Below are 437,770 nucleotides of genomic sequence, written 5' to 3'. Positions count from 1 at the left end.
CTTTCCTTACACTGAGAGGGATTTTCATATACCAAGGGATGGAAGAGATATGAGTCAAAGAAAATCAAGAGACCAAAAACTTTGGGTATACAATGCATGAAAATCTTTAAATGCCTGAAAACAAAAATTAAGTGCTGTTTTAATGCCAATACCTCCAGAATTTAGTCAGTGTCCCTAGAGGTGACTGTCGTTCAGTTGCTAAGCCGTGCCAGACTTTGCAACCCCATGGACTGCAGCATGCAGTCCCTGTCCTTCCTTCACTATCTCCTGGTGTTTACTCAGATTCATGTCCGTTGAGTTGGTGATATCATCCAACTATCTCATCCTCTGTCGCCCCCTTCTCCTCCTACTCTCAATCTTTCCCAGCATTAGGGTCTTTTCCAGTGAGTCTGCTCATTGTAGAGGTGGCCAAAGTATTGGAGCTTCAGTATCAGTCCTTCCAATGAATATTTAGAGTTGATTTCCTTTAGAATTGACTGGTTTGATCTCCTTACAGTCCAGGGGACTCGAGTCTTCTCCAACACCACAGTTCAAAAGCATCAATTCTTCAGTGCTCAGTCTTCTTTACAGTCCAACTTTCACATCTGTACGTGACTACTGGAAAAACCATAGCTTTGACTATATAGACCTTTGTCAGCAAAGTGATGCCTCTGCTTTGAGAGGTGGCTAATAATTTAAGTTTTTCTTATGAGTCCTATGGGTTGCTCTTGAAAAAATCATCTGTTGCTAACTTTAACAGTTTTAGCTCTCAATTCCACATTTACATGACAAAAAAATTATTCTAGCCCGGCGGTTTATGATGTGCTACTGGATAAACATTTATGTAAAACTGATGTTTCAAAGAGAACCAGTTCTAAATGGAATTTGCAACTAAGTAGCAATTTGCAGATCTACCTCTGTCTTCAAGTTGCTTCATATCAGTGAAGATGAAAGTCACTCAGTTGTGTCCGACTCTTTGCGACCCCATGGACTGTACAGTCCACGGAATTCTGCAGGCCAGAATACTGGAGTGGGTAGCCTTTCCCTTCTCCAGGGGATCTTCCCAACCCAGGGATCGAACTTGGGTCTCCTGCATTGCAGGCAGATCCTTTACCAACTGAGCTGTCAGGGAAGCCCGCTTCATATCAGTACCATGTTTGATCACTTTGTGTCGTGGTCCGTGCATGGGTTGGAAAAGATTTTCCAGACATGAGGCAGACAGAATGAGAGGAGAATAAAGTTTATTAGAGTGCAAGATGTTGTTAGAACAGCAGGCTGGCTCAAGGGAGAGCCCTTTTGCAGGCTAGTGGCTAAATTTTTATAGCCTCAAGACAGAATTCCTACTGGAACGGTGGCATTAGGTGATTGGTTAGGATGCTATCGGAAATATGGAGTCATGGAACTGGCTGATTTAGATCTGGACGCCCAAGGCAACAGTTGCTATGGGGCTTGATCAGTTCCAGAGATTTTTATTCCATGACCTTGGTACAGGGCTCCATGGCTGTCACCTTGGTATAGGGCTCCAAACTTTGTCTTATTTTTCACTGTCTAAAATTACAGCTTATTCATCATGCTGTAAATATTTGGAAATAATGACTAAAATTTGGCTAGAAGTCCATTGTGGAGGGGGCTAGGGGCTAGTGAACAGTCAAGACCCATCTGAATGAAAACTTCAACACTATTTTTGAAACAGCTGCACTTCCTTTAAGAATAAGGAAACTTTTATGTCTAATTATAGTTACTAGATGGGGAGAAGCTGCCAGTATTGATGAGGTTTACGAGAGCATGCCCCTGGATTTGGTTTCTCCAGTAGTGAGGGAAAGCCTCTCCTCTGTCTGCCCTCTTAGGTTCAGTTGATGGTGGCCTGTGAAATAAACCCACAAAGGGCTGATTAGCAAGAGAAATGGCAAATTTTATTTATGTATGTAAGTTGGAATTCAGAGTAAAATATGTTTTCAGGAAGTATTTGCAACTTACCATCTTAAGAGAAGGGGACTGCAAAAAAGGGCACTTAGGGGAAAACAAATGATGTTTAGGGAAAGATAAATAGGCCCTTGGGACAATAGGTGGGAGATATGATAGTTCTGTGACAGTGTTTTTAGATGTGGCACTGAAACTCCCAGGAGAGGATTTAAGAATTGTGAGTTAAATTTTATTGGGGGCAAAATGAGGGCTACAGCCTAGGAGACAGCATTTTAGATAGCTCTGAGAAACTAGTCCAAAGAGATGGAGGGGAAGGTCAGTATATGTGTGATTTTGGTGAAGGGGGAGTACTTGGAACCAAGCACTTTTCCCCCCTAGGTTTCTGCTACTCACAGGAAGCAGATGTCACCGTGAAGGATTTTAGTGCTTTTCTAGATATGAGGAAATAGAAGAATTAGGTGCATAACATTGGCTCCTGAAAATATCTAACTATCTGAAGGCCTGTTCTGCCAGTTTTTCCCAGAGCACAGAGTCCCTCATTTCTGTTCTCCACCCTGAGCTCCTTTCAGGGAGCATTGAACGTCAGCAATTACAGAAACACATGATTTAATTCTATAATCACCCCATTTCTATCAAAGATAATCAAGGTAAGACTGTTTTTATTTTGCAAGATGGGTCTAGTCTCATCAGACTTGGCCTGATTATTTATGTAAGTGCATAAGGAATAGTAATTGAAGACATAGACCTTTTGAACTTTTGTTAGGAATCCCAGCTGGGACTTTTGAAAACCTTGAGATTAGAAATCCAAGCTAAGAATTTACTATTAGACTTCTCTTGCATACCTGCACATTTAGATGAATACCTCCTTCTTCAGGTACTCAAATATCCTAAGCTTCCAGGGCCTGCCAGGAAGAGTCTTTCTTTTCTCACCTCTAAAGCTGAGACTCCTGTAAACCAGATCCTGGGCCAATTTTCCAAGAAGCACTGACTACTTAAAGTCAACCTTAGTTCCTTAAAACTGGTCATATTTATGCACACTATCCTCAAATATTACATTCCAGTCAAAACCTTGGTAATATAATTAGTGTTTCCAATTGTGTCCTGTTATAAGGAGAACAAATTCTTATTGAATTTATTCAAATAACTATATTGCCATGAAAATAAGTATTCAATAAGTGTTTTCTCCAAATTTCTGAGGATTCAGTCAGGGAGAAAAGAGAAATGTTTTATTTCTGCTTACAAAGATATAATCTACTAAATTGCTCTAAACTCTAGATAGCTCAAGAGAAAAGGGGTCCCTTAAATCCAGAAGATAGAACATTAAAGAACCAGGGATATTCTAAGCAAAAGTCATAGAAGGAATCATTCTTCATTAGTCTATTTAGTTCCATGTGATAAATTTAGGTCTTCCTTGATTTCCGTTAGCAATTTCATGAAACCGTGAGCTTCTCCATTAGTTCTGGAAATCTTTCTTCAGTACAGTGGTATGATCTGAAAGTTATATAATTCTATATAAAGTTATATAAGCCAGAGTACCTGTTACAGTCTTTTCCCATGGATTTCTGAGAAGGTATTGTTGAAAGTGAGTCCTGTAGCTGATTACCAGTGTTTTCAGGAAGGCATCAGAGTAAAACAATATCTGACTGACAAAAGGTTTAAAATGGCTGTGGTTGAAGGTCTGATGAAAGGTCATTATAACGCATTTGAGAAGGAAATTTGGCTGTCTGTGACACTGAACATTTCAAGATAAGTGGAGTTATGATAGGACACAACATGGATAGCTATGACATTAATAAATTTCTAGAAATTTTGTACAGTTGCCAAAATACTTAAGAACACATAGCCATAGAATTATAATCTAGGGAAAGTATAATCTAGAAAGCATTATCACTTATTTGCTAATGCCATGCAAAGCATTTATTTAACATATCAAATAAATCTAATTAGCTTAATACTTCTCATTTTACAAGGTGAGAGAACAAATCCTTTTAAGAGTTTCCAAGGGCCCTCTGGGAAACCTGAGTCAGAGATCAAGAAGACTTCATTTAGAGTTTGATTTGAAGAAGTTATTAAAAGGTTTGAAGGTTTAATTAAATAGATCACTGTGAAAAATTACTTAACCATGTGACCAAAGTGACAGTAATTATATTGTCTTATTAAATACAGACCAATAATCTAAGAAACTTTGTCCTTAGGGAATTTCAACCTCTAGTTTTACATCTATACATTATTGAACTCTGTGTGTGTGTGTGTGTGTGTGAACTTAAATATAGTCACAACATGAAAGTATAAAGTTGTTTTATTCAGTGGGAATGTTCAGGACTTCAAGGCTGGGAGAGAGCATCTCGATTAGATAAAGTGCCCTGAGGAGGCAAGGGAAGGAGTCGGGTTATATAGAAGTTTGCAACAAAGCAGGGCAGGTAGTCTGAACATGAAAGATTACTGTTGATTAAGGAAAACCAGATATCTCAAGGAATTTAGTGTTTTTCTATGTATGGGAAAACAGAAGCAGGAGATATGAAAAAAAGATGGCAAGAATACACAGAAGAGCTATACAAAAAAGATCTTAATGACCCAGATAACCATGATGATGTGGTCACTCACTTAGAGCCAGACATCCTGGAGTACGAAGTCAAGTGGGTCTTAGGAAGCATCACTACGAACAAAGCTAGTGGAGGTGATAGAATTCCAGCTGAGCTATTTCAAATCCTAAAAGATGGTGCTGTGGAAGTGCTGCACTTTATATGCCAGCAAATTTGAAAAACTCAGCAGTGGTCACAGGACTGGAAAAGGTCAGTTTTCATTCCAATGCCAAAGAATCTTCAAACTACTGCAGAATTGCACTTATCTCACACACTAGCAAAGTAATGCTCAAAATTCTCCAAGCCAGGCTTCAACAGGACGTTAACTGAGAACCTCCAGATGTTCAAGTTGGATTTAGAAAAGGCAAAGAAACCAGAGATCAAATTGCCAACATCTGTTGGACCATAGAAAAAGCGAGAGAATTCCAGAAGAACATCTGCTTCATTGACTACATCAAAGTCTTTGACTGCATGGATCACAACGAATGTGGAAAATTCTTAAAGAGATGGGAATACCAGACCACCTGACCTGCCTCCTGAGAAATCTGTATGCAAGTCAAGAAGCAACAGTTGCAACCAGACATGGAACAATGGGATGGTTCCAAATTAGGAAAGTAGTATGTCAAGGCTGTATATTGTCATCCTGCTTATTTAACTTTTATGCAGAGTACATCATGCGAAATGCCATACTAGATGAAGCACAAGCTGCAATCAAGATTGCAGGGAGAAATATCAGTAACCTCAGGTATGCAGATGACACCACCCTTATGGCAGAAAGCAAAGAACTAAAGAGCCTCTTGATGAAAGTGAAAGAAGAGTGAAAAATTTGGCTTAAAACTCAACCTTCAAAAAACTAAGATCTTGGCATCTAGTCCTATCACTTCATGGCAAATAAACGGGTAAACAATGGAAACAGTGAGAGACTTTATATATATTTTTATATTGATATGTATATTATATTTATATTTTCTTGGGCTCCAAAATCACTGCAGATGGTGACTGCACCCATAAAATTAAAAGATTCTTGCTCCTTGGAAGAAAGGCTATGACAAACCTAGGCAGTGTATTAAGAAGTGAAGACATTACTGACAAAAGGTCCATCTAGTCAAATCTATGGTTTTTCCAATAGTCATGTATAGATGTGAGAGTTGGACCATAAAGAAAGCTGAGCGCCAAAGAATTGATGCTTTTGAACCGTGATGTTGAAGAAGACTCTTGAGAGTTCCTTGCACTGAAAAGAGATCAAACCAGTCAATCCTAAAGGAAATCAGTCCTGAAAATATTCATTGGAAGGACTGATGCTGAAGCTGAAGCTCTAGTACCTTGGTCACCTGATGTGAAGGACTGATTCCTTGGAAAAGACCCTGACACTGGGAAAGATTGGAGGCAGGAGGAGAAGGGGACACGACAGGATGAAATGGTTGGATGGCGTCACTGGCTTGATGGACATGAGTTTGGGCAAGCTCCAGGGGTTGGTGGTGGACAGGGAAGCCTGGTGTGCAGCATGGGGTTGTAAAGAGTCAGACACGACTGAGCAACTGAACTGAACTGAAGGAAAACCAGATATCCCAAGGAATTTAGTGTTTTTCTGTGTATGGGAAGATGCAAGCTTCTGGGCTTATTACTGAAATAATTTCTTTCATATGTAGCTCACCTATCTGGGGCCAGCATCCTGTTTCTTGATTTTATTACATCCTTAGTTCCTTGTTCATCATGGGGAAAGACATGTCCCATCCCCCCAGCCCTGCAGTCAGTAAATCTAGGGTCTCACCATTTTTTAAGACCATTGCAGCTAGGGAGTCTAACTGGGATTGTAGACATTGGAGGGTCCTCGCAGTTTTTTCTATGGATACAGCATTGTCGGTTGAAAGCTGCTGAAATTTATGTAAAGAAGTTCCCTTCGAAAGCTGCTGAAATTTATATAAAGAAGTTCCCTCAGTGCAGTGCCTGTCAAACCAGCAGTCAGTCCTAATGCCAGAGAAATGGGGGTAAGTACTACCATACGCCCATCCTCTGGTGGGATGATACTGGTAAAGGCAAGGAGATGGTTACTCCAGACCAGATCTATGTGGGGCGTGACATACCCTAGGGAGCAAGTTCCTGATCAAAAAGGTGACAGGGATAACATGAGTTTGCCAAAGTGGAACAGGATATCCATCTGCCTTACAAGTGGAACATGGTATAATGGAACAGGGGCGGTCCTTTAGCAGCTGGGAGGGATCATCACCCCATTTGCTGCAAAACCAGCAGCAGTGGGGGCATTTTGTTCAGTTTCCCACCATAGAGTTAGATTTTCAGGGTGGGGACCCCTACAATGGAATAACAGAGGTCGGAGTTGGCTTGTGCAATTTAGAAACTAGGATGATCAGGTATGGTTTTTTGGTCATCCAGAACAGAACATGGATTTTCCAAACTGGTTAACAGCATTCAAGGAGAGCCTCATGCTAAGGGATAGGTATAGCGTGTCAGTTCTGCCAGAACTTGTAGTTCCCAGACTTTGGGCTAAATCATAATACCCTAGAGCAATTTCTAGATCCCGGTTTTCTCCATCAGTTCTAACAGTAAAGGTTACCCCACATAATGAGTTGTCTAGATTTCTCATAGACACCCCTGTTCGGGAGTCACTTTTGAGACAGATAGGGAAGGTTACTTGGGGGTTGTTAGTCAAGAGAGAAAATAAGGGCTTGGCTGGGATTGCAAATGTTATCATGGGAGTAAATACATACAGCTGTTGCTGATACCAAGGCATGATGTTTTCTTCCCCTTTTACCCAAAAGGCCAAACCACAACCAGATGTGGTGCATTGGGTGATAGCATGTAGCTGGGCTGGAAGGGTGGGCCATTGATACCCTGGGATAGGTTGCACATAATCCCCAACTTATGCTGCTAATGCAGATTCAGCAAGGGGTAGTTAGGTTGAGTCAAGAAGCAGTGTGGTTTGCAAGCATATAAGCATCATTAAGGGAGGGATAAATAGCTGTGCAGGGAGGCATGATCAGGAAGAGGAGGAACACCATAGGATGATTTACTTATCTGAGAGAGATTTGATGGGGTTCTGCCTGAACAAGAGTTTGAGGTCTTCAACAGGTTCACAGGAATAGTTGTCCTCTGGTTTTAGAGTCTCAGTCCCCATCTCTCCCTCCTGTAAGCCATAGGGTTTTATTCTAGGGTTGTGGACCCAGGCAGAGAGACCTTTTACTTTTACAGCAGTTGAGGTTACTAGAACAACCTGATAGGGTCCTGTCCATTTCTCAGACAGCTAGCTTGGACTCCCTTTCTCTTGCGAAGTCTTTACTAATATTTGGTCCCCTGGCTCTGCTTGGGGATTTTTCACGCCCTCCTGTGGTCTAGGGAGGATCTGTTCTCCATATCGTCAGGATTCTTGTTGAAACCTTCCCAGGTCAATTATATGTTTTAGGAGTGCATTGGTGTCCTCATCAAAAAATCATAAGTTAAGAATGGGCATCCATATATCATAAGGGCTTAATAATAGTGGTCGTTTGGGGGCTTCCTGTAACCTCATGAGAGCAATGGGTAGCATGTGGATCCATTTATTAAGTGTTTCTTGACATAGTTTGGCCAGAGCCCTTTTAAGAGACTTGAGGCCACCAGGATGAGTGGAGGCGGTATTTGATTCCTAAGCCTGTGGCCAGGTTCTGGGATATCATGGCTATAAATGAGGGCCCGTTGTTTCTCTGAAGTGATTGAGACAGCCCAAACCTAGGCGCTATCTCCTTCAGCAGAGCTTTACAGACTTTGGTAGCCCTCTGTGTCCTAGTAGGGAATACTTGAATTCATCCTGTGAATATGTCAACAAAGACTAGCAAGTAAGAGAACACTTGGGTCCTTGGCATGGATATAAAATCCACCTGCCAGTCCTCCCCTGGGTATGATCCCCAATGTTGGACAAGTTTAATTAGAGAGGGTGGCAAGGGTCTGGCTTTTGGATTATTTCTTAGGCAGGTATCACAAATCTGTGTGAATGCCGAAAAACCTTAGCCAACTGGGGTAGAGTATGGGCTTGAGCAAGGTTTCCAGATTATCTCTTCCAAAATGGTACTTTTATGTAGGGAGTTAGTAATTTTCCAAACCTGAGAGTCAGGGAGTATTATTTGGGCCTGATCAGTCTGGAACCACCCATGTGACCAAAGCTCCCTGCCCCGCTCAGGATATCAGGAATGTTCCTCTGGGAGTCAGGGCTTCCTCCGGGAAGAGGGACAGATAGCAGTGACGGGTAGCTTCCCTAGTGGCTCATTTTGCCTCCTGATCAGCTTTCCTGTTTACCTGGGCCTCCTTTTCTTGTCCCTTTTGGGGACCCTTGCAGTGGATGACAGCTAATTTAGCAGGAAGTTTGACCACCTCCTGGAGCCTGAGAATGAGCTCTTTGTGTTTAATAGAGTTTCAAGTACTGAGCATCCCTCTTTCCTTCCAAATTGCTGCATGGGCATGCAGGATGAGGAAAGCATACTTAAATTCTGTCTACACATTAATCCTCTTTCCTTCCCCTAATTCCAAAGCTCTTGTCAGGGCAAATAGTTAAGCTTTCTGAGCTGAGGTGCCTGGGGAAAGAGACCCATTTTCTCTAGTTTCTTCTAGGCTCACTACAACATATCCTGCTTGCCTCTCTCCTTTTTCTACAAAACTGCTGCCATCTGTGTACCAGTCTTCCTCTGGGTCAGATAAAGGTGTCTCAGGTCAGGGCAAGAAGGGTATAAATTGTCTATGATTTGCATGCATTGGTAATCAAAGGGGAAGCATGGGGGTCTGGCATTAAGGTGGCTGAATTTAAAATCTGACAGACCCTTAATTTTATTTCTGTAGTGTGAAGGAGGAGGGCTTGATATTGAGGGAGCCTTCCCCCTGTCATCCATCTGTCCCCTTTAGTTTCCAAGATTGTTTGCTCCTGGTGAGGCATATACACTGTGGTGGGCTGACCCAGGTTCAACTTAGATGCCTCTTTAACCATGAGAGCTGTGGCCGCTACTGCCTGGAGGCAAATGGGCCACCCTCTGGCCACCTTGTCTAGTTGTTTTGAGAGGTAAGCCACGGGTTGTAATACAGCCCCATCATTTGCCCTAACATCCCAAGAGTAGTTCCTACCCTTTCAGAGACATACAGCCCAAAAGGCTTTTCCAGGTTCGGGAGGCCTAAAGCTGGGTTTAGGCCAGTGTGATAGACTCTTTCAGGGCATTAAAGGCAACCTTGCAGGTCTCGTGCCAGTCAAGTAGCTCTTCCTCTTTCCCTCTTAATTTTTCAAATAGGGGTCGGGCCAGATTCCCATAACCAGGGATTCAGATCTGGCAAAACCCAGTCATTCCTAAAAAGCCCCTAAGCTGTTTTTTTGTTTGGGGTTATGGGGTATTTAAGATGAGGGATTTCCTCTGGGGGTCGAGCATTCTTTTCCCCTCTTCTGTAATTATAAATCCAAGGTATCTTACTTGTGTTAAACTAATCTGAGCTTTTTGGGGGATACTCAATAACCTTTTTCATAGAGGAAATTTAAAGTTTTAATAGTATCCATTTGAGAGCTGGTAATATCTGGGCTAGCTATGAGAAAGTCATCTACATACAGTATTAGATTACTGTTTGTTAAGGTTAATTCCCTTAGTTCTCTCCCCAAGGAAGTCCCAAAAATATGAGGTCTGTCCCTAAACCCTTGTGGTAGTCGAGTCCAGCAAAGTTATATGACCTCCCTTGTTCCCAGACCCCGCCACTCAAAGGCAAAGAGCTTTTGGGATTTGGGATGGAGAGGAATGAAAAAAAAAAAAAAAAGCATTCTTAAGATCCAAGACTGAGAAGTACTTAGCATTTCCTGGGACTTGGGATAGGAGGGTATATGGGTTCAGGACTGTGGGGTGGATGGGGACCACAACTTCATTAACCACTCTTAGATCCTGGACCAATCGATGAGATCCATCGGTTTCTTAACAGGCAAGATTGAAGTGTTATAGGGAGACTCACAGGTAATTAGAATTCCAGTATTTCAGTATTTGTTAACTAATTGTCTAAGACCCTCAAGAGCTTCTGGCTTTAAGGGATATTGTCTTTTCCAGGGGTAGGGAGCGTTTGGCCTCAGGAGAATCTTCACTGGTGGAACATGTATGACTAGACCAGGGCTGGAGGCATCCCACACCTGGGGAATGATCTCATCTGAGAAAGGAAAGGACTCCTCCTTTTCTATGTCTGACGGCATATACTCAGACACCAGACAAAGGAAACTATCAGTCTCTAGCTTTCCCCAAGTCACTCTGGTCTGGAGGAGGCAAAGAAGGTCTCTCCCCAGTAGGGAAGTGGGGCAACCGGGGATGTATAAGAAGGGGTGGGCCCCTTGCCAATTGCCCACCTTACAATGGAGGGGCTTAGTAAAAATTTTGCTTTGGGGTTTTCCATCTACCCCATCACCATTTTAGTCAGGGAGTCTAAAGGTCCTAATCAGAAAGAGGGAACAGAGAAGGCAGCCCCCCGTGTTCAAGAGAAAGTTCACATCCTTACCTCCTATTTATAGAGTCACCCAAGGATCGAGAGAAGTGATCTGGATCTCACCATTCGCGGGGGTTTCTTGAGCTGCTAGGCATCATCAGTCCCAGTCGCCCAGGACTAACACAAAGGGAGCAGATGTAGGGGTCTTCATATGCCTTCCCTTAAGGCAATATGGACACTCCCCTTTCCAATGCCCATCCTCTCTGCAGTAGACACACTGGGTACGTCTCAGCCACAGTGGATTTCTAAGATCCTTTTTTCTTCATTGTTCTCCCTGTGACTCTCACACAGTGGTAGGATGAATCAAGGCCAAGATTTTAGCCTGTTGTCAGGCCAAGGCTTGGGTCTGCCTCTCTATCCTCCTAGCCTTTCAGGCTTCCTTTTGCTCCCTTTTGATTTCCTCCTCCCGGTCTCTATTCAAAAACACCCTATTTCCCTCCTCCACCAAATCAGAGGTTGAGGTCTCTGGTCCTTTTCCTAGTTTTTGCAATTTTCTCCTTATGTCTGGGACTGCCTGGATTATGAAGTAATGGGCAGCAGAACTCTTCTTTCCATACTTTGTAGATCTCCCTGGATAAAGTTTTTAAAGGCCTCTGTGAGCCTTCCCAAAAAAAGAGGTGGATTTTCATCCTCTCCCTGTATAACCTCTTTTATCTTATTATAATTAATGACCTTCTGGACACCCCAGGTCCTTCCCTGTAGTAGGCAAGTAGTGAGGTATCTTAAGAATTCCTTTCCTGTCCTTGTACTGGCATCCAAATTTGGCTCTGCAGAGGGGACTGCCTCTTCTGCAGGGGACCGGATTGACCTCCACCCACTGTCTCATCAGATTCTTTTCTAGCCTGATTTAGGATTCTAGCTTTTTCCTCGTTATTACAACATTGGGTGAGGATGACCATTATATCCTTCCAGGTGAGGGAGAAGTTAAGGCTAAGCTGCTCAAATTCATCTTAAACCTTTGGGGGTTCTCACAATATGAACCCAATTGTTTCCTACATTGGGTAATGTCTTGCATAGAAAAAGGAACATAAACATGCATAGTTCTCCCCTCCCCATCTGGTACCTCTCTTATGGGGCAGATTTTTTCTGAGGGTGACGTTTCCTTCTGTAGAGGACAAAGCTTACTTCCTGATCATAATTCCATGGGGGAAGCTACATACGGAGGTGGAGCTGAGGCAACTGTAAGTGACTTCCCTTCAGGTTCTGTGACTTCTGGGCTTGTCTGAACTTCCTTTCCCCATGTCCTCTCTGTCCAAGCTGAGGGGGTCAAGAGAAGGTCATGGGGATCTTCTGCTTCGGACCTTGCCATAATGACTTTGCAAGAGCATTTATCAGGGTCTTCAAGCTTACATTTTCGCCTTTTCTCAGCATTCTGGTAGAGGACCATAAGGGCCTGGACATAGGGAATCTCCTTGTATTTATTCTCACATTTGCAGTATAGATTGAGCTGCAAAATGGTATTGAATCCAAGTGACCCAGACTGGGGCCATTTCCCCCCTCCTCCCAGGGAGTAAGTAGGCCAGTATGAGTATAGTATTTGATAAGTTTTTTCCTTTTTAGTCCTTCCCATTGGTATCTCTCCCAGTGGGTCAAAAGACAATCCAGCGGGGTGTCTAAAGGGAAGTTAGGCTTATTTCCCATTTTGACGGTGGTGTAGTTTATATCCCATTCCCAGGGGACCAGTACTGGGGTCAGTTCAGTTCAGTCACTCAGTCGTGTCCAACTCTTTGTTACCCGTGAACTGCAGCATGCCAGGCCTCCCTGCCCATCACCAACTCCCAGAGTTTACCCAAACTCATGTCCGTTGAGTCGGTGATGCCATCCAACCATCTCATCCTCTGTCATCCCCCCCCTCCTGCCCTCAATCTTTCCCAGCATTAGGGTCTTTTCCAATGAGTCAGCTCTTCACATCAGGTGGCCAAAGTATTGGAGTTTCAGCTTCAACATCAGTCCTTCCAATGAATATTCAGGACTGATTTTCTTTAGGATGGACTGGTTGCATCTCCTTGCAGTCCAAGGGACTCTCAAGCGTCTTCTCCAAAATCACAGTTCAGAAGCATTAATTCTTCTGCGCTCAGTTTTCTTTATAGTCCAACTCTCACATCCATACATGACTACTGGAAAAACCATAGCCTTCACTAGACAAACCTTTGTTGACAAAGTAATGTCTCTGCTTTTTAATATGCTATCTAGGTTGGTCATAACTTTCCTTCCAAGGAGCAAGCATCTTTTAATTTCATGGCTGCAATCACCATCTGCAGTGGTTTTGGATCCCAGAAAAATAAAGTCTGTCACTATTTCCACTGTTTCCCCATCTATTTGCCATGAAGTGATGGGATCAGATGCCATGATCTTAGTTTTCTGAATGTTGAGCTTTAAGCCAACTTTTTCACTCTCCTCTTTCACTTTCTTTCTTTCTTTCTTTCTTTTTTTTTTTTTTTTTTTGATAGTGCAGTGCAGTTTATTACACTGGCGGGCCCAAGGCAGAGTCTCCTCTTAGCCAAGGACCCCGTCCAGCATTTGTGAAAATCTTTTATACCCCATGTGTACGTGTCCAAACCCACCACCTACCCCATGTGTACGTGTCCAAACCCACCACCTACCCCATGTGTACATGTCCAAACCCATCACCTCAATTCCCTTGAGACTTACATAAACAAAGGTAGGGTAAATACAACTACAATGACCCCATCATTCACGTGTTATGTGTTCAAACAGTCAATAATCAATAAGCCCGCGGTTACATTCCAACCAGTTAATAACCGATAAGCCTGTGATTACATTTTGATAGATACTGTCCGGAGGCAGGGGTGATTAGTGTCTGTTTTCTCTTCTTCAAGATTCCCCTGCCCAGAGGGGGGTCTTATCCTTCCATTGTCATTCCCACAGGCGCTAAGCACAGAGTTCAGAGGCGCATGATCAGCACGGACAGGCCTGAGATGGAGTCCAGGCCCTATGAATTCCTTTTTCATTTCCCCCTCTTGATGCTCTTAGTTTCCATAACGAGCATCATTTATTGAGATATATTGTACCTTAGCCCCCCTGTCACCCACATGCTATCAACCTCTGGGTTACAAAATTCACAAGACATCGTAGGAAGCAGGGCCCACAGAACAGTATGATTAAGATTACTGTAACAATAGTTACAATGGTTTTCCACCAGTCTCCCTCTACCCAGGAGAGAACTGAAGTCCAAAAGGGAATATTTTCATTAGACATGGCTTTCACTTGATTTTGCATATCCTTCAAGGCAGTAGATACATTTCCAGACAGGTCAGGGATGTACACACAACATTCGACTTTAATTACGGCGCAAGTCCCTCCTTGGGCTGCTGTGAGTATGTCTAATGCCATCCTATTTTGAATTTCTGCCTTCCTCATCTGAATTTGTTCTTCGTTCAAAGCTTGAATGGCTTTTGTACTGTCTAAGAGGGCCTGTTTAGTGAAATTAGTTAAGGCCTCTACCTTAACCATGATATCCGTTGTCCCTACAGAGGGTACAAACAAGGCAGCAAGATAGTCTTACCATTGGAACACAGATCGTGTCCATCTTGCATGCAGATAAGGCAGGTTTACTGGAGGCTGGTGTAGGCCAGGCTTAATACTGCCATGGGCAAAAGCAAATCCTAATGTGCAACGCCCCACCCAGCCAACTGGGAACCATGGCCATCAGTTAAGCCCACAGAGCCACTGGATCCCATTGGGGGCTACCCAGCGGATTCCAGGATTATATTTCCAGTCGGAACCGGGCCACTGAACAGACTGATTGGGGTGATAGGTAACTTCCAAGATTTGTTTACATTGTTCAGGGGGCAAATAACCCATATATTTTAATTCTTTTGGGTCTAGGGGGTGGTCTACAAATCCAACTTTCTGTTTTTTTTGTTCCCAGCAAATAGTAGCAGGGGTAATCAACTGTCCTTTCTCAGGAGTCATCCAGAAATATTCATCCCAGACCTGGTAGTATTGCTCAAGGTACCGGGAGGCCTGTCCCCCTTTTGTAAGAGAACCCTTCTCCTTTTTATTTTTCATATATGAGGTATAAGCCTTTGTTACTTCTGTAAGGCTGGTGTTCATGTTAAATGTAACCCTATGTCCCTGGCTCATTGATGGCTTCTTCTTATACCAGGAGAGCAAAGAAAGGTTATGATTGGTGAGAGAGATAAAAGTTCCTTTCTGTGGTTAAAGTCCCCATAACGGAGTGACGCTACCCACCAGGGGAGTCTGTCTATTACTGACAGGGGCATAGCCCCACATACCCAAGTTCAGAATTGCATTGGTGAGGCCGAGCCAGCAGGAGTCTTTACCCAGCTCCATCTTGTAGAGGGCTCGTCTGGGACCTCGTTTTCTTCTTCTTCCTCAGAATGATCTTGGTTTCCCGTGGGTCGGTGGGGTCCTTCTGGATGGTCCACTCGGCATCCTCCGGGTCAGCGTGGTATGCCTTCTTTGCTCTGGTGTGATGGATCAAGGGACAATACCTGCAACTTTAACTGCAGTAGGGGTAGTTAGAATAACATAAGGGCCCTTTCACCAAAGGGCTAGCAAATCATGTTCCCAATCTTTGACCCATACTTGGTCACCAAGTGTAAACTCATGAATCTGTTCCCCAAGGGGGAACGGCACCCTTTCTTGTACAAACTTAGTTATCCGATTTATTACCTTACCCAGTTCCATCTGCTGTGAAATCCTATCCCCCCTTACCTGAGGCAAATTTGTTGACACCTGTTTTATTATGGGAGGAGGCCTCCCATACACAATTTCATATGGAGAATAGCCTTGGGACTGTGGGGTCATCCTGAGTCTGAGCAGAGCCATCGGAAGCAAGTTCACTCAGGAGCAGTCAGTCTCTCTAATCCACTTGGAGAGTCTCTTTAAGTGTCCGGTTGGTTCATTTCACTATCTCAGAACTCTGGGCCTATTTGCAGTGTGCAGTTTCCATTTGATGTTTAAAGTTTTGCTTACTTGTTGTACTAAATCAGCTGCAAAAGCCAGGCCATTGCCTGATCCAATGCTGGTAGGAAATCCAAATCTGGGAACCATTTCCCTAAGCAGGCACCAGGCTACTTTTGATGCTCTTTCAGTCCAGGTAGGAAAAACTTTTACCTATCTCAAGAATGCACATACCATAACCAGCAGGTAATGGTAGTGTTGGTAAGGTTTCATTTCAGTGAAGTCCACTCCCAGGTGTTCAAGGGGCAGTGTGCCTTTCAGCTTAATCCTCAGAGGATTTTGTCTGAATACCCGAGTGGCAGCATTAACCTGTGAGCAGGCAGCATGGCCTAGGTGGGTCGCTTGGTGTGTTTGGCTTACCAGAGTGTGTGCCAGCTCCTCCGGTACCAATAATTTGTCACTTGACAATTCCCACCATCTCTTTTCAGTCTTTATGGCCCCTTCCGCTTTGGCTAACCTGACAGCCATTGTCCTTGTTTTATCAGGCTAGTGCCATCAGTATATAGGACCAAATTAGGGTCTGGAACCTTGAGCCCTTCTTTAAAACAAACCCCAGATGCCTTACCTCCTCTTTGTAGATTGTGCCTTCTTTTTCAACACCCGGTAACCTGCTTCCATCAACAGCTGGAGCAGTGCATTTGTCCCTTTCCAGCATTTTTCCTTGGTCTCAGGCAGCCAGCAGCAGTTCATCCCCGTATTGTAGGAGCCGACATCTATACTCTTCCGGATGGAATGAGTCCAGATCAGAAGCCAAGGCTTCCCCAAAGATGGCTGTGGAGTTAGCCTTTGTTATCTGGTGCTCCCGACTGAATCTTCCCATTCAAAGGCAATGATGGGCTGTGATGCTGGGGCGAGGTGTATGCAGAAGAAGGCATCCTTGAGATCTAGGCAAGTGTAAACTTTAGTCCTTGGCGGGAGGAGGCTAAGCAAGGTATAGGGGTTTGGAACAGTGGGGTGTAAAGTCACAGTAGTCTGGTTGACTAGCCTGAGATCTTGTACAGGCCTATAGTCTTGTCCTTCTTCCCTTTTGACTGGCAGGATTGGCGTATTCCAAGCCGACTGGCACTCTACTAGAATGCCTGCTTGTTTTAATCTATTGATGTAGGGCAATATGCCGATTCAGGCCTCCATCCATAGCGGGTACCGGCGCCCTCTAACCGGGATGGTACCTGGTTTGAGTTCCATTATCACTGGGGCGTGATGTTCAGCCAGCCTGGCAGGAGGTGTGTTGTCTTCCACCCAGACCTCAGGGAATAATTGAGTTAGCTCCCTCATGCTCTTCTGGCCCACCCGGTTTTGCCTTCAGAGGCTCATGCAACCTCCTCTCATCTTGGGTTGGTATTGAGAGAGAGGGCAAATAAGTCATAGAGTCCGTCCAGAAGGTGGGCCTCTCCTCAGGGGAGAAAGTCACTTGTGCTCCTAGTTTGGAGAGCAAGTCTCTTCCCAACAGGGGTACTGGGAACTCAGGAATTTAGAGGAACTCATGAATCTCTTGGTGCCCCCCCCCACCCCCCCCCCCCCGCCCATCTGACATTTTCTGGGCTGGCAAAACGGTTTAATCATCTCTTCTTCCGATACCCTAGTTACAGCGGTAGTCTTTTTGGACAGTGGTGCCACAGGTTTTGTTACTACCGACAGTTCTGCTCCTGTATCCACCATGAAGTCAATGTTTTGGTCCCCCACTTTTACGGTTACCATGGGCTCTCAGGGACCTGATATCTCTGAGTCCTAGCAGCCCTAGTTAATATCCAAGTCAGCAAGCCCCACAACTGCGGGAGCTTCCTCTTCCTTCCTTGCCTTAGGGCATTCATTATTCCAGTGGCCAAAAGCTCAGCACCGGGCACACTGGTTTGGCTGTAACCGGCCCAGGGCCTCCCTTGGGACTGGCTGAAGGACTGTCCTGTCCCTGGGGCAGATGAGGTTTTCTGGAGGGCCCGAGATAGACTTTCCCAGAGCAGCAGCTTGCACTGTAAGTCTCTTGTCTGTTCTCTTTCGTTCCCTCCAGCTCTCTGGCAGAGCGCGGTCTCTGCTTAATTCCAACGTCTCCCTCCCCCTCTTGTCAGTACTCACCGGGAGAGGCGGGTATAGCTTGGGCGGTTCGGTTGGAAGGTTGGAACCAGATCCTGGAAGTTTTGGTCAGAGGCTTCTGTCACCGGGATCGGAGTCTGCCCAAACGGCGGCTCTACGAACTCCGGGAAAGCTGGCGGAGGAGCAGCGGCTGTTGCAGAAACTTCACCTGGCCCTGGGTCGGGCATTAAGGCGGCTTCTGGTCCTGGTGAAGCACTGGGAGGCAGGTGCGTCATTGTCCAGCATGGTCATCGCCGTCCAAATCCTGTAGAATTTCTTTTTTTATCATCAGTCAATTTTTCTGCCATTAATATTTTTCCCTTTTCCTTCTGGATACAGAACCTTGTCCAAGTAGGAGGGTCTCAAGCTAACCCTAGCCATGAGTCAATAGATGGATATCGATCCAGGTGTCCTGGCTCTCCTGTGACTACTGTGTAGACTGCTTCCACTATTAAGTTCACGGTGTTCTCTGGTGGCCATCCTGCTCCCAAAGGGGGCCATTCGACCTCACAGACTATGTGGAGGCAGTTAGGCTTCATCTTCACCCCATAGTTTCCTCCTAATCCCTTCTTTAAAGTTTTCACTCCAATACAGTTGCCTTAAATTCACTTCCCCCCATCTTGTTTACCTTCTCAAACCTTCTTCTACTTTTCCTTTTCGTTCTGTCTACGAAGTTCTCAGTACCCTATGTACTTCTCATATTTCCACTCAGTGACACTTAAATTGCCATTTTGCCTCCTTCCTAACTGGGGAGAGAAGAGCCTTACCTGCCAGACCCCAGAGGGAGAAGGGGGATCGGCATATCTTCACCTGCCGGTCAGCATAGCTGAACCAGAACATCACATGGTCCAAGACTGTTTCTCCCTTAAAGTCCATTCCGCCTTGGTGGGCTTGATCAGGTGCGAATGAAAACACAGATGGGTTAAATATCCCATGTCCCAGGCCATCTCCGGAAAAGCCAATTCATACTCACTTTTGTATCCCCCTCCTAGCCTAACAATTCCGAGGGGGTCATGAATTTCACAGCAGACAGGACACCTCCTGGGGGAGGGCAGAATACGAGCATACAAGGACCAGTTTCCTATCCTAAAAATCCCCTGGCGATTGCTTGGTAATAATTTTCCCCGAGACGGCGTGGACACACCTCCTAAATGACCGTCATAAATTTCCTTCTTAAACCCTAGCATGCTCGTCAACCTGTGTACCAAGCAATCGCCGCCTGCCTATTCCAGGCTCCTGTGGGTCCCCGCTCCTTCTAGTCCTTCCCAGGGGGGTGATCAGGCCCCCTCTTCCACCCTGCCGGGTGGGTCCCTCCTCACCTGAGTGCTCAGTTCCCCTGCTGCCGTCCACTACCTGCTGACGTGAAAGGTCCGGGCGTTGAAAAGCAGAATCCTTCCAGAGGGGCGAGGCGCCTTCCCCCCTCTAGGAGGTTCAAGCTACAAAGCCTCGGGGTGGCCTCAAATGAGACCTGTCTCCTCAAAGTGAGGAGCTTCCCAGTCAATGCACCAAATGTTATAGCCACGCTTTCCGGGAAACAGACTCACTCAGAAGGACAATGCAGATAGTGGAGTGCAGTTTATTACACCGGTGGGCCCAAGGCAGAGTCTCCTCTTAGCCAAGGACCTCCTCTTTCACTTTCATCAAGAGGCTTTTTAGTTCTTCACTTTCTGCCATAAGAGTGATGTCATCTGCATTTCTGAGGTTATTGATATTTCTCCCGGAAATCTTGATTCCAGCTTGTGCTTCTTCCAGCCCAGCGTTTCTCATGATGTACTCTGCATATAACTTAAATAAGCAGGGTGACAATATACAGCCTTGACATACTCCTTTTCCTATTTGGAACCAGTCTGTTGTTCCATGTCCAGTTCTAACTGTTGCTTCCTGACCTGCATACAGATTTCTCAAGAGGCAGGTCAGGTGGTCTGGTATTCCCATCTCTTTCATTTTTTCCCACAGTTTATTGTGATCCACAGAGTCAAAGGCTTTGACATAGTCGAGAAAGCAGAAATAGATGTTTTTTCTGGAACTCTCTTGCTTTTTTGATGATTCAGCAGATGTTGGCAATTTGATCTCTGGTTCCTCTGCCTTTTCTAAAACCAGCTTGAACATCTGCAAGTTCACGATTCACATATTGCTGAAGCCTGGATTGGAGAATTTTGAGCATTACTTTACTAGCATGTGAGATGAGTGCAATTGTGCGGTAGTTTGAACTTTCTTTGAGATTGAAATGAAAACTGACCTTTTCCAGTCCTGTGGCCACTGCTGAGTTTTCTAAGTTTGTTGGAATATTGAGTGCAGCACTTTCACAGCATCATCTTTTAGGATTTGAAATAGCTCAACTGGAATTCTACTTATCTAGACCTTTAGCAAATACAGAAGGATGGTAGCCTTCCCACTGCACTTCTCCACAAGGTGGTTCCAGGGTGTATATGTCAGAATGAAATGTTTTATACATTTGAGACATTACTCACTTCTTAGTTGGATGTAATCATAGGATTTGTGTTTAAATATTTACACAATAAAGCATTTTTTCATACCAGTTTTACTAGATTGGCAACAGCCTGCCACAAAGTGCCAAAGACTTTGGAGAAAATTACATGATTTTGTTTTCATTATAGAGGAAATTCCATTACCTACTATAAAGTCCAAAATTCTACTTGCATTCAGCTTTTGAGTTGCCTTCCAGAGAGGCGATCATTACCATTTTTTCCCTCTCATGCCATATAAAATATGTCATGTAGTAATTGTCGAGGAACTAATAAACTATCATGGTCAGGTACACTTTTTTTTAAAAGCAGAAGTTCAAAATCTTTTCCACAGTTAGTACTTGTTTCTTTTGGCTCTTTTAGGGCTAAATTGGTTAATATCAATTAATAAGTGAATTATTTTAAGGAATAGATACTAGGTTGGTGCTAATGTAATTGCAGTTTCAGACCGTGATAAATTTTAAATCATTATAACTAAGTTCAAACACATCTTTATTACTCAAAATGGGAACCATTACAATCAACACATTTTTGCCAACAAGAAATATGTTTGCTTATTCCTGTAGCATAAAAATCCATGCTTCAGGGTTTGATGAACTCTCGGGAAGCATTTTCTGCCTCCGGCTGGTTGTAAGAACATTTTCTCTGCAAAAAGTTATCAAGATGCTTGAATAAGTGGTAGTCAGTTGGTGAGAGATCAAGTGTGTTATGGTCTTCTGACAGACTGGAATCTGGGGACAGGAGGTGACGAAAAGAAGGCACAGAAAAGAAGGACGTGGGGGACCCAAGTCTCTAGTGGAACAAGGGAGCTTTATTCATGGCAGCGTGTGCTTATATATTGTAATACAAGGAAGCTTTAGGCAAAAAATGAAGTTAAGTAAAAAACACCGAAACCAGACGCATAACAACAGTAACTAAGGGAATAACAATAGTCATAGGGCCATGACAACAGTAAACAGGGGAATAACAATCGTCACAGGACCAGAAGATAATCCATGTATTGGAAAGAGGAACATGACTACGTAGTTTTACAGAAAAGTAAAAGGTTACTGAAAGGAATCCATGTATGCGTTCTGCCTCGTGACCTCAGTCCTGAGAACTGCATGCAGCTCTGCTCATTCCTGTTTTCCAGCAACAGATAAGGAACAGAGGGCCCTTGAGAAACAGACAATAACATATAGGATTCCTTAAAATTAAACGTTCCTTGACAATTCTCCCTTTTTTATTATTTTTGTGAAAAAAGGCCCTGACCAATTGAGTTTGTTTAGTGTGAACGATTTATGTTGAAAGGCATCAGTATACAACAAATATAATTACCAGGACAATTACCAATGTTACAGTATCAGACCCAATACTATGAGTAATACTTTGGAGCCATCTTTGAGGGTCTAGCCCAGATAATTGATCAGCTAGCTATTCAGCTAAAGTTTCCAAATTATTGGAAGAGGGCAGACTTTTAGAGAATGTTTCAAAGATTTTCTTTTGCAGTAATTGTGTATTTAGGGAAGCATTATCATGTATGTCTTGTAAGTGAAATTTAATTTGTTCTCAATTGTAAGCACTATAGTTGAACCGAACAGGAGTGATACAAAATTGTGTAGAATTCCAATCACATTTTAGTATTACTTGTTTTTGTAAATCTATTAATTGATCTCTAACCCATTGGATGGCTGTTTTTAGTTCCTGTATTTTATCTTGAATTTCCTCATCTGAGCCTGAGTGACCCATATAATATGAGCATCTTTGGTCCAATTTTGAATAAAGTTTTGTGTTTGAATTTAGGTTTGTAAAGCAGTGCCTGTGACAGTGGCAGTAGTGTAATGGCTATTAATCCCAAAAATGCCAAGAATTAACCATCCTATGAATCATTTAGATCACCAGAGTAATTTAGTGAGTAGCCGGGAGGCAAGTCCTGCCGTGGGACCCTCTTTCCAGGGATTCATTTTTCAAAGAAACAGGAATTAAGTATACATTTTGTAATCTATACAAGTCACAAAACATAGAGTCTTATTAAATTGTAAGTTCTCTATAGCTATAACAAAAGGAAGAGGAACACAAGCTTGTACAAAATATGAATGATTATAATGAAAGGAATAGTTACTATGAGTTGAAGAGCGAGCCCAGCAGAGCTATACCAGCCAAAGTCATGCCCATCAGGGACCAGTGGTTGAAGCGCTCCTGGGCCTTTTGGCTCTCAGTTGCTGTATTGTTTTTGTAGAGTTTCACGAAAGTGTCCCAGCTGCAGTCCTCCTGGATCCAAGGCTCTAGGTGGTCATTTAGGTAAGTGGCCATCCAAGTTGTGATTTGACTCACCAATATTTTCATCTCCTTGTCTATGCTTTCTATGCATAGTGTCCCACCGAAGGGAAAAAAGGCCATAATGTGACCCCAGTTTACCCCGTCCCACAAGAGTTCATACATTACCTGTTCAAAGCTCTGATATGCTGTCCCTGGGGTGACGTGGACCTGGGACGTCAGGTCGCTGAATGTCTGTTGGTACCTCAGTTCAAACTCATTGTCTGTCTCCCTCAGGGTTTGCTTTACTGTTGACATGGGGATCACTTTCCAGGTGTCCAAGCTTCTGCTGTAGCCAGTGGCTCCATTCACCTCAGGGCTATCTGCCAGGTGCCAAGATGGGTTGGCATTGATGACATTGCTGCTGCTAAGTCGCTTCAGTCGTGTCTGACTCTGTGCGACCCCATAGACGTTAACCCACCAGGCTCCTCTGTCCCTGGGATTCTCCAGGCAAGAACACTGGAGTGGGTTGCCATTTCCTTCTCCAATGCATGAAAGTGAAAAGTGAAAGCGAAGTTGCTCAGTTGTGTCCAACTCTTCACGACCCCATGGACTGTAGGCTACCAGGCTCCTCCATCCATGGGATTTTCCAGAAAGAGTACTGGAGTGGGTTGCCCATTGATGACATTGGGGGTTTCCATATCTGCTTCTGTCCCTTCTGAGGCCTCAGTTCTGTTCTCTTCCACATCATTAAATTGACTCTAGCTATATCCTTTCTGGGAAAGCTTGTAAGAGAAAAAGCAACCACCAGCTCTCGGTTGCTCTGAGATATTTTTACAATAAGGATGGGTTCCACCAATCTATTGTCTAAAATATCTGTAGTAAAAAGGGGGCTATGTATATAGGTCCAATAAGTATGATTAATTAATTCAGCTTGAGTGGGGGAAGCAAAAGCAAGCAAAGCAAGCATAGCAACAAAAATATTTTCCGGATTCCGAGGCATTCCCTGTTGAGAAACCGGATTTTTAGCTTGATTAGTAAGGGTTTTTGTTTATCCCTAGGTAAGGAGATCATAAGGTCGATGACGTTGAGGGTGGCTTTTCTTGGCAATTTTTAGAGTAGCCATGGCTTGTATTGGAATTTTTTCTTCCCCGGGAATTTGCCCATTTTCTCTCTATTTTGAACACCAGATGCTCCCCTGAGGTGGATCTTTCGAAGAGGAAGCCAGTTGATTTCGTTGGAGCTATCTGGAGAAATACAAGCATACCCCTTTCCCTATGAGTTAATTTCCTAGATTTCCATTGTTTAGTTAGCCCGTCTTGATACCAAATGGGCAGAGGAAGAGAAGTGTCTTTCAATTCTTAGAAATGTTTTTCTGCTTATGTCAGGATAACTCCTTGTGGTAAGTTTTTAAAAATTTAAAACAAATAAAGCCATATTAACAATAGTTATAGGGTTAAAGAATATCTTGTGTTTGGAATCTAGTAAAGTCTGCTCTGGATAGAGAAGATAGAATTGTTCCTGTGTATTCCTACTCTTTAAATTTTTTTATTTGTAGTTTCAATGTGTGAAATGGGGGAAGGTTGGTCCCTAATAATAGACTGTAATTCAAGAAAAAGTTGTTGACTAATAGATTGATTAGAATTTCTGGTAGAAGTTTTTATTTTTTTTAATACAAAAACTGAATATGAGGAGTCAGAAATTATATTGATAGGGTAAGGATGTAGGTGAATAACCTGAATAAGAGCATATAATTCATTTTGTTGAGCAGAATGAAATTTAGTATAAAAGACTTTATGTTCTTGGAGAGACCAAAATGAGGCTTTGGTGTTTTTAGTCCCATCTATATAGAAAACATCAGCTTGAGGTATAGGTTGTGATGTAACAATGTGAGAGATAATAAATTCAGTATTTTTTTAAGAAATTTTAAAGTTCATTAGAGGGATAATGAAATGAAATTTCTCTAAAATAGTCTGAGAAGGCTTTTTGGAAATCGGTAGAAGTTTGTAATGCATTTTCAAATTAAGCTTTATTAATAGGCAATATAATTTGGTGAGGATAGGAGCCAATTAAAGTCTTGTTTTATTTTTTATTGATAATTATTACAGCAATCAAATCAAGATAGGGCTTAAGTGACTTTGTCTCTTTAAAATGGTTATATATACATTTTATTGGGTGTTCTTGCTGGGCAAGAAGTCTTGTGGGAGAATGGAGAGAGGGGAGTATAAACAGCTCTAAAGGCAATTCAAGTCTAATATGAGTAAGAAATTATTTTTGTATAATTCATTTTGTATTAAACAGAGTTTTTTTGTGTGTCTCTTGTGAAAGTGAATGAGGGCTATTTAAATCAGAATTTCCTTTTAAAGTATTAAATAGACTAGTCAGTTGATAATTTGCAATACCTAAAGAGGGTCTAATCCAGTTTATATTGTCTAAAAGTTTTTGAAAATCATTCAAGGTTGATAATTTATCAACATGAATCTGTGTTAGTTGGGAAGTAATATGTTGTCTATTAACAATAGATCTTAAGTAATGGTAAGGTCTAGAGGTTTGAATCTTTTCAGGGACAATGATTAATCTAGAGTCTTTTAAGCATTGTTGAGCTACGTCAGACATTTGTTGAGTTTTTAAAACAGATGGAGCAGAAAACAATATATCATCTATATAATGAACAACAAGAAAGTTAGAAAATTGTTTTCTCACAGGTTCAAAGGCTTTGGCTACATAATATTGACATATGGTGGGAAAATTTATCATTTTTTGAGGCAATATAGTCTATTGATATCATTTATGAGGCCCAATATGATTAGGAAAAGGAAGAGAGAAGGCAAATCTTTCTAGGTCTAGGTGTAAAGGTATAGTAAAAAAGCAATCTTGTAAATCTATAAAAATAATATCAGTTTTGAGGAGTAATGGTTGGTAATGGAATTTTTGGTTGCAGTGTACCCATAGGTTTTATAGATGTGTTAACTTTTTGAAGATTTGTTAAAAGATGCCATTTGTCAGGTTTTTTTTTTTTTTACAAAAATGGGAGAATTTCAAGGATAACAAGATTCCTTAATATGTTGTAATTTCAAATGTGTATCGAAAAGTTTTTTAGTAGCTTCTAGTTTTTCTTTGTAAGGGGCCATTGTTCTGTCCAAACAGGCTTGTCACCTTTTCAAGTTATTTTAATAATTGCGTTGTTTGTTAAGTCAGTAGCCCCAAGGAAAAATGTGGAATATGTATTTAAGTTTGTCATCGCATAAGTAAATCTCCTTTTATTAAATTAAGAGGTGCATCTATCATGTAGGGTCATAATGTTTTAGGCTGGCCTTTTGGTCACTTATATGGATATATTTGGACATTTTGATAAACCTCTTGTATTTTGATTTGAGAAACTCCTGCAATTTGGCAAGAAATTTTCTGTATAGGCCAAGATTTGGGCCATAAATGTTCGGAAATAATAGTAATATCAGATCTAGTATCAAGGAGACCAGAAAATTTTTTGCCATTAATTTTGATATATTTGGTTGGGTATATTCACATATTATTGATGTCCATAAGGATTGTTTTTGATCTGAATTGTCGAATCCATCTGTCTGTACATCATTAGAGGAGTTAATAGAAATGTAAGATAAATGAAGTAATTGAGCAATTTTGTTTCCCTTTTTGAATTGCCATAATATCTGAGATGACATCATAATTGGAATCTCTCTCTTATAATTTGAATCAGTTACTCTAGGGTGAACAGTACTGACCAAATAAAAGACCAAAGGTTTGTGAGGGTAGGGGTCCAAAAATTCCAGTAGGTATTTTATAAGGGACTATTTGAGGAAAAAGGAGAAAATCATTTAGAGCTGGTATATCGATGGTAGTATTGCCGGATGTTGAGGATTTGAGGGAAAAGATGGAGTTTGCCCCTGGTTTTTGTTGATGGGGACCCGGGGAGTCCCCAGGTTGGAGTTTCCCGAAATAGGCTTTCCTATAATATCATATTTAGATTGACATTCTCTGGCCCAGTGTATCCCCTTATGGCAATGAGGGCAAATTTTTGGAGATTTTTTTTTAAAATAGTTTTAATTTTTTCTGTGTGCTTTTCAGGAGAATCCTTTTTTAAATGAGTTTTATCCCCACATATAAAACATCTTTCACATCCCTTTTTAAAGGTAGCCACCATTGTTTCAGTTAACATTTGTATTTTTTTAGTTTCTGATCCTAAATTGTGATAAGCCTTTAAATAATCAATAATAGTCTCGATCTCATGAATTGGAGTGATAGCTCTTTAACATTTTTGGTTTGCGTTTTTATAAGCAAGCAGCTTTTCTAGTTGCATTTTGGCCTCTTCTCTGATAACATTATGGGAAATAGCAACTTTGAATCTAGCTAAAAAATCAGCATAGGCTTCATTAGGTCCTTGAAATATTTTTGTGTAGTTATCTTCAGGTTTCCTTGACTTCTAGCTTTCCAGGGGGAACACAAGGTTGGGGTTTACCCATATCCATATGTTGGGCTCAAAATCTGGACCATCTTTCTTGGGGTCGGGTGACTCAACTATTTGGAGTTTATATCTGGCAAGGTTTTGTTCGGCTAAGGGCAGGTGTGTGGTGAAGGCTAGAAAGGACTCCTTGTTTATGTCCCAGTCTAGTAATCTAGAAAGCCTTTGTCATGAAAGAGAATGAGTAGATAGTGTTTTATCATAAATATGAGTATGTGTTAAAGGCTTATCATTATCATTAAAGAAAGTATTGTTAGCTTTAGTGTCAAAAAGAGCCTCAGAAGAGTTCTTGTTAGAGTCATTTTGTCTTTGAGTTGAGAGAACTTTCAGTTTGGCGTTCATTGTAAGAGGAGGAGGAGCACTTGGGGTAGCCAGAGCAAGGCTGGTGGGATAATTTTGAAATAATTTATGTTGTTTTAATTGGGCTTTTTGTAAAGTTTTATCATCTAATTTATATTCATGTAACAAGTGTTCTGCCTGTTGTCAAATATCAGGGGTGGCTAGAATTTTCCTGAAATGGCAAAATCATGACTTTAATGAGGGCCCATAAGGACCAGAAATCGTTTAGAGTATTTTTCCCCGTCTTGTGGTTCATTTAACATTCTTTCTAACTTGGTTCCAAATCTTTAAACCAAAATTGCTTTCATCAAGGAACCAGGGATTATGTTCAATTACCATTTGGAGACAAGCCTCTAATCATTGACGCGAAACCAAAAGTCCTTGAACCTTAAATAATGATGAAGCAAAGTAGAAAAGTGGTGGGGCTTTCCAGCCATTTGTCCCATAACCCTGCACTTACCAACCTCAGTAGGTCCACAGTCACTCTGTCTGCTTGCCAAGGGTGTACTCCAAGTCCCTGTTCGGGTGCCACTTGTTATGGTCTTGACAGACTGGAACCTGGGAACAGGAGTCAATGAAAAGAAGGACATGGGGGACCCAAGTCTCTAGTGGAACACGGGTGCTTTATTCATGGCAGTGTGTGCTTATATATTGTAATACAAGGAAGCTTTAGGCAAGAAATAAAGTTAAGTAAAAAACACCGAAACCAGATGCATAACAATAGTAACTAAGGGAATAACAATAGTCATAGGGCCATAACAACAGTAACTCGGGGAATAAAAATCATCACAGGGTCAGAAGACAATCCATGTATTGGAAATAGGAACATGACTAAGTAGTTTTACAGAAAGTAAAAGGTTATTGAAAGGAATCCATGTACGCGTTCTGCCTCATGACCTCAGTCCAGAGAACTGCATGCAGCTCTGCTCATTCCTGTTTTCCAGTAACTGATAAGGGACAGAGGGCCCTTGAGAAACAGAAAACAACATACAGGATTCCTTAAAATTAAACGTTTCCTGACACAAGTGAATATGGCAGATGAGGCAAAACCTTGTGCCCAATTTGTTTAACTTTTGAAGCATTAGTTGTGCAATATGTGGTCAGGCATTGCCATGGAGAATTGGGCCCTTTCTGTTGACCAGTACCAGCTGCAGGCATTGCAGTTTTCAGTGCATCTTATTGATTTGCTGAGCATACTTCTCAGATGTAATGGTTTCATCAGGACCCAGAAAGCTGTAGTGGATCAGACCATCAAATAGTGACCATGGCCTTTTTTGGTCCAAGTTTGGCTTTGGGAAGTGCTTCGGAGCTTCTTATTGGTCCAGCCACTGAGCTGGTCATTGCCAGCTGTCATATAAAAGTCACTTTTTGTGACACATAGCAATCCAATTGAGAAACGATTTGTTGTGTAGAATAAGAGAAGACAACACTTCCAAATGACGATTTTTTTGATTTGCAGTCGACTCATGAGGCACCCAGCTTTTTCAGCTTTCTGATTTGCTTCAAATGTCAAACAACCATAGAATGGTTGACATTGAGTTCTTGGGCAACTTCTCGTGTAGTTGTAAAAGAATCAGCTTCAGTGACTGCCCTCAATTGGTCATCAACTTCCGATGGCCAGCCACTTCGTTCCTCATCCTTAAGGTTCTCATCTCCTTTGCAAAACTTCTTGAATCACCACCATACTGTATGCTCATGAGCAGTTCCTGGGCCAAATGTCTTATTGGTGTTTCAAGTTGTCTCTGCTGGTTTATGACCCATTTTGAACTTGAATAAGAAAATCATTTGAATTTGCTTTTTGTTTATCATTTTCCTAATCTAAAATAAACATAAGATACATAACAATGTCATTAGCAGAAAAAAAAGCAAGAAATGAACATTAAAATGACATATAACATAACCACATTTATTTAAGAATGTATTCCAATAGCAAATGGCAAAGTTGAACAATGCAAAACCAGAATTACTTTTGCACCAACCTAATAGTATCAATAAATTCTATTTACTGTATTAGAAGGCACTGTTTACTATCAAGAATTTTCATACTTCAGATAGTTCAGAGTCATTCATCAGTGTGACCATTAGATAAACTTTCCAAGCTAATATAGGGTTTCCCAGTTTCATCTTGGTACAGATATTTGTTCTACTAGCAATTATTTAATAAACATAGGTTGTTGTGAATCTATATGAGGAGCTAAACATTTTCAAGTGATCTCAGACTTGCTTATTCACTTTTCTATTTGATTTGTCAAAGCCAGTTATTTTTTGAGGAGATGGAAATTTTTATCTAATCTGCTATAATCTAGGCTATAGTTCAGTGTTAATTACCTTGGTTGGGCTTCCCTGATGGCTCAGATGGTAAAGAATCTGCATGCAATGCAGCAAACCCGGGTTCAATCCCCAGATTGATTACCTTTGGAAAAGGTAATGGCTACCCACTCCAGTATTCTTGCCTGGGAAATCCCATGAACAGAGGAACCTGGCAGGCTACAGTCCATGGGGGTCACAAAGAGTTGGACACAACTGAGTGACTAAGCAGGCACTCACACATAGGTGAAAGTATTAAATGATACAGTTTTGAATAAGACTTCTGGTGATATTTTATCCTTGGTTTATGTTTAATGTATCTATACATTTATATAAAAGCAGGCCCACATGTTTAGTTGTATGGTTTGTGCACTGCACAATGATACCCAGTTGGGGAGAAGGTTAGTACAGCCTAAACCTGTGCTCGGCTTGTCACTGTATTGCCTTGGAAGGGTTGCATCTCTCACAACACACTTTTTTTTCAATTTCTGAGTGAAAGGGGCTGTATAGGTCAGCCGCAATCCTGTTCATGGGAAGGAAGTTTAGCAAAGCTGGGACTTCTTTTGTCATTAGTCTTAAATGATACTGCAGTAAATTTCTACTCCAAGTCTGGGTAGTTTACAAGCTTAAAAGCTAATAGTTTTTTGTTTCTTTTTTTCAAGTTTATTTTTATTTATTTACTTGGCTTCTTCAGGTTCTAGTTGTGGCACATGGGATCTTTGTCGTATCACATGGGATCTTCCGTTGCAGCACACGGGCTCTCCAGTTGAGGAGCATGGGCTCAGTAGTTGTGGCGTGGGGGCTTAGTTGCCCCATGGCATGTGGGATCATTGCTCCCCAACCAGGGACCAAACCCATACCCCCTGCATTGCAAGGTGAATTCCTAACACTGGACCACCATGGAAGTCCCTGCTTTTCAATTAAACATTCATGATCCATAAATACACAGCTTTTTTTAACTTTAGGAGCTCTAGAGTAAATACATGAACCTTCCAGCTTCACACAATGTCGGGGGACATACATATGTCTAGGATCCTATCTTTGGCAATGACCAATGTACCTTATAAGATATAAAACAAATTAGAATTTTGTATAACTCACCTACTTTTCCAAATCACAGCTTTTCAAAATAGGCTTTCCTAGCCCAGTATGCATGAATTGATAGTTTCAGTTGCTGCTGACCACAGGGTGTTCGTCAGGTAGTCCCAACTAGTGTGTCAGGAAGGGGCAGCCTTGCCTGGATCAACAGACAGATGCTATCCAGAGGTGAACCAGGACCCTTACCTGACAGAACACAATTTGGACAGTACTTTGTAAAAGGACGACGGGAAAGGAATTAAGATTGCTTCAATTCCACCTCTGAAGAGTACATGCTTTTCTAAAGCCACCTAGCTACACACCCCCTACACAGATGCATCATCATTTGATTTACTGGATTCTTATTACACTTACTCTGGGCTCAGTTCTGGCATATTTGAGGTATTTTTTCCTTTTTTTTTTTTTTTTTTTTTTGCTTCAACCCTTGACTAGGATACAGAATGGATCCATCTGAATGACAGAGAAGTCAGAACCACCCTAAATGGTTGGGTGACCTAGTCCCAAAATAAGGCTTGATTCTCAAAGGAAAATGTGGAGAAAGCATAAAAAGAGAAAAAGGATTCATTTGTTTTTTTATAGATTGTTTTTTAATACTTATTTTTGGCTGTGTTGGGTCTTAGTTGCAGCATGTGGGCTTCCCTCCAGCTGTGTGCAAGCTTAGTTCCCCCAAGGCACTTGGGATCTTAGTTCCCTGACCAGGGATCAAACCAGAGTTCCCTGCACTGGATGGTGGATTTTTTTTTTTTTTTTGCTGCACTGGTTCTTCATTGCTACAAGTTGGCTGTCACTAGTTGTGGGGTGAATAGGGGCTACTTTCTAGCTGCAGTGGCTTCTCTTATTGGAGGGCACAGGCTCTAGGGTGCATGGGCTTCGTTGCCCTGTGGCATGTGGAATCTTCCCAGACCAGGGATCGAACCCGTGTCCCCTGCATTGGCAGGCAGATTCTTTACCATTGGACCACCAGGGAATTCCCCGATGATTCGTTTCTTGAGCCCTACTATGTGGGGACCATGTGGCCCTGTGCCACCCAGTCAACAAACTTTGGAAAGCTGTGCCATGTTAGGTGCTAGGAATACAGTGAATAAAACAGACACCCTGCCCTATGACACTTATGATCTAGTGTCTAATAAATAATCGTGCCAGTCATATTTGCGATGAGTGTCACAGAGAAAGGGTATAGGGAGCTCTGGGAGTGTGCCCTAGGAAACTGAACAAGGGAAGACACTTGAAGAAAGGGTGGAGAATGGACTAAAGGGAGCCCGTGTGGGGGAAGGGACACCAGGTAGAAAGAGAATGCAGCAGCCTGAGTCAGAGATAATGGTGGGTAAGGGTGCTAGAGATAGAAAAAAATCAAATATATCTGTGTCATACACAAAGAAGCAGATTTGGGGGGAGTTATAGTCAAGGGTATGGTTTTTCCAGTAGTCATGTATGGATGTGAGAGTTGGACTGTGAAGAAAGCTGAGCACCGAAGAAGTGATGCTTTTGAACTGTGGTGTTGGAGAAGACTCTTGAGAGTCCCTTGGACTGCAAAGAGATTCAACCAGTCCATCCTAAAGGAGATCAGTCCTGGGTGTTCATTGGAAGGACTGATGCTGAAGCTGGGAGGGATTGGGGGCAGGAAGAGAAGGGGACAACAGAGGATGAGATGGCTGGATGGCATCACCAGCTCGATGGACAAGAGTTTGAGTAAACACCGGGAGTTGGTGATGGACAGGGAAGCCTGGTGTGCTGCGATTCATGGGGTCGCAAAGAGTCGGACACGACTGAGCAACTGAACTGAACTGATCATCAAGTAAGTTTTGAATGTGTTGAGTTTGAAGTCCATGTGAGATGCATATCCTTCCTGTTGGAGAGCTTAAGGATAGTGAAAAATGTGGATCTGGAGGTCAGCTGAGAGATTTGGGGTGAAGACATAAATTTGAGAATCAAAAGCACACATGGCATTTTGTTGTTGTTTTTTGGTTGCTCTGGGTCTTCATTGCTGTGAGTAGGCTTTCTCAAATTGCGGTGATTGAGGGCTACTCATTTTTGCAGAGCACAGGCTCTAGGCACACTAGTTACAGTAGTCGCAGTATGCAGGCTCAGTAGTTGTGGCACACGGGCTTTAGTTGCTCCACAGCATGTGGAATCTTCCTGAACCAGGGATTGAACCCATGTCCCCTGCACTGGCAGGTGGATTCTTATTCACAGTTCCACCTGGGAAACCTACTATACATGGTATTTGAAGCTATGGAAGAGGGTCTCAGACTGAGTCCTAGAAACCAAACTATTTAAGGACTAGTTAGAGGAATTTTGAACAACAAAGTCACCTCCAACCAAAAAGAATAATCAGTCACCTGAAAAGGAAGTCTAGGGTAAGCGTCTCTGGTTGCCAGCAGCTGGGCTGGGCTCAGCTTTGGCTGTTGGCAGGGCTGGCGATGTGGTCCTTCCCGGGGAGTGGAGTGGAATAACTGACCCAGCACTGCACTGAGGCAGCAGGCTCCATATTGGAGCCCACTGGCATTAGTCCCCACGGAGTGCAGTTACATATTTCATGTCCTTGTTGGGGTCTAATAGCCTAGCTTAGGATCCCGGTCCTCCACTGAAGAGATGTCTGATTGTGTCCAAGTCACTTAAAACTGAATGTTGCATTATACATCTGTAAAATGTAGGACTGTCTTAAGGGTTACTACCATGCTATAGTGTGAATCTTAATTATATTGGATCTCCTTAATAGGATCATTCCTGTAAGAGTGCCTGGCCCGGGCTTGCCAGGGGTGCGTTAAAGCTCTGGACAGACCTGAGGAGTCAGCCTCTCTTCTGGATCCCTCTTCCACTGGCCAATTCAACGTGGAACAAGGAATCATCCAACTTTCCTCCCCTTCCTGGTCATCTGGCCCAGAGAACCTGTTTGTCTTAGGGGTGGGGACAGGTTCCTCTGCCTTATGCCACCTCGGTTTTTCAGACTAGGTGTGGCAGAACAAGCAATGGACCAAGACCTTTTATACTAGGTGAAAACAACCACCTATTGTAAAGGTGAGAGTTGAAAAGGAGTTCAGAGTGCTTTAATTCTACCTCTGAACAATACCCCTCTCAGAAACCATTCTGCCACCACACCCACTACATATAGTCATTAAATTCCTCCCTGGCCGCTGGAGAACCTTCCGAGAAAGGTCATCACTGCCTGTCCTATAGTCTGTCCACTTTATTCCAGTAAACTTACCCCCATTTAACTTCCTCCCCACTTCAATTCATCCCCAAACTTCTCAAAGAACATTTCTGCTAGCGAGAAAAGATGAGTTTTTAGGGAGCTTGGAGAAAATGAGTTAAAACTAAGTCATTGAGCCAACCTAGATGGCCAGTAAGTCACCAACCTATGAAGATACATCCCTGCCCAGTTCAGACCTGGGCCTTACCTCTCTCTCATGGATCACTGTACCCCATCTCTGGGCTCCCTTCCTCCACTGTTTCCCTCTCCAGCATCCATACCACACATGGCCTGCTACAACGGACTCTTGAAAACAGGTATGGACTTGTTAAAACTCCAAAGGATCAAGTTAAAACTTCAGATTTAAGGCCCCATCTCAGGAATCTCTGATTTATCTTTGCATTCTCAGCTCCTAATATTTACTCTGCCAACCACATTAAACTTGGAATGTTCCCCAGCCATGTCCTGTTTATCCCCACCTCCGTACCTCTGCCCAGACTTCCCTCTCTCCACTGCTCCTTACCTGCTGGGAAAACCCCCAAACCCATGTGGTAGGTTAAATATGGTCACATATTTTTGGAACTTACATCTTGGCTGGTGTTGTGACTTGCTTTGACCAACAGAATGTGGTGAAAATGACATGATACAAGTTCTGATGCCCAGGCCTCGGGAGGCCTGTAGCCTCCACTGGAACCATCTTGGAACCCTGAAACCAACATTCCATGACAAAGCCCAGGACAAAAGAGTGCAGGAGAGAAAGGCCAGTGCCCCAGTTTCCAGCTTACACATTAGCTGAACAGAGCCATGTGAAAGACAGCCCAGGTGGGTCCACCAAAAGAACCTCCTAGGTAAAGCACAGAATCTTGAGAAATAAAAATACTGGTTGTTTTAAGCATTTGTTTAATGCTTGGGATAGTTTGTTACCTAGCAGTAGAAAACAGATACAATGCAGTTCTAATGTGAAGTAACCTCTGTCAAGTTTCCCAGTCAAGAACCTTCTCCAAGTGCCCCAAAGTGTTTTCTACACATCATTATCACTTTATAGTCATTCACTATCTGGCTCTCCCGAGATACACTGAGCTCTGAGGATGAGGTCCGAATCTGATTCAGCCTCCCTCCCAACCACTCATGGTGCCAAGCTCAGTACTCTCAGATACCATGAATGTGCCTAGCAGGTATGCCTAGATGAACATTTTACATGCAAATTACTCAACAAAGATTTTTTAAAGCACATCCTATATTAACGGAACAGGTCCTAGGCCCTAGAATTCCTCTCAGTCTAGCAGGAAAACTGCTCATTACAATACAGATTTGAAGTGTTGGAGGCAAGTGTATTGCTGGGAGTGTACAAGGCAACTGGTGGGTGGGGGAGTCGAGAAAACCCCTAGAAGAAATGACGTTTAGCCTCATCATAAAGGGTGAGCAAGTTGTCACTGTTGGAAGGAAGCTTGTGGGCATGTCCCCACCCCCTACCCCCCTGATCCAAGGGAGGAGGGATGCATGGATTGGTCAGGTTCACAAACACAGTCCGGGAGGTGGGGCCTCAGCTTGTGAATGAGAAAAGTGGGTTTAAGGTAGGTCCCAGTCTGGGGATGACTCCTGTCTATTTCTTCTCTCTCAGACATTCAAGGTAAGATGGGGACTTGGGCTTCTTCCTATTAATAAGGAGGTGCATTTTCTGCCCCTCCCTGCCCCACTCTCCTTAGAGTGTCAACCAGAGGGCAGACAAGCAAACAGGAACCAGGACAAAGCCCCAGGGTCAGGGCTCTATGTTGGGTGCTGGGGCCAAAAGTAAAAAAAGGTGTGTTCACCTGCCATATCTGTGGTTCATATTCAGGAATACCTTGGGGTGGTAGGGGGCTGGAGGAATCTATGTTCCAGTCATCTGCCACTTGGCATCAAACCAGAGGAGAGAAAAACCAACAGGAACTTTTCCTGTTCCCGGGAAGGTAAGGCAGAGAATCCCAGGTGGAGTGAAGAGAATTAAACGTGTGGAGTGAGAAAGGAGCAGAGAGAGAGGCTCACAAAGGAACACTACACAGTCCTGCGTGAGAAGGCTGGACCTAACTCACAAAAGACGACCTGCTTTGCCCCGTAAACATTCCTGTGTTAGCCAACTGCTGACGTTCCTAGGGTGCTCACTACCTGCCAGGCATGGTTCTAAGTGCCTTACACCAATCAACTCACAATACCCTGGGAGGATTTGTATCTCATATATCCTCTGTGACAAATAACTTGCCCAAGGTCCCCAAATGAGGAACCTGAGGTTCAAAACTTTCAACTAAGTGGCAGGTCTGTCCTCTTTGACCAACTCTGCTACTCAGAAGCTGCGGTATCTATCAACATTGATAGGACTTCCCTGGCGGTTCAGTAGTTAAGACTCTGCCCTTCCAAAGCAGGGGGTGCAGGTTCAATCCCTGGTTGGGAAACTAAGATCCCACATGCCTCGTGGCACAGCCAGAAAATTTAAAAACAAAACAACAACAACATAAAACTGTGCTACAGGTTCTGCTGAGATGGACTTACCAGGAGGCACCCTGCTGGAGGTGGTATTTGAAGGACAAGGGATCAGGGCCGGCAGAGGCTATGACAGCTTAAAGTGCAGGGATTTCATAGTGCCTAGAAAAGTGGACGGGGAGTAGGGAGGAATCCAGCAAAAAGAATCACAGAGAACGTCCCCAGAGCTTCACAATGTCAGCACCCAAGAACAGATGGTCAGCAAAGCAGTACCACCGTTAGGAACAGGAACCGGCTCAACCTTGTCCTTAGTTTCCTATCAAAAGGTGGCCGAGATCCAGGTTCCTGAATCAATTTCACCAAAGTAAATGCAGGTTAAGTGAAACAAGAATTACTGTTCAAAGTCTACTATGTGAGACTATTCTCCTTCTAGAAACAATTGTGGACAGAAAGAGGAGATAGAGAATGCTTTTTAATTATTTTCTAAAACTAGCATTTGTATGGTACTCTAGCACTGACAGTATTATTTTCTTGCTCTAGATTTTACTGAGAGATGAATGTTAACTCTTCAGTTTTTCAGAGAAGAAAACTGAAACCTAGAAGGTTAACATTTTTATACAAAGTCACACAGCTAATGAAAGCTGGGATTCACACTCAAGTTATTCAAACTCCAAATTCTATCCTCATTCATTCTTTTACTTTTTCATTCATTGGGGGGGGAAATGGATTGCATGCCCCGAATGTGCCAAGTACAGGACTAGGCACTGAGCATACTTTCATGATAAAATAGCTTATTTTCTGTTTCCCTTTTTTCAGTGCATTAAACACTGAAGCAGGAATCCATGAAAAAGAAACGACATCTAGTATTTCTCATGGGATTCAGTGATTACAGTTTTTTCAAGGGTCTCCCACTTTTATTTGTAGCTAACTCCTGCCATTATTTCATGGGACACCTGCTCTGTGTCCATCTTGGGCTGGACATTGTGTATGGACTGTAACAACCAGGCATGAGACTACAGTTTGATCCAGTAATATCAACTATGTGCAAACAACTCAATCCGAGAATATTTACTGAGCACATTATCTGGGCAAATTATTCATTCAATAATATTTACTGGTACTTTTGATAATCATAATAGCTAATATTTACTAAACATTTGAATCCTATGGACAGAGGAGCCTGCTGGGCTATGGGCTATGAGCCCATGGGCTGCTGTCCATAGGGTTGCACAGAGTCGGACATGACTGAAGCGACTTAGCATGCATGCATGCATTGCAGAAGGAAATGACAACCCACTCCAGTGTTCTTGCCTGGAGAACCCCAGGGACAGAGGAGCCTGGTGGGCTGCCATCTATGGAGTCACACAGAGTCGGACACGACTGAAGTGACTTAGCAGCAGAAGCAGCAGCAACTGAACACTTACTATCCGCCAAGTACTATGCTAAATTCTTTACAGACATTATCATTTAAATATCTCAATGATTTTTAAATTATTTACTTTTATTTGGTTGGACTGGGTCTTAGTTGGGGCAGGTGGGATCTTCAATCTTCATTGCAGCACATGGGATCTAGTTCCCTGACCAGGGACTGAACCCAAACCCCTGCAATGGAAGCACAGAGTCTTCCACTTCCAGTCTTAACCACTTCCAATCGTAACCACTGGACCAACAGGGGAGTCCCAGTAACTCTTAAGAGGTAGCAATTTGACAGCTTAAATCAACTGGCTCAGCATATGCAGTTAGAAAGTGGCAGAGGCAGAATTTGAACCAGGCAGCCAGTATCTTCCCCCAGTATACTGTCCCAACTCCCACCCTGGGAAGGGCAGGAGGGAGACAGTAGTGAGCAACACAGATGCCATCCCTGCCCTCAGGGTGCTTACAGACTAGGAGGGAAGATAAATTTTGAACAAATAACCTCCCCCAAGGACATACCTGTTCAAGTGGAAGTAGAGGGTGAGGAGGCCATTAAACAGGTGAGGGAGAGGAAGGGAGGTCCATCCCAGCAGAGGAACAGCATGAGGGAAAGCTCCAAGGCAGAAAGAGGATGGCAGTCCCAAGCTGTGATTCGACTACGGCCAGGGCAGGTGGATGACAGTGAGGAGCTGTAGAAAAGAGCATGGGGAGTGGCCTGTAAACTTACATTGTTCAGAGTTATCCCAGTTGCTCTAGAGGACAGATCAACTGAGAGCAAGAAAGTGTGTGGCGAGACCAAGCAGAAGGTTCATCTGAGCAGCAGATGCTAGCTTAGATTAGCCTGTTGATAGTGGGAATGGAAGGGGACAGACTGCTCAAATATTTAGGAGTCAGGATTTACCAGGCTTGGGGGGGTGGCAGCGAGGTGAGTGAAAGGAGGGGGATAAATTACAATTTGGGGCTTGAACAACTCAGTGAGGGTGGAACTCTGGGAAGGAAGACCAGAGTTCAGGTTGTATCTGAGGTGGCTGTGGACCACCATACAGAGCTGGTAAGTAATAGGCGGTTGGCTGGACATATGGTTCTGGAGCTTGGAGGTGCTAAAAGCAAGGGAAATCAGCTTGCACAAAGGTGAAAAGAGTTTCTAGGACAGAGCCCTGGAGGAGTCCCCCTGGCCCCGCACCATTAAAAGACGATAGAAAGGAAGAAAGGAACAGAGACAGCTGCGAGACATGCTTAAAGAGGGAGGAGGAAAGCCAGAAGAGAGTGGTGTTCCTGAAATACGGAGCAGTGTGTTCAAGAAGGGCAGGACCTGGTGTGACTGAATTTAGCAGGCAGTAAATACAGGTAAGGTTGCTGTGATCTGGGATTTGTCCTGAGGTGTCCCCATGAAGGCAGGGCTTGAGGTTCACCCAGGCAGACCGGGGGATTTGGATACACACAGGAGAGGGCCTGACCTGGCATGTGTGGGGAAAAGAAAGTAACACCAGCAAATAGAAATAGAAAGAGGTGGGGCCAGAGGATGAAGAGGGTAAAGAATTGGTACCATTCACTGACTGGCTAGTTCATGCTCATTTAACGCTCTAAACTACCCTGCAAGGGAAGAGCTACCAACCCTTTGGTAGAGAGGAGAACACTCAGCGCTAGAGATCTGAAATGACTTGTTCAAGATGATACCTGGAAGTGGTGATGACTGAATTCTAACCTAAGTCTGAGTCCAGGACTGTCACCTCATGCCTCCTTGACTGTGGTGGCAAGGAGGGAAATAGGTCACAGAGGGTCAGGGCTCAACAAGGGTAGAGAGGAAGGAATAGGCCTGGAGAGATTTGGATGCAGTTTCAACAAGGTGTGGAAAGTAGGTGTAAGCTGAGGGTGGGGCAGACAGTCAGGGTATTTAGTTGGAGCAACTGAGCAGAAAGAGGTTCCAGTCATTGAAGAGGATTCACAGGGAAGACAAAGGCTTTGACTTTGACTTGATGAGTCCAACCGGCCTACACGAGTGACAACCAGAGGTAGATGTCAGGAGGTGAAAAGATACACAGATTTGAACGTCAGAAAACTCTAGACTGTGGGAGATACGAAAAGCTTCAGTACGCTTTTTTACCTTCTTAACAACAAAGTTGAGAAGGGGCTGGTTCTGGAAGAGACGTATGACAAGGGAAGGGCGTCATTCTGCTGACTCAAAGACTACTCCAAGCTCACTTTGATTGGTTCCCCCACAGATGGCCTTTCCCCGCCTCGGGTCCCTGAAACCCAAGATCCTGACCTGCCTTCTGGTGGGTTTGAGTTTCTCGCTCCTGCATCACTGGTTCCTCGGCGCCCCCAGGTTTCAACAGGAGCAGAGATCGGATGGGTTCCAGCAGGTGACCCACGTGGCCCCCGCTGCCACGTCGCCGTCCAGCCCAGGGCCTCCGTGCGTGGCCGACGCCTCGGCGAACGCCACGGCCGACTTTGAGAAGCTGCCCGCGCGCATCCAGGACTTCCTGCGGTACCGCCACTGCCGCCACTTCCCGCTGCTCTGGGACGCGCCGGCCAAGTGTAGGGGCAGCCGCGGGCCCTTCCTGCTGCTGGCCGTGAAGTCGTCGCCGGCCAACTTCGAGCGGCGCGAGCTCATCCGCCGCACGTGGGGGCAGGAGCGCAGCTACGGCGGGCGCCCGGTGCGCCGCCTCTTCCTGCTGGGCACTCCCGCACCCGAGGACGCCGAGCGCGCAGAGCAGCTGGCGGAGCTGGCCGCGCTGGAGGCGCGTGAGCACGGCGACGTGCTGCAGTGGGCCTTCACCGACACCTTCCTCAACCTCACGCTCAAGCACGTGCACCTGCTCGACTGGCTGGAGGCCCGCTGCCCGCACGCGCGCTTCCTTCTCAGCGGCGACGACGACGTCTTCGTGCACACGGCCAACGTGCTCAGCTTCCTGGAGGCAAAGTCGCCCGACCGCCACCTCTTCGCCGGGCAGCTCATGAGCGGCTCCGTGCCCATCCGCGAGAGCTGGAGCAAGTACTTCGTGCCCCCGCAGCTCTTCCCCGGGTCCGTCTACCCCGTGTACTGCAGCGGCGGCGGCTTCCTCCTGTCCCGCCACACGGTCCAGGCCCTGCGCCAGGCGGCCCGCCACACCCCGCTCTTCCCCATCGACGACGCCTACATGGGCATGTGTCTGGAGCGCGTCGGCCTGAAGCCCAGCGGCCACGACGGCATCCGGCCTTTCGGCGTGCAGCTGCCCGGCACCCGGCAGCCCTCCTTCGACCCCTGCATGTACCGCGAGCTGCTGCTGGTGCACCGCTTCGCGCCCTATGAGATGCTGCTCATGTGGAGGGCGCTGCACGACCCAGGCCTGAGCTGTCACCACGGGCACAGGGTCTCTTGAGGCTGGGAGGTCAGTGTGGGGGTGCCGTGGGGGTCAGTCGTGAGGAAACTAGGAAAGGCAGTGACTGGGGAATCTGGGAAGACAGTATTGAGAAAGCCTTGGAAATGTCAATGTTAAGGGGCCGTGTTTGGGGGATGGGGCGTCTGATTAGTAAGTCTGAAGGACAGCGATTAGCGAGTGAGCTGGGAGAGACCCAGGTTCCATTCCTGGGTCCGGAAGATCCCCTGGAGGAGGACGTGGCAACTACTCCAGTATTCTTGCCTGGAGAATCCCATGGACAGAGGAGCCTGGTGGGCTATGGTCCATACAGTCGCAAAGAATCGAACACGACTGAAGTCACTCACAGGCACACAAGGGCACCTAGAGTCTGTTGTGAACCAAACCTCCATTGGAGGTGGGGGCTGGGGGGTCGGGTCAGTAACCAGACTCTGAGGATCAGGCTGTGATCCTGACTTCAGGAGCTGCCAGTTGTTGGCAAAGTACAAAAATCAAGAAAACAGCTTGAGAATGAGGCAAAAATGTGTGCTGTCAAGGTCCCAACTATGTAAGATGGACAAGAAGGGCTGAGCTTCAAGGTAGATAGCCTGGATGAGAAGCCAGGAGCCTGACCTGATGCCTTCCCTGCCCTGGGGAGGAGGTCCAGTCTTCGCCCCTGTGGACTCCCTCTGGCATAACCATGTACTTTGTCACTTGGTCGGGCCCTCTCCCGGCCCTGCATCTTTGCAAGCTTTGATCCCTTTACTGGAAATGTCCACCAGCCATCACTGGCCAAGTCTCTTGTATGGATGAGGAGGCCTGCAAGGGGCAGGGGAGCTGTCCCCTGAACTCTGTTACCCCCTTCCTCCTGGGCACACACGTAGACTATACTTCCCAGACTCCCCTGAAGTGAGTTGTGGGCATGTGACCAGCCTGTCTTCATGTCTGTGTATAGTTGTGAAGAAGACCCCTCCTGAACCCAGGCCTCACTTGTGCTCACTTTCTCCTTCCCCCTGATTGGCACACGGATGAGCCTATAACCTTGCAGATGCCTGGGTTCCTCAACCTTGGCACAATTGCCGTTTTGAGTTCTTTGCTGTAAAGGGTTGTCCTGTGCATTGGAGAACATTTAGTCATATCCCTGTCCTCTGGCTGCTAGATGCCAGCATCACACCCCAAGTTATAACAACCAAAAAGATCTCTGAAGTTTGCCAAATGTACCCTGGTGAGTGGGGCTTCCCTGGTGGCTCAGACGGTAAAGAATCTGCCTGCAATGCAGGAGGCCGGGGCTCCATCCCTGGGTTGGGAAGATCCCCTGGAGAAGGAAATGGCTACCCCCTCCAGTATTCTGGCCTGGAGATTTCCATGGACAGGGGAGCCTGGCAGGCTACAGTCCATGGGGTTGCAAAGAATTGGACATGGCTGAGCGACTTTCACTTTCACCCTGGTGAGCAAAGTCACCTCTAGTGTGAACCACTGACCTAGAGGAAGGCAGGAAAACAAGAGGGCTTCCCAGTTCACTGCAGGGAGCAGGGCTGCTTGTGGACTAACCTGGAATACTCAGCTCAAACTACTGAGAAGAACAAAATAAACTTTTATGTTTTTTGAGCCTCTTGGATTTTGTTGACACTTTGTTAGGGCAACCTTGGTAACGTAGTGTGTCCTCTCTGATCCCTGTTTCCACCCAACCAGACTGGCTGCTCCCAGAGGGAGGGACCATGTCTGAATCACGTCCAGTGATAACCCATGGAGGGAGGCCTGGCATCCTGCAGGCTCACCCTTGGCTTGGGAGGTGGAAGGAGCAGGAGGAAGAGGCACCGTCCAAGCAGCCTTTCTGCAGTCATGGACATGGATCCCCAGGAGCCATGGCCACTTGTCCCTTGCCGGCCTTGCTTCTGAGCAGGGTCTGGCTCATAGTAAGTACTTCCTAAATGCTTTAGGGGTGAAAAAATGAATGGATGGTGCCCATCTGTCCCAGTGGTATTAACTGTATCCATCGGGACAGTGTATTAGTTTCTTATAATGGCTGTAACAAATTGCCACGGATTTGGGGGCTTAAAGACACATGCATAGTTGTTATCATATAGTCCTACATATCAGAAATCCAAAATGAGTCTTGCTGGGCTAAAAGTCAAGGTGTCAGGCCTGCATTCCTTCTGGAAGGTTCCAGGGCAGAATTTGTTCCCCTGCCTCTTCCAACTTCTAGAGACTGCCCACATTCCTTGGTTTGGGGCTTCCTTCCATCTCCAGAGGCAGCAGTCACATCACTCTGACCTCTGCTTCCCTTGGACCCATGTCTTCTGACTCTCCTGCCTTCCCTTTCATTTATAAGGATTCTTGTGATCACCCTGGGTCTGCCTGCATAATCCAAAATTATCTTTCTGTCTTAAAGTCTGCCAATTAGCAATCTTCATTAATTCTTTTTTTTCCCATGTAACCTAACATATCCATAGCTTTCAGGGATTAGGGCCTAGACATTTTTTTTGGCGGGGACATTATTTCACTTACCATCAGTCAGTCAGTCGATCAGTTAAGTCACTCGGTCATGTCTGACTCTTTGCGACCCCAAGGACTGAAGCACGCCAGGCCTCCCTGTCCATCACCAATTCCCAGAGTTTACTCAAACTCATGTCCATTGAGTCGGTGATGCTATCCAACCATTTCGTCCTCTTTAGTCCCCTTCTCTTCCTGTCTTCAATCTTTCCCAGCATCAGGGTCTTTTCAGATGAGTCAACTCTTCGCATCAGGTGGCCAAAGTATTGGAGTTTCAGCTTCAGCATCAGTCCTTCCAATGAACCCAGGACTGATCTCCTTTAGGATGGACTGGTTGGATCTCCTTGCAGACCAAGGGACTCTCAAGAGTCTTCTCCAACACCACAGTTCAAAAGCATCAATTCTTCTGTACTCAGCTTTCTTTATAGTCCATCTCTCACATCCATACATGACCACTGGAAAAACCATAGTCTTGACTAGACAGACCTTTGTTGACAAAGTAAGTCTCTGCTTTTTAATATGCTGTCTAGATTGGTCATGACTTTCCTTCCAAGGAGTAAGTGTCTTTTAATTTTATGGCTGCAATCACCATCTGCAGTGATTTTGGAGCCATCAGTTAGTCAGTCGGTCAGCTACTGTTTCCACTGTTTGCACATGTATTTGCCATGAAGTGATGGGACCGGATGCCAAGATCTTAGTTTTCTGAATGTTGAGCTTTAAGACAACTTTTTCACTCTCCTTTTTCACTTTCATCAAGAGGCTCTTTAACAGACAAGAAAACAAGAATCATGAGGCCAGTAGAGGACACCTCTGCATCTTTGGAAAAGTCTGAATTCTGTGCTTTGACAGCTTCCTCCCATTTCCCTGACAGTCAGATGAATTATCCCCACTTGACGGATAAAAAGATTGAGAGTCCGGGACCTCACAGCTCAGAAGGATCAGAACACCTCATTTATAGGCCTATTTTGTCACTCTGGGTCCTGGTCAGCCCCTCTCGGAAGCTGGGCTGCTAACACACCAGGCCCAGCGAAGGCCCAGGGCACGCGCAGCCCTGGCACCTCTTGATGTCACCCGGTTCCCTCCCCTCACCTGGCCCTGATCACCCGTCAGCACAAAGCCTGCCTTGCTCACAGGGCTCTTTTGAGATCCGCGGCCACCAGGGGGCGCGCCCTGCACACCATTTCCTGGCGGTGGCGGCGGCTGGTCCTTGGATTGGGAAACTCTGGGCCCTGGGAGTCTGCTGCCAACTCCCTTCGCTAGGCTAGCCTAGCTGACAAGAACCCCACGAGTAAGGAAAATGATACGCCTGTCTCACTAACAAACAGATGCAAAATTCTACACGAAATGCTAGTACACAATGTGGCAATATGTAAAAAGGATGACATAGCATCTAGACGGATTTATCTCAGAAATGTGAGGTGGGCCTAGCATTAGAAAAGGAATCAGAATATATGGATAAAAAAGGAATATCCATCAATGTGGTAAATCACATCGAGAGAAATATGAATCTCTCAGATGTGGGGCGGGTGGGGGGGGTAATTTGTGATAAAATTCAACATCCGTTTGTGATTTAAAGAAAATCTTAGTGAAAGATGAAAGCATTTCCTTTGAGTCTGAAAAGACTACATGTGCCCATCATCACCACTGTTCAACTGTCCAAGGCTTGAGAGCACAGCAAGATAAGGTAAAGGTTTAAAATGATACTGAGGTAATTCCCTGGCGGTCCACTGATTAGGCCTTTGCCCTTTCACTGCAGAGGAGTGGACAAAAAAAAATTTTTTTTAATGATAATGACTTGAAAAAAAATTATGGAAACTTCAGAGGTTTGTAACCCTATTAGATCATTTCTCCCTAAAATTAATGCTGTACTCCCTATCCTGAAATGAAATTCTTTGATAGTATTTTCAAAAAATGAATATAATTCTTTCATTGTAATATATAGTGTTAATAAAATAAATAATATGTATTATGATGTGTAAATTCTTGGGCACAACTAACTCCCTTACAAATTTTCAAATCTCTCTCTAGGGGGCAGTACACCTCACTGAGAAACAGCCTACTTTAGAAAACCCACCAAAACACACAAATCCTACAGTTAATTGATTAAAATAATTTTAAATGTGGCAATTCTTCCAGTACAAAATCAATGTACAAAAATCAATTTAATTTCTATATAATAACAAGCAATCAAGGGAAGTCATTTTGTAAAAGTACCATTTATAGTAGAAATAAAAATACAAAAGTGAAAGTGAAAGTCACCCGATCAGGTCCAGCTCTTTGCGACCCCATGGACCATACAGTCCATGGAATCTCCAGGCCAGAATACTTGAGTGGGTAGCCTTTCCCTTCTCCAAAGGATCTTCCCAACCCAGGGATCGAACCCAGATCTCCCACATTGCAGACAGATTCTTTACCAGCTGAGCCACAAGGGAAGCCCCAAAGCAATCAGGAAAAGTCATTTTATAAAAGTACCATTTATAGTACAAATAAAAATATACCTCGGACTGAATCTAAAAGTGATGCAGTTAAGATATTTTAAAAATATATATGTCAAGGCTGTATACTGTCACCCTGTTTATTTAACTTATATGCAGAGTACATCATGCAAAATGCCGGGCTGGATGAAACATAAGCTGGAATCTAGATTGCCCCCTACAAATATCAATAACCTCAGATATGCAGATGACACCACACTTATGGCTGAAGTGAAGAGGAACTAAAGAGTCTCTTGATTAAGGTGAAAGAGGAGAGTGAAAAAGCTGGCTTAAAACTCAGCATTCAAAAAACCATGGCATCTGGTCCCATCACTCCATGACAAATAGATAGGGGAACAATGGAAACAGTGAAAGACTTCATTTTCTTGGGCTCCAAAATCACTGCAGATGGAGACTGCAGTCATGAAATTAAAAGACATTTGCTCCTGGGAACAAAAGCTATGACCAACCTAGACAGCATATTAAAAAGCAGAGACATTACTTTGCCAGCAAAGGTCCATCTAGTCAAAGATATGATTTTTGCAGTAGTCATGTATGGATGTGAGAGTTGGACTATAAAGAAACCTGAACACTGAAGAATTGATGCTTTTGAACTGTGGTGTTGGAGAAGACTCTTCAGAGTCCCTTGGACAGCAAGGAGATCAAATCAGTCAATCCTAAAGAAAATCAGTTCTGAATATTCTTTGGAAGGACTGATGCTAAAGCTGAAACTCCAATACTTAGGACACCTGATTGGTAGAACTGACTCATCTGAAAAGACCCTGACACTGGGAAAGATTGAAGGCAGGAAGAGAAGGGGATGAAAGAGGATGAAATGGTTGGATGGCATCACTGACTTGATACTGACTTGATGGACAAGAGTTTGGGCGAGCTCCGGGAGCTGGTGATGGAGAGGGAAGCCTGGCGTGCTGCAGTCCATGGGGTTGCAGAGTCAGACACGACTGAGTAACTGAAATGAACTGACTGAATGTTTATTTATTTATTTACTTTTGGTTGCACTAGGTCTTCTTTGCTGCGAGAGGGATTTCTCTAGTTGCAGCAAGCAAGGGCTACTCTTCATTGTTTTGCATGGGTTTCTTGTTGTGATGGCTTCTTTTGTTGCGGAGCACAGACTCTAGGCATAAGCTTCAGTAGTAGTTGCTGAATGTGGGCTCAGTAGTTGGGGCACAAGAGCTTAGCTGCTTCTTGCCATGTGGAATCTTCCAGACCTGGGATCAAACCCATATCTCCTGCATTAGCAGGCAGATTCTTATCCACCAGGTAAGTCCTAAACATCTTAATTAACGTACAGAAATAGCATGTTACAAAGCACCTCCAAGCCCCTGAATTCCTTGTATCTTCACCCCGTTCAGGGAACAGGGATTATTATCATTCCCATGGGGCAGATGTGGAGACTGAGGCCCAGGTAAATGAGTGACCTGCCCAAAGTCACCAAGTCTGCTGGGCCCTGACTACTCCCCCAGGCACCATGCTGGACAGCCACCAAACCCAGAGCTGAAGCAGTTGCCTAAAGAGGCAAACAGCACCACCGTCCCCTCACCCTGCCACAGCTAGAACATCATTTGTGTAAAATCTCCTCAGCCTTACCCATCTCAGCTGCACTTGGGAGCAGGAGGTGAAGGTTGAACTCAAAGGTAAGGCCCCACCTCAGTTTCATTTACAGGATGGTTCTGTAGTGATGATAACCCTCTTCTCCCCTCCAGCCAGACTCAGCCTGGCCTTGGAGTAACAAACAGGCCCACTGACCTGTTTTTCCAGCAGAAGAGCCATCTTTCCAGAAGGTTAGTTCTCATACTCCCAAGAACACAGAAACGATGTCAGCTTTTAAAATGTCTGTCTGTTTGTTTGTTTGTTTTTCCTTTACTCCTGGTATCAAGTGTTTGGAGCTATAGGTAGGAGATTGGATGTGTGTTCTAGAAAGTTCATTTGGCTGTGGGACAAGGGATCTGAGGGGCGGGAGGGGTCCTGGGGGGAGTGAGGAGGTGATGAGTAAGGGGTCTGGGAGAGAGGAAGAAGCGGGGGGAGTCCAGAGGTCTGGGGAGATGGAATGGGCAGGGCGTGAACTCTGAGGCGGGGGCCATGGGAGGGGAGGGGGGTGCTTGTCAGGACTGACAGGAAGGCTGGCTCAGGTCTGGCCCTTGGGGTAGGGTGATGGGGCACAGAAGCGTCAATCACGGAAAAGCTCTGTGGGCACTGGCCATGGAGAGTGAGTTGTCCTGGGAGTCTAGGGGGCTCGCAGGGCCCCTCACAGCACACACCAACCGCCTGGGGCCCTCCCTCACTCACCCCACAGCTCCCCAGCATGCAGCAGAGGACAGAAAGCCCCGAGTGTCTTCAGAATGTTCCACACTGGGGGTCAGCTACGCTCCCCTCCCTGCCCCCGTCCCCGCCCCTGACCCCTCCACAGCAGGCACATGAGGGCTGGAGGCTCTGCCGCAGGGCAGGACCCAGCTGACGGCTTCTGAAGCACCCCACCCCACCCCTGCGTGAGCAGTTCTGGGCTCTGCACAGTGGGGAGAAGGGAGCCCCTCAAACTCAGAGATGAGAGACAGCTACCTGCATGGTCTGAGACTCCTGACACAGCACCCCCCCCCAATCCTGGCTCACATGGGCATCCAGGGGTCCTGCCACAGTGGGGCACATGCTCCCTCTCACCCCTCAGGGCCCTCCCAGGTGCTAGAGTACCCAAAACTTTCAACAAAATCCAGAAACTTCTTAAGCAAATGAGCTCCTGTCCCCAGCTGCCCCAGGGGAAACCGCCTTTTCCTGGCTTCCCTCTGGACCTCAGTGTCTCTTAAGCCCCAGCCAGGACGCTCTGGGCACCTAGTTCAACAGTATAGCCCCCCTATTCCTCACCTCCCCCCCCCCCACCTCCATGCTGAGCTGGGAGCCTAGAGCCACTCTGGGAGTCCACACTCTGCCCCAGGGAGGGCCAGGGGCAGGTGCCACCTCCTCCGGGTCCCAGATGGTCCAGGAAAGACCCACACATCTTTACTCCCCGACCCCACCCACAGGTGCTGGCCTGGGCAGGACACTGGAGAGTCCAGGAACCACTGGATCCAGCTGCCCCTCCTTGGCAGGGGCTCTGGGCACCAGATCCACTTCAGCACCGTCTGTCTGCTGAGGCCGTGGGCAGTGTATTCCCGCCAAGACGAGCACCAGGATCTGCAACTCACAGGGCTTGACGTCGGAGGATCGAGGGCCTCGTGTGTGTGCTCTGCGCTCTTTGGAAAACTGGTAGTTTCACATGGCTTCACTCCATGACCCAGTAATTCCATTCCTAGGTGTTTACCCAAGAGATTTGAAAACATTTGTCACACAAAAACTTGCAATTGAATGCCCCTAACAGCTTTATCCATAATAGGCCCAAGGTGGAAAAATTCCAAGTGTCCATCAAAGGATGAATACATAAGCAAAATGTGGTAAATACACACAGAGGAACCTTATGCAGCCATGAAAAGAAATGAAGTTATGATTCATGCTACCATGTCAATAAACCATGAAAACAGTATGCTAGGTGAAAGAAGCTGGATTCTATTTATATGAAATGTCTAGATAGTCAAATCCATAGGGATAGAAAGCAAATGAGTGGATTTCTTTTCTTTCTTTCTTTCTTTTTTTTTTTTTTGGTCACTCTGCATGTAGGATCTTAGTTTCCTGACCAGAGGTTAAATGCAGTGGCCCCTGCAGTGGAAGCACAGAATCTTAACTACAACTTTGTGAATAAACTAAAATCCACTGAATTTGATACTTTAAGGTGGTGATTTTTTATGGAATAAAAATCATCTCAATAATAGCATTTTAAAAGATACAGTCAGAAGAGAGACACTCCTTCCTCCCCTGTTCCTGTATCTTTCCATCCCCTCTACTTTCTAGCCTGCCTCCATCACATCACTGTCTCATCTGTTTCTGTCCCATTTCCTTTGCACAAAAGAGAGACCATTATATATGTTCTATAGGCTCTCCCTTATGTGAAGAGGACCATACTGTATAGATGATCTTGGCTTTTGCTTTTTTTCACTTAATAGTCCTTGCTGGAATTCATGCCATACAAATCCAGAGATCTTGATCATTCTTTTTCTTTTCTCCACCCCCCCTCCACCTTTTTTTCCCCACAACTTTTAGTGCGTCTTTGCATAGATATGCTATAGTTTATCCAACCACTCTCCATGTAGGAGTACACCATTCCCAGTATTTTTTAATAATTTTATTTATTTTTGGCAGTGCTGGGTCTGTTGCTATGTGGGCTTTTCTGTAGTTGCGGTGATCAGGGGCTACTCTCTAGTTGTGATGCACAGGCTTCTCATTGTGGTGGCTTCTCTTGTTGCAGAGCGAGGGCTCTAGGGCGTGGCTTAAGTAGTTTCAGCACGTGGGCTCAGTTGTGGCTCCCGGGCTCCGGAGCACAGGCTCAATAGTTCTGGTGCAGGGGCCTGGTTGCTCCTTGGTATGTGGGATCTTCTCAGGTCAGGGATCAAGCCTCGTCTCCTGCACTGGCAGGTAGAGTCTTCACCACTGAGCCACCAGGGAAGCCCATATTGTTCCCAGTATTTTGCAATTAAGAAGTAGTGCTTCAGTGAAAAACCTTTTGCATAGGTATTTTCACATTGTTGGAGGTCTAACTTCAGGATAAATTCCTAGAAGTGAAGTTGCTGGGTTCAAGGGTGAGCATGTATTTAATTTCATTAGGTATTGCCAAATTTTCCTAGAGAGAATTGCACCGATTTGCATTCCCATCAGCAATGTATTCCAGCACCTGTTTCCCCTCATCCTGGACAGCAGAATGTGTTGTGATTTTTTCCCAGTCTGAATAGGTGAGAAATGGTACCTAGTCAGTGTTGTATTCAGTTGCCTTTCTCTAATTGCGTCCTTGAGCATTTTGCCCCATATGTTTGGGGACCATTTTTACATCTTTTCTGGTAAACTGTCTATTCATGCCTTTACCTTATTTATTACTGGATTGTTTAGTTTTGTTTCCAGTTTTTAAGAGTTACTTGTATGTTAGGGATATCTGCCCTTTGTGGTATCACGTTGAGAACATTTTCCTTCAGTTTGTCGGTTATCTGGGGACTTTATGTGTCACACAAAGTTTTTAAATTTTCATGTGTCATGTCCGACTCTTTGCAACCGCATAGGCTGGAGCCCGCCAGGCTCTTCTGTCCATGGAATTCTCCAGGCAAGACTACTGGAGTAGCCATTCCCTTCTCCAGGGAATTTTCCCAACCCAGAGCTTGAACGCAGGTCTCCTGCATTGCAGGCATCTTCTTTACTGTCTGAGCCACCAGGGATAAATTTTCACAAAGTCAAATTTATTGGTCTTTTCTTTACATCCTCTGAGTTTTGAGTCATAGTTAGAAAGCCTTACCCAATATCAGAGTTAAAGAGGAAGTCCCCCATGTTTTCTTCTGGTCTTTGTGTCATTTTAGTTTTTACACTTAGAGCCCTAATCCATGTTGTTTATTCTTTTGCTGGGTGTGACATATGGACTTAATTTTATCTTTTTCCAAATGGCTACCCCATTGTCCCAGTATCATTTATAACAAAGTCCATTTTTAGAGTGTATCAAAGATGGCATCTCAGATCACTAGGGTAAAGATGTATTTGTCTATTTCTAAATTTCTGGTCTATTGCAATTTGTCTATTCATGTACCAGTGCCACCCATTTCTATTGACAGAAGCTTTCACTTTTTTAATCTCTGCTAAAGCTACTTCCTGCTCATAGTTTTTCTTTTCCAGTGTTTTCCTACCTATTCGTGCATGTTTATCTTTCCAGATGGACTTTTCAACTCATATATCTTCATAAAACAGCTGGCTGGTATTGTTATTTGGATTGTATTGAATTTACAAATTAACTTAGGGAGAACTGACATCTTTGTAATATTGACTTATCCTTTCCAAGAATAGGAGATGTCTTTCCATTTGTTCTTAGTGTCTTTCAGAAGGTTTTAAAATTTTCCTCATGTATTTTTATGCATTTCTTGTTAAATTTGTTCCTAAGCATTTAATTTTCTTTTATTGTAAAAAGGCTTTCCTCCACCTTTATGACCTCTGTTGATGTTTGTTTATATAAAGGCCATTGAATTTTGTATTTTGATTTTGTATCCTGCTCTTTCAGCGAACTCTGTTACTATTTGAATTAGTTCTGTCATTGCTTCTCTGGGTTTTTTTTTTTTTTCAAGTATAACATTATATGATCTGCAAATAGATATATATTTTTTCTCTTCTTTACTCAGTCTTAGATCTTAAATTGATTTATTTTGTCTAGTTGTATTGGCTAATACCTCTGGTACAATGTAGCATAGTGGTGTAGACAGTATATTCTTGCCTTGTTTCTGATCTTCCAGTGTTTCTTGGTTAAATAAGATGTTGGCTTCAGGGCTACATTTTACCATGTTGAGAACATATCCCTCTATCCCTTCCTATTTCACTGAGAGATTTTATTATGAATTGGTATTGAATTTTGTTAAAGACGGTCTTGGCATCTATAGAAAAAAATCATCGGACTTCCCTGGTGTTCCAGTGGCTAAGACTCCATGCTTCCACTGCAGGGAGTGGATCACCATGGGTTTGATCCCCGGTTGGAGAGTTAAGGTCCCACATGCCACGGGGCAACTATGCCTGAATGCCACAACTACAGAGCACGCCTCCCGCCCCCCAAATCATTATTTTCCCCTTAGGTTCATTAGTATGGTGCATGCTTGTTATGGGTTGAATTGTGTCCACCGCAAAAGAAGTTGAAGTCTAACTCCTAGCGCCTCATAATGAAATTTGGAAATAGGGTCTTATCAGTGGTGACCAAATTAAAATGAATTCATTAGGTAGACCCTAATCCGACATGACCAGTGTCCTTCCTTATAAATGGGAAATTTGGACACAAGATAGACAGATCCACAGGGAGAACACATGTGAACACAAAGGTGTAGATCATGGTGTTGTGTTATAAGCCAAGGGATGTCAAAGATTGCCAGCAAACCACCTGAAGCTAAGGAGAAAGGCACAGGGCAGATTCTCCTTCACAACCCTCAGAGGGACCCAGCTCTGATGACACACTGCTCTTGGACATCTAGCCTCCAGATCTGTGAAACAATAAATTTCTGTGTTTAAGTTGCCCAGTTTGTGGTAGTTTGTTACGGCAATCCTAGCAAACATATTCTATTAATGGATTTCCTAATGTTAAACCACCTTCATATTCCTGGAATCAATCCCACTTGGTTTTGGCTGGCTCCTAAGACTATCCAGGATACTAACAAAATATAAGTAGTGTTTCAGAGTAGCATGGAATTGAGAGCAATTCAGAGTTCATGTTTGTCTTTCATATCCCTGTTTTCCATGGTGTCTGCTCTCCCCTTGAGTTCAACATGGCTCTCCCATTTCCTGAGCTCTCAGGAGAATACCGTTAGTTCTTTGTGTCCTGAAAAGTTCTGTGTGTCCAGCTCCACTCCTCTCCCTTGAGATCCCATCCCCTTGGCTAGATGGGCGTAGGGGAACTGGTTAATGAGATCACTTGAGTATTCCACCCCAAAACACCAAGCTCCGGTATTGAGCCATTCCCCTTGCCAGCAGGTGAAAGTAAAAATGTTAGTTGTTCAGTTGTGTCTGACTCTTTGCGACCCAATGGGCGGTAGCCCGCCAGGCTCCTCTGTTCATGGAATTCTCCAGGCAAGAATACTGGAGTGGCTAGTCATTCCTGTCTCCAAAGGATCTTCCTGACCCAGGAATTGAACCTGAATCTCCCACATTGCAGGCAGATTCTTTACCGTCTGAGCCATCAGGGAAGCCCATGGTATCTTTAAAAGAAATTACTGTTTATAAGAATTTCACTTGGGGGACTTTCCTGGTGGTTCAGTGGCTAAGATTTCACCCTCCTAATGCAGGTGGCCTGGGTTCAACCCCTGGTCAGGGAACTAGATCCCTCACATCGCAACTAAAACACCACGCATCCTGCAATGAAGGTCGAAGATCCAGCATGCAGCAGATAAGACCTGGCACAGCTAAATAAATATTAATATGGAAGAAGAATTTCACTTGGGAAACTCTGTTACATAGAGGAGCAGTGAAGATTGGGGTCTGCTGTCCTGCCGCACAAAAGTTTCTCTCCAGGGCTCTGGTGGGGAGGAGGCTATGAAGTCCTGCAGAACTAGGAGGATGGAACTAGCTCAGCTCTGGGTGACAGAGACTCTCTCAAGAGAAGTAGAAAGGGCTGCCTTGTGAGGGAATGAGCACCCATTTACAGGAGGGTGTAGCAGAGGTGGGGCAGCCAGTCAAAGAGTCATCAGAGGTGAAGAGGAAGAGAGGGAGAGAGGAGGAGGGGAAGGGCGCAAGAGTGGAGTCAGACAGGGTAAATAGGATCCCAGGTCTGCCATTTCCTAATTGTTGGACTGGGGCATCTCCCTGAGGCTCAGTTCTGTCATCTGTAAAATGGGGCTAATGAGAGCTCCTGCCAAGGGTGGTTGTGAGAATTAAATGGGAAAAGCGCCTACACCGCAGGCCCCGTGATGGCACCACTTGGTGAATCAGCTTATAACAGCCAAGCAGCAGGGACCTGGAGCCAGAGCATCATCAGAGCTCCACCCCTTCCCCCCTCTTTTTTGGGGAGATCAGGCTCTTCCTGGCTTGTCTGGAAACCTCCCTCCCAACCCCCAACAAGGGCAAGGCTGATGCCTCTCCCACTCCACCAGACTGGGTGCCCTGGACAGGTCACTGTCCCCCTCTAGGTCTTTTTCCTCATCTGCTAGAGAAGGTGGGAGCTGCCAGAGATGGGCTCTGGGGTGGGTCCTTCCAGTTCTAACATCCTAGGATGGCTGGGCTTCTGAGTAGCCATGTGTACATGTCTCTGCTCCTGGGGACCCAGTGTCGTCACAAAACGAGGGGTTTGGGCTAGATGAAAATGGTATCTGCTAAGCCCTGCTGAACACTAACTCTCAGCCAGGGCCCGCTCTAGGTGCTTTATGTGACTCAGTCCATTTAATCCCCACAACAACCCCGTGGTGTGGTGCTACTATCATCATTTTCTAGGTGAGGTGACTGGGACACAGAGAGTGTGGGTCACTTGTCCAAGATCACACAGCTAACATGAACCCAGGTGGTGAGTCCAGAACATATTCTTGCAACCACCACGAAACTTTGTATTTCAGAGTGTTGTGGCTCTCACACTCTGAAATACATAAAGGGTGGCTAAGCATCTTGTGAACTCTACCCTTGTGAGGGCTGAAGCAGCCACATTTTCTCAGCCAGGACCCCAGCTTCACTATGAACATGTGGGAGTTGCCCAGCCCAGAGGCAGGGCTGCTCAACATTCTACATGAGGGTGCTCACCACTAACCTATACCTGATCATCACTCACTTCTGCTAGAAACCCATTTTCCAGACAGAAAAATGAGGCTCTGAAAGAATAGTGGACTTGTTTGGATCACACAGCGAGTAACTGGCAGAGTGAGGACCCGAGACCAGAGCTCCCTGGCTTCACCCAGCAGTACTGTCTTTCCTAGAATAAGCCTCAACCTCATCTGCCTGCAGACTCCACCACCAACCCCAGAGAGGCAGCATGAGTTTAGGGCTCTGGAAGAGACACAAGTGGCCAGGTGGGGATGCTGAAGAAAGGGGTAGGGCTTTGTGGTGGAGACAAGGCCTTAGAGCCAAGCCTGATACCAAGATGTGCCAGGTACAGAGGCAAGGAAGAGCCTTTCAGACTGTGCAGATCCCCACTAGACGAGGTCTGAGTGCAGGGAAGCTGGGAGCCCTTGAGAGGAACACTGAGAGCCTGGCTGCATCCCAGGGCAGGGGCAGTGCCGTGGGGTCTGCCTGGGACAGTCAGCCAAAGGCACAGCCTTGGACCATTGTTCTGTGGGCACTGGGTCGTGGCTACATATTTGCAAGTCTCTGTAAAGGACTGGAGCTACACCTGGGGGTGGGGGGTGGGGGGTGTCTGGGAGGCCTGGGACAGAGGCTATGAAGAGACTGGGTTAGTCAGAGTGACTTAGAGGTAGATGACATTACCCAAGACTGGGATCACTGGGCTTTCCAGGTGGTGCTAGTGGTAAAGGACCCGCCTGCCAATGCAGGTAGATGTAAGAGATGCAGGTTCTAGCCCTGGGTCGGGGAGATCCCCTGGAGAAGGAAATGGTAACCCATTCACGTACTCTTGCCTGGAGATGCATGGACCAGGAGCCTGGCGGGCTACAGTCCATAGAGTCGCATAGAGTCCTACACGACTGAAATGACTTAGTGTGGAGGGGAACTTAGGAGGGAGAGATGGTGGGTCTGAACTTCTCCATCTTCGAAGTTGGCTGACCTAGGCCTCCGATGAGCATAATAAACACATCCGTCCTGCCATGTCAGAACCCCTACTGTGTGCCAGGACTGGTCACTCACAAACCTTCTCTATCTTATTTGGGAAATATGCCCCTCCTTCTGTCCTCCCATACATTGCACAAGTAAATAAATACTCGATATGGGTCTGGAACCAGCTTTCCCCATTTGACAAAGGCCCTCTTTGCGCCCCCAGGGGTCTGGGTCTGGCTCCTCCATCCTGAATTTTGGGAATGGATATGGACAAGAAAAGGCACTTTCCTGGTGGCTCCCAGCAGGGGAAAATCTGCCTGCAATGCAGGAGACCCAGGTTGGACACCTGGGTCTGGAAGATCCCCTGGAGGAGGAAACCACTCCAGTAGTCTTGCCTGGAGAATCACATGGACAGAGGAGCCCGGCGGGCTACAGTCTATGAGGTCGAAAGAGGTGGGACACGACTGAGTCACACACACACACACACACACGGAGATCGGGAAGAGATGGGTGCTCGTTTCTTCGTGTCCTTCTTTTCCCAGCCCCCTGCCTCAGTGCCAGCCTCGGCTGGGCCCTGGGGGACTCCTGGAGATGTTGGGAGGAAGGGACGAGAGAACACGGGCCCGATCAAGCGGTCGGGGGTCGGGCTGAGCCGCGCGGGCCCCCAGATTCTCTCCCACTTTCCAGCGGGAACTCCGCAGCCACCTCACGCCCGGGTGGCTTCGGTGCTCGCACCAGTTCGCATGCGCATCAATCCTGTCCCTCCAGCCCCGCTGGAAACCACGCCCCCGTCCCCAGCTGGGCGGAGGCCGCGGGGCGGGGCGGGCCGCCCGGGGAGTCCTAGCTCGAGCCCCCGCCCCAGGCCAGCCCCAGCCGATCGCCGGCCGGAGCCGGAGGCCACTAAGGTGGGGAGGCCCAGCCTCTGTTCCGGTGCCGGCGCCGAGCGCTGCATCCCCGAATCCGCTGGACCCGCGGCGGCGCGGCAGGTAGGAGACGCTGAGCAGAGGGAGGTGTGTGCGAGCGCGCGGGTGTTCATGTGTGTTTCGGGGGTGTGTGTGTGCGGGTGCATTGCAGGGCAGCGCGTGCCCTGTGAGCACGAATCGGTGGGTGTGGGGGTGCACATCCCGCCGCGGGGAGGAGGTGAGGGCTGGCTTTGAGGCCCCGGGGGGGCGGGGACCGCCTGGATCCGCCCCGGCCCCCGGGGCTCTCCCCACCCCCACCCGCGGCGAGGGGCGTCTTCCCGCTGCACCCGGGTGTTCCCGAGCTGTTTTCCTAGTTCAGACCCGCTAGGGGGGTAGCTCCCGTGGCTTGACGGGCTCTTCCCCTCCTCTTCCTCAGAATTCCCCTTTCCTGTCCCTTCCCAGACCTCCACCCTTTCAATTCGACTACCCTTCCCGGGTGCCACCCCATCCCCCGTCTCTGGCGGCTTGGGAAAAGGGGCAAGGCCAAAGCCGATTCCCTTCCTGCCCCTCTTGCCAGGTTGAATAGGGGCCTTTTTCCTGGGCTGCAGGGCTTGGGTGTGTGTGTGCGGGGGCCGGGGAGGCAGGGAGAACTGGGGGAGAATGGGTCTTGCGCTTCTCGGATCATGCCCCCCTCCTTCAGAGTTGGGGTCTGAGGAGGCCCACCAGGGTTCCAGAGGTGAAGCAGGACGTATGATTAACAGGTGCCAAGTTCTCTCCAGGCTTCACTTCCTGTGGTGGGAGTCAACCCAGACCCCACAGGGCTGAGGAGAGTGGGGCTCAGAGGGTGGAGTGAGCTACTCTTGCTATCAGGACTGCTAAACCAGAATTTTGTACCTGAGTTGGCCTTGCTCTCAAATCAGAATCCTTTCCCTACACCAGCAGCTAAAGAGAAGTGCCAGGGCAATTATTTTTAGGATTCTGGGGAGGGAGAAATCTGGGCAGACTTCCTGGAAGAGAGGGAGTTTGAGAGAGGAGTTCAGCCTACCCATACATGTGTGAGGACTCCTGAGGGAACTATTGTTCTGCTGCAAGGATTGAGACCCTTCTACCCAGGGTCTTCTGGCCTGGCCTTTGCTGCAGTCTGGAGTCCCGGGGTGGGGGTGGGGAGACCTGGCTGCTTTCCCTGCTGAGGGCGGGGCAGGGTGGACCCAGCTGTTGCTGCTTCAGGCCAGAGCCGGGAGCCAGGACATCGAGGTGTTTAGGCGGGGTCATTAGCCTGAGGAACCTCTCTTCTGACTGATGAAGCGGATGGGTCAAACCCAGAAGCCCCTGCCCAGAGTTGCACCCAGTGCTGGGAGCCAGCCCCTGCCCAGGAGCTGGGCAAGGTTTCACTGTGAAGGATACAACAGTGCTGGGTGCTGAAGGATGAAAAGTTCACCAAGCAGAAAAGAAAGCGCAGGGCACTGCAGGCCTGGGAATAGATGGGTTAGGGCCTGCAAGCATGCAACTGCATGTGGTCCAAGGGTAGGGGCAAGAATGACAGTGAAGCCTGGCCTGCCGCAGTGGATGGGGTCCCAAAGAGTCAGACACGATTTAGGGACTGAACAATGACAAAAAAGGGCATTAGATCATCAGATGTGTGGCTCTGTGGTGGGTGAGTTGCTCTGGAGGCCAGTGAGCCTCCAGGGCCAGAGCAAGGAGAAGCCCCCTTCTCTTTCCCCTTGCCTCTCCCTTTCCCAGCTCCCCACCCAGACTTGGCTTGGCACCCAAGGGGGGGGTGGGATCTGATAGGGCTTCCCATGGGAGAGGGGTGGAGCATGGGGAAGGGTTTCTGGGGGAGCCCTTTCTGAGTTGGGGACACCACTGGGGATAGAGCAGGTTTGGGGAAGTTGATGAGATGTGAGAGGCCTGTGGGTTTTGAGGGGAGGGGGGATGACGTCCAGGACACTGATCCCAGACCGGGGCTGCGTCTGGCCTTGACTTCCCTGCAGGCTCCCGGGACAGTCCTGGAGCTCTGGTCCCTGATTGGGAGACCCTCTTGAAGCCCCCAATGGGCGCTGCAAACCCTGCAAAACCTCCATGACCTCTCCTACCTGCAGGGCCTGACACTGTGTCAAACTTCCTCTGAGCTGAGACTAACTCTGCACGTGACCTTGAGGCAGGGAACTTCCCCTGAGAGGCTCAGTTTCTTCATCTGTGAAATGGGGATAAATACTGCCTAAACATAGGGATTCAGGGGTTGATGATGAAGTTAATTTGTATCACTGAAAGTGCTTTACAAAGTACATGGTGTTTAGTCGTCATTATAACTAATAATAACTAACCGCATCACTTAGTCCTTTCTTCCCTGGGGGAGGAACAGCCCAGAGGAAGGAGGGGCCGACTTTGGGAGAAGGGTGAAAGGAAAGAGGAAGCCCCTCCTGGCTTCCGTGGTTGGAAACTGTGGCCCTCAACCTGCTCCCGTGGGTGGGCTCGCTGTCTGGGGCCAGGCAGGAGATCTGTCTGCTGCTGGTCTTCTGACCTCTCCCCGGCCTTCCTCTGCCCTCCTCGCCCCCTCCCTCCCGTGTACTCTAGTGTTCTGAGTGCCTTTAAAAACCCCTCCACTCCTCTCCTCTAGCCCCTCCGGAGACCTCTCTGCCCCTTCATGCCTTCCCTTTCTACTCAAAACATTCCTTGAGTGGCAATAGCCTCCCCCCCCCCGGCCCAGGCCTTATCTTCAGGACCCCCCCACTCTGCAGCATCTCCTCCTCCCTGGGTTGATGGTGAGGCTCTGGGATTGCCTCACTTGCTTTGGCCTCAGGCCTTGCCTTTCCCTGCTCGCTAACGGCAAAATGGGCCAAGTCCCTTTGGGGTTCTAATCCAGGATGTTTTAGGAAGCCAGCCTTCAGGCTTGGAGGTAGGAAATTGCGCAATGTGAGCATTTGCTTGCCTGTAATGGCCTGAGTTCCTGCTCCCTGTTCTAATTGCTCAGGGCTGTGTTTCCAGGGGCTCTGGCTTTCCCGGGGCTGCGGGTGTGAGGGAGGGTGCCACAGGCTGAGGCATGGTGGCCTGTGGGTGTGGACTGTGGTTTTCTGCCGCAGCGGTGGCTGTGGTCAGCTCTGGGACAAGGGGGCTGGTGGCCGGAGCAGACCAAGCCCATCCCTGGGTACCCAGCTGGCCAGCACTGTCAGCGTGTGCCCCGATGACCTCAGGACCTTGCATCCTGATGGACAAAAGGCAGAGTCTGTTGGCCTCATCAGCCAGCCCCAGCCTCAGAGCCCCCTGCTGGGTACTTCTGCCAAGAGGGCGAGGTGGTGGCAATCAACTGGTTGTTACTAATAATAGTAACTGACACTGAAGTTTGGGGTGACTTTGTTTTCCATGGGAGCAGTTCAAGGAGTAACAGCTTCATCCTCACTCACCCAGTTCCTGGAGCAGGAGAGAGGTATGAGGCTGCATACCTACAGGAACAGTATTCATCGTATTCATAGCCTGTTGCTGCCGTAATAAATTAACACAAGTTTAGTGGCTTAAATGGAGTAGGAAATGGCAACAATACTGGCAATCCAATATTTTTGCCTGGAAAACCCCATAGACAGAGGAGCCTGGTGGGTTACAGTCTGTGGGGTTGCAAGGAGTCGGACATGACCGAGTCTCTCTCTCTCTCTCTCTCTCACACACACACACACACACACACAGTGGCTTAAAACCACACAGATTTATTCTCTTACTGTTTTGGAGGTCAAAGGTCTGAAAAGAGTCTTATGGGCTGAAGTCAATGGGTCAGGCTAGTTCCTTCTGGAGGCCCCAGGGCCGCCTCTGTTCCTTGTGGGTGTCCATGTTCCTCATGACCCCGTCACTCCATCTCTCTACTTCCCTAGTCCCATTGCCTTTTCCTCTTTTGGAGTCAAATCTGCCTCTGCCCTCTTCTTAAGGACACCTGTGATTACATTTAGGATCTCTCCAGATAATCCAGGATAATCTCTCCATCTCAAGTTCTTTAATCACATCTGCAAAATCTTTTTTGCCATATAAAGTAACATATAAAGTAACCATATAAAGGTTACAGGGATTATGGAGTCGGTGTTTGGGGGACCCATCATTCACCCTACCACAGGAGACACCTGCAGTGTCATTGCAGGTCCTATTCTCAGAGATCCCCCTCCTGGGCACCCCACAGCCAGTGGCTTCCCCCAGGGGGTCACCCTCAGTGTCTGTCACCCCCTCATCCTAGAGGCTTCGGCTGGCAGAGCCTGGGCTGCGGCACCTCTGGGGCAGTGTGCTGGTGTGTCCCCATGGTTTACCCCAGTGACCAGACCCCATCCCGGGGTCCTTAACATGCCAGCAGGTTAAGCCTTCCAGCATGCTTGCATGCGTGCTGAGTCGCTTCAGTCGTGTCCGACTCTGTATGACCCTATGGACTATAGCCCCCAGGCTCCTCGGTTCATGGGATTCTCCAGGCAGGAACCCTGGTGTGGGTTGCCATGCCCTCCTCCAGGGGAGCTTCCTGACCCAGGGATCAAGCCTGTGTCTCTAACATCTCCTGCATCGGCAGGTGGGTTCTTTACCGCTGACACCCCCTGGGAAGCCCCTTCCAGGGAGGAGTGCATCTCAGACATTGATTCACTAACTCTAGTGTCATGTAGGGTCACTTGATCCCCACCATCACTGGGGAGGGCCAGGCTGGGAGGCCCATTTTGCAGATGAGTGCATCAAGCCCGATTGGGGCTAAATCCTGCCTACAGGAGAGAGGGGTGAGGGGAGCCAGAGTCGGGTCAGGTTGGGCCAGAGAGCAGGAGACTGCCTTTTACAGATGAGGCAGAGCCCTGAGGCACAAGGAAGGTAACCGCTGTGCTCCTCCTGGGCCTCTGTCTCCCCATCTGAGGATGAGCGTGCGGATGGGACGTTCTGAGTCTCTGCTTCTCCCCTTGGGCCCAGGGAGGAGGAGGCGCTGACATTGCCTTCAAGGCTGCCTTGGGGGGAAATGTGACATGGGGCAGAGCAGAACATGGAGCCCAGAGGTGCTGCCAACAGGTTCCTCGCCCCAGAAGGGGATGAGTTTGTCATCTGGGAGGTGGGGAGCCTCCTGGTGCCTCCAAGGAAGGACTCGCAGCCAGCCTCCCAGAGAGTGCCTGGCTGTGTGCTGTGGACCCTGCCGCAGTATTGGGTCTCCACTTGGTCTCTCCAGCCAAGACCATGCTCTGGGGGCCGTTTCTGTAGCCTGGTCTCCCTGCCTGCCTCCTTACCATCCAACCGTCTTGTAAACTGTCCAGCAGTCCAGCTCACTTACTGAACCCTCGCTGGCCTTTCAGGGCCCCCATGACCCTGCCGTGGCAGTGTGGCCTGCAAGCCCCTTCTTTCTTCTTTTCCCCCACGCCCTGTTCTCCAGCCTTGCCTAAATGGTTGTCTCCTCCCAGAAGGTTCCATCTTCCTCCAAACCTTCTACTTGTGTCTGGAAAAATTGCAGCCTTGGAACTCCTGCTTTGATGCTGCCTCCTCCGTGAGGCTTTCCTGCCCTATCTGAATGAATCACTGTCCTGTTAGAGAGCTCTCTCCACCCGGTGCTAGGATCACTGTCCTCCACCAGGCTGACCTCCCGGACTGAGCCCTGACTCCTCAGTGCCGCCTTGCCAGGAGCAGAGCAGATGTGTGAAGGCTGAATGGGGGCGTGCAGCTGACAGTGATGAGTGGGTCACTGTCTTTGTTTGAGGGAGGGGGTGCTGGGCCAGGCAAAGCAGAGCTCTGGCATGAGATGGGCCCCTGACTGTCCTGAATGCATCTCTTCCATCTCAGAGCTCATCTGTGTGATGGGAAGAGTAGAGCTCATTTCTGAGGGTGTGCAAGAGCTTGATGCAGGAATTGAGCCTCAGTTTCCCAGTTTGAGAGATGGGCACCATCCCTGCCAGGTTTCTAGCCTTGAGCTTTGGAGGCAGGTGGTGCTAGGGGCAGAGACTGCCTGTGCAGGAAGCAGGAAAAGAGGCCGTTCTGGTGACAAACAACATGGCTCATGGGAGAAAAGCAAGAAGCGTCCCCCTCTCCACCATTCAACAGTGAGAGCCTGCAGGCCAGAGAGGGCAGGGGCTGGCCTGAGGTCTCACAGTGCAGGAGAGCTGAGGCAGCTTCAGTGACCCGATCAAGTCTCATTATTGTCAGGTTGTTACCCTTGTGCCGAGTGGGCAGCACCTGTGATCTGCAGCCCCAGGGGTCCCCCCACTCCACCCCCTCTCCCCAGTAGAGCAGAGAAGGGCAGCAGCGCAGGTGCTCAGCTGCACCAACCCCCACCCCCCACCCCTCCTCGGCATCTTCTCACCAGGATGTGGTGGTGGCCTGGGTTTCAGACCCAGTGACTTTCAGCGCCCAAACCAGCTGCTTGCCCTGCCAGAGGCTGAACCTTGACTCGCCTGCTGCCCAGGAATGTTTCCAGCTCGTCCTGGCCCTGCCCACGCCCGGCAGATCCGGCTGGATCTCACCTGCTTGCCGAGGTGTCCCAGCCCCGTCTGCACAACACCCGGGTCTCAGTGGGACCGACCAGGGTCAGAGGCCCAGGGGCTCAGCCAGAGCCACACAGCGAGCCGGCCCCGAGGCTGACTTTCCCCCCAGATACACTGCAGAGGATGTCAGTGCCCCAGGATCACTGTCCCCCAGGACCAGGGCAGAGGCTCTGCACCCACAGCATGCCTGGCCCTGCCCTCCAGGCCCCCTCATCCTTAGCACAGGGCATTTGGTTTATGTATTAGAAAGATCACTGCAGCTGGGTGGAGACTGGATTAGACAAAGACACGATAAGGGGAGGGCAGTGGAGAAGAAAGACAGGATTTCCCAGCCACGATGCCGCCTGCTCAGCTAACCTTGGCTGGAGTGACTCATGGAACCTGGCCCCCCGGCTCTGCTGCCGGAGCCCGGCTCACCCTCCTCCTGCACTCTCCCCGCTGCCCTGCCATTGTCCCTCGGCCCGGCCCGTGTGAAGGGAGGGAGATGGTCCTGGAGGCCAAGTACAACCACAGTAGGACGGAGGGATGTGTTGATGGTGGCTTGTGGGGCAGAAGGGGAACAGGAGTGGCTGTCGGATAAATGAGCATAAACAGTTGATAAAATGCAATCCGTACAAAGAGTCAGGCAGTCACCAGGCTCTGGGGCTCCTGGCCCCCTCCTTGGCCGCTGGCCTTTCCCACCCTGGCTCCCAAGAGGCTCTCCCTGGCTCACATTACTGCTTCAGCATCTGACCCTCAGTATCTCTCCTCCATGCCCCCTTGACTTCTCCAGTGAAAGCCCATTTCCTGCAGAGCCAGTCCTGCTAGCTTTCCCCACTCCAAGATCTGCTTCCACCCTGCCCCCCACCTTCTGGCTGTTACCTGGGGCTCTTCTGCCCTCCCTCCACCTGGAGTGCATCCTGTCCCTCTCCCCTGCCCATCCCTGCCTAGCCTTCCAGCCCTGCTCTGTCCAGTTCCATCTTGAAGAGACCACCACCATCCTTCCCTCCCCTAGTCTTGGTCTGCGTCTGTCCCCTGTACCCCTCTTCCTGGGGACTGGACTACTTGGGGGGTCTGATCCCCTCCTGTGAGCTCAGGACCAGCCCAGAGGTACACCAGTGAAGATGAGAACATTCATTGACTGTTCCCTGAATTCTAAGACGCAGCTCTTTGGCCCTTCCCTGGTCATATGGCAAAGGAGCAGGGGCTCTGTGGCCTGGCGTGGGCTGTGGTGGGAGGTTGAGGAAGGGTAGATGTGCTTTGCCTGTCGGGCATCCTTGGCTCCTTCAGCTGGCCCCTGGATCACTCCCGTTCTGCCGAGCCATGCTGCAGCATGGGCACCCACAGAGGAATGTGGGGATGGGGACCCAGAGGAGGGACCCCCCCCCCCCACAGCGAGCCCTCTTGTGGTCTTCCTTTTGCTCCCACAGCTGGCTGGCCCCCAAGGAGGGGTTGGTCTGCCTCCCACCCAGCTCTGGAATGTGTCTGCTGTCATCACACGTGAGCACACAAGCTCTCTGACCTGCTTTCTGGTTTTTCCACCCTGGTCTCGTCCTTCCGCAGTGCATTCTCTGTGTGGCAGCAGGTGGATCTCAAGTCCCTCCCCTGCTCAGCACCCTTCCCAGCTCTCCGTCAGCTTGGGATGAAGCCCGATCCCCTTCCAGGACCTCTGACTGGATCCTGGGCAGCCTCGCCTGTGGTCTCCTCCCGCAGCCCCACTGCGGCTCTGCCTCAGCTGAGTTCCTTCCCCGAGCGCCCTGCCTGCCCTCAGGGCCCAGAGCAGCTCCCGAGCCTGGTGCCTGGCCGGCTGGTGCTCCCTTCTCAGAGAGGGAGCTTTGGAGTTTGTGCCCAGTGGGGTGTGGGGCTGCCACCCCCACCTTGTGGGTCCTCTCTTAGGGTTGAGCACTTCAAGGGTCAAAGCCACAAGTGACCTGTGAGACGGAGAAGGAGGCTCACAGGAGGTCACAGCCTGTGCATGAAAGGCCAGAGGCCAGGACTGTGACCCACCTTGGGCTCTTTCCCTTCTCCAGACCCCCTGGGTCATCTTGGGTGCCAGGCGGGACCCTACACATATGTAATGTCCAGTCTGTCAGGCTGGGCTGCGAGGGACCCAGAACTGGTGAGATCGGGGTCACTAGATTCAGCGAGCCCTTTTTCCTGGGATATTACACTGACTTTTTCTGTTTATGATTTTTTTTTCTGTTTATGATTTTTATTAAATCACAGCTGACCTACAGAACGATGCATAAGTCATAGACATAGAGCTCTGTGACCCTTCCACATGGCCACCACCCAGATCAAGGAGCAGTGTTACTGGAATCCCAGAAGTCCCCTCTTACCCCTTCCAGTCACTACCCCTAAAGACAGCCGCCATCCTGCCTTATACTCACCATAGGTGACTTAGGGCTGCTTTCCAATTTTCCATCAGTGGAATCACAGCATTGCTTAATAATCTGCCCATTTTCACTGTGTGTAATATTCCATTAAGCACCACATTCATCCTTTCTGGTGATAGGCATTTGAGTTGTTTCTAATTTTCAGCTGTAAGAAATACTTCTGCGCTAAACATTCTTGTATTTATTTTTTTGTTGTTGGTGAATATGTGCACGTGTTTCTGCTCAGTGTATACTTATGAGTAGAATCACTGAGTGATTAAGCATGCCTTTGTTCAGCCTTAATTAATACGGTCAAACGGTTTTGCAAAGTGGTTTTACCAGTTGATACTCCCACCACCAATGTGGAAGAGCTGGACTTGGGAGAGAGAGAGTGTATGTATGTCTCTTCCTGCAGCCGTCCTGATCAGGGTATAATGGTATCTCACTGTGCTTTTAATTTGTATTTCCTTAATGATTAGTGAAGTCGAGCACTTTCCTTTTTGTCTGTTGACCATTTGGATATGCTTTTTCTAATGTTTTCTTCAAAAAGCTTTGTTGTTTTACCTTTCAGTCAGATTTGCAGTCTGTGTGAAATTGCTTTTGTGTATGGTGTGAGGTTGGGGTCACAATGAAGCTTTTCCACAAGGATAGCTAGTTGACTGAGCACCGTGAGTTGAAAAGATCATCCTTTCACTAAGGCACTGTGATGTCACCTTTTGTCAAAATCAGATGAACTTTCTAGTCTGTTCCCTTGGTGTGTTTGTCTACCCTGTGCCAGCCCCACACTGTGTCGGTTACTAGAGCTTTGTGAAAGGTCTTGTTAACCATGACTGTGGGTCCTCCAGCTTGCTCTTCTCCAGATGGCCTCGGCCCTCTGAGCGCTGGCTCTGTTATCCCAGCTCTCAGAGGAAGCCCCACGGCTCAGAGAGGTAGTGTGACTTTCCCCTGCCACACAGCTCTGGAATGCAGTCTCGTTCCCACCTACACCACCGGGAACTTAGATTTCTTGAAATCAATTTCCTTCTTCCTTGACACTTTTTAAAGGAAACCATGTGTTTACTGTAAACAGAAAGTCAGTATTACTCTCCATAAATACAGGGTAACTGGAAGGATCTTAAAAAGTAAATTAAAACAACAACAAAAAAAAATCCATTCAGTTCCAGCCAGGTGCTGTTGCTCTGAGCCTGGGTCAGGCTCCTCTTTTGTTAAGTTAATGGGCAAGGGCTGTGAGGGAGTCAAGATTCGCCAGACCAAGCTGAGTTCTCCTTGCAGGGAATAACTTTCTTACTGACAGCTATTGCCGCATGGGCTTCCCTGGTGGTTCAGATAGTCAAGAATCTGCCTGCAGTGCGGGAGACTGGGCTCGATCCCTGGGTTGGGAAGATCCCCCTGGAGGAGGGAATGGCAACCCACTCCACGGAATTCTTGCCTGGAGAATCTCATGGATAGAGGAGCCTGGGGGCTGCAGTCCATGGGGTCTCAAAGAGTCAGACACAATTGAGCGACTCAGCACAGCACAAAGCATTTTAGAGCGCCCCCTAAAATGATCCCAGTGCTAAGCCAGAGTGCGCTTGGGGAAAAGTTGGAGGCTTGGGGTCCAGCTGACGGGCTGCAGGTTTTGTACATGCTCCTTGATGTCCTCATCTGAAAAATGAGACTAAAACTCTCTCGTGTTTTCCCCCTGGCTGCAGTGGCTGAGCTGTCCAGGGCAGGCTCAGTGGTATTGGGTCCCCCGCCCCCAGCTGGCTCCGTGAGGCCTGCTGCAAGCTGAGCCCTTACTCTGCCCGTGTACCGCTGGCCTGCCCCCACCACCGCCCGCAGGTCCAGGGACAGCAGAGCTGGCCAGCCCTCCCGGAAGGTAGTACACACGGTTTCCAAGGTGAAGCTAGACGGAGCTCCTGTAGGGCAGATGCCACCCCAGACACTGGAACCAGGAAGGATGGATAGCAGCGGCTCAGAGGGCTTAGCAGCTTGCCCCAAGGATACACAGCGCCAAGCCGTGCAGCTGGGGTTCAAACTCAGGTCCGACTGACCCACTGGAAGGCTGGGTTCTCTGAGCTCCCTGGCAGGTGCTCCTGTGCGCTTGTTCTGACCCAGGTCAGCGCCCCCGGTCTCCGTCCACAGGACCCCAATGTGCCAGGCTGCCTCTGAGTTGCCTGGTACTTCTCTGCCCTGAGACTTCGCTTGAGCTGTTCCCTCTGGCTGGAGTGGCCTTTCTTTCCCGAAGCACAGCTGACTTCTGGACTCAGGCCTTGTGAAGCCCTCTTTGTGTCCCTCTTGCTGGAACCTCTGAAATGACACATATTCTGTTCTGCCTCTGTCTCTGGACTGCACTAGACCATGACGTTCCGTGGGGACAGGAACCCTGAACTGTCGTGGCCTTCCTGTCTGGGGAGGCACGTTGTAGAAGAGCCTCAGACAGCCGAGCTGACACCCCTAGGGGCACAGACACAGCGGACAGAAAGTGCTGTTCCTGTTTCATGCGGCCCTATCTCATTTGATCCTCCCAGACAAGGAGGCCTTGGCGCGTTATCTCTTCCTCCCAGACAAGGGCCGTGAAGACCAGAGAGGCGACATGGCTTGTGCAGGTCTCACAGTTTAGGGACACCAGCTGAGAACACCAGGGCTTTAGCCATATCTTCCCTGGACAGTCAGGAGCAGGAGGGGGAGAGAGAGAGGCCCCATCTAGTGAAAAGGGGTGAACCCTGCCCTTCAGGAGACCTAGAGTTCGTGCAGCTCTGATGTGGCAAACTGATCTCCCTTGGGAGTCCTGGCCCCTCTTTGAACCTGTTTCTCCCATCCGCGAAGGAATTCCTCCTGCAACACCTGTCTTGGCCCATTCTGCCCAAATTCACTGAACCTGCTCCCTAAGGTTGGGTGTTAGGGACACAGAGAGGAGCTGGACGTGGGTTGTGTCCTGGAGGGCTGCAGGCTAGGAGGCAGATAAGTCATGTGCAGATGGGGTAAACAGCAGGTGCTGTCACGGGGGGAGGGGGGTCCCAGGACTGCAGAGGTGGAAGGAGGAATACTGTCAGGCAGGTGGGAGGTACTTGGGCTAAGTCTTGACAGGTGACCAGGAGCTCTTCAGGTGTGCCTGTGTGGATGGAAGAGTGTGTCCAACGGCCCCGAGTGGTCTGCGAGGAGCTTGTGGGAACTTAGGCCCCAGGTGGGGAATTGGGGAACAGGGAGCCGGGAGAAGGGCAGGGGCAGAGGCAGAGGGAACTGAGGGCAGGCTGGGGGGCAGCTGGGAGGCTCGGGCTGTCCTGTTAGTGCCTCCAACACAAGGTAATGGTGCAGAAGACAGGATGTGACCCCGGCTGAGGCCCCGAGAGAAGAGGCCGGGGTTTGGAAGCTCGTTTTCCTGGTGGCTGGATCATCTGTGCCATCAGTGGTTATGCCTGGAACTCCAGGGAGAGAGCAAAGCTCAGAGGCTCGGGGTGTTGACCCAGCGGTTAGAGTGGGAGGTGACCTTGGGGCAGGTGAAGGGGGCAGGAGGGCAGTCGGCGGGAAGTGCAGCCTGTGCAGAGGCCAGGGCCAGAGAGGCTGGCTTAAGGAGGCCAGGGTCAGCCTGGCGGGCAGGGGTGAGGCTGGAGAGATGGCTGAAACTGGGTCAGACCCTCCGCCAGCCAGGCCTGGCCCCTGATCTCCTGGCCCTGGGCCCGGCCGAGCTTTCCCCCTCTCGGCCTGCACCTCCCTTCTATCCCCAGGAGCAAACCTTCCCAGCATGTTGGCCGCTGCGAGGCCTGGAGGGTGGCCAGAACCCTCACTCTCCACTGGCCCGGCTGTGTGACCTCGGCCAGCTCGCTCCTCCTCCCTGGGTTCTCTGGGCTCTGAACCCTGGAATTGCTGGAGCTGATTTCTGGGCTCCTCCTGTTTTCAGCTTCTTTGATCTAATTCTTGCAGCTTAAATTGCTTCCTGAGCCGGTCCTACCGGAAACTGGGATGCTAATGGCGCTCCTGGTGGCTGTGTGCCAGAGCTCTGGGGCTGGCTCTCCAGGCTCACGTCTCTTTCCTTTAGGCCTCTGACGCTGGGAGGGTGGGTGAGAAGGGGCAGGGTTATTGGCCTTCCCGGTAGGGGGATGGCCAGAGAGGGTGAGGGGTTGGCCTGAGGTCACACAGCAGTGGGACAAGTGGGCCCTGCATGATGTATGGGCAGAAGATGAAGTGGCTACGGGTCCAGAGCAGAGGACGAGTCAGCTCTTTTTGAGCCAGCTCTTGACCATCGGCAGGCAGGGACCGTCAGCCCTGCCCTCCCTGTCCACCCGTGTCCACGCTCACTGCCCAGTCTCACCTCCTTCCTTTCCTGTCTCTCCTCTCCATTGAATCCCCTCATCTTTCGCTTCCCGTGGGCCTGGCTCAGCCAGGGTGTGTGTGGGGTGAGCTCTGCCTGGCCCAGCACTCACCCCCTTTTCTCCTGCACTTTGGGGTCACCAGGCCAAGGTGGAGGCTCCAAAGTCAGAGGATATGGGTCCAAGTCCAGACTCTGCCATGGAACTTGGGCACGTCGCCTCCCTGCACTAAGCCTCAGTTCTCTTTTCTGAAAGATGGTAACAGTGAAAGGCCTGCCCTGCGGATCCTAAAGGTAGACCTCTAGCCGGGTGGTTTGCACATGGCAGGTGCCAGAGAAACAAGGGTCTCTCCTGAAATGCAAGGGGGCTTCTCTACTTCTCCTTCTTCTTCTCTCTGGCCTGCTAAGCAGTCTCTTCAGCCTTTGGTCAATTATACTGGCATCTTCCAGTTACTGAAGCAATATTGTTCCTAATATGGAGGTGAGAAAATGGGGAATCAGAGAAGCTGAGTGGCTTGTTCAAGGTCTTACGGCGGGCGAAGGGTACAGCTGGGACTGACACCCACATCAGTCTTGCTCTCGAACTCACGTCTGCCCTAGAAGCCTACCTTGCCTCGGTTTCCCTCAGCTGTGCTGGGAAGCCAGGGCCTGTGTCTTTGGGGAGTGGGGCTGATGGTGCTGCCCTGAGCAGGCCCCAGGGTGAGTAGGTTCCCGGGGGCGTGGGGCTGCCAGATGGGGTCTGAGGTACACGGGCGGAGATGGGATTGTCTGTCGGGTGCCAGGCTGTCCCAGCATCTGGCAGGGCACTTGCTGCTGCCCCCTCCCCGCCCGGAGCCCTTTCCTGGCCACCTCAGCCCAGTCTGTGTCTCCTGCGTTCGGTCAGCACACGGCTGCGAGTTTAGGGTGCTGGACGGCGGGCGCTGAGGGGAGGATGCTCGTGGTGCAGCATCCTCTGCGTTGGGGCCACGTGTGGACTCAAGCCCAGATTCTGCTGTGGGATTTGGCCCTCGTAAGAAATGGACCCACTGGTCCTCATCTGGGGCAGGGGCTAGGTGAGGGGTCTAAGCTGAACACAGGGATATCAGGGTCATCAGCCAGGGGAGGTGAGCGTGGTGTAGCCCTGGGCTCGGTGTAGCCCTTAGGGAACCCCCGGAGGGGGCTTCCATGGTGGCTCAGACAGTAAAGAATCTGCCTGCAATGCAGGAGGCCCAAGTCCAATCCCTGGGTTGGAAAGATCCCCTGGAGGAGGGCATGGCAACCCACTCCAGTATTCTTGCCTGGAGAATTCCATGGACAGAAGAGCCTGGCTATGGTCCATGGGGTTGCAAAGAGTCAGACACGACTGAGCGACTCAACACTTTCTTTGAGGGGGAGGGGAGGTCAGAGAGGGAGATGGGTCAGGACCAGTGCTAGATACCCTCCAATTCCAGGAAGGGGAGACTGACTGTTCAGATGTGTGAGGTGCTCCAGGGTCTGGGAGGCTGTGTGGGAGAATCTGGCTTTGGAATTGGCAGGTCACAAAGTGAGGTTGAGGGTCCTCAGGGGAGGCAAGGTCACCAGGATTAAGGAGAGTGCTCCCTGCGGGACTGGAAACCTTGATTCCGGAAGTGCGGTTAAGAAGGCAGAGCCCTGGAGGGAGGAGGCGAAATGACTGATTGACGGCTGAAGGGGTCTCCTGGGCCGAGGGTTTTCCACACAGGAGAGAGATGATCTCGTGACTCTGGGGGCTTCCCTGGTGGCTCAGACGTAAAGAATCTGCCTGTCAATGTAGGAGACCCATGTTCGATCCCTGGATCAGGAAGACCTCCTGGAGAAGGAAATGGTAACCTACTCCAGTGTTCTTGCTTGGAGAATTGCATGGACAGAGGGTCCTGCAGGCTACAGTTCATGGGGTCGCAAAGAATCACACACGACTGAGCGACTAACACTTCCTGGGGGTGTGACATCAGCCAGGGGGCTGCTGGATCACCACTAGTCCAACTCTGCCCGGGAGGTCTAGAAAGACTGGTGGAACAAATAAAGGGAGGACATGGGTGCGTCCAGGCAGCCCTGATCGCCATTGTGTTTGCACCCCGTTGGCCTGTGGGCCTGGCATCACCACTGAGCATCACAAATAAGGAAATTCAGGCTGTGGAGTCAGGCCAGTCATTCCTCTTCCTGCTCTACTTGTACCTCGGGTAGGTCTCTCCCCCTCTCTGAGCCTCAATTCTGGCTCAGACAATGGGGATGAAGATACCCACTTCCCAGGGCGGTGGGGAGGGAGTACTTGGGGACCTCCTCCTTCAGGGTCCCGCGGGCCTCGAGTTCTCAGGAAGTGATGACCTTCTGATCTTCTGTTCTTCCAGGTGCCTGGGAGCTGCCCTCTGCTGCCCCGTCTTGGCCTCGCCTCCCGAGGCAGCATCCACCATGTTCTCCTGCGTGAAGCCCTACGAGGACCAGAACTACTCGGCCCTGAAACGGGCCTGTCTGCGCAGGAAGGTGCTCTTCGAGGACCCCAACTTCCCCGCTACTGACGACTCGCTCTACTATAAGGGCAGCCCAGGGCCCACCGTTAGGTGGAAGCGGCCCAAGGTCAGTGTCTGGTCTGAACTGGAGCTGAGACAGGCAGGCCTAGACCCACCTAGCCTGCAAGGGACAGTGGATGGCTGGGAGGGGTCACTCCGAGGCCCCAGGTGATGCAGAAAGTGGAGGGGCTGATGCAGGGCCTGTCTGCTGTCAGATTGCATCTGGATAGGGAGCCAGGAGTTGTTCAGTTGCTCAGTCGTGTCCAACTCTTTGCAACCCCATGGACTGCAGCATGCCAGGCTGCCCTGTCCTTCACTATCTCCTAGTTTGCTCAAATTCATGTCCATTGAGTCAGTGATGCCATCCAACCGTCTTATCCTCTGTTGCCCTCTTCTTCTGCCTTCAATTTTTCCCAGTATCAGGATCTTTTCCAGTGAGTCGACCGTTTGTATCAGGTGGCCAAAGTATTAGAGCTTCAGCATCAGTCCTTCTAATGAATATTCAGAGTTGATTTCCTTTAGGATTGATTGGTTTGATTTCCTTGCTGTCCAAAGGACTCTCAAGAGTCTTCTCTAGCACTACAGTTCGAAAGCATTGATTCTTTGGCGCTCAGCCTTCTTTATGGGCTGACTCTCACATCTGGGCATGACTACTGGAAAAACCGTAGCTTTGACTACAAGGACCTTTGTCAGCAAAGTGATGGCTCTGCTTTTTATTACGCTGCCTAGGTTTGTCACAGCTTTCCTTCCAAGGAGTACGTGTCTTTTAATTTAAGGGAGCCAGGAGAATGTCCCCCGGTTCTGTAGCCACCACTGCCCAACCAGGACCTTGCCCCCTCCCTGAACCTCAGCTTCCTTATGAGGGAGGTGGGGCCCTCTGTTCTGCCACCCTCCTCCCAGGGTTGTTTTTGGGATAAAAATGAGGTGATGTGGATGTGACTTTTTCTAGTATGATTAGAGTGACATTCAAGTAGAAGGAATTTACTTTGCTGATTATTGTCATAGTGATTTTGCTGTGCATGGAAAGCATTTTATTACGATGGTTAATCAGTAATAATAGTAGTAGTAAAAAATAAAAGTACTGCATAGAGTTTTTGTGAGCATTTAAAGAGATGATGCATGAAAGTCTGGCATGGGGCCTGGCACCCATAAGACAGCTGTTGTCATTACTGTTGGAATCGGTGAATTATGGAGCATCTGGCTGGTGGCTCCCTCTGTCTTGGCCTGGGTTGCTGAGGCTGGAATGTGTTGAACAGAAGTATCTGGCCTCATGGCATGATCTTTAACCATGATTTAACCTCTTTAACCATGATTCCTGAGAGTGACAGTGGGTCCCCGGGGGCCTGGTTGACGACTGAGAGGCTGCTGAAGGCCACCACCCCAGGTCCCCTCCCCGTGGCTGTGCTGGTGACACTGAGAGTTGTTCACACCAGAGGGTCTCAGTGCTGGAGACAGTGATGGACCTGGGTGCCTGGAGCCAGGGAGACTCCCTCTGTCCGGTACTCAGAGGAGGCATCGCAGAGCTGAAGGGTGAGAGGGTATGGTGTGAGAAAGACCGGAGCTTGAAGTCCTCAGGCTTGTTTGGGACTAGCATAGGGAGGGAGTAAGGGGAGAGGAGGTCTGGGGCCCTGGGGTTGGTGGAGCTGAGCCAGGGCAGCTGTGCTCTGAGGCAGCGGGAATCACAGGCCAGACTCAACAGCATTTTCACGGGCAGATTTGCACTTTACGAAGTTCCCTCCAGCCCCCTGGACATTTGGGGAAAGTGAAATTTAGTTTTTAATGTTCCTCATAGGCTGGGCTCTCAAGTCTCTTCCAAGGCAGAAAATCCTGTTTTCTTGGACTAGGATACTTGCGAGGTAGGGAAACTGAGTCCAAAAGGGTGGGCACATGCCTCGATCCCTCAGGGAGCCGGGAGCAGAGTCAGGCGGGGACCCAGCAGTCCTGCCTCCCCGGCCCACCTGCCCACTTCCAGAGAGAGCCTCCCTAGTGCCCCGGGGACTTCCACCCCATGAGCTGCATTGCCTTGGTTCTCCGAGCTCCCAGCTGCCTCCTGGCCCGGCCTGGGACTCCTGTCCTTGGCGCACCCCCAACCCCCATGCCTCCTCCCTCCTCTTTGTTTGGTGGGTGGGGAAGGAGACCGGCCTCAAAAGGCCTTTGTGAGGCTTTCGTTGCAGGGGAGACACTGGAGCCCTCTGCCCTCCTCTCACGCGACTCCCTCACGGCCCGCCTCCTGACCCTCTCCTGCCCTCTGCCCGTCACCCAGGCATTTTGGATCTTGTGGCTCTGGAAGGAAGCTGCTGAGGCATGACTGGGGATGGTTGGGCTTGATACAGTGAGAAGAGAAACGCTAGGCTGCCTGGGCTCAGCAGCCTCTTGCTGTGTGACCCTGGCGGAGTCACCTGCCCTCTCTGGGCTCCTCTGCCTGCCAGTTTGGGAGCCCTGCCGTGCACACTGTCCCGCACCGCCTTCCTCGCCGGGCTCGATGCCCAGTCCTCCATAGACCTGCAAAGAGGAGGAACAGAGCTGCCCTGACAGGGCTGGATGTGGAGGCGGGTGACAGGCAGCGTGTGGTGCTTGGTACTGAGAAGGAGGTGACAGAGTGGGGCGCAGGGGTAGCTGTGGGGGTCAGTTCCGGGTTGGAAGGCAGCTCGGGGCCAGGCACTGCTGAGTGGTGTGCAATGAGGGGGTGAGACGGTGTGGACCCGGGTTTGAGGGATGGGCGTGTGGAGGCAGCCCTGCTCCATGGACAGGACGCAGGACATGGGGCTGGTGCAGCCGGAAGCCGTGCCCTTGCCTCGGGTGGGTGTGGCGGGGCCAGCCCAGTGGGGTGACCATTAACTCCCAGCTGTTTGGCCCGGGGCCAGTGAGATGGACTTTGGCCCGAAGCAGCCACGTTTCTATGGAGTTCGACTTCCTGGGTCCTGTGACCTGTTTACAAATAGGAGAAAACCCCACCTTTCTGGAGCATCTGGCTGGTGGCTCCCTCTGTCTTGGCCTGGGTTGCTGAGGCTGGAATGTGTTGAACAGAAGTATCTGGCCTCATGGCATGATCTTTAACCATGATTTAACCTCTTTAACCATGATTCCTGAGAGTGACAGTGGGTCCCCGGGGGCCTGGGTGACGACTGAGAGGCTGCTGAAGGCCACCACCCCAGGTCCCCTCCCCGTGGCTGTGCTGGTGACACTGAGAGTTGTTCACACCAGAGGGTCTCAGTGCTGGAGACAGTGATGGACCTGGGTGCCTGGAGCCAGGGAGACTCCCTCTGTCCGGTACTCAGAGGAGTACCGGAAGGCCCAGGGGAAGCCGTTCACTCCCGTCTCACCCCCAGCTCCTTCTCTAGACGTGAGTCTGGTGTCCTTAGTCTGGTATTGTGGCCTTCCTGCTCTTGGGGGATCGCCTCAGTCAGCCACCCTGCCTGCCAGCCTCCCTCCTCTTTCTCCCAAAATGGAATGAGGAAGCTGGCCTTGGAGCCAGATGGCCTCGGCCCTGCCCTCCTGGAGGTGTGACCGTGAACGAGTCACTTTCCTCCCGGGGCCTCGGCTGCCTGCTCTGTGAATGGGGAGGAGTTCTTCCTTCGCCTGGTGTCTGGAGATTGAGAGTCTTGAGGAACTTGTGCTATTAGACACACTGGAGGCGGATGACAAGCTTCCTGCCCTCGACCACCTGCTCCAGCGAGCCTGGTGTCAGGGACCCAGAGTCGGTCCTGCTCGGAAGCCCCACCTCCTGTGGGCCCTCTGGTCCGATTCAGTCCCACCCAAGGCAGCTGCCTCGGCCCACACCTTCCTCCTCCTCCTCCTCCCAGCTCCAGTGTTTCTTGGTTCTTTACCATTTAATAAACATTTGCTGGGCGCCTCTCTCAGGGAACTAACTGGGGAGATAAGAAGAGATAAGAGACTGGAGGAGAGGGCCTATGACTCAGGGGGAATCCCAAGGGGATGGGTAGATGGAGGGGGGGGGCTTCCCCTTCCCTCAGGCCCGAGGTCTTAGTACCGCGCTTCTCCTCCCGGTGGGGTAGACCCCTCCGTGTCCCCCCGTGCTCTGCCTTCCCCAATCTCTGGGGATAAGCCTCAGGTCCTTTGGAATCAAGAAGGGGACCAGTCAGGGTCCCACAAACAGACGTCAGTTTTGGGACCCCCAGATTCTCGCAGGGTGGCCTGGTGGTCTCAGCCCTGCGTCTGGGGCTCAGACTCACACCAGCAGCTGGAGAAGACCCCGCTCCCCGGCTGTGCTGAGCAGTAGGCTCCTTCATGACATGAGATGAGCAGTTTGTGCCGAGTCCAGCCACCTGGGCCTCTGCCCTGCCTGGGAACGACCCCTCCTGGGCACATGTGAGGTGGCCTTTGAGGAGGGGGTTGCCGTGGGAGGTGGGGGTGGGGCGCATAGGCTGGGGAGGCGGCCTGTGGCAGAGGTGACAGGGCACAGCTGTAACCCCTGCCCTGTTTTCTATCCCAGGCAGAGGTCCCGCTTCTTCCTGGGCCTCAGGTTCCCCGTGTGTCTAATCGATTCCGGCTGTGATCTTAGATTCCAGGAGGGAGGTGACCGGGGTGAAGGTGGATGAGAAGGTGGATGAGAAGGGGTGAGGGCAGAGGGGCTGAAGGTGCCTTGGACCTGCTGACTAGTTGCCCCTCTCCTTCTACACCAGGCCTCGGAACCTGAAGTTCCAGTTCAGGGAGGAGGTGGTTATGGACTGTGACCTGAGTCCTGTGGAGGTGGTCTAATAGGCTGGGAGGGACCGAGAGGTGACCACAGGAGCAGGGGGCTGGGCCCCAGAGAGAAGGCCATTGACCACAGAGGAGCCGTCATCCCAGCCCTAGAGGTGGCCTGGCCCAGAACCTGCCAAGCCCTGTCCCTGACACTGGTGGTGGGCAGAGCCAGACCTGGGTCCTGCCCGGGAGCTTGCAGGCTGGTGGGGGAGACTCCAAGGTGAGCCTCAGTGTGGGCAGCGATGGGAGGGAGCACAGGTGGCTGATGTTGGCAGAAGCGGCATCTGTCCTCAGGCTGTGGCCAGATCCCGTCTTGGGGGGATTAGGAGTTTCCATTCCATTCCCCTCTGGAGCTCTCCCTGCTCTACCAGTGTCACCACCTCCAGGCAGTCTCCTCTGATCTCTCCCTGTGTTCCTACTATCACTTCTGGGCTCACGTGGAGGGCTACCCTCAGACTTCTCCTCCTCCAGGGCTCTGCCTGTGGACTGGGGATTTTCTGACTGACTCTGTGCTCCGTGCCTAGCTGATGGCCCAGGACAGGTCGGAGGACAAACATGGGTCTTGAGAAGTCAGGCCCTATAGTGATAAGGGTGGGGGTCTGTGTTGCCCCTGACCCCTTGGTCTTATTGCCATATAGCAAGTCCCCCACGCTGGGCTAAGGACAGGTGCAGGGGGATGGGGAAGGGACAGTGACTTTGTCACTCACAAGTCCTGGTCCAGATGGAGGCTCCGGAGCTAACTGTCTGGACTGGAGTCTCAGTTCACCTCTTCCACCATGGCCTTTCACAAATGACTTAATCTCTGTGCCTTGGTTTCCTCATCTATAAATTGGAGATGTTAACCATACCTATCTCACAGGGTTGTTTTGCATAGCTAGGCACACAGCTGGTGCCCAGTCATTGCAGCTGTTTCTGATTGTTCCGTTCAGGGTGTCCCAAGGTGGCCCCAGGTGCCTCCAACTTCTGGTGGTTTCTCTGTCTTAAGCTGGCAGACCCACGCCTCTCCTGGTATTGGGAACACACCCTAGACCACCTCCTCCTCTCTGCTTCCTCCTGGACTGGAGGGTTTGCCCCTGGTCTGTGCTGCCTCACAGTGAGTCAGGGCAAGGCTGAGACTGGAACCAGGACTCCTGACCCCTCAAGCTCAGTCTCCCAGCGGCCAGAGCCCTGTTCTGGGGCGGGAGGGCCAGTCAGGGGGTGGCTAGACCCGCCCACAGGCTGCCTTGGAGGTGCGGCTTAGTGAGGAGGAGAGCTCTGTCCCAAGGCTAGGCTTGTCTCATCTGTCCACTTGCCCTGTGACCCTGCACGTCACCGCCCGCTGCCGGACCTTGGCATCCTCGTCTCTGGAATGGGTGGTCCTGTCTCTGGGCAGGGCCCAGCATGGGGAGGGGTGCCTTGGAGATCACTTCCTGGGATGCCAGGCAGCAGCTGTCTCTTCCCATGGTGGGGATATGACTGGGTCCTCCAGGTATGAAGCCTCCCTCCACACTTGTCCTGCTGACCCCAGGGAGGCAGATGCTGAGTCATGGCTTCCTCTGGCTAGGCTCGGAATGCCGGGCTGGGCCTGGGAGATAAGACAAGGAGGGCTTCCCGAGAGCTCACTGTGTTTCCAGACTCACTGGGTTTCCGTGACCTGGGGCAGTGTTACTCAGACCTGTGGCATCCCGCAGTCCATGGTCGGTCCGTACTCTGGGGGAGCTGCCTTGCAGCTTGGCCCTGGGTCACCCTGAAATCCCATCTGGAGTGCTCATGTCTTCAGTCTGGCCCTGCCAAACTTTTGATTTTCCCAGGCAGAGGTGGCAACAGAAGTCCTGAACACCTTAGTGAGAGCTGATAGCTCTTTGCCCCATGTTCCCCTGCCTCAACCCACTCCAGTATTCTTGCCTGGATAATTTCATGTACAGTGGAGCATGGTGGGCTACAGTCCATGGAGACACAAAGAGTCAGACACGATTGAGTGATTAACACTTTTACTTTCACTTTCCCCCTGCCTCTGTGACCTGTGGAGTCCTTACAAAGCCCTGCAAGCATAATAGTCTGCCTCCTTTGCATAGGGCAGGAAACGGAGGCTCAGAGAGGTTGAGCCATTGGCCCAAAATTGCACAGCAGGAATTTGAAATCTGTCTTCCTGACTCTGCTACCCTCTGCTGGCTACTTGTGGTAGGATCTCAGTAGCTCTGTGAATGCTGAACTGGTTTAGGAACAGCCGCTGAAGTGGAAGCAGGCTTGTGCTGTGTGGCTGGGGCATGTTGTTCAACCTGTCTGGGCCTCAGTTTCCTCATCTGTAAAATGAGCACAGTGCCCACCTCTCAGGACCATGCGTGGTGAGGATAGATCACGGTGCCAGCAGGAAGGAAGCCATGCCTCAGTGTTTACCTCCCCCTACCTCCCCACCTCCCCTTGGAGAGCGAGCAGTGGAGGGAAGAGGCTGATGGGTGAGGAGGAGGGGTCTGGGGAGGCACTCTGGGAACTCTGGGGGTATCTGCTCAGTTCTGCTTGGCTTTGGCTTGCTGTGTGCCCTTGAAAGTCACTGCCTCTCTCTGAACCTCCATTCCTCATCCATAAAATGGAATAGCAATGCCACATTTATGCGGTATTTAGAAGAGTCAAATTCATAGAGTCAGAAAGTACATTGGTAGATGCCCCAGGGGCCAGGTGGTGGGATGGAGAGGGGGGATGGGGAGTTAAGTGTTTAACGAGGCTAGAGTTTCAGTTTAGGAAGGCAAAAAATCCGGGAGATGGATGATAGTGAAAGTTGCCCAGCAGTGTGAATGTACTTAATGCCACTGAACAGTGAAATATTGTTAAAATGCTATATTTTATATTATGTGAGTTTTACCACAATAAAAACATTAAAAAAGAAATAAAATGAAAACAAAACCAAGGCCACACTGCGTGGGTGGGGTGAAGGTCAGTTGAGATAGTCCGAGGATGTGCCCACATGGGCTCTGGCATGGTCGTCTGTCTCCCCGCTTCCCCCGCCCTTTGCACTCATCATGTGTCATTTTGGTGTGTTTCTGCCCTGTACCTCGCCCCACCTGGTGATGGTGGGCCCCCGAGAGCTGGCAGGAATGGGCCCACAGGGCTGCTGGTGCTGGCGGATGATGGACACTAGTCCTTGCTGGTCAGGGAAGACTGCAGGGGGCAGGAGGAAGGTGGTGGTCCTGCACCAGCCCCCCGAAGTCCTTCCACAGCATTTGCTCATCACCCAGACTCTGGCAGAGGAACAGAGCCAGGGGAGGGGAGAGGGGCTTTCAGAGCGGCCCTGGGGGAAGCTGGGTTTGGAGAGACTTGACCCAGGGCCCCAGTTGTCCAGGGCAGGCCGGCGGATCTCCCACGCAGACACTGAGGTCTCCTCTCGGCTTCTCCGCAGGACATCTGCGAGGACCCCCGCCTCTTTGTGGACGGCATCAGCTCCCACGACCTGCACCAGGGCCAGGTGGGCAACTGCTGGTTTGTGGCGGCCTGTTCATCCCTCGCTTCCCGCGAGTCACTGTGGCAAAAGGTGAGGCCTGGGTAGGGTGGGAGTGCTGGGGAGACTTAATCAGCCTGGCGCCCTCACCACCAGATGGGGGAGGTGGGGCCTGAATGAGTAGGTGAGACTTGATGACAGCCTGAGCAGGGGTGGGGTGGTGCCGGGGCTCCCCAATATTGGCTGAACCTCAGAATTGCCTTCCCCTCCCCCGCCACTCAGGGGTGGGTGCTGGGAATCTATAGCTCCCAGTTCTGACACATCCCCTTGTGACTCTTGGGGGGCCCACAGTGTCCCTGGAGCCACTTGGCAGAATAGGCACCTATGAAATGTGGGAACTGTCTGAATCATGTGTCGTGTGGAGCCTCCACTACCTGGGGCTCAGGAGACCCCTATCAGGACCTGCTGTGTACCTTGGCCAGTCCTTGTCCTTCTCAGGGCCTCACTCTTTTCACTTGTTCAGCGGGAGTGATTCCCGCTGATTGTCTGGGATTCAGACAATCCCGTGTCGTGATTCATGGTTCCAAGCAGCCGATGTTCTGGACCAGGACGATCAGGTTTTCGGGTGCAAAGAATGGGCTCGAGGTCCCGACACTTCGCCCTCTTGTGGATGCATTTGGCGGTGCAGCTCTTAAATCCAACAGCGTTCCCTCCAGGGAAGGTGGGGAGCCTGGGAGGCTGGAGCTGTGATTACTAAAGAATCATTGACAGGGACTGCCTCCTGGGTTCCCACGCCAGCAAATACAAGTCATTGCCCATTTCTTATTCCTATCCTTCCTGCTTTTTCTGTAGAGCAGGGCTTAAGAGCACCGGGCACCTGAGTCTTCTGGGCTCACGTGGAAGTCCCAGCCTCGCCATTTCGTAGCTTTATAATTAACCTCAGGTTACTCATCCAAAAAGTCGGGATATCACAGTAGCTCCCTCTCGGGCAGCTGTGAGGGTGGAACGAGGTACTGTCCTTAAAGGGCCTTGCACAGTGCGGTGCTGGGAGTGGTGCCTGCGGGAGCCAGTGCTCTGATAATTCAGATTCCCATCATGGGTGCAAGCAGGGTGCAAGGAGCAGGTGTTTGTTCTCGTCCCACATCGTCCCTCAGCCCTCAGAGGGCGCCGTGTCCTCGCCCTAGGCTGGGACTGCCGTAGGCGTCCTGTTGTCATGTCTTCTGAACAGGGGTGTGACCTCTCCAAGCCACCCCGAGCGGGCATGCCTGGGACCTGGCCCCAGTGGTCCTGTGGGATACGGGAAGTTTTTTGCCCTAGGGCCTTTGGCAGAGGCCGCTACTGAGACCTGTTGACGTGGGCGGTCAGGGGGCATCCGAGCTGGAAGGGCCTCTGAGAGCCCAGAGAGGGTGGGGGCCCGGTGCTGTTCTCTGGGGGGGAGAGTTGCCCTCCCTCTATCCCTCCAGGCTCCAGCCCCCTGCTCTGAACTCAGAACAAGGTGCGCAGCCTCCAAGCTAGGTAGGGCTCAGTTTGGGGCTGGCGGTGGCACTTGGGAACCCGTGGGGCTGGCCCCACACCTTCCCCTTACCCTGTAATTGCCTGTTTATCTTTGATCTCCCCTCTTGAGGTGAGCTCTCCAGGGGCAGAGCTGGTCTAACTTATATCTTCTTTCTGAGCCCAGCAGGAGCCTGGCACAGAGCGGGCTCAAGAAAGTTTTGAGAACCCAGCCCTTCCCCAGGCTGTTGGACCTCATGGCTGACAAGCAGCTCCGCAGCAGGCCTTGCTGTCTCAGGCTTCCTGGGGGCCTGCAGTGGGGCCGGAGCCTGGTGCTCTGTGTCCTTCCCAGGGAATGGGCTGTCTGGTTATTTGTAGAGAGAAGCCTCAGCTCGCTATGGGCCCTGCTTTGGGCCTGGCCCCTGGTGAAGCTCCCCACCTAGTAAGTGGAAAAAGGGGCCCTGGACCCGCAGACAAGAGGCTTGTCATTGATGCTGTGTGACCGCGGGCAGGCCTGTGTTTATCTCTGGGCTGCAGGTTCTTCCTGCAGGGTGTTTCAGGGCATCCACCTGGCTGGTCTGGAGTCTTTGGGGGTGGAATCTCCACGAGCTTGGGTCCCTGGGAGGTTGGGGCAGGGCGGGCCGCACCAGACTAATTGCACTCTGCCTTCTGGTGCTGCTGTGGTGACAGCCCCTGGGTCCGGGCAGGAGGCACAAGGCCCTGGGGAGCTCATTACTGTTTCTTGCCTCCCGCCCTGTCCCTGCTGACTGGGCCGTTTGTTGACACCCCTCACTCGCTGGGCCGGTTGCCCTGCAGGGCCTCCCCTGCCCCGCCCTGTTTTCTTCATGGAATGGGGTGGGGTGCACCCTGCTACCTCTCCCGTCTCACACTCTGGGGGTGCTGAGCCTCAGATGCAGGCACATCACGCCCTTGACACACATGCCCCCTCCTCCAGGAAGCCACCCCTTTACCTCTCGTGTTGGACAGAGCCTGGGGCCAACAGGCACAGGATTTGAACCAGCCAAACCTGGGTTTGACTTTGGCTGGGTTTCTTGCTAGTTGTGTGACCTGGGGCGGGTCACGTTCCTGCGTGTGACCTCTGTGTAAACCTGATCTTTCCAGTCCCCAGGGTGGTGGCGGGGTTAAAGGAACTCATGGGGTGGCAATGGGGGTAAGCCCATGGCATATAGTGGCAACCCGTGTGCATTAAATGCCCACCCCATCCGGCGCCCCTCCTCTGGGCTCCCATCTGCTTCTCTGTTCTGCTGGACGCTTCTTGACAGCAGCAGCCCCCACCCCATGGGATCCTTAGTGGGGGCATTATTGCCTCCACAACATGACTGTGTGTTCTCTGAGGGCAGGGCAGTGGACTTCAGGTGACCAGGTTTTGTGGACCAGAAGTCAGGATGTGAGAGGAGAGTGGGGCATTTGCCATTAGCCTGGCCTGGCCCACGCCAGGTGAGTTCACCTCCCCAGGAGCCTGGCTTGGCCGCAGGGGCAGCTTTGATCCCTGTGCTGAGCCGTAGGGTGCCTGGGCCCGGGAGGAGTCAGCTGCCTCCCTGGCCGAAGTAGAGCAGGAGGAGAAACTCAGTGGGGTGCCTGGGTGTCTGAGAGTGAGTGGTGGGAGCTGGGCATCCTGGGCCAGGGCCTGCGGGAGGCACCTGGTGGTAGGGTTGGGCAGTATTTTATGCTGTGCTAAGTCACTTCAGCTGTGTCCAACTCTGTGCAACCCCATGGACTGTAACCCGCCAGGCTCCTCTGTCCCTGAGATTCTCCAGGCATGCATACTGGAGTGGGTTGCCATGCCCTCTTCCAGGGGATCTTTCCGACCCAGAGATGGAACCCATGTCTCTTATGGCTCCTGCGTTGGCAGGCAGGTTCTTTATCACTAGTGCCACCTGGGAAGCCCAAGCAGTCTTTTGATTCCATTTAAAAATGTTTTCCCTCCCACACCTGCACTGCTATCTGAGCAGTCCCTGCCCTTTAGCATATGGCCGTTCATTCACCGCGTGGAAACTGAGCACCAACTCTGTCTGTACCATTGTGGGTACCAGGGACAGGTACCAATTTGCCAGCAAACATGGAAAACTCAGTACGTGCCACAGGACTGGAAGAAGTCAATTTTCACTCCAGTCCCAAGGAAGGGCAATGCCAAAGAATGTTCAAACTACCACACAGTTGCATTCATTTCACATGCTAGCAAAGTAATGCTCAAAATTCTCCAAGCTAGGCTTCAACAGTATGTGGACCGAGAACTTCCAGATGTTCAAGCTGGATTTAGAAAAGGGAGCAGAACCAGAGACCAAATTGCTAACATCCATTGGATCATAGAAAAAGCAAGAGATTTCCAGAAAAACATCTGTTTATGCTCCATTGACTACACTAAAGCTTTTGACTATGTGAATCACAACAAACTGGAAAATTCTTCAAGAGATGGGAATACCAGACCACCTTACCTGCCTCCTGAGAAATCTGTATGCAGGTCAAGAAGCAACAGTTAGAACCGGACATGGAACAATGAAATGGTTCAAAATTGGGAAAGGAATGCAACAAACTTGTATATTTTCACCCTGCTTATTTAACTTCTATGCAGAGTACATCATGAGAAATGCCAGGCTGGATGAAGCACAAGCTGGAATCAAGATTGCTGAGAGAAAGATCAATAACCTCAGATATGCAGATGACACTACCCCTATGGCAGAAAGCGAAGAACTAAAGAGTCTCTTGATGAAAGTGAAAGAGGAGTGAAAAAGCTGGTTTAAAAACTCAACATTCAAAAAATGAAGATCATAGCATCTAGTCTCATCACTTCATGACAAATAGATGGGGAAACAATGGAAATAGTGAGAGACTTTATTTCCTTGGGCTCCAAAATCACTGCAAATGGTGACTGCAGCCATGAAATTAAAAGAGGCTTGCTCCTTGGAAGAAAAGCTATGACCAACCTAGACAGCATATTAAAAAGCAGAGATATTACTTTGCCAACAAAGGTCCGTCTAGTCAAAGCTATGGTTTTTCCAGTAGTCATGTGAGAGTTGGACCATAAAAAAGGCTGAGTGCTGAAGAATTGATACTTTTGAACTGTGGTGTTGGAGGAGACTCTTGAGAGTCCGTGAGAGAGTCCGTCCCTTGGACTGCAAGGAGATCCAACCAGTCCATCCTGAAGGAAATCAGTCCTAAATGTTCATTGGAAGGACTGATGCTGAAACTGAAACTCTAGTACTTCGGCCACCTGATGTGAAGAACTGACTCATTTGAAAAGATCCTGATGCTGGGAAAGATTGAAGATGGGAGGAGAAGGGGCCGACAGAGGATGAGATGGTTGGATGGCATCACTGACTCAATGGACATGAGTTTGAGCAAGCTCCAGGAGACGGTGAGGGACAAGCAGGCCTGGCGTGCTGCAGTTCATGGTGTCACAAAGAGTTGGATATGACTGAGTGACTAAACAACAAAATGCTTGTGGTCCACTAGGGGCCTCCCCGGTGCCTTAGTGGTGAGGAATTTGCCTATAATTCAGGAGACCCAGGCTTGATCGCTGGGTTGGGAAGATCCCCTGGAAGAGGGCATGGCAACCCAGGCCAGCATTCTTGCCTGGAGAATCCCATGGACAGAGGAGCCTGGAGGACTACAGTCTATGGTGTCACAGTGAATCAGACACACCTAAAGCGACTGAACACACATGTGGTCCACTAGACCCTTGATTGTTCTCAGTTATTACACTTTGGCCTATGCTTCTGTCTTTTCTCTGTGTGTGGCACGTCATGGCAGTTTCCCTTCTCCCTCATCCCACCCCCAACTACACTCATGTACTCCATTTCTTACGTTTTCCCACATATAATAGCGGAGCTCCTGGTTCCCCCTCAGGTACTGAGTATATAAACATTTCTCAGATTCTTCCACAGCCTTAAGTCTCCTGGGGGAAACTGAGGCTTGATACAGGTGTAATAAGTGGTGGGATTTTAGTAGAGGAGATTTCTGGGCGTGCGGTTGCCATGCAGTGTAGGGCTGAGGCAGGGCCAGCAGGCAGGAATCATCTGGGTCAGTGATTCTCCCATCCAAGTACTAACTAGGCCTGACTCTGCTTAGCTTCCTAGATCAGATGAGATCGAGTACATTCAGGGTGGTATGGCTGTAGACTGGGTCAGTGATTCTCAGAACACAGTTCCTGGACTAGCAGCAGCAGCAGCATCACCTGGAATGAAACGCATATTCTCAGGCCTCATCAGAGACAGATTAAATCTGAAAGTCTGGGGTGGGGCCCAGCAAACTGTGTTTTAAGTCCTGCAGGTGACTGTGATGCTCCCTAAAGTTTGAGAATGTGGGTCTGGGTGAGAGACCCCTAGCTGGACTGGGGAGGAGAAGGCCTTGGCAATTGGGTGTGGAGGGGTAAAGGTAAGGCTGTGTCGAGGAGGGCTTCGAGGTTTGGCTTAGTGAAGTGAAAAGTGTGAAAGTATTAGTCTCTCAGTCGTGTCTGCTCTTTGTGATCCCCCGGACGGTAGCCCACCAGGCTCCTCTGTCCATGGAATTCTCCAGGCAAGGATACTGGAATGGGTTGCCAAATCTCAAATTGGTGGGCCCCTCTGGTACTTGTTCCCCACCTCCCCGACTCCTGCTAGGGGTTCTTCAGCCTCTCCCCACCGTGAGCTTGCCTCCCATGGCCCTCTCACTGCCTGTAAGCAATGCTCCCTCTTCACAACAAGTCAGCTCCCGGCCCATCCGTGGTAGCCAGGGCGGTTGCCACAGCAATTGACATCAGCAGTTGGTCCCCGAGGAGCCTGCCGCTGTCCTGCCTGCCTGCCTGCAGCGCCTCCCTTACCACTTCTGCGACGAGCAGAGGAGATGGCATTGGGGATCCCGCCCTCCTAGGCACCCCGTTTGGAAGACTGGGTGGGGCAGGGAAGAGCCAGTGGCAAAGGGGGCGGGGCAAGGGGAGGGTCAGTAGCGGAGGCGGGGCCCCTCTTTGGTGGCCTCTTGCCTCGGCGGTGAGCCCCAGTCCACTCGGCTCCCAGACGGTGGAGGTGGCGGCCGCAGCAGCAGCAAGTGGGCCATGGCGGAGGACGAGCCGAAGCCTTCGCAGCTCAGCATGCCTTTAGTCCTGGACCGGGACCTGACCAAGCAGATGCGGCTGCGCGTGGAGAGCCTGAAGCAGCGCGGGCAGAAGCGCCAGGATGGCGAGAAGCTGCTGCGGCCGGCCGAGTCCGTGTACCGCATTGACTTCACCCAGCAGCACAGGCTGCAGTTTGAGCGCTGGGACGTCGTGCTGGACCAGCCGGGCAGGGTCACCATCACGGGCACCTCCCAGAACTGGACGCCCGACCTCACCAACCTCATGACGCGGCAGCTGCTCGACCCCGCGGCCATCTTCTGGCGCAAGGAGGACTCGGAGGCCATGGACTGGAATGAGGCCGACGCCCTGGAGTTCGGGGAGCGCCTGTCCGACCTGGCCAAGATCCGCAAGGTCATGTACTTCCTCATCAGCTTCAGCGAGGGCCTCGAGCCCGCCAACCTCAAGGCTTCCGTGGTCTTTAACCAGCTCTGATGGCAGCAGCTGGTTGCCACCTCCTCCCCTTGCCCACTTGCCTGCCCCCTGCACTTCACCCCTACCCCAGGTGTGTGTTTGGGGACATTATCTTCTAGATACTGGCCTGTACTTGCTTGGCTGGACTGAGCCTGCGTCCTTACTCCTCTCCTTTCCCCGGTGTTGATGCTCCCCGCTCACGGAAGGAAGATGCAAACTCTTTGTAGTCTAGAAGCTAAGCTGGCTGCCACTGCTTCTGCTGTAAACTGTGGTGGCCTGGTCAGGGCCATTGTGGGAAGGTGAGAGGCCATGGGAGATTGCCTTCTGTCTGCTCCATCGCTGGGAGAAACTGAGAGAGACCAAGACAGAATCAGCAACAGGCAGAGAGAGACATAACTAAAGAACCAGCCTTCCGGCTTCCTCCAGAGACAGAGAGGCAGAGACGACAGAGCAGCCTCCTTGGAGAGTCTGGCAGACAGGCATTTGCTGCCCTCCTGGCCACAAAGCCTTTCCCTGGAGTCCGTGTCTGGACATGAACACCCAGCCCGAGAATCCAGGAAGGCGCTTCTCTGGGTACTTTGTGTGGTCCCATGACACCATACTCTTAACACATCCGGCCGGGGTGCCGTGGGGGCTGATTTGGGCATGGGGAGTGGCTGGCATGCTGGGGGCTGAGCAGACCAACTCTCGTTCTTCTGAGAATGACTTCAGGAGGGGAGAAGTGAAGGGGGACGTCTGTCTGTCTATACATATACATGTATGTCCAGAGGGATCACGCTGTGTTCATTTGGATGTATTCTGTACCCGCCCTGTGAACAAGTCTGACTTTAGATGATCTATCATATAATCACCCAGCTGGTTGCCTGGTGGCTTTTAGCAGGAGCTTGATCAGGGTGGCACTGGGGACGGGGAGCTTCTGAGCTGGGAGAGGTTCATGCAGTGAAGTGGGGAGCAGTATAGTAAGCAGATTTCCCTCTGCAGGAGTGGGGGGAGCTGGATAGAGGGGTCCAGAGCCCTGGAGCTGGAGGCAGTAGCATCTCTGGGGCTTGCTGGGACGCCAGACTCTTCCTGGGTGACTGTTGGGAGATAGTGAGCACATCGTCCCGGTGCGGCATCTTTGGTGGAGGCAAAGGGTGGGGATGGACATGGCCTGGGAGAGCAGTTGTGACAGCTGATGGTCAGAAATGGGCTGGGGGTGGCAGCGTGGTGTGACGGTGGAACACTGGCCTCAGAGGTTGCTGGGCGCAACCCACTCACCAGAGAGGGAAACTGAGGCACAGTTGCCAGCAGATTCATTTCCAGCCCCCACGCCTCACTCCCCTTCACACTACACAGGCCCAGAGTTCTGGCATCAGCCAAGGGCGCTTCAGGAGGTATCTCCAGGCCAGCCCTTTTTTTTTTTTTTGGTTAGGGATGTGCCTGTGATAGTTTGCTCAAGAGGCAGAGCTGTCGAGGGGTTGGAGGCCCTGGGAACAGAGGCAGTGAGAGATGGAGGGTGAGAGCCAACCCCAGTGATCGGCGCTGCTGGTAGGGCAGGCAAGTGGAAGCAGCTGGAGTAGGATTCTTCAATGGAAAGTTTGATGTGATGTGAGCAATAGTCTGTCCTAACTCAAGGCTCAGGGGTCTATTCTGGGACATGCTAGGATTCCTGCGTGCTCTCTGCTGACTCCGAGAGAGCCTGGAAGCCAGACCCCGGCAGATGGCCCAGCCCTTCCGTCTTTGCTTGACCTCTCCCCGCAGCTCTGGGGACCCTCTTGGTGCAGCCTGCTTGTACCCCCACCACGTCTACCCCATGCAGGCGTGGGTGCCTCTGCCGTGGCCACTGTGCGTCCCCAATAAAGCCTGTGTGCCCCGCCTCGTGGTGTGCGTTCTCTCGTCAGGAGCCACCCCCTCCCTGGGCCCTCTCCACAGTCCTGCCTTCTCCTCCTGCCGCTGCTTTCAGGGATGAGTCCCCGAGCAGGCAGGTGACTGGCCCAAGATCAGATGTCAGGATGGACTTTGAAACCAGGTGCCCTGACACCCAGCCAGGAACCAACACCCCTGACAGTTTTTTCTCCAGTGGCTCCCAGACCAGCCTCCATGTGAGGCCTCAGGGAGGCAGTGGGCGCCGAGAGGGAATGGGGGGAACTCACCAAGTCAGGCTCCATCTTGAGTCTCCCTCCCTTGCAGGGTGGCTGGGCAGGGGGCAGATGGGACAGGAGAGTGGCTCAGGGGTAGGTAGGGTCAGACCTGTGCCCAGGTTTCATCTGGCTTTGGTCACTGATTTGCTGCCTGTCCTCTGGCAGGCCTTGTTTCTCCCCCAGCCTCAGACTTTCTAAAGGGAACAGCCTGCTTCCGTGAAGCCCTTGCGTTCCTGCCCCGCTGACCGGATAAGGCCCATGTCACCATGACGCCTTAGTGCCCCAACTGAGCCCGCCCCTCACTCAGTGTTTGGACAGTGACAACAGAAGCCCAAGGAGGAAGCTGCCTGCCTGAAGTCACAGCGGATGTGGAGGGCCGGGGAGGGTGTATATGTGAACCAAGCTCTGGATCTGTGGACCTTTGACCCCATGACACTGGTCCCCTGGAATGGGCAGGGGCGATGCCCCCATCCCACCGGAGGGCTCAGGCCCCGGGCGAGGCTGGTTTCTCTCCAGAGACAAGGTCAGGCCTCGCTTCAGAGGCCACTCTTCAGGTTTTGCTTCAGAACAACCCCCAGGCAGGTCTCGCAGCCCCGTCTTCCTCCACCCCAGAGCCCTGCCCAGAGCAGCCTCTTCCCCAAGCCCCACCATCCAGCCACAGCCTCCATCCACTCCTGAAGATGCTTCTGGGAGGTGTGTGTGGGGGGTGGGGGCGGGGGTCTGTAAACCGAGAGAGGAAGCCAACCCTCCCGCCCCCCAGGGAGCAGCAGTAGAAGGCCTGGTTCTGCTTCCAAGACTGGACTGGGAGGAGGGCAGGGAATGTGAAGTGAGGACACGCTTTCCAAGGAGCTCGTGAGGAACCCCCAGCAGCAGACCTGCTATTTCCTGAGCTCGTGACTCCTGCTGAGCCAGGGTAAGGTAGTGTGAGGGGCCCTGCCACCAGCCACCAGCTCTGTGACCCCAGGAGACCATTTTTGAGTCTGTTTTCTCATCTGCCGTTCTGTGGGAGCTTATAATGGTACCTCCCGTGTAGGGTCGTTGTGAAGAAGAAATGAGTTAGCGAAGTGCTGAGCTTCCTGAGTGGCACACGGGCTTCCTCTCTGGGTCTGCTCATTGTAAATACTTTCTCAGTCACTGCAGACACGGGGTCCCACTTTTCACAGTGATTCTGAGGGGAGAGTGAGAGGAACGTGTTTACTGAGGAAGAGCGCAGGGTGCCGAGAGGTGAGGTGCGTTGCCTGAGGCAGCACAGCCGGCGGTGGAGTGAGGTGGAGGCACGGCAGGGTCCAGGCCTGCTCTGGTTGGAGAGAGTGGGCTTGGTGGGGTGGAGTCTCTTCACGTCACCGGGCTCAGAAGGGCCCAGTGGAGGGGACCTCCAGCCCTCCAGTCTAGCCTGGGAGCCCTGCGAGAGGGGGCCGCCCAGGGCTCTGTCTGAGTATCTGGCTGGGCCCACTCTTGTGAACAGGGATCCGCAGCGCCCCCTGCTGGTGCATCAGCGCCCTGCTCTCTGGGTGGTGAGGCCCGGGGCTCTCCTCCCAAGGGGGTAGGGGTGGGGGTTACCCAGCTTCCTGGCCTCTTCTTGTCATGGCATCTGAAACTCAGGAGTTTGAGACTCTTGAAATCAGAAGCTGAGAATTGAGAAACTTCAGATGCTCAGAAGAACCAGGGGCTCTTTCGTTTTGAGGCCTGTGGCTCACCTCACCCGAGCTGGGTAATGAATGCAGGAAACCCAGCGTGGCTGGGGTCGCAGGCAGAAATCTGTAGGGTGTTCCCTCTCTGCCACAGGAGCAGACACACACACGCGCGCACACACACTTGCACAGAAGCACACTGATGCACAGACTGACTTTCACATACACATGCATGCTTCTGTGTACACACACATGGGCGTTCACTCACTGGCCCAGAGTCCAGCAGGATTTGAACCCAGCCACTTGGGTCTGGGTGGGAGTCCCTCAGGGAAAGCCCCAATAAAGAAAGGGGGAGGAGTCCAGGTGCCAGGCAAGGGGCACTGGGGTGCACCCATCAGGGAAGCTTTGAAGTTTCTGGGTGATTCTGCAGTGCGTGGCTGAATGGGTGTGCATGCTGAGTCGCTTCAGTAGTTTCTGACTCTTTGCGATTCTATGGACTGTAGCCCCACTAGGCTCCTCCGTCCATGGGATTCTCCAGACAAAAATCCTGGAGTGGATTGCCGTGCCCTCCTCCAGGGGATCTTTCCGACCCAGGGGTCGAACCCATGTCTCTTATGTCTCTTGGATTGGCAGCAGGATTATTTACCATTAGGGCCACCTATATGTGAGGTTGCTTGCGATCCCACTGAGTTCTTGCCTCACTGCCTCGTCAGCCCAAGGAGGTAGCTCAGCCCTTTCAGGCCTTGTTTTCCCATCTGCCCAGTGGGCTGTTGTCAAGGTTTTCCTTTCTCCTCTTGGGAGGGAGATTGACCAGGTCACCCCAAGGTTGCACACATCATGTACCCCACACACCAGCAGGGATGACCCCTCGTGTGTGCACAGCCCCCCACAGTTGATGCATTTTGGTGCTTACAGACAGTCTTGGAAGGAGGGTAGGTAGATGTGGACTCCTTGGGAGATACAGCGTTAGACAGAACTGGAAGAGTGTTCCAGGGAAGAGAAAGTCAGGGGCTTGTAAAGGCAAAAGCCATAACATTGTTAAAGGAAGTATTTGTCCTCAAGGGCTGGACTGTCACAAGTTGTTTTAGGGTAAAGGATCCAATAAATATCTTGAGTTTCTGGAACACTGGGCAGACGTTCTGGATGGCTGCATTAAAACAAGAAGTGGTCAAAGTTCAGATTCCGTGTGGGCAGAGGCATGCATAAGTCACACTTGCTCAGTGACCTCCCAGCCCCATTTTAGAGCGCTCTCTTAGGAAAACATCTCCGTTTCCTTTTTTCTTTCGTACCACTAGCGTGCACAAACTCTCCAGCTGGCCAGGGTCTCGCTGTGGCCACCACTTGCGAATTTTCCTCCTGGGAAGACAGCCAGCTGTGGAGCTGGGCCTGGCCACGTGGGAAGGAGCTTGGAGGAGGGGCTGCCTGCCGGTGCCCAAGGGGACGGTGGGGTCAGGAGGCCCCTGCCAGCTGCTGCTCTGCTGGCCCCTGAGGGATGCGGTCTGGGGTGTGGCCAGCAGAGGGAGCCACCTGTTCCAGGCTGAGGTGTCCTGAATCTACACCCCGGAATCTACATCCCAGGGTGTAGATTCCTGTGGGGCCTGAGGGAGGCAATGTTCAGGGGTGAAGCTGAGAGCTGCCTGCAGGGCTTTGAATGCTGGGCCAGGGAGCTGGTGTCCATGGCAATGGAGCTTTTTAGCTGTAGACACTCGAGAGCAGGGAGACAGCCTAGTGAGCCCTTGTGTCCGTCGCTCCATCTCAGCAATTGCTAACTCATGGTTGATCTTTGTTTCCTCCGCAGACCTCTCTCCCCTAGTGTGTTAGTAGCTCAGTTGCATCTGACTCTTTGTGACCCCATGGACTGTAGCCCGTCAGGCTCCTCTGTCCATGGAATTCTCCAGACAAGAATACTGCAGTGGGTTGCCATTCCCTGCTCCACGAAATCTTCCTGACCCAGAGATTGAACCCTGGTCTCCTGCATTGCAGGTGGATTCTTTTTTTTTTTTTTTTTTTTTTTTTTTTTAATTTTTATTATTATTATTTTTTTTTAATATTATTTTATTAGTTGGAGGCCAATCACTTTACAACATTTCAGTGGGTTTTGTCATACATTGACATGAATCAGCCATATAGTTACATGTATTCCCCATCCCGATCCCCCCTCCCACCTCCCTCCCCACCCGACTCCTCAGGGTCCTCCCAGTGCACCAGGCCCGAGCACCTGACTCATGTATCCCACCTGGGCTGGTGGTCCGTTTCACCATAGATAATATACATGCTGTTCTTTCAAAACATGCAGGTGGATTCTTTACCGTCTGAGCCGCCACAACCCTCTCTCCTGAGGCAGCATATCATTTCCTCTGTAAATATTTCTGGATGCATCTCTGAAAGATAAGGACTTGTTCGAAACAAAGCAAAAACCCATAATCATAATACTGTAACGTAGCTGAAATAATTTTACAGTAATTCCTTACCACCATCAAATATCCGGCAAAAGTTCTGATTTCCAGTTTGTGTCATAAATGGTTGCATGGATGTTTTACAGTTTGAATCAAATCCAAACAAAGGTCCATTACTTCAGTATGTTGGTTCTCCTTCATCTTTTCATGTTTTTTTCCCTTGCAATTTATTTGCTGAAGACATCTCACTTATCCTGTGGAGTTTCCAACCATCTAGATTTTGCAGGCTATGTTTTCAGGGTGTTGACTAATGTTTGTACTCTGCATTTCCTGTGAGGTGGGACTTACCTCTGGGGGCATGATAAGGTTCAGGCACAATGTTTTTGGCACAACTGCTTCATGAGTGAAGTTCTCTCAGGAGGTACATCATCTCTGGTTGTCTCTCTCTTCTGTGACATGGAAACCAACTACATTCCTAAGTGGAGGTTAGAAGCCATGATTGCCTAAATCCATCATTTGTCAGTGGTTGCAAGAAAGTAGGAGGGTGATATTCTTAATTTCTTCCTCTTTTCTTAGCTGGGATTCATCACCAGATAAACGCTTCCCTTCATCTTTAAAAAACTGTTGGTTATAGTGGTTACTTTATAACACTGTATAGAAAAGTCAGGATTTTTTTTTCCCCCTTCACTTTCCAGTTTCAAAAAAATCAGTTAATTCCTTGCCACCCTCCACTAGTGACTAATTATTTGTTTGTGTTAGTATCATCATGATCTCATGAATTTGAACATATTAGATGTGTTTTCATTCATCACAGTCATTGACCTTATGGTTGCTCAGCTTGGCCCGTCTATGGCTAGTAGGAGCTTCTTCAGATTGGTCCTTAATATTTTGATTACCTCCTTGATTTCTTGCATGACCGGATGTAGTCTAGAGCAGCGGTCCCCAATCTTTTTGGCACCAGGGATCTGTTTTGTGGAAGACAATTGTTCCATGGATGGGGTGGAGCTGAGATGGTTACAGGGTGATTCAGGTTCATTACAGCAGGGTTCCCACTCCTGTGAGAATCTAATGCCGCCCCTGATCTGACAGGAGGCGGAGCTCACAGGTGGTAATGCACACTATGGATGTTCACGTGCTTAATCACTCACTCCTGTTTGACTCTGCGATCCCATGGACTGCAGCCCACTAGCCTGCTCTGTCCATGGAAATTTTCTTCCAAGCAAGAATACTGAAGTAGGTTGCCATTTCATCCTCCAGGGATCTTCCCCACTCAGGGATCGAACCCGCATCTCCTGCATTGCAGGTGGATTCTTTACTGCTGAGCCATCAGGGGGGCCTTCATGGGTGGCTCGTCAATACAGATGGACACTTCACTCGCTGGCCTGGCACTCCTGATGTGTGGCCTGGTTCATGATAGGCCATGGCGCTGGTCCATGGTCAGGGAGTTAGGACCGCTGGTCTAGAGGGTGTTTGGTTCGTATGCCTGTGGCAACTCACCTTCCTCTCACTCGGTATCCTGGCTAGCAGAGGGAGGGGCTGCGGGGTGAGGAGGCTGGCCTGGGGGTCAAGGGCTGTGATGTGGGAAGGAAATTGAAGCCTACAGGGATCCCTGACTCTACATCACAGGCCCTGGAGCCTCATTAGCTGCCTCTTGAGTCACAGAGAGTTCAGAGCCAAGCCCTGGGTTTCCCTAATGATCCTCTTGTGGCCCCAGTGATAACTCTCAGCTCTTCCTACCTCCCCCCACCCCATCCTATGCAGTCCAGAGCTTTCAGAGTGAGGAGGAGTGGAGGAGGGTGCAGTGGCTGGGCCGGTGTTCCCAGCTTATGGCTCCCCATTGCTCTGGGCCCCTGCATGGACCCCATTTTTGATACACTTTTCTGTCCTGAAATCAAGTGTGAGGAAGCATGCCAGGGATTGGGACAGAGGCCAGCCTAGGAGTTTTCATTGAGAATGGATGCAGAGGTGACTGCAAAGGGACCAGCTTGTCTTGAGTCCCTGCTGGGTTCTGGACGCTGTTTCAGGCTCTGAAGCCCTGCGTGTGAATCCTGCCTGTGCCCGTGGGTGGCCTCTGCCCGCGCCTTCCTGCTCTGCCCCTCAGAAGACTGCCCGAGTGTTCTGGACACCATGGCCTTTAGCAGGGCCCCATTGGTGCCTGGGGCACCTCTCACCGTTCTAAGCAGTTTCATTTTCTTGGTCTCAAGTGTCCCACTAGGGAGTGTTTCTCTTTGCCAACATCCCTGTTGATGGTAAGAGGCGTGTAAACAAAAGCATCCTTAATGAAGGTGGGGTTTGGGAATAGATTTTGGCCTCCATCTCTGTGTTCAGGCTGGTCTGTGTCTTGGGGTTTACAGCCTCCTGATACATCTCAGGCTTCTCAGCTCGGATGCCTGCCTGCCTGCCCCCATACCTGGGAGTGATTTTCTTCTAGAAGGAACTTCTTATGGTCTTGATGGGGTTTGGCTCTTCTGGGCCCTGTGTTCAGAAGGGCCAGCAGACCCCCTTGACTCGGCAGGGTGAGGTGTTTCCCTGCCTTCCACTTCTTGCTGCCCCAGGTTGCCTCTCTGTCTGCATCTGCTCAGGAGGGGTCAGCTCTCAGGACAGCTGCTCAGAAGCTGCTGCTGGCCCTCCAGGGTCGGGCCCACCTCTTTCTTTTCTCCATGGCCTGCCATGTACCCCATGTCAGCCTCAGCACTTGCCTGCATGCCTGCCTTTCCTTCTAGACTGGGAGCCTGCCAAGGGCAGGGACCTTGTCTGAATCACCTAGGTCCTTGGTGCCAGCATCCCTCTGGGTGCAGAGTGGTGCACACTGATACAGAACTCAGTATTTGGAAACAGACAGACCTGGGTTGAATCCTGGCTTCAAACCCAGGTCTGCCTGCCTCCAAAGGATGTGTATATTTTCTAGTTATGTGACCCCGGACAAGTTGCTTGCCCTTCGGAACCTTGATTTTCTCATCTGTAAAGTAAGGATGGTTATAATAGTCATCTGTTCATGGGGTGGTTGTGTGAATCCAACTGAGATATTCCATGGAGGTCAGAGATTTGGTAAACTCCATGGATTATTTATGGAGTTCTATGATGCTACATAAATAATATTATTAAGAGTCCCAGTGAATGTTTTTGGACTTATACATTCAGTTACCACATTTATTGGGCTTCCCTTGTAGCTCAGCTGGTAAAGAATCCACCTGCAATGCAGGAGACCTGGGTTCGATCCCTGGGTTGGGAAGATCCTCTGGAGAAGGGAAAGCCTACCCACTCCAGTATTCTGGCCTGCAGAATTCCATGGACTGTATAGTCCATGGGGTCGCAAAGAGTCGGACACAACAGAGTGACTTTCACTTCATCACACTTATTAAGGACCCTCTCTGGGCCAGGTGCTGGATGATTAGCAGTGACCAAGACTGACATGTCTCTGCCTGACTGACTAAGATAGGTGACGTTCCAGTGACAGTATCAGCACCGAACACAACATCACACACTTGTGTAATTATAACTGGAGAAAGTGTCTCAGAGGAGAAGTGCCAGGGGCCATGAGAGACAGACAGGTGTGCTGGCCTAGTCTGAAGAGTCAAGGAGGGCTTCCTGGAGGAGGAGGTCCCTAAAGGACCAATGAGAGTCAGCTGGAGGAAGAGCAGGTGCAGAGTTTCTAACCAAAGCCTGGAGCAGGGCACAGTGGGTGGAGACTGGGGTGGATGGGGGTAGAGAAATGAGCCTGGCGAGGTGGGGATAGGGACAGCACATTAAGGGTTTGGACCTTATTTTCCAGGGAAGTGACCTGAGCAGACAGCTCTCTCTGCTGCTGTGCGGTGCAGGGGTGGGTGTGGCTACTGATGCTGTTACCGTGTCCTGGGGTGAGGAGATGGAGGACTGGGCCAGGGCGGTGCCAAGGGATGAAGAGGAGGAGATGGATTTTCAAAGAATGTGGGTGCTCAGATTGGATGGAGAAAGGGAAAGAGGGGAGGCCAGTGTGACTGCCGGCTTCTGGCTCGGGCAGGACGCGAGGAGGGGGCTTCTGATGGTACCACTGACCAGGCAGGACTGGGATGAATGTGCTATATTTCTGAGGGGAGGATGCAGATGGAGGCATGAGGAAGGGAGGGGGAAACTCACAGAATCTTAGTATGACAGGGCCTCAAGGAGCCTCTAGCCCCTGCAAGGGTGGGGACACAGGCCCAGAGATAAGAAGGACTCGCATTGGTTCATGGCAGCTATGGGGAGTGAACCCAGTATTCCTTTCCATTTGATTCCCACTTCCTCAGGAAGCTGGCTGTGACCCTCATTGTGTCCCCATCCTGCCTCTCTTCCCCATCCAGGTCATCCCAGACTGGAAGGAGCAGGAGTGGGACCCTGAGAAGCCCAATGCCTACGCGGGCATCTTCCACTTCCACTTCTGGCGCTTCGGGGAGTGGGTGGATGTGGTCATCGACGACCGGCTGCCCACGGTCAACAACCAGCTCATCTACTGCCACTCCAGCTCCCGCAATGAGTTCTGGTGTGCCCTGGTGGAGAAGGCCTACGCTAAGTAGGTGCTAGTGGCGGGTGGGTGGGCGGCCAGGCTGGGTGGAGCTCTCCATGGGCTCTGGGGGTCTTCCTCTCGCTGCAGTGCCACGCGCAGAGAGGTGAGGGGCAGGTGCAGACGCAGCAAGTTCAGAGCCCAGTACCCAGAGCACAGCCGGCGGAACCTTCGCCAGGTGCGGTGGAGGCCCGGACCGAAGGGCCCCTGGGCACCTGGTACTGGGTCCTCATATAGTTACTCTCGCTTCTACCTGGGAACATGGAGGCCCAGGCAGGTGTCCTGCAGGTAGCGGGGGGCAGAGCCAGCAGCTCCATTTCAGTCGATGGTTCTTTTCCAAAGATCCGAGTTGCCAAGCCCTCCTTGGAGGCCCTGTTGGGGCTGTGCTGTCTCCAAGCCAGGCTGGTCGAGGAGGCTGGGCCAAACTCCTGCCTTTCCTGCTCCCCGGGCCTCCCCCTCTTCCACCCATTGGTCTGTCCACCAGGCTGTCCAGCCATTCTAGCTTTGCTGAGCCCTCCTTCTGCTCTGTGCCAGGCCCTGTCTTGCCAGCACGGCCTTGAGCAAAGGTTTGCTGAGCTGTGGAAGGCTTTGGGGCAGAGTGCCCTGTCAAGGCCCTGCAGGACAGGTGCAGGCCTGGGGCGCCCAGCGGGGTCAGAGACCAGTTGCTGGCTCTGCAGGAGCCTCTCCCTGGTTCCTCTTTCCAGACGCATTTGTCCCTCTCCCGGGACTGTGTGTGTGTGTGTGTGTGTGTAACTGTAAATGGAAAAACGAAAACTCCATCATCAAAAACAAACCTATTAAGGAAGCTTCCATTTTTATTTATATATTTTTTTTCCATTTTTAATCTCAAGAAAGCAAACCCGCCCCCTGGTGGTCACTTGGTCACCAGGGTCCTAGGTGCAGGCTCCTCTCCTCCCATTCTGGGAGATGCACTTAGTGAGTTGGTAGGCTTGCTCTCTCTCTTTTTTTAAAATAAAAGTTTTATTATTAAAAAAAATATTTTATATTTTAAAAAAATTGTCCAAAGTATACCATTGATCATTTTGACCATGTGTAAGTGTACAGTTCAGTGGCATCAGTTATAGTCACAATGCTCTGTACCCGTCATCACTGTCTGTAGCCAGTGTAGACGGTGATGGTTTTTCATCATCCTCAACATAAACTCTGTTACCTGCTAAACAATAGCTCCCTTTTTATCCCTTCTCCCAACCCTGGGAACCTCCATTCTGCATTTTTGTCTCAGTGAATTTCCCTATTCCAGGTAGCTCATATAAGTGGAATATTTGTCCTCCTGTGTCTGCCTTATTTCAGTTAGCATAATGTTTTCTGGGCCCATCAATGTTGTAGCATATATCTAAATTCTGTTCCTCTTTATGGCTGAGTGGTATTCTGTTGTATGTATGTGCTGCGTTTTGTTTATGTTTGTCTGTTGATGGACACTTGGGTTGTTTCCACATGCTTGGCATTATGAATAATGTTGCTATGAACATTGGTTGCAAATATCTGTTCGATTGTCTCTTTAAGTTCTTTGGAATATATATTGGGTTGGCTGAAAAGATCATTCAAGTTTTTCCGTAATGTCTTACAGAAAAACCCGAATGAGTTTTTTGACCAATCCAGTATCTTGGCATGAATTCCTGAGTCATATTGTAGTTCTGTGTTTACATTAAAAAATTTTTTTTGTAGAGTATTTTAATTTATTTATTCATTTATTTTGGTTGTGCCATGTGTCATGCAGGATCTTAGTTCCCTGACCAGGGTTTGAACCCATGCCCCCCGCATTGGGCGCGTGGAGTCTTAACCACTGGACCACCAGGAAAGTCCCTGTGTTTACACTTTTGAGTAACCACCAAGCTGTTTTCCACAGAGGGCTGTACAATTTATGCTTGTTTGTTTGTTTTTTAATTTGTTAACTTTTAAAAGTATGAAATGAATATGTATCTGTTGCCGCAAATCCAGAAAATACAGAAAGCCATGCAGAAGATAATAAAACTCTCACATATTCCTACATAGTCTCCGAGGCCGCTGCTCTCCCCTTCCCACTTCTGGGCCATCTGGATTAATAAGTGAGGCAGTCCTCTGCTCGGGACAGCGTGACATTGTCCCCTCAAGGCCCGCCCTCTCTGCATGTCTCCATTTCCTCCCTTTGCTCTCCCCACACCCTCCTCCACCACTGGCAGCTCTTCTAACATCTTTGATGCCTCTTTTGTTTGTTGGTTACTTTGCAAAACCTTTGCTGGTGTTCTGTGGGCATATGAAATGGCATTTTGCCATATATCCCATTATGCTTCTCACATTCATATTCAGTATTCTTCCTTTAAGACCCCAACCCTAAAGGAGTCACAGCTGTGTCTCTAGCATCTGACACGTTGCCCATGTGGTATTGTGCTCCATTGCTCAGTCGTGTCCAACTCTTTGCAACCCCATGGACAGTAGCTCGCCAGGCTCCTTCGTCCATTCTCCAGGCAAAGATACTGGAGTGAGTTGCCATTTCCCACTCTAGGAGATCGTCTTGACTCCAGGGATCGAACTTGCATCTCGTACGTCTCCTGCACTGGCAGACAGATTCTTTCCACTGCGCCACCTGGAGTAGATACTTAATCTTTTTGAAATGAATTATTGTATACATTTTAGACATAATTGGAATCTGACTGTATTGCTTTTTCAAATGTTACAAGAAAGCATTAGCATTTTCCCTGCAGTAAGAATTCCTTTAGCGTGTTGCTCAATGGCTGCTTAATGTTCCAGAGTTGAGATGCAGCATTAGCTTTTAAAATCAATTCCCTGTTGTTAGACATTTAGATGATTTCCAGTTTTACATTGTTATTAATAATGTTAGTCATCCAGAAATGATACGTCAAAAGGCATATGAACTTTTAACAATTTTGAAAAGAATTGCTGGATTTCTAGACACCTAATTTTTGAAGATGAGGCTATGAAGGCAAAGGGGAATTTGAGTGACAAAATGGTGTGGTTCACGGGGTGGATGTTGGCCTCGGAGCCGGAGACCTGAGTTTTGGAATTGGCTCTGTTGTGTGACCTGCTGTGTCACCTTAGTGGTTCTCTTGACCTCTCTGAGTCTCAGAAATCTCCCCTATAAGGCTGGGGAATGTGAGCTAGGAGTTCTTTCCACATTGCTTCCAGGCTGGCGGGCTGTTACCAGGCCCTGGATGGAGGCAACACAGCAGATGCGCTGGTGGACTTCACAGGAGGGGTTTCTGAGCCCATCGACTTGACTGAGGGTGACTTTGCCAATGACGAGGCCAAGAGGAACCAGCTCTTTGAGCGTGTGCTGAAAGTGCATAGCCGGGGAGGCCTCATCAGCGCCTCCATCAAGGTGAGCACAGAGAGACAAGCCCCGGAGGCTACCCCCACAACCCTTGGGGTTGGGGGTGACTATGGCTTCCCAGGCAGAGCCCCTACCCAGGTTGGCTCATAAATCAGAGCCTCGGCCTCATGGGAGGAGGGGAGCAGTTAGAGGGTGCAGCCTCTTCCCAGGGCTGGACAGCAGAGGCCTCAGGCCCCCTGCCGTAAGGCCTTGCCCACACTATTTAACCAGCACCCCCATTCTGGCCCTCTCGTATTGGAGAGATGGGTGTCTGTACATTTGAGAGTCCTTCAGCCAAGCTTTGAAACAGTCAAGCCATGAGGTGGCTGGAAGAGGGGAGGGAGCCCCTTCCGCCTGCTGGCACAGGCCGGGAGCTGCAAGAGGATCGTCTTATTTCACTGACTGCTCGTGTTTTGGGTGGGAAAGTGGGGACTCAAGCAGAATTCGAACCCACCTTTGTCTGACCAAGTGGTGTATTGATAAAAGGACTGTCTGGAAAATTATAAAGCCCTGATTGGCTGACTTCTGTAGTGTGAATACTCCCACCAGGGTTGATGTCAAGCTAATGTTTTAACAGCCAGGTTGCAAAATTGCGTCAGTGCTAGTGGACTCCAGCAGAGCTGTGGGCTGCAGGAGTCCCAGGCTTTGTAAAGGGCTGTGAATGCCAGGTCAGTCCCTGCTAAGTCGCTTCAGTCGTGTCCGACTCTGTACAATCCCATAGACGGCAGCCCACCAGGCTCCCCTGTCCCTGGGATTCTCCAGGCAAGAACACTGGAGTGGGTTGCCATTTCCTTCTCCAGTGTGTCAAAGTGAAAAGTGAAAGTGAAGTCGCTCAGTCGTGTCCGACTCCCAGCGACCCCATGGACCGCAGCCCACCAGGCTCCTCCATCCATGGGACTTCCCAGGCAAGAGTGCTGGAGTGGGTCACCATTGCCTTCTCTGGTCAGTCCCTAACCGCAGAGAAAGGTTGTCGGGGCTGCCATTCCCGCCCCGTCCTGTAGGGGGCGGTGTGCCCCCTGCTCCGGCTGGAGCCCGACTGGCCCCGCCTCTGAGCAGCTGTGTCCCACAGGCTGTGACAGCGGCAGACATGGAGGCCCGGCTGGCGTGTGGCCTGGTGAAGGGCCACGCGTACGCCATCACGGATGTGCGCAAGGTGCGCCTGGGCCATGGCCTGCTGGCCTTCTTCAAGTCGGAGAAGCTGGACATGATCCGCCTGCGCAACCCCTGGGGCGAGCGGGAGTGGAACGGGCCCTGGAGCGACACGTGAGGCCCGGGGCGGGGGAGTGGGTGGGGCGGTGGGAGGGGAGGCACGGGGCGGGCCCCAGGTGGGTGGGTGGAGGGCCCGGGGCTTGGGCAAGGACAGGGTGGGCTTCCTGGAGGAGGTGGCACCAGGACTGGGGCCTTGAAGGATTTGGGGGGAGGATGACATTAGGAGAAGACTGTCTTTGGAGGGGGGTTATGGGGGTGAACTCAGTGTGGGTGGAGGTCTGAAGGTGGCGAGGAGCTGATTCCTTAGGGGATGTAGAGACCCCTCTGGTGCAAGAGTGAGGAAAGCAGGAAGGGAGGCCTCCAGGGGCGGGAATGGGGGTGACTGCCCTGTGCTTGGCTCATGGCCCTGGTGAGGCCAGGAGAGAAGTGGAGCCCAGACCCCCATTGAAGGAGCTCCCTTCATTGAGAGTCAGCTCCTCCTTCCCCGCTGAGCCTGAAGCTTGGCTCCCAGACCCCTGGGTCCTGGCATGATGGCAGCCCACAGTTACCTGCAAGAGCGGGCAGAGAAGGCTTCTTGGAGAGGGACTGGGCATGGCCCTGGTGCCCCCGACCACCCCCACGCTGATGGAGGCCTGTTGTTGAGCCATCCCTCATGCCTCCTGTCCCTTGCCAGGGTGGCTCTGATGGGGTTCCTCCTCTGATCCTCTCCCCTCTTACCTCCCTGTGCTCACATCCCAGCTCAGAGGAGTGGCAGAAGGTGAGCAAGAGTGAGCGGGAGAAACTGGGTGTGACCGTGCAGGATGACGGCGAGTTCTGGTGAGTGTGCCCTTGCCCAGGGCGGGTGTCCGGGGCTGAGAGGGGACCCTCCTGTGTGCCAGGCAGGGAGCCCTGGACAGGACGGCAGAAGTCAGGGCTCTAGCCAATGCCTCACTGTCAACTTGTCGTGTGACTTTGGACAAGTCACGGCATCTCTTTGGGCCTGTTTCTTCCTCTGTGAAGTGAATTGGGCAGAATGGACCATTTTGTCCCCATAGTTCCCCACTTCCCACCTCAGGGGGCCCTGGGCTGCTCTGGTACCCAGGCGGAGCCCTCGGCAAGTAGACCAGGGTACTAGACCAGGTACTAGTGGGCAATTGACCAGAGGACATAGCGCACATGGTTGCCTGATGCCAAGGGCAGGTAGGAAGAGGAGAGGCCTCATAGAGGCCTTTGCACCTCAGGGTGCAGAGGAGCCTTGTAGAGACCCAGCCCAGAGACAAGAGACCATGCTTGCGTTTGGGGAGAGTGAATTCAGGGAGGCAAGGCAGGTGGGCTGGGAAGATGGCAGCAGCCTGGCTTAAAAAGCATATTCGTGATTCTTGCATTCATTCACTGCTACATTCATTTATTCTATGTTTAGCTCTGGCTGTATGCTAGGCTCGGTGTCTTTCTTTAGCAGGACGCTATTTGGAGACTGAGTCACTTCCTGAAACAGGGTACCCTGTGTGTGGTAGATGCTGTGAGGGCCCCAGGCAGACCCAGAGGTAGATGGCAGTGATTCTGGTACCCTAGTGTGGTCCCCTCCTGCAGGTGTCAGGGGAGCTGCTGCAGGAGGCCCCCCTAGGCCCTCTGGTCTGGGCTCCTGTGGACGAGATCCACTTCGCCCAGTCTGGCTCAGGGGCCAATTGAATTAAAACTGCAGTAGAAAACCTTCATCAGGAATGGGAAGAATTTCTTGTAAGGCCTTTCTTATGTGTCTTCACCCTTGATGCATATATGTGCATATTCTCATGTATGTGCACACTTGAAGGGGGGTGGGCCCTTCCCCTCCTCCCACCCAGGCTCCTGGAGGGTGGCAGCGTCCTGGTCACTGCAGCTCACCTAGCAAGGGGTTCTTACCACTAGCTGTGGACTATAATGGATGGAAATATGCTTTAGAAACTGTAGAGGGCTGTATATAACAGTTATTTGCACTAGTAATGATTGTAACAGCCAGCCTTTGCCAACTCCTTTCTGCTAGAAGTCGTACTACATGTTTTTATTGCATAGCTTAATTCCTGTGCAAACTCTGTGAAGTAGGCAGCTGTTGTTAGACTGATGCCCATTTTACAAAGCAGGAGACTGAGGCCACAAGAGACGTGAAGGGTCCCTGGGATGCTGTGTCTGCACTTGCTGTGTGGGCTGTGATCCAGAGGGTGTGGGGCGAGTGGGTAGCTGGCAGGAAGAGGGACCGGCTGGCTCAGCCCTTGCCACACCCAGGATGACCTTCGAGGACTTGTGCCGCTACTTCACGGACATCATCAAGTGCCGTCTGATCAACACATCTTACCTGAGCATCCACAAGACGTGGGAGGAGGCCCGGCTGCGTGGTGCCTGGACGCGGCATGAGGACCCACTGCACAACCGCAGCGGGGGCTGCATCAACCACAAGGACACCTTCTTCCAGAACCCGCAGGTGGGCCTCCTTGGGGACCCCCCCACCGCCCCTCGAGCAGCTGTGGGGCCCCCGCCAAAGTCCTGCCATGGCCTCCTGTGTGACCCTGGGTACATCCCTATTCCTCCGTGGATCTCAGCACATCTGTAGAGTAGGGTTGGATGGGCATCTGTGGGGGGTCCTGTCACCCCCAACCTCACAATCTGACCTGCATGTGATCAAGACGAGGAAATAGGCCCTGAGGACTAATGAGTGTCCTAACAAGAGCTATGGGGACATTTTATTTAGAGGCTGAGCTCAGGCTCAGATCCCTTGTTTCCGCACTCAGTGCTGCTCCTTCCAGGGGAATTCAGCCAGGCAGACTCAGCACAGGGACCCCTCCTCTGCAGCCTCCTCAGTCATGACCCTGGCACCCACCTAGTCCTCACTCCTGGTGTGCCTTCATTGAGCACCAACTGCTTGCAGTCTTGAAGCTGAGCATCCATCATCTCCCCAAGTCCTCCCACCCAGCACGCAGGTTGGGCATTGGCAGCCCATCTCACAGATGAGGGACTGAGGCTCAGAGGGGTGATGTGACTCGCCCAAGCACACACAGCTTCCGGAGCCAGCGAGCCCATCTTCTTCAGTATGGTCTCACTGCCTGTCCCTCTTCCTCTGCCCCACCCGCAGTACATCTTTGATGTCAAAAAGCCAGAAGATGAAGTGCTGATCTGCATCCAGCAGCGGCCGAAACAGTCCACCCGCCGGGACGGCAAGGGTGAAAATCTGGCCATTGGCTTCGACATCTACAAGGTGAGGCCAGCCGGACCCCTGCTCTGGGTGAGGAGAGTCCGAGCTGCCTGGGCCTGGGGGAGAACATTCTGGAACACTTTGGTCTCCAACCTCTCTGCGTCACCCTGGACACGTTGGCTGATGCCCTGGGCATGCTGTGACATGGGTCCTGTTTCAGTCCCCACAGACGCCCAGCCTGCCTGGCATTGGCCCCATGGGAGCTCGCAGCCTGACTTCTTCCTGCCCCAGAACCACGGGCTGTCTGGACAGGAAAGGGGAGGATTGCTGGTGGTCAGGGCTGGGCTCTGGGAGGCCCCACGTTGCTCCCTCCCTCGGGGTCTGGTCCCCCTGAGTCGGAGGCCTTGCTGGGCACTGGGAGGGGACATCCTGGGCAGAGCCAGGTGGGGTTCCCACCGGCCGCTCCATGGTCCGGGCCCCGAGGCCTTCCACGTGTTGTGACACCCCGTGTGTGATGACAGTCAGCATAGAGGACAGTGTGGGCCTGCCCGACACCAAGGACCCAGTGAAACCACGTGTTCCTGCTAGGTCCACGGCCTGAGTCGAGGCCCTGGCCATTGATGTACTGGGTCGTATTATGACAGTTCGTTCATGTCAGTGTGTTGGGACGCTCACTGTGTGCTAATGTTGTGACTTCGACGTGACATGACCTTTGCTGATGTGACTGTAGCTTATCATGGTGCTTATATCAGGAATGAAATGGTCTAGCATATCCTAGTAGCCAGTGATGTCATTTCATGGACACATGCCCTGACCTGGACAGACAGTGCTACTTGGTTCTGTTGTGATGTCAGAAACCCCACGGACACTGTCACCAGGGGTATTCCCATTGCCACTGCCTCCCACCCCAACAGCTTCATGAGATATAATTCACAGACCATGTGATTCATTCATTTAAAGTGTATTCATAGAGTTGTGTGACCATCACCACAATCAACTTTAAGACACTTTCATCACCTGCAAAATAAACCTCATGCTCTTTGGCCAACATCACCCAATGTCATCCACTTGGCCCCCCCACTGCCCCCCCAGCCCTAGGCAGAGGCTGGTCTACTTCTGACTGTAGATTTGCCTGTTCTGGGCCTCGAGGGGAGGGAGATGGGAGATGTGGGGTAGGATGAGAGCGGGGCTCTGTGAGACCCAGCGCTTCCGCCCCGGCAGGTGGAGGAGAACCGCCAGTACCGCATGCACAGCCTGCAGCACAGGGCCGCAAGCTCCATCTACATCAACTCCCGCAGCGTCTTCCTGCGCACGGAGCAGCCCGAGGGCCGCTACGTCATCATCCCCACCACCTTCGAGCCAGGCCACACTGGCGAGTTCCTGCTCCGAGTCTTCACTGATGTGCCCTCCAACTGCCGGTGCGTGGGGGCCAGCTGGGAGCCAGGCTTGGCTGGGCCCTGGGCCACTCCAGGCTGACCCACTATATGCAGTCCAGACATGTTCAGTGTCATCCTAAGGCGTGGGGCCTGGGCCATCAGCACCCATCTCTTTTGCTTTTCTCTCCTCCCTATCCCAGCCTCTCTCATCCACGTGAAGGAACAACTGCTCACGTGTGCGAAGCACTTCACAGTTTACAAAGAAGCTTTCACTCATGTTGTTTGCTCTTCCTGAACCCCGGGTGGGAGGTCTGACCCCTCCATTTTACAGATCAGAATTGGGGATTGAGGTTGGGGGTGGGTTTCTAAGGTCATGAGGCCAGTGGTAGAGTCCTCCTAGGTAGACTCTGAAACCACCCCAAGACTGCCCCGGTGCACCCCTGTGCATCCCCACACTGCCCTCCCACCTGGTAGGCAGCCCAGAGTCCCACATCCCAGACTGGGGAGGCAGCTTGTGGAATCAGTGGGCCTCAGTCCGGCCAGTCTGTGCTGTGTGGGCAAGCCCTTTTCCCCAGTGAGCCTAAGTAAGTAAGTGTTAGTCACTCAGTTGTGTCCCACTCTTTGAGACCCTATGGACTGTAGCCTGCCAGGCTTCTCTGTCCATGGGATTTTTCCAGGCAAGAATACTGGAGTGTGTAACCATTCCTTTCTCCAGGAGATCTTCCCAGTCTAGGGATCGAATCCCAATCTCCTGTATCTGCAGCCAGATTCTTTACCATCTGAGTCACCAGGGAAGCCCAGTGAGCCTGATGCTTCCTAGTATGTAAAATGGGCCTAATAGTTACCTAGCTCTCAGGGCCTTGTGAGGATTAGAAACAATACCTGCTCCATCCCAGCAGAGTGCTTGGCACTCTGTAACGCATAGCACACTGCCTTTCCCTGGGGTTGGGATGCAGCCGCAGGAAGCTGACGGGGGTTTGTTTGCCCGAGTCCAGCATTGTGTGGACTCAGCACTGCTCCTGCCCCTGCCTCGCCCTCTGGAATCCCCTGACTTTCCGCCTTCCTGGTCCCTCTCCATCACCTCCCACTTCTCCTCCTCTGCCCTGCACCAGGGAACTGCGCCTGGACGAGCCTCCCCGCACCTGCTGGAGCTCCCTGTGTGGCTATCCCCAGCAGGTGACCCAGGTTCACGTCTTGGGGGCCGCCGGTCTCAAAGACTCCCAGACAGGTGAGCTTGCCTGGAGAAAACCCCAGCCCTCATCCCCCAGCCACAGACACAGCCTCCATAGCTCTCCTGCCCTTCCTCCCTGAGTGAGCAAAGCTTTCCTGACATCCACTTTGGGCCCAGCCTCGGGATGAAGCTGGGTGCTTGAGTGGAACAGGCTCTGCCACCTGCCTGTGGGCAGCCTCCAGTGTGCGGGGCAGTCAGATGCCGGATCAGGCAGCTGGGAGGGAGGGTTCAGGGAAGGCTTCCTAGAGGAAATGGCCTTTCTACAGGTCGTGGAGATGTTAAGGTATGGAACCTGGTGCTCTGAGAAGGGGGAAAGGTATGGTAAAGGTATGGAGGCCAGAGATTACCAGTGTACCCTTTCTTATCTCTGGAAGTTAGGGAGTTGGCCAGGCTCTGGTCTCCCTTCTCCTGAAAACATGAGCCCAGGCTTCTGCTTCCAGAGTTCTATCTCATCCAGGCCCTGCCCCAGGCCCTACTCTAACCCCATTGCCCACTCCCTTATACAGGGGCTAACTCTTACGTGATCATCAAGTGTGAGGGGGACAAAGTCCGCTCGGCCGTGCAGAAGGGCACCTCGACACCCGAGTATGATGTGAAAGGCATCTTCTACCGCAAGAAGCCGAGCCAGCCCATCACTGTGCAGGTGAGCCGTGCTGTCTGCCGTCCCTCCTGGGCTCCTGGCCTCACGTTTCCCCACTCAGAATGACTGAGCTCAGTGCGGCAGGGACCACAGGGACCCAGGAACACTGGGTTCTTGTTCCTGCTCTGTGCCTGACCTGGTGTGGCCTTGAGAATTCTCTTGCCTGTCCTTCCTGGAGCCCTGGAGTCCCCTCTGTGGACCGGGTGTATCGGGTGGGTAAGCTGGAGTGATTGTGGGACACAGCAGGGTCAGTCTCCCAGCCACAGACAGTGGTCACCTCTGCCCACCTTGCCCCAAAGCCTTGGGAGTTGTTCCTTAAATTCCCCAGGTGGCAGATGGAGGGGGTGGCTATTGCCTGAGAACAGAGGATCAGAAAGCCAGGGTCCTGGGGCTTCCTGGTGGTCCAGTGGTAAAGAATCCAATGCAGGAGACAGGTTCAGTCCCTGGTCCCGGAAGATCCCACATGCCGCGGAGCAACTAAGCCCGTGTGCCACAGCTACTGAGCCTGTGCTCCAGAGCCTGGGAGCTGAGACTTGCTGAAACCCGAGCACCCTAGAACCTGTGTTCCTCAACAAGAGAAGCCACTGCAAAGAGAAGCCTGCACAGCGTAACTAGAGAGTAGTCCCCGCTCGCTGCAACTAGAGGAAAGCCTGTGCAGCAATGAAGACCCAGCACAACCAAAAATAAGTAAATGATAAAATTAAAAAATAGAAAGTCAGGGTTCTGGACGTGTGCTTCCTTACCCTCTCAGGCCAAGGTGGCCATGATTCTGAGTTCATTGATAGGAAGCCCTGTCCCCAAGGCCAAGGCCAGCATCTCTCTGGGTGAGAAACCATCTGTACACAAATGCCTGGGGACCCTGGGGAAGCTACTGCACTGGGTCCCACTGGATCTAATCACAGACTCATAGATGTTAGGGTTGAAAGAACCCATAGGGGCTACTGATCCAACCCTCATACTAAAGATGGGGAAACCAGAGCAGGGGGTGTATCATTTGTCCAAGGTCACCCAAGGTCAACAGCAGAGCTAATAGTGACAGACTTTATACACGGAAGGGAGCTTTGACAGATGGGAGGAAGCCAGAGGCTCCGGAAGGGGCGCGGCCTTGCCCAAGGTCCTCGGTGAGGCAGAGGCAGTGCAGGGCTCCTCCTTAGCCCATCTTGCACCGCAGGAAGGAGACTTCAAGGCTCTGCCGCTGTTGCCGCAGCCCCACAGACCCATACTCCTCTTCTCAGCGATAACCCCGCACCATCCTCTGTCTCTTTCCAGATCTGGAACCACCGGGTCCTGAAAGATGAGTTCCTGGGCCAGGTGCACCTGAAAGCCAACGCGGATGACCTCCAGGCCCTGCACACCCTCCACCTCCGGGACCGTAGCAGCCGGCAGCCCAGCGACCTGCCGGGCACCGTTGCTGTGCGCGTGCTCAGCAGTGCCTCCCTCACGGCCGTCTGATACCCGCCCATCTACCTGCACCTGCAGTTCTCATCACCATCTGCATGTCCCCAACCTGGCCAGGGACTAGCCTGGGAGCAGGACACTGGGGTCCTTTTCCCACCTTTGCACTGACCTGCTGTGTGACCTTGGGAGGTCTCCGCCCCTCTCTGGGCCTCAGTGTCCCAAGGAGCCCAAAGCATCCCCTTCTCATGGAGGAGTCTTCTTGCCTGAGATTTAAAATAGCGCCCCTACCCCAATGGCCACCATGGCCACGGGACTCTGTCCATTGAAAACCTTTTCCCAAGGCCCTGCTGTCCGCCAACGGAGTGCCAAGGTGTCACTTGTTTACACACAAACTGCCACATCCCCAAGGCCCACCCTTGTCCCACGTGTCCCCAGGGCCTGCCCCCGAGCCCCAGACTTGCTGTCTCTGTCACCTTCATCTGGTTTTCTAGCCACCTTGAAAGGATGCTTGGCTCGTGGGTTCCTGCTAAGGCTGGAATTAGAGAAGTGTGCAGGTGACATCTGTCCGTTCTCCAATCCTACCCACTCACCTGCCTGTCGTTCATTTATTCAAAGGAGATTTGCCAAATGAACAAACAATGCCCTTGAGACCGCAGATGGAACCAGGCCCCTCCCCACAGCTCTGGGAGACCTGGCGGCCGTCCTGGGCCTCTCCTCTGCTCTCAGGTCCTCTCAGAGGCGGACGCCCAGAGGGGCTGCAGTCGCCTTCTCCTTCTAGGTTCCGATTTCATTCCCAGCCTCTAGCTTAGAGTCCCTGGAGAGAGGGTGGCAGTGGTGTTGAGGAAGGGCGTCCTGCCCCCACTGCCCTGATGTGGGAAGGAGTGTATCTGTTGTAGTGGGCCAGCAGGTGGAGGGGGCCGTGGGGACTTCATGGGAGGCACACGCTCCCAGGGCGCCCTCTGCTGCAAGACCTGGGCTTTTCCTCGGAGCAGGGGCTCTGGGGTGGTGGTCTCCAGCCTGCAGGGCCCAGGTCGCCATCACGCTTGGCAGGAGATGGTAAATCCACTGCCTGACCAGAGGCCCCTCCACCAACATTCCCCCAAAAACGCGGCTGAGGAGCCATAACCCTCTTGCCGCCCGGACCAAAATACTCCTTTTAGTCCTCAATGTTTTATATTCTTTCTGTTTTAACTCTCAATTTTAACCAGGGGTTTTTAAAGGAAAACTGAAAGCCTGAACCCTTTTTTCTTCTTAAACTCCACTTCCTGTGATCCTCCGATTTTATTTTGATCTGCTTGGGGAGGGACGTGAGCGAGGTCATACCTTCTCAGAGGAGGTCTGGAGGTGGATGAAGAAGACAGGGGTTTGTACTGGGATGTTTTTCCAACTGGCGTCAGCTGTGTTCTTAGAGTGTTAGGGCTGTGGCCAGTTTTGGGTCTCGTCTGTGCCCTTCTTGGGCTCCAGACCAGGTGATGTAAATGAAAAAGTCTAGTTGATTCAAGATGGGGAAATTCCTGTGGCCTCCTGGGAATTCCTTCAGGGAAACCTGACTTTTTGGCTCCAGTTCTGGGTCTTTGGTGCAGTGTCCTGGCTGGATCTGGCAGATCCTTGACTTTGCCTCCTTACTCCGGCCCACTTTGCCCCTGTGTCCTGGTCCTGGAACATGGAGGGGCCAGGAACTGAAGGACAAGGAGGACAAGAGGATTCCTTTTCCTGAACCTGAGCCTAGGGTGAGGACTTTGTGTGTGACCAGGAGCAAGTTGCTTAAACCTCCTGTGCCTCGATTTCCCCCTTCTGCAAAGTGGGGCCAATAATTCTCATTTGTCAGCACTCTTCCTAACAAGTGCTGAATAAGGGCAAAACAGTACCCTTTCTCTGTGTATCTCTGTATGCGTATGCACTATACACGGTCATGTAATCACCACTTCTCAATGTCTATTGGAAAGGAAGATTCGAGAGTCGGGTGGAGAGGCGAGGGCCAGATAAGCCAGCCTGGGACCTCTGAGACCCACATGTGGGTCTTTGCTCGGTCATGTGCACCTAGGCTCTGGGGGAAACCAGGGCCAACTAGGAGATCTGTATGGGCTTCTGCCTGGGGGCTGGGCACTGTCCCCTGCCCCCTTCCCAGACAAAACTGGCTCAGCAGTCCTGCCCTTGCCTCCCACCCCTCTGGGTGGGCCAGGCTGGCTCCTGGCTGTGTGATGATCTGGGTCCCAGGAGGTCCTGGGGCCTGAGTATGTGAAGATGGAGGTCTTTCGGGCTGGGGCTGGAGAGTGGGTGGGGAGAGCAGCAGCTGCTTGCCTGGTGCAGCCCGCAGCTCACAGGGGCCTCAAGTCCCCTTTTGTGGATGGGTGAGGCCCCTGCTCCGTGCCCCCCTGACCTGGGTGCCACCCGGGTGACCTCCGTGCCATCCTGACTCACCCCTCAGGGCCGAGCTCAGGGTCAGGTGAGTGGAGACCTGTTCTGTTCACAGAATAAATGTTACCACGATTCTGGAAAGGCCTTCCTGTGTCTTTGTCCCTGGAATGACAGTGAAGGGGACGTTCCTGGGCCTGGGGGACTGTCCTCTGGTCTGAGAGTCACGTGAGGGAGTTGCAGCTGAGGCCGGACCCTGCTCCCCCTCGCTCGCCATCATAGGGATCACTCAATTGTCCCTTCACCTGACCACCTTCCACGTCTGTCCCAGGAACTGGGAATGCAGGGAGATGGGCAAGTGCCTTCTTTGGGGCAGTCTATAGACTGGTGAGGGACACAGAATGGTGAGGTGGTGTGGGAGCCTGCTGGGGGCAGGAATAGTGGGGGGGCAGTTGCATGAAGGAGGCCAAAAAGGAGATGGGCTTGTGGGGGCACAGTGGGGGGGGGGGTGGACCAGAGTGGAGGCTGTTGGGAGGAAGATGCCGGCAGCTCAAGCCAGCAAGCCAGGGCTGGCAGTGAGGAGAAACCGGGTAGATTTTGGAGATAGAATGGACAGAACTTGGTGACTGGGTTGAGGGAGGAGAATAAGAGAGAAATAACTGAATTAAGGCCAATATTTCCCCCTAAGATGGAGAGAAGGACATGATGAGTGAGGTGCCCACCTTAGCTTGGTGCCTGGCCCCTGGTGGGTGCTGAGTAGTTGTAGCTAGACAACATCTGGAGAGAAACACACGCCCCACCCCTCACCACTTCCCTCCATCCCTGCACTCTGCCTGGAGCACCATTTCCTCTCCAGGGCTCAGTTTTCCCATATGTGTGAGGCTGACACACATTGCCCGTCCAATCTGGGATGCTTGGCAAGAGATGATTGGGGGGTGCTAGGTACCAAGAGGAGCCTCCCCAGACGGCGGGTGGGAGTCCAACAGCGGGGATGGGGTCTGGGAGCAACTCGTATCATGGGCACCTGCTCAAACACACTCCCGCAGCCAGGGGTCTTCAGGGGTCAGGATCGTCAGGTTAGGGGGGCCCCAGCCCCAGCAGAGGCTGAGTCCAGTGCTATCACCCACTTGCTCCAGGCACAGGCTGGGTGCTCAACCCTGCTCTCCAGGGGGCGCCATTGGGCCATTGGTTTCCCCCCTACACACCGGGTGCCCTACACCATCCTGTGGGTGGCCGCCAGGTGGCCCCTTCCCTCAGGCACATCCCAGTTACAGAGAATTCAAAAGAGCGCCTCCCTCCACCCCGGCCAAAGCTGCCCTGGAGAGGCCTGCTTGGCTGGGGCGGCTGCCAGGGTCGCTGCAGGCGAAGGGCCCTGAAATGTAAGGGCCAGGTCTCAGCGGGGAGTCCTGGGTGTCACTGTCTTCCCTGCCGCTAATAGCGAACACTTTATTTATTCTTCATTGTTTACTCTCCTCCCCCACTGTAAAAGCACATTTTCCACTTCAATTTGCATGAGTCACACAGTCAGCTGGTTTGAGAAAGTTTCCTGGATGATGAGTGACCACAGGCACCCCCGCCCCTTACCCCCCAGAACAAGCTGTGGGTCGGTGGTGAAGTGGTGAGCTTCAGGGGGACACTCCTGAGGGGAGCCCTCGGGAAGTGGCCTGGGGCAATGGCGGTGTGTCGGGGGCGGGAGGAAGGGCCAGGAGGCAGGGCTCGCTACCTCCCTTCCTGCTGGCTGGTCCTTTGCTCTCACGGCCGTTTCGCAGAGAAGGAACCAGGCGAGGCAGAGAGCAGGCAAGGGCCTGGACCCAGCAAATCAGTGACCGAGTCAGGATCAGAACGAGCTTTCCTGAGAGCCCAGGTGCTGAGAGCAGGCGGTGGGCCTTACTGCAAAGGATAGGAGGCAGCTGAGGTTGGGGTGAGGGGCCCCGGGCCTGGCCCCACGCTGGTCAGCCGCACAGCAGAGAAGGGCCCCGGTGCCCCTGCCTCCCCGCGGGGCGGCGGGTCCTCCCTGCCAGGGCCCTGGGCAGCACAGCCCGCCTCCCAGGCTGATGTCACGACACCCAGACCTTCGAGGGCCCTCCGACTCCGCCTCTAGGGGAAGGCTCCGGAGTGGGAAGGCGGGGGCAGCAGTGCTGGCCAGAGAGCTGCCCTGGGCAGGAAAGAGAGGGGGAGACTGAGAGAGAGAGAAAGTCATGCTGTGAAAAACCCAGAGCGACTCCCAGAGCAGGTCACGGAGTGAGACAGCAGAGGGGCGTGTGTCTGCAGGCTGGCCCAGGCCCACCGCCCCAGCTTCCTGAGTCCTCCTTGCAGGTGGCAGCTGCATCCCGGGTGCCGGGCAGCTGGGAGCCAGGTAAGGACAGGCTGCTTGCTCTCCTGGGCACTGGGCGAAAGGTTTGCTAAATTTCGGGGGTGTCAGGGGCTTGGGCCACCCTAGAGCTACTGCCCTCACTTGCTCCTGGTCTGGGCCCCCTGCCATCTCTCCGACAAGAGCCAGGACGGGAAGGGAGGCTGGGAATGACATGCAGGGGCTGGGAGTAGGAGTGGCAGAGTCCTCTGCCCCTGACTCTGTCTCCTTATGCCTCTTCTCAGCCGTTATCTCTTCTCTCTCTCCTTGGGTAAGTCACTTAGTCTGTGCCTTAAATTTCCCATCTGTGAAATGGGAAATGAAACCCCGTCAGGCAGGGTTGTTAGGGGGACCAGGTAAAATTGAGCACGGGGTATAGACAGCTAAGAGCTTCCGAGGTGGTGCTAATTATAAAGAACTTGCCTGCCAATACAGGAGACATAAGAGATGCGGGTTCGATCCCTGAGCCAGGAAGATCCCTGGAGGAGGGCATGGCAACCCACTCCAGTATTCTTGCTCCTTCATGGACAGAGGAGCCTGGCAGGCTACAGTCTATAGGGTCGCAAAGAGAGTCGGATATGACTGAAGCGACTTTAGCACACACACATCGACATGTAAAATCAGTTCTCTGTTCCCTGTTGTCAATTAAAAAGCAATTAACTTGAACAGGGATTAGTTTTTATTTTTAGAAAAGAAAAAGTCCATTTTGTAGCTTTTCCCTTACATGTAACCCTTAAATTCTACTCCCTTTCAACAACCCCTTTCCACCCTCTTAAAGCCATGAAGGCCCAGCACCACAGCTGGGCAATCCTTGTTGAATTCTCTCCCCAGTCAAGCACCCAGGCTGAGTGCAGTCTCCAGAAAGACAGTGCGCCTGCTGGATCTTGGAGCCCCAGGGCAGGGGGTCAGGGCTCAGGTGTCAGGCAGTGTCATGGGCAGAGGATCAAATGCCCCAGTGCCTCTGAATGGACCTTATGAAAAATTGATGCTCATCCTCTCATCCTGGGAGGCACGTAGGGGACCAGAGGGGCCTCGTGCCAGAGCCTGTGGGCTGGGGTTGACATTGATCACCACGCTCAGTCCCACAAGTTCTTCCTGAGCTGGCCATGGATCTGGCCCTGAGCTGTATGACGTAATGGCTGAGCCCCACACCCTGCCCTGGATCAACGCCCCTACTTTGGAAGCAGAGGTGGGGACAGACCCTGACCAGATAACAAATGCATATAGTCAGGGCTGGACAGAGGGAAACATCAGAGCTCTTGGCAGCCTGGGGATGGTCAGGGAAGGCTTCCTGGAGGAGGTGCCATGAAACCTAGCTAGGAATTTGAGTTCCAGGCAGAGAGGCCAGAGTATGCAAAAGCCAAGACGTATGAAAAGGGCTGGCATATTTCAGGAAGAGTGAGTGCTGAGGATGGCCTAAGGGCAGGGGTAGGGCAGGAAGAAAGCAGAGAGGCAAGGCTGAGAAACACAGAAGGCAGGGGCTGTCATGAGCAGGTCATGCTCAGCCTGCCCTTCCTCTTGGGCCAGGCTGTCCCTGTCACCCGCACTCCTGGGGCAGCCCTGAGCTGGGTGGTTAGAGACCAAGGCTTAGTCCTGAATTTGCCCTGCCCTGCTGTGTGACCTTTGGCAAGTCTTGGTCCCTCTCTGGGCCCCTTTGCCCATATGTCTGGGTGAACGGGGCTGCACTTGCTACTTCTTAGGAGCCCTTTGGGAATCTTTGAATAACAGTGGTGAGAGAACTGCTCTGGGCAGGGCTGGTGACAGTGGCAGAGGCTCAGGTCACACAGGCTGGGCTGTGGCCAGAGGGAGAGAAGCCAGAGAGGGTTCCCCGGGGGAGGAGGGACTGGGGCTTTGGGAAGAGCCCGGGTGACCCCAGGCAGGCTCAGTGCTTCCAGGGCTGGCCTGCTCAGAGGCTTGCTGTGGTCTCTTCCCCTGCAGAATCGTGTCTGGCCAGGCGGGCAGCAGGAGCATTTAACCAAGGGCGATGGTGATTCTTCAGCAGGTGAGTGCTTCCCCCCACACCCCTGGCCTTCATCTTTCTATGCCAGGAATAACCCTGCTCCATCATCCTATATTTTCTGATCTATATTCTTAGCTGTAGGACCCCCTCCCTAATCCTTTCTTCTAGAAAACTCCTATCTATGCTTCAAAACCCAGGTGTGAAACTTTTCCCGACTCTCTCTGGCCCAGTCTAGAACTTCACCTTCTGAGATGTCTCCTGGGGTCTCACTTTCTCATTGCACTCACCCCACTGGTCAGAAATTACTTATTTATGTACACCTCCAAATCCCTGGGTATTCCAGGCAGTGGAACAGCATGGGAAAGGCTCAAATGTAGGAAACCCATTGGGGAAAGGGAAGAGGAAATTGGTAAGTCTACTGAAGCCAGACCTGGAAGGGCCTTGAGCCTGACTGGGGAGCAGTGAGTTGGGGGTGACATGGTTGGAGCTGCAGCTCCTGAGGGTAATATGAGGAAGAAGCAGAGGCGCTGCCCCCAGCTGAGTCCTCCAGCCCCTCTTCTTTCCCAGGGTCACAATGGCCCCTGACCTTCAGCCCTTCCCCGTGATCAGCCCGAGGCTCTAATGAGCTCCTGGTCTCCAGAGCCAGGAATGTGGGCCCTGAGCCAGGTTGGCCTGGCATCAGGCCCTTGGGCTGGTGGGGGTGTGCCCTTGGGGGCTTGGCCAGTGGCCTCATGTCCTCCAGGACCATCTAGGACCAATGGGCAGCCTCATCCGGCAGCTGCGTGTTTGAGTGTGAGTATGTGGATTAGTGTGTGAGAAGGTAGGATCCGGAGAGACAGATTTCTGTCCTGGGGCTGGAGAAGACCCCCTCTAGAGCCCCTGGGCCTGAAAGACTGTTCAAAGGACTGTCAGAGATGGCTAAGACCACCAACAGAAGGGAAAGTCACGATCAGAGTGTTGACTGGGTGCCAGGAACTGAGCTGCAAGCGGAGATGGGTGAATGGGGGCATTTGCAGACTCCAGAGGAAGGGCTTGGGTCACCCATAGCTGCCAAGGGTGTTTTCCCTCATCAGATCTCTGCCTCACTGGTCACTCTCCCCCGACCTGCCCCCAGACCCTGGCCCACCTCACCTGAACCTGGCTCTGCCCACCCCTCACACGGAAAGCACATTCCTGTTACTTCTCTGATCCTGAATGAGGTCCCAGCTCTGGGGAGCCAGCCAGCCACACAGCCTTGAGCTCGTCTTGGGCTTTGCTATTGATAAGTCAGTGGACTTTGAGTGTGTCCTTCAGCTTTCCTGAGCCTCAGTTTCCTTATCTGTCAAAGTGAAAGTGAAGTTGCTCAGTCGTGTCCGACTCTTTGCGACCCCATGGGCTGTAGCCTACTAGGCTCCTCAGTCCATGGAATTTTCCAGGCAAGAGTACTAGAGTAGGTTGCCATATCTGTCAAAACAAGGATAAAAACCTCATTTCCCAGCCTGACTGCTGAGAAAATGAAATGCCCTGAGGGGTTCAATCAAAGTGCTTCTTTCACCTGCCTCCCAGGTCCTCCTCCCCCGCCCTGCCACCCCTTCCCCATCCTGAGCACTTCATCTCCTTTCTCCTGGCTGACTCCTAAGGCCTCACTGTGACCACTGCCTTTGGGACCCTTCCCTGTCCTGCCCATATTAGAGTCCGGTCACACTCCACCTTCTTCCCCTACCTTACTGGGGCCTCCTGGTGAGCCCAGAAGTGGGGGACAGCCTTCATCCTGCCCCCCACTGCCTCTCAGCCCTGGTATCAGCCGTCTCAAAGATGAAGCTCTGTGCTGAATGAATGAATGATTGTGGTTTACACCCTCATTTGGTTCAGAGGGCTAGGGCATAATGGCAGGTAGGCCTCAAAGGGATATTTAAGAACAAAATATGATAACATTAGACAATGTTTACCCAGTGATGGACTCAGCTCAAAAAAGATTAACAGCCACAATGCGTACTACTAAAATCATATTAATAGCATTCCTGTGTATGAGGGTTTCCCATTCTTTTCTCTCTTTCACCTTATTGGGATAAATTCTTTGAGGAGACCACAGAGAATATGATGATTCCTGACCCATATGTAGAGTGTCCCATCCTAGCCTTTGTGTAGAGCCCCCATGAGTACCAGGCACCGAAAACAGCTTCATAAAGATGTGTTCAGACCAAAGGGGGAGACAGCTCTGAAACACAGCAAGCTGTGATAGCAGGAGTCCTGGGGGAGGCGGGGGTGGAGTGGGGTGGAAGGGATCTTGGGGATGGGGAGGCTTCTGTGATATGGGGTGGGTGGGGGGGTAGTGTCAGGGAAGGTTTTGAGGCTGTTGTGGTAGCCCCTCACATACAGATGGGAGACTGTGGTCTCAGCGTGAGGGAATTGCCCCAGGTTGCAAGGCTAGCTAGTGCTCGTGAGAACCCAGAGGTTCGTGGTACATGTAACCTGCTTCTTTGAGGACCTTGGGGAACTCGGTGGTGAGGCCAGTGGAGGGACTAGATGTACTTTGCCCAGATTCATAGATCAGAGTGAAGTTTGAAGATAAATTTGTGGACTGTTTGTAACAGTTGGATTAAGTCTTTTATTAAAATATAATGTTTTTCTTTGTCTGTTGTAACAGTTTCTGATTTAAAGTCCATCTTGTCAGATATTAGTATAGCCACCCCAGCTCTTTTTTGGTTACTATTTGCATGGATATATTTTTCTGTCCTTTCGCTTTCAACCTATTTGTGTCTTTGGATTGAAAGTGAGTCTCTTATAGACATGATAGCACATCGTTGGATTATGTTTTATTTTTTTAACCTATTATGCCAACTGCTATCTTTTTTTTTTAAGGGTTTGTATTGTTCTTTTTTTTTTTCATTTATTTTTATTAGTTGGAGGCTAATTACTTTACAATATTGTAGTGGTTTTTGTCATACACTGACATGAATCAGCCATGGATTTAGAAGTATTCCCCATCCCGATCCCCCTCCCACCTCCTTCTCCACCCGATTCCTCTGGGTCTTCCCAGTGCACCAGGCCCGAGCACTTGTCTCATGCATCCAGCCTGGGCTGGTGATCTGTTTCACCCTAGATAATATACATGTTTCGATGCTGTTCTCTCGAAACACCCCACCCTTGCCTTCTCCTACAGAGTCCAAAAGTCTGTTCTGTACATCTGTGCCTCTTTTTCTGTTTTGCATTATCATTACAATCTTTCTAAATTCCATATATATGTGTTAGTATGCTGTAATGATCTTTATCTTTCTGGCTTACTTCTCTCTGTATAATGGGCTCCAGTTTCATCCATCTCATTAGAACTGATTCAAATGAATTCTTTTTAATGGCTGAGTAATATTCCATGGTGTATATATACCACAGCTTCCTTATCCATTCATCTGCTGATGGGCATCTAGGCTGCTTCCATGTCCTGGCTATTATAAACAGTGCTGCGATGAACATTGGGGTGCACATGTCTCTTTCAGATCTGGTTTCCTCAGTGTGTATGCCCAGAAGTGGGATTGCTGGGTCATATGGCAGTTCTATTTCCAGTTTTTAAAGAAATCTCCACACTGTTTTCCATAGTGGCTGTACTAGTTTGCATTCCCACCAACAGTGTAAGAGGGTTCCCTTTTCTCCACACCCTCTCCAGCATTTATTGCTTGTAGACTTTTGGATAGCAGCCATCCTGACTGGCGTGTAATGGTACCTCATTGAGGTTTTGATTTGCATTTCTCTGATAATGAGTGATGTTGAGCATCTTTTCATGTGTTTGTTAGCCATCTGTATGTCTTCTTTGGAGAAATGTCTGTTTAGTTCTTTGGCCCATTTTTTGATTGGGTCATTTATTTTTCTGGAATTGAGCTTCAGGAGTTGCTTGTATATTTTTGAGATTAATCCTTTGTCTGTTGCTTCGTTTGCTATTATTTTCTCCCAATCTGAGGGCTGTCTTTTCACCTTACTTATAGTTTCCTTTGTTGTGCAAAAGCTTTTAAGTTTCATTAGGTCCCATTTGTTTATTTTTGCTTTTATTTCCAATATTCTGGGAGGTGGGTCATAGAAGATCTTGCTGTGATTCATGTCGGAGAGTGTTTTGCCTATGTTCTCCTCTAGGAGTTTTATAGTTTCTGGTCTTACATTGAGATCTTTAATCCATTTTGAGTTTATTTTTGTGTATGGTGTTAGAAAGTGTTCTAGTTTCATTCTTTTACAAGTGGTTGACCAGTTTCCCCAGCACCACTTGTTCCTTACTGGATTCTGTATTTCTTTGTATGGCTTGAGTTGCTGTCTAGTGCCATTTAATTTTAGCCTGAACGATTACTTTTGGTATTTCTAATATAGCAGGTTTACTAACTATAAACTCCCTCAATTTTTGTTTATCTGGGAATGTCTTAGTTTCTCTTTCACTTTTAAAAAAATGGTTTGTTTATTTATTTAATTTGATTGTGCTGTGCCTTCATTGCTGTGTGAGGGCTTTCTCTAGTTGTGGCAATGGGGTCGGGGGCTCCTCCTCGTTGTGGTACCCGAACTCACTGCGGTGGCTTCCCTTGCCGCAGAGCACGGGTTCTAGGCTCTTGGGCTTCCGTAGTTGCAGCACATGGCCTCCGCAGTTACGTCTCTAAGGCTCTAGAGTGCAGGCTCAGTAATTGTGGCTCATGGGCTTAGTTGTTCCACAGCATGTGGAATCTTCCCGAACCAGGGATTGGACCCGTGTCCCCTGCATTGGCGCGTGTATTCTTATCCACTGTAGCACCAGGAAAGTTCAAGTTTCTTTCTCACTTTTGAAGGATATTTTTGCCACATACAGAACTCTTGTTTGAAATGTGTTTTTTCTCCCTTTTTGCACTTTAAGTATATCATCCTACTGCCTTCTGGTCTCCATAGTTTCTGATGAGAAATTAGCAACTAATCATATCGAAGATCCTTTGTATATGATGAGTCACTTCTCTCTCATTGGTTTTAAGATACTCTTTTCATCCTTATCTTTTGATAGTTTGATTATAATGTGTCTCAGTGAGGATTTTTTGAGTTTATACTACCTGGAATTTATTGACCTTTATAGATGTGTAGATTTTCATATCTTTCTTTGAGTTTGGGGAGTTTGGGGTCATTATGTCTTCAAATATTCTTTCTGCCTCTCTCTCCTGCCCTTCTGGGATTTCCATTGTGCATATGTTGATCCACTTGATGGTATATTGTAGGTTTCTTAGTCTCTGCTCATTTTTCTTAGTCCTTTTTTATCTTTCTGCTCCTCAGACTGAATAATCTCCAAGTATCTTCTGGTTTGCTGATTTTTCTTTCTGCCTTTTCATATCTACAGGATTTTTCATCTTAGTTACTTTTGAACTCCAGAATTTCTATTTGGTCCCTTTTTATAATTTCTGTTTCTTTGCTGATAGTCCCTACTTGGTGAGATGTTGTTCTGGTTTCCTTCAGTCCTTTGTGCATATTTAAAACTGTTGATTAAAGTCTTTTTCTATTAAGTCCAATGTCTGGGATTCCTCAGGGAAATTTTCTATCAACTTCTTTTTTTCCTGTGGATGGGCCATATTTTATTATTTCTTTGCAACTCTCATTTTTTTGTTGTTGTTGAAAACTGGACATTTTGATTATTACAATGTGATAATTCTGGAAGTCAGATTCTCTGCCTCCTCAGGGTTTGTTGCTGCTGTTTGTTTGTGAACTGTTGTTTTGTTTAATGACTTTTCTGAACTATTTTTGTGGCCACTACATTCTGTATTGTGTGTGGTCACTGAAGTCTCTAAACGACCTGGAGCCAAAAAAAAAAAAAAAAAAAAAACAAAACTAGAAAATCTTGATCTTTACAGCTGGGCTGTGCATGTGTGTTTGGGTGTGACTTTAACGCCCTGTCAGGTCATTTACAACTCGGCCTTAGCCTTTATTCCCCATCTGCATGGAGCTTGAGGTCAGTCAGAGGTGAGAGCTTATGGTCATCTCATGCTTTCTCTGAACATTTGTCCAATCCTGGGTGTGTATGTGGTCTTCTAGACTTCCCGGTATATGCTTTTCAAGCCCTTTTTCTCTGAAGCATCTCATTCTCCTGTTTTTCTTCCAGGCTTTTTGAACTTTTTTCTGGGGGAGCTATTGTTTGCTCCAATTGGTTCCCACTTCCCACCCCCCCACCCCCCCCACCAGAAGGCAGTAGATAGTTCATTTGCCTTTGGATGTTTTTGACCTATGCCCCACTCTTGCCCTCCGTAGCACTTCTCCACCCTGGGGGTGTTCCTACCTGGGGAATAAAGACAAGCTTTTAGCACTACTCCTTCAGGGAGTCCCCAGACAGTTTAAAACCACCATAATTCTTTGATATCAAGGTCTGTTCTGCTCCCTCTGACCCCAATAACCCCCAGCAGGGATACAGGCTGCCATCCTCAAGGTGGAGGTTGGAGAAGGATGAATAGGTTGAAGTACCACAAATTTCTCCTGCTGGGTTTCAGTCATCTTTCTCTTCCTCAAGTGTTCTGATGGTGACTATAAACTTGTGCATATTTTCTAGAGTTCTAGTAAAGTTGACTGACAATTTTTGCTGGTTTTTGGTGTTTCTGAAGAGTTCTTGGCAGAGTTCTCTACTCTTTGCTGACATCACTCGCTGATGACAATTGGCATAATTATTTCCTGAAAGGTTTTTTTTTGTTCCAGCTTGCTATGTATCTTTGGTTAGTTTCCTTTGCCCCCTTCTGAACCAAAGTCTCCCCGTATTTAAAAATGGGGGGGGGGGTGGTCAGAAATGTACCATATGGTGATATGGTAGAGGTGAAAGCAGCTCTGTGGCTATGTGTGAGGTGCAAAAGGAGTAAAGAAAAGAAGGTAGTGAAGGGTGGGGACCAGGGGCACGTGGCTAAGTGCAGTCTTGGTGGCTGGGTGGGGTGGGGTGGGAAGAGGAAGGTCAAGGTGAAGCATTCCTGGTGGAGCACTCAGCACTCCTGGGAGGCCCTGTCCTGTGTGACCAGGCAGCCGGAGACAGAACTCGGGGAGCCATGAACCCTGGCTCTGGGAGGGAACCTGGTGTGATGCCAGAGAGGGCCCAGCAGCGTGAGACCTGCCTCCCAGGCCTGGGGTGCAACTTGCAGGGAAGGGGCTTACTCCCAGGCTTCGGCTCAGGAGTGGCCTGGGTACTGCTGGGTCGAGCAGTGGATCTGGGTCAGGAGGGCCAGCGTCTCAGTCCTCTGCTGGCTCTCTGTCTGGGGGCCTCTCTCCATCAACCAGACCTGTTTTACCATCTCCTCCTTCTTACCTCTGCTTCTCTGTGCTTTGCTGTCCCCTGTTCGGGAATAGTCCTCCCCCTCGTGTCTGCCTGAAAAATCACACCACCACCACAACACGACTTGCTCAGTTAATAATAGCCAGTACTCATACAGGGTTTGCTCTAACCGGCACTGACCTGAGTTACACACAACCTGTTTAATCCTCACAAGCACCTCCTGAGGTATTGTTAAACTGTCATTGAACTAAAGAGAAAACAAAGGCACAGAAAGGTTGAGGAACTTGCCCGAGGTCCGACGGCATTTGAATGGCCTCGCCAGCTTTAAACTGGTGTTGGTTCTAGAGCCCAGCCTCTTAGCAGTCATGTAATCCTGTCTCTCCAGGGTTATACTGTCCCTTATCTGGTGGTACTATCCTAATCTGTGTCTGGGTCTGTCCATCCCCCAGGCTGGAAACTCTGAGGATGGTATCCTCTAAGCCTTAGTCTGAGCCTATGAAGGTTGGTTAAATGGACAGAGGGAAGGATGGAAGTCCGTTCTCCAGCCCTCCCTATGTGTCTTAGAGTCTGGTTCCTGTTTCCACGAACTCCCCTGGGTGGGTGGGCAGGGGTCAGGTGGGGTGGTACGTGTGCTTGTTCTGGGCTTAAGTCGGGGAAGGACCCCTGAGAGCAGCGTCCCTGAGAGGGCCCAGGAAATAGCTGGGAATCACTGCAGTCAGTCAGCTGTGTGCTGGGTGGCAGCGTGCTGGGTCTTCAAGGCTGGAACGGAGGTGGGGGTAGAAGGAAGGTCAGGTCCGGAGGGGCAGCTCTGGGTTCTGTGTGAGGCATTGCTATCTCCTTCCTTGCCATTCCCCTGCTCCCCGCCTTGGTTTGCTTGTCTAGAGCAGAAGGTTGGGCCTTCCAGAGTTCCAGACAATGCTGAGGGCCAAAATTGAGACCTTGAAGAGTGCGTAGGAGAAAAGAGGGGGAAGATAAAGCTAGGCAGGGAGAGCGGAGAAGGCAGGTGTAGGAGGAGAGTCGCCGGGCCTGGGCATCCCACGCCTTCTGGGTGGACGGTGGCCGCTGTGACTTGCAGTCCAGCATGGAGCGGAGCCTGTGTGGTGGCCGGGACACGGGAGCCCGACTTGATGCCCACTGCCGGGTGAGTCTGAGCCCTTGGAGGTGGCTGGCTGCCCTGGGGACCAGGGGCTGCCCTCCTGGAGGCCTCGGTGCCTCCTCTTTGAGCTGGAGATCACCCGTTGGGTAGCCCGGGAGGGTGCAGAAGGACCAGAGACAGACTCTTCCAGGCTTTCCCCACAGAGCCCCCTCCAACCTCAACACTTGTTTCCACCCTCACTCCCCAGAGGCAGTCATGGGACCAGAAAGATCTTTGATGTCCCTCGCCGTTAGTCTTAAAAAATTCACTAAGTGTATTGCGTTCTACTCCAGAACAGCCCCACGTCTCTTTCTGTAGAAAATACACTGATTTTCTTCAAAACTACGGTCAAGGTGAGGTTCCAGGGCCCTCTTTTATGCCGAGTTCCGCAGCCCGGTTCCTGGGCGCCAGAGGCTGCGGTCCCAGCGAGGCCGCCGGAATCCCCGGGACGTCAGGTGGTCGGGGTCCAGCCAGGGTGGGAGGGGGCAAAGCGGCCCGGGCGCCCCCTCCCGGTTCCCGCCCGCAGGCGTCACCTAAGCCGCCGTTGCCATGGGCCCGCGGCAGATGGCTGGGTTTAGGGTTCCCCGGCGGGCGGTGCGCACGGGATTAGGTGAATTAGGGAGCCCGAGACGTGCTGCCGCTGTAGCCGGCCGCCACCAGGCCCTCGGCGCCATGGAGCCCCCCGCCCACCCCGCCGACCCCGCGGACGCCGCAGACCCCGGCGACTCTGCCGAGGCGCGCGCCAAGCAGCCGGGCAAGGGCAAGTGGGCGCTGGTGCGCAGCCTGAACCAGGCGCTGAAGACATACGCGGTCCTGCCGGTGAGCCCCGGGCCGGAGGGGGGAGGACGCGCCTTTTAGAAGCCGGGCGGGCCGCAGGGTCGCAAATCCCCAGGGTGCACACAGACTCCGATCCTCCGTGCCCAAAGTGCACTTGGCCCGCTCGCTTCCCCTCCGAGCCGCGAGCTTCTGCAGCTGGGAAACGGGAGGTGCCCAGAAGGGGATTCCCTGCCTTTGCCCTGGTCCAGAGCAGGGAGCGCCTCCAGGTGCCCTGAGGGGGCTCGGTGGACGTTTGTGGGCTGGCTGACCGGCTGGTAGAAGGAAAGTGTGGCCTGCAAGGCCCCTCCTTCCCTGAAGGTTAGCAGCCGAACACTTCCTTACTTACCCACCCGGCTGGCAAGTCAGTGGGACCATCTTTCCCGCCTGTGAAAACAGGGCTAAGACCACCAGTGTCCCAGAGTGACTATGAGGATAAAGGAGGGGATGCCTGCTTGCTCGGTCTCTTCAGTCATGTCAGAGCCTGTGCGACCCTGTAGCCGGCCAGGCTCCTCTGTCCATGGGATTCTTCAGGCAAGAATACTGAAGTGGGTTGCCATTCCCTTCTCCAGGGGATCTTCCCCATCCAGGGATCGAACCCTCTTCTCCTCAGTCTCCTGCATTGCACCAGGGAATTCTTTACCTGCTGAGCCACCAGGGAAGCCCCTAAGTAGGGGAGAGGGGGGGACATGTCCTAAAACAGACTCGTTTTCATTCCACAAACAGGGACTGAACCTCAGACCCTTCCCCAGGGGAGGAAAGGCGCACATAAGACTAAGGCCTTGTGGGGGAGTCAACATTGCTCTGATCCTGGGTTCACACCTAGGGGGAAGGCAAGTGGACATCAAGGACAACTCCTCTTTGCACGAGTCTCTTATCTTCCCAAGCACTGACTTCTTTCATTTTAAAGTTGGGGAACACTAAGGCCCAGAGAGACGGAAAGACTTAGACAAAGTCACGCAGCACTGGTGGCAGAACTGGGACCTGAATCCAGAACTCTTTACCATGTTTTTGTGGTAGATGTGGGCTAAGGTTGTGAAGTATCCTTGAGCACATTTAGGCAAATCCATCAAGGAAGCCACTGTGTGGGGGCTGGGAGCTGCTCATCCCACCGTGGAGAAGCTGTTACTTTCTCCAGTTTACACAGCCACACAGGGGCAGGAGTCTCACAAATGGAACTTTCGATTCCAGGAAAGCTCCCTAATGGGGTTCTCCTGACAGTGTGGTGGTAGGGTTGTAGGAATGGGGCCAGATGCAGTCACGGGCTGCCTGGAGTCTGGCTGTGGGGAGAAGCCAGTGGGGTTAGACCTGAGCCCAATGCTCCTTTTCTGTCCTCCTGCCCCTCAAAAAAGTGTCGTGTTCTTTTACGTCTTCCCTCCTTTCCTCCTTCCTTCACCCATCAGCATTTTCTGACCCACCTTGTTTTGGGATCTGACTCTGCCCTGCAGTTGTTTGCAGTCTCATGAGTAACTGATTTGATGAGTGGCCAAATTACTTTCTCTGGGCCTCAGTTTCCTCATTTGTAAAATGGGGACCCTTGCAATCCAGCTGCATTCTCATGCCCCAAGTACTTTCCATGGGACAGTGGGAACTGTCTTCTCAGAGGTTCTCAGGCCCCTGAGTCCTCTTGGAAGCCTCTTAGCTGCCGTTTTTGCTTCTTTCCTCAAGTTCAGATCAAGAGAAGAGAAAATCAAGTCATTGCCCTCCTGGTGACAGTCCTTGGCTAGGAGGCTTCTAAAGTCACTTCTGTTTGCTTTGGTGCCCCCAGCTAGAGCTTCCAGTTTGCATTTTGGGTCCACTAAGCGTCTCGAGGCAGGAACCCTATTCGTGCTTCCTATTCTGCTTGCAGAACTGGGCTCAGGGCGGGGACCTAGGGTGGGGTGGTTGGGAGATAGGACTGGATTTGGAGTTTGCCAGTCTTGGGCTTCATTCCTGGTTTTACCACAAAACACCTGTGTGACCTTGGGCATGGGTCTTGACCTCTTTGAGGAGATAAAGTAGAGGTGGAATCCTCTGTCGAAGCATTGTCATGAGGTTCAATGAGATGGTAAATTCCAGGGAAGCGTGTCAGTCACTACCTGGCCTGCTGCAGGGGTATTAGGTGTGCAGAGAGCAATGTCCTGCTGCCACTTCCCACCACTGCCAGCCTCTGGGAATTAGGTAGTCTCTCTTTTTCTCTCTCACACACATGAACTCCGTCACATGTTCCCTCCTACACACTCACACCCATGCTCACACACACACACTCTCACATTCTGATTCTCTCTCTCATTGAGAGAAAGAGTTTCTCTATGTTTGGTTCTGGGGAAACACAGATGGAAGACTCAGATCAGCCCCACCCTCATGGGGCTGCAGGCTAGCAGAGTGGGCACACACAATGATGACCCAGCCTGGTGCTGGCGGTAAGGGGCAAGCCCAGGGGCCCTGGAGTCTGGAGGAACTCCTGGGTTCTCTTCTCAGGATGAAGTTTTTTAAAATGTCATCGTGCTATCCTCTCCTGCTTTAAAACCTTCCAATAGCTTCTTGTCCTACTTAAAGTCCAACTTCTGTCCATGGCTCACGGGGCCCTATGTGCCCGCTGCCCACATTCTTCAAGTGCCCCCTCATCTAGCATCAACCTGGGGCTCCCCTTACTAGACCCTCTGCTTCCCCTTCACTGCTCTGTCCCCAGAGTCTGGAATGAAACTGGCCCGCAGCAGGCTCTCCACAAATGTGCTCTGAATGACTGAACTAACTCTTCAGTGGGTGGGAAGGAGAAGGAAGGAGATGGGGCAGTGAGGAGGGGTTGGGAAGAGTTGCTGTTTGCTCTTAGATAAATGTCCACTCAGTGGAAAGATGGGGTGGGGAGGGGGGGAGGTGGAACAGAACAGCCTGAGCAGGGGTGTGTCCGGCGGTCCTGGGTCAGCGCTTAGGGCGAGGAGTGTGGCAGGAAGCACAGCTTGGACTTGGGATTGAAGCAGTCAGCAGCACTAAATAGGGCAGTTTATGGGGAACAACCATAAGGCCTGGGCAGCAGTAGATACTCAGCAAACACATGAGTTCTCCTCTCCTCCCAGAGGCTTTCCAAACTTTCTTAGTTTTTTTGGGAGAAAGCTTGGGTTTGCAGCTAGCCTGTTTCTAACACGTGCTGACCTCCCATGAAGGGAAGTTCATAGTGTCAACTGGGGCTGAAAAGTAGTTGGTTCTGATGGGAACAGGAAGCCGAAACAGTGACAGGTTGGCTTTGGTACTCAACGAGCTCACCCCTCACTGAGGCATGTGGAAACTGAGGTTCAAAGCAGTGAGGGTCTTGTCTGAGGTCCCAAGCAGGTCCCCAAACCCAGTCTCATAGCCCAGAGCTATTTCCACTGGGCCATTCCCATGGGCTCATTTCATTGTGAATCAATTTTAGCAGCTGTTACGGTTCTAACTGCCGCTTGATATTTTTATTAGAATGTCCAGGTTCTTTAACCCTCTAGGGAATTTGGGAATCACCCAAAAAGAACACTCTTCTTAAGATTAGAATAAAATCCAAGCTTTTACATCCAGGTGAATAAGAGTCTATGAGTCCTGGTTCTTCCCCACCTCTCTCCTATCAGTCCTTCCTTCCTGCCTGAGGGCCTTTGCCCTTGTCATTTCCTCTGCCCAGATTTCTACCCTTGCTCTTTCCTCGCCTGTCTGCTTCTTACCCTTCAGGTCTCTGTTCAGAGGTTTCCTCCAGAGTGGCTTCCCCAGCTACTGAATCTCCGCTTGGCTGGCTTGGTCATTCTCCAGCACTGGGGTGCTCACTGTCATCACCACACTACAGCCATCCCAAGTGACTGTGACTTGCTCAGTTTTTTGTTTTCTGCCTCCTTCCAACCCGAACGTTCTTCCTCAGTTTGTTTTCTGGCTCCTCCCAACTAGAGTGTGGACTCCACGCTCACTGCTTGATCCCCAGCATTTAGATCCATCGGTGCCTTGTACCCAGTAAATGCTCAGTACACACGTGTTTGACACCAGTGCTGAAAGGTGGTTCTTCTAAGTCCTTTCTCTGACTCTGGGCTGTAGATGTGGCTTCCGTGCATGCTCACTGAGCGTGTAGTGAGAGCCAGGCCCTGTGCCGGATGCCTCAAGGGACACAGATGTGATGCTCTGCCCGCCCCAGGTCGGGCTGTCCCCACAAGCCAGGGGACAGTGTGGCTGATAGCGATGTCCGCGTGTGTCACGGGGCCCAGCAGTGTCATGGCAGGGAAGTCATAGCTGTGACTGTGAGTGTTGACCTTGGAGGTGATGGAGGCTGTTTGAATGTCCGGGGGAACGCCTCCTTTAGGACGGAGGGGAAGTGGTTTGGGTGCTTCTGTGTTTCTGCCTAAACCTCAATGAGTCTACTGTACCTGCCTGTGATGTAGAGCCTTGGGGAGAGCTGGGCTTCAGCCAGGCCTGGGTTTGAAGCTGCCCAGCTGTGTGGTCTCAGCTGTTCCCCTCTCTGAGGCTCTGCTTATTCATCTGTAAACTGGGGACAGTCACGACACTGTGTAAGAGCCCAGCCGAGGACCAGGCACCAGGGCTTCCACAAGTGCTGGCTCTCTTCTCTCTCCTGTGGTTGGCTCAAGAGCCGCTGGTGGTGGGGGTGGGCACAGCACTCTTTGGAAGGCGTTCCTGATGGCCCTCTCTGCTCACCTAGGACGCTCTCACCCACAGGGCGACTACGTCTGGATGGACCTGAGATCTGGGCAGGAGTTTGATGTGCCCATCGGCGCAGTGGTGAAACTCTGTGATTCTGGGCAGATCCAGGTGGTGGACGATGAAGGCAATGTGAGTAGCCTGTTACCATCCCACCCCCGTGCCTTGACAGACACAGGCTGACAGTGACCTGATGCAGGGACCTAGCAGGGGATGCAGGCCTCAGGGGGATGGAGACAGCTCCTGGGCCCCACTTTTGCCTCTCAGAACTCCCTTCCTCCATGGAGCTTTCCCGACAGCCCCCGTGAGAGGGGACCTCCCTTTCTGCCCTAGGATATTTGTTCTAATTTCCATGAGTACTTCAGTCCATTCTGCCTGGTATTAGAGATCTGCGTCTGTGTGGATGTGCAAGTGTATATGGTGGGGGCAGGGAGGTGGTACTAGGCTGGGAGCTCCTCAGGTTCAGGGATGCTTTGGGGTCAGAGAGACTGGATTCAAATCCCATCCTGCCCACTTGATGCCCAAGCTGTGCAACCTTGGCCAAATCTCTTTCCCTTCTGAACCTCAGTTTCCCCTTCTGTAAAATGGAGATAACTGTCTCTAACAACTATCTCACAGGGGTATTGACTCATACGTGAGATCACACTTGAATGACTCAGAAAAGAGAGAGGTGCTCTGAAAACAGCCAGTCTGGTTCTGCGGGGTTACAGCATCAGATGAATCCACTGTCCACCCCAGTGCTGCCTGGAAATCAGTCTAACAGTTGAACCCTTTATCTCATGTGACCCTGAAGGAAAGGGACACAGAAGTATAAATTTCAGAGGCAGTGAGAGTGGGGCCTTGGAGATGGAAGGAAAGTTCTAAAGTCAGGGTCCTGCCTTAGAGAAGTGGGTGGGTGGCCCAGATGAGGGGAAGCCTGGACATGTGTTCGTGGGCATGGCACACGCGTATGTGGTGGGGGTATGTGTAAATGTGGTGTGGAGTACAAGGTTGTGGTTTGGCAGAGACGTGAGAGACTGGGGAAATTCAGTTTACCATAATTTGGGTTGTACCCAATGCTGTGAGTGGCGCTAGGGACATAGAGACTGTCCTGTCTTAGCCTCTGAGTCTGATGGACATGAAAGGGTGCTGTGACTTGGAGAAAGAAGGCTCTGTTGCAAGTTGGGGCGGGCTCAGGACCCTGGAGGCCCAGTAAGGGTCATGGAGAAGGTGGGGGCATCACTATTATCTTTGCAGCCTCCAGAGACACCAGCCTTGGGGTTTGCAAAGCCTTTTGACCCAGGTTCTGTCTTTAAGTCCTCACAGTGTGTGTGAAAGGCAGAGAGGACAGCCTCTGTGACCTCAAGGGGAAACTGGAGTCCAGAGAGGGACCCCACGCCCACTTACACAGCTAGTGAGGGGTGCTGCCATGAGGGGACGGGATCCAGGGCCTCTGGCCTTTGTGTGTGTGTTTCCTCTCCCAACATCTCAGTGGCAACTTTGGAGCTCAGGTTCTGTTAACCACACTTTTGTCCCCTGGGCTTTAGAAGCAGAGTGCCTGCAGTGTCATCCCAGAGGCTCCAGTTCCAGGGCCCTCCAGGAAGCTCCTGTGAGGTTGCAGGCACCGAAGAGGCACCTGGGTTTGGCTGGCAGCACAGACAGGTCCAGGAACCAGCCTGGAACCCCCGGGGTGGGGCCCAGGGACTCTGCCTGCAGGCTTGAGTTTCACCTGGGTCATGTTGCATGTCAGATGGTGTCCCGTAACTATGTTACCAGATCCCAGAGATCCACTCCCACTCGCCCCCACGGAGGCCCTGAGATGGGGGCTGCAGAGCAGGGAGGAATGTGGCCGACTGGCTGGGAACAGGATGGGGCCTGAGTTTGCTTTGGTGGCGCTGGGCCCCGGGGGGCTTCTGGCCTCTTCTTTCACCAGCTTTTCCCACTCTCATTCCCTCCCCCTACTCCTCCTCCAAGCTATCATCTTTGACCTCTCTGCCACAGACTCCCCCAACCTGAGGCCAGGTGAGTCACATCTGGCTCCCTGGAGCACAACAAAGCTCTCCTTAGAGAAGTTTCTCTATGAAGATGTGCTGAATGAATGAGAGGCCATGGTTCCCATCTTCACTGAAGTCCTAATGCTCTGCTTTTGTCCAAGCTGTTCTCATTGTCGGACATACCCCTCCTTCCCCTTCTTTGCAGAGCACATGGTCCTTGTCTCTCTGAATTCATTGCCGGGGCAGCTCTTTCCCAGATGTATCCCTAGGCCCTCTCTGTCTCTCACTGGTTTGCCTTCAGGGCCAGGCCTCAGTTTCTGCCCTGGTTACACTTTGGTCTGTGTCGTAGCTGTCTGTGGACATTGACCTCAGCTGGGTGACTCTCCATGCAGGAAAGGAGTGGGGAGAGGCTCAGCTCTGCCATTTAACTGAGCAGAGCACTTTACCTCTCCGATGTACCGCCTCACTGTAAAACAGGGCCAGTAATTCCATATTAACATTAACATTGCATTAACATTAACATTGCATTAACATAAGATGCAATGTTAAGAGGAACAAATGAGAATATACATCTCTTTTGCAACAAAAACTAGAAGGCGTTAAGAGTAATAATACTCGGGACTGGTTGATCAGTTACCAGGTACCAGGGCTTTTTAGACCTGGCAGGAGTGAAACAAAAGTTGACCATTATCATATCTATTAACCCTCCCAACATCCCTAAGAAAAGGGGATTGTTATTCTCATCCCCATTTCATAGATGAGGTCGTAGAGGTTCAGGGAAGCAAACTGACATGCACAGGGCTATGGGTCTTGCGGAGGCTGAGCTACCTCTTAACTCTGGGCTGAAGTGTCCTGCAGAGGAATTATGGAAACAGGCTGGGGTCGAGTGGGGAAGGCAGACAGCCTGCCTGGCATCCTGTCCCCTCTGACCCAGGCTAGGGCCTAGGACCAAATAGGGAAAGGGAATTTTCCAACTGTATCAACTTTTATCAAGAAATGGGGTGGAAGAGAGGAATGTTCCATCTGGGATTGGAAAGTCTAGGAGGGTTCTCTGATCTCACCATCCAGCCCATTCACGTCAGGGCTGTGTGAGGGCCTGACCTGGAATGCAATGCCCCTGGCCCAGGAAGTGCCTTGCAATGCCAGGGAAACTGGAGTCACTGGCAATGGCTAGCCTGTCCCTGAGCTCTCCGAGGGCCTTGGTCTTCTGATCCTGTTTTCTCATGTGGAGTAAGGAAGCAGGAATAGGGGACTTGTGGGGTCTCTCCATGACTAGGACTTGGCTTTTAATTCAGACTTGGTTCCTAGTAGTCAGAAGTCAGCCATCTGTTCATCAGGGATTCTCTGCCCCGACTTTGTGCCTGGTCCCTGTCTGAAGCACTGTGAACCAGGCTATGGCAAACATGGAACCTAACCGCCCAGCCTTGGGGAAAATTGAGGGCTCAGGGCCAGAACCGTGTTCACACAATGTGACCGCTGCCTTTCAGTGGGAGACCCGGGGTGTGTGGGGGCTGAGAGGAGGCCCTGACCCAGCCGTGGGAACCCCGATTCCTGCCTGGTCTTCAGGTTCCTATGGTTCTAGCATTTGGGAATAGAGAGAGGGACCCAAAGGTCTTTGGAGAATTGACTCAGGTTATAGCCATACCACAGAGCACAGGAGCGATTCCCACTTCTCTGAGAGGTGAGGAATGTAAGTAGAGGGTGCTGGAGACCTCCGAGGGGAGGGGAGGATTCCAGCGGTCAGAGGACACCAGGGCTTTGCAAGCTCTATGCACAAGCCAAGGCTATTGCCCAGATGTGCAACCATCTGCCACCCCGTGGCGGCAGGCAGATAGTGCAACAGTATTGCACCATCTTAGTAACTTTTTGTACGACAGTTTACTGGAGTTTGGATTTGAAGTCAAGTCTAACTCCAATTATTACACTTTTCACTCCATCCCATAAACTGACTGGAGAGACTAATCCCTTTTATGTGAGGTCTGCAAAGAGAATTCCCTAAGAGGAGGAAGAGGCTCCATGGAGGGTAAGGGTGGGCGGTATCACTTTTACTCGTGGGAGTCAACCTGTTAGAACAGATAGTGTTTGGCCGTAGGAGAGGACGAGGCCCTTGTGGGGTCGCAGATATCTGGGATTTCCTTCCCTGGCAGAGTGTAGCCTGTGTCTCAGGAGGACAAGCTGACGTTAGCCACTATGCGTCTCCGCAGGAACACTGGATCTCCCCGCAGAACGCCACGCACATCAAGCCCATGCACCCCACGTCGGTCCACGGCGTGGAGGACATGATCCGCTTGGGGGACCTCAATGAAGCCGGCATCCTGCGCAACCTGCTCATTAGATACCGAGACCATCTTATCTACGTGAGTCTTGCCCGGGACCTGCCAGCCGCCCCGCCCACCTCCGGTTTTGTAGCCCTGCCCCACCCCGCCCCGCCCCGCCCCGCCCCGCCCCGCCCCGCCCCACCTCTGCAGCTGGCCTGCTGTAGGGACTCAGCCCTTGCCCACAGCCGCTCTGTCTGTGGCTTATCCTCACTTTTGGTTTGAATGGCAACCCCCTCCAGTATTGTCGCCTGGGGAATCCCATGGACAGAAGAGCCTGGCGGGCTGCAGTCCATGGGGTCACAAAGAATCCGACACGACTGATCGACTGACTCTTTCTTGTGTGGTTTGTGATTGCGGAACAGATAGTTTTTCCCACAGGTTCCTGTGCCTCTGTAGGGAGGCTGCTGAAACTGCTGGGAGACCAGACCAGTCAGGGGAGGGCAACAGGCTCAGTGCTTTGCCCAGGGATGGGGGATCTGCGGCTTTCCCTGGGTTTGCTGTGAGATCAGGACCTGCCATGGGTCTTTCAAGGTCAAGAGGAGGATGGGTTGGAAGTCTGTATCCTCAGGAAGGGGATGAAGGGTGGAACATGCTCCTGGATCCCCCAAAACCTTGAAACTAGAACCCGTCATACACACACGCCACACCTCCTCACCTTGAAATTCATGAGGACAAATAAAGAGCATCTCACTCAGCTAGGACTGAGCTGATTCCAAGACGTGACCTCAGAGACCATCAGGACAAGATGGTCCCATTGAGATCATTAGTCTAAAGATCCTCACACTTTTTGGCCTCAGGAACACCTTATGCTGTTAAATTTTATTGAGGGCCTCAAAGAGTTTTTGTTTATGTATGTTGTATCTATTGATATTTACCATATTACAAATTATAACCAGGACATTTAAAATTATTAATTCATTTAAAAATAACCACAAAAATCCATTACAGAATAACATAGCATATTTTTAAGAAAATAAATTTGTCAGTATAAAAAGATTAATGAAAAGAGTGGCACTGTTTTACAGTTTTTAAAATTCAAATATCTTTAGTATCTGACTTAATATTATGGTGGGCCAAAAAGTTTGTTTGCTTCTGTAACATCTTACATATAACCCAAGTGAATTTTTTGGCCAACTCAATAGAAGACAACATGATTCTCTGCCACACATCCATACTGATGTGATATTGCTTTGGCTGAAATGTATGAAGAAAATCTGGCCTCACAGATATGCTGATGGAAAAGACAAGGCTTATGGACTTCCTGAGAGGATCCTGGGGATCCTCAGGGATCTCAGCCTTCTCTGAGAATGGCTGATCTAGCCCCATAGTCCCATTTTACAGAGAGGGAAACTGAGGTTTCACAAGGCTGAGTTGTAGAGCTGTGTGCTGGGGTCACTGCATGTCCCTGGCCTGAGCAGCTCAGGGGCAAAGGAAGCCATGGGTGTACAACAAAGAAAGCGCTGGCGGGAATCCCCTGAGGCAGGTCCCCAGGCCAGTCATGCTCAGGAGAGGTGGGGTGATAAGTGCCTGGGAGAAGTGCAGAGCTGGTCACACAGGGTCTGTGAAAGGGAGGCCTCACTCCCAGTTGCCTTTCTGAATGCCAGGAGAGATGGCATTCAGGAAGGGGCATTGCATGATCAGAAGGCCTGAGGCAGGACCATGCCAGGCGAGTGAGTTGTCAGGACCGTGAGTAGGAGCCAGGGCCGGGAGAGTCTGAGGGAGCCTGAGGAAGCACAACAAGGAGCTCTCAGGGCCCCCCAAAGCCCCGGCAGTGTGGCATCTCAGCTCTTGGGGAGGACCTCTGCCAGCCTCCCCACTCTAGGTCCTTCTGCAGCCTTGGGCTCTCAAGCTGTACTCTGGCCCTGGACATGTGTTGATTGTGTAGGCAGAGACAGCAGCTTTCTCAGGAGCCCCTTAGTACTGACAAAGCCCCTTTTACTCCTTCCCTCATCCAGAGGGCAGGACATGATGATACCTCCAGATATGAGCAGCATCACCCAGACAGTGGGGTGGGGTTAGGACTTGAGCCCAGGCCAGAGAAACCCCACGTGACCACCGGTGTCAGCACCCCAGCTCTTGGCAGTTCCCTGCCCCTCCTCTCCTTGGATAGCAGGTGGACACAGGAGGGCCTGAGCTCTCTGTGACTGCTCACCCAGGCCGGGGTAGAGTCTGATACTTGGGTCTGGAGATGGGCGGGAGCCTGCCCACCTGCCTTCCCAGGGAGGCTGCTGCAGAGCTCATGTCCTGTGACGCAGTCTCCTGTTGGGGAGAATTTCACAGGAAGGAGCGGAGTGGGGGTTGTCTCCACCAGGGACCCCGCAGATCATGTCTAAGAATAACTCTGAGGCATGAAGTTGGTTATTTTGCACACAGTTTAGTGATTTTGCCTGCAAACTGGTTTCTCATATGTGAGGGAGTTGGTTGGTAGACTGATTCAAAGAACAAAGGCAAAAACAGGATCCAAAAGGGAGAAGAGAGGAAAAAACTTTACACAGTCTGGCATAAGTAAATCTTATTTTTATTTTTTGGATGTGCCATGCAGCATTGTGAGATATTAATTCCCCCACTGGGGGTCGAACCTGCACTCCCTGCATTGGGAGAGCCTTAACCACTGGACTGCCCAAAAGTTCAGGGAAGTCCCAGATCAGTGAATCTGGTTTGTTAAGTTTTCAGAGTAGACCAATTAGCTGGCTTCCCTGGTGGCTCAGATGGTAAGGAATATGCCTGCAATGCAGGAGACCCAGTTTGAATCCCTGGGTCGGGAAGATCCCCTGGAGAAGGGAATGGCAACCCACTCCAGTGTTCTTGCATGGAGAATTCCGTGGACAGAGGAACCTGGTGGGCTACAGTTCATGCGGTCACAGAGAGTTGGACATGACTGACTAATATTCTTCTGTGTGTGATCAGGGGGCAGTCAGGAAAGAAATCAGCCTGGACATTATGGCCTTACCTAGGTTGACTGTGGGATCAAATAAAAGAATTCCAGAGATTTATGGATTCTCCAGAAAACCCTGAGGTCTGTGCCATTTGCCTCATTAGAAATTTTGCTAGTAACCTTTCTGACTGATTTTAGGTGAGGGACAGGAAGTGGGGGTGGGGAGGGCATGGGGATGGAGCCCGGATGAGGTGTCTAAGCTCTCTTTCCCATTCAGAGACTCACAGTCAGAAATCCAGCCACAGCACCTGGAAGGTCCCCAGCTTGTGTAGTCTGTGGACCTAAGATTCGGGGTGTCTGTTGGTGCAGGGTCCTGCGCTCCAGAGCTGCAGGGCTCAAGGTTTCCTTGGCTTGCTGACTCTATGCTTCTGTGACTGAGTGAATGAAGTAGGATTAGACCAGGGCTTTGAAGAAGCAGCTGGGTTATTGTCCCACCCAGAAACCGTACCTGTCCCTAACCATGGCAACCCTGATCACTTCATGGCTTAGGTTACACTGGGTACAGCCCTACGCACCTGGGATTTCCTCAGATTACCACAGCCACTCATAGCTTTGGGCCTGGAGGAGGCTCTGTCCCTGACTGCCCAGGACTTGCCTACTCCAGCTGGTCTGCCCCCAGGAGCCTGAGGGACAGCACCCCAGGGCTGTAAGTTAACCCCAGGCACCCTAAGTGGGGCAGAGCCCTCGGAGGACCCCTAGTAACCTCTCAACTGAAGGAGAAAATTTTGAGCAGACAGCACTGAGACAAACATTCAAGTCTAAGGTCACAATATCCTGAGAATGTGGACTGGAATCCCTTTGACCAAGATGCAGTGGGAGTGGTTAGTATTTGTTAATTTCAAGTGTAAGATAAATTACAGAGTAATTTACAGTAGTGTTGTGAGTTCAGACTATGGTAGCATTGATTCCACCAAGTATCAGTAACTTCTGAAGAAGGGGTTATGTGCTTGTCCATGATTCTGCATTTGATCACTATATCAAATACTCATAATATATCAAATATACCAAAAGTCACAGTGTGCTTCTGTTGAGTCAGACAAGTACTTAGCATTGGGTTAGTAAACTTTTTTGTGAGATTGAGATGTTGGTTGCTTATAGTATTGATACTATATGATGAGTGAGGTTTAGAGCAGTTTTCTCTTAATCTCTACTATATATATCTGAGTAATATGGCAGAAATGAATCTTTTTGTTTTAGTGTAATTTTAGTGCCCAGGTGGTACTAGTGATAAAGAACCCGCCTGCCAATGCAGGAGACCTAAGAGATGTGGGTTTGATATCTGGGTTGGGAAGATCCACTGGAGGAGGAGATGGCAACCCACTCCAGTGTTCTGGTCTAGAAAATCGCATGGACAGGGGAGCTTGGCAGACTACAGTCTACAAGGTTGCAAAGAGTCAGACATGACTGAAGCACCTTAGCACACAGATAGGGCAGCATTTTTAATCTCTAAAAGAATACTACCATGGATAACGTTTATTGAGTCTTCAACTTCTGCTAGGCACTGTTGTAAGTATTTTACATGAATTAACTGATTTAATCATCAAAGTACCCCTTACGTGAGCTACCCTGGTAGCTCAGTGGTAAAGAACCCACCTGCCAATGCAGGAGATATGAGTTTGATTCCTGGGTTGGAAAGATCCCCTGGAGAAGGAAATGGCAACCCTCTCCAGTATTTTTCATGGGAAATCGCATGGACAGAGGAACCTGTGGGCTACAGTCCATGGGGTTGCAATGAGTCAGGCATGACTTAGTGACTAAACAGCAAACAGCAGCCTCTCATTGGGTGGTCCCAGAGGACAGGGGTCATTGCTGGGTCTTTCAGGGAACAGGTGGCAGGGCTGATGCTGAGCAGGGACTGGAGCTCTGGTCTGGGAGCTGGGAGGCCTGGATCCAGGTTTTGGCAGGTGGCCTTTGAGGAATCCCTGCCCATTTCTGGTCTCTGTCACCCCTTTGGTACAATGGGGTGGGTAGCTCTGTGGCATTGGTATAGTATGTGTATCTTGGTCTCCATGGCCTGCTAAGCAGAAGGCCCCAGGGATAGCAGGCCCAGGGGTTTCCCAGAGGAGGAGGTGGATTCCTACCATATCTCCTGGGGTGTGTCTCTGACCTAAGAGAGGCTCCTTGATCTCCACCTGGAACTTGGGGCCCCCTAGGGACCTGTGTGCTATGTCCTTGACTCAGGAATAGTCCTTATCTCTTCCCTACCCCAGCCCACGGCCCCACAGGGTGGGCTTTATCACTGGAGACTTGACAAAATGCCAGTATTGGGGAGTGGACATTAACCCTCTGTTTACCATAAAGCCTTGGAGAGACAGGGCCAGAGGGGCTCAGAGAACAGTGCCCAGAGCCTAAGGCGGAGGACAGGTGCTGAGGTGCAGAGAGAAGCTTGAGTCTCCTTGTCAGCAGTGGCCAAGCCCCTCACTTCTGCCTCCCCTGCCACCAGCCCCACAGTCTTGCAGGTGAATCCCTGAGATTTGGGGGAGTCCAGGTGGGGAGGTGAGAGCTGGGGCTCTGGTGCCAGGGTCCTTCCATTATCCCAATCCCCACTTATCTGCTGTGTGACCTTGGCAAGTCCTGCCCCTTCTTGGAGGCTCAGTTCTCCCATCTGAGAAGGAGCATCATAACTACACCTCACAGGGATCTTCCGACAATACAGAGAGCAATGGCCTGGGAGCTGCCAAGTCCTGCGCCTGGCAGGGGGTGTGTCCTTGTTCCTCTGCTGGTGTGCATCCTCTCTCTGAAGGAAGAGGCTTTTTCATATTTTAGTTTGAAATGGGTGCAGGTGCTACAGATTGGAAAGTGTTCCTTCTGCCACGGACACAACCATGCTACTAACTTCTTATCTATCCTTCAAGAGAAGGATTTTTTATATATATATATGATATCTGTGATATTAAATTATACATATAATTAAAATATTTTTCCTACACATGTGATAGCGTTGCTCCACACACTGTTGTGTGCTTTTCCACGAGCCACAGCCCCAGGCCATCCTTCCTATCAGCATAGGCAGGGCTGCCGCAGTATTGCTGACAGGTGTGTCCCCTTATGGGCTTCCTGGTGGCTCAGATGGTAAAGACTCTGCCTGAAATGCAGGAGATCCCCTGGAGAAGGGCATGGCAACATACTCCAGCATTCTTGCCTGGAGAATTCTGTGGACAGAGGAGCCTGGCGGGCTATTGTCTATGGGGTTGCAAAGAGTCAGACATGACTGAGCAACTAACGCTTGACCCTGCCTGTGCTCGGTCACCGACCTGTCCTCAGGGCCACCTCGGTCTGGCTCTGACTCCCCTGTTGACTGGTTCATTGGGTTTGAAATAGTGCGTCTGCCTCCAGCCTCTGTAACTGCTATTTATCCTCCCCAGCTGTCAGGGTGACCTTTTCCTAGCAATCTTCCCAAACGTCCTGCCCTTTCACGCCTCTGTGCTTGATTCCCGCTGAGAGCCCTCTGCCCGCCCTGCACCCTCTCCATCTCGCGTGCCTGGTATGAGTTCCCCTTGGCCCCAGGCTCTCCCTCCTGGGCACCCAGGTGTGGCTGTCGGCCTTCCCTTGTGCCTCAGGGAAGGGTTCTTGAATGCCAGCGCACAGTTAGCCTCAGACCACATGGCAATCAAGGGCCAAGTGGTTGAGAGCCATGCCTGCCATTAAGGAAATACTCAGAAGAAAGGAAGGTGCTTGTGGACAGCCAGCTCTGCACCAGGCACTTGGCAAAGGTTGTGCCCTTTGGTCTTTACAGCAGCCTTGGGAGGTGGGTGTTAACCATACCCGTTTTACAGATGAACAGACAGAGAAGTAGTTGATTTGCCACAGGGCTGTTTCTTTCTTTTTTTTTAAGTTAGATTTTTAAAAATATAAATTTATTTATTTTAATTGGAGGCTCATTACTTTACAATATTGTAGTGGTTTTGCCATACTTTGACATGAATCCGCCACAGGTGTACATGTGTTCCCCATCCTGAACCCCCCTCCCCATCCCATCCCTCTGAGTCATCCCAGTGCACCAGCCCCGAGCACCCTGTCTCATATGTCAAAACTGGACTGGCAGTTCGTTTCATATATGATAATATACACATTTCAGTGCCATTCTCCCAAATCATCCCACCCTCACCGTCTCCCACAGAGTCCAAAAGAGTGTTCTGTACATCTGTGTCTCTTTTGCTGTCTTGCATATAGCGTTATCGTTACCATCTTCCTAAATTCACAGGGATGTTTCTTGTGGCTGTCTCTCTCACCTGGGGACCATAATCTAGCTGATTCCCACTGCTTGGCAGGGCTGAGCTGTGGGGGACAGTGGCCGAGGCCCCCTGGGGCTAGAGGTTGACAGGTCCTGCTCTGGGGAGTCAGCCCAATGGACTCACCTGGGCTGTGTTGGGTGTTGCTGCCGGAGAAGATCCTTATCACCCCATTCCCACTGATGAGTTCTCTTTTTTCCCTACTTTCCAACCCCAGACCAACTGTGGAGGGCGGGTGAGTAGCACAGAGCAGGCTCCCGCCCTCCGCATGTGCTTGGCCTGGCAGCTGCCCTCCAGCCTCCTTCCCCATCCCACCCCATCCCTGCTGGTCAGGCTCTGGCACATGGTCAGGCGGTCAGGCTGGTGAAGCTCAGCTGCTTCTGGCCTGGGCTACTCAGAGGAAGAGCCAGGGTGCGGAGAGGAGGGTCCTCTGGGGCTCAGAAGGGCGGTGCCTGGTAGGACGGAAGCCTGGGTCTGGGCGCTCAGGCCAGGGCTGCCTTGCATGGCACGGCTGGCCCTGGGGTGGGCACTGGCCTGGCATGCGGTGCTGGCAGCAGCGCTTTCCCTGCATGGCCGCCTAGGGGCTGAGGCTGCCAGGGTGTGGCTGTGGCTCTGGTGTGATGCCCGCGGCCCCGGGTGGGAGGGGATGGATGGGGCTGGTCCCTCCCCTGCAAACTCACAACTTTCTTCAGCCCATCTGTGCTCATACTTCAATAGATCCATCACCAGTGATCGGCTGGGCATGACCTTTTACCGTTGGAGTGGGAAGTGGTGGGGGGCGGAGAAGGAGAAGTAACCCGAGGGCCTCACTGTGACCTGGAGGTAGGAGGACCAGGTCTTGTCCCCTGTGTGGCAGGATCTGGGTCCACAGCAGGAAATTTTGCACCCAGGTGCACTAACCAAGGAGCTTGAGGAGGGGAACCCCCCCCCCCGGAAGGCTCTCTGAGGTCTGTCTGGCCCCTGTGCCCACACCACCCAGGATGGCTGGGGGTGCTCTGTTCCCCAGAGTGCAGGAGCAGTGCTGCAGAGACGGGGAACCCACCCAGCCCCTTTAGCTCTTGATGGCTTCATTCCACTCCCTTCTCACCTACCCATCTCCTCCACTCTGGAAAAGTCCAGTTTGTGAATTTCACTCCCATAGTTTGAGGTGCAGGGTTTGGAGGCAAAGGTTGGGAGTCAGCCTTTGAGGATTATCTGGTATGAATTTTAAACTCTACCATCTTCTTTAATCTTCATAGACAGTTATATTATGCCCATTTTACAGATAAAGATAAGGAAATTGAGGCTTCGAGAGCCTCCTTCCCTCCCCGGCCCCCCTCTTCCTCCTTTCATCAAATGTTTCTATGCACCTACTCTGAGCCGGCCCAATGCTAACCTGAAGCCCGCTGCCTGCAAACCGCCCGCACTGCCTCCCCAGCTCATAGGGAGGTAGGATTCCAACACCAAAGCCAGTGCTCTGCCTTCCAGAGGGACAGAGTAGGGCAGAGCCTGAGAGCTTTCTAGAATCAGAGCCCCCCACATAGGAAGGGATGAGCTCTCTGTTCCTTGTTGCCCACAGACCTACACAGGCTCCATCCTGGTGGCTGTGAACCCCTACCAGCTGCTCTCTATCTACTCGCCAGAACACATCCGCCAGTATACCAACAAGAAGATTGGGGAGATGCCCCCCCACATCTTTGCCATTGCTGACAATTGCTACTTCAATATGAAGCGCAACAGCCGTGACCAGTGCTGCATCATCAGGTGGGCACCCAGCACCAGCTTGGAGCTCCAGGCTTAGCCTCTGGAACTCCTGCTCTATGCTCCTGCCAATGCCTCATAATATAGAGAATCACCTCCGCTTTCCCAGGCCTTATACCTCTATTGTCACCAGAGCTCATGTTAGCTTTCGATGCCAACCTTACTGCTGGCTCCTGTTAAGTTATGGTCAGTTGCAACCTCAGGCTCCCATTCTCTCTTGGGCAGAGGATAAAAGGACAAAGCATTGACAGAGCATCTAGTTAATGCCATGCTGTGTGGCAGTATGGATGCAGGGGAAGGAAAGTTAACCGAGCTCCTTTTACCTTCCCCAGGTTTGAAAAGTCCTTGAAAGTGAAGTGTTTGTCACTTAGTCATGTCTGACTCTTTCCAACTCCATGGACTGTAGCCCACCAGGCTACTCTGTCTGTGGAATTCTCCAGGCAAGAATACTGGAGTGGGTCACCATGCCTTGCTCCAGGGGATCTTTTTAACCCAGGGGTTGAACCCGGGTCTCCTGCAATGCAGGCAGATTCTTTACCATCTGAACCACCAGGGAAGCCCCCAAAAGTCCTTAGTTTCAGCCCGTTTTACAGTTGGGGAGCTGATTGGAGTAGGGCAGCAGCTGTAACAGGTCCCGCCTCTGCTTGTGTCTCCTCTGCAGTGGGGAGTCTGGGGCGGGGAAGACAGAGAGCACGAAGCTGATCCTGCAGTTCCTGGCGGCCATCAGTGGGCAGCACTCGTGGATTGAGCAGCAGGTGCTGGAAGCCACTCCCATCTTGGAAGGTAGGACTGGGGCACTCAGGGAGGAGCTGGCTGGCTGTGGGGTGGGGGGAGGGAGTTGACCTTGACCATGACCCGTGACCCTCTCCTACGCTTGCAGCATTTGGGAATGCTAAGACCATCCGCAACGACAACTCAAGCCGCTTTGGAAAGTACATAGACATCCACTTCAACAAGCGGGGCGCCATCGAGGGCGCCAGGATCGAGCAGTACCTGCTGGAGAAGTCACGAGTCTGTCGCCAGGTGGGCCCGAGCCCCTGCACAGGAGCACCTGACTCGGGGTGGGGAGTGGGGGGTGCACTTTGCATGGCCTTGCTTGTCCCTGTGTTCCTGCTTGCTTGCCTCAGGGCCTGGGATCCCATCAGGAAACCTACCCATGGGGACTTTTTCATGAAAGACACTTGTTAAAACAGTGAACTGTTTATAGTCTGCTTAATTGTCTGCTGCCTGAGGGCCCTGTCCTGCCCTCCCATCCCCCAACACCTTGTGCCCACGTTTTCAGGCTCCGGATGAAAGGAATTACCACGTGTTCTATTGCATGCTGGAGGGCATGAATGAGGAGCAGAAGAAGAAGCTGGGCCTGGGCCAGGCCACGGACTATAACTACTTGGCCATGGTGAGGCCCAGGTGGGCACCCAGGGAGGGGGACGCCTCTCCCAGCCCCTCCCCAGCTCCAGGCCTGGTGGGTGGGAACTTTTCTATGGGCCTTCTTTCATCCTCTGATGGGCACCAGCCTACCATAAAGCATGTTCCCCATGTGGGCACACACTTGCTCCCCCACCCATCTAGATGAATTCCCACCACAGACACTAGTGATAACGCTTCAGTTGTGTCTGACTTGTTGTGACCCCATGGACTGTAGCCTGCCAGGCTTCTCTGTCCATCGATTCTCCAGGCAAGAATACGGAAGTGGGTTGGCGTGCCCACCTCTAGGGGATCTTCCTGGCCCAGGGGTTGAACCCACATCTCTTACATCTCTTGCATTGGCAGCAGTTCTTTACCGCTAGCGCCACCTGGGAAGCCCACCACAGACACACACATTCCTAAATGTGTAGGTGTCCCAGACCCAGGGACACATAGGCACGCACGTGCCCACGTGTATACACACTGGGCCCTGCCTGCACACGGGTGCTGTGATACTTTAATCTTTGAGGTCGTGGAGACTGTGACCCCTGCCAGGGCCCCCCCAGGTCTGTGAGCACAGGCTTCAGCCTCGGGTGCTAGCTGGCTGCAGGGCCCTGGTGCCAGCCTCTTGCTGGGGTCTGGCCACCAAGGATAAGTGGGCCTGAGGCCGTTGCTGCCCCTCGGTGCCAGTGGGGGCCATGCACACAGCAGGCTGGCTTGGGGGGGCACTGGCTTCCTTTGCCCTGGGAGGAGCCCGTGCCTGGTTGTCTAGACCCAAGCTTGGCCAGCCACACGGACACAATTATGGGCTATAGCACATGAGGGATATGGGACAACGAAGGTGTGTGTGTGTTGTAGGTGTGACAGGCCTTCCTGGACACTTCCTTTAGCTGGCTGGCACACTTGGACACACGCACACACACATCTCATAGGCACACACAGTGGGGCAGAGCCCTTGACACCCTGCCTGTCTACAGTTACCACCCCACCTTCCACCCCAGGCTGCACCTGGTGAGGGGTTTAGGTCCCTGAGAGTGCGTGTGCACAGGGGGCGAGGGGCATGGTAAGACCTCGGTGCTGTGTCTGCAGGGCAGGGTGGCAGTGGCAGGTCTGGGATCAGTGACCTGGCTTCTCTCACTCTTGGGAAGAAGGGGCATCCAGGCTCCCCTGATGCGGGAATGTGTTCTTGAGAGGCCCAGCCGGAAGCTTTCTAGATTTTCTGGGGGAGTCCTAGGTGAGATCAGTGCCCAGAAACCCAGGCTGGCCTAGCCCAGGCGCTGCCTCTTTGGGGGTAACCTATGGTCTCTGTGACACCCTCCTGCTCCCCGCTTTCCAACTTCCTCCCACCAGGGTAACTGCATAACCTGTGAGGGCCGCGAGGACAGCCAGGAATATGCCAACATCCGCTCGGCCATGAAGGTGCTCATGTTCACTGACACAGAGAACTGGGAGATCTCGAAGCTTCTAGCTGCCATCCTGCACCTGGGCAACCTGCAGTATGAGGGTGAGGGACCCAGCAGCCATCTCTAGTGAAGAGGGAAGGCTAGCGAAGGAAACATGCTCACTCGTCCAGCACTTCTGGGGCACTGACAGTGTGCCAGGCTGGGAGGTGGTGCCAGGCTGTGGCAGGTACCAGGTCCGCTCTGCTCTTGCTTTGGCATCCAGCGTGGCTCCTGGGCCGAGTGAGAGCCCTGGGAAAGTTTGCTCAGTGAATGAATGAATGATCCCAGATCTAAGGAGCTCACAGTCTGATGAGTCTTGAAAGACAGAGACATGGAGCATGGGTGTGCTGAGCAGCAACAAGAGCTTGTGCAAAGGTCCTGGGGCCTGACAGAGTAGGGCACATTTGGGGAAGGGCAGATGGTGTCAGGCACAGAGCAAGGCAGGTTCACTAGGCCTGTGTCAGGAGTCCCTGATTACTCTGGGAGTCTGGAGTGGGGGTCATGGGAGGTGGGGGGGGGCATGATTGCCAGGGTCTGCTTACTTGGATGTCAGGCAGGGGGCCAGATGCTGGGCATTCCTGCTTCCTGCCCTCATGGTGCCCATGGCTCATGGAGACAACATTCGTCAGACAGCTATTAGCCCAGAAAAGCATTTAATCATGGTGGTGGTGCCCTCCGTGGACAGGGCAACCCCCCTGAGAGTGGGCAGAGCCACCCTGTCGCCTTAGGCTGTCCCCTGCCCCAACCTCCCTTGCCTGACACTGTGCCTGATGCCGCTGACAGACCGCACATTTGAAAACCTGGATGCCTGCGAGGTTCTCTTCTCGCCGTCCCTGGCCACAGCGGCGTCCTTGCTGGAGGTCAGTGAGAGCCTGCTGTCCCCGTCTGCTGTTCTTTCTCTCAGAGGGATGGTTTTGACTTCTGGCTCAGGGAGCTGGGGAGAATCCTGGGAGTTCAACACTGAGAACCAACCCGTTGTGTGCAGGATCTGTGCTGGGCATGGGGTCCCAGGGCTGGAGCAGAGCCCTAGTCCTCCAGGCTACCCCTGGAGAGGGTGGGGGTCTGGGGACCCTGAGCGGGTCAGTCAGCCTTTTAATAAATATATACTAGCCTCTGCCTTGAGTTGGAAAACTGGGATGAATAAAGTCAGAGTCTGAGCCAGAGAAGCCAGTGCTGGAGGGACAGGTGACATCCTGGGGGTGGGAAGGGGCTGTGGAGGACAGAGGCATTTGGGTAGTTTTGATGATTGGGGAGGATTGGGCTGTGGCCAAGGGAGGGGCAGGCTGGCGGGGGGCTGAGTGAGCGCCTGGATGTTGCCCCACCAGGTGAACCCCCCAAACCTGATGAACTGCCTGACCAGCCGCACCCTCATCACTCGCGGGGAGACGGTGTCCACTCCGCTCAGCAGGGAGCAGGCGCTGGATGTGCGAGATGCCTTCGTCAAGGTGGAGTGGCCGCCTGCTCTCCTTGCTCCACGAGAGGCTGGGTTGTTGATGGGCAGGAGCCGAGGAGCCCAGAGGGGAGGGATGTTAGCCTTGACCCTGCTCTGCCCTTGGATCTGGCAGCCACTGGCTCTCTGGGACCTGGACAAGAGTCTGCCTTCCCCCTGAGCCCAAGGGGCTGGGACTTGTGTTCTTCAAGGGCCCAAACAGCTCTGGTGACCTGAGGCCTTCCACCCCTGGCCTGCTTCACGCTGAATCATATTCACTGGTCATTCAGTCTGCTGCGCTATTCCCAGCCCTGTGGATACCCTCTCTGGTCTCTCCTTCTAAGGAAGACCCCACAGAGGGAATGGGCCAGGTGGGGAGGCCCCCAGTCCTGCCATTTTGTCATCCATTGAGCCCTTGCCCTGTGCCAGACCCTGTCCTGGGCTCTGGGACCTGGGAAACAGAGAGGGTTGGAGGGGTGGGGACCCAAACTTCCAAGGGAGGGAAGGGGAGGTTTCTTGGTGGAACTGATATCTCCATAGAGCTTTGAAAATCAAGCAGACATCATTCAGGCAGGAGAGGGTGCTCCAGGCAGAGGGAACAGCTGGAATAAAGACGTGAGGGTTTCCTGCAGCAGGAAGGGGCTGGAGTGAGGCCTCCGAGGCCCAGAGAAGGTCTCCGTCCGGCCGGTCTCCCTGGGAAGCTGTGACTTATGCAGCTGCCTCTCCCTTCAGGGCATCTACGGGCGGCTCTTCGTGTGGATTGTGGACAAGATCAACGCAGCCATTTACAAGCCCCCTTCCCAGGAAGTGAAGAACTCTCGCCGGTCCATCGGTCTCCTGGACATTTTTGGGTTTGAGAACTTTGCGGTGAACAGGTACCACGTGGGGCTGTGTCTTGTGGGAATTTTCTTCTAAAGTATGGACTTACAGATCACATCTCTCCCTTTAAACTGCATTTAGCTGGTCCCAAGCACATTCTTCCAGGCTGTTGAAAAATGTGACTACAGACATCCTGGGGGCCCTTCTGCTTCCTCCCCATCCCCTCCAGTCCCTGGGCCAGCTGAGGCCAGTGTGGTGGTGGGGCGAAGGCTCTTAGCCCATTGTGATACTCTTGTCCCCACTCCCCATTGGCTCATTTCCAAGCTGCAAGATGCCTCGAAGCAAGTGAGGCTGAGAATGAGCAATGTTTGAAACGGGGGTCTTGGCCTTGCTTGATGTCCCACCCCTCTTGGGGGTCATGTGAGGGGCAGATGGATGGAGCAGGCCCAGGAGAATGCTGGGGCTAGAGGCAGCTGGCCTGCCTCACTTTTTAGCTATGTGACCCCTGGTGAATCACTTCAATTCCTATAATGTTCAGATGTCTCAAAGCCCTCCCCCTACCCAAACACCCACCCTGAACACACGAAGTGTCAGTCATCTGGGAGAACGCTGAGTTGATGTTTCAGAGATGTCACCCTCAGGGCCTTGCTTGCCAGATCTTGTGAGCCCCCTTCCCATATCTGCTGATGGTTTGAGTCTTTGAGGCCCACCTCCCCAGTGCCTTGGCTCTTCCTCTCCTGGGTGCTCTGCCAGGGGTGTGGTGCCCATCGGCCAGCCCTCTCCCAGGGCCTGGTCATCCATCCTTAACTCTCCTCTGACTCACTCAGTGACCCTGGGTGGATGCTGTGCCCTTGCTGGGCTTCCATGCCCTCCTCTGTCATGGAGGAGGTTGGATTTAACAATACTTTTCCACCTTAGAGACTGAAAATCCCAGGGGCACACTGACCACCAAGCTGGGGTCACCCCTAAGTGGCAGAGCAGGGCCTGAACACCCCTCCCGCTACCCTACGGCGCCCCTGTCCCCTGCCCCTCCCTGCAGCTTTGAGCAGCTCTGCATCAACTTTGCCAATGAGCACCTGCAGCAGTTCTTCGTGCGGCACGTGTTCAAGCTAGAGCAGGAGGAGTATGACCTGGAGAGCATCGACTGGATGCACATCGAGTTCACAGACAACCAGGATGCCCTGGACATGATCGCCAACAAACCCATGAACATCATCTCCCTCATCGATGAGGAGAGCAAGTTCCCCAAGGTGGGCCTGGGCCAGGGCAAGGCAGACGAGACTCCTTCACCCCATATGATGACGATCCAAGTATGCCACTGGCGCAGGATAGGTGCTCCAGGCACAGAATATGTCTTGGAGTTGGGGAGGGGCTACTTGCATGATTTTAATCTTGGGAAATAGATTTTCTATACTGGGATGTACTTTCAAGGTTTTTTAATTCCAATTCACCCACTTAACAGATGGGGAAATGGAGGCCCAGAGAGCTCCTGTGTTGGGATATAAATAAAGGGAGGGAGGCTCTTGGGAAAGATAGAAGGGGGGTGAAATGACAGAGGGCAGGAGAGGCAATAGGGTCTGGTGGAGAGTGGGGCGGGGAGGAGAGGGAGAGCTTGATGGGTGCTCCTCGGTTTCCACAGGGCACGGACACCACCATGTTGCATAAGCTCAACTCCCAGCACAAGCTCAACTCGAACTACGTTCCCCCCAAGAACAATCACGAGACCCAGTTTGGGATCAACCACTTTGCAGGCATCGTTTACTATGAGAGTCAAGGTATAGGAGCGCCCCCTGCGGCTGGCTGTCTCTCTTTGCCTGTGTTCCCTCCCATCCTTCCCCTTCTCCAGCCCAGGATAGACACACCAGAGTGCTGAAATACAAAGAGGGAAGGGATGTTAGAAAACATTGGGTTCAGTGCTTTTTTAAAAAAATTTTTTTTAGAGTTTACAAAATTTTGGTAAAATATATGTAATATAAAATTAACCATTTTAACAATTTTTAGGTTTATAATTCAGTAGCATTAACCACATTCACGATACTGTGCAACTGTCACCACTCTCCAGAGTCTATCCATCACCCCAAATAGGAGCTCTGTATGCATAAAACAGTAACTGCATCCTCCCCTCACCCCCTAGTCCCTGATAAACTCTACTCTGCTTTCTGTCTCTTTGTATCTAACTATTCAATACCTCATATAAGTGAAACATACAGTATTTGTCCTTTTGTGTCTGGCTTATTTCACTTAGCCTAATACCCTCAAGGTTCATCCATGTTGTAGCACGTGTCAGAATTTTGTCCTTTTTATGACAATAATATTCTATTGTGTATACATATATGTACACACACACAGCACAGTTTATTTATCCATTTATCTGTTGATAGACATCTGAGTTTTTTCCACCTTTTGGCTGCTGTGGATAATGCTGCTGTGAACATGGGCATTGTTGTTCAGTCGCTAAGGTGTGTCCAGCTCTTTGCGACCCCATGGACTGCAGCATGCCAGGCTTCACCGTCCTCTTCTATCTCCCAGAGTTTGCTCAGATTCATGTCCATTGAGTCAGTGATGCCATCCAACCATCTCTTCCTCTGCTGCTTTCTTCTCCTTTTACCTTCAGTCTTCCCCTGCATCCGAGTCTTTTCCAGTGAGTCGACTCTTCACATCAGTTGGTCAAAGTATTGGTGATTCAGCTTCAACATCAGTCCTTCCAGTGAATATTGAGGGTTGATGTTGTTTAGGATTGACTGGCTTGATCTCCTTGTAATCCAAGTGAACATGGGTGTACAAGTATCTTCTTTAGTCCCTGGTTTCAGTTCTTTGTATGGGCTCAACACTCTTTTGCACATAAGGAGAAACTGAGGCTCAGAAGGACCAGTTAGTTTGTAGATCCCACAGCCTGTTGGGTGCAAAACCAGACCTAGGACCAGCACAGTTAGCCACCAAAAGTCTTTGAGCAACAAGACCGAGTTTGGTCTTTGAAGGACTTGCATCTTCTTTTCTCCTGGGAGATATAATTGGGCTCATTTTAAAGCTAAAAATGAGGAAGAAGATCAGAACATAGTTAAGTTTTTCCCTTTGGAATTCTCACATCGTCTGTCAAAAGCCCGCAGACTGCCCTTGCCAACTCCATCCCTCCCACCTGGTGCAGAGAGCTGACCTTGAGTGGGCATCAATTGTGGGATGTGTCTGCCCTAATGCCCTCAGCCCTGAAGGGTGCCTCCCACAGCCGAAGTCAGTGACATTGTCAACAAGCAAAGAGCCACTGATTTCATACTTCCTTGTGGAATTGGTCCAGAAAGCAGAGAGTGAATCATGCAACAGTTATGGGATCAGAGGGCCGTCAGCCTTCCTTAAAATATCACGTGTGAGATTTGAGCCTCCTGTTAGAAAGAAGGAAGCCAATGTTAATTTTGAAGGACTGTTGGGTAAACAAATGGGTCTGTTGTTTAGAGTAAGAGAGGGTGTTTTCAGTTCAGTTCAACTAACATTCATTGACCAGGGTTCATATTTCATACTGTTGCTGAGGATATGAAAATGAAAATTGAGTGAACTCTACTCACTTATAAAATTATAGAATCCTATTAGATCTAGAGGGAACAGAAGACTCATCTACTTTTATGGATTTGAAAACTGAGGCCCCAAGAGGGAAATGACTTGCCTAAGGTCACTAATCAGTTCTGAGCTGCTTTTAACAATTCTGTTGGCATTTTCTGTTCACAGAGCACTGTTTTAATTTTTTAGCATTTTATTTAAAACATAAATGGTTTAGGTGATCCGAAAAGAAGCAAAAACTCATGGGTACATCATGCTCATTCAAAAGATACAGAACATAATGCCCAGAAGGGGACTCTCTAGGGTCCCATAGTGAGTCTGTCATAGAGCTTTAATTTGTTGTTGTTCAGTCACTACTTTAATTTGTTGTTGTTCAGTCCAACTCTTTGTGACCCCGTGGACTGCAGCATGCCAGCCTCCCCTGTCCTCTACTGTCTCCTGGAATTTTCTCAGATTCATGTCCATTGAGTCAGTGATGCTGTCTAACCATCTCATCCTCTGCCACCACCTTCTCCTGCCCCCAATCTTTCCCAGTATCGAGGTCTTTTCCAATGAGTCTGCTCTTTGCATCAAGTGGCCAAAGTATTGGACCTTTCAATGAATATTCAGGGTTGATTTTCCCTAGGATTGACTGGTTTGATCTCCTAGCAGTCCAGAGGACTCTCAAGAGTCTTCTCCAGCACCACAATTCAAAAGCATCAATTCTTCGGTGCTCAGCCTTCTTTATGTTTTAATTAGGGCCCTCCAATTCCATCCTAGCTTCAGAACCCCCCTTCCAGTACTGAGTGTCTCCTGCAGCTCGCCCTTCCCCAGATGTCAGGTGGGCAGCCTCTCACTGGGTCTCTGTCCCTTAGCCAGGGCAGTCTGAGTCCTGGGGGGTAGGATGCTGCTTCTCTGCAAGGTTCCTCCTTCTCAGGCACCCGTCTTCTGCCCCACCCTATCAAGGACCCCCATTAACCAGCTCCTTAATCCTCAGGCCAGGGAATGGCAGCCCTCTTTGGAGTGTGTGTGGTGCAGGGAGCCTCCCTGGGCTGGTGCCTGGGCTCAGGTCTTAACTTCTGCCCGCAGCTTGCTGTGTGGTGTTGGACAGTTTGCTTAGCTTCTCTGAACATCGATTTCTTTCCTTGTCTGGGTTGGGGAAGATAATCTCCACCTCTCAGACATATACAGCGGAATTTGTGAGCGTTACAGCTGTGAGGGCAATATCCAAAATCAAGGTACTTTTACACTCATTCCTTTACTATTAGCTGGTGCCAAACAACCTTGCATTCTCTCCTAGCGGGCCCACTTAAGGAGGGTTTTTGAGACCTTTGTTACCAACCTGGGTCCTTGGACTCTTTAATCCATATTGATAAGAAGCCAGGCAGGAAGTTCAGGCAAGGCTTTACTGAGGCTTGTGCTGCAGCATGAGGGAGTGGGAGAACTCGAACAAGAAACAGGTGCCCCTGCTGGCTCCCTGGGCAGGGGCGGGCTGGTTCCTTAAATGAGGTGAGGGTGGAGGCGGACTGGTGAGGTGGGTCGGGCTGCAGGGGTGGCTGGCGTGGCTTGCTCACACTCTTGGTGCTGGGTTCAGGGCTCCTAGGCAGCCTGCTGCTTTTCCTCCCAGCAGCTCAGAAATGGTAGTTGGTTTGTAGCCTTTTTGAGTCTTACTGCCCATAACTGCCCAAGCTGTACATGCACTGCAGTTATTTTTAGTCTCATAGCTTTTTTGTTTCTGTTGCTCAGGGAGAGGTTTGTCCAGGTGCAAGCTCTCCAGTAAAGGATCCCACGCCCTAGCCTAAGGTCCAACGCCCCAGCCTATCTCACGTTTGTTCAAAAGACTAAAGCTGGCGTTTTGGGCATTGGGGTGGTTTGGTGGGAAAGATAACCCCGCTCCCTCCCGGGGACCGAGACCTCCTGCCCCTCTCTTTGTCCAGGCCTGGAAGAGGGGGCGGCGTGTGGCCGGGGAGATTGAGTTCCAGCTCTGGCTCTGCCCCTTGCTTTCTCTGTGACCTTGGGCAAGCCATTGTCCTCTCTTGGCCCCAGAGGCCCCCACTATAAAGTGGACATGGTTGAACTAGGGGGATTTTGAGGGTCTTTTCGTGGATGAGGTGTGGTGGCTTTGGGAAGAAGGTGAGTCTGGTTGGGGGGAGGCCGCTGGAGTTGCAATGTGTGACCGCTCTGTGGTGCTGCCCAGGCTTCCTGGAGAAGAACCGGGACACGCTGCATGGAGACATCATCCAACTGGTGCACTCCTCCAGGAACAAGTTCATCAAGCAGATCTTCCAGGCCGACGTTGCCATGGTAACGTGGGGGTGCTTTCATTGGGCAGGCAGGGCCCCCAAACGCCAGGCCTGTGTCTAGGCATCCCCTTGTCTAGGCTTCAGCTGAGCTTCTCTGGCCACACGGTGGGGGCAGGGCTTTGCTGTGGTTCCAGGAGGGGCTGGGGGGCCTCCAAGATCCTCCTCTCTAGTCCTCTTATACTAATTAGCGGGTGTGGGTGGGGTGTAAAGCCCAGAGGATCACATGAGACGTTGCAGAGCAGAGCCTGATCAGGACGCAGTTTTAGGGTCCCCTCCTGACCCTCTAGCCACTAATGGGGTGTGGGTGAAGGGGGGACATCCAGCATTGAGGATGTGTATGGGTGTGGGGGCGTTGAGAGAAACGGGCACAAAAGTCTATTTGCACCAGCCCTGGACCCCGCACGGGGGATGGAGAATTTCCCACCCTTGGTGTTTTCTTTGTCCCTGGAATGGTAGTCTGGTGGACTACCTGCTGGATTGTATGCCTTTTTGTTCTGTATTTTCCTCCTGTCCCATGGCCTCCTGGAGAGCGCAGGAGGGACTCACAGGAGGGCAGAGCTATGGCCCCCTCTGTGCCTGTCCAGCTGCCTCTGTTGCCCACCCCCCACCCGCCCACCCCCACCTCAAAGCCCCACTGCCCTGAGGGTCATCCTCTCTCCCTGGTGGATTTTGCCCTCTGTTTTCTGACCCACCACGTTCTCCTTGCCCCCCGCCCCATCTCGCCGCCGCCGTGCGCTCTGGTTCCTGTTGTAGTTTCTCTGTGGTTATTCATCGGGCACTCTCCGCCACTCAGCAGCTTCTGCGAAGGTAAAAGACCCCAGCTGGGGATGGAGGATGGCGCAAGAGGCCTCAGTGGCCCTTGGGACTGGGCTGTGTCCTTGGGCCCGCGGCACTGAGGCTTGGGGAAAGGGCCATTTTTGTTGTTATTGTTTGGTTTTCATTTACTTTTGTGGAGTGTGTGTTTTTGTGGAGTGGTTTGTGGAGTGGTTTGATCTTTGTTTATTGAGTTGTGTGGACTGCAGGCATCTCAGTTTCTTAAAGGAGGAAACTGAGTCCTAGAGAAAGAGATGAGACTTGCCCAGTGTACCAGGGCCCGGGCTGGGACCCAAGACCTTGTCTACCAAGTCCTCTGCTCCCTTGAGTCTCTGGAGGTATCAAGCCTGCTCCTCCCATCAGGCCCTGTGAAGGGTTTCTATGTCCGAGACTCAGTCACAGCCTCTGATTAACCTTGTGAAGCAGGAGGGGCAGGTGGTGGTTTCTGCATTTTGCAGATGGGGACTGAAGCGCAGAGGTGGTGTGTGGTTCACTCCAAGTCCCAGCAGCTGAGGGAGCCGGGACTGGATGCCACCCCTGGTCCTTCTTAGGTCCTGGACAGCATTCTCCATGTGTCCTGACAACCAGCTCCAGGTGGTGCGTAACTCCCAAGGTGCTTTGGGCTCCAGAGATGCAGGGTGACCTTAGCAGCAGCATAGCTCTGACCTCTTCTCTACCTTCGATTTCCCCTCTGCTTAGGTCTGACATCCTCTCACGTTCAGTCCTAATGCTGAATCCCCCTTCCTTCCTGAGTGTCTGGCATCCCCCTGCTGTCTCATGCCTGGCAGAGTCCTGACACAATTCACAAGACCACAGCTGCGGAGCAGGGCCCCTGGCACATCATGTCTGGACAGAGGCTCTCTGCCATGGGTCAGCTCCAGGCCAACACTGCAGCCCAGCTGGCTGATGGGAGGCACAGAGGGCCACTGCCAGTGAGGGTGCAGGTGCCTGAAGCTCCCACACACTGCAGGTCACAGAGTTAGGGAGACAGGAATGACTGTGGGTTCTCTCCCCAGTCTTTCCTCTTGTAGACCCAGCTGCCCTGCCAAGCCCACACATTGCTGGGCAGTCTTCAAAGGCCACTGAACCCACTTGTCCTCCTACCTCTCTTTCCAAGCCCCTAGAGGCTGTGGGGGCCTCCCTGTGAAGTTCCTGTTCTGAGTCTCCTTCCCCTGGATGCTGGGAACCTACTTGCAGAGGAACTGTGGAGAGGTTCCAGCATGAGACTGGGATGGTGGGGTTGGCAGTGTCCAGAAATGCCCACCCCCAAGGGAGTTTTTGGAGCACAGGATTAGAACATGGCAGGGACCAGTTTGATAACAATCACCTTTGCTCTTCTGGGCCAGCCTGTGAGCTACACACACATATTTCTCATCTCATTCATTCCCTGTAGCTCCCTCATGAATAATTACTATTGTCCCCACTTTACAGAGAGGCCAAGGTACTTGTTTGAAGTCACACAGCTGGTGACACACAGGGATTTGATCCAGGTTTGGTGGCTCAGATGGTAAAAAATCTGTTTGTCAACGTGGGAGATGTGGGTTTGATCCCTGGGTCAGGAAGATCCCTTGGAGGAGGAAATGGCAACTCACTCCAGTATTCTTGCCTGGGAAATCCCATGGTCAGAGGATCCTGGCAGGCTACTGTCTATGGGATCACAAAAAGTCAGACACGACTGAGCGGCTGACACTTTCACTTTTCTAACTTGGGGAGATGCCGGGACTTGGCCAAGGTCATGGACAAATGAAGGCTAAAGTGAGGCTTTCGAGTCCCTGCTCCTTTTCACTGTACTGTGCTGTCTGTGAGAGTGTTGTCTTAAGAAAATGCTTTGTTTCTGTTGGAAAAATGATAGCTCTGTTAAAAGAATAAGATTGGCTTGGTGAAGTGTGGATGCTGAGTCAAATTTTACTGGATGACAGTATACTGGTTGCTGTGCTCTCCTTAGGGTGGGGGCCCACATCCTTTCAGTGATAAGACCCATGTCCTGTGCAGGTCCCCAGTGCCTGAATTCTGCCTTTTGACTCTTGTGTCTGCCTCTTGGGGTGCCCTGGGAAGCCCCACCCCAATCATTACTGCTGGAGGGGAGCAGTAAGCCAAAAGCATGGTGCTTCTTCCAGGGCGTGGAGCCTCTAACCCCCAGTCAAGGCACATGTCCCCACGGAACTGAGTTCACAGGAGGCTTGTTCACTCTTCATGCAGGAGGCATCTCCTGCCACTGACCTCCCAGACCCCATTGCATTACATTCAGGTGCCTGCCCCCACATCCCCTCCATGGAATCATTTAACACAGACCTTTGGATTTCTCACTTCTGCCTTTACCCCATCCCTAAATATCTGCAGACTATCCCAGAAAACAACAAATGTTGGAAAAGATGACCTTTCCCCTCAGTGAAATAAAACCAAATCAGAAACCAGGTGGCCATGGAGGTGAGAGCAGACCCTGGATTCATAGACCCTCTACTCCTTTCTTCCTTCAGAAATACCCATTGAGTACCCATTATATGCCAGATATTGATTGTCCTGTGTCCTGGGGACACAGTAGTGAACAAAACTGAAAGAATCCTCTGTTGTCATGTGATTTACCCTCTAGCAGAAGGGGAACGTAGTTAATAAGCAAATATGTGAATTATCATGTCAGATGATGATATATGAGATGGGAAAAATGGACGGAGGAGAGCCAGTGGTGGGGTTTTGCAGTTGTGCAGAGGGATCAGGAAAGGCCTTATGGAGAGGTTGGTGAGGAGGTGAGGAAGCTGGCCACATGCATTCTGGAGGGAACAGGGAACAGTAAGTGTAAAACTCCAAGGTGTTTTATAAGCCCCAGCCTGCCTGGTGTATTGTAGGAGTGGCTGGAAGTGGGGGAGTGAGGTGGTAGAGGGGTTTTAGATAACTGGGACCAGATCCTGTGGGACAGTGCTGGTTTTTACAAAGGACCTTGGTATTCATGCTGAGTGAACTGGGGAGCCACTGAGGGTTTTGAATCATTTGGGAGAGGGGAGACATGACTGGATTGGTGTTTGAACAGCCTCATTCAGGCTGCTGTGTTGATAGTGGGGTAGAGGTCAGTGTGAGGGTCAGAAGCAGGGAGACCAGTTTGGAGGTTATTGCAGTAGCAGGAGAGCCAAGCAGGCAGCCTGGACCAGGCTGACAGTGGAGGAATTGGTTAAGAGGGTCAGATTCTGGATCCGTTTTGGAGGTAAAGTCAATAAGGTTTGCTGCATATTGGATATGAGAGAGGAGGAATTGGGGTTGGCCCCTAGACCTGTGACCTGAGCAGCTGGACAATTTCTAGGAGCCCTTGGATGTGAGCAACCAGTTCAGCTCCACTTCAGTTCAGCAAAATGTTGTTGACTGTTGCTGTGTCAGGCCCTGGGGCACTGTAGTAAGCAAGGCAAACCCACCTGTCCTCTCGGGGCTCATAGCTCAGCAGGAAAGACAGGAAGGAGTGGTTCCAGCGTGCCCAACCAGAGAAGGATGCGCCCTATGCGTGTGTGTGTTGTTTGTGCATGTTGTGCATGTGCTCATGCTTTGTGTGTTGTGTATATGTGTTGTGTGTGCCTGTACGTGGGTGTGTCTGTGTTGTGTAGGTGTGTTGTGTGTGCCTGTGTGTGTGTCTGTGTGTGTTGTGTAGGTGTGTTGTGTATGCCTGTGTGTGTGTGTCTGTGTGTGTTGTGTAGGTGCGGTGTGTGTGCCTGTGTGTGTGTGTTGTGTAGGTGTGGTGTGTGTGCCTGTGTGTGTATGTGTCTCTGTGTGTGTCTGTGTGTGTTGTGTATGCCTGTGTGTGTGTGTCTGTGTGTGTCGTGTAGGTGCGGTGTGTGTGCCTGTGTGTGTGTGTGTTGTGTAGGTGTGGTGTGTGTGCCTGTGTGTGTATGTGTCTCTGTGTGTGTCTGTGTGTGTTGTGTATGCCTGTGTGTGTGTGTCTGTGTGTGTCGTGTAGGTGCGGTGTGTGTGCCTGTGTGTGTGTGTGTTGTGTAGGTGTGGTGTGTGTGCCTGTGTGTGTATGTGTCTGTGTGTGTGTGTTGTTTGTGCATGTTGTACATGTGCTCATGCTTTGTGTGTTGTATATATGTGTTGTGTGTGCCTGTGTGTGTGTCTGTGTTATGTAGGTGTGTTGTGTGTGCCTGTGTGTGTCTGTGTGTGTTGTGTAGGTGTGTTCTGTATGCCTGTGTGTGTGTGTGTTGATTGTGTGTGTTGTACATGTGCTCATGCTTTGTGTTGTGTATATATGTGTTGTGTGTGCCTGTGTGTGTGTCTGTGTTATGTAGGTGTGTTGTGTGTGCCTGTGTGTGTCTGTGTGTGTTGTGTAGGTGTGTTGTGTATGCCTGTGTGTGTGTGTGTCTGTGTGTGTTGTGTAGGTGTGGTGTGTGTGCTGTGTGTGGTGTTTATCGGTGGTGTGTATGTGTGTACCTCTGTATGTACTCTCTCTGTGTACATGTGTGTGATGTGTGCGTATATGTGTGTACATGTGTGTGTTGTGTGTATATATGTACTGTGTGTGCTGTGTGTCTGTTGTGTTTGCACTCCGTGTATGCACACACGTGCTCTTGGCAAGGCCTCTAGTGTAGGCTGGGTACAGCCCAACCTGGACAGCTTCCCCCCCACTTGTGGGGGTCACCTGGTGCTGCTGCTGGGTTAGGTGCTGGGGCAGATGTGGGGGTCGCAGACTTGACATTCACCCCATCCCCGTGCAAAATAGTCTCCAGCTTCTCTTGGGAGAATCCTAATTCTAGATATGACTATAATGGAAAACACAGAAAATTTCAGAATAACAAGGATTTGCTATTTCTTGACAAGTTTCATTTCAGTCCCAGGGTGTATGGTCTCACTCTAGCATGGGTTAAGTTCCTCTCCCTCACCCAGCACACCTCACACATTGACATCTGCATCCCCAGTGTTTGGTGCTACAGGATATCAGGTACAATAATGCATTTAAAGTAGAAAATCTTAAAATTACAATCAAATTCACTTATTAAAAATTCTCATCCAAAAGAAATTGCCAGGAAAACAGTAATGTCAAAATGCTTTGGAATCGAATCTGGTCTCTACGTCCAGTTTCTGGGTCTGAGATGTTCTGCCGTTTGTCTGCTGCCTGTCCGTTGCTCAGGTTCTCCCCTAGGACCCCACCTCATTTCAGTGTTCTGAGACGGGGACCCCGATGGGGCAGGAGGTGCAGGGGGCCGCTGGCCAGTTCCCGCAGATAGCGGCCGGTGGAGCACAGGGCCCCGGGGCCTTGGTGCTGGTCGGCGGCCAGAGGCCAGCTGTGCGCCTTCTTAGGAGGCTTATGTGCGTCTGCCCCACCCGCCTGCTGCTGACCTGCTAATCCTGCACGGAGGGCAGAGGGTGCGGGCAGCACCCCCGCCTTGCTGGGTGGCTGTTGACTGAGACAGACTCACAGCCCGCTCAGCTAGATACATGGCCCTATCCCACCTCAGAAACTGAGGCCCAGTGCTGCTTAGTGACCTGCCTAGAATCACAGGGCTCAGAGGTGGTGAGCTAGGGTTTGAATTTAGGTCTGTCTAACCTGCCTCTAGAGGTGACCCCATTGTCCAGAGATCTGGCCACTCATTTATATGGCGAAGGGAGGACAGAGGCTGGAGAGGGGCTGCATGTGTCTTACCCGGACTCATACGGCACCCAGAGTGGGACCCCAGGCTCCTCACTCTCTGTGCAGTGCCCCTGGACCCAGGATCAGGGAGGCTTCCCACATGGGGGTGTGTTTGGGGGGCGTCTAAGTTCCAGCCCAGACCAGGCGGTCATAGGAAAACCTACGTGACCAGCCAGGCTGCTTCCCTGGGAGGCTCTCCCTCAGGCCCTGACGGCGCTTCCCTTCTGGAGGGCCGGAGGGGCGAGGGTCAGCCCCTCCCATCGCTGTGGTCCGTCCCCGCAGGGCGCCGAGACCAGGAAGCGCTCGCCCACACTCAGCAGCCAGTTTAAGCGGTCGCTGGAGCTGCTGATGCGGACGCTGGGTGCCTGCCAGCCCTTCTTCGTGCGCTGCATCAAGCCCAATGAGTTCAAGAAGCCCATGGTGAGCAGCCCCGGCAGGGATGGGGGGTGGGGGTAGACAGCTGGGAACAGCCTGGGGGATGGGAGGGGCTGGGCCAAAGGAGCAGGGTGGACTGGGTCATGGGAGACTTTGTCCCCTGAGGGGAATGGCAGGGCCCCTGAGGGGCTTACAGAACGAAGTTCCTGTTTACCAGACACAACCCAGTTCCCTGAAAAGAGCCTGGACTCTGTAGTAGTGGGATAAATGCAGATTCAAATCCTGAGTACACCACCTTCCTGCAGGGTGACTGTAGAGGAGTCACTTCTTTCTCTGATACCTCAGTTACCTCTCAGATGGAAACAGGACTGATTGTACCCACCTCCTGGGAGTATTCTGTTCAATGATGCACGCAAACTGCCTGGCGCCTAGGAAGGACCTCAGCAAATGGTTCTTTCTGTGGTCCCAACTTTGAAAGTCCCCTCTCCTTTGCTTCTACCAATGATTACCTCCTCATGGAAGCCTTCCTGGATTCCTCTGAGTGGTTGGGAATTTTTCTGTTTCTGACTTTTCTGAATAGCATCTGTTGAGCCCTTTCTGTGTGCCCAGAACAGATTAGGTTGTCTTTCCACAGTCTCATTCAACTTTCCCAACAGCCAGTCAGGGAGGGACCTTTATGGCCCCTTATTTGAGATTTGGCGGGCTTCCCTGGTGGCTCAGATGGTAAAGAATCCACCTGCAATGCGGGAGACGATCTGGGCTGGGAAGACCCCCTGGAGGAGGGCATGGCAACCCACTCCAGTATTCTTGCCTGGAGAATCCCCATGGACCGAGGAGCCTGGCAGGCTATAGTCCATGGGGTTGTAAAGAGTCGGCCACGACTGAGCGACTAAGCACGCATTCAAGATGGGGTACAGGAGGCTCAAGGAGGCTGGGGGCTAGCGGTTGCAGAGCCAGGAGCCTGGACTGCCCCTTGCTGGGAGTACTCTCCTTCCACAGCTCTGCGGGGTGTTGTTTACCACTAGACACTTCCAGAGATAGGAGGGCAGGCCCAGGGGAAGTTGGGGTCTGTGGAGGGACGGAAGGCAGGAGGCCAGTGCTGGGCCAGGGAAAGTGCTGGTACAGAGAGGAAGCAGGTGGCGGAAGTCAGCCTTCTGCCTGCTGGCCCTGTCCCCTGTCCCCTGCCTGGAAACATTCCCCAGAGTGGGCTGGCCAGTCGCTCTAGGGCTCAGGATCCGGTCTGCAGGGGTGTGAGAATCAGAGGGCTCCAGCGAGCTGCCGTCTAAGGTAGGAGGTCCAGGAGATTGAGGCCAGGGCCCTATAGTTGGGCACCATCTCTCCTGCTCTCACATGCCTCTCAAAACTTCTTTGGGCCCAGACCTCAGCATCTCTGTCCTGGACCTGGCTACAAGACCTCCTCCTGGAGTCTCCTGCCTCCCAACCCCTCACTCCCATTCCCCTCCCCACTGCAGGGAGGGACGTGGGTCTTAAACACAAATCTGACCCAGTCACATCCTGCCATGTTTCTAGCTTGGCCTCTGAGGCCCTGCCCAGCCTCTCCACCAACCCAGCGGCCGTCACAAAAATGACTGTGTGCCTTTGCATACGCTTGCTGCTCCAGCACTCTTTCTCCTGTCACAGTTCTTCAGTTGCTCAGCTGTGTCTGACTCTTTGTGACCCTGGACTGCAGCATACCAGGCTTCCCTGTCTTTCACTATCTGCTGGAGATTGCTCAGATTCATGTCCATTGAGTCAGTGATGTCATCCATCCATCTTGTCCTCTGTCGTCCCCTTCTCCTCCTACCTTCAGTCTTTCCCAACATCAGGGTCTTTTCCAATGAGTTGGCTCTTTGCATCAGATGACCAAAGTATCGGAGCTTCATCTTCATCTCCAGTCCTTCTAGTGAATATTCAGGGTTAATTTCCTTTAGGATTGACTGATTTGATCTCTTTGCTGTCCAAAGAACTCTCAAGAGTTTTATCCAGCACCACAGTTCAAATGCATCAATTCCCTGGTGCTCAACCTTCTTTATGGTTCAACTCTCATACCTGTACATGACTATTGGAAAAACCACAGCTTCAACTATGTGGACCTTTGCCTGCAGGGTTAGAACAAAGCTAATCTTCTCTTCCATGAAGCCCCTCAAGATGTCCCAATTAAGCTGTCTCTCCTCTGTGTCCTCAATGTCCTCAGCTCATCCTGAGTGAGGGTCTCATTCTGTGCTGCTCCGTGGGTTTGGACTGCAGATCCGGGTCTGGTCCCGCCTTTGCTCCTCCTGAAACGTGTGACCTTGGCCTCTCAAGACCTCTGTCTGGGGCCAGGAAAACAGAGAGCAGGGCTGGTCTCCCAGCAGGAGCCTTCAGCACTAACGCCCTTGGCTCCTTGCCCGACAGCTGTTCGACCGGCACCTGTGTGTGCGCCAGCTGCGGTACTCGGGCATGATGGAGACCATCCGCATCCGCCGAGCCGGCTACCCCATCCGCTACAGCTTCGTGGAGTTTGTGGAGCGTTACCGAGTGCTGCTGCCCGGCGTGAAGCCGGCCTACAAGCAGGTACGCAGGCCGGGGGTTGAGGCGGTGGAAGGGAGGGTACCAGCCCTGGGCCGGGCAAAAGTCCAAGTTTTCTCACTGGAACACCGTGCTGGGCACAGCATCAGCTTGGCCACCTCAGGTGTGGCTGGGAAAATTGGGGTCAGGCCGTGGAGTGCATCTGAGAGCTTCCATTGCCGTGCTTGCCTGGCGTGGACGTCACGCATGTGCTGAGTGGGCCCTGGCTGTAGGCGAGGGTTTTACAGTCATCAGACCGAGCTAAGGAGAAGAGTGGGGGTCGGAGAAGAGTGGGGGTCAGAGTAGGCGGGGCCCAGCTGGAGCCACACAGACTCAGGGGCAGAGCTGGAGCAAGATCTCTGTCCCCCAGCCTTGGGAGGGATACCTTGGGTGTTCCACTGGTGGGACCACCCAAGCTCTTGTGCATCACCCCCCCACCCCCACCTCCCTGCCCAGGACGACCTTCGGGGGACATGTCAGCGCATGGCTGAGGCTGTGCTGGGCACCCACGATGACTGGCAGATTGGCAAAACCAAGATTTTTCTGAAGGTGAGCATGACCTTTGACTCTGGCTGCCTTGGAGGGGCTGTGAACTCGCTGGGAGGGGAGTGGGGAACAGGTCTTAGGGGTCTCTATAGAGGAGTTGCAGCAAAGAATGGGGTCAGTGCTGGGCCTTTGTGCTCCTCCAGCCCTGAGCAGGTGTGGGGTCTGGCCTCCTGGGTGGTGGAGGGGCAGTTGGTATTTGAGAGCCTCTCTGACCTCTAGCCTGGGGGAGGGGTCATGAGGAACCAAAGGCCAGAGGTGGCCTCACCAGGGAGGCCTGGATTTAGTCTCAACCCTGTGGTGGTCTGCCCTGGGAATTTGGGCAGGTCACTAGCCTTTTCTTGAGTCTCATTTTCCCATCTGTACAATGGGATGTGCTTGTGGTGGGGCACTCTTGAGTGTATCTTTGGTCCTTTCCTGTGGTTTCCTGCCAGGCATGGTTCATGCTGGGCTGTGGTTGGCTGTGTGGCATGCGCCTGACTGTCTCGTGTCCCTGGATCTGTCTCCATGCTCCCTGAACTGGCACCTAGGGCTCTCTGGCTCCTATCACAGCCTGGGCAGGACTCTGGGGGCTGGGCAGCTGGGAGGGGGCAGAGCTGGGAGCAGAAAGCTGGGCCGGGAGAGCTTGCTGGGAGATGGCGGAGGTGGGACAGCCACAGCAGGGACAGGGTGAACCCTGGCTTCCCCATTTCCATTTCCGTTGTTCTAGATTTCCGGTTGTCCCGGGTGATGGGTCAGAGCTCCTTCCTCTGGCACAGGGTGGGGCCCAGGCAGCTCAGGACAGCTGGGGAGAGGAAGGGGGAGCCAGCCGTCAGCTGGAGAGAGTCCTGAGGTCTAGTCTGATGCCTGTCTGGCTGAGGGGCCTGGGCCAGTGTCTTCATCTCCCTGAACCCTCGTTTCCTGCCTCTGCATCTCACAACCGCTGTCTGGAAAGCATTGTTCTGTGTGCCAGGCTCCAGTGGGAGTGGGGGCTTCTTGTCCATCATCTCATTTAGTCATCATAGCAGCCCATGAGGTAGAAGAATTATGACCGTTTCAGAGGTGCAGCATTTGGAACCTAGGTGCCCCAGGTCAGGCACTGCCCTGGAGCAGAGATCAGGTCTTCCAGCCTGTAGTCCTGATGCTCAGCTCATGTGATTAAGGGAGGGAAAGCTTATAGCATGATGACATCTAGTGCCAGAGACGTCTGAGGACTGTCCTCGTCCCCGTCCTCCACATCCTTACCTCTCTGGGCTCTTCAGGAATAGGCAGTGGTTTCCAGATCCCAAACCTACTTCTCATTCATTCACTCACTCATTCAGAAATCCTTGGCTGAGCAGCCTGTCCATGCTGGGCCCTGTCCCCAAGTGATGTGACCTGTGATTATCTTGAAAGGTGTGATTATCTGATGGATTATCTGATTATCTGAGTCCCCTTCCAGACTCACCCTCCCTAGGGCAGGGCCCAGGTTTGCCTAGTTCATTGTAGCCCCATCCATCACCTAGCACAGGGTGGGCAGCTGGAGATATTTGATTCATGTATTGAATGAACCATGAAGTTTTGTCCAACTGGACTGAGGGTTGGGGACTTGGGGGTGAGAAGGAGAGAGGGTTGGAGAAGAGGGCAGGGCCTGATGGTGGAGGGCCCAGGTGCCAGGGAAGAAGACCTGACTTGACCCTGGGAAGCATGGGGTATTGCTGTAAGATCCCTCTTGAGGGGCATCAGAGAGGGTGTGATAGAGGCCAGGAGACTGTGTCTAAGATCCAGGAGAGAAATGATGGTGGCCTGGCCCAGGTCAGTGGCTGATGTGACAGAAACACCTAGAATAGCCAGGTCTCAGGGTAGAGATGGCCACTGGGATGGAGTCAGTGTGTCTGCATGTTGGGCCCCTCTTGCTCCATGGCCCACCCAGGCCTCTGGGAACCAGCCATGACAGTACCTGTCTGTACTTGGGGTTGAAGAAGGCTGCCCCCTGGGGCCAGAGCAGGGCTGGAAGCCATTAGGGCCCAACTGAGCCCTAGGCCAGAGCCCTAAGTGAAGGAAGAGGGGCCCACCTGGGGCAGCCTCTGCTCTGGGACTGGAGGGGTTGGTGGGGGCTCTGCTCAGGAGGCTCTGCCCTCCAGGACCACCATGACATGCTGCTGGAGGTGGAGCGGGACAAGGCCATCACCGACAGAGTCATCCTCCTCCAGAAGGTCATCCGGGGCTTCAAAGACAGGTTTGTGTCTGGACGGGCTCTTCCCCGCCTCCGCGATGTGTGTGTGTGCATGCATGCACATGTGTGCATGTGCTTGGCTCACTGCAGTTCCTCCCATGCAGACACGGGGAATAAACACCCACGTGCATACACAGAAACATGCACTCATGTGCAAGACATGCACTCATGTGCAAGGCATACACACAGGATCACGTGAACATGGATGAACACTAAAACACACGGACCCATCTACAACCCCCATGCCCAGCAACACATGCCTGCACACATGGGCTTGTAAGACACATACGTGGATGCTATGAGATTTGTAAATTATAAAGTATGTCCCTTATTCTGTGTAAAATACATGTAAATTATAAAGTGTGTCCCATATTCCGTGTAAAATACATGTAAATTACAGAGTGGGTCCCATATTCCATGTAAATTACACGTAAATTACAGAGTGGGTTCCCTATTCTGTGTAAAATACATGTAAATTACAGAGTGGGTCCCGTATTCCATGTAAAATACATGTAAATTACAGAGTGGGTCCCCCGTATTCCATGTGAGGGGCATGTGTACAGTTGTGTCACCTCCCAGTTGGGTGGGGCTGACTCTGGGATTCAGGCTCCACAAAAACCACACTTCCTGCCCCTTTTAGTTCATATGGCCACCCACTTCCTCTTCCCATCCACCCACCTGTCCAGCCATCCTTGGTCCACCCATTCACCTGTTTGTCCATCCACCTGTCCATCCTTTTCCATGGCTGTACCCTCATTTGTGTGAGCATCCAGGCATTGGTTCACAGACTCACCCACATTGAGGTAGCCATCCTCAGTTTCTCTGTTCAGGAGACACCTACTGTTTGATATGTGACCTCTTGTCCTCCATGAGGTCGAAGATGACTGTCCGCCTGTAGCAGCGACCTAGTGTGCGCAGGGGAACAGCATGGTGCTCAGTCAGAAGACCAGGGCTCTAGCCCCAACTGCATCGAGTCTCAGTTTCCTCACATATAAAATAAGAGAGTTAGACAGTCAGTAATAAGTGATGTTTACAGTGTTGCAGGACTTCCCTGGTGGCTCAGATGGTAAAGCATCTGCCTACAATGAGAGAGACTCGGGTTCAATCCCTGGGTCGGGAAGATCTCCTGGAGAAGGAAATGGCAACCCACTCCAGTATTCTTGCCTGGAAAATCGCATGGATGGGGGAGCCTGGTAGGCGACAGTCCAGGGGGTCACAAAGAGTCGGACATGACTGAGCAACTTCACTTTCACTTTCACAGTGTTCCAAGTATTTCCTTATCTTATTTATTGTTTGTTGTTTAGTCACTAAGTCGTGTCCAGCTCTTTGCAATCCCACGGACTGTAGCCCACCAGGCTCCTCTGTCCTTGGGATTTTCCAGGTATGAATACTGGAATGAGTTGCCATTTCCTTTTCCAGGGGGTCTTCCTGATCCAGGGATTGAACCCGGGTCTCTTACGTGGCAGGCAGATTCTTGACCATCTGAGCCACCAGGGAAGTCCTACATTTATTCACGAATAACCTTCTGAATGCCTACCTTATTGAGTTTATGTGACAAGTCTGTGAGGCAGGCAGGACAGGTATTATTCTGCCCATTTTACAGATGAGGAAACTGAGGCATAAAGAGGTTGTATGCCTTTGCCTAAGGTTGTGGAGCCAAGGAAACACAGAGCTGGGACTCAGCCCTGCTCTCCTGATTCCAAACCCCACCCAGACCCCTACAGACATCCTCCTGCATCACGCTGCTGTTTCAGGTCCAACTTCCTGAAGCTGAAGAATGCCGCCACACTGATTCAGAGGCACTGGAGGGGCCACAACTGTAGGAGGAACTATGGGCTGGTGAGCCTCCTGAGGGAGCTGCTTGGTGACCTGCAAGGCCTTTGAACCTGGTTCTGTTGTCATAGTAACAGGACTTACCTGTTTGAGGGGCCTGGCTGGCCTCCCACCCCCGCCCCCGCCAGCCACTACCATTCCTCCAGCCCAAAGTCCAAATCTGGTTCTTGTGGTTCTTCCCTGCTGGTCAGCAATGTTTCTGCTTTTCTTCTGGAATGTCCTGGTGGGTTGTGAGCCTCAGGTTATTGAACACCTTACAGGGGGCCAGGAATGGGTGTGTCACATAGACCTCTGGAAAGGAACTGGGCTGCAGCCTGGACTTGGGGCTGGAGAGGCAGACAGGAAGGAGGCTGGCTCCTGGTCTGAGGATGGGGTCCCTGCTGGGGAGACCCACCTCAGGGGGAAGCCAAGCCCAGTCCCTGGGAAACTTTGGTCTGAGTGGAACCAGCTGTACCTTTAGGGCTTGTGGGTTGGCGAGTGGAGCCAGGGCAGTGACCTCCGTGGGCAGGGCTGGTCTGGCATCAGGGCTGTGGTTCTGAGCTGGTGGCTGTCCTTGCAGATGCGGCTGGGCTTCCTGAGGCTGCAGGCCCTGCACCGCTCCCGGAAGCTGCACCAGCAGTACTGCCTGGCCCGCCGGCGCATCATCGGGTTCCAGGCCTGCTGCCGGGCCTACCTGGTGCGCAAGGCCTTCCGCCACCGCCTCTGGGCCGTGATCACCGTGCAGGCCTACGCCCGGGGCATGATTGCCCGCAGGCTGCACCGGCGCCTCAGGGCCGAGGTGAGGGGCCCAGTCCACAAGGACCCCTGGCTCTTGGTCCTCCGAGGGGTGCCGCTCCACCTCAGGCAGACAAATCATCCCGTGTTGTTGGGGGGGGGGGGGCAGGTGGTGAAGGACTCTCCTTCTGAAGGATGCACAAGACTGGACCCTCATTTCTCTCCTCCCAGCCAGGGGTAGGGCGGGGGCCCAGTCCCTCTTGTGAGCCTTTGGGAGGCCAAGGCGAGCCTGCTTTGGCTTTGGGATCAAAGGTGCCCTCAACCTGCTGTGGGACCTGGAGGGTTTCTCGCGTGCCTCAGTTTCCCTCTGCCAAATTATTTGGCAAAATCATCCCCAGTCCTGGAACTCAAAGAGGGTGGGGTAGGGTCAAGCTAGCAGGGAGCACTGTGACAGCTCCACACATGGTACGGTGCCCACCCTGCCGCCCCCCTCCCCCAGTACCTGCGGCGCCTGGAGGCTGAGAAAATGCGGCTGGCGGAGGAGGAGAAGCTCCGGAAGGAGATGAGCGCCAAGAAGGCCAAGGAGGAGGCCGAACGCAAACATCAGGTGAGCTGGGGATGTGCCGGCTCCTTGCACTTCCGTTCACTGGTTCAGTGGCTCTCAGCCAACACTGTCTGTTCATCCCCTGTCCACGTGACCTTCCTTCATATGTGCACTGGGTGCCTGTTCTATGCCAGGTTAGAAAGCTGTGGGTCCAGGCCCTCAGCTGGGAGATTTTGCTATTCAGTCTCCAAGTCGTGTCTGACCCTTCACGATCCCATGAACTGCAGCATGCCAGGCTTCCCTGTCCCTCAACATCTCTCGCAGTTTGGCCAAGTTCATGTCCATTGAATTGATGATGCTATACAACCATCTCATCCCCTGTTGCCCTCTTCTCCTGCCTTCAGTCTTTCCCATCATCAGGGTGTTTTCTAGTGAATCAGCTGTTCGTATCAGGCGGCCACAGTACTGGGGTTTCAGCTTCAGCATCAGTCCTTCCTATGAATATTCAGGGTTGATTTCCTTTAGGATTGACTGGTTTGATCAACTTGCAGTCCCAGGGACTCTCAAGAGTCTTCTCCAGCACCACATCAGTTTGTTGGCACTCTGCCTTCTTTATTGTCCAGCTCTCACATCTGTACATGACTCCTGGAAAGACTATAGTCTTGATTATACAGACCTCAGTTGGCAAAGTGATGTCTTTGCTTTTTAACACACTGTCTAGGTTTGTCATAGCTTTCTTGCCAAGAAGCAATCGTCTTCTAATTTCATAGCTGCAGTGACCATCCGCAGTGATTTTAGAGCCCAAGAAGAGGAAATCTGTCACTGCTTCTACCTTTTCCCCTTCTATGTGCCATGAAGTAATTGGACCAGATGACATGAAATTAGTTTTTTTAATATTGAGTTTTAAGCTGACTTTTTTTACTCTCTTCCTTTACCCTCATCAAGAGGCTCTTTAGTTCCTCTTCATTTTCTGCCATTAGAGTAGTATCATCCACATATCTAAGGTTGTTGGTATTTCTCCTGGCAGTCTTGATTCCAGCTTGTCACTCATCCAGTCTTGCATTTTGCATGATGTGCTGTGTATAAATAAACAGGGTGACAATAAATAGCTTTGCCATACTCCTTTTTCAATGCTGAACCAGTCAGTTGTTCTGTACAGGGTTCTAACTCTTGCTTCTTGACCTGTATACAGGTTTTTCAGGAGACAGGTAAGATGGTCTGGTATTCCCATCTTTTCAACAGTTTTCCACAGTTTGTTATGATCCACACAGTCAAAGGCTTTAGTGTAGTCAGTGATCTGGAATTCCCTTGCTTTCTCTATGATCCAGCAAATGTTGACAATTTGATCTCTGGTTCCTCTGCCTTTTCTAAATCCAGCTTGAACATCTGGACATTCTCGGTTCACATAATGCTGAAGCCTAGCTTGGAGGATTTTGAACATAACCTTACCAGCATGGGAGATGAGTGAAATTGTCTGGTGATTTGAACATTATTTAGTACTGCCCTTCTTGGGAATTTGGATGAGGATTGACCTTTTCCAGTCCCGTGGCCACTGCTGAGTTTTCCAAATTTGCTGGCATATTGAGTGCAGCACTTTTAACAGCATCATCTTATAGGATTTTAAATAGCTCTGCTGGAATTCCATCACTTCCACTAGCTTTATTGGCAGCAGTGCTTCCTAAGGCCCACTTGACTTTATGCTCCAGAATTTCTGACACTGAGTGAGAGACAACACTATCGTGGTTATCCGGGTCATTAAGATCTTTTTTGTACAGTTCTTCTGTGTATTCTTTCCACCTCTTCTTGATCTCTTCTGCTTCTATTGGGTTTTTACCGTTTCTCTCCTTTATTGTGCCAATCTTGGGTGAAATTTTCCTTTGATATTTTCAGTTTTCTTGAAGATATCTTTAGTCTTACCCTCTCTATTGTTGCCTCTATTTCTTTGCATTGTTCTTTGAAGAAGGCCTTCTTGTCTTTCCTTGCTGTTCTCTGGAACTCTGCATTTAGTTGGGTATACCTTTCCCTTTCTCCCTTGCTTTTTGTTTCCTTCTTTCCTCAGCTATTTGTAAGCCTCCTTAGACAACCACTTTGCCTTCTTGCGTTTCTTTTTCTTTGGAATGATTTTGTTCATTGTCTCCTGTATAGTACTACAGACCTCTGTCCATAGTTCTTTAAACACTTTATTTACCAGATCTAATCCCTTGAATCTATTCGTCATCTCCACTGTATATTCATAGGGGATTTGATTTAAGTCGTACCTGACTGGCCTAGTGGTATTCCCCACTTTCTTTAGTTTAAGAAAGAAAGTTACGGTCCTCATTTTGCTATGAGGAACTGATGATCTGAGCCACAGTCAGCTCCAGGTATTGTTTTGCTGACTCTGTAGAGCTTCTCCATCTTCAGCTACAAAGAATATAAACAATCTGATTTTGGCATTGACATTTGGTGATATCCATGTGTAAAGTCATCTCCTGTATTGTTGAAAAAGGGTGTTTGCTATGACTAGTGCATTCTCCTGGCAGAATTCTGTTAGCCTTTGCCCTGCTTCATTTTGTACTCCAAGGCCAAACTTGCCTGTTACTCCAGTATCTCTTGACTTCTATTTTTGCATTCCAATCCCCTATCATGAATAGGACATCATTTCTTGGTGTTAGTTCTAGGAGATCTTCTAGATCTTCATAGAACTTATTAACTTCAGCTTCTTTGGCATTGGTGTTTGGAGCATAGACTTGGATTACTGTGATGGCGAATGGTTTGCCTTGGAAACAAACCAAGATAATTCTGTCATTTTTAAGGTTGCACCCAAGTACTGCATTTCAGACTCTTGTTAATTATAGAGGCTACTCCATTTCTTCTATGGGATTCTTGCCCACAGTATAGATACAATGGTCATCTGAATTAAATTTACCCATTCCCATCCATTTGAGTTCACTGATTCTTAAGATGTCGATGTTTACTCTTGCCATTTCTTGCTTGACCATGTCCAATTTATGCATCTATGGACCTGACATTCCAGGTTCCTATGCAATGTTGCTTTGGGCTTTACTTTCATCACCAGACACATCCAGAGCTGAGCATCATTTCTGCTTTGGTCCAGCTGCTTCATTCTTTCTGGAGCTATTAGTAGTTGTCCTCTGTTCTTCCCCAGTAGCATATTGGACCTTCTGACCTGGGAGGCTCATCTTTTGGTGTCATCTTTTTGCTTTTTTATACAGTTCATGAGGTTCTCATGGCTAGTATACTGGAATGGCTTGCCGTTCCCTCCTCCATCATGTTTTGTCAGAACTCTCTGCTTTGACCTGTCTGTCTTGGGTGGCTCATAGCTTCATTGAGTTACATAAGCCCCTTTGCCACGACAAGGCTATGATCTATGAAGTGCCTGTTCTGTGCTGGGTCAGAAGGCTGTGGGTCCAGGCCCTCAGCTGGGAGATAACTCTGGATAAAATGTTGCAGAGTCATAGTTCCCTGACCAGGGATTGAACTTGGACCTTCAACAGTGAAAACACTGAATCCTAACCATTGGACTGCCAGGGAATTCCCAAATACAAGCTTGATTTTGAAAACTTAGTTGAAAAAAAAAAAAGGAATATAAAATAGCTGGTATATTTTAAATATTATTTACATGCAGAGATAATACTGTTACCGAAAGGTATGTGTCGGGGGGGTCTGGCTGCTCGCCGCTCAAAAGCCAATAAGCAGGCCAGATTAGTGGAAAGGAAAGTTGCTTTATTTCAGATGCTGGCAACTGCAGGGGAGGGTGGCAGACATCTGTCCAAAGGCCGACTCCCACCCCACTTGCCCCGAACAAGCAGGGAGTGGAAGCTTTTATAGACAGAGTTGGGGGGAGGTTACATGCAGAAACAGCACAGTCATCTCCAACAGTCATCTTCAACTGGTCACCAGTGGTCTGACTAGCATCATCTTGGTTGTTTCAGGTACAGTTAATCTTCAGTTCTGGGGTGCACTTGTTCCCATTTCTCTGCGGTCAGTTATCAGAATTGTGGCAGCTCATGTCCAGGGTACAGTCTGGCCATCATGCAGTTAACTTCTCCACCTGGTGTTCTGGTATCTGTAAGACAGCTTACAGTGTATGGCTCAGAATATTATCTATAGCCCTTGAGAAAGAACTAAAGTTCCTTGACTATGCTTAATGACAACACTGTTGTTACTAATCTCCTTAGACTGTTTTCCTTTGTTTCAGCATCTCTCACTTCTCTGATTAAACTTATTCTTTGACCTAAGTTTTCCACAGGCGAAAGATATAGTAGAGATGGGGCAGGGATCAGAGAGTCCTGCTCTGTTTCAATACTTTGGAAATATTGGGTTAAATGAAGTACATTATTAAAATTGATCTATTTTTTTAAAGAACTATTTTAAATGTAGCCACTGTATATGTTGTCATTTAGTCGCTAAGTTGTGTCTGGCTCTTTGCGATCCAGGATGGACTGCATTATATTTCTATTACAGCACTGGGCTGGAGCCTCTGCCCAGCGGCGCTGGGATTTCTGGGTCGGTGTGGTCCCTTTTGGCTGGGGAAACCTGAGCGGGCTTCCTGGAGGAGGTGGTCCCAGCTGAGCCCTGAGGGCAGGTGGCATTTCTGTCTGGACTTGGTGTGGCATCTGTCTTCACTGGGCTGTGAGAACTGAGTGTGTGTGGCCCTGGGTGGCGAGGCCCAAGGCTCAGTCCTTCACAGCCGTCAGGAGGGCCTCGTGGGTTTGGGACTCAGGCCTGGTTGCTGCAGGGGCTCCTGTGGGCTCCCCACAGGGGGCTTGCTCCCTGACGCTGCATCACCCCTGCCTCATAGGAGCGCCTGGCCCAGCTGGCCCGCGAGGACGCAGAGCGGGAGCTGAAGGAGAAGGAGGAGGCTCGGAGGAAAAAGGAACTCCTGGAACAGATGGAGAGGGCCCGCCACGAGCCCATCAATCACTCGGACATGGTGGACAAGATGTTTGGCTTCCTGGGGACTTCGGGCGGCCTGCCAGGCCAGGAGGGCCAGGCTCCTAGTGGCTTTGAGGTACCAGGCTGGGGAAGGAGCTGGGACAGGCCCTAGAGGGCCTAGTGGGCCTGGAAAGGCGGCCTTCCCTTCCCTTATGCCACTTTGTGTTAAAGTCCACCTGGTCCCCTCTGAGCGGAAGGCAGCAGTGATGATCTGGGACAAGGACCACAGGTCCCAGGCCCTGTCCAGCTACCAGCCTGCAGTGTGACCTTGGGCCAGCCACTGTCCCCCTCCAAGGCCGTTCACAAACCTTTATTCGTTTGTGTGTTGAGGACCCACCATGCACTGGGCTCTGTCTCAGGAGTGAACCAGATGGACAGACCCCTACGCTTCTGGAGGAAGAGCTGGCCCCTCATGGACCGGCTGGAGGCCCCTAGCTCAGCCCCAGGTCTGCCCCCATGGCAGGGAACCCCTCTCCTCCCTCCAGGACCTGGAGCGCGGGCGGAGGGAGATGGTGGAAGAGGACCTGGATGCAGCCCTGCCCCTGCCCGACGAGGACGAAGAAGATCTCTCCGAGTATAAATTCGCCAAGTTCGCTGCCACTTACTTCCAGGGCACGACCACGCACACCTACACCCGGCGGCCACTCAAGCAGCCACTGCTGTACCACGACGATGAGGGTGATCAGCTGGTGAGGGCTGGGACCGTCTGTGCGGGCAGCATGGGTGCAGAGGGGCAGGGACCCCATGCTCAGCATGGGTGCGGAGGGGCAGGGGCCCTGGTGTGCAGGGGCCAGGACTGACTTCACCATCCTGGCGTCCAGCCTGGGGCAGATCACAGCGCAAGGCCCGGAGAACACCCAGAGGCACTCAGCTCAGTGCTCCTCCTCTGGTGGGGGGTGGGTTGGGGTTCTCTAGCCTCTCCCCAGCTGTGGATCATTTTGTGTGTGTGTGGGCTTTGGTAACATCTTGTGCTCGGGCTTTCTGAGTGGCATGGCTCTGCCTCCCAGGCGGCCCTGGCAGTCTGGATCACCATCCTCCGGTTCATGGGGGACCTCCCAGAGCCCAGGTACCACACGGCCATGAGTGATGGCAGCGAGAAGATTCCTGTGATGACCAAGATTTACGAGACCCTGGGCAAGAAGACCTACAAGAGGGAGCTGCAGGCTCTGCAGAGTGAGGGTGAGGTGAGTCCCAGGTGCCTGGTGGCCACGGTCCCATCCAGGCCATCCCCAGCCTTAAGGTCTTCAGCAGAAGGACATACAAAAACTTGCCTCTGCCTCACCACCCTGACCCTTGACCTGCTCTGTCTACTCCTGAGAATGAATGTGTGAGCACTGTCTAGACTGTAGAGTGCTGACCACTGTTGAGGCCATGTGGCAGGGGCAGATTTTGAAATAGGCTTTGCAGTCAGAGCCAGCTTCCATCTGGACTTGTTGGGGGTGGTTTGTGGGTTACCATACTTCTCAGAGTCTGTTTTCCCATCTGCCACTTGACTGATGGTGGGCTGGAGGGGCAAGGTAAGTTATACGTTGTAAATGTGAGGTGGGCTTGAGCTAATTCTATCTACATTGTCAGCTCCTCTTGTCTTATTTATGGGCCAGTCACTGGACCTTGACCCTTGTTTGTCCTGCAGGCCCAGCTCCCTGATGGGCAAAAGAAGAGCAGTGTGAGGCACAAGCTGGTGCACTTGACCTTGAAAAAGAAGTCCAAACTGACAGAGGAGGTGAGAGCAGACCCTGCACAGTCTTGGTGGCCTAGACTGGGCTTGGGACCCACAGGGACAGGAATGGATCCTGCCTGTCCTCAGGGGACTGGGGTGGCTGGCAGGACAGTGTTAGGTGTGATCAGGCAGACGGGATGCAAGGAAGAGGGCGCTGTGCTAAGTCAGGGACCAGTCAGGGTGGCTTCCTGGAACAGGGGCCATAGGATGGTTAGGAGGGAAGACCTTTCTTGCCAGGGCATGGACTCACTGTGTCTGATACAGGGACTTTTTAACTGATGAAAACATTTCTGTGGGTTAAGAGTATCCTTGGTGGCATTAACACTATTATTTTGTTTGAATTCATTCATTTAGTCACCTTGTGTTTTCTGAGCACCGTCCTGGCCCCTTGCTCCAGGACTGTCCAGGCTATGAGGGCTGACAGACACGAAGGCGTTCACGGTGCAGAGGGATTGGCTTCTCCAAGCCTCTGCTTTTGTGCACACTGGTCCCTCTGCCTAAAATTCTGCCTTCCTCTTCTGTGCTTTGGGGTCACCTCCTCCAGGAAGCCTTCCCCAAGACAGGCTCAGGCTGCTTCTCTGGGACTTTCTGAGCCTGCCTTGCCTTTGTCTTCCTCTTGTTCCCCATCCGAGGCTCCAGTCCGGTCTGATAGCTTCATAGCCCCAGATTTGAATCCCAGCTCTGCTCGATAGCCAAGGCACCCAGAGAAGAAAAACGCCTGCTAGTGGGTTCCTAGGATGATGGCCTGAGATGCTGACTGTGGGTGCTCAGCAGACATGAGGCCCTCTGGAGCCCTTCCTGTCTGCAGGGGCATGCTCCCACCACTCATCTCTCACCTGCGCTGTGTCTCTGGGCACAGGGTGGGGCTGGCACTGTGGGCTGTGTGGAACCTGAGAAGTCCATTTGAAAGAACCCAGGCCTGAGGCTGTTCGCATGGGGCCAGGGTGTTAATGATGGGTGATGGTGGTGCTTGGAACGTGGGTAGACTCTGACTGTCGGTGTGGTGTGCAGCCCATCTTAGAGAGCTAGGGATCCCATCAGGGGTCAGAGGAGCAGCCCCTGCCCTGGCTGGGGGGACCTCCCTGCGGGGAGCGCTGTCAGGGAGACTGCAGAGGAGCCTTGGCCTCAGAAGGGGGTGGCTCCAGGCCAGCGCCCCCGGCTGTGTGGGCCAGGCGTTGACCCAGCGTCTGTCCTGCACAGGTCAGCGGTATGACGGTACTGAGGAGCCAGCTCTCTGGCCACTCCCAGGGTTCTGCTTTCTGGGGGAGTGGGCAGACTCAGGCAAGCGGGAGAGCCCTGCTCGAGCCTCCGCCCTCCCCTGTGTCCCAGGTGACCAAGAGACTGCACGACGGGGAGTCCACGGTGCAGGGCAACAGCATGCTGGAGGACCGGCCCACCTCCAACCTGGAGAAGCTGCACTTCATCATTGGCAACGGCATCCTGCGGCCAGCGCTCCGGTCAGCGCCTGAGGGCAGGGGCTCAGGGAGGGGGCAGCTGGTAGGGGGAGCCATCCTGCTCTTCCAGCCCCACAAGGCTTCGAGTGGCAGAATCGTGGCTCCGTCACTTTAGCAAGTGATTAAGCCAAGCAGGCCTGGGTTTAGCTCTGCTGGTTGTGTGATCTTGGTAGAGTGATTTTATCTTTGCAAGCTTCAGTTTCCTCCTCTGTCAAGATGAAATAATAATAGTATCTGCCCTGTAGGCTTGTGGGCAGATAAAACTATGGCAAGTGTGACCTAGGACCTCCGTAGTGGGCACTCAGTAAATGGTAGCTGTTGGCTATTAGCATTGTCTGATGTGTAACTCATCCCTGCCAGCACCTTCCGTGCACCCAGCCCAGGCCTGTGGTCAGGGTTACTGTGGTCAGAAGGCATCGTGCACATGCCTCCTTCCCCACTCAGGCCCAGGAGAGGCCTTTGCTTGGGTCCCTGGGGTGTTGTGGAGGAGCTGGGATGGTCTGTAACTTTTCAGGAGCAATTAAGGAATCAACTCAGCTGCATCAGTGGCGGGAAAACACGGTTTCTCTGAGAATTCCATCTTCACAAGATGTCTGATTAGGAGAGCTGACCATGAACTCATGTGTGTTGGCTGGGAGAACAGCAGGATGGGCTGGGTGGGAGGTCAAGTATCATTTTACCAATAGGAGACAGGAGGTCCAGAGAAGGGAAGAGGTTTGCCCAGGGGTCACTGGCCTCTCTTTCATTGTTCCTTGAGGCCAGTCACTACCTTGCTCACCAGAGATGTAACACTTGGGGCTGTCAGCCCCTGGGAAGAAAAGGTAATTGCCCAAGGTATGTTTAAGCATCAAGAATTTACCTCCCCATTAATCTCCCCATCAGACCTTAAGTGGTAATTCTAAATAACACAGTGCCAGGATCCCTGGGCTGAGTCAGAAGGCTCGGGTGCCAACTCCCTGAGGGTCTATGACTAATCCCTCCCTTCTCTTGACCTCCATCTCTCCGCTCAGAAAGTGAACAGGGTCAGGGCTTCAAGCTACTGGTCTGTGACAAGATGGGGAAAATAAGGATGTTTCTAAGTTTGATTTATTTAAAACACGGTTCTTTGTTCTGAGGTTTTGCCTTCCTACTTTTTGGATATTAAAATTACCTTTGTTTTATAAAATGATTGTGATAATAGATAATGGGCAGGTGCTGTGTATATGGTGTGTTTTAAATGTCCTTATTTGTCATTATAAGTTGATGACAAATAAATTATAAGCTATTCAACTTAGTAAGTTAGCAACTTCCAGAATTTATTTTGAAGTTGTATGGGTCTGTGAGCTCTCAAAATTGGAGAGACACTGAATTAGAAACCTGCCTTTCTAAGAGAGAAGAACAGCAGTGAGTGCCCCCTGGTGGTTACTGCACCATAATGGGTCCAGCCTTTGGCTCTGAATGGACAGGCAGCATCTTAAGGCTGCAGCTAGGCCGGCATCTTTCAGGGGTTTACTGTGCTGGGCATTGTGCCAGGGGCTGTATAAGCCTTGGCTCATTTTTCTTCACAACAGTCTTATAAGGAGGGTGCTATCATTTCTCTTTAAAATGAAAACAACACAAAACAAAAAATTACCTTCACTGATTTTATCTGATTACAAAAATAATGCGGGCATGCTCACTCACTCAGTCGTGTTTGGCTCTTTGTGACCCCCATGGACTGCCAGTCCACCAGGTTCCTCTGCCCATGGAATTTTCCAGGCAAGAATACTGGAGTGGGTTGCCATTTCCTCCTTCAGGGCATCTTCCTGACCCAGGGATCAAAAGTAATACATGGTCACTTAAATATTCAAATATACGGAAACATATCAAGAGAACATCAAAGTCTCTACTCATTTCCTCCCCCAGAGAAACTCCCCATATGTTTTTCCCATTTCCTGCTCTGCCGGTTTCCATTAGTGGAAGTTGTACCTGCTGCTGGGACTGTGGGTTGGGCTCAGAGGCGAACTCATCTGCCTAGGTCATGCAGCTTGGTGAGGGGCGAGGGAGGGATGGAGCCTGTGCTTTTCATCAGAGTGGTCACCACTGACCATGGTCCCGTGCCCAGAACGGGGGCCCTGTTCTCTGGATTGGAGTCAGGCACAAACGTGCTTCACGTCCAATGGGCCTGTCTCCTCCAAAGCCAGACCCTCTCCAGAGCCCTGGGCTCAGCCTTCCCCACCTGGTCCCACTCTGACCACCCTCCTCCTGGGTCATCCCTGGCAAGTGGGGGAGTAGGCATCTCACCTGCTGCTGGGTGGAGGGTGGGCTTTCCCTCTGAGACAGTCTCTCTCCCTTCCTTGTACCCTACTCTGCCTAGGGATGAGATCTACTGCCAGATCAGCAAGCAGCTCACTCACAACCCCTCCAAGAGCAGCTATGCCCGGGGCTGGATCCTCGTGTCTCTCTGTGTGGGCTGCTTCGCCCCCTCTGAGAAGTTCGTTAAGGTAGGGGAGGCTTTTGGCCTCCAGGGATGGGAAGGGGAACTGGCCCCGGTCTCTGGTGTCAAGGAGCCGAGCATGGAGAAGCATCTCAGAGGGCAGAGGGGCTTGGCAGTGAGGTCCTGCCCAGGTCATCTCCTCCCAGACCTCCCTGCCTCTGCAGGGCCCATCTTCCTGGCCCTCCTCCTAGGCACCCACCGCTTCACTTCTGTCTCCCCTGGCCCCATTTGATTTACGCAGATGCTGTGTTTGACAGCAGTATCTCCTGGACCTTCCACATGCTGGTCTGAAGCACTTCAGTTCATCTCAGGCTCTTTTGTGACCCTGGGTGCCAGGCTCTGGGTGCTGGAGACCCAGCACAGGCAGAGCAGCTGAGAGCTGGATCAGCCCAGCTGGTCAGCACTATGAGGAGTGGAGGGGTCAGGGAGGTGGACCCGGGAGGAAGAGGAGCAGTTAAGCTGGGTGCAGGGCAGGGGTGGTGTGTGGGGTGAGGCCGGAGGCATGGCTGAGACTAGAAAGGCCTGGATTGTGGCAGCCTTTTTGCCAGCATGAGGTACGTGGACTTGATCTAGAGGGCAATGGGGAGCCCTGGGAAGCTGAAGAGGGGCATGGATGGAGGTGTCCCCAGGAGCAGGTTCTGAGTGTGGGTGGAGGAACCAGAGGCAGGAGACCTGGGAAAGTTGCTGATAGTCCAGGTGTTACTGACCTGGGTCTATGCACCTTTTAATCAATAGAAGTTGATAAGAGGCCAGACATGAAATTTAGGCAAGGCTTTACTGAGGCTAGTGCTACAGTACAAGGGAGCAAGAACAAGAAATGGGTGCCCCTGCTTGCTCCCTGGCTCCTTAAATGAGGTGAGGGTGGGATGGATTGGTGGGTCAGATCAGAGGTTGTCTGCCCACTGCCTTGGTGGTGGTGCTGTCTGCAGGGCTCAGGGAAAAGTCCCTGCCTCTGCTCCCAGCAGCTCAGAAATGGCAGTTGGTTTGTGGCCTTTTTGTATCTTATTGTTCATAATTGCTCCCACTCCACCTGTGCAGTTATTTTCGGTCCCTTTTGGTTTGTTTGCATTTTGTTGCTCAAGGAGATATTTGTCTAGGTGCAAGCAGTCCAGTAAAGGGTCCCAGGTCCCAGCCTATCAGCCTGTCTCACAGGTGGGGAGGCCGAGGGAGGCTGGAGTGGGGTCCCCTGAGTCGGTCCTCTGTCCATAGTACCTGCGGAACTTCATCCATGGGGGACCCCCTGGCTACGCCCCGTACTGTGAGGAGCGACTCAGGAGGACCTTTGTCAATGGGACACGGACACAGCCGCCCAGCTGGCTGGAGCTGCAGGTGCGACCCCTGGGCGTGTGTGCTTGTGTGTGTGCGCTTGTGTGACCAGTACACCCCAGGGCCCTAGAAACGTTTCCTGCTCTGGGATTCTGTGGTCTTTCAAGCTCGCACCCTCGAGTTCTGGAGTCTCAAGCCCCTGGAACAGGAAAGCCCCTTGTGGGCAATGACTCCATCTGCTGGCTTAATAGTCAACGTGACTTGCGAGGGTGTTCCTCTGTGTCTCAATGGCTTCATCTGCAGCATGGCAATGAAAATGTCACTTCACAGGGTCTTGTGATGGTTACATGACAGGAGGACAGGCGTCCCTGGTTCCTGGCAAAGACTGACCACCCGGCCAGCCCTAGTGTCCCAGCTCAGGGACCCTGCAGGTCCTCTCAGGGTGGGGAGCACAGCAGGGCTCCCTGGGCGCCTGTGACCAGGGACAGGCAATGTGCTGTGGGACGTTTAGGTCTGAGGGCTCCATCTCCAGAGGGAGCCGGGAGCCCAGAGGGAGTGAGATGTTCTGAAGTGAAAGGATTCCCACACAGCCTCTTGGGTCATTTTCAGGCCACCAAGTCCAAGAAGCCCATCATGCTGCCTGTGACGTTCATGGACGGGACCACCAAGACGCTGCTGACGGACTCGGCGACCACGGCCAAGGAGCTCTGCAACGCGCTGGCCGACAAGATCTCGCTCAAGGACCGCTTCGGGTTCTCCCTCTACATCGCCCTGTTTGATAAGGTGAGGCCAGCCCGGAACCTCTCCTCGCAGAACCCCCAGGGCCACCCACCAGCTCCCACCCCAGTGCTGCCACCTACCCGCCCGGGTGCCCTTGCACGGTTACTGACCTTCCAGGGCCTCAGTTACCTCCTCCGTAAACCAGTGGGAACCCTGGCCCTGCCCCAACTCCTTAGGATCATGGAGGGATCCTAAGTACCTAAAGAGAAACCCAACCATACAATGGAGATTGAAGCCCGGGGCTCGCTGCACGCATATGGGCCCAGGTGGATCCAACCCTCTGCTGATGAAAGAGAAAGAACATGGTGGAGAGAGAGCTACTGGCTCTGAGATTCAGTTTTCCTGTTTGCAAATGGACTTATGATTCCTTATCAGGAATGGTAGTTTCTTTATACTTGTTTCGGACCAACTAGACCTAGGGTGTGTGCCTCGCGGGGTGCGTGTCGGCCTGGACCCTTCTCTGCTGAGCTGGGCCTTGTGGTTGTTGGTTCGTTGCTAAGTCATGACTGACTCTGTGAGACCCCATTGACTGTGACCCACCAGGCTCCTCTGTCCATGGGATTTGCCAAGGCAAGAATACTAGAGTGGACTGCCATTTCCTTTTCTGGGGAATCTGCCATTTCCTTCTCCAGGGGATCTTCCTGATCCAGGGATCGAACTTGCACCTCTTATGTCTCCTGCATTGGCAGGTGGATTCTTTACCACTGAGTTACCAGAGAAGCTGAGCTGGGCCTGGATGTGGGTGACTTTTGCCTGCACACCACGGACCACAGAGATGCCCCCCACCCCCCATTCTAGCAGGTCCAGTGATAGCAACATGTTTTCTGATGCCATTTCTCTCACCAGCAGACACCTGCATTTTCAGTGACCACGTGCCCACCAGAGTTTCACAAAAAGCTTCCATTAGGAAATAGGAATCCCCCGGTGGCTGTGCCAGCTTTGCCCGTGTTGGGATCCAGGGGATCCCCCCTGCTGGTCTGCCTCCTGGGTGACCTGGGTGACCTCCTTGCCCTGAGCCTTGGTTTTCCATCAGAACCAGAACAGCTGGTGCAGTTGAGCTCCTTGCAGTCCTTCCCTGCCTGTCCACCCTTCCGCTGGCTGACTTCCAGCCCTGTGCCCGCAGGTGTCCTCCCTGGGCAGTGGGAGCGACCACGTCATGGACGCTATCTCCCAGTGTGAGCAGTACGCCAAGGAGCAGGGCGCCCAGGAGCGCAACGCCCCGTGGAGGCTCTTCTTCCGCAAGGAGGTCTTCACGCCCTGGCATAACCCCTCAGAAGACAACGTGGCCACTAACCTCATCTACCAGCAGGTGGTGCGAGGGGTCAAGTTTGGGGAGTACAGGTGTGAGAAGGTGAGTGAGAGCTGATTTTCTGGCTGAGCTTGCTTGGATCTTAGTTGCCTGTTTGCTGAATTTGGCTGAGTGGTGCTATCCCTGACTCACCATCGGTGAATGGGGAGGTTAGCCACATGGAGGCGGGGTGTCATCTAGGCTCCTCTTAGATTTAACACCAACCCCGTAGGCTGGGAAAGGTTGAAGGCAGGAGGAGAAGGGGGCGACAGAGGATGAGATGATTGGATGGCATCACTGAGTTGGTGGGCATGAGTTTGAGCAAACTCTGGACAGTGATGCACAGGGAAGACTGGCAGGCTACAGTTCACAGGGTCAGACATGACTGAAGTGGCTGAGCCTGGCACATAGGAGTGAGGGCTTTGAAGAATAGCCTGAATTCGCCTGCGGGAGGTGTTCCTGCCCTGCTGTGGTGACTGCATGACACAGAGTACGTGCTTCACAACTCACTGTATTGTTCTTTTTTATCACTGTCAAATCATTTTATTTATTTGGTTATTTATTTATATTGGAGTATATTTGATTTACAATGTTGTGTTAGAGTCAGGCTTATAGCAAAATGATTTAGTTATACGTGAACGTATATTCATTCTTCTTTGGATTCTTTCCCCATATAGCTTATTACAAAGTATTAATAGAACTCTCTGTGCTATATAGTAGATCCTTATTGATTATCTATTTTATTAATACATGTACTAGTGTATATATGTTAATCCCAGCCTCCAAATTTATCCCATGCTCTTTTCCTCTTTGGTAACCTGAAATTTGTTTTCGAAGTCAGTGTGTCTGTTTCTGTTTTATAAATAAGTTCATTTGTATAATTTTTCTTAGATTCCACATATAAGAGATATCATATGATATTTGTCTTTTGTTGACTTACTTAGTATGATAATCTCTTGGTCCATCCATGTTGCTGCAAATGGCGTTATTTCATTCTTAATGGTTTCATTCTTAATGGTTTCAACTCTTAATGATTGAGTAATATTTCACTGTGGGGCTTTCCAGATGGCTCAGTGGTAAAGAATCCACCTGCCAAGCAGGAGACATGGGTTTGATCCCTGGTTTGGGAAGATGCCCTGAAGAAAGAAATGGCAATCCACTCCAGTATTCTTGCCTGGGAAATCCCATGGACAGAGGATCCTGATGGGCTACAGTCCATGAGGTTGCAAATGAGTCAGACACAACTTAGCAATGAAACAACAACAACATTCTTTTGTATATATATATGCATGACATATTCTTGGGCTTCTCTGGTGGCTCAATGGTAAAGAATCTGCCTGCAGTGTGGGAGACCTGAGTTCGATCCCTGGGTTGGGAAGATTCCCTGGAAAAGGGAATGGCTACCGACTCCAGTATTCTTGCCTGAAGAATTCCATGGACAGAGGAGCCTGGCTGGTACAGTCCATGGGGTTGTAGGGAGTCAGACATGACTGAGTGACTAACACTTTCACTTTCACGACATATTCTTTATCCATTTCTCTGTCGATGGACATTTAGGTTGCTTCCATGTCTTGGCTATTATAAACAGCGCTGCAGTGAACACTGGGGCACATATATCTTTTCAAAGTATGGTTTTCTCTGGATATATGCCCAGGAGTGAGATTGCTAGATCACATGGTAGTTCTAATTTTAGTTTTTAAAAGACCTGTCATACTGTTTCCAGAGTGCGCTGTGCTTAGTTGTTAATAGCTATGCCAAATTGACATCCCCATCAGCAGTGTAGGAGGGTTCCCTTTTCTCCATATCCTCGCCAGCATTTATTTTTATTTGTAGACTTTTTGAATATGGCCTTTTTGATTGGGTGTGAGGTGATACTTCATTGTAGTTTTGATTTGCATTTCTATGATATGATTAATGATATTGACCATCTTTCATGTGCTTTTTGACCATCTGTGTGTCTTTGGAGAAATATCTATTTAGATCATCTGCCCATTTTTTGATTAGGTTGTTTGTTTGCTACTGAGTTGCGTGGGTTGTTTGTACATATTGGAGATTAATTCCTTTTTGGTTGCATTGTTTGCAAATATTTTCTCCCATTCTCTGTTATCTTTTTGTTTTGTTGGTGACTTCCTTTGCTGTGCAAAAGCATTTGAATTTCCTAAGTGTTTATTTTTGTTCTTATTTTCACTACTCTAGGAGATGGATTGGAAAAGATATTGCTGCAATTTATGTCAGGAATGTTCTGCCTATCTTTTCCTCTAAGAGTTTTATAGTATCCAGTCTTACATTTAGGTCTTTAATCCATTTTGAGCTTATATTTGTGTATGGTATTAGAGAATGTTCTAATTTCATTCTTTTACGTGGAGCTGTCCAGCTTTCCCAACACCATTTATTGAAGAGACTGTCTTTTCTCCATTGTATAGGTTTGCCTCCTTTGTCATACATTAGTTGACCATAGGTTCCTGGGTTTATTTCTGGACTTTCTATCATGTTCCACTGATCTTTATTTCTATTTGTGTGCCAGTATCATACTGTTTTGACTGTAGCTTTGTAGTAAATATTCTGAAGTCAGGCAGCCTTTTTCTGTTTTCTTTTTTCTCAAGATTGCTTTGGCTATTCGGATTCTTTTGTTTCTCTCTGCAGATTTTAAAGGTTTTTATTTTAGTTCTGTGAAAAATGCCATTGGTAATTTGAGAGGGATTGCATTGAATCCATAGATTGCCTTGGACAGTATAGACATTTTGACAATATTGATTCTTCTAATCTAAGAACATGGCATATCTTTCCATCTGTTTATGTCACCTTCAGTTTCTTTCATCAACATCTTACAGTTTTCAGAGTGCAGGATTTTTGCCTCCTTACATAGGTCTATTCCTGGGTATTTTATTGTTTTTGATGTGATGATAAATGGGATTGTTTCCTTAGTTTCTCTTTCTGATTTTTGTTGTTAGTGTACAGAAATGCAAGATATTTCTGCATATTAATTTTGTAGCCTGGAACTTTACCAAGTTCATTCGTGAGCTCTAGTAGTTTTCTGGTAGCGTCTTTAGGATTTTCCATGTACAGTAGGTCCCCTACATTTGAACGAGTTCTGCTCTGAGAGTGCATCCATGAGTCTAATTTGTTTATGTCTGACAGTTATCCTAGGTATCCAGCTAACACAATCAGCTATATAGTACTGTACTGTAATAGTCTTATTGTACTTTTCACACAAATAATACATAAAAGACAACAAAATAAAACATTTCTAATATTGCATGTAGTAACTCAAAAGTACAGTACAACAGCTGGCATAGAGAGGCTGGCATTGAGTAAACGGGCAAGAAGGCTATTGACTGGAGGAGGGATGGGAGGTGGGAGATGGTAGAGCTGACAGATCACCAGCACTAGGGGATGGAGGGCAAGCTGCAGTCTCACTCACGTCTGACACTGACGGCAGGTTCTGGCTCCTTGCTGGATTCAATTCTATCTACCCTCTTGAAGAAACGATCCAGTGATGTCTGGATCGTTTCTTCTCATCATAATGACACAGTGGCCCTGGATTGCATTCTTAAACAGCAGCTGCAAGCTTCATGCACTGTTCTGTGCTTAAGTTCTGTGCCTCAAAACTGATAGTGCCTCCTCAAATACGGAAGACCTTACCATTCCCTGTGTCGTGAATCTGTTTGGTTACTTCTTCCTCTTGTCTCTCTCTAATTTATTTATTTATTTTTTCAAAAAATTATTTTATTTTATTTTTTTCTTTTTTTTCATTTATTTTTATTAGTTGGAGGCTAATTACTTTACAGTATTGTAGTAGTTTTTGTCATACATTGACATGAATCAGCCATGGATTTACATGTATTCCCCATCCCGATCCTCCCTCCCACCTCCCTCTCTACCCGATCCCTCTGGGTCTTCCCAGTGCACCAGGCCCGAACACTTCTTTGTCCTTTGTCTGGGCCTCCAGTTCCATCAGGTCTTCATTAGTAAACTTGTGTTGCATAGCAAGGAGTTCAACGCAGTCATCCTCTTGCAGATCTAGCTTGAAATAAATATAATGGACTACTGTACTCTATACAGTACTGTGCAGTAACAGACACAAAAGCCAGCCCCTTGTAGAGGGTGCACACGTGACAATGTATGCCAGATACATGAACTGACTTATGTGCCTGGACATGCAAACACGTTTACACCTTTGAAAGTTCACAACCTGAAGATTCCTATGTAGGGGACTTACTGTATAGTATCATACCGTATGCAAACAGTGACTATTTTACTTCTTTTTCAATTTGGATTCCTTTTATTTCTGTTTCTTCTCTGACATGGCTACAACTTCCAAAACCACATTGAAGAAAAGTGGCAAGAGTGGACATCCTTCTCTAGTTCTTGATCTTAAAGGAAATACTTTCAGTTTTTCACCATGGTGAACGATGTTAGCACTGGTTTTGTCATATATGGCCTTTGTTATGTTGAGTTAGTTTCTCTCTATGCCCACTTTCTGGAGAGTTTTTATCACATATGGCTGTTGAATTCTGTCAAAAGCTTTTTCTGCTTGTATGAGGTTAATCATATTATTGTTTTAATTCTTTAGTTTTCTGCATGTCTAGTAGGTTGATCATATTGATTTGCCAATATTGAAGAATTTTTGCATCCCTGGGATAAATCTCACTTGATCATGGTTTATGATTCTTTTACTGTAGTGTTGAATTTGGTTTGCTTGTATTTTGTTGAGGGTTTTTGTGTCTGTGTTCATCAGTGATTTTCTTTTTTTTTTGGTGATATCTTTGTCTGGTTTTGGTATCAGGGTGATGATGGCCTCATAGAATGAGTTTGGGAGTGTTGTTTCCTCTGTAATTTTTTGAAACAGTTTCAGAAATATAGATGTTAATCCTTCTCTAAATGTTTGATAGAATTAGTCTGGTCTAATTCTGGTCCTGGCATCTGGTCCTGGATTTTTTGTTTGTTTGAAGTTCTTAAATCACAGTTTCCATGTCAGTACTTGTGATTGGTCTGTTTGTATTTTCTATTTCTTCTAGGTTCAGTTCTGGAAGATTGTACATCTCTAAGAATTTGTCCATTTCCTCTAGATTGTCCATTTTATTGGCATATAGTTGGTTATAGTAGTCTCAAAATACTTTGTGTTTCTGTGGTATTGTAATTTCTCCTTTTTCATTTCTAATTTTATTGATTTGCCCCCTCCCTTTTTTTTCTTGATGAGTCTGGATAAAGGTTTATTAGTCTTATCTTTTTGAAGATCTTTGGGATTATTTTCTTTGTCTCTATGTCATTTATTTCTACTCTGATCTTTATGATTTTCTTCCTTCTACTAACTTTAGGCTCTGTTCTTCTTTCTCTAGTTGCTTTTGGTGTAATGTTAGATTGTTTATTTGAGATTTTTCTTCTTATGTGATGTAAGATTGTATGAACTTCCTTCTTAGTATAGTTTTGCTGCATTCCACAGGTTTTGGATTATCATGTTTTTGTTTTTATTTGTCTCCAGGAATTTTTTTATTTCCCCTTTGATTTCTCTGTTGATTATTTAGTAGCATATATATATTTTTAAGTAGCATATTGTTTATCCTCCACGTGTTTGTGTTTTTTTTTTTACAATTATTTTTCTTGTTGCTGATTTCTAATTTCATAGCTTTATGGTCAGAAAAGATGCTTGATGTGATTTCACTTTTTATTTATTAAGGCTAGCTTTATGGCCCAGCATGTGATCTACCCTGGAGAATGTTCTGTGTACACTTGAAAAGAATGTGCATTTGCTGCTTTTGGGTGAAATGCTTTATAAATATCAGTTAAGTCCACCTGGTCTAACGTGTCATTTAAGACCTGTGTTTCTTTATTGATTTCCTGTCTGGATGATCTGTCCATTGATGTAAACGGGGTGTTAAAGTCCTCCACTATTATTGTGTTACTGTCAATACATTCTTTTATGGCTGTTAGCATTTTCTTTATATATTGAGGTGCCCCTATGTTGGGTGCATATATATTTATAGTAGTTTCTTCTTGGATTGGTTCCTTGGTCATTATGTAGTGTCCTCCTTTGTCTTTTATAACAGTCTTTATTTTAAAGTCTATTTTGTCTAATAGGAGTGTTACTACTCTAGCTTTCTTTTGATGTCTATTTGCATGGAATGTGGTTTTCTCATCCCCTCACTTTCAGTCTGTGTATGTCCCTACATCTGAAGTGGTTTTCTTGTAGACAGAATATACATGGGTCTTAGTTTTGTATCCATTCAGCTAGTGTATGTCTTTTGGTTGTAACATTTAATTCATTTTCATGTAAGGTAATTACCAATATGTATGCTCTTATTGGGGCTTCCTAGGTGGTGATAGTGGTAAAGAACCTGCCTGCCAATGCAGGAAATGTAAGAGACACTGGTTCAGTCTCTGGGTTGGGAAGATCCCCTGGAGGAGAGCATGGTGACCTATTCCAGTATTCTTGCCTGAAGAATCCCATGGGCAAAGGAGCTTGGCAGGCTACAGCCCATAGTGTCGCAAAGAGTTGGACACAACTGAAGTGACTTAGCACTCACTTGCGCATGTTCTTACTGCCATTTTGTTAATTGATTTGGGATTGTTTTTGTAGTTCTTGCTTCTTCTCTTCCTCTTTTGTTCTCTCCCCTTGTGATTTTTTTTTTCCCCCCTGTGATTTGATGACTATATTTAGTGTTGCATTTAGATTCCTTTTTCCTTTTTGTGTGTGTATCTGTTGTAGATTTTTGGTTTGTGGTTACCATGAAGCTTCAATATAGCAGTCTACATGTATCCAAGATTGTTTTAAGTTGCTGATCACTTAATTTCAAATGCATTTCTAATATCCTGCACTTGTACCCTCTTCTCACAATTGCTGGGTTTGATACCATCTGTGTGTGTAAATAATTTCCTACCTTTACTGTATGGTTGCTTCTACCAGTGAGCTTTCCCATTCATTATTTTCTTGTTTCTAGTTGTAGACTTTTCTGTCTAGAGAAGTTTCTTTAGCATTTGTTGCAAAGTTAGTCTGGTGGTGCGGAATTCTCCTAGCTTCTACTTATCTGTGAAGCTTTTGGTTTCTCCCTTGAATGTGAGTAAGAGCCTTGCTGAGTACTCTTGTTTGTAGGTTTTTCCGTTTCAGCACTTTAAATATATTGTGCCACTCCCTTCTGGCCTGCAGAGTTTCTGTTGAAAAATCAGCAGATAACATTATGGGTATTCCTTTGTATGTTATTTGCTGCTTTCCCCTTGTTGCTTTTAATATTTTCTTTTTGTCTTCAATTTTTGTCAGTATGTTAATATGTATCAGCATGTTCTTCCCTGAATTTATTCTATATGGGACTTTTTGCTTCCCATGGACTTGGGTGGCTGTTTCCTTTCCTGTATTTGAGAAGTTTCCACCTGTTATCTCTTCAAGTATATTCTCAGCCCTTTCTCTCCCTCTTCTCCTCCTGGGACCCCATAACATGAATGTTAGTGTGTTTAATGTTGTCTTAGAGGTCTCTTAAACTGTCCTCATTTCATTTTTTTTTTTTTATTCTTTCTGTTCTATGGCAGTGATTTTCATGGTTACGTCTCCTGGCTCACTTATCCTTTCTTCTGCTTCATTCTATTTTCCCTCCTAGTGTATTTCTCATTTCAGTTATTGTTCATCTCTGTTTTTCTTTAAATTTTCTAGCTCTTTGTTAAAAATTTATTTTATCTTCTCAATCTGTGCCTTCATTCTTTTTCTGAGATCTTTGATGATCGTCTTTACCATCATTACTCTGAATTCTTTTTCAGGTAGGTTGTCTGTCTCCCCTTCACTTAGTTCTTCTGCATTTTATCTTGTTCCTTCATCAGGAACATATTCTTCTGCTGTCTCAATTTGTCTTTCTGTGTTTGCAGTCCCACAGTCTGTAGGATTATAGTTCCTCTTGCTTTTGGTGTCTGCCCTCTGGTGGACGGGGCTAGTCTAAGAGGCTTGTGCGGGCTTCCTGGTGTGAAGGACCGGTGCCTGCTCACTGGTGGCTAGAGCTGGATCTTTTCCCTCTGGTGGGCAAGGCTGTGTCAACAGGTGTATTTAGGAGATGGCTGTGGGCTCAGGAAGACGTTAAGCTGCTGTCTGCTGATGGGATGGGGCTGTGTTCCTGTCCTTTTGGTTGTTCGGCCTGGTGCATCACAGAATTGGTGCCTTTGGCTGTTGGGTGGGGCCACATCTTGATGTCAGAATGGTGGCCTCCAGGACAACTCTATACCAAAGAATACCCAGTCCCCCCCACCCCAAGTGTACCTGTCCTCACAGTGAGCCATATTTGTCCCCCCTACCTCCCCAGGAGACCCTCCAAGACCTTCAGGTTCCTATGGAGCTGCTGCTTTGCCCTGGGTCCAAGTGAATGTGAAAACTTGTTTTCATCCTCTGAGACTGGAGTGTCTGTTTCTCCCAGTCCTGTAAAATTCCTGCAATTAAGCCCAGGTGGCCTTCAAAGCCAAATGCTCTGGGGGCTCCTCCTCCCTTGGTCAGACCCCCACACTGGGATGCCTGACATGAGACTCAGAACTCTCATTCATTGCTTCTGCAATGTAATTGTTTTCCAGTTTGTGGTTGCCCACCCAGGATATTTGGGATTTGACTTTATGGGGAACGCACCCTTCCTACTGTCTCATTGTGGCTTCTTCTTTGTCTTTGCAAGTAGAGTATCTTTTCTGGTAGGTTCCAGTCTTTTTTTGTTGATGATTTTCCAGCAGTTAGTTGTGGTTTTTGTATTTTCATGAGAGAAGGTGAGCTCAGGTCCTTTCACTCTACCATCTTATGCTGTGCATCCTGTTGTATTGTTCTGAGTTACTCTAGAAATTTCTCTAAAGGAGTAAAAGCTCCATTCATTTAGACCAGAGTTTGCAAACATGTATCCTTTTATCTCTGAGGACAGGATTGACATGCATGCTTTGTTTTTGATGGTTTTATGACATTTATGGTTCTGTTGGTGATTAGGTGGAGGAATGAAGATGGAAATGAAGGGAAGTGTTGGTGGCAGAGATGGCAATGGTGGAGGTAGTGATGGTGCAGGTGGTGGTAAGGGTAGTGATGAGGATGGTGGTGAGGATGGTGGTGGGGATAATGATGGTGGTTTTGGTGTTGGCGAACTGATATTCAAGCAGAATATATTCATATAGCCATATCAGTTGCTAAAATTTTGAAATACTTTAAGCTAGTTGGAAAACTACTGTCTTCAAGGTGCCCAAGAGTCTTTCTCTACCACTCCTGCTTCCAGAGCCCAAGGGAGCCCCAGGCAGGCATCTCTGGGGCTGCCATGCACCAGGCTTAGGCAGAAAAGGGGCAAGTGCTTAGTGCCCACCTAGCACTCCTCAGCCTCGGCAGTATAGCCCAGGGGTTGCTCAATACCTTGACCATTCCCAGGTAGTGTCGTGGTGATGATGGAGGTAGTCATGGTGATACCTCCACCCACCTCTGACAGTCTCATACCCAGGCCTCCTATTCTCCAGGGCAGGCCCTTCTCTCCAGGCTGAGAATGTGGTGGCTGACCCAGTACTGATGGGCTTCCTCTGGGTCAGCTCATGTGCCTTGGGCATAGTTCAGCTCTGTGCTGGTGCTGAGGGGGGACCCAGGAGCAGGCAAGTGGCACCCTGCCCTTGGGCTGCTCATGGTTCCACCAAGCAGACGGGAGCTCCTGGTGAACCAGGGAGAGCGCAGAGTCCCCAAGGCCTGGGTCTGAAAGTACGGGAGGCTTGGTGGCCTGAAACAGCTTCCCAGAGCCTGTTTTGATGAGCTCTCCCCCTACCCAGGAGGATGACCTGGCTGAACTGGCCTCCCAGCAGTACTTCGTGGACTATGGCTCCGAGATGATCCTGGAGCGCCTGCTGAACCTCGTGCCCACCTACATCCCTGACCGCGAGATCACGCCCCTGAGGACGCTGGAGAAGTGGGCCCAGCTGGCCATCGCGGCCCACAAGAAGGTCAGAGGCCTGGGGCTTCGAAGGGGAGGACTTTATGGTGACCTGGACGAGGGGTCGGGACCTGAGAAATCCAAGGGATCCCGGCTCTTACCTGGCATCTGCTTGTCCACGGGACTGGGGGGACAGGACGGCACCTTGACTTCCTGGCTCCCAGCAGCCTTTCTTCACTGTGGACATCGGTTCACTGCTGTTTTGTGCTCTCTACTCTGGGCTGGACGCCGGGGACACAGATGGGTCAAATCCAGTTCTGTGCTCTCACTAGCCCTGCCAGTCAGGAGGGTGGTTGCACATTAGAGAAGCTTCTAGGAGATGCACCTCCTTTCTCCCCTGGAAGAGCTCTGGCCCAACTTCCTGCCTGGGGAATTTGAGGTACAGGCCTCCCTCTGCCTCTTATTTGAGGCTCCAGGCCCATGACCAGCCCTGAGTAGCTCTGTTCTAAATTAACAGACCTACCCTAAGTAGAGCAGGGGTGGCCTGGTGGGGTGGGGGTCCCTGGCTGCTGGAGCGGACCCATAGGCCACCCCCTCATCTCCAGGTCCTGGTTGTATAAGAGTAGAATCACCTTTGCACACAAGCTATCGAGGGCTCCAAGATCATCCCCTTCCCCATGCGGCCTCTTCCCTAACCTGGGAGCCCCGTGTGTCTCCCCCTGAGTTCTGCCTTCTCTGGTGAGCTGCCCACAAGTCTCCACCTGTACCCGAATGCTCCTGGCACCCCCGCTGCTTCTAGGCTTGGCTCACCCCCAAGGACCTTCCTGTCCTCAGTGGCCCCAGAAGAGATGCATGTTCTCCTCCCCGCCCCTCCCTCTCTCTCTGACATTGGCAGCCTCCTCTCCCTCACCCCTCACTCCTGGTCAGCTGCTGAAGACCCCAGCAGCTCCAGCCTCCGTCCCCACCTCGGCTCTTCTGCCTTCCCCAGGTCCACGGTGTCCACCACCAAGGGGCATGTGACATGTGGCCTTTTCTGGGTTGGGTGCCACTGTTCATGACTTCCTTTGGTTTGGGGTGCTTGTCATGTGTTGGGCACCGCAGCAGACCCTGGAGACTCAGCTGTGGGCAAAAAAGGCGTGCTCTCTGCCCTCCCGGAGCCCATGACTGAGCTCACTGGGTCTCCGCTGGATGGTAGTGCCCTGGCCTGCGTGGCCCAGAGCCCTGGGCCAGACCCCTCGTATGGTGGATAGATGTGAACTAGTGTGATTATTAGGGTCAGACAGGTAAACATATTTTATTTTGAGATAATTTCAAGCTTATGAGAAATTTGCAGGCTAAAAAAAATCAGAGCTGCTGTGTACAGTATACACCTCACCCAGATTCCCAGTGTTTAACACTGTCCCACTTCTGCTGTGACTTTCTCAGCACACATACCCGTTATTTTTTCTGAGCTATTGGAGATTAGATTTGAGACACTGAGCCCCTTATTCCTGAATGCTCACAACTCCCGATTTTTCTTTTCTTTTCTTTTTCTTATTTATTTGGCTGCATGAGGTCTTAGTTGCAGCATGCAGGATCTTGGTTACGTCATGTGGGTCTTGCCTTGCAGCGCATGGACTCTCTGGTCGTGGTGCACGGGCTCCAAAGCACACAGGCTCAGTAGTCGTGGCTTGTAGGCTTAGTTGCTCAGCGGCATGTGGGGTCTTAGTTTCTTGACCAGGGATCGAACCTAAATCCTCTGCATTGCAAGGTGGATTCTTAACCACTGGACCACCAGGGAAGTCCCATCACAGCTCCTGGGATGGCACTGCTTCCGAGCCCTCGTAGTGCATGGAAATGCAACCGCTTAGGTGCTGGCTGGCACCCATGTGTCTTTATCCATGCTTGTGTTTTTAAGTGATAAAAACCAGTAAGTTCATTCTGATCACTTCAGCCCTACTTCAGTACCACCAAGTTCTTATTAAAATGCAGCAGGATATTTTTAGATAATAAAGCATTGGTGCATTCATTTCTTGCGGAAGTGTTGGATTGTCCCCCAGCTGCTTGCCCCCTTCAGGCTCCAACCTTTCTCCATGCTACTGCCTTCCTAACTCTCAGGTTCACCTGTCAGTTTCCACTAAATGCCCAGCCCTTCCGTGGTGGGTGGCCTCACCCACAGTTCCATACGACCTGGCTCCTGCCCATCTGTTTCCCACTCCCTCTTCTTGGTCATGCCTGGCACCGCTCCCCCACTCTTAGCCACTCATGTTCTTGTTCCCCAAACACCTCTCCTGCTCGCTGCCCTGTGTCTCAAGGGCTCACTGCTGTTGGTGGAATCGGAGGAAGACAGAGTGATGGGGACGCTGTGGGCTGGTGGGGTGAGGTGAGGCCGCGGTGCATACAAGAACACAGTGGCCCAGGGCCCATTTCTGGCTTTGGGGACAGGGACAGAGCTTGTGCCATGTATTTTCTCCCTTGTCCTTGTCTGTGAACCTCCAGGGTATTTATGCCCAGAGGAGAACTGATGCTCAGAAGGTCAAAGAGGACGTGGTCAACTATGCCCGCTTCAAGTGGCCCTTGCTCTTCTCCAGGTTTTACGAAGCCTACAAGTTCTCAGGTACCCCCAGCCCTCCTGCCTCCCATCCTTCCCTCGAGGGCTCCAGCTCACAGTCAGGGGAGGGGAGCGGCCTGGGCCAGACTCCCCAGTCAGCCAGCCTTCTGCTCTCAGGGCTGCTGGGTCCCCAGGTCAGGGTGCTGAGCGGGTCCTCCCTCTCTGCAGTTCAGTAGGGCTCTGTGGCACTTAGTAGGTGCTCAGCCACACACTGGGTGGAACAACTGAGTATTGTGATCATTAAAGCACCTACTGTGTATAGAATGGGGTGGCCGACCCCGTGAAGTTGAGAGCGGATGCAGCTGTCACAAACCCACACAGGCCATTTGCTTAGCCATCCTTGGGCATCAGCATTAGGCACCTGCTCCACACCAGGCCCTCTGCTGGTGCTGGATTTGCAGAACCACCAAATATCAGGTTGGAGGGAACCTCTGGGGCTCAGTTAGTGTGACCCTCCCCCCTCCATATCCTACCACACCGCTCTCAGGGCCTTGGCCTGAGAGACCAGGTGGCAGCGACAGTGTGCAAACCCAGCTCCTTAATCCAGCACTCTCCTCCCACCGCACCTGGGGTTTTGGCTTGTAGGGAAGTTGTGTTCCCTAAGTCTCAGTTTCCCCATCTGTAAAATGGACATCAGTGTACCCCAGGCTGGCCATCTCCATGGTGGTTATGAGGATTGGGAAGGGCTGGGCCTGGGGCTGGGCTGGCACTATCTCAGTGCCCCTGTCTCTGCCCCAGGCCCCAACCTCCCCAAGAACGATGTCATCGTGGCGGTCAACTGGACGGGTGTCTACTTCGTGGATGAGCAGGAGCAGGTGCTTCTGGAGCTGTCCTTCCCCGAGATCATGGCCGTGTCCAGTAGTAGGTCAGTCTAACTCCTCACACCCCGCAGGGCGGGGACTTGTCCGGAGCTGCACTGAGACCAGTGGCCGGGGTGGGACTCAAACGCGGGGTCCTGATTCAGCACTTTCTGAAGTGAAGCAGGCAGATGGAGACGCAGTCAGACAGAGTGGGGAGGAGAGGGCTCCGAGGTCTTTCCTGCAGGTCATGGGGGCCTTGGGGAGAAGCCCCCGCCTCACAGAGGACATCAAGATGCAGAGACATGCAGTGGCCTGTCCGGCTCACACGTGATTGACAGCATGTGCTGCGCCCTGCAGACTCCTGGCACCTTCCTCCCAATGGGGGGGGGTCTTTATGGCACATTCCTGGTTGTGCTGAGATGGGTGTGGGTGGTTAGGACAGTCAGGGACAGTTGAGCATATGCCAAAAGAGCTGGCCTGGCATCTGGGGGCCTGCGTGGGACTCACCTCCATGTCCTCATCTCTTAAATAGAGGTCTTCACTCTCCTGCAATAACAGAATAACAGTGGTGAGGAATAAATGCCGTAGTTGATGGGAGCCTTTGTAAACAGAGAGGTGCAGTGCACACAGGAGCAGCATTGGGAGTGGGTCCTGCAATGGACTTGTCCCGGCAGTGCCTTGTCCCCTGCCTGGGGCTTGTAGGAGTGTCTCTGAGCTGCATCCAGTGTGGGCCAGGGTTGGGTCATATCCAGCTCAGACCAAGCACAGATGCAGTGGTGCCAAGATAATCCTTGTTCTCTTGTAGCTGCAGTTGAGAGGGGAGATGGACATCAAATAAGCCACTTTTCAAGTAGGGACCAGTGTGCTGAGGTCTGTGGGAGGGCTTCCTGGAGAAAATGGTATCTAGGCTGAGTCCTAAAGGGTAAGTAGGAATTAGACAACAAAAGGGAAGTGAGCTCCCCAGGCAGGCCTCGCCAGACTGTGCGTGACTCTGGCCGGCCATGGGTGAGTCAGGCTGAGCTATGGCTCCTGGGGCCCTTTGTCACCCTGGCCGGGCCGGCCTCTCTCTGGACAGGCCGCTTCTGACTGGGCTGGCCTTGGTCTCCTTCAGGGAGTGCCGTGTCTTGCTCTCGCTGGGCTGCTCTGACCTGGGCTGTGCCGGACTGACCCCGACGGGGCCCTGTTCTCCGTGTTGGTCCTGCAGGGGAGCGAAGTTGGCGGCCCCCAGCTTCACGCTGGCCACCATCAAGGGGGATGAGTACACCTTCACCTCCAGCAACGCCGAGGACATCCGTGACCTAGTGGTCACCTTCCTGGAGGGGCTCCGGAAGAGGTCTAAGTATGTGGTGGCCCTGCAGGACAACCCCAACCCCGGTGAGTGGCTCCTGGCACCGGCTGCTAGTCCCTGGGTCAGGGTGTTAGGCAGATCACATGCCCTGGCCTTGGCCTGGTGTTCAAGATCTCGAGTGCCTGTTACTCCGCCTTCCCCAGACACCTGCTATGCCAAATGGTCCAAACAGCTCACCTCTGTGCCTTTGATCTATGCCTTGTGGGAAACCTTCCTTCCCCTGATCCTAAATACTTATCACCCGCCACCTTCTCCACATGAGATCAGGAGAACTCTCCTCCTCAGTGTTCCCCAAATACCATCTTCAAGTGATGACAGCAATAGCAACTATAAACCATGCATCCCTGGTCCATAGGCCTTTGAGGTCCTGGGCAGGGCTCGAGAAAGAGATGAACCCCAGCCCTGCCATCGGGGGGAGGGGGTGGGAGCAGACTGTGACAGCCCCTGTGACAGAGCGGTGACCTGGGAAGCTCAGAGCCTATGGGAACCTGCGTGTGGGGGGGTGGCCCCCATGCAGCCTGGGGTTCAGGGAGGACATTTGTGTGAGCAGAATGTTTGGGGCAGAGGGGATCACGGAGCAGAGGCTGGACAGCCCAGGTTGGAGGCTGGGAACAGCAGATAGGTCAGTTTGGCTGAAATGGGCGAGGAAAGGTAGAAGGGGCAAGAAGCGGGAGGCAGAGGAAATCAGGAAGGCGGTCGCCAGCAATAGGCCTTGTGAATCTGTCGAGGAATTTCTTTTAGGCCAGTGAGGAGCCACGGAAGGCTTTCGACCAATGACTGTGTCTGTGTGTGTGTAGGGGGTTGCGGCAAGGTGGCTCCTGAGCAGATCTGAGAGGGACAGGGCCTCAGTTCCAGTGGGGAGGAGCAGCTTATAGATCATCAGCCCAAATAAAGGTGTTCCAACCCATCTCTGACCTCTCTGCCCCTCCCTTGTGCGGCCCCACCCATCTCTGCCTTCCAGCCGGCGAGGAGTCTGGCTTCCTCAGCTTCGCCAAGGGGGACCTCCTCATCCTGGACCACGACACGGGCGAACAGGTGATGAACTCGGGCTGGGCCAGCGGCATCAACGAGAGGACCAAGCAGCGTGGGGACTTCCCCACTGACTGCGTTTATGTCATGCCTACTGTCACTATGCCACCGAGGGAGATTGTGGTATGTGGCCTGGCTGGGGGTGGTAGATGGATGGGAGGCTCCTCTGGACCCTCCTTGACTTATTCCCACATCATAAAATAAGAGTGGGGGATTACCGTGGATTCATGCTGTGCAGCTTCTATGAAGATGATCCAGGGGTCTCATGGGACCACAGACTTAAAAGTTGGAGCAACTATTAAACTGGTACCAGGTGGAGAGGAGCCTAGAAACTGCTTCAGATGAAGACCTGCCTGGGCTGGGGGATCAGAGGAGAGTGGCCTAGGGGATAGGAGAATGGGGATGGGGCTTGCACTAGCTAAAAAGGCAGTGAGGTCAGAGCTGGGAAGGCAGGCCCTGGTTCCTCTGGAATCCCCCCTCCCATCCCCCCAGCCAACACTGAGGACTTGGAACCCAGCTTTCCAGGCAGTTCCTGAGCTACTTCTCACATTGCATCCCTGGCCTTGTCCAGGCTTTCTGATGACCCCACCTCCTTCAGACAGGGTACTGAGGGAAGGGTCTTAAGCCCAGCATGATGGAGGCAGTGGTAACATCAGAGACTCCCCAGAAGGAAAGGGGCTCCCGGGTCAGACAGGCCCAGGGCCCACCCTGATGAAGGCCGTCTTCCCCAGCCCCAATCAAGAAGGCTCTGGACTTTACCATGTTGATCCAGGGCCCCCAGGTGGAGAGCTGACTTCAGTTCCTGTCTCTTGGTCTCTAGGCCCTGGTCACCATGACCCCTGACCAGAGGCAGGACGTTATGCGACTCCTGCAGCTGCGAACGGCAGAGCCCGAGGTGCGCGCCAAGCCCTACACGCTGGAGGAGTTTTCCTACGACTACTTCAGGTGATGGGGGAAGGGGAGACAGGACGGGAACTACAGGCTTCTGCTACTCTCCGGTCTGCGTCGTGGGTCCCTTTGTGGTGCCCCCACCTGTGAGAAGGGCCCGGGTCAGAGGGAGCCAGAGGGCAGTTTCAGTCTATCGAAGTGACCCTTCTCATGTCATGTCATCTTATCCTGCCTTCATTTAAGATCCAGTGACTGTGCTGCTCTAAGAGGTGGAGTCCTGGGCACTCAGCTCGCGAGCCTGTTCTTGCCTCATGGACTCACAGTCCTGGTGGGGAGGCAGGTGTGAAGCCAGGCAGTTGCTGTTTTGTGTGCCCGGTGTTGTGATGGAGATGCTGGGTGGAGTGGAGATGGAGAGGAGGCTTCCTGGGGGATGTGGTGTCTGGGCTGCTGGGTGGAGGAGTGCCAGGGCAACGCATGCCATGGCCTGAGCAGAGGGAGCAGAGGGCAGCCAGGGCGAGCAGGCTGGGGAGGCAGGCAGGGCTGACCGGGGCTCAGCCAGCCATGTTAGTGTCTGCATTTGTCAGCTGAGAAATTAAGGCCTGGGCAGAGCTGGTGACTCACCCCAGGTCACAGGGGACAGTGGGGAAGCACAGGGCCAGTTCCCTATGTCAGCCTCCTGTACGGGGCAGGATGGGGCTGGAGTTACAGCCTGGCCATCAGTGCCGACTGGGTGTGCTCCGCAGGCCCCCGCCCAAGCACACGCTGAGCCGCGTCATGGTGTCCAAGGCCCGCGGCAAGGACCGGCTGTGGAATCACACACGGGAGCCGCTTAAGCAGGCGCTGCTCAAGAAGATCCTGGGCAGCGAGGAGCTCTCGCAGGAGGCCTGCATGGCCTTCATCGATATCCGCACCCACAGTGGGCGGGGGGGTGACGTGAAGGGCAGGCAGGGGCCACTAGGAGGGGTCCCCCAGGGGAGGGTGGGACCAGGCCGGGCCTCTAGGGTTTTCATCACCTACTTTCTTCCGAGAGGCCCTGCTGGGGCCTGGGCAGATATGGGGGGATGCTGACGGGGTGGCTCCCTTACCAGGGTGCCGGGGACTGCCCCCTCCGCTGTCTCCTCACACCCTGTCATTTGGGTGACAGATTTAAACTGTGCCGTGTGCTGGGCCAGGCATGGAGGCCCAGGGGTGAGCAGACTCTGGCCTCATGGTGCCCGTAATTGAGAGGGGAGACATGCTGGTCAGGGTCAGTGCTGTGATGGGGCCCAACAGCACAGTGGCCCGACCTGGTCTTGGAGAGCAGGGAGGGCTTCCTGGAGGAAATGACATCTAGGCTGGAGACCCACCTGGGCCCATCCAAGGGAAGATGGGTGAAGAATGTTCCTGACAGAGGGAGAGGCATGCATAAAGGCCCTGAGGCAAAACAGAGCCTGGCTGTTTCAAGGGCACAGATTAACTCAGCACAGCTAGAGCGTAGAGCTCCAGAAGGGAATTCAAAGATCTGGGCCGATGGATGAAAGGTTCCCCAGGCCTATTAAGAAGCTTGGACTGTGTCCTGCGGCCAAGGGGTGTGGTACAGTTAGATTTGTGATTTGGAAAGTTGATTCTGGTTGCTGTAAGAATTCTTGTTCTGAGGTTGGGGCCTGGAGCAGGATGGTCAGCGAGGAGTGGCCAGAGGAGCTGGGGAGAGAGGGTGGGCAGCGGGCATGGAGAGCGGTGTGGGCACACTATGCCCATCTCCTGGGTGAGCAGCCTGAGGCCAGGGCCACAGGGTCAGGGAGGGGCAGACCCTGGTGGAGAGGAGGAGGAGGCCGCCTGCCTCCTGGGCCAGTGCTCCGTGATTGGCCATAGCCTTCCTTGACGGCTCCCCACCTGTGCTCAAGTACATGGGTGACTACCCGTCCAAGAGGATTCGCTCCGTCAATGAGCTCACCGACCAGATCTTCGAGGGAGCCCTGAAGGCCGAGCCCCTCAAGGATGAGGTGTATGTGCAGATCCTGAAGCAGCTGACTGATAACCACATCAGGTTAGCCGGGGTGGTGGGAGGATGCAGGCAGGCCCCTACCCTGGAGATAACAGCTGAAGGTAAGACGGGGAGCTCACTCCCTGTTGAGGCAATGGTGGCTCTGTCTGGGAGCCATCCTCCTTCGCTTAGAGCAGGAACGTGTCCTTGGGGCTCTTCCTCAAGGTCCATGGAGGAGGGTCAAGAACCAAAGGTGGTGGCTGTGCCCTTGGAGTCTGTCTTCCCCCAAGTTGAACAGTCCCAGCTCCTCATTTCCCGCTTCCCTCTGCCTGGACACCCTCCTTTAGATACCTGCCTCCAGCCCAGATGTTGCTGTCTGCCTGCATGTGCATCTCCTGAGCAATTGTCCCATCCCTCACTCAGGCTGAGCAGGCTGTCTGTCAGAAGCTCTGGCTAAAAATACTCATGGGCTGGGGGTGTTGGACCCCGGAGGGTGTCACCTCCTCCCTGATGGCCCAGACAGTGGCAGGAGGGGGAAGTCATGCACATGCTCATCTCAGAGCCAGAGACAAGCCCCACCCTCTCTCCTGATTCTCAGGCCTCCAACTCCCTCCCCAGCCTTGTCACTCTCTCCATCTCCATCAGACCACATGTCAGATCTTTTCACAAAGCTACACTTTTGTGCATGCTGTACCCATTGCCAGGAAAACCTTTCATATCCTCTGCATGTGAGAATTTGCCTCATCCTTCAAAGCCTCATCCTTCCCTGGTGTCTCAGAAGGTAAAGCGTCTGCCTGCAATGTGGGAGACCCGGGTTCAATCCCTGGGTCAGGAAGATCCCTTGGAGAAGGAAATGGCAACACACTCCAGAATTCTTGCCTGGAAAATTCTACGGCTGGAGGAGTCTGGTAGGCTACAGTCCATGGGGTCACAAAGAGTCGGACACGACTCGGTTACCTCACTTTTCAAAGCCTAGAGCAGATGCCACCTCCTTCTGGAAGCCCTCCAAGCTTCCCTCTTTCCAGGCTGAAGGAGCTCAGGGGAGTGCATGAGGGAGCCCTGGGGCTGGTCTAACTCAGTGCTACTCAAGTAATCATGCTCATTGTGCTCAGTTGTGTCTGACTCTTTGTGACCCCCTGAACCATAACCTGCCAGGCTCCTCTGTCTGTGGGATTCTCCAGGTAAGAATACTGGAGGGGGTTGCCATTTTCCTCCTGCAAGGGATCTTCCTGACCCACGGATCAAAACTGTGTCTCTTGCTTCAAGTAACAGATGAGTTAAAAATCTCCTGCCAGAATAAACCACATACTGCTTCCATCGTAGGAAAGTCTTACTAAAAAAAAAAAGAAATCTTAACTGAACCAGAGTGCTTGGTGACATACTGATTTTCATCTTGGCACAAGCACTTTACCTCTGAGTGACGAGTAAGTGTGTGGCCTGGGGCAGGTTGGTCGACCACACTTTGAGTAGCACGATTTGGATCTGTTGGGAGGCTGGGTCCATGTTGGTCTCAGAGAGGGGTGGGGGCGAGGGCAGGCATGTGCTGCCCTGGTGAGGAGCCCTGCTGGACACCACGCCTCTTCCCGCAGGTACAGTGAGGAGCGGGGCTGGGAGCTGCTCTGGTTGTGCACAGGGCTCTTCCCACCCAGCAACATCCTCCTGCCCCACGTGCAGCGCTTCCTCCAGTCCCGCAAGCACTGCCCACTCGCCATCGACTGCCTGCAGCGACTCCAGAAAGCCCTGAGGTACGGCCGTCTGCAAGGGGTGGTGGGGGGGCAGCGGGCACAGTGTGGGCACTGGGATGGGCTTCTAGCCACATGGGCTTGGGAGACGAGTCCCTTGGTGATGCTGATGACCTCAGCATCAGCGGTTGGGACCCATCTTTGGGGTCCCACAGCTGCCCAGTGAATAAAGGTTGGGACCCATCTTTGGGGTCCCACGGCTGCCCAGTAGACAAAGGTTGCCGTGCCTAGTACCCATTCTGGACAGTTTGAGAGTCTGCTTGCTCAGAAAGCTATTTTCTAAAACCGTCAAGTCTGCTGGGGAGGCAGACACCTGGGTTGCACTCTATACTCTGCAGAGCTCACTTGCATCCTTTGCTTCATTCGTTCCCCTCCACATCCCAGTTGGTGGGTACCATCATCATCTCGTTTTACAGATGGGGAACAAAAGGCTTGAGTTTGTTACCATCACCTGGTAGGAAGTGGTGGACAGGGATCAGGACTGGGCTCTGCCTGACTCCGAAGTTGCTCCTGTTCTCTGCTTCCCATGGCTGCCTCCTGACTTGGCCCCTCTCCCCCTTGGTTGGTTTTCAGAAACGGGTCCCGGAAGTACCCCCCGCACCTGGTGGAGGTGGAAGCCATCCAGCACAAAACCACCCAGATTTTCCACAAGGTCTACTTTCCTGATGACACTGACGAGGTAAGGGACATGGGGCAGCCCTGATGCCTCTCCCCCACCGCCCCCATCTTTGCCCCCATTCTCCTGCCCTTCAGTGGAGTTGGGGCCATAGACTCCTCCAGTCAGGAGCCCTTGGGTTCCTGGTCTAGCCTCTCACTAATTGGATTAGCTTCCTTGACAAGGTCATCCCTCCCTTTCTCTGAGGAGCCTCTGTCTTGCAGAAACGTGCATTCTCCCTCCAAGTTGAGCTCTGTGTTGATGCCACCTCCCTGGTGCCCATTCTGTTCCTGGGCACAGGCCTGCCTGCTCCACAGCCCCAGACCTCCTCTGCTGTCCTAAGTCCACTCTCCTGCAGACCTCTTCCCTCCTTTTCACTTGACCTGTGCGTGCCCTCTACCTTGGTCCCCTGGGCAGAGGTTTTGTCTTCTTGTCACACCTGTTTGGTCAGGCTGACTTCTGATCTATACCCCCTTCCCCATCCCAGCACAGCATCTCATTCAGAGAAACAAGACCAACATTGAAACTTTTGGTTTGAAAAGCAGCTTAAAAACTTGCCTAGAGACTAGAGACACAGAAATTCTATTATAGGATTCTAGACACAAGGACAGAAAATCTTCCTAAAATCCTCTCCTGTCCCCAGTGGAAGCTTACATGGAACATCCCCCCCACCCCCAGACCGCCCTCCTTCTAAACCTCCCTGGACTCTCCTATCCCTCTCAGCCCGTCTGGGCGGCTTCCCCGCTCGTGACGCCTCACCTTTCTGGAGTTTGTTTTCTCCCTCCTTCAGTCTATTTTCTTCCACACCCGCTGTCTCTTCTGCGCTTCCTTGGCCTCCGCCATCACTCATGCTTCTACAGCCACACCCGGGACTCTGGAGGCCAAGGCTTGGAACTGCTTGGAGGGGTGGGAAGGGCACCAACTGGGAAGATCCAGACAGGAGCTGCTTTCACTTTTTTTTAAAATTTATTTTTAATGGAAGTATAGTTCCTGTACAGTATTATGAGTGTCAGCTGTCCAACACAGTGATTCACCATTTTAAAACTAATTTTATTTATTGTTTTGGCTGCGCTTGGTCTTCGCTGCTGCGCAGACGTTTCTCTAGTTGCGGCGAGAGGGGGTTGCTCTTTGTTGCGGCGCAGAGGCTTGTCACTGAGGTGGCTTCTCCTGGTGCAGAGCACAGCCTCTCGGGACGCAGCCTTCAGCAGCTGTGGTTCCTGGGCTCTAGAGCACAGGCTCAGTAGTTGTGGCTCACAGGCTTTGTTGCTCCGAGGCATGTGGGATCTTCCCGGATCAGGGTTTGAACGCATGCCTTCTGCATTGGCAGGCAGATTCTTTACCGTTGAGCCCCCAGGGGAGCCCACGAATCACAGTTTTTCAAGGCTGTACTCCATTTATAGTTGTTATAAAATATTGGCTATATTCCCCGTGTTGTACAGTATATTCTTGTAGCTTGTTTATCTTATACATAGTAGTTTGTACACTTAAGCATTGTGCTGAGCTCTGGGGAAGCCCCCTCAGAAGGAGGGTGTCTTGAATGGGAAGGGGCTCTATCTGAGGTCCAGCCATTAGGGGTGCAAGAGGCCCTGCCAGAGCCAAGCAAGTGCCTCTCTGCACCAGGCCTTCGAGGTGGAGTCCAGCACCAAGGCCAAGGACTTCTGCCAGAACATCGCCGCCCGGCTGCTCCTCAAGTCCTCCGAGGGATTCAGCCTCTTTGTCAAAATTGCAGATAAGGTGGGTCATGGGTGGCCATTGGATGCTAATCTACCTGCTGTTGGGCTGTCTACTGAGAACTTTGCTGGGCCTCTGGGAGCTTATGGGACAGCGGGGGCAGGGAGACAGAAGGAAGGATGGGGCAAGAGAGGAAGAGGCACTCCTGCACACGGCCTCTGATTCTGCCTCCTCCTTACATCCCTGCAGCGCCCCCTTCCATGTAGCCGCTGTCCCGTTCTCTCTCTCCTCTGAGCCATGGCACAGGCTGGCTACAGATCTCTTGGGGGCCACATGGCACTCTGTGTTCTGGACACACCAGGCTCCTCACCCTGCCCCCACACACATGGACTTTCCAGATTTGATTTGACTGGTCCCTCAGCTGCCAGGCTGTCGGTTCACCTCTGAAAAAGCCCTTGAAGAGAGAGGGTGACTATCCCCACTAATGGATCACCAGTCCCTGGGCTCAGAAAGGTTAAGTAACTTATCCCAGATCACACAGCAGGGACTCAGATCCAGGTAGGTCTGGCTCTGAAGTGCAGGGCCCTGCCTCCGCCCCTCATTGACTCCCATGGACATAAATATGGGGGACAAAGGTCCAGTTCTAAGGCCCTTCCTTTGGGGGGCTTCCCTGACCCTTGCACAGGTCAGGTGCTCCCTCCTGTTGCTCACCCACAGTTTGGTGTGCATTTATGACTGTCTCTTCACTGGTCTGACCCTGTACCAGACACTGTGACCCAAAGTGATCTAGTGAGGTCCTGGACCTGGGCAGGAGGGGCTTAGAGTCTGTGGGTGGCTCAGGAAATGGATGCCAGAGAATGTCCAAAGCAGGGACTGGGCCCCCACCTCAGCCTTTCCCCCCAGGGTCCTAGGGCAGTGATCAGTGACTCTTTGCTGAATGAGTGGAGTCACTGTCACTGGCCGGACACTCAGCAGGCAAAACTGGGGCAAGATGGGGCTGATCCACAGACACCCACCCTGGCTGCAAGCATGGATCTTTCTGGAGAAGGGGTTGCCGCGGAGGTCTTGGGTGGGAAAGTCAGAGAACTCAGTATTTCTCAAGTTAAAATGAGTGGACTAGAATGACCATGTCCCTAGGTCATCAGCGTCCCCGAGAACGACTTCTTCTTCGACTTTGTACGACACCTGACGGACTGGATAAAGAAGGCCCGGCCTGTCAGGGATGGTAACGTGAGGCTGAGTCCTGGGATCGTCTGAGGTCTGGGGCTGGCAGGTGCTGGCTGAGGGCCATCCCTGAGGCCCATGTGGGTGGGGCCCCGAGCTGGGGCTTCCTCCGGGGCTGGTGCTGGGCTGGACAGCCCCCTGTGCTGGCATCTTCTGGGTGACCGCCTGCCCTCTGCCACAGGAGTCGTGCCCTCACTGACCTACCAAGTGTTCTTCATGAAGAAGCTGTGGACCACCACAGTGCCTGGGAAGGACCCCATGGCCGACTCCATCTTCCACTATTACCAGGTGAGCCGCCCGGTGGCTCCGGGCTGTGCTTGGGCTGCCGCCATGGGTGCTGTGAAAGCAGAGACCTGCTCGGCAGACCAACAGTGGGTGGGTAGCTCCTGCTCTGCGGCGTGTCTTCAGGCCATCCCAGTTCCCTACTCTTCAGAGAGTGGATAACACAGTTGTTAAGTTTCCAGGAGCCTGTGGGCAGCGCTAGAAGCTTCATCTTTGCTTTTGGTCAGCTCATCTTCAGCTACTGTGGTTCTGGGTCTGAAAGTTCAAGGTGGGGAAGGGGCTGGTGCTGCTGAGGAAGCCAGTGGGTCTCAAGGGAACACAGTGGGAGGCAGCTAGCCAGAGAGGCTTTTTCCCAAGGAAGGATAGGCCTGGTGCGGGGGCCAGAGTTATGGAACAGTCTCAGGCACCCCAGCTGGTCCCTCTGAGTTTCTTCATCTTTGAAATGGAGCTGCTTGCCTCACTGAACTGTTATGAGGGTAAATGAGATAATATTCACCCCTGGCTCTGATTTAAAACTGTAAAACGCTGCATCTGTGTGGCCTAAGGCTGTTTCCCTGTCCTGTGCCTTCCCTCCTTGGGGAGCAGGTGGACCCAGCCTCATGGTGGGGGTGTTTAAGGGGAGAAGCCTGCTTCCTTCAGGTGCCTCCACGCCTGTGACCTTCTCTGTCTCTGGCAGGAGTTGCCCAAGTATCTCCGAGGCTACCACAAGTGCACGCGCGAAGAGGTGCTGCAGCTGGGGGCGCTCATCTATAGGGTCAAGTTCGAGGAGGACAAGTCCTACTTCCCCAGTATCCCCAAGCTGCTCCGGGAACTGGTGCCCCAGGACCTCATCCGGCAGGTCTCACCTGATGACTGGAAGCGGGTGAGCACAGAGGGAGACAGTGGGGAAAGCCCCCCCCCCCGCCCCCTTCAAATGGGTCTCTGGACACCCCAGGGTCAAGGGGGCAGGTGCTGGACAGCAGCCCAGGGAAGTATCTCTTGTGACCCCTGTAAATTCAGCTGGTCACTTCGCAGCAATTTGTCTGGTCCTGGTTATTAAGGTGACCTGGTTTTCCTTGATAGTGTGTGACCTGCTTGCCTTGGGGAGGGAAGGGCTGTCAGGAGTCCATTAACTGGTTTTAGTGGGAGACTGCCTGGCCCTCCATGGCTCATGACAGCTGCTGACAGTGCAGAGGGGGCAGGACTGGCGGGGGAGAGGACTCTGACCCACCCTCCCTCTGCAGTCCATTGTCGCCTATTTCAACAAGCACGCGGGGAAGTCCAAGGAGGAGGCCAAGCTGGCCTTCCTGAAGCTCATCTTCAAGTGGCCCACCTTCGGCTCAGCCTTCTTTGAGGTGAAGGTACGCTGTGGGTGGGTGCTTCTGAGAGGGGGAGGGGAACCACATGTTACCAGGACTCCTCCCCATGACTTGCGGAGACAACAGTGGTCTCTGCCACCTGCCTGGCACTGAAAGGAGGAAATGACCCTCAGCTTTGTCCCAGCTAGGTGTCTCAGCTAAGTACTGGGCCCTGGGCTCAGTCCTAGGACACTGAGCGGCCAGCCCCTCGCCTGGCAGGGGAGGCAGATGTGTACAAAGGTCAGAGTAATAGAGGATGATCTGTGCTCTGTGACAGCAGGGAGCCCTCATGGAGATGGCAGAGCCTGGGAGGCCCAACCAGACTGTGAAGGCTGAGAAGGCTTCCTGGGAGAGGCAACACCTGAGCTCTCCAGGGAGACCCTGGGGGCAGTGTTCTGGGCAGACAGTCTGGCCTGAGCAGAGACCTGGAAGTGTGAGAGCTCAGGCATGGGCAGGAAGTGCAAGTGGGTGAGTGTGGATGGGCATGAGGTGTGAGGCGAGTGGTCTGTGGTGAGAGGCAGGTAGGCTTCCTCCTGGAGGTGGTGCCCAGCCTTGGAGGGTTTTGAACAGGGTTGATGGGACCAGAGGCAGGAAAATGGAGAAGAGACTGGCGCGAGGGGATAGGCATGAGGCGTGAGGGGACAGGTCAGAATGGAGAGGAGTGGTGGCCTCATCACACACCTAGGAGGGGGGCCCTTTGACGCAGCTTGGCTGTGCAAGGAGAGGTAGGCAAGTACATCTGGAGGCAAGTATAGGGTTCAAGGAGGTCTTTTAAAGATGAGAGACTTTAGAGCTGAGATAGAGAGACCTTGGGGACTCATAGAGAAGAGGACAGAAGGGATGAAACTCTTGCCGGTTGCTGGGGACCCAAGAAAGGATTCAGGGTAGCATTGAGGACCCAGAAGAGGCAGAAACTTGAGGTTGTGGCTGGAGAGGCAGACTTAAGCCTAACTTGGGGCAGCTTTATTTCTTCCCAGATGTACAAAACATTTCCTGCTCTGGGTTCCCCATCTGATGTTTTTTTTTTTTTTTTTTTTAACTAGCAAACTACAGAGCCAAACTTTCCTGAGATCCTCTTAATTGCCATCAACAAGTACGGGGTCAGCCTCATTGATCCCAGAACCAAGGTGAGCAGTTCCAGGGAAGAGCAGGTAAGGGGGGGCTTTTCTGTCTGTACTTCTAACAAAGGACACCAGAATCAAACTTCAAGACACTCTGTCAGCTACCAATATCCTCACTTCATCTACCCTCCTGGCCACATGTCTTGAGAGGTTGTCCATGTTTGCTGTGTCTTACTTCCTTACCTTTCATCTCTCCATCAAAACTGCTTTCTGAGTTATTAACAAAGTCCTCACTATGAAATCCATTCCACCCTACTACTTGGTCTTTCAGCAACATCAGACACTACCAACCCCTTCCCCTCTCCAGAATGCTCTCTGCCCACAATTGGTCATTTTTTTTTCCCCCTGCAAAGTCTTTTTATTGTTTCCAAAAAAGCAGTTTTGCCCGCAAAGACCCCAGTGCCCCCATGCTTGTGACAAAATCATCCCCCCGGGACCGTGGCCAGGAGGAAACAGATCAGAGTTCCTACCACCGGCAGCATTTTCTAGACAGGTTATCAAATACAGTTTATTCAGAGAAAAAGACAATGTTTTAAGAACCTAACTCCCAAACACTGAAAGAGCCCACAGGCTGAGCAGAATACAGCCTCTGCTGAGAACCGCCAACAGGGACGGGCTCTGAGGGAGGGCCCACCTGGCCACCCAGCCACTGGGCGAGGGCTGTGGGCCAGCGCTCCCTCCCCTCTCTCGGAGCTGATGGGGGCTGCCCGCCCATCCCATCCGGCAGTCCCGGTCACAGTCAGCACGCACTGCCCCGGGAGGCCGAAATCCTGAACTAACACTGAGCTATGATGGAAGCCACTCCACCACCAACCTCCCACCCCAAGTGCAACCTGTGATCACAGTAGGATTCAGCGCAGCACCTCTCGCCCTTGGAACTCCCAAAACACACATGCGCGCGCACACACACACACACATCTCAGCCTTGGAACTCCCAACACACACGCGCGTGCACACACACACATCTCAGCCTTGGAACTCCCAACACACATGCGCGTGCACACACACACACACACACACACACACCCCTCAGCCTTGGAAGTCCCCAACCACACACACACACACACCCTCAGCCTTGGAACTCCCCCACTACATACACACATGACCTGTGATCACGCGGTAGTTAGCACCGAGCACCTCGGCTGTGACACACACACACACACACACACACACACATCTCAGCCTTGGAACTCCTTCACCACGCACACACGTACACGTGCACACACACCCCCCCTCAGCCTTGGAACTCCCCCACTACACACACACACGACCTGTGATCACACGGTAGTTAGCACTGAGCACCTTGGCCGTGACACACACACACACACGCGTGCGCGCGCACACACACCTCAGCCTTGGAAGTCCCCCACCACACACACACACACACACACACACACACACACACACACACACACACACACACACACACACACACACACACCTCAGCCTTGGAAGTCCCCCACCACACACACACACCTCAGCCTTGGAAGTCCCCCACCACACACACACACACACACACCTCAGCCTTGGAAGTCCCCCCGCCCCACACACACCTCAGCCTTGGAAGTCCCCCCCCACACACACACCTCAGCCTTGGAAGTCCCCCCCCACACACACACCTCAGCCTTGTGACTCCCCCACCACACACATACACACACGTGCGCACACACACACATCTCAGCCTTGGAACTCCCTCACCACACACACATGCACACGCGCACACACACACCCCCCTCAGCCTTGGAACTCCCCCACTACACACACACACGACCTGTGATCACACGGTAGTTAGCACTGAGCACCTCGGCCGTGACACACACACACACACACACACACACACACACACACACACCTCAGCCTTGGAAGTCCCCCACCACACACACACACACACACACACACACACACACCTCAGCCTTGGAAGTCCCCCACCACACACACACACACACACACCTCAGCCTTGGAAGTCCCCCCCCACACACACACCTCAGCCTTGGAAGTCCCCCCCCACACACACACCTCAGCCTTGGAAGTCCCCCCCCACACACACACCTCAGCCTTGGAAGTCCCCCCCCACACACACACCTCAGCCTTGGAAGTCCCCCCCCACACACACACCTCAGCCTTGGAAGTCCCCCCCCACACACACACCTCAGCCTTGGAACTCCCCCACCACACACATACACACACGTGCGCACACACACACATCTCAGCCTTGGAACTCCCTCACCACACACACATGCACACGCGCACACACACACCCCCCTCAGCCTTGGAACTCCCCCACTACACACACACACGACCTGTGATCACGCGGTAGTTAGCACCCAGCACCTCGGCCGTGGTCTCCGGAAGGCCTGTGCTACTGCGTGTGAGGCCGCTTGGCCGCAGGCTCTTCCTCCTGACCCCGCTTCAGCCACCGCTCCAGGAGGCCAGGCTGCCTCACTTGGGGGTTTGCGGGCTCTTCTGCAGGGACTGGCTGGACCACTGGGGCACGTCTGACTCTGCCATTTGGGGTGTTTTGGGCTCTTCCTTCTTGGGTGACTTCGTGGCCAGCCACTGCAGCATCTTCTGGCTGCTGGCGCTCGTCTTGAGCTCCTTTCTGGTCAGCAGGTGGAGCGGGAGCAGACACTCGGGAGCGTTGTTCTAGGATCTGTTCACCATGGACGACACTGGGTGGAAGGCGATGTTCTCCGTGGGGTGGATCAACTTCAGAGCTTCCTGAGCTGAGACCTCACCAAAGTCCAGCCACTTAGAGCCTGCCTCCTCCCCATCCAGTATGGCAGGCATCCTGTTGTGGATGTCGGTCATGACCTTGCAGGAGTCCACCGTGATGATACTGTAGGAATAGAGGCAGTCTCCGCCCTCCGGAGGCTCCCAGCAGTCAAAGATGCCGGCTATCAGCGGCCGCCAGTTGTCCCAGACCTTCTCCCAGTCCTCGGGGCTGGCCACAGCACCCACCTGCTCGGACTCCTCGGTCTTGATCTGCGGGAAGTAGAAGAAGTAGGGCTGCCGGTGGTTCGTGTCCTGACGTCGCTACCACTCGTAGAATCCGTCCGCTAAGACGACACAGCGTCTCCCCTTAACCAGAGGCACCTTGAAGGACCGCTTCTCCATTATGGTGTCACTTGCGGCAGTTGCTGGTGTTGATCTGCAGCTTGGAAAGATCCGCTTCTTTGAACCAGTAGGGAACCAAGCCCCACCGCATGGGCGCAATGATCCGCTCGGACGAGTCTGTGTCCTTCTCCAGATGCAGCCGGGACAGGAGCACTGGGCTGTTGGACCGCGGGCTCTTGTTGTACGAGGGGCAGTACCGGTCCGGGTCCCTCCACTCCGGGAGCCGCTGGCGGCCCTGCCGGTCCCGGTAGGCACAGGCCCGGGCCAGGACCTCCTTAGGCAGGTGGCAGGACGTCCGGCCGCACATCCTTGGCGCCCAGACCGCTGGCAGGCTGATGCTCAGATGTGTGGGCTGAGCAGGTCCTACCACTGACACAGGAGAGCACAACTGGGGCTGCTGGCAAAGGGGGCAAAGACCACCATCTTCCACTTGGATCCATGGGCCCACTCGCCTGGTTTTCCTCGCATCTCCCTTGGTCTCCCTCTCAGGCACTTCTCTGGGCTGCTTCTCTACCCAGCCCATACACTGTGTTCCACAAGGCTGTGTCTTTTTGTCTTCCTCCTTCAACTGCACTGGATCATCTCATCTGGGACTACTGTTTCAGTTTCCTCATTCTCTTAAAATCTCCAATTCCAGCTCCACACATGTGACAACCTCCTGGGCTTCCTTGGTTGCCTCACTAGCTGGTCCCAACCAAGGCCTGCCTCCTACAGCAGCTCCACGGCACAGCTGGCCTCTACCCTCTTGCTCCTTGCCTTGTCTGAGGGCCCAAGGTCCTTTCTGTGGGTGGTGTCTGTGGGCTGGAGCTGAGGGGAGTGAGGTCAGACGGTCCAGATGTGCAGCCTCGGATTCTCTCTGCTCCCCTAGGACATCCTGACCACTCACCCCTTCACCAAGATCTCCAACTGGAGCAGCGGCAACACCTACTTCCACATCACCATTGGGAACCTGGTGCGTGGGAGCAAACTCCTCTGTGAGACGTCACTGGTGAGAGCTCTTCCTCCCAGGCCTGGGGGGCTCCCCAGCCCTGCCTTCTCTCCATCCTCCCAGTTCCCGCAACAAACAGGAGGAGTGTGCCGCCTGGTCTGCAGTCAGGATCAAGGGTCAGGTTGGGGCTAAGGTCAGGTCAGATTAGGTCTGGGGGATGGGCTTATTAATCTAGAGATGAGAAACAGACCACCCACTCAGTAACTATGTCCCAGTGCCTTTAATATTTAGAGACTGAACCTTTGGCCACTGAGGTCAACAGCGGAGCTGTTAGCAATGAGGCCTCCTGGACTGAGCTCAGCTGGTACACCCTTCAGAAATCCCTACCTCTGGGAGTGACTATAATCATAACATTTACTGCTATATAATTAATTGTACTCTACATTCTATTTGAGGCAACAATAGTCCTAACACTTATTATCACCTGATGAGGTAATCAAACAGAACACCTTAACACAGGCCTTTATGTTTTATTTTATACACTTAGTAGGAGCTCTCTCACTATATCCAAAATGTTACAGACTCCCTAAATTTCTTAACAGTTCACTGCTGAACTCAAGCAATATCTGATTCTTGATCTAATGTCTTCATATGACTAGCAATGCATTTATGGTAAAGATATCACTCTAGGGCCTTCATCTTTGAGTACCCAAAGCATGTGTAGAAGCCCCCATTGCAGGTTCCGTAGTACTTACAGCCATATCACTAAAACTCAGAGGTTATGGTGTATTATGAATTGTAACAACACTAAATCCACTAACAGATTTTACAGTATATCCTTTTTTCATATTATCCCTGTAATTATAACCAGTTCAATTTGCTTACATCAAACAGGTCAAAATCACTCATCACATATTCTTCCATCAGCCACCTGGCACTTGTTATTGTAGCTATTCTTATCCAAACACCTTGAAGTTATTCAGGAGCTACCACTCTAATAATTGCCAATGGCTTCGCATCATCCATCTGATTCTGCTTAACAAATTCACGTTATTAATGAATTCACAGCCAAACAATAACCTTAGCCCGAGGCCTACAAACATTCCTCCCAATAATAGCTACCTGATGATGGTTAGCAAGTCTGACAAATTACCTCTACCCCAGACATTAGTCTGATTAGAGGGCTATTTGTAGTAATAGCATCCTTCTCATGATTGACTATTACAATTACTCTAATAGGAATTAATATAGTAATTACTGCCTTATACTCCCTATACATACTCATCATAATATAACAAGGCAAATACACACATTACATTAGTAACATCTTATAATCTTTTACACAAGAAAATGCCCTCATTAACACTTCATATTTTACTTCTCTACTTCTATCACTATATCCCCAAGTCATTTTAGGCCCCTTGTACTGTAAGTATAGTTTTAAAAAATACTAGATTGTGAATCTAGAGACAGAAGATTTAGCCTTATTTACCAAGAAAGTATGTAAGAACTGCTTTAGCAATATCTGATTCTTGATCTAATGTCTTCACATGACTAGCATGCATTTATGGTAAAAATACCATGTAACATGACTTTTTCAAACTTTTAAAGGATAGTAGTTATCCATTGGTCTTAGGAACCAAAAAATTGGTGCAACTACAAATAAAAGTAATAAATTTTCCTTTTACCTGAGTTACATTATTTATATTAATACCAATTATAACAAATATCAACCAATAAGAGTGATAAAATCCATTATCTCATTCACTTTTATTATTAGTATAATCTCAATAATAATCTCTTGGCCTGCATGAATGATTATCTCAAACTGATACTGAATCACTGTCCAAACTCTCAAATTATCACTCAGCTTCAAAATAGACTACTTCTCAATAATATTCATACCAGTAGCATTATTTGTTACACAATCCACCATAGAATTCTCAATATGAAATGTACACTCAGATCCTAACGTCAGTGGATTCCTCAAATATTTACTCCTTTTATCGCAAGACTAATTGTTGCTACTGCTAATAACCTTTACAGCTTTTCATTGGGTGTAAGGGTTCAGAATGATCTTTCCTGCTTATTGGGTGATGATACAGATGAGCAGATGCACATACAGCTGCTCTACAAGCAATTCTGTATAACCGTATTGGAGCTATCAGATTTGTTAGCATGATTTCTGATAATTTAAACACATAAGATCTGCAACAAGTCTTTATTCTCCAACTAAATCACTCAAATATCCCCCTACTAGGACTCATACTAGCTGCAACTGGAAAATCCGCCCAACTTGGCCTCCACCCAGGACTACAGTCCCGCAGCGTCAGAAGGCCCTACCCCTGTCTCAGCCCTGCTCCACTCAAGCACAGTAGTGGTAGCAGGTCTTTTCTAACTCATCCACTTTTATCCTTTAACATAAAATAATAAATTTATTCAAACAATAACTGTTTATGGCAATTTGCACTCTTACCAGAATGTTAAAAAAATATTGCTGCTTTTTCCACTTTCAGCCAACTAGGCCTATAATAGTAACAACTGGCATTAATCAACCCTCCCTAGCATTTCTCCATATCTGTACATATGTTTTCTTTAAAGTCATATTATTGATATGGTCTGAGCTCATTATCCATAATGAACTCATAAAATATCCATAAAAATAGGAGGCCTGTTTAAAGCAATACTCTTTACCACAACTGCCTTTACCACTGACCTAGCACTAACAGGAATGCCTTTCCTTGCTGAATTTAAACATCTGATAATCCAAACTCCTAACACGTCAATACCAGCACCTGATCCTGCTAAGTCTAATTGCCACATCCCTCACAGCTGTCTACAGCACTCGCCTTATCATCTTTGCACTACTAGGACAACCTCGCTTTCCCACCCTAACTTTAATTAATGAAAATAATCATCTCCTAGTCAGTTCCATCAAATGTCTATTAATCAGAAGCTGGTTTTATTTTCAACAACACCCCTCCAACAACAATCCCTCAAATAACTATACCTTATTACCTAAAACCAACTTCCCTTGCCATAGCCATTCTAGGTTTTACCTTAGCACTTGAAATTAATAATAACACACAGAATTTAAAGTTTACTCTTCAAATATATTCAGTTTCCAACCTCTTAGGGTATTTTCCCTAAGAAGGAAAGTATTATTATACACTGTTTATTACCCTACTTAAATCTATCAACAAACCAGAAGTCAGTCTATTGATTAGAAAATATTTTATGAAAAACTACTTCCCTTATTCAGATAAAAATCTCTACATTAGTATCAGACCAAAAAGATCTAATCAAGGTATATTTCCTCACTCCTCATCACCCTCTTCCTAAACATAATTCTATTTAATTACCACAAGTAGTCTCCGTAATAACCACAACACCAATATGCAATGATCAACCAGTAATAATCACTAATCAAGTACCACAGCTATATAGTGCTGCAGTTCCCATAGCCTCTTCACTAAAAAGACCCAGAATCACCTGCATTATGAATTACCCAATCTCCCAAACCATTAAAGTTAAAACACAACCTCCACTTCCTCATCTTTTAAAACATAAAATACCACTGAAAACTCTGTTATTAAATCTGAAAAAAAATGCTTCTAACACAGTCTTATTGGAGATCCAAACTTCAGGGTACTGCTCAGAAGCCACAGCTGTTGTGTAACCATACACCACTAATGCTGTGCTTAGTAGGTCTGTCCTGTCTGACTCTCTGCAACCCCATGGACTGTAGCCTGCCAGGTTCTTCTGTCCATGGGGATTCTCCAGGCAAGAATACCGGAGTTGGTTGCCATGCCCCTCCCTCTAGGGGATCTTCCCAACCCAGGGATTGAACCCAGGTTTCCTGCATTACAGGTGGATTCTTTACTGTCTGAGCCACCAGGGCACCCAAACACCACTAACATCTCCCTTAAAAAAATCCAAAGCTATGACAAACCTAGACAGTGTATTAAAAAGCAAAGACATCACTTTGCTGGCAAGAGTCTGTATAAAAAGTATTCAAGCAGCTGAGAGACTGGAAAAGACCCTGATTCTGGGAAAGATTGAGGGCAGGAGAAGAGGGAAACAGATGATGAGATGGTTGGATGGCATCACTTATTCAATGGACATGAATTTGGGCAACCTCCAGGAGATGGTGAGGGACAGGGAGGCCTGGCATGCTGCAGTCCATAGGGTTGCAAGCAGTTGAACATGACTTGGTGACTGAACAACAACAACAAATAAATCTAAACACTATTAATCCCCCCAAAAATCCATGAAAATTCAACAGAATTCCAATATTACCATCTACAATCAACTTAAACCCACCATGAAGGTTTTGAAGAAAAAATACCACAAAACTAATTACAAAGATAGTACTTAAAATACAGTATATGCTATCATTATTCTTACTTGGAATCTAACCATGGCCATTGACATGAAAAATCATTATTAAACTACAAGAGCACTAATGACCAACACTGAAAAATCATGCCCATTGATAAAAATTATTAATGCATTCACTGATTTTCCAGCTCCATCAAACATTTCGTCATCATGAAATTTTGGTTCTTAAAAGGTATTTGTTTAGTTTTACAAATCTTAACAGGTTTGTTTCTAGCAATGCACTACATATCAGACAATAACCTTCTCTTTAGTTACAAATATCTGCTGAGATGTAAATTACAGATGAATTGTTCAAAACATATATGCAAACAGAGCTTCTATATTCTTTATCTGCCTATTTATCCCTATAGGATGCAGTCTATATAATGGATCCTACAGTTTTCTAGAAACATGAAAACATTGAAGTTTTCCTGTTATTTACAGTTATAGCCACAACATTTATAGGTTTTATACTACCCTGAGGACAAATATCATTTTGGGGGGGCAACAGTTTTTTACCAACCTTCTCAGAGCAATCTTATATGTCAGTATAAACCTTGCTCAATGGATCTGAGGCAGTTTTTCAGTAGATAAAGCAACTCTTACACAACTCTTCACTTTCCACTTCATTCTTCCATTTATCATTGCAGCAGTAGCTGCTGTCCATCTACTAATGTTTCACGAAACAGGAGCTAATAATCCCACAGAAATCATCTGATATAGGTAAAATCCCATTTGATTCCTACTACATTAAAGATATCCTAGGTGTCTTTTTATTAGTTCTAGAATTAGTATTAGTCCTATTTTCCAATAGTATTAGTTCTATTTTCACCTGATTTATTAGGAGATCCCAACAATTATGCCCTGGTAAATCCTCTCAATACACCACCACACATTAAACCAGAGTGGTGTTTTCTACTTGCATATCCTATGAACAACTCATTAATCCCAATTAACTAGAAGTACTAGCCCTAATCTTTTCAATCCTAGTCCTAATACCATTCTTCACACATCCAAACAATGAGGTATGACATTCCAACCTCTTATCCAATGTTTATTCTTAGTAGGGATTAGAGCAACCCACAAACTAGCACCTTAATGTGGAATCACAACAACTTAGAACCCTAGATATCTGGCTGGATGAATCCATACCTCCAACTGTGTGGCTGAGCCCAGAGTGGGGCAGGATTTGCCTTTTCCAGGTTTCTGTCCACTGCAGTTTCCTGGGAGCTGTGTTCTGGGTAAGAGTGGGTGTCTGTGTCCTACTCGGTGCTCTGTTTTATCTTCTTGCTGCTCTTTCCAGGGCTACAAGATGGATGACCTCCTGACTTCCTATATTAGCCAGATGCTTACGGCCATGAGCAAACAGCGGGGCTCCAGGAGTGGCAAGTGAACAGTGGGAAGGTCGCTCTGGCCCTGTGCCTACCCTCTAGGAAGCAGCTGGCTCAGGACCATCAGCTACCTCTGCATCCAGGGGAAGACCTTGGCTATCCAGGCAGGGAGGCTGAACCAGCTGGCCACCACTGACTGCACCAGCATGGCCTCTCACTCTTCTTCCAGTGAGGTGACCTTGCCGGGATGTAGAACTCCCTCCATCCAGCCTGAAGCACCTGGTTGGTTCTAGTCCTGGCTTGCTGTGACAATCCCAGTTGTAAAAGCCTGTGCTCCTCGGATGTCATTCTTAACTCATACTAGCCCTACCATGTGACCTCTTTTGAGGTCACGGCCTGGAAATGTAACCAAGAGGACGACCTAGTTCTGTATGTTGGGAACAACCAAACAGATTATCCTGAAACCTAAGGAACTAGCTTAATAGCCCTAAGTCCAGGAGCCTCAGCCGGGATGAGGGAGACAGACTGCTTCTAAATATTACAGTGTGAGTGCTGAGCTGCTGTTCAAATCTCCCCTGATGATCTCAGGCATAAAGCCTGTGTTTTATCTCCTGGTCTGGTAGTGTCTTTGCTGGGGGAAGTGGGAGAGGGCAGTGTGTGGGGCCAGGAACAGGGCCCTGTGGGGGAGTGGCCTATATAACTCTCTCTGTGGTCTGTGTGTGCCCCATCAAGCTGGTCTGGGTTTGGGGGTTGGGGTGCCTGAGCCCCTAGTGTGCTAAAAGGGGCTTAACGGGACAGGCTGGGCCTGGGGTAGGTTGAGGGGAAATGCTGGATGTCAACCTGGGAGGTGGAGACCTAATTGTGGTTGGCTGGAGATCCAGAGCGGGGACCAGCTTCTGGGCTTTACCTAGGGCCAGTGGATCCAGAGTGGCCCTTGTATCCTGCCAAAAATGTCTCCTTCAAGAAACCTCCAAGAACCCCAGAAACCATGCTGCCTTGGGTTAATCCTTATGTCCAGTGGGTGTCTGTAAAAGATTACTTTGTGACTAGGATGGAACAAGCAAGTTTGGACATGACCTGGGCAGGTCTAGGGGTGAGGGCTTCAGACGGGGAAGGCGTGATGTGAGGTGGGGCATCCCTCTGGGCTGTGGCTGGGATGAGAGCCTGGAGAAGTAACGGGGGAGAATCTTCTCGCCACAGGCTTGTCAGTGCTCTGTCCTCTAGACCCCTGATACTTAGCCTTGCCAGCCCAGCTCGTTTGCCCTCACTCAAGGGTCTGGGGTCACCTGCATGTAGGTGACAAACCACTCCACAGGAAGTGCTATTACTCTTCTCTCCAGATGCCTGTGTGGGAGGGTGGAGGGGCTGTTGTTGAAATGGAGACCCCAAATCAGACAGCCCTGCTTTCTGGGATGACAATGCGGCCGTCCGAAGCAGCCCTCCCCCACCGATGTTTACAGGACTCCACCGTCAGCCCAGGATAAACCAGAGCCACAGGGAAGGTACTGTGGTGTCTGCCCCTGCCCATCACCATATACATGGGAACGTGAGGCCCGCAGAAGGAGCGTGAATAGGTGATGGTCACATGGGTGGAATGCAACTTGCTGTTTCTAACACTAGAATTTTAGTTCTAGTTTCCCTTGATAGCCAAAGGCCACTGGGTTATGCCCATCACCCCAATGGGGAATCAGCCAGTGACCAGCTGTGAGGAAGCACCCCAGGCACGATGTATGACAGGATATGTGTGTGGGATGAGATCTTTGCCCCTGACTCATGCCCCACGCTACTCCTCCTTTTCTGACTCTGGATGGCATCACTTTGGCACTCATCCCCTAGTCTTTGTCAGTCTGAGTGGCCACAGAGGGGTGCAAACAGTGTATCCGTTACCTTCTGAGTTCCTGAGAGGCTGCCTTTATTTACATGCTGATGTTCACCACAGCTACTCGTTTAGCGGGGAATATTATGAAGGGTTAGGATGAGACAAATCCTGTCTCACCCGAGAGCGACCAGCTCCACCTCCAGGATCACACGATTTTCCCTTTGCTCATCACTTGGAGATGGAAGGCGAGACCAGAAATGGTTTTCCTGAGGGCCTCCCTGGCTCTTCTGCACTTCTTTCTTGACCGCTCTCTACCATCAGTTCACCCTGGGCCCAGAGAGGAAGAAGAAAGAGGAGGAGGCAAGTTGTGGCTAATTCTTCTTTGAAGGCAGTCCAAAGGAGAAGAGCATTCTGGATGTAGAAACCATCATAAAAGAGGATTATTGGGAGGAGTCAATGGGGGGGGGGGGGTTGGTGTTCAGGTAATGTTTCAGGAGGAGGGTCTTCCATGGAGGGAATTGTTGGTCCATTTGCTTTCCTGGTAGGCAATGCAGTTTGCAGTTTGGAGGGTGGCCTCTCTGTTGGCCTCTGAAGTGGGTGCTTGGATGGGTTCAGAGACCAGCTATGTGGCCACAGGTTGTCTAACATCCTCCTTGGGATGCATCATTGGTTTAGTGGTTTCCTTGATAGCCTCTGCTCTGCTATAATGGATTTAGAGCCTGGATGTTCCCTTTTATTTTTGGTTAAACTCCAGGAGTTTCTTCAATTCTCAAAACTTCTTCATGTAGACTTCTTACACTTGGAGTTTCTGTGGGATAGAAAATAACATAGTTTCCTCCAAAGTCACTTCTCCAACCTTTGCTGGTCACATGGCAAAATCCTAGTCATCTTTAAAATGTCAGCCCCTCTCTTACCATTTCATATTCTTTCCCCCTATTTCTCTCCCTACCCAGGCTTTGGGAAGACTGCTATGGTCCTCCATTCATCAAGATGCTGGAGTTTAAGTCTATTGTCTGAGGTTCTAACTCACCATGGGAGCCGTCAGAAGGCAGATCAACATGTGCTTAAAGTTTGTGCATTTCATAACTACTCCTTCCAAAGCAGTTTGAATAGAAAAATGAACACATTCTCCATTAAAATGGGAGCTTTTTAAGGACAGAGGCTCTGTCTTGCTTGTCGCCCCACATACAGTGCTCAGGAGTATCTGTCACACAGTAATTGCTCAAAATACAGCTTTTTTCCTAACTGAATGATAGAAAAAATAGACAATGGAGACTTTTTATAGTAACACAGCTAGGAAACAGATTCTTATGAAAGAAAAATTAAAAACTGGATAATGTACAAAACCAAGGACACATCTTAAATTTATCTAAGGATTTACTATATAATGAGGAACAGTGGAACTGAAATCTAGGAGAGAGTGAAAATCCTAAAAAGCAAGCCCAGAATTCAGTTACTTTTACCCTGACTGTAATTTCAGTCTTGAGAAACGGGTCCACACATGAGTTTCATTTTTTTTGTCAACCTCACAGGCAAAGAGGACTTTTATTGCACTTGAATTTATAATTCAATTCCATGACATTCAATATCTATGATATTAGGCTTTCAAATGCATGAATGTGTTATGTTTCTCCATTTATCTGCATCTTCTTTTTCTCACTAAACTTTTGTAGTTTTCAGTGACCAATCATCTATCTTCTTTGCAAGGGCTTACAGTATCTTCCTAAAATTCCTATTTACGTTTTCATGCTGTTTTAAATGATGCTATTTCAATTTTTAAAGTTTACAACCTTTAACTGATAATGTATCAACATACAGTTGGTTTTTTTGTACTTTGACCTTGTGTCCTGAGGTATTGCTTAAGTTCCTGGTTCTAGTAGGTTTAGAGGAATTTAGAATTTTTTAATGTAAATAATCATATCTGTGAATCAGGAGTTCTGTTTCTTCCTTTATGCCTGTTGTTTATCTTACTAAACTGGCTAGGATCTCTAGTACAATGCCAAACAGAAATGGCAGATATCCTTGCCTTATTTCTGATCTTAGAGGGAAAATACTGTTTCAGTGTTAAAAATGATATTGGCTGGAGGTTTTTGAATAAATATGTCTCATTAGATTGAGGAAGTTTCATTCTAGTCCTAGCTTATTCAGAGCTTTTATCATAAATAGTTGTTAAATTTTGTCAGTTATGTTTTTGTTAATATAGTAGATTAATTTGGTTAATTTTCAAATGACATGTTCATCTTGTACTGCTGGTATAATTCTCACTTGCTCCAGATGTTTTACCCTATTTTATTTTGATGGATTCAATCTGTTAATGTTTTGTCCAGGATTTTTATGTCTAAGTTCATGAAAGACACTGATCTATAAATTTAGTTCTTATACTATCTTTGTTAGATATCTTTTATGTAAGATTATTGCTGGTCTCAAAGAATCAGCTAGGAAATGTTCCTTTGCCTTCTTTTTCTGAGTTGGTATAAAATTGGTATTATTTTAAAATATTTGATTAACCAGTGAAACTTGTTGGGTCTGGACTTTTCTTTGTGCTATATTTTTGATACACAGATTTGATTCTGATAGATAGTGGGTTATTACAAATTTCTGTTTTTACTTCTCTCAGTTCTGGTAAGTTGTATATTTCAAGGAGTTTGTTTACTTCATTTAAATTGTCAAATTTAATGGCTTAAAATGTCTATAATTTTCCTTTATACTTTTAGGATTTGGAGATAGTCCCTCTTTCATTAATCATTCACCCATACAGGCAATCCAATTTTCTCCCTCATTCATTTTACTAAGAATCTATCAATTTTATTTATCTTTCCTAAGAACTAACTTTTCACTTAAAAAAAATTTCTCTATTGTTTTGGAGACTCAGACATAGAAAGCAGACTTGTGGACAGAGTGGTGGAAGGGGATGGTGTGACAGATGGAGAGTAGTATGTAAACATATGTATTACCATGTATTAAGCAGACAACTGGTAGGAATTTGTGGTATGATACAGGGGGCGCAAACTGTGGTGACCTAGTGGGGTGGGATGGGGTGGGAGCGAGGTTCAAGAGGCAGAGGACATATGTACACCTATGGCTGATTCACGTTGATGTCTGGCAGAAACCAACACAATGTTGTAAAGCAATTATCCTCTGATTAAAATATTATTAGAAATAAATTTAAAAAATTTCTCTGTTGTTTTATCTTTTCTATTTCATTGCTCCTATTTTTATTATGTCCTTCCTTTCACTTGGAGAAAAATTTACGTTTATAGATTTTTTTTCATTTACTTATATTAGTTGGAGGCTAATTACAATATTGTAGTGTTTTTTTTGCCATACATTGATATGAATCAGCCATGGATTTACATGTGTTCCCCATCCTGATCCCCCCTCCCACCTCCCTCCCCTTCCCATCCCTCTGGGTCATCCCAGTGCACCAGCCCTGAGCACTTGTCTCATGCTTCAAACCTGGACTGGCGATCTGTTTCACAACTGATAATATACATGTTTCAATGCTATTCTAGATTGTTTTAATATTGATTAAGTGTCTACCTTAACAATCTACCTTCTAACATTTAAAGTTACAAATTTCCCTCTAAGTTAGACTTTAAACCGTACCCCACAAATTTTGCTGTAGTATATGCATTACCCTTTAAAAATATTTTCCAATTTCCCTTGTGACTAACCCCTTGATTAATGAAATGTTAAGAAATACATTAATTTTCAGTATTTAGGATTATCTAGATATTTGTTTGTAATTTAATTTCTTCTGTGGTCACAGAACAGTGTGTGATTTTGATCTTTTGAAATTTACTGATGACACAGTTAACATATTTTTATTTCTGGCACCCATAACTAATTACTGTAATTTCAGTCATTTTTATTATCTTTGTTTTTTAATCTTCATATAAGTGATCCATATATTACCTTTACTATATATGTACATTTTCCAGTGAGATTTTTACTTTTGCATGCTCCCTTATCAATTAGTGCTATTTCTTTTCAACTTAAAGAACTCCCTTTAACATTTCTTACAGAACTGGCTTAGTGGTGATGAAACTCGCCTAGCTTTTGTTTTTCTGGGAAACTCTTGATCTCTCTCCTTCAACTCTTGCTGGGTAGATAATTCTTGGTTGAACATTTTTTTCTTTTCAGGACTTTGAATGTATCATGCCTGTCCTTTCTGGCCTGTATATTTTCTGCTTAAAATATTTGTTGATAGGTTTTTGGGATTTCCCTTGTGTGTAATAAGCTGGTCTTTGCTTGCTTCTTTTAGGATTTCTCTTTCTTTTTACCTTTTTAAAAAAAGAGTAGTAAAACCATATATACACACAAACACATACACACACAAACACATTTCTATACCCTGACCCTTAGACTCATAATAAGTATGAATGTGGAAGTTTAATATTTTTTAATGGATACATTGTATTTCATCAACTAAGAGAATGCTCACACTGTACTTGGGTTGAAGGTTTGGATTATTTCCTTTTTTAAAAAAATTATTTTTAATTGGAGAATAACTGCTTTACAATGTTGTATTGGTTTCTACCATACAACCACACAAATCAGTCATAATTATGTATCTCTCTCTCTCTCTCTCCCTCCTCCCTCCCCTCCCCCTTACCATTTTAATTGTAATGTGTCTTGGTGTGTGTCTTTTTGGGTTCATCTTATTTGGAACTTTCTGGGCTTCTTGGATCTGGATATCTGCTTTCTTCCCCATATTAGGAAAGTGTTTGTCCACTTTTTCTTCATTTAATATTTCTGGCTCTTTCTCTCTCTCTTCTCCTTCTAGAATCCCTATAATGTGAATACTATTACACTTGATGCAGTCTCAAATGTCTCATCATGTATCTTCCCATTTTAAAATTCTTTCTTCATTTTGCTGCTGTGTCTGGGTGAGTTACATTTTTTTGTCTTCCAGCTCACAGATACATTCTTCTACCTCATCCATTCTGCTGTTGAACCCTTCTAACTTATTTTTCAGTTCAGCTATAACTACTGTTTGGTAATTTCTTATACATTTTATCTTTCTGATGAAGTTTGTACTGTTCTTCCATCTTTCCCCCCAAGATCAGTGATCACATTTATGACCATTAATTTTAACTCTTTAGCAGGTAAATTGCTTATCCCTATTTCATTTAGTTCCTTTTCTGAGGTTTGGTCATTCTTTTATTTGGAACGTATTTCTCTGTCCTCTCATTTTGCTTAATTCTTAATTCTCATTTTGCTCAATTGTTTAATTCTCTCATGTATGAGGTAAATCAGCAATCTCTTCTAGATTTGTTTTATGGCTTTCTGTGTGGTCTATTTTGGCAAATATGCCATGTATATTTGAAAATGTTGGTATTCTGCAGTTGTTGAATATAATATTTTCTGTCAATTAGAAAACTGATAGAAAATAGAAAAATTATATTTTCTGTCAAGTTCTCTGAAAGTATTCAGATATCCTTTCTGATTTTATTTTTTGTGTGTTGTTCTTTCAGGTGATGGGAGAAGAATCTTAAAATCTCTGAGTATGACTTCTTTCAGTCTTTTTTAAATATGTTTTGATGCTTGGCTCTTAAGTATATAATTTACAGAGTCTTCCTGATATAGCAACTGTTTATCATTATGAAATCTTTATTTCTAGTATTGCTCCATGTTTTGAAGTTTTCAGATATTATTTCTTATGCTTATTTTTACATGGCATATTATTTTCTATCCTTTTGGTTTTACTTTATTTGTGTTTTTATGTTTTAAGTATTTCTTTAGTAGACAGCATATGTTTGGGTCCTCCTTTCTTCTATCCAGTCTGACATTCCCTACTCCTGGTTTTGAGAATTTGGTTCATTTATATTTATGTAATTAATAAAATGGTTGAATTTATGACATGTTTCAACTTGTTTTCTATTTGTTTTGTGTATTGTTTTGTTTCCTTTGTTATTTTTCTCCTCAATTCATCTGTTACAAGAGATATTCTCCTGCTGGCTTTGAAGAAGTAAGATGCAATGTTGTGAGAAAGCCTTATGACTAGGGCCTAAAGGTAGTCTCTAGGCTCTTAGAGCAAAACTCTTTCAAGAATGATTAAGAAAACATAGATGACTTTGTACTTGTAAGGAACTAAATTCTGCCAATAACCAGTGCACTTGGAAAAGGACTGTGTCTCAGATGAGATTACAGTCCAGGCCAACATCTTGATGTTATCCTGTTGAGAATTTTGCAGGGGACCCAGCAAAACAATGCCTGGACTCCTGGCCTGCACAAACTGTAAGATGATAGATTTGTGTTGTTTTGAGCTTCTAGGTTTCTGGTAATTTGTTACACAGCAATTAAAAACTAAACATATGGTAATAGAATATATCCAAAAGAAGCATAAAAATTAAATAGGATAAAGGACTTCCCTGGTGGTCCAGTGGCTAAGACTCCCCACTCCTAATGCAGGGGGTCCAGGTTCCCTCCCTGGGCAGGGAACTAGATCTGACATGCCACAACTAAGAGTTTTCAAGGCATAACTAGAGATCCCATGTGCTATAACTATGACCCGGTACAGTCAAAAGAAAAAAAAATTAAAATTGAATAGGTTAAAAATAAAAATAAGTGGTCTGGGTAATAGGAATCCCAAAAAGAGAGTAATGGGAGAAAAATATTTGAAAAAATACGGACAGAACATTTATTTTCTTACTGATCTAAGAAATTTAGCAAACCCTAAGCAGATAAATACATACACTGAGGTAAACCATAATTCAGAACTGTGAGAAAAATCAACTTCTGTTGTTTGAGGCACCCAGTCCTTGGTACTTCATTTTGGAAGCCCTAGTTTGCTAATAAATTACTAAAAATCATAAGGTAGCTGGAACACAGCCTTCAGTCATCTTAAGAGTGATCTTTTTTAAAATCCATAAAACAGAGTCACTGGCGATCACTCTATATCTTAAGAAAGTTGAGTCATTTTGGTTAAAACATTCAACTTTATAGTAGAAAAGACCACTGCTCTTCAAAGTTCTGAATTTATTTTTTCATGGTCTCTATGGACCCATTCCTACAACTCTAAGTAATGTATGTATTGAACACTGCCAGCTGGTACACAGCAACTCAAGATCTTTACCACTGTCCACAAGAAGTTAAATTAATTCATGATTTTGTGACTGTACCAACCTTACTTAAGGCTTCAAGAGCTATGGGAGGAAACTGTATTATGAACTTCCTCCTAACTGGTTTTCTCTTTGACATTGCATTGGCTTCCCAAACCAGTAACTCACTATGTGACTATCTCCACAACCTCCTAAATAACAAACTCTAGCTTCCCTTCCCTTACTGGACCTATCTCACTCAGTCCTGAGTTATTTTGCTAAATAACACGTTATTCTGCTATTCTATCCTTTTACCCAGAAGTTTAAGCATATTGCTCCTTTGTTTGAAACTCATTTGTCATTTCCTGATTGTTTATATGCAGAGCCTAGACTCTAGTCCAGAATTCCAGGATCTCAGCAATTTTCTCCTTCTAACTTCCAACGTAATCACCACTGGAGCCACATAAAGCACTTTCAGCTCCGGCTGTCCTGGTCCTAGATGCCTGAGCCAAAGATGTCAACTGCTATACATTTGCCTGCTTCCTCATTGGTTCTCTGTGGGCCAGAGCTCTGTTCTCTTGAACCACTCTCCACAGAGAGCTTTCAGGTACTTCAGAGTGCCTGATACAAAGTGGGTACTCAATAATAATTGTGATGAATGAATATATGAACAAGAGAGCAAATAAACAACCACATTAAAAGTCTTCCAAGGAGTCTCACTGCTTACGAGGATAAAGTCCACAATGAATCTGGATGTTAAGGGCCCCTTAGCCCAGCCTATTTTTCCCAGCTGCTCACTGGTTCCCACCCCCTGATTTTTAGACTCCTTCAATTCTTGTCAGGAACATTAGAGTCAGGCCCTGCCTCCTGGAGGCACTGGGTAGGGATAAGGAGATGGGAGGGTGCTAGGCCTCTGACTTACCTGTGTAACTGGTGATACCCTGGAGGATTTTTTCACTCTGGCTTTCTCTCAACCTAGAAGGAAGCAGAGTGTTTACGAGCCTCACAGACCTCTTTCAAAGAGACAATAATAACAGGGAGTGGACAGAAAAGTACATTACCCAGTCAAATGCTACCTTAGGCAGAGGGTTTGTAGCATCCCCCCTTAAAAGATAACTCAGATGAAATGATGGGCATGATGAGGTCTAAGGAACCATGGTCCCTTCTAGCTAAAATTCTTCTACCAGAAGTCCCCTCCCCTGCCCTGAACCTTGTAATCGTGTAGCATTATCCTTCAAGAATTCTCAAATGTCATTTTTTTTGACAGATAAAAAGACTATGGTCTGGAAAGGGGCAGTGATTTTTCCACGGTCACCCAGCAACTAAAGGAAAAGCCAGGACTAAAACCCAGGCTTCCTGGAGTGTGATCTTGCCCCTTACACAGCACCTTGCTATGTCCCATCTTATGGAAGGGGGGAAGGTGGAGGCACTTGTTCTGAACAATCTTCAACCCCTCTCCTCTCCCAACTGATCCACACGGGATCTGTATTAACAGGCTTTGATTAAACTTTAGTGAGAGCCCTAATTCTTAGAATATGATCTCGTGTTAGGAGGAAGAAGGGGTGTGAGGAGCTGCAGGCAGCATGAGGAGAAATGGGAGGTTAGGATGATAAAACCCTGTCTCCCTGAGGATTTGCCATGTGGGGTTATAGGAAGAATGTAACTGTTTTTTTCTTAAATTTCTGTAAAACCATTCATACTTTTGGAAAAAAAACATTTAAAATTACAAATAAATGCTTACCAAATAGAATAAAATATGGCAACAATGAAAACTGCAGAAAGAATATCCAAGAAAATCCACATGAACATATAGAAATTTGGTGTCTGCAAAACAGAAAACAGAGTTATAGGAGTTTGCAGCTGGAAGGGATTGTAGCTCATGTGGGTCAGTCCCTTGCTTGAACCAGGGATGGAGCAGGGGCAGAGCAGAGGGAGGAACCATGATTGCCAGAGTTGGTGTCAAACACAGAGGGTACCCGCTGCTATCCTAACAATCCCCTCTTGCATGTGCCAAGGGCCCTACAAGGGCTAAAACACTCCACACACTTCATCTCCCTGGACCCTCGACTGAGGTCTGAGGGAGTCCCAGAGATGTCACAAAACAAGTCTACTCTGGACCCAGGACTACAAGCCCAAGTTTCTAGACTTCCAGTGCTCTATGTGTTCATGGCACAGCTTTCCAAACCTGGCTGTGCATCTAAACCTACCTGAGCATCAGATTTTAGTAATACAGGTTTCTGGGCCTTATTAGAGACTCCTGGAGCAGAATTTCTGCTCTCCAGAAACAAGTAATCAGTCTATGAACCAGCATTTAGGAATCATTCCCCTAATTCACTGTGCTTCAAATAAGCATGTTGAAAATACACTTCTTAACCAAGACTAACATGCCTACTTCTTGAGTCTCCTTGTATAAATCACCCATTTCACAAAGCTCCATCTTCTAGTTTCACTTCCATGAGCTTTTACATTCTCTGGTTTGATCCTCCCTTTCTACCTTCATTATTTCACCTCCAATACTATTTGATGGTACTGGGTCTGACATGATTTTTTCTTTCTTAAGCCATTTTCCACCCAATCACAAGGTCTTTTCTTGGACTGATTAGTAATGATAATAATATTAACAATAATAACACAAATGATTGTGATAATGATGAGCACAACTAACATTAATGAGCATTTATAGGAGCTAAGGAAGTGTTATAAGCATGTTAAGGGTATTTGCACAGCAATCCTTTGAACAGATCTAGTAGGCAGGTACAGTAGAAGCTTTTAACCAAGTTCCACTAATCTAAGGCTCCTAATGCCCTATGGTGGAGAAGAAAATGGCAACCCTTTCCAGTATTCTTGCCTAGAGAATCCCGTGGACAGAGGAGCCTGGTGGGCTGCTGTCCATAGCGCTGCAGAGAGTTGGACACGACTGAAGCAACTTAGCATGCATGCATACACTGGAGAAGGAAATGGCAACCCACTCCAGTATTCTTGCCTGAATACTTGCCTGAATCCCAGGGACAGAGGAGCCTGGTGGGCTGCCACCTATGGGGTCGTACAGAGTTGGACATGACTGGAGCGACTTAGACATGACTGAAGCGACTTAGCAGCAGCAGCAGTGCCCTATGGGCACCTGACCAATGCCTTGGCCTGTTCTAGGATGCCCACTGGGTGTGCGTACAGTCACTAAGAATCAGTTGTTCTTACTGTCCATATGGCTTTTAACAACTGTACTTGTTATGATTGTGCAGTATAATTAAATATTACTCAGATCTGTAAAAATTGAGTAAAAAAAACATGCCAGTTTCAAAGGAAACTAAGTCAATGCTTAGAATTACTTGATGATGAAAGGAAAGGTTATTAAAAAATAAACTGCAGATTTCCCTGGTGGTGCAGTGAGTAAGAATTCGCCTGCCAATGCAGGAGATGCAGAAAATGTGGGTTCAATCCCTGGGTTGAGAAGACCTCCTGGAGGAGGAAATGGCAACCCACTCCAGTAATCTTGTCTGGAGAATCCCATGGACAGAGGAGCCTGGCCGGCTACAGTTCACAGGGTCGCACGACTGGGGAACTGAGCACATACGCATGTCAATGCAGGGGACAAGCATTCAATCCTTGCTCTGGGAAGCTTTCACATACTGAAGAACAACTAAAGACCATGCACCACAACTACCGAGTGCGTGCTTTAGAGCCCAGAAGCCATAATTACTGAGCCTGCACGCCACAACTACTGAAGCCTACACACTCCAGGGCCCGAGAACTGCAGATGCTGAGCTTGTGTGCCCTAGATGCTATGCTCCACAATAGAAAAGCCACTGAAATGAGAAGCCTTCTTTCTCACTGCAATGAAAAGTGGCCCTTGCTTGCTGCAACTAGAGAAAGCCCTTGCAAAGCAATGAAGACCCAGCACAGCCCTAAAAAAAACCAAACAAACAAAACTGCAAATGAATTAGGTATGAGTGAAACAGTAAGAGAGTAGGGGTGGTGGGATTATTATAAAAATCTGGGTGGATTCCTCATCCTCCCAATGACTTTAAGAATCGGACATGACTTAGTGACTGAATAACAACCAAAGGAAACAAAACTTAGAAATTATACTTGGTTCATTTCAGAGTATATATAAGCAAGGGAATGCAGAATTCAATCAGCTAAAATGCCCTCAAAGGAAAGACCTTGAGTCTTTGTCAAAGGTGAATAAGCATTTTTAAATGTACGAGGTATGTATGTGGTGGATTGTTTATAAAAACGACCACAATATTTCTCACCAAATGCAGGCCTGTATGGAATATGACTTTGTTGTTCCTCTCCATCAAGAAGTGAAGTGTGTCTCTCCTCTGCCCCCATTAAATCTGGACGACCATGTGATCACCTTTGGCCAGTGGAACATTAGCAAACATCACACGTGGGAGATCTTTGAAAAGGCATATGCATTGGGGCTTGACCTCTCTTGTTGCTGAGAACCCAATGCCACCAGGAGAACATGAGCAAGTTAGCTTCATCGAGGATGAGTGACTAAATGAAGACAGACCTCAGTCATCCCAGGTAGAATCCTAGACATATGGGTGAGGCCATCCTAGATCACCTAGCCCAGCCAAAGTGGCTGGGACCAGAGAAAGCACTCAACCATCATAAAGACTGTGACAAATATTTGTCAGTTTTAAGTCACTAAGTATTAGATAGGTTTTTTCAACATAATAAAATGCTAACAGATCACATAACATTTATTTCATAATTCCTCATCTAAAATTTCTGAATTAACAGATCGCTAAGCAGACAGGATTATATTGGATAAAAATTGCTTCTACTGTAGTACTTTTAATCCCCAGTTTACAAATAACAAACTGAAGCCCGGACAAGTTAACTAACATTTCCAAGTTCACACAGTAAGGGTTTGGGCCAAGATCTGAGTCAGCATATTGTAACCCAGAGTGTGGGTTGCTTAGGGAGGTCCATGGATATTGGCCTTACCTTCCTGAACAAACCGACCTTGAGTCCTTTAAAAAAGCCCAGGCCAGGTGTAGAAACAAGCTTTTGACTTAACATCCTTTCCACTCTCTGAATTTTGAATCACATGAATTTATTATCAATTCAAATAGTAAATTGAAAAGTTTTACTTAATAAAGTTTTATTTAATATACCCAAAGGGACAACTTTCAGACATTATTGGTTTAGAGGGATAGGATTATGGAGGGGTATATTGATTTCCAATTTATGTATTTTAGAATGATCGAATTTTATATACTGAACAAGTTTACTCTAACCAATTTTTAAAAACAAAAATGCTAGAAAAATGTATAATATATACATGATGGAGGATATTACAGAGACAGGCAAGTAGAGAGGCTTCACCTATGCCAAGGGACCTGTCATCCAAGGTTTCCTTGAGGGTAATCTGCAGAATGCTGCCCAAGGCACCAAGGAAGAAGGAATAAGCAGTTTGATAATTCCACCATAGGGCCTCAATGCAGCACTGGCTCTACGAGATTGTGCCCATGGCCCTGATTACCTCATACCTGCTCCTGACCCTGATAAAGTCAGAAACAAGGACCAGTGAGGCTGGAGGCATGGAGAAAGCAACCCAAAATATGTAAGCTTCTCATTTAGGTTTCTCTGACTAAAACTCTGATGTTCAAGGCAGTTTAGAGTTTGGGTTATTACTCTGGACAAGACACTTCATGTTGAATTGAGGCTTCTTGGTGATTAAAAAGAACTTTAAAAATTATCTAAGAGTGACTATAGAGAAACTATGGAATCTGAGTGAGATCTTATTCAGGGACAAGAAAAGACTGAGGTCACAGAGCAGTTTTCTGCTGTAGGCTATTGTGTCTGACTCAGTCATCCCATTCTACCTCTACACTGATAAGAAAAATTAGCTCTGTATCAGTTAACTGGCTAGCTGGGGCTCCCTTCATAGATAATAAGTGCTAGGATTTATCTGGAAGTGTAAGCCAGATGTTCAGGCCCCCCATGCCTTTAACCATAAGCAGTAGCTGGATACACACTCTCCTTTTCAAAAGCATTTTTGCTCAGGATACACAGTTTTCACTTGGTTTCTTTCCCACACCTCATATCACTGTCATCGTTGCTGTACCTTCAGAAAGGTGGGCTGCAGTAACAAAACTCTGGAATCTGACCTCATTCTGAATATTGCATTCATGTGATGATGTCAAGGATCTTAACTTCAAGTTTCAGATTCCCCATGGTGATACTCCTAGTGGGCTGAATTCAACTCCAGAGCACTGAATTACATTATGCATGAAAGGCACATGGTGAGGATTCAATAAACTGTGATTATTATACCATTAATAATAATTTCTCCCTGAAAAATCACAGAAGGTGCTGGGTGAGAGAAGGGGGAATGCCACATCTTCAATGTCACGTACGTCTCTGCTCTTAAGTAGCTCGCCTAGAGACTACACAGTATGCTAGGTGGGGGTGGGGAGGGGACAGAGACTCCTATTGTACCAGACTTGGAAGAACAATCTGGACAACCAGCTCACCATGAAGTAGTAAGGGTGATTGATCTGCTTCAGGACCTCGAGGTTGTCTGTTGTCACTGAATGAATACTGGAACACCAGGCCAGTGAGAAGAGCCAAGGTTCATTGACGAGGTACACATTGATGGTGATGTTAGCTGCTTTATATTCTCTGGGAAGAAAAAGAACCCACAGGAGATTTAGATTTAATCTCACTCTCACATCTAAAAGGCAAACAGCCACCGTATCATGAAAGGTTGTTGCTTAAATCACCGAAAACACCTGGTCAAGTGACAACTTATGATATGACATGCTGAATTAGCTCACGTTGCAATGAGGATAAAGCTCTAGTCTTAATATATCTACTCCTGTACTAACAGTAGTATTTTATTCTTTTTTTATTTTTAAAATTTATATTGAAATATAGTTGAGTTACAATGTTGTGTCAGTTTCAGGTTTATAGTAAAGTGATTCAATTATACGTACATACCTCTATCTAAATCTATACCTATTCTTTCTTAGAAACTTCTTCATTGTAGATTATTGTAAGATGTTGACTAGCTTCCTGTGCTACACTCTAGGTCCTTGTTGGTTATCTATTTTATTTATAGTAGTGTGTTTATTTTAATCCCAAACTCCTAATTTATCCCTTTTCCTTTGGTAACCATAAGCTTGTTCTCTATGTCAACAGTAATAGTAGTATTTTAGTAAACTACATGCCCTAAGACCAAAAAGGAAGGAAGGAAGGGAGAGAGGGAGGAAAAAGGAAAGCCCTGTCAGAATTTGTCAATTTCAACTCATGGTGTAAATATTCCTACAGGTTTTCTCCCATAAGCTGCTACGTGCCAGCTGCAGTACACTATCGTGTAGCAAATGTACTTACTTCCATCAGAGGGCTTACCACCTTCTACTCTATTTATCTGCTTTCTATCAGTCTCCTTTACCTGACTGTAGCAAATTAAAAGCAAAGACTGTGTTACTCATCTCTGCACATCCAGTACTTGCTTCATAAGTAGTTAACTGAAGAAATAAAGAAATAAATGTTGATCTGGTAAATTTACACTTCAAATATAAAGAATTTTTTAAAGCACTTAGTAGGGGAAATGGAACCCAAATGCCAGTAGGTATTTGTGCTGTCTAAAGAGACAGAAAGAAAGTAAGTAGAAGAACATCTAGTAACTCTAGTCAAGTTGTCACTTTTTGGAAAACCTCTCACAAAATACAGCAGGTAAATCCCTTGAAAATTTTTTGTTGTAACCTTGAAATGGCATAGCATATTGGAACAGCTCTGTGCAAGTCTGCATTTGAATCTATCTTTGCCTGTACTAGCTTCACAAGTTCTTAGGCTCAGTGTAAAAACTGTAAGATAAAAATAATACTACCATTTTCGAAGGAGTGCTTGCAATTAGTTATCCATATTGGGTATCTAAGACAATTCTAATGTCTTAGAGTTGTCTCTAAGATAATTCTACAGATCACCTAAAGATTAAGACAAAAACCAGAAATGAGGATACAGTAGTAAAAAGCTACCTTTTAAAACTTTTTGAAATCAACATGCAAAAACCATTTACAATTTCTATATATTAATAATTAACCTATAAAAACTGAAACATAATGTACCATTAGCAATTACCCCAAAGAAATGTAAATACATAGGTATTAACAAAACAAGCATAGGATCTGTAAGCCATAAACTACAAACTATTGATGAAGGTAATCAAAGAATATTTAAGAAGTGAAGAGATGTGTATTTATGAATTGGAAGACTTAGCATCATAAAATTCTCCTCAAACTGATCTATAGGTTAATGCAATTTCTACCAAAATATCACCAAGGTTTTTTTTTTTTTATACAATTAACCTGACTCTAAAATGTATGTCAAAAGGCACAGCCCAAAATTAACTAAAACTCTGTTGAAAAAGAATAATAAAGTGAGAGAGACTCTCTCTACTTTAAGTCTTACTATATAGCTACAGTAATCAAGACAGTGTGGTATTAGGGAAGGAACAGACATATGGAACCATGGAACACAATTTTAAACCCAGAAATAGACCATAAGAATATGTCAAAATGATTTTTGACAAAGGTGTAAAAGCAATTCAGTGGGATAAGAGTTTTTCAACAAATGGTACTAGAGCAATAGGACAGGCATACATAGGCAAAAAACCCAGAAAACCTCAACTTATGCCACATACTTCATATAAAAATTGACTCAAATGGATCACAGACAAAAACATAATGTAAAACTACAAAACTTTCAGGAAAAATTGAGACCTATGGGCTAGACAGAGAACTCTTCGACTTGACAGTAAAAGCATGATATATAAATGAGAAAACTGATGCTAGATCTAATTAAAAATTTAGAACTTTTGTTCTATGGAAGAATCTTAAGGAGATGCTACAGACCAGAAATAGACTGGGACAAAATATTTGCAGACAGAACATCCAGCAAAGGATTTTATCTATCCATGTTTTGTTAGAACTCTCCACCATGACCTGTCCATTTTGGGTGGCTCTACACTGATGGCATGGCTCATAGTTTCATTGAGTTAGACAAGGCTGTGATCCATGTGATCAGTTTGGTTAGTTTTCTGTAACTGTGGTGGTTTTCACGGTGGTTTTCATTCTGTCTGCCCTCTGATGGATAAGAAGTTTGTGGAAACTTTCTGATGGGAGGGATTGGCTGAGGGGGAATCTGGGTCTTGCTCTGATGGGCAGGGCCATGCTTAGTAAATCTTTAATCCAATTTTCTATTGATGGGTGGGGCTGTATTCTCTCTCAGTACTTTGACCTGAGGTCAAACTGTGGTAGGGGTAATGGCAACCTCCTTCAAAAGGGCTTATGCCAGCATGCCATGGCTTCCAGGACTGTTGTATTCAGTGACCCTGAGCCCATGGCAGGCCACGGTCAACACACGCCTCTGCTGGAGACTCCTGGACACTCACAGGCAAGTCTGGCTCAGTCTTTTGTGGGGTCACTGCTCCTTTTTCCTGGGTCCTGGTGTGCACAAGGGTTTGTTTGTGCCCTCCAAGAGTCTGTTTCCCCAGTCCTGTGGGAGTTCTGCAATCAAATCCCACTGGCCTTCAAAGTCAAATTCTCTGGGAATTTTCAGTCCCTCTGTTTGATCCCCAGGTTGGGAAATCTGTTGTGAGCTCTAGAACTTTTGCAACAGTACGAGAACTTCTTTGGTATAATTGTTCTCCAGTTTATGGGTTGTCTGCTTGGTGGCTCTGCAGTGGGGCTAATGGTGGCCTCCTCCAAGGGGACTTATGCCACAATGCCATGCCTCCCAGGTCTGCTGCAGCCAGAGCCCCTGTCCCTGTGGCAGGCCACTGCTGACCCATGCCTTTGCGGAGACACTCAAACACTCAAGGCAGGTCTGGCTCAGTCTCTTGTGGGGTCCCTGGGTCCTGATACACACAAGGTTTTGCTTGAGCCCTCTGAGTCACTGGTGGGTATGGGGTTTGATTCTAAACATGATTTTGCCCCTCCAACTATCTTGTTGGGGGTTTCTCCTTTGCCCTTGGATATGGGGTATCTTTTTTTGGTGGGATCCAACATTCTCTTGTCAATGGTTATTCAGTGCTTAGTTGCAATTTTGGAGTTTTTGCAGAAGATGAGCATACATCCTTCTACTCAAACTCATGGCATTAGAAACTTACTCCCCACTGGGCCAATACTGGCATATTGGGAAGACAACTTATTCCTCTCTTCATCTAGACTTTCAAACTATTGCACAATTGAACTTATCTCACATACTAGCAAAGTAAGGCTCAAAATTCTCCAAGCAAGGCTTCAATAGTACGTGAACTGAGAACTTACAAATGTTCAAGCTGGATTTAAAAAAGGCAGAGGAACCAGAGATCAAATTGCCAACATCCGTTGGATCACAGAAAAAGCAATGGAGTTCCAGAAAAACATCTCTTTCTGCTTTATTGACTACACCAAAGCCTTTGACTGTGTGGATCACAACAAACTGTGGAAAATTCTTCAAGAGATGGGAATATCAGACCACCTTACCTGCTTCCTGAGAAATCTGTATGCAGGTCACGAAGCAACAGCAAGAACTGGACATGGAACAATGCACTGGTTCCAAGTTGGGAAAGGAGTACATCAAGGCTGTATATTGTCACCCTGCTTATTTACCTTGTATGCAGAGTGCATCATGCAAAATGCTGGACTGTGTGAAGCACAGGCTGGAATCAAGATTGCTGGGAGAAATATTAGTAACCTCAGATATGCAGATGACACCATCTTTATGGCAGAAAGAGAAGTGGAACTTAAGAACCTCTTGATGAAAGTGAAAGAGGAGAGCGAAAAAGCTGACTTAAAACTCAACATTCAAAAAACAAAGATCATGGCATCCTGTCCCATCACGTCATGGCAAATAGATAGGAAAACAATGCAAACAGTGACAGGCTACTTTCTTGGGTTCCAAAGTCACTGCAGATGGTGGCAGCAGTCATGAAATTAAAAGACACTCGTTCCTTGGACGAAAAGCTATGACCAACCTAGACAGCATATTAAAAAGCAGAGACATTACTTTGCCAACTTGGCCCATATAGTGAAAGCTATGGTTTTTCCAAAGCTTCATAGCTTATGTATGGATGTTAGAGTTGGACCATAGAGAAAGCTGAGTGCAGAAGAATTGATGCTTTTGAATTGCAGTGCTGGAGAAGACTCTTGAGAGTCCTTTGGACTGCAAAGAGATCAAACCAGTCAATTCTGAAGGAAATCAGTGCTGAATATTCATTGGAAGGGCTGATGCTGAAGGTGGAGCTCCAATACTTTGGCTACCTGATGGGAAGAACTGACTCATTAGAAAAGACCCTGATGCTGGGAAAGATTGAAGGCAGGAGGAGAAGAGGACAACAAGGATGTGATGGTTGGACACGAGTTTGAGCAAGCTCCAGGAGTTGGTGATGGACAGCCGGGAGTGCTGCAGTCCTTGGGGTCACAAAGAGTTGGACATGACTAAGCGACTGAACTGAACGGACTGATAGAAGTAAGTCTAAAAATTTAACAATAAAAATCAAGCCATTTAGTTAGAAATAATAATAAAAGACATTTTACTGAAGAGGATAAACCATAGCTTTCACTATATGGGCCAAGTTGGCAAAGTAATGTCCCTGCTTTTTAATATGCTGTCTAGGTTGGTCATAGCTTTTCTTCCAAGGAACGAGGGTCTTTTAATTTCATGACTGCTGCCACCATCTGCAGTGACTTTGGAACCTAACAAAATAGTCTGTCACTGTTTGCATTGCTTTCCCATCTATTTGCCAAGGCAACTAAGAACATGATAAGATCTTCAGTATCATTACCCGTCAGAGAATGAAAACTAAAACCACAATGGGATATCACTACACACCTATCAGAATGGCTACAGTAATAAATGACAATGCCAAAAACTGCAAGGATGTAGAGCTCTGGGTCATCATACATTGCTGGTGGGATGTAAAACAGTACAAGCCCTTTGAAAACATTTGGAAGTTTCTTATAAAACTAAATAAAACTTACAAAGTTTCTTAGAAAACTTTGAAAACTATCACACCCCAGCAATTGCATTCTTAGCCATTAATCTCATAGAAGTAACAGCTTATATTCACAGCAGGCAATTCTGGGAAGATGGCAGAAAAGGACGCACCAGGAACCTGATCCCATCCTGGACAATAACACTGGCAAAATCTAATGTAACTATTAATATTTTGGTACTATGGCATCTATTGTAGTCTTACAACTTTCAGGGACGTTTTAGATGGTAAGCATTTGTCTTACTGGAGATTCACAGGCATAGGAGGAAATTAAGATATTCCCAGGTAAATGAAAGCTGAAGGAGTTCATGGGCACTAAATCAGCCCTGTAGGAAAAATTCAAGAGAGTCCTCCAAGGTGAAATAAAGTCAAGAGACAGTAGCTCAAAGTCTAGGGAGACAAAAAGATCTCAATAAAAGCAAATATAAGGGCAACTATAAAAGACAGTATTATTGTAACAATGGTTTGTAACTATAGTCTTAATTTTATACATAATTTAGCAAAAGATCTATAGGAAAAAACCAGAATTATTAGTCTAAAAGCTAATAATTTTATAACTATCAACTCCACATGTTGTCTTCTACATAATTTAAGAAACTTGCATTTAGAGGAAGTATTAGTTTATATTTGAGGCACACAGTATATAAAAATGAAATTTTCTGACATCAAAAAGTGAAAATGGAAGGATTGGAGTTATAAAGAAGAGTTATTGCATGTTACTGAATTTAAGCTTGTATAAATTCAACCACAGTGTCATAACTTTAGGATGGTAAGTGTAATTCCCATGGTAACACAAAAAAATTAGGTATAAAAAATATAAAAAAGGAAATGAGAAAAGGATTTCAGCATTTCACTACAAAAAACAACTAAACACAAAATAAAACAGTAAGGAAGAAAATAAGGGGAAAATTATAAGGTATATGCTGCTGCTGCTGGTGAGTCGCTTCAGTTGTGTCCGACTCTGTGCGACCCCACAGATGGCAGCCCACCAGGCTCTGGTGTCCCTGGGATTCTCCAGGCAAGAACACTGGAGTGGGTTGCCATTTCCTTCTCCAATGCATAAAAGGGAAAAGTGAAAGTGAAGTCGCTCAGTCATGTCCAACCCTTCGTGACCCCATGGACTGCAGCCTACCAGGCTCCTCCGTCCATGGGATTTTCCAGGCAAGAGTACTGGAGTGGGTTGCCATTGCTTTCTCTGATAAGGTATATAGAAATAACAAATTAAAATAACAGATGACAGAAAAAATATTTACAAAAATGACAGCATAACAACATGACAATAATCTTCCCCCTTTTCAGTAATTTTTAAAATGTAAATAGATTAAACTCTCCAGAGATTGTCAGAATGCATAAAAACATATGACCCATGATTATGCTGTCTACAGAGACTCATTTAAGATCCAAATGCACAGACAGATTGCAAGCGAAAGGACAGAAAAGTTATTCCATGCAAACAGTAACTAAAAAGAGCATGGGTGGCTATATTAATATCAGATAAAACAGGGACTGTGTCAAAAAAGTTTACCTGTGACAAAGGAGGATATTAATACAAGTTTCAACATAGCAAGAAGATATATTAATTGTAAACATTTATGTGCCTAATGATAGACCAGTAAAATTTATAAAGTAAATACTGACAAAATTGAAGCTATATAATAACAGTTGGGAGATTTTAATATCCCATTCTCAATGATAAATAGAACAATTGGACAGAAGATAAGTAGGGAAACACAGGACTTAACACGAGAAACTATATCTAAGAGACAGAACACTCAATCCAATAAGAGCATACACATTCTTCTCGAGTGAATGTGTGACAACTCTCACTTTAGATATGTTAGGTCACAAATTATATCCAATCAAACAATTAAGTCAGAAGTCTAACAAAAGGAAAATTGGAAAATTCACATATTTGTGGGACTTAAGTCTAAGGGAGGCAAAAACACCTCAATAAAAGTAAATATAAGGGTAAGTATAAAAGCTAGTATTATTACACTTTCAAGTAACTATGGGATAAAAAAGGAAATCACAAGGGAAGTGAAAAAATATATGGAGATGAATGAAAATGAAAACATAAAAACTCATGGGATGCAGCAAAGGTTATGCTAAGGGGGAAATGCATAGCTATAAATTCTTACATTTACAAAATAAGACAATTTTTGCATCTATGTTCATCAGTAATGTGAGCCTGTAATTTTCTTTTTTGTGATATCTCTGCTTTTGCTATCAGAGTGATGGTGGCCTCACACAATTAATTCAGAAGTGTTCCTTCCAAATAATATCATCAATGTCACAGAAGAACATAGATGCAAAAATCCTCAACAAAATAAGAGCAAACCAAATCCAACAATATATTTAAAAGCTCATATAACATGATCAAGTGGGATCTATCCCAGGACTGCAAGGAGTTTTCAATATTATCAAATTGATCAATGTGAAACACCACATTAACAAACTGAAGAATAAAACCCACATGATCATTTCAATAGATGTGGAAAAAGCTTTTGATAAATTTCAATATCCATTTATGATAAAAACTCTACAGAAAGTGGGCAAACAGGGAACATTCAGTATAATAAAGGCCACATATATGACAAACTCACAGCTAAGATCATACTCAGAGTTAAAAAGCTGAAAGGACTTCCTCTAAGATCAGATCAGGAACAAGACAAGAAGGCCCACTCTCATCACTTTTATTCAACATAGTTTTGGAAGTCCTAGCCACAGAAATCACAGAAGAAAAGAAATAAAATGAATTCAAATTGGAAAAGAAGAAGCAAAACTGTCACTGTAGATGACATGATAAAATAGAAAATCCTAAAGACACTACCAGAAAACTACTAGAACTCATCAATGAATTCAGTGAAGTTGCAAAATGCAAAATTAATGTGTATAAATCTATTGGACTTCTATACGGTAACAACAAAATATCAGAAAGAAATTAAGGAAACAACCCCATTTGCCATTGCATCAAAAACAATAAAATACCTAGGAATTAACCTACCTAAGGAGGCAAATTGGAGAAGGAAATGGCAACCCACTCCAGTATCCTTGCCTGGAAAATCTCATGGACAGAGGAGGCTGGTGGGCTGCAGTCCATTACGTCGCAAAGAGTCAGACACAACTGAGCGACTAACACACAAGGAGGCAAAAGACCTGTACTCTGAAAACTGTAAGATGTTGATAAAAGAAATGAAAGATGATGCAAAATAGATGGAAAGGTAAACCGTGTTCTTGGAATAGAAGAAGCAATACTGTCAACACATTATTGACCAGAGATGTATTAATAAGTTTTTTGTTACCCAAATGTTATTGACTGGAGATGTATCAATATTTGCTTACATAACAAATTGCCAGCCATAGGTTTTGTCTTCAGCAAAAACTCCCTGGTCAATAATAGGTATGGAAACACAAAAGACCCCAAATAACTAAAACAACCTTGAGAAAGAAAGGGGCTCAAGGAATCATAGTCCCTGACTTCAAGCTATACTTCAAAGCTATGCAAACAAAACAGTATAGTGCTGTTACAAAAATAGAAATGTAGATAAATGGAACTGGGTAAAAAAGAACAAAAATAAACCCACACATTTATGGTCAATTAGTCTACAACAAAGGAGGTAAGACTATACAAGGGAGAAAAGGTAGTCTCTTCAAAAAGTGGTGCTGGAAAAACCAGACAGCTATATGCAAAAGAATGATTAGAACAGTCTCTAACACCATACACAAAAATAAACTCAAAACGGATTAAAGACCTAAATGTAAGACCAGCTATTATAAAAGTCTTAAAGAAATACATAGGTAGAACACTCTGTGGTATAAATCACAGTAAGATCTTTTTTGATCCATCTCCTGGAGTAATGAAAATAAAAACAAATGGGACCTAATTAAAACTTAAAAGCTTTTGCACAGCAAAGGAAACCATAAACAAAATGAAAGGACAACCCACAGAATGGGTGAAAATATTTGCAAATGAAGTGACTGACAAGGGGTTAAACTCCAAAATATACAAAGAGCCCATGCAGCTCAAGAGCAAAAAAACCAAACAACTCCATCAAAAAATGGGCAGATCATCTAAATAGACATTTTTCCAAAGAAGACATATAGGTGGCCAAAAAGTACATGAAAAGATGCTCAACATCAATAATTAGAGTAATGCAAATGGAAAATACAATGAGTCATCACTTAATACCAGTCAGAATGGCCATCATTAAAAAAATATACAGATAATAAATGCTGGAGATGTGGAGAAAAGGGAACATTCCTGCACTTTCGGTGGGAATGTAAATTGGTATAACTGCTAGGAAGAACACTACTGAGGTTCCTTAAAAAACAAAAATAGTTACTATGTGATCCAGCAATTCCATCTGGGTATATACCCAAAGAAAAGTCTAATTCAAAAGATACATGTACCCCAATGGTCAGAACAGCACTACTTACAATAGCCAACACAGGGAGGCAACCTATATATGCCCACTGACAGATGAATGGGTAAAGAAGATATGGTGTGCAAGTGTGCATGCGTGCATACACACACACAATGGAATATTACTCAGCCATAAAAAGAATGAAATAATGCCATTTGCAGTACATGGACGAGCCAGGAGATGGTCATATTAAGTGAAGTAAGCCAGACAGCAAAAGACAAATATCCTGTGATATCACTTATATGGAATCTGAGAAAATGATACAAATAATTTTTTTTACAAAACAGAAATAGATTCTCAGACATAAAAAGCAAACTTCTAGTTGCCTAAGGGGAAATACAGGGAGGAATAAATTAGAGTTAAATCAAGGGATAAATTAAGGGATAAATTAAAATATAAACAATATCAAATACAAAATAAACAAGGGAACTTCTGTATAGCACAGGGAACTACATTTAATAACTTGTAAAAAACTAAAATGGAAAAGAATTGGAAAAATTAAAAATATATATGAATCAATTTATTGTACACCTGAAACTAACAAAACATTGTAAATCAATCATACTTCAATCAAAAAAATTTTAAAAAAGAAACAGAGTACTAGGGATATAATGTGCAATATGATAAATATAATTAATGCTGCTGTATGTTATATGTGAAAGTTATTGAGTAAAAAACTTCTATTACTCCAGTTATTCATCTATATGAGATGATGGATGTTCACTGAACTTCCTGTGATAATCTTTTAATGATATTTGTAAGTAAAGCATTATGCTGTGCACCTTAAACTTATAGTGCTATACTTTATATATATATGAATATATATTTGTATATTTGATAAAAGTAGAAGAAAAAATTTCAAAACCAAGAAAGATTTCATATCAACAACATATCTTTACAACTTAGGAAACCAGAAAAAGAAGAACAAATTGACCCAACATAGTAAAAGGAAGAAAATAATAAATATTAGAGCAAACACAAAATAAAGAACAGAAAACCAACAAAGAAACCAAAAGTTAGTTCTCTGAAAATATCAACAAACTTAGTAAATTTTAGCTAGAGGTACTAATAAGATAAAGAGAAAAGACCCAAATTACTGAAATCAGAAATGAAAGTGAGCACACTATTACGAGATTTATAGTATTTAAAGGATTATAAAGGATATGAGCAATATGAGCAATTGTATCCCAATAAATTGGGTAGCCTAGGTGAAATGGAAAAATTCCTAGAAGCAACAAACCTACCACAACTGTATCATGAAGAATTAGAAAATGTGAATAGATCTACAATCAATAAGGAGATTGAATTATTAACCAAAAGTCTTCCAACAAAGAAAAGCCCTGGATCCAATGACTTCACTGGTGAATTCCATCAAACATTTCAAGAAGAACTAATATGAACCCATTATGGTGACATTAGGAAACCAGGAATCAATAGGATGTGTTAATGTGAAGAAATTGGAGCATTTGTGTCCTCCTGTTTTTAGAGTTGTGAAAAATAGTACGGTGATGTCTCAAAAAATTAAAATTAGAATTACCATGTAATTCAGCAATTCCATTTCCTAGTATATACCCAAAAGAAATGAAAGCAGGGCCTTGAAGAGATACTTGTACCCCCATTTTCATAGCAGCTTTATTCACAATAACTGAAATGTGAAAGCAACCCAAGTGTCCATCTGTTGACAAAAGGATAAGCGAATAGTGGGATATACATACAATGAATTATTATTCAGTTAAAAAGGAATATATTCTGCAGTGGATGAATTCAACATGGATGAACCTTGAGGACTTCATCTTAAGAGAAATAAACCAGTCAAAAAAAGACAAGTACTATATAATTTCACTTACATGAATCAAAATCATAAAGATATAAAATAAAATGATTGTTTCCAGAGACTGGAGGCAGGGTATGACGGGAGTTCATCGTTTAATGAAAACAGAATTTGAGTTTACAAGTTACAAGTTGAAAAGTGTTAAGTAGGTGGATGGTGGTGACTGCTGGACAATGTAATGAATGCATATTAAAGCCACAAAGTTGTATATTTAAAAATTATCACAAAAGTAAATTTTAAGTGTATTTTAACATAATCAAAACAGTTTTTAAAGAGAGTGAAGGGCTTCCCTGGTGGCTCAGAGGTAAAGAATCTACCTGGCAAACGCAAAACATGGGTTTGATGCCTGGTCTGGGAAGATCCCGCATGCTGTGGAGCAACTAAGCTTGTGTGCCACAACTATTGAGCTTGTGCTCTAGAGTCTGGGAGTTGCAACGACTGAGCCCATGTCCCACAACTACTGAAGCCCACAGCCCTAGAGTCCATGCTCTACAATAAGAGAAGCCACCTCAGTGAGAAGCCTGAACACTGCAACTACAGAGTAGCCCCCACTCACTGCAACTAGAGAAAAGCTTGTGCAACAACAAACACCCAGCACAGCCAAAAATAAAAATAAAGAGAGGAAAATCTGAGTAAGCTATAAACCCTTAGTTAAAAAATTGTGTTCACATGAAAACCTATACAAAAATATTCACATTTATTAAAAATAGCTCATAAATTGATGAAACAATCAGATATCCTTCAGTTGGTGAATAATTAAAGTTTAGTGCATTCATACAATGGAATACTATTCAGCAATGAAAAAGAACCAGCTACTGACACATGAAACAGTCTTTATGAATCTCAAAAGGAATTACACTGAGTGGAAAAAAGCCAGTCACAACAGGTTGCACACTCTATGATTCTTTTACATATTCTTCTTAAAATGACAAAATTACAGAAGTGCAGAAGAGATTATTCACTGAGAAAGTTAGGGTTTGAGGTGAGTTGGATATGCAAGGAAGGGGAATGTGGTTATCAAAGGGCAACAAAAGGAATACTTCTGGTGATTAAACAAACCTGTATCTTGGTTGTGATGTTGGATCCACAAACACACATATCATAAAACTGCACATAGATCTATATATATTAATACCAAAAAAAACCCACACAAAAATGAATATAAGTTGGGGAAATTTGAATAAGATTGGTGGATTGTATCAATTTCAATATCTTGGTTTTGAAATCATACCAAAATTTTGAAAGTTTTACCACTGGAGTAAACTGGGTAAAAGTACACAGGACTATTTTCTATTATTCCTTAGATATTAACATGCAACCATCTCAAAATAAAAAGTTTAATCTGAAAAATATTCTATTTTAAAAAATATAATAAAATGTATTAAGTATTACTGAATATCATTTATAAGAACAATAGCACAAATGGCAGAAGGTAATAAATGGAATTATGTTCTCCTAAGGACTGCAGATGGTGACTGCAGCCATGAAATTAAAAGACGCTTACTCCTTGGAAGGAAAGTGATGACCAACCTAGATAGCATATTAAAAAGCAGAGACATTACTTTGCCAACAAAGGTCCATCTGGTCAAGGCTATGGTTTTTCCAGTGGTCATGTATGGATGTGACAGTTGGACTATAAAGAAAGCTGAGTGCTGAAAAATTGATGCTTTTGAACTATGGTGTTGGAGAAGACTCTTGAGAGTCCTTAGGACTGCAAGGAGATCCAACAACTCCATCCTAAAGGAGATCAGTCCTGGGTGTTCACTGGAAGCACTGATGCTGAAGCTGAAACTCCAGTACTTTGGCCACCTCACGCAAAGAGTTGACTCATTGGAAAAAGCCCTGATGATGGGAGGGATTGGGGGCAGGAGGAGAAGGGGATGACAGAGGATGACATGGCTGGATGGCATCACCAACTCGATGGACATGGGTTTGAGTAAACTCCGGGAGTTGGTGCTGGACAGGGAGGCCTGGCGTGCTGTGATTCATGGGGTCGCAAAGAGTCGGACATGACTGAGCGACTGAACTGAACTGAACTGAAGGACTTAGTATTCTGTACTCTATACTATGGAATAATGTTAATTCAAGTGGAGTGTGATAAATCAGCAATACATTTTATTGGTATCCAGGTGAATACAACAACGCAGTCCGAGGCTTGAAATACAGAAAAGTAACTAGGGGATTTTTTACTAGCCCAGGGAGATTTTGGATATATATCTATAGCTATATCTACATCTATGTTCATAAATATGGGCTTCCCTGGTGGCTCAGAGGTTAAAGCGTCTGTCTGCAAGGCGGGAGACCTGAGTTTGATCCCTGGGTTGGGAAGATCCCTTGGAGGAGGAAATGGCAACCCACTCCAGTATTCTTGCCTGGAGAATCGCATGGATGGAGGAGCCTGGTGGGCTACAGTCCACGGGGTCGCAAAGAGTTGGACACGACTGAGTGATATATGGGTATATGGGTATATTCATAAATATAACTACACCTGTATCTCCAAGGAAACTTTGTCTCAGAAGCATTTAGAATTATCTGAAAAAATTACTTTTAACAGAAAGGGTATAGGGATTAATGTAAGCAGTGATTAATAAATTTGAAAAAGTTATATTATTCCCAGGTATTTTTAATTCTGAAAATGTATCTCTAATTATAATATTTATGAATTTGATGTTTAATAATTTTTGTTTATACTATAAGAGATCTTGATGTCTGGATCACAAAGTCACTTATAAGATACTGGAATCTATCTGGTAATGGCAGAGGACATCAACAACTTTTTGAGTTCTGACTTTTCAAATACTTACTTTATTTAAAAAGAAAAACACCAAGAATACACAAAAGTGGGTTAAATGATGAGAGACTGGAGGACAGGAGAAGGGGCTAAAGACTACGTTCCAGGAACAGAGCCTACTTTTGATAAACATTTTTTGGCAGACAGGGAGGGAAGGGTAAGAAGAGGAAAATAGGGAATTTCACAAAGATAGCCACACACAGAAATTCTTGAGATGGGAGGAGAAATTTAAGTAGCTTGGCTGGGATGCAGATTTTGTGCAAGAAAGGCAACACACACCAAGAGAGGTGTGGTTAGACACTTACTTCAACCCATTGTGGAACAAGTTCTTGTAGTCGACGTTTATTCTAGTGATCTTTTCTTTCGTAAGTTGTTCGATAGTGAATAACCGGCCAATGTGCTGAAAACCAGGAGCTTTGCTCCTGACGTAATCCCTATCGGAACCTGGTAACCAAATAATCTGCAAGGAGAAACAGGAAGTCTTTCAGTGGATAATCAGCTATCTAGGTACAAACAGCCTCATGTAGAATGGGAGAAGTCTCATTCCAGCATGAGTAACAGTTTATAGGGAGCAGCGATTCTAGCCCTTGATGAAACAGTCAACCTGACCTAATATTGTCTAGTGAACTCTTGTAATGGGGCTTTCACCAGGGTTGTTCTGGAGCTGAGTTTTCCCAGTTAACATCGTGGGGTGAAGGGTTCACTGTGTCACTATACTACCTAAAGTGGATGAGTGGGTGGTAGGTGTGGAGGAGGGGTTGGAATCATAAATATCTCCTCTGGTTGATGATGCTACAAATCATCTTTGAGAAGAGTAATTTCTTGTCAATAGGAAATGCTATTATGACTCATCTGTGGAAAGAGTTCTATTTGCAAAATGATAGACATTTGTTTCATTCATGGCATTCTTCCATATTCTGAGAATTAAAGATATGTGGAATGACTGACTGCCAAAATGCAGAGCTTTCTGGAAAACATGATGAATAAATTTTCTGCTGAAATCAGAACTTTCTATATCATGAATGAAAGCTGGTATTGAAAGTCTTAGCGTTCCCTTTCTCTAAGGCCCTTTCTCTAAGAGATGTATGTTGATGATAGTGCAGGTCACATCATACAGCTATTAAACACATTCCCTTTCAACACAGTGGTGACATTTGATTTGGAATAGCAAACAGCCTCAATGTTTTCCCTACTGATACAAATTTAACTGGCTCATTCACAAACTGTCACATGTATTGGGTTGACCAAAAATTTTGTTCTTTTCTTTTTTTCCTGTAAGATGGCTTGGGCAGTACTTAGTTGTCTTTAACTTCATTTGAGACAATTTTATTAGATTGTATTGTGACAGTTGAAATATTCAGTTCAGTTCAGTTAAGTCGCTCAGTCATGTCCGACTCTTTGTGACCCCGTGAATCGCAGCACACCAGGTCTCCCTGTCCATCACCAACTCCCAGAGTTTACTCAAACCCATGTCCATCGAGTTGGTGATGCCATCCAGCCATCTCATCCTCTGTCGTCCCCTTCTCCTGCCCCCAGTCCCTCCCAGCATCAGGGTCTTTTCCAATGAGTCAACTCTTCACATGAGGTGGCCAAAGTACTGGTGTTTCAGCTTCAGCATCAGTCCTTCCACTGAAATATTAGTGTGCATTAAAAAAAACTTACCAAAATTGGAGAATTTTAGTGTTGTTACTTCAATATTGAAGAAGAAAGAAGTCACATTTTTGACATCTTATGCTTTAATTTTTTCAAGAAAAGTAAAAACACAACTGAAATGCAAAAAAAAGATTTGTGCAGTCTATGGAGAAGATGCTGTAACTGATGGAACATGTCAAAAGTGGTTTGTGAAGGTTCATGCTGGAGATTTTTCGCTGGATGATGCTCCATGGTCATAAAGACCAGTTGAAGCTGATAGCAATCAAGTTGAGGTATTAATTGAGAACAATCAATGTTATACCACATGGGAATAGCCAGCATACTCAAAATATCCAAATTAAATGTTAAAATCGTTTGCACTACTGTGGTTATGTTAATTGCTTTGATGTTTGGGTTCCACATAAATTAAGGGGAAAAAAAACCTTCTTGAAGGTATTTTTGCAAGCAATTCCCTACTGAAACATAATGAATTCTTTTTTTTAATGTTCTGTTTTTAAAACATGTTGTGACAGGCGATGAAAACTGGATACTGTACAATAATGTGGAATTGAAGATACCATGGGGCGAGCAAAATGAATTATCATTAAGCACAGCAAAGGCCAGTCTTCATCCAAAGAAGGTGATAATGTGCATGGTGGCATTGGGAGGGGGCATTGGGAGGGGGCTCTATTATGAGCTCTTTTCAGAAAATCAAATGATTACTTTTACAAGTACTGCTCCCACTTAGACCAACTGAAAGCAGCACTTGACAACAAGCAACCAGAATTAGTCACAAGAAAATGAATAATCCTTCATCAGAATAATGCAAAATTGCATGTTTCTTTGATGACCAGGCAAAAACTGTTACAGCTTAGCTGGGAAATTCTGATTCATCTTCTGTATTCACCAGACATTGCATCTTTGGATTTTCATTTATTTTGGTATTTACAAAATTCTCTTAACGGAAAAAATTTCCATTCCCTGGAAAGCTGTAAATGGTACCTGGAACAGTTCTGCCCCAAAAGATAAGAAGTGTTTGGAAGATTCAATTATGAAGTTGCTTGAAAAGTGGCAAAAGATATGGCCTTCCAGGTGGCGCAGTGGCAAAGAAACCGCCTGCCAATGCAGGAGATGCAAGAGACACGAGTTCGATCTCTTGGTTGGGAAGATCCCTTGGAGTAGGAAATGGCAACCCACTCTAGCACTCTTGCCTGGAAAATTCCATGGAGAGAAGAACCTAGCAGGTCATAGTCCATGGAGTGGCGAAGAGTTAGACACGACTGAGAGTGTACCTGTACCTTTTTTTTTAGTGAAACAAAAGAGTGGATATGTTATTCAATAAGCCTCTTGGTAAAAATAAAATGTGTCTTTCATTTTTACTTAAAAACTGAAGGAAGTTTTGGCCTACCCAGTAGCTATATAAGCAGCCAACTCCATTTTCTACAGGGAGTAGAACCCTTCCAGGGAAGACTACGAGGTAGTTCAGGTTCAAATGCTATGCTACCCACTTCCCAGCCTCTACCATAAATACTGAGATAGACGTACCAGATGTTGCTCAATCTTAGAGTCAAGGATCACTCTTACTACAAGGCGGATATACGATGATCTGGCAGGATGTGAACGTGGAGGAGAATTAAGATCAAATATCACCAATTTGTTCGCCTTCCGTGCAATTTCCAATAATTCACTTAGTTTTGGAATCTTCTGATTTCTTGCTCTTTCCCTATCAGCCTTTGATAGAGGTTTCATATTGAAAAATGGTTTGATCTAAAAATAAGTATATCAGAGAAAACATTAGCTCCTATGAAAAGTATTTTCCAATTCTCATGCTTTTAGCCCCACACCAAGCCCTACCTTCATGTTGGTACACTACTATTCAACCAATCAAGTCTTCTGAAATACTGATCCAGAGATAAGAGTAGCCAAGAAGAGAAACGAAATGTAACCTCCATAGGTAGTGACGGTATTTTCAATGATTTATTCTGTAATAGAATCTGGTGTATTTGAACTGAAGGGCCTTCCTATTTTCCTCCTGAGCTTCCTTTTCAACCTTTTTTTAAACTCAAGGTAATATAATTCAGTTTTAGTTTCACTGGTTTCCCACATTTTCTCTCACTGTTCTAGTTATGTATAGTGCAAAAAAAAGGACTTTGGTTTCAAGCTGAATTGGACTCAATCCTAGCTCTATCACTTACTTGCCTTCCTTGCTGTGTGTGTATGCCTGCAAAGCGGGAGACCTGGGTTTGATCCCTGTGTTGGGAAGATCCCCTGGAGAAGGAAATGGCAACCCACCTCAGTATTATTGCCTGGAGAACTCCACGGATGAAGGAGCCTGGTAGGCTACAGTCCATGGGGTCGCACAGAGTTGGACACGACTGAGCAACTTCACTTCAATCTTGATTTCAGCTTGTGCTTCATCCAGCCTGGCATTTTGCATGAGGTACTCTGCATATAAGTTATATAAGCAGGGTGGCAATACACAGCCTTGACATACTCCTTTCCTGATTTGGAACAAGTCCATTTCCCCATGTCTGTTACTTCCTGACCTGCATACAGATTTCTCAGGAGGCAAGTAAGGTGGTCTGGTATTCCCATGTCTTGAAGAATTTTCCACAGTTTGTTGTGAGCCACACAGTCAAAAGCTTTGGCATAGTCAATAAAGCAGAAATAGATGCTTTTCTGGAACTCTCTTGCTTTCTTGATGATCCAATGGATGTTGGCAATTTGATCTCTGATTCCTCTGCCTTTTCTAAATCCACCTGGAACATCTGGAAGTTCATGGTTCATGTACTGTTGAAACCTGGCTTGGACAATTATGAGCATTACTTTGCTAGCCTTTTGAGATGAGTGCAATTGCGTGGTAGTTTGAGCATTCTTTGGCATTGCCTTTTTTTGGGATTGGAATGAGAACTGACCTTTTCCAGTCCTGTGGCCACTGCTGAGTTTTCCAAATTTGCTGGCATATTGAGTGCACCACTTTCAAAGCATCGCCTTTTAGGATTTGAAATAGCTCAGCAGGAATTCCATCACCTCCACTATCTTTGTTCATAGTGATGCTTCCTAAGGCCAACTTGACTTCACATTCTAGGATGTCTGGCTCTAGTTGAGTGTGAGTGATCACACAATCATGATTATCTGGGTCGTGAAGATCTTTTTTGTACAGTTCTTCTGTGTATTCTTGCCACCTCTTCTTAATATTTTCTGCTTCTGTTAGGTCCCTACCATTTCTGTCCTTTATTGTGCCCATCTTTGCATGAAATGTTCCCTTGGTATCTCTAATTTTCTTGATGAGATCTCTAGCCTTTCCCATTCTATTGTTTTCCTCTATTTCTTTGCATTGATCGCCGAGGAAGGCTTTCTTATCTCTTGCTAGTCTGAACTCTGCATTCAAATGGGAATAGCTTTCCTTTTCTCCTTTGCCTTTAGCTTCTCTTCTTTTCTGAGCTATTTTTAGACAACTTCAGACAACGATTATTTTTTGAGCTTCTTCAGACAGCCATTTTGCCTTTTTGCATTTCTTATTCTTGGGGATGGTCTTGACCACTGTCTCCTGTACAATGCCACGAACCTCCGTCCATAGTTCCTGAGGCACTCTGTCTATCAGATTCAACTCCTTGAATCTATTTGTCAGTTTCACTGTATAATCGTAAGGGATTTGATTCAGGCCATATCTGAATGGTCTAGTGGTTTCTCCCTACTTTCTTCAATTTCAGTCTGAATTTGGCAATAAGGAGTTCATGATCTGAGCCACAGTCAGCTCCTGGTCTTGTTTTTGCTGGCTGTATAGAGCTTCTCCATCTTTGGCTGCAAAGAATATAATTGATCTGATTTTGGTATTAACCATCTGGTGATGTCCACATGTCTCTTGTGTTGTTGGAAGAGGGTGTTTGCTAACCAGTGCGTTCTCTTGGCAAAACTCTGTTGGCCTTTGCCCTGCTTCATTTTGCACTCAAAGGCCAAATTTGCCTGTTACTTCAGGTATCTCTTGACTTCCTATTTTTGCATTCCAGTCCCCTATGATGAAAAGGACATCTTTTTTGGGTGTTAGTTCTAAAAGGTTTTGTAGGTCTTCATAGAACCGTTCAACTTCACCTTCTTCAGCATTACTGGTTGGGGCACAGACTTGGATTACTGTGATATTGAATGGTTTGCCTTGGAAACGAATAGAAATCATTCTGTCATTTTTGAGATTGCACCGAAGTACTGTATTTCGGACACTTGTTGGCTATGAGGGCTACTCCATTTATTCTAAGGGATTCTTGCCCACAGTAGTACATATAATGGTCATCTGAGTTAAATTCACCCATTCTGGTCCATTTTAGTTCACTGATTCCTAAAATGTTGATGTTTACCCTTGTCAAGTTCTATTTGACCACTTCCAATTTGCCATGATCATGGTCCTAACATTCCAGGTTCCTATGCAATACTGTTCTTTACAGCATTGGCCTTTACTTCCATCACCAGTCACATCCACAACTGGGTGTTGTTTTCTCTTTGGCTCCATCTCTTCATTCTTCTGGAGTCACTTCTCCACTTTCCTCCAGGAGCATATTGGGCATCTACCGACCTGGGGAGTTCATCTTTCAGTATCTTATCTTTTTGCCTTTTCCTACTGTTCATGGGGTTCTCAAGGCAAGAATACTGAAATGGTTTGCCATTTCAGTAAGTGGTTAACACTCAAGAAGTTTCATTTTTATGCCCCTTTAATTCTGTTCTCTATACTTACTTGTATACTTCTGAAGTCATATTAAAATTCTGGCTTCATATGCTTGTTGCTTTGTAACCTCGATAAAACCACTTAGATTCTCAAAATCTTTATTGTCCAAAGTAAAAAATGGGAAAGGGGAGGAATGATCTGTGTATTTCTCATGATTATTTTGATTATTAAATATGATAAGATATTTTCTGGGTCTAGGAGCATGTCTGGTACACAGAATATTGAATAATTCACAATAGTTCCCTCACTCTACTGCTTCTATTGAGTATAACTTTTTCACAGCAGGAACTGTCATTTTTTTTTTTTTTTTTTGTATTATACAGCATTACATCTTATACCTCAGTCCATATATGTGAAGTGAAAGTGAAAGTCACTCATTCGTGTTCGACTCTTTGGGACCCCATGAACTACACAGTCCGAGGAATTCTCCAGGCCAGAATACTGGAGGGGGTAGCCTTTCCCTTCTCCAGGGGATCTTCCCAACCCAGGGATCGAACCCAGGTCTCCTGCATTGCAACTGGATTTTTTTTACCAGCTGAGCCACAAGGGAAGCCAAAGAATACTGGAGTGGGTAGCCTATCCCTTCTCCAGTGGATCTTCCTGACCCAGGAATTGAACCAGGGTCTCCTGCATCGCAGGTGGATTCTTTACTGAGCCATCAGGGAAGCCCAGTCCATATATATATTGCCTCTATTAAACTTAGTAGAGAGCTACTTTTATCAACATTTTCCAATTTCAGATCACTTGTTGCTGAAGTAAATGGTAGAAGGTTCTCTCTCAGGAGAAGGAAGCAGTAGCTACCTCATATTTTTTCAAGACTAAAGCAATCTTTCTCTCGACATAAATTTATCTTCAATCTAATTCCACCCTTTATATTTCTTCTTATTCCCATACACCCTAAGAAAGCTACCCTTTCTCACTTTTTTCTCAAGAAAGAAAGAATCATGTTTCATAATATCCACAAGGCAGAATATCAGTGTTGAATTAAACCATGGTTTAGACATGAGCAGAAGTTAATAACTAAGGGTTTTCTTTTTTTTTTTAAATTAAGGGTTTTCTTAATCGTCATGAAAAGAGAAATCTGCTTCAGAATTCAAGATTTGTTAGACTCTATCTGTTCTAGACAAAATGATTCACTTAACTGTTGTGGAAAAACTGGGTGGGAAAAGATCAAGATAGGATTTAAATAATTCATTTGTGCATAATTTCTAAAATGCCCCTAAATGGCAAAAGGCATAGGAAATGTTGTATACAAGGACATTCATGAAGCCTTTCTTTTTAAGAATAACTTGGACAAAAAATTGAAGTAGCAAGAACCATCAAGATTAACAGGAGAGCTTAAAACTAGACCTGGTAGGTTTTAAGAAGTAATAGCTTAAGTTAACAAAGCCTCATTTTAAAAATATTTAAAATAAGCTGGAATGCTGTTGTTGTTTAGCCAACTAGCTTTGTCTGACTCTTTTGAGACTCCATGGGCTGTCATGGGATTTTCCAGGCAAGAATACTGGAGTGGGTTGCCATTTCGTTCTCCAGGGGATCTTCCTGACCCAGCAATCGAACCTGTGGCTTTTGCCATATCTCCTATTGCAGGTGGGTTCTTTACTGCTGAGCCACCAGGGAAGTCCCAAGCTGGAATGGGTCAAAGCCAGTTTAGACTATCTGTAACCTGTGGCTTAGTATTTTAAAAAATCTCCAGTAAGTAACAAGCCAGAATGAAAACAAACTTAAGTTCGCCACAAAAACATCTTGTTTCTCAAGTGAAAAACAGCATTTAAAGGTTTTCAGTTCTCTATGCTTAGGCTTAGAGAAATTACAAGTAGAAGGGCTGCTGGATGATCCAATGTATCAGTTGGTTAAGAAACATGACAATTAGGGTTGTGACCAAAATGGCATGGTAGAAAAACCCTAAGCTCTCCTTCTCCAAGAGCATACCAAAAATTATAACCACTGAAAGAGCAAGTATCTATGAGAACCACCTGAAGACTAACAGAAAATATTTTAACAACTCCAGATATAAAAAAGGAAGCTAGAGACATGGTAGTGTGACGATCCATACATCAGGGAGGCAATTCACAAAAGGAAGGATAATAATTGAAGAATATTCTCCCCAAGAAGCAAGTAGTCTGAGCCCCACATAAGACTGTCTAGCTCAAAGGTCCTGTACTGGGAAGAAGAGCCTCCAAAGTGTCTGACTTTGAAGGCCTGCAGTGTTTGTATACTAGAGAGCAGGGAGGTTAAAGCAAATATCCCACAAAAACCTCACATGCTCTGAGACCCACCACAAAGGCGATAATTTGAAAGGAGCCTAGTCAAACTTATTTGCCAATCTTGGCAGAGCCACTGGAGAGGCAGTAGGAAACTGGGACTCGCCCTGGGAACACTGACACCGGCAGCAGCTGCATTTGGGATCTGCTTCTACCACAGAAGCACTGGTGCTGGAAAGCACCATTTTGGATGCCTCCCTCTCACGTATTGGTTTCAGGGCATAGCCTGCCCACTAGACTTCCAAGCCATTACCATCCCCAGAAAACTCCCTGATCAGACTCTCCAGCCAGCTGCTCTAGGATCTAGCCCTGCCCACTGCCAGGTCAGAATCAGCCTCAGAAGCCCCTAAGCCACATATCCAGTTATGCTGGGAAACGATCCCTGTAAGGTAAGAGAGTTAGAGAAGGCGGGGTTCAGAAAAAGAACGAGACCAAGACCGGCACTTTACAGGAACAGATCACCTTTAATGAGGCGAGAAGGGGCAGCAGTCAGATTAGCGAGCTGCCGCACTTATCCAAGAAAAGAGTAAGTAAACATAGGCATGTATGTGGAAAGTTACTGTCTTAAGGGGGCCTGTTCTTCTCCAAGGTTGTTGGGAGTAGTTACCTCTTAAATGGCTGGGGCAAGGAATTTTGGAGATTGGCCAGAAGCTGGACCAGCTGGGAGCTGGACATAATCAACCTTAATGTCCATTTTTTTCTTCGGGTGAGAGAGTTTTTTGTTTTGCATAGAATGGTGGGGAGGACCTGGAGGGGAGTTTTAACTCCAGGCTATTTTGAGCCATGTAACTTTCCTTCAATCCCATCACAAGAAGTCTGGTACCATCCCTGAAAACACCTCAGGTGCACAGGTAGGTGCTCTAGGGCCAGACCTTGTCCATAAGAGGAATGGTAGCCACTATACGAGGCAGGGTTAGGCAGCCAAATGGGCAAGGGCCAGTCTTGCCTAAAAATGTGCTCACAGTAGCTGACCTATCATAACAGAAGGGCCCTTGCAGCCCAGATTGTGGGGTTGGGTGGGGGGGACTCCTAAAGCATATAGCTAGGGTGACTAGAAGGAACTGTGCTGCTGGGCGCCATAGGACATCTCTAACATTAATTCATTTATCCAAGATCAGGAAATGTAACTTAGAACTACCCAATGTAACTAAGAACTACCCAATATTTAGAAATAATCATTGAGAACCTGGTAAAGTGAGAAGACCGAGGAAAATGTTCCAAACAGAGAAACAAGAAAAAGACCCTAAAGATGAATTAAGAAAACCTGAGATGAGCAATTTACTTGATAAAGAGCTCAAGGTAATGTCCATAAAGATATTCAATGAACAGAGAAGAGGAGAAGAATGGATACAAATAGTGGGAAGTTGAACAAAGAGAAAATATAAAGAAGAACCAAACAGAGCTGAAGAATACAATAAATGAAATAAAAATAAACCAGAAGAATCAATAGGAAATTAGATAATACAGAGGAATAGCTCAGTGAATTAGAAGACAGAATAGTAGAAATCACCCAAGTTAAAAAGAAAACAGGAAAAAAAATTTTTTCCTGGTGACTGTTTAAGAAACTTCTGAAATTACATCAGGTATACGAACATTCACATTCATTATGGAGGTGTCAGAAGGAGAAAAGATTTTTTTTTAAATGACAGAAAAAAAATTTTAACTTTAATTGAAGAATAACTACAGTATTGTGATGGCCTCTGGCATACATCACCAGATGGTTGACACCGAAATCAGACTGATGTATTCTTTGCAGCCAAAGATGAAGAAGCTCTATACAGTCAGCAAAAACAAGACTGGGAGCTGACTGTGGCTCAGATCATGAACTCCTTATTGCCAAATTCAGACTGAAATTGAAGAAAGTGGAGAAAATCACTAGACCATTCAGGTATGACCTAAATCAAATCCCTTATGGACTATACAGTGGAAGTGAGAAATAGGTTTAAGGGACTAGATCTGATAGACAGAGTGCCTGAAGAACTATAGATGGAGGTTCATGACATTGTACAGGAGACAGGAATCAAGACCATCCCAAAGAAAAAGAAATGCAAAAAAGCAAAATGGCTCTCTGAGGAGGCCTTACAAATAGCTGTGAAAAGAAGGGAAGCGAAAAACAAAGGAGAAAAGGAAAGATATTCCCATTTGAATGCAGAGTTCCAAAGAATAGCAAAGAGAGACAAGAAAACCTTCCTCGACGATCAATGCAAAGAAATAGAGGAAAACAATAGAACGGGAAAGACTAGAGATCTCATCAAGAAAATTAGAGATACCAAGGGAAAATTTCATGCAAAGATGGGCACAATAAAAGACAGAAATAGTAAGGACCTAACAGAAGAAGAAGATATTAAGAAGAGGTGACAAGAATACACAGAAGAACTGTACAAAAAAGATCTTCATGACCCAGATAATCACGATGGTGTGACCACCGACTTAGAGCCAGACATCCTAGAATGTGAAGTCAAGGTGGCCTTAGGAAGTATCACTATGAACAAAGCTAGTGGAGGTGATGGAATTTCAGTTTAGCTATTTCAAATCCTAAAAGATGATGCTGTGAAAGTGCTGCACTCAATATGCCAGCAAATTTGGAAAACTCAGCGGTGGCCACAGGACTGGAAAAGGTCAGTTTTCATTCCAATCCCAAAGAAAGGCAATGCCAAAGAATGCTCAAACTACCACGCAATTGCACTCATCTCAAAAGGCTAGCAAAGTAATGCTCAAAATTCTCCAAGCCAGGCTTCAGCAAGATGTGAACCGTGAACTTTCAGATGTTCAAGCTGGTTTTAGAAAAGGCAGAGGAACCAGAGGTCAAATTGCCAACATCTAAAGGATCATCGAAAAAGCAAGAGAGTTCCAGAAAAGCATCTATTTCTGCTTTATTGACTATGCCAAAGCCTTTGACTGTGTGGATCACAATAAACTGTGGAAAATTCTGAAAGAGATGGGAATACGAGATCACCTTACCTGCCTCCTGAGAAACCTGTATGCAGGTCAGGAAGCAACAGTTAGAACTGGACATGGAACAACAGACTGGTTCCAAATAGGAAAAGGAGTACGTCAAGGCTGTATATTGTCACCCTACTTATTTAACTTATATGCAGATTACAAAATAAGAAAACGTTGGGGTGGAGGAAGCACAAGCTGGAATCAAGATTGCTGGGAGAAATATCAATAATCTCAGGTATGCAGATGATACCACCCTTATGGCAGACAGTGAAGAAGAACTAAAAAGCCTCTTGATGAAAGTGAAAAAGGAGAGTGAAAAAGTTGGCTTAAAGCTCAACATTCAGAAAACTAAGATCATATCATCCGGTCCCATCACTTCATGGCAAATAGATGTGGAAACAGTGGAAACAGTGGCTGACTTTATTTTTTTGGGCTCAAAAATCACTGCAGATGGTGACCACAGCCATGAAATGAAAAGATGCTTACTCCTTTGAAGGAAAAGTTATGACCAACCTAGACAGCATGTTAAAAAGCAGGCATTACTTTGTCAACAAAGGTCCATCTGGTCAAGGCTATGCTTTTTCCAGTAGTCATGTATGGATGTGAGAGTTGGACTATAAAGAAAGCTGAGTGCCAAAGAACTGATGCTTTTGAACTGTGGTGTTGGAGAAGACTCTTGAGAGTCCCTTGGACTGCAAGGAGATCCAACCAGTCCATCCTAAAGGAGATCAGTCCTGGGTGTTCATTGATAGGACTGATGTTGAAGCTGAAACTCCAATACTTTGGCCACCTGATGTGAACAGCTGACTCATTTGAAAAGACTATGATGCTGGGAAAGATTGAGGGCAGGAGGAGAAGGGGACGACAGAGGATGAGAATGTTGGATGGCATCACCAAGTCAACGGACATGGGTTTGGGTGGACTCTGGGAGTTGGTGATGGACAGGGAGGCCTGGCTGATTCATGGGGTCGCAAAGAGTGGAACACGAGTGAGTGACTGAAGTGAACTGAACTGGCATACATCAACATAAATCTTCCTCAGGCATACATGCTGACTCCACCCCTCCTGGCTGTCACAGAGCACTGGCTTTGGGTTTCCTGCAGCATACATCAAACTCCCACTGGGTATCTAGTTTACACACGGTATTGTATATATTTCAGTGCTATCATCTCAAATCATCCCACTCTCTCCTTCTCTCACTGAGTCCAAAAGTCTGTTCTTTATAACTGTGTCTCCTCTGCTGTCCTGCATGCAGGACTGTCAGTACTATTTTTCTAGAGTCCATATATATGTGTTAATATACAGTATTTGTTTTTCTCTTTCTGACTTTCTTTACTCTGTATAATAGGCTCAACGTTCATCCACCTCATTAGAATCGTTTCAAATGTGTTCCTTTTAATAGGTGAGTAATATTCCATTGTGTATATGTATCACAATTTTCTTATCCATTTATCTGCTGATGGACATCTAGGTCTCTTCCACGTCCTAGCTATTGTAGATAGTCCTGCAATGAACGCTGGGGTACGTGTGTCTTTTTCAATTATGGTTTCCTCAGGGTATATGCCCAGTACCAGCAGTAGGACTGTTGAGTAGCATGACAGCTTTATTCTTAGTTTTTTTAAGCACTCTCCATATTTTTCCTCATAGTGGTTTTATCAGTTTGCATTCCCACCAAGAGTGTATGAGGGTTCCCTTTTCCCCACACCCTCTCTAGCATTTATTGCTTGTAGACTTTTTAATGATAGCCATCCTGACTAGTATGAGATGATACATCATTGTAGCTTTGATTTGCATTTCTCTAATAATGGGCAATGTAGAGCATCTTTTCATGTGTTTATTAGCCATCTGTATATCTTCTTCTGAAGACAGTTATTCAGAAGAACTGTCTGTTTAGGTCTTTTAAGAGTGGCAGAAAACTTATTTGAAGACATGATAGCTAAAAATTTCCCTAACCTGGGAAAGGAAACAAATATGCAGACCCAGAAAGCATATAGTCCCAAATAAAACAAACCCAAAGAGATTCACACCAAGACATATTAAAGTTAAAATGGTAAAAAAATAAAGAAAAAAATCTTAAAATCAGCAAGGGAAAAAAGGCAACCAATTATGTACAAGGGAACTCTCATAAGACTATCAACTAGCATTTCAGGAGAAATTTGCAGGCCAGAAGGAAGTGGCATGAAATAGTCAAAGTGATGGAGAACAAAATCTATAGCCAAAAAGAGTCTACCCAGTAAGTTTATTATTTAGATTTGAAGGAGAGATAAAGAATTTTCCAGATAAGCAAAAGCTAAATAAGAAAAGTTAAAAGGATTTCTCTACGTGGAAAAGAAAGATGACACCTAGAAATATGAAAATTACAAAAGGAAAAATCTCATTGGTAAAGGCAAACATTAACTAAAGGTAGCAGATCTGACCTTTACAAACTTAGTAGTAAAGTTACAAGAAAAAAGTTCCAAAATCATCTATATCCACAATAAATGGCTAATTGAAACATAAAAATATGTAAAATGTGTTAGCACATTAACTACGGTGAGTAGGCAGGAGGTAAAAATGTAAGGTTGCTATAATATACTTGAACTTAAGAGATCAATAACTTAAAATAATCACACACACATGCATGGACTCCGTGCTAACCACAAACCAAATATTTCTAACATATACACAAAAAAGAGAAATGAGTTCAAACATAACATTAAGATAGTCATCAAATCACTAGAGAGATAAAAAGAAGAAAAAAACAAAAAATAACTACAACAACTTGTGTGCATAGCAATAAGTATATAAATATCAATGATTTATTTAAATTTAAATGAACTAAAAGGTCATAGAATAGAACAGTGGACAGAAAACCAGACCCATGTACAAGCTAGGGCTTCCCTGGTGGCTTAGCCAGTAAAGAATCCACCTGCAATGCAGAAGACCTGGGTTCAATCCCTGGGTCAGGAATATCCCCTGAAGAAGGAAATGGCTACCTGCTCAAGTATTCTTCCCTAGAGAATCCCATGGACAGAGGAGCCTACTGGGCTATAGTCCACAAGGTTGCAAAGAGTTGAACATGACTGAGTGACTAAGCATGCATACACGTATATATAAGTTACCTACAAGAGAATCACTTCAGATCTACAGACACATACAGATTGAGAGTCAGAGAATGAAAAAAGCTATTTCATGAAAAAAAAAAAAGCTGGGGTAGCAATACTACATAACAAAATTGACTTTGAAACAAAAACTTTAACAAGAAACAAAGAGGGACATTACATAAAGGTAAAAGGATGAATCCAATAAGAAGCTATAACATTGTAAATGGAAAAATGGAGAAACAACGGAAACAGTGACAGGCTTTATTTTCTTGGGCTCTAAAATCACTGCAGATGGTGACTGCAGTCATGAAATTAAAAGACACTTGCTTCTTGGAAGAAAAGCTGTGGCCAACCTAGACAGCATATTAAAAAGCAGAGACGTTACTTTGCCAACAAAGTCCATCTAGTCAAAGCTATGGTTTTTCCAGTAGTCATGTATGGATGTGAGAGTTGGACTATAAAGAAAGCTGAGAACCGAAGAATTGATGCTTTTGAACTATGGTACTGGAGAAGACTCCTGAGAGTCCCTTGGACTGCAAGGAGATCCAGCCAATCAATCCTAAAAGAAATCAGTCCTGAAAATTCATTGGAAGGACTGATGTTGAAGCTGAAACTCCAATACTTTGTCCACCTGATGAGAAGAACTGACTCACTGGAAAAGACCTGATGCTAGGAAAGACTGAAGGCAGAAGGGGACAACAGAGGATGAGATGGCTAGATGGCATCACCGACTCGATGGACATGAATTTGAGCAATTACCAGGAGTTAATGAGGGACAGTGAAGCCTGGTGTGCTGCAGTCCATGGGGTCACAAAGAGTCAGACATGACTGAGTGACTGAAATAACTAACTAACATTGTAAATATATGTGTACCCACTGTGAAGTGAAGTGAAGTGAAGTTGCTCAGTCGTGTCCAACTCTTTGCGACCCCATGGACTGTAGCCTGCCAGGCTCCTCCTGCAGTCCACGGGATTTTCCAGGCAAGAATACTGGAGTGGGTTGCCACTTCCTTCTCTAGGGGATCTTCCCAACCCAGGGATCAAACCCAGGTCTCCCACATTGTAGGCAGATGCTTTTACCACCTGAGCCACCAGGGAAGTCCCACTGTAGGAGCACCTAAACATATAAAGCAATATTAATGAACATAAAGAAACAAACTAAGGGTAACACAATAATGGTGGGGGTATTTTAGGACCTTACTTACTTTGATGCACACATCACCCTAACAGAAAATCAATAAGGAAACATCCTACTTAAATGACACATCTGAACAAATAATAAACATATTTAGAACATTCCATTCAGAAACAGCAGACTATGATTCTTTTGAAGGGTACATGGAACATTCTCTAGGATAGATTATATGCCAGGCCACAAATCAAGTCTCAATAAAAAGAGGATGAAATCATATCAAGTACCTTTATAAACCACAAAAGTATGAAATTAGAATTCAACTACAAAAAAAAATTACAAAAACTACAAACACATGGAGGTTAAACAATAAGCAACTGAACAACCAATGAGTAAACCACGGGTCACAAACATGAAATTTAAAAAATACCTAGAGTGACAGTACCCAGGGCTTCCCCGGTAGCTCAGACAGTTAAGTGTCTGCTTACAATGCAGGAGACCAGGGTTCGATCCCTGGGTCAGGAAGATCCCCTGGAGAAGGAAATGGCAACTCACTCCAGTATTCATGCCTAGAAAATCTCATGGACCAATGAGCCTGGTGGGCTACAGAACATGGCATGGGGTCATAAAGAGTCGGACATGACTGAGCAACTTCACCTTCACTGAGAGTGACGGTGGCAGCAGTGGCATTTGCTATTCAGAGCTGTTGAGACACCTCTGTGGCAGCTGGTGAAACAGCTGGCTTGCATGGACTTGGGCAGAGGTTGCCAGCCTGTCACCACAGCCTCAGTGCCCATAGTCCCTGGCAGGTGCATTGGGACACCAAGATGCATCTTCTCCCTCTTGCTGCCATGGGGGTGTAGGCTCCCATCCACCTGCCACATCCTCTTGTCATCCACAGCGCTGTACTTCCTCTCTGGACTTCGGACCCCTGGCCTCACCCTTGAAACATGACTTGTGACTTCAAACCTGGGGACCTCATCTTTGTCGAGATGAATGGCCAGCTCATAGATGAGGTTCCTGATAGAGCCGTAAAACCACCCAGAAAAAACTAACTACCCATTTTCTTTTTTGGAACTCACAGGACTGCTTTTTAGGCCCCAAAGACATATTTCCTTACTCAAAAAATAAGGAAAACTACAGTGAACCAAATAAACAAAAAGCCTTTAGTGAAGGCTTAAGAGAGATAAACAATTCAAAAGTGAAACTTTCAAGTCAACAAGCATCTACTAAACAATCAAATGTGCTATCTGATGTTGAAGTTCAAGAAAAAGAAACTATTGTTTTAAAGGAAAATACTGACCATAACCACACCCAAAGCTACCAGGAGAGGGAGAAAGAGAAAACCAGAAAAACAAGCAGAAACTGAGCAGGAAGGAGTAGTGACTACAGCAACAGCATCTGTTGATCTAAAAGTGAGTTCTAAAAGAGGACGTCCTGCAGCTATTTCAAACCAAGAGACAGCTATTCCAAAACCAAGAGACAGACCCCAAGTGGTAAAACAGCCTTGTCCTCCAGAAAGTGACAGGGTGACTGAAGAAGACAAAAGTAAAAAAAGAGGGCAAGAGGAAGAAGAACCTAAAAAGCAGCTTAAAAAGGATGAAAAGGGTCAGAAGGAAAAAAAGAGCCAAATAAAAAAGGGAAAATAGGAAGTTGAGTTTAAAAGAAAAAATTTAGCTAAAACAGGGGTTACATCAACCTCTGATTCTGAAGAGGAAAGAAATGAAAGAAAGTTTCAGACTGCTCATGGAAGGAATATGCTCAAAGGCCAACCAACATGAGAAAGAAGCAACAGATACAAAATGCAAGCAAGAGGAACAAATAGAAATTGAGCATCAAAACAACATGTAATATACAGTAATAAAAAAAAATACATCTCATTTTAGGCTCCAAGCATTAATCCAGTTACTGAAAAGAGAATACAAGTAGAGTACACAAGAAATGAAGATCTTCAGAGAGACTCATTGGACTGAATTTCTTTCTTCTCTCCCTTGATGGAAGAGTGTTCCAGATTCTAAATTGAGGACTTTATTAATGGCATTACTACTGTGTTATAATCATTAAAAAAGAACACTTCCTATAAGATACACACTACATACTAAGGTCGGCCATCATTCTTGTTAAAAGTTTCCACCAAGCTTAAAATGAAGCTTTGTGTTTGAAAGTTATAAATAAGCTCAGATAAAGTGGTTGTACATTATTTCATTTAGAAAATATAAAATTTCATTTTGTTTTGAAGGTAGGTGCTAAACTGAAGTAGTTTTAACCCCAGAGAATGGGGCAGTTATACCCTTCTCTGACATTCCTTTGCTGTTTAATTCTTTAGAATATTAATAATTGTTTTTTAATCTTGAGAGATTAAACAGCAGAACTGTTAAGAAAACAAAAATGAAACTGTAACTAAAATTTCAAAATAAACTTTTGTTTTTTTAAAAAACAAACCTGAAAAAAAAAAATACCTGGTGACAAATGAAAATGAAGCACAAATCTCTTGGATATAGAAAAAGCAGTTCTAAGAGGGATGTTTATAGTGATACAAGCCTATCTCAGAAAAAGAGAAAAATCTAAAATCATGAACCAAAAGAAAGCAAAAAGCAAAAAAAAAAAAAAAAAAAAAAGAGAGACACAAAATCTAATGTTAGTAGAAGGAAAGATATTATGAAGATTATAGCAAAAATAAATAAAACACAGATAAAAACTACAGGATAGATAATTGTGGCTCAGATGGTAAAGAATCTGCCTGCAATGCAGGAGACCCAGGTTTGATCACTGGGTCAGGAAGATCCCCTGGAGAAGGGAATGGCAGCCGACTCCAGTATCCTTGCCTGGGAAATCCCATGAACAAAAGAGCCTAGTGGGCTGCAGTCCATGGGATCACAAAGAGTCAGACATAACTGAACAACTTAACACAACAACAAGGGATGGTTCTTTGAAAAGAAAAACGAAATTCATAAAACTTCTGCCAGAGTCATCAAGAAAACTTATGGAGGGCCCAAACAAAATTAGAAATGAAAGAGAAGTTACAACTGACACCACAGAGGTACAAAAGATCAGATTACTGCAGACAAAATGGACAACATAGAACTGTTGTACATCTTACCAATGTACACTCTGTCAAGAATGAATATGGAAGAAACAGAAAGCATGAACAGAACAATTATTAGTAATGAAACTGATAAGCAAAAAACTCCCTACAACAAAATCCCAGGCAGTTTCACAGGTGAATTATACCAAACTTTTACAGAAGAATTAACACCTGTCCTTTTCAAACTGTTCCACAAGTTTCATTTATGTGTGGAATCTAAAAACCAAAACACTTTGACAAAATTCAGCACCCATTTATGATTAAAACTCTTCAAAAAATGGGCATAGAAGGAACTACCTCGACATAGTAAAGGCCTCAACATATTTTTTTTTTTTATTTCTCCGATCCTAGGGAATCACATATTCCTACATTTAATGAATGACTTGTAATCTATGATAACACAATTATAAAAAAGAAAGAATCTCCATGCTATTTCAACCCTGTCATTTTATGTGACCACTTAGAGTTTGTGCATGTGTATTTAAAATTTAAAACATTGAAATAGAGTATGAACTGGAAGCAATAATAATTTTTGGTAAGTGCAGATTTTATTCCACACATGAAAATTTTTGCTAAATTTAAATAATATTTTAGTAGGAGCTAAGATGGTGGAGGAATAGGACAGGGAGACCACTTTCTCCCCTACAAATTCACCAAAAGATCATTTGAACGCTGAGCAAACTGCACAAAACAACTTCTGATCGCTAGCAGATGATATCAGGCTCCCAGAAAAGCAGCCCATTGTCTTCGAAAGGAGTTAGGACAAAATATAAAAGATTAAAAGAGAGACAAAAGAGCTAGGGATGGAAACCCATCCCAGGAAGGGAGTCGTAATAGAGGAAGTTTCCAAACACCAGGGAACTCTCTCACTGGCGAATCTGGGGCAAGTTTTTGAATATCAGAGGGCAACCTAACTGGGAGGAAAAATTTTAAAAAACCCCACAGATTACATGCCTAAAAGCAACTCCCAGCAGAAAAGTACCCCAGACGCTCACATCCGCCACCAGCAAGTGGGGGCTGAATGGAGAGGAGCGGGCAGCTTTGCTTAGGAACAAAAGAAAGACTGAGCAATTCCAGAGAAGAGCTAGCTGGCTGCAGACCAGCCCATCCCTCATCGGAGGCAGGAGGCAGGGGGGAGGGGAAAGGGGCAAACTCGGCCCCACAGACGGCCTCCCCTACCAAACTACAAACAGGATCCCAGTTTCTAACCAGAGACTTCCTGAGATTCTGGATGTTTGACATCGCCGTGAGGGCCGCGGCTAGAGGCAGCTCCCCAGAACAGATACAAGGCGCACCCAACCAGCGCGCAGAAACTGAGGCTGGGGCCGCGGAGGGGAGAAGGCGCACCACACCCGGGGAGAGTGAGCCCATCAAGCTCCTGATTACCTGAGCTGCTCCAGCCGGGGAAGGCACAAAACGCAGGCCCATCTGAGTCTGTGCTTTTGTGCAGTACCCGAAAACTGGAACAGCACGCAACTCAGGGCCCGCTCTCTGTAGAGCAGCCTGGAGCCTGAGCAGTGTAGACTGGGAAAGTATACACCCATGAGCGGGGGCAAACCCAGTGTGGTCGGAACACTGCGAGTGATCCCCACACAGGCCAGCGATATTTGTCTGCAGCGCCCCTCCCTTACTGCAGCAGGACTGAACAAGCGAACCTAAACAAGAGACCACCTCCACCCGCCTGTGTCAGGGTGGAAATTAGACACTGAAGATACGGGCAAACAGAACCCAAATAAACAAAGTGAACTGCTTCAGACATGACTGGTGCAACAGATTAAAATCCCTGTAGATAAAACCGACTACAACGGAAGGGGCCTATAGATATCAAGAAGTGTAAGCTGGGACAAGGAGCTATCTGATACTGAACTGAACCCACACTGCCCACAACAGCTCCAGAGAAATTCCTAGGTATATTTTTACTATTTTTTTTAATTAAACTTTTTTCTTTTTTAAAATTTTCTTTTTTTATTTTCTTTTTAAAATTCCCTATTACTCCTCTGTTACTCCTTAATTTTCATTTTCTTTTATTTTCTTTTAAAGTCCTCTATTACTCCTTAATTTTCATTTTCATATATTTTAACTATTTTTTAAATTATTTGTTTTCCTTTTTTTATTTTTATTTTCCTTTAAAGGCCTCTATTACTCCTTAATTTTCATTTTCATTCTCATATATTTTTATTATTTTTTAATTAAAAATTTTTTCTTTTTTTCCTTTTTTCTTTTATTTTCTTTTAAAGTCCTATATTACTCCTCTATTACTCCTTAATTCTCATTTTCATTTCACTATAACCTTGCAAAAAAAAGACCCTATTTTTAAAGCAAACTTCATATATATTTCTTAAATTTTTTGTGTTTTTGTTTTTAATATTGTATTTTTAAGAGTCTAACCTCTACTCTAGATTTTTTAATCTTTGTTTTTGCAGTATTTGATATCAATTTTGGACATTTAGGAATACAATATTCAGTACCCGCTTTTACTCAGGAGTGTGATGATTACTCTCTCCCCCTTTTGACTCGCCTTTTTCTCCCCCAGATCACCTCTATTTCCTCCCTCCCCCTTCTCTTCTCAGTCCAACTCTGTGAATCTCTGTGGGTGTTCTGCGCTATGGAGAACACTTAGGGAGCAGAGTACTGTGTAGATCTGTCTCTCTCTTGAGTCCCCCCATTTCTCCTCCTGCTCATCTCTATCTCCTTCCTCCCTCTCCAGGCCTCAACATATTATAAGCCTACAGCAAACATTATTCTCAATGGTAAAAAACTGAAAGCATTCCACTGAATATCAGGAACAAGACAAGGGTGTCCACTTTCATCACTATTATTCAATATAGTTCTGGAAGTCCTAGCTACAGCAATCAGAGAAGAAAAAGAAATAAAAGAAATCTAGATGAAAAAGAAGAAGAAAAGCTCTCACTGTTTGCAGATGACATGATACTGTACATAGAAAACCCTAAAGATAGTATCAGAAAATTACTAGAGCTAATCAGTGAATTTAGCAAAGTTGCAGGATACAAAATCAATACACAGAAATCACTTGCATTTCTATATACTAGCAATGAAAAATCAGAAAGAGAAATTAAGGAATCAATCCCATTCACCATTGCAACAAAAAGAATTAAATATCTCAGAATAAACTTAACTAAGGAAACAAAAGAACTGCACACAGAAAATTGTAAGACACAGGTGAAAGAAATCAAAGACAACATAAGCAGATGGAGAGATATTCCATGTTCTGGGTAGGAAGAATAAATATTGTGAAAATGACTATACTACCAAATGCAATCTACAGATTCAGTGCAATCCCTATCAAATTACCAATGGCATTTTCCATAGAACTGGAACAAAACATTTCACAATTCATATGGAGACACAAAACACCCCCAAAAGCCAAAGTATCCTTGAGAAAGAAGAGTGGAGCTGGAGGAATCTACCTTCCTGACTTCAGATTATACTACAAAGCTACCGTCATCAAGAGAGTATGGTACTGGCACAAAAATAGAAACAAAGACCAATGGAACAAGATAGAAAGCCCAGAAATAAACCCATGCATCTATGAGTATCTTATTTTTGACAAAGGAGGCAAGAAAATACAAAGGGGCAAAGACAGCCTCTTTAATAAATGGTGCTGGGAAAATTGGACAGCTACATGTAAAAGAATGAAATTAGAACACTTCCTAACACCACACACAAAGATAAACTCAAAATGGATTAAAGACCTAAATGTAAGACCAGAAACTATAAAACTCGTAGGAGAAAACAGGCAGAACACTTGATAACATAAGTCAAAGCAAGATTCTCTATGATGTACTTCCTAGAGTAACAAAAATAAAAACAGAACTAAACAAGTGGGACCTGATTAAATCAAAAGCTTTTGCACAGCAAAGGAAACTGTAACCAAGGTGAAAAGACAATCCTCAGAATGGGAGAAAATGATAGAAAATGAAACAACTGACAAAGAATTCATTTCCAAAATATACAAGAAGCTCATACAATTCAATGCCAGAAAAACAAACAACCCAATGAAAAAGTGGGAAAAAGACTTAAACAGACATTTCATTAAGAAGATATAGAGATGGCTAACAAACACATGAAAAGATGCTCAACATTGTTCATTATTAGAGAAATATAAATCAAATTTACAATGACATATCATCTCACACTGATCAGCATGGGCAGTAAATTTACAAACAATAAATGCTGGAGAGGGTGTCGAGAAAAGGGAACACTCTTGCACTGCCAGTGGGAATGTAAATTGATACAGCCACTTTGGAGGATGGTATGGAGATTCCTTAAAAAACTAGGAATAAAACCACCATATGACTCAGCAATCCCACTCCTAGGCATATACCCTGAGGAAACAAAAAATGGAAAAAGACACATGTATCCCATTGTTCATTGCAGCACTATTTACAATAGCTAGAACATGGAAGCAACCTAGATGCCCATTGACAGATGAATGGATAAAGAAGTTGTGGTACATACACATGACGGAATATTACTCAGCCGCAAAAAGGAATGCATTTGAGTCACTTCCAATAAGATGGATGAACCTAGAACCTATTATACAGAGTGAAGTAAGTCAGAAAGAGAAAGATAAATATTGTACTCTAACACATATATATGGAAAGTAGAAAAATGGTACTGATGAATTTATTTACAGGGCAGCAGTGGAGAAACAGAGAACAGACTCATGGACATGGGGAGAGGGGAGGAGGGGGTGAGATGTATGGAAAGAGTAACATGGAAACTTACATCACCACATGTTAAATAGATAGCCAATGGGAATTTGCTGTATGGCTCAGGAAACTCAAACAGGGGCTCTGTATCAATCTAGAGGTGTGGGATGGGGAGGGAGGTGGGAGGGAGTTTCAAAAGGGAGGGGATATATGTATACCTATGGGTGATTCATTTTGAGGTTTGGCAGAAAACAACGAAATTCTTTAAAGCAATGATCCTTCAATAAAAAAATAAATTTTAAAAAAGTAAAACAAACAAAACAAACACATATAACAAAACGGAACATCATAGATACAGAGAATGAAGTAGTGGATGCTAAAGGGAAGGAGCGACGGATAAAACAGGTAAGATTAAGAGGTACCAAAGTCCCTGATGCTGGGAAAGATGGAGGGAAGGAGAAGAGGGCATCAGAGGATGGGATGGTTGGATGACATCACTGATGCAATGGATATGAACTTGGGCAAACTTCAGGAGATGGTGAGGGACAGGGAGGCCTGGTGTACTGCAGTCCAGGGGGTCACAAAGTATCGTATATGACTGGGCAACTAAACAACAATGAGGTATAAACTTCCAGTTATAAAATATACAAGTCAGAGAAACATAATGTACAGCAAAGGAAATATAGTCAATAATATCATAATAACTTTGTATGGTGACAGATGTAAGCAGACATTGTAGTGATCATTATGTAATGTATAAAAATATCAAATCACTGTGTTGTCCACTTGAAACTAATATATATTTTAAGTCAATAATTCTTCAGTTTTAAAAAAGAACAATTATGCAAAATCTTCTCAGTGATGCCACTTAGAGGGAAAGATTACCACTCAACAGATAATTCTGAGAACCAGCTGTAAACATAAATGAACAATAATATCATTTTCTTATCAATAACAGGTGTCACTACCTTTACTATTAATCCCACTATGGAAGAAAACCACGTTGCTTAGAGTACTAAAACTATTCATGCAGAGAGAATTTCTACAATATTAAGTCTGTTTACATTTACCAACCTATAACTGTTATTTTGAGACTATTGTCATATAACACTCATTTCTTCTCTATTGCACTTTCCTGAAAATATGTTAGGAATTTTTTTTGGAAAAAGAACAGCTAGAATAAAGGCACCACAGACAAATTAGTTTCAGGAGCTGAAGAAAATTCTACAGTTCAGTCAGTTCAGTTGTTCTTTGAGGTCTCATGAACTATACGGTTCATGGAATTTTCCAGGCCAGAATACAGGAGTAGGAAGTCTCTCGCTTCTCCAGCCAGGGATCGAACCCAGGTCTCCAGCATTGCAGGCAGATTCTTTACTAGCTGAGCCACAAGGGAAGCACAAGAATACTGAGGTGGGTAGTCTATCCCTTCTCCAGCGGATCTTTCCACTCCAGGAAACGAACAGATGTTTCGTTTCCTGGAGTCTCCTGCATTGCAGGCGCACTCTTTACCAACTGAGCTATCAGGTAAGTCCATTTATTTATTTTTATTTTTAAAAAATTTACATAAGCTTCACACTTCACAAATCCTAGATTGTGCCTTACTCTTAGTCAGTTCACTTCAGTCGCTCAGTTGTGTTCGACTCTTTGAGAGCCCATGGACTGCAGCACGCCAGGCGTTTCTCATGAGGTACTCTGCATACAAGTTGAATAAGCAGGGTGACAATATACAGCCTTGACGTACTCCTTTCCTATTTGGAACCAGCCTGTCGTTCCATGTCCAGTTCTAACTGTAGCTTCCTGACCTGCATACAGAATTCTCAAGAGGCAGGTCAGGTGGTCTGATATTCCCATCTCTTTTCAAAATTCTCCACAGTTTATTGTGATCCACACAGTCAAAGGCTTTGGCATAGTCAATAAAGCAGAAATAGATGTTTTTCTGGAACTCTCTTGTTTTTTCAATGATCCTTTAGATGTTGGCAATTTGACCTCTGGTTCCTCTGCCTTTTCTAAAACCATCTTGAACATCTGGAAGTTCACGGTTCATGTATTGCTGAAGCCTGGCATTTGGGTTAGGCAAACTAGAAAATGAGGTATAAACTCTTTGGTTAAGAACTCACAGATAGTTAATGAATTTATATCCTCCACTATCTCAGTTTTTGGGTTTTAAAAAAACACAAAATAGATACATTGCTTGGACTAATACAAGATATAGCTAAACCTTGTAGTCTGTTATAGTTGAGTTAGATCTTCCTTAAATTCAGCATTAGGATTTTAGACAAAAGTTTCAACTGAGTCAGGGTGAACTCTTATGGATTTTACTCTGATTATTCTAGATCTTTTCTCGTCAGGAACTTTGCTACCATGACCATTTATTTATTTATTGAATCAATATACTAGTGTCTATAGATACAATTTGATAATGTGCAGTAGAAATTGGAAAAGGAGTACGTCATGGCTGTATATTGTCACCCTACTTATTTAACTTATATGTAGAGTACATCATGAGAAATGCCAGGCTAGAGGAAGCACAAGATGGAATCAAGATTGCTGGGAGAAATATCAATAACCTCAAATATGCAGATGACACCACCATTATGGCAGACAGCGAAGAAGAACTAAAGAGCCTCTTGATGAAAGTGAAAGAGGAGAGTGAAAAAGTTGGCTTAAAGCTCAACATTCAGAAAACTAAGATCATGGCATCTGGTTCCATCACTTCATGGCAGATAGATGGGGAAACAATGGAAACAGTGGCTGACTTTATTTTTCTGGGCTCCAAAATCACTGCAGATGGTGACCACAGCCATGAAATGAAAAGATGCTTACTCCTTGGAAGGAAAGTTATGACCAACCTAGACAGCATATTAAAAAGCAGAGACATTACTTTGCCAACAAAGGTTCATCTGGTCAAGGCTATGGTTTTTCCAGTGGTCATGTATGGATGTGAGAGTTGGACTCTAAAGAAAGCTGAGTGCTGAAGAACTGATGTTTTTGAACTGTGGTTTTGGAGAAGACTCTTGAGAATCCCTTGGACTGCAAGGAGATCTAACCAATCCATCCTAAAGGAGATGAGGGCTGGTGCTTATTGAAAGGACTGATGCTGAAGCTGAAACTCCAATACTTTGGCCACCTGATGAGAAGAGCTGGCTCATTGGAAAAGACCCTGATTCTAGGAAAGACTGAGGGCGGGAGGAGAAGGGGACGACAGAGGATGAGATGGCTGGATGGCATCATCGACTTGATGGACATAGATTTGGGTGGATTCCGGGAGTTAGTGATGGACAGGGAGGCCTGACGTGCTGCAGTTCATGGGATCGTAAAGAGTTGGACATGACTGAGCAACTGAACTGAACTGATCCCAAATGTACTCTCTTTGGTTCTATATTTACTTTCATTGTGTCTTATCTGATGAAGATCATCAACACTGCTTGCCCTGACCAGGGCAAAATCAACAATTTGCCTGGAAAGTTATGTTTCAGCTTTTCTGAAGAGTCATTCTACTTAAATCTTAAACCAAGATCTTAAGACTATGCCATAACTCACCTCGAAATTTTTTTTTTTTTTCGAAATTTTTAAGATTGAATTTATGATTTTATTCACAGAACTTCTGAGGATAAACTTAATTCTACAAAATAATTTGGACAAGGAAATGGCAACCCACTCCAGTATTTTTGCCTGGAGAATCCCAAGGACGGAGGAGCCTGGTGGGCTACATGGGGTCGCAAAGAGTTGGAGGCGACTGAGCGACTTAACTAACTAACTCATGTGTGAAGGAGCAGTCACAAATATTATTTTTACTTTGTGGGAGTCACAGCTCTGTCTCAACTATTGACCTATTATAGTGCAAAAATAGCTGTAAACAGTTCATAAGTGAATAAGCATGGCTGTGTTCCACTAAAACTTTATAGATTGAACTAAAACTAAAACTGGAGTTTTATATGAGTTTTCCACACCTTGAAATATTACTCTTTTGATTGTTTCCAATGATTTAAAAATACAAAAACCATTCTTAGTTTGCAGGCCATACAAAATAGCTAGTGAATTGAACTGGACAACAGACTAATTTGCCAGCTCCTGATCTACGCCATGACATGTTGGCTAAGGAGAGACAATATGCAATGGGAGACTGTGAATTTTTTAAAATTATCAAGGATCAACCACTAAGTCACTAAAGCTGATTTCTGGGATTAACTAGTTCTTTAAGATTAAAGAAGGAAGCATTTATGAAATGTATCCATGTGATTTGACTTAATCAGACATCCTGGAGCCATTCTTAAAAAACAGAAACCAAAAAGACCTTCAGTGATCTCAAAATATTTATTCAACATTCATCTTTGCTGAACTCGCTCACCTTCCTGATCTTCCAGATAACCATAAATCTTTCTCTTTAGAAGTATACAAAACAGGAGGTCAAATCTAAATTTGGTCTAATCTATTAACAAGTTAACACACATCAAAGACTCATTGTTTATTAATGCCTATTCCTTGATCTAGGAGGAAGGCTTTTTATCTTTGCCTCAGAGGAAAAAAGTGGAGTCTTGGCAGCACTAATCATCTACTCATAGCCTGTAAGAGGCTTCCCAGGTAGCTCAATTGGTAAATAATCCATCTGCCAGTGCAGGAGACACAGGTTCAATCCCTGGGTTGGGAAGAACCCCTGGAGGAGGAAATGGCCACCCACTCCAGTATTCTTGCTTGGGGAATTCCATGGACAGAGGAGCCTAGCAGGCTCCATCCAGTCCTTGGGGTCACAAAGAGTCGGACATGACTGAGTGACTGGGCACATAGCCAGTAAGATGAGGCATTAGAGGAAAGGTTTCAGTAGATCATCAAGCTACAAGAATGCTCTGACTAAAGTCCTTGACAAGGGCCTCTTTCACAGAAGACAGATCAGTCTATGGAGTTCACAAATTCCATCACATTGATCTATAGCATTTGACTCCCAATTCTGAAAAGAAACACTAGAACTACTTAGGTTTTGAGATTTATGATGGCAACCTGGTAGCACCAATTAAACTCAAATGGGTATTTCTTCAAATCTTCCATGATACAACTCACCACAGTAGGGATAAACTGACTACAGTATGTAAGTATGTATGTATATATACATACATATACCTACACACACACACACACACACACACACACACACACACACACACACATATATATATTGACTGTGCTGGGTCTTTGTGCATGAGCTTTCTCTAGCTGGAGCAAGTGGGGGCTGCTCTCTGGTTGCAGAGCACAGACTTCTCACTGCAGTGGCTTCCACTGTTGTGGAACATGGGTTCTGGAGCCCCTGGGCTTCAGCAGTTGTGGTGCACGGGCTTAGTTGCCACAGAATCTTCCCAGACCAGGGATTGAACCCATGTCCCCAGAATTCTTGCCTGGAGAATTCCTGGAGGAGCCTGGCAGGCTCCATCCAGTCCTTGGGGTCACAAAGAGTCGGACATGACTGAGTGACTGGGCACAGAGCCAGCAAGATGAGACATTAGTAGGAGAATTCCTACCACTGGGCCACCAGGTAAGTCCAAATTGACTACAGTATTAAAAGAACATTGATGGGGTAACTTTCCAAGACATCAGAAGATATGAGCAATTCTTCCCTCATCTATAACCAACACAATCCCAGAAAAAACTATAAAAGTCAGATATGAAAGGCACATCACCCAAAGGATCCTTTGAGGATGTCCAAATAGATTTTGTACAATTTCTTCCCTCTGTGCATTATGAATTTGTACTAGTAATTGTGTGTTTATCTTGGGAGTGTCCCAAATAATTTCACTGCAACTTAAAATGGCTTAAAAAACTGCTACATATTTGTGTTCTGTACCTAAGCCATTCCAACTGAGTTCTCCAGTGACAGGTGAAAACATTTTATTGGGAGTTTTACTTTGAATTAGGTAAAGCTTAGCTCCATACTAAAAAAATTTCCTGTCCTTAAACACACAGATGCTCTAGAAAAGTGGGAAAAATACATGATATGTAAAAACTGAAATCAGCCAAACTGTCAGATACTCTTGACGATCCATACCCTTAAGGACCGCTCTTTTTTCTCTTAGGCTTTGTGTTCTTTCCCACCAGGTAATCCCAGACTTGGTGTTACTGCTGTTCAGTCGGTAAGTTGTGTCCAACTCTCTGCGACCCCATGGACTGAAGCACAGAGTCTCCCCTGTATTTCACCGTCTCACAGAACCCTAGATTATCTTCAGTCAATTGTCCACTTACAGGCCTACATTTTGGAAATATCTCTACTCTAGCTTCAAAACTTTTCAGCTAAAATTTACCAAAACTCTTAGGTAAATAGCAATATATCTCAGTCGAATCATTAACAGAACAAGTTGCTTTTCCTTGCCAATCATTGCAGCAGTGAAGTTCAATGTACAGAGAACAGCCCATAGAGAGACTGCCATTGAACATCACCGGAGAGGACTGTATCGAATACTCTTAACTCCAATAGAGCTGTTAAAGTAGAAGAACTTGATCCTTGGATACACATTCCCCAACTAAAATCACAACCCCCATCTGACAGCAACTGGAAAGTCACACTCATTAGAGATTATAAACTCAGGTTGCCCAGAGAACCACAGGAAGTCAACAGTTGACCCTAGATCCCTGGCATGAGCAAACAGCTGCACGAAGTAGAACAGCTTTCCTCAAAGAGCAATGGGAAAAGATTCTCTTGTTAAAGGCTAGACTCTCCTTTGAATGCTTTCAGTCCATATCTTTCTGGCCATATTTTCTTTTTATTGATTTAAGGTTATACACTTTTAAAGAATTTATTTATTTAGACTGCGTGTGAGCTATTCAGTTGCAGTGCACAAGCTTCTCATTGTGATGGCCTCATTTGTGAGCATGGGCTTTAGGGCATACTGGCTTTAGCAGTTACAGCATGTGGATTCAGTAGTTGTGGCACATGGGTTTAGTTGCCCTGCAGCATGAGGAATCTTACCACACCAAAGACTGAGCCCCTTCCCCCCTCATTGGCAGGTGAATTCTTAACCACTGGAATACCAGGGAAGTCCTAAGGTTATACACTTTTGATTTAGCCGTTCATGTTTCTCTTACTAAAAATAATAATTTGCCTAACTCTACCAGAGATCAAATTGTCAACATTCGCTGGATCATTGAAAAAGCAAGAGAGTTCCAGAAAAACATCTATTTCTGCTTTATTGATTATGCCAAAGGCTATCACTGTGTGGATCACAATAAACTGTGGAAAGTTCTGAAAGAGATGGGCATACCAGACCACCTGACCTGCCTCTTGAGAAACCTGTATGCAGATCAGGAAGCAACAGTTAGAACTGGACATGGAACAACAGATTGGTTCCAAATAGGAAAAGGAGTACGCCAAGGCTGTATATTGTCACCCTGCTTATTTAACTTATATGCAGAGTACATCATGAGAAACGCTGGACTAGATGAAGCACAAGCTGGAATCAAGATTGCTGGGAGAAATATCAATAATCTCAGATAGGCAGATGACACCACCCTTATGGCAGAAAGTGAAGAATACTAAAAAGCCTCTTGATGAAAGTGAAAGAGGAGAGTGAAAAAATTGACTTAAAGCTCAACATTCAGAAAACTAAGATCATGGCATCCGGTCCCATCACTTCATGGGAAATAGATGGGGAAACAGTGGAAACAGTGGCTGACTTTATTTTTTTGGGCTCCAAAATCACTGCAGATGGTGACTGCAGCCATGAAATTAAAAGACGCTTACTCCTTGGAAGGAAAGTTATGACCGACCTAGATAGCATATTAAAAAGCAGAGACATTACTTTGCCAACAAAGGTTCATCTAGTCAAGGCTATGGTTTTTCCAGTGGTCATGAATGGATGTGAGAGTTGGACTGTGAAGAAAGCTGAGCGCCGAAGAATTGATGCTTTTGAACTGTGGTGTTGCAGGAGACTCTTGAGAGTCCCTTAGACTGCAAGGAGATCCAACCAATTCATCCTAAAGGAGATCAGGGCTGGGTGCTCATTGGAAGAACTGATGCTGAAGCTGAAACTCCAGTACTTTGGCCTGATGCGAAGAGTTGACTCATTGGAAAAGATCCTGATGCTGGGAGGGATTGGGGACAGGAGGAGAAGGGGACGACAGAGGATGAGATGGCTGGATGGCATCACTGACTTGATGGACATGTGTTTGAGTAAACTCTGGGAGTTTGTGATGGACAGGGAGGCCTGGCGTGCTGCGATTCATGGGGTCACAAGGAGTGGGACACGACTGAGCGACTGAACTGAACTGAAGTTTTTCTACATAATCATCACTCTAAGTTCCTCCAAGATGTTACTAGTATAGACAACTTGAAATTTTATTAATAATGACTATTTTTGTAAGTAGTACCTAAATGAAAAGAAACATCCCTGACCTAGAAGATAAAAATGCACTTGTGGTGTAATAGTTGAATGACTGTCATGACAATTCTCAAAGAAAATATACTTAAAAGTTTATCAAAGTTGACAGTATTTTTCTCGTATAACTCCTGTGTTCTTTAAATATGCAGAAATTAGGCTTTTTGATGGTAACCCATGTTCTGTGGGCCAGTTAGATCTCTCCAACTGCAGGACTCTCCAAACTCTTAGTAAACAACATCTGCTTATAAAGCATATGAAGGAACAGCATATTTCCTAGGATAATAACCCTGTAAGGATATGGATCCCACCACCAGGAACGAATAATTGAAGTTATTTAAAAAATTTGTCTTTCACTTTGGCTGATGTGATAAAAGACACAACCTAAGCCTTAGGTGTACACTGTAACTGTTTAAATTCCTTAGCCTGAGTAGTTATGGAAAATAGTGAAGTCTTGGATTTATTTTTGTCCAACCAGCATCACTGACCAACTGTGACTTGAATCTGGGAATTGGTGATGGACAGGGAGGCCTGTAGTGCTGTGATCCATGAGGCTGCAAAGAGTTGGACACGACTGAGCGACTGAGCTGAACTGAACTGTGGCTTGATAAGGGAGAGGTTTATTAAATGCAATCAAAAGGATTTGTATTGCCTCAGTTTTGCGGCGGTGGATGCTACTAGGAATGCAGTGTTTCAGGAAATTTAACTTACCAATGTCATTAACTGTACATTTCCAATGACACTGATAAGAAGAAAGGAATATAAGATTTGCTTACTAAGCCCTGGATACTAGACAATCATTCATTCAGCAAGCATACTCTGTGTGCTCCTAAAACACAAGTTCTATTTTCAAAATATTCAGTTTGGTAAGGGAGGTAAGATAGACAAATAAAACATGATATGTTTCATGACAGTGGTCACTGAAAATTATTTTGGGCTCTTCTCAGAGTTGGACTATGGTATCAGTAAGATGCAATTTGCAAAAAAAAAAAAAACAACAAAAAAAACCCCAAAACAGAAAACCAACACCAAATGCACTATTTAATTTGACCACAGCATATACTAAAAATGAGAAAACTAAAACTTAAAAAATGACAAGTACAATTATTCAACTAATAGGTAAACTATAAGTGACACATCCAATCATTCAACTCAACAGTGAACAACTGCAGGATTAAAATTCAGCCCTGATGCTAGGATTCTTTCCTTGGGTGTACTATTTCCCACTATACATACATATCATGCTAGAATAAAGCTATTCAACTGAACTAAAAAGTGCGTTTAGTCAAAGAGCTGAAAGTATTTAGTTGTTCTAGATTGTGAAACAAAATATAATTAAAGATGAGTGAGTGTGTACAATAAATTATGTAAGATTTGAAGGAGGAGAACTGTTGATATAATTGCTTTGGTTTGTAATATCTGCAAATAATGAGTGTGGTAAGAAGCAATTAAATGTATCAAAATTTGGACAAAGTTCAGTTTAACTCATTTAAAAAGATAGTTAAAGGGCTTTTGAATTTCTGCTGACAAACGTTACATTATTGTATGACTACAATTCAATTTTATCTTTGTTAAAATGCCAAATGGATCTTTGACTATTTGGTCTTCTCCTTAAAATATGGACTGAACCTTTACTTACATTGTGGGTCATCATCTGTCCACTTAGCAAAGGTCCCATATTTCTCTCAAATAACTTGTGCTTTGTTATTGCATGCCCTAACTTTGGCATGCCCTTTATTATTTTTAGATAACAACAACAACAAAAAAGTTTTTCACTTTTTAAGGAATTCAATTTCCTTGTAATTGTTATGTTCTGCTATTTTTATTTTAAAAGTGTTTATCAGTATGGTTGATAATAAAAGTAGAATTATTCTCTGTTCTCAGATACCTAACTCTCCAAACTTAAATGACCTATATACCATAACATTTTTATGTTATCTTCCAAACATAGGATCCTAAATTCAGAAAAATAAAATTAAGTTTTCTACATCCCAAATTATGTGCTATTCCTTAGCAAAATATCAAAAGTTGTCTCTTTCACGATGCAAACCTGACTGTAGCACTTACAAGCAAGGATAATACAATTAGATATATTATGCTCTATATCACTTTTACCCTTTCCCTTGTCTTGAAATATCAACAATGTCTTTCACAGAGCAAAAGCTTTTCATTTTCATGACGTCTAATTTATTCAGTTTTCTTTTAAAGATGATGCTTTTGATGTTCCAAGAACTCTTTATGTTTTCCAAGGTTACCACAATCTTCTACTATATATTCTATTAGAAATTTTACACTAAATAAAAAATTTCATTTAGGAGTTACATATTCCTTTTCTGATGCTCTTTCTTTTTCTACGGAGATTTGAGTTTCTCACCTATATTGTTTTCCTTCTCTCTGAAGAACTTCTTTTGATGGTTTTTGCAATTATAAATAGTCCACTGTTTTCTTGTGTGCATGGTATCAAGACTGTTGGGAAGTCTGATGTAATTCTTACCTTTGTTCTTCAATAGGTAAGGATATTTTTCCTCCTGGTTGACTTCTTTAGAGAATTTTTTGTCTTCGATTTTCTGCAATTTGAATACAATATGCCTAGATATAGAATTTTTAATAATTATCCTGCTTCATGTTCTCTGAACATGAAACATTACAACAAACAAAGCTAGTGGAGGTGATGGAATTCCAGATGAGCTATTTCAAATCCTAAAAGGTGATGTTGCTAAAGTGCTGCACTCAATATGCCAGCAAATTTGGAAAACTCAGCAGTGGCTACAGGACTGGAAAAAGTCAGTCTTCATTCCAATCCCAAAGAAGGGCAAAGTCAAAGAATGTTCAAACTACTGCACCATTGCACTCATTTCACATGCTAGCAAGGTCATGCTCAAAATCCTCCAAGCTAGGCTTCAACAATACATGAACTAAAAAATTTCAGATGTTCAAACTGGATTTAGAAAAGGCAGAGGAAAACCAGAGATCAAATATCCAACATCCGTTGGGTTACAGAAAAAGCTAGGGAATTCCAGAAAAACATCTACTTTCCTTCACTGACTACACTAAAGCCTTTGATGACTAAAGCCTTTGTTGTATGGATCACAACAAAGTGTGGAATATTCTTCAAGAGATGGGAATACCAGACCACCTTACCTGCCTCCTGAGAAACTTGTATGCAGTTCAAGACGCAACAGTTAGAAACAAATATGGAACCACACACCGGTTCCAAATTGGGAAAGGAGTATGTCAAAGCTGTATATTGTCACCTCTGATTAGATTAAGGTATTTGAGGTTTGTTTTTCTTTAAATATTTACCTTGTATTCTGTGTTCAAACTAAACTCAGTCCTTGGATGTTGCTATAGATTCCTAGTGATTTTATATGATCAGGTCCTCTGCAAATAGAAATAGTTTTATTTCTTCCTTTCCAACATATATAACTGTTTACTTCCTATTGTACTGGTGTGGGCTCAATATAATGTTGACTTGAGTGGTAAGACATCCTCTCTTTTTCCAGGTCTTATGAAAAATGAATTACTTCTGTCTTTCACCATTAGTATAATGACAGCTATAAGTATACAAGAGATTACCTCTATCAAGCTAAGAAAGTTTCTGTTTTTTAGTTAACAAAGAGTTTTTTTTTAAATGAAAAATGGATCTGAATTATATCAAATGATCTACATGTATTGAGGTTATATGACTTTCTTCGTGTATGTTAACATGATAAAAAATCATTCCTTTTTAAACTGTAAGCACCAACCGTGCATTCTCATGATAAAACTCCTTTGATTAAGATATGCTCTTTTTACATATTGTTGGATTTTGTAGAGGATATTTCAATCTATATTCATGAGGGATATCAGTCCTGAGGTTTATGAAAATGCCTTTGTTTGTTATCAGAGAAAGACTGGGCTGATCAAATACACTGGGAATTATGCTCTCATGTTGGATTTTCTAGAGGATTATTTGTGAAATCAGTGTAATTTTTTTCTAGTACAACCATAGAATTCACCAGTGAGCACACCTGCATCTGGAATTTTCTGTTGAAAGTTTTTACACTACAATGTCAGTTTCTTTATGTATTTCTTAATGAGTTTTTCAAAAGATAAAATTTATATTTCAAGGCAGGACAAGAAAATTTAAGGATAAAATGCTCTTTCTCTGTCCCTTGGCCCTCCTTCCCCCCACCCCACCCCTTCAATGTGCAATGTTCTTCTGCCTTGAACATCAACAAGATCTCAAAGATGGGAATGCCTGCTTTACTGGAAACATCAATTTTTACTTTTTTTCTGATGCTACTAATGTAATGTCTTAAAAGATTAGCATTCTTTCTCAACTCTGCAAGGGTTCATGGTGACTTTCTGCTCACTTTATATTTGCTTATATTTATCTTTGGTGAATGTTATGTAAAATGTCAGCATGTCATTTTTCTTTTTTTTTTTGAAAAGCACTTGTTAACATTTAATTAATTTCCCAGCCTGTGGCTTTAAGCCACCAGGACACAAGCCCCATCTACATGTTTAATCTTCTCCTCAGCTCTTCTGCTGAAGAATTTGGCTTTCACAATGACAGGCTGCTTTGGGAGCTTTCTATTCCCCAGAACTTTGTAGTTAATCGATCGCACCGCATCAGTGATAAGAGCAGCACCGGTCTTGTTCTTGGCAGCGTTTATTTGGGTCTGCTCACTGACTAAGGTCCACAATTTATCAAGGTCAACAGTTGGGCAGAAACTCTGGTTCCTCTTTTAGTGGTAATGCCTCATACCAACTTTCCCAGAGTATCCTGGGTGATAGCTGTTGAAGTTGCTCCTGCGGCGATGCAAGCTACCCGCATTACCTCGGCCTCTTAGGTGTTTTCGGTGTTTGCCCATGTGGCTGTGGTTGTGGCTCATGTGGCCCCTAAGTTTCCGGGTCTTCTAGTCTGGATGGCATGTTGTCAGCCTAGACGAGAGAGGTCAGCATATCACTGTGATATATGATCTTTTGTCTTGAAAACCTATATGATTGTGCCTTGAACGTCAACTACTGGAACAGTTCTCAGAGTTTTTGAGAGTCTGTCTCCTGGTTATAATCTTGTTTGGCTCAAATTCTTTTTAAAAATTTGATTGTTAATTGAATTTTCATGATACAAAGAATTGTTCCATTTCATCTAAATTGGCAGATTTATGCACATGGACTTAATTACATGCCTAATTTTATAACTGGATTAACAACTGGTTCTGAAAGCTCTGAAATATATTTAGTTCTTATTAGCCAATATGAGCCAGCTCCACTATTCACTTTCATTATTACCTTTGTTAATGACTGGAGGGTCTGAATTGATGAACATTCTTTCATTCCTAATGTTTGAAATTTGTGTATTTTCTTTTTGTCTTGGTCAATTGACTAGATGTTTAAAAATTTTGTTGATCTCTAAAGAATAAACTTTTGGTTCACTGATGTTTTCTATTTCTCTATTTCCATTTCACTGATTTGTGCTTTTTATTTTTTTTTCTCTTCTGTTTACTCCAAGTTAAACTTGCTCCTCTTTTTCTAGCTTATTAAAGAGGAAGCTTACATTTTTGATTTGAGACCCTTCTTTACTAACATAAGCAGAAAATCCCAGGAGTTTTTCTCCAGTCACTGCCATAGTTGCATTCCACCAATTTTTAAAAAATTTTATGCATTTTTGGTTGTCCTGAGTCTTGTGGGCTTTCTCTAGCTGCAGCAGTTGGGGGCTACCCTTCTTTGCAGTGTGCGAGCTTCCCACTGCGGTGACTTCTCACTGCTGAGTGTATGCTCTAGGTGCATGGGCTCAGGAGTTGTGGTACATGTGCTTAGTTGCTCTGTGGCATGTGGGATCTCCTCGGACCAGGGATCAAACCTTTGTCCCCTGCATTGGCCACTGGAACACCAGGGAAGCTCTGCCCATTTTAATATGTTTTATTTTGTTTTTTTTTTATTCAATGTAAAACATATGCAATTTTCTCTGAGATTTCTCCCTTTTTTTTCTATGGGTTATTTAGAGGTGTGGTTTTTTTTTTTTGTTTGTTTGTTTGTTTTAGCTTTCGGGAAGTTTTCAATTCTAAAAAAAAAAAACCAAATCCAAATTCTGAAGCTTAACAACTCAACAGATACGATGAAGAATGCATGAGACAGCATTTGAAACACAGAAATGGAAGAGAGAATAAATGAGTTGGAAGAAAGGAATCTACCAATGCTTCAGGTAGAAGAGGAGAGAGAGCTAAGATTTCTAAAATAGTTAAGAAACACTATGTGCAGTATCAGATTCATTAAGAAAGCCAAAATACAGATAATGGGTATACTAGAATAAGAGAAGGAAAAAGGTGGCAGAACACTTAAGTAAAGAAGTAACAGCTGGGAACTTCCTAAACCTGGACATTCAAATCCATAAAGCTCAGAGATCACCTTATCTCAATGCAAAATGACCTTCTCCAAGACACATTATAATGAAGGTGTCAGGGTCCATGATAAAAAAAAGGAACTAGGGGGAAAAATTCAGTATTGCCCAAAGGAATCCTCATTAGATTACCAGCAAAACTCTATAGACCAGAAAAGAGTGGAATGACATATTCAAAGTACTGAAAGATAAAAACTGCTTGTCCAGAATACTCTATCCAACAGAGTTATTCTTTAGATAGGAGAAATTCAGGCTTTCCCAGACAAAGATAAAGTTCCTCAGCATGAGATCTGCCTCACAAGAAATATTGACAGAAGCTGTTCCAGGGAAAAGATAAAAGTATGCATAGCTCTCAGTAATGTAGAAAACTGTAACTCTAGTTTGAAACAGAGTATTAAACATTAAACTATCATATAAAGGTTAAAGGAAGGAGCTTCATAAATAACTATAGCTACTACAAAGTGGCAACAAACTCATAGGATAAAAAGAGATAATTTCTACAGAGAAAATATAAAAAGGGAGGACAGCAAATTAAGAAAAATTGATATCAACAGGAAAAAGACTATTTAATCCATGAGAAAGATGTCCTATGCAAACCCCATGATACTCATAAAAACAAAAATCTAGAACACAGATAGTAAACATAAAGAGAAAAACTCAGCAAGCAATCATGGAAAATCACTGATTTACAAAGTGAGACAGAAACACAAGAAAAAAGAAACAATGGAGATATGAAACAACCAGAAAATAGAAGATAAATTTGCAGTAGTAAGTTCTTACATATCAACAATCATCTGAAATGTAAATGGATTGAACTCACCAATCAAAAGGCACAGAGTGGCGGGATGGATTAAAAAATAAGACTGAACTGTATGGTGTCTTCAGGACACTTGTTTCAGTTCTAAAGATACACGCAGACTCAAAATGAAGGGACTGAAGATGATACTCCATGCAAATGATAATCAAAAGAAAGCAAGTGTAGTTATACTTATGCCCAACAAAATAAACTTTAGGGCGAAATGGTAACAAGGGACAAAGAAAGTCACGATGTAATGATAAAAGGGTTAAAACATCAATAATACACAATATCATAAATACTGGGTTGGCAAAAATGTTCATTTTTTTTTTTCCATAAGATGGTTCTAGAAGTACTTAGCTGTCTAACTTCTTTTGAAACAATTTTGTTAGATTCTATTGTGACAGCTGTTGTTCAGTTCAGTTCAGTCACTCAGTTGTGTCTGACTCTTTGTGATCCCATGGACTGCAGCATGCCAGGCTTCCCTGTCCATCACCAACTCCCAGAGCTTACTCAAACTCATGTCCATTGAGCTGGTGACACCATCCAGCCATCTCATCCTCTGTCGTCCCCTTCTCCTCCCATCTTCCATCTTTTCCAGCATCAGGGTCTTTTCAAATGAGTCAAATTAAGAAAAATTGCTAGGCTATTTAAAAACTTTTAAAAAACTTATCAAAATTGGTGAATTTTTGTGTAGCTATTTTATTTCATCTTTAATGCTTCATAATAACATTTTTTATTATGTTGACTTCTGCTGTATATCAACATGAGTCAGTCATAGGTATACATAGGTCCCTTCCCTCTTGAACTTCCCTTCTACTCCCCCCCACTCCATCCCTCTAGGTTGATACAGAGCACCGAATCTGAGCTCCCTGAATCATGCAGCAATTGTGTAGCCATTTTAATATGGAAGACGGAATAAAAAAGCAAAATTTTCAGCATATTATGCTTTATTATTTTAAGAAAGGCAAAACACAACTGAACTACAAAAAAAGATTTGTGCAGTGTATGGAGAAGGTGCTGTGACTGATGGAACATGTCAAAAGTAGTTTGTGAAGTTCAGTGCTGGAGATTTATAAACAGACTGGAGACCAGTTGAAGTTTATAGTGACCAAATTGAGACATTAATTGAGAACAATCAAAGTTATACGACAAGGGAGATAGTCGACATACTCAAAATAACCAAGTCAGGTGTTAAAGACCATTTGTACCAGCTTGGTTATGTTACTGCTTTGATGTTTTGGTTCCACATAAGGTAAGTGAAAAAGACCTTGAAAGTATTTCTGCATGTGATTCTCTACTTAAACATAATGAAAACATTCCATTTTTAAAACAAATTGTGATTGGTGATGAAAAGTGGATATTGTACAATAATGTGGAACAGAAGTGATTGTGAGGCAAGCAAAATGAACCACCACCAACCACACATGGTCCTCATCCACAGAAGGTTATGATGTGTATATGGTGGGACTGGAAGGGAGTCCTCTATTATGAGCTCCAGGAAGACCAAACGACTAATTCCAACAAGTATTGCTCTCAGACCAACTGAAAGCAGCATTCAATGAAAAGTATCCAGAATTAGTCAGCAGAAAACACTCTTCCATCAGGGTAACGCAAGCCTGCATGTTTCTTTGATGATCAGGCAAAAATTGTTATCGTTTGGTTGGGAAGTTCTAGTTCAACTGCCATATTCATCAGACATTGCATCTTTGGATTTGTGTTGATTTTGGTCTTTACAAAATTCTCTTAGTGGAAAAGATTTCAGTTTCCTGGAAGATTGTACAAAGCACCTGAAACAGTTCTTTGCTCACAAAGATAAAACATTTTGAAGAAAGAATTATGAAGTTGCCAGAAAAATGGCAGAAGGTAGTGGAACAAAATGGTTATACATTGTTTAATAAACTTCTTGGTGAAAATGAGAAAATGCCCTTCATTTTTACTTAACAGTTTAAGGAGCTGTTTGGCCAACCCAATATTTAATAACTTGTTTTCACCACTCCTCTGAATTCAGGTACAAATTCTCTTTACTGAGTCACTATGTTTCAGGGCAATGCAATTATTTGCATAAACTGAATAAAAATATGTGCCCCTTAACACTGGATATAACTGGAAAAAATGATTGTATTGTAAAGGTCATATCTGCAGGATCATATCTGAGAATAAATGTCATTCAATTGAATATGACAAGCCATCAGTCCCCACTAAGGATACATATATAATCAGTATTTGGAACCAATGCCTACGAGCCTTCCTAGGCAAACTATCTGGTGTCCCCTATTGTACACTGGGCCTTCCCTTGTGGCTCAGCTGGTAAAGAATCTGCCTGCAATGCAGGAGACCTGAGTTTGATCCCTGGGTTGGGAAGATCCCCTGGAGAAGGGAAAGGCTACCCACTTCAGTATTCTGGCCTGGAGAATTCCATGGACTGTATAGTCCACGGGGTTCAAAGAGTCAGGCATGACTCTTGTACATTGAGTCAAGATGTTGTACATTGTTTCAACATTACAGGCAAAAAAGATCAATGACTAGCAGGAAAAGAAAAGAGAAATTTGCACATATTTGTAGATATAGATGTGAAACCTGGTTCAAGTGAACTTCTAACTTTTAAAGTAGTAGTGAGAAAAAGAGCTCTGGAATGACAGGGACTATTAAAAGTGAAATTCTAGATTCCTTATATACTCTTTAGACAGAACCTCATTTAACAGCGTTAGTAGTTGTACAACACAATCTGACTCTAGGTTTGCTGATTATACAACAAGGAACCTTATGTGTAGTAGCCAACGCTTTTAACTGCACTGATGTAAATCAATAAAGCCAAATAACACAAATCACAATGATTATGATCACAAGAGGGGAACTAAATTATTCAAAACTCAGAAATAAGGCTTGTTGAATCCTCCAGTACCATGGTAGCACATTTTTTTCTTACCAGGCACACGTAAGTGTCGTCTCTTAAGGGAATGTATCTTTCTTTGAATTATTTATTATTAATTAGGGACAGACTATGTAAAGTTAGATGTTGACTTCTAGAAAACTGATAAAAGAGGAAAAGATTTTTGTGTGGTAGAGATGCAAATGAGTTTTGATAGAGAAGAGAACTCTAAAAGTAAACTTTATTGTCACAGAGTATATTAACCAAAACAATACACTAGATTTGTATCCAACTTAGCAATGCAATTTTAGTATTTCTTTGTTGCACGGAGTATTTGCATGTTGGTTTCTCACTTTTCTTTTGAACGGGGTTTGTCATCCTGCTTTTTCCCATATGAATATGCTAAATAAAAGCTGTACTCTGCTTACTGTCTATATGCATGAGAATTATATCTCTGTAATTTTGAGATTTATACTTTCACAAAAGGATATAAAAATGTTTCACACAAAGGGGTTTTACCGGAGAAATAGGAACTTAGCAAAGCTTCCAGAGACAACTCCCAGAATTTTTGTATCTATTTTTATTCCATTACTGATCAGATTAACTACTTAATTTTCACACAAAATCTCAAGAAAAACAAACGTACTAACAAATAATCATCAACTCACCTTCATATCAGTCCATAAGTATACCTATCCAAATGAAGAGAAACCCAGAGTACTTTTCACAATGAAAACCAATTTTTCTTCAGAAAATTATCCAAACATTCAAATTTTTAAAATTATGTGCATCATCATATTGACCACCAGTGAACATACAGCATGCAAGTAAAGAAAACAAAAACAAACTAAAAATAAAGCTGCTTAGATAACCATATTTGAACCTGAGGTTTCAGGATATTCCTCAGTAGCTAAAGCAATAGCAAAACAAAGCAGAGCAAGCATATCATCTAAATACGCTAAGAAAAAACTGTTAATCCGAAAAGAAGCCACCAAAATTTGTTACAATAACATATCTTATCACACCACTTACCATGGAGACTTTTACCAGCCATATGTGACACAACAGATACAGTAACAGCCTATTCATCTGGAACACACATTAGACAAAACATCACCTATGACTAACTAAGCCAATATATGCACTTTAATAAAGCATCTCTAGTTTCTATGCGTCTATTTATTCATGTATGATGAGACATGTACAGAGTCTACATACAGACACTTGGACTATCAGATTGATCTCACTACTTTCATATATGGAAATAGTGCTTATAGGCTATGTACTCATATGATAATAAGTATTCTGAGGTGATACAGTCCTTACAAATCAATCTTTAGCTATTCCTTATATTAACACTAGTTACATACTAGAATACATTTGAAGTGGATAAATTTACTCTCACATAGCTACTTCTCACTATTTTAACATGAAAAAAGATTAAATGGATCCTCTAGATTAACATTAGAGATAAATAAAATTCCATTCCACCTAGTACATAATCAAAAGTATTTGAAAATTGTTTTCCTAATTACACAATTACCTGATAAGAGAGCTATTACTTCAGCTGCCCCCAACTATCTTAGCTCTGCTGCCACAGGAGGTAGCAATATGAATGCTTGCTGTATGCCCTGCTCAGATATTTGTTGTCAAAATCAAAGACTCAAAATGAGTACATCTGATTGATAAAACCGAATTCATGTAGATTCCCTCTGGACATATGATAACCTATAAAATGTAAGTTTTGTTTTAACTTTCTTGAGAAGGCAGGCTTGACTTTTATCAGATGCAAATTTGACCTTTTGTTTTACCTATTTAAAATATTCAGGATAATTCTAAACTCTCTAACTTGTTATTTAAGCAACGCTATAGTCTCCTCATAACATATTTTCCTGATTATTCTCTCCATCTGTTTCTTCCATCTCCTATCTCTCCTTCCCTTCTTTCTTACACATTCATACACACACACACACAAATATATCTCCTCTTGCTCCAGAATACTATAATCTCTGAAACAAACCACCATCAATCCATCAATGCCCATGGTTCCTCTTAGTAATGATCTTATTTTAGTTCAAATGATACCTTTGCATGAAATATTCTCCAACTCTCTCAAGTAGACTCGTTCACACTTGCATCAAAATTATACTGTACACAGTGTACTTATCTCCAGGAGCAGCATATGACCATACAAGAGGGAGTAAATGCAGATTTTTTGACCTGGGGAATGTGTCTTACCCATGAATCTGCAAACCATTTGCCTGCATTCAGAGTTGACAGGAAATTCCAATAAAAAAAGCTACTGTGTTTGTCGGAGGCATTTGGCATGACTTCCAAGATATTGGTTGTTCTTCTCAGGTCATAATCATGCATGAGGAAAGGCACCTCATCAAGGCTGCATGCGAAGGGGAAAAATAAAAGAGAAAGGGTCAGTAGATTGAATTCAGTCCTCTTGGCAGACAGGGTTCTCAGAAAGTCCATCAAGGTCACAAGTCTTACTCCTACCCAATCCCAGCAAAGGTACATAGTTGATGTCAATATTTTAATGCCCTAGAGATCAACCTTTTCTGGTGTATAATGTTTATGATGAAAGAATAACTTCTCTATCCATGAACTTTTTAGAACGGAGAGAAAGACAAGTAGAGTAGTGACTTGAGAGTAAAGTGAATGAGGTGAGGATGGGGCAATGCTCTGTGGTCTTCAGCGTCATAGAAAGTAGGCACCCAGACAATCTCCCTGTTTCTCTGACCCATTTTCCAGCTAGGCACCTGCCATGAGTACTTCTTGTCCTAGACACTTCCCATCAGGTCGTTATCATTAGAAAAGATCTTAATTTTGTTTTATGAAGTTTTCCTTGAAGAATCTCTGCGTTTATGAGACTCTGTCTTATTTTCTCATTAAAATACCTAAGAAGAGGACTTTGTAATGGCTATGAGATAGTAACAGGGTTGAAACTTAGCATCTTTCCCATAAACAATTAGAAAACTGGATGAAATAAGGAAATAACTTTTTCAGTCAATGGACAACAGTGAGCACACCATGATGGTCTTGGAGAAAAGGTAAACAAATAAACAGTTCTTCCATTCTACAGACCTTCTTGCAGGTGAATACTGGACTGTGGTACTAAGAAAAACCTAAAAGGGACCCAGAAATTGTGCTGAAATGAGAAAAAAACTAGGTGAAGGAGAGGTCAAGACAGCTAGACTTTGTGGACTAGAGTTCCACAGGAGATTGAGCTATGCTAAAAAGAAGATGTTACAGAAATATGTAAAGATTTTCCTTCAATATATAAATAAATATCAAAGGATACCCTTGTGGAGTAAAATTCTTTGAAGCATGCTAAGATCAACTTTGAGAAAAATCACCAGAAAATTCAAAGACAGTTTGAACAGCTTCTACTGGGTGTGTGAATGATTCAAGTTCCATCCAGTGACAGCGCACAGATCTCAGTAATAACTCAGGCATTCTCTAGAGACTACAGAGGGTTACTCTTCTGAAGCGGGATAATTTAAAACTAGAATGACTTTAGAACTTCCACTAAAGTACTTAAAAGCATGTCAATAAATGGCAAAACCACTACAATACTGTAAAGCAATTAGCCTCCAATTAAAATAAATAAATTTATATTAAAAAAAAAAAAGCAAGCGTCCAAAGAATCTTCAATCAACTTAACTGCATGCTACAAAGAGTCTAAAATTCTTTCAAGGAGAAGAAGAAAATTTACTACCAAGCATGGTAAAATCACAAAGTCCAGCATGTAAACAAAATTTATATGACAGGTAAAGAAGGAGAAAAATGTACCTATAACCAAGAGAAATTACCCAATAATGGCAAACTTGGAAAGGAAAGAGATGGTAAAATTAATAAATAAGGATGTTAAATGATACAAAACATAAACATAAGTGATGTATAAAAAAAGTAAAATATGAACATAATGAAGACATAATTGTAAGAAATAAAAAATAAAGGGAAATTCCAGAGTTGAAATGAAAAAGTTTCATGGAAATGAAAATTCAATAACTGAATTTTGCTACTGAATAATAACTGAAATGAAAATTTCATCAGATGAAATTATTATCAGATTAGGTATTATAGATGATGTAAAGATCACTGAATTTACAGATGTAGGAATAGAATTTATCCAAATTATATATGTGTGATTGAAATCCTAAGAGGAGAGGAAGAACAGAAAAAAAAAGCCTGAGGAAATGAAAGTTTTAAAAAAATCTCCAAAACTTTATAAAAATTATGCACCAACATATCCAAGAATATTAATGCATACAAAGATGGATAAATATAAGAGTACACATACACATACCCACATTAAGAATTATTATAATACAATCTGTCAGGTTTTCAATTCTTCCAAAATAACAAGACACAAAAAATAGGAAAGTACAGCCCATTCAAAGCAAAAAATAAATCAACAGAAACTGTTCCTGAAAAAGAGCTGATATAAGATATGCTAAATACATTAAATATTAAAGATACTCAAAGAACTAAAGGAAGTTGTAGATAAAGTTAAAAAAAGCTATATATGAATAAAATGGACATATTAATAAAGAGATAAAAAAAAACCTAAAAAGAAACCAGAAAGAAATTTTGGAGCTAAAATGAAGAAGTGAATAAAAAAATTGACTAGAGGGATTCAAAGGCAAATAAAACCAGGCAGAAGAAAGGATCAGTGACCTTGAAAATAGGACAATACAGGTTATTGAGTCTGAGGAAGAGAACAAAAAAAGATTGCAGAAAAGTGAAGAGTCTAATAAGGTAACCCAGACACCAAAGCTAGACAAGCACTACAAAAAGGGAAATTACAGATCAATATCCCTTAGGAACAGTGATGCAAAACTCCTCAACAAAATACAAGCAAATAGAATTTAGCAGTATAATAATAGGAATATAGACCATGACCAAGTGGAATTTATTCTGACATGCAAGAATAGTTCAACATATCAAAATCCATCAACATCATATACCACATTGATAGAATAAAGGGGAAAAAAATGACCATCCCAACTGATGCAGAAAAAGCATATCACAAAATTCTACAACCTTTCATGATAAAAACACTAAACAGACTAGAAATAGAAGGAAACCACTCCTGGGAGTTTGCTGGTGGTCCAGTGGCTGGGACTCTGTGTTCCCAATGCAGGTGGCTGGATTTTGATCCCCGGTTCAGGAGCTAGAGCCTGCATGCTGTGATTGGGAGTTCACATGCTGCAACAAAGTATCTGGGATGTGGTAACTGGGGATCCTGCATGCTGCAATGAAGATCAAAGATACTGCATGCCACAACTAAGACCTGGTTTGATTCAGTTCAGTTCAGTCGCTCAGTCGTGTGCAACTCTTGGCAACCCCATGAACTGCAGCACGCCAGGCCTCCCTGTCCATCACCAACTCCCAGAGTCCACCCAAACCCATGTCCATTGTGTCGGTGATGCCATCCAACCATCTCATCCTCTGTCATCCCCTTCTCCTCCTGCCCTCAATCTTTCCCAGCATCATAGTCTTTTCAAATGAGTCAGCTGTTCGCATCAGGTGGCCAAAGTATTGGAGTGTCAGCTTCAACATCACTCCCTCCAATGAACACCCAGAACTGATCTCCTTTAGGATGGACCGGTTGGATCTTCTTGCAGTCCAAGAGACTCTCAAGAGTCTTCTCCAACACCACAGTTCAAAAGCATTAATTCTTTGGCGCTCAGCTTTCTTTATAGTCCAACTCTCACATCCATACATGATTACTGGAAAAAGCATAGTCTTGACTAGACAGACCTTTGTTGGCAAAGTAATGTCTCTACTTTTTAATAGGCTGTCTAGGTTGGTCATAACTTTCCTTCCAAGGAGTAAGCGTATTTTCATTTCATGGCTGCAGTCATCATTTGCAGTGACTTTGGAGCCCAGAAAAATAAAGTCAGTCACAGTTTCCACTGTTTCCCCATCTATCTGCCATGAAGTGATGGGACCAGATGCCATGATCTTAGTTTTCTGAATGTTGAGCTTTAAGCCAACTTTTCACTCTCCTCTTTCACTTTCATCAAGAGGCTCTTTAGTTCCTCTTCACTTTCTACCATAAGGGTGGTGTCATCTGCATATCTGAGATTATTGATATTTGTCCCGGCAATCTTGATTCCAGCTTGTGCTTCCTCCAGCCCAGCTTATCTCATGATGTACTCTGCATATAAGTTAAATAAGCAGGGTGACAATATACAGCCTTAACATACTCCTTTTCCTATTTGGAACCAGTCTGTTGTTCCATGTCCAGTTCTAACTGTTGCTTCCTGACCTGGACACAGGTTTCTCAAGAGGCAGGTCAGGTGATCTGGTATTCTCATTCTTTTCCGATATAGCCAAGTAAATAAATATTTTTAAAAAGAAAAAAAATAGCAAGAAACTACCCCAATATAAAGACATATATAAAAAATCCAGAGTGAACACTGTATTCAGTAGTAAAAGACTGAAAACTTTTCCTCTAAGATTAGGAATAGGCAAGGATGTCTGCTTTGAGGACCCCTGTTCATAGTAGTCCTGGAAATTCTAGCCATAGCAATTAGGCAACATAGACAACTAAAAGCATACAGACTGAAAAGGAATAAATAATATTACTTCTGTTTTTAGATGATATGATCTTATGTACAGAAAATTCTAAGATTACACATACATAAAAGAAAACCAATGAATGAATTCAGTGAAGCAGCAGGATACAAAGTCCGCACATAAATGTCAGTTGCATTTCTACATGCTAAGGTTTGAACAATCAGAAAAGGAAACTAGAAAAGCAACTGCATTATTATCCATTTAGCAAAAGAATAAAGTACATAAGAATTAAACAAGGAGGTGAAAGATGTATATAGTGAAGTCTAGAAAACATTACTGAAATGAAGGTTAGAAGACACATATAAATGGAGATAATCCCATGTTTATAGACTGGAAGACTTCACATTGTTATGATGTCATACTATCCAAAGCAATCTTACAGATTCAGTGCAATCTATTGGCAAAATCTCAATAATACTTCTTTTAATAAATAGAAAAATTCAACCTAAAATTCATAAGGAATCACAAGGAATCCCAAACAGCCAGAAGAAACTTAAAAAAAACAACAAAAGTAGGGGACTCCCACTTCCTGATTTTAAAACTTACTATGAAGCAACAGTAATCAAAATAGTATGGTACTGGCATAAAGACAGACAAACTAATAAAGAGGCCGGAAACAAAGCCTCACATACCCGGTCAAATGATTTTTGACCAGAGTGCTAAGGCCATTCAACAGGGAAAAGACATCTTTTTCACAAATTGTTCTGGGAAAACTGGACATTCACATGAAAAGAATGACACTGGGCCTTTACTTAAGACCATACACAAAAACTTAGATGAAAATATAGGGGAAAATCATGACATTGGATTTGGCAATGATTTTTATTTCTATGATGACAAAGGTAGAGGCAAAAACAAACAAAAAATCAGATAAATTGACTTCATGAAAATAAAAAGTTTATACATCAAAATATACTACTGACAACCTAAAAATACAACCCATAAACTATGAGAAAATATTTGCAAATCATATTTGTGATAAGGGATTAGTGTCCAGAATATAAAGAGAACTCCTAAATCTCAGCAACAAAAACACAAACAACCTGATTCAAAAATGAGCAGAGATCTTTGGCCCATTTTTTGATTGAGTCATTTATTTTTCTGGAATTGAGTCGCAGGAGTTGCTTGTATATTTTTGAGATTAATCCTTTGTCTGTTTCTTCATTTGCTATTATTTTCTCCCATTCTGAAGGATGTCTTTTCACCTTGCTTATACTTTCCTTTGTTGTGCAAAAGCTTTTAAGTTTCATTAGGTCCCATTTGTTTATTTTTGCTTTTATTTCCAATATTCTGGGAGGTGGGCCATAGAGGATCTTGCTGTGATTTATGTCAGAGAGTGTTTTGCCTATGTTCTCCTCTAGGAGTTTTATAGTTTCTGGTCTTACATTTAGATCTTTAATCCATTTTGAGTTTATTTTTGTGTATGGTGTTAGAAAGTGTTCGAGTTTCATTCTTTTACAAGTGGTTGACCAGTTTTCCCAGCACCACTTGTTAAAGAGGTTGTCTTTTTTCCATTGTATAGTCTTGCCTCCTTTGTCGAAGATAAGGTGTCCATAGGTTCGTGGATTTATCTCTGGGCTTTCTATTCGGTTCCATTGATCTATGTTTCTGTCTTTGTGCCAGTACCATACTGTCTTGATGACTGTGGCTTTGTAGCAGAGCCTGAAGTCAGGCAGGTTGATTCCTCCAGTTCCATTCTTTCTCAAGATTGTTTTGGGTATTCAAGGTTTTTTGTATTTCCATACAAATTGTGAAATTATTTGTTCTAGTTCTGTGAAGAACAAAGATCTAAACAGACATTTCTCCAAAGAAGACATACAGATGGCTAACAAACACATGAAAAGATGCTCAACATCACTCATTATCAGAGAAATGCAAATCAAAACCTCAATGAGGTACCACTACACACCAGTCAGAATGGCTGCGATCCAAAAGTCTACAAGCAATAAATGCTGGACAGGGTGTGGAGAAAAGGGAACCTTCTTTTTTTTTTTTTTCACCTCCACGTTGTGTTTTAATAAATAGAGCAGATTCATGGAATAGACCTTAAAATCACATTTACAGACTACTTCCAGGTCCAAACACAGGGAACCTTCTTATACTGTTGGTGGGAATGCAAATTAGTACAGCCACTATAGAGAACAGTGTGGAGATTCCTTAAAAAACTGGAAATAGAGCTGCCATATGACCCAGCAATCCCACTACTGGGCATACACACTAAGGAAACCAGAACTGAAAGAGACACTTGTACCCCAATGTTCATCGCAGCTCTGTTTATAATAGCGAGGGCATGGAAGCAACCTAGATGCCCATCAGCAGACGAGTGGATTAGAAAGCTGTGGTACATATACACAATGGAATATTATTCAGCCATTAAAAAGAATTCATTTGAATCAGTTCTAATGAGGTGGATGAAACTGGAGCCCATTATACAGAGTGAAGTAAGCCAGAAAGAAAAATACCAATATAGTATACTAATGCATATATATGGAATTTAGAAAGATAGAAATGATAACCCTATATGCAAGACAGAAAAAGAGACACAGATGTATAGAACAGACTTTTCGACACTATGGGAGAAGGCGAGGGTGGGATGATCTGAAAGAATAGCGTCGAAACATGTATATTATCATGTGTGAAACAGATCACCAGTCCAGGTTGGATGCATGAGACAAGTGCTCAGGGCTGGTGCACTGGGATGACCCAGAGGGATGGGATGGGGAGGGAGGTGGGAGAGGGGTTCAGGATGGGGAACACATGTAAATCCATGGCTGATTCATGTCAATGTATGGCAAAAACCACTACAATATTGTAAAGTAATTAGCCTCCAACTAATAAAAATAATTGGGGAAAAAAATTAAAAAAATGGGAAGAGGACTTAACTACAAATCTGTCTAAAGAAGACTTCATTGGCTAATAATTATATGAAAAGAAGCTCAACATTACCAATCACTGGGGAAATGCAAATCAAAATTATAATGAGATGCCACCTCACAAAGTTTAAGATGGCTCCTGTCAAAAAAGCAGAAACCAACAAGGTTTGTTTGTTATTGGTTAGAATGTGGAGAAACTGGAACCCTTGTACACTGTTGGTGGGAACTCAAGGTGGTACGGCCACTTTGGAAAAGAGTAATGGCAATTCCTCAAAAACTTAAAAATAGAATCACCATATAACCCAGCCATCTCACTTCTAGGTATACACTCAAAAGACTGAAAGCAGTATCTCAATGAGGTATGTATGTACCCATGTTCACGACTACACTATTCACTATAGCTAAAATTGGAAGCAACAAGTGTCCATCAACTGATGAATGGAGAAGCCAAATGTAGTATATACATACAGTGGAATATCATTCATCCTTTTTAGGATGGAAATCCTGCAATATGCTACAACATGAATGAACTTTCAAGACTTTAAGCTAAGTGATATAAGCCAGTAACAAACAAAAAGTACTGTATGATTCCACTTACATGAAGTAGTCAAAATCATAAAGGAAGAAAGCAGAATGGGATTGCCAGGGTCTGGGCCTGAGGAGGAGGAGGCATTGGCAGTATCATTTAATGGGTACAGATTTCCAGTTTTACAAGATAAAAAGAGTTTTTGAGATGAACAGTTGAAGTCTAGGCAACATTATAAATGATATATGTTTTATTTATTTATTTATTTTTATTTAAATTAAAAAAATTTTAAAATTAATTAATTTATTTTAATTGGAGGCTAATTACTTTACAATGTTGTAGTGGTTTATGCCATACATTGACATAAATCAGCCATAGGTGTACATGTGTTCCCTATCCTGAAGCCCCCTCCCACCTCCCTCTCCATCCCAACCCTCAGGGTCATCCCAGTGCACCAGCCCTGAGCACCCTGTCCCATGGCATAGAACCTGAACTGGAGATCTATTTCACATATGATAATATACATGTTTCAATGTTATTCTCTCAAATCATCCCACCCTCGCCTTCTCCCACAGAGTCCAAAAGACTGTTCTTTACATCTGTGTCTCTTTTATTGTCTCGCATATAGGGTCATCGTTACCATCTTTCTAAATTCCAAACGAAGCAACTGACAAAGAATTAATCTCAAAAATATATAAGCAGCTTCTGCAGCTCAATTCCAGATAAATAATATATGTTACAACTAAACCATACATTTAAAAATGGTTAAGATGGTATATTTTATGTTTTTTATTTTTGCCACAATTTAAAATTGAAATAAAAAATGCCACCACAATATATTCACTTGGGTAACCAACACAGATGACATTTGTTTTCTAGGTGAATAAATATGTCTCAAAGTGGAAAGATGAAGATTTAAAGTACATAATTTAAAACTTCATATCTGTTATTAGTACTGTGCTTAAGAAATCGTTGGGCACTTAGTATTTCAGGTAAATTTATATCTTGGCCTAGGTTACCTTTGTAACTCCAATTTAAAATGTGAAATAGATAAACTGACCCAGAATATGATTATAAATTAAAATCTCACTATATTTATAAAATGATTCGAAGGATATAAAAACATTTAAGACTATATAGTAATTCATTTAAATTGTTAGACTTATATGAATTACTTAAGTATTTTGAAAAGACTGAAATCAGACTACTGGAGTACCTAAAAAAGAAGATATTTGAAACTCATAACTGCAGTTTAAAACATCTAAAGTGTTTAATTAACTAAAAAGCATTAACTATTTTTCAAAAGCTCTAAAAAATAATATTTAAAATGTTAGACTTATAGAGAAAACATGAGTAGAACACTTTTTCACATAAATCACAGTAAAATCCTCTATGACCCACCTCCTAGAGTAATGGAAAGAAAAATAAACAAGTGGGACCTAATTAAACTTAAAAGCTCTTGTTCAGTAAAAGAAACCATAAACAAGGTGAAAAGACAACCCTCAGAATGGGGGAAAAAATAGCAAGTGAAACTGACAAAGGATTAATCTCCAAAATAAACAAGCAGCTCATGCAACTCCATACCAGAAAAACAAACAACCCAATCAAAAAGTGGGCAGAAGACATTTCTCCAAAGAAGACATACAGATGGTTAATAAACGCATGAAAAGATATTCAATTTCATTCATTATTAGAGAAATGCAAAACAAAACTACAGTGAGGTTCACCTCACACTGGTCAGAATGGCCATCCTCAAAAAATCTACAAACAATAAATGCTGGAGAGGATGTAGAGAAAAGGGAACCCTCTTGCACTGTTGCTGGGAATGTAAACTGATACAGGCACTATGGAGAACAGTATGGAGGTTCCTTGAAAAACTAGGAATAAAACTATAAGAGCCAGCAATCCCACTACTGGGCATTTACCCTGAGAAAACCATAACTGAAAAAAACCCAAACATATCCCATGTAATTGATAGGACAGTGTTGACTCATCACAGTCCTCGTTAAATAGTAGATACTTCTCTCTCTCTTCCCACCTCTCAAACACACACACCATAATAGCTGTTATCACTGGCCATTCCCCAACACTTACTATTTAGACCTCTGAGGGTTTTTTTCATTTGTACATTTTAAAATTACCACCCATGTCACTTTCAAATCTAGATCTGTCAGCTCTAACCTCTCAACTTTGTGAGCATATTACACCTCTTGTTTCTTTTTCTTTCACTACTTATAATCTGTTATCTTCTCATTCTAGCTAAAATATAGGAAATGAAAAACAAAAGAGTTCAATTATTGTCCCTTTTAAGTTTTTGCCCCTAGAAGCATTTCCTAAAATTCACTGGCCACGTACACATACACACATGTACAAACACTCAATAGCTAGGACAAGGAAGCAACCTAGATAAATTGACAGATGAATGGATAAAGAAGTTGTGGTATATATATCCACAATGCAATATTACTCTACCATAAAAAAGAATGCATTTGAGTCTGTTCTAATGAGGTGGGTGAATCTAGAACCTGTTATACAGAGTAAAGTAAGTCAGAAGAACAAATAACATATATTAATGCATATATATGGAATCCAGAAAAATGGTACTGATGAATCTATTTGCAGGCAGCAATAGAGATGCCAACCTAGAGAACAGACTTGTGGACACAGTGAGGGAATGAGAAGGTGGGGCAAATTAAGAGAGTAGCACTGAAAAATATACATTACAATATGTAAAATAGATAGTCAGTAGGAATCTGCTATATGATGCAGGGAGCTCAAATCCAGTGCTCTGTGACAACCTAGAGAGGTGGGATGGGGTGGGAGAGGGGAGGGTGGTTCAAGAGGGAGGGGGCATATATATACCTATGACTGATTCATGTTGATGTATGGCAGGAACCAACACAACACTGTAAAGAAATTATCTTACAATTAAAAATAAAGTAAAAAAATAAAAATAAAAAAAGTAAAAACAAAGTGAAAAAAAGTAAGGCAAGTAAATGTTTAACTTTATAAGAAATTGCCAAATTATATTTCAGAGTGGCTACAATATTTTAAATTCCTCCACAATATATATGAAATTCATTCAGCTGTCTGCATCCTTGCCAGTATTTTCTGGCCAATATTTTTTCCAACCATTATAATTATGATGGCTTTAATTTGCTTTTCTCTAATGATGTGGACCTATCAAGTGGCTTCCCAGATGGCTCAGAAGGTAAAGTGTCTGCCTGCAATTCGGGAGACCTGGGTTCCATCCCTGGGTCAGGAAGATCCCCTGGAGAAGGAAATGGGAAACCAATCCAGTAATCTTGCCTGGAAAATGCCATGGATGGAGGAGCCTGGTAGGCTAAAATCCACTGGGTTGCAAAGAGTTGGACACGACTGAGCAACTTCACTTTCTTTCTTTATGGACCTAAAAGAAGCAGAAGATACTAAGAAGAGGTGGCAAGAATACACAGAAGAACTACACAAAAAAGATCTTCATGACCCAGATAACCATGATCCTGTGATCACTCACCTGGAGCCAGACATCCTGGAATGCGAAGTCAAGGGGGCCTTAGGAAGCATCACAATGAACAAAGCTAGTGGAGGTGATGGAATTCCAGTTAAGCTATTTCAAATCCTAAGAGATGATGCTGTGAAAGTGCTGCACTCAATATGCCAGCAAATTTGGAAGATGCAGCAGTGGCCACAGGACTGGAAAAGATCAGTTTTCATTCCAATTCCAAAGAAAGGCAAAGCCAAAGAATTTTCAAACTGTTGCACAATTGCACTCATCTCACACACTAGTGAAGTAATGCTCAAAATTCTCCAAGCAAGGCTTGGAGAATGTGTATGTGAACTGTGAACTTCCAGATGTTCATGCTGGATTTAGAAAAGGCAGAGGAACCGGAGATCAAATTGCCAACAACTGCTGAATCATCAAAAAAGCAAGAGAGTTCCAGAAAAACATCTGATTCACTGACTACACCAAAGCCTTTGACTGTGTGGATCACAACAAAGTGGGAAAATTCTTGAAGAGATAAGAAAACCAGACCACCTTACTTGCCTCCTTAAAAACCTGTATGCAGGTCAAGAAGCAACAGTTAAAACTGAACATGGCAACAGACTAGTTACAAATTGGGAAAGGAGTATGCCAAGGCTGTATATTGTCACCCTGTTTATTTAACTTATATGCAGAGTACATGTGCGAAATGCTGGGCTGGATGAAGCTCAAGCTGGAATCAAGATTGCCAGGAGAAATATCCATTACAGATATGCAGATGACACCACCCTTATGGCAGAAAGTGAAGAGGAACTAAACAGCCTCTTGATGAAACTGAAAGAGGAGACTGAAAAAGCTGGCTTAAAACTCAACATTCAAAAAACTAAGATCAAGGCATCCGGTCCCATCACTTCATGGCAACTAGATGGGGAAACAATGGAAACAGTGAGAGACTATTTTTTTGGGTGTTGGAGAAGACTCTTGAGAGTCCGTTGGACTGCAAGGAGACTCAACCAGTTAATCCTGAAGGAAATCAGTCCTGAATATTCATTGGAAGGACTGATGCTGAAGCTGAAACTCCAATGTTTGGCCACCTGATGTGAAGGACTGACTCACTGGAAAAGACCCTGATGCTGGGATATATTGAAGGTGGGAGGAGAAAGGGATAGCAGAGGACGAGATGGTTGGATGGCCTCACCAACTTGATGGACATGAATTTGAACAAGCTCTGGGAGTTGGTGATGGACAGGGAAGCCTGGAATGCTGCAGTCCATGGGGTCACAAAGATTCAGACATGACTTAGCGACTGAACTGAGTGGCTAATAATGTTAACCACATTTTCACGTGCTTGACTGCCATCTGTATATTTTCTTGGGTGAAGCGTCTGTTTACATCTTTTGCCCACTTTCTAATGGGATTGTTTCTTTACTGTTCAGTTGAAAGAGTTCTTGTATTCTGGATATAAGTCCTTTGTTGTATATGTGTCAGCAAATATTTTCTCCCAGTCTGTATTTTGTTTCTTCATCCTCTTCTCAGGGTTTTTTAAAGGACACGTTTATTTTTATAAAGCTTAATTTTACAGTTTTTCTTTATGGTTCATGCTTCCAGTGTCATATCTTCACCTAACCTAAGTTCACAAAGTTTTTCCCCCCCCCCCCATGGTTTTTTCTCAAAGTTTTGGAGTTTTACATTTAGATCTATTATTCATTTTGAGCTAATTTCTGTGTAAGGTATGAGTTAAAGGAGGAGGTTCTCTACTACTCTCCCTCCCCATAATGGAAGTTCATGTGTTCCAAATCCATTTATTAGAAAGACTGTCTTTACTTCATATATCTTTAACCTTTGTAAAAAATAAACATATGGGTTTATGTACTGGAATCTATTTCTGGACTCCCTATCCTGCTGAATTAATTTGCATGTCTGATTCCCTTCCATTACTACACCATTCAGATTAATGTAGCTAGACAGCATGCCTTGAAATCACATAGTGTGATTCCTCTAACTTTATTCTTTGTCAGTATTGGGGTAGGTATCCTAGTTCCTCTTTCCATATAAATTTTAGAATCGGATTTTCTGTTGTTTTTTTTAAACTGATGGCATTCTTTTCTGTTTAAAAGTTTCTATTTTGAGATATATGTAGATTTACTTGGGTTTGTAAGAAATAATACTGTGAGATTTCCCCAACAGTAACATCTTGTATATAGTACAATATTACAAGGAAACTGACATAGATAAAATCACTTACCTTATTCAGATTTCATTAGTTTTACATGTACTTATATGTGTATGTGCTCATTTTACCACATAGATTCAAGTGACAACCACCAGAGTCAATATAAAAAGCCCTAAAGATATGAGAGCATTCTTTTATTATCTATAGCCACAGACACCATGTTCTTTCCCCTTGTTCATCCCAGGCAACCACTGATGTATTTTCAATCATTTAATTTTATGATTTTGAAAGTTAAATAAAAAAGAAAGCATACAGTATACGATCTTTAGAGACTGGCTTTTTTCATGCAGCACAATCCCCATGAGACTCATCCAAATTGCTGCATGTATCTATAGGTCATTCTTTTTTACTGTTGAGCAGTATTCCACGGGGGCTTCCCTGGTAGCTCAGCTGGTAAAGAATCTGCCTACAAGACTGGACACACCGGTTCAGTTCCTGGGTAAGGAAGATCCCACTCCAGTATTCTTGGGCTTCCTTGGTGGCTCAGTTGGTAAAGAATCCACCTGCAATGTGGGAGACCTGGGTTTGATCCCTGAGTTGGGAAGATTCCTAGGAGAAGGGAATGGCTACCCACTTCAATATTCTGGCCTGGAGAATCCCAGGGACTGCATACTATTCCATGGTATGGATACACTACATTTGACCATTTACCTCTTGAACTTCTTGAAGGAAAATGGGGTTGTACAGATGTTGCCCACTATAAATAAAACTGCTGTGAACATTAATGTAAAGGTCTTTGTATTAACATCAAATTTTTCCTCCCTCTGGAATAAATTAGTAGTAGTGTAATTTCTGGGTTGTATGGTAAATATGTATTAGGTATTTTAAAAAAGTGCTAAACTTATCAGAGCAGCTATACCATTCTACATTTCTTCCAGTAATGTGTGAGTGATCCAGTTTATCTACCATCATTAGAAGATATCACTATTTGTTAAACTTTGCCATTCTGATCAGTAAGTAGTGATTTTAGTTTTAGTTTTCATCTTCTTAATATCTACTAAAGTTGAATATCTTTTCATGTGCCTGTTAGCTATCTATGTATCCTCTTAGGAAGTGACTGACCATTACTTTTGTCTATTTTCTAACTGGATTGTTCGGAATGTTTTTTGTGCTGTTGAGCTGGACAGTTCCCTATATATCCTAGATGCATGTCTTCTGTGAGACACGCATTTTACAAACACTGCCTTCTCATCGGATACTTTTCTTCTCATTCGCCTCACAAGGTCTTTCACAGAATAGAAGTGTTTTACTTTGGGATCCCATTTATGAGTTTTTCATTTCATGGACAGTGCTTTTGGCATAAAGTCTAAGAATACTCTGCCCAGTCCTAAATCCCAAAGATCTTCCCCTCTTTGGTTTTCTAAATATTTTATAATTCTACATTTTGCATTTAAATCCTAATCAATTTTGAGTTTTTGTGCTTTTTTTCTCCTCTAAACCAAGAGGTTTATGTTGAGGGTCACTTTTATTGTATCTGATGTCCAATTTCTCTAGTACTATTTATTTTTCTTCCATTGTTTAGTTTTTTTTCACTTATACTCATTATGGTAAAATATATAAAACATAAAAGTTGCCATATTAAAGCCATTTTTCATGTTCAATTCAGTGGTACTACATGCATGCACAATGATATAGGAAAGTCACCACTATCTGTTTCCAAAACTTTCTGTTAGCACAAACAGAAACTCTGTAACCATGAAGTAACTCACCATTCCTCCCTTTCTCTAATACTGGTAGTTTTAATTTACTTTCTGTCTCTAGGAATTTGCCTATTCTGGATATTTCATACACACAGAATTATACTTTATCTTTTTATTTCTAGCTACTTTCACCTTAGCATGTTGTTTTCAAGGTTCATCTGTATTATAACATCCCTGTTGTTGCAGACCTTATTAATTTTTATGGCTGAATAATATTCCATTATACACACACACACACACACATTTTATTTATTCATTCACTTGCTGATGGAACCTTGGGTTGTTTCCAACTTTTTGCTATTATGAATAATGCTGCCGTAAGCATTGGCATCTAAGTATCTATCTGAGTATCTGTTTCTACTTTTTCATGGTATATAAAAATATACACTCACATCTAGGAGTATAACTGCTAGGTCATGTAGTAATTCCACATTAAGATTTTTAAGGAATTTGAAGTTGTTTTCCATAGTGACTATGTCACTTTGCACTTCCACCAGTAATGTACATGGTTTACAACTTCTCCACTTCCATACTAACATTTGTTATTTTCTATGTTTTTAATTACAGTCATACTAGTGTGAAGTGATTTCTCATAATGGCTTTGGTTTGTACTTTTCTAGTGCTACTCTCGTTGAGTATCTTTCCATGTGCCTTTTGGCCACCTGCGTAAATTTTCTAGAGAAATACATTCAAGTCCTTTGCCCAAATTTTTTACTTTTTTGCTGTAGACATCAGTATTTTATTCTTTGTTTAATCCAAATGCTTTCAAAACGGAAACTCAAAAGAATAATTTCCACTTGAAACAATTAAACTAGATACTGATCTCAGGGGCCCCGATGTTGACAATTTGATGTCTGGTTCCTCTGCCTCTCTGAAATCCAGCTTGTACATCTGGAAGTTCCCGTTTCATGGACTGCTGAAACCTTGCTAGCATGTGAAATGAGCGCAACTGGGTGGTAGCTTGAACATTCTTTGGCATTGCTCTTAATGCTTAACACATTACGGCAATGAAGATGGTAATCCATTTTCTTCTATACCTGCTGAAGCCAAGATGGTAAAGCCAATTTTGTGGCAATAGGATAAAATAGAATATTACCATCCAAAACATTTAAAATTAAAAAAAAAATACAAATTCTTATCAGATGCACGATTTGCAAATATTTTCTCTAATTGTGTAATCTGTCTTTTGTTTTTATTGGTAATGCCTTTTGATGAGTAAAAGGTTTTAATTTGGAGGAAGTCCAGTTCACCTATGTTTTCCTTTTGTTGCTCATGCTTTTAGTGTCATACAGAAAGACTCAACGCCAAATTCAGAGTCATGATTTACCCTTGTGTTTCCTTCTAAGAATTCTAAGCTTTTTTTTTCTCTTCATTTATTTTTATTAGTTGGAGGCTAATTACTTTAAATATTGTAGTGGTTTTTGTCATACAGTGACATGAATCAGCCATGGATTTACATGTATTCCCCATCCCGATCCCCCTTCCCACCTCCCTCTCCACCCGATTCCTCTGGGTCTTCCCAGTGCACCAGGCCCGAACACTTGTCTCATGCATCCAGCCTGGGGCTGGTGATCTGTTTCACTCTAGATAATATACATGCTTCAATGCTGTTCTCTCGAAACATCCCGCCCTCACCTTCTCCCACAGAGTCCAAAATTCTGTTCTGTACATCTGTGTCTCTTTTTCTGTTTTGCATATAGGGTTATTGTTACCATCTTTCTAAATTCCATATATATGCGTTAGTATGCTGTCTTGGTCTTTATCTTTCTGGCTTACTTCACTCTGTATAATGGGGGTATTCTAAGATTTTACCTCTCATATTTATGTCACTGATCCATTTTGAGTTAATTTTTATATATTTGGTGTGAGGCAGTGCTCAGTGAATTGCCTTGCATTTTTGTTAAAATCAGATGGCATCAAGAAAATGAGAGAACATACAAGGGAAGGAAATTTTTGCAAATCACATGTGAAATACAAGAGATGTTCTTTTTAAATCATGAATTATCTAGAAGTAGATTCATTTAGTTTCCAAGTGTTTGGAGATTTTCTTGTTAACTTTGTGATTCATTTCTAGTGTGATTCTTTTGTGGTCAGAGAACTCATTCTGTATGTTTTCAGTACTTTTAAATTTTTTGAGGTTTTTTTTTTTTTTTTTTTTGACCCAGGATATGGTCTATATTATGTTTTGTGGATACTGGAAAACAATATATCTTCTGCTGTTCTTGCGTTGAGTGTTCTATCAGTGTTACTTAGATCCTGCAGGCTGATGGCATAGCCCAGCATCATCTTGTTGTTCTGTATATTTATTAGTTTTCTGTTTAGTCTTACATCAACTACTAAGAGAAGGGTTTCATTATTCTCAACTATAGTTATAGGTTTGTCTATTTCTCCTTTTAGTTTTGTCAGTTTTTGCTTCATGTATATTGTAGCTCTATTCTTGGGTTCACGCATGGTCAGAATTGTTATGTCTTCTTGATGAATTTACTTTAATCATTCTGTAATGTTGTTTGCTTCTTGTGATTTTCTCTGCTCTGAAGTTTACTTTGTCTAATATTAATATAACTACTCCATCCTTTATTTGTACATTTTTCCATTCTTTTAGTTTAACCTATTTGTTGTTGTTCAGTTGCTAAGTTGTGTCTGACTCATTGCAACCCCATGGACTGCAGCATGTCAGGTTTCCCTGTCCTTCACTATCTCCTGGAGTTTGCTCAAACTCAAGTCCATGGAGTTGTTGATGTCATCCAGCCATCTTGTCCTCTGTCATCCCCTTCTCCTCATGTCCTCAATCTTTCCCAGCATCAGGTCTTTTCCAATGAGTCAGCTCTTTGCATCAGGTGGTCAGGTGGTATTGGAGCTTCAGCTTCAGCATCAGTCCTTCCAATGAACATTCAGGACTGACTTCCTTTAGGATTGACTGGTTTGATCTTCCTGCTATCCAAGGAACTCTTAAGGGTCTTCTCCAGCACCACAGTTCAAAAGCATCAGTTCTTTGGCACTCAGACTTCTTTATGGTCCAACTCTCACATCTGTACATGACTACTGGAAAAACCATAGCTTTGACCATACAGACCTTTCTTGGCAAAGTGATGTCTCCACTTTTTAAAATGCTGTCTAGTTTTATGATAATTTTTTTTCAAGGAGCAAGTAATTTTAGTTTTGTGGCTGCAACTGCCATCCGCAGTGACTTAGGAGCCCAAGAAAATAAAATCTGTCACTGTTTCCACTTTTCCCCCATCTATTTGCCATGAAGTGATGGGACAAGATGCCAGGATCTTAGTCTTTCGATGTTGAGTTTAAGCCAGTTTTTTGGGAAAAGTCTGTCTATATCATTATATTTGAGGTGAATTTATTGTACATAGCATATAGTTTACGTATTGTATGTATTTAATGCATTATGTTTTAATATATATAGTCTACCAGTGTATGTCTTTTAATTTGTATAATTATAGCATTTATATTTATTATATTTGTCAGTATGTTATGATTTAAGTCTGCCACTTTGATACTAGTTTGATGTTTGGTTGCTCCAACTTTGTTCCCCTGTTTTCTCATTTTGGCTTTCTATTTGTTATTTGAACATTTTTCATAGATAGTGTGTGGTTTTTTTTTTTTTTTTTTTTTTTTTTTTTTACTACAGTTGACCCTTGAACAATGCGGTGTTATGGGCACAGTCAAAAATCCATACATAACTTTTAACTCCCAAAATCTTAACTACTAATAGTCTACTATTGACTGGAAGCCTTACAAGTAACACAAACAGCTGATCAAAACAGATTTTGTATGCTATATGGATTATGTTATTATTATTTAATAGGTACAGAGCTTCAGTTTGAGAAGATGAAGAAGTTCTAGACATGGATGGTGGCGATAGTAGTAAAACAAGGTGAATATACTGAATGCCATTAAATGGCACACTAAAGAGTAGACTGGGCTTCCCCAGTGGCTCAGTGGTATAGAATCTGCCTGCAATGCAAGAGATGCAGCTTTGATCCCTGGGTCAGGAAGATACTCTAGAGAAGGAAATGGCAACCAACTCCAGTATTTGCCTGGGAAATTCCATGGACAGAGGTATCTGGTGGCTTATAGTCCATGGGGCCACAAAAGATTCAGACACCACATAGTAACTAAACAATAACAAAAAGAGTAGATATATGTATAACAGATTCACTTTTCTGTACGGCTGAAATTAACACAATATTGTAAATCAACTATAGCTAACAAAATTTTCTTTAAAAATGGTTAAAATGATAAGTGCTATGTTAAATATATTTTAGCACAAAAAAGTCACTTTCTCTTGAAAACTTCTCTCAGTACTTCACTCTTAAGTAGGCAGAGAAAGGAGAGGGGTACTACTTCTTATATCAGGGCAGAAATCGTTACAGGGATTTGCTCATATCCTGCAGGGCCACAGCCTCAAGCTGTGAGAGGAAGGGGAGTGGCTTTTGTGTGGTGTTCCCCTGAGTAGGACTGGTATGGTCAAAACATTTAGAGCCTCTGGATAATCCTACTGCAAATTCTCTGGCTAGAAAAAGCAGATTCCCCCCCTCCCCTCCCCGCAGCTGTAGGTGTTTCTGTGCAGGTCTCTTCAGAGCTCATGTCAGGGTATATGAGGAAAAAACCGAAACAACCAACAGGAAACTTGCTCCCTACTAAGAAGTTCCTTCAGTATTATGAACCCAGCCAGTTCACCTCCAATTCTCCACCTTTCAGAGTCTTCTGTTAGATGCTTTGTGAATTTTGTCCAGTTTTAAACTTTCTTTTTTTTTTTAATGTATTTCTAATTCTTGGAAAGAATAGGGTGGAATGTGCTGAAGTTCTAGTAGCTGCTGTTTGTGCATTTCCACAGTCCTGTGTTCCTCTTTTAGAAGTTAACAACATTTTCAGTTCAGTTCAGTTGCTCAGTCATGTCCAACTCTTTGTGACCCCATGAGCTGCAGCACGCCAGGCCTCCCTGTCCAACACTAACTCCTGGAGTCCACCCAAACTCATGTCCATTGAGTCGGTGATGCCATCCAACCATCTCATCCTCTGTCGTCCCCTTCTCCTCCTGCCCTCAATCTTTCCCAGCATCAGGGTCTTTTCAAATGAGTCAGCTGTTCGCATCAGGTGGCCAAAGTATTGGAGTTTCAGCTTCAACATCAGATCTTCCAATGAACACCCAGGACTGATCTTCTTTAGGATGGGTTGGTTGGATCTCCTTGCAGTTCAAAGGACTCTCAAGAGTCTTCTCCAACACCACAGTTCAAAAGCATCAATTCTTTGGCGCTCAGCTTTCTTTATGGTCCAACTCTCACATCCATACATGACAACTGGAAAAACCATGGCCTTGACTAGACGGACCTTTGCTGGCAAAGTAATGTCTCTGCTTTTTAATATGCTGTCTAGGTTGGTCATAACTTTCCTTCCAAGGAGTAAGCATCTTTTAATTTCATGGCTGCATTACCATCTGCAGTGATTCTGGAGCCCTCCCCCCCAAAATAAAGTCTCTTGCTATTTCCACTGTTTCCCCACTTTACTACTCAGTAATTCTTGATGTTACATTTTCCTGTTCTAGTTACTGCTGTGGTATTCCTGTTCTGGCTAGACTATGGCTGATAAGCAATTTTTATTAGTGATGAAGTCTAGATTATGACCACCAATGTGGAGGTATGTGGAGGAGGTGGTAATGGGAAATGAAGACATCGAGACACAAAGAAACTGAAGGGCTGGAAGGGTCATCTACACTGAAGTTGAAGTCACAAGTAAGATAAGAGAGAAAGACAATATGCCAGGAGTTCATTGGCTCAGCATCATGACCACATTAGGCCATGACCTCTAGGCACTTGCACAATGAGCCCAGAAGCTCTGAAAGAACATCCAGTTTCAATTCTGCTTAAAATATCCTGCAAGAAACAGCTGAGTAACACCACTGTTAGGTAATGTCAAGAACCCTAGTCTGGGATCAGGAAATCTAGTTCTAATCCTGGCTTTATCATGTACATTCTAGCCTTACATCCTCAGCAATATATTTCTTTTCTTTGAATTCAGGTTCAAGCCACAGTTCTCCATTATGAAATAAGATGCTCATTTCTTTCCTGTTTGGCTCACTGAAGGCTGGGAAGGGTGTGTGTGAGTGTGTGAGTGTGTGTGTGTGTGTTAGTAGCTCAGTTGTGTCTGACTCTTTGTGATCCCATGGACTGTAGCCCACCAGGCTCCTCTGTCCATGAAATTCTCCAGGAAGGAATAATTGAGAGGCTTGCCATTCCCTTCTTCAGGGAATATTGCTGATCCAGGGATCAAACTCGGGTCTCCCACACTGCAGGCAGATTTTTTACTGTCTGAGCCACCATGGAAGCGGGAAGGGAGTAGTAAATGCCATATTCACTAATACAGCCATCCAACAGTTCATCTGTATTTCCGGCTGCCGAAGTACATACATTCTACAAAAAAGCATGTCTTTTTCTCCTCGTCCCTGCTGTGATCCAAGTCTTCCTATGATATAAGTCTTCATTTTCCCTTGGACAACGCTAAAGCCTAATGCCCATCTCCCTTACAATTTTCTCTCACAAATTATCAGATGAGTCTTTCTAAAACAATAAACTGATCTTTCTTTAAAACCTAGCATGGGTGCTCATTACACATTTAGGGATCTCCATGATCCAGTCTCAGTAAGTCTTGCAACTACACCTCTCCCTCACATAGCCCTCTCATGTCCCCGAAGTGAACTACACTTGGCATTCATATAGACTAGCACACTGATCCACAAATTTGTTATTTCTCATTGGGATGCCTTTGGCTAAGCTATTGCCTCTGCCAAGATTCCCCATCTCTGCTTGGGAAAATACTATTTTTCCTTCAAGGCTCAACACAAACATAGTTCTGATCACAAAGATAATTTTTCACAGAGTAGGAGGGGGACTCATCCTCCTCCACTGAGGTTCCACTGCATTTGCTTTACTCTTTTCTGGAAGGCCCTCACCACACACGGTCCTGTACTGTGTTTATTTGTAAACATGCCCTATCTCCTTCACTGGTTGGGAACAGCTCTTAGGCAGGACTATATTTCACTCATCTGCCTCTCCCCAGCACTCAAAAGAAGGATATAATAGGAATGTGGTAGGTACCCAGGGAATGTTAATTAAATAGATTGCTAAGGGAGGGCATGGGAATGAGTTATAAGCATGTTTGTAGGGGGTACAAATTTGAGCTATGTGTGGAGACTATAAAGAGTGATCTATAAGCCTGTGATTGAGAATGTAGGGGTTGCAGATATGTGGTTTGTAAAGGAGAAGTGGTTCATGTATGTGTGTCATGTGCAGATGTCCCATGTGAACATGGGAGAAACCCCCAGGGGCTTGCTCTCTCTACAGCCTGGGCCATGGCACTGGTCTTTTCTCCTCCCACCCTGGCCCCTCCCTTCTTTCCTACCTTATTTGCACATCACTCTCCAGTCCATCGGCCCCGTGTTCAACAGCTTTCTCAAAGGACATTATGGTATTCTCAGGTCCCAGCTGTGTAAGAAAAGGACATCAGGCCTTTAATCTCACAGTCTTTTCTGCCAACATCCCTTTTAGGGTAGGGAGGGAACCCAGTAATGAAAAGACTTTAGGAAGCAGAGTTTGGTTCCCTTGGCTCTTCAAAGAATCTGCCTACATTCTACTCTACCGAACCTCATTTGGGGACTTGGCTCATCTGAGGCAATGTCACTGGGCACAATAAAGAGAAAAAAGACTGAGAATTAGGTGACCTGGGTTCAAGTCCAACCTCTACATTTAACTCCTTATTCCTGTCATCTCAAGTCAAACTCTTTACTTCTCCAGGGGTTCCTGAATCTGATGAGACATTGTCTCATCCACACCCAAGCACATCTGTACTCACCCACATCCATCATGCGCGGACCTACCATGGCTGCACCTCTATGACCAAAGAAGGTCGGCTTGGGTGCTAATTTATCCTTTTCCTGAACACAGGGAGAATAAGTCCCAAATGGCACCACATAGAGACATAAAAGGATAAGAAGGAAGGGCAATCCAACAACCACTTGTAGAACTGAAAAAGTTGGAAGGAGAAAGTGATAAAAAAGAAAAGAGGAATGGAGAACCATCCCAAGCAAATAACTATCCCCAAAACAACAGTCAGTAAATACCTAGTGCGTGGGTTCATTGAATCTGTGGACTCACTGATTTACTCTCAATTTCTGTCATATCCCCATATTCTTTCAGTGATTTGAAAGTAAAGAACTATTCAAATAAAAAGTGTTATTAAGTCAAAATTATTGCAAATGCAGATTTACAAGGGAATGAGTTTTATAGGAGGTAGAAGGAGAGGGAATGTTAAGGAATAGCTTCTCAGAAGGAGGAGTAGTTTGGTGGTTCTGAGAAAGTCCTCAAGCCCTTAAGGATCAGCCTAAAATGCCCCTGTGCTGAAGGCAGTGAGGGATAGTAAAAGGGATACTAGTTGAAAGAAATCCAAGTTCAAAGTGAGACTATTATTTTCTAATTTTGTGACTTAGACATGTTATTTAACCTCTTCGGATCTTCACTTTTCTCATTCTGAAAAATGGAACTATTTTGCTACTAACATCTATCTCATGTAATTAATATGACAGTGTTGACTCATCACAGGTTCTCAATAAATAGTAGACACTTCTCTCTCTCTCTCCTCATTCATCTCTTAAATACACACACAGACACAGACAAACACACACAGCCAGACCATAATACCTGTTATCACTGGCCATTCCCCAACACTTACTATTTTAGACCTTGGAGGATTTTACCCATTTGTGCATTTTAAAATTACCACCTATGTTGCTTTCAAATCTAGATCTGCCAGCTCTAACCTCTCAACTTTGTGAGCATATTACACCACTTGTTTCTTCTTCTTTCACTACTTGTATTCTGGTTTCTTCTCATTCTAGCTAAAATTCAGGAAATGAAAAACAAGAGAGTCATTACTGTCCCCTTTAAGTTCTTGCCCCCAGAAACATTTCCTAAAACCCACTGGTCACATAGACATACACACGTGTACACTCAATGACAACACTACCAATCGAGTTTTTCTCTTTCTTGCATCCTTACACAAGTCAGGAAGCAGGCACTCCCTGTTTAACCCGGAGTTAAAAAAAAAAAAAGAGACATAGAAGAAGGTCCTCCTGGTTTCTCAGTAAGGGTGCTGACAGAGAACTCCATTCTCAAAATAGTTTAATATACAGCTCTTGACTCTTGTTTGTTTCCATGGTATTTCACTGGGGATTGTTTTGAAGTACTAAGGTGTGTCCAGGGGATATCTGCACTTGGTTCTTGAGTTGAAAATAGTAATATTTGAATATAAACTAAAAGAACTCTGACTTGTACCATCACTGGTCAAATGAAATTAAAATTCCCTCTACCCTGCCCACAATTACTTCAGTCTATTCCCAGACAGTCAATGTGTAACAACAGAGAGAAAATTCTTATTTTTCTAGAAGGAGAATCCCTTTTTAGAAGAGGGTCTGTTTGATCAGAGAAATGCTATGACAGGCCATGTAGGGTTGTGAGTTTGACCAGAAGAAGCATGCCTGAATAACAAGCTAAATGAATTTCAAAAAGCTACAGTGCTGGCTATCTACCAACCTTGTTTGGCTGGATGAAGGACACTAGCTAAAGTCAGAGTTGGAAGAATCAGGGAAGGCTCCACCCTTAGGACATACCTTCTCCTTCCAAATGGATCAAGTAGAAGGCCACAGGCCAGGAAAGCAAAACCATTGCAGATATGCTGCTCAGGTGTATGTAGGGAGCAAAGACCTGAGAGAAAGCCAAAAGTCAGGCTGAACACATCTGGACAGACAGGGCTACAACTAAGGATGGTGCTTACCTTCAGTGACAGCCCAATGGTGAGCCATCTCTCTCTACAAAAAGTTAATAGAATCCACATCAACAACGAGCATAACATAATCACTATCAGAACCAAGATCTAGGGAAATAAAAAGAATACATTGACTTCTTTGGGGCTTCCCTGATAGCTCAGTTGTTAATCTGCATGCAATGAAGGAGACCCTGGTTCTATTCCTGGGTTGGGAAGATTCGCTGGAGAAGGGACAGGCTACCCACTTTTCTTGGGCTTTCCTTGTGACTCAGCTGGTAAAGAATCTGCCCATAATGCAGGACACCTCGGTTCGATCCCTGGGTTTGGAAGATCCTCTGGAGAAGGGAAAAGGCTACCCATTCCTGTATTCTGGCCTGGAGAACTCCATGGACTGTATAGTCCATGGGATCGCAATGAGTTGGACACAACTGAGCAACTTTCACTTTGACTTCTAGACACTAAGCTTGGCTCAGAACTGTCCTTGGGAAATGTGCATGAGTGTGTGATAAGTCACTTCAGTTGTGTCCAACTCTTTGCAACCCTACGGATTGTAGCCTGCCAGTCTCCTCTGTCCACGGGATTCTCCAGCCAAGAATATTGGAGTGGATTGCCATGTATGTACTCACAGTTTCAGGGACCTCATTTCCTCATCTTTTTTAATCTAGCCATTCTTTAATAGTCCATGGGTCTAATAATCCACCTTCTTTGCTGTGAAGTCTTTTTGTGCACCATGGCTGGAAAAAAAAAAAACAAAACTTACACAGCAATGTGGTCTGATTCCTTTACTGTTTTATTATCTCCATGTCAGCTTGGCCCTCAACATTGCTTAGCATGCCTCATTCAGTTTCAGCAGTAGCCATTACAAATATTTGCTTTTTTAAAATATGACTCAATACAATCTCAGGGAAACAGTATTTTGTTCAATGTATGCTTTCCCCAAATAGACTATAAGCTTCATGAAATCAGGGATAATGTTCATGATTATATATTTATTGTCTTTAGAATGTCTGACACATAATAAACTTTCTATAAATATTTGGTGAACAGATAAAAAAACCTGCTGTCCAGAAAACTATATTTAGTCATAGGAAATGAACATTGAGACCAAGAATACATAACTTTAACTGCTTCCCTTCAAATAGATAGTTTTCTGTATGTATGTAGCCCTCTAGACAGTGCTTGGTTTCCACTCCTCCGTAATTCTTTATCTATGAAAGTAACTGAATCTGTAATTAAACCTCTTAAAAGAAACTCCAGGCCTTGCTGCCCTCAGGGTTAATTTTTCAAACATTTAAGGAAGAAATATTTCAACTTTAAAAAAACTCTTTCAAAGAATAAAGAGGGAATTTTCTCTAACTTGTTTTTTGGAGCCAACAAAAACACTGATATCCACACTCAACAAGGACATTACAGGAAACAAAAATGACAGTCCAAACTCTTCTATACATAGATCTATATAGATATTAAATCTTAAATAACTTATTAGCAAATGAAATGCATCACAATACAAACTTTAATAGACAAATGAGACTCACTTGAATCTCATGTAATTCTGTGATTTTATTCAACACCAAGCTTTTCTAATGATTTAAGGCAATTATAAGGTACAGATAAAATGGTTTCCCTTGGAAATCTGTCAAAAGTAGCTATTCATAAAAAGGTCTCTCCTACATTATGATGTATTCTGGTCTGGCACCCAAACTGTGAGGTGTGTTTTGAGCAAAGTATGTGAAAACATTTCTCCACAGAAGTTATCTTTTGGGTTATGGTGCATCATTTTTTAAAAACTATATTTTGTTAACTGCACAACTTCAGCCAGCCATGCCTCCCACCTTACAAATCTATAAATTCCAGGTAAGTTTATTTATTGTAAGCAACCTAGATATACCAATTTAGATCCTCCTAGATATTTCCATAGATAAGGACTCTCCACTATCTTTTGGCTAATAAATATCTTTAGTATGTTTATTAGGAGGTTGGGTTATTAGTTATATATAGATTTTTTAAAATAAAGAGTTTTAATTGAGGTCATTCATTGTTCTCTGAGTACATTTAAGCAGAAGGGAATGCACTATAGGCCTGATTGCTAATCCTTTCCTTCCAGGTTTACTCTTTTCACACTGTAATTTCAAGCCCTAAAGAAACTCCGTTGCCAGGGAGACTTAAAGGCCAAGGGTTTAAAGGGTCACACAAATTAGCCATCTTCCAAGGGTATTCCAACTCCTCTAATAACCAGCTCCACCACTTCTCATTGGTTATGCATTTGTAACTGGAATTAGATCACAGAATACCTGAAGAGATGACGGCTTTGTTAAATTTATTAACAAAAATCTTGTAGAATATGTGTCAGAATTGATTCTGAGGATGTTTGCCAAGGAAAAAACAATGTAATATTAAGTATGCTAGACAAGGAGAAAATAAAGTAATATTAAATCAGGCTGAATTTATTGATATATGTACACTTACCAGAGATTCTAAATTCAATGTATCAGCATCCAGGCATTATGCATCTCAGAGTGGTTCTGTTTGTGTATCTGAAACCTTGGCTCAATAGTTCAGTTCAGTTCAGTTGCTCAGTCATGTCCGACTCTTTGCAACCCCATGAACTGCAGCACGCCAGGCCTCCCCGTCCATCACCAACTCCCGGAGTTTACCCAAACTCATGTCCATTGAGTTGATGATGCCATCCAACCATCTCATCCTCTGTTGTCCCCTTCTCCTCCTGCCCTCAATCTTTCCCAGCATTAGGATCTTTTCAAATGAGTCAGCTCTTCGCACCAGGTGGCCAAAGTACTGGAGTTTCAGTCAATAGTAGCCCATGCTTTATAAAATCGGGACACCAGCAATTTCTTGGTGTAATGTGGAAGAAAGAATCCAATGATTTATTGAGAAAAGGTTACTGGAATGATGTTAACATCACCTATGATGAGCTAAGCCAGTCTATATCATGCTCTATGGAAGATCTCAGAGGACACTGAAAAACACATTGGTGAGGAAAGTGTCAGCATCCTTGAAAAGCACTGTAGGGGCCATCCTTTATGTCTGGATAAAGGTGAGAAGTGCTGCCATTGAAACTGGCTTCCTGAGTTCAAAGGCAAGGATGAGATTCTGCTAGGTGGAGGCCAAGTAGCAGCACTCACTGACAGAGGCAATGTAAGCATGGTTTCTATAATAGACACAAGCCTGGAATAGTAATTAGAATGGTTTAACCCATAGGTTTTCTTGGTAGTGACTAACTGCTCATGGTGTCCCAACTCCAAAACCGGATCTCAGTAAGGCCTATATGTTCACTCTTCGATTTCCTGTTTCCCTCTATGATCTTGCAATTTCAATTTCCATTCATTCTAACTGTTAAATTTGTATTTTCAGCTCATCCTTCTCTTTTGAGTAAAAGGAAATTTAAGGAGACCACTCAGAGTTTGACATGTTCCTGGATTTGAGGAAATACAAGGAATGGTATTAAAGTCATACCTGAAAGCCTATAAACAGCAAGGGCTGTGTTAGAGATGCTCAAGCCCATGGCAGAACAAAATGAGGGAGGCAGTTTTGGAAATGCGCTGCATGTCTTCAGATGTTGGGTCAGTGATACCTGGTTCCTTAGACCAGATATGGATCCTTTGTTACTGCTAGTAAAATTTTATTTTTAAATTTATTTATTTAAAAAAAATTTTATTAGAATATAATTGCTTTTCAATGTTGTGTTAGTTTCTATTGTACAGCAAAGGGAATCAGCTGTATGTATACACATATCCCCACTTTTTGGGATTTCCTTCCCATTTAGGTTACAACAGGGTCTGACTCTTTGCGACCCCATGGACTATAGTCCACCAGGCTCTTCTGTCCATGGGGATTCTTCAGGCAAGAATACTGGAGTGGGTTGCCATGCCCTCCTCCAGGGGATCTTCTTGACCTAGAAATTGAACCTGCATCTCCTGTGTCTCCTGCATTGCAGAATTCTTTACCGCTGAGCCATCAGGAAAGCTCGGTCTACTACAATAAACTAAAATTCTTAATGACTGAAATAAGAAAGCTCTGTGACTATAAAGAACTGGGAAAATAATGGAGTCTGCACAGGATTTTATGGGAATGGGAAGAACAGAATCATAGAATGAGTTTAACATGAAGTAGTGAGAAAAAATAAAGTTTGGGTTCAGCTTGGTCAGGAAGTCAGTTCCACCTGTTAGAAACTGAATGATTTCAGTTGAAACAGTGTAAGCAGGTCTCTTGTTTCTAAGGGAGACAAAGAAAGGGAAGCTCTGTATTTAACACTTAGTGCCAAAGAGGCACATTCAGTCCTTGTCTCAGGTCTCCTATGAAGATTCAGATGTCCTACCTTATGATACCAGTGCAGGTATAGTTCATTTTTTCCCCAACACAACAAAAATCCAATTACCTGAAAAAAAAACAAAGAAAGAGAAAAAACCAAGATGCTACCCCAAACTGAACTCAAAATTCCTTTCACAGTCTGGCATTACATTCACTCTTTGCTACACCTGACCTTTTCATCATCTAAGAGTTTGCCATGCTAGTCCTCTGCCTAAAAAGCTATCCCTCCCCATGCTATGGACCCATCAAATACAGTTCACATGTTACTTCCTAGTTGTAACTTTCACCAGCAACCCAGAAAGAATTTACTATCTTCTCTGGGATTTGTAACAATCAGTACACTGATATCCTTCCTGAGTTTCTACCAATTTTCTTTTCCCTGTGATGGAGCTTATTCCTGGTATTAGGTAGAGACACTAGTGAGAGAACAGAGGTCATGGGCCAGCCCTTCCAAGGGTCATTTAAAAGCTCTTTTTGGGGGCTTTCTTGGTGGTTCAGTGGTTAAGAATCTACCTTGTGATGCAAGCGTTTGATCTCTGGTTGGGGAACTAAGATCCGACATGCAGAGACACAACTTAACCCATACGCCACAGCTAGAGAGTCTATACACATCAATGAAAGACCTCGAACTATGCAACCAAGACCCAAAGACAGCCAAATAAATAAATAGTTTTTTTTTTGTTTTGTTTTTAAAAAGCTCTTCTTTGAGGAACCAGTGCCATTGTTGCAACTGTTAACCACTGCTGTTAACATTGGTATTAGTCGATAAATCTTAATTAGGTTTGAATCTAAATCTATGTAATCACCAAGTCAGTGTGAAGACACAGACTGAAAACTGGAGTCTTCAGATTCTTAGGTTATTAAGGAGAGTTTGAATGCATAAGGCACTCACCTTTTTATCAAAATAATTTTATGGATATGATTTTATTTGTACTTTGGTGGTGGTTTAGTTGTTAAGTTGCGCACAACTCTTGTGACCCCATGGACTGTAGCCACCAGTCTCCTCTATGTTTCAAGCAAGATGTTTCAAGCAAGAATACTGAAGTGGGTTGCCATTTCCTTCTCCAGGGGATGTTTCTAACCCACGGATCAAATTTGGGTCTCCTGCATTGCAGGCTGATTCTTTACTGACTGAGTCACCAGGCCATTTATTTGTACATTACCAAGCCCTATAAAATATCATTAAATATTATTATAGTTCTCATTTGAACCAAGAAATTGAGGCTTAGAAGAGTTATGTGACTTGGTAAAGGTTACAAAACAACTTAAAGCAGAAACAGAATCTAGGTCTCCTCTTTTGTTGCCACTGTATCCAAAAACATGTAGGGCAGAGGAGAAGCCTATTAAAAAATACATGGCTTATTGGACAGTGGAAGTTCATCTTAGTTTTATTTTGATCATGTATGAGAGTAGTACAATTCGGTGGCCAGATTCTAGCCCCAAATACATCATTCATCTGCATTTTTCTCATTAAATAGAGAAGTTTCTAACTAATTTCTGTCTACAGACATCCTTCATGCAATGACTTTCAAAATGATAATCCTAATTAGAATCTGATTTATACCAAGTATCTTAGCCTACATTTCAGGTCTTACAAAATCTATCACAAGTCTATTGTTTTAACCATATTCCCCATTTTCTTAACTATCCCCTACATGCTAACAGTATGGATTCTTCCCTCTTATCTAGTCACACTCCATATATCTCTGTTTTACTGACTTTGTCATGATGTTGCCACAGTCTGGACTTTCTTCCGCACTCCCATAAACATGTGTCTAAATCCAACATCTGTTCAAGATCCCACTCCTCTGCCACCTCCTCCAAGAAGTTTCACTTATACCTCTTGATTAAAAGTTACCTCTTCCTCCTCAGAACCCAGGCTGAACTTTATTTAGGCCTTCTAATGACAATTATAATGCTCTGTCTGTGCTGGTTATTTTTGTCTAGGACTTACTTCCCTACTAGATTCTAAACTCATTGAATTAAGGACTATTGTAACTTTATTTCTCATACCTCTGTCTTTGAAGTGCCCTGAATAAAAACAGAAACTGCATGTCTTTGATCTCTGTAACCTCAGTACTTCTCATACAATAATCAATATATTTTGCTGAAAGAAAAAGTTAATGCAAATCTCAACTGATTTGGGAGTTGGGTTTTTTAGTGTCAGACAAGAAATAAGTCGGGACAAGAAATTATGAAATCAGAGAAAGATATATACATCCTATGTGTAAGTGGGTACTGGAAAACTCCAGTAACCTAAACGTTAGTCTCCTATAAATATTCCACTTCTACAGATTCCTCTATTTCTTGGCCTCAGTTTCTCATACTACATGACACTATTATGTCTGGTGTGAATTTCTCACACTACAGATACTACTGTGTCAGGAAACAGGCAGGGTCTCTACTGTGTAAAGATACTCCCTAAAATAAATGTACTTTGCACCCAGACTAGGGGACTAGCACTTGCACAATAGAACAGGTGTATCACACTAGATAGTTTGTAAGGCCCAGAAAGACTGATTCTCAGGAGATGCACTATGAAATGAACACTTAAATGTGTAAAAGTACTGCCATGTGAAGGTGTGAGCATCTAAAATGACAATACTGAGTGAATCAGAAAATAAGCCATGAAACAGAGGAAGAGAAAATGGATGTCCTGTCTCCTTTTCAAAAGGTCAAAGTAGAAAGATATACCTTCTAACAGCACAAATCTTCCCCCCCCCACCAATCTATCCCTCCCCCCTAATATTCGAGGGGCTGATGTAAACCCAAACTCTGCTAAGGGTGATCTGAGGGCTCCCAGCACCAATTGGGAACCATACCATGGACAAGAGCACCTCATGAGGCTACTTGAGAAGGGGGTGGGGGAAATGGGAAATATTACTCACCACCAGCATTGTTGTGTAGGCAGCCAGGATCCCAAGGACACTCAGCAAGACAAGGGACCAAAAGAACCAAATTCTTGTACCTAGGAAAACAACCCTGCAAAAACATGTTTCAATTCCTAAAATACATATATTAGTAGCATCTGTGTCAAGGATAAGGGATAAGACTGGACTAGATGAGGTATAAGAAAACAGGGGCTAAGAAGAAAAGCAATTTGGGAATAGCTACCCTTTGGGGATATTTATTTCAGAAGTTTTAACTTTGTTCTATAGACAATAATGTTCGTTAATGGGGTTCTGTGTTGAGTTGTATGGCTTTTAAAAGCTATTTAGAATACTATTAGAATTAGAATACTATTTAGAATACTCAAAAACTTTGTACTCAGTAAAAAAAATATAGAAATTCTGGAATGTCAAAAGAGGAAAAGTCATCCATAAGTTCACTGCTTTCACATAGCTAATATTTTCCATTTCAGCAGAGTTTTTATCCATATGTTTTCTTACATAACAGCAAGCAACTATATTAATGTCTATATTCTGTGTAAGAGCTTTGGACCCTTTAAAAACATCTCTGGTCTTTTTGTGTCTAAAGTAGTTTCTGAGATAAAACTGCTAATAAATTGATTTCTTAAACAATGTTATAATTGCACAAACCTTGTAGATAGCATCACCCACCAGAGGGGCAGACAGCAGAAACAAGAAGAACTACAATTCTGCAGCCTTTGGAATGGAAACCACAATCACAAAACAACAAGAAAAAATTGAAACAGCAGAGGATTATGTCCCAGATGAAGAACAAGATAAAACTCCAGAAAAACAAATAAGTGAAGTGGACAGAGGCAAGCTTTCAGTAAGAGTTAAGAATACTGACAGTGAAGATGATCCAGGATTCAGAAAAAGAATGGAGGCAAGGATTGCAAAGACATAAGAACTGTTTAATATAGACCAAGAAGAACTAAAGAACACACACACATAGATGAACAGTAGCTGAAATGAAAAATACACTAGAAGGAATCAGTAGCAAAATAAGTGAGGCAAAAGAATGGATAAGTGATCTGGAAGACACAGTGGTGGAAATCACTGTTGCAGAACAGAAGAAAAAAGAATGAAAAGAAATGAAGACAGTCTAAGAGACCTCTGATACAACATTAAATGCACCAACATTCACATGATAGGGGTCCTAGAAGGAGCAGAGAGACAGAAAGGAATTGAATAATTATTTGAAGAGATAATAGTTGAAAACTTCCCTAACATGGGAAAGGAAACAGTCACTAAGGTCCAGGAAATGGAGAAACCCAGGCAGGATAAACCCAAGGATGAGCATGACAAGACACATAGTAATCAAATTCACAAAAATTAAAGACAAAGAAAAAACATCAAAAGCAAGGAGGCAAAAGCAACCAATTAAATACAAGGGAATCCCCAGAATGTTATTAGTTGATTGCTCAGCAGAAACTCTGCAGGCCAGAAAGGAGTGGCACAAAAAATTCAAAGTGATGAAAGGGAATAATCTACAACCAAAAATACTCTACACAGCAAGGCTCTCATTCAGAATTGATGGAGAAATCAAAAGTTTTATAAGCAAACAAAAGCCAAGAGAATTCAGCACCACTAGACTAGCAAATGCTAATAGAACTTCTCTAGGCAAGAAAAAGACCAGCAACTTAAAACAACCTTATACATATACAGACTACTGTATCAAAACCTCATGGAAACAGCACAACCAAAAACTAATTAGATGTGTGCATGTGTATACACACACACACACACACACACACACACAAGGAATCCAAACACAACACTATAAACTTAGTCATCAAATCATAAGAAAGTAGAATAAAAGAGGAAGGAAAGAAAAAAGACCTAGAAAAACAAATCCAAAACAATTAAGAAAATAGCAGTAGAAGCATACATATTAATAATTAACTTAAATATAAGTGTATTAAATGCTCCAATCAAAAGACATACACTAGCTGAATGGATATATAAAAGACCCATATACATGCAGTCTATGAGAAACCCACTTCATATCTAGAAACACATTCAGACTGAAAGTGAGGAGATAGAAAAAATATTCCGTGCAAATGGAAATCAAAAGAAAGTTGGAATAGCAATACTCACATTAGGCAAAATAGACTTTAACATAAAGTCTGTTACAATGGACAAAGAAGAGCACTACACAGTGATCAAGGGATCAATCCAAGACGAAGCTATTGTAACAACTGTAATTATATATACATCTAACGTAGGAGCACCCCAATATATAAGGCAAATACTAATGGCCACAAATGGACAAATCGATAGTAACACAATAATTGTGGAGGGTGTTAACACCCCAGTTATATCAATGGACAGATCATCCAGACAAAAGATCAATAAGCAAACACAAGCCTTATGTAACACATTAGACCAGATACACTTAGTTGATATTTATAAAGTGTGTGCTGCTGTGGTCAAGTCTTTGTGAGCCCATGGTCTGTAATCTGTTAGGCTCCTCTGACCATGGAATTTTCCAGGCAAGAATACTGGAGTGAGTTGCCATTTCCTACTCCAGGGGATCTTCCCACCCAGGGATTGAACCTGTGTCTCTTGCTTTGGCAGGCAGATTCTTTACTACTGTGCCACCTGAGAAGCTGATATTTATAAGGCATTCCATCCAGAAGCAGCAGAACACAAATTCTTCTCAAATACACATGGAACATTCTCCATGACTGACCACATGCTGGACCACAAAGCAAGACTTGGTAAACTTAAGAAAACTGAAATCATATAAAGCATCCTTTCCAAGCACAAATCTATCAGATGTAAAGTAAACTACATGAAAAAAGTATAAAAAACAAAAACACTTAGAGGCTAAATAGTATACTACTAAACAACCAATGAAGCACTGAAGAAATTAAAGAAGTAATAAAAACAAAAAAAACCTAGAGACAAATGACAATGAAAACCTAATGACCCAGAACCTGAGATGCAGCAAAAGCTATTCTACCAGGAAAATGTATATCAATATAATCTTACCTCAGGAAACAAGAAAAATCACAAATAAACAACCTAACCTTGTACAAAAAATAACTAAAGAACAATAAAACATGAAATTAGTAAAAGGAAAGAAATCATAAAGAATAGAATAGAAATAAATGAAATAGAAACAAAGAAAACAACAGTAAAGATCAATGAAACTAGAAGCTGGTTCTTTGAAAAGATAAACAAAATTATAAACATTTTGCTAGATTCATCAAGAAAAATGGGAGAGGACTCAAACCATTCACATTAGAAATGAAAAATAAGAGGTTACAACAGACACCACAGAAATACACAGGATCATATGAGACTATTACAAGCAACTATACACCCTCCCAAATGGACATCTTGGAAGAAATGGACAAATTCTTAGAAAGGTACAACCTTCCAAGACTGAAACAGGAAGAGATAGAAAATATGAACAGACCAGTCATATGTACTGATATGGAAAGTGTGATCAAAGGTCTTTCAAGAAAAAAAAGTCTAGGACCTAATGGTTTCATGGGCAAATTCCATCAAAGGTTTAGAGAAGAGTTAACATCTATCCTCATGAAACTATTCCAAAGAAACTGCAGAAGCAGGAATATTCCCAAACTTATTCTATGAGGCCACCAACACCCTGGTACAAAAACCAGACAAGGATATCATGGAAAAGAAAATTATAGGTCAATAACTGTGATGAATATAGATGCAAAAATCCTCAACAATATTCTAGCAAACTGAAACCAACAACAGATTAAAAGGATCATGCATCATTATCAAGTGGTATTTATCCCAAGGATGCAAGGATTCTTCAATATATACAAATCAATCACTATGATACACCACATCAACAAGTTAAAGAGTAAAAACCATAAGATCATCTCAATAGATGCAGAAAAGCTTTTGACAAAAATTCAGTAGCCATATATGATTAAAAACTCTCCAGGAAGTGGGCATAGGTGGAACATACCTCAATATAATAAAGGCTATATATGACAAATCCACAGTTAACATCATATTCAACAGTGAAAAGGTGAAAGCATTTCCTCTAAGATCAGGAACAAGACAAGAATGTCCACTCTCACCAGTTTTAGTCAACATAATTTTTAAAGTCCTAGCCATGGCATTCAGAGAAGATAAAGAAATAAAATTAATTCAACCTGAAAAAGAAGAAGTAAAACTGTCACTGTTTGCATATGACAAGATACTATAAGTAGAATATCCTAAAGATGCTACCACAAAGCTACTAGAGCTCATTAATGAATTTGGTACAGTTGTAGGATACAAAATTAACTCTATTACATTCCTATACATTTACAACAAAAAATCAGAGAGAGAAATTTAAGAAACAAATCCATTTACCATCATATTAAAAAGAATAAAATATGTAGGAATAAATCTACCTAAGGAGGCAAAAGACCTGAACTCTGAAAACCATAAGACACTGATGAAAGAAACTGAAGATGGAAAGATGTACCATGTTCTTGGATTGGCAGAATCAATATTGTCAAAATGAATATACCATGCAAGGCAATCTACAGATTCAATACAATCCATATGAAAACACGAATGCCATTTTTCACAGAACTAGAACAAAAAAATTTAAAACATGTATGGAAATACAAAAGACCCTGAGTAACCAAACCAAACATTGGAAAGAAAAATGGAACTGGAGGAATCAGGCTCTCTGACTTCGTACTATATTACAAAGTTACACTAATCAAAGTAGTACTGGCACAAAGTATTGTACTGTCACATAGAGAGAAATATAGATCAACAGAGCAGGATGGAAAAAACAGAAGTAAACTCACACGTGCTAAGTCATGTCTGACTCTTTTTGTGACCCTATGGACTGTAGCCAGCCCGGTTCCTCTGTCCATGGGATCCTCCAGGCAAGAATACTGGATTTGTTTGCTGTGTCCTTCTCCACAGGATCTTCCCAACCCAGGGACTGAACCTACATCTCCTAGGTCTCCTGCACTGACGGGCAGGTTCTTTACCACTAGTATCACCTGGGAAACCCAAAACTCAAAACACCTATGATCAACTGATGTATGAAGAAATAGGCAAGAATATACAAAGGAGAAAATACAGTCTCCTCGATAAATGGTTCTGGGAAAACTGGACAGCTACTTTCAAAAGGATTAAATTAGAACATTCTTTAACATCATACACAAAAAATAAAATAACAATGGGTTAAAAACCTAAAAGTAAGAATAGATATTATAAAATTCTTAGAGGAAAACATAGGAAGAGCACTCTTTCATGCAAATTGTAGCCTACCTTTTTGATACATCTCCTAGAGTAACGGGAAAAAATAAGCAAATGGGACCTACTTAAACTCGAAAGCATCTGCATAACAAAGGAAACTATTAACAAAATGAAAAGACAACACACGGAAAGGGAGAAAATATTTGCAAATTATGTGACTGACAAGGGATTAATCTCTAAAATATACAAACAACTCATGCATCTCAACAGCAAACAAGCAATGAAATATAAAAAGTTGGGCAGAAGACCTAAATAGACATTTCTCAAAAGAAAACATAGAGATGGTCAACAAGCACATGAAAAAGATGTTCAACACTGTTATTTATTAGAGAAATGAAAGTTAAAATTACAAGGTATCACATCATGCCAATCAGCCTTACCCTTATAAAAAGTCTACTATTTACAATAGCCAAGACAAGAAAACAACCTTAATGTCCACTGATGACTTAATAAAAATGTGGTATATACATACAGGGGAGTATCATTCAACTATATAAAAAATAAAAAATGTCATTTATGACAACATGGATGAACCCTGACAGCATTATGCTAAGTAAAATCAGTCAGACAGAGAAAGATAAATACCATACAACTTCATTTATACATGAAAAATGAAAACCAACCAACCAAACTCATAGACACAGAAAACAGACTGGTGATTACCAGAGGAGAGGGGTGAGAGGTGGACAAACGGTGAAAATGGATAAAAAGGTATAAACTTCTAGTTATAGAATAAACATTTCCTGGGGATAAAATGCATACAGCATGGTGACTATAGTTAATAATACAGTATTGTATATTTGAAAGTTGTCAAGAGAATATTTCTTAAAAATTCTCATCACACACAAAAATTGAAACTATGTGTGATGTAGAATTTTAACCAGACTTACTGTGGTGATCATTCCACAATATATAGAAATAGCAAATCATTATGCTATAACTAAAAAAATGTAATATTGTATTTCAACTACATCTCAATATAAAGTTCTCTAAATCTAGGTAAAATTTTATAAAGAAGTGAAACATTTCTTGTTTCCAATATTGTGGAGAACTTTAGAACTGATCCATAAATAAAGAATGCATATAAATGAGAAAACTAAATCCCACAAGATAAATGGAGAAAACCAAAAAGAAAATAAATTACTAAAGAAACCAGTTTCAATACCTGGTAAATAATTAAATTAAATAAAAATAAATTTCATCTAAAAATTAGAATAGTCAATGCTGTCAATGGAAGGCTAAAATAGAAAGTCAAAACCTTTATTGTGAACGGAAACTACTACTTTTTGAGAAATACTTTAGTAACAGGCATAATGAATTTTACTAGTGTTTCATTCTTCTTGACTGAATAATGCCACTTGTGGGAATCTCCTCTAAGACTCTTAAGTCAGAACACAAAGATTTCGCTACACTCATATTCTATAAAAACAGAAAAACTGGAAATACTAATAATGCTTAACAATAAAAAATAAGTAAGTGCACTACCTCCTTCCCAGTTGGCTCAGTGGGTAAAGAATCTGCCTGCAATGCAGGAGATGCAAGAGGGATGGGTTGGGAAGGTATTCTTGCCTGGAGAATCTGATGGACAGAGTAGCCTGATGGGCCACGGTCCATGGGGTCGCCTAGAGTTGGACACAACTGAAGCGACTGAGCCCGCAAGTGCACTACAGTACCTTCAGTTTTATGTCATGAAAGACTCTAAAACCATTTAAAGTGATTTTCATTGAGTTTTAATAATTTGTCAAAATGTGTACAACTATTTTAAATGGGGGAAAAAAGAAAAATTACATATATGGTACAAACATAATAATATAAGCATAGGAAAAAAAGACTGAGAAGTACACCGAGTGATTGCCACTGAAGAATAAGATAATATTTTCTACTTTTCTGCATTTCTTAATATTTAAACAACATATTTTACTCCTATGAAGGAGAAAGTAAATTGTATCACATTTTTAAAGCCTCATACTAAAAGATACCCCTTTTGTCCTCAAATACCAAGTAATGGTATGATATGTCAGTCAGGCCAGAAAAACTGGAAGAGCTAGGAATAGTTCAGAGCAGGAATTTGGCTAGAAAAGGTGATGAGACGGGACACTGCTTCTGTCTCCAGAGTCTTAGGAAGCCCAGTAAGGAGAGGAGGAAGAAACAGAGACTGGAGGCGAGGCAGAGACATCAGGGTTCATGGACAGAGATCATGAAGACCAACCAGTGGAGGTGTCAGTAACCCAGACAGAGAAGCTGAGGAACAAGGTATCAGGGAGTCATCTGAATAGAAGGACTGTGGGCACGGGAAGCACAAAGAAAGCTTCTCACTGAGCAGATTTGGTCTAAGTTTGAGAGGGAGCATAGGTGGAAGGGAAGTAGAGTAGCTGAAGGTGCTGAGCAACCATACCCCTCCCCAGAGTTGTGCTTCCCATCCACTAGCTGTAGGACACTTAATTTTTTCCCACTCTCCCTCTTATGTCACTAGATCTTTTCAGCCTGAAGTAGCATCCATGTGGCTATCAGACCAAAGAATCCTTATACAAATGAAAAATTAAAAAAAAGTGGAACTCACCAGTCAAAGCCATTGTATTCATTTGAAGTCTCCACCCATGTAAACAGCAAAATTATAGACAAGAAAAATGACATAATCAGCCATGGGTAAAATAATTGCTCTCTCTGGGAAAAGAAAGAAGTCTCATTTAGCTCCATTTATCCATCATCTCTCAGCAACATCTGTTTATACTCCCCAGAGGTCTACGTAGTTATACTGCAGCATTACACTCTCCAGGCTGGAGAGAACACTGTATTCTTTTACCCCTATGAAATTTTGTAAAAGCCTATTTATAACATTACCCTGAACTGGAATCATTTTTCTACAGATTTGTATCTGAAGTCATCTGTTTCTTTTTTGAGGAAAAGGAGCTTCTGTTACCCTTCTATATATTGCCAGTGTCTATCACAGTGTCTCAACAACCATCTGTTGAATTTATCCACCTCGTCAAGTATCAAATGCTTGTTCATTAGTTGAGTAACATGTTCATTCACAAATTCACTTAATCATTTAACTACCCACATTTTTGGGAAGGGAGGAATTTAGGGAATAAACAACCTCCTTTTTTTTTTTTTTTTTTTGAGTAGCCATTTTATATGAATACAACGCTAGGGACTTCACAAATGATTTTCATTTGTTTTATTACTCAATATAGTCGTATAAGTTAGGTATTGTTAACCTCATTTTGCAGAAGAAAGAGAAGCTTTCTGAAGAAGAAAGCTCAGAGAGGTAAGGTAATTGACCCAAGGTCACATAGCTAAGTGGTGGCAGGGGCACTATCCAGATATGTGAGCCCAAAGCCAAGATGGAGAGGAGAGTATTTTTATGGAGAAGGTGAACAAACTGATCCCTGAAGACAACCCCATGAACTGAAATCGTATCAAAATCAGCCAAGCCAGAGTTGTCAAACCCTGGGTACATTGCTGTACCACATGTACAGCCTCCTTGGGATACTGCATCCAAACTATTAAAAATGTATACAATCTCTGCCTTCTATAAATTATGTGGCTATTGTGAAGACTAAGACATAAGAAATTAAATGGGAAACAGAAAGAATACCCCAAAAAGGTGAGAGACACTACAGGCATTAAGGCAGTTAACCACTGCTTCCAGAGGGTAGGGAGATGAAGAGAGCAGGTTTTGACTCAGGTTTATATGCACTCTCTACATAAAATATGTGTGACCTTTTAAAAACATAAATCAGGCATGAGACAAGTGCTTGGGCCTGGTACACTGGGAAGACCCAGAGGGATCGGGTGGAGAGGGAGGGGGGAGGGGGGAATGGGATGGGGAACACATGTAAATCCATGGCTGATTCATGTCAATGTATGACAAAAACCACTACAATATTGTAAAGTAATTAGCCTTAAAAAAATAAAATAAAATAAAAACATGTATCAGATAAAGTCACTTCCCTGCTTACAACTCTCCCAGAACTTGCTACTATATGAGAATCATCTAAACTGCCTGCTGTGGCCCAAAGGTCCTACATGATTAAGCCTTGCTCACTCCTGATCTCATCCCACTCTACAAACTAATGCCATTTCTGAACTCCAGTCATGCTGTTTTTCTGTTTTTAAAACATGACCAAATCTGTTCCCAGTTCAAGAGCTTTGCATTTCCTGGTTCCTCTGCCTGAAATATTTTTGCCCCCAGACATATACATGGGTGGTCCCATGTCTTCACTTAAGAGACTGCTCACGTGACACTGTTTCACAGTAGTCTTCTCTAACCATGTTTCCATCTGCCTAACACATTTTCCTATGCATTGTCTTCAAAGCTCTTTTCTCTAGCTGAAATCATGTTTCTTCATTACTGTTTATTACCTAACTCATCCCAGTAGACTGTGACATGCAGGAGGGCCAGAGGCCTTAGTGGTCTTATTCACTATGGCACACATTCAATAAATGATGAATAAATACATTTCCTTATTTTGATTTTCACTGTTGTCACTCATTTGAAAATGTTCAAACCCTCCACACTGTTTCCAGGAAAGAGTTCAAACATTTTAGTTTGACATAAAGTTACTACACAATCTGGTTAAAACATTCTCTAACCCAATCACTTACCATTTACCACCTAATAAGTATAAATTCAACAATTTATTGTGTTGATTTTTCACTGAACACAGTACTATTCTCCTTGGTATCTTAAAATCTGTAGGGACTCTTAACTCCCTACATGGTAGAAATAAAATTCTTAAAACCACACAACATCTGTCCCGCCTCTGTCTCTAGCTTCACTTCCCGTCACTTCTCCATCCGTAGCCTCTGCTCTACCTAAAATACACTTTATACTAAGCACTTTGACTCCTCCTCTGATACCACTTCTTTTGCCATCTTCTTTTCTTTAGCTATCCAATTCTGATCATCTTTCACCTTATAAATAGTTATTTTTGACACATTACACAAGAGGCATGAGTGTCTGCATAGGCATACACACACACAGATAAACACACAATTAAAGCACTTCTTTCAAGGCCCATGTTCCCCATATCTAAGAAAACATGGCCCATCTCCTTCCCATTGCCCTGTACCAAAGAACAGCAGCAGAGTGGACGTCTGGGTTTTTTCTTCTGTTGGGCTTCCCACTTGCAGCTGTAGCAGCCATTAAGGAAAGTCATATAGCATTCATAGTTGAAGTTGCGTTTAATCCATGAATTATTTTCCCTTCTTCCTGTCTCCTCATTCCCAGCCTCAGTCTTGTTAATGTCATCCATGGTTCACCCTTTTGCTGGAATGGTAAATAAAATAGTCAGGATCCAGAAGCTCCCTCAAATGACTCCTACCCCACGATTCTACAGAAAAATCTCCCACATTGCAGGCAGATTCTTTACCAGCTGAGCCACAAGGGAAGCCCAAGAATACCGGAGTGGGTAGCCTATCCCTTCTCCAGGGGATCTTCCCCACCCAGGAATAGAATCAGGATCTCCTGCATTGCAGGCGGATTCTTTACCAACTGAGCTATCAGGGAAGCCCCAACAATGGATAGAACTTTCAAAAGTTTATAATCTAGGGAGATGCACTGGATTTGGTGTAGAAGAGTGGAGTTTCACCCTCTCCTTACCATGAATTAGCTTAGTATTTATTACACTATTTATTACACTACTACACTTAGTATTTATTACACTATTCAATGTTTAATTTTCTTACCTCTAAAAGGTACCATATTCTCTGCCCTAGCCAACTAATAGATGTTGAAAATATAAAATTAGATAATAGATATGAATGTGTTTTTAAAACTGTGGTATGCTAGTGAAGTAGCTTGAGAATTTAGAGGCATGGGTTAAGTATATGAAAAAAAATACAATCCTTGACTAATGAGTTAGACATACAAATGCCTTCCCCTTGCCATTCTCACCTCTCGTATGGCGTTTTTAAGAGTTAGCCTCAATCAAAAATGATGGAATATTCAGAATAGCAGTTGCTGAAATTAGACAAGTTCATTTTTGCTTTTGCCAACAAAAATTTGCCCCCAAAAAGGTATAAACAAATTATGTGGCATGCTACTCCCCAATGTCATTAGAACCCAGACATCTTCCAATTTGTTCTTCCATGACAGCACGTGGCTCCTTCTAAGGGTGCAAAATGGATGTTCAAGCTATATCTATCACTCCAAATGCCAACTATCAGGAAGGAAGAAGGAACAAAGAAGGGTGCTCCCCCTTATTTTAAGGACATTTAAAGAAACTGTATGAACCATTTCACTAACAGGGGCTTTCTTACTATTAAAAAAGGAAAAATAGATATTGAAAGACATCTAACTGTCACTCCTGCGTTTCCTCATACCTCTGTGATAGAACAAAGTTCTCAGACAAAGGAACTTCTAGAGAATGTGTGGAATTAGGGGAGTAAAAGAAAAAATTAAATCAAACAACAAAAATTCTTAAAGACTTGATCCCAGACAATAGTCTTTGCTCCTGGAAATTTTCTGTTGTGCTTTTTTTTTGTGTGTGTGAAAGACAATTTAATGTTGTAGTTAAGAACACAAAGTCTGGACTTCCAATTCAATATGGCTGAGTAGAAAGATGTGCAATCATCTCCTCTTGCAAGAGCTCCAAAATTGCAACTAGCTGTTGAACAACCATCGACAGGAGGATGCTGGAACAACCCCCCCCCCCAAAAAAAAAAAGATACCCCATGTCCAAAGACAAAGAAGAAGCTGTAGGGAAGTGGTAGGAGGGGTGCAATCATGATAAAATCAAATCCTATGCCTGCCAGGTGGGTGACCCATAAACTGGAGAACAATAATACCAAAGAGCTATCCCACTGTTGTGAAGGTTCCAAACCCATGTCAGGCTTCCTAGCCTGGGGATCAAACAAAGGGACAGGGAATACCTAGGGAATCTGGCCTTGAAGTCAGTGGGATTTAATTATAGGACTACCACAGGATTGTGGGAAACAAAGACTCCAATCATGGATTGCACAACAAAATCTTCCACAGAAGACTGAATCAAAACTACCTAATAGTGTTGGAGAGCCTCCTGTGGGGGTGTGGGCTGTCAAGAGCTCACCAGAGGGATGGGGGCACTAGTAGCAGCAGGATGGGAAGGTCCCCCACAGCGTAAACCCTCCTGGAATTCACTATTAACCCTATCATACAGCCCATAGACCTTAGGGTTGGGTCGCCTCAGGACAAACAACTACCAGGGAGGGAGTGTAACCCGAGCCATCAGCAGATAATTGGATTAAGGCTTTTCTGAGCAAGGCCCTGCCCACCAGAGCAAGACTCAGTTTTTCCCATTGCCAGTCCCTCCCATGTCTTACACAAGTGACTTAGTCTAATCCATCAGAGAGTAGATAGAAGAAACAAGAAGGACAGTCCTGTAGCAGCTAAAACAAAAACCATATTATAGAAAGTTAATCATGATGAAAAAGCAGAAAGTTATGTCCCAGATGAAGGGGCAAGATAAAATCCCTAAATTAAGTGGAAATAGGCAAGCTTCCAGAAAAAGAATTCAGAATTATGATAGTGAAGATAACCCAGGACCTTGGAAAAATAATGGAGAAGATGCAAGAAAGGTGTCTACCAAAGACCTATGAGAACTAAAGAACAAGCAAACAGAGATGAATAATACACTAGAATGGGAATCAATAGTAGAATAACTGAGGCAGAAAAATGGATAAATGACCTGGATGAAAGAATGGTGGAAATCATTGCCACAGAGCAGAATATAGAAAAAACAATGAAAAGAAATGAAGACAGCCTAAGAGACCTCTGGGATAACATTAAATGCACAAACATTCATATTTTAGGGGCCCCAGAAGGAGGAGAGAGAGAGAGATACAAAGGACCTGAGAAAATATCTTAAGAGGTAATAGCTAAAAACTTCCCTAACATGGGAAAGGAAACAGTCAGCCAAGTTCAGGAAGCACAGAGAGTCCTAGGCAGGATAAACCCAAGTAGCATCAAGATACATGGTATTCTGACAAAAATTAAAGACAGAGATAAAATATTAAAAGCAACAAGGGGAAAATAACAAATAACATACAAGGGAACTCCCATCAGACTATCAGCTGATTTCTCAACAGAAACTCTACAAGCCAGAAGGGAATGACATGCTATATTTAAAGTGATGAAAGGGAAGAACCTACAACCAAGAATATTCTACCCAGCAAGACTCTCATTCAGATTTGATGGAGAAATCAAAAGCTTTCCAGACAAGCAAAAGCTAAGAGAATTCAGCACCACCAAACTAGCTTTACAACAAATGCTAAAGGAACTTCTCTAGGCAGGAAACACAAGAGAAGGAAAAGATCTACAGAAAATAACCTCAAAACAGTTAATAAAATGGTAGTAGGATCATGAAAGTGAAAGTAAAGTTGCTCAGTCATGTTCAACTCTTTGTGACTCCATGGACTGTAGTCACCACCCCCCCCACCCCCGTCCATGAAATTTTCATACTGGAGTGGGTTGCCACTTATCAATAATTACCTTAAATGTAAATGGATTAAATGCATCAACCAAAAGACATACACTAGCTGGACAGATGAAAACATATGCATATACACTTCCACTTACCACATCACTCTGCTTGACCCCCTAAATTGTATGTAATTATTTTATACTGTTAAGTTAATCATGCTCCCATTATGGATTGCAGTTGTAATTATCTTTTTTATATGGCTATTGATTGTGGAAAATGATAAACATCTTTTACTATTGTGATTATGTAACTTTTAGTAACTTAATACAACTGTATCATGATTGGTCAACAGAAAAGTAATAGAACTCTATATATCTAAAACTAGGATTTAATAGAAAAATCTGCAATCATTTTTTAAAATCCAGATGCATATCAGAATTATCTTAATTTTTGAAAAACAAAAATCCCATGACTGCTTTTTTTTTCCCTTCAGAGCTCCAGATATGTTTCTAATGAGCAGTCATGTTTAAAAACAACTGGATTACATGATGACCTTTTACTTTTATATAGTTTGTTTCACTATTTTCTATTTCATATCCAGTGCTCCCATTTCACTTAGTTTATGTTTTCCAATTTCTCCATCTTGTCTTTTTTTATGTTCTTTCTCAAGTCTTTATCAAGCATAGTGGAAAAGCTTTTGTATACAGACATATATCTTATGTATTTTAGAAAACCTAAGAATTTTTGTCTAACTAAAGAATTTATGACTTTTTAAAAGATTTTTTAAATTTATTTTTTATTGAAGGATAATTGCTTTACAGAATTTCATTGTTTTCTGTCAAACCTCAACATGAATCAGCCATAGGTATATGTATGTCCCCTCCATTTTGAACCTCTCTCCCATCTCTGTCCCCATCCTACCCCTCTAGGTTGACAGAAAACCCGTGTTTGAGTTTCCTGAGCCATACAGCAACTTCCCGTTCATTATCTATTTTACACATGGTGATGTAAGTTTCCATGTTACTCTCTCCATACATCTCACCCTCTCCTCCCCTTTCCCCACGTCCATGAGTCTGTTCTCTGTTTCTGCACTGCCGCCCTGTAAATAAATTCCTCAGTACCAATTTTCTACATTCCATGTATATGTGTTAGAATACAATATTTATCTTTCTCTTCTGACTTACTCCACACCTTCACTCTGTATAATAGGTTCTAGGTTCATCCACCTCATTAGAACGGACTCAAATGCATTCTTTTTTATGGCTGAGTAATATTCCATTGTGTATATGTACCACAACTTCTTTATCCATTCATCTGTCGATGGACATCTAGGTTGCTTCCATGTTCTAGCTATTGTAAATAGTGCTGCAATGAACAATGGGATACATGTGTATTTTTCCATTTTGGTTTCCTCAGGGTATATGCCTAGGAGTGGGATTGCTGGGTTATATGGTGGTTTTAATCAGATTTTTAAAGGAATCTCCATACCATCTTCCATGGTGGCTGTATCAATATACATTCCCACCAACAGTACAGGAGTGTTCCCTTTTCTCCACACCTTCTCCAGCATTTATTGTTTGTAGACTTTTTGATGATGGCCATTCTGACAGGTGTGAGGTGATATCTCATTGTAGTTTTGATTTACATCTCTCTAATAATGAGCAATGTTGAGCATCTTTTCATGTGTTTGTTAGCCATCTGTGTCTTCTTTGGAGAAATGTCTGTTTAGGTCTTTCCCCCACTTTTTTCTCTCATTTTGAGAGCTGTCTTTTCACCTTGCTTACAGCTTCCTTTGCTGTGCAAAGCTTTTGGTTTAATCAGGTCCTACTTGATTACTTTTGTTTTTATTTCCGCTACTCTAGGAGGTGGGTCATTGAGGATATTGCTTTGATTTATGTCATCTAGTGTTCTGCCTATGTTTTCCTCTAAGAGTTTTATACTTTCTGGTCTTACATTTAGGTCTTTAATCCAGTTTTGAATTTATCTTTGTGTATGGTGTTAGGAAGTGTTCTAATTTCATTCTTTTACCTGTAGCTCTCCAGTTTTCCCAGCACCATTTATTGAAGAGGCTGTCTTTGCTCCATTGTATATTCTTGCCTCCTTTGTCAAAAATAAAGATACCCATAGGTGTATGGGTTTATTTCTGGGCTTTCTATCTTTTCCCTTGGTCTATGTTTCTGTTTTTGCACCAGTACCATACTGTCTTGATGACTGTAGCTTTGTAGTATAATCTGAAGTCAGGAAGCGTGATTCCTCCAACTCCACTCTTCTTTCTCAAGACTACTTTGGCTATTCAGGGTCTTTTGTGTTTCCATATGAATTGTGAGCTTTTTTTGTTATAGTTCTGTGAAAAATGCCATTGGTAGTTTACTACGGATCACACTGAATCTGTAGATTGCATTTGGTAGTAAAGTCATTTTCACAATATTTATTCTTCCTACCCAGAAACATGGAATCTCTCTCCATCTGTTTATGTCGTCTTTGATTTCTTTCACCAGTGTCTTATAATTTTCTGTGTACAGTACTTATGTCTTCTTAGGTAAGTTTATTCTGAGATATTTAATTCTTTTTGTTGCAATGATGAATGGGATTGATCCCTTAATTTCTCTTTCTTATTTTTCATTGTTAGTATGTAGAAATACAAGTGATTTCTGTGTATTGATTTTGTATCCTGCAACTTTGCTAAATTCACTGATTAGCTCTAGTAATTTTCTGATACTATCTTTAGGGTTTTCTATGTACAGTATCATGTCATCTGCAAACAGTGAGAGCTTTTCTTCCTTCTTTTTGATCTGAATTCTTTTTATTTCTTTTTATTCTCTGATTGCTGTAGCTAGGACTTCCAGAACTATGTTGAATAACAGTGGTGAAAGTGGACACCCTTGTCTTGTTCCTGACATTCAGCGGAATACTTTCAGTTTTTCACCATTGAGAATAATGTTTGCTGTAGATTTATAATATGTTGAGGCTTTTACTATGTTGAGGTAGGTTCTTTCTATGCCTATTTTTTGAAGACTTTTAATCATAAATGGGTGCTGAATTTTGTCAAAGGCCTTTTCTGTATCTCTTGAAATTATCATATGGTTTTTCTCTTTCAATTCGTTAATATGGTGTAGCACATTGATTGATTTGCATGTATTGAAGAATCCTGGCATCCCTGGAATAAACCCAACTTGATCATGGTGTATTAGCTTTTTGATGTGTTGCTGAATTCTGTTTGCTAAAATTTTGTTGAGGATTTTTGCATCTATGTTCATCAGTGATATTGGTCTGTAGTTTTGTTTTTTGAGTTGTCTTTGTCTGGTTTTGGTTTCAGGGTGATGGTGGCCTTGGAGAATGAGTTCAGAAGTGTTCCTTCCTCTGCAGTTTTTTCAAAGAGTTTTAGAAGTATAGGCATTAGCTCTTCTCCAATTTTTTAATAGAATTCTCCTGTGAAGCCATCTGGCTTTTGTTTTGGGGATATTTTTGATCACAGCTTCAATTTCAGTTCTTATAATTGGGCTGTTCATAATTTCTATTTCTTCTTGGAAGATTGAATTTTTCTAGGAATCTGTCCATTTCTTTCAGGTTATCCATTTTATTGCCATATAGTTGTTCATAATAGTCTCTTATAATCCTTTGTATTTCTGCATTGTCTGTTGTAACCTCTCCTTTTTCATTTCTAATTTTGTTGATTTGATTCTTCTCTCTTTTTTCTTGATGAGTCTGATTAAGGGTTTGTCAATTTTGTTTATCTTCTCAAAGAACCAGCCTTTAGTTTTATTATTTACTATTGTTTCTTTCATGTCTTTTTCACTTATTTCTGCTTGGATCTTTATGATTTCTTTCCTTCTACTAATTTTGGTTTTTTTTTTCTTCTTCTTTTTCCAGTTGTTTTAGGTGTAAAGTTAGGTAGTCTACTGAATGCTTTTCTTGTTTTTTGAGGTAGGGTTGTAATGCTATAAACGTCCTTCTTAGAACTGCTTTTGCTGCATCCCATTGGTTTTGAGCTGTGTTTTCACTGTCATTTCTTACTAGAAGTTTTTTAAATTTCCCTTTTGATTTCTTCAGTAACCCATTGGTTATTTAGAAATGTGTTGTTTAATCTCCATGTTCTTGTGTTTCTTACAAATTTTTTCTTGTCATTGATATCTAGTCTCATAGCATAGTGGTTGGAGAAGATGCTTGATATGATTTTAATTTTCTTAAATTTACTGAGGTTTGATTTGTGACCCAAAATGTGGTTTATCCTGGAAAATGTTCCACGTGCACTTGAGAACAAGGTTTATTCTTCTGTACTTGGATGGAATATCCTGAAGATATCATTGAGATCCACCTCATCTAATGTCTCATTTAAAACTTGTGTTTCCTTATTAATTTTTCATTTTGATCATCTGTCCATTGGTGTGAGTGGGGTGTTAAAGTCTCCTACTACTGTGTTACTGTTAATTTCTCCTTTTATATCTATTAGTGTTTGTCTTATGTATTGAGGTGCTCCTATGTTGTGTGCATAGGTATTTAGAATTATTATGTATTCCTCTTGGATTGATCCCTTGGTCATTATGTAGTGTCCTTCCTTATCTTTTGTAATCTTTATTTTAAGGTCTATTTTGTCTGATATGAGAGTTGCTACTCCAACTTTCTTTTGCTTCCCATTTGTGTGGAATGTATTTTTCCATCCTCTCACATTCAGTCTACATGTGTCTTTAGGTCTGAAGTGGGTTTCTTTTAGACAGCATATATATGGGTCTTGTTTTTGCATCCATTCAGCCAGTCTGTGTCTTTTGGTTGAAGCATTTAATCCATTTACATTTAAAGTAATTATTGATATATATGTTCCTGTTGCTATTTTCTTAATTATTTGGGGTTGATTTTGTAGATCTGTTTTCTTTTCTTGTATTTCTTGACTATATAAGTCTCTTTAACATTTGTTGTAAAGGTGGTTTGGTGGTATTGAATTCTCTTAACTTTTGCTTCTCTGAAAAACTTTTTATTTCTCCATCAATTCTGAATGAGATCCTTGCCAGGTACTGTAATCTTGGTTGTAGATTTTTCCCTTTCAGTACTTTAAATATATCCTGCCACTCCCTTCTGGCCTGCAGAGTTTCTGCTGAAAGATCAGCTGTTAAGCATATGGGGTTTTCCTTGTATGTTACTTGTTGCTTCTCCTTTGCTGCTTTTAATATTCTTTCTTTGTGTTTAATCTTTGTCAGTTTAACTGGCTTCCCTGGTGGCTCAGACAGTAAAGCTTCTGCCTACAATGCAGGAGACCTGGTTTCAATCCCTGGGTTAGGAAGATCTCCTGGAGAAGGAAATGGCAACCCACTCCAGGACTCTTGCCTGGAAAATCCCATGGATGGAGCAGCCTGGTAGGCTACAGTCCATGGGGTCGCAAAGAGTCAGATATGACTGAGTGACTTCACTTTCACTTTATGTCAGTTTGATCAGTATGTGTCTTGGTGTGTTTCTCCTTGGGTTTATCCTGTATGGGACTCTTTGTGCCTCTTGGACTTGATTGACTATTTTCTTTTCTATGTTGGGGAAATTTTCAACTATAACCTCTTTAAAAATTTTCTCATACCCTTTCTTTTTCTCTTCTTCTGGGACCCCTATAATTTGAATGTTGGTGTGTTTGATATTGTCCCAGAGGTCTCTGAAACTATCCTCAGTTCTTTTCATTCTTTTTACTTTATTCTTCTCTGCAGAAGTTATTTCCACCATTTTATCTTCCAGCACACTGATTTGTTCTTCTGCTTCAGATATTCTGTTATTTATTCCTTCTAGAGTATTTCAGTAATTCTGTTTTTTGTCTCTGTATGTTTATTCTTTATTCTTCTAGGTCTTTCTTGACTGATTTTGCATTTTCTCCATTTTTTTCCCAATGTTTTTTATCTTCTTTACTATCATTATTCTGAATTCTTTTTCAGGTAGCTTGCTTATTTCCTCTTCATTTATTTGGACTTGTGTTTCTAGTTTGTTTCTTCATTTGTGAAGTATTTCTCTGCCTTTCATTATTATTATTTTTTAACTTATTGTGTTTGAGGTCTCCTTTCCCCAGGTTTCAAGTAAAGTTTAATTGTTTCTTTGAAGAAGGTTAAATTCTTTCTTCCTTTTGGTTTATGCCCTCCTAAGGTTGGTCCAGTGGTTTCTGCAAGCTTTGTATAGGGTGAGATTTGTGCTGAACTTTCGTTTGTTTTTCCTCTGATGGGCTAGGCTGAGTGAGGTGGTACTCCTGCCTGCTGATGATTGGGTTTGTATTTTTGTTTTGTTTGTTGTTTAAATGTGGCGTCCTGCACAGGATGCGACTGGTGGCTGGGTGATGCTGGGTCTTGGATTCAAGTGGTTTTCTTTGTGTGAGTTATAATTATTTGATTCTCCCTAGTGTTAGTTCTCAAAGGCAATGGCACCCCACTCCAGTACTCTTGCCTGGAAAATCCCATGGACAGAGAAGCCTGGTGGGCTGTAATCTATGGGGTCGCTAAGAGTCAGACATGACTGAGTGACTTCACTTTCACTTTTCACTTTCATGCACTGGAGAAGGAAATAGCAACCTACTCCAGTGTTCTTGCCTCGAGAATCCCAGGGACAGGGGAGCCTGGTGGGCTGCCATCTATGAGGTCGCATAGAGTCGGACACGACTGAAGTGACAGCAGCAGCAGCAGCAGCGCTAGTTCTCTGGTAGTCTAGGGTCTTGGAGTCAGTGCTCCCACTCCAAAGGCTCAGGGCTTGATCTCCAGTCAGGAATGAAGACTCGACAAGTGATTTGTCATGGCATTAAGTGAGATTAAAACAAATATCCAAAAATGAGACCAAGGATGAACCCCAGACAAATGGCAGTTACAAAATCAGGCAAATAATAATTAAAGTAATGGAATATACACAGATACAAATACACTCATGAGCAAAGTCAAAACAGTCCAACAAAAATACAGTATACTGTCTCAGCAAACAAAGGAAATCAAAAATTATATTTACGAGTTAAGAACAAAACTAATTAAAGCACAAACTGGAAAACAAAACTAGAGGAAGGTGCCAAGTTGGGAATAAAGCAATGAAAACAAAACTAACAAATATGTTGAGAGGAAACGAAAGAAAGAATAGATAGATATGTAAAGTTAAACAGAGGAGTTGAAGAAGATTTATATACATTAAATATTAACTGCAAGGGAAAAGAAGAGTAGGAAAGGCAAACAAAGGAATAAACGTAGAAAAAAATATAATAGGTTTTCAAAAATTGAAAATTAAAATTATAAAAAGAGAAAAGAAAAGAAAAAAAACACGGAAGAAGAAAGAAAAAAGGGAAAAGAAAGAAAAAACTCCACAGAACTGCAAAAGCCCAATGGTGAGGCAGAAGTTTATAAGAACAATAAAAAGTGTGACTGAATATACACATATACATATACACCCATAAGCAAAATCAAAACAGTCCAACAAAAATAAAGTACAATAGATTGACCCAGCTAAAAAAGGAAACCAAAAATTATATCTGCCAGAACAAAATTAACTTAAGCACAACCTGCAAAACAAAACTAAGGCAAGGTGCCAATTGGGGGATAAGGCAATAAAAATAAAACTAACAAATATATTGAGAGGAAAGAAAAGAAAGAAAGGAAAGAAAGAATAGATATGAAAAGTTAAATAGAGGTAGATGAAGAACATTTATATATTTTAAAGATTAACTGCAAGGGGAAAAGAACAGCAGGAAAAGCATACAAGGGAAAAAAATGTAGAAAAAAATCAAAACTAAAAAAGAGAAAACAAACAAACAAAAAAACAAGGAAAATTCCACAGAACTGCAAAAGCCCAACGTAGAGGCAGAGGTTTATAACAACAATAAAGAATGTGACTGAGAAAGACAGAAAGCTCAAAAGCTTAGGTGGATTTCATAGTGCCAGTGAAATGGACAACTACAAAAGCGGTGGATAAAAAAGGAAAAAATTCAAAAGAATCTACAGGACATGTCAAACCATAAGAATAATAAATGTTTTTCTTGAGTCACTGCTGTCAGAGTCCTTTCCCTAGCTGGGAGTCACAATCCACCTCACCTCCCTAGGATGCCCTCTAATTCTGTGCTGATCTTTGGACCTGCTGTGGGGGCAACTCAGATTCTAATCTGGTCCTACTCCTGTGTTCTTGCCTCCAATGTCCACAGCTATCAGAACTAGTGAGTTTTCTTTTGTGGGAGCTCTCAATGACCTTTTATATATTCCATAGACAGAGTCTGCCTAGTTGACCGTGTGGATTTAATCTGCAGCTTGTATAGTTGGTGGGAAGGTTTGAGTCTTCTTCCTTAGCCACACTGCCCCTGGGTTTCAATTGTGGTTTTATTGCCACCTCTGCATGTGGGTCATCCACTGGGGTTTACTCTTGAGGCTGTCCTGGAGAGCTTGGGTTTGCCCCTGTGAGGGCCAGGTGTGGAGGTGGTGCAGCTGCTTGGGTTGCAGGGGTTTTGGCAGCACCATGTACTCAGGGGAGGCGACGGCTAGGGCAGCAGGAAATAATAGTGCTCCAGAAGGAATGGCAACCAGTATTGGCCAATATGCTCCAGTATGCTTGCCTAGAGAAACCCTTCCTTGACAGAGAAGCCTGGCAGGCCATGGTCTACAGGATCACAGAGTTGGACGTGACAAAAGCAACCCTGAGCGCATAGACATAAGATTTCTTTGTGCCTGTGGCAGCTCTGCCCCAGTGAGAGTTGAGCATGAAGGTGGCGCAGCTGCTTGACTTGCGGGTACTCTGGTGGTGACTAGTGTGCAGGGACACAGGTTGCCTCTGCCGCAGGAGTAATGGCCCTATCGGAGTCTTTTTCCGAGCCTCTTGTAGCTGGCGATCAGAAGGCCTCTTCGGCCAGTCTTTCTCCATAGCTCCTCCCGTTCAGGCACTTAGAGGGCTCCCTTGCCTGGGGCCCTTCTCTGATGTTCGGCACGTCAGGCACATAGAGGGGCCCCCCTGGCATAGAGGGGTCTTACTCTGTAGATCAGTGCCTCAGGCGTTTGATGGGCCAGCTTCTCTACTCTTCAGCTGCAGATGCTGGCGTGTGGGGAGACAGAGGCTATGGTGATGCTTCCAACCCCCTATGCCTGACTCTGCAGTATCACCTTGCTTCCTTGGCTGCCTGGCTTTCCTCCACTGGCATTTCCCATCAGGATCGCCTCCCTCACATCCCCTCAATCTGTCTCTCCGCAGTCAGCAGCAGCCCTCGCCCTGCAATTGCTCCGCAATTCCTAAACTCCAGCTCCCAGCTGCTGTGCCTTCCAGTGGACCAGTGGTCCCATCCGGGGTATGTATGTGTGGTAAGGACTGTCTGACTCCCATTCCATTTACACTGCCACAGATCAACTGCTTCACTCTCAGTCTTAAATGTTTCTCTTCTGACTTAGACAATTGCCCTGATATGAGGATCAGACCCCTGCTTCAGTTCCCCCACCTGCTGTTAGTAGGTCCAGTCCTACTAACACTCCTGTTTTTTCCCCTAGTTCCTTCATCCTACCGAGTTTTGCATGGTTCTATATATTCTGTTCCACTGGTCAGGTCCTCCTGTCCACTCTCAGCTGGTGTTCTGCATGCACTTCCGTGTCTGAAGGTGTATCCTGAAGTATCCATGGAGAGAAATGTACTCCTCGTCCACCTACTCCTCCACCATCTTGTTCTCCCCAATTGATGACATTTTGATTCCACTTGTTTGACATAATATGAATAGAATGATAGATTTCTATTTTAAAAAGCAGATAGGCAACAAATAACAAAGATTTACTATATAACATAGGAACTATATCTTCTAATAACTTTTAATGGAAAATAATTTCAAAAATAATATATGTGTATACGTATAACTAAATCACCTTGCTGTGCACCTGAAACACTGCAAGCCAACTATACTTCTATAATATATATATGTATATATATATTAAGAAATTGTTATTTCACATTCAGTCAGTTCAGTTCAGTTGCTCAGTTGTGTCTGACTCTTTGCGACCCCATGAACTGCAGCACGCCAGGCTTCCCTGTCTTTCACCAACTCCCGGAGTCCACCTAAACCCATGTCCATTGAGTCAGTGATGCCATCCAACCATCTCATCCTCTGTTGTTCCCTTCTCCTCCTGCCCTCAATCTTTCTCAGCATCAGGGTCTTTTCAAATGAGTCAGCCCTTCGCATCAGAAGCCCAAAGTATTGGAGTTTCAGCTTCAGCATCAGTCCTATCAATGAACACCCAGGACTAATCTTTAGGATGGACTGGTTGGATCTCCTTGCAGTCCAAGGAGTCTTCTCATTGGAGTCTTCTCAAGAGTCTTCTCCAACACCACTGTTCAAAAGCATCAATTCTTTGGCGCTCAGCTTTCTTTATAGTCCAACTCTCACATCCATACATGACCACTGGAAAAATCATAGCCTTGACTAGATGGACCTTTGTTGGCAAAGTAATGTCTCTGTTTTTCAATATGCTGTCTAGATTGGTCATAATTTTCCTTCCAAGGAGTAAGTGTCTTTTAATTTCATGGCTGCAGTCAACATCTGGAGTGATTTTGGAGTCCAGAAAAATAAAGTCACCTACTGTTTCCACTGTTTCCCCATCTATTTGCCATGAAGTGATGGGACTGGATGCCATAATCTTAGTTTTCTGAATGTGGAGCTTTAAGCCAACTTTTTCACTCTCCTCTTTCACTTTCATCAAGAGGCTCTTTAGTTCCTCTTCACTTTCTGCCATAAGGGTGGTGTCATCTGCATATCTGAGGTTATTGATATTTCTCCCAGCAATCTTGATTCCAGCTTGTGCTTCCTCCAGCCCAGAGTTTCTCATGATGTACTCTGCATGTAAGTTAAATAAGCAGGGTGGCAATATACAGCCTTGATGTACGCCTTTTCCTATTTGGAACCAGTCTTTTGTTCCATGTCCAGTTCTAACTGTTGTTTCCTGACCTGCATACAGGTTTCTCAAGAGGCAGGTCAGGTGTCTGGTATTCCCATCTCTTGAAGAATTTTCCACAGTTTATTGTGATCCACACAGTCGAAGGCTTTGGCATAGTCAATAAAGCAGACATATATTTTTTCTGGAACTCTCCTGCTTTTTTGATCATCCAGCGGATGTTGGCAATTTGATCTTTGGTTTCTCTGTCTTTTCTAAAACCAGCTTGAACATCTGAAAGTTCATGGTTCACATATTGCTGAAGCCTGGCTTGGAGAATTTTGAGCATTACTTTACTAATGTGTGAGATCAGTGCAATTGTGCAGTAGTTTGAGCATTCTTTGGCATTGCCTTTCTTTGGAATTGGAATAAAAACTGACCTTTTCCAGTCCTGTGGCCACTGCTGAGTTTTCCAAATTAGATGGCATATTGAGTGCAGCACTTTCAGAGCATCATCTTTTAGGATTTGAAATAGCTCAACTGGAATTCCATCACTTCCACTAGCTTTGTTTGTACTGATGCTTCCTAAGGCCCACTTGACTTCACACTCCAGGATGTCTGGCTCTAGGTGAGTGATCACACCATCGTGATTATCTGGGTCATGGAGATCTTTTGTATACAGTTCTTCTGTGTATTCTTGCCACCTCTTCTTAATATCTTCTGCTTCTGTTAGGTCCCTACCATTTCTGTCCTTTATTGAGCCCATCTTTGCATGAAATATTCCCTTGGTATCTCTAGTTTTCTTGAGGAGAACTCTAGTCTTTCCCATTCTTTTGTTTTCCTCTATTTCTTTGCCTTGATCACTAAGGAAGGCTTTCTCATCTCTCCTTGCTATTCTTTGGAACTCTGCATTCAAATGGGTATAGCTTTCCTTTTCTCCTTTGCTTTTCGCTTCTCTTCTTTTCACAGCTATTTGTAAGGCTTCCTCAGACAGCCATTTTGCTTTTTGCATTTCTTTTTCTTGGGGATTGTCTTGATTCCTGTCTCCTGTACAATGTCACGAACCTCCATCCAGAGTTCATCAGGTACTCTATCAGATCTAGACCCTTAAATCTATTTCTCACTTCCACTGTATAGTCATAAATGATTTGATTTAGGTCATATCTGAATGGGCTAGTGGTTTTCTCCACTTCCTTCAATTTCAGTCTGAATTTGGCAATAAGCAGTTCATGATTTGAGCCACAGTCAGCTCCCAGTCTTGTTTTTGCTGACTGTATAGAGCTTCTCCATCTTTGGCTGCAAAGATTATAATCAATCTGATTTCGGGTAGACCATCTGGTGATGTCCATGTGTAGAGTCCTCTCTTGTGTTGTTGGAAGAGGGTGTTTGCTATGACCAGTGCCTTCTCTTGGCAGAACTCTATTAGCCTTTGCCCTGGTTCATTCTGTACTCCAAGGTCAAATTTGCCTGTTATTCCAGGTGTTTCCTGACTTCCAGTTATATATATTTCTTAATATATATATTAAGAAAAAGAATCTGACTGCCAATGCAGGGGGCACAGGTTCAATCCCTGGTTCCAGAATATTCCACATGCTGTATACCACAACAATTGAGCCTATGTGCCCTAGAGCCTATGCTCCACAACAAGAAAAGTCACAGCAATGAGAAGCCCCTGCTCGCTGCAACTAGAGAAGCCCTTGTGCAGCAATCAAGACCCAGTGAAGCAAAAAAAAAAAAAAAAAAAAAAAACAACCCAAAAAGATGTGAAATAACAGGTTTCAGACAGCATATGATAAGCAGTGAACTGTAGTAATCCTCGCCTGAGGAAAACAAAGGAAGTGAATGTTATGAATCTCTCATTTAAAACCTGGATATACTTTTCCAGGGTAAAGCACTGGGTATGAAAACACAGTACAGCCTGGCAGTGTCCCAGACTGAGCAGGATAAAATGGCAGTTTAGGGAGATTAGTGTTCCCTTGTGTCTCTCCCATGTCTCCAACTGAATACTAATCAATACTTGCTTTAGAAGAACTTAGCTGAGAGTAGAGAGAGAACCACACAAAATAAAAGCAGTGAGTCAATCCCCAGGGCTCATAAAAGGCTGGCAATAGTTTCTACCAAAGCAGAAAAACTGTTGCATGTGGCACTAGGTAGGAAACTTAGAAGGGTATTTCCTCATCAGTGCAAAAAAAAAAAAAAAAAAAAAAGTTAGGCCTACATTAAAGGCTGCTATGACCTGGCAAAACAAACTTAAAGGTGAGCCTCAGAAGAATAGAAATATTAGGTTGGTACAAAAGTAATTGCAGTTTCAGACCATGAGTTTTAAATCATTATAACTAGGCTCAAACACACCTTTATTAATCAAAATAGAAACCATTACAATCAATACAGTTTTGCCAATGAGAAATAAGTTTGTTTATTCCTTTAGTGTAAAAATCCATGCTTCAGGATTTGATGAATGCTAGGAAAGCATTTTCTGCACCCTGCTGGTTGTGGAAGTGTTTTCCCTGCAAAAAGTAGTCGAGATGCTTGAAGAAGTGGTAGTCAATTGGCAAAAGGTCAGGTGAATATGGTGGAAGAGGCAGAACTTTGTAGCCTAATTCATTCAACTTTTGAAGTGCTGGTTGTGTGACATGTGGCTGGGTGTTGTGGTGGAGAAAAATTGCGCCCATTCTGTTGACCACTGCTGACTGCAGACACTGCAGTTTTTGGTGTATCTCATCGATTTGCTGAGAACATTTCTCAAATGTAATGGTTTTTCAGGGATTCAGAAAGCTGTAGTGGATCAGACAGACAGCAGACCACCAAACAATGATCATGATCTTTTTTTGGGTGCAAGTTTGGCTTTGGGAAGTGCTTTGGAGTTTCTTGGTCCAACCATTGAGCTGGTCATTGCATAAAACCCACTTTTCATCACATGTAACAATCTGAGAAGTGATTCACTGTTGTTGTATAGAATAAGAGAAAGATGACACTTCAAAACGTGATTTTTAAAAATTTTTCAGTCAGCACATGAGGCACCCACTTACAGAGTTTTTTCACCTTTCCAGTTTGTTTCAAATGTCAAATGACTGTAGAATGGTCAACATTGACTTCTTCAGCAATTTCTTGTCTAGTTCTAAGAGGATCAGCTTTGATGATTGCTCTCAATTGGTCACTGTCCACTTTCGATAGCCAGCCAATACACTCCTCATCTTCAAGGCTCTAGTCTCCTTTGCAAAACTTCTTGAACCACCACTGTACAGTACATTCGTTAGCAGTTCCTGGGCCAAATGTGTTGTTGATATTATGAGTTATCTCCACTGCTTTACAACCCATTTTGAACTCAAATAAAAAAATTGCTCAAAATTGTTTTTTGTCTACCTCATTTCTATAGTCTAAAATAAACATAAAATAAATAGCAAGTAATAAGTCATTTGCAAAAAACATAGAGAAAGAAATGTGCACTAAAATGTTTTAGGTAACTAAATTTATTTAAGAATGTATTCCACTATCAAATGGCAAAGTTCCATATAAAACCTCAATTACTTTTGCCTCAACCTAATATTTTCAAGTTACTTCACTGGGTTATGAGACAAAGGCCTAGAATATGTATTATTAAATATGGAAAGTAGGTAGCAAAGCAAAATTCACAATGCCTAGCATCCAATCAAAAATTTTGTTGTTGTTACTGTTTAGTTGCTATGTCATGTCTCTCTCTTTGCAACCCCATGGACTATAGCCTTCAAGGCTTCTCTGTCGCGGGATTTCCCAGGCAAGAATACTGGAGTGGGTTGCCATTTCCTTCTCCAGGGGATCTTCTTGACCCAGGGATTGAACCCATGTCTCCTGCACCACCAGGAAGATTCTTAACCACTAAGCCACCAGGGAAGCCTCAATCAAAAATTACCAGGCAGATACAATCCATAAATAGGAAATCAATCAATCAACAACTACTCAGAAAAGTCTCAGATGACAGGTTTAGTAGGCAAGGACATTAAAGCTTCATTACAACTATATTCCACTTGTTCATGACAATAGAGGAAAGCAAATATTTTAAGGGAAGACATGTAAGATATTTTAAAAATCTCTAAAGTGAACTTCTAGAGATGAAACATAATATCTGAGATGACAAATACACTGCTAAGATTAAAAGGGGATTAGACACTGTAGAAAAAAAATTAGAAAACAAGAAAGAAGGAGAGAGAAACTATGAGCTGCACATCAACTAGAAGCATTCTAAGATAAATGTGACTGGAGTTACTGAAAGTGAGAAGGGAGAAAGTTAGAGACAAAAACAATATGTGAAGAGTTAGTGGTTGAAAGATTCTCAAATTTGATGAAAGCTATAAATCCACAGGCAAATGCATTACAAATCCCAAGGAAAAGGCACAGACATAAAACTATGAAACACATCATAATCAAGATGGTTAAAAATATGATAAAGAGAAAATCACAAAATTAGCCAGAGAAGAATGACAAAATGCACGTAAAGGAATAAACATAAGAATGACTTTTGGATCTTCATTGAACAAGAATGACTTCTGGTGAAAAGATAATGACAAGCCAAAAAAAAAAAAAAAAAAAAAAAAATAGTGGAGCAACCTCTTCAAAGAACTGAAGAAATAAAGAAACAACTATGTTACCCTAGAATTCAGCATTAGAATTACAAAAAAGTTACAAAAAGACAGTGAAATAAAGATCTTTTCAGATATTAAAAACTGGAGAATTAATCAACAGGTGACATCTACTATAAGAAATGCTAAAGAAGGTCTGTCAATAAGAAGGAAAAAAGTACCAGGGGGAAATATACACCTAGATAAAGGAATGAGGCACGTTGGAAATATTAAATATGTGTTGTTGGTCAGTCGCCAAGTCATGTCCGACTCTTTGTGACCCCATGGACTGCAGCACACAAGACTTCCCTGTCCCTCACCATCTCCTGGAGTTTGCTCAAGTTCATGTCCATTCCATCGGTGATGCCATCCAGCTATCTCATCCTCTGTTGCCCTCTTCTCCTTCTGTCTTCAATCTTCCCCAGCATCAGGATCTTTCCCAATGAGTCTGCAGTTCACATCAGGTGGCCAATGTATTACAGCTTCAGCATCAGTCCTTCCAAAGGACTGATTTCCAAAGGGTTGATTTTCTTTAAGATTGACTGCTTTGATCTCCTTGCTTTCCAAGGATTCTAAGAATCTTCTTCAGCACCACTGTTTGAAAGCATCAATTGTCCAGTGCTCTGCCTTCTTTACTGTCCAGCTCTCACATCTGGACATGACTACTGGAAAGATCATAGCCTTGACTATAAGGACCTTTGTCAGCAAAGTGATGTCTTTGCTTTTTAACACACTGTCTAGTTTGTCATAGCTTTCCTGCCCAAGAAACAATCGTCTTCTAATTTCATGCCTGCAATCACCATCCACAGTGATTTCAGAGCCCAAGAAGAGGAAATCTGTCACTGCTTCCACCTTTTCCCCTTCTGTTTGCCATGAAGTGATGGGACAGGATGCTATAATCTTAGTTTTTTTAATATGGAGTTTTAAGCTGGCTTTTTCACTCTGTTCCTTCATCCTCATCAAGAGGTTCTTTAGTTCCTCTTCACTTTCTGCCATTAGAGTGGTATCATCTGCATAGCTGAGGTTGTTGCTATTTCTCTTGGCAATCTTGACTCCAGCTTGTAACTCATCCAGCCTAGCATTTTGCATGATGTACTCCATGTATAAGTTAAATAAACAGGGTGACATATTGTTAAATAAACAACCGTGTAGTATACCTTGGGTAGGTATAAAAGAATGTTATTTATAAAATCACTTTAGAAGATAATTGAATATTCGAAGGAAAAATTATAACCATGAATACTACAGCTCATCACAATCATAGAAGTAAAATAAAGTGTATGACAATGATAACTCAAATGCCAGAAGTAGAGAAATAAAAGTTTACAGTTTGTTGCACAGTTCTCTACTACATGTTAAGTAGTATTAGTTGAAGGTAGACTAGGATAAGTTAATGTGTATACTATTAACTTCAATAAGGAGTATATAATAAGCCAAAGGAGCTAAATAGAAATAAAAATAATATTAACATCAAAAGAGGGAAAATAAACATGGAACAGGAGAACAAAGTAAATAGTAAATGCCAGATTTAAATCTAAATATATCACTGATTCCTTTTAATGTAAATGAACTAAATGCTCCAAATAAAAACAGTTGTCTAACTAGATTAAAAGAATAATACTCAACCATATATCCTTTAGAAGAGCCTTGTTTCTTGAAACAGTAAGTAAAAGACTAGGAAATCACAAAATTTTATATGTATCAATATTTCATTACTAGGATAATGCCACATTCAACCAAAGGCAAAATCTTTAATCATATATAATTATAATTTACTGCTCACACATCTGAACTAATCAACTATTCATTCTGCTCATCTAGACTGGCCTCAGTTAATATGACCAGATAATTCTGCTCCATGTGACACTCAACCAGGTTGGCCTGAGTATGTTCTCATGGTGAAGGAAATTATCTAAGAGAGCAGGACCAAGGTACAAACCCATTTCAACTCTCTGCTCCAAGGGATGTCTTCATGTCAAAGTCAAAGCAGAGTGTGTCAACTCATGTTAGGAGGCCACTGTAAAGTCGTATGGCAACAGCTATGAACACAATGTAATTAAAGGAAAAAAATGAGAACTGGGGCCATGTGACATAATCTACTTCACTATATTGTCAGCAGATCAAAGAATCTTGAGGAAAAAAGCATTACCAGAGACAAAGAGGGACATCTCATAATGATGAAAAATGATTTTTTAGAAAAGAAATTTTCATTTATAGGCATCCAATCACACAGCCTCTAGAAGAGAAGCAGACAAATCCACAATCATGACAGGAGATTTAGCATGCTTATCTCAATAAAAGATATAATAAGCAGACAAAAATTCTCTAAGTAGATAAAACATTAACAACTTGATTAACAAACTAATCTAAATTAACATATATAGAACACTGTCTTCAATAATCACAGAATGAACATTGTCTTTTAATGGAAATAGAATGCGTTTTCAAAACTGATCATATATTGAGCCACACAACTCGTTTTAGTAAATATCTAAGAATTGAAATTGAAACTGTACCCCATAAAGCTAAAAAAAAAAATCCATCCTGCAACCATAAAAAATAGGATGATCAGAAACAGGTGAATAAGAAATTTTTGAGCTCGTCTAACAGATTAGTCACTCAGTCGTGTCTGACTCTTTGCGACCTCATGGACTATACAGTTCATGGAATTCCCCAGGCCAGAATAGTAGAGTGGGTAGCTGTTCCCTTCTCCAGGGATCTTCCCAACCCAGGGATTGAATCCAGGTCTCCTGCATTGCAGGTGGATTCTTTACCAGCTGAGCCACCAGGGAAGCGCAAGAACACTGGAGTGGGTAGCCTTCTCCAGCAGATCTTCCTGACCCAGGAATCAAACTGGGGTCTTCTGCATTACAGGTGGATTCTTTACCAGCAGAACTACCAGGGAAGCTATGAGTGGGCTTCCCTCATAGCACAGTCAATAAAGAATCTGTCTACAGTGCAGGAGACTCAGGTTCGATTCCTGGATCGGGACGATCCCCTGGAGAAGGAAATGGCAATCCACTCCAGTATTCTTGCCTGGAGAATCCCATGGGTAGAGGAGCCTGGCAGGCTACAGTCCATGGGGTCACAAGAGTCGGACACAATTTAGTGACTAAACCAACAAACATATCAGTAGATAAGCATACAGCTGTTCAAAACACCCTCTGCTTCACTGAGCAAGTTCGCCTTATTTGTTGCAAAATGGATACCCTCAAAGATTCACATAGCTTAGGAACCTGAGGTCAGCTCTTGCCTAGTTCAAGCCCACATACACTAGTTGGGATACTAACCCTAAAACTGAGCTTGCTCAAGTATCTGATGTATGATTTTTTGATGACAGATGGCCACAAACTTCACCCTCATATCATGCTAAGCATCTCCATTTTTTGAACATGCATCTATGAAGAAGAACGTCACTCAGATACACCTGCACAAAATACCAATTGCCTCACCTTTTCTCTACCTCAAATTACCTTTTCTCACCCTGTTTAGACAACTGTTTTTATTTGGAGCATAAAGACCACCCTGGTTATTTATCCCATAAATATCTCAAATCCCTCACCTTCAGGGACCTGGAGCTGAGTTTTATTTCTGGCTCTGAGACTTGTTCTCTTCTACAAACCCTGGCATATCTGTACTTGGTTTATTGCATGTCAAGCAAATGAAACTGATTTGGTAATAAATTTGTGGAGCCAGACTTTTTATCCATGGTTTGTTGGTTCTTTGCAGGCATTAGGAGCCTGTGGATGAGTCCAAGCAACTGCCTGGTCCATTTGTTCCAGGGACCATTCCCTGGATTTCCCCTGGCATGATGCTGCTGATCTTTGGTGCATTATTTTTCATGGCAGGTAAGAAACAATTTCTGGGTCTGGAAGACACTTGATGCTGAAGCTCCAATACTTTGACCACCTGATACAAAGAACTGACTCATCTGAAAAGACCCTGAACCTGGGAAAGATTGAGGGCAGGAAGAGAAGGGGGCAACAGAGGATGAGATGGTTGGATTGCATCACTGACTAAATGGACATGAGTTTGAGCAAACTCTGGGAGATAGTGAAGGACAGGGAAGCCTGGTGTGCTGCAGTCCATGGGGTCGCAATGAGTTGGGCATGAGTGAGCAACTGAACAACAACCTGATTAAAAAGCACCTGTACTTAAACTTTCCAGACGGTGGGTTAGAGGCCCAGGTGGTGGGACCGTGGTAGGATCATGGGCTAGAGGCCTACACTAACAGGGGCAATAAAAACATTACACCTGCAGAGTTCTTCTAAACCTGGGCTAGTGTCCTGAGGTTTTGGTTTATTTTATGTTTCGGCCTTAGTTGTCTTGTCTGTCTAATATCTGATGGTCTTCTTTGTTAAACATTGGCTATTTGGAGGCTGAGAATTTGGAACTACTTTATATTCAAATGAAAATAAAAGAAAACATGAAATGCTGTTCCTAAATCTTAGTTGGTTGTTAGTCACTAAATTGTGTCCAACTCCTTGGACTGCAGCATGCCAGGCCTCCCTGTCCATCACCAATTCCTGAAGTTTACTCAAGTTCATGTCCATTGAGTTGGTGAGGTCATCCAACCATCTCATCCTCTGTTGTCTGCTTCTCCTCCCGCCTTCAAACTTCCCCAGCATCAGGGTCTTCTCAAATCAGTCAGTTCTTCACATCAGGTGGCCAAAGTATTGGAGTTTCAGCTTCAGCATCAGTGCTTCTAATGAATATTCAAGACTGATTTCCTTCAGGATGGACTGGTTGGGTCTCTCTGCAGTTCAAGGGACTCTCAAGAGTCTTCTACAACACCACAGTTCAAAAGCATGAATTCTTTGACGCTCAGCTTCCTTTATAGTCCAGCTCTCACATCCATACATGACTACTGCAAAAACCATAGCTTTGACCTTTGTTGGCAAAGTAATGTCTCTGTTATTTAATATGCCATCTAATTGGTCATAGCTTTTCTTCCAAGGAGTAAGAGTCTTTTAATTTCATGGCTGCGGTCACCATCTGCAGTAATTTTGGAGTCCCCCAAAATAACGTCTGTCACTGTTTCCACTGTTTTCCCATCTATTTTTCATCAAATGATACCATGATCTTAGTTTTCTGAATGTTGAGCTTTAAGCCAACTTTTCACTCTCCTCTTTTACTTTTATCAAGAGGTTCTCTAGTTCTTTTTCACTTCCTGCCATAAGGGTGGTGTCATCTGCATATCTGAGGTTATCGATATTTCTCCCGGCAAGCACAAGATTCCAGCTTGTGCTTCATCCAGTTCAGCGTTTCACATGAGGTACTCTGCATATAAGTTAAATAAGCAGGGTGACAATATATTGCCTTGACGTACTCCTTTCCCAATATGGAATCAGTCTGTTGTTCGACGTCCAGTTCTAACTGTTGCTTCCTGACCTGCATACAGATTTCTCAGGAGGCAGGTCAGGTCGTCTGGTATTCCCATCTCTTTAAGAATTTTCCACAGTTTGTTGTGATCCACCCAGTCAAAGGTCTTGTAGGTCTTCACAGAACCATTCAACTTCAACTTTTTCAGCATTACTGGTCAGGGCATAGACTTGGATTACTGTGATGTTGAATGGTTTGCCTTGGAAATGAACAGAGATCTTTCTGTCATTTTGAAATTGCATCAAGTACTGCATTTCGGACTCTCTTGTTGACTATAATGTCTACTCCATTTTTTTCTAACGGATTCTTGCCCACAGTAGTAGATATAATGGTCATCTGAGTTAAATTCATCCATTCCAGTCCAGTTTAGTTCACTGATTCCTAAAATATCGGTGTTAACCCTTGCCATCTCCTGTTTGACCACTTCCAATTTGTCTTGATTCAAGGACATAACATTCCAGGTTCCTATACAATATTGCTCTTTATAGTGTTGGACTTTACTTCCATCATTAGTCACATCCACAACTGGGTGTTGTTTTGCTTTGGCTCCATCTCTTCATTCTTCCTGAAGTTATTTCTCCACTGATCTCCAGTAGCATATTGGGCACCTACTGACCTGGGGAGTTCATCTTTCAGTGACCTATCTTTTTGCCTTTTCATACTGTTTCATATGGGTCAGAATGGCCATCATCAAAAAATCTACAATCAGTGTTGGGGTGGGTGTGGAGAAAAGGAAACCCTCCCACACTGTTAGTGGAAATGTAAACTGGTACAGCCACAGTGGAGAACAGTATTGAGGTTCCTTAAAAAACTACAAATAAAATTATTATATGATGCAGCAATCCTACTTCTGGGCATGTATCTGGAGAAAACTGTAATTTGAGAAGATACATGACCCCCAATGTTCACCGCAGTACTATTTACAATAGCCACGACAGGTAAGCAAGCTAAATGTCCATCACCAAATGAACGGAAAAAGATGTGATATATAAGATGCACATACACAATGGAATACTTGTTTAGTCACTGGGTTGTGTCTGACTCTTTTGTAACTCCATGGACTGTAGCCTGCCAGGCTCCTCTTTTCTTGGATTTCCCAAGCAAGAATACTGGAGAAGGTTGCCATTTCCTCCTCCAGGGGATCTTCCAAATTCAGGGGTGAAACCCTTATCTTTCGTGTTGGCAGGTGGATTCTAATGGAATGTTATTCAGCCTTAAAAAAAAAAAAACAAAAAAAAAACTAGGGAAAAATAATAAAATACACATAATTCAAGCTACTAGAAATAATAAGGGAAACATTTTAGCATACAGGAAAGATATGTGTTTTCAGTGCAAGAAAGTATGAAAAAATGGAAATGCAGTTTGTTAAGGGAAAACAAAGTGACTTTTTCCTAATCCTGGCTATTTCTAAATGGGAGAGAAAATAAAGGTTAACTTAATATGGGTACACTGGAGCAAGCAATGGTAACCCACTCCAGTGTTCTTGCCTGGAAAACCTCCTGGACAGAGGAGTCTGGCAGCATATAGTCCATGGGGTCACAATAGAGTTGGACACGACTTAGCGACTAAACAATATGTACACAGAAAATTGTGGAAGGTTGTTTATGGGAAAGGAACCCTGAAAAAAGAGTTTTGTACGTGGTCAGAAATGACTAGGATTAGACTGGATTTTAACTAGGTAAATGATTTAATTAGGGATTTTGTTATTAAAAGTAAGCTGATGAAAGACTGAGGTTTTGGTGCTCTCTGTTAAAAGAACCAAGTTTTCCTGGAATATCGAGCTACTGTGATTACAGATTTTACATTCTCACCTTTTAAGTGATCTGTCATAACTTTATTTGCCTTTGAAATCTTTTAATGGCACTTTGGTTAAGTGAATAAGTGGTGCTTTACAGTCACCTTATACCCTATTTGACCAGGTATTTCTAAACCTTTTTTGATATTTCCAACAAAATTCCAAGGATCGAATTCTAATTGAAGTTTTTTGGATGTCGAGGTAATTTTGGAATGCTTCAGAGAGCCGCTGAAGAGCCTAGGGGCTGCGGGGCTTGGTGTCCCCCACCTCCACCTCCCACCCGCTCCCCGCCCCACCCTGCCCCGCCCCGCACCGCCTGGGACCAGCTTAAGAGGAAGCCCTCTGTTCTTAGCGCCGTCCCTTGAGCAGGGAAGGATGATGGCAGTGCCAGCTTCACTAGACATAGTGAGCTGGCAGGGTAGAATGCCTAAGGTGTGCCTACCAAGTTAAGAGTATTAATGTAGCTTCCTCTTTCTAGCGATGCCTAAGGGGTAAGCACAGAATTGTACTTACGGTGACTTCAACTCTAAACCTAAATCAGGAATACAGGTTGGAGAAGGCCAACGTCTCTCAAGATGGCGGCCAAGCAGGATGAAGCGCCCGCGGGTGCGGGTGCGGGTGGGCGTGGCCAGGAGCGTGGCCTCGGATACCCAGTCAGGGACTGAGATGAAATACAAGGCTAACACCCGAGCTTAGCTCAGAGCACCATACTTAAATTTTTTTTAAGGTATGGACTGTTTTGTCTTGCTCTTCCTAAAAATAACTTACACATAAACTCAGTTCTTGTCAATCATTTAATTCAGGCATTAACTAACTTTGTACCCTAGTGAGTTATTAATTCTTTCTGTTTTATTCTTTTTTCTCTTAACCAACCTGTTTCAAAAATGTATACCTTTGTCTAATCTCTGATTCCTCCAGGCATTTCTCTAGCTGTCACCTTATTCCTGACTTTTAGACTCATATCCAACTGTTTACCAGTCATATTCATCTGAATGTACTGCTCTAGACACCTCAGACTCCATAAACCCTAACCTGAAGGATCTTTCCTGTCAAATACAATCCATTGCCTCTGTCTCCAAATCCCTAAATGACAAGATTTGAAACCAATACTTCATTTGTAATTCCTCCTTTTTTCTTTCCAACTCCATTCCCATGGTTACCTACCAAATTCTGATTATTATTAACTTCCTACTCATTTCTCCTAGACATTCTCTTGTTGATTTCAATGGCCATTATTTTCTTGGGCTCCAAAATCACTGCAGACAGTGATTGCAGCCATGAAATTAAAAGACACATGCTCTTTGGAAGAAAAGGTATGACAAACTTAGACAGCATATTAAAAAGTAGAGACATCATTTTGCTGACAAAGGTCCATCAGTCAAAGCTATGGTTTCTCCAGTAGTCATGTATGGATGTGAAAGTTGGACCATAAAGAAGGCTGAGCACTGAAGAATTGATGCTTTTGAATTGTGGTGTTGGAGAAGACTCTTCAGAGTCCCTTGGACAGCAAGGAGATCAAACCAGTCAGTCCTAAAGGATATCAGTCCTGAATATCCATTGGAAGGACTGATGCTGAAACTCCAAAACGTTGGCCACCTGATGCAAAATGTGGACTCATTGGAAAAGACCCCTGATGCTGGGAAAGATTGAGGACAACAGGAGAAGGGGGCAATAGAGGATGAGATGGTTGGATGGCATCTATGACTCAGTGGACATGAGTTTGAGGAAACTTCAGGAGATAGTGAAGAACATGGAAGCCTGGCATGCTGCAGTTTAATGGGATTGCAAAGAGTTGGACATGACTTAGCAACTGAACTACAACAGGCTCATAATCATCACCCTGATAACAACTTCTTAGTACTACTATGCTAAGTGTTAAGATCTCACTACTTCCAGTTTACCTTTCCCAAAATGTACCTTTCAAGATTGTCCCAAAAGAACTGACTCAGTTTCAGACTTGTTATTTATCTAATTAAATGGCTGCTTTGTAATGAATACTGTTCAAAATCTAGTAAGCCACATATGATTTTAGACAAAAAGTATGATGAACTCATGTAAGATTGTGCTAGAAGAACTGAGTTATTTTTTTAAGGACACTTTCAAACCTGCATACAAAGAATGTCAGCCAGTTTTTCACAACTCCACCTTCCTGTAGAGTAGGAAGTCTTAGTCAAATAGTTTCCATGAGGAGCAAGCTGACTCAAGATAAACTTTTCTTTCTAGTGATTATTGTTACACTATCATCTTGGGGAGAATTCTACTGAAAACAATGTAAGAGAGTTTGCAGTTTGTTACAGTCCATAAAGCCTGTTTCATATACTTTGCAAACATATGTACACACACACACTCACACACACACACACACACAGAGTCATTTGCTACTTAAACATCTAGGCTGGCCTACTGTCACGTAAGTCTTTGTATGACAGGAGAGGTTTCTCAGAAAAATGTAAGAAGCAAGTAATACTAAAACAAACACTCAAATTTCTAACCTGCAGCCTACAGTCTAGGCAACAGCAATCCCAAACTTTATTTGTATCATTCTAATTACTGTTAGAGCAATTTTGATGATTACTGCTTGGACTGAAGGCTGAGTCAGTAGCTGTTTTAAGTACCAGTTATCTAAATCTACAAAATAATAAAACTGATACAAAAAAGGGATAAATTCAAGACCTATAGATACATGTCACCTCACCAGCTGAGTGACAGCCTCTGATTTTTCTTTCTTGGCTGCATGCTGGGGCTTGATGCCAGATTCTAGCCAACTGTACAGCAGTGTATCAAGCCCAAAGTCTGGACATTATCTTCGCTAAGTACATATGGTATTCCTATTTTAACAACTGTCCTTTTTATTAAAAGTAATGATTCCCTTCATGAAAGCTCATTGAGATTAATATTTTTGCTCTTAATAGACTTATAATGAAGAAATAATGAACAGCAAGTTTGAAAGAGCTACTCAGTGGTATTATTGGGGCTGAAACTCTTAACAACTTGACAAGAAAAAAAGAATACCATGCTTTTGAACAAATTATCTGCAAGCAGCTTGAAGTAGTTTTAGGTTGTTATTGGTGCTGATTGGCCTTTGATTCTGTGGACAGAAACCAGTTATTGGCTAAGATGCTCAAGCATAACTCTGACTCCTAGTTATTGATTTTCTACAAAAATTCCATATTAGTGTCAGTAAAAGGTTTAGTGGCATAAAATCTGATAAACCAAGTAATTCCAAGCATTTAAAACAGGACTGCATTTGCTGTGTGTCAGGGTCTGTGTTAAATACAATGCAAATATTATTTATTTCCTCAGAGTCTTAGATATTATCATTGTATTTATGTCACAGGTCTAGAAACTGAGACCCAGAAAGGTTAAGTAGCTTCTCCACAGTCACATATACCTCTGACTCATAAATTGTAGCTTCCCAGGTGGCACTTTCCCAGGTGGCTCTTTCCCAGGTAAAGAGCCCACCTGCCGATGCAGGAGACATAAGAGACATGGGTTCAATCCCTGGGTCAGGAAGATCTCCTGGAGGAGGGCATGGCAACCTGCTCCAGTATTCTTGCCTGGAGAACCCCATAGACAGTGGAGCCTGGCAGGATACAGTCCATGGGGTCACAAAGAGTTGGATACCAGTGAAATGACTCATATAAATTGACCCAGTCCATTTGACTTCAGTTACATTATGCAACTTTCCCCCCATAGACCTGGATTCTTAGGTTAAGTACCTGTGAGCCACCCATGGCTAACTAAATTTTAATTAATAAAAATTTAACAAAAATAAAAGTCAAGTTTCTCTGCTACAAATCACATTTGAAGTGCTTAACAGTCATGTTTCTTTAGCAGTTATTGTACTTGACAATGAAGGCCGAGAAAGTTAGTACTGAAAATTTATTGGACAGAGCTGGTCTAGAATCACTGGTAACTGAAATGCCCTCCCTCTTTTCTGACAATGAGAAATACATAATGTATGTTGTTACTTTGACTTCCAAGAAGTTCAGTTCCAAAGTTTAAAAGCTAAAGTATAACAATATTTTAGTTTTTGTGATCAACATGTCTGTGTCATCTTTTCCTTGGGCCTAATTTTCTGTTATTTATTACTATTTCATTGAAATAGCTCTTGTTGGAGGTTTTCTTAAATCATTTGTGGAAAAGGCCAGTAGATAAATATAAATAAAAATCAAGACACGTCAAGAGATTTTGGATGACTTCCCTGGTATAAAGTGCGGAATAGCCAACTATATACTGTCTAAAAGAAATGCACTTCAAAAATAACAATATAGTCAGGATGAAAGTAAGTGGATGGAAAGGTTGTATCATATAAACATGAATCAAAGGAATGTAGAAGAGGCTACATTCATACCAGATAAATTATATTTCAGACCAAAGATAACGACTAGAAACACAGAAGGACATTATATAATGATAAAGTGCCAGTCCACAAAGAAGACATAGCTATTCTAAATTTGTACGCAACAGACAGCAAAATTGCAAAATATGTGAATGAAAACTTTAGAACTAAAAGGTGAAATAGATGGATCCACAATAGTTTAAGTCTTCAACATTAAACTCTCAAAAATGGATAGGACAATTAGATTGAAAATCGGCAAATATTTACAGGAATTCAACAATAGCATCAATGAATAGGTTTAATTGATATTTACAGAACATTTCACCCAACAACATCCGTATATACATTCATTTCAAATCCTTACAGAACATAAGCAAGTATGACCATATTATGAGTCTTAAAACAGACCTTGACAATTTAAAAGGAGTTAAATCACACACGATGTGTTCTATGATACACTGGAATCAAAACAGTAATCATAACAGAAAGATAACATGAAAGTCTTCAAATATTTGGAAACTAAACCACACACTTTGAAATAATCTAGGGGTCAAAGAGCAAGTCTCAAGGAAAATCATAAAAATACACTGAACTCAATGAAAGTGAAAATACAACACATACAATTATGGGACATACCTAAGGCTGTGATGAGAGGGAAATTTATGGCATATATAAATTAGTAAAGAGGAAGTCTCATAACAATAACATAGCTCCCAAGAATCTAGAAAAAGACGAGCAAAATAGACCCAAGACCAGCAGGAAAAAGGAAAGTAAAATAAAGAGGGATGAGACATGAGCAAAGTGGTTATGACTATCAAAGGGCAATGTGAGAAATCCTTGTAGTTATGGAATTGTCCTGCATCTTCACTATATCAATGTCAATGTTCTGGCTATGATATTGTTACTCTAATTTTGTAAGTTGTTACCTCTTGAGGAAACTATGTAAAGAGTATGTGGTGTATCTCTTTGTATTCTTAAATATCTATTACATGATGTAAAAAGCTACAGTAATCTCAAAACACTTAAAAGAGACAAGCCACAAAAGAGATTTTACAAGACAAAATAAGAAAAAAACCATCTAGAATACAATGAATTCTGTCGGGAGCCGCTGTGGGAGATCCCACCCATGACGAGGTCATGAGGAAAAGACCTGACACGCAAGGCCGTTCAGGATACAAGGGACCCTCCAGGTTGGCCCCGGCCTCTACCCCACCCTGTATCCTCCACTCTTTTCTGCTGTTGTTCTTGTTTGCCCTACTGCAGATTTTTGTGTTGCCTGCCGAGAGTTCTCCTGCTCCTCTTTCACTGAATAAAGACCAACTTAAAACCCTAATTAATATATCTCCTGGATGCTGGTACCCTATGAAGGGGCCAAGGATGAAGGGAATGCTTCAATTCAAACCCTTTTGCTGGCATTCTGGCTTGTTTGATAAATGTGTGCTCCCATTGCAAAAAATGCTCATGATTGTTCTAAACATCCTAAGTACAGTATGCTAACAAAAGAAACTATTAAGCATAGGTCCCTCTGCGGGTGAGAAAAGCTCCACAAATAATAGCCACAAAATGTGCCTAATAGAAAATACTGTAGATAGAGATTAGCTGGTGACTTCTTGCAGGTAGTTAACTTTTAGACTAAAAGCCTGTTTTGTGCTCTATCTGCTGTTTTTGCAAGCCTTCGCGTTTCTGTTCTGTAAAAATGTAATCCTATCTAGTTCCTGTGGAGATGACGCCTATTAGAAAGAAAATAGATTAATCACAAGAAAAATAAGGTCGGCTACTGAAGTTGCTTAAGTCACACCAGGTGCAAGCCATAAAATGTTAACAGGCCTGAAGGCCAAATGATAAAGAAGACTCTTGTGAACGAAAAGTATGTGGGTAACATCCTGTTTCTGTTGAAGGTCAAGTTGCTGTAATGTTTTGAGCTGACCTTTGTGTAAGCAATATGCACTTCCTCCAAAAAAGATGTTGTTAAGGGTATAAGCGGGCCGTGCAAAAATAAACTTCAGACTCAGCCCCCGAGCTTTGTCTCACTGTGTCTCTCTCTCGCCGATGATGCCATTCATCCTGAGGGTACCCCTGGATCCTGCTGGGGCAAGGACCCCGGCAGAATTCCAACAAAAATATTCAGTAGATAAAATGAAGAAAAGATTGAAAACACTTCACAAAAGAGAAAAAGCACAATACAATACAATACACACACCAGATCGGTTATGATGAAATAGTCTGACAGTACTGAATGTTAGCAGCCGAGCAATTTGAGAAAGGTTGAGCAATGGATATGAACTTCCAGATTGGTGGCAGATTAAATTGGTACAACTTCTTTGGAAAACTCTTATGAATTATTTTAGAAATCTGTAGATATATTTGCCCTACTATTCAATAATTCACAACTAGAATGTCTCCCAGGTAAACATGTGCTTTTAGGTGCTAAATATACAACACTGTTCTTAGCAACATTCCTTGACATAGCCTCAAACAGCAAAAAAAAAAACAAAACAAAAAAAAACACAAAAAACCCCTAATGCTCATTGAGAAGAATTAATAAATAATGTCAGCACTTTCAAACAACTGAATAACATGGAGCAAACAAAGCCAGATGACCAGACCTTTAGCGTAGGATTTATTGGAGGACATCAGTAGCAGGTTTGGAAGTGACCTGTTGCTTATTTCATTTGTAGTCAACATATAGGAATGAGAGGGGCCCTGATTCTTGTATGAATATGACTGTCAACAAGGGAGGATATTGCTTCACAAAGGAAGAGTCTGGAAAACCACAGAATGGCTAGCTTGACAAGGGTTGTGATCTAATGGCTGCATGACATGGCAGCAGTGTGGCTTCTAGCCTATTCTACCATTTCATCATATATCAGTTAGGGGTTAGGCACTCATCAGACTAACTACTTACCACCACACACTCAAATTGAGGAAACACAATCTTTGGATCAATATCAAGCCTGCCTACCAGTGGGCCAAACCATGATCTAACATTCCTTCTAACTTACACATAAGAAATCCAGTTGTACTTGTCCTCTCAGGAACAACATGGGGGATCTTCTGTGATTTTACTGTTCAGTTTTAATTGTTTCTTTCCCCTCATAAGCCAACATTAAGAGTTATCGGTTATTTATCAATCTTGATCCTTTGATCTAAAAGCCAAAATCACATAGATTATAGGAGATAGCAGCTCACTTAGCTCTCCTACAGTTAGCTCCTCATCTGGAGGCGGGGATGGAGAGTGTGATGGTTAACATTATTGTGTCACCTTGACGGGGCCTCAGTCAAGTTGGGAAGCTCAGTATCTGGTTAAAAGTTATTTCTGTGTAGATCTGTGAGGGTGTTTCAAGAAGAGATCAGCATTTGAATTGATGGACTGGAAAAAGCAGATGGTTCTCCTTGCTGGGGATGGGCATCATCCAATTAACTGAGAGCCTAAAAAGAACAAAAAGGTAGAGGAAGACTGCTCATTGCTTGATTATTCACCTGGAACTTTGATCTTCTCCTGGTCTCATTGCTCCTGGTTCTCAGGCATCAGACTTCAACTAGAATCCAGCTCTTTGGCTGTCTAGCCTTCAAACTACACCACTGGGATTCATGGGTCTCCAACTTGTCAATGCAGATCATGGGACTTCTCAGCCTCCATAACTGCTTAAGTCAACACCTTATAATATATAAACATTTGGGCCCTATCCATTTCTTTTAATATTTAAAGTAAAAGTGAAAAGAAGAATGAATACACATTGAAGTACATAGTGATAAAAGGACACCTTATCTTCAACTTAATCTCAAATGATTCTGGAAGAATAAACATATGTCACAATATATTTTTTGTTAGGTTTTCTTAAGTTTGAAATTATTTCAAAATTTAAAATCAGAAAAGAAAGGAAAGGGAAAAGAAAAGGAAGAAAGAAAGGCATACTCCAATTATAATATTTTTATCTCCTTTTTTGAAGGAAATAAAACTCATCCAGCAGAGACAGTGGTACCTCAGAGTATGACAAGATAGCTAATAGGGCTGACATGACAAGACTCAGTGCTGGTTAGGGACCTGGACCATAGTGGGAGGACAAAAACCACAGAGACAGCAGGACAGAACTAACATTCCCAACACTATGCAAGCATTTCCATTTGCAGAGAGTTTGGCCACACACTGTAAAAGCAGGGTACTCTCACAACTGACAGACTATCATCTCAGGCCAACAAACCCATCCAAAATTAACACAGTCTCGGATTTGGAGATCCTTCTCTTTGATCTAAGGGTTCAGGCCATCAGAAGATCTTAACGTTTTAGCTCCTTATTCAAGATGGAAAAAGAGGCCAGTTTCTTGAATTACAGCCTTATTCTAAAAGTTGTTACAGTTTATTCCCTGACTTCTCACACTGTTCTCACCCAGCATATGACTCTCATCCTAGAAAACCTCTCAATGTTCCACACAAGGACAAGATGTGGACAGCAGCCTAGAGAATTTAGGGAGTCAAAAGCTGCTATGTAGATAAAACCATTTCACACAAAATTGCATGGGAAACAGCACTGAGTCAAGAGCCTCTGAAAGAGCTGCTAGATGCACATACAAAGTAAACTGTGGTAGTTTTCCCTCCCATATTAGCATTAGCTATGCCAAAATAATGGTACAGGAAAGAGGGCTATTTAATATCCTTGGCAGACTGCAAAACCTTATGGCATTCCTCAAGATATTTGGCGTTGGCAGATGCAAACTATTACATTTAGAATGAATAGGATGTCCAGAGAAAAACTCACACACCAATGGTCAACTAATGTATGACAAAGGAGACAAGAATATGCTATGGAGAAAAGATAGACTCTTCAATAAGTGGTGCTGGGAAAACTGGACAGTTACATGTAAAAAAGTAGGGTTTCCCAATGGTTCAGTGGGTAAAGAATCCTCCTGCAATGCAAGAGACACAAGAGACACAGGTTCAATCTCTGGGTCAGGAAGATACCCTAGAGAAGGAAATAGCAACCCACTCCAGTATTCTTGCCTGGGAAATCCCATGGACTGTAGGCAGGCTACAGTTCAAAGGGTCACAAGAGTCAGAGATGACTGGATACACATGCATGCACATGTAGAATAATGAAATGACAACATTCTCTAACACCATACACAACAATAAACTCAAAATGAATTAAAGACCTAAATATAATTCCAGACATAGGAAAACACAGGCAGAAAATGCTTTGACATAAATAGCAGCAAGGTATTTTTTGACACACTTTCTAGAGTTATGGAAATAAATATTTAAAAAAATACAGTACCTAATTAAGTGCATTTGTACATCAAAGGAAACCATAAACAAGATGAAAGATAACCCTCAGAATGGGAGAAAATAATTTCAAAGGGACTGACAAAGAATCAATGTCCAAAATATAAAAAGTAGATCAAGCAGCTCAATATCAAAAAAATAAACAACCCAATCAAAAAATGGGTGAAAAACCTAAATAGACATTTCTTCAAAGAAGACATACAGATAGCCAACAAGTATATTAAAAGATGCTCAACATCACTAATTATTAGAGAAATGCAAATCAAAACTACAATGAGGTATCACCTTATACTGGTCAGAATGATCATCATAAAAAATCTACAAACAATAAATGCTGAAGAGGGTGTGGAGAAAAGGGAACTCCCATGCACTGTTGGTATGAGGTTAAACTGATGCAGTCACTATGGAAAACAGTATTGACGTTTCTTAAAAAACTAAAACTAGAACTACCATGTGACCCAGCAACCCCACTACAGGGCATAAACCTCCAAAAAAGCATAATTCAAAAAGATATGTACCCCAAAATTCATAGCAGTACTATTCTAAATATTCTAGGTAGTGTTGCTTCCAGGATATGGAAGCAAACTAAATGTCCATTAACAAAGGAATGGATATGGAAGATGTGGTACATACACATACATAATGGAACATTACTCATCCACAAAAAGTAATGAAAACGGGTCATTTGTAGAGAAGTGGGTGGACCTAGAGTGTCATATAGTGTGCAGAAGGTCAGAAACTGAAAAACAAATACTGTATATTAATGAATATATGTGGAATCTAGAAAATGATATGGATGAACTTATTTGCAAAGCAGAAATAGAGACACAGATGTAGAGAACAAATATATGGATACCAAGGGGGAAGGGAGTGGTGGGAGAAGTTGGGAGATTGGGATTGACACATACACACTATTGATGTATAAAATAGATAACTATCGAGAACATATTATACAACAGGGAACTCTACTTAAGGTACTGTGTTGATCTGAATGGGAAGGAAGTCCAAAAGAAGGGACTGTATGAATATGTATGGTTGATTCATTATGCTGTACAATAGAAAATAATGCAACACTGTTAAGCAACTACACTCCAATAAAAATTAATTTAAAAGGCTTCAAATCAGGTATTATATATATGTTCAAAGAATTGGAGCATAACAATAGTGAATCAACAAATACAGATTCTCATTATTTACAAAAAACACAACAAGGAAAATACTGGAGTCGAAGCATAACATAGTAAATGAAAATCTCACTTGTGAGGCTAAATGAAAGATTCAACCTGGGAGGAGAAAGAATTAGTAAATTTGAAGAAAGACCCATAGATATTCCCGAATACAAGAAGCACAGAGGGAAAAAGAATTAAAGAAAAAAGTAACAGAGCATCAAAGAACTGTTGTTGTTCAGTTGCTCAGTCACGTCTGACTTTTTGTGTCCCATGGACTGCAGCACGCCAGGCTTTCTTGTCCTTCACCATCTCCTGGAGCTTGTTCAAAATCATGTCCATTGAGTAGGTGATACCATCTAACCTTCTCCTCCTTGGGTATCCCCTTCTCCTCCTGCTGTCAATCTTTCAAAGCATCAGGGTCTTTTTCCATGAGTCAGCTCTTCGTATCAGGTGGCCAAAGTATGGGAGCTTCAGCTTCAGTCCTTCCAATGAATATTCAGAGCTGATTTCCTTTAGGATTGACTGGTTTGATCTCCTTGCTGTCCAAGGGACTCTCAATAGTCTTCTCCAACATCACAGTTCAAAAGCATTCACATCCATACATGACTACTGGAAAAACCACAGCTTTGACTAGATGGACCTTTGTTGGCAAAGTGACATCTCTGCTTTTTTTTTTTTTCCTGGAACCCAAGAAAATAAAGTCTGTCACACGTTTCCATTTTTTCTCCATCTATTTGCCATCAAGTGATGGGACCAGATGCCATGATCTTTGTTTTCTGAATGTTGCATTTTAAGGCATCTTTTTCATTCTCCTCTTTCACTTCTATCAAGAGGCTCTTGATTTAGTTCCTCTTTGCTTTCTGCCATTAGGGTGGTGTCATCTACATTATCTGAGGTTATTGATATTTCTCCCAGAAATCTTGATTCCAGCTTGAACTTTATCCAGCCTTGCATTTTGCATGATATACTCCCTTCCTCAGTGATCAATGCAAAGAAATAGAGGAAAACAATGGGATGGGAAAGACTAGAGATCTCTTCAAGAAAATTAGAGATACCAAGGGAAATTTTCATGCAAAGATGGGTACAATAAAGGACAGAAATGCCGTGGACCTAACAGAAGCAGACGATATTAAGAAAAGGTGGCAAGAATACACAGAAGAACTATACAAAAAAGATCTTCATGACCCAGATAATCATGATAGTGTGATCACTCAACTAGAGCCAACATCCTGGAATGTGAAGTCAAGTGAGCCTTAGGAAACATCACTGTCAAAAAAGCTAGTGGAGGTGATGGAGTTCCAGTTGAGCTATTTCAAATCCTGAAAGATGATGCTGTGAAAGTGCTACACTCAATATGCTAGCAAATTTGGAAAACCCAGCAGTGGCCACAGGACTGGAAAAGGTCAGTTTTCATTCCAATCCCAAAGAAAGGCAAAGCCAAAGAATGCTCAAAGTACCGCACAATTGCCCTCATCTCACACGCTAGCAAAGTAATGCTCACAATTCTCCAAGCCAGGTTTCAACAGTATGTGAACCGTGAACTTCCAGGTGCTCAAGTTGGATTTAGAAAAGGCAGAGGAACCAGAGATCAAATTGCCAACATCCGTTGGATCATCAAAAAAGCAAGAGAGTTCCAGAAAAACATCTACTTCTATTTTATTGACTATGCCAAAGCCTTTGACTGTGTGGATCACAACAAACTGCAAAATTTGGCCCCCAAAATGGTCAAAGCAGGCAGCTTTTATAGTTTTATTTTAGAGAAAGAAGCAATAAGTTGTGATGAATTGACAGGACATAAAAACTTAGGTTTGGGGGGCTCACTTAGTAAAGAATCTGAACAGAGCTTGAATTTGGGGCAGTAAGTTAAAGAAGTGACAAGATTTGTATAAATAGGCCTCTGACCTGAATTCTCTGTCTCTGACAATCAGGGCATCCTTTCACCTTCAGATGCAGGGAGTGCATCTTTCACCTGAGAGATTTATTTCCCGCTTTCATGGAGTCAGAAAGAGGGTTACAGTATTCCTCTTGCAGTGGCCATTTTTTTAAGTAACTTTAATTCCAAGTAATCAATATGCCATTGTGTTATATTTGTGGGCAGTTCTCCCTGAGCTCCAACACTGTATATCTGGTAAGGGATTACTACTAGAAATACATGGAGAACTCTTACAACTCAATATCGAACCCTCAAATTACCTGATTTTAAAAAAATGGGCAAAAGACCTGAATAAACATTTTTCCAAAGAAGATACACTAATGACCAAGAGGTACATGAGAAGATGCTCAGCATCACTAGTCATTAGAGGAATACAAATTAAAACCACAATGAGATATTATTACCACATGCATGTTAGAATGACCATCAAAAAAAGAGAAGAGAAAACAAATGCTGGCATGCATATAGAGGAAAGAAGAAAAACAAGTCAGGTAACTTTTGAATATAATACTGACTATATATGGATCAGTGAGACATATTTTAAGGGAAACTAAAAGAAATTTTGAATTTTAATAGCAGCTTTTTTTTTCTTTTTGGTAGTAATAGTACTGGTAAAGTGACTCTTGAACTACTGTATATTGTAACATTAAGCAAATAGTACAAATGTATTAAAAGTTTTCGAGAACCAGATTTCCTTATGGGAAAAAGTGGAAATGCAAATATGAAATGGGAAAGGGAGAAGACTTTGTGGTTTAGGATCAGAATTCCAAGTCTCACTATGAACTCACAATTAAAACAAACAAACATATTTCCTAACTGTCCACAGAACGGGCCAAATAACAGTGACAATCCCATGGACTGTGCCCATGGGGTCGCAGAGTCAGACACGACTTAGCGACTTTCCCTTTCACTTTCTTAGGTCTCAGTTAGCCATGCCTAGTTCAAACTATAGCTATCCATGGTGATCATTCCTTTCCTGTAAAAGGCCCTCCATCTAAATTCTTTGGGTAGCTAACAGGAAAGGTCAACACTTCTTTCTGAGTCTTTTGAATTTTTATTGTTTTCAGCTCAAAATAATCTACATGTCAAAGAGACACTTTGTTCTCCTATACATACACATACAGATTGTTAGGTCTCACATTTGAGACTCTGATATAGTAAGTGCATGATCCAGAGCTTCGGGAAAACACTTCAGGGATATTTTGAAGCTAGTGATCTGAGGTCCACACTGTAGACGGTTCCCCAAAACTGGCTGATAGATAACCTGAGGAGGTGTTTTATGGTTGTTGTTTATTAAGTGCCTAGATTAGTAAACTGCAGTCAACTGTACTATGTGAGACTGCAGAATGATACCCAGGATTTCTGTTTTTAAAACTCCAAAACAGCAAAGTAACAGCAAACAATCTCTCAATCCCAATTAGAGTCGATTTCAGAATCAATAATATGTGACATTATATGCTCAGTGAACTTCTCTGTAGTTTCCTGTCAAATAAAGTGTGGTATGGTTTATTCAAGTAAAGTTACAAATCCCAAGAAGTTACCCTATATTGTATTTTCAAGAACAAGACAGGTAAGCTTTTGTTTTAACCACTAACTCCAACTTCAGCTCCACTGCTACCATATAGATTTTTTATTAGTGGTAGTACTACTGCAATTCCCTTGTTCTTTATAAATCAAACAGATAGGCATAAAGGAAGCTACACTTGCAAGGTATATACAGTTTGAGTAGACATTGTGTGAAGAAAAAAAAGTGCCTTTTCTTCTCTTTATAAGCAGAATGAAACATTGAGACAGGAAACAGAAGAGTAACTTACAGGTTGGAAGCATCTGGAGAGACAAGCATTCTATTTTTCCAAGTAAGAGTTTCTGTAATGTGTGTGAGTATGTATGCTCAGTTAGAAAAAAAAGAACAGAACATATGTATGTGAAAAAAGTGAAAGTGTTAGTCGCTCAGTAGTGTCTGACCTTGCGACCCCATGCATTGTAGCCCACCAGTTCTCCTCTGTCCATGGAATTTTCCAGGCAAGAATACTGGAGTGGGTTGCCATATTCTACTCCAGGGAATCTTCTTGACCCACGGATTAAACCTGCATCTCTTGCATCTCCTGCACTGGTAGGCAGGTTCTTTACCACTACGCCACCTGGGAAGCTGGAGCTTTATAACAGGGAAGAACAAATCTCCCTATTAGATCTGCTTCTTTTACTTTAACCTTTGTACCTTATTGCTTTTATTACAAGTTAAGAATGCTGCCTATAGTCTGAAATATACAGAATAGCCCACATTAAAGGCTGTAACCCTAAAGGTTTACTACTTGCCCATTCATATAGAGAGAAAAAGTTGCAGAACAGAGAATAACATCTGTCTTGGAGGTTATAGTAACATCATGACCTGAGCTACATGGACTTCTGTAGGCACAAAGGATTCTGACACCAAGAAGATTACAACCAACCATTCTCTTTTAATATAAAAGCAGCTGGAATTCTAACTCACGTAGGATGATTCTCTGGGACAGTAGTCCACCATTTTCTGGCTTGCTGGGTTTCTTAATAATGTGACGATTCTCTGTCCCAACAAAGATTTGTCTCTAGATTTATTGGTCTGTTGTGTGCAAGCAGTATGAGTTTGGACTTGATAACATTTTCACAGCTATTTCACAGGTAAGAGGATAGCTAGGTGACAGTTCTTCAAGATGATCTACAACACCACTGCCTGGGGGCTTGTTAAAAATGAAGGTGCTGTAGCACTGTGAGTGGCGGGGCTAGCAGGAAAAACAGCAAGTACTTCAGGGGAGCACAGGGTGATAAACCCAAGGCTGGGGATATACAACACAGGAATGAGAATTTAAATTGAGCACACATGACATAAGATGTTAAAGGTCAACTGATTGAATTCAGATGTTATTTAGGTGGCAATCCTGAGGTTTGAAAAACTTGAAATTCAATCATGCTAGTGGTATAAGTGTTACCTCATGGTATTCACGCATATGTCTATAATGAGCAATGATGTTGAGCATTTTTTTTATTTGCTTATGAACTATCTGTATATCTTCTTGGAGAAATATCTATTTAGATTCTTTGTCCATTTTTGACTGGATTACCTTTGTAGCATTAAGTTTTAAGAGTTCTTTATACATTCTGGATTCAAGAGCCTTGTGAGATATCTAATCTACAAATATAGCAGTTTATTTCAAGGTAAGAAATGTGTCTGATAACAAATGGATAAATCGCCTAGAGAAGTAACCTACAGTTAATTATAACGTGGTTAAGGTTGGTGAGGTTTATTTTTGGGAAGAGAATTAGACAAAAAAAGTCCATGGCAATGATTAAGATTCCAGAATAAATCACCAGTATCAGAATATAGGCATAAGGGCTGGGGGTATTTTCTTTCTGAGTCCTACACTACACAAACTGTCTCACTGTTGAAACTAGAGCTCTTGTCAATTTGTAGATTTCAGAGACATGTTTTATTTTTAAAAATTTATTTATATTTAAACAAACTTTTTAGAATAGTTTTAGATTTATGAAAAAGTTGCAAAGAAAATATGAGTTCCAATATTTCCCTCACCCAGTTTCCTCTAATGTTATGATCTTATATTACTGGGGCACGTTTTTCACAATTAGTAAGCCAATACTGATACCTTAATATTAACCAAAGTCCATTTTCTCTTTTTCCAGTTTTTTGTAAGTTTAAGGTATACAGCATAATGATTTGATTTACACGCATCATGAAATGATCATCACACTAAAGTTAGAGACTAGAAAATTTAACACAGGATATGGGAAGTGATTGTTTCTACACATATTGTTGCAATTAGAAAATCTTAAATAACAATACCCAAGGCCATTTCTTCCCTCATGAAATATTTTGTTTTCTCAGTTCTAAAGAAAAATATTGGTCTTTTGAGGCAGTTTATTTCTGGCTTCCCTCTTTGGATGATGCCATTGAGTCTGACCTCTAGTTTTATGAGAGGATTTGATGGAGACATCTGAAGCCAGAAGAATCTTTCACAGGCACTGAGAAGTGATGAAGAATATCTTTTTCACAAAGCAGTACCAATTTAACATAAGCTTTAGAGAATGCCTAAGCCAGGAGAATTATGATGTTATTATCACACTTTAAGGGTGCTCAGATTTGACTCAAACTATTTACTCAGGTGGCTAAAACATTTTTGTTAACTCTAGAATAAAGCTGAGAAAGTATACCTACAGAATGCATCTTAGTCTCATGTTTGACAATGAATCTCTGAGGAATCATTTAAATGAAAAAATATTCCCACAGACACATTACAGGACTGAGGAATATCGGAAGAGAAGTCATGACATAGGCTACGGACAATCTGCAACAAATACAGATTTCAGAAGTCACATACTCATCAACTTTGAGATGGTCCATCTTTGTACACATTGCCTTCTGCAAGTCAAAAACCTATATGGATTTCTGAAGACGGATATTCAGTCAAGAGAAGAACTGGCTTGGCTGAAAATGCTATCATCTATGTTTCTGGCCACAGACTCACAGTATCTGCTATATTCTTGTGCTCTTTTATTCATATGCACAGGCAAAGCCGCCTTTTAACTTCTGGCTGCAGTCACCATCTGCAGTGATTTTGGAACCCAAGAGAATAGACGTTTCCCCATCTACTTGTCATGAAGTGATGGGACTAGATGCTATGATCTTCCTATTTTGAATGTTGAGTTTTAAGTCAGCTTTTTCACTCTCCTCTTTCACTTTCATCAAGAAGCTCTTTAGTTCCTCTTTGCTTTCTGCCATAAGGGTGGTGTTATCTGCATTTCTGAGGTGACTGATATTTCTCCCGGCAATCTTGATTCCAGCTTGAGCTTCATCCAGACTGGCATTTTGCATGATGTACTCTGCATATAAGTTAAATAAGCAGGGTGACAATATACAGCCTTGATGGACTCCTTTCCCGATTTGGAACCAGTACATTTTCCCATGTCCGGTTCTAACTACTGCTTCTTGACCTGCATACAGATTTCTCAGGAGGCAGATAAGGTGGTCTGATATTCCCATCTCTTGAAGAATTTTCCACAGTTTGTTGTTATCCACATAGTCAAAACTTTGGGGTAGTCTATAAAGCAGATGTCTTTCTGGAACTCTCTTGCTTTTTCTATGATCCACTGGATATTGGCAATTTGATCTCTGGTTCCTCTGCTTTTCTAAATCCAGATTGAACATCTGCAAGTTCTTGGTTCATGTACCGTTGAAGCCTTGCTTGCATAACTTTGAGCATTACTTTGGTAGTACGTGAGATAAGTGCAATTGTGCAGAAGTTTGAACAGTCTTTGGCACTGCCCTTCTTTGGGATTGGAATTAAAACTGACCTTTTCCAGTCCTGTGGTCACAGTGAGTTTGCCAAATTTTCTGGCATACTGAATGCAGCACTTTAACAGCATCATCTTTTAGGATCTGAAATAGCTCAACTGGAATTCCATCACCTCCACTAGCTTTATTCACAGTGATGCTTCCTAAGGCCCACTTTACTTCGCATTCCAGAATGTCTGGCTCTAGGTGAGAGAGCACACCATCACTGCTTTCTGATTTCTGAAGATCTTTTTTGTATAAGTTCTCCTGTGTATTCTTGCCACCTTTTCTTAAAATCTTCTGCTTCGGTTAGGTCTATACTGTATCTGTCCTTTATTTTGCCCATCTTTGCATACAATGTTTCCTTGGTATCATTAATTTTCTTGAAGAGATCTCTAGTCTTTCCCATTCTATTGTTTTCCTCTATTTCTTTGTATTGATCACTCAGGAAGGCTTTCTTATCTCTCTGTCCTATTCTTCGGAACTCTGCATTCAAATGGGTTTATCTTTCCTTTTCTCTTTTGCCTTTTGCTTCTCTTTTCTCAGCTGTTTCTAAGGCCTCCTCAGACATCCATTTTGCCTTTTTGCATTTCTTTTTCTTGGGGATGTTTTTGTTCACTGCCTCCTGTACAATGTCACGAACCTCTGTCCATAGTTCTTCAGGTACTCTGTCTATCAGATCTAATCCCGTGACTCTATTTCTCACTTCCACTGTATAATGTAAGGGATCTGATTTAGATCATACCTGAATGGTCTAGTGGTTTTCCCTACTTTCTTCAATTTAAGTCTGAATGTTGCAAAAAGGAGTTCATGTTCTGAGCCATAGTCAGCTCCTGGTCTTGTATTTGCTGACTGTATAGAGCTGCTCCATGTTCAGCTGCAAAGAATATAATTAATCTGATGTTGTTATTGATCATCTTGATGTCCACCTGTAGAGTCATTCCTTGTGTTGTTGGACATAGTCTAGGGTGGACCAGTTCATCTTTCAAGTTATTTTCAGCCTTATTCATCTGTAATTTGCCTTTGAACACTAAAAATGCCATACTAAGTAAATATATTGTTAATAACTTTTGCATTAAAGAGATGCTTTTACATTCCCAGAATCTATAAAGATTGAACAGTCAGATGGGTAAGTTTTATATTTTTATTACCATGTTTTCTCTTTGGGGCAAGACCATGCTTACGTGGTTCAGTCTTCAAAAAGCATGCTTAATTTGACTAAATGTAGAATAAACGCTTAAAGTCTCTTTGTGTTTGAATGTATATCCACACACACACAACTTTCTCTACAATACATACACAAAGGGTGCTTCTATAAAGGAAGATAAACATTTTTCAAGAATCTCTTAACTGTTTAAATGTGGAAACCTTTGTTTATGTGGTTAATATACACTTTAAGTAATAGTTTGTGTAAACTTTCCTGCTCTTAACTTCAAAACCATTCACCAGAAAGGGAATATTTATTTCAGAATCACAACAATTTCTACTAACATGTGACAGTCAAAATATATTCATTTAAAAATAAGCAAAAAGAAAAGACTAAAGCATTAAAGTGCTAAGTCCCCAAATTTCAGAATACAAGTTAAGAATAGAAAATGATGTCCAAAACTCACCTCGTTCCTTTTGGCATATACATTTTTTTCCTTCTCTTATTTTTTTTCGATTGATTAAAAATAAATGACTTTGATGGAGAATTTTATACAACACTGAAAGACATAAAGAAGAAAAATTCCAGCTCAGATAAGATGCAGATAAAAATCTCATTATTTTCATGAACATGTTCAGTGTCTTATGCAATTTGATGGTGTTGGGATGGTGGACAGGTGCCAAGCAACTATGACTTCGCAGACCAGTGTCTAAGATTTGGAATTATATGTTGACAACAATATGGACGTATGTGTATGAGTTAAAAGGTGCTATTGTAGTTTAGGAGAGAAATGGCACTGCCTTAAAGGCAGTGGACCTATTTTATACATCCATATTTTCCCATAGTCTACACTGTGACACAGAAAACAGTTCTCCCAGCAGACTTCCAAAGAGCTGGAATGTTGGACATACATTCCTCTGCTGTCTTTCCCTCCCAAAGTAAATATTTGCATTTATTGGCAAACTAATTATTCTTCTGTTTTAAAAATCTATCTCCCCACTATCCCATGTATTCATGCGCTGTGCATACTAAATTGCTTCAATTGTGTCTGACTCTTTGTGACCCTATGGGCTGTAGGCTGCCAGGCTCCTCTGTCAATGAAATTTTCCAGGCAAGAATACTGGAGTGGGTTGTCATCCCTTCTCTAGGGGATCTTCCCAACCGAGAGATCAAACCCATGTCTCTTATATATCCTGCATTGGTGGGTGGGTTCTTTACCACTAGCGCCATCTGGGAAGCCCAAGAATTGGTAGGGAGCAGAACAAGATAAAAATGCAGGCCTCTGATGAAAAAGCTGGAAAAAAGTTTTTCTTTTTTCCACGTCTCTCTCTCTCAACTGTCATGGAATTTTAAATTTGTTATTAAGTATTACATTTGCTCAGGTATGGGGAAAGTTGTGGTACATATGCAGACTCTCATAGTATAGTGTCCAGGGTCCTGTTTCATGACACAGTGGTGCACAAACCTCAGCCCTTCCTGTGCCAGCACCTGGGGTCCCTCTTGGGGCAGCAGTCACTGGGCACAGGTGGAGGAGCACGTGGCCAAGACCAGTCACATGATGGTAGAGAGAGGCAGAAGGAGGCGGGACTGGGACAAGTCTTTGACATGTGCTATATTATCCATGGAACTTCATTTACAAACACTGATAAAATTTATTAAGAATTTCAACACAGTGAGTACCTAGCATTAAACAATATGATTTATGATGATTGCACTGGTTGTATGCTGATGGAGTTGATACTGACTATATTTCATCTTTCAGTACCATGACCAATGATAATTTGAGCAACTAAGCTTTCACCGAAAAGCATGGATTACCATTGTCTTCTTTTTTCCCCCAGAAGTAAGCTATCCATGTAGTTATTAAGTAAATGAGCCACCCACTCCCAGATTCTCATTTGGAAGCCCTGATTCCTGGGATCATTCCTGGTCTAATTAATTACTGTATCAGCAGAAAAACAGACCCTCCACTCAAAAGTGGTGATTAAATAAATTCAAAGACAAGACCATTTACAAAATTTGGGGGCATAGTTAAAGAAAAATAACAAGGATACCTTGGTAAGCACCCTGGAGTTAAGTGGAGTGTAAAACAGCACTGCTTTTAAGTCTGAAGGGACAAAGACAGGGAGCTGTTTTCAAAGAGAAAAATCTTGTGGAACCACCAGACAGAAGCTGCAGCCTTCAACAGTCGAACTCATCCTCCGTCAACCACACACTAGGAAGGAGGAAGTTGGTGGATAATTGTCTCCACCTCTCTTCCCTTCATGCACTGATCTCCTCCTGGTGCCTCCCATTTACCAACCAAAGTATTCCAAACTGCAGAGCTCATGAGGATCACACTTCTAGGGCACAGAACAATATCAAGTGGGTTGCAAAACAGCAGTAAGGGGGCAAACAGAAGATACAGTGCAAGTCAGTTCTCACTCATGTGCCTACTGCTGTATACCCAGCAGTGCCCTACACAACTAGCAGTCCCCCCCAAAAGCAATTCTATGGAATAAGTGTGCTGAAATTTCAGATTTAGATAGTCAAGTCAACCAATCCTCAATATATCCATTCTGAAAATTAAAGTTTAAGAATCTGTAACTGCAAACTATTCGGCTCACCCACAAGTTCACATGCATCATCATGGAGTTGATCTAAAGGGTGAACACACTTTGGAATCATTTGTCAGGGCAAGTTTTTTGTTCTTTCTGTCTTATAGTAATACTAGTAATAGGCAAATTAGGCATAAAATTGAATTTATTCACAGAAATTTTTATGGTAGCAATTTGAAATGGATTGTCAGAGACAGTCTACAGACTTTCATATCATTACAGCCTATTTTCATAAATATTTGTAATATAACATAATAAAGATAACACATAAGAGGTCTGGAGGATAAAACACCTTGTAGCAAAAATATTTTATGTAATACAAATTGTGATTTCTTAGTAGGACAACTAATCATACTCAAAGACAATCTAAAGAACAACTGTATATTTTAATAACATGAATGTATCTCAATTCATTTATATTTACTCAAAAATCGCTCCATATACAAACACTATTCTTGTCTGTCCTGAAGTGCAGGTAAAGTGTTACATATTTCTGATTAAAAGCTGATTTACTTACTTGCAAATTATTTAGAAAAATAATCACCTCTTTGTCAGTCATAATTCCTTTTCAAAGTAACAGGAGCCACCGTAATTAATTCAAATGGAAAAGCAATTTACCTAAAAACAACCTTACAAAATCTCAGGGAACAGGGAAGAGCAAAGTATAAGATTCAGAGGTCATCCATCTAAAGAAAACACTAAAGTCACACCGCTGAAACTGAACCAGGAACATCAGAACACTAGCCACTCCACCTCGAACATTTTATGTTAACGCTTTACGTCACCAACATCACTAGAAAAAACTAATTTCTTCATGCATCTACTTCTTCAGATAGCTTTCTTCTGAATCAAGGTCATACACTGGTACCTCTGACTAGTAAACCTAGGTTTTTCTTCTAGATGTAAGAAAGGCCGAGAAACTGATGTTCTGGCTCCTTTCTAAAGGGTAGGGATAGTACACAAAAGAATTATGGCAAATACTCCAAACATTGGAAAGTCATTTAAAAACGTCTTCTGCATGATGAAATACCTTGAGCTAGATTGACTTTCCACTATTAAAAAACAAAAAACGGATCCTATGTGTGAAATAATTACTACAAGCATTAAATAATACACTTCTCAATAACCCACACACACGTCAAGGAGGATAGCAAAGAAAAATTATTAAAAATTTTATAAATTATAATTATAAAAATTATAAAATATTATAAACTGAATGAAAATGAAAAAAAGAACCAAAATTTGCATTCATAATCAATACAGTTCTTACACAGATATTTATATGTTTAAATGCTTATATCAAATACAAGGAAAAGTCTAAAATCAATGATTGAGACTTCTACCTCTGAAAAAGTTAGGAAAACAAAAAGACTAAGGTAAACAGAAAAAAATAAATAAGAAAGAGAAAGATCATTAAAATAAGAAATGAATACAGAGAAAAATCATTAAAACTGAAAGCAGTTTTTCTAAAATGATCTACAAAATTAAAAAGAAAACACTCAGGTTGTACTGATTAAAGTAAATAAAAAAGAGAGAAGACAAAATTACCAAATAACAGGAATTAAAGAAGAGTCACCAGCACAAGTGCTATATAACTTAATAACATCAACAAAATATATGTGAATTACATCAACAAAATCTTATGTGAATTACAAAAATTCCTTGAAAGCACACATTTAAAACTTGATGCTAGAGGACATAATACATCTTAATAGCCCTATATCACTTTAATATATTTGCAATTTAAATTGTTCTTTCCACAAGGAACATTCTGGTTTTAGAAAGCATCATTGGTCAAATCCATCAACATTTAAGGAAGAAAAAATAGCAATCCTTCATTAAATCTTTTAGAAAAACAACAAGGAAGGAACATATCCAAACTCATTTTATGGGGTAAGCATTATGGTACCCAAACCAGACAAAGATATTTCAAGGGAAAAAAAAGCCAATTAAACACTGATATCCACCACTAATTTACACAAAAACAGACTTAACAAAAGCCTTAGCAAATAAAATGCAGCAATATAAAAAATAATAATACATTAGGACTGCTGTAGTTTTAGCAGAACTAAAATAGCAGTTTGCCAATTTAAAAATGCATCAGTGTAACTGATCACATTAAAATAATAAAGAGAAAAAATATGATCATATCAATAAACATCATCTTAATACATGTTGAAAGCATTTAATGAAATCCAGTATCCATTCATAACAAAAAATTCTCATAAAACAAGAACCAGAGAGAAATTTCTAAATCTGTTCAGGGCAAGCATCAAAATCACATATAGTTTCATGCTTAATGGTGAGTGCTTTAGCCCTATGATCAGAATTAAAACAAGACATCCTCTCATTAGCTCTATTCAACACTGTAAGGAAAGTGACAGTCAATGGGGGAAACTAAGTGCCACGGGTTTGGAGGGAAACAGGGATGAATAGGTGGAACACAGGGTTTTTTAGGAGAGCAGAACTATTCTGTATCCTAATGGTGGATACATACCATGATATTCATTAAAACTGGAGGAAACACAATGCATGTGAATTGTAACAAATGTATCACACTGATGCAAGATGTGAATAACAGCATGTAGGTGTGTGAAATTAAAGGCCATGTGGGAACTTTCTGTTCAATTTTTGGGTATACCTAGGAGAAGGCAAGGGCACCCCACTCCAGTACTCTTGCCTGGAAAATTCCATGGAGAGAGGAGCCCGGTAGGCTGCAGTCCGTGGGGTCGCTAAGAGTCGGACACGACTGAACGACTTCACTTTCATGCATTGGAGAAGGAAATGGCAACCCACTCCAGTATTCTTGCCTGGAGAATCCCAGGGACGGGGGAGCCTGGTGGGCTACCGTCTATGGGGTCACACAGAGTCAGACATGACTGAAGTGACTTAGCAGCAGCAGCAAAACCACTTTAAAAAATAACGTCTACTAATATGCAGTTAAAGAAAATAATATATAAGTATATACATATATATAAATGCAAAAATGGTGAATCTAGTGAAGAGTAGAGGGCATTCGTATTACTCCACTTTAAAAAGAGTTGTGAGAAATAGTAAGCATAGGAAGAAGTCTACAAAATATTTAAGAATATATAAAATAAAATCTAAATATGTTAAAAAGGTGTGTATCATCTTGGAAACATCTAGTCCTGTGATATCCCTCCCTAAAATTATCACCAGCTTCCCACTCTTCCTAGGATAAAGACAAAATGGCTTAACACAGTGTCTGAGGCCCAATGTGATCTTGGCACCTGCCTCCTCTTCCTCACGTCTGTCCACTGCCTGGCTTCCCACCATGACCATCATCTCTGCTCTTTGGGGTTCAATTACACGAAAATGCTACCCAACACACTGGAAGCAATGACTCCTTCAAAGTTCTCTCTCCTCTCAGACTTGGCTCGTGCTGTTGCTTCAGGCTGGCTAAGCCGGACTGGAAAGGCATTTTCTCCCGGTCTCTTCCGGTCTGTTCCCCTATATCTCCTACAGGAAACTTTCCTCATCCCCTAAATCCAGGACCTTCCTTCCTTAGCATCTAGTGCTTAGTCCTAGAGTGTACTGTAACAATTTGCACGCCTGTCTCTGTTCTCCAGTGTCTATAAACCTGAGAACAGGAACTATCTTTATTCCTCAACCTCAAGTACTGGAGCAGGCCCACAATGATTATATATTCAATAAATGGGCTGTTTGTGAAATTAAAAAGTTGGTAAACAATCCAGAAGATCTATTGGGATGCATCAAATAACCCCAACACCAGGAAATACCTTTTTCTCTGAATTCCTCTGGTTCCGAGCGTCCGAAGATCTCACGAGACAGAGCGTAATTCCCAGGAACCCTCCGCACGTCACGTGCCACTGGGACTGTGGTCACACGACACGACTTCATTTCCCAGCATGCCTCGAGACAGGGCACCTGAACCGCCCATGCGAGCTCGGGCCCTGAGTGAGCAGCGAGACTGCCAAGGCCGAGCGGCCGCTTATGCTAGTAGGTCCGGGGCCGAGAGGGCTCAGGAGCCATTTATTCATCTCTTCGAGAGGGCCACTTCATTTGCGTGAAGTTGGAGCGGAACTGAACCATGAGGTGTGAGAGTGGCTCAAGAAGAGCTGAGGGGCAACTGGATGCCATGCGGCAGCAGATGTACTTCCGCACGGTCAGGTGAGTTTTAGCCTCTAGGGACTGAAGTGGTCTACGCTACCCTTTCTGAAATCCGGGCTGTCGACGGGCTGGCCATCTAGGCATGGAACCTGCCTGGTAGAGTGATTTATTAAGGGTGAGGACCCCTAGCTTCTTTCAACTGGAATATATTAATCAGAAATAGCAAATTATTAAAGCCAAATAGTTATTCTGTGTAATCAGTTCAGTCGCTCAGTCGTGTCCGACTTTTTGCGACCTCATGAACTGCAGGACGCCACGCTTCCCTGTCCATCACCAACTCCAGGAGCTTACTCAAACTCATGTCTGTGGAGTCGTTGATGCCATCCAACCATCTCATCCTCTGTTGTCCCCCTCTCCTCTTGCCCTCAATCTTTCCCAGCGTCAGGGTCTTTTCCAAGGAGTTAGTTCTTCATACCAGGTGGTCAAAGTATTGGAGTTTCAGCTTCAGGATCAGTCTTTCCAAAGAATATTTAGGACCGATTTCCTTTAGGATTGACTGGTTGGATCTCCTTGAAGTCCAAGGGACTCTCAAGAGTCTTCCTCAACACAACAGTTCAGAAACATCAATTCTTTGGCGCTCAACTTTCTTTATAGGCCAATTCTCACTTCCATACATGACTACTGGAAAAACCATAACTTTGACTAGATGGATCTTTGTCGTCCAATGGTGACTAAGAAATCAGCCTGGCCTGGTGAGTTGGATACAATCCTGTATATTAAAATAGAAAATATTATATGAGTTCCAAATAGGTAAGTAGATAAAATTTATATATATTAGAAATAGTTTTCATTTCCGATGGCATTACTCTGTGTGTGGGAAATCTCAATATATGTAAAAACAATGAGATCTGATAAAAGAATATTATCAGTCTCAGATTCAAAGTAATATACAGAACTTATTTTCCTATATTTAAACAATATACACTTGAAATTAGATACCATTAACAATAACATATAAACATGTTTTTGAAAAAAATCCAAGTGCAGTATTTGTACACTGAAACCTACAAAATATGCTGAAAGAAATTGTTTTCATTCTAAATTTATCTATAGGTTGAAATTTAACCCAGCCAAAATTTCAAAAGTCTGTATTTTCTGCAAATGGACAAGCTGAAACTATTATATATGGAAATTCAAGGAACACAGAGTGATCAAAACAATTTTAAAAATGAAAGAGTAGGATGACACTACCTCATTTCAAGATTTACTATAATGCTAGAGTACTAAAAAGAGTGAAGTGTTTGTTGAAGAATGTGCAAATATATAACTGGAACAGGGATAGTCCAGAAATATACTCACATGCCACTCACAGGTATGTGACCTAATGACTTTCAGCAAAGATTCAGGGTAGTTTGATGGGAGAGAGAATAATGTTTCAACAAATGGGACAATTCATAATTTCAAACAAAAATGAAGTTTATATCACAATGTATAAAGTTGAACTTGAAATGTATCATAGAAACAAAACTACAAAATTTCTAGATGGAAATGTAGGGGATAAAATTTGGAAACCTGAGTCATACAAAGATTTCTTAGAAAGGAAGCAAAAAGTATGAATGATTAAAAACATTTGTTAAAATTGAATTTGGTCAAAATTTAAAACTTCTATTTTCAGAAGAACTTTTAAAAAATGAGAAGTCTACCCACAGTCTGGAGTACAAATTGCATTAAAAATACTAATGTTCAGAATATTGTACATGCATATAAACATGCACATACATAGTACACATGTATATATGTATGAAAATGCATACACATACACGTATGTATAATGGAGCTGTAAGATTATATATATGTGTGTATTCATATTGTTTAATTTTACAATTCTATAATACAAAGTGAACCAAAGCAATTTAACAAAACAATAAATGTTTTAAACCAACACTTCAACAGAGAAGATGGGCAGTTGAAAAGTAAGAACATAAAAGGTTGTCAACTTCATTATTCATTAGAGAAATGTAAACTAAAACCACAGTGATATTACCATACATTCCCTTGAGGAGCTGAAATTTAGATATGCTAGACAGAATGCAAAAGCAAAAAAGCAAAACAGGTTGTCTGAGGAGGCCTTACAAATAGCTGAGAAAAGAAGAGAAGCTAAAGGCAAAGGAGAAAAGGGAAGATATATCCATTTGAATGTAGAGTTCCAAAGAATAGCACAGAGAGACAAGAAAGCCTTCCTAAGTGATCAATGCAAAAAAATGGAGGAAAACAATAGAAAGGAAAGACTAGAGATCTCTTCAAGAAAATGGTGATACCGTGGGAACATTTCATGCAAAGATGGGCACAGTAAAGGACAGAAATGGTATGGACATGACAGAAGCAGAAGATATTAAGAAGATGTGGCAAGAATACACAGAAGAACTATACAAAAAAGATCTTCATGCCCCAGATAACCATGATGGTGTGATCACTCACATAGAGCCAGGCATTCTGGAATGCGAAGTCAAGTGGGCCTTAGGAAGCATCACTGTGAACAAAGCTAGTGGAGGTGATGGAATTCCAGTTGAGCTATTTCAAATCCTGAAAGATGATGCTGTGAAAGTGCTGCACTCCATATGACAAATTTGGAAACTCAGCAGTGGCCACAGGACTGGAAAAGGTCAGTTTTCATTTCAATCCCAAAGAAGGGCAATGCCAAAGAATGTTCAAACTACTGCACAATTACACTCATCTCACACACTAGCAGAGTAATGCTCAAAATTCTTCAAGCCAGACTTTAACAGTACATGAACCATGAACTTCCAGATGTTCAAGCTGGACTTAGAAAAGGTAGAGGAACCAAAGATCAAATTGCCAACATCTTTTGGATCATCAAGAAAGCAAAAGTTCCAGAAAAACATCTGCTTTAGTGAAGTGGAAGTGAAAGTGATTCAGTCATGTCCAACTCTTTGTGACCCTATGGATTTATACAGTCCAGGGAATTCTCCAGGCCAGAATACTGGAGTGGGTAGCTTTTCCCTTCTCCAGGGGATCTTCCCAACCCATGGATCAAACCCAGGTCTCCCACGTCGCATGTGGATTCTTTACTAGCTGACCCACAAGGGAAGCCCACCAATACTGGAGTGGGTAGCCTATCCATTCTCCAGCGGATCTTCCTGACCCAGGAATCAAACCAGGGTCTCCTGCATTGCAGGCGGATTCTTTACCAACTGAGCTATCAGGGAAGCCCTACTTCTCTGCTTTATTGACTATGCCAAAACTTTTGACTATGTGGACCACAACAAACTGTGGGAAATTCTTCAAGAGATGGGAATACCAGATCACATTACCTGCCTCCTGGGAAATCTGTATGCAGGTCAAGAAGCAACAGTTAGAATTGGACATGCAACAACAGACTGGTTCCAAATCAGGAAAGGAGTACGTCAAGGCTGTATATTGTCACCCTGATTATTTAACTTATTTATGGAGTATGTCATGAGAAATGCTGGCCTGGATGAGGCAGAAGCTAGAATCAAGATTGCCAGGAGAAATACCAGTATCCTTAGATATGCAGATTTTACAACCCTTATGGCAGAAAGCTATGATGTTGGATGGGGAGACAGTGGAAACAGTGTCAGACTTTATTTTTTTGGGCTCCAAAATCACTGCAGATGGTGACTGCAGTCATGAAATTAAAAGATGCTTACTCCTTGGAAGGAAAGTTATGACCAACCTAGATAGCATATTAAAAAGGAGAGACATCATTTTGCCAACAAAAGTCCATCTGGTCAAGGCTATGGTTTTTCCAGTGGTCATGTATGGATGTGAGAATTGAACTATAAAGAAAGCTTAATGCTGAAGAATTGATGCTTTTGAACTGTGGTGTTGGAGAAGACTCTTGAGAGTCCCTTGGACTGCAAGGAGATTCAACCAGTCTATCCTAAAGGAGATCAGTCCTGGGTGTTCATTGGAAGGACTGATGCTGAAGCTGAAACTCCAATACTTTGGCCACCTGATGCGAAGAGTTGACTCTTTGGAAAAGACCCTGATGATGGGAGGGATTGGGGGCAGGAGGAGAAGGGGTCGACAGAGGATGAGATGGCTGGATGGCATCACTGACTCGATGGGCATGAGTTTGAGTAAACTCTGGGAGTTGGTGATGGACAGGGAGGCCTGGAGTGCTGCAATTCATGGGGTCGCAAAGAGCCGGACACGACTGAGTGACTGAACTGAACTGAACTGATGGTATTGGAGAAGACTCTTTAGAGTCCCTTGGACTGCAAGGAGATCCAACCAGTCCATTCTAAAGGAAATCAGTCCTGAATATTCATTGGAAGGGCTGATGTTGGAGCTGAAACTCCAATACTTGGGCCACCTGATGTGAAAAACTGACTCATTTGAAAAGACTCTGATGCTGGGAAAGATTGAAGGTGGGAGGAGAAGGGGATGACAGAGGATTAGATGATTGGCTGGCATCACTGACTAAATGGACATGAGTTTGGGTAAACTCCTGGAGTTGGTGATGGACAGGGAGGCCTGGTGTGCTGCAGTCTATGGAGTTGCAAAGAGTTGGACATGACGGAGTGACTGAACTGAGCCAGAATGCAGAATGACTCATAGTTACTAAACTGTACAGTTAAAATAGGCTTTTTTTTAAAATGAATTAAATAGTGTCTGATTTAGACTTCCAAAGGAACCAGCATAAGATAGCTCAAAAGTAGTATGAGAGGATTGGAATACAGAGGAGGGCAAAGCCTGTAAAGAAAGACTTTCCAGAGATTACCCTTGAACTAGGTATTGAAGATGACTATGAGCTGCCTAGCTACATAAAGAAGTAGATGGGGAAAGAAGGTGCATAAGTAATTTGAAGAGAGTTTCAGTAAATTCAACAATGTATGAAAGCCAATTGGGATGGGGAATACATGTAAATCCATGGCTGATTCATGTCAATGTATGACAAAAACCACTACAATATTGTAAAGTAATTAGCCTCCAACTAATAAAAATAAATGGAAAAAAAAAAAAAGCCAATGAGGTACAAGAAAGGGAAGTTAAAGTGGCTCAGTGTAACATGAGTTTAGGGTATGAATGAGGGTTCAGCAGGAAATAATACTGCCAATTATTATATATAAATGATTATTTATATGTTTGTGTATAGAGAGATTAGTAGAAGCTAATTCATAAAGATCCTTGAATTATAAACTGTGATCTTAAACTATCTTATCAACTATCTTATATGTGATGGTGTATAATCAAATTATTTTAGACAGAAGACTGATTTATTTAGATTTTATTTGTAAATGAATTCTGATTGTAATATGAAAGTCAAAATGAAATATAGGAAAACTAGATGAGAAACATAGTTACAAGAGGAAGATGAAGTGGGCCTAAAACAATGACAATGGCAATCACACGGCAGAAGACATAGAAGGTGATGTGATTCTGCTACTTAGACAAGGAGAGTCAGAATATAAGTGTGTTCTCCAGGTTAGATGATATCTTGATGATGCTGCTCTTTCTAGGATTGAAATATGTAGTGGTATGGTCAGTTGTACATTAGGATGAGAACTTAGAGAATCAAAGGTATGATATTAAATATGCTGAATCTGAGGTAACCATGGTAAAACTAAGTATAGTCTGGAACAATTTCTTTATTCCCTCCCCTCAAAATTGTATTTGTTTTGTACTTTATGCCTTTTTAAAATCAACTTTTTTTCTTATAAAGCTTTTTAAAATTGAGTTATTTATCCCTCATTCTTACTCTTGACCTTCTTTCTTCTTCTACTGCAAAATTATTTTAATACATATAGTAACTATGTGTATAAATCTACATACAACCATCAGATGATCTCTTGTAAACATGTGGTTTTCAGGTTCTCTCTTCTTTCTTTAGTCTGTATATTTTCTAAGGGAAGTAGCTTTAACTTGCTCCTTAATATGGTGATAGCATTAGCTTTTGTTGTTGATGCTGTTGTGCTGTTATTGTCATTTATCTATCTGCCAAGCTTCTCTTACTTTGCTTATGATTGGTTTGTTTCAGAAAATTAAATTTCTATCAGATATCAGGCAAAGGGAGAGGGGAAAGATAGATAATATTTAATTGCATCTATTTTGGTTTCGGTTTTGTGCTAAAAGGGACACATTGAATTTTTAGAACTCTTTTCTTAGGCTTCTTGAAATAGGGGAAAAATCCTTTCCAGGTGGTGAGAATATTTTTCAGAAGAAGCGCTTCACTCTTTTTAGTAAAGATTTTGAACTATTTAGGATTGTAACAGTTATCAGTGAATACAAATTAATTAGCAGTTATAGAAGATGAATAAATTGTATGCGCTGACATCTTATATACATGTGTTGTTCTATCTGAGTTTTATCAAAGCACAAGGTAAAGGCATTTTCACATTTTTAGAATATGTTCTAGTTGAGTATGCTAAATTATAAAGCACATAAAACATTAGGGATTTGCAGTATTTTTTTTTAATACTTTAAAAAAAGTTCCAGTTAGTCAAAACTACTTGAGATTAATCTCTGAGTCATAATCTATAAGAATTCCAGGTAAGACAGGATATTGCCTGAGGTGATGGTATTGTCTGCTCTCCATGTTGTATAAGTACACAAAATACTAAAAGTTGTTGATTTCATTTCTCTTGGGAAAGAAAAATATCCATTCAGAACCAAATGCACACACGCACAGAAAACAAGATACTACATCTAATAGAATAGTCAAAATAAAAGAGATCAAAAATGCAAAATTTTTATAAGAATGTGAAACAATACAAATTCTTACAGTTTTCTGGTGAGAGAGTAAAATACTAAAAGTTTCAAAATTATACAGTGATTTCTTACAAATTTAAGCATGAATCAACTCTGTAGTCTAACATTTCTATTCCTAGATATTTCCCAAGGAAATAAATTAGAGTTATGTCCACAAAAACACTTGTATAAAGATTTTATAAATGCAGTATATATAATATCAAATAAAATAAAACAGAGAACAACCCAAGTCTCCAACTGTAGAAAAATGGATAAACACAGTTGTGATGTATTCAAACAATGAAATAGTACCCAGCAATAAAAAAGGAAATACACTTGAGATATATTTAGTAGCAGAGACAGTGAAAGAAGCTGGAGACACACACATATATACACACAATATAGTGTGAAATGGAATTTTCATAAGGTATATGTGAACTAGCAAAAGCGGTCTATGATGATAGTCAGTGAGTGGTTGGGGAAGAGTAAGAATAATGATTTAAAGGGTAAAGTTGAATTTTATGGAGTGAGGGAAACATTTTATATGTTATTTGGAATGGTGGTTACATGCCTGGATAATTAAAGAACACATACTTTTTAGCCTATTGTTGACCCCTCCTGGAAGTCATAGCAGTTTACCTCATTGGGAACCACTGGTAGGCTGAAATCAGCAATAAGTATGTCTTTTTAGCTACGTGGAGAATTTCTAAATCATTAATAAAATTATATGCAATAATCTGCTGGCTGAAATTATCAGACTTGTAGCAGATAGGCACAATGAAAATCTTGCTAAATAAAATAAAAGTGGAGAAATTGTGTTTCTCAAAATTAAGTTCATATGGATGCCTGTCTATCTCAGCATAATCAGTTTAACAACTTTAATTTAGGCCTCAGATTATCGCTTGCATATTTTTATTAGTTATTTATGAGGCAGTTAGGTTTAGTTTTCCGTATGTAAAGCAATAAATTTCTCCTAAGGTTACTCATTGTTTTATCTGTCACAGGTTTTTTAGGCTTAGAGGTTTTAGTGTGGAATGATTTATTTTTGTCTTAATATCTTTAATTACTGTTATGGCTCAGGTGCTTATATGTTCTGCCATTTTAAGCACTTCACAAGAGAAAATAACATGAGAGTAGCTGTGAAAAGGTGTAGTGGTGAGTTGAAATTTTCAACTATGAAATAATTTGCTTTTAATCTGAAAGTGGCAAAGATATCTAACACTTGGTGAATATGTCCTCATCAAACTCAATAGAACTTAAGATCTGTTAGTTATTTTTATATTTTACTTCACCTGATATTATCATTTGCTATCTTCGTAATTCATTTTTTCCTACCAAAGGTTAACATGAGATTTGATTATAGTAAGACTTTGTTACATGTAGGGGAACTTGTTATTTATTTAACAAATATGTATGGTGCACCTTTTATATACTAGGCACAGAAATTATGTAGTATAAGATGCCCATTTGTTTTCTTTTTCAAAATAGTTTAATCTATTCTAGACCATTTGAATTTCCACATAAATTTTGTAATTTGTTTATCAGTTTCTATTAAAAAAAAACTATGAGAATTTTGACTGAGGTTGAGTGAAATCTAGAATTAACTTGAGAAAACTTTTCATCTTGATAATATTGAATCTTTAAATTCCTGGTATGTTATGTCTGTCTATTTTATTTGTTTTACTGTTTTATAAATATACTAAACATGGTAAACTTGCTGGTTTAAAAGTTCCTATTTATTTTTTATCCCATATGATTTTTTATATAAAAGACCATGCCACCTGAGAACAGAAGTACTTTTATTCCTTCCTTTTTTAATATGTATAACTTTTATTTTTCTTACTTTGTTGCATTTGCTACAGCATCTAGTACAATGTTGAATAGAATTGGTAAGATATTCTTGCCTTATTCTAGCTCTTGGATGAGAAATATTTGCTTTTTCACATTTAGGTATACTGTATATCTGCGAGTTTTCCTTGGAGAAAGTTTTCTGCTATTTCTAATTTGCTGAGAATTTTTATTATCCTTGGAAATGGAACTAAGAGATGAAAAACAGAAAAAAAAGTGGGGGTAGAGATTGTGGAACTGAAGCCTGTTTCTTTGTGGTAGCAGTTACCATACTTTCTAAATAGTTATCACACATAATTTGGCTGAACTATATGATTTAAGCTAGTGTTCCCATATTTAAAGCCTTCAATCTTATCTTACCATCAAAGGATAAAATTCAGTTCACTTAGCATGGTGCTCATGGCTCTCAATAGTATGCTCTCTGCTTTCAGCTTTCTGTTCTTAATCATCCCCATTATCCTGCATGACCTTCTGTACTCTTGACAGTCGAACAGTGTGCATTTCCTAAAACACGCAATAGTTGGCACTTCTGTTTGTAACTGTTATTTTTTTTTGCCTGAAATCTCTTTTCAGTTCTGGGAAATAATTTCCACAGAATTTGAACCACCTCTAGGAACCAGTCTCAAATCTGTGATACCTCATTATAGACATTTGTGTCAGAATACAACATATAGTTACTATTTATTCTGTTGCTGGACCACCCTCTCCTCTCTCCCCCTCCTCCCCAAACATGCACACACTGGACTATGAATTTCTTAAAGGCGTGGACTCTCTGGGTGCTATATTTGTATCCTGAAGGCTAAACTTTGTTGTTGCGTCACTCAGTTGTGTCCGACTCTTTGTGACCCATGGACTGCAGCATGCCAGGCTTCTCTGTCCTTCACCATCTCCTAGAGATTGCTCAAACTCATGTCCATTGAGTCGACAATGCCATCCAATCATTTCATTCTCTGTTGTCCCCTTCTCCTCCTGCCTTTAATCTTTTTCAGCATCAGGGTCTTTCCAATGAGTCAGCTCTTTGCATAAGGTGGCCAAAGTAAGGTTAAACTTACCTGTGTGTAACAAGTGACACACATTAGTAGTTTATAATGAATTTTTGCAGAAAGCAGTTTATGTGGATTGGTCAAGGCTGGGCTAAAGTATCTTGACTGAAAAAGTCAATTTGGGTTGACTTATCCTGGTATTTATATATAAAAATACCTAAATGGATTCTTAACTCTGGAATTTTTGGGTATAATAAACAAACTTAGTATTAATGTGTAATTATTAATTTTGGAACAAGAATGTAATAAGTTTGGTGACACATTGTTAAAGATAAGAGTTAGTTAAGAAAATTATTTATGCAAGGATTCTGAAACAAGTTCCATCTCTTTCTCTCCAGTGACCTAAAGGGGTACAATAAATAATTTCTAAATGGACCTAGTTTTGAATTCACCTCTATACATATTTTCAGCTTTATGAATTTCAATAAAAATTTAATCAATCCTTTTTCATACTTAGAGGATGTATTCTTCAATATTCCTAGGCACCAAAAATAAGTTGATTTCACCATTTCCTCCTTTCTCTGTGATAGTTCTCTGAAGAAAATACATTCTCTATTCTTAAATCAACAGTAGTCTGATGTTAATATAGACAGAATGATTTTCTAGGACTAGATTAACTTGTGAAAGTGAAAGTCACTCAGCTTTGTCTGACTCTTTGCAACCCCATGGACTATACAGTCCATGGAATTCTCCAGACAAGAATACTGGAGTGGAAAGCCTGTTCCCTTCTCCAGGGGATCTTTCCAACCCAGGGATTGAACCCAGGTCTCCTGCATTGCAGGTGGATTCTTTACCAGCTGAGCCACCAGAGAAGATCAGCTTGTAGGTATATGAAAAGCAATTAAAACTGAGAAGTCTCTGCTTTTGTTTCAAGGTGTCAGACAAGAGGTGAACTCTAATAGTTGCCTAGACAAAACTGACAAGTAAAAGGGTGAAAGGGGTCTGAAGTATGTCTTTGATGGGTGTTGTTAGATTGGAGAAGTGAGTTTTCTGACGTGAGGAAAATAAAGTTACTACTTCCTTTAGAAATGTGTTTTGTAAGAACTTGCTTACGTTCCAGCCATGACAACCTATCTGGGCTTGTGATTTGGTTCTATTTGGGGCCAGTCTCTCCTGCCCAGCTGTTGAGCAAGGGTGTATCTCTTGATCCTGGCAAATCTGTGTCACATCTCTTACAACAGTGCTTTGTATGGGGTATCATAGAATCTCTAGTCAAATTACACTGTAGTCTACAGAGGTTTTTTTGTCACATCTTATTTGACTTTTTTCAAAATGGACCACTTTATTCTTAATACTGCCACTTTATTTTAATGAGAGGTAAGGGTCAGTTATCTAGGAAGCCCATGACAGAATATTAATAGTTATCAGATATTTTGTTGACGCTGTCAAATTTGTCTGATACTAAGTTACCTGTTAACACCTTCAAAGTCTCGGAAAATTTCTCAGACTGTCATGACACAGATGACACTTTTTACTTATTTTGTTCTCATATACTCAATTTCTCCCCTTTAAATTATAATCTAGAAACATTGGCAGAACTGTAATAAAATTATACTATATGCAGAAATACTTAAAGTTTTATGTAGTTTTTTCCTTCTTTAGTGCCTTGCTATTTTTCTAAATAATTAGGATTGCATTTTAAAATTGTGATACAAGATTACTTGTATCACAAATATGCTATATCACATATGCTATATAAAATGTAATGTAATATGGTAAATATTTGATATGATAATGATAAATGATAAAATGATAAATGATAAAATGATAAATATGATATGATAAATAATATGATAAAATGTGATATAAAATATATCACATATGCTATATAAAATGCTATATAAAAATGTAAATACTTAAAATCATACAAGTTTAAATCTAATTTTGCAAGATATATGTTTATAAACTTTTGGAAAGAAAACAATATAAAGCAGAAAGTAACATCACATATAGATGACCAAAACACTAACAGTGTTTTTCTTAACAGATGAATAATCTTTCAGTGGTATGTTAAAAGCACTGCTTCTCTTGATCTTCTATGATTGTAGGCCAGAAAAATATTTTTATATAGAAGCATAGCCACAATTTGAACATTGACAACCTGAGGGAGGGATAGCAGTAGACTTATTTGTTTTGAGCTAGTCACTTGGACAGTTTATCATTTGCTGTGTTTGTAATGATCTAATAACACTCTCTGTTTAAACAAACCTGTTGGAAAGATTGTAAACTCTATGCATTATGATTGCAGGCATGTTGCTGCTGCTGCTAAGTTGCTTCAGTCATGTCTGACTCTGTGCGACCCCATAGACATACATCATTGATAAAACAGGCAATTAATAAAAGAATGCTGGTGCTGGCTCAGCATCACCAAATCAATACTAGAAAATATTTTTAATACTGGTTTGAAAACTGCTTTTGTCATCAAGACAGTATGGTACTGGCACAAAGACAGAAATATAGATCAATGGAACAGAATAGAAAGCCCAGAGATAAATCCACGAACCTATGGACACCTTATCTTTGACAAAGGAGGCAAGGATATACAATGGAAAAAAGACAACCTCTTTAACAAGTGGTGCTGGGAAAACTGGTCAACCACTTGTAAAAGAATGAAACTCGAACACTTTCTAACACCATACACAAAAATAAACTCAAAATGGATTAAAGATCTAAATGTAAGACCAGAAACCATAAAACTCCTAGAGGAGAACATAGGCAAAACACTCTCCGACATAAATCTCAGCAAGATCCTCTATGACCCACCTCCCAGAATATTGGAAATAAAAGCAAAACTAAACAAATGGGACCTAATGAAACTTAAAAGCTTCTGCACTACAAAGGAAACTATCAGTAAGGTGAAAAGACAGCCCTCAGATTGGGAGAAAATAATAGCAAATGAAGAAACAGATAAAGGATTAATCTCAAAAATATACAAGCAACTCCTGCAGCTCAATTCCAGAAAAATAAATGACCCAATCAAAAAATGGGCCAAGGAACTAAACAGACATTTCTCCAAAGAAGACATACAGATGGCTAACAAACACATGAAAAGATGCTCATCACTCATTATCAGAGAAATGCAAATCAAAACCACAATGAGCTACCATTACACGCCAGTCAGGATGGCTGCTATCCAAAAGTCTACAAGCAATAAATGCTGGAGAGGGTGTGGAGAAAAGGGAACCCTCTTACACTGTTGGTGGGAATGCAAACTAGTACAGCCACTATGGAAAACAGTGTGGAAATTTCTTAAAAAACTGGAAATAGAACTGCCATATGACCCAGCAATACCACTTCTGGGTATACACACTGAGGAAACCAGGTCTGAAAGAGACGCGTGCACCCCATTGTTCATCGCAGCACTGTTTATAATAGCCGGGACATGGAAGCAACCTAGATGCCAATCAGCAGATGAATGGATAAGGAAGCTGTGGTACATATACACCATGGAATATTACTCAGCTGTTAAAAAGAATTCATTTGAATCAGTTCTAATGAGATGGATAAAACTGGAGCCCATTATGCAGAGTGAAGCCAGCCAGAAAGATAAAGAACATTACAGCATACTAACACATATATATGGAATTTAGAAAGATGGTAACGATAACCCTATATGCAAAAAAGAAAAAGAGACACAGAAGTACAGAAGAGACTTTTGAACTCTGTGGGAGAAGGTGAGGGTGGGATGTTTCAAAAGAACAGCATGTATATTATCTATGGTGAAACAGATCACCAGCCCAGGTGGGATGCATGAGACAAGTGCTCGGGCCTGGTGCACTGGGAGGACCCAGATGAGTCGGGTGGAGAGGGAGGTGGGAGGGGGGATCGGGATGGGAAATACGTGTAACTCTATGGCTGATTCATGTCAATGTATGACAAAACCCACTGAAATGTTGTGAAGTAATTAGCCTCCAACTAATAAAAAGAAAATTAAAAAAAAAAAAAAACAACTGCTCTTAATGCAGTCAAACTCTGGAGGGCAGTATTTCTCAGAGTTTCATGTGAAGCACTCTGAAGCAGAATCAAATAAAATGCAGTTTTCTAAGCCCCACTGTAGAACTTCTAAGCTAGACTCTCTAAGGGAGTGGTGTGAAGAACAGGAAAATTGATATATGTTTTTAAGTATCTCCCCAAGAAAATTTCTTCACACTAAATGGTTGGAGAAGCACGGTTCAAAACTGTTATTAGCTGAGTAATGCCAGTTATTCTTGACTTTCCTCTTAAGTTCTCATAGCCCCAGATCTAATCTGCCTCCACATCAGATGGATTGCATTTCTTCAAAGTTACTCATATCTGCTTTCTCATCAACACCACACCATGCTGAAACTCAGACCTTCCTTATTTCTTTTTTAAAAAATTTATTTATTTTAATTCGAGGCTAATTACAATATTGTAGTGGTTTTTGCCATAGTGTTCCACATTCTGAACCCACCTCCCACTTCCCTTCATGTCCCATCCCTCAGGGTCCTTCCTTATTTCTAAGTGATGAAGTCTACACTATTTTAGATAGTAGAGACTGTCCACATGTATCTGTTGATCACTTGTAAAATCAAGAAAGTGGTTATAATTTTGTTTAGATTAGTTTGGTTATAATTTTATAAATGGATACTTCATATATTGGGAGGCTTTTAAGTGTGTTTTAACCAATTTGGAAGTATGAATCTGATTTTTCAAATGATAATTTTATGAACTCTCAATATAACCCAGATATTTCACATGGAAATCCAGCATCCAAATTGAGATGTTGTGTATGTTAAAATATGTAGTGGATCTCAAAGATTTAGTATGAAAAAAGGAGTGCAAAATATCTCAGTAGTTTAGTATTGTTAACATGCTAAAATAATAACCTTTCTATATTGAGTTAAGTAAAATATAGTTTTAATTCAACTTTACCTGTTTCTTTTTATGTTTTTATTGTGGCTACCAGAAAAAATTTAAATTGTATACATGACTATCCTTATATCTCAGTTGGAGAGCACTGTTCTAGAATAAAGAAGCAGATAGCATTTAGTGTGAGCAGGGCCACCCTAACCATTAGTAAAATAAACATGGTTTTAGAAAAGCCTAGAAGATAAGGGATAACAAAAAGAGGAACTTAAAAGCAACATGGGAATTGCAAGCAGGGACGTTAAAACTACAGGAATGGGATGATTCACTTGCTTCACATTTTAACAATGAAATAAACAGAAATCACAGTATCAGATTTGTTTTGCTAGATATTCCGTAAGAATTTTTCTAAGTCGCTCCTTTTCTCCCCATGCAGTATTAATCAAGGAAATCAGGGAAGTGCATAGTTGAGAATGACTTTCTAGGCAATATCCCAGTCATTTAATTTTATAATAATATTTTAATTGAAAATTCTGCTTAAGAAATATCATCCTTACTATTGTCCTCAAGTTTTATATAACAGTCGTTTAAGGAGGACAATCTGAGCGAAGGTAAAAAGAGAAGGGCCAATGAAACAAATGATCCAGTAAACCATTCTCAGTGTGTTAAAATCATTAGAATTACCTCTTTTCTTTTTCTTCTACACCTTCTCTTTTCTCTTTTTTTTAACCATTTCTATCTCTGCCTTTCCCTTCCTCAGCAATCCAGTCTTAAGGCCATTAGGTAGGGCCTAGCAGGGAAGTTTTCTTTTCTAAATGGAAAAGAGTCATTGGCTCTACAAAGCAGGGTTCAGTGCTGTGGGGAAGGCATTGCAATATGGGATATAGAACCTATGTGAGGTGAGGCTGGGATCCAAATGGGGGTGGAACAGAGAGGCCCTTGCAGGGGCCTGGAGCCCAGAGCAGGTACAGAGTCTTCTGTGCTGTGGGATGATTTGGCAACAGGTGTTGGAGCGTGGGCAGAAGACGGAGAGTTCTCCACAGGTGGGTGGTAGTTGATGCTAGGCATAGTGTGTCCAATCTAGAGTAGGGTGAAAAGAGGGCGTGTGTTGGCTATGGGGATATTAGTTAAACAAATACATTAAAGGTAATAGATGCTAGTATCAGAGAATGGAGTTACAGGTATGAGGAGATAAAGGGAATAAAGAAGAATGATAGTTAATTAATTTTGAAGTCATTAGTGGAAACTCAGATTATGTATGCATCTACCTCACAAATTTTGACTTCTGTATGCCATTCTCATCTCCAAGAAATCTGGGATTGATGGAGAAGTGACTGAATGCAAGCATACGGCAACCCCACTTGAAGATGAGCCTGACACTGCTGATTTCAAAAAATAAGGAAATGTTCAAAGAATGTTCAAAGAACACAGTAGCCAGCTTGTTCTCAGATAATTTAAGCACAAAAATAAACATGACAGTAATGGATTATGATGCATTGAGTAAAATGGGAAACCAGAAGCTCTGAAATAATAAAAATAAGCATGAGAATAAATTGAAAGATTTGCAAAGAACAGTGTGTTTATAAAATTTCAAGGCAACTCTCCATAGAATACCAATCTATTATAAAGGGCAGAATATATTATATTGGAGAAGAGATTCCTAACAGTTACCACCCTTGTCGAGAGATCAAACATTATTGGTAATGGGACAAACTGAAATCTCGTGCCCTGATAGGCGAAAAAAAAAAAAAAAAAAAGCATAGTATAACTTCTGCAGTATCTATCCAAAGATGCATAACCTGAATCTACTCTTAAGAAGACGTTAGATAAACCCCACTGAAGACCGTTCCACAAGACAATTGGCCTACAACCTTTGTTGGGTGGGGGAATTTTTCCCCACCCCTTTTGTGTCCTTTTGTTTGGACTAATAATTAAATTGACACAAGATAGATTAAGAGAAGAAAAAAAAATCATACCTACAGATATCCCATAGATATGGAAACCAAAGAAGTGACTGAAGCAGGAACCTGCTATCCCTTTTAGACAAAGAAGCAATAGATTTGTGAAGAACTGACAAGAAATAGAATTTGAAACTTGAGGTAATAAATTAGTAAAGAAGTAACAGTTTGTTTATATAGGCTCTAAATTCTGCATCTATGGTGGTAAGGATGTCTTGCTACCCCCTGGTACAGAGAGGTTACCTTTCACATGAGAGGTTAATTTCCTGCTTTAAGGGGGACAAAAGAGGGTCAGAGTATTCTTGCCTCAGCAGTTTCTTGCATGGGTACATGCTAAGCTGCTTCAGTTGTGTCCGACTATTTGAGACCCCATGAACTGTAGCCTGCCAGGCTCCCCTGTCCATAGGGTTCTCCAGGCAAGAATATTGGAGTGGGTTGCCCTGCTCTCCTCCAGGGGATCTCTCCTTAAGTAACTTTAATTCAAAATAATCAATATGCCAAAGAGCATATTTTGAAGTGGGCTGCCTTGAACCTCATTAATTTGAAAAGTATCAAGTTCATGAAAGTTAAGGAAAGACTGGAACAGCTACATTCTGAAGATCACTAATGAGACATGATGATTGAGTGCATTGCATGATTCTGAAAGCTATTTCTGGGCTTTAAAGGACATTTGGGGAACAAAGTTTACATGTGAGGGTATGAGAATTAGATTGGTAATGACTTAGTGTTAATTTCGTGATTCCTGTGGTTTGTCTTTATGCAAGAATTCTATAATATTAAATTATTTGGTTGGTGCATCATGTTCTCAGCTTATGGGCAAATAGGTCATGAAAATACAAGCTATTTTTACTGTTCTTGCAAGTTTTCTATACATTTTAGAGAGTTTTCAAATAAAAACAACAAAAGGTTCATGAGAATAAAAATATGTCTATTTAAAAATCTGTAGTCTAGTAGACAAATGGTTTTCAAATATTGTCTTTCCAATTATAGTTCTTTTCTAGTTGCTTTCGTTTTCTTAGCTAAGTAAGAACCAAGGTCATAAACCGAGAGAGGATTGGCAAAATATTTTGAAAGTTTGAGAAGAAAAGGAAAAATATAAATACTTATCTGAAGGAACTGGAATTAGAAAAGACTGGGAGTTACAGTATGTCGTGGATAATGTTACGGGCCCACTTGAAGGCAGAAGTCATAAATTCAGAGTGAGACCAGAATTTTTCAGTTACATTTATCTGCAAAGGTGAAGATTTTGGCTTGCATTGTGGTTTTTCCTGGGAAATATGAAAAAATCAAAAGGGAGAAAAGATAGTTGAGCATGTTTGCAGAGGAGAATGATTCATTGTGTAAATATAAACTGCGATAGGTTTTAAACATGATATGCATTGTTGAAGAATGTGCTTTTCCCCCGACTCAGCATTATTAATGCACGTGCTTCTGAAATTCTGCTCTTCGTAATTGGAGAAAAACATAACTTTATGTTTTATAAAAGATAGAGTACCATATTCTCCCCATATTTACTGTGTATACGTCTCAATCACTAGTGCCATGCCATTTGTTCATGATTATCATTTATGTGTCTATTCTCCCAACAGCACTGAGAGATTCTGAAAGATGAGAGGCTCTCTTGTGCAGAGCCTGATACTTAGTAAACTCTCAGTCTTTTAGGAAATCCTGCTATTTTATTTTTTGGAACAAAATCACTGTCTTATGACAAAATAAAATATTATCACTGTAGACGTAAAAGTGTCATTTTCTTAATAATTACCGGAATAAGTATAAGTACTTTCTGGTCTTTGAACTCTGAATGAGGTAGGATGTTAAAAGTAGTATCTTAGCTGAAGGTGCTGAATTTTCACATCTCTGCTTTAATCTTCATCTATATAATTTAAACGTTTGGTTCTATTTAACTGCAAATTTTCTTTTGTTTCATGGGAAAAATAATACTTTCTTAAGAGAGAGGTGTTTATTTCAAGAACATAGATAAGTCTTCCAGAACTCAAACACAGAAAGTCACATAGGGTTAGACTTGAGACCTGAGGAGCCATCAACAACACAAGGCAGTTATGCATCTTTCAGGTTCAGAAATTGTTTTCTTCTCTTCTTAGTTTTCTTTTTTCTCTTCAGAGAGCTCTCATCTGAACCCGCAGTTTGAAAATGTTTCACAATGACTGGTCTTGGCTCCTTTATAACTAAAGTCACTTGTTTTAAATCTTTTGGTTAATGGACACAGTCTCTGTGCCCTGAATCTAAAATGCAAAAGAGTTATCTAGTTAGCCCAGATGATCTTTTTCTCAATTAGTCTGTCTGTGGATGGACTCCTTCTTTAAATTTTTTTCTGCTCCTTGTTCACCCAGTTGTATTCAAAAGATAGAGCATGATCTCATCCAGAGGGAGTGTATGGGCAGGTCTGTCAGTCAGAAAAGCAAGACCAGTGAGAACATATCAAATAGGGGATGGACTCTAGGAATTAAACCTTATGCAACGATAGAAGTAAGGTCCAGAAAAGAGAGTTGAATGATCAGAGAAATTTTTTATTGGCATTCAGAAGAATTTCCAGTATTAAATCTCAAAGTACAGAAATGCAGATTTGGTCTTGGTAACCTGATGAAGAACATCTATTAACAGAAAGGTTTTGTGTGGTTTTTTGCTATGAAATTCATTATCAGCAACACATTTCCTTAAATTTTACCTTGGTGATGTGCTCCTGATGTTTGCTAACTTTAATGATTTGGACTGATACTTCTCACAATGAGAATGCTTAACTTGATGAACTTGATACCAAAATCTAAAAATTATCAGTGAGTTCCAGAAAATGATACCTGTTGCTCCAGTTTAATACCTAGGAGGTGATTACATTTAAGTCTAATCTCCATGATTTATGTTCACGTGACTTTCATCCCTGAAATTTTTATGAATCAGAAAACTGAGTTCTTTGTCTGTTTGTTTTTTCAGTATTAAAGGAGGTTGATGCCCTGTCTTATGAGTTAAAATATATCTATAGTTAGGCTTGAGAAGTCTTCTGAAGATTGATACAATCAACGATTGTTTGTAGGATCATCATAGAGGAAAATGCTAAACATCAACTGGATATTTTTTAAAAACAAGATTGTCACAAAGAGGAAATTTCTTAAATTATATGGGAAAGAGATGTTATGAGCAAGGAGAATTTAGCTATAAATGTTTAGGGGTGGAATTAAAATTTTCTGAACAAGACAATGCAGAGAACAAAAAATAGACAAAAAAAAATCAGAATTTTATTGCCACTTACAGTAAAGTTGTAGAGTGTTGGGGCAGAAAGATTATAGAAGTTAATGTCCCTCTCCTAACCCAATAAGCATTGAATTTGCTTTAACTAAATAGGGCAGGATGGAATTGGACTGAAATTTGGCAGTCTGTGTTAAGAAGTATTTTCCTTTAAATAAAATAGCACAAGGGAGTGAATACTTTGGAATAAGGAAGTCTCAGTTTCTGATACCATAGTTTTTACTAAAAATTTGCCACATATTTGAGAAGGTTGCCTTCTAACCCCACAGCAAGCTCTATAACAGATAGTTTATTGTAAGTGCATTTCTTTGTCATTTTCAATTTACCGTACTTGAATATGAACTGAAAAAGGAAATGTCTATAAATCCAGGCTTATGTTCAGCTCTGAATGTTAACTTGGAGAAAAAGATGGCACATATGAATGATATCTCTATCTATTCAAGAGATGGTTTTGGATATTTGACAACCAAATCTATAGTTATAGAATATGAAAAAGTCAGAGAAAACATTAATGTAAAAGTAAAAAGTAAGGCACTGAAGTTAACAATATTTATCATACCAAAGAGCTTATAAAGGCTGAAAAATATGTCTGTAAAATCTATTGTAGCTATATGCCATGCATGTACAACCTGCCAGAAACTGACATCAAAGAAAAGTACATGTTGCCAAAATGAATGACTCTTGTGTCATAATATGAGACCACTTTGACCTGTAGTGTTTGAAATTACCTGTCACTGTAACAAATTATTGCCCAACTGGTTTCTGTGCCCTCTTATTAATGTATCTCTTTTTCAGCCATTCCAAATTAAGACACTCTCAGGAGAATCTTCTTCCCAATTCCTGCTTCCACTTTGCCACAGTGTCTTTGTCAACAAACAGCTCCTGCAGTCTCACTTTTAGCCCAGCCCTTCTCCTGCTCTGATTGGTGATTACTTAGATCTATGGATAACTGCATCATCTTAGTAGAAACTCATTAGCTAATGTCAATGGTCAGAGAATTACTGGACACTACTATTCCCAGATTGCTACTATAACTTAATCTACATGGAAAGGATTATTAACTGGAATATATATTCCATTGATCCCAAACTAAATGTACCTTCTCAACTCAACTTTCCTTGAATCAGATTCTAAAAATGTTAATTGTCACCCTAAAGCCACTGATGAGATGGAAATTATTATAAAGTGGGGGGCTTCCCAGGTGCTCAGTGGTAAAGAATCTGCTTGCCAATGAAGAGTCCAAAGGAGATGTGGGTTCAGTCTCTGGGTTGGGAAGATACTCTGGAAGAGGGCATGGCAACCCACTCCAGTGTTCTTGCTTGGGAAATCCATGGGAAGAGGTACCTGATGGGTTACAGTTTGTGGGGTTGCAAAGAGTTGGACATGACTGAGTACAGTACAGCACAGAAGAGGCCTCATGTAAGTAAGAGATCTTAAATCTTTTATTCCATTAGCTTTCTGGTAAATCAGCCTCTGACTATAACCCCAGCACTCTTATGGTAAAATAAGTTAATAAAAATTGGCCGTTATACATGCATTAACATGTTGAAATGCAGAAAAATGCAATGTAATATTAAGTATCAGAATGACTGCTGCTAGAATCCATGTCACAGTCCTCTAAAGGTCAGGGTACCTCCTGCTCCCTACAACTTTTTAACAAACTTCAGGAAAATTCTTTCCCCACTATGAATATTCCAGAATACATGTCCAGGCTTAGAATGTAGGCCCTGATATCCTGGAGGTATCTAAGCCTCACAGTCATCATCATGACTGTTTCCTGCATCTTCACCATCTCCAGCTTCACAATTCAACTAGTTAGATAAAACTGTTTTTATTCTCATGTTGAGAGAGTCTTCATTCTGAAGCAGGGTGGTAGTTTATTTTGAATAGAGAAAAAAAATAGACCCTTTAAAAGTGTTTCCTTTAATCATCACACACACAAAGAAGCAGTCTGTCTATTGCCACTTTCTTCTGGGGAAGGGATAGATGGGAGATAAGCTAAGAGCCTTAGAAATGTCAGAAGTAGTAGGTAGTAGTAGCAGGCCCTTGGACTGCAAGGAGATTGAACCAGTCAATCCTAAAGGGAATCAACCCGAATGTTCATTGGAAGGCTTGATGCTGAAGCGGAAGCTCCACTTTGGCCACCTGACATGAAGAGCCGACTCTTTAGAAAAGACCCTGATGCCGGGAAAGATTGAAGTCGGAGAAGAAGGGGACGACAGAGGACGAGATGGTTGGTTAACATCACCGACTCAATGGACATGTGTTTGAGCAAGCTCTGGGAGATGGTGAAGGACAGGGACGCCTGGCGTGCTGCGGTCCATGGGGTCTCAAAGAGTCGGACACGATTGAGCCACTGGACAACAATGAAGTAGTTGCTTCATTAGTTGCAAAATACTCTACTTATCATTGATAGAAGATGCAACAAGATAGGTGCCCAGAGGGAACTGAAAATAGTGGAGTTCAAAGAAGAGAGAAATCCACTTACTTGCTGGAATCAGAAATGTGATGAATAGGAACTACAGCTATAAGTGCAGGGCCCTGTAGGTGATTGGAAGACAACAGTGGAAAGAAATATTGGTGTTACATCCTCAAGATTTTGAACAGCAGTCTAAAAAATGACTATGTATTGAAAGAAAAAACATTTTGTTTTTCTCTATGCTACTAAGTTCTTGGCTGAGAACCACCATCTCCTATAATAAAAGACAGATTACAGAAGAAAAACAAGCAGAAACTTAGTAACGTGTACCAACTGTATGCATGGAAGAGTCCCAGGAAAATGGAGTAACTGCCCCAAATGGCCTAAACCATTACCTTAAATACATTTCCAAGTAAAGACAAAAGGTATTGGGGCGGGGGGGGGGGGGGGTGGGGTGGGGTGGTGGTGGTGGTGGTGATGAACCAGCAGGGAGGTTTTCAGGCAAAGCCCAGTAAACAAAGGTACATTTGTTATGCAGACATAACAATTGTTATGCAGGCCAATTGTTATGCAGACCAATTTGCTATTCTCCATTGATGAGAGGTTCTTGAGATTTAGTTGTCTTCCTGGTATACCAATGGAGACACTCTTGTAAGATGATTTCTCTTATCAAAGTAATGTATATTTACATTACAAAAGGTTAACAAACTTCTACTAGATTTTTTGAGCTTCTTTAGTGTCCACTCTTTCTTAAAAGTAGTCAGCCTAAATCTTTGCGCCAAAGAGATATATTTTAGGCTAGCAAATTCTGCTCTCCTTCAACTGTTTAGTGGGAAATAAGCAGCCCCACAGAGCTCCTGAGCAGATACCTGAAATTAATCAGATCTGTGAATCAGGAAGTTTTGTCCAGAGTGAGAGATAGTCATGAGAGGGGGAAGGAAGTGGACTGCTGAAGAGACAGATCTGCAAGTGAGTCCAAGTCCGAGCGAGAATGAATCAAGAGCAATAGCAAAAGAGAGTATGGGAAGAGTGTGGATACAGTAGGCTTTGGGATGGCTTTCACAAGAATAGGATCAGTGAAGTAGGTACTTCATTGTAAAGGTAAGCACTGAAGTTACTAGAGTGAAACAGTCAACACGCATGTCCCTATGGACTTCCTCTTCTTTGTAGATGTTCTATCAGAATTAAGCTGTGCTTATGTTTCTAGCCACCAGATAAGAATTTTGAGAGTCTCTTTGGTTTGTTTTTGTGTTTTAACTACAGTGCACAGTGCAGCTCATAGATACAAGGACATAACTAATAGACATCAAGACACATTGTAGGAGTTAAGCTGAGAACAGTCTGCCATCATAAAAATAAGCAACCATTTTATTTTTTCAAATAAGCATATATCATCATACATAAATTTGCATAAAACATGCAACTTTAGAAACAGTCATGGGGATAGTGATTTTATTCAATAATAGCTGAAGGACACAGAATGCCTAGTTAAATTATAATAAAGTTTGTCTTCTCAAATTCTTCTTCATAGATAGCTATGGGAACTTCATGTTTTCCTGGGAAAAATTATTTTTTTCAGAGAATAGAAAGCAAAAGCCAGTAAACATTCAGGCCTCCTGCCAAATGAAAATTATCTGTACCGAGAGTGGCCAAATTCCCAGCACAAAAAGATTTTTTTCTTCTTTTCCGTGGCATAGTCATGTCTTATTCCATGAGTCTCTGGCAATTGCTAGAAGATTGTTGATCCACTGGACATGTCATTAAGACCACTTTCTCCCTTAAAGACAATTGTATATCAAAGTGTAGGCAGTGTACACAAATAAAAATTTTTCATGACATCCAAAGTTTGAGAATAATTATGCAAACTACAGGAGAAAATAAATTAATACCTGTTGAGTTGTTCCTAATGCATGACAGTGTGCCTAGTGATTTATATTTTCATATTGAGTTATGTTATTTTTTTAAAATCTATTTTTTATTAAAGTATAGTTGAATTACAATGTGTTAATTACTGCTGTTCAACAGAGTGAATAAGTTATACATATTTATATATTCTTTTTCATATTTTTTGCATTGTAGTTTATCACAGAATGTTAAATATAGTTGTCTATGCTATACAGTAGGACCTTATTGTTAATCCATTTTGTATATACTAGTTTGCATCTGCTAATCCCAAACTCCCACTACCCGCTTCCTACCCCTTCCCCTTTGGCAACCACCAGTCTATTCTCTATGTCCCTGGTCTTGTTTCTGTTTCATAGAGAAGTTCATTTGTGTCATATTTTAGATTCCACATATAAGTGATATCATATGGTATTTGTCTTTGTCTTTCTGATTTACTTCATTTAGTATGATAATTTCTAGTTGCATAAGTTACCATCTTGATTCTATAAATGAGGGAATTGAATCACAGAAATTATGAAATGTGTCCAAAGTTATTAAGCTGCTATATGAGGCAAAGATTTGAATTTGTGTCAGTTGCATTGTGTAGCATTAATGCTTCTACAGTTTGGAAATTAACATTCATTGAACACCTCCCAAATTGGAAACTTTAGAGTAAAACATTGCAACAGAAAGAGACTGCATTTGTCTGTTCTCTGGTCAGCTAAAAAGTAGGTGAAATAACATAGCACTATTCAAGGTAATCTCTCCATTGAAGTATATTTACCCTATGATATTCTTGTTTCCTGGATTTATGGTGTCTTCTAAAGTAAATGTTGATTTTTACCAATTCTCGTAGTTTTCACCAGTGGTTCAATAAACTAGTTCACCATCTCCAACCTGTAACACTGTATTTCCTGAGATGGTTTTTCAGCTTCTATTCTTGATCCTCTATACTTAATTTCCCCAAAAGAGTAGAAGCAAGGGTTTCAGAGTGTAGATCAATTCATACTGTGCTCGGCTCAGAATGCTTTTATGCTAGCTTCAGGACATCCTGGTCTTGAAATAGAGACACTGTACTGCTGTAGACAGTACTGTACAGTAAAGTATACCAAAGCACAGCCAGTTGTAGATGATGCAGGCACGCAATAGTGTAGGCCAGACACGTGACTAACTTACATGTTGGACATGCAAACATATTCACATCTTTGAAAGTTTGCAGCTTGAAGGTTTGTATGTAGGAGACTTACTCTATAACTTCTGAAGTGCTAAAGCCACTAGGATTTTTATTATGTAGAATCAAAAGCAACTTAGCTAATACATGTTTGCATCATGTATCTGATTACTTAGCAAACATAATTCTTCACCAAAACTCCCTTTATTGTCACCTGTGCATACTAGATTTTTAAGAAACGTGATAAGGCATGAGTAACCTGTAGTTTCATTAAAGTTTTTTTAAAATGTTTAGGGACTCATTGGGAGGCAATATTATTGATTGAATTTTTACTGAAGTTGTTTCTATATTTCTGTTTTCCTGTTTGCTTGCATGCAATTTAGTTTGTTTCAAGGAATTCTAGTTCTTAAAGGTTTTATTACCTTTGAAGTGTTATTATCATTGCATACTAACTTGATCTCATGGTTTTTTGAGAAATAAGGTTGGCATTTGCAAAATAAATATAAATCTATCTGAATTTTTAAAAAATAAGTGGCATGAGCTACAGTAGGAAACAAAACCTGGACATGGTGTAAAAATAAGGAAGGTGAAACAAGTACATTAACAGGTATTATTAACTTCTTTTTTCTTAAGGGACCATAAAAAACAAGAAAACCTCACACCAATGGACAGGTCATCAAAACAGAAAATTAATAAGGAAACATGAGTCTTAAATGATACATTAGATGAGATGGATCTTATTGATCTTCAGGACATTCCATGCAAATACAGAAGAATACACCTTCTTCTCAAGTGCACATGGAACATTCTCTAGGATAAGCCACATCCTATTGTGACCCTATTTGGGTCAGAAATCAAACCTTAGTAAATTTAAGAAAACTGAAATTGTATTAAACATCTTCTCCAACCACAACTCTATGAGACTAGATATCAATTACAAGAAAAAAAACTGTAAGAAACACAAACACATGAAGATTAAACAACACGTTTCTAAATAACCAACCGGTTACTGAAGAAATCAAAAGGGGAGTCAAAAAATTTCTGGAAACAAATGACAATGAAAACACGACAACTTAAAACCTATGGGATGCAGCAAAAGCAGTTCTAAGAGGGAAGTTTATAGTAATATAATCCTACCTCAAGAAAAACATTGAATAGACAACCTAATATTACACCTAAAGCAACTGGAAAAAGAAGAAAAAAACCCAAAATTAGTAGAAAGAAAGAAATCAAAGATCTGAGCTGAAAGAAATGAAAAAGAAATGAAACAGTAGTAAAGGTTAATAAAACTAAAAGCTGGTTATTTGAGAAGATAAACAAAATTGACAAACCCTTAACCAGACTCATCAAGAAAAAGAGAAGAATCAAATAAACAAAATTAGAAATGAAAAAGGAGAGGTTACAGCAGAAAATGCAGAAATACAAAGGATTATAAGAGACTATTATGAACAACTATATGGCAATAAAACAGATAACCCGGAAGAAATGGACAATTTTTTAGAAAAGTTCAATCTTCCAAGACTGAACCAGGAAGAAATAGAAATTATGAACAACCCAATTACAAGCACTGAAATTGAAGCTGTGATCAAAAATCTCTCAAAAAACAAAATCCCAGGACCAGATGGATTCACAGGAGAATTCTATCAAACATTTAGAGAAGAGCGAATGCCTATCCTTCTAAAACTGTTTCAAGAAATTGCAGAGGAAGGAACAATTTCAAATTCATTCTATGAGGTCACCATAACCCTGATACCAAAACCAGACAGTTCAGTTCAGTCGCTCAGTCGTGTCCGACTCTTTGCGACCCCATGAACTGCAGCACGCCAGGCCTCCCTGTCCATCACCAACATCCGGAGTTCACCCAAACCTATGTCCATTGAGTCGGTGATGCCATCCAACCATCTCATCCTCTGTCGACCCCTTCTCCTCCTGCCCTCAGTCTTTCCCAGCATCAGGGTCTTTTCATGTGAGTCAGCTCTTCGCTTCAGGTGGCCAAAGTATTGGAGTTTCAGCTTCAACATCAGTCCTACCAATGAACACCCAGGACTGATCTCCTTTAGGATGGACTGGTTGGATCTCCATACAGTCCAAGGGACTCTCAAGAGTCTTCTCCAACACCACAGTTCAAAAGCATCAATTCTTTGGTGCTCAGTCTTCTTTATGGTTCAACTCTCACATCCATACATGACCACTGGAAAAACCATAGCCTTGACTAGATGGACCTTTGTTGACAAAGTAATGTCTCTGCTTTTCAACATGCTATCTAGGTTGGTCATAACTTTCCTTCCAAGGAGTAAGTGTCTTTTAATTTCATGGCTGCAGTCACCATCTGCAGTGGTTTTGGAGCCCAGAAAAGTAAAGTCAACCACTGTTTCCACTGTTTCCCCATCTATTTTAAATTAATGGCAAATAGATGTTTCCATTGCTTCCCCATCTATTGTAAATTCATGGCAAATAGATGGGGGAAAAAAAAAAAACAGACGAAGACAACACAAAAAGGAAAACTACAGGCCAATATCATTGATGAAAATAGATGCAAAAATCCTCAACAAAATTTTAGCAAACAGAATTCAGCAGCAGATTAAAAAGCTCATACATCATGATCAAGTTGGGTTATTATTCCAGGGTTGAAGGATTCTTCAATATACACAAATCAGTCAATGTGACACCCCATCAACAAATTGAAAAATAAGAACCATATGATCATCTCAATAGATGCAGAAAAAACCATTGACAAAATTCAGCACCTATTTATGATTAAAGCTTCAAAAAATGGGCATAGAGGGAACCTATCTCAACATAGTAAAGGCCATATATGATAAGCCTACAGCAAACATTATTCTCAATGGTGAGAAACTGAAAGCATTCCCCGTAAGATCAGGAACAACACAAGGGTGTCCATTTTCACCACTATTATTCAACATAGTCCTGAAAGTCCTAGCTAAAGCAATCAGAGAAGAAAAAGAAATAAAAGGAATCCAGATCAGAAAGGAAGAAATAAAGCTCTCACTGTTTGCAGATGACATGATACTATACATAGAAAAGCCTAAATATAGTATCAAAAAATTACTAGAGCTAATCAGTGAATTTAGCAAAGTTGCAGGATACAAAATCAATACACACAGATTGCTTGCATTTTTATATAATAACAATGAAAAATCAGAAAGAGAAATTAAGGAATCAATACCATTCACCATTGCAACAAAAAGAATTAAATATCTCAGAATAAACTTACCTAAGGAGACAAAAGAACTGTACACAGAGAATTATAAGACACAATGAAAGAAATCAAAGATGACATAAACAGATGGAGAGATAGTCCACGTTCCTGGGTAGGAAGAATCAATATTGTGAAAATGCTATACTACCAATTGCAATCTACAGATTTAATGCAATCCTTATCAAATTACCAATGGCATTTTTCATAGAACTAGAACAAAAGTTTTCACAATTCATATGGGCACACCAAAGACTCTGAATATCCAAAGTAGTCTTGAGAAAGAAGAGTGGAGCTGGAGGAATCAAGCTTCCCGATTTCAGGTTATACTACAAAGCTCCAGTCATCAAAACAGTATACTACTGGCACAAAAACAGAAATATAGACCAATGAAACAAATTAGAAAGCCCAGAAATAAATCCATGCACATGTAGGTACCTTATTTTGACAATGGAGGCAAGAATGTACAATGGGGCAAAGACAGCCTCTTCAATAAATAGTGCTGGGGAAAACTGGACAGCTACAGGTAAAAGAATGAAATTAGAACACTTCCCAACACCATACACAAAGAGAAACTCAAAATGGATTAAAGACCTAAATGTAAGACCAGAAAGTATAAAGCTCTTAGAGGAAAACATAGGCAGAACACTCGATGACATAAACCAAAGCAATATCCTCAATGACCTACCTCCTAGAGTAGCAGAAATAAAAACAAAAGTAAACAATTGGAACCTGACTAAATTTAAAAGCTTTTGCACAGCAAAGGAAACTATAAGCAAGGTGAAAAGACAAGCCTGAGAATGGGGTAAAACAATAGCAAATGAAACAACTGACAAAGGATTAACTTCCAAAATATACAAGCAGCTCATACAACTCAATACCAGAAAAACAAACAACTCAATCAAAAAATCTAAACAGATATTTCTCCAAAGAAGACATACATATGGCCAACAAACCCATGAAAAGATGCTTAACATTGCTCATTATTAGAGAAATGCAAATCAAAACTACGATGAGATATCTCCTTACATGGTCAGAATGGCCCTCATCAAAAAGTCTACAAACAATGAATTATGGAAAAGGTGTGGAGAAAAAGAAACACTCTTGCACTGTTGGTGGGAATGTAAATTGATACAGCCACTACAGAAGATGGTATGGAAATTCCTTAGAAAACTAGGAATAAAACGACCATATGACCCAGCAATCCCACTCCTAGGCATATACCCTAAGGAAACCAAAATGGAAAAAGACACATGTATCCCATTGTTCATTGCAGCACTATTTACAGTAGCTAGAACATTAAAGCAACCTAGATGTCCATCAAAAGGTGAATGGATAGAGAAGTAGTGGTATATATGCACAATGAAATATTATTCAGCCATAAAAAGGAATGCATTTGAGTCAGTTCTGCTGAAGTGGATGAAGCTGGAACCTATCATACAGAGTGAAGTGAGTCAGAAAGAGAAAGATAAATACCATATTCTAACACATATATATGGAATCCAGAAAAATGTTACTGAGCAATTTATTTACAGGGAAACAGTGGAGAATCAGACATAGAGCATAGACTTATGGACATGGAGAGAGGGGAGGAGAGGGTGAGATGTATGGATTACATTACTATATGTAAAATAGATAGCCAACGGGAATTTGCTGTATGGCTCTGAAAACTCAAACAGGGGCTCTGTATCAACCTAGAGGAGTGGGATGGAGAGGGAGATGGGAGGGTTTTCCTTTATAAAGGGTGGGGATATATATATACACCTATGGCTGATTCATGTTGAGGTTTGACAGAAAACAGCAAAATTCTGTAAAGCATTTATCCTTCAATAAAAATAAATGAATAAAAAAAAGCATAAGCATAACAAGGATGGTTATGGGAAGTAAATGTCAAATCAGCTTCCTCCTTGACTTGAATTCTTTCTGAAGTTCAAACAAGTTATTGTGTAATTTTAGAGAAAAAAGAGGAAAGGAAGATTTATTCTCATGGGAAAAATGACATAATTTAAAGTAACATGAAGCATAAAATATTAAGGCGAATAATATGTGGCAGGAGAGAGAGAATAAAATCCCTTTTAGGACTATGTAATACAAAAATTGGTGATGGCATTATATTTGTACTTGACAAGTGTATAGGAAAGATGCAGATATATTTATCCTATTGAATTCTTCCACAAGGAAAGTTCATGGACTGGTCCAGGGAATAATTCTGTTTTGATCCTTCCATGAAAGTTGGGTGCTACTGTGGTAATTTGTATTAATGTTAGCCAGTCTGAACTTTCAAAACAATTATAGTGAAATGACATTTTATTGTGTGATTTCCTCCTATTAGCTATTAGTTGTAGTATTGGTGATATTGGTGACAGCTCGGTTTAATTTTTCTTACACAGTGTTCTATGGTACACTGTTTTCCAGTATGGAATAACTGTTAATCAAAAAGAAAAAGAGTTACTCTCTTTTCAAATACGTATATACATATGTTAGAGAAATACTGAATTAATGTTAATCTGATTCTTCCTGAAAAAATCAGAGATTTAAATATTTTAACAGTCTTTCATATATCCTTGAAGTGTTTATTTTCAAATTTACAAGAACAACTTTGTAAATTTTTTTTTAATTGAGGTATAGTTACTTTACAGTGTTGCTACAAATGGCATTGTTTTGTTCTTTTTCATGGCTAATATTCCATTGTATATATAAATACCACAACTTCTTTAACCATTCCTCTGTTGATGGACATGTAGGTTGCTTCCATGACCTGGCTATTTTAAATAGTGCTGCAGTGAACATTGGGGTGTACATCTCTTTTTGAATTATGGTTTCCTTCAGATATATGCCCAGGAGTGGGATTGCTGAGTTTTATGGTAGTTTTGTTTTTTTAAGGAACCGCCATACTGTTCCACATAGTGACTATACCAGCCAACAAGGGATTAATCTCCAAAATGTACCAACAGCTCTTGAAGCTCAATAGCAAAAATGGGTAGAAGAACTACATAGACATTTCTTCAGAGAAGACATGGCCAAGAGTCACATAAAAGGTACTCAACATACCTAATTGTTAGAGAAATTCAGATCAAAGCTACAATGAAGTATCACCTCAGACTGGTCAGAATGGCCATCATTAAAAAATCTACAAGCTGAAGAAAAGGGAATCCCTTTACTGTTGGTGGGAATGTAAATTGTTAAAGCCACTATGGAGAACAATATGATGGTTCCTTAAAAAATTAAAAGTTAGAGCTACCATATGAGAACAGTATTAGCATCTAAAGAAGTTAGTGTTCTAAGAAGCACAGTTTGGAATTTGTTTATATATGTATTTTAAGATCAGGGAATAGATGAACCATTCTAGGGCATTTTAATAAATTTTTTTAACCAGTTCACTCTGGGAGGTTGAAGACACTTTCTATCTGCCTCTGTCTGTCTCCCTCCCTCCCTCCCTCCTACTTCCTCCCTGTCTCTCTGTTTCTTAAATAACATTTAAAATCCATTTTCTACAACAACTTCCTGTGATTGTGCATTTAATATATTTATTATGGCACCTTAGGACATCCTTGGACAGCCTGGGACACACAAGGACATTGCCCTTGTGAATGTGTGGGGCCTTCTTAGATTATTGCTGACATTGACCACTAGGAGTTGAACATCTTTAAGGAAAATTGAAATCTCTCCTCTTAAAATTGATTTCCTCTCATACTTAACTCTGACACATGCAAATGCTAAAAGACTTCTTGCTATGAGGCAAAACAAAATGGGAAAAAGAAACACAGACCCCTCTTCTGGGAAAGAGCCTTCTAAAATACACTTTTACCATCTTCCTTAGTAGCTGAACTCAACTGAATAATTTATGTCAGTTAATCATTGCCTTTCAGCTTCTGTAGCCATACAGTTAAGTTCTGGTGAATGACATAGGAATCAAAGTGCTCAGAGGTACTTAAGTTTCTTTCTTTGGAGGGGAGAGATTATGTTTCTGTTACTCTTTTCTTTATTGTTAAGTGTGGTATTGATGTTGTGGCTAGAGCTACAATGTTCATCTTGGACAGGCAGGAAACCTTAAGGATGAAAACAACCAATGGATGAGGTTCCTGTTGATTTTAGGAAGCATTAGATTAAACCCAGAATTGCCTGCTGTTTGACTTGTTTTACACAAGAGAAAAAAACTTGAATATTTAAAGGAGACCTTTTTTTTACTAACCAAGCACGATGTTTATCTGATGAAAACATTCTACTACATGTTTTCCTGGAGCTCACTCTATCCTCAGAACTGTACTAAGCTATGATTAGTTATTTCATAACTATAACTATTATTAGTTATAATTAGTTATTATTTCAATGATTTTGATGGTGACCCACAGTAAGAATTTACTTTATATCACAATCCAGTATTCACATGTACATTTTTTTCTTATATATAATGGAAAAAATCTTTTAAGAAATAGTATTTTATCTTTGCTGTAAGTGCAGTATATACTCAGTGTATCCAATGTATCTATTCATTTTATGTGATACAAAGTTGTGTGAAAACAAGAGTTGGATTAATCATGCCAAATAGAACACAAAGAGAATATAGGAGGAAAAAGAATGCTAATCCTCATTTAAACTAAGCAATGTGTCTGTGTATACACAGAACAAATGAGAAAGAAGCTAGCAATTTAATAATTGCTATATGCCTGATAGTATCTTAAGTGATTTGCATAGGTTGAACCCATTTGATTTTTTAAAAAATGCTGTGAGTTAAAATTGTCTGTATTTAGTAGACAGCTATAGTTATTTGAAGTGAAAGGACTACACCATAAATCGTGTAGTTAATTGGTCCTAGAGCCAGGATTCAAACTCGTTTGTCTGCCAACTACATTACTTTTCATATATTCAATTCTATTGAAGTATGGATTTTTCTTACTCTGATATGTTAGTGTGGGTTTTCTTTGTTTATTGTGGTTTTTATTTTGGTTTACTTGTTTTCTGTTAACAGTGCTGTTACATTGTTTCATTTTCACTCAATACCTTTGGAATTTTGAGAACTGAAGAAAAGAGTAAGTAAAATAAAGGAAAATTATTTTGTTCACTTTTGCTCATGAGTACCTCTGAAATATGGTCATTGATGGGCCAGTTCAGAAACAGTTCAAGTTCAGTAGATTCACTTAACATCTTAGAAATAGCCATCTTTTGTCTTGCATGTTCCTGAGCATTCCTATGGGATTTCATTGATCAGAACTTGATTTTATTTCTTTTTCTCGCTCTTTACAAGGTCCTTTTTGAAGCTATGAGGACTAAGTACCAAATCGAATTGTTGCTGAATTGTGCATTGAAATCATAAAAGACATTAATACACATCCTGGTTCTAAATTAAAATGTTACCTTATGGAAATTATTTAGCTTCAGTTTCCTCACCTGCAAGATGGTGATTTAAGCATCAACTTCACAATGTTGGTTTTAGGCTTATATATCTAAAGTAAAATAGGGGAAGGAATATGACAAGGCTGTATATTATCACTCTATTTATTTAACTGATATGCAGAATACATCATGCAAAATGCCAGGCTGGCTTGAATTACAAGCTGAAATCAATTTGCTTGGAGAAATATCAACAACCTCCGATATGCAGATGACACCACTCTAATGGCAGAAAGTGAAAAGGAACTAAAGAACCTCTTCATGAGGGTGAAAGAAGAGAGTGAAAAAACTGGCATAAAGTTTTCAACATTTAGGAAACTAAGATTATAACATCCAGTCCCATCAGTCGGTGGCAAATGAAAGGAGAAAAGGTGAAAGCAGAGACATATTTTCTTTCCTTGGACTCCAAAATTACCGTGGACAGTGACTGCAGCCATGAAATTAAAAGACGTTTTCTCCCTGGAAGGAAAGCTATGACAAACCTAGACAGCATATTAAAAAGCAGAGCCATCACTTTGCCTACAAAGGTCCATATAGTCAAAGCTATAGTTTTTCCAGTAGTCATGTATAGATGTGAGAGTTAGACCATAAAAAATGCTGAGAGCTGAAGAATTGATGCTTTGAAATTGTGATGTTGGAGAAGACTCTTGAGAGTCCCTTGGACTGTAAAGAGATCAAACCAGTCAATTCTAAAGGAAATCAACCCTGAATATTCACTGGAAGGAACTGATGCTGAAGTTGAAACTCCAATACCTTGACCACCTGCTGTGAAGAGCCGGCTCATTAGAAAAGACCCTGATGCTGGGAAGGATTGAAGGTAAAAGGAAAAGAGGGCAGCAGAAGATGAGATGGTTAGATAGCATCACTAGCTCAATGGATATGAATTTGAGCAAACTCTGGGAGATGGTGAAGGACAGGGAAGCTTGGTGTGCTGCAGTCCTTGGGGTTGCAAAGTCAGACAGGACTTAGCACTTTGCAACCGAACAACAACAGCAACAAAATATCTAAATCAGTAAATATAGACTGAATGTTAGTTGTATTAAGTGTTCAAGCTTCAGGTCACAGAGACCTAGTTCAGTATCTGCCACCTTCATTACTACCTGAGTAAATTGGCAATGTTATTTAACCTAGCTGTAAACCTTTCTTTTATTTCTGTAAACATTAAAAATACTCCTTTTGTGATAGCTGTGAGATTATAAAAGATAATTTATTTGAATTGTTTATCACAAAGCATATTACATTTAAGCACTCAAATGTTAGCACTTGCCATCATTCCTTAGTTGATTAATAATTAGTTCATATGTGAAATAGATGCTGCTAAATTTTAGTGGACAGGCTTTTAGAATCCTGTTAGGAAGAACAATTAGTGCAATAAGTCTTGCAATTTGGAGAATTATCAAACTCCACCTAACTGTAAATATCTACATACAAAATCCTGCAGTGCTAGTTCTGGGGGACTTCTGACTTTTTTTCTTTGAAGAAAAAAAGATCTAAAATGTTTAAAGCATGTGCAGACTTTTGAAGTATATTTCTTTGTTATGATATTTGAATAATTATTTAGAAAATATGCTCAATGTAATACGGAAAACATTTTTTTTCCCCACCACTTGACTTAATGTGTTTCCAGTTATGTACTAATTCTTAGTTACATGGGAAACAAAGATGAAGAATTTCATCTGGGATATAAAGTATTCTTTTCTGTTTTTGGAGATTTCTCCTTGTGACATCTTTAATATAAGACACTTTAGTGAAATCTTCATGAACATTAGATGATTTTTTAAATTGCAACTACTTCAAAAGAATCCACTTATTTCTCAAGATTAATCTGTGTTTCTGTATTACACATACAGGCACATGAGAAATGAATCAACATTAGGATTTTGTAGTTGTTTGATACACAACAAATCTGGTTAATAAAATCTGTTGCTTTCCCTTTCTCAATTTAATAGATACCCTGTTTGAATAATTCTCCTACCTTAAAGTCACTGAACAATTCCATTTATGTGGCACATTTTATCTAAGTTTCTTATCTAGATGGCTTCTTTCTGTTGGTACCTTATATTCAGTCTATAACCACTAATATTACAATAGGCAAAATTGAAATTAATTTTAAAATGTGGAAAAACTTTATCAGAAAGAGCTCACAGGGCTAATTAAGAATTAATAGGAGTCCTCTTGTCATTTTATTTGCTGTAGTCCCAGGAAGTTGGAGTAGTCTCAGCAGCTTTGCAAAGCAACTACTGGCTTGATTGAGATTTAAGACATGGGTGATTGGTCAGTTTATATCCTGCAAGGCAAATTTACTTTTGGTGAAGTGGTCTGCATGAATCCAAAGATAATCAGCCACCATATCCATACAGTTATATATTTTTTCCTTGCTCAAATTCTCCATTATTATTGCTTTGAAATCCATTCATCCTTGTTGTTCATTCACCATTTGATCTAATTGATCTAAAGCATCAGCTAATTAAATGACGCAGAGCTATCATTTTGAAATAACTAACAGAAGTATAATTTGGATACATTAATATACAATCTTATTTGTCCAACTAGATTTTATAATACAGTATTAGATTTCATAATACAATATTGGAAATAATGGCTAGTAATTGCAAAATTACTCATCTGTTTTCAGATTAAAGAACAATGTCCAAAATACCACTGCTTTGATACCTGCCAGATTAACTGATAAATATAAATCAATCATCAACACATTTTCTGTCAGTATATCTTATTTTAGAGCCCAAAGTTGAAAGTTCTGACTAGAGTCATATGAAACTTAAAACACAAAATACTCTTTGCATTGGGATTTTAAGGCTTCATTTCAAAGATATCAAGTAGAAAGCTCTTTGCAAAAAGGCATCATTTACTAATTATTTTTTCTCATCTTGAGGGCAGATTTAAATTTTAAGACTTGTGCATATATCTTCATTTGGTATTTTTATATTCCAAAATTTTCTGCAATAATACTTCTCAGTCAAGCAGAAACTTTTCCTTGTACTGAAAACTTAATTTCTTAAACAAATATTCTATAGCAGGGAAGTCACTGAATTCTTTAAACCATTACCCATCTATGAGTATATTTTGAACTTTTCATTCCACATTGTATATATTATTTCTACTATTACATCTAAAACCTTTTTTTTATCAGATTTGAGTAAATTAATGCCAAGTTGGAGCTTCCTTCTCTCTTGGTCCTCTTCCTACATTCCCATTATCATCTTTCCTCAACTTTTCATTTAAAACAAAAATTTATTGAACCCAGACAAAGGATCAGTAGTATGCTTCATTCAGGAGCTACAAACATGAGGATGAAACAGCATGTGCTTCTCAAATCCTTCACAGATTAGGATCAAAAGCTATGCAAATATTAGTAACATCAAAGAAATATGACAAGTTTTATGATAGAAGGGTAATCATGGGTGAATATGACAGAGAAATGATCATATTTGCCTAATGAATAAAGGAAGACTTCCAGATGCTACAATATTTTCAAAAGGACCTTGAATTGAGCCAGATTTTTATGATCAAAGAAGGTAGATAGGACTATTCATATATAAGTATGATCTGTAATGGTAAAATGCAATGTGTTTAGACTTAGGACTTAAGGCTAGGGGATCATAATGTACTACTTTATAAAACTGTGGAACTTGAATGGATGTGAGAATAACTTTATTTTGGCTAATGGATTTGAATAACTTTCTCCTCTGTATTTTACTCTAGAAAGTGCTGCAGTAAATGGGGTGAAGGAATGATATGACCAGTGAAGATCAAAGAAGAGTATCAGATTTGTCTATAACCATCTGTTATTTACAGTGGAAATTATTTTAGTAAGTAATAACAGATTTTTCAAAATTATAAATTTGAAAACAATTTCTGAAAGCTATTTATCAAGATAGTCAAGATGGTTAATTCTGGAAGGTAAAAATGTGAGCATCTAAAATTATTCTTCCTTGAATTATTTTGATATTTGAGAAGTCATCTAAAATTTAAAAAAATGACCACTTCCAAAGAGAATCTTTTTAATCAGAAGTTTGAATGACAGGCTAATTAATTTAGGAATAAGGGCAGTGGGGAGTGGTATAGACAAAATGAGTTAAAGGGGTCAAAAAGTATAAATTTTCAGTTACAAAATAAGTCATAGGGATATAATGTGTAACACAATAGCCATAGTTAACAGTAATTTACTGTATATCAAAAGTTGCTGAGAGAGTAGCTCTTGAAAGTTCTCATCAAAAGAAGAAAATTGTAACTAGGGTGATATTGTTAACTAGATTCATTGTGGTGGTCATTTTGCTATATTTCCAAATATTGATTTATCACCTTAATATTGTAAGTCATGTTGCAATTAAAAATGAGGGCGGAAATATCAGATAAGAGATGAAGGACGTACTCCAAGTAAAAGGTAATATGTTTCTGAATGAAAGGAATGACAGTAGGAGATTGAGTTTATAGACTCACTACTGTATGAAATAGAGGAAACATCCTGAAAATACAGTTGATTACAGAGAGCTGGAGATATTACTTCATGTAGGTAGAGAGATATTTTTGTAACTAAATATGATTTGTAATTAAAGTTTTTATAGTGTCTAAGTGAAGACAATAATATAAAATATGTGCAGTAGATGATAATTCTAAATTAACTCCTAGATTCTTGAAATAGTCAATAAAAGTGTTTAAAACACAGGTAATGTGTAGAAGGTTTAAAGCCAAGAGCTAAGAGGAATCAAATCACCTTTTTGGAGCATAAAATGAGAGGCATTAATTGACTGTGAGGACCTGGAAAGCAGAAAGATTTAGAAAATCATTCTCTAGGCATACAGTATTTTCAAGACATGCGGGTGCCTGTGAAGGTTTGAGAAATGCAACCTGTATCTCTCTTGACTTTGAAGAGCGCTCTGAACCTGCCGCGTCACGTCCTTGTGTGTTACGGAGCCCAGCTGTGACTCTGCTCCTTGTCTCCAGTCTTCTCTCTTCACTCTTCCCTCTTTTGAGAGCTCAGGCAAACCTCAGAGAAAGACTGCTCATTAATCCGTAAGTGGGCACCAGAATGGAAGGATAGATTTAAAAACTTTCTACCTAGATCAGTTAGAAGTACATAGAATATATTGTTGTTGTTGTCCCCCAGTCATGTCCAACTCTTTATGAACGCATGGACTGCAGCACACCAGGCCTCCCTGTCCCTCACCATCTCCCAAAGTTTGCCCAAGTTCCATTGCATCAGTAATGCCATCCAGCCATCTCATCCTCTGATGCCCTCTTCTTCTTCTGCCCTCAGTCTTTCCCAGCATCAGGGACTTTTCCAACGAGTCATCTGTTCACATCAGGTGACCAGAATACTGGAGCTTCAGCTTCAGCATCAGTCCTTCCAATGAGTATTCAGGGTAGATTTCCTTTAAGACTGACTGGTTTGATCTCGCTCTAGCACTACAGTTTGAAGGCATCAGTTTTTTGGCGCTCTGTCTTCTTTATGGTCCAGCTCTCACAACCATACCTGACCACTGGGAACACTGTAGCCTTGACTATATAGACTATTGTCGGAAGAGTGATATTTCTGCCTTTCAACACACTGTCTAGGTTTGTCATGGCTTTCCTGCCAAGAAGCAGTCGTCTTCTGATTTCATGGCTGCAGTCACCATCTGCAGTGATTTTAGAGCCCAGGAAGAGGAAATCTGTCACTGCTTCTACCTTTTCCCTTTCTCTTTGTCATGAAGTAATGGGGCCAGATGCCATGATCTTAGTTTTTTTTTTAGTATTTAGTTTTAAACTATCTTTTTCACTTTCCTCCTTCACTCTCATCAAGAAGTTCTTTAGTTCCTCTTTGCTTTCCGCCATTAAAGTGGTAGCATATGCATATCTGAGGTTATTGATGTTTCCCCTGCCCGCATCTTGATTCCAGCTTGTAACTCATCCATCCTGACATTTCTCATGATGTGCTCAGCATATAGTTTAAATAAACAGTGTGACACTAGACAGCTTCTTTGCAACAACAAGGCAGTGATCTGTGAAGGGGATAGAATATATTGGATAAGTTTAAATCTCAGTTTAAAGAATAAGAGAAGCAGTATTATGCATTGGGTCCAAGAGTACAGAGATAAAGATGGGAGAAGATGGATCGGGATTCTAGATGGGTATATTGAGGGTACAGAGCAACAAATCAGGATAGAGTCACTGGATTCAAGATTTAGGTTATAAGCAACACCAAGTTACTGTGAAAGCATTTTCACTGGGTGATAGCTGCATCTGTAAGACTGATTGTTGTTCTTATCTTATGTAAAAGGGAAGTGAGACTCAAAAGATTAACTGTCTCACCTAATTTTACATGAACATGCCCATAAGTGCCAGGGCTATTATTCAAATCAAATCTTGCTGACTTTGCGGTCCACATTTTTTGCCTATACCATACTGACCTGTGAAATGAACTATTTCCTGCTAAAAATGTCACAGCTATCAGCAATTTCTGGCCTCTTAATGTGAATGAGGGCTCCCAAAAGGGAACAGTGCCTGGAATCCAGCAGATGCTGCCACCCCCACCAAGGTGATCGCAGAGGAGCTTGAGGGGGATGCAAGAAGCAGCCACCCACCACATCTGCCACACCTTATGTTGACAGGAAACGGGATTTAGCCTTGGGGCTAATTGGTAAAAATTCCACCTGCACTGCAGGAGACACAGGAGACCAGGTTTGATCCCTGGGTCAGGAAGATTCCCTGGAGGTGGGCATGACAGTCCACTCTAGTATTCTTGCCTGGAGAATCCCATGAGGAGCCTGGCGGGCCACAGTCTGTGGCTCACAAAAAGTTGGACACAACTGAGCACTTGGCATGCATGCACAGCTGAGGTGCATAAGATGAATTCTCAAGGCTTGCATCTTCCCATGCATAGAAGAACTAAATTCCTCAGCTTGATATCTGATTTTCCTTACTACTTAACCATAGTCTTTGATGTTCCAGCTGCCTTCCCCCTTTGTTGCAAACTTATAAATAGCCTGACTCCCTCTCTTGCCTCCTTGGAGCAAATATTCTTGGGCCATTGAGATGCTGCCTCCTGGGGCTCAGAGTCCTTAACATTCCCACCAAATATAACAACTCTCTATTAGCAGTTTGTGACTAATATTTTTTTAGTTGACCTTAAGACATTTTTAAGGACTTTTAAAATATATTCAGGTGTGCTTTTTGGAAGGATGCTTTTGGCATAGTTTACTGGTAAAGTGTATGTTACAGACCTTTTCTCCTGCCTAAATAATCTCATTTTTTAATGCTTTATGCATTCCAGCTGCCTCAAAGCACCTAGTTGTTCTTCCTGTTACCTTTCAGTTTGACAATAGCATGGTGTATTAACCTGTTTTCTTTAAGAAAACAAGATAAAATGTGGAAGAATTTTATTCAGGAAGCTCCTGTTTGAAAGGAAATGAGGGGAGGGCAGTCACAAAAGACAGGGAGGGTAAGTAAACTGTGTTGTAAATTCAAGCCTGTGGCAAGCAGAAAGGGAGGGAAGGTTGGGTAGATTTGTCTTAGGCTGCAGTACAGTTCAATAAAGTTTGGACAAGGTCAGGATTCTTCAAAGAGTTCCAAATTTTCCACGCATGGGTCTGCCTTAGTAGCCCTGCCACACTCTCATTGGTGGGGAGCAGCTCCTGGGAAGTGGGATCTTGGCAAAAACATTGCAGCAAATTTCAGATTGCAGTAGGCTGTTAATCTATCTATAGTGTTGTAGCCACACATTCTGGGAAACAAATTCACTCAGAAGGACAATGCAGATAGTGGAGTGCAGTTTATTACACCGGCGGGCCCAAAGCAGAGTTTCCTCTTGGCCAAGGACCCCGACCAGTTTTTGTGAAAACCTTATATACCCTAAGTGTACGTGCCCAAACCCACCTCCCCAAATTCCCTGAAACTAGTCTGAACAAAGGAAAAGAAAGATACAATCAACGTTAAACTGTGATTCATATGCCTTAAGCCTAGGTAGTTAACAGTGGACAATTATCAATAGGCCTGTGGTCATACCCCAATAAACATAATAGAATGTATGACATTATTCGGTTACACAGATAATTAGGGTATTCTTTTAGGCGACAGAGAGTCTAGGTACGAGCCCTGGGGCTCTTCCTTCTGGGGGCCTGATTTTCCAGTTGGTATGTTGTTTCCATAGATACTGGGCATAGAGCTCAAAGTCCACAGTCCAGCCAAACATGGAGTCCTGTTTTCAAGATGGAGCCTGTTCTGTCTGTTTCCTCCTTCAATAGTTTTGGATCTGCAAGCTGCATTCTCATGGTTGCCAAAGATGACTTCGAAAGCTTTACGAAAATTTAGAAATTACCAGACACTATCTACTGTATAAATTAAGGGATATTTGTTGTTCATCACTCAGTTGTGTCCAACTCTTTGTGACCCCATGGGATGCAGACGCCAGGCTTTTCCGTCCTTCACCATCTTCCAGAGTTTGCTCAAACTCATGTCCGTTGAGTTGGTGATTGTTTTCCAACCATCTCATCCTCTGTCATCCCCTTCTCCTCCTGCCTTCAGTCTTTCCCAGCATCAGGGTCTTTTTCAGTGAGCCAGTTCTTTGCATCAGTTGGCTAAAGTACTGGAGCTTCAGCTTTAGTATCAGTCCTTCCAATGAATATTCAGGACTGATTGCTTTTAGGATGGACTGGTTGGATCTCCTTGCAGTCCAAGGGACTCTCAAGAGTCTTCTCTAGCACCACAGTTTAAAAGCATGAACTTTTCGGTGCTCAGCCTTTTTTATTGTCCAGCTGTCACATCTGTACATGACTACTGGGAAAACCATAGCTTTGACTGTAGGCAAAGTAATGTCTCTTCTTTTTAATACGTTAAGTTTGTCATTGCTTTTCTTCCAACGAGCAAGTGTCTAAAAGACGATGGCTGCAGTCATCATCCACAGTGATTTTGGAGCCCAAGAAAATAAAGACTGTCACTGTCTCCATTGTTTCCCATCTATTTGCCATGAAGTGATGGGACCAGATGCCATAATCTTAGTTTTTTGAATTCTGAGTTTTAAGCCAGCTTTTTCATTCTCCTCTTTTACCTTCATCAAGAGGCTCTTTATTTCCCATTCACTTTCTACCATAAGTGTGGTGTCATCTGCATATCTGAGGTTATTGATATTTCTCCCTCCAGTCATGATTCAAGCTTGTGCCTCATCCAGCCTTGCATTTTGCATGATATTCTCTGCATAGAAGTTAAATAAGCAGGGTGACAATATACAGCCTTGATGTACTCCTTTTCCAATTTGGAAGCAATCTGCTGTTCCATGCCTGGTTCTAACTGTTGCTCCTTGGCCTGCGTACAGGTTTCACAGGAGGCAGGTCAGGTGGTCTGGTATTCCCATCTCTTTAAGAATTTTCCAGTTTGTTGTGATCTACACAGTTGAAGGCTTTGGTATAGTCAATAAAGCAGAAGTAGATGTTTTCCTGGAATTCTGTTGCTTTTTCTATGATCCAGTGGATGTTGGCAATTTGATATTTGGTTCCTCTGCCTTTTCTAAATCCTGCTTGTACATCTGGAAGTTCTTGGTTCATAAACTGTTGAAGCCTGGCATGAAGGATTTTGAGCATTACTTTGCTAGTGTATAGTTTTGATAATATGGAATTATATGTAAAGACTTCCTCATGCCTCTCCCATATCTTTCATACTCTTGAATGAGAGTCATGGATAAAGTCCTTTTAAAGATGATTTAAATAAAAGGAAGACTGGAAAATCTAAATTTGAAATATAAATGACATTGACCACAGTCTCCTATGAAGAGTGAAAAGCATATTTATCTTTTCAAAACTAAGTACATTGAAAAATAAACCAAGAGCATTAATGAGTCTTTGGGATACTAGATTAAAGATGAGTTTATTTTTGTTGCAAGAGGTAACATGGGATATTTGTTCAGTTTTCCTACAGATGAGAGGGCTGAGGGGACTAGGAATGCCAACACGTTTGAAATTGCCATAATGTGTCTATGATCATGGTAGATGATTTACATTTGAAAGGTGGCAGAATATACCAGCCCAAAATATGACTGTAGGAGTTCAGGGTGTGTCAACCCTAAATATGTCTCTTTAATATATTGATTATTTTGAGTGTTCAGTTCACTTGCTCAGTCGTGTCTGACTCTTTGTGACTCCATGAACTGCAGCATGCCAGGCCTCCCTGTCCATCACCAACTCCCGGAGTCCATCCAAACCCATGTCCATCGAGTCGATGATGCCATCCAACCGTCTCATCCTCTGTTGTCCCCTTCTCCTCCTGTCCTCAATCTATACCAGCATTATGGTCTTTTCCAATGAGTCAGCTGTTCGCATCAGGTGGCCAAAGTGTTGGAGTTTCAGCTTCAACATCAGTCCTTCCAACGAACACCCAGAACTGATCTCCTTTAGGGTGGACTGGTTGGATCTCCTTGCAGTCCAAGGGACTCCCAAGAGTCTTCTCCAACACCGCAGTTCAAAAGCATCAATTCCTCGGTGCTCAGCTTTCTTTATAGTCCAACTCTCACATCCATACATGACCCCTGGAATACCATAACCTTGACCAGACGGACCTTTGTTGACAAAGTAATGTCTCTGCTTTTTAATATGCTGTCTAGGTTGGTCATAACTTTCCTTCCAAGGAGTAAGTGTCTTTTAATTTCATGGCAGCAGTTACTATCTTCAGTGATTTTGGAGTCCAGAAAAATAAAGTCAGCCACTGTTTCCACTGTTTCCCCATCTATCTGTCATGAAGTGATGGCACTGGATGCCATGATCTTAGTTTTCTGAATGTTGAGCTTTAAGCCAACTTTTTCATTCTCCTTTTACTTTCATCAAGAGGCTCTTTAGTTATTCTTCACTGTCTGCCATAAGAGTGGTGTCATTTGCATATCTGAGGTTATTGATATTTCTCCCAGCAATCTTGATTCCAGCTTGTGCTTCCTCCAGCCCAGCGTTTCTCATGATATACCAGAATATACCAGCCCAAAATATGACTGTAGGATTTCAGGGCGTGTCAACCCTTAATATGTCTCTTTAATATATTGATTATTTTGAGTGTTAGACCCTGGAAAAACAGCAAATGTGGGAGAGGTTTACTCTGAACTCTTCTTATCTGCCTTAAAACAAATCCCCCCAAACAAACTCAGTTGTCATAAGGCTCCTCCCCAGGAGCCTCTTCAGTAGAAGAAACTGGCACTTCTTACAGGAGACTAGATTAGAAGTTGATAGCACACCTAGAGAAGCTTTGTACTCTTCCTTTAAAAGATGTACATCCTTCCTCTCCTTTCCTTATTCCTGTGGTATTTAAGCTAGAATTGTAGGCCACCTGGAGAAGTTATTCATTTTCCTTGGATATCTCACATGTACATAAGGTATACATCTTAGTAAACTTCTGTTTGCTTTTCTCTTATTACTCTCTCTTCTACTGAGTATTATCAGTTAAAAATTCAGAGGAAAGGTGGAAAAATTATTTTTGCTCTTCTACACATTCAATCCATATAATGGCTATGGTAAAAAAATTTTATTTAATCTTATTTAAAGATGAAGGTAATAAGGCTCAGGGTCACAGATCAAGGAAATGACAAGGAACAGATTTTCAGTTTGAATCAGAGCAGCTCTGAATCCTGTAACCTTTCCAAGTGCAGGTATTTTACTTTGTTTATCAAAGATTTTCAAAAATGCTTCTTTTATATCAGACACATTTTATAGACTATGAAAGATTAAATACAAAAATTTGTGTATATAATGTTCAGCCCCTCCCTTAAGGAATTTATAATTATTTGGAAGAGATAATATTAAATACAAAGTTATAAAACACAAACCCGATTATATATTATATGACTAGTAAAATCAAAATACTATGAGTTGAAGTTGTTAGTGTGAGCTTTGTGGTAGTTTGGGTGCTTGCAAAACTAACAGAAGTAGATGTTTTTTGGATAGATACCTTGCTATAGCATAATACCACAGACTGGGTAACTAATAAATATAAAAAAAATTATTTTTCACACTACTGGAGACTGAAAGTCGAAGATCATAAAGCCAACATGGTCAGGTAAGGGCCCTCTTCCTGAGTCCAGACTTCTTGTATTCTGACATGATGCAGCAACTGGAGATCTCTCAAGAGCACTGAGCTTATTCAGAGGGTTTTATGCTCATCACTTAAACATACACAAAATGACCCACCTTTTAATATCATAATTTTGGAGGCTTAAGATTTAAACACATGAATTTTGTTCAGTTCGGTTGCTCAGTCGTGTCTGACTCTTTGTGACCCCATGGACTGCAGAACGCCAGGTTTCGCTATCCATCACCAACTCCTGGAGCTTGCTCAAACTCATGTCCATCGAGTTGGTGATGCCATTCAACCATCTCATTGTCTGTCTTCCCCTTCTTCTCCCATCTTCAATCTTTCCCAGCATCAGGGTCTTTTCAAATGAGTCAGTTCTTCGCATCAGGAGGCTAAAGTACTGGAGTTTCAACTTCAGCATCAATCCTTCCATTGAACACTCAGGACTGATTTCCTTTAGGATGGACTGGTTGGATCTCCTTGCAGTCCAAAGGACTCTCAAGAGTCTTCCCCAATACCTGTTCAACAGCATCAGTTCTTCAGCGCTCAGCTTTCTTTACAGTTCAACTCTCACATCCATATGTGACTCCTGGAAAAACCATAGCTTTGACTAGATGGACATTTGTTGGCAAAGTAATGTCTCTGCTTCTTAATACACTGTCTAGGTTGGTCATAGCTTTTCTTTGAAGGAGCAAGTGTCTTTTAATTTCATGGATGCAGTCACCATCTGCAGTGATTTTAGAGCCTGAGAAACTAGTGTCTCACTGCTTCCATTGTTTCCCCATCTATTTGCCGTGAAGTGATGGGACCAGGTGCCATGATCTTACTTTTCTGAATGTTAAGTTTTAAACCAACATTTTTATTCTCCTCTTTCACTTTCATCAAGAGGTTCTTTAGTTCTTCTTCACTTTCTTCCATAAGGGTGGTGTCATCTGCATATCTGAGGTTATTGATATTTATCCTGGCTATCTTGATTCCAGCTTCTGCTTCTTCCAGTCCAGCCTTTCGCATGATGTACTCTGCATATGAGTTAAATAAGCAGGGTGACAATATACAGCCTTAACATACTCCTTTCCTGATTTGGAACCAGTCTGTTGTTCCATGTCCAGTTCTAACTTTTGCTTCTTGACCTGCATACAGATTTCTCAGGAGACAGGTCAGGTGGTCTGGTATTCCCATCTCTTTCAGAATTTTCCACAGTTTGTTGTGATCCACACAGTCAAAAGCTTTGGCATAGTCAATAAAGCAGAAATTGATGTTTTTCTGGAACTCTCTTGCTTTTTCAATGATCCAACGGATGTTGGCAATTTGATCTCTGGTTCCTATACCTTTTCTAAATCCTGCTTAAACATCTGGAAGTTTTCAGTTCACATACTGTTGAAGCCTGGTTTGGAGAATTTTGAGCATCACTTTGCTAGCCTGTGAGATGAATGCAATCGTGTGGTAGTTTGAACATTCTTTGGCATTGCCCTTCTTTGGAATTGGAATGAAAACTGACCTTTCCAGTCCTGTGGCCACTGCTGAGTTTTTCAAATTTGCTGGCATATTGAGTGCAGCATTTTCACAGCAGCATCTTTTAGGGTTTGAAATAGCTCAACTGGAATTCCAGCGTCTCCACTAGCCTTGTTCATAGTGATGCTTCCTAAGGCCCACTTGACTTTGCATCCCAGGATGTCTGACTCTAGGTGAGTGATAACACCATTGTGGTTATCGGGGTCATGAAGATCTTTTTTGTATAGTTCTTCTGTGTATTCAGACCCTTCTTAATATCTTCTGCTTCTGTTAAGTATATACTATTTCTGTCCTTTATTGTGCCCGTCTTTGCATGAGATGTTCCTTGGTAGCTCTAATTTCTTGAAGAAATCTCTAGTCTTTCCTATTATATTGTTTTCCTCTATTTCCTTGCATTGATCACTCAGGAAGGCTTTCTTATCTTTCCATGCTATTCTCTGAAACTCTGCATTCAAATGGGTATATCTTTCCTTTTCTCTTGCCTTTAGTTTCTCTTCTTTTCTCAGCTATTTTTAAGGGCTCTTCAGACAACCATTTTGCCTTTTTGCATTTCTTTTTCTTGGGGATGGTCTTGATCACTGCCTCCTGTACAATGTCACAAACCTCTGTCCATAGTTCTTCAGGCACTGTGTCTATCAGATTGAATCCCTTAAATCTATTTGTCATTTCCACTGTATAATTGTTAGGGATTTGATTTATGTCACACCTGAATGGTGTAGCGTTTTTCACTACTTTCTTCAATTTAAGTCTGAATATTGCAATAAGGAGTTCATGATCTGAGCCAGAATCAGCTCCCAGTCTTGTTTTTGCTGACTGTATAAAGCTTCTCCATCTTTGGCTACAAAGAATATAATCAATCTGTTTTTGGTATTGACCATCTGGTGA

The 437,770-nt window shown here is 44.4% G+C and overlaps 5 protein-coding genes, 1 long non-coding RNA gene and 5 pseudogenes across 9 annotated transcripts; 6 read left to right on the top strand and 5 right to left on the bottom strand.

The window, feature by feature from the left end:
• Window positions 1–22,567: 22,567 nt before the first annotated feature.
• Window positions 22,568–27,879, bottom strand: LOC136175739 (bcl-2-like protein 1; annotated as a pseudogene).
• A 12,323-nt stretch (window positions 27,880–40,202) lies between these two features.
• On the top strand, window positions 40,203–41,345 carry B3GNT6 (UDP-GlcNAc:betaGal beta-1,3-N-acetylglucosaminyltransferase 6). The gene has a single exon (XM_065943853.1). It carries the CDS (start codon window positions 40,206–40,208, stop codon window positions 41,343–41,345), a length of 1,140 nt encoding a protein of 379 aa, XP_065799925.1. The 5' UTR covers window positions 40,203–40,205.
• Window positions 41,346–57,398: 16,053 nt separating this feature from the next.
• Window positions 57,399–113,718, top strand: CAPN5 (calpain 5). Its single transcript, XM_065944923.1, has 13 exons — window positions 57,399–57,573; window positions 72,947–73,172; window positions 81,183–81,314; window positions 98,700–98,908; window positions 102,044–102,236; window positions 103,297–103,490; window positions 104,175–104,252; window positions 105,675–105,870; window positions 106,519–106,641; window positions 107,800–107,996; window positions 109,067–109,182; window positions 109,692–109,828; window positions 111,095–113,718. Exons 2-13 carry the CDS (start codon window positions 73,008–73,010, stop codon window positions 111,275–111,277), a joined length of 1,923 nt encoding a protein of 640 aa, XP_065800995.1. The 5' UTR covers window positions 57,399–57,573; window positions 72,947–73,007; the 3' UTR covers window positions 111,278–113,718.
• OMP (olfactory marker protein) lies at window positions 87,763–88,254 on the top strand. The gene has a single exon (XM_065946248.1). The coding sequence runs from the start codon at window positions 87,763–87,765 to the stop codon at window positions 88,252–88,254; it is 492 nt and encodes a 163-aa protein (XP_065802320.1).
• Window positions 113,719–115,660: 1,942 nt separating the features above from the next.
• MYO7A (myosin VIIA) lies at window positions 115,661–221,792 on the top strand. Of its 4 annotated transcripts, XM_065944157.1 has the most exons (51): window positions 115,661–115,934; window positions 117,867–117,930; window positions 131,709–131,822; window positions 135,868–136,020; window positions 143,366–143,383; window positions 144,707–144,891; window positions 145,550–145,671; window positions 145,769–145,911; window positions 146,171–146,284; window positions 147,643–147,796; window positions 148,518–148,594; window positions 149,060–149,179; window positions 149,896–150,038; window positions 151,022–151,232; window positions 151,622–151,757; window positions 155,708–155,814; window positions 162,514–162,651; window positions 165,001–165,159; window positions 165,610–165,702; window positions 167,799–167,893; window positions 169,645–169,729; window positions 170,283–170,501; window positions 170,937–171,044; window positions 175,786–175,995; window positions 176,405–176,608; window positions 176,927–177,103; window positions 177,553–177,642; window positions 178,969–179,096; window positions 181,429–181,555; window positions 182,758–182,877; window positions 183,424–183,597; window positions 184,718–184,945; window positions 194,630–194,800; window positions 197,209–197,326; window positions 198,059–198,185; window positions 199,325–199,494; window positions 200,430–200,620; window positions 201,318–201,442; window positions 202,129–202,286; window positions 203,258–203,411; window positions 204,938–205,093; window positions 205,664–205,769; window positions 207,366–207,479; window positions 208,554–208,641; window positions 208,822–208,928; window positions 209,599–209,784; window positions 210,146–210,262; window positions 211,303–211,386; window positions 214,156–214,380; window positions 215,363–215,482; window positions 221,106–221,792. In XM_065944157.1, exons 2-51 carry the CDS (start codon window positions 117,913–117,915, stop codon window positions 221,193–221,195), a joined length of 6,777 nt encoding a protein of 2,258 aa, XP_065800229.1. In that variant the 5' UTR covers window positions 115,661–115,934; window positions 117,867–117,912; the 3' UTR covers window positions 221,196–221,792. The 4 variants fall into 4 exon arrangements, with proteins under 4 accessions (XP_065800229.1, XP_065800230.1, XP_065800231.1 ...); XM_065944158.1 differs by lacking the exon at window positions 143,366–143,383; XM_065944159.1 differs by lacking the exons at window positions 143,366–143,383; window positions 214,156–214,380.
• LOC136174188 (uncharacterized) lies at window positions 211,814–212,574 on the bottom strand. Its single transcript, XR_010664384.1, has 3 exons — window positions 212,487–212,574; window positions 212,387–212,454; window positions 211,814–212,258 (listed from the first exon to the last, which is right to left on the bottom strand). It is a non-coding gene; the product is annotated as an uncharacterized lncRNA (long non-coding RNA).
• LOC136174187 (abasic site processing protein HMCES pseudogene) lies at window positions 214,397–215,356 on the bottom strand (annotated as a pseudogene).
• On the top strand, window positions 219,888–220,974 carry LOC136174785 (cytochrome b-like; annotated as a pseudogene).
• Window positions 221,793–226,028: 4,236 nt separating the features above from the next.
• On the bottom strand, window positions 226,029–349,943 carry GDPD4 (glycerophosphodiester phosphodiesterase domain containing 4). The gene is made up of 15 exons (XM_065945974.1): window positions 349,687–349,943; window positions 327,427–327,520; window positions 324,546–324,605; window positions 320,222–320,320; window positions 320,058–320,151; window positions 319,209–319,286; window positions 318,270–318,415; window positions 317,795–317,877; window positions 295,213–295,369; window positions 254,214–254,435; window positions 251,342–251,496; window positions 236,484–236,631; window positions 231,737–231,819; window positions 230,918–230,970; window positions 226,029–226,051 (listed from the first exon to the last, which is right to left on the bottom strand). The coding sequence occupies exons 1-15, from the start codon at window positions 349,941–349,943 to the stop codon at window positions 226,029–226,031; spliced, it is 1,752 nt and encodes a 583-aa protein (XP_065802046.1).
• Window positions 267,757–268,667, top strand: LOC136174978 (PC4 and SFRS1-interacting protein pseudogene; annotated as a pseudogene).
• On the bottom strand, window positions 287,362–287,838 carry LOC136175088 (large ribosomal subunit protein uL15-like; annotated as a pseudogene).
• Window positions 349,944–437,770: the final 87,827 nt, after the last annotated feature.

The sequence above is a fragment of the Muntiacus reevesi genome, chromosome 9, assembly GCF_963930625.1.
Source record: "Muntiacus reevesi chromosome 9, mMunRee1.1, whole genome shotgun sequence".
Classification (NCBI taxonomy): domain Eukaryota; kingdom Metazoa; phylum Chordata; class Mammalia; order Artiodactyla; family Cervidae; genus Muntiacus; species Muntiacus reevesi.
Note: the sequence above shows the minus strand (reverse complement) of the source record. Positions and strands in the feature narration are given on the sequence as shown.

Bases quoted from the DNA above. Each gene is read 5' to 3' on its own strand.
- B3GNT6 (XM_065943853.1), top strand. From the start codon at position 40,206: ATGGCCTTTCCCCGCCTCGGGTCCCTGAAACCCAAGATCCTGACCTGC.
- CAPN5 (XM_065944923.1), top strand. From the start codon at position 73,008: ATGTTCTCCTGCGTGAAGCCCTACGAGGACCAGAACTACTCGGCCCTG. The intron at 109,183-109,691 runs GTGAGCTTGCCT...TCCCTTATACAG, and splicing joins TCTCAAAGACTCCCAGACAG to GGGCTAACTCTTACGTGATC. The intron at 109,829-111,094 runs GTGAGCCGTGCT...GTCTCTTTCCAG, and splicing joins GCCAGCCCATCACTGTGCAG to ATCTGGAACCACCGGGTCCT.
- OMP (XM_065946248.1), top strand. From the start codon at position 87,763: ATGGCGGAGGACGAGCCGAAGCCTTCGCAGCTCAGCATGCCTTTAGTC.
- MYO7A (XM_065944157.1), top strand. The intron at 144,892-145,549 runs GTGGGCACCCAG...TCTCCTCTGCAG, and splicing joins GACCAGTGCTGCATCATCAG to TGGGGAGTCTGGGGCGGGGA. The intron at 145,672-145,768 runs GTAGGACTGGGG...CTACGCTTGCAG, and splicing joins AGCCACTCCCATCTTGGAAG to CATTTGGGAATGCTAAGACC.
- GDPD4 (XM_065945974.1), bottom strand. From the start codon at position 349,943: ATGGAGAAAGACTGGCCGAAGAGGCCTTCTGATCGCCAGCTACAAGAG. The intron at 231,820-236,483 runs GTGAGCTGGTTG...TCTGTTTTGCAG, and splicing joins ATCACCCTTACTACTTCATG to ACACCAAATTTCTATATGTT. The intron at 226,052-230,917 runs GTAAGTCAGAGG...GGTTTCTGCCAG, and splicing joins GGGTATCACCAGTTACACAG to ACATCAACGTGAATCAGCCA.